The 545,203-nt window shown below is 45.5% G+C and overlaps 23 protein-coding genes, 1 long non-coding RNA gene and 1 other non-coding gene across 74 annotated transcripts; 13 read left to right on the top strand and 12 right to left on the bottom strand.

Moving 5' to 3' along the window:
- Positions 1-2,683: 2,683 nt before the first annotated feature.
- On the bottom strand, positions 2,684-11,345 carry LOC143356925 (uncharacterized). 3 transcript variants are annotated; one of them, XM_076793003.1, is made up of 9 exons: positions 10,908-11,344; positions 10,698-10,834; positions 8,509-10,171; positions 7,854-8,088; positions 7,633-7,742; positions 7,274-7,520; positions 6,990-7,194; positions 6,719-6,917; positions 2,684-6,596 (listed from the first exon to the last, which is right to left on the bottom strand). In XM_076793003.1, the coding sequence occupies exons 3-9, from the start codon at positions 10,102-10,104 to the stop codon at positions 4,443-4,445; spliced, it is 4,746 nt and encodes a 1,581-aa protein (XP_076649118.1). In that variant the 5' UTR covers positions 10,105-10,171; positions 10,698-10,834; positions 10,908-11,344; the 3' UTR covers positions 2,684-4,442. The 3 variants fall into 3 exon arrangements, with proteins under 3 accessions (XP_076649118.1, XP_076649111.1, XP_076649102.1); XM_076792996.1 differs by having other exon boundaries at positions 6,725-6,917; positions 10,698-11,345; XM_076792987.1 differs by having other exon boundaries at positions 10,698-11,344.
- A 3,401-nt stretch (positions 11,346-14,746) lies between these two features.
- On the top strand, positions 14,747-15,961 carry LOC143357197 (ATP synthase peripheral stalk subunit d, mitochondrial). The gene is made up of 3 exons (XM_076793504.1): positions 14,747-14,951; positions 15,264-15,432; positions 15,501-15,961. Exons 1-3 carry the CDS (start codon positions 14,836-14,838, stop codon positions 15,723-15,725), a joined length of 510 nt encoding a protein of 169 aa, XP_076649619.1. The 5' UTR covers positions 14,747-14,835; the 3' UTR covers positions 15,726-15,961.
- A 1,024-nt stretch (positions 15,962-16,985) lies between these two features.
- Nonc (serine/threonine-protein kinase Smg1) lies at positions 16,986-32,622 on the top strand. 5 transcript variants are annotated; one of them, XM_076792888.1, is made up of 16 exons: positions 16,986-17,042; positions 17,119-18,187; positions 18,263-18,486; positions 18,577-18,829; positions 18,932-19,061; positions 19,144-20,494; positions 20,599-20,755; positions 20,832-21,363; positions 21,429-21,616; positions 21,745-26,379; positions 26,460-26,733; positions 26,805-27,067; positions 27,147-27,423; positions 27,623-29,543; positions 29,646-30,692; positions 30,883-32,622. In XM_076792888.1, the coding sequence occupies exons 2-16, from the start codon at positions 17,910-17,912 to the stop codon at positions 31,065-31,067; spliced, it is 11,715 nt and encodes a 3,904-aa protein (XP_076649003.1). In that variant the 5' UTR covers positions 16,986-17,042; positions 17,119-17,909; the 3' UTR covers positions 31,068-32,622. The 5 variants fall into 5 exon arrangements, with proteins under 5 accessions (XP_076649003.1, XP_076649012.1, XP_076649034.1 ...); XM_076792897.1 differs by lacking the exon at positions 16,986-17,042 and having other exon boundaries at positions 17,056-17,379; positions 17,874-18,187; XM_076792919.1 differs by lacking the exon at positions 16,986-17,042 and having other exon boundaries at positions 17,056-17,271; positions 17,923-18,187.
- Positions 32,522-40,095, bottom strand: Tmf (TATA element modulatory factor). The gene is made up of 12 exons (XM_076793016.1): positions 39,926-40,095; positions 39,585-39,770; positions 37,316-39,486; positions 37,128-37,229; positions 36,634-36,912; positions 36,177-36,515; positions 35,827-36,039; positions 35,597-35,743; positions 34,379-34,771; positions 34,022-34,274; positions 33,808-33,934; positions 32,522-33,720 (listed from the first exon to the last, which is right to left on the bottom strand). The coding sequence occupies exons 3-12, from the start codon at positions 39,466-39,468 to the stop codon at positions 33,434-33,436; spliced, it is 4,293 nt and encodes a 1,430-aa protein (XP_076649131.1). The 5' UTR covers positions 39,469-39,486; positions 39,585-39,770; positions 39,926-40,095; the 3' UTR covers positions 32,522-33,433.
- An 871-nt stretch (positions 40,096-40,966) lies between these two features.
- Trnai-uau (transfer RNA isoleucine (anticodon UAU)) lies at positions 40,967-41,059 on the top strand. The gene is given in 2 exon segments: positions 40,967-41,004; positions 41,024-41,059. It is a non-coding gene; the product is annotated as a tRNA-Ile (tRNA).
- Positions 41,060-41,205: 146 nt separating this feature from the next.
- Positions 41,206-42,444, bottom strand: LOC143357156 (uncharacterized). 3 transcript variants are annotated; one of them, XM_076793445.1, is made up of 4 exons: positions 42,120-42,444; positions 41,825-41,974; positions 41,626-41,733; positions 41,206-41,527 (listed from the first exon to the last, which is right to left on the bottom strand). In XM_076793445.1, exons 1-4 carry the CDS (start codon positions 42,442-42,444, stop codon positions 41,295-41,297), a joined length of 816 nt encoding a protein of 271 aa, XP_076649560.1. In that variant the 3' UTR covers positions 41,206-41,294. The 3 variants fall into 3 exon arrangements, with proteins under 3 accessions (XP_076649560.1, XP_076649552.1, XP_076649568.1); XM_076793453.1 differs by having other exon boundaries at positions 41,378-41,527; positions 41,622-41,733; XM_076793437.1 differs by having other exon boundaries at positions 41,206-41,733; positions 41,825-42,444.
- Positions 42,445-42,469: 25 nt separating this feature from the next.
- On the top strand, positions 42,470-43,497 carry LOC143357209 (IQ domain-containing protein K). The gene is made up of 3 exons (XM_076793532.1): positions 42,470-43,023; positions 43,086-43,222; positions 43,341-43,497. Exons 1-3 carry the CDS (start codon positions 42,748-42,750, stop codon positions 43,495-43,497), a joined length of 570 nt encoding a protein of 189 aa, XP_076649647.1. The 5' UTR covers positions 42,470-42,747.
- Mrps34 (mitochondrial ribosomal protein S34) lies at positions 42,958-44,857 on the bottom strand. The gene is made up of 2 exons (XM_076793491.1): positions 44,488-44,857; positions 42,958-44,390 (listed from the first exon to the last, which is right to left on the bottom strand). The coding sequence occupies exons 1-2, from the start codon at positions 44,677-44,679 to the stop codon at positions 43,989-43,991; spliced, it is 594 nt and encodes a 197-aa protein (XP_076649606.1). The 5' UTR covers positions 44,680-44,857; the 3' UTR covers positions 42,958-43,988.
- Positions 44,858-45,245: 388 nt separating this feature from the next.
- Positions 45,246-46,460, top strand: Atg12 (Autophagy-related 12). 2 transcript variants are annotated; one of them, XM_076792600.1, is made up of 4 exons: positions 45,246-45,587; positions 45,758-45,965; positions 46,055-46,206; positions 46,278-46,460. In XM_076792600.1, exons 2-4 carry the CDS (start codon positions 45,794-45,796, stop codon positions 46,398-46,400), a joined length of 447 nt encoding a protein of 148 aa, XP_076648715.1. In that variant the 5' UTR covers positions 45,246-45,587; positions 45,758-45,793; the 3' UTR covers positions 46,401-46,460. The 2 variants fall into 2 exon arrangements, with proteins under 2 accessions (XP_076648715.1, XP_076648725.1); XM_076792610.1 differs by lacking the exon at positions 45,246-45,587 and having other exon boundaries at positions 45,594-45,965; positions 46,055-46,191.
- A 287-nt stretch (positions 46,461-46,747) lies between these two features.
- LOC143356658 (cilia- and flagella-associated protein 52) lies at positions 46,748-55,435 on the bottom strand. Of its 3 annotated transcripts, none has more exons than XM_076792556.1 (9): positions 55,301-55,435; positions 49,359-49,558; positions 48,753-49,180; positions 48,382-48,676; positions 48,112-48,284; positions 47,881-48,029; positions 47,640-47,785; positions 47,371-47,522; positions 46,748-47,263 (listed from the first exon to the last, which is right to left on the bottom strand). In XM_076792556.1, exons 2-9 carry the CDS (start codon positions 49,500-49,502, stop codon positions 46,750-46,752), a joined length of 2,001 nt encoding a protein of 666 aa, XP_076648671.1. In that variant the 5' UTR covers positions 49,503-49,558; positions 55,301-55,435; the 3' UTR covers positions 46,748-46,749. The 3 variants fall into 3 exon arrangements, with proteins under 3 accessions (XP_076648671.1, XP_076648661.1, XP_076648653.1); XM_076792546.1 differs by lacking the exon at positions 55,301-55,435 and adding an exon at positions 49,700-49,966; XM_076792538.1 differs by lacking the exon at positions 55,301-55,435 and having other exon boundaries at positions 49,359-49,966.
- On the top strand, positions 50,172-51,751 carry Det (baculoviral IAP repeat containing deterin). The gene is made up of 4 exons (XM_076792589.1): positions 50,172-50,458; positions 50,590-50,793; positions 50,879-50,999; positions 51,087-51,751. The coding sequence occupies exons 1-4, from the start codon at positions 50,445-50,447 to the stop codon at positions 51,198-51,200; spliced, it is 453 nt and encodes a 150-aa protein (XP_076648704.1). The 5' UTR covers positions 50,172-50,444; the 3' UTR covers positions 51,201-51,751.
- LOC143356677 (putative inorganic phosphate cotransporter) lies at positions 51,898-58,947 on the top strand. 2 transcript variants are annotated; one of them, XM_076792568.1, is made up of 5 exons: positions 51,898-53,002; positions 53,093-53,156; positions 55,539-55,771; positions 55,992-56,889; positions 57,041-58,947. In XM_076792568.1, the coding sequence occupies exons 2-5, from the start codon at positions 53,132-53,134 to the stop codon at positions 57,355-57,357; spliced, it is 1,473 nt and encodes a 490-aa protein (XP_076648683.1). In that variant the 5' UTR covers positions 51,898-53,002; positions 53,093-53,131; the 3' UTR covers positions 57,358-58,947. The 2 variants fall into 2 exon arrangements, with proteins under 2 accessions (XP_076648683.1, XP_076648692.1); XM_076792577.1 differs by lacking the exons at positions 51,898-53,002; positions 53,093-53,156 and adding an exon at positions 55,105-55,308.
- On the bottom strand, positions 57,909-65,145 carry Ire1 (serine/threonine-protein kinase/endoribonuclease Ire1). 3 transcript variants are annotated; one of them, XM_076792532.1, is made up of 14 exons: positions 64,915-65,145; positions 64,005-64,610; positions 63,793-63,910; positions 63,663-63,708; positions 63,217-63,596; positions 62,870-63,089; positions 62,465-62,712; positions 62,001-62,368; positions 61,682-61,848; positions 61,308-61,594; positions 60,068-60,364; positions 59,796-59,971; positions 59,477-59,668; positions 57,909-59,366 (listed from the first exon to the last, which is right to left on the bottom strand). In XM_076792532.1, the coding sequence occupies exons 2-14, from the start codon at positions 64,116-64,118 to the stop codon at positions 58,980-58,982; spliced, it is 3,000 nt and encodes a 999-aa protein (XP_076648647.1). In that variant the 5' UTR covers positions 64,119-64,610; positions 64,915-65,145; the 3' UTR covers positions 57,909-58,979. The 3 variants fall into 3 exon arrangements, with proteins under 3 accessions (XP_076648647.1, XP_076648630.1, XP_076648640.1); XM_076792515.1 differs by having other exon boundaries at positions 64,005-64,689; positions 64,734-65,145; XM_076792525.1 differs by lacking the exon at positions 64,915-65,145 and having other exon boundaries at positions 64,005-64,709.
- A 1,091-nt stretch (positions 65,146-66,236) lies between these two features.
- LOC143356708 (uncharacterized) lies at positions 66,237-71,310 on the top strand. Of its 3 annotated transcripts, none has more exons than XM_076792629.1 (5): positions 66,237-66,767; positions 66,897-67,381; positions 67,439-70,077; positions 70,161-70,236; positions 70,331-71,310. In XM_076792629.1, exons 1-5 carry the CDS (start codon positions 66,719-66,721, stop codon positions 70,661-70,663), a joined length of 3,582 nt encoding a protein of 1,193 aa, XP_076648744.1. In that variant the 5' UTR covers positions 66,237-66,718; the 3' UTR covers positions 70,664-71,310. The 3 variants fall into 3 exon arrangements, with proteins under 3 accessions (XP_076648744.1, XP_076648736.1, XP_076648751.1); XM_076792636.1 differs by having other exon boundaries at positions 66,239-66,767; positions 66,897-66,971; positions 67,040-70,077; XM_076792621.1 differs by having other exon boundaries at positions 66,238-66,767; positions 66,897-70,077.
- A 333-nt stretch (positions 71,311-71,643) lies between these two features.
- On the bottom strand, positions 71,644-75,166 carry Metrn (meteorin). 3 transcript variants are annotated; one of them, XM_076792666.1, is made up of 4 exons: positions 74,247-75,166; positions 73,870-74,016; positions 72,359-73,058; positions 71,644-72,253 (listed from the first exon to the last, which is right to left on the bottom strand). In XM_076792666.1, the coding sequence occupies exons 2-4, from the start codon at positions 73,986-73,988 to the stop codon at positions 72,038-72,040; spliced, it is 1,035 nt and encodes a 344-aa protein (XP_076648781.1). In that variant the 5' UTR covers positions 73,989-74,016; positions 74,247-75,166; the 3' UTR covers positions 71,644-72,037. The 3 variants fall into 3 exon arrangements, with proteins under 3 accessions (XP_076648781.1, XP_076648772.1, XP_076648762.1); XM_076792657.1 differs by having other exon boundaries at positions 73,870-74,510; positions 74,595-75,165; XM_076792647.1 differs by having other exon boundaries at positions 73,870-75,165.
- Positions 75,167-75,487: 321 nt separating this feature from the next.
- Positions 75,488-76,884, bottom strand: LOC143358759 (uncharacterized). The gene is made up of 3 exons (XM_076796216.1): positions 76,160-76,884; positions 75,910-76,074; positions 75,488-75,640 (listed from the first exon to the last, which is right to left on the bottom strand). Exons 1-3 carry the CDS (start codon positions 76,165-76,167, stop codon positions 75,586-75,588), a joined length of 228 nt encoding a protein of 75 aa, XP_076652331.1. The 5' UTR covers positions 76,168-76,884; the 3' UTR covers positions 75,488-75,585.
- A 49,824-nt stretch (positions 76,885-126,708) lies between these two features.
- Foxp (forkhead box transcription factor P) lies at positions 126,709-429,279 on the top strand. Of its 21 annotated transcripts, none has more exons than XM_076793308.1 (18): positions 126,709-127,917; positions 222,254-222,307; positions 272,950-273,057; positions 313,203-313,337; positions 401,741-402,325; positions 402,595-402,654; positions 403,999-404,245; positions 406,276-406,380; positions 406,532-406,706; positions 408,086-408,272; positions 410,204-410,516; positions 411,472-411,540; positions 413,684-413,760; positions 413,904-414,005; positions 419,666-419,841; positions 423,128-423,203; positions 423,491-423,603; positions 424,480-429,279. In XM_076793308.1, exons 4-18 carry the CDS (start codon positions 313,215-313,217, stop codon positions 424,709-424,711), a joined length of 2,640 nt encoding a protein of 879 aa, XP_076649423.1. In that variant the 5' UTR covers positions 126,709-127,917; positions 222,254-222,307; positions 272,950-273,057; positions 313,203-313,214; the 3' UTR covers positions 424,712-429,279. The 21 variants fall into 21 exon arrangements, with proteins under 21 accessions (XP_076649423.1, XP_076649335.1, XP_076649344.1 ...); XM_076793334.1 differs by lacking the exon at positions 126,709-127,917 and adding an exon at positions 157,349-157,422; XM_076793316.1 differs by lacking the exon at positions 126,709-127,917 and adding an exon at positions 168,786-168,997.
- LOC143357218 (uncharacterized) lies at positions 367,308-370,126 on the top strand. Its single transcript, XR_013082785.1, has 2 exons — positions 367,308-368,578; positions 369,945-370,126. It is a non-coding gene; the product is annotated as an uncharacterized LOC143357218 (long non-coding RNA).
- A 1,176-nt stretch (positions 429,280-430,455) lies between the features above and the next one.
- Positions 430,456-440,493, bottom strand: LOC143356743 (uncharacterized). 5 transcript variants are annotated; one of them, XR_013082726.1, is made up of 11 exons: positions 440,259-440,490; positions 439,841-440,059; positions 439,115-439,311; positions 437,986-438,108; positions 434,090-434,379; positions 432,530-432,740; positions 432,314-432,439; positions 432,009-432,232; positions 431,381-431,714; positions 430,699-430,976; positions 430,456-430,547 (listed from the first exon to the last, which is right to left on the bottom strand). XR_013082726.1 is itself a non-coding variant. In XM_076792696.1 (10 exons), the coding sequence occupies exons 2-10, from the start codon at positions 440,056-440,058 to the stop codon at positions 430,786-430,788; spliced, it is 1,872 nt and encodes a 623-aa protein (XP_076648811.1). In that variant the 5' UTR covers position 440,059; positions 440,259-440,493; the 3' UTR covers positions 430,456-430,785. The 5 variants fall into 5 exon arrangements, 3 of the variants coding, with proteins under 3 accessions (XP_076648811.1, XP_076648795.1, XP_076648819.1); XR_013082725.1 differs by having other exon boundaries at positions 430,636-430,976; XM_076792696.1 differs by having other exon boundaries at positions 430,456-430,976; positions 434,090-434,333; positions 439,111-439,311; positions 440,259-440,493.
- A 1,027-nt stretch (positions 440,494-441,520) lies between these two features.
- Positions 441,521-445,265, top strand: Scamp (secretory carrier membrane protein). Of its 2 annotated transcripts, XM_076793422.1 has the most exons (9): positions 441,521-441,894; positions 442,303-442,566; positions 442,650-442,713; positions 442,797-442,922; positions 443,004-443,160; positions 443,229-443,330; positions 443,409-443,535; positions 443,614-443,800; positions 444,850-445,265. In XM_076793422.1, exons 1-8 carry the CDS (start codon positions 441,838-441,840, stop codon positions 443,776-443,778), a joined length of 1,062 nt encoding a protein of 353 aa, XP_076649537.1. In that variant the 5' UTR covers positions 441,521-441,837; the 3' UTR covers positions 443,779-443,800; positions 444,850-445,265. The 2 variants fall into 2 exon arrangements, with proteins under 2 accessions (XP_076649537.1, XP_076649530.1); XM_076793415.1 differs by having other exon boundaries at positions 443,614-445,265.
- On the bottom strand, positions 445,087-449,090 carry LOC143357113 (DNA helicase MCM9). 4 transcript variants are annotated; one of them, XM_076793365.1, is made up of 11 exons: positions 448,741-449,090; positions 448,534-448,675; positions 448,007-448,168; positions 447,808-447,933; positions 447,630-447,736; positions 447,263-447,552; positions 447,029-447,186; positions 446,331-446,710; positions 445,788-445,997; positions 445,470-445,624; positions 445,087-445,377 (listed from the first exon to the last, which is right to left on the bottom strand). In XM_076793365.1, exons 1-11 carry the CDS (start codon positions 448,833-448,835, stop codon positions 445,325-445,327), a joined length of 1,878 nt encoding a protein of 625 aa, XP_076649480.1. In that variant the 5' UTR covers positions 448,836-449,090; the 3' UTR covers positions 445,087-445,324. The 4 variants fall into 4 exon arrangements, with proteins under 4 accessions (XP_076649480.1, XP_076649488.1, XP_076649473.1 ...); XM_076793373.1 differs by lacking the exon at positions 445,087-445,377 and having other exon boundaries at positions 445,384-445,624; positions 448,741-448,825; positions 448,893-449,090; XM_076793358.1 differs by lacking the exon at positions 445,087-445,377 and having other exon boundaries at positions 445,384-445,624.
- A 458-nt stretch (positions 449,091-449,548) lies between these two features.
- Positions 449,549-452,292, top strand: Zuc (Mitochondrial cardiolipin hydrolase zuc). The gene is made up of 5 exons (XM_076796327.1): positions 449,549-449,651; positions 450,488-450,741; positions 451,531-451,715; positions 451,805-452,051; positions 452,195-452,292. The coding sequence occupies exons 2-4, from the start codon at positions 450,503-450,505 to the stop codon at positions 452,038-452,040; spliced, it is 660 nt and encodes a 219-aa protein (XP_076652442.1). The 5' UTR covers positions 449,549-449,651; positions 450,488-450,502; the 3' UTR covers positions 452,041-452,051; positions 452,195-452,292.
- Positions 452,293-458,378: 6,086 nt separating this feature from the next.
- Meng (serine/threonine-protein kinase meng-po) lies at positions 458,379-465,973 on the bottom strand. Of its 2 annotated transcripts, none has more exons than XM_076793404.1 (2): positions 465,599-465,973; positions 458,379-462,611 (listed from the first exon to the last, which is right to left on the bottom strand). In XM_076793404.1, exon 2 carries the CDS (start codon positions 462,609-462,611, stop codon positions 461,448-461,450), a length of 1,164 nt encoding a protein of 387 aa, XP_076649519.1. In that variant the 5' UTR covers positions 465,599-465,973; the 3' UTR covers positions 458,379-461,447. The 2 variants fall into 2 exon arrangements, with proteins under 2 accessions (XP_076649519.1, XP_076649509.1); XM_076793394.1 differs by lacking the exon at positions 465,599-465,973 and adding an exon at positions 463,443-463,824.
- Positions 465,974-468,559: 2,586 nt separating this feature from the next.
- LOC143356765 (uncharacterized) lies at positions 468,560-473,674 on the bottom strand. Of its 3 annotated transcripts, none has more exons than XM_076792718.1 (5): positions 473,475-473,674; positions 471,787-471,985; positions 469,460-471,424; positions 469,225-469,380; positions 468,560-469,153 (listed from the first exon to the last, which is right to left on the bottom strand). In XM_076792718.1, exons 2-5 carry the CDS (start codon positions 471,977-471,979, stop codon positions 468,825-468,827), a joined length of 2,643 nt encoding a protein of 880 aa, XP_076648833.1. In that variant the 5' UTR covers positions 471,980-471,985; positions 473,475-473,674; the 3' UTR covers positions 468,560-468,824. The 3 variants fall into 3 exon arrangements, with proteins under 3 accessions (XP_076648833.1, XP_076648850.1, XP_076648843.1); XM_076792735.1 differs by lacking the exon at positions 473,475-473,674 and adding an exon at positions 471,638-471,721 and having other exon boundaries at positions 471,787-471,867; XM_076792728.1 differs by lacking the exons at positions 471,787-471,985; positions 473,475-473,674 and adding an exon at positions 471,638-471,775.
- Positions 473,675-475,555: 1,881 nt separating this feature from the next.
- LOC143355019 (uncharacterized) lies at positions 475,556-479,090 on the top strand. The gene is made up of 3 exons (XM_076789490.1): positions 475,556-475,619; positions 477,621-477,823; positions 478,600-479,090. Exons 1-3 carry the CDS (start codon positions 475,556-475,558, stop codon positions 478,921-478,923), a joined length of 591 nt encoding a protein of 196 aa, XP_076645605.1. The 3' UTR covers positions 478,924-479,090.
- Positions 479,091-545,203: the final 66,113 nt, after the last annotated feature.

Raw genomic sequence — 545,203 nt, forward strand, 5'->3', positions numbered from 1 at the left:
CGACCCACCTCTTCGACGTCGCTACAATCTAATGGTTGAAATGAAAACGCTATGCGTGTCGAGCCGCCTGCTATGATGAAAATGTTAACCTTTGAACGATCGTAAATGCTACTTCTGATCCGCGAGTCTGGGTTCGGACGAAACTAGACTCGAACCGTTCCGAAAATTACTATTTTAACCCTGTAATGGTACTTTGGTGTCGGTTAAGCTTTACCTCGGGAAACCAGAAATTTTTAACCATTTTTATGTAATCCTATAGATTTTTCAATCCTAGGAGATCACTAGTTCACAAGTTATTGAACTTTGCAAACCGAATTGTAAAACCAAAATTGTGAACGAAATAATACTATTATTTTTCCCTTTCATTTCATTTTCTGAAATTCTCTATTCATCCTAGTTATTCCCACGGCTAATTTTGTGACGAATGACCAGCTCATCAGTCACCTTTTAACACGTAGAATGCCACGGTAGTCATCGTTAACAGACTGTGCCAAATTGTTCAGAAACGATTACGTTGAAACGGATATCATCGAACATCCATTCTTCAGAAATGTAAGCAACTATTAGGTGCACAAACTAATTCGTTGCTTTTTCCTCATCAAATTCGTGTTTACAATTTAGATTTTGTTGTTTAATGATGTACAAAGAACTACAATGAAAACAATAAATTACCCTATTGCAGGAAGCCATCGTTTCCTTATATCGATCTTCGCCCTCAATTGTAGAGGCCCTCGATGTATCGATAAATACACACCACAACAGCATGCAGATATAGCGGCTATTATTAAAAAAAAAAACAGTAAATTAATTGTGACGGTTACGAATTAATTTTTACATTTAATAGATAATAATATAAAGTGAAAATTGCATTCAATAATAAATAATTGTTATTTATAACCAAACTGCCGATGTTTGTGCATTCGTTTTAATTATATCTGTAAAAAGAGAATAATGAAATATTGATAATGTACAATTACATTTAACATTGCTTTCGCTTCGATTTTCGATATTAATGTAATGAAACTATTAACAGGAGAAGCACATTTTCATTTAGCCTCAGGTTTATATCACTTGTATATTCCTAGTATGAATAAAACTTACACATTTTACATAAATATATTAATATCAAAGTATACAGGGCTATCAACATATTAGCGTTCCGTATTGTACATGAGTTTTCCATTTTGTTGCCTGAAGCAGAATCCCAATTGTGAAGCATCTGCCTGTCAATTCACCCTTACCCTCATTCTAATTAGTAAACTATCCTTCACTTAAAATATTTGTTTTGTGATCGAACCCAGAAATTTGGCCACGTCGTACAATGTATTGTATGTACATGACAGGATAGACGCAACCCTTCTCTTGGTAGAAAACGATTTATCGGAAAAGTAGACTCAAACGGGGTATTAGAAGGAAATTAGCTAGAAGAGTACTAATTTTTAACAACAATTTTTTGCATTTAAACTACTTAAGCCATTGTTGTAGAAGCTTCTATCGTGAAATTACACTAAGCACGAATAAAATATAGAGGTCGTACTGTATTTTAACGTTATTTTCTAATTGGTATCTATATAATATTAATCGCGCTATTTTATATGTTCGATACGCACGCATCTTCCAAAATAAACATTAATATCCCGCGTTTAACATACCTATTTGTCGATTGGGAAATATTTAGCAATTCTTGAAAAACACTCTGAAATCACTGATTGATAACATAATTTTTAATGTATAGTTCACTGTCCGAAATACTGCCATGAACGCTATCAGAGACCTCTTCTGACCTGTTCAACTACTAAACCCAGAGAGAAATCAGAGTGCTCACGCCCGGGGTTTCGGCGTTTCCGATATAGCGCTGCCCTCTGCGGTGGCCCGGTTCTGTTCCAGGAAAGACGGCCCGGTTCTGTGCCATGCTAAAAGACGGCCCGGTTCTGTACTATGCTAAAGCGGCGATGTCACGAAAGTGGGAACGCCGAAACCCCGGGCGTGAGCACTCTCCTATCCTCTCTATACGTATCTCATATATTTTCGTTATGCTATAAAAACATACATTATCTTGTAGATTTAAAACACAAAACACACGAAATTTGTATTAGTTTTCTATCATATTCTATTTATTTCGTTTATAATGCTAATGAAGTTGATACAAATATGTTCGTGCTATATTTGTACTCGTAAACATTGTAATGTGAAGTTTTTCTTCGTCATCGGAGTTGACGATGACATATATATACCTACGAATAAATGATAGTAAAAATTGGTTCACTGTTATGTAGTCGTTCCGACAATTTCTTTTCCACAATAAAAACAACGTAAAGACAGAGTTAAAAAATTAAAAACTCGTTGCATTACTATTATAAAAATCAAACGGCACATACACGCATATACCTCGCTTACTTACGAATACGTATCAACATATGTACATACATACATACATTCATACATACATGCATACATACATACATACATACATGCATACATACATACATACACACCTACATATATCCGTGTAACTATGTAATATCTACTACGTATCGTAAATGCTACGACATGTTTAAATAACCAAAAGTAATCGTCGAGTTTCATTAGTGCACGTACAATGTGCATTTATGGTACACTTAATGTCTGATCAATTTGGCACAAAAGTTCCACGATTCCGTAATCTTTGGTTTGAAAAAACTCGTAACAAGTAAGTAATACTCGACAATTCGGAAGCTACTCGTTCGCACGTCGCTACGAACATTGCAACTGAGATACAGTCTTATTTTATGTTTTAGCAATCCTGCTGCTGACTCGTAGAAAACTCAATGTACATACAATACAATTACATACGTCATACGTGTTCAATGTTCGCATCTACAGTTTAAACATGAAAAAGTATCATAAATCAATTTACTGTTTTGCACGTGGAGTACAAAACGCGTAGCTCATTTGCAATCTCCGTGATACAATTCACGTAACCATAGATAATAATATTGATCCTTATACAGATGCGTACTATGACTAGAATAAAAATGAACGCTTAAAATTTTTTGTCGCTATGTATAATAGACATACTTATAGCTATAATTAGGCAACTCGCTCAGATTATTCAGCGAATTCTAGACTGCCTCGATTGATTGTGTGTGTGAAACGACCACTTGCGATTTTCTCGGGAAATAAATGACACAACAGAAAATTCTTTCGAATCGAATCGAATCGATAGGTAGCATCGCATCGCATGGAGTCGAGTTGAAACAACGATATTATGTTGCACGACGGCGATATAATGAACGATAATCCTAAAACGGGCGGTAATAAACGAAAATATATGTACACATACTTATACATACATTTGTATATACGTATAACACAGCGATAAATTAAAATCGAACATGCGGCTAAGTAGGAAATGTGTAAACGTTCTCTGCGTAGTAAATGTTTCGCACTATCGTCTCGCAAATCTCGCATCGACCGCTGCGGAAGAACCTACTGCCCTTTAGAAAAATGTATAATCATCACGACGAATTTTGCACTGTTCAGGAAAAGTCTGTGTTAATACAAATATCCGATTTAAAGGCTAGATACTCGGAAATAGTACGTAATTTCTTTGATCCGTGAGTCGTACTTTTGCTTTTGGAACGAAGAACGTTCCTTCCCTACAATTTTGTTCTTAATTTATCACGTATCTTAAAAAAATAATGTCCATTTGAAAAATAATAAATACACGTGACATCTTGCTATATACTTTTATAACGATCGCGTTCTATCAGTCGACTACTTGATCGTACAAAATTTTTAAAACATCTCGTTAATTCGACGGCCCTACGAAACCGATGTTTTTTTACATATTTGTGCGCCTCTCTAATCCAAACTTGTACTTTCGTTCGAAAGGTAAGGAAACTTTGATCAATTTTCATCATTGACGCGTCTAATACGAATTTTTCGGTGTCTGAGATTCTAAATGTATCCAAGACTGAAAATCCAATCGAATCCCAATATTCCGTGATCTGTTGCTATCATCTTTGTCCTAACGCGTCCAACTAAAGCCTATTATCGATACATATACCATTATAGTAATAAAATGTTGACTTGTTGTTAGTGAGATGGACTACGCTAAGCTAAGCTAAGCTAAGCTAAGCTAAAGTAGACTAAAGTAAATTAAAGCAAAGTAAACTAAAGTAAAGTAAAGTAAACGTTCTATTCCGAATTCGGTAGAAAGTGTAAATAATCGGAAATGTAAATCACTGAGAACGATGTATATAGTATAACATTGCGAAACGACAGCATTTTGATTCCCATCTTATAATCGTATCGATTGTTCGGGCAGCAAACGTTCGTTCGGCAAGGTTCGAAAATATATGTCTACCTTTGATGAGAGAATACTGGAAAAACTATAATATAATAATATCAATCTAACCCAAGGTCTAACCTTGAGCGAACACGAAGCAATCGATTATCGATCAATAATAGCCAGAGTAATGATGGTACGCTGGCCTAGGTGGATGATACGGTGTTGGGCTCACAGGATAACCCGGATTATATCCCGATAAAGGTGACGGTGGTGGTGGGGAAGACAACATTCGACCATCCACTGGGTCAGTTAGAACATGCTGACTACCGGAGCCGGTCGATTGAGGACTCGTAATAACGCGAGCTCCGGATCCGTGCAGATGATGAGCTCTCGACAAGGCGAGATCGACGGTGTGCCTGCCGCCAGGAGTAAGATCTAAACTTACCACTCTCAATATATCGTTATGAGGATACGGCGGTGGTGGTGGCGGCGGCGGCTGATGCTGAGATTGAGGCTGAGACTGAGGCTGAGACAGAGGCGGCGGCGGTGGTGGTGGCGGTGACGGTGGAACTGGAGGCGAATGTGGTGCTGTGGAAACCGATACGGATGCCAAAGCTAACGATGAAGATGCCGATGTCGACGCCGATGATACCGATACCGATTCCGATATCGATACCGATACCGATACCGGTGTTAAAGAAGTCGGTGGCGGTGGTTGAGACGACAGTTCCGATTGCGACAGCGGCGGAGGAACCATGCCGGCCGAGGAACCGGAAGGTGAGGGAGGCGGTGGGCCGGCTACCGTTACAGACGCTGCGACGGCCGATTGAGAAGAGGAAGAGAGAGGCGGCGGTGAAATCGAATATGTTCCTGTTCTGCTGAGATCGACGGTTTGTCTTTCCGTAATTTCGTACAAATGATGATGATGATAACGTGCTGTGTTTTGTATCTGTACGCTAAAACCGTGATGAAACCCCCTCGAAGTCATGTCCAAACCTTGAAGTTCACCGCCATTCAGAACAAGAGGCTCGAAACTCGATCTTTCCCTAGGAAAGGTCTCGTCGATGGCATCGTATTTGTAGGATGTCGACAGATCCAGTTGCATCGTTTTCTCTTTGACGGGGAGGCTGAGGTTTTGCACCACAGAGTCACCCTCGTCGCTAGACAAATTGTCGGTGGATACTGGATGATGATGGTGGTGGTGGTGGTGATGATGATGATGATGGACATCTGGATATCGTGAATTCGGCGTTGCCGACGGTGATACTAAATTATCCTGCTGAATATGGATATAATTGTTCGGGGAAGAAACGCGCGGCATATCCTCGTGATGCAAGTACTGATCAATGTTGTGGGCTCTCGGTGTTCCAATGTAATCGATCGATCGATGGAGCTGATAGTCGACGTGCAAATGAGTAGGTGGGGTATTCCGACTGTCCGGTGTAGGTGCAGGAGATATCAGTTCCTCCTGTTGCTGAATATAAGAATCCAAATGACTCGGTGATCTTTGAGGTAAGGGAGACTGCAGCTGACTGGAGATCGAATAAAGATTGGTATCGCGATCGTTGTCTTCTAATATTGGACTAGATACGGCTCCTATATCCCTTTCAGCAGCGTCAAGGGCAGCTTCGACCAGCAAACTGGCATTCGCGCTTTCGGTTCTTCTATAAACGACGTTCAGCCCCAGCTTATTGTTCTCCATAACATTCTGGATTCTCCCACTTTTCTCGTCAATTTCCTTTCTGACATCCTCGAACTCGTAAGCGTTTCCGACAACGACGCCCGATGTCGAGAAACGCGGAATCGCCGTCGGGTTTATGTTCAACGTATTCGAAGGATTGAATTCGCCTAGCCACTTTTTACTGCCCTTGCTCTGTAGTCGCGAAACACCGTACACATCTGTACACTCTATACGAACATTTTCCATCGTCGATTCTAGGGCCGTTACCATTAATGGCGGTGGTAGTGATTGTGGCGGTGGTGCTTGGGGCGGTGGTGGTTGCGGCGGTGATAGTTGCGGCGGTGATAGTTGCGGCGGTGATAGTTGCGGCGGCGATGGTTGCGGTGGTGGTGGCGGTGGTGGCGGCGGCGGCGGCGGGGGCTGTGATTGCAGCTGCGACGCCAACGGTGACGGCGACGGTGACGACGACGACGGTGGCGATATTAAAACTCGCGAATTATGTTCCACTTTGTAGTTGCCTGCAAGATGATTCGTTCCAAACTCGATTATGTTCGAGTGCGTAGAATTACTTGATGTTTCAACCTTCAAATTGTCTTCGAACATTTCCTTCTCCAACGACATCAGACTATTGTTGTTGTCCTGCTGTAAACCGTTACAACGCCAATCAGTCGGTATAATCCGTGTATACATACATGCATACATATACATATGTAGTTAGTATTCATTTAATAAGCGTTACAGTCGATTTCGTGGTTCGAACAAACCTGGACTTTTCTGCTGGGTCGAGGAGTCTTGCCGCGGCCAACGTCTTCCACGAGCCCACCGCTGTACGCGTCGAAAGTATACGCGACGGATCGTTCGATCTTTGGCATCATCTCCTCTGTGAGACCGTGTACTTTCTTGTAATGAAATTGTAAGCACTGTTTCGTAGTAAAAGCGGCTTTGCAGCCGTTTTCTTTACACCTAAAACACAAACGCATTATTACGAACAGAGACGCGTACGCGAGCGTTCAAAGTGTTCACTACGAAACTTACTTGAATGGTTTTACGCCGCTGTGCGTTAACATGTGTATCTTCAAGTTACTCTTGTTTTGAAACATTTTCCCGCACCTATCGCAAGTCGCAGCACCAATCACGTCCTTGTGATGGACTTCTTTCATATGACGCTGAAGAGCGGCACGAGATCCCAAGAGTTTTAAACAAAGTTTACACTGAAACTCGCGGAGGACCTCGGACATGTCTAAACAAAAGTCAAAAACTTGATGAAACTGTCGATATCGGATCTCCCGACATGACCAACATAACATTTTTAAGCTTACCACTATGCATTCGCTTGATGTGTACTTTAAGCTTTTGCGGCTGACAAAATTTACGTCCACAAAAATCGCACAACGGCCTCGAACGTTGAGGATTTTGCGAGCATCCGTACGTTCGATGCATCTCAAGGTAATTCAAACGTAAGAAGAACTTTTTACAGTACTGACATTGATATGCTCCTCGACCCGCGTGCAGTTCTGCCGCGTGTTTCATGATGTTGTCTTTACCTAAAACAGCAGCTCCGCATACCTGGAGAAGCAAAACCGTAGATTTTGTTTAGAAAACTACGAATTCAATTACATGGATCGTTGTTAGCCTGCTGCTAGCCAGATGCCAATCAGATTCGTTCGTTCGCACCCACCTTGCAATGATATTTTCTTATCGTCAAACTGTAGTTTGTATCATGGAAGATACAACAATGCAAACGATAATATATCGGATGGGTGAAATTCAAGTTACAACCTCCGCAATCTAAACACAGGAGAAAGAATAAGCGTTTCATTTAATTCATACTCGAACGTTTGATTGTTTTCGTCGCAACATTCACCATCGATGCTGATATTGACAAAGATGATACCATACTCGTTTTGTCTACTTTATTTTTTCTTGTCCAAGCTGAAGATTGTGAATCCGCCCAATATGTTAGCTCCATTCCTGATACAATATTTTGGGTAGTAACCAGGTGCAATTCTCCTCGCTTTGTAATCACGGCCACGCTCCTTTCTTCCTTTGTTTCCGCTGGTCTAATGTAACGGATCCAATTACTTCGTAGTGGATTGGTAGTACTAATGTAGCAAGTTTTACCATTGTTATCTATCTAAAGAAAAACAAAAACGAAAAACAAGATCGTTTTATCGAAGAGGTATACATATACATATGTATTGTGGTGAGATAACAAGAAGATCCCTGGCAGGAATGCTGCAGGAATTCAGCTGTAAGCCGTCCGATTGGGTCATTCCATACACATTTTCGGTTCTAGCCGAACTATTGGATAAAGTGTGTGACGTCAAAGCCTTCGATGAGAGCGAGGACCCCTTTTGCTCCTGTGCCGTCCAGGGCTCATCTTGTCAACTCACCACGATATGTATATCCATTCCAACAGCGTGATTAAAAGTTACTTAGAACAGTGACCATTGGTAATGGATAATGACTATAGTGACAATGGTAACAATGGTAACAACGGTAATAACAGTAACGGTAACAATAACGACGACAACGAACATCGCATCGACTTTACCTCCCAGATATGCCGCATAGAAAAATCGTCGGGGATGTCCATTTCTCTGACTGGCCTTCCTACGAGGGGACCCAGTTTCACGTGCATTGGGACAGAACTTTTCGCATATATTCCGAGTCCGTGGTCCGAATTGGCAATCCTTAATTCAAAACAATCGGGCAACGAGTCTCTGGCATACAATGGTCGATCGTTGTCTACGATCAATCGTTTCTCCTCCTTCTGAGTTTTCACTTTTGTTTTACAATGATCTGTCGAGGATGAATCCTCGTCCGATTCGATATTATCATCCGCCGTTTGCCCATATCCATCGGACATAGGATCGTCACACTTCATAGCTTTCAATATTTCCGCGTTTTCTCTATGCTTGTTTAACCAATCGTCGAGCGATATTGAATCTGAAATCGTGTACTGCGGCGTTGTCAATGGACAAGCGTCTTGCAAGTGACGATTATTGCATTCCTGACAAAGTTTTATCTTGATAGCTAATCTCTGTGGCTCTGACATTAAATGATCCAAGTTTGCCTCGCTTTGCGGTTTCGACATTGCAATGACCGACGGTGCATCATCGTCCATGACCGGACGAGTGTCTTTGTTATCTTGCACGATTATTCCATCTTGCGGTGCTTTCCGAACATCGTGATATTTGCGATTCCGATGCTCGCTGGTATGTTTGTGCCTTTTCCGTTTGTGCTTCTGCACAGAGTCCTCTACAAAATCTTCCGATGAATCTCCCTTAGTATTTTCATCTTCTTCCTCGTAGGTATCGTATTTCAATCGCTTTCGTCTTTTTTTCAATTTGCGAATGTCTGTTTCGTCCGTCTCTGTAATATTTACATTTGACGCAACCATGTCAGCAGCCGCATTGCCCTGTATTTCATTCTCGCCATCACTTATGCAATCAAAAGTATTAATATCTGGAACATTTTTGTCTCTTTCTATCTTTTCAAGTGCTATATCGGAACTTGCATCCAACGTGTCTAGAACTCTGTCCACGAATGTTGCAGATTCAGTGAAATTACTTTTAACAGCAGGCAATATCGTTGAACTATTCGAATTTGATGTTTCATTTGTCTCATTAATAGAACCAATATTCTTCGCATCGACATCTCTGACATTGGAATAAAGTATATTTTTGTTCGTGCTAATGTTATCTATATATTCTATGCTACCTACATGTTCAGTCTTTGATACAACAGTTTCATCTCCCCTAGCGGAAATGCAAATACTATTTTCTGCGTTTGACATGTCTTTGTGTTTCTGTGGTAGTCTAGTATTATCTTCCTTTTCAGGAAGTTGTTCCTCGTCCCCTGATATAGTGTCCATTGGCAGGGGTTCTGCAGGCTCTACAGGTATAACAGTGTTAACTGTTTTCAAATGACGTTTCTTTTTACGTTTATCTTTACGATGTTTAACTTTATTCTTGCGGTGTTTGGATCTTGAACTACATCTAGCATGTAATTCCATCTCTTTGGATAATCTGGTTGGTTCCGCGACCACAGAAGTTTCATGTTCAGCAATGACAATGTTGCTTTGTTTTCTCAAGCTCCGTCGGACAAATTCTCCTGAATCTTCTATCGATAAATCAGTCGAGGCCATTTGCGTTTTGTTTTTCTTAATTGCATTAGTCTCTCTCTCTTCTTCTCCATTCCATTTGCTGCCGTGTCTACTGGTCATAGAAACAATAACTTTTATATGGTGGATGGCACAGAAGGGAAATAAATAAATAATAAAATTGAAATGATAAGCAAGCAACAAATCAAACGTTAAACTGATGTAAAAAGAAAATGTTTACTCAGATACATTCCAACATTATTTTGATTCTCTCTCGCAAAACGTGAGAAAAGGAAATCTGATCGAATTAACGATAGCTGTTATTAATTGCTGCATACACATATATGTAATTCGACAAGTAAAAAATTATCGATTGTTTTTATATCGAACGCAAAGTCCGCAAGATGGCGATTCAACTAAGGTGCTGATTGCCATAGAAGAGGGGAAGTCCCGTCAACGAATGACAAGAAACGTTCATGTATTAGTTGAAATAGTTTTTGTGACAAGAACCAAATCGAACGTCGTTCGATCACAAATATACGAGAAAAATAAATGACTGAATAAATAACTAATTAACCGATGAAAAATATAATAGATGGACATGTCAAAGTTAGAGAGGTAGTCTGTTCAACACCTACCTGGAGGTAGACTCTGCCAGATCGAGCAAATAAACAGCAACATCTTCATCTGTTGACAGACCCAGGCGTTTTTTAAGAGACAGCCAACGTTTGCCATTGGTAAGACCGATACGAACGCTGCGAAAATGTTTCGTTTCCTGTTCCGGCACGACGCCAGAATTATTGGTTCGATAATGAGAACTTCTCGTTAACCCCAACTCTCTTGCATACCTCGTATTTTTCTTCGGCATCACTACATTATAGATCTGCCGGTATTAAAGCGGCGAACTTGAAGGCACCACGGAGGTCGCACACCGGTATTATCCTATCCTCTTTATGCTCACCACCTAACCACCACCGCCCACTCCGCACCCGTTCCACCCACCCTTGGCACTTGCCACTCACCACCCCGTACCCGTATCCGTACCCGTACCCGTACCCGTAACCGTACCCGAACAACTTCGCAACCACTCCCACCCACTCGCAACCACGCACGTCATCTACTTCCCTTCTTTTACTTGTTCGTTTCTTTATTCTCCTTTCCTTTTCAATACCCCCACGCACCCCTTGGCCGCGATCATCCTCTTTTATCGATCCTGCTGTCTACGCTTCATCGCTAGGTATGTAAGTAAGTACATATCCACCTACATATCGTTTAATATGTATGTAGATATCCACATACATATGTATACATAGATGCGTACTTCTACTATATATACATACATACCGAGCAGTGGTGAGATATCGGCCAACTTTTCTCGCGCATGCGCGGCGATTTTAGCCTCAGTAAAGTAAAATTCTGGATAAAATAGGGTACCTTGATCACCCTGCAAAATTTTTAAAATATTGTTATGATTTGATTTTGAAAAAATAGCGAACTCCACGCCTCTTTGTAGCTCCTTCTCCAATATTAGCTGTCATTGTATAATAAAATATTAAGGCTGTACTTCCGAAAGGCACCGGTGGCCGATCGAGATGAAACTTGGTGGGTATGTAAAACTCAACATTCTGAACAACTTTTTCCTGTACATGTAACCGCCGCTCAGCCATAGTTTCGGAGATATTCACGAAAAACTGCAGCTACTACTACATTGAATTTTGCCTATACGTGCACGTCCACATCACTGTTTCTACAGATCATAGCCGACTCTACCTGTATACAGATATATGTATCACGACGATCGTCAAACGATCTATATACCGTGTGAACTTTTTACAAGATAATTATACAGGAAAGGGTACACCTCATCAATTTTGATGACCTTGAAATATGTTGTCAAGGTTGTCATTATTCCGAACAACTTTTTCCTGTATATGTTGCCGCCGCTCAGCTTTAGTTTCTGAGATATTCTCAAAAAACTGATGCTGCTACTAGAATGGATTCTGCATACACTTCCGCGTAATACAAAGTATGATTAACATATATAAGTTACTTTGTTAATAACGAACATGCAGAATCACATACAAGATCTCAAAGAGAAGGTGTAATTCAAGTTAGTTGGGATTAGGTCGGTGAGGGGGTGGAGAGCGACTACGCTGATAGTGTTTCACATTTTACATGGATTTTTGTATATAAAAATACTTAAGGAACTTTTAGCTATTCCAGACCGTATACTTCAGTATACTTAACAATGTAAGTGTAGTCGGTCAAACGGCCGGCCCTCTCCACCCCCTCACGAACCTAATCCCAACCACCTTGAATTATACTTGACAACATCAAGGTCATCAAAACTGATGAGGTGTACCCTTTTTTGTACAATTATCTTGTAAAAAGTTCACACGGTATATAGATCGTTTGACGATCGTCGTCATATATCCGTACTGATCTGTACACAGCTATAAAGAGTCGACTGTGATCTGTAGAAACAGTGGATGAGCGGTCGCACCATGCTGACACACGCACGCCTCGAACGTGTATGGACGTGCACGTATAGGCAAAATTTAATGTAGCAGTAGCTGCAGTTTTTCGCGAATATCTCCGAAACTATGGCTGAGCGGCAGTTATATGTATAGGAAAAAGTTGTTCAGAATGTTGAGTTTTACATACCCACCAAGTTTCATCTCGATCGGCCACCGGTGCCTTTCGGAATAATATCCAATATTAACAATAACTTATCATAAACTCGTAAGACACTCGTCTCGGTTCGGAAGAGATTATTCCGGTATTTTCCCGCCAATATCACTACCCCACTACCTTTTCCTCATAATATAGATACGTTACTGTTTTGGGCGCACATGCGCGAGAAAAGTTAGCCGATATCTCACCACTCGTACCGGGTTTGTCCGGAAAGTTCCCGCAATAATTTTTTTCTGGAAACACTGATCGAGCTTTTAAGTTGGTAACACGTAAAACAGCTACGTTCACATCTTAGTGGTTTACTATAATTATTTGTATGATAGCATCTTGTTTCATCTATATACACCTAATGTACGTGTTACTCAAAGCAAATGCTTAACCTCGTCACGTCACGACGGAGTCAAAGTGGTTCCTATTGCACGACAACGCACCAGCTTACACTTTGTGTGTATATAGTGAACCAACTTTTGCCCAAAAACAATTTCCTGTATACCTACTTATCTAGTATTTGTGTATCTATACATATAAGTATGTAAATACCTATGTAAGTATACAGTTCCTCATATTTCTGTATCATTACGTTTCCGTCACCAATGACTAACAGGCCCTAACAGCAGAAAAGGATCAACAACGAATCAATGATGAGGTGAGAAGATCTATTTTTGTTATCGGCCAAAGACACGGACCTAAGATACCTTAGGCAAAAGTCAAAGACTCGGGCTTCTCAATAACGTACCAGATTTGATTCGCGGATCTAAAAGCATATTGTTATGCACAGGGCACAGAGTCTTTTTCTCCTCAATTCGAGTTAATTCTAATACATAGAACGATGTTATTGGCGATACAAATCAACTATATAACTCGATTCAAATCGAGACTTCTCATTGGATATATGTAATCGATTGATGACAGATATAGCATCTCGATAGTAATCGAGGTGGTCAAGTCGACAACGATACCAGCGAAGCAACGTGAGAGCTTCGAAGCGTACTGTATACGTATTTATCTATACTTCGTGCCACGTAAGAAGGAACCTAGCGAAGGATGAATTTAAGACTTTACTGCGCATATGATACTAACAGGGCTCGTTTATTGGCTAATCTCCTACTCGCGCTCCTACGACCGCAAATTTCTCCTGCGTCGAAACGCTAGTTGTGATAATACCATGTGTTAGTAGCGTTGAGACAGATATGGTTTCAATGGTTAAGATGAGACATGAATGAGATATGAATATTCATGACGTAGTGGGTGATCGAGTGGGGGAGCTGAGACTTTACAACAAGGCTAACCCACAAAGCATGCGCGAAATAGGTTCCTTCTTACATGGCACCAAGTATACAGACGTAAGTACATGGACATGGACATGGACAGTTAATACTTATTACTTATTTATGTAAGTACCGTCCGCCCGCCAGATGATGGCTATGGCTACGTAAAGTGTTTACGTTTTCACTCGAACAAAAGATAATGCTTCGACCAATAGCAACAATAGTCAATAGCCGATAGAGGTCGCTATTGGTCGAAGTATTGTCTTTTGGTAGAGTGAAAACGTATATATATATATATATATATATATATATATATATATCCATCATCTGACGGGCGGACGATACATACAGTAAATACATGTAGTATAACTCGTTTTTCATAATAGCATTGGAGTCAAGGGTGGTCGAAACCAGCAAAAATCCCTTCTAGGATTACATGACGTCACGTTCCGAAGATCGTCCCACTGACGTACCAATAGTGGGGGTAACTAGCACGAATCGCGACGTCCAGGTCCCATCCCCACTACCCAAAACTTTCACCACACCACCCTCAAGAAACGCCTCGATCTGGAATCACAGACGAAGGAAATAAGTTCGAGTCTGGGATCTTTCTGGGATAGACTACCTACTACGCTATAAGCTTGTGACGTTACTGGATTCTGACTATAGCATTCCCCCCCCCCCACTGTTTTCCCCCTCGATCCTCACGGCGTAAGGCGTAAGCCGTAAGGTAATGCTAGTCAGTCCGCTAGTCGAGACGTCGAGACTGTTGTTGCATTAGTCGTGAGAACGATCATTGTCACGAAGACGAAAGATGTCACGAAGAGCGATCAAGGCGATAGACTGGGCAGCTATTACCACGCGAGTTGCGGAATCTCAAAGGAATGAGCTGACTGCATTTAAAGCTGCATCGGATCAAATCTTACGGCGGTCAGTCAAAATCGTTCGAACCAATTTGTTACATAATGTCTTTGAAATACTACACATAATAATTGTTTCAAGGCGCACGTATTTTGACTATTTTATATTGTCCCCTACATAGACCAAAGAAGCTTTCGTTCATTTTGGTTTAAATAATCATCTTGAAATTAAGTGGTTATTATTGAGATGACATAACCTTGTCGCACATGTTAGACATGTTACGTTATAACGTCTTGTATACATTGGATACATTCTTGGATACATTGTTAGAAAGTTTTTCAAATAATCATCGATCAAGAAAATACTTCGTATGTTTTACAGCATGACTGCTAATCCAGAATCACCGCCGAAACTCGATTGGGCTTACTATAGGAAAAATATTAAGACTCCAGGATTGGTAGATAAGTTTCAGAAAGAATTCGAAGCATTTAAAGTACCTTATCCAGTCGACAAGTATACAGCAGAGATCGAAGCACAAGAAAAGAAGGAGGTAAAACATATATATTTTCAATGTTAAAGTAACCCACGATTAATAATGTTGTACCTACAATGTTGCAGGAAGAAGCAATGGCAAAGTTTAGGTTAGAGGCAGATGAGATGATTAGAGAATTGACAAACCAGATCACTAAAATTCAAGGTTTATTACCATTTGAAGAGATGACAATGGAAGATTTAGCTATTATACATCCGGAATTGGCTATAAATGTTGATAATCCCACCCCGTGGCCCCATGATAAATCAATCTTGCAGGCCGAAGAGATGGAAGAGAAGGATGATCATTAATTACATTTAACACACCATAGTCCGAATGTAACATCTGTCGTTGATAATTTTCATTCTAATAGTCATTATTATCAATACCACTGTGGATAAATACTGAGGTTAGAACAATTTTCAAAGTGTCCGAATAAAAATGTACCATACTAAACATTTATTATGTTCTTTATTATGTTGTCTGCTTATTATTTTCATTGAGTTTATTTTATTCGTATAATTAAAATAAAATATAATGTACATTCTTCCAACCCTTTATTTAACTCGAGCCCTCGGAAATCGTTAAGTTTTTATGGGAAAGCATAGAAGAATTATTTTTAGTTCGAATCAACCGATCCACAATGATACTGCTACCGTTATTTAGTGGTAGATTGTAGAATTAATTGGTAACATGTTTAGAGATTTTGCCAGAAGTGGCGCCACTATTGCACATCTACGGCGCTTCTCTATCTATAACATTTACACTCGTACAACATAGAATTTCAAAGAGGCGATAATAATTATAACAATTGCTACAAGTACAAGTATTTATATCACTGTATTTGAAAATAATGGAAAACGTAAGTTAAACATTACAACCGTCTAAAATTATCGTCTAAAATAATCGTCTAAAATTAAAAGATAATTGATCAATTATTTTCGATTACTAATCGATTATCAAATCGCTCTACACTACTACTATATAAGTACCTATATCGGGAACTAACTAAACGGGATTAAAACATAAATGTATCTACACACATACTTGCACACAGAGAAGCGCTGTTTGAGCGATTACAACTCTGCGTGTGTGGTTATATGCCCGGTTTACACGCAAAATTCTTAATTTCTCTCTCTCTCTCATATATATGTATATATATATAGAGAGAAATTATATATTTATACTCTTGGCGGTATCACAAATGACGAACCATTCTAAATCCTACTCGATCCGGTCCAATCGGATTTCAGAATCGATCAGAATATTTTTCAAAGGATAGTTTTCATTGGTTCAAGAATTGTTGCTTTATCGTTTCGCGTTGCATACACTTGATTTTATTGGGATGCTTATAAGTTCAACGGGTATAATGTAATTACATATCACACTTGTAACGTAGCCACCTGTAGATAAAGTTCCTAGTTAGTTTGAGCAGGTACGAAATGATCGTATTTGTCGTAAAGACATAATTGTTTTTCTAAGTGCAAGTGTGTGTGTGTGTGTTGTGTGTGCGCGCGCGTGTATGCTGCGTGCGTGCGTTGTATACGAAAGAGGTAAATACCTATATACATAGTGTGGGTCGTCCTCGTTATACGTACGACGATTCGTTAATGCTTGGAAGGCATGTGGTGTGTCTATTAATTGATCTACTTTTCTTTTTTCCGTTTTTCTCTTTTTCTATCTGTTTTTTCTTTGATTGTACAGCTTTCAATGAATTTCAAAGAACGAATTTAAAAAGTGACAAGGTATAACGACGAGAGAGTTGCTCGCCGACGAAAAAATTACCGAGAGCACGTCAACGTATAGCTTGGAGGCTACCACTCGTAAACGATGTATGATCCGTTTCTTCTTCATGCGGTTGGTTCTTGTACATTTTGACCAGGAGTTTCACTTTTGAACGAGCGCGCATACAATTTTCGAGTACTTGTCGAGAATCGTTCTCGAACGAAGTCGTACGCGAATAAGGTTGTAGCGTATTTTGATATCCAGCGACTAGGAAATTTTCTAACGTAGATTCGTTTGCGTTGTCGATACGATTGTACTTTAGATTTTAAATACGGGCAGAATCACCAACGAGTTTGACGTTTTTCATTACCCTTTGAAAACTTTCTTCGAACGACAATGGAAAATATTTTCGAATTGAAATCGAAGAATGTTCCGCGCGTATCTGAAAATGTTGCTTGAGCGTAAGCAATCCTTTTGAAATTGAAAGTAGCAATTTCGAAAATTGCCCTTTCGTTTTTTCAACAAGTTCGTCGTGGTTTTGTATCTAATACCTACTATCTATTCTCTTCGTTTGCTTTCTGATCATTCGGTGCTTTTTTTTCGGTCCGTCGATACTGCGTTTGCGACGAACACGATCTTAGTCGCCGTCAAGATTCGTTTCAGCTTCCATACCAAGCACTGTCGCTTCGTATAACACGTATGCTTTTACTCTCTTTGTTGGCTCATTATTCTAGATAATGGTTATGATACATGTTTAGAACATTTTGTACATGCAAAGTGTAGGTTATGCAGATCGTCTGCACAGTAATGTAATGAATAGCTGTGGGAACTCTAATATTAGCACAAAGCTACGAGGATCCAAGTGTTTGGAGATACAGGAAGAATCTGTCGGTAATAATCGAGCTACGGAGTTAGATAAAGGAGACGTTAATGCGCTGAGTGGTTACAATACAAATGATTTTAATGCTCCGCGTGGACCACTGGTCATTTGTCAAAGGAATTCGAACCATTACTCGTCCGATCATAGCTTCTCCAGGTTCAAACCCAGGTGAAATATTTACTGTACCAGATCTGTAAGGGTTCTATGTTTTTCCTGTATAATCGGTTCATTGAATTATCGTAGAATCAGCGGTGTTCCACGCAATGAGTTTCGAATGGCTCGTGGTGGCAGTTCCGGAGACCGTGCCAGAGGCGCGTTACGGGGTAGAGCTTTCAAGAAGACGCCTGTTGAGAGAGACTCGAATTTGGAAACCAATTATTACTCTACATCTAGACCCAAATTTCAAGAATCGTTGAAGAATCAGGAAAATTCGCAGGGAAAGTATTATGATGACAAAAGAACAAACGGTTAGTACTAAAAAATTGTTCAGTGTCTACACTGAAACTAATGTTCGTGCATAGTTTCAACGTAATGCAGCTGTTTCGGTTCTGTTGCAGAAGACTCTAGAATTTCAAAACTCTTGAGGAGATTGTGCAGAGAAGAGGATTATGATCATTTTATCCTGCTGTGCAAGCAAGCACAGGAAGGTATAATAGCGGCTGAAAATCAAAGATACATACGTCGAAATTTGGAAGTGACCTGCGAAAGTCTATTGGATATGTTGCACACAGGGCCTGGACTCGAAGCGAAGCAGCAAATCGCAAAGTGTCTAGGTCGTGTTGGATATGCAGCCGAACAAGATTTCAAACGGTAAAGGAGTAGATTTAGAAGTAGAAATTTTGTCGATCGTTTCCATTAATCGGTATCGTTGTTTACAGATTATGATAATTTATATTCGTTTCGTATTTTTAGATATATGGATTGGGTCTTTAGCAAGTACTCGCTGGAGCGGAAGGAGGATATCAAATACCTCTTGATTAAATCATTCGTCGAAGTGTTCAAGATGGATGCAGAGGCACCGAGATTAAAGGAATTTTCAGTGGTATTGCCATTTGGTTTATATTGTCATTTCACGATTGACGCCATACAGATCTGTCTTGTTCTATCATGTTTATTGTTTTCAGCTGATGATGTCGCAGTTACAGTCAACATTGGAGAACGTCGATCGATCGGATTTGTTGGTGGCAACGGTAGACGCGATACTGTTGATCATGGAATCGTATCCTGAAACGTTCTCAAATCATTTTCGTGATACCGTCGACATACTGGTCGGTTGGCACATAGATTCGACTCAGCAGAAGGCGATTGCGAGTTACGCCAGCCGTAGCTTGCAGAGACTGCGAACTTTTTGGATAGCCGATTTGCAGTTCACCTTGACGTTGTTGGGACAATTTCTAGAGGATATGGAGAGTTACGACGAGGAGTTGACTTTACCAGAACCCGGCAGAAATTCACCCGGCGACGAAACATCCCCGACACCACGGGAATGCATCCTTCGTATCACGTCGTTGATCTCTGTGTTCAATACGGTTACAAAAAGCATATCCGAGCATTTGAATCCGAACTTGACACCGAATGTGCAATGGTCGTTTTTGACCGACTGTTTGTCGAAAATGCTAAAAACAGTAGTGAAAGCTATCGAACTGAACGACGACAGCGAAACCTCGGTCTCGAGTTGCACTCTGACGGTCGAGAACGCCGACGAGTTGATGAAACGCATGAAAGCCGTAGGCGTCACCGTTCCATCGCCGCCTCGTAGAAATTTCAATAAATCAGAGTCGGCCGAGGAGAACGTGCTCGAGATGCTGAGATCGTTGAAACTCGACAAGAATGAGATGAAAAACTTGAAGCTGAGCATCGAGAGAGAACCGTGGTCGAAAGAGAAGCAGGAGCCGCTGTTGAATTTTATACGGTGGTTGCAGTCGAGAGAAACAAAACGGAAGGACAGTCTGGATTTGACCGAGGAGAAGGAAGAGTTGATTGTAACTGCGAACGAGTGCGCTTTTCTGTTGTTGGGCCACCTTCAGAGTCGTACAACAAAAAACCACGAGTTGCTCTACAAGTTTATCGATCTTCAGCTAAAAAGAATCCACATGTTCTGGGACGACACGATAATATCGATGTTGAACACCGTTTCGAAAATAATCAAGGAAGTCTCTGCGAATTTACCATTGGAACTGGTGCACAAGTTGCTCGGAAAGGACTCGGCGTTACTCAAATTAAGATTCCGCGATTCTATTGCTATACAGAATGCTAGTCTCCGTGTTTACCATAGCTTGCTCAGTTTGAAAAATATTCCATTGCTGCAGGAATCGTATCGTTACATATTGTCCGACTTGGAGGTCGCATACAGGCTTGTGTTGACCGACATCGAAAATTTGGTGCCCGACAATCCGCTGCTCGACGGGATCAATTACAAGAAGAAAGACGCAGAGATTGTGATTACATTCTTATTACGGGCTTTATCCGATATAGGTAAAGCGATACGTGACTATAGCGATCGTCATACTGTCGGTTAGGCTAGGCTAGGCTAGGCTGACTTGGTCAAATGTAATCGTGCCATTTTCGGACTTTTTCAGCGAACGCGAGTAACTCCATTATCGGTATGTGGGCGTTGAAACCAAGCATTCTGGAGCTATTGGCTGTCAAGTTGAGACCTTACGACAGCAGCTTGTCGATTACCAGTCCGTTCTTGCAATACAGTATATTGTATTTGCTGTACGCTCACTGTTCCAGGTAAGACCACGGCATCGATCGTGTACGATCGTCGATGTCATTTTGACCGACACTCAATGGTATTCGTCTGTTCTAGATACAATCATTTTGTACCGAGTTCCAGTTTAATAACGGGAACAACCGCGTGTCGTCCGATAGACATGTTTCCAGGTGCATTGGATGTACCGACTACGTCTCCGACTAGCGGTCATCTGTCTATAATTTTACACTTGATTGCTAAAAGTTTCAATCAGCATACCCCGGAGCAAACGTTGCTGCTATTGTCGACATGGATGCAAGAAATTTGTTTGCAGTCGGAAAATTATATCGGTATATTAAGTAAAACGACCGAGTACGAACGCGTTTTGGAGAGCCTTATTGCTTGCGGAGCTAGTACCGATTCCGACATCTCCATTGCTGTTTGCGAACTCTTCGAAATGATGGTGAGCGCAAAGAAGAACGTAACATGGGGAGAGGACGTTTATTCGTCTATAGTGGACTTGGCTACGTTACACTTGGCATCGCGAGAGCAGATCCTACGAGACAAGTATGGTTCCTTGTTGACACGCGTGCCTCTAAATATAGTGGTACCGAAGCTGAACACAGAATGTTTACTATCGGAGACGAAGGTGAGTTAAGAATAAAAATAAGGATAAGGATAAGAGTAAGTAATACGCTATGCGTATGTTCGCAGAAGCATCAAGGGATTAAGGATTATTCGATGGAATCGTTGATTCTTGCAAAGAGATTGCATATGCGTGGAAATAGTAACGGAGAAATGCAAGCACAGCATTTTAAGACCTACATGGCTTTTTTATTGCAAGAACAATGCCTAGACACATCCGGGCTAACGGAATTATTCACCCTATGCTGGCCGATCATGTGAGTACGATATCGACACAATAAGTAATAGAGAACCGATGGTGGCAAGTATAATGTAGATGTAGAACTATCCTGTTCTCGGTGTTTTGAGTCGGTCGCGTGACGACTTACTTGTGTTTTTTTCTTAGATCCGAGAGTGAACCTACGAGGAAGATGTACCGGTTAGGGGTTGCGAATCGATCCTTTTTATATTTTTGGGCCGGTTTTGAAGCGGCTCAGCATTGCGTGAACAACAAGCTTCGCACTTCGCTGGGAAAACCGCAAGAAACGTTCACGTCGATCGAAAGCGCTTTGAAGACGCTGGCCCGCGAGATATCGTACAACGTCGAGACAACGAGAAAGGAAAAACGAAGTTTGGACGATTTACTCGGCGAACACAGTCGGGTCCGACTTTTGATCGAGTTTCTCGAGCACCTCGAGAGAGTGATTCATAACGCGGCAGAGGGATGCGCGATGGCGTTGCCACCACTCTCGAAACCAGTTCGAACATTTTTTCATACGAACAAATCGACTTGCAAAGAATGGTTGAATCGAATTCGTCTGGCACTGTGCGTAGTTTCGCTGCATTCCGGATTGGCTGGCAGCGCCCTGAGAAACAGTGGACGGTTGCTGGAGGATCTGAGCAACAGCGACAACACGCACGGTATCGAGTTCGAGAGGGCTACCCTGTGCACGGCACAAGCATTTGTCATGCTGGGCGAGGCGGAAGCGTTACAGGGACTTTACGTTTACACTAAGGAAAAAGAAAGAAAGTTTCCGTGGTTGAAAGCCGCGATGGAAGAGGCTGCGGGTCATTACGAATCTGCTGCCGAAGCATACAAATTGATTATCGAGGAGCAAATGGCTGCCAGGAGAAAGGATTCCGAACACAAGATGGAGCAAGAGTACAACGATGGTCGGGGAGGATACAACGGGCAGAGTCGCGAAGGCGACGGCGACAATATTGCCGATGGCGATGTCAATGACAATGACAATGGTAATCGCGATGGCGATGACGGCGACGATTGCGACGGCGATGATAATGGTAATGGCGATGCCGATATCGATGTCGATGTTGATGTCGATGTCGATATCGACGTCGACGTCGATAGCGATTGTGAAGGTGAAGGTGAAGTTGAAGGTGGAAATGAAGGTGAAGGTGAAGGTGAAGGTGAAGGTAAAGACGAAGATGAAGAAGAAGATGAAGATGAAGATGAAGATGGAGGCGGTGATGATGTTGAAGGTAAGGGCGACGTTGTCGGTGACGGTGACCTTGATGGCAATGGCGATGGCGAAGGAGAAGGAGAAAGAGAAGCTGACGGAGACGGCGACGGCATCGAGTGCTTTGGCGTTAGCGTGATTGGAAGCGCGAACGGAGGCGGAGGTGGAGGCATGATCGGCGGTGGAGGCGAAGAACTTGGCTCTACCGAGAAAGAAAAGAACGTGAAACCCGAGGGCGACAGTCAGCTACTGGGTTTCTGTATGCATCGATTATCCAAGTGTTACGAAGCGGTCAGCGACTGGTCTCGACTGGAAGCATGGAAGTTGCAAGAGGCTCGTCTACTCGCTCGAGAAAAAAGCAGTAACCTTGGAAAGCAACTGCAAGCGCAAGCAGAGAACAGCGATTGTAAACGAGCAAAGTGTTTGAAGATGTTCGAAGAAGGTGAAACGATAGCTCTCGATGATCTAACAAATTGGAACTTTTTGGAGAACGAAACGGAGAAACCGGGCAATTGGAGTTGCGCGAAAACATTAGTCGAATGTAACGACACGCTGACAAACATAGCACTCCGAATTCGCATAAACGACCATCACGATTGCTTCGAAGAGAAGGTGGAGCGGTGTCGAAGGGTGGCAGCCAAAACTATGGAGGAGGGTTTGCGGAACGTGCTGTCGGATTACTTGAACGAATCGATACTGATTCGGTATTCGGCGAACGCGTTGAAGGAATTGCTGCGATCCGGGCAAAGAGAAAACACGGCGGCGGCGTTTCAATTGTATAAAGCGGAGAAACTGGAACGCATGGACTCGCGTATTCTCACGCGGATTCTCTGGTGGTCGGAATACTTTGAGAAAATGGAAAATGATACAGGGAACGGGGATGGACGGCAAACCGCTCGTCGTAACAACGGTGAGAACGGTGTGCTGAGCGATGTGGCCGATCTGCGACTGCACATCGTTCGTACTGCCAGAAAGGAAGGAAACTTTGAATTGGCGAAACGGGAACTTGTGAATTACTTGCGTTCCGAACAAGAGGTTTACCGTATCGAGGGGAAAAAGAGAGGTTTCGAACGCGTGGATCTCGATTTTGATCGAGTGACCGCCGATGCTCTGAGAAACGTAATGCGCGTGAAATGGTCCAAGAACAACATGCGCGCGTTCCGCGAATACTCCAAGCTGCTCTACGACATGGAGTGCGTCGACAAAGCGTTGAAAGTTTGTAGCGCGACCGCACTCGGGATATCGCGAGCGATCGTCGACGGAGAACGGTCGGCCGATTTGAGGGAGAACGGGACCAGGCTTCTTCTCACTCTCGGCAAGTGGATTCAGCAGCAAGAAGCAGGGATCACCGAGAACATTCAGCTGGAGCAGCTGCTCGAATTCGAAGCTCTGCACAACGACGGCCTGATGACGAAACTGTTTGGCTCGACCACAGACTCGATACCAGTCTCGGACATGATAATCGGCAAGTTGATGCAACTCGGGGTGAACCAATGTCCGGATCTGCCGGTCGCGTGGTGCAGCTTCGCCAGTTGGTGTTACAAATGGGGCAGGAAGATTGTCGACAACTCGAACACGGCCCGACTGACCGATTCCGATAGATCGGCTATACGAGACATGCTCCCATTTGAGACCGGCGAGACCGATTTGATGGCCATCTTCTCGATATTGAGCCAGAGCAAAACTATTCCCGAGGACGAGGGCGACATAACGGACACGATCAACGACATCAATACCTCCGACATGATAGAGAACCAGCTACGGAACGTACCGATACTGAGACTAGCTAGCCCCGAACGTCTCGGAATGCTCGTCGACGTCTGGAAGCAAGCGCAGAAAAGAATCTACTCGTACTACGAGCTCTCCGCGAACGCTTATTTCAAGTATTTGCAGCTCGCCGCGAATAAGGAGACCAACGATTGCGACACGATCACGGCGACGCTTAGGTTGTTGCGACTGGTCGTGAAACACGCCCTCGAGTTGCAGAACGTGCTCGAGTCTGGGCTCTCGTCGACTCCCACGGCTCCGTGGAAGCAAATAATACCGCAGCTGTTTTCGAGGCTCAGTCACCCGGAGGCTTATGTGCGAACCCGAGTCTCGGAGCTGTTGTGCAGAGTCGCCGAAAATTCCCCGCATCTTATCACGTTTCCCGCGGTCGTAGGCGCGGTCTCTGGCCAGAGGAAGACTTGCGACAAAGTTCTCTACGCGAAAACGGAAAACAGTTCGACTCAGAACGATTTGAGCTTCATGGAGGAGGAAAGGGAGAGGTTGTTGGAGCATGAGGAGGACGAGGAGGGGGAGAGACGTTGCCGGTTGCCGGAACAAGACCGAGACCGAGAGAAGATCGAGAAGGAAGGGGGCGTCGTTCTGGAAGGGGACGAGTCTGTGGATGCCGACGGAGACGCGGACGGAGACGTCGATGCGGACGAAGACGGGGACGAGGTGGAGGAGGAGGAGGACGAACACGAAAAATTCATGGACTGCTGCTTTTCACAGTTGGTCGACTGCCTCTCGAATAGAATTCAAGATTCCGTCGGCCAGATCAAGATTTTGGTAAGAGAGTTGCGTCGAATCACGTTGCTATGGGATGAACTGTGGCTGGCGACTCTCTGCCAACATCACACCGAAATCTCGAAACGATTCGAGCAGTTGGAGATCGAGGTGCAAAAGGTGCAAGACAACGTCTGGTTGAGCACCGACGAGAAGGACCGGTTGATCGCTGAAAAGCACAGGATCATATTGAAGCCGGTTGTGTTCATCCTGGAAAATTTATTCGCCATGACCTCTGTCCCGGCCGAGACGCCGCACGAGAAAACCTTTCAGGAAAAGTTTGGTCCCTCGATCGAAGATGCGATCGGCAAACTGACCAATCCCAAGAATCCTGCGAAACCTCAGATCGCCAGCCTCTGTTTGAAGCAATTGGAAAGCAAGTTGGCGCAACGCGTTCATCGGCGCGCCGCCTACTCTCTCGCCATGAACGATATCAGTCCAGTGTTGGCCAATTTGAGAAACACGCGTATCGCTATGCCTGGCGTGGCTGCGAACGACAATAGAATCGTTACCATCCAATCGGTCGACAACAATGTACAGATATTGCCTACCAAAACCAAGCCGAAGAAGCTCATTTTCCATGGTTCCGACGGACATGTTTACACCTATCTGTTCAAGGGATTGGAAGATCTTCACTTGGACGAGAGAATCATGCAGTTTTTAAGCATATGCAACACAATGATGTCGAAGAAGGGCGATTCGAAGCAGGTGTACAGAGCTCGCCACTATTCGGTTATACCATTGGGTCCGCGATCCGGCCTGATACAATGGGTCGACGGCGTCACACCGCTGTTCGTTCTCTACAAGAAATGGCAACAAAGGGAAAACGCTATGACTAACAAGACTGGCAGTACCGCGATTTTACGACCGTCCGAACTCTTTTACAACAAGCTGACACCGTTGCTGAAAGAGCGGGGAATCGGCTTGGAAAATAGAAAGGAATGGCCAGCTCAAGTTCTGAAACAGGTGTTGGCCGAGTTAATGGCCGAGACGCCAAAGGATCTGTTGGCAAAGTTAGTGCATCTCTTCTTCTTCTTCTTTCTCTTTCTTTTTATTCGATTATTTCTGCTACCTGCTACCTTTACTCTTACAGAGAAATTTGGTGCAATAGCATCGATGCCGGAAACTGGTGGCAGGCAACCAAAAATTACTCGTACTCGGTCGCCGTGATGTCGATCATCGGTTACATCATTGGCCTGGGCGATCGGCACTTGGACAACGTGCTGGTAGACTTGAACACGGGCGAAGTAGTTCATATCGACTATAATGTATGCTTCGAAAAGGGCAAAACGTTACGAGTGCCCGAGAAGGTGCCTTTTAGAATGACTCCAAATATTAAAACGGCGCTAGGCGTTACCGGTGTCGAGGTACGACGCGATTGACGATATCGTTATTGACGAACTAGTAGCAACGCTATATATCTCTAATCATGTTTCAGGGTATATTTCGGCTCGCTTGCGAGCATACTCTTCGCGTGATGAGACGAGGACGCGAAACTCTGCTTACTTTGCTCGAGGCGTTCGTCTACGATCCATTGGTGGATTGGCGAGCCGGCGCCGACAATAGCATCGCGAGTTACGGAGCGTGTCAAGCCAGAGCGAGGTGCACCGGCATAGGAAGAAAGCAGCTGGAGCAGGAATTGACGCGAGCAATGTTTGCCGTACGGACGGCAGAGATGCGGACCGAATGGCTGGCAAACAGGTTCGCAGCTATTTTCGTACCATTTCTCGTAATTTTGTTTATCGGATCGGATCGGATCAATCAGCCCTTTCGTTTCCAGGGACGAATTGATCAAGGTGTTTCCATCTTTGTGTCACCGTTTGAATTGTTGGATGGACGCGAGCGAAATCACGCGTCAGTGTCGAGAATTGCTTCAGGACAGACACCAGCAGCTTGCATTGGTCAAGGAAGCCCAGGCCATGGGACGCAATCATCCGTTGTATTCGGTGATAAAACGTTACAACTCTTTCAAGAGAGCACGCGATGCCCACGAAAAGGCGAAAGCCGCGTTGAAAGAGAGAATAGAGGACTGCGAGAAACAGATCAACATGCACAATGTAAGTAGAAACAGGATTATGCGTTGTCGCTTCATTTTTTTGCGTGGCATGTAGATAGCCACCTCTAATTCGGAAAAATAGCAAGTAGTGTACGGTTGTTGGCTAGAGTTGGCCATGTGGATAGTATCGTAAGTAAGGAAGCAGGCAGGCAAACGGGCGAGTAGAGAAGTACATAAATAGGAAAAATTCGTTGTTTCAGCTGGCGCTTTCGGCGATAAGAGGCGTTCAATTGGGGCAATGGTTGTCGGAATTGGGAACGTCAACGAACTCCGAGGAGCACGTCGTGTTCGATTTGGTCAAGGAATTTCTACAGAACGCTGGCCAAAGCCAAATGATCGTTCAATGCGAACAATCGGAGAACGAGTTGACTCAATTGGCGACGCAACAGTCGATCTTAATAAGGAGCTGCCTGGATCTTTTGAGCCAGTACTCGGCAATTTGTAACTTGTACCCGCTGAGTATCATGTCGCAACACCGTACGGTACTGTATCACGGTTGGGCCAACAAATTGTTGAACTCAGGGAACGTGGACAGTTGCCTCGAAATAATGGCGCAGTTTGAAAGTACCTTCGACCCGCTAAAGAGCATAAACAACCAACACGTGCAACAGATACTAACCTTCTCTTATCAAATGCAAGGGATTCTGAACGAGGCGAATGAGAGATGGAAGAAAGCGTACGAGAGAATGGTTTCGGAAGGGTTGCCGGAATCGGTCGGCAGAATCGAGAAAGCGTACACGGAGTCGAGGGTGCAGATACAAGGATTCCTCAGGCGGGAAAAGGGAGCGGAACGGGCACTCGAATGCGTCAACATAACAGCTCTGTGCGCCCTGAACAAAAGGTACTTGATGATGGAGGTGGCCGCAAAGTGCGCCGGCGATTGTCTGGTCGATCTCACGTCCAGAGAAGGGGACTGGTTTTTGGACGAGATGCGGTTGATGTCGTCGTTGATCTCCGAATTGGTCACCTTGATACCTGAGTGTCACAAGGCTAACAACAACGATCCTAGAATATCGCTGGTGTTGAAGTGCTTGAGAGGATCCGATTACATCTATAAAGGGCTGCAGGAGCTCAATTACAATTTCCACACCATCATTCTTCCGGAAGCGATGAAAACGATCATCACCGAGGAACCGACCGTGATCCGGATGATCGGCGAGCTAACCGAGATCATCGTGTCGCCGGGGATACCGCTCGGCGAGATCCTCGGACAGCTCGAGATGCATCTGCGGTTCACCGTTATGGAGATGGACAGTCCTCACGCGATGATGCAGAGCGTTGTCAACAACATGCGGCTGCGATTCGAGGCGTTGTTGTCTCGAACGGCCGAAATCCAGGAACCGAATCAGGACGAGACCCTGACGCCCGGTCAGATGCTGCTGATGGGCTTCAACGGACTGTTCGAGAAACTCCAGATGGAGGGGAACGCGTTGATCGGTACCCTAAGCACGCTCGACATTCCCGCGGCTTGGAGGAAAATCGATCAGATACGGGAGGCGAAGGAAATGTCTGCGCCGATATTCAACAAGGCCGCGTGCCAGGTCCTCGAGGACATATTTCTGGTGAAGCGACTGCGCACTATTCAAGAGTTCTTCATGATGTGCCGGGACATCGCTACCGCGTTCAAAGGCGGTCTGGCGAACCTCTACGACGACGAACGGCTAAACAAACCGATTCGAATATTTACAGCGGACTACGTGTCCAGGCAATTGCTCGGCGTCACTTCTCAAACGTTGGCGATCGCGCTCTGCCTTCTGCTGCAAAGAATGGGACTGAGTGTCACCACCGAGATCGAGCAGCGTGATATCGGAGCCGAGAGCAAAGTATCCCTCGAAGAGCTCTGTAGAAAGGTTGTCGATCTCTGCCTGAAGAGGGGCTCGTTCTCGGGTTCCGTTCTCGCGCAAGCTAGCGCGCTCAGCAGCACCCTCGAGAGCGCTTGGCGCCGAAAACAGACCGCTCGGTTGACCCAGCAATGCGTTGAGGTGGCTAGAGCCAGTATGCAGCGGCTACAACTCCAGCTGACCGCTCACCATTGGCTGCATGAGGACAGCTTGCTCCTCCGACCGAATCTGAATATGAATATGAATCTGAATCTAAATCTAAATTTAATCAATCCTCTGAGTAAGTGTATCTGCTCGAATACTTTCGAGCTGTTTTGTTCGTCGTGTATCGTATAACTCGACGATAACCAACTCGATACCAACTAACTTTCTTTCTTTTCAGATCGTTCGGCGTTTATGCTCGAATTACGCAAGACCGCTGCCGGTCTCTCCAGCCTGCAGTCTCGAGTATGCGAAGCACGGGAGCAACAACAAAATCTCGTGTCGAGCGCGGTGCAACGTTTAAAATGGGCAGCCGGGGCGAATCCGGCTCTCGGCGAAGTGATGTCGGCGTTCGACAACGCTGTGCTCTCCTCGTGCGAGAAGCTCACCCGGCAACACAATCTCGCGACCAACGTCGTCAGCGCTTGCAACTCTATATTGCATTACGAGGCATTGAGAACCCGAACATCCGAGAGTGTTACGCACGACGCCAATTTCGTCAAGTTGGTCAAACACTGGGAGGAGAGTTGTGTCTTGACCATGAGTTTGACGATTACCGTTACCGCGATCGAAGAGAGTCTGGTCGAATTGCTACCGATGGAGAGCACCGTTGACATCAATTGGCTAAAACAGGCCGAGAGATTTATTTCCGAGGCGATTCTCGACGTTCAGAAAAAGTTACAAGAAAAAGAAGAGTGCTTGCACGCCGCCCAAGTACGGTTACGGGAACAGATTTCGAATCTGCAGAACGTGTTGACCGAACACCACAGGTTGATGTCCGATGTTCGGATACTATTGCGAACCATGGCCAAGCAAGAGAATATTGCCGGGCTTCAGGAGTTTCTCTGTTCGTACCGATCCTTTACCGAGAGCGTGTCGGCGATCGTGAAAGAACTCGAATCCGATTGTCTGGACGCGAACAGAGGCAGAACAATCAAACAACAGTTGGAAAGTATGGCGACCGTTGTGCCGAGTTTGTACAACGAATTGCTGGAATTTGCAAACGAGAAGAAAAAACTAAATGTCGGCAAACTGCTTGACAAGCCCAAGGACGACAGACCCGAGAAGGTGAATCTCGAGAAGGAGAGAGCTCGAGAGAGGGGGAAAAAGGGCAAAAGCTTGGTTGCGATCAGGGCAAACAAAAAGAAAAAGTTAATTAGACAGGAGGGGGTGTGCCACAGTCCGAAGAAAGGAACTCAGTTGACCAGAGATCCGACCACGGGGAAAGGTAAGTCTTTAATCGTTCGTTATCCGTCGTCCGTCTACAGTGTCTACACATTGTATAGCTGTACTGTTTGCTGTTGCTATTACTATTACTATTACTATTACTATTACAATTACAATTACTATTGCCCTGTTACGATTACTATTGCCCATGATCGTTCAAGTTTTCATAGATCTATTCGTTTTCCACGCAGCTGTCCAAGAACGGAACGCGTACGCGCTGAACGTTTGGCGTCGTATTCGAATGAAGCTGGAAGGCCGCGATCCACATCCGTCCCGCAAGTACACCACAGCCGAGCAAGTAGAGTATGTGATACGCGAAGCTCAGAGCACTGACAATTTAGCCCTTCTGTACGAGGGTTGGACACCGTGGGTTTGAACGAAAGGTGGTTGACGCGTTCGCGTCGATGGTTCAATGTTCGTTACACATGGTACCAGAGTTTGTACCGTTCTGCGCTCTACGCTCTACGCTCTACGCTCGATGGAGCTAGCTCTCTGTCCGATCAGGTGTGAAGTACCTTCATCGTCATCTGGAAGAGAAAGTTCACTACGCCCACAAGGGTGCTGTTCGAGAGCTCGGTAACGCGCGTCCATCTACAAAAGGAATATTCTGCGCGATGCACGATACACGTGATACGCGATCCATGATCCGCGATCCGCGATCCAACCGGTTTGATCTGGCACTGGTTCTATGATTGTCTCAAATTACTCAAACTATCGTCGGTACTGCGCCTGTCGTGTGCTCTATCAAAGTTTGTCTGTCTGCCTGTCTACTTTTTGATTTCTATCTAAACGCCTACCCGGTCTTCTCCCAATTATCTACCACCCATCCAACGACCCTCCCTATTATTTACCCTAGCTGCCATTTCGATCAGTTTCCGCGCAAAGACCGGACAGCCGCGCGATATCTCTCTGGTAGAAAGCTAGTGCAACGCAGTAAAAGTAAACAGTCGTTTACGGCTAGAAATTGTTGCATTGCAAACGAAAATTTCATTTACGTATCCATGCCGATATTAAATTTGGGAAAAGCATAGAATCAGTCGCTCAATTTTTGAAATAAAACGGGACAACGACTGCAAGTTTAGTCGACGATGCGGAGAAACTCGATGACGATTAACGCGTCGATGACGACGACGCTCGACACTTTGAAGAGAACATCTGTGACGTGTTGTCTACCACGAACGTGATTCGTTCGAAGAAACGACCCTTCTCTGAACTGAAATTTATTTCATTTTACAATTTATCCATGAAATCTCTTTCGTGTCGCCCGTTGACTAGTCGCTCATTCTCTTTTACAAAAGACGAATGTAGAAAGACAAACTGTTAACGCTTGATCAGCGATCATAGTTTGAAATCAACTTGCAAGTTTTCACCAAGATAATTACCGACACTGTCAAATAGTCTTGCTTCTTGAGAATGACTGAAACAACTTGAAAACATGAAAAAGAAGTCCGGTGGTATTCGTACAATTCGACGATATTCTCCGTTTGTTCGCGATAACAAACTATTTTTCCAAATATATAGGTATTAGAAACACCGTTCCCCGTTTGATAAGACGCGGCGCTTTGTTGTTATCGTCGTTATCGTCGTATGTTTTAGGAAAATTCAGAAAATTAGGAAACGATTTTATTTCTTGAGTAACTGTGGTTTACTTGATATTCTAGTCGGAACAAATGTATCGCATAACATTGGAACAGAACGATTCGGTACACGTAAATACATGCCAGCCTATAATATCAAATGTTATCGCGTCCAAACCAAATCTTTTTCTCCGATTGCAGTTATAGAGATAACATATAATACAAATTTCCAGTAACAAACAATACCTTCTTCTATCAGACATCTCGTTATCGATGTATTTGTTCCGCCGGAAAAATGTTCTATACCTACAATTTAGTAGTGCAGCGCCACTGCATCGTACAGCCGTACAGAAAGCAGTCAGAAAACAGTGAAGGAAACGATAATACCGTTGCAGACATTCGACCGAAATAATTCTGTTTTTTCTGTCACTAAAGATACACGATACCACCGAACAAAACTAACATTTTAGTCATTCATTTCGCGTTTCTCTCCCATTTTTGTTTCATTTATTCTTTTCGTTGCGAGGAACAGGAGCAGAGATAAGGTCGCACTTTGTAACCAATAAAGTTTACGATATATACGAAAAATAACGAGAAGTGTATATTTCCTTCAACAGAATTACAATTTCTGAAACCTTCTATATTTACCATTTTCTTTCCTCTTTCCATTTTTCCTCCCAACACGTGTAATACATCATAATGCCATGTCACGATTGTACCGAATCGAAAAGTTTCACTTTCTCGATTCTTTCTTTTCGTTACGATTGGCTATAAAAAAAAATCTACCTATCGATGAACGTACATTTTTTTTCTTTTTTAATAAATTACATTGTAATTCAACTGTATATTATTATACAATAATGTAAACTTTAATCGTTATATTACAACTTCGTATCACATTGTTACTTATTCAACCAGCACACAACTTGTATACGATGCAACGGGTTCCGAAAAAAATGTTGCATTGCGTCTTTTGCAATTACTCAGTTACATGCGACTACGGATTTCTGTTGCCAGGCAAATTTTGTTAAACTATAAATCTGATCTCTCGTATATCGAACGAAACCCAACGAGAAATAACGTCGTTGTAGCAACAGAATTATGAATTATCCGACTGATAAAATCTGTACACAACATTTATTCGATTCGATCGTTGCAAGTAACTTCAAGTATGTTCTTTCATAAGCTGATCGATCTGTGTTTTGTAGACGTCCTTGACATCTTGAAGGTCTAAACGCAACTCTTCGTTTTCCTCCATTTTTTCACCGCACATTTGCAACAACGCGTCGTATCTTGTTTGTATGTCTTGCAAGTTCTCATTCAAAACAGTAATATGTGAAACCTTGTTATTCAATTCTTCGATTTTTAAGGTCAACGTAGACAGTTCCGTATTGAGCGCGTCTCTCTCTACATTTCGACGCGACAATTCCCACTGAAGTTGTTGTATCTCACCTATGGGACCAAAGTCAAATATTACCGCACGACTTATTATAATAAGGATGGTAACGACATAGCTGCCATGAACGTTTAAAAACCTACCATCCTTTTGTTTCAATTGCGCTTGTAGGTTTTCAAATATAGACGTATTACTCGATCCAGCTCTGAGATAGTCGTACACCATCGCGCACCTTTCACTGTTCTCGTCGACAGCCTCGGAATCGCATAACTAAAAAATATCGGACAATTCAACGGAATGCAATTTTACAGTTGATAATGACAGTTTACAGTTTACAGTTTACAGTCTTTGTATTACCGGCCAAATAAGGTCCATCGCATTTGGAGAGGCTTGTAGATTTGCAGTTTCTATGGTAGGACTTTGAGGATTCTGGGATTCGTTACGGTCAATGTTCGGTTTTTGCTCCGAGATTGAGTTATTCTTCCTTTTTTCCGCATCCGTGGCTGCCTTTTCTACAGCCAACTTGTTTTCTAACGCCACTATCTCACTATTGAGTTCCATTATTTGCGAGGAGTGGGACTGCTCGAGCGTTTCTATCGTCCGTCGATATCTGAAAACATAAGACTGATTCAGAAGAAAAACAGCTATACCAGGAAATCCATCCTAATTGGTGTAATTCGGCAGAGAAGGAAGTTATCTTTAAAGTTTCTGTACCGGACCGATTCTTCCGATAGCCTCTCTTTCTCTATCGTTAATTCGTCGTACGATTCTTGCAATCGTGACAGTTCTATCTCCTTGGCAGAGAATTTTGATTCTAATTGGTATAATTTTGAATTTAAATTAACAGATTCTTCTTTCAAGTAGCGATTCGTCTCGATCAAATGTTCCACTTTTGTCTGCAGCTCGAGATTTTTTTCCGACAACGCTTTCTCCTGCTTCATGAAATTGTTGCATTTTTGCGATAGATTCGTGTGAAGTTGTTCCAACTGTCTGACCAAAGGTTTCGTAGCCGTAGATACCGATTCCGAAAGTTCTTCGCTTCTTGCTTCGGCTGCCTCTAAACGCTTCAATAGTTCGTTGTTTTCATGCTTGAAAAACTCTTCTTTTCTACACAAGGAACAATAAGAGGAGAATATATTATATACAATGTACAACCCAGTAAACAATTTGCTATGAATTTGGAACCAAAATTTTTCTACAAATTCCTATCCATCTGTTTCCGCATTAGGCTCGGTATTTGAGTGCAAAGTTTGCAGCCAAATTGAGGCCAAACCTTGGCTTCGAGGGCAGGTCGATCACACTAAGAGCGAACCTAATCTTTCTCTAAGAGCAAATATCAGGCAAAATCAGAGTAAACCTTTCTGTAGGAGGGAAAACGGAATTAAATTATTGAAAAAACATGAAACTTCAAATTATATAATTTAGAAGTTCAAGTAAAATTCCGTTTTTTCTCCCACAACAATGTTTACTCCGATTTTGCCCAATACACTCTTACTTAGAGCAATGTTCGGTCCGCGTTCCGCCTCCCCCGGGGCGGGCCGGGTATCCGTAACGAGATTACCTCCTCGGAAAAAAAGGTCCGCTCTTAGTGTGACCGACCTGCCCTCTATAACAAAGCCAAGGTTTGGCCCGAATTTGGCATGGAATTTTGCCTGTCAACTTTGCACTCAAATTCCGATCCATCTGTTTCCGCATTTGGCTAGGAATTTGTCGACAAGTTTTGGTGCCAAATTCATACAAAATAGGGATCAAATTCTGCTCCAAGCAGAGTTTGGTACCAAATGGACAAGCCTTTTGCTCGCAAAGTGTAATACAAACATTGCGCAAAATTTGCTCGAAACAGCATTTAGCTAACTGGGAATATTCATTTGCTGAATGTTTTCAATCTGAGATCGGTATCGCTTTTTACGTTTATTACGAGTAGATATTTACTTGGCGTGCATTTCCTTCGATTCCCGTAATCTTAATTTCAATTCTTCAACTTGCGCTAGTAGTTGACACGATTCTCCAGCGTTATTCGTAGCATCTTTCAGTTCTGCTTCCGTTGCCAACAACAGTTTCTTCGTTTCGATTAGATCTCTAGAATACAGTATGTAGCGATTAATCAAGTCGATATTCCAATACAAAGAATATCGAATGTACACGTATATTCTGACACTTACATTTTTGTCGCATCTAAACTCGTCTTGTAAGCGTCCATCTTGTGCAGAGCGGTATCCAATTTTTCTTGTAGAGCTAAGATTTCTTTTTCCTGTTTCTTTGTTTTCGCTGTCAACGTATGAACAGCCTCTATCTGAGTTCTTTCGACTTCCTCTTTCGCGTGCAACGATTTCTTCAACCGTTCCATCTCCAATGTTTGCTCTTCTATCAACTGCCTATGGATATTCAATGTCGAAATGTAAGTAATTACTATACACTTTTCCTTTCTCTCTCTCTCTCTCTCTCTCTCTCTCTCTCTCTCTCAAAGTACGCACGCACGCAACAAACACACACACTCTCTCTGGTTACATACTTTTGACTCTTTATCAAAGCGTCACTCTCCTTCTCCTTAATTCGCAATTTTTTAATAATGTTACTATGCTGAAGCTGCTGCTTGCTCAACTTGTCTCCTTCCTCCCTAAGCTCTTTAATGATTTCATCCTTCTCGGCACTCAACGTGTACATCTCTTGAGACGACAAACGCGTAGCTGCTTCCGTTCTCAGTTGCTCCAAATTTTTTCGCAACGAGTCTCGTTCTCGTATTGCTTGTTGAAACTTTCTTTCCAGCGCAGACAACCGTTGAGTGTATTCGTCGGCTATTTGATTCAAGTTCTGGCTTTGTTCCGCGTATTTCTCAAAGTTGTCTAGTTGTCTGTAAAATCGTGATCGATAAGTTCATCGGTAATCGAGAAACAAGTCCAAAGTCTACAAAAAAAAAGATTCAAAAGTACAATCAAAAGAAAAGTATAAAAACACTTGTAAAAATATACTTTTTTAAATTGCTGTTCTGTTCATGCAATTCCATATTCATCCTGCTAACGTCGATGAGTTTCGATTCTCTGGCTTCTAATATTTCGGTCATCTCTTGTATGCGTTTCAATAGCGTTTCTATCTCGAGATTCGTTTCGTCCGATCCCACGCTAATTTCGCTCAATTCTCTGGAATGTCCTCTAGATTTTAAGGTCTTGGTCAAAAGATCGCTGCCCTTCGCCGATTGCGATCTCGTCAAACTCTGACGCGACTGTGTCGAGCTCGAATCACCGTTTGGGCTTTTGAAACAAACAAATTTCTCTTCTTATCAAATTTGAAGACAGTAAACGTAACGATAGGTTGCTATTATTGCTACTATTGCTACTATTGCTACTATCGTCATTACTATTGCTGATACCTGGACATAGGACATTATGTAGATGCATAGGAATACGTATGCCTATGCCTATGCCTATGCATATGCTTATGCCTATGCCTATGCCTATATTTATACCTGGATATGATTTCAATATCGCTGGAAGTTGTGGTTTCCAATTCATCCCCGCTAGTGTGACCGCTGGTTTGATCCGAACCAATTTTAACCAAATCAGATCGACTGAAACAAACGACCTGTAATCAATCTTTCTCAAAACTTTTCTTTTCTTTCCTTTCTTCTGTTTACATTGATAACGCTCGAAATACCTTTCCGAGGAAATAGGCGAATTCTCCCGAGGCATATCCGAGCTTTGTCCTTCCATCTCCACGATTTCGCCGACTTTTTCAATCATCGCATCCGCTAACATTGTTTTTACATAAGAGCTAGCCGTTAGGGGTGGCTCTGTTATCTTCCCTTCCGTTTTATGAATCAGCGTCGCGTTATCCTCCGAATTGCTTTCAATCAAAGTTCCTTCACAACTCGAATCCGTTGACATTAAATGGTGGTCCACGATATCGATCGTGTCGGACTTCAACGGATACGGGTGTGCAACTTCTTCGCTGGTGGAATATCGTTCGGATTCTTCTTGGCCTGATGCCGATGCCGGTGCCGGTGCCGATACCAATGTCGGTGTTGGTGTCGGTTCGGATTTCAGTTCCGACTCCGGCTCCGGCTCAGTTTCCGGCTCTGGTTCTGGTTCTGCTGGCTCTATAGTCGTGTTTATCAGCAAATCGATACCTTTTCTATCCGTTTCTGGCTTCTTACTGGTCAAAACTCCATCGATGCTCGTATACGTTTGCTCCGTTGATTTACGGATAGGTTGGGTGGTGATCGCTTCGATTGGTAAATGTAGATTGGACTTCTCTTTAACAGTGTCTAGATTCGAACACGGATGCGTTTCCGTGCAAAGTTTCATCGAGACTTGTTTACCACCTAGAGGAATCTCTGGTTTCATTTTGCTTTGATCTGTCCTTTGTTGTTGTACCAGAGGTTCGAATATGGTTGCGACAGTGCTCTCCGAGGCAGATGTATAAGAATCCTCGGCTAAACTCGGTTCATCTGGTTCATCCGGATAACCGGTCACTTCTACGTTTTCCAGTGGATATGTTCTCAAGTTTTGTCCAATCAACGACGACAAAAGCTTTTCTCCGTGAGTATGTGTCCCCAGCTCTCCGTAGCTCTGCGCAGGATAGGCGCTGGTCGATGCAGACAGGGATGTCGATAGAGATGCCGGCAACGATGATGACAACGTATTCTCCATACTCGTGCACAAATCATTGTGGGGCGTCTTGGCTTCTTCCATTGGAGATTCGTACGGAGAAATGTCGGAAGATGACAGATACCTCTGACTCGCATCTTTGGTTAGAATCTGTTCAATGTTATCATCTTCCCAGCAAGGTGTCACCGAGTCATCTCTGTCTAGCGCAGAACACGTTTCGGAACGCAACGGGTCTACCGGCGACAGATACGGGCTACTATCGCTCTTCCAATCTCCTAAAATTTCTACAGAACTCGGAGACGTAACTAAGCTGTCTGGCAATATTTCCACAGATTCTGAATTTAGCTTAGTACTGTTAGCACCCACGCCAGAGGGACTCGCAGAATTACCAATGGAATTGCTATCCGATTCTGGAGTGGTAGTACAATCCGTATTCGATCGAGAGCCCAGAATTTCAACACTTTCTAGACTCTTTTTATCGTTTTCCGACGAAACTAACAACATATTGTCCGCCTCCTCATCTTGGCTCTTCGATATCTGTTGGCACACATTTTTCTGCTCGCATTCCATATAGGTGGTTCCGATGTTCGCAATACTATCTTCCTCTTTCGATAAACATCCTATAGAATCTGATTCCTCCATACTTGTTCCTACCCCCCGTTCCTCCGTTTCATCTTCAATGCTAGATATCGCGTCCTTCGCTTCATTCGTGTTTGACAATTCCGATACGTCGAACTCGGGACACGATGTATCTTTTTCCACTGCATTCTTGGGCCAATTTTTATTTTTACTAATACGATCCTCGGAAAAGGATAATGAGGATGTAAGTCTGGTGCTTTGTCTATTTCCAGTAAATGCGTTTTGCAAAGACTTGGATTGAACAATTCGTCCCTGATCACTTTCTCCTTCCCTATACTTTGGAGATTCAAAAAACGATCCGGTAAAACTACCCCATATGCTGTTGCTCGCTTCTTGCTTGGATTCTTTATTTTTTTCGCTTGGAACAACATCCTCGCTGCTCTTCAATCCCCACGACACAAAAAAGTCTGAACCATCTTCCACACGATGTTCCAAGACCAACTTTTGCTCCCCTTCCTCTTCTTCTTCCTTGATATCCAATGCTTTATCAATTGTTTTTTGAGCTTCTTTCAGAGCAGATTTGGCCAGATTGGCAAATCCTGTGGCATCAAACCAGCTCATTCTTTGTGGTATCTAAAACTAAATGGAAAATCTACTAGTGTAGCGAACGATTTAACCTAAGATTAATTCAATTACATAATGAAAAGTCGGACAATTTGTCTAAAGAAGTAACTTACATTGCATATTAATGATATATCACGTTTAATTAAAAATGTATTCATATAAGAACACAGTGTACACGACAGTTAAAGGTTAGAGTAACGACCCAACGATGTCGACTCTTGCTTTTCATAAAACTTTACATTGGTTTACACAATCTTCCAAGGATCATCGATCTCTTCAGAAAACTGTCTGCGAAAAAGCTGGAAAGAAAAGGTCAGACGAATAAAACAATGGAGATGACATTCGTTGCATTGGTGTATCGTAGATTAGGATTACAGCATGATAACTGAAAAACGCATCTCTTCGGAATGGATAATATGTTATACATATAAATTCTCGTATGTAACATACATACATGATTACTGTACTCCACTGTACTCGACGGTTAAAATAATCGTGTTTGCCGACGTTGAACCGAAATAACACCATTTTCATAGGTATACCGCATACGTATTCGGCTGACGAATACGATATCGGCATAAACGAGAAAAACATACACATACAGGTGTTGCGCACATACGGACTACATGTTGTAAGTGTATTTACTTACGTTGTACTACGTATTATGTATACTGTATTCGTATAGGTATACGTATGCGCGTATACAACCATTGAAAGACGCAATATCTATAATGTTTGTGATGTTCAATGCGTTAGTATTTTCTTTGCTCTTGAGTCGAAAATCTAGAAGATGATGACGCATGTATACAATGAAATAGACAAATATTATAGATTCGAAATCCTTCTCAATAATTCGTTCGTACACCCGTTCACATTAAAAAATTTCGAAGCCCCGATCAACTTGTCACAGACACACTACATGCAGCAACATACATTATATATTACGTAAACGTTGGCTTTGCGAAACGAATTACAAAAACGGTAATGTCATTATCGAATCAACGTAATCGACAAGCAGATAATAAATTGGTTGAAATTTGTGAAAGTAAGGGAGACCGCATGACTCGATTGACCGTTCCACGAAAATGTAGCACTATATACTATGTATGTAACACACGTTGCTTTATAATCTTTTCCGTGCTTGAAAAGTTTCCAACCTACCTAATATGTAGATTATTCGTACGGGAATTTTTTGCGTTTTCCATATTTTGTCGACAGATATCGCTCTAACAATTTCAGAAAACTTTGTAGTGTATACTACATATTTTGAAACATACATAGTATGCGTACTTATACACACGTATACGTACGTAGGCATATATATATGTGCATCGGACGGTATGCCGATATCACAGTAAACCTAAAATGTTTACTACATTATTGGAAAAAACGGATTCTTGTCAAACACATGCTCCATATTCGAGAAAATCGATGGGTTTTCTTAATTTGATGATCGAGCTGGATAAGAACATTATTAGCGGACTTGTTAGCAACAGCTCCAGTGGCGCAATTGGTTAGCGCACGGTACTTATAAGACAGTGACTAGTGAGCAATGCCGGGGTTGTGAGTTCGAGCCTCACCTGGAGCATTTTTTTTTCTTACAACTTTAATCTGTTATCTTGAAATTGCAGTTGATTTTATACTTGTCTGCTACAAATTCCATCGCGAATATTAATAAATAGCGACAATAACACCAAAGGAAAAAATGAGTATGTTGAGATATATACATATATAATATATATATTTTTTTCTTTATTTTATTCCACATTATATTTCTTTGATACCATACTTTCGTAATTTCCATTAGGCTATTTAATTCTGCTTTACGAGAGCCGAATCGGCAGATACCACGCATCAAATTCCGTGCAAAGTTTGAGACCAAACGTGAATAGTGCAACAGATGCTATTATGCTTCTAACGAACGAGTCTTCTTTCAGTGAACGGACGATACAAGAAAGCGAACAAGTGCAGACGTTGTCGAAGTAACGCGTACCCTTGTTCAACAAGTACGTATCAACGATCTTCTGTCTTTCCTCGAGCTTACGTATTCTGTTTTCTATAGGAATAGTATTCGATGATTGCGATTTGATCCGTGTTTTTATTTTATCTACTTTGTCGATCGATTTCGGGAGAAAATAAAGAAAAAGTACTTGCTTCGCGAGATACGCCGTGGGCAGGTTGATTCGCATTCGTCCTCGAAGCGAGTCGTATCGGATCGTTCCGTCAATCCGTCTTCTTTGGTAAGACCGTCGTCGTCGGTTCCTGTATCAAAGAGTGTCGTGGCAGTGGCCGTTTCCCTGTTGACCTAACAAAGACTATCGTACCGTAACACTAATTCTAACGTTAGGTTTACCTCGGTCTGAAAATTGACTCGCGGTGGACACCTCCTTCTCTTCCATGATCCGCGTCCCGGTTTCCATTTCCATTTCCGTTTCCGCGGTACGCACGGCCGGCCGGGACAAATACGGATCTACACCCCTTTCTTCGACAGATTGCGAAGACGCTGACGAATATGCGGAACCCGTTAAGTAGATCGATCGAAATTGGGAGAACAATATCGGCTATCGCGGATATGCTATGTATAGGTGCATCACGTTTCCACGGCACGTGGCACGCAATTCGAAATCTGATTTCGAAACCCTTCTTACCATCGTGCGGAGATTGCGTCGCCGATTCTGTTTTCTCTCTCGTTCCGTTGATGTCGGTGAGTTGTCGCGATGACTCTGGCTTCGTTCTTTCCGACTTCGAGTCTGATACCTGTCTAGCACCTTTACCCTTTTCTTCTTCTGCTTTGTATATCAACCGTTTTGCAAGCACGCGATCGGTGGCCGCTCTTTGTTCTTTTTGGTCATCGCGATCAAGATCCCAGTCCGCTGTTTCGTCGACTTCGACTCTCGATGCGAGTTGCTCGTTCCAGATCCACGGTGCTTGCGAGACTGAAATTATCTCGGAAAGTAACAGCCAAACAATCATCGAAAAGCCAACCGAGCGATTTTTCTTTCTCTGTTTTACAACGGATAACTCGTACCTACTTTCCTCAATTTAGCTCTTACTATCGGACATCGAGCATCGCATGCGGGCATTTAGGAAGAAACGAAACAAACATCTAACAAATTATACCCTCATCATTAAATCCACAAATTTGATCAAACCGTTAAGGCATCTTGTTGATCGTTCGATATCTCTCGTTGTCTCGGCGCCGATGCCGACGATTGACAAATGATTTTCAAGCGTTCAATTATCCTAGAAACGTAATTCCCCGTTTGAGCGTGAAACATGCAAGACCCGGCAACGTGTTTCGCACATTCACATAGGATATTACCCAAAGAAAACGATTGCGGTTGCGAGTGCAGGTACAAATGCGAATGCAAATTCAAATGCGAACGCCGCGTCGAAGAAACAGTCGGATATTCGACGTCGATCGTTCATCCGGCGCTGCAATTAGACTGTCGTCAGCCACCATCGATTTATATTGATCAACAAATATTTCGATTGTTATTACCCGCATTGGAGGAAACGCTTCTGGCGGCGGACAAGTGGAACGCGCTTCGGGTATAGTTGAATATTTTAACGAAATTACGATATGTAATGATTGAGTAAATGATCGCGTGCAGATACAAAAGTGTCGGTTCAACGGTATCGATCGTCTCGCGGAGATTTTGTGGAATCGGAATCCGCGCCGTTCCAAGACCATTTCCTCGTATGTGCACGCCTTCGACATCCCACTGTTTCAACGATGGCTGTCTCTACGGTGGGTAAACTAGCGCGAATCCTATGTATTTTTGTGGTATCGGTTATATATGTACATATGCTGGTTATATACTATATTTTCAACGAATGACAACTAATTTACAGGCTAACATTTACAGGCCACCTTATCCTAAATCGTGGCTGTGGACCAGAGACGAGGCTGCGCTGTGCTTGCAAAGATACGTTCGTGGCTGGCTTGTACGAAAACGCGTTGACGTTCAGGAATTGAGGCAATTCTGGAAGGTTAGCGAATGCATTTTCAACAACGGTAACTAGATATTTACATGTGTAGAGGAAGTGTATTGTGCTCCATGCGATTATTATGATCGTGTGATCATAACATACATATACGCGCTCGCGCACGCACACACACATTTCCATCACATTACATTGTCACTCTAAACTCTAAATGTTAGGACTTTGCCGAGAAAGATTTGTCCAACAAGGGAGTCGAGGATCGTATCGGCCAACAAGAAGTAACTTCTATCAAAGGTAGACGCAGTTCGATATTTCGTTAACGTATCGATTCGAAAACGTGGCAATCCAACGTTAAACGGGGTAATTACAGGTGGAACAACACAAGTCGCCGACGCAGGCGAATACGAGCCGAGTACGTACGATGTCGGTTTTCTTCGCTGCAAAGCATATCGTCGAGCGATCGCTATGAACAGAACAAACCATCTGAAACCGAAGGATAGCAACATCGCCTAAACCGCTTCGGAAAGTTTGGTTCGTGTATGTACATTTTAAAAGCTTTTTCTAATTTATTATTGCAAACGATTTTCGCGTTCGTTGCCGGTGTACAGTGTAGGTCGTTTTGTCGCTTCCACGTCGACCGTAGGCGTTTCCTCGTCCTTCGCGACAGAGTAATTCTTGACTCCAGTTAGGTTGTATCGAAGTCGTAGTTTTGGTTCTACCACAGGATTTTCTTGCCCTCCTCCCTTCATTGCTTCTCGAATCAAAATTTCCTTCAGCAGGGGAGGAAATTCCGCCTCGCTAGGCATAACTCTTGCAGCCGGTCGATTAGATACATTCGTATACTGTGATTCTTGATCCTTTGGTATCAACACGTAATCCGGCTTATAGGTTACCGTTTCTAGTTGCACGGGTTTTACCGTCGTTTCACCACGAAACGTCCTTTCAACCAGAGCGACCACTTTTCGGATATTCTGTAACACGCAACACGTGCGTTACAAGCGCAATTACTTACTGGAAACTAATGACTACGTATGGATGTATACATCGAATCGAAACATTCAAACTTACGTCTGGATTCGCCTCGCCGGTCATCGGTAACGCGGCTACTTTTAATATTCTCATGTAACATGGCTCAGGATATCTTTGATATTGGCTTCGTATAACTATTCTACCGACTCCGAAATTCTTCAAGTTTCCCAAAATTTCCCACAAGGGTTTCCCTTTAAAAGTAGTTGTTCGGCCAATGTATTTGATCGCCATATTTGATTTAACCTTTGATTTATATATATGTAGTGGTGGAGAACTATCGATGGTACTATCGATGGTTATCGATAGTTTTCATTATCGAAAACTATCGATGATTTACTTTTATTATCGATAGTTATCGATATCGGAATTTGGGGGTTGGTATTCGTACCAGAGAGGAAATGAGAGTGCTTACGCTCGGGGTTTTAGTGTCGCCACTTTTCTGCATCGCCTTTTTAGCCTGGAACAGAACCTGCATCATCTTTTTAGCCTGTATTAGAACCTGCATCATCTTTTAGGCTGGATCAGAGCCTACATAGAAGAGCCTCTTTTAACATAGAAGTAGCATCCACTCTGGCCTCATTAGGAATCCGCTGCTAATGATGCAGGTAAGATGATGCAGGTTCTGGTCTAGGCTAAAAAGATGATGCAGGTTCTGGTCCAGGCTAAAATCCCGGGCGTGAGCACTCTCATTTCCTCTCTGCTGATAATAAGTACGAAACGTTCAAGTACCGCAGCGTTGTCGTCAGATAGCGTCATCACGCACTTTATTCTTGGTGCCACGTAAGAAGGAACCTGGCGAAGGACGAATGTAAGACTTTACTGCCTACTCGAGTAGGAGATTAGCCAATGAACGAATTCCGTTGGTGTCATATGCGCAGTAAAGTCTTAAATTTGTCCGTCGCCAGGTTCCTTCTTACGTGGCAACAAGTATAGAATATAGGTCGTCCATTTCCTATTCATTGGAGTCCACATAATACCATAGAGTATAGAGTATATACTTTCTAGAGCAGACGCGAAACTCTTGTCAAAAGTCGAAACTGTTGATGTTTGTAACCGTGAATCTGGTAAATATGTGGAAGTGGTATCTGATATCTGTCGAGGGTGGTGATCAGTAAAACGAATCTGGACATCAATGAATGGTGCGCGATCATGTTCTGATTAATTTGCCAATTTGTTCCACGAACGATAGATTCGAAATGTTCGAACTCAGTTTGTCAATGTTTGGTTAGACAATGACGTTTAGCAATTAAATCGTTGAAACCGTGCTCTTGCAATTGTATATTATTTGCGTTATCAATATTTCTTTGAGATTTGAAATATTGCCTGCTAATTCGCATCGCTTGCCATGTCCGAGAAGACTGGAAACGAATGTATCACGCAGGAAACTTCGGGAAAATCCGAGGAAACCGGGGAAAGTATAACCAACGAAGAAGCATCAGCCAGTCTCGAAACAATTCCTTCCGAAGTTCTCATAGCGCGAAATGGGGTACACACGGTTTCCAAGGATAAAGCAAAAAGTAAAAGATTTCATAATATTATGGCTTACAAGCGATTCGAGATATCTCGTACGTGTAAGAGTTTGCTCACCACGTAATAAACTTTTCAGTCGATATATTATTGAAAGCAACCGGTAATGCTCCTATAATGAAACAAAAGAAATGGTCGGTCAGTCAGGATTTCTATATCGGCAGAATTTCAGATTTCGTTAGAAGGTATCTGAAATTAGAGCCTGACGAAAAACTGGTGAGTCTAAAGCGAGTACGTCTTCTCTTTAATACGAATCAATTACCATTCAATTGCATGTATGTGTATATATTTTTGTTTACTAGTTCCTGTACGTAAATCAGACGTTTGCACCAGCACCAGACCAAGTGCTAAAGAATTTGTACAACTGTTACGGCGCTGATGGGAAATTAATACTTCACTACTGTAAAAGTCAAGCCTGGGGATAAACTATGCGATACGCAACTACGAATTACGTATAATATATTCTACGCATATCGAAACGATAATTGCAGACAGTTTGGCAACTATGTACGATACACGATAGAATTTGTGTACCATTGAAGATACACTGTAAATACTATAGTCACCATTGTTGTGCCGGATCAGCTTTTTCTTTTCTGAAAGATGAAATTTTTATGGTATTTTAAAAGGGGGATGGTTGCTCTTGGCTTAACTCTTGAATTTCCATGGTTTCTACAAGTATGCAAATTCTGATATAGTAATTTGTTCGATTAGAGTTGATGGATATGTAGCAGGCTGATTATTCCACGAAATACATATAGAATTAAACTGGTTTTAGACATTTATAACGTTGGTGTCATTGGAAATGCTGTTGCTGTTGCTGTTGCTATTACAACATAGGCTTTTTGACGACATATGCTCGCGCATCGTATGCGATTGTTCCATCTGTTCCATGGTCTGCATTTCGCTCGGTTGCTTCCAGATCATTATAGCTCCGTCTGAGCTTACAGTAATCATGAATTCACCGTTCGGCGAAAAAGCGCAACCACTGACCGGAGCTGCATGAGCAAGGCCCAATCCGACGACGATCGCGGTACGATATTCCCAGAGCTTTACGATACAGTCGTCCGATCCTGTGAGAAAATATCGTCCATCGTGTCGGACTGCAATAGCGTTCAGCGTACCGATCGTAGAACCTTCCACTTCTCGGGCCAATGAACCATCCAAAGTCTCCCAGTAAGCGATTTTACGATCCGTGCCGCATGTTAAAACTTGGACACCGTCGGGTACGAAACACGCCGCCATGTACATAGTATTTGACTGCAATGCGAATCTTCGCGTGAAATTCCTATAAAAACAAAGACATCGTCCCGTAATTGCTACCGTACATCGCGGCACTAGGCTAGTCTAATCTGTCGTGTTGTGTCGATATGTTTGGTATTGCTATAGTATTACCTTGCATCCCACACGATGCATGTTCCGTCCGTACTCGAACTAATAAAATTCTCGTTGTTCGATGAAACACGCAGCGCGGTTATCGGGCCTCTGTGTTGCTTCAAAACGTGTAACAATTTCCATGTTTTGAACTTTGCGTTCCATATGCGCACCTACACCGGACCGGGATGTAATTGTAATTGTAATTGCACAGAACAGTTTTTTACCGAGCCTTCATGGCCAGTGAAGATAGAAATGGGAATGGGATTGAAACTGGAAAAGTTTCAGACCTGACCGTCGCAGCCGCCGCTAATTAGGTTGCAATCATCGTTCGTGATTGTGATCGCCGATACGGATTTTGTGTGTGCCCGATCAATTGCGAATGCGAGATTCCCGCCGTTTAATGTGAATCCTCGTATCACGCCATCCTCCCAAGCTTTGCAAAGCAAAATAATGCAGCATTTAAAGACAAGACAAGCATACACGAAACTACTGTAAAATTGGGAGAGAACTTGCGGGCAAGAGATCTACCGGATATTATGGTGGCGCTGTTCTTATCGAAGCACAAGCCGGAACAAAGGAAATTCGGTACAGTGATTCGCAACAATTCCTTCTGCGTTCTCAGTTTCCATATTCGAATATCATGTTTGCCAGTTGTTGCAAATATCTCCGAACGATCGCTGCGGGAAAGCATCAGTTTAATGATAGGTAAGGAAGGAATCTTTGTTACGATTCAGTCAACACGAAAAGAGACCGATTTACCGTGGGAAAGCAAGATCGTAGATCGGACTGGTATGACAAGTTACGAGCAAACGTGTATGAAAATTCGATACTTGGATCTCGTAAATCTCACATTGAGCCGTCCCTACCAATATCAAATCATTTTTGTAGCTGACCATGGACGTCACTGTGCCGCAAACGTACCCCGTTCGATGCTACGGCCACACAAAACGTGAAATGTATTCTACAATACATGTATAGCCACGTATTTACGTATAATATATAATAGTGTAACAAAATAGGACAGTTTACGGTTACAATACATGGCAGCACTTGGCAGAGAAGCTTCTCACGAATGGACCCATTCTTCAGGGATGTCGCGTTTTTTTTTGTTATTTCGATCAATTCGACCGTTCCATCTCCAGCGCCCACTATCATTTGCTCGTTTTGTAGGAACAATAAACTTTTTACACCCCCCGCGTATACCGTTCCCGTCACGCGCGTCTTATTTTTCGCTCCGGCCCGTGGTATCTTTGAATAGCATCCAATCATAACGGGATATACGATCGACGACGGTGCTTTTTCGTTCGTATCTGTTATGTTTAATCTGTAAGAAGCGTACGAAATCTATATTGCAGTTGTAGTCATTTGGGGTCCTTTCAAATTGAATAAGCTACGGCTACCTTGCTTTTACAATGTCACCGGACGTTGTTCCACAATAGATATATTTGTCTTTGTCGTCCACGGCGATGCAGTTGATGTCACGGCGAATCTTACCGATTTTAACATCGATTCCTTCAAGTTTTCTTTCTTTTGGATCCACGAGCCAAACCCTGAACGTCCCTTCTCCGGCTGTGACGAAACTAGTCCCGCAAACATTCATAGCTGCGATCGACAAAGTGTTTCCGGACGTTTCTTTGCTGGCCATAGTACCGCAAAGCGGAGTTCCATTTGAAACATCCCATACCACGATACCGCCGTCGTCCATGCCTCCAAGGCTGATCAGATATTGCTCGTTCCGCGTAAAACACACGTCCTCGACTCTTACTTTGTGCATCTCGTAACTAGCTTTCATCTCACGTTTCTCGTAATCCCATATTATGACCATTGCCTGTACAGGCGATACAAGGAAATTACTCGACTAATTTATATATGTATGTATATATGCGTACCGCTGAATGAACCCGAACAAACCCCACGGTCATCGCCACCACAAGCAACATCGCGTACGATTTCTAAGATTTATGCGCCAAGCTAATTGTAAGCGATCAAGCTATGTAAGTAATAACCTTGAAACCGTGGTGGGTCACTTGGCCGGAAGCTAGAAAATTTCCCCGAGGTGAGACACACAAAGCGGACACTATATTTTTATGTCCCGCGAGGAATGTTTGTTTCCCCGTTTTTAGATTTTTTATGGTGACTTTGTTGCCCATTGGATACACGAGATGTTCTCCATCCGGATGCAATCGCAAACCGTTTCTTATGGAACCTGCAAACAAAAAAAAGAAGAAAAAAGGAAAGAAAACAGACAAAGTGCAAATGATCATACAGTGTTATAAGGAAAGTTAAAAATCATTCCGGAATTTTCAAAGTATACGAACGATTCGGTTCGAGGCGACGAGATACTAACCGTCGAATGCTATCACTCCGAATAATTCGAGTTGTTTCATGTTTACAAAGTTGCAAGTGCCAGCACCTTGCACAGTTTAAACGATGCGAGTACTTGTGCTCGTTGTATCTATTCTGTTGTACCTTTCCCGAAAAACATGTATGTCGAAATTGTTTCGTTTCGTTTCGCGTGTACACCCAAATGGCATTCGGTGACCGAATGTTATCGTGTTGTCATGACATTCGTTCTGCGAATAAGAGCCTGTAGCGTGTATAATTTTTATATCGCGTGTATTATAAATACATATATTATGTATTGTACGATGTTATCTGCCTGCAGATGCAGATAATGTGGAAGCGTCGGCGATAAAACTTTTCGTAAACGAGTTTCTCTAAGCTTGGGAAGCAAATCGTTTCTGATTTCATTAGAACCGCCAAACGCCAAATTACACCGAGTCGATAAAGTAGGTAGCCGTATCGAGAGGATACGGTCGTTACCGTACCGATGTTTCGTTTCGACCACTTTCTACTTTCGGCGTGTCGTGTCGCGTCGTATCCAAATAGTTGGACAAGATTTCCGTCAGGTGGCTGGATACACTTGGCTTGGCGTTGCGAGCGTTTATTCGCGCTTCGAAGAGTTACAAAATTCTAACTGATTGAAGCGCGCGAAATACGGTGCCAATTCCGTTTGTGTACTGCCGGCTCGGTGTTACTTCGTTTTATGTATCTCTTTCGAAGGAATCAACCAGCGCTTTGTCGAAGACACCATGGACTTACTACCGTAAGTGATAATTTTTTCCGAATTGCAGCAATGCCGTATCGGGATTGGTAGGCGGCAAGCGGTAGACGGTTGGAAAGGCAACGTCCTCATAACCTCGTCTGTAACATAGCCATTACTCTGTTTTTCTTCAGAGGACATAATTCATCATTTTGGAAAGTTGGTAGACTGCAAACGTTCGAATGTTGGCCTTTTCAATCTTCTGATAATTCCTGTAATCCGGAACGAATGGCCTCCGCTGGATTTGTTGCTGTCGGCGGTAAAGAAGAACCAGATTTGGTCGAATGCTTCATCTGTTCGAAGCAACTCGACGGTTGGGATCCGGAGGATGACCCCTGGTACCTCGTCGGTTCATACCGTTACTTCATTTATCGATGCGTCGTTAAATTTTTCTTTATTTATCATCGTCAAAATTTGTTTCAGGGACGAGCATAACAAGCATCAACCTCAATGTCCATATATCAAATTAGGCAAACCCGACCAGGAATCGTGGACAGTACACGATTTGTTTGATTTGTTCAAAGCGTATACGGTGAAAGAATGTGTAAGTATTATACAGAAGTAAAAAGATTGATAAATCTGCTTGGGACTCCTTCGAGCTATTTCGTAATAAGATCTATGTACATTATAGATGCGCGAATTGGAGAAAGCTAAGATCAAATTTAAAGAAGAAAGTGCCCAAGCAGCGAAAGAAATACCTCAAATTTACAAAGGTTCAAGGAAAAGTTATCGACGTCCGAGTTAACGGTATCTTTCCAGCTCTGCCTGGAGAAGCTGTGGTAATTTTTTTGGAAAATATGGTTCTTTCTTCTTTTGTCTTTCCTTTTTTCTTTCTTTCTCTCGATTATCGTCATCGTCAAGGTTGAATGGAGATATTATGCGCATGGGAAAAAAAGTAATATCGTGTCAATCGTTCCGATAACGACGCGGGATTAACAGTTAGAAATCAATCTACATTGTAAAAGAGCGTGTATCGGCGATATCGCGTTTTACCAATTTGCGTTGTCCAGTCTTGTTAAACTTGTTTGATTTTATCATGGAACCACTTCATTCTCTCTTATTAGAGGTGACAGTGTTTCATTGTCTTTAATCTCGGACGATATTGATAACGATAATTAACGAATGGTACTATTTCTTCTCTAACTCTATAAGATTGCTATTTCACGTGGCTTCCATGCGAACATCATGTACCCGTGAAATCGTGTAAAATCGCGGATACAAGAAGGAAATAGTACACATTGATCCGCCTGTATTATGTATCGCGTTACCAATAAAAACTACATTTTTATGTGAAACAATTTGTGTCGCTTACGTAATCGTAGTAATCGATCGCAGACCGATTGCAGCATTATTAACGCTCCTCCTTATTATAGTAGTTCTATCTGGCGAGGATCGCAACTGACCCTGATTGAATTTTCCTCCTTGTACACAAAATTCATACGAAATGCCTTTTGTCGAATCGTTGCGATTCCTTGTTGTTCGAGCGACAGGCAAACATTTGTTATGCTTTCGATTCTTCGCAACGGAGAGTTGCGAAATTATCGAAGCCTTGTGTTGAAACTTGAGCAATCGGCATAATTCGTTGACGAGCTTCATTATCACTGCGGTAATATAGCTATAGGAAGCTTTTACACATTATGTTTGTTTTGTATTACTCGTGTTGCGTTTGTGTTTGCGTCGCTTAAGGGCTATACTCATTGTTTATCAGGTCGCTTTAAGCCAATAGCTTATTGGATTACTGATAGTTTTGTTGAATCCAGGCTTTCGGTCGATGTATTTCTGCTCGGCTGTCGCGATGAAGGTCTAGAGGTTCTCTGGCCGAGCGAAAAGATGAAACGGCAAATCCTATCAGCCGAGGACTGTCGTCATCTGTAAGACTGAAGACGGAATTCAAAGGGACACAGTGTGATCGGAGGTGGGAACAAAGATAGAAACGGCAAATCCTATCAGCCGAGGACTGCCGTCCTCTGTAAGACTGAAGACGGAATTCAAAGGGACATGGTGTGATCGGAGGTGGGAGATTTCGTAACGAAAGATCAGATTCTACAAAATACCTCGATGCATCTACATATCCGGTGCGAGTGGTTGAAATTCGTCAGTGTCCGCGTATATCGTTTTATGATACAATACGATAATCGTCGATTGTATTTGTCTGTTAGACTCGTTGATGGATGCCGATACCAAAGCCGATGTCTACGTCGATGGATATTCAACCATGCTGTATCGTACCGTATGAAAATATGAAAAACGAGTACATGTCCCACCGCGTTATCATTTCCCCTCCCGGCTTGGTTGTGCCTCCTCCGCGTCAACTTTTACCAGTACTACGCTGCTCGGCGTCTTATCCACGTTTCCTTTCCCTTTTTGCGTCCGACGAAGAGCACGTGTACAAGTATAAAACGAAATCGCGCGGAGAACGTCGATTCAGTTACTCGCAACATTTGATCGAGGTGTATGCACGCACGGATCAACAATATAGTATTATATTCAGTACATTATCGTTGGGCACCGTGAACCAAAAGGTTGTGATTGAAAAGAGTTGTCCGCGTACGTATTCCCTTCAAGTTAGGATATCGTTTAATCTGGATTGCCAATTTCATGCATGTATGTACAAACTATCTATTGCTTTATTTCAAGGTTTGCCAGTTTTACAACATTTTCGATACATTTCGCAAAATGCTATCTGCCTGGAAACTTTGTTGTAAGTATATAATATTATTATCGTTATGTGAATCTATTTGAATATATATAAAGCCAGCTGTGAGCGGTGCGGTACGGTACGGTGGGGTGCGATGTGATGCGACATCTTTTTGCGTTACCTTCGATTTTTCAAATTTTTATCAGCTCTACTATTATTCTTCGCGTGAATTACCAATAGATATTTAATGATTTCAAGCATGAACAATTGAATTGTGTAATCGTCGATTCTATTATGCTTATGGTTTTCCTTTGATTAGTTTCACGACTTATTCTCAGCGACGGAGCAGATGAAACAATTATGAAAATATCGAGATTCGTATAGATTCGTATAGATACCAATACGAACAAGAAACGAAGCCGCAGCTATGAGATTTTCTGGGAAATTAATATTCTTATTGCGTATAGATCGAGGCCGTCCCTCGGCGGCTGTTTGCATTGTAAATAATGACTGAACTTAAATCATGCAACGACACGTACCACTACACCGGTATCGTTCTCCAAGTTCACGGTTTCCATAGCTTCGAAAGATCGACAATGATATAATGCATTCAACGATAACAATCTTCGGCCGACATCGTTCAAACGAGACAAAAAGAAGAAGAAGGTTTATCGTTCTCAATATCCATCGATTTCATTATTTTAAAACTCGTCGAATTTCAAACGGTTTGCAAGCCTGCTATCGTTGTTCTTTGCGATCCTGTATATGCCTCTGAATATTTTCCGTGTTTCTGAAATAATTTCTCAACGATTCGAAAATAGGAAATCTTTGAATTTGCGTTGCCTTTGAAAAGAGTCGTTTACGAGGGAAAAATGAAAATTATTTTTATCACCGAAACGACGCGACGCAACGTGGCGAAACGAAAGTATGCATATGTGCCTGGGTAAATTACGAAGAACACAACAAGTAAGTATATTTTGTCGTTTCGCTTCTGATACAGAGAGATTAATTGTTTATTGAAACAGGGAGAAGCAACAGACTACCACGCGAACCGGTATTCTAAAAATTATCTTTTAATCCGGGATTAGCAATTTCCTCGATATCTCTGCAACGCATTAACGATCACCTGCCGATACGATCAGTTAACGAATCGAATTCAAGTATTTTCTCGAAGCAATTTTTGACTTGTCGCATTTGGGTTTCCCGTACATCGTCAATAGATAAGATAAAATCGCGGAGGCTGCATAATATACCGATGTGTGTTTCAGACCCCCCCCCATCCTTTCCCCTGCCAAAAAAAAAAACAAATTTACACGTGTATGCGTTTGTTAAGTCGTCGATGATGGTACACGTACAATGTACACGTATATCGAATAATCCTGGAAGAAACTGTTGTGCTTGTTTCACGATTCATTTTGTTTCTACGCATTGTCGATATATCGTCGATCATCCGAGAAACTATAGTTTTTCGGATAAACTCGATCTCTCGGGACATGCCGCGCTTGCCCCACGATCGATAAGAATATTGATATGTACTCGTTTTGTTTGAACGATACGTAACGTACCCATACCACGATTTCTTACAGGTGTTCGATTATATTATGCGATGAAACGACGAGCTAAAATGCGCGAGTATGTACTTACAACTACTTATTGTGTCGTATCGGGCCGCCGTACCGTACCGTATTTTTATGCCTGGAAATTGATAATAGAAATTCGCTAGCTCGTTTGCCGTTGGTGCTGGACAAGCGTTGTTTCCATCATCGAATCGCTTCCCGCGGATCTGAAGCCGTACTCGACGGCGACCTTTACGAAACGGTTTTTCGTTCGGCTCCTGTACCTATCGCCTATCAGCCTCTCGATACTTGTCTATTTACAGTCGCGTCACGAATTATCGTTTCGAGGTCTTATCCGATACGCGCCCGACCTTTTTTTTACTTCAAGGATCATCGCCGAAATTTTCTTTTCATTCTATACGTTGCGCGTGGTCTTGCAATCGAATGTGATCGGATCGGATCAGATCGGATCGGATCGGATCGGATCGGATCGGATCGGATCAGATCGCATCGAATCATAACGAATTGAATTGTCACAACGACCTGGACAAGCCGAGGGACACCGGTAGCTTTCGAGCGGACACGAGCCGAAATTGAAATCATGTTGCACCCAAGTCAGACTGATTTACGTGCAAGGAATCTGACCTTTACCTAGATAGGTTTGTACGGTTCGTTAGACAGCTGCCAATAGGGAAAGGCTCTGCTAATCGTCATTCCTTCCGCGCCGTTGACCTCGAGCTTTCTTCTTTGCGGACGCGGACGCGGACGCGAATACGCGAATACACGAATACGCGCGATTCGATGCGATGCGAGTCGCGTGTCGCGCAAGTCCTCCATTTATCGATACAATTAGCAATAAAACCAACGCGTACGTTTGCAATACACACAGGTGGGAAATTGCATCAACGATGGGTGTTTGCGATCATGGGATTTTTGGCATTGTTCAATGCTTACGCGATGAGAGTTTGCCTCTCGATCACGATTACCGAGATGGTGCAACAGGAAAATGCGACGCATGAAATCGATAAGGACAGTTGCCCGATCATGGAGGAAGATCAAGTGCATGCCAACCAAACGAGACCATCCGATGCGAAACTCTACAACTGGGACACAGTCACTCAGGTAAAGGAAAATTCCGAGCGTGTCGGCGACAACATTTCGATCGTAAAATATGTGTATGCGACAGCGATGGCGACGGCGATGGTGATGGCGATGGTGATGGTGATATGGTGATGGTAGTGGAAATGGAAATGGGAATCGTCGTGCGTCGACACATTCGCAGCACTGGTCGTCAAATTTAATAGAGCCTCATGTTCTTGTTTGTTGTTGCATCTGGCCACAGGGTGCTATACTGTCGTCGTTCTACTGGGGCTACATAGTGACGCATTTGCCAGGCGGATTGCTGTCCGAGAAATTTGGTGGAAAACATTCCCTTGGCCTGGGTATTCTGGCAACCGCCGTGTTCACGCTCGTGACACCGATTGTCGTAGAATACGGAGAAGCAACAGGTCTGATTATTCTTCGCGTGCTGATGGGCCTCTGCGAAGGGACAACCTTCCCGGCATTGAACGCGATGCTCGCGCAATGGACGCCGCCGGAAGAGAGATCCAAGATCGGTTCGTTGGTGTTCGCCGGTGCTCAGCTGGGTACGGTATTCGCGAACTCCGTGTCCGGCATCATTCTCCATTACTCGTCGATGGGCTGGCCAGCGGTGTTTTACGTTTTCGGAGGCGTCGGAGTGCTCTGGTTTTGCATCTGGCTGGTTACCTGCTACAACAATCCGGACGCGCATCCGTTCATCTCCGAGAAAGAGAAAACCTTTCTGAAAGAAAAATTGAGCGCTCATACGCACAAGAAGCCTCCGTCGGTGCCGTGGAGGCACATCCTTAGCTCGGTACCAGTTTGGGCACTGATAATGGCGCAGATCGGTCACGACTGGGGTTTCTTCACGTTGATCAACGATCTTCCGAAATACATGAGCAGCGTGCTCAAGTATTCGATCAAGAGCAACGGGTTGCTCTCCGCCCTGCCCTATCTGACAATGTGGATTTGCAGCATGGTCGCGTCTTGTCTGGCCGATTGGATGATCACAGCCGGCGTGATGTCGCGCACCAACGTGCGCAAATTGGGCACCACCATCGCCTCCCTCGGTCCCGGAATATTTATCATCGGCGCCTCTTACGCCGGCTGCGACAGAACGCTGGTCGTTGTAATGTTCACCATCGGCGCAACGCTGATGGGTACGTACGTTTTTCTATATTTCGACAACCTTTCCGAACCGAGGTTCTGCGCTCGTCAACTTCAACTTCAACGTGAATCGTTCGGTCGTGAGTTGATCTCGATCGATCGTTCGGTTGGTCACAACCTTTTTTCTCGACCACTCTTTTTCAGGTACCTTCTATCCGGGGATGAAAGTGAACGCGCTCGATCTCAGTCCAAATTATTCTGGCACTTTGATGGCAATTGTGAACGGCCTTGGCGCAGTCTCCGGTATCATTACCCCGTACATCGTCGGCATCTTGACTCCCCACGATGGTCTCTACGAGTGGAGACTCGTCTTTTGGATCGTTCTTGGCGTTTTTATTGTGACCAATTTGATTTTTGTGTTATTCGCGAGCGGCGAAGTTCAGTACTGGAACGATCCTGAATTCCTTCGAAAGGAAAAGGAAGAGAAACAAGGGAAGGTTCGATTGTACGTTATTCGATGAAAGTCCATATTATCTACATAGACCTCGTATCACGCACCGTTATCGTTGCGTTCAACAAGGATACGCTTCCGTGCGAACACGAACCTCAACCTTTGCGATCATCACCGTCCTCCTCGCATATCGCGTTATTGTCGCGTTACAAGCGAAACCAATCGTTGATCGAACCATCTTTTTTTCGCGCACGATCAACCGTTAACTATATAGATAGCATATTTTCGTGTACTGTTCGTACATGCGTATCGCCCGCCGCTACTTTTCCTCTTTTTCGTCTAGTCCGTACCTCTATTTCTATTTTATTTAGTCTCGGAACGTTGCAAACAATCATAAAGAGATACGCAACGGTCGCGAGTAAAAAGGAGTTTGACTGTTTTCAAAGAACGCGCAGATTCGACGGAAGCGTACATCGACGAGTTCTTGTGATCACCATCTCGCGTATTCATTGTACCTGAAAATATTTCCGCGCATCATTTCATTTCCATACGCGGACCACCGCAAAGTCATTTATAGCCCATTTATGGCCGGTAAATTGTCGTTACAAGAATTAAACAACGTTTCAATCTATTACTGCGCTTGTATATTTATAGTAAAATGCAATATTTAACAAGTATTCGTCATGATTGTACTGTATTATTTACAATTATCTTGATTTTTCCGCATTACGTTTAGTACTTTTTACAAACTGATTCGATAGTCGAAGAAAGAATGTGACTGAGCGAATGGGTGTGAGTCCGAGTGTACGCGTACACGTTTCATGTAAGTACGCGTCTGACGAACACTGGCTCACGAAAGTGTTCGAACGCCCTTTAAAACAGTATAACTTTTTTTATTTTGGACCAATCGACCTGATTTTTTTGAGCGATTAGAAGAGTTGGTTTACCGAATTACGTGCAAAAAAGATTATGAAAAAATTGCAATTGCTAGGAATTATAAGAGCAAATAGAAAAGGCACTTTCCAAAATGTTGTTATTTGAGCCTGTAATGACAATTTAAAATATGCGTTTTGTAGATCTATGTTAGTTATACACATACTGAAAATTTCATCGAAATCGGTTGACGCAGATAAAAACGGCACCCATCGAAAGACGTTAGAAACTGTGGATTTTAAGCAGAAAGTGACCAAAAGTCGTGAAAAACTACGATTTTCACCACTTTTAGTTATTTGTAGCTCGCGTGTGTATTAATCGATTTCGATGAAATGTTCAGCATGTGTACAACTAACATAGATCTACAAAACGCATATTTTAAATTTTCGTTACAGGCTCAAATAAACATGTTGTAAAAAGTGCTATTTTTATTTTCTCATGTAATTCTTACCAATTGCAATTTTTTCAAAATCTTTTTTGCACATCATTTGGAAAACCAATTCTTCTAATTGCTCAAAAAAGTCAGATCGTTTGATCCAATTTAAAAAAATTTATACCGTTTTAAACGGCGTTCGAATACTTTCGTGAGCCATATGCATATATATGCGGTATCCATAAGTAGGTACGCGTGCACGTACTTACACACGCACGTACGCTGCCTTATAGCTTGTGGCTGGTGGCCGCTGAGTCGTACCATTTCAAGCAAGAAGAAGAAATAGTCTTGCAATCTTGTCGAAGCGACAAAAGAAACTAGGCTTGTTAACTCGACGACGGTACGGTCCAAGCAAGCGGTACTTCGATTTTCTTTTTCTCCTGTTTTCTTCGGTGTCCACGATATCTAGTTCTGTTCGGACTCCAATCGATGTTATCGCCTCCGACTCTCCAGGAAGCGGTCGGTATCGCGTAATTGGCTGAATACGTATCCGTCGTGTCTCCCGCAGACTTCATACTGTAAACGTGATTCGCAAACTTGTAATCCATGTGGTAGTAGTCTCGGAAAGTTGGTTCATCGTGGAACGTTTGCATGGCGCACCACACATGCGACAACAAACAGGGGAACCTGGAAAGCCAGTAATCGATGAACTTGTCCGGAATATCCCCGAGGTTTTCTTGAGCGGCCGGACTCAGTTCCCTGTAATGATGTTTCTACAAAAAAAGAAAAAAAAACATACCGTGTCAATGGCAAAGTGTGCTGTAACTATATTTTACATTATCCTCGCGAGACGTCATCCGTCTCCTCTTTCCTGTCTCCCTACCTTGTTTCTCAACGCTCTCAAAAGATCTCGAACGCTCTCTCCGCGATAGCTTCTATATCTTCGAAGATCGGTTGCAACTTCCACGTCGATGAGTAATCTCCAGTCACCCTGCACAACTCGGTGATTGCCAGTTTCTAGCGCGATTAAAGCCGGACTGTCGGTCTGTTCCTTTTCCACTCGATCGCTCACATCCTAATGACACGGTTTTCGAGAAAGCGAACGTCGTACAGAGAAAACCATCGAGAATATTTATATTCCGTATTCGAATCTATCTAATCTACCTATCCGTTACTGTACGGTATGCAGAGAAAAAGTGTACCTGAAAGAACGCGAGTATTCGCGAGGGCTCCCAAAATATAGGATGCTCGTGGACAGTGATCACCGGTGGTCGTTCCGATGGGTCGTTTGCGATCATAGCCTTTATCAGCATGAATGCAAGTTCCCTGTCGCTTTCCGAAATATCCTCGCAAAGGGCCGTCAAGTCGCTCTCGCCGCCTACGACATGGTACATCAAATTGGAGAACAACCGAGAAACTAAAGCTGTTTTCCAGTTTGGTCCAGGGTACAGTCGAATCACTAGCAATATCTTACAAAGTATGTTGGCTTGTCGTCGCAGCGGATCTCCGAATGGATGTTTCCCGTCGGAGAGAACATAGTAGAAAACACAGCCAAGAGAGAAAATGTCCACAGCGCAGGTCGTCCTGTTTCCATTTAACATTTCCGGCGCTATCCAACCGTCTGTACCCGTTACGCCGGATCTACGCGAAAAAGATACGCGACCCAGCTGCAGTTTCTTGCACAATCCAAAGTCGGATATCATCGCTCGAACTTCTCCGCGTGGTCCCGGTGCAGATAACAATACATTGTGAGGTTTAATGTCCCGGTGCACTACAAACACGTCGTGAAACTTACATTCCTGATAACAACGATTCCTATATGTCGATTGTAATCTACCAATACCGTACGTACCGTATTATCGTACACTGGTATTCTATAAGCATGCAATAGGTAATACAAGTACAGTGAATTCCCGATATAAGTCACTGCAAGCCTCGCGTTTAGAGGTCACTGGAACTGCCCACACTACCGTGGGGTATACCCCGTGAGGATCTGAAGCTCGAGAGCCGCCGCCGACGAAGAGTGTAACATAACATGACCACTACTAATCCAATAACAAAACTTCCTTAATTTTTCATAATTTTTTTATGAGACTTTCACCAATATATTTGTGGCACTTTTCTGATTAGAATGATACCAAAGGCGATATAATTCGGATCATATTTACACTAATTTTCTGTTGATGTAATTGTAATGGAAAGTAACTTTCATCGTTCATTACACAAGTAAATACCATCGGAATCATATCATATTTGGTTTCATTTTAATCAGAAAAATTTCACAAATATTTTGGTGACAGTCTCATAAGAAAATAACGAAAAATAATGAAATTTTGTAATTGAATTAGTAGTGGTCTTCTGGTTTCACACCGATACATATACCCGACCGTGTTATGTTATACTGCTCGGCAGTGACGGCTCTCGAGCTTCGCTGTCCGTTTCTACGTGCAACAGAGAAAAACATTTTCTCAGCCTTCTTGTCACTATCCGTCTATATGTCACAGGTTTAGGACATATAGACGGATAATGACATTTACGTTTCCAGCGTACACTGTGTATTTCGAATGCAACGTTCGACGAGAATCACAGATTTCGTCTGAATATCCCTCGTCGGAACCGCGCAGGTGAGTTATGTCGGGAATTCACCGTATACGGTAGGATACGATACGATACGATAAAAATACATGTTGGTATTTGAAAAACGAAAACCTCACCGATATCGAGACAATGTAGATGAGCCAATCCAGACGCAGCCTGACGTAGAATGCTTTTCGCAGATATTTTTGATCTAGCATATTTTCCCGCAACGTAATCTTGCAACGTTGCCTCGGCTAACTCCAACGCGATATACCGAAACATTCGATCCTGCTCGGTACAAAAGTACCGTACAACGTTCGCGTGCGCGTCCGATTCTCTGAGCAGTGCTACTTCGCGATCCGCGAATGTAAAACAGTCCGGCAACAAACGTTTCACCGCTACGGAACGACCATCGAACTCGCCTCTGGAATCAAAAGACAGACGCGCCAATACAGAACGACTGTAGACTCCGGAATCGTGCAAAAGTGCGGATGGATCGCTATGATAGTACCTGTACACAAAAGTTCCTTCGCATCCTTTGCCCAACACTTGGCCGGTATCAAAAGTGATCTTACCAACTTTTACCACTCCTTCACCCATGTCTTCCGGTACTGCGAGCGCGTTCGATCGTACACCGTAATAGTAATCGTTACTCGTGCGACTACTTTCTCGCGAACCCTGTCGTTCAAAAATGATTTTTCAAAACCTTTTCTAACATAACATGACGCGATTACGAAATAAGTATCGAAAACATACATTATACATTGACGAAATATTCTATTTCATTCTATTCTATTCTATTCTATAATACAGTAGAGGAGACCGAGTACCTGCGATAGTTGTTGAAACTCTTTAAATTGTGCATTTAAATACCAAAACATGGCCAAAATGCATCCCACCAATGCGATCAATGCCAATTTCAGTCCTTTATTTTCTTGCTGATAATACCAGCTCCTGATGGCAATGTACACGTGCCGTATAATCTCATGCCAATCCATATTTCCCACACCGCTAGATCCGGCGGATTCGTCGTATTCACCGTTGTCGGTTCGCAAACTCAGCGACAACAGCGATTCTTTTGTTGAATTCGAGTATCGTAAGAAGGACGGTAAAGTTTCGATCACAGGATCGGATCGGCCGGTAATCTGGAGCGGTTGTTGATTCTGCAGTCTGTATTCCGCTGGTATCTCGTAATGTCCTGTTTCGAACGAATCGACCAAATTCATTTTCACCACCGAAGTCAATTTATCTTCTAACACAATAGGACATGCTATTCGGATACAACTGTGATTACCTAATGCGATCACCGTCCGATATCCTGTCTGAGGAACGCTCTCGGCGACATTATCGTCGACATATGCGTCAGCGTGACTACCACCAGATACAGGAACCGCATTATCATTTTTTCCCGACTGTGGAACCGACAACGGACCCTCTAACAGCAACTGTTCGATGTTACTCGATATCGTAGCCGTTGCAGAATCGACGAGAGATGGTAGAGCATATAGGCCGTGTCTATGTTGGCCGATGTACAGCGTTGGACTAGAACAGAAACGAAAACAAGAAAAGGACTGGGACAACGAAAATTGAAACACTAACTAACATCACGTCACGGTACGTCACGTGTATGCGAAATAACGTTACCGACAATTTTCAACAGTCTCGGACAAGATAAAACAAGATAAAGTTGTATCCTTACAACAACTTAATGTCGCTCGGTTTGCTCGCAAAACGTTCCAACAGATGGTCCATAGTTCCGTCGGCAACACTGGTAAAAGGAACCGCGAGCAACCCATCTTTCCTGACGGTATACACAGCTATTACCGGACTCTGTACATCCAAATCCCAAAGAACAATCCCTAGCCTTCTATCCACGGTAACGATGCGACCAGTCGAACTCGTCGTGAAGTGAACCAAATCTACAAGGCAAGAGAACGGTAACGGCAAATGACAATAGCCGTAGCAATAACAATAACAATAGCAGTTGCAACAGCAATAGCAACAGGGATAGCGATAGCGATAGTAACTCTAATGAACATAACTGACCATAATTCTCTATTCCCTCAGGTTCCATTTTAGCGGCAGAATAGTCATAGAACGTGACATTCCATTTTCTGTTTTTCTGTTTGACATCTACCATGATAATGTTATATTCTGTACGTCCCACGAAAACACCATCCTGCATCTCCACAGGACAAGTGTTTTTAACTTTGTCGAAACCCAACAACTGCTCCCTTTCTCCAGTTCGAGGATCCACACTGAACCATGTGTCTTCTTTTCTGCCCGTATATAATATTCCGTCGCTGCTACGACAAGGACTGTTTGCCACCAGCTGAGGAATAGTAAACGGTAATTTCTTTAAAGCTTCGGTTTCCGCGCCAAATATGTATAAGGAACCATCCTTTGGATCCGGCAAAAACATTGGTCTGTAAGATGGTTAAAGAAATTACACAAATTACTATGACCATTTCGATCGATAAGTATGTACGTACACTGTAGACGCTCGCGAGATATCGATAGGCATTTTGACGACTGGCTCTGTAACAAATTGAAAAGGTGAGGATTCCAGTAATACCAAAGAAATGAGAAATTTTTACCATTGCTTCAATTTATTGAAATTACCATTGCTCTGCTGCCAAAGTATATGCCCTGAGCGTTGTTCTACACCTATGAGAGAACCATCCAACGTGGAAAATATTAGAAGAGGTTCGTCTTGTTCTGGTACCAGCTCCGTGTTTTTCTATATTTGTATAGTGGGATCGCCATTGTTATATTTGTAGTTTTACAAAAGCAACTTTTTCTTTACCTAACACTAATATAATTCCATGTCGTACCTCTTGTTTAAAAGAATCCAAGCGACTAGACTCATCAGATTGCCCTGTCGAATCGGTAATAAAGAAGAACATACCGATAATGAAAAGAAACTGTGCAAAAGGTATCAGTTGCATTGTTCATAAAATAATTTGATGCTTGGTCCCACGCATCCGTTGAGCAAAGTCAAAATTCTATCTTTTTGCAAAATAAATTTCGTTTGTACGACAAAAAAGTTGCAAAATATATTTTGTGCGACATACGAGACTTTCAGTTCTCATTTTGTAGAGGCGGATGCCCGACGATGTAGAAGAATTTTCAATGGAACGCTTGAAGCATTAATTGCGTGCATGACATGATATGAAGTCGTTGAAAAATATCCGCTCCTTTACTTTTATTTTCTTTTTCATTTCCGTGAACTTCACAGAGACGGATATAACAAGCGGCATTAAATATTTATTTCAACAATATTTTTTCCATAAGTCGACACCAGCCATTCCTTATTTCACTGTCATTGTCATTTTAATCGTCGCAGTAGCGACAAGAGATAATAAACGTTGGAAACAATACGTCACATGGCACACATTTTTACAATAACAATGCACTTTTTTCACGTGCGCATCGTGTCCCTGAAAAATTCAAGATACTTTTCGACGTAATCGATCTACCTTATTGCGCATTCCGATTTTTATTGAAAATATGAGAATGCTTTTCAATTTATCGAAATATTCTCGGAATTTTCGTGTTCGAACAATATCGCGCATGCATTTAAAGGACAACGATAACGTCACGGACACGTGGCTCATGTATGTTCGCGCGCAACAGTACATCGTACATCACCACATATCCGTTTACAAAATACATTTTGGGAAACATCAAACATTCTAATAATAATAATAAATTGCAAAGATAATTAATTATTGTATCTCATACGTTGGTTAGTTAATTGTCATACTGTACTGCGTTTTTCCTTCCTTACGTTTCTTCGACTCACAGTGACTCACAGTACCAGCTCAACCAAAAATTGTTCGTTCTCGATTTTATGATAGATTAAATGTTTCAACTGTGGAGACATTATTGGAAAAACACGATACATAACCATACATTTCTAGTTTCTTCGGTTTTATAGGTAGGTTTCCGTAGTAGAGACGACATAAAACATAAGAACTTGACGTTGCCAAGCAATGACAGAAATGGAGAATACGATGGAGTATAATAAAATCATCATGCATAACCGCTAAAACAGAAAACTAATGTATACATTGTCGATAATGAAGTACAACTACTTTACCGTCCGCCTTCTAGAAGGATGTGTCGATGTCGTCGATCTAGAGTGATCTAGAGCAGGCATGGGATTTAACTGCCCCGACCGAGGCTTTTACGAAGGCTACGCCTCCTTGTCCCGGCCGCAATAGATTTCCACCCTTGAGGTATTATTGACAATGCATTTTTTTTTGTCAGTGGTATTCCCTGTAGGCATCGACGAGATATTTTCAAAGACTGCCAGCACAGACGAGGTATAGGAGTAGACCAATCACCATATGGGGTTTCGTGTCTCACATGTAAACAATTGGTTTTCTTACGCCCTCTACGCTGACGAATGATAAATGTTGGAACTAGATCCACAAAAATGATCAAATGATCAAACCAAATTATAATTGTTAGTCGTACCACGGACGAGTTATAAGGAATAGTACCTTATGGGTGCTCATAGGTGATGTGGAAATCTATTGATACGTGAGCCGCCCTAATGCCTAATGCTGTACCAGGCTGTACGAGCCTGAGGTGGCTCGTCAACTTCGACCGTCACGGCAAGCGAAACGCGCGGCCGGGACAAGGGGACGTAGCCTTTGAAAATGCCTCTGATCGGGCCATTTAAATCCCATGCCTGATGTAAATTGTATCTGATACATCTATTTAGAATTTAGATTAGAGACTATGTAGAGACCACCCCAAAACCCTTAAAACTAATAACTATACATATATATAATTATTAGTTATTTAAGAGACACATTATTTAAGAGACATTGAACAAGGAAGACAGAATATATGTATGTATGTATATATATATTCTCATATAGGATAATGAGAATAGAAATGCGACGCAGAAGAGGTCTTCAAATCGCGATTGCATAGAGTACCTGCAAAGTATAGAGTATTGAATATATATATACACATACACGCACACACACACACAAACATAGGCATGATGTGTATCCATATATGTATGTGTATGTCGGACGATTGTTTGGCTGACGTTGAATGAGATATATATATATACATGCATAGGTACGTGTAATAATAAGGAGAAAAAGCATTTGTACAGGTAAACGAATCAGCATTTTTCGGTATTCCTATTACATTGTGATTTTGACAATTAAATGTATATGTCTGAAGAAAATACATAATCATTGTTAGTATCGTTACGCGCAGAAGCAGAAGCATAACGTCATTTGCGAATGTGGTCTGTTTGTTGTCGCCGGCACAGTCGAATGTGCATGAAAAGACGACATGAAGATTAGACATGGTTCTTGGATAACGAACGGAAATGTTTGTCCGATCGTTGTCGGTCACAATCATGAATAACAAGTGAATCACAGATAACAGGTTTGAACAATTCGACGGGGATCAATGCGGAATTATGACGCGTGTGATTAAAAATATGTTGATGGAATATGAATTTCAATGCAAGAAAATTCGTATATCGATCGTTGGTTAAAATAAATATTTTCTGAACATGAATACCAAGCACAGCCCGAGAAAAGTGACATTGGCTATGCTAAAAGGTAAGGCGAGAGTAGAGAGGGTACAGGTGAGCTCGATAATGCGAAATACGTTTCGCGGCTATTTGAGTAATTTAATTAGAATTGTTGGTTCAGTGGATGATTTGTTAATGGCGTCTACTATTTTTACAGGTAAACCTATTACGACTTCAGTCCCTGTAATTCATTTCCATGCCAGCGACGACGAACTCGAAGAGATATATCCAAGTACAGATGAAGAGAAGAGAATACCCGAATGTGAAAGAATTTCATCTAAACTAACCTCTTCTCCACAGAGATGTACCGAAAAAAGGTCCACACAGGAATCAGATATTTCCGAGAGCAATTCAGAATGCCGATCAATGAGCGCGGAGAATATAAAACCGGAAGGCACGCCGCCGTCTTTAGTTCCATGGAAAATGTTGTCGGACATCAAAGGAAAACTCACAAAGACATTTGAAGAGAAGCTGTCGGAGATAAAAAGCGACAAGAAGAAATCTTGTCATTCTCGAGCAGAGAGTTCAAGCATTAGCGATTCGGAAGATCAGGGAAGCGTTACTCCCTGCGACGATAGAACAGGAAACGACAAGCAGACGAACGAACCGACTTCAACTATAGTTCATCGAAGAAGCAATCCGGTTAGATACGTAGGATTTTCTGGTATAAAGACAGGTCTAAAGGACAAAAGTTTGCAGGAGGAGTGCGTCGAAAGTGGCATAGAAGCATCAGAATTTCCTCCAGATACCGATAAAGATCCTGCTCCTAGCGCAAAAACCGATATATCGTTGAGAAAATCATTGAGCAGCGATAACCTTGGCAGCATTCAAAAACAAACTTCCTATGTTCGCTCAACTGTATTTTCAACGCAAACAAATTTCAAGGTGATTTTTTCACATTTGTTGAAACAACTGGCTTGTCAACTGACATACAGGTCGGTTGCTGCTCTGGTCGCAGTTTTTTGCATTTATTATGTTACTCCGTTACCAGAATATCTGATTGGACTTGTAACAGGTGTTGTTGCGACGATAATTTTTTACAATACAATGTCGAGGTTCAAAACGATTTTAACAAATTTACCGGATGAAACATTTCCTAGCAGACCAGTAGTGTCTGTTTTAGAAATTCCTGCGGTGGAGGAGCATGCTGCAATCGAGAGATTTCAAGGCTGGTTAAACGAACTACCATACCATTATGAACCCACTAATTATCACGTGGCTCGCACCAAATCCGTTTTTTTCAGGCTAGAAGGCAGTATATTACGTATAATGGAAACTAGAATGAAAGTACCAAAGAAGGCTGTTTGGAACGAGTCGCAACTGAAATTGAAATTCATTAAAAGGAGAGTTTATAATTTGTCCGGAGCAAAGGTAGAACTTGTTCCCTGTGGACTCGCCAGAAGGCGGAGATGGAGTAAGAAATATCCAATCTGTATTACTCTTAAGAAAAAAGAAGCACACGTTTGTAATGTAATTTTCAAGGGTGCGATGAACGACGAATGTTATTCACCGAACAACGGTCAAGGGGAAACGATACTCGAATCGAATGCGAAAGAAGGAGAATCTATGATAGAATGGGTCCGGGAACAGAAACAAGAAGACAGTGAGGAAGGAAAACACGTTGACGAAGCTGAACTGTTGTTAGAGGAGGATATAGAAGACACTGCCGAGTTGGATGACTACGACGACGATGTTGAAAATTTTCATTCTGATTTCGACAACGATGAATTTGACAACGAATACGTGGAATACAAGAGACAGGTGCTAGAAGATGGAACTGTGGAAGACATATGCAAAAGCAGCAAAAAGAAAAGTGGAAAGAACAGAATTAACAACAGAGGGGCAGGGGAGAAGGAAAACGATAGTACGACAAACGGGAATGCGAACAAGTGTCATAGTTGTGGATATAGTTATATCGAGAGGAGGAAAAAGAAACGTCGAATGATATTAAAGCAAGTCAAGTTTCGAAAGAGATTGAATTTGAGAGACACAGGTAGGTTGACGCAAGAAGAACTAGATCATTACCACAGAAACGCGAAGAAACGAGAAGAAGGTGACAGGAAAGAAGAGCTTTCTGACAACAACGACCAAGACGGTGACGACAATGACGACGACGATGACGATGACGACGATGACGACGACGACGACGACGACGATGAGGATGACGAGGACGACGATGACGACGATGACGATGATTATGATGACAACGATGACGATGAGGACGACGACGATAATAACGAGAGCGATGAGGTCGACGAGAACAACGACGAAATCAAAGGTGATGAGAATAAAATGTTAGAAGGTAAGAAAAAAACGCGAGAAATAAAAATTGAGTACGAAAGTTTGGAGGGAGGGGAGGAGAAAGAAGAAAAAAGAGAGAGAGCAAGAGAAAAGGAGAAGGAGGAGGACAAAGACGAGTGGGAAACGATAGACGGAGCAGGAGGAGGAGGAGGAGCGCCGCAGATTACGCGTTCGCAAAAGAATTCTCGGAAAAAGCGGCGGAATAGTCGCAGAATGCGAAACCGAATAAAAATATTTATTTTTGCTAGGGCTGATCGCGAGAAGGAAGATTGGTACAGGAGATTGGTCTCTGCATCTACGCGACGCTTGAAAAAGCAAGATGCGTCGTCGTGTTTTGCAACCGATGCATCATCGACGTTGAATACAACGTTATTGGCACAGCGAACCGTATCCACGGAATCAAAATTATCTGCTTCAACCAATAATTCCTTCGAAAATGTACCTGAACTCAACTATAACGCGTACATGGCAAAACATTTGGAAAACAACGGTTCGACTTTCGAAAACGAACATTCCCCGTATACCGACAATACACTTTGGATCAATTGTTTAGTAGCTCGTATATTGTACGATGTACACAAGTGTCCAGAAACTGTAACTCTGATACAGGATAAAATACAACGGAAATTATCTAGTATAAAACTACCATATTTTATGGAGTGCCTTTTAGTCTCGGAGGTAGCAGTAGGTCAAGGGTCTCCCATCATTCGCAACATTACGAAACCAATGACGAACGAGAGGGGTCTCTGGCTTGATCTCGACATAACGTACAAAGGATCTTTGACCATGACCGTCGAAACGAAATTGAATTTAATGAAATTAACGAGAACCGGAACGATCAGCGGTGGCAGTGGTAGTGTTATAGGAGGTGGTGGTGGTGACAATGGGGGCGGTGGTAATCTCGTGGATTGCTCGGAGAAAGATAAAACAGCGACCAAGTCGCCAATTTTTGATAGCGACATGGAAGACACGCCGGAAACGTCCACTGAAGATGACGATAGCTCGCAGTTGTGCAGTCCAGCAGCTAAGGAGACAACGTAAGTTGCTTTATCTGTACCATCTGTAACGTTCTACTTCGCAATCGTCGATTGATCGGACCTCCGCATTCTTTTTGTTACAGCCCATCCGCGCAATCATCTGGAAGAAAATTTCTCAATATAGTGGATAGAATAGCTGCGAATAAATATTTTCAGCATGTAAGTATACTCTTCATCGAAATCGTTCTTTTGATATTTGTTATTTCGGTCATGTTACACCAGAAAATCTTTTTTCCTTTTATGCAATAATTAGGCGACTGAACTATCGTATGTACGAAGGGCCATGGAGGGCTTCTCGAACACCGAAATTCGCTTAATGGTTACAGTGTCGAGTATAGAAGGTTGCCTTTCGTTGAACATTCCACCGCCGCCGTCCGATCGTTTGTGGTACGGTTTCAAACCAGTGCCGAAAGTAACTCTTACCGTACAACCTGCGGTCGGCGAGAGAGCGGTCAACATCGCTTATATCACCAAATGGATAGAGGATAAATTACTCAGGGAATTTGAAAAACTGGTAGTTTTGCCAAACATGGATGATCTCGTCTTGCCATTGTGTCCTAATTACCCTTACACGAGTACGCGATAATTGCGGTTGACGTGCGAGTAGCAGTGTCATGTTTGTATCGTACCGTATCGTATTGTATCGTATCGTAACGTACCGTATCGGACTGTATCATACCGTACCGTATCGTATCGTATCGTACCGTACTGTATCGTATCGTATTGTATCGCACCGTACTGTATCGTGTCGTGTCGTGTCGTGTCGTATCGTGTCTTGTCAATGTAACCTATGTCATTGCATTGTTGTTCGCATGGGCTCGCTTCTTTGCGCAAATGTGACCTGGTCGATTCGACTGCGATTGCTGAATAAGAAAAAGATAAATACTTACCATACTGTAAATTGGTCACGATGTTATTATTAAATTTACCGGGAGGCAAGTTCATTTCCGATACTCAAGTTACAATAGAATCTTTCGTTCGACGATCGACAACAAAACTAGTAGAACTCCGCGGATGAAATCGATTCAAAAAGAAGATCGTATAACCACCGAACGATTATAAACCTCTAAATATTCGAATGTCACCCAGTGAACGGCTTACATCTGATTGCGCAACTCGCGCCAAGCGACTGGATGCTGTTTTCATGCTGTATCGTCGCTTTACGAATGTTTACGAACAGAAGCTGATTGAACGTTCGATCGTGTAATACGAATAAAAACTAATGATAAATGTAACGTCCATTGAAATTCTTGTTTATGTGCGATTTGATGAATCTGATATAAAATAATTGTAAGTTGAACCTCATTCTCAACATTCTTTACCAACCAAGTGTTAAACAACTAGACACATTCGATTATTTCGTTTCGAACGAAATTTTTCATGGAACGGTACTATGTATCGCGCATGCGGACTCAAACTGTGTGAACAAAGTTCTAAAGCATATTAGACTATAGGAAATGAAATTATCCATTGCACGGTAACGAAGTAAGAAGCGAATGGAAAACGGAGAATGGTAGCGGATCATTCTTACGATAAAGTTGAGTATGCAGAATTGATATAGAATAATGCGGAGCAAATGTAACGAGTATATTCTGCACGAAACAATTTTTACAAAACAATATCACAGTTCGGAGATCGGCATTCGTGTAGTATAGAAAAGAATAATGTAGTCTAGTATAGTCTAATCTAATCTAGTGTAGTGTAGTGTAGTGTAGTGTAGTGTAGTGTACTGTAGTGTAGTGTAGTGTAGTTTAATATAATGTAATGTAGTTTAGACCAGACTAGACTAGACTAGTCTGGTGTGGTGCAGTGTGGTGTAGTCTGGTCTGGTTTGACTGGTAAAATCTAGTCTAGTCTAATCTAGTTGAGTCGTGTCGAATCGAGTCTAGTATAGCATGGTGTAATATAGTATTAAAAAAATACAATTTATTTACAGACACGTTCCATTTCATATTGAAAGCTAACTTCGAAGGACGCACGGAGCGTTTTCCAGTTCACGGACCGTTACCGCCCATGTCTCCAACCTTGGTGCACAAACCAGAATAAGGTCACCAAGTCTACGTTTAGCCATTATCACAAATTCGCCCTGCCCGTGTCGTGCGTCGCAGGCACTCGATACTCTGACGCGAACATTTCTTCGATCATGTGACTCAACGACATCCGCGTCGTTGCCTCCCTGTCGGAAAAAAAGAAGATATGGAACGCAAGAAATTGAATCAGTTTTGTTTGATTTATAGGTGAAATATTGGTGAGATGAGATGTTGCAAGGAAAAACCCGTACCTCGTTTTCTTCGACTCGACGCAAGGTCTTTGTTATAGCGACGACAAGTTCGGCAGCTTCCAAGTTTAGTCGATTTTCAACAGCACTGACTGTACCCCTGACAACAAAGTCGCTTTGACAGTAGGCCTTGGCCAGTTCCTCCACGGAGCACGGTCTACAATCCTCTTCCTCCTCTTCATTGTACAAGCTGTATCTACCTTCCGGATCGTTGCCTACTCGTCGCCGACGTCGCCGTCGTCGTATCTCCAAATCGTATTGTAATTTAACGTCGCGACGTTCACCGGTTATAGGTTGCTCTTCCGCTTCGATATAGAGCGCCGCGGGTTGTTTATTAGAAGCGGCGTAAAAGCATCTGTGGGATGCCTTATGCTTGCCGTCTCGCGGAGTGTATAACGATCGAAGTTTCCCACGAGTTTCCAAATACACTCTCACGGGACCGGAAACCTTGGTGCACGCTCGGAATCCAGATGGTCGAGAAACGTCGTCGAAGTTTCCGGTCAACGTACTCTGATTTGCGTAACCGTTTTTCCTCTGATCTCGTTCGCCCGATCCCACCGTTTCCGAGTCAACTTTTGGAATGGACTCGGTCAAAACAGGAGGCGAGAGAACTATTCGCAAAGCTCCGCGTGGATATCGCCAAACAACAGTCCCTCTCGAACATCGAAGGTACACGGGTCGCACACCTCGCCCTCCACCTCCGCTGTAACGCAACAATGACGATAAATCAAGAGAACTGTTTTCCTTCCTTTTTATCATCTTCTTTATCTTTGGTTTTTCTTTGGGTCACGCGTTAGTGAGATTTAACGAAATTTTGCAAACATTCACCAAAATCTAACCGACCCCGTCTTTGCTTTTACCCATATGCGTATGCGTTTGTCTACACGTACACGGCGGATGTATTAGGAACCGCTGCATGTACGGCGCGGGCTCGAATCGCTTTCTTTGGTCAAGAAAGAGATGATAAATCGAACGCTAGCCCGCGAGATCCTTTTCGAGTTCGCTCAGAGAACGTCGGAGAAAACCGGTTCTGGTCGTAAGTCGTGCGACTGGTTTCGCGTTCAATAAAAGTCGCCGAGTTTTCCTTGCCCGTTATCGGAGTCGGAACGTATTGTGTATGCGTAGACTACGAATCGTCACGGACCGCGTAGATCGATGCTGCATATGATTATACGTTGAATAAAATTCAGCTAATTATTTCTCAGACTTTGTACAGCATCGATGATACGAATTTACGAAATGGGGGAACGGAAGAAGGGATCGGTGATAACAACGATGGCAGTGACGAAGGAAAGAATTAGAGTGCGATAGGTAATGATACGGTTCGGCAGCGAAACGTAAATGACAGGGTACAAGAAAGAGAAAACTAGAAATCTAGAGGTGACCGTCCTTGCGTCTTCTGTGATTTGGAAGATGATAAGCGCGAATGCTGCGAGTACAATTGATAAGATCGTGAAAGTCACGTCGGGAAAAGGCATCGAATAAAATACACTAATAATATGATAAATACAAACCTTCCAATCCAGTCACATTGATCGGCAGCTTGCTCGTACGTAGAGGCCGATGACACGACGTAAACATATTGATGTAACAGTAGCGATATTAAACCGATGGCGAACGCAAGCGGTTTCATTTTTCGTTAATCCCGAATCGTCTCTAAACTAAATATTTTTAGGTGATTCAATTTGCATTTTTGCTTTAGAAAATGGTAATGTCCGAAATTGACATTTTCATGGATATTCGTCGCAGTGATCTACGCACGCTGTTATTCCCGCGTAATTTTCTACAAAAATGATAAAGAACTCGACCGAGGGTAGAACGAGGGTGAATGGGTGAATGGAGAGACACTGATGTAGTATACACCAAGACTGACTTTGATCGTGTTACGTACGTTTCCAAATTTTAGTATATCACGGAATACAGTCAATCGTTGGCACGTTCTCGTTCTCGATTTCGTTTTCGTTCTTGTTCTCGTTCTCGTTCTCGTCGTCGTCGTCGTCGTCGCCGCCGCCGTCGCCGTCGTCGCGTTACCGTATGCGAGACGCTCTATCCGATTTCCGAAGTTTGTCATCGTTATCGGCAGGTAGAAACGTCATAGTGTTAGTCGAGCACATCGGCTTGCGATCAAAGCGAACCAACCAAGGAGCTATATCGACTTATGGAAATTTCAGGCGTCAAAAATCGATCTTAAAATTATTCTCGCGCGTCTTTAGAAGTTTTCTTGCGGAAAACTACTCACTTTTCTTACTACACTTCGTGTTCGAGACGCGCGGTTGTACGATCGCGTAGATTCAACGAACGAATTCGACGATATCCCAAGGATCATGCTTGTCGTCGTTGAAACGTGAAAGGCTGGTTGCGCGCACAAGAACGATTTGAGCTAACACGCGAGTGGACATACTCGTCTACGGTCTCTACATAGGTATTTCCAGCGACCGTTTACAGAACTTGTACACGACGCACAACTATTTTCGGCTATGTCGTTCCCAGTTGATCGCCTTTCTCCCTACTCTCTATCCTCGAATACTCCTGTCTCTTTGATGGTATTTGTGCTACAAGCTACGGCTACAGGCTCGGCAAAGTCGTTTCTCGTTGCGTCGCCTCGCCTCACCTCACCTCGCCACGCCACACCTCACCTCGCTTCACCCCGTCGCGCCTCGCATCGCCTCGCTTCGTCCTTTGAGTCTCCCCGGCTACAGCTCTCTTTCTCTCCTTTATCCGTTCTCCCCTCGTTCCCCGACTTGCATTGTTCTGCTCTCTGTGTATGCATTTCTTTCTTTCTTCCTTTCCTACGTCTTACTTGCACTATCCGCGGTAACGTTGTCGTTTTTCTCGCTTCGTCTTCTTTCTCTTTTTTTCATTAACCACTACTACTATACATATAGTATCACTGTTGTTGCCGTTGTTACTACGACAATCGCTGTTATATTAATGTTGTTATTATTATAAGCTACTGTTGTTATGCATGTACTATCGTCGAATTTCACGACGAAAGCTCTACGTGTATATAACCTGACGGTGAACTCCATTACGCGATGTAACGTATATTTCAATTTTATATATCATACTACAGGTATGTATCCGACAGTTCCGTGGATTTGTAGGATATTCGTGTGACACGCGTATGCGAACCCCGATTGTTATCAAACAATTTTATCGCGCATCGTGTTTGTAACATGTTTTCTGATTTTCTTCTGTCGTGAAATTACGAGGGAAAGGGATGTACAGAATCAACAGGTAGTCTTGCCGGTGATAGATGCGAGTACGTATTCCAAGCTGTACATTCTGAAACGAGTCCAACGCTCCTTGTGAAAATCTTTTCGGCGCACATACGGGAATAACACATACGTAACATTATACGTATATGCATGTATATGAACATATACATTATTGTTGTATGCATACTTCTATTCGCACGTGCGATACGCGTTGTCGCGATGTCTCTTACGATACAAACTCGTATACAAAAATAACTAATAAAGTAGTAATTCTAATGCCGACGTAGAAAAATGTTCATCGCAGGTTTTCTTGTTTCAAAACAGAGGTATACTTACACTTCCGAGCAAAATGTTTGCCGATTCACATACCCTGGAATACACTCTGCAGGACACGGATTGTAAGAATGTAAATTTAACATTTTCATGACAAATCTGTACGAGTCTAAAGACACATATCCCAAGTTATGGATGTCGATGTTTCGAAAAATGCTATCCAGGTGCCTGCAATATCCAATAAGAGTGAGTGCGTTAGAGGGAGGGAGGGAGCGAGCGAGCGAGTGAGGGAGTGCGTTATATATATTCTTACCTTTCCATCCAAAGTAGTCGAGGTTGTTTCAATCCTGATCGAAATAGTATACAATCATCAAGCAATTGATATAAATATCGAATTGGGTCGATCGGTTGATAAACAATCAAATGTCCAATGAGAAAATGAAACGTGTCAAAAATCTGTTTCTTCGCCAAGTAATCTTGGCCCTTGAATCGTGTTTCAGCAATGTTGGTCTGAAACTAGCTATCCAATGAAAATTAATTGTAACATATTCATTGATCGTAATTTCGTAACACCGTCGCATTGTCACACCGGCGTTTACGCAACGATATCGATTTACCTCATTGGCCAATTTCTCCCGTGATTCTACATGAAAACTATTCCGAAAGTAATCAAAGTATTTATCCATTCTTCGATATGCTCGACTAGTAAGTACTACTTATTAGTTAAAAACGAAATTTTTTCAAGAATCTGTGCCTCCACGATGATCCCTCTTCTTTTCTCTGTTTTTCATAAGCAGTTTCAAGTATTATAAATTTGAATAACTGACGACATTCCGCAGCTATGTTTGCAGCATAGAGAAGTAAATTTTCGACGAGTCCCGAAAAAATATCGTGAAATTTTTTTGTATGACAGCAACAAAGTATCTATTCGGGAGGCATAGGTAAGAATGTTCAGGAAAATCTACCGAGCAGATTTTATTAAAAAAACTCCAACAAGAATCACGTGAAAAATTCTCCGTAAACACATACCAAAGAGGATAGGAGATTGCTCATGCCCGGGTTTTCGGCGTACCCGATATAGTGCTGACATCTGCTCAGCCTTAGCATGGTACAGAACCGACCAGCTTTTCCTGGAACTGAATCCAGCCACCGACGAGATATTTAGAAAGACTGCCAGCCTTACGGGAGAATGTGTCGCTCGAAAAATACGGTGTTTTCTACCGCCCTCTAGGATAGATTTTGGCTGGAGTAAGAACACAGACGAGGTACAAGAGTAGACCAATCACCATATAGGGTTTTGTATCTCACGATCTGAAATACCGACATCGTTAATTTTTTTTTATTTTTATTGCTATTAATATTAACAACAATAATACAAAGACTTGAGTCCACTCGGACCCATTAGCCGCAAATATATGCTTCTCTTATACCTATATACATAACGATTTGACTTACGTACTAAGTTGCACATTTTTTTTCCTATATATATATTTTAAGTTAACAACAACTAGATTTCTTACGCCCTCTACCACCGACGAGATATATATAAAGACTGCCAGCCCCCGTGTTAAACTGCGAGTCTCAAAGTGGGTGCCAGGTGGGTGCTGGGAGCGGTCGGTAACGGCCCCAATGTCGAGATACTCTCGTCGGTTGTGGAACTAAGAACGTGGAACTATCACTGATCTCAAATACCAATATCGCTACACATGCCGCGATCGCTACCTAAATAGAACATTTGATCGTGAACTACGGAAGAAACGTCTGTGACATAGGCAATAAATAAACGTAGTTTATTCGTCCTTGATATTAGTTTTACTTTCAATATATTAAATTTTAAAAAGCAACACTAAAAAAAAATATCTGTTTAATTCGAATATATTCGTCGGAGAATGTAACATTTGATAATCGATATGGTTACGTGATGATTCACCTTCTCAGTGACGAGAATTTCCTTAGTGGTCTTCTGCACCGACGAGATAGCGTCGTTGGCCTTCTGTTTCTTACTCCAGCCAAAATCTATCCTAGAGGGCGGTAGAAAACACCGTATTTTTCGAGCGACACATTCTCCCGTAAGGCTGGCAGTCTTTCTAAATAGCTCGTCGGTGGCCCGGTTCTGTGCCATGCTAAGGCTGAGCAGATGTCAGCACTATATAGGGAACGCTACTATTACTGAATCATTAGTGAATCTCTTAGTACCAAATAATAGCAAATAATTCAATGAATAACGCACAACATTGAAATTCACGGTGACCAGTTATTTAACTCTTTCTACAGACGACCTCCCGCTCAGCTCACTAGTCACCACTAAAAGTAGTTCTTCGTATGATCGTTGAGTGGCGCCACCATTCTTGTTTTAGATTCGAGTGGATTCTGATCTCTAGTACGTATTGTTAATTAATTATCCAAATTTAATATGTTTCGTATCGATTTTATCTATCAAACGTTCTCAATCGTTTTCAATATATACTCATAATTTCTCGTTATAGAAACTGCAGCATCTTGAAAATCTGATGTAAAGTGCAAAGAAGAGGTTGGTTAAGGTCTCCCAGGATATTTAAGGAATGGTATATCAGTTTTTGAACTATTTTATTACGTATATCAATTTTATTATGAACGATATATATGATATTACCTCGCACTAATAGGAATAAAGTTTCGGGAAAACTCGAGGGTTGGTTTGGTTATTACCCGCGGCTATTTTGAAGATGCTTCCACTTTAATTACAGCAACTTGCTTTCACGATATTAAGAGAGGGCTAAATCACCGGCATTTAGAGCAGTAAAGTTTCCAACCTAATTCAGAATATAAATAACAATGATACTGGTAAAATAAAATTTTATTTTTCAAGATGAAAGAAAATTACAGTAAGAAGGAAAATGATATTTATTTACGCACGATATCATTAGTACATAATAGACAACCTACTAAAGAAAATTTCTATGGTGCATCGCTTTCCTTGACGCCCTAAGGACAATTAGCATTCTTGTATTAATTATCGCTACAACCACAATAACATAGTACTTTCCAATTTACGATTCTTCAGATTGTCAAGGTGCATTCACGAAGTGCACTATGAATTCAGTAAATATATCTGTGGACATTATAATACCGAAAATCGCACAAATCCGAATAAGTATAATCTTGCCATTTTTATGATGCAATACAAAGTACTCAATTTTTGTGTCCCGTGGTTCTAGCGATAAGAATTAATTCAGTACTGCTGGCGCCTTACTTTTTGAATCCATAGATCAATGATCTCAGGCTATAGCGAGCTATATAAATAAACTTTCGTACAAAATAATGCGGTGCTCCGTTGACTACACCGCGATCGCTTTTTAATCCGAGGATTCCGCGGGTGTAATCAGCAATCAAATTTATTAGTTTCTATTGTCTCGGGGAGCGAAATTCTTTCCCGATTTTATGGCGTGGAAAGACGATATAATAAGGAGAGAGCCGCCTCGAGCGAGGCTGCGAGTAACGAGGGAATAAGAATGGCTAGGCAGTCGAGGGAGGTTCTCGTTCTGGGGGTGGTTCGGGGTGTAAGATTTACTGGACTCGCCAGTAGCCGCTAACTTTCCAGGGGGTGGCCCCGTCTCAAAAACATTAAAGCGATATAACGCGAACGTGAAAAATTTATTTCGTCCGAGACTCGCGCGGAGGCTGATTCTTTTCTTCCGAGAAGAGAAGGAAAGAGGAGGAGGCCTGGGTCGCGTCGGTGACTTTAATTTCGCGGCAAGATAAGCACGAATCGATCGGCCGCCACCACTTGCCGTTCTTACCATCGAAATTTTCTTCGACTTACGCACCCGGTTCGGCGTCCCCTGCTAAAATCGATTCGTACCTTCGAAAGAAAGGAGGAGAGACGACAGAGCGAGAGAGAGAGAGAGAGAGAGAGAGAGAGAGAGAGAGAGAGAGAGAGAAAAGAAAAAACTGTTGACTCAGGAGTATACGGATTGTAATAAAAATAAATATTCGGAGCGTATGTGTATGCTGGCTGGGATGGTGGTAAAGTATGAGCAAGGAGATAGAAAGTTGGTAGGTGGTGGTGGCTACGACGTCGTTCCCCACGCGTACGCTCCATAACGATATATAAAAGCCGACATATTTCGGGACAAATCGGTTTTTTTTTCTTTTCACCGATTTCGTGCATAGAACGACCGATAAACTTAATGTCGCTCGCTCCACGCTGAGAATACCGAGGTAAGCGAACGGTGCCTCGCCTTGGGCTCGTGAATTTTCCATATAAAAAGCATTTAATTGTTCCCTGGTTCGTTCCTCTATCTATACCGTTACGAACGCTGATCCCGAGGAAACGAAACACTCCGGGACAGGATACCCCTACGCAAAAGTGAAAACACAAATCTTGCCGCCGTTTCGGACAGTTGAATCCCGAGATCTGGGTGTAATGGATCCCCGGATGTACTCTCAGCGTGTTCGCTGAGTTCGAGATCGTCTTTATTCCCATCTCTCACGACACCGGCACATTTCTCTACTTTTCTTCAGGCCCGCGTTGACCCTGGCTTAGAACGTTTTAACTTTCGGTTCGACGGATTTGGCAAACATATTCCTAGCAAACTACTCTTCGGAGCAAACAAACACTCACCACTAGCATCCACAAGCGTCACCAATAATTCCCACCCCTAAATCAATAACAACACAATGAAAAAATACATTGCAGAAGGTACACAATCACTAAACAGCGGATTTAAGCGCATTTATGATAAAAATGGGCAGCTGTCATTTAAAACAGTGAAAACATTAGAAGTTTTAAAAAATACTGTTATATTACATTCAATCTGTTAAACGTATCAGGAAAGAAAATAAATTTCCATTTCTCTCCAGTTTGTTGCAATTCCGGTAGGAAATGTTTAATTTGCACAAAAATCCGCTAACAATCGCCTTCAGAGCTTCCAACACTCAGCTTCCACGTTCGCAAAACACCAAAACCGGTCGACAGAGGCAGTCGTCCCAGCCTTCGAAAAAAAGAGTAAATTGAAAGGAGAAGCCGATCTGTTTCGGTGGAGTAGATCGGAGGTCAGGAGTTTCACTATCGTATAATTAATTTCCCATGTCAGCGTGGTAGCTCCCCGCCTCCTGGTGTCTCCTCTAACCAACGCAAATCCCCCGGACCACGACGACAATATTGCTGGCCATTTCGTTCGACAGTGTCCGAGAGAAGCCTCAGCGTTTCTCCTCCTGTTCAACCCCTTTCTCTCGTCCCGGAGAAAGGGGGTGACTTTACGGACAAGCAACTGGGACCGATTCCCGAATCCGTCGTGCTCGTTCACCCCCGTTCATGGTTCCGAACCCTCCCGCATACCTAGCCGTCAATATCGGGGGCTGCGTAATTAAACATAACGGATCAACATTCGACATTACGTAACCGAGCCGCCTCTCGTCTTCCATGCGGACGCGCGTATCTATTATTGGTGTGCTCGTGCACCGAACCGTGTGCACGCTTACAGAAGGCTCTATATAGGTAGCCGAACGACCTCCTGACCCCCGGTTACTCGACTCGAATCGGTTAATTGGATAAATGTCCGATGAACGCCCGGGCCATCTCTCCCTCAAGTCCTCCTGCAACCATCGTCTCCTCCTTCCTTCCTTCCTTCTCTTACTCCTTCTCGGGGCTTTCCGTTTGGGGTTACTCCTCCTCCTCCTCCTCCTCCTCCTCCTCTTCACCCCCCATCGTTGGCTCTTGCCACCCTCTCTACCACCCCCGCTTCCCTTTTACTCATTTCCGTCTATGTCCTTATCGGACTCGTTCGGAAAACAATCGCTTGTTCCGCGGAGATGAATTTATCGAAGCATGCTGCATTTCCTACGGTGAATACAGACAGGGGTGGCGAGCTCGATCGACTGGATTAGCTTACCATTCCCCCCCCCCCGCTCCGAATCGTGGAATTATTAATTGCGAGTCAAACGACTGCTCGAGAGATGTTTATTGTCCCGCTTAAGCGGAGCTGGAAGAATTGCCGGGACCTTTTGTCGGCGGATGCTGGGAGAGTTTGTTCTGGTAATTTTGTTATTTCTTTTCGTCTTCTTTCCTTCCAGTCTCTGAAATTTATAATTGTGATTTGCTTGGAGTTGTACAGGTAATGTGTAGATGTAATCCTTTGGACAGAAGTAAATTTTGCGGACGTTGGACGAGGAATAGATTGCAGTTCATCAAGGAATGCGGCGACTATCCTTCACCGATGGCGACAAAGTTCGCGGATCGTCCGTGGAACTCCAGCCACGTATATCTATTTATTTTGCGACTCCCTACGGTGACGGTTTTCACGGAATATTGCATTTCCAGTTCCCCGCAAACCATCTCTCTTCATTTGTCTCCTTCCGACGTCGACTTCACCCTCGGATTCTATAATCCGCTTACAGCATAGTCTCATTACACAATTTACATTATTAATTCCGCGGGTAACACGCATACCAGCTTCGCCGTCTCGGGTTAGAGAATTTATCTCGTCTCCATCTTAAGGATTCTTTCCAAATTATGAGAAATGATCGACAAGCGTTTTATCACGGAAACGTTTCGATCCAGAGTCGTTCTCATATACGGTATTTATATTGTACATTTCCTCCCGACGATGTCGTATAACATCTGGCGTCCGTTCGAAATTAGGGTTTCGAAGCATAGATTACGATGCGTCGTGTTCACATGCCGGCGCCGCTTCTTAGTGGCAACGACGGCAAATAAGGCAGTCGGATTCTAATTGCCTGTCATAAATCAGGAACAGCACCTGCACAATTTCGAAATGTTTATGGAACGGTGACGTCTTCACCCTTCATTAGAATCTAGGTGAGATGACACGCTGATTCGAGTTTAATCGGTGCTACATTAGAAGACTGACAATTTTCCCTGGGCCTGTCGATCAGAATATTTTACTCTAAACCCCTTTATCCAACGCTAGATTAATGTCTAATTCGCATAACAATTTGTCATGTTTCTTAATGAAACATATAAGTGATTGGAAAATGGATCTGTACACAAAATAAAACTGCAATTATTTTGTATTCCTTCTTTCAATCATTTTAATAGGTCGAAAATAATACAACGATATTCTTACGTTTTTGTAATGTCTTCGCAATTTTCTATATCGCTCACTCTTTTTTTATGGTGCATGTATAAAACCCATAGTCTAACAATTATTCTTCAGATCAGTGTATCATTTAATTATACTCAATTTCTGTCAATTAAATCAAACGAATAACTATCAAAAATCACAGAAAGACTAATGTATCTTTGTACAAGAAGTGTCTGCGTTACGTGTCTGCGACGGTAGTATAAATTGCGCTTAATTCGGAAGCGCTGGAAAAGTAGTAAGCGCCCGCCATGGTCAGACAAGCCGAAAGGGGTTAATTTCCGAATCAGTTTTATCTTGTCCCGCTCGCGATCGTGTTTACGGGCAATTGAAAAAGCAACATTAAGTGGAATTAGATCCCCTCCTTATCTGTCTCCGCGAAGAAAAGGGATTGAGAGGGTGGATGTTGCAGTGTTACTAGCGCGATGAACAAGGCTCTCGGAGGGCCCGGACTATTTCATCGTCGTTTTCGAGCAGGGCGGCGAATTAGCGCGGAATTAGAGCGGGAGACACGGCGAGAGGCAGAGATTAGTGGATATGTAAATTAGACACCTCCTTCGCTGCGCTATTTGTCATTTTTGTCGAGCTAACACCGAAACTATCGTGCAATGTTCGGGCTGAGAGAATTTCGACTGTGCTGTGGACGACTCGATTTGTCAAGCAACAAATCTTCGATTCTCTCGTTGATATCTTCTTTTAAATTTTACAATCAAAGAATTTGACGGGTGCTTGATTTTTTACACTCAACATAAATTTCCTCAAGGATCAGGTTTACTTCTTCAAGGACGTCCGTGCATTGTACTTGACTGTAAAAATGTTTCAAAATTTACTACACGTGATCAGATTATTATTTCTGATAAACTTCCATCGGTTATTGCTCAGAATTTCTTGTATTTTGAAGAAGAATATACAGCACAGAAAGAATCCTAAAATCAGACGTTGACTGGCGAAAATTGGGACAGCTTTAAAGTATGAGGTTATACTGTTTCGCCAATTGTCCGTAGGTTTTTTGCGGAATTAATCTAGTAAATGAGCGGCTCAATTCAGTGTTCCGGAATGAAGGGAGTAGTCTGTTTGCATCGTTAGCAGTATCACGCGAAACGCAACGTTATCGAGCAAATGAAAGTACACCTCGGACCAAGGGTAAACTGGAAAAATGAAGCACGCCGGAAAACGGCGAGGAAGAGGGTAGGAAGAAGATAAAGTGCAACCCTCCCGCCAATAATATGCCGACAAGCTTTATTTTATTTAAGCAGCCCCAGTTTTTCATTACGTTCATTCTCAGGCCTCCCTCTTCATTCTCATAAGATACACCGTCGGCCGGGGTACAGGTGAAGAAAGACTGCCCCCATTACTCGAATATATTATTTACTATTCTTATTTTTCCCATTCCTGTGCTATCTCACCGAGCCTTCGCTGTTCCAGGTTAAACTTCATATCATCTCCTCGTTTATTGCTCACGGTATCATTATTAAACTGTGGATTTTGCATTCGGGACAGAATTAAGCAGTTGAAATTAAAAATAGTACAATTAATAGAATTTAGAAATAGCAATATATTATTCTTCAGGTTATTAAAATTATTACAGAAAGAAAGGAAGATATTTTTATATGGCTCAAGCAAACAATTTTCAGTAGCCTATTTAATAATATCCTAACGATTGTGTGATCGCAATATAAAAAAAAAAGAGTATTGTCAAAGTTTCACGACAAATGGGATATTTGGGACGAAGATACTTAAGCTTGTAGTTCGTTTTTGGTACCAGAATTTAATTTGTTTGTTTCTGAGATGTTTAGGCAATTTTCACGGCGAAATCCAAGTACACTCATTTTTCGCATACTCGATTTCATCCTGACGAACGAGCACCATTCCGGGATACGAGGCAGAAGGGGTAGGAGGTAAGAAAAAGAAAACTGGTTTGGGGTGTCGGAGATGCAAGATTACTGCCGACAAAAACTTTTGCTCCGGCTGGAAGGGATTTATTCCGGAATCCCTGTAACCTATCGAAGCAGGTCATTCCACGCAATGTCCATGGCCGGAAAACTTAGATGACCTTGGGAATCGCAATCGATCGGCGAAACCTTTGGGGCGGAACGCCTGGAACTCACCCCTCTGATACATACGCGATAGCGGATTCGGCAAAGCGAATGCTATCCTGCTGATTTTTACTGTCAAGCGGAGAAAGTTTCTTGAGAATACTTCTTTCTGTACGTACTTCAAAATTCTGGCCTTGAAATTTCGAGATAAATATTCTTTACCTTTTGATATATATTTTGTATCCAAACTTCAAGGGATGCATTCACAGCAATCTTGTCCTTCGGTCAGGTTCCCGTTAGTTTATCGTATCTGCCCAACCAAGAACTAACTTCTATCTAAACCTTGAATCCCAGTAAAGAATTACAATCACCACCCTACAAGATAGTCCCGCAGCCGCCTCTTCAATTGTTAGTATCAAGCAAAAATCGTAGAACGTCTCAAGTAGCTGGAATTTCGACAGATCTCGAAGGCCTCGGTTCAGTCCTCCGTCCGGCGAGGGTCTAATCGCCCGTGTCCCCAACTTTCGCTTCCATACAAACGTTTTCGCGTTTCCGTGCGATACGTAGGTCTGGGTCCAGGTCCTTCGTTCTTCAAGGGTACGTGACTGCACCCGGGAGCGGCATCCCTTCTCCCCTGAAGCGGGAACATCGAGCGCTAACGGGAACCCAGGCGAGCCCCCGCCTCTCTCTTAGCCATTGCATACTTTATTGTGCGCATTATTTAAATGAGCGCAACTTCGCCGTAATCTTGCCACCGAGCAAACCCCTCCGACTCCTCCGGGTTCGTTCTCTCCTGCCAGCCCTCCTCGAGCGGCCTCCCACAACCCCCTTTTCCCTCCTCTCACTCTCTCTTTCTCTCTCTCTCTTTCTCTGTACCAACTACCTAAGCAACCCTTAACGTGTGGCGGTAGCTAGCGCGGAAAGGAGCGAGAAAACGACCGAAGGAGCGAGTAAGGGAGAGGGAGAGAGAGAGAGAGAGGAGAGAGGAGAAACAGAGCAACTCTAGGCCGACGGGGGTGAGAGACAAGGGGGTTGGCCAGGGTTCGAGGTGTGGGTGGTCGGTGGAGCTTTCCCTGGGGTTGCCGGCGCTCTGCTGTGGGGCAGAGAAGAGGCTGGACGACCGTGTTTTTGCGAGCTGTTTCTGCTGACCAGTGCGGCTTTTCCTGTGCGGTCATCTCTCGTCGCCTCCCAAAGCTTGTAGAGTCGCTTATTGCCCCGAAGCTCCTGTTAACCGCCCTCTTTAGCTTCCTGTCCCGACAGTCCTACCAACGCGCTACATCTTCTACTTTACTTCGCCCTTACTACCCCTCCACGCTGTATCGGCGACCAGACCTACGATTTCTTACAGGAAATTCTTCTGCGGGAATTGATTAACTTCTTCGTGACGTCGGTGGTGGTCCCATCTTCTTTTTATCGCTGTCCCCCCAACGTCCTCGGTGACTATTGTTGCTTTAGCCCGGCCCGGAAATTGGAGATTCATGCAACTTCTTTTCCAATTTTATTCAGGACGCTTTGGGATTCCTATTCCGCTGGACTTGAAGAGTTCAGGGTTGTACCGGGGTATTTAACACTGAGTGCCGCGTCTATCGAAAGCTTCCACGTCTGTGGAAAGCTTCGCATTTCTTGTTTATAGCAAGATGGTTATAGGTAGTTTTAAGATTTGTAGTCTTTTGGGATTGAATTTTCTGACGTCGATCCGGTAGCGTGAATATCATTTTTCAATTTTGTTTGGTTGGAAAGTTCAGCTCCTGGATCGACGATACGGGAATACCTTTGGATCTCCAGGGCAGTACAATTAGGCGAATTACAGAAACGTAACAGCTGAACATTAACTCGTAATGCGACCCTTCATTTACTCGACCGTTAGCCACACCCTACTGACCTTCAAGGGGCAAGTGCCCATCATCCCTCTGTCCCTTCGATCTCCACCGCTAATCGAGGTTTAGATTTAGCCTAAACGACACTTGGATTCGTGCAAATATTCTTGTATAAAATATTCAACGGTGTTAAGAAGCTTCATAGATCGCGTGATCATAAGAACAGAACGTTGAACAAAGACATCAAAGGTAGCGTTTTATCAGGCTGGTCTCCCTTTGGTTCAAATTACTGCTGGGTTTCCCTTATCTTCCCCCTCAGGTAAGCCGCCGAAAGAATAACTACCGAAGATATCGAGTCTGCATATGTATCAGCGTGGCGGATGCTTCTTAGAGAGACCCTGGCTGATCGGAACCGAGTTACGCAGTCCTCACATTTTCATCATCAAATAGTCAATTTTACTGAGACTTACTTGGCTTATCAGTAGATTGCTGATTTTCGGCATTTATGATACAACTTACAGCGAAGTTGTGATCTAAGCCCAATCCTCGGGTCCGTGCTGTGACATAGATCGTGTAGAGCTACCATTTTCGGAGGCGTACTACATATCGTCAATTCAACCACTAAATACAGTTCAATTTATATCGTGTTTAGTGTCGTTTTAATCAGAAAAATGCCTCGAATAAGTTGGTGAAAGTCCCATAAAAGAATAATGAAAAATAAAGAAGTTTTGTCTCTTTTGTGTATACCCTCGCGGGGTATACCCCCAGTGGAGGGGACTATGATCGTGTAGTTCCGTTCGGCTTAGATCAAGACTTTACTGTACCAGCTGAAGCACCTAACTGTAGATATTAGAAGAATTCGAGAACATTATCATATTCTCTTCAATTCATTACTGTTGTTCTACTGTTTCCTAGCACTAGGTTTGCGGAGCACTAACAGTGACTATTTTACGTTAGTTTATAAAACTAGCGAGAATGTGTCTATACATATTTGTAGCCATTTTGTAAATACTATGTACCCAAAGAAATAAATGTGTACAATTACAATCTCAATAATCGTGATCGAAAAATATTAGAAATGTGAACTTGTGACGTAACAGTACAGTGAGCCGTAAATCTTTATTATTTATTGAGTACCCTATACCTTGATCTACAAGCACACATCCCTATTTACAAATGTGTACTTTAAAAGAATGTTTAAATTAATGCAACTTTTACAAGAATATTTTTTAAAGTCTCTCACAGAATTATTCTATCTTTCATTAATATAAAGAGACAATCGAGAAGCCTTCGAGAATCGGTGCCTTTTCCTATTTTCTTCTTGCACAGTGGGTAAATCAATTATTTTTCCGTAGAATCGGTCTTTTTCAACGTTTTGCGTAAATCTTTCTTCAGGCTCCGGTGAAAGAGGTTTTTGGCTTGCTGAAGCACAATGCAACAAAAATTGTGTCAAACCGAGAGGACAGAGAGGAGGAGAAACGTGTAGAGAAGAAGAAGAGTTGGGCCCTCGAGAGGCGTTGGAAACGACTGCGGCGTGAACCGGGTTCCTAGTCGCGAAATATTTGTAAATATTTTCCTTTGTGGGAGCCGCTGGCTGCTGGGTAGGGGTTGAAGAGGCTCCTCTAGGCGGAGCAGGATGAGCCGAGGGGTGGAAAGGATAAAAGCTTTCTCTGCTCTGTACGTTTGACGGTCAAACGGATCCTGTATTTGGCAAGGCCTACACTCGTCTAAAGCCCTTCAAAGAAATGCCACGCATAAGCTTCACCTACGATTAGCGGGCTCGGGCAACCCGTGGCTGTTTGCGTTGAAAATATTCTCCAACCTTCCGGCTGCTGCCGCGCCACGCGCCCGTGTGTAGCCTTCAACAATTTCCAAAATAGATTCGTTAGTGTTTACGGAGCGATCTCTCGAGATCGTACCGTATCAACCCCGTACATGTTTACTCTGCTTGTACGTACAAGGCGTCTCTGTTTTCGTCGATTTCGTGCCTCCAGTGTTTCGTTGTTCTTCGACTTAATTAAGTAGACTCGGCCTCCATTAGCTGGCTTCGCCGTTAATCCGACAAGTTTGCGCTTCTTTTCGCTACTTAGCTTTTATTTAGCCCGGGGATCTAAATTGACTTGTTTTCGCCTCGGTTGCTCGAGCAATTTAGCCTCTGTCTCTCGTTTGGATCGATTTGGCACATTTTGATTTACCTTCTTGAGAATGTACATGTCGCGTGCATTATTCTATTATTTGCTAATTATTTTAATCAGCAATTAAAGCTCAGTGGTCTTTCAAAAATCGAAGATTGATGGTTTCCGAGTTCATTCTTCTGCAGCGTTAGCAGTTTTATTACTAGAACGAGAAATTGTTTGCGGTAACTTAGTCTAGTCATTTCTGGAGGGGTTTAAACGTTTAACCCTCTGATAACTAACTAGTAAATTAACCCTCTGATCGGGGACTAAATCAGTTTATTCTTTACTTTGAAGACCTGAAAATATTAACATTTGATGAAAAATGGATAGAGCAAATTTAATGCCAATAATTGTTTCGCAATACCATGCGGTCTAAGAGTTACTTAAGCATTAGTGTCCAGCGAGACATTGTGATAAGACAGCATAGTAAAACCGCCGAAATATAAGTTGGCGAAGGAGCTTCAATCAGGAGAAGGCATTCCCGATCAGCAAACAGGCGAGGGTTGTTTGGGCAATGGTTAAACCGATGGCTACAGGACAGTGAGCGGTCAGGGGTATTTAGGAGGGTTGTTTACGGCTACTTTTCCTCTTCCGGTCAATAAGGTTTAACCACCCCATGAGACAGTTTCCTTAACAGCTGACGTTGCAGCCGACCATTCCTATCGTGCTTTCCCATCTTGTCTGCAGATACACATTTTTAGACATTTTCTTATCAACGACGCAACGTTAGGAATTAAAGCTTTCAGACGTACGGGGGTTAGCACACGGGAACCAGACGTGGGAACACCATCGAGGTAAAGCAATGGAATTGGCGGGAAATGGCAGGGTAGTAAGTTTAAGAGTGAGAGCATTTGCGTGTGCCGATCGGCAGCGCGGAAGGAACGTCCTTTTCATCGTCTTTTGCTTTTAAGCGTCCTGTTTTTCCCCTTTTCCTCGAACACCCCCAAAAACCCACACTCTCCGAACATCGCACGACGCATACCGGGTCTGTTCAGACCCACAAGGCGCCGCAATTTATACCGTTAAAATTCCATCTTTCGATGCACATTTCTACATTCTTCTATTTGTGGACTTTCTATCGTATTGTAATTATTTCTGGAAGACGAATGCATTGGAGAACACTGTAGACGTGTTTAGAGGATTAGTTTAGACGCATTACTAGACTGTGCATTTTATGCGTTTATAACAGAAATGGAATGAATACAAATATAAGGGTCTGTGTCGACCCAGCATTGATTGGACAAAGTTTCCCACCAATTTCTTCGAGGAAAATAAAGCAGGACACCTCTTGGCGCCAAATTGTTTATGTTTTCGGTCATCGGAAAGTAATCGAGGGGCGCAGATGCTTTACTTAAGGCGACTTAACGAATATGGATTAAAAGTTCTCCTCGGAGGCAACATCATGGGAAAGATGGGCAGAGAGGGGGGGGGGGGGAAAGAGAGAGAGAGAGAGAGAGAGAGAGAGAGAAAGAAAAGAAGAACGTTGAACCGAGTCTGCAGAAAACGGGTTGGTATTCGAGATTGGCGGCTGCAGGCGGAGTAGGCGGCTGTACGGGCCGATGGAATTGTGTTTGTATTTTAATGAGGGGGCTATGCTAATCCCTCTCGCGGCACGCAGCCCGCGCTCCTCTCCTCTCTCCGTGAGAGAAGGAAAACCCGTTTTTCCATTTCGCGGCTGCCGCAAACGGCTCACGGCGTTCAACCGAGTCTGAGCCGTGAAGAGGAGCGCCGAGCCGCGCGGTTACAGACCGTCGAATAAATTCGCACTTCACTCGTGTATTTGCAAATTTTAAAGGGAACCGGCGGGGGGCCCTACAACGCCCGATTGTTTTAATATCTTTTGCCTGCCGACTGCTCCCTGCTCCCTACACCCTGCCGAAGGGAGCTCGCGCTCGGAAATCGAAAGTACCAAAGGGTGGAGGGTTTTTCGCGTCAGAAACTGCAAGCCTACACAGGGGTTGCAAGCTGCCAGTTGCGTTGCCTCTTGTCAACCGAGTTGTTCAGACTTTATTTATATCGTTTAGCCCATCGGTTTCGTAATTTTTTAATAAGTTGTAATTGGTCATCTTGTTTTGCGGTGTCTTCTGTTTATTGTTAACTTGTGTTTTATGTTGCAGGGCGGTTTCGAAGATGACATCGAGCTAGTGTAAAATGCAAAAAATTGCAAAGTTGCTAGGGAATGATTTTGTTGGTACACAGGGGTGAAGAGAGAAATTACCAGTGGACAGAGATAAATATGCAGAATGAAGACAGAGAGGGTTGGAGACACTTTAACATGTAAATCTACTGTTTCATTCTGCTGTTTCTTAATGTATTTGCAGAATTTGTTACAGTATCCATTTAAGGATGATCTCGACTCTCCAGAATGGAAAAAGAATGACCGAGGTAATGACTAATAGCCGTAGAAAAACAGTAAGATAACGCTACATCAGAGATAAAATCAGAAGTGGTTGAAGATATCTAAAAGCATAATTCTATTATTTTCTTCCGACCTTTAACTAACTTACACACATAATCTGTTACACTTAAGGATTATCTATAAACTTTCAAGAACAAAAAGAAAAGTTCCCAATAGGCACACAGAAGGGGTGAAATGACAGTAAACGCATCTTTCGATCATTTCATAAAGATTGAAATATCGCGAACCTTGAAAAAGAAAATAATAGAAGGTTGGAGTTGCATTTCCTAGTTGTGTTTAAGGGTACGTGGACCAAGAAAATTTTGCGTCGAGGTCCCGGGAGCCTTAAAGAGGATCGTTTCATCCCTTTCGGAACAAATAGTCCACCCTATACTTTCCTGGCGGCGAGTATGCTCGATGATGCTGCTCGTTCTCCGCGCTCCCGGCGCCGTTTCACCCCTCTTTGACCCACTGCCATAATTTCATGGAATCGATAGCGTTCATACGCGTGCCTGCATACGTTCGTTTTCATCCCCCCGAGGGGGAGGGGGCGCGATCGTTTCCTCAGGAAGGTCGTTAATCTTTGAGGGATGATTGGCGCGGTTATCGATACCTCCGCGCTACATCATTCCGTCGGAGAAAAATCGGATGGAAACGCGCCGGACAACTCCCGAGCTCGCGGACAAAGAGCGAAATTAATATATTTCGATTTCTGGAGAGGGTGACACGCGGGAGAGTGGAGAACGCGAAATTCGTTTAGGGGCGCAGCAGCGCCAGGTTTTAGCGGCCGGCCATTATACCGAGGGCTTTTTTTTCCAAGAGAGCGAGTTTGGAAAAGTACGAAACTTCCTGGGTAGACGGGGAGTTAGGTTGATAGGGGCCAATCCAATCCGGCCGATGTATTTACAGATCACTAGCCCAGCCATAGGAACTTGTATCCCTATATCGAATTCAAATTGCGGGTCGCTGTTTTTCCTACACGAGACACGAACTCCGCCCCGCCCCCGACACTTTTTCCTGACGATCGTCACCGAACCAAAGTTTTACCTCTTCGATCACTGTTGTGAGTCTACCATTTTATTTCATACGATTCGTAGACGGTTCATTTTATTTCTGTCTAATTTTGCTCAACACAGCTCAACAACAGTACTACTCTCTAATCACTGTTACAAGTTTGTTACTTTATTTGTTATTATATTTTGGATATTTTATGCATTTATGACAAAAACGAGTAGGTGCAATTTACAGCACTGAAATATTAAACAAATTCAAGAATGTCTATATATTATTTCCAACATCTTATTTATGATGGAAATACATGGCTACTTAGCTCTAATGTCTTATGATTGATGCACGAGAAGTGTTATCTTGCGTGAAAATTCACAGTCCAGTAATAAATTCAGAAAATTCGCAGTCTACGAGTGTTCGCACCGGCACGGTAGACGTGGGAAAATACCTTTTGTAGCATTTATAAAACCTTACCGGCGTCAGGATCGTTCCGTACACTTTTCCCGATTTCTAATTTCGCGAGGAAGCGGGCAATTGCAACGTAAACACGTCTCGCCACGTTTCCGATCGTCCGCCGTAGCGAAAACGGTAGAATTAATTTCTGCGTAGTCCGGCGATAAGCCGGTGGGTGGGTGGGTCGCACGAATCCGCGAAGAAAGATTGAAAATTCCTTGAATAGACGGGGGGGACAATGTTTAATCAGATCCGGCTGACAGAGCGAGAGCGTGGGCCGTTTTGGTTGAACTTCGGCAAACATCGCAATATATATACATATATATATATATATATATATATATATATATATACAGCACACAGGCGCGCATGTACATACATCGCGGACGGTGTGTACAAGAGCGTGCAAGCCTGCTTGAAATTTTCACAATTCTCTTTCGCGTACAATCGCTCCACGTGGAAATCGGGGACGGTGCTAGGCGGCAGCGGCGGCCGGGCAGACGGTTTAAACAATCGCCGAAGGGAAAACGAGGTGGAAAGAAATAAAAAAAAATACACACACACACACACAGAAAAAGATAGAGAGAGAGAAAGAGAGAAGGAATACGAGGGGAAAGGCCACGGGTGTAATCCCGCTTCTCGTCTGCTTCGTGATACATCGAGATATCGCCGAGTCGGTTGTTGACCGAAGTTTCGATGATTCTCTGGTCGGAGAAAGATTTCAAACCCCCTCCCCCTCCCCTCTCCCGAGCTACCGACGATTATGTGCCGGGGGCTGGTTTTGCGCGGGGTTGGTTTCTATACACGCCACCGGGGACGGTATCGATGTATTTTCAATACCGAGACAAAGCGATATAATCCGCGTTTAATTGGAAAACTTCACGTCGTCCCTCCCCCTTTCGATACAAATCGAGACGAAACTCCGAATCGCCTCCTACGCCGATACCAACCCCCCTGTTTCGCGTTTACGTAGCCATCCCCTCGATCATCCACTCGTGCCACTTTCACGAAATTGGCACGCAGCTATCCGCGATTCCTTCGATCTTTCGTCAATCGTTAATTCGCGCGTTCGAAAACACCGCCCTTTTCACCGAATACTCGGATTTGCACTCTAAACCATAGGGACACTTCTTGGAGCACCGTATTAAAGATTATTCATCGTTATATCTATTATTGCCACGCTGCCGTTAAGAATTATTATTTATGGATGCGGATAAATTCTTTATAGATCCATTTTTAGTGCCAGACGTTCAAGAAAAATTAATTCTCTGTATCGGAAATTTAATCAAGCTTAAAATATAAGAATACAAGAGAAATTCATTTCTGCGGACGTGATCTAATGTTATAACATTATAAATTCATAAAATCCGACGTATATTCACTATTATTGTGCTACAATTAATTGCACAAATACTGTTGCGACGCGTAACGACCCCCCAATCGCTCAACGGATTTCGGACCGTCCTTGGGCTACCTGCGCCCTCACTTTCCTGAACAATGACCTAGGCGAGCTGTCTGTCCGCCACGTGCCTACCGAAAAAACGTTTTTAACGCCACTACCGAGACGGGTCCGTTTACAACCCTCGCAAATCTAAATAAATTACCGTTTATGACATAGCTACAATAAATCCTCGAAGCCATGGGACATAACTATTTAGCGTCCGATTTTTAACTACAGATTTCGTTCCCGGGCCATCTGTTTGCCAGCCCGCGCTATCCTATTCATCGCGTTTTTAACTTCAATATGTCTTGCCATGTCCGAAGCGCTTCCTTGGTTTATTGTCTGCTACGGTCATCCTTCGAATTCAATTCCGCCAATCACAGCCCTAGGCCACCTTGATAACTCCTCCCAAAAAATGACGCAGGGAGGGAATCGTAGCGGGAGTAGTTATAAGTATCGCCAAGCACTAACATAGATCAGATCAACAACAGAAATCGCAAACCCAACGTCGTAGCATTATCGTATCGTTAACATCGGCAGTCGCTGGAACGCTCGTAACATCGTTGTAACACCGTCTAAGTTGTGAAAACGTGAAGAATTGCATCGGCCGAGTTTAGTCGAGTGTCCTTACAGTAAAATAAATTTGTACAACCAACGACTCTTACATTCATCTCAACGAGTTCAGTTTTTCGTTAAATCGAAAACTAACACGAGCAACGCGAAACGAAAGTCGCGGCATCGCTCAACAAATACGTACCCTCCGAATTAATTCTCTCAATCAATTTCCTTTCCCAGGCGTGAAAGAACTATGTCCATCACATATTAAAAGTCCGATCGATCCGACAATAAATGTCTCCATTCACCCCTCTTGATATCATGCATGAATGCATACAATTGTCATCTTAATTATTCCATTCTACCGGAACAGGTATCCGAAATTCAGCTGCCAATATTTTGGAAATGTGTTCGCGCGGTCCGTTTAAAAGATGCAATCGCTTGAAAAATGTACGATCTTAAGGGGTACAATCCGTGGTTTCTTCGCGGTGAATTTTTGGGGGAGATCGTGCTAGGCTCGTCACCTCGTGTATACTGCATCTGAATTTTCTTTTTCTTCCCGAGACGTTTTCCCCGACGCGAGAAGAACTTCGTCGAGGATGGGGTTAAATTTAAAAAGTTTTTTAAGCGCGTTTTGTCGTTGCCCGGCACCGCGCTGTGCAGTTTCGAGGGAAACTCGCGGGCGGATCCTTCTCGTTCCTGTTTGCCCGTCAGTCATGTCGTTCCCGTAACTTTCGGGGATGATTAACCTGGTGCGACGGTGGAAAATAACATTGGCCGTCGTCTTGTTCACATTGCTGGAAGACGGTGTTTCCGTCTTTCCCCGCGGCAGCGACGTCGCCGCGCTTAAATCGCGTAATTTCGCCTGACTTCCGGTAAACTAGTTTCGCACGAAGGAGTTTCATCCCCCTGCCAGTCCCACCCTGAATATTTTAATCCCGTCGGATAATTGCGTTGTGTACGAGCATCGCGAAAAATCAAACGAGACGCCTGTACAGTTTACATCATTCATTGTCCTTCAAGTCGAATTCCAACGTCTTATTAATTTCTTTTCATAATGCGCTACAGAATGACAGAATGAAAAAAGAATGCAATCTGTCAGTGGCGATGTGATTGCAACAATTACTCAGCAATGTTTCACTAATGTTTCGTGTATCTATCTGCTTCTAAAGGGTAGGACCAACAATCGCACGTGGGTTAAGGGTTGAAACAAATGCAGGCACACGATAAACACGAACGCTCTTTTTCCTCCAGGAGATTATTAAGAATAAATGATTATTGCAACTATGAGAAAAATCATACTGCAAGGGGTTAACACGAAGAAGTTACACCGGGCGGTAAAATGTATGTTGTTAAAGAAGAACAGTAAATTCAGCTAGGAAAAGTTTCAAGTGCGGTATGAAAAGTATATCCGTCGTAAACTTAACTTTGCCTCGGGAAAAAGTACAACAACGGGTTCTTGTTACCAGTAGGTTAAATGTGATAGTTATCTGTAAACATTATTCTAGCCTCCTAGCTATTCCAACCTTCCAGCTTGTTAATATAAGTTAAGGGTTGCGAATTTTCAGTGTTGGGTAATTTATCGGCAGTAATGACTACTGTTTCGCGTGTTGTTTGATGTCACGTGTCACAGATTGGGTATTTGGCGTTCCTTGTCACGCAATCGTGTCTCTGTTAATTACAGCGCTGGGCCTTTAATTGTAAGGCAATGGCAATGAATTCTTTAGGGGATGACGCAGTTTTAAACGTGCGAATGTCGTTTGTGCCTTTTAATGTAAATTCGAAGAGCATATTATATACTTGTTCTGTACGCTCTGTTTATTCTTGTATAGAATTTGTTAAAAAATTAGTAGGTGAAACATAAAACAGTAAAACCATTAGAGGCATGTAAAGACATGAACATCTCAAATGGTTAATTATCAGAAGGAGAAAAATTCTACTCAATCTCTCTGTATTGTTGTTCTGCAAATGATGCATAAACATATTGTTTTGCATAAAGATCCCACTGCCTAATAATAATTTAATACAGTCTAATGACTGATAAACTGAACCTAGGGGTTGAAAAGAAAAAGAAATGGATGAAGAATTTGACGAAGAAATTGAATCAAAATTGAATAAATAAATTACGAATAGTGTGAACAAAATTGCGAGAATATCGTGCATCAAGGAGGGTTAAATTTGCACGGAGTGTCATATTTTTTCAGAGCACCCAGTATGCTCTCCAGGTCCCCTTGTTTTTGAGAGCGAGGAAGTTCTTCAGAAGAATCTTTCTCGCGGCTGAGGACGGTCGCGATAATTGTTATTACCGTAACGCCTGTTATAAATGATTCGGAAGATTCGTTCTTTGATTGTTATGCCCTGTACTTAATAATACCTCAGTGGAGGAGAGCGATCCGCAGTCAGACGGCAACGAAATCAGCCGTGAGAAGTCGCGCGGGACCACCCTTCCATCCGGTTAGCCGCGCTTTTAAATGTCTTTCAAGTTTTCAGCTGCGCGCAGCATTCCTGGCCCGACAATCGGAGGGTTACCCGCTGCCCTTTGTCCCGATAATTAAATCTAACGATTGTCATATTTTAATTGTTCTTCTTTACCAACGGACACGGCCGATACCGTAACGACGAGGAGAGAACTACGGGTCAGCGGAGGGTGGCCCGGAGCCGGGGAGGGCTGACTTTTGTTCCATTACGTATCTTTGTCGTTTCACCCAGTCGACTTATCGTTTTACAATCTTAATTGCTGCACCCTTCTACCCACCCCTTCACCCTTCTTGGTGTTCTAGAGGTTAGAACGTTAATCGACAAATTGTTTCGAATCGACTAAACAACCCTTCGCGACCATTTTTCTTGTCGACGGGGTCACTGGCAAAAAGTTAATGATTTCACGCGGGTGGTATTTTTGTGATTGTTGGCAGACCTTTGCTACAAGTGTGAAGCAGTTCATTTTTTGCATAGAAATGCTGCAAGGATGTTATTAACGCTAGAACTACCCACTAACAAATGTGACTGATGTATATTTCTTTGTAATCTTGACAGAAGTGGCTCTATTCAAAATGTACACAATATTTATTCTAATTTCTGCTTCGATAAAGAAGCTCATTTGAACATTTCTGATGAAAATATTTTTATAATTGTAATAATTCTGAATGAACCAATCAGGAAGAAGTCACGTTGACTCGTCTGATAGTTCTAGTGTTAATCCAGCGTTGCACAGTTCTAAAGTATACCTTTGGGAAACGAAAAATTTAATGGAATCGAGTACCGTTCTATGCTATTTTGAGTTACCTGGTGTGAGGATGATGAAAATAAAATTTTATATAGTTTTAGCCCCTTCGAATTTGCCTCTGGCGGTGCCATTTTTCTGTTATTCATTGTAGGAGTATCGAACTGACTGGACTTGATTTTATTATATAAATTACAAAAATGCACCCATCGAGAGTTCTATTCTCTGTTATTGTAAGGTACGCACACATCAATTAATGTATTGAACAAATTCCCACAGGAGCAGTTTTATGTCTTTAGCACACTGACAGCCGAATATGAATCCCAGAAATGTCCACAGAATCGAAATAATCGGATCGATAAAATAGAAGCTTGCAAGTTAAAACTTATCATAACGTATGAATCATTTGATGAGAATAAAAATTAGTTTCTACACCTGTTGAAAATACACGTTTGGTCGCTTGTACGTGACCAACGTGGCAGTGAACGTGTTGATAGTTGCAAAACGAAAGTAAACGACCGATAAATACACAGTATAAATTACCTTCGATTAAAATTAATGACAATAAAATAGCTCGAGCGTATGAAACATCCACGAAAGACAGGGCTGGGCAAGGAGGCTCCCATTGATTTTGCATAAACCTCCGTGATAGTCAGGAAGACGTCTCCAGCAGTCGATAGCTCGGAATCCGAAACTGCAGAGCCAATAGGGGGCCGTGGGGGGTGTAGCCCGCCGATAGAAAGCCCATTAGCTGGTCTTTTTTGCTCGTTGTATCACGGGACACGAGAACACCTAATTCCGTCTACGTGGTAACGTGGGCGAAGCTCGAATTATACGGGCGAAACGATGGATCCGCTCGGCCGGTATCTCAGTCAGATAATCGCAATGGGTTGGTGGCGCACGCTGAGATTCCCGCAATGCCGGAAAACATTCTCAATATTTGCAGATTGCAATGAGACATGCGAGCGTCGCTTCTCTCTTTTAGCCCTCTTTTTAGATCCGCTTTAGGCGGTTTCGAGACACACGCTCGCCCGTAATGGGCCTCCGCCAACCCCCTCTCACCCCTTTCTTTCTTCTTTCCTTTTCCACCTTCAACCTCCACAACCCCCTCCTCCCCCTCCCCGCTCCTCCTTTAGGTTCCTTTTTCTTCCTCCCTTCTGCTTACGAACCCTCGGCCAACCCCTCGAAGAAGGCCGCCTGGTACTCTTCTTCTCCAACCCCCGTTTTCTACCCCGTCCTACCCGTCGAGCCCTCAATTTACCTCAACGGCACTTCCTTCTCTTCTGTCGGATCGTAGGTGTCAATTTGGCCGTCGAGTACCTGCCGAAGTTTTCACGAGTCTTCCTCTTTGTCCTTTTTAATTTTTGCCATACCACTCGAACGTTTGTCTCCGCTGATTGGATTCTTTCCCGATGAAGGCACTCGGCCGCGCCACGGTCATGCACTCAGCCCCCTGAAATCATTTTCCGCGGGGAAATTGAATAATCTCGCTTCTCGGAAGGGCTCCGCGATTGTCCCCAGCGCCCGCAAACCATTGCGTGGACGGCGGATTTTTATGCAACATAAACATTCGCGAAGTCGATCGCAAGAGAAATCGAACACACTCTGTCCTCATTAATATACAGCAAATTACACCAGGTACGCTTAGGTCATTGTTTAAACCTCTATCGCACCGTGTAATTTCGGAATCGCACGCTTACTACTTGCAATTTCAATATAGGATTTTAAGCCCTATGCATTTTCTTGAATCCCTATTGTGTTATGTACAGGGCGTAGTCCCTTTCTCAGTATAGTGGTAATTACAAAGTGTACATTTACTTTTCTTGCTGTCAAATGCTCTGTCGCTGTGAGTGACAATTTCCTGCGAATGCACATTTTCCAGCGAATTTTTAATACGACGCGAGGGGCAGTAAGCAAATACACACCGCAATAATTATCCCATTAATAGTAAATCGAAGCATACTTGATTCGAGGGGTGACTACAGCGGTCCTCATGATCGAGAGGGTTGATGCAAATACCTCAAGGACATCGGGCAGAGTATTCAGGGCAATTTCCCAGTCGCATTGCAGGAATAGTATTCATAATTCATGAAAATATTTTTCGCAAGCGCACTTCTTCCCCGTTTTACTGTCTTTTCGCGGTAGCCCCTGCGATAAATACCAGCAATTATTTCCTGAAAGCGGATGGCGTTCGACACCGTAATTCTGCCGGCGTTCATTTTTTTTTTGTAAGCAATAATTAACAGCATAAAATGCAATGGAAGAAACTCCTCAGACAGCGGAGATAATGAAAGTTAGAAGGGCTTCGTGGCAATTGGGGCCGGTGGTAGCACGTATGGCCTGCAAAACCTTTGCCTACTCGAGCCCTTTGTGCATACGGAAATAGGGTTGGTCCGGCTCCGTTGCTGTTTCTGTCGTTCGCCTTCGTCTACGCTGCTCGCTCCCTTGAAAATTCGAATGGCAGTCTCTCTAACCCACTCTCTTCCTCCCTTTCTTTCCCTCTCTCCCCGATATCATTACAATTAGATTCACCGGATCGATACGATAGACGCTTTATAGATTCGAGCGCTATGGCATTCAATTTCATTCTTATAACGTCGAACAATTAAGTTTCTTCTATCGCGCGTCGTTAGCATCGATTTACCTTTGGAGCACGGCACGAGGAGGATAACTTTTAAAAAAGACTGCTTGATTAGATCCGCGGAGACGTATAATTAACTGGCTACGAATAAAGGTGGCCCCGTATAAATAAGTTACGCATTGTCTTGACTCTGCGACTCTTGTCTGCTTTTTGGACGTGTAGAATCTCCGTCTCCCTTTCTTCCAATAAATCAGACGAGCATTTGTAGAGCTAGAGAATTTTTATTTCTACCTTTTCGGGCGCAGAGGTTCTAGCCCTGTGCATATAAAATGCACGGTTACATCCAAACACAGGCAAATGCGTCTGGACATAGAATAAACACTGTATATTTAATCAATTTCAGCAAGTTGATCGTGTTTCCTTTCCAAATAAATCATCCTTTCCCTTGTACAATAATTTTTATTTTTCCATTCGAACGCGTTGGGATATATTTAATTTTGGGCATTCCACACGCGGCTAATAATTTATTTCTGGCGGGGCTACTTATTAGCATGAATTTAATTAGAGAGGCCCGGCGTCTCGACACATTGTATAAATACAATTATTGTTCATAAATATTCATCCACGTTTAATATCGGCCGCGCGGAAGTTTGCGAAGAAGGCGGCGACAGTCGAGTTCGGTTGAAGTTTTCAGAAAATCCCCGGCGCCCAGAGCGGCGTATAATAATCTGAAACTCCTCACCGGCATAATGAAGTACACGCGACAACTTAAACTTATGGAAACACAATAGCTGGCCCGCGGAAAATTGGCTCGATCATTTGGCGAGACCGTTTAATAAACGACCGGTTCGTCGTTCATATATAAGGAGGCCAGCACCGCACGGCTCCCTGTATTATTCATCTGTCTCGATCAAAATGATATCTATTGGAATCAATGTTACCGAACGGATCAATAAGTAATCCGCTTCTCTAAGATTAACTGTAACGATGAAAAGTTAAAGTTTGATGCATCTATTATTCCATTATACATATACGTGACTTCCTTCAAAAATGACTGGTCCGGCGAATTATTCACCGGGGAAGCGACATTGCTCTGATAATTATGCAAGTATTCCGAACGCTTTCTGACACATTAACAGGTTTAAATTTATCCTGAACGCGTTCCAGTTTGTACGTTTTTAATTATGAAAGCTGTACGTGAAGTTCGCATAGAAATACTGTCGCGAGGGGGAAAAGAAAAGAAAGAAGAAGAGGAAAGAAAAGAAAGAACAGAGAAAAATCATACTCAGACGGGCTCACATCCTTCGCATTACCGGCCGATGAAGAATCCCTCCGTTTTTAAACAAAGAAAGTAGCACTTCCTGCCCGTTCTTCTCCTTTCTTCTTCCGTCGCCTGGTCGGTTCTTTAACTCACCAGTTGAAATATTTGCCCAAGGTTACTCCCAATTATAATTAACTTTAACAATATTCATTCTCCATACTGAGACGAAGTTGTTCGTCTGGCCGGGAGTCGAGCCGGCAGATTATATTAATTAATCTATTAAGATGTACATTTTTAGCAGCGCTGCTCCCGCGGACTCCTTCCATTCCAATCCCCGTTTTTAGGCTTTCTTAAATCTGTTGTGAAATCCTTTTACCACTTTATTAGCAGCTGCAGAGACTGATACTGCCTTCCGCTGCCTTGTATTTTCAATATAAAATTTATCAATAATTTTACAAACTCCGTTAATACCTCCGGTGACAGTTCGGTAATTTTCAGAAAAATCATTCTTCTCATATGTGTGATGCAGAATAGGCGATGCGAGAACTACAATTTTAATACAACAGCCTTCCAGCAGAATTAAACACCACACAACGGAATGAAATACTGTAAAATCGTCTCTGCGGAATCAGAGAGAATTAGCCCGTCATTGTATCGTTTTAAGGCCATACCAACGGGACGAGAGCAGCAACAATTTTCCAATTAATTAACACCAGTATTTTCACGGGACTCCACGGATACAGGGGCGAGAAGGGACACACGAATTTCTTGTTTCATCGATAACAGTGTGAATAAAAAATGTCGCTGCGGCGATGCTGCGGCTCGTCTTCACCGAGGGCGCGGGAAATATTTAATTAAAGTAAAAATCGAAAGTTCCGCGGCCACATTTCCGAACATCGGACGCTCTCTTCACGTGACGCTCTCCTCTCTTCCTATCTCTCTCCCTCTCTCTATATCTCCTTTTTTTATTTCGCGGCAGCCCTTGTCACACGCCACCACGTTATTGGTAAACTCTTCGCCGGCTATTTAATTAACATGCCCTGCCCCCTCTGTGAAGCCAGTCTCCGAACGCTTCAAAAACGCGAGAAACTCGAAGCACGGGTCGATCGATCATTCTCTTCTTACTTATACATTCGGGTTTCCTGCCTCTCAATAATTCCGTCGTTTCCCGGTCAACTCTTTCCGATAAATAGGACAGTATTAGGCTGGTAATTATTGAAGATCGTCTTCCGCCGACTCCTCCTCGATCGATATGTCATAGAACTGCCTTGATCGATCTCGGCTGCGGATCCATAATTCATCGTGTTCTTCAAATTGCTACTCTGAGGATCTTCATGCAAATATATTCATAGGCTGTTTTACAAAAATCTTAATTTCAAACTGTATAGACATTTATTTCAGTACATTTAAATTCTTCAAATGATTTTACTGTTTTCTATTTTTTCTGACAGAAAATCTCTATTTTTTTTAGACGATTTTACAGTGACGATTTAAGTCCTTTTAATGCCGCCACGATTTTCGTAATCATCGATTTTCTCGGCTTTGAATTGGAACAAAGGGAAGCTACACCCTTGTATCAAGGTTTGATTATTTGTGGCTTTCTTCCCGCGGAACAGTTTCATTTTGGGATGTGGCAAGCAGAGTGTTTGGGTTTCACCGTGCGGCTCTCGTCGTAAGTTATGCGAAGTATTCGGAAAATGGAGAACGTTGTCGCGTGAAGAGCATGGGGTCCCATATCAGCGGGAAAAGTCTCGGTAATCCGACAATTTGTATTTATTTGCCAGTCGAGTCTTTTTCCATGGGAGTAACGATGAAAAACTCGTCTCGTTACCAGGCCTTCGTCGCCTCTCTCCTCGGGGAAAAAAATTCTGTAGCCTAAGTTCTGATGTACCGTATATACGAACATACATCAATATACTCGATCCGTAACACGTAGATCACTGCCATCAATTTTTTTTTCACATTTCATAACATTTATATCGTACAAAGCAAATCGGAAAAAAGACACCACGAGTTTTCCACTCAGAGCAATTTAATAATTTAAAAAACGTAAGCCTCCAAATATTCATCTACTAATGTTTGCACTATAGCGTAGAATCAGAAAAATATTCTCTGGACTAACAAAGTTTCAGCACACATTGTCACGCCCCAAAAGTTAAATTGATTCACAATGAATCATGAAGGTAGAATTTTACAATCAGTTTATTATTCGTTAGCGAACGCATACAAAATTCGGTAGATAAATTGAACGTAGATGCACAGGTATTGACATAAGAGTTAATATTCATACGCAACAGTCACCGAGGCGCATGGGATTTATGTTAGGTTGCAGAGAATAAATGCCCGAGTTCTACACGGTAGACAGCACGATATCGATTAGTCGAGCACTTATCGGGGCTACTTGGTAATACAGGATATATCGATGCAGATACGGTAGCAGCTCCGGTGAAGTGTCAATTAATAACGCGGCGAGTGTCCGATCGCTATAACGTAGCCATCTTATTACGAGGCTGCCGGTGTCTCATCAATTTATTCGTAACGTTCCTCAGCCACTTCACTGGTTTCACGTACAGGGTTGCTTAAAATACGACAGACCGTATTTTTCATTCCCTGTGCAATTTTTATAGTCACATTTACAATTTTAATCCGTTGACACTCCCACCAGCGATATTTCAATTACGCCCTGCTCTTAATTAAATAGGCTCCGTTTTTTAAAGCCATAATTCTGTATAACATCCACATATCAAATTAGGATAATAATTTTACACTTATTTATCGAATATGCAGTGTTTCACAATTACCTAAAAATATAACAATTTAACCCTTAGCATTCGAGTGGTGACTCTGAAGCACCACTAGAAATTGTTGTGACATTATTTCAAAGAAATTTCGAAAAATTTGTATTGAATAGATTACTAAACATTTAAACATTATATGTGGAAATCGGATCAGCTTCGTATGAATAAAATGAAAATATTCCAAGACCGAAAAAAAAATTTAGTTTTAGAATGAAAATAGCGTCGAGTGCAAAGGGTTAATATAATAAGTACCTAAAAATTGCTGTAGAAAATTGTGAATTTTCAAAAGATTCGTCTGCCGTTAACAATCGTTTTCAAAACGCTCAATCATTTTTGTTCGAAACGCAAGTAGTGCGCGTTAAAGAGGCGACTTCAAGCTATACTTTCAAGTAAGAATCGTGACCATCGCCGAAACTTTTCATGAAAACGCGATTGAAAATATGGTCGGGTGAGATTAGCAGTTCGAGGCGTGCGGTCCGACAAAGAAGTGAATTGCGTGTGTTAAATATTTTTCGCAGTCGTTGAACATCGCCTTGACTCGTCTCGGCAGCGTGCTCTCCGCCGAGACCGAGTTATTGTTGCCTTTCGACGTTGCCCGTTGTGTATTTTAGGTAATTGTATTTCGCCGCTTGTGACGGAGCCACGCTGTCGAGAGCCGGGTGACGGTGTGATCCTTCCAATCTACCCGGCGACATTGTTAATTGCTTCAACAAACAGACAAACAGACATGGTTTCATTTCGAAGGCGAACAGCCGCGGAAGACGATAATCTTATCTCGTTCCCCATCTCCTGCCGCGAACTTTTTCGTTCTCGTGAAAACCAGGCGGCTTTCGAGAATCGAATGTTTAGACGGAACAGGAGTACATCAACGGACGAGAACCACGACGAGCAGGGAGAGGTTGCTTTAATTTGTTAACGTTGAAAATAAACCAAAATCGTTATTAGAAGCGCCGGATGGATCAACAAGAAAATCCGGCGAACCCTCGAACGATAAACCGTTCCGTAAACAAACGCACCTCTTTTGTCTGTACAACAGCTTTATCGCCGCGCTTTCCCCTGTGCTCATTCTTACCATGTTAATGGAAGAATGTGGACCGCCTGTGTCCTTTCACAAACACATTCCCGTTTACTCTGCTCGCCGTTGTGTGCTTTACTGTCTCCGCCGACCTCCGGAGTCCGAAAAATATGTGAAAGAATTTATTAATTTATTCTTAAGCGTTTGCCCAAACGATTAAGGACGGACCTTACGTTTTGTGGACACCTTTGTACTCGACTTTTCTGGCCATTTTCTAGTACAATTTATTTTGTCATTGTACGTGTTACATACACTTTTAATTTTGTCACTCGTATCCGTGTTCCTCTTAACTAACCAATGAAATGACTTCAATGTTTGTACATTCTTTCATTTCCATAGAAAAATTTTAACACTCCAGCAGCTAAATAATGCTAACAATTAGAACCAAGGAATTTAATTATTCTTAATTGCTACATTAATTGCAACACGGAGGAGTTGATATTACTAATAATATCAACGAGTTGAAAGCAGTGCAAGAAGATTTTTAGTGACTTTAAACGTTTCCCCTGTAAAGTGTCCAATCCATTAACTTTTCTTACAAATTCCGAAATTTCGGTCTAGTTATGGTTATTTAAGGGTGCAAAGATGATCGTACCGATCTTTGTACTTGTTTACAGGTGAACGGTTAGCAGAATTTGGCGTGGCGTACGGTGAAATGTCTTTGTACAGCGATATCGTGTCGCGGCTAGCCTTCAGATTCGTATTTCTATCGCTGCCCCCATACTTGGTCTCTCGACCAAGTCCGTACCAACCACCCATCTTTTCCCTACATGCGGGCATCCTATTATGCAATTAGAGAACGGGCACCGGAGAATTCTAAGGGAGCCAGGGCCCAAGGTATATCGCTATCGAACATGACAGGACACGGTCGTCCGACACACCCTTTCTTCGTTCGAACTCGTACGGGTCTGAACTATCCCGATGTACCGGTTGCTTATCTCAAAAACACCCTCCGTGTTTGTTCGCTCCATATATTCTCCCGAAGGGAAAATATTGAACACGCTGGCGCCGTTCCGGCTTGCTGCATGTAATTGCTTCTGGCCGGTAATGGACTTTCATAATAGGAAAACAATAAAATATTTGCTAACCCGGAGAACTTCGAAACCATCTTTGTCACTTGAATTTTCCTCATCTGTTATTACCCAAGAAATTTCTGGCGGTCTTTATAATTGAAAATTGCGATCGTTAATAGGTAGCATTCCCAATGAGGGTATCTTGAACAAGCACCGATGGTTTAAGGCGTCTGACGCCGCGTGTGATTTTCACAACAACAAAACAATAAAATACAATTGCGAACCCAGCGAACTAGTTCGAAAGTAGCTTCTTCGCTCGAATTCTCTTTCTCGTATTTGCCAAGAAATTTCTAATGGTCTGCACAGTCGAAAATTGCATATCTCCATTGTTAATAGTTCTTGGTGGCATTCCCTGTCTATGGGGGCAGCCTGAATAACCACTGATGGTTTAATCAGTCGTTTGGCGTCTGACACCGCGTGTGCGGGTGTAGTCGGAGCCAAACTTCCGTCCTGATGTTTGTCGAGAACAAAGAACCTATTCTTATCTGCTCCATAGACCCTGTACGGCTTAAGGGTATTAAGCAAATGATCGAAATAGCATTCTTTGGCATGCGTAGCTTCCCCCGGAAAACGAAGAATCATGGAGACGGTGTATGAATCACTCGGGATTCTGAGAGGTTGAATCAGTTGACCTAGTATCCGTGGGAGGAGGTGGTTTCCACCCCTTTACCTTACGTTAATTTAATAGAAGGGACGCGTGCAGCCCTAAACCACCCCTTTCCTTACCCTTTCTCACTGGCTGATACGCTAACTTACAAGGGGCGGTTATCAGCCGTCCCTCGCCCCCTGCACCTCGCGACCCTTCAAGATTCCAAGTTATCTACCGTCCGAGAATCTATGCTAATATCGTCAGATTAGTCTGGGAAGTGCTCACAGATTGTAGCATTATTGAAATTTCAATATCGATTAATCCCTTGTCCGAAAACCTGCTTGCCGGCGCTGGAAAAATAAATATTGTGAAACAAAAATGAAACAACTGCACGGAAACAATAAAACGTCTTTAAACTTTCGTATTCTTCCAGCACTTCCCAGAAAAATGATTTTTCAATCTCGGACTCCACATCAACGTACAGCTGAATTTCTAGAAGCTGTTGTACTCCTCGGAAAATTTTAATTCACAGTACGTTTTCGTTTCATATATTTCCACCAAGTGTTTACGATCGATTCGTTCATTTTCAGAGGGTTCACACTTTCTGCTCGATTCACTAGGTGTCTAGTATAGTGTAAAACATTTTTCGGTGGAATGTAGGTTTTCCTAGTGAGCAGAATACCGCGGAGTGATCGTTGAGGTTCCTTCTCGATGCTCGTTCCGGCCGGTTCAACGCGGCTATTTCGTCATTGCGCATATAAGGAAGTTTTAAAAAGTATAGTTAATTTCTGACCGAGGAGTTTGGCGGAACGGCGCCTCGCCATCGTCCGCAAAAGGGTCCGCGAAGGGAAGTAAGGACAGCAGTAAACGTAATTTGAATTTCATGGCAGTTTAACGATCTTAATTAGAAAGCCCTTGCTCATTCCAGCTCGAGGCCGTCCAGACCTGAAACCTGGAACCTCGAATCTCGAACCTCCCTCTCGACTTAACCGGGCTTACTCAAGGAGAGACGCGTTAAGCCAAGAGGGATCTTACCTCGCTGTTTATTCTCGTATTAACACCGAGTCTAAACTAGCCGAAGACAAATCGTGTACACCGTGCAGGAAGAACACCATGCCCTGCGCTGGACTGGCGTAATCTCCTCGTCCATTCTACTTTCGATCATCCAAAAACATCTTCAGCCCTGCAACCCTGATAAAATCACAATACACGTTTATTCAACATTTATTAATTAGTTTCAAGTAGGGTTTTCTCTGTTTTACAATGAATGTACCTTTGGCGAAAGCAACTATAACTAATCGGTAGGAAATTATACTAAAATTTGACGATGGCTATCTAGGGGTGACAAACGCACAAGAAAACTAGGACTCCAATTTTTATGGTCACGAAAACAGAAAAATGAATAGCTAATTTAAACTAGACTTAGGTGATATTGAAACAATTTCCTGAGGTAGGTTACTAAAAAGCACTGTATGCGATAAATAATTAAAATTTCCTCTAGGTCTGGCCACCTCAGGATAAAACAGTGATTCACATTTTCGAACATTTGTAAGGCTAAAAAATAGGAAAATAAAACAGCGAGATTAAATTTGGTCCAAAGGATATGGAAACGATTCCAGAGGCAGTCTACTAAAAAATAATATACTCGACTCACCCCCGTCGCAGGTATTTCCAATTTTTTCGGTACGTCGACTATGAGGGACGCCTAGTCGGTTATGCAGAAAATAGCTTTGCTCCTTTACATCGCGTAGGGAACGCCCAATCATCTTCGCGACGGTATCGGGCACGATGACGCCTCGCATTTTTGTACTCCATCTTCCCGATGGATTTTATTTTTGAACGCTATTGAAAAGGAAAGCGTTCTGAATCATTATACAGACATTTTCCTTCGGGTCACGGACTCCACAGAAAATATTCCGATCTCATCTCAACATGAAAATAATGAGCTATGGATTTACTGAGAAGAAAAATGAGGGAGCAAAATCACATCGACACTGAACGCAAAAAGATGTAAAATTGATTTTGTAAAGCACATCGTTTAAGTCACAGAAAGAGTCTACAATCAACATCTTCACCGTACGGAAAGAAGTGATTTCACGTCATTAATTTGTCACCCTGCAGGTCTTTTTATGGAGGAATTAATTCGCGAAGGTTGCATTACGTGATCGCGCAGAAAGAAATATCCTTCTTGCATTGCGATAATGGCTCCCCTCGTATTTAATTTCCGACGGCCGGGTCGAAATATATCGTTTTAATATAGCGGCGGCGTTTGCATCGCGAGCAAATCCTTCGGAATATCCGAGCGTGGCCTTTCGGGTGACCGTATAGGGGGTGAGTTTCGCACGAGAAAGAGAGAGTGGACGGCCGCCACTTGGGGGGGTGTGGGGGTGGACGCCGGCCAAGCCAAGCCAAGGCAGAGAAACGGTCGCGGGGGGTGGTCCCTAAAAGAAACATAAATAAGACAAATAGGGGCGATCGACAATAGAAAATATCGAATGTACAGAATGCTCCATAAATCGGAGGGTGGTCGTGAACGGACTCAGGGGTGGCCGGAGGGGTGGTTACCGTTTTCGCTATAAGGCGAGCGATCTTTTTATGTTCCAACGCGCTCCCTTTTGCTCCCTCAGAAATATATCTATGGCCAATATCCGCAACCATTTCCCGAGCACGTTTCCACTGCGGATTCGATATACTCGCGATAGCAAGTGGAAACTACCCCTGCCACCGCCGGCGCGCTCGCTGAGTTTCCACCTTCCGTTTCGAAGGTGCGAAATCGCACTGTTCGCCCGTTCCTGAGATATTGTCCTGAAGAAAACAGTAGATCAACCTGTAAATCGCCAGGATTGAGGTCTACATTTCGGGATTGACTATCTGCATCCTCCTAAGAGATTCTTGACTATTTCTCGATTTATTTCCTTTCGAAAATTTGGGTCAGTAAGCCCAATACAGTGTTTACTCGATATATGTACAAACCACGGGTCTAGCCACGGACATATATCGGCCAGGAGATACTATTCTTTGATCCACGCTACCTTACACTCCTCGGCTACCGAGGTCTCTCGAGCTTCGCGGCCCCTCACCGGGTATACCCCGCGGAAGTGGGAATAATTCCGCGGCGTTTATCATCGAGGCCTTGGCGACATATATAGAGAAATCACTGTACTTCATTTATTGACGATCACTTGATAGTCTCTCTAAACTTCAAGCCAGGTTGTGCAATTTTATAATACATTAATTTAATCGAGATAGCAATACCAGTTGCAAACCATCAATTTACCTTCACTGAAATCTCTTAATTTTGGAATTTTTACTCGAGGGGAAACTTATGAAATCCCTTGCATTAAGAGCGTTGATAATAGTGGCAGACAAAATGTTTGCTGATTTGAAACAAAAATTCAAAGCTCTGTAGGAGATTAGTGTTAGATATCTCGTTCTTTTGTGGACACTAAATATCCAAGGTGGTGTCACAAGATGAGCAAATTCCAAGGTACGCGTACGATGCGTGGCAATGATCGTTTGCCCAAACAGTCTGGGGGATCGAAAATTCGCATGTTCGAAAAGTTATCGGGCCGGGGCAAAGTCTAGAGAAGCTTTACATCGTGCTCGTTATCCAAGGAGGGAGGTTGTAAGACGTAGATGGTACATACACTCCGGGGTTGTAGGAGAAAGCGTAGCGCGTGTTACGAACGACGAGAGGGTTTGCAAACATCGCCTAACGTTTGCGTATCAGTGTCGCGCGTACACGTACACGCGAGTGCTCGGCGAGAGCGTTAAGAACGACGGAAAAGGGTTCGAACGACAAACGAGAAAGAAAGACAGGCAGACAATGAGAGAGAGAGAGAGAGAGAGGGAGAGAGAGAGAGAGAGAGAGAGAGAGAGAGAATGGAGAATCATGGCGGGGATGAATTCCCAGGTTTACGTTTACAACCTTAACTACAAATTCGACAGAGTTACCGAGGCATAAGGGGGTAGGAGGGGGTGGATTGTATCTCGTGAGGGTGGTTCGAGCGCCCGTGTAAAAGCCACCCCCTCCTTCGCCATTCTCTTCCAGTTGTTAAGAAGTCCCCGCGGGCTAATTTCGACTCTATCTCCTCTGGATTCTGTCTTTTGCCGTGTCTCGATCGGCTGATTCCACTTATTGTTCTTTCTTGTCGCGCGAGGAGCGTTCGTCAAAGACGGCATGCGAAGGTATACGAGGAGAATGAATTCTCTACGTAAGGCAGTTTAATTAGGGGTGTTTTATGCGGCCTCTTTATTGTTCCCAACGCACACGCGCGGAGCGATGAAAAAATCATAATAAACCGAACGATAAAAATAGCCGGGCGAAATATAAATTGCGATGATTCATAAGGGCGACGGTTATTTATCGCGAGCGGCAAAGCGCACGCATTGTGCTTTGAGCCGCGCTTCCATGAATTACACGCGCGCTTGTACACGATTATTAGAATGGCTGTCGCTTTTTTTCTTTTGTTTCTTTTTCTCGCTCCGGCTCTCGGGGAGCTGTATAATTTTCAATAAACTGTAGCGCTGTCATAAATCCGCCGGGCGCCGCAACCGTGGACGGGATCAAACGATTTTTTAACCCTCGGGCGGCTGACCCTAGGTCAAATTTAATTTCTGCCCTGTACACTTTGTCAGCGGCGTCTTGCGTGTAAACAATATTACGTTTTTTCGAGGCATTTTTCTGTTATTAGCGATGCTATTAAATGGAATGTAGTCTCTGGTATTACTCCTGTGTGATATTTAATTTGCAGTTACGTAGAGGTTATGTCAAATACAGTGTCACTGGCTTTCCTTTGACTACACAACAAGCAAACTGAATGACATTTACTTATGCCATTTACGGGCAACCTTTGCTATCGAATAAAAACAGATTTATACTGTTTTTATTCGTTTCTAGCTCATGACAATACTAATTAACATGTCAATCTACACGATGTATTTTTTAAAATCCCGCCACAGGCTTCAGTATTTTCCTCGCGAGATCGACCAATTGCAATTTTTTTAAACAATGTTTTACACATCATCCTGCATACTAATCTTCGCACCTTTCGAAAAGCCTCAAGATAGGTCTACTATTAAAAAAGTTATTCCAACATTTAGGGTACTCGATCAATTGCATGTAGGGGTGGATTTCGGTCGACGAGCGCGTCGACGCAATAAATACATTATCGGGCCCCGTGTTAATTAATTAATCCGTTCTTAGCGCGATATCTTTCTTTCATAACCAGATAAAGGAATAAATGAGCGAGCCTCGAGAAACCCACCCCTCTTCTCGTCCTCGTTCGAGGCTCACCCTCTTTGGCGCGCGATTGCGCCGAAAAAAGCGAGTAAAACGAGACGACCACCCCCGCCCAGTTTTGCGGCACGCTCGTCGGCCGACGCAATACGACAAAGCATCGAAATTATTTATAACGGTCGTTCGTTAAAGGGAAAAACTCTGGAGACCCGCGTTTCTCTTCGTGTGCGCGAATGAAGTCTGGAATCGAGAGGGGTGGCCACGATTCGTTAAGAGCCCAGTGCTCTCCCGTTTGGCAGAGGTTCCTATCGGCTGCAATTGCATCGGTGCATCGGTGTTTCGGCCGGACCCACACAGAGGCGAAATATCACACTGTTATTTATAATCCTGGCTATTTACCAGCTGCCAGAACGCCACTATAAAACGAAGCATCCCTTCTCAGTGTATAATACTCTGTCGCGAAAGTTTTGCGAATCGCAATAAAACATGGCTCCAGCTTCCTGCTGGATGTGTAATTGTTCCAGGCCTTCAAACATTCATGCAATTATTTATCCGCAATTAAAAATCAATTTTTACGAGGATGTATTAAACGGAAGAACCGAATTATTCAATTTGTGTCTGATTAAAATTTTCTAGGGTAAAAGTCTGCTCTACTCCGATCTAGGATTTATAGCGCTGCGATATTGTCACTTGATCCTTGGTCCTTAATTTTTCTATTTAAAATAACTTTCTTTAGTAATCATGTTTAACACCAACGGTACGGAGTCCTGTCTGTCCAAAATTATGAACAAAATCGTATTGGAAGGGGTTGAATAATTGCAGTATTGCACGTGCTATGAACACAAATTTTCTTTTCTCTCGAACGAAATTCTACGTACAAGTTCTATACGAAAATAATTATGAAGATCAAGGGGTTGTGAATGATTGCAGCACCGAGCGAATGATGAAGCGGTTTCGTAGTGAAATGGGTCACGAGTGATTCCGCGGGCAATAAATAAAACTAGTTATTGTGCATTATAACTTGGAACTAGATTTTCGGCATCGTCGGATACGGTCGTGTAAAGTCGTGTGGAGGCGGCGTAAATTTCGCGGGCGTGTTATATTGGCCCGGTTCGTATCGTGTGCATGCATTTATTATCCCGGGGGCTCACACCTCCTCGGGAAAGTTTACTAGAAAATATGCCGCGGGGGTTGCTTTGTCCGCCTATATCCACCAGTCATTTGATTTATTCGAGATAACGAGAGCTCGGTATCGCGGGTGTTTATACCGCAACTACCCCTTTCCCCGATCCCATTCCTCTTTCGAAGAGGATCCTGGAAACGCGTGTGGAAAAAATATTAGGAGGGTTCATCGTGGGATTATCAATTCCCCGATACCGTGAAATAATTAAAACCTTTTTACATTCATACATGAGGCTGCGGCCTGTTTATTCCGCGGGGTGGTTTTCTCGTTAATGACGGGACGGTTTAGAGAATATTGAATGGGACCCATTCAGTCTACTTAACAAGTCCCTTTCAATTTTTTACAGCAGTTTAATTACAACTTTCTCCTCATTAAAACCAAATTCATTCACTTTGCATCTGCATTTAGCAGCTAGTTTAAATTGTTATCTATTTACATTGAATCCAACAAGAGGACTCGCGTTGATCTCGTAAAAATAGAAATAAAAAGATCTAAGAAAAATCTTCATGGATTTAGGTTGTTATTTGAAAATGAATCAGTGAAAAATCGGAATAGAAAATTGTACAGGATTTGGAAGAACACGGTAACGAAAATTATTTTATTGTCTATGCGCCCAGGGTTCTTCGGACGATTTTATAGCGTATTAATTAATGTTTGCGCCTTGTCCGATGGAGTATCCGCGTAAATAATTCGCGGAACTCCTCGACTTGGGAACAGAAGTTTGCACTTAAATTAACACTATCGGTTTGCCTCGGTGCCTTTTCGCCTCCTCCTCGCTTTGCTCTCGTCCGCCGTCTTAACGCTCTAATTATCGTTAGTGCCGAGCAGGACGGATGTCTCGTGATGTAGCCTGCCGCTCTTCCCTTCCCTTAAACCACTTCGTGACCCCCTTTGTAACCCATCCTTCTCGGAATCTCCTGGCTCGATAGTTCCCTCGGAGTTAGCTGGAGATATGGCTTTCTGGGCGCCGAATTAATGATTTCGCGTCTTCGTGTACACACACCTTCTCGGATGCATTGTTAACGCGATTGATGTATTCACTTTTGCGCACGGAACGGATCATTACTTCTTCGTTACTCGTACACTGGCAATTCTACAATTCCCATTACTTTGCTATTAATTTAACAGAAATTCGCTCTCAATTTTTAAAACATTATTAAATTGGCACAGTGTTTACTCGATATATGTTCAAAACACGGGTCTAGCCAAGGACATGTATCGGCCAGGAGATATTATTATTTGATTTATCGGCCATGCCTCGGCGATATACAGGATCGAGGATAGTATATAGAGGATTCACTGTATATAGTGTGATTTGTTGTTGTGTGATTTTTATTTTACAGTTATTGGAACAATTGTATAAAGGCCTTTGCACAGGAAACGGTTAAATAAATTAGATCATTCTATTCTTCAAGCACAAATTCAATCTTGTCATTTTTACAAAATTGTTATGAGTCGCTGTTGGTGCTCGATAGGTTTAGTGTTAAATGCGTGAAGCAATTCGGAAAACTCGATTCTTCAAGCCGTGCTGAGACTACATGGAAACGAGGGAAGAGAATTATGTAAAAGGATCGTAAAGAGGCGCTCAGGAAGCAGCTCAAGCAACCTAAAACGGTTTAGAATGCTCGTAACCGGCGTTTTCACGAACTTTCCGAAGTGTTTCGTTCTATCCAACAGGTTATCCGACTGCTAGCCTGGTTGTGTACGCGTGCCAGGATGCGCAATTACAAACCCTGTTGTTTACCTCAGCCATAACAACTCCAGCCCGTTACTTACTACAGCGATTAAGCTGTCTGTTCTCGAATGTCTGATCATGCGCTGTCCTTTTCTCCTTCCGCTCGAGGAACCTTCAAACTTCGTTGAAAGAGAAATTCTTTTTGCGTAGTAGACACATTTATTCTGTTTCGAGAACTAATATGATGGTCATGGAACAAGATGTAAGGATTTCTCGAGCAATGTTCATTGAAGTTAGGTGAATATATTGGCTGAAGGGAGGATGTAACATTTTTAGGAAATACTCCACCGACGATCAGAGTCAAGCAGTGGGGCTGGGAGCAAAAGCGACTTGTTTGGCTGCGAGGACGCTGCAGAGGGTTGAAGCCTCGGGGGTTGGGGGTCTCTAAGTAGATTTCAAGTGGAAGATTTATATAAGCGAGCGATACAGGTTCCACCACTGTAGCTTAAATCGGTCTTGTATCTGATATACAATTAATTGTGCCATTAGCGAATACTTCAACAATTTTCCGTTTCGCAAACGTTCTCTCAACAAAACAACACACATAGTCCTATAAATAAACTTTGAAACACTCAAAGAGTAGAACTAAGACTCAATAAAAATTATTTCTTTCGTCGAGAATCTTTAATCAATACTAATCCGAGACAGTCGTTCAATTCAATACAAATATTGAATTTTAGTGGTAATAATATGCATTGGGGTATAATTACACGATCCTTAAAGAGAGCCAAAAAATTTTTTGTTCCCTTATTCTACAAAATGGAGGAGCTACAGTCACATTCGCTCACAGGAGCTACAGTCCTTTTTACGAAATCCAGAAGAACTTGAACGAGCAGTGATCTGCATAACAATAAATTCTACGTCCTACATCCAGCTCGTAACTCACATTCCTACAAATTTCATAAATTCCACGCCACGCTGACTAATTAAAGCAGTAAAAAGAAATATATATTTATAATAAACCACGAGTTGAATTAACAATCCTCCAAAGAAAGGAACGATTTCCTAATCAGATAATATTTGGAAGCATGAATCAAACGAACCAGTTGATCAGTGGAAGCTATCCACACGTCCCTGTGACATCGCAAACCAAGCCGCATGATCGCTCGTAGTAGAACCAGTCGGTCTCGGCGAGTTACGAGTCGAGGCTTGGCGCGAAGTCGCTTGTAGAGAGTCGTCGGCGTGACGGTGGCGCCTGGGGACTAAGAGAAATATTAAACAGTCTTGTTTTCTCGTAAATCAGTTAGAAATTCCCCTCGGACGAGGGGACGCCGAGGGTAGAGACTTGGAGAGGTGGTCGCCGACCCCTCTGGATCTCTAATGACACCCCGGACCCGACTTTCCGTGGCCGCAATTCATTCTTGAGCTGATATTTACGCGCGGAAATTTTCGACTCCACGGTGTCCACGAAAGAACAACCGGCTCGCGCGAAACTACAATTTGCATGGGAATTACTTAACCATGCCGATACAACGACCGAGCACCGGTTGCAAATTACCGTTTCGCGATCGTTGAAAAATTGATCGGGCCACCGCGAACCGCCTCGAATCGTTAATAATCCATCTAGCCGTCTTGTCCTTCGAGCTGTCGACCAGTTCGTATCGAAATCCCTCCGGGAGTACGGGCTCTGATCGTGCCACGGAATCGTCGCTAATGCTCTCCGGCACGCAGATATACGAACCCCAACGTTGAGCTACATTTAAAGACGTGACTAATGTCTCGATACTTGGACCAGGTATTTACACCGCCCAGATTTTACTCGGTCTCGATACGTAAAGCAGGAGAAAAGCTCGAGGACGAGCGACGAGGCTACGATCAATCTCTTTCAAAAGCCTCGTCGAAGTTTTGTCGAGGATTAGGCTCACGCTCGAAGACAGATACTGCTGAAAACCGCGGGTTCGTTAATTTGTCATCGTGCGAAGCTCCGAGACGTTCTTGTTTCGATAACCCAAGGTTCCAGTAGACTACCGATGCCGGGAATAATTTTTTTCGAGGCGAACACGAATTTTTCTATTTCATATTTATTCCCCTCCGATGAGCTGGAATTTCTTAAATCAACGATAATCGGTTCATATTTCAGATTTGGATTGTGTTTCTTATCGGAGAGAATATGACTGAAGTGCTTCAATCGCATAGAGTCTTTGCTTTTATCGCATTCCTTATGATAGCAGAGGACAAATTAATTTAACAAGTTTTCTTGAATTAAGTTTTACCTTTGAATTGATTTACGATGCTATCAAGATGGTATGATCAGAGCAACGATTAATTCTGGTCACTCGCCTAAAAGTTCTGCCATTTCGACTTGCTTGCCCGATTCCAATAAGAAAATTGTTGAGTATTAATGTAGGTTTAATAAAATTAAGAGGATCGCGCGCGATTGAATTGATCTGACTGAACGAGATTTCCGAGGTTTCAGTATTAAGTGATGCATCGTCCAAGAATAAGTCGACAGTAGACGGTTATCAACATAATGTCTGAGTGAATACCCAACGGCCTGGTTTCTAGGAGAAGGCCAGACAGTAAGATTAATTTAAACGGTAGAATTATAGAACAACCGGAGCTAGTTTATAAAAGAGTTGTGCCCGGTTTCAGCGGGATTAGAGACGAAGTCCTGAAGACAGCGTGTAAAACTCTGTAACGGGAGCCCGTGTACTCATTGAAAACGAAGTATTATCTCGTTCTACAATCCTTGTTCTTATCAGCTCGCTGGACGAGCGAGCTCGAGCGCGAGGGGAACGTCCCGCGATCCGAGCATTTCAAATCTTTTATCCGGATGAAAGTTCTACCCGTCCGGTTCGTAAGTGGAGTAAGCGTAAAACGAGGCGGGCATGGATCGCTGGTAGAAAAGTGTATCATTTTTCAGAGTCTTGGGAAGTTATAACGCCGCTAATTAGAACCGATGTGTCTGATCGTTTCGGCTGGAAGTCCGTCTTATTACGCACTTCAAAAAAATCCAGGAAGAAAGAACCGGAACAGACGGCGACCGGTGGAAAGGGGGTGGGGGGAGGGAGAGGAATAAATAGAGAGACAGAGACAGAGAATCACGAGAGAGAATGATTCCCTTGGTGGTCGAGCAAAATGCCGAGACGGAACTGACATCCGGATGGCCGCCGGAAGAACAAACGTTGAAAAACGGAGCCCGGACAGATGCGAGTATTATTTACCCGCTCGTGCATGCGTTCGTCCCGATGTCAGCACTCGCGGCTCCCATTGTTCGAAGACTTTTATAATTGGAGAGAGACGGTCAGCCGCATTAATGCGTCCACGAAGGGCCGGTCCGACGAACTTTTCAATGGAATCATAATTACGTGCTCGCTAGATATTACATTTCTCTTCCTTTCACCCCGTCCAACCGACCCCAACCCCCTTCCCCCTCCCACTTTTGAGTTCCACTTCTGTCCGAGCTTTGCTACTGCTCATTTTTATAGTTGCTGTTTCGTCGTAATTGCCAGAAACTGAGTATATCTCCTAAATCAACCGAATATCGTAAAGTTCCCTCGCTTCGTTATTTCAAACACCGAATGTTTTTTTTATGCTCTGTCTGCTCGTTACTCGGCAGCGCTACTTAAAACAATTGTTGATAATATTAACACCAATGTGAGTATCTTATGTGGTGAAGTCCTGGGAATTCTAATAGAACATAGAAAATGTCTATGTGTTTCGAGTGGACACAGACACCAGTGGACAGACACATGAAACAGTTGTCGCACGGGGAATATCATTTACCATTTAGGGTAACTAATTTAGGAATTTAGGACAATTAATGTCTAGGTTTATTCGAGATCATTATACAGTACAGGATTTTGTAACGTCTTGAGTATTCCAAGTAGAAACTACCGGTGGTGCTCAGCCATGTCAACCAATTATTCTCCATGTACATGTGCACAAGATTTTTGGGCAGTCAATGTTTGAAAAAGTCTAGGATCAGTATCAGACAAATAAAATAATATCATTCTCACACAAGTAGAAACAGCCAGTTATCGTCAGACAAAGTAACTAGACGTTCTTTAACATACAATATTACTTTGTACGAGAATGTCTGGAAATTAATATTCAACGAATCCTAAGATGAATACAAAGTTGCGAATACTATGTCTCCAGTGTCATAAGTAGACACAGTCAACAGTGGCGAGACGCAGTAACCCGTCGCTCTACAAAATCATTTTGCACAAAAATGTTTGGCAATTAATATCGAAGAAATCATGAGATCAATGCACGACGAAGACGATTATAGCGTCATCAATATTGCAAGTAGAAATAGCCAACAGTGGTCGGACACTTTGACCAACGCCTGCCGCAATCGCGCAAATGACTTTCTCTATCGAATTTTCGCGGGTCCACGTGACGGTAGGAAAGTATCTTGCAATTTTTTCAATAATTTCACCGACAGAGATTTTACCTTTAGAAAACCCAGCCTCCGGATTCGAAAGCGCAATTTTACGACGTGGAATCGCGGCACTAATTCGCCCGTTAAGCTCGATTAACGTCATTATAATAATATTTTATTCGGTCCCGTATATCTGTCCGAGCCCCGGTATTATAAAACACCGCGCGGCAAATGGGAAAATTAAAGTTTTCCCGTGGAACGGTAACCGCGGCGTTCGACGGTGAACCGTATTTCCCAGCGATTCCCGCGGCCGCACGAATCGAAATGAATGTACGTCGTAACGAGTGGCCGGACGTTGAAATTCACTGTCCGAGAAAGTACGGGTCTTTTCCGTTACGGGTCCGAGCTGACATTAGCGGAAATAAACCATTATGAAAATGTTCCGTAAATAGAAGCATGACCAAACGCGCTGCGGTTTTCGGGGGTCTCCACCTTTTCCCGTAGCTCGGTTTCGACTTTCAAGAGGGTGGCGGCCTCTCGGCTGGGAGGGATTATAGAGCTTTGCCAGGATATCAATTATAACCAGAAACAGTTATTCTGTGCACTGAAACCCTTTTCCGCCCCCGATTTCCCTCCCGCATAACCCCCACCACCCCGTCGCCACCCTTGCTCCGGCACCGTTCCGACCATTCCTAATCCTCTGTAAATTATATTATTTTCACTGTTTGTTTACCGGTCTCCCTATTCTGTTCCCTTCCGCGTAGGATTTGCGGCGACTTTCCGGCTTTCGCCGCGTCTCACCCTCTCTTTACGGGGACTTCCTATTAAAATCATTACTCCGAACGCCGTTCACCATGGCCGCTTGCTCATCCATCCTTGGTTCCGATATCGGAGAATTATATGGGAATCTCTATTGCCGTGAATCTCCCGTTTTCTAACCCAATTGTAGCTCCATTTATAAAAAAAAACCTGCTTAAAATCCATAAAAGTTTTATGGCAGACGGAAGTGGAGGAAACGTTTAATTATCGCTGCATTAAATTTTCTGTCACAATAATTCCATTCATTCGACACCTCTATGTACAATTGAATAGCAACTAGCACAGACTATTTTACCTTTGGTCTTCTTTGTAATCCCGCCGCTACCTAGTTGCAAAAAATTTGCCTGTTCCACTTGGAGCGGCGTAATTAGCTGTAACGTATGCAATAGCATCGTTGTCACTGACGATTTCATTTTAGCAGAAAATAACCGGCGTTTCACCGGGTATTATTATGCGAATGGTCACGCTATGTACATGGAGTAAGCTCCCCGTTAACGACGTTGTTCGCCGGCACAGCGGCGGCGGCGGCTGCGGCGGCGGCGGCGGCGCGTCGAAATCTCCGCGCCGAAAAAAATCTTACGGGCACGTACAAATTTTTCCACGCTACACCCTTTAACACCCTTATTTCCCCGGGTGCCGTGTTCCCGGACACGAGTAACGGAGGCCCTATTATGCAAATGTACGAGGTGAAACGGCCTGGACCTGGCTATGATCGTTCAGAGACAGCCCACCCCAACGCTCCTGCGGGTGTAGTTTGTACCGTCGTCGTCGAGGGCTGGCTGGAAACGTGGAAGCCAGCCGACGCGAGACAGGATGCGTCTGGATACGCACGTGCATCGTTTCCAGATCCTCTTAGACGCACAGATTCCCCTAACCGATCTCCCGCGAACTCTTTCACCATTTTTATTCATGGCACATCATATTAAAATTCAAATAACTTCGATCGTTTCGACAGCGAATGTCTTCCGCGGAATTCCTCTTGTGTCACGATTGTTGAGACACCTTGTATACTGTACTTGTTATCCGCGAAGGTGTATTCATTTTCATATAATTTTTAAATTGGTTGTTTGTGTTATTACGAATTCTTCTTCTCTTTTCATGTTGCAGGGTCGACCCACCCCTAAGAGGCTTTGTTTAACCCTTTCAAGTTGGATTTTTTTAACGAAGGACAAGATGATTAATTCCAAAATGGGATGTACAGTCCTGTTAGTCCTTCACAATGGGATTACGCGTCTCAACAGGCCTCGGAGCTAACAGGAAATAAAAAAAAAATGATATTGAGAAGAACAGGCTCCGGATAAATAATTTCATTTGAGAGCTGGGATTTAAAAATAAATATTAATTATTCGTCTAGAATCTTTCAGTTCTTGGATTTAATTGGGTACCTAGGATGCCCAAAGTACCAGAAAGATATCAATCAAAAATTTAGATTAGAAGAAGGCCTCAAGAAAAACGCGAGTACCTTCTCGTTGAATGTTGGTAGAGAGGATCCAGTTTGAAATCCGCTCGATCAGCGATCATCGTCACGAGAGTCGCATTGTCCCAACACTGCGGCATCCCGGTGACGACAGAGGGATCGCAGGATCGTATCCTGTAAGCAGATCGCATGATCCAGGCAGGATGAAGCGCAGAGACTGTACATTTGCACGGTTGCAGGCGTGTGCACTTGGCATCACCGAATGTCTATGCGTTTCCGGAAGATCGTCCTGGACACTAAGAGAGATTGGAAGAGAGGGAGGGAAAGAGAGAGAGAGAGAGAGAGAGAGAGAGAGGGAGAGAGAGAGAGAGAGAGAGAGAAAGGAGAGTGTGTGGGTACTGATGCACGTGTGTGCGAGAGTGAGAATTCGCCGCTAACCAGTCGCTGGAGGAACGGTGGGAGTGTTGTTGGGGTGATAGCGGACGGGGGTGGGTGTTTACTTTTGGTGTTGGGCAAGTAGCGCCCGGCATGCATGGTTCCCTCTGATAGCAAACACTGAGTATCGATCAGTATGACTCTGGTAAACAACTATTGTAGAGTAGTATAGTATAGGACGGGTTTTGTCCCCTTCGACCCCCTCCACCCGGAGCTCCACGATGTCCCATTCCCTGGTACCACTGGACACCCCTCGTGCCCTCGCAACCCCTTCGTTCTGTGTGCCAACCCTGCGTCCACCCATTCCCATCCACAACAACTCCGTCGTGTACTCGCGATATGCCTGCTTACGTGGCCGGCAGGGCCGGCCTAATCGAAGAATCCTTCCAAGAAAAACCTCCCCTAACCCGCAACCCTTGTCGTCACCACCGGACGACGATTTTTATACGTTTGCTGGATTCGACCTCCAGTAAGTCTATCGTAAAATGTTTGTTGCGATTTTCATCTTCTTGGGAACATAACAGCACCCTTAATCGGGGTAACCATTTTTGTTTGTTTACAGTTTTTATTAATGGGCCCTCTGAAAAATCTGCAGTCTAGTGATCCCGACAAGTCGCACAAGTAGTTTCTGTGATATGAAATAGAAAAATTTCCCTTTCCCAAAAAATTTGATCAATTTATTTAGGGATTTTATCTGCTGGAACCTTGAAAATACACGTAGCAATTTTTGTTTGCCTCCACTATTTTTTAATATAAAAATTTAGATATTTCATTACCCCCTGTTCTTTTAGAACCACTGCATATTTCTTGCAAGTATTAAACAATTTCCAAATTGTAGGCTTGCCCAGGTATGCACGAAGGTGTTCAATACTTCCTAAACGAGGTTTTAATCCACTGAAACATTATTTTGAGTTGCACCGTTTATCTACGCTCGCGATAAGTAGATTCAGACGTCTGTGGTCAGACACTCCGGTCCGTAGCGAGACAGAAGTAGCTAAATGAAGAGAATAAACGGTACGGGGTAGTAAAAACGAGTTTGTCTGTATACAGGGTGTATATTTGCACATTTTTGTAACTGAGTTGAAGAATTAGTGGAACACTGGAAATAAGTACGTCCCTGGAGCGGATGCTAATCATATTGGCGAAGGGTGTCTGAAATTGTCGCCCCATCGCGCAATCCCCAGGCCCGACAACCCCAGCGACTCACCCTAACGGCTCGCTTAACCAAACAACCTTGATAAATTATGCAAAAATCAACAACACTACGAAATGCAGCTCCCACGCAACCATACTAGATTGAGGGGGGTTCAACAGAATGATCCTTCCATCGTGGTTGCTCGAAGCATTTCTTTTTTGTTTTGTTTCATTGAACAATTCGATCACAGATTATAATCTGCGCGAATCTGTTTAACGGTTCACCAACAATGTACGATAAAAAAGCATTTTTTAACTCGTTGATTTTTTAAAGAACAATTTAATTTTGGCAGTCGCGTGCGCGGCGTTTCAACGGCGCGGAATGATAAATGAATTTTTTACATTCCCACTCGATTGTGCATAACAATTAGTCCGGGTGGTAATTGGACGCGATTGATCGCGGTCGGTGTAATTTTATCAGAGATTTTCACCGGGGGTAGTTTTATTACTGCGCGAATGAACCGCATTAAGCGTTTATGTCGGCTGTGCATCGACGCGGACGACGTGTGACCCGTGAAATCCGCGAGCCAATAAATGAATATAACCCACGCGTGAGAATAAAATCCGTCGCTAAACTGTGCAACAGGTGTTAGAGGTTATTGACAATCTTTTCATCAGAATGACGGTGTTTGTGCGATATTTCGCCCGAATATCGGCGCTTTTCACCGATCGTCCTGTCACTTTCCCGGAACGTTTTATTATCCTCTTTAATGAGAGCCGATTAACGCACCCTTCTCTCATTAAAAATTCCCGAAACACGATTGTACACACTCGTAAAACCTGCTCGCACGATCACTACCCTCCACAGAAAACTCGAAATATTCAAAACCAGCTCCCCTCCTTTTATCAAAGACAAAAATGAATCCCTAAACTCATCCCTTAACTAATCACTTGTTATTTTTAAGAACGTGTTATTTGCAAATTTTGTTTTGAGTCTCCAACAAATTCTAAGAAATTTTGGGGAATACAGGTGTCGGTCAAAAATCAGATGACCGGATAAGGGATGAAAAATTTCTTACCAGATTTGGAAGAGAGTTGGGTTCAATTTTGATCGGTCGAAATAATGTTTCGTCTGGCCTGTATTTGTGTACGCCTGTTTCCTCTTCACGTGCTCACTTTATCTCCTCCCCTCGGCCCCCACTTTCTCCCTCGCCATTCAATGTTGTTATCAATACCGGAGCTATACTCCCGACATTGTGCGGGACGGTTCGGTTCCGTGTCGAGAAACAAGACGAACAACAACAACAACAAACAACAACAACAAACTAGCCGATGTGAAGTCTCTCCGGTCGCCCTCTCCGCTCTTCCTTTCCGCGACCCGTTTTCCCCACATTGTCCCCAGCCCCATCATTCGCTATCGCTCCGATTACAGCCGTGACAGTTCCAATCTTGTGTACCGCCCGCGCGCGCGCCTTTCTTGAATATGTGTCAGTCGCCCGCATAACTTTCCCGTAACCTCAAACAATATCACCGGGGCACTCTTTCGTCCACGTTTTCATCAGAAATTTCACTGTTCGAAATCCACCCCCGGATGCATCGAAACTGCATTCACTCGTCGGCACTGAGAAATTAACTCGTGCATCCTTACCATCCTTACCATCCTTACTCTTATTCCGACAAATATTCCCCGAAGTTTAGAAGGACGCACAGCTTTTTCTTAGACAGGAAAAAATATGTTTGACACGCTCAGCGCCTCTGGAAATTTCGTGCGTTCCAATAACCGCAGTTTCCATAGTATTTCAATTCGTTACATTATAAGAAAATTTCTATGTGATGGTTTAATACGTTTAAATAACTGCAATTTTCAATGAATTTATTAAAATGCAAAATAATTTTCATTTCATGTTGACTCATTTCATTGCATAGATTGTCTAGTGACCCTCAATGAAAAAGACTTACATGTTTCAGTGCACCGAAGAAAATCCAGCACGAAAATGTTTGTGTGCGCACGGATCTAGATACCACGAACGAAGGACATTGCGAATCAACGATTAGCTAGGAACTGGTGTGCATATAATGATGATGAATCACCTGCGACACGACGAGTGCATCAAAATAGGTCGTTGGCTTTAGTGTGCTCTTAGGACTAGGTTGAATCGATAACAATAACCTTGCCTCAATATCGTCGGGTGAATCATTGCTTCCTGACAATATACCTGATTAAATATTTAAAGGGTAGTGGGTGACCATTGATCAGACGGTGTGAACTGTCCTCAAGTTTACAAGACTTTCGTGAAAAACTCAGCAACTTCATCAATGCTTATTGAAGTAAAATTCTCGGAAGTGACTGATCCACCCACCCTCATCAGCCCACACACATCACCAATCGAAAGTCATCCTCATCTCTTTCCAACTCTCAGCAGGGCCCAACGCTAGCGACAGTTCACATTTGCATAAAAAAAAAAACGATTGCATAAGAAAAATCTCTTCTGCTCTTTCGCTCCATAGACACACCTCTAAGCAAACCTTCTCGTCTGTCCAGGTCTCAGCAGCGTCCTTGAAGGATGATTCTCACTAACCAGCCTGCGTTCAACCGTCCCTTCAAAATCCTCCAGCTCGTCGCATCTTATATCAAATTTACGAAGGAGTGTCTCCCAGCGCCGACTCCCAGGAAGACTTCTAGAACTCATGACGATGAGTTAGGTCTGGGACATGCACGCGTCGCAGAGAGGCAGGCTCGCAGCAAGACAGGGTCCGTCACTAGACAAACCTCTGTTTCGCTCTAGCGCAGGCTGGCAAACCGTCTCGCTCTCTCGCGAATGCAGAAGCGGTTGCACGCCGGTGCTCCGGTTGTCTCTGGTACGAAACGAGGCTAGAACGCGGGAGCGAGACGGCGTCGTTCTGCGAGCGGTATCTGGGTGCGAGGAGGAGGGAGGTCCTCGGGTGCTGGGAGGGATGGAGACAGAGGGAGGCCGAGTGAGTGCGCCGACTCAGTAGCCGCGTGTTCGGTGCGTCCGTAGGGTTTCGCGGCGAAGCGGTGCCGAGCGTCGCACAGTCGCGACGGCAGCCACCGGCGCGCGGTACCCCTTTTTCTTCAAAGCACAACTCTCTGAAACTCCGCACGGTTCAGCGCACGTTTTCTCCCTTGGCGTCCGTGTCGACGGGGCTTACGAGAAACACCAAGAGAAAGAGAGAGGGATCGAAAGAAAGAGAGAAACGAGGGAGAGAGAGAGAGAGAGAGAGAGGATAATCGCGGAACCAAAAAACCGTGGCCGATATATACGTACGCACATATACACGCGGTAGACGAAAACGCGCGACGCCGTTCTCTCCGCTTCGCTCGCAACAGGGGGCGCCTTACGCCGTTACCACCACCACCACCACCACCACCATCACGAAAACCAACCGCAACCACCACCACCGTCAGCCACCGCCGTCACTCTACATACCCTCCACCAACCCTCCCACCAAAAAAAAAAAAACAAAAACAAAAAGAACCGCACAAAACTAAATCAAAGGCAAACAAAAGACTCTCCTCCGTGTTCTCCAGCCTGCTACTACTTTCTTTGACAGCAACCACACCGGCTCTGATAGGCTCTGCGCAACACCAGGCCCCACAGAGGATCGAGGATCTGCGTCCGCGCGCGGGACGGTGAAGCCTGAATCGTGGATCAGGATCATCGTGTCTAGACGACTCACGTGGCGCGCACGTTGGAGGTGTCGTTTTCGTAAGCTCGAGATCGAGAGAGCGAGAGAGAGAAAGAGAAAGAGAAACATAGGGGGTAGAGTGAGAGAGAGAGAGAGAGAGAGAGAGTAAATAGATATTAGAACCGGATAGATAATAGATAGGAGGCAGGAGAGGCAGTAGGTAGGAGGAGAAAGGAACACACTGGAAGAAAGAGAAGAAGGGAGGAGGACTAGGGCGGAGGGGGGCGGTTCGGAAAGGTAGAGAGGTGGCAGAGGGACAGGGAGCGAGAGGGGGTGGGAGGGAGAGGAGGATAGACAGGGAGGAAACGCGCGGATCGCGAGGACGAACGCCGTGGAAGACAGAGGAGAGGCGAGAGAAGGATCGTCGTCGCCGTGTGTCGTCTCCTTCGTTTCGTTTCTTCCAACAACAATACGTTCACGGGGAGAAGGACGGAGGAACAAGCGACAGCCACGAACCAGACGTCGAGGAGGAAGCGGGACATGCTGGAGCCACGCTGGAGACCCGTCCAGGTAGAGACTGCACCTCTCACTACACCCCCGCAACACTTGTTCCATCTTCTCTGCACTCTGACACCCGATGCCTGATTGACCGCCTGCCTGACTTACCGCCTACCTGTCTGTCAATGCTCGAGCCCCGATCGTATCGGTTGCATCCGCGTCATGCACTGCCTCTCTCTCTCTCTCTCTCTCTCTCTCTCTCTCTCTTCTCTTCTCTCTTCTCTATGTCTCTGCCTCCCTGTCCGTTCTACTCTCTCTCAGTCACGCCGCATTCGAGTCTGTCTCTTTGTCTCGTCATTCTCCGCCGCTTGCTTCATTCACCGTTCTTTGCGTTCCTCTTACTCAATGATGATCGCCACGTGCCATCGGCGGGTCCCTTTTGCACGCTGCCAGCCCCACCTTCCCTTTCCCTCCGGCCCCAGCTTCTTTTTTTCCAATCATTCGCGTCCGCTTTTCGCCGACGTTCGCTTGCACCGCTACTCTTCTCTCTCTCTCTCGCTCTCTCGCGTTCACCAGTTCCTTCAATGAGGATTTCGCGGCCCTGTTGTCGCGAATGCCACGGGTTAGGGGTGACAAGGTCCTCGGGGCTGCCCCCGAATTGCGAATAGAGTCCCTTGATCAGCGCCGGAAATGCTTTCGTTGTTGCGTCTCGCACCGCGGGGAAATAGGCCAGCGTGGAAATAGTCGCGCGAGAATGGACGTTGATTTTCGAGAGTGAATCTTTCTAGAAAAGACTGTACGGTGTTCCCCTCTTTTGTTTCGGTATTGTTGTCGAAGCGGTGTCGTCTCTTTGGGTGTCGCGGACGCTTTGGATAAGCCGTGCATCGTTGCTTTCCGAGATCCCCTGATTGATCTTACGTTGAGCGGGCCCGAGTGATATTCGTGGAAATGACACTTTAACGATCCTGACAAGACAAATAGCCGCACCGGACAAGCGGAATGGTTGGTCAAATAAATCTCGCTACACGGTTCCAAGATTAACTACGTTCGAGTAACTAAATGCGTAACCTGCCTTAGTACAGAAATCTTTCCGGCAAAACGCATTTTTCCTAAAAATAATCTTGGCATCGGACCGGCCGCTGCTTTGACGCTGCCTGGAGTCCCGAATGATATAATACGGCGATATGAATCATTATGTTATTGGCCCGGCTATTTCAACAACTTGCCGGCGAATATCTCGTTCGTGTAAACAGTAATCTCTGCAATTTGTATCGTTCAGGCCTCATCATTAATAAATGCACGCCGGCGGGCTCTATTACGATCTAAAACCAGGAGACGTTGACGGCTAGCCTGTTCCTCGAGCAACGGCAAAGATGTACGATACAGTTTATGATATGCTAGCTTGAACAGCTGTAGCCACTGACCAGCACACCGTTTACAATCTAGAATCAGTTCCTACCAAAATTCTTGATCAATCTCAAGGAATTTTCGTCTTATTCGGAGTTTGATCAAACATTCGATAGCGTTACGAAATCATTCTTCGATCCCAGTTGATCTAAATCACCGAGTGAAAACTGGCGTACGTATAGAAATTCGATTCCATTTATTACAGGGAATTTAAACAATTTATTTGAATACGGAGCTGTTCGTTTTTAATACTTGTTTTGGGGATCGTATCATCGCTGACGTAAAAATGATTCTGCAGTACTAAAATGCTGTAGATCATTAATTCCAGTTGTTTTAAATCAGTATGCGTTAGTCGGTGTTCATTTAAAAGCTCGATACCTCTTATTGCAAAAAAGTCGAGCAATTAATTTTAACATGTACCTATTCGTTGTTAATGTTTGCTTGGCACACTGTATCTTCATTGACGTAAAAATGTTTCTTTGGTATTAAAATATTTGATATACGATGGAATTTATCATTTTTTGATAAGTAGATTTTAGAAGACAGCACGTTAACTCGTCTAAACAAATTAACCCTTTGCCTAAGAATACCGAGTCAGACGTGTGGTGATTTCGAACAGAATCTACTAAATATTTATATTATCTTATGTCTATTGTTTTCTTATCTATATACAGCTATTACAATGAACATAGGCATACAATAGACCAAAACAGTCTCAATCAGCATAGCTGGGAAATAAATCGCATAGCAAGTGATTCGAAACATCAACCTTTTCAATTTACAATGCACAAACTGCACGCTTGACAAGCTATTGAGAAAAATGCCTGCTTCAAATCTAAAATACAATATCATTTTCTATAAAATTGCTCGCATAATTATCATTTTATTTGCCACGAACGCCGGACAGATTTCAATTCTTTCTCGTCGATGTCATTCGATTGAACGTATATACACAATAAATACAGATCAGCTCTAAATTGAAAAGGGTCTAATGCGGTTCAAAACGGCGTCGCACTTAATCTACGAACAATTTTCCTAATTTGAAATGCTTCACCGTGTTCCGTAAAATCGGTGGTGTAATCGTCATTTCATTAGAACAGATTTCTATTTCTCCGTATCGATACATGAACATTGCATCGAACGTAGACGTACACTTCAATTTACGTATCAGAGTAAAGAATCACGAGGTCGACGAGGTTGTTGATAAAAATCGCAGCTTCCACTGCGAAGATGCTTCGTTCCCCATGGGAACGGTAGCATAATTATCGTTCTATTTGTCCGCGTAGCCGTACAAAAGAAGACAGCAGCCAGTGTACTCTTCGGGGTAATGGCAGCAGCGCATCAATCGAGAAGCGGCGCTTGCGTTACCTGGGAATAGAGGCGATTTTTCTCGGCAGGATATAGTCGATGGGTAGTGGAGGCGGCTATGGGGGGATGATGGTGTACGGGCGGCGTGGGTATGAGACTGCAGAAGTCCCGGGGTGTAGTAGGTGGAACAACGCAGAGACGGAGGCGGTCCTACCCTACTTGGGGGCGTTAAAGAAGTAGGTGGGGTTGGCCACCCCCGCGCGTCAACCCTTGCACCCCTTGCGTCTCCGAAAGCCCCCTGGCGGATCGCCCGGTTCCTTTCGATCCCATATTCGCCAATCAGCCGGTCCTGCTTCTTTCCGTCGATCTACCATCCTTGTTCACCATCGACGTTGCATCGCTAGAGCCATCTGCGTGTCCCTTGGTTGTGCTCGGTCGAAGTTAAAGATTTCGTGGAAAATTCGAGGTTCCGAGACAGCTGGGATCTCAGCTCGTGGTAGAAAACAGGTTGCCCGCGGAAGAGGACCTCGCGTGTTGTTGGGGCAGGCGGCAGGTCCGACTAAGAAAGTGCCTAAGTGCTCGATACTGTACGACACGTGTTCTACTGGCTTGTCTCGACCTGGTCGAATCGATTCCCGCGTTGTATCCGGTGGTGTCCAAGTGCGCGGCTACCGACGGGCCATCGTTGACTTCGGGGCATTACCTGGCAGCGGTTCTGAGCCGCTGTCACGCCTTCCTCGACCGTTCGCTAGCTCGCGATCAGGCCGAAGGGTGTTGCTTGTCAATCGCGCGGTGTACACTTCGCATGGTACCCGCCAGAACTCTCTCTCTCTCTCTCTCTCTCTCTCTCTCTCCCTCTCTCTCTCTCTGTCTTCCTTTCGAGACCATCTTCTCGCCTCTTCTTCTGCCACTTCAGACGCAGCCGATGCACATACACACACACGTACAGTATGCGCGCGCTTGTTTCATGGTCTTTGCATAGCGGGAGAGAGTTCTCTGTGTATGCAGCTCCGGCTAGGATGAAGATACATACGGTACAGTGTACCAACACAGTTCTGCCACTATAACCCCCGTTTTCGCGCTTGCTTGGCACGGCACAGCATCCCTCTTCGGCTACTTCCGGCCAGACCAGGCTCCGCCCACTTTTATATTAATCACGTCTTGGTTCGCTCCTGGCTTCTGTTCTCCATCTTTCTTCCCCAGTGAGCGATTTCCTACCGTGGACGCCTGGGAACCACACCTTTGCCCGTTGGCTTATTCATGCTCTCCAGGTTTGTGACGCGATACCTTCTTAGAATACGTGCACCGGTCACCGTCCATAAGTGTTTGGACGGTTACACCTCCGCCCATGAAATATGAAATCTATCGATGTCTCGTCCAGGCGATCACCATTGTTTATGCGCGCTGCTCGCCCCTGTACCATCACGGAAATAAAAAGTACGATCGTTTCATTTCGAGCAGGTGTCGAAGAATGTTCCGAGTGTCTCTACGCCTGACTTATGCAAAATTAAAATATTCTGCATCGATCGCGAGAAATAGGAACCAATTAAAAAGTTTCCCTTTCCTCGAATCATTTTAAGAAGTTGAAAACAATGCGTTGATGCCCTTAGATTCGCCTAACGTTTCTCCTGTTTTACATAGCACTCGTACCATTTTGTCGTTAATTTGTAAAATTCGCAATCTATTCTACACTCTGTAGATTCTTGACATCTCGGTTTTCCATTCTGAGTGACTGAATGTGTGAAACGCAAAAAAATGTCAAGCGACCAGTCTCAGCTTTTCCATTATACAATTATTTATTAAAATTCTTTATCCACGTGTTCAATAAAAATCGTCGTTTTTAAAAGGCAACACACTCCAGTCGATTTCAATGCTGGGAAAAATGTGATTCATTCTCGTCAACTTATGTTCTCTTGTTGAATCACACCTTGGCCGATACTACACTCATTGTCAGTTAACAGACACTCTGCATATTATATCCTCCTTTTACCTATCGTTGGAGGCCTATAAAGCATCCTTGGTGTAGCATCGCAGTGCGTGGGTGGTGTCCTAGGTCCGAAAGCATCAATACCAATGACGTCACATAGAAACTGGTCGATTCACCCTTGTGATCTAAATTGTGTACCTTATTTACTTCGCATTGTTTCTGTTCTGGTCGCGAAGGTTACTGATTTTTACGATGGATCGTCAGGGGTGGTTCGCTCGGTACGTGGTACTTTCACCCTTGTATTCTCAACTCTTCGGGAGCGACACTCAATTGTTGATTTTTTTCTGATCAACATTGGACGATGCTACAGATGTCATCATTAGCAGATTTTATGAATTTATAGTAAAAATGAGCAGGTTCGATTTGAAATTGTGGAAAGACGAATTTAAATTTAATATCGATGTACTATTCCGCGTTTATTGAAACAATTACGAAAAGGAAAATGTTTTGACGTAGTTCCTATCTTTTGCAATCGATGTAGATAATTTTGCACAAAAATCCGCAGTTTAGTGAACAGTAATGACATCGCCCGTGAAGGGTTAATTGTGTAGCTGATTTCCTCGCGTAATTTATCTGCGTTTTGTTCGCGAAGGTTACAGATTCTCGCGATGGATCTTGCGGGGGGTGCTTCGCACGGTGCACGGGGTAGTTTGCAACGCGTCGCGTTTGCATTTTTTCCTTTTACATACCAGCGTAGGAAGGGTGAGAATGAGCGGGCAGAGCGCGATATTTCACGAATCGTCGTGTCCTCGACGGCTCGAGAGGAGGCCGCGAAACAAAAAGATGAGAAAGGCGAGAGAGTGATTCGCGGCGATCCGTGTAGGTGACTGCGACATTCGTGCGTTCGTAACACGGCTGCGCCCGGGTAATGAATAATAACCAGTTATTATTGCCAGGTCGAGCAATAAACACGCAGCTCACAAACACACCAAACCACCCCCCACACACCTGCCCTCCCTCGTCGCCCCTCTCGGCCCCGCAATAAGGGTTGTCACGCATAGGCACGACATTTGTTTCCCCGGGCGCGTCGAGTGTGCACGTTACGAGCACCACCTTTTTACAGATATTGGCTCCATTGTTACACGTTGTGTATCGTGACTGCTCCTACGCCACTTTTGCGAACCACCGATCCCCGTGTGCCGTCTGTCATCCGTCACCAGCCACTTCAACGCCACTCCGCATTGTCGTCGACGATTCTTCAATTTCTCACGACCACTCGATTTTCGGTATCCTCCTTCGCACCAGAGCTTTTTCATCGAACGCTGCTCCAAACAGACCTTCGATTCGTTCGATCTATTGCTGATCAGTCTGTGCCTCGTTCCAAACCTGACATGACGGTTACCATTCATTCACCTGCTCGAGGCCTCAATCGACAAAATTTAACACGATCCTACAAAGTCCCGTGATAAAGAAATAGAAACCGTATTTCTAACCGCTGAATCTTTTCCTAAAGGTCTGTCCAAAGCACTAGCAGACATATAAGAGCCAAAAGATTTTAACCTCTCCATCTCAGATCCAAGTCAACTTTGTTGTCAGACCTGGATTCAATTTTAGAACCTAATCCAGCTCGAATCTGGCTCAGATTTAAATCAGACTTGACCCAGACCTAGGGCCTACTTGAATTTAGTAGGTGCTGGTTTGAATCTAACACAGACCTAGTTTGGTGCTAAGTCGGTCTTGATCGAACCTAACTCTGGCCTTCCTCGAACCTAAACTCTATCATGACAGGGGCTTCAACCCAGACCTACATCAAGCCTGACCATGACCTACCATCAATAATTTTCTTTCCAATAATCGTCTCAAAAGAAAAGGAAGTAGATGCACCGAGAACTGTTACACAACCGCGGGCTAATTAAATAGTAAACTTGAGTCGAGTTTAGTTCAGACATAACTTGATCGTCACCTGTGAAGATGGTCCACTGTAGACTGAGAACGTTTCTCGAAAAATTTCCTAATAAATAGACATTCGATTAGTTCATATTTTTTAACAGAAACGAACCACTATTTTACTGTGTTTTATATTTAATCTCCGGAGCATGTTTAATTTCCTTTTCCCTATTAGTGAATTACAAAATTAAACAAGTGGAATAGCACCTACAGCAAGAAGAAGCCCAAGTACAAAAAAAAAAGAATTTTCAAATCATTTGAACAAATAGGAAGTGTGTTAGTTACAAGTTTGATTATTTTTTCGGCCAGGTTAGACGTTAGAATAGGATACTAGTTTACTGTCTTCAATATTTAATCGTGAGAATAGACTAACCACTAACCAAGTACAAATAGAAAGAAGGACAATAGTGTAGCGAGAAGAAGCACAAGTAGGAATAGAGAAGGGACGGTGTAAAGAATTTTGAAATCAGTACAGCGATTTCTCTATATATGTCGCCAAGCCCTAGATGATAAATGTTATGGAATTATCCCCACTACCGCGGGGTATACCCCGTGAGGGGCCATGAAGCTCGAGAGGCCTCAGACGCCGAAGAGTGTAAACATAACACGACTCGGGTATGTCTTCTGTACGCTACCCAAACGTTGGCAAGACCCGTCTTGTTGACATATATCGAGAATTCGCTGTACATTCCTCGGAAGAATAGATTTTCTTAGAATTCTCGGAAGAAGAGTTAGACCGCATTTTGCTGTCTTTGATATTGAATCTTCATAGTACAATTCCTTTGCCTAGCAGCAAATTATAGAAGGAAACGAACAGAGAGAAGAAGCTAATGAGAGAAGGACAGAAGAGTTTTTAAATCAGCACACAGGTTGGAAGAGTGAGCGGATAACGTTCTGGTTACAGAGTTGATTGTTTCGATGACGATAGACGAGTGGCAGCTTATTGTTTGTGACACGGTCGGTCCGCGGCGTTGACAAGCGGCTCGAATTCCTAGAGGTTGGTTCATTTTGTCCGGATAATACGCATTCCATGTCATTCGGCTGGCCCGTGTACGGCAATGCATCATCGCCCCCGCGACGGGTATTTGTCAATAGAAACAGGCATCGACGCCGCAACTGCGGCAAGTATACGTCAATATACATAACGACCGCCTGTTGACTTGTTACGTTGTCGAGTACCGCCGATGATTCGATGATTTGCCGATCCATGACTGCTCCGTGTCAAATATGCCCCCACGGTTGTTCTCGTAGCCGCGTTAACACGGGAACGCCGGCGGCCGTTCATTTGCTATCGGCGCACTAACGCGCGTCGTTACATTAAATTATCATCCTGCGATTGTGATGTACCGACCGTTTGCACGGGGACTCGTTATAACAAGATCATGGCGTCGCCTCGACGACAATTTCCCAGATATCACCGCGTCATGAATTATTCCGCTGACCGTCAGCCTGTCAATTGAAAAGCGAATCGTTTCGACGCGGCCAGAATTTAGGTCGATTCCACCGCCATCACAGGAAAGAAATCACTTCGGCTTAGGCCTCTGCAACGCCCTTTTACTCTTCAGTTTAGGCCTCTGTTGGTCCACCAAAATTTTTCGACAGATATTATTCTGCTAGATAAAAATTCTGACCATGGCAGAACAAATAGGATACGGTTGAAACTCGAGGATACTTATTTCGAACTTTGGATCGGTAGGACTTATTTTCTGACTAGGCTGTATATTTGTCTGGACATTGCAATCTTTCAACACATTAAATTCATTGATTTAATTCCTAGTAAAATTGCGTTCAAAGATGATTAATAATTTTCGAAAAATAACGACAACCTTCATCCTGATCTACGTCTAATTTGCAAGCTAAATTGAACAACCCAATTTTCTAAGTAAATCCTAAATTAATCGAGACAGAGAATAAGTAAGGGGATAAGGCAAATGTAGTCAGACAAGGTCTAAAATTTATAAAATCAGTTTTAACCAAATTCGCACGGAGACCCGCATAAACACAATAATCTCTTCTCTAACCTCTCCAACCTTCTCTAACCTAAAATTTTGTTTCTATAAAATCAGTGTGAACAAAATTTCACATAGAAAACCACAGAAACACAGTAATTGTTTCCATGAATAATAAATAAACCGAAGCTAGTGGGTGCTCTGAAAAGGGTCTCCCATCGCAGAGGGTTGACACAAAGCATCGGTTTTCTCGCGGCAATCGCGTGCACCCTAATATTTATCGACACTGCCGTGCGAGCGCGGATTGCCACGGTTTCCGCTCGACGTATTGCGCAACAGTCCTACAACCGGATCGAGCGGAATATCACATAGTTTCTTTGGCCGTTGTAAAAAAAGAAAAGAGCGTACAGAGCTTTCTCATTGGCGGGGATCGTTCCTGCGGTGGTGGAGGGCGAAAGTCGCAGGATTGCAGCGCACAAAGGGCGTTTCGGGTTCCCTGTGGGACAAGCGTAGAAACAGGAACGATTCGCGGGGAACGAAGGGCTCGTGAAAAAAAGCCGATCATTATCCCACTCGTTTCGCATTGGTCGCGTTAGGCAGCGACGCAGCCTCGTTCGCAACTCTCGACTCTCGCTCCTCCGTTATAATAGAGATTCCGCGCGATGCATGCCGGACACCGGGAGCCGGTATTAAAACCGTTTCGTGTTTGAGCTCCGTGATCCCATCGCGTATCAATTATTACGCAGATTTGTACACAAAGGGGGACGACTAGTTGCAACGACCTCACATAAACCGCAATAATCGTCTGCATCTACTGTCTTGTAATTCGAATCGCCGCTCTCGACGCCGGGTCACGATCCCATTGGCGCAGCGATTGTTGGACAGCTGTTTTTTGTTGGGGACCGTAAAAAATTCAGCGTCAATTGACCTGGAGAATTTTCGAACGGCCGAACTTGGCGCTGGTTCGCCGACGCCGGCCGTCGGGACGGAGACCTGACAGTGGTCGTCGGTTTTGAAATATTTCGGGCGTGTTGCGTTGCAATTAGGGAACCAGCTCGGTGGCGTTTTACATGGAGAATCTTAGAAAATTCAAATCTAATAGCAGTTTCTATTATTCTGTTGCACGTCGTCTATCTTCGCCAATTATTTATTCTCTTTCGTCATTTCATTTGCCGCAGCATTTGCTTAGACATTTCTAGGCTGTACATTTAATTTTATGCAGACGTAACTGACAAAATACCTCATACAATACTTAAATATTTAGTAATACATAGACTGCGGATCTTTATGCAAGATAAAAAATATTTGCACTGATTACAAGACACTTAAGCTGAACTTAAGCTGATTAAGCTGAAACCAATACGCTGGTGCCCGTAAGTCTTTTTAGTACGTCTACTGCTTTAAATTGTGCTTACCCATTTTTCTCATAAATGCATAAAATCCGCAGTCCAGTAATACGATGAATACGACCAAATGTGACAATGTAAACAATACTATGAACAACAGTATAGCAATTTTTGGTGACGCCTTAGACGAAACGTACGTGTTGCGAGAGAAATTTTAGTAACAGCCAACTGGAAGAAACACGAAGTGGGGACGATTGTCATGAGTGCGCAGCGTGTTCGCGAGTCCTGTGAACAGGGTCCTAAACAGGAGCGTAGTCAGAGTTGTCGCATCAGTGAAAAGAGTCGATCATCGGCAGACCATGCCGCATTGGTTGCGATGTATCTCGTTGCGACGGCGGCGGCGTGACATAATAGAGCCGACGTCGCGATCCCGTAGTGAACTGCGAGCGACGGCGCATCAAAATGTAGATCGGTCTTGTTTGAATTCGCGGTTCTATCATGAATCAATTACCGGGCAGATTCGCGTACACGAATGCAGCCCTCGTGGATCGCGGCCGAAAGCCGAGCTCTGGAGCCTCGCTCTCTCGGAAACAACCGAGAGGGGTGGGGGGAGGGGACATAAAGTGGGATACGCAAACAGTCGGGACACCCTTGTTTCACCTGCGTGTGTTCTCGCTGAACGTACAGAGGGACCCTGTGGTTCTCGATGCTGTGGAAACGTCTCTTCATAACCACCCCCCCCCTCCCGCGATTGCTACCTTTTTTCCGCAGATATTTCCCCGCGATAATCGCGAGCCATCCAACTTCGGCCATTCGACGGAACGACGCAAGTTCCCGGGGCTTGTCTGCCGACGAACGGCCACTCCGTGTCGCTTAAATCACCTTTATTCACCGACCAGTTTTCAAAATGGTACCGCCGACCCTGCCACCGGCATCGAGCGGGCCGCGTTATTAAAAATTTACGAGGAGTTTCGAATTTTCGAAAATCCTGTCCCTCGACTCCCCCGCCGAGGAAACAGGATGGTAACGGCGTTCTGCGTTATTTGGCAGACGTGTCAGGGCCTGCGAGCCGATCCACTGTCTTCACCACTTTAGGTGTCCACTTGTTTGCGTCCTCCGATGAGTCTCTATCTTTCTAGAATAGAATAGAAATAGAAACCTATGGTACCTAGGTAGAAATATTTTTATTCGATATCACCCAGCGAATGAGACATTTCGGAGAGCGTTTCACGCTCAAGTGAATTTTTAATTAATAGAATCTGGAGTACAGTTCCGCCTTTCTAGCATGGGAGATTTTTATGCTCTCTGGAGAACGCGAGCAACTTTTTCACGAAGTTATTGCTTGAAAAAATTCTATACCAAAGTCTCCGAGACTTTCTCTACAACTTAGCTGTTCACAAGCCAAAGGGATTAACCACTCTTTGCACCCTTCAATATTGACAAGCACTTGATTGCAACTGAACTTGAATATAGTTAGCCCTAATACCAGCAAACAGCGAAATCATAAGATTAAAACAGAACGTGGATGAATTATGTCCACTATTCCTCTCCTGGAGATAATCAAATGCCGAGCGAACGGCTGAACCATGCTTGCTCCGTAGAAACCTCGTCTCCCAGAAGACCCTGCGCTAATTAACGTCTCTAGGAGCAATCTGAATGTGAGAACGACATGTCAGAATGTCGAAAACTGGCTGAAAATAAATTCCGATCTGTTGTTCAGTCACAATTCCGAGCCGGCGTCGTCCGATCGGTCTTCCCGGCGCGGCGTCCCGACGGTTTCTTCTCCATAAAAGTTTCCGAGATCTTGGTCCGCTGGATCCAGACACGGTGCTCGCTCATAATGTATAGATTGTCAAGACCGACTGGTTGCGTAACACGTCCAAGCGGAGTACCGAAATCTAATTTGACCGAGTCAAAGCTAACGAAGAGTTGTTTTCGCGGTGGAAGTGTATTTATAACGGCGTTGGCCGCTTCAGACTCGGTCGAGTTAACTCTTTCTTCGTTGAATCCTGGCCTCCCTTTGATGATCCCGGCGGACGTACCAGAATACGGTTTGCGAACCGTTCGGCTCAAGAGAATCAATTAATAGTTTCGCGGAATCGGTCGATGACGGACGACACGGCGTGAAAGCGTGTCGTATTTTCTTTTATTATTTTCTTCTTCTGGGTCTTCTCCTCTTCGTTTTGCCGAAGGCACGTGTGTTTGCGCCGCGTGCGACAATCGTGTCAGCGAACCAGACGGGCGACGATATCATCGCCGGCTCGGTTGGCTGATAAGGGCACATTCATCGCGGGAATAAATAACTACCGGCAGTCTGGAAAAATTGACTGCAACCTAAACTGTCTTATCTCCGCCGACTCTAATTGGACGCCGCGGATAACAATCAAAGCGTACCGTTGTTTACGACCCGTGTCGGGACAATTAAGAACTACTTCGATCCAGTTCTGGCCTGGTCGCCTTATCGATCTTCGGTGTTCGCCAGTCGACGTTCCGCGGATTTCGCGATCGCACCTCTCGTTAATCGTTTTTGCAAAAATTGTCTCGTTCGATCGGTTCGACGACGATCCGAAGTAGGATCGCGAGAGTTTACCCGCGCGCCACTCGTTGAGGCTGCGATGCCGCGTCGCAGCGTTCAATCGAAGAAACATAATTCCCATCGCGATACCCACGCAGTTCACTTTAAATTCCTCGCGGCGAGAGCCGGCTTATCAGTTTCACGACACCGTCTGTCTGTTGTTGGAAGAGCTTGAAGAAGCTCCGAGACCACGGTGGCCGTTCCCGTTCACGTTCCCGTTTCCGTCGATCGTCGACCGTCCTTGGATCGCCTACGCGATTTTTATCATCCCGTTCACGCGAGTGCGCGACCGACAATCCGAGCCGTTATTGGTTCCGAAACGCGGGCGCGTGTGTGAGAACCGTGTGACTATTTTTCCTCGCCCGATTTGAATAAGTTCCACGACCCCTGCAGAAGCACACCGCAAAACTGGATAAGCTTAGGCTGCTTATGACTTGCATCCTCGTGTTCGCGAGCTCGACCGTGCAGAAGCTACAAATGTGTTTCGTCATCGGCTGGCGCGAGGGCGGCATAAAAATTCCTAATTTGTGAACGCAAACAGCTGGCAAGGTTTGTATTTCGATCATTCCGAATCCGCGCGAGAAACGCAGAACGCCGTCGATGCTCTCCGGGCGACGGCTGCTTTTCTGCATCGTCTTCTTATCTTGTTTGCACGATGCTGTTTTACCGCAGATAACTGCACCATGCGCTCATTATACAACCCGCCGATTATTTACCTGCTTCGTTTCTCCGGATTTCACAACCGTCGCGAAACATTTAGCAACCGCGCGCACGCTCGCGCCGCGCCGCGCCGCGTTCCGATTCTTCGGAGCTGGTAGCGAAACTCTCCGCCGAGGATGCTTGAAATCCTGCCCGGTTTAGTTTATACCGTCTTTTCCATTAATACTTCGAGAACCATCTCCGCGATATTACTTCGCTTCCCGTAACATTATTTTATCCGTTCTACGCGGCTAAATGTTTAATTACGCTAAATTACGTTCGATCCAGATAAAGATATTAAGCGGCATCCCGAGTCGCGTATGCACGTGTCATGGTCAAATATAATTTTCGGTTCGTTTTGTATATGATCGGCTTACGAAGTTATGAAATAAATAAGCCTTTCTATAATTCAGCAAATTCCTTCGAGATTAGTGGGACGATTGTTGTACAAACAATATTATCTTCAGCTCCGATAGACCGAAGATAAAATCAGGAAACTCGTATATGATACGGTTAAAAATGTTCACACATCTAATTCTTCCAATCGTGACTTTTTAATTAGGCGAGGAACTTAATTAGATGTGTCCGTTGGTGATTAAACACTTCTACTTGTTGTCAACATTTTTATTCAGACAGGATGTTGTATTATTTCCACTAAATATCAATAGAACGTACAATTGTTTAGTTTGTTGGAATTCTTTAACCCTGCTGCACTTTTGAACTCTCTCATACATTTTTGATTCAATCATCCCGATTTATTCATTCGTGTTAAAGGTTTCAGTTGTATTTCGACATAATGTATGAAACAAGTAAGCGAAGTGCACTGATCTGCTTACGATTTATTAATATTTTGAACACAATTTACACACTATGAATACTATTAATTTGTTCGGTGGCGAAAATAAATACAGCGGATAAAAAATTTCTTTTTCTTTTCGAAAATGATCAACGATAAAGAATATCTCATCTTCATAAAAGAAATAATGCAACAGTATACACATTCGCATATCATTTCACGGTCATACAAATGTATGAAGTTCTGTGAATACAACAGAGGTCCGTCAACCCTGATTGTACGCATCAATGGAAAAAATAGATCGAAAAAAGTTCCAATAGCAAAAAGACTAAAAGAATTTTCTAACATGTTACCATCAACTTCCTGAAACTGCGAAAGAAAGAAATCAATTCCTATTTGGTTCGAGTGTGTTGCAATTGACGCAAACAATTTCTATTCTGCATAAAAAGTCTTCGCTATTGACGTGTCTGAACGACCAACTTATTAACCCGGTGACATGCTTCGTACGACGTGCATAAATAAACGAAAATTGAAACTAACAATAGTTCATGAATCTAGACCCGCTCCGTATATCGGAGGGAGAAAAATGAACGAAGAGAAAAATAATCCAAAAAGGAAGAAGGTAGATTTGAAAGAGAGGCTGGAAGGGCGCGAAAGGATGCACACCCCCGCGACGATGATTCGAAGGACAACAGTGTTCCGTGTGATCTCGCCCGGCCAGGCTCGTGTCAGGAGCTAGTGCGCGGTAGAAAGAGACTGTAGGAAGATGACATAATCCCACTCGCGCAATTTGCGAAACAGATTTACGCGTGGGACGGGCTCCAGCGCGCGGGCATTTATGATAATGTGTCGCGCGGTTTACTGGTCGCGACTCTCCCGACGTTTGCGCCGCGGAACACGGCGCGGTGTAACGTCGCATGTATACCACGCGCGTGCACGTATAAATTCGCGTGCGATCCTCTCTGTATTGGTTCCCCCTACCGATCACGCTCCGCGCAACACACTCGTCGGTGTCATAGAAACTCTGTGCTAGCGCGCCAACGCGCGCACGCACTCGCTAACTCGCGCGCACACACGAGAACGCAAACGTGAGAAAGATAGAGCGACGGAGAGCGACAGAGGGAGGCAGAGAGAGAGAGAGAGAGAGAGAGAGAGAGAGAGAGAGAGAGAGAGAGAGAGAGAGAGAGAAAGAGGTAGAAGGAGAGAAGAGATACGTGGCTGTCCGCTCGCGAATCCTATTTAACGCTGTCCCTGATGCCCGGGTCTGACGCACACGGGTCTATGCACACGCACGTGCACGCTGCACGCTGCACGATGCACGATGCACGCTGCCCCCCTACGAAATCGCGCGGCGGGGCAGGGAGGGCGACCGGGATAATCGTGCAAGACGATTGGTAGCTTCCTGTCGGTCACGTGACCGGCCTGCATCGCGGGACGACGGTGCATGGGGCTGCACCAGAGGATGACATTCGTTGCACTCACCCAGTGCCGTTAAGTAGCTGGATAGGATGCACCGCGCGCGGATTAATGGTTACGGATACATCTTGGGATCCGATGATTTGTTGGCTTTTATCGCGACGGATCGCCCAGAAAACCCGGTATCCCGTTCTCGAGCCCTCGAACGTGTCGCCAAAACAACCGTTCGAGGGGATTAATGATATCTGCTTCGGTGGGATGTACCGTGTTATTTATGCCATAAATTCGTCCGGGCTGCACTCGAACCCGCGTATTAAATTATTGGGGATACATTTTAAGAGAATAATTTAGAGGGACGATGTGTCCCCTTCCGTGCCAATTCTCGAGCTGGCTAGCTCGCTAACGTGCCGCCTGTACTTTCCTGGATTTATCGGTGTATTCACCGGCTACCGAACGCGCCAGACACACCAGCGATTTTTGCTAAACGCACGCCGACGACGTCCGTCGCAACACCACCAGGCTCTTAACTACACCCTGGACCCCCGCTGCTAGACTATAGATATCTTCGTAAATTCAATTGCAAAAGGGAGATCACTCGTGCATAAAATACCTCCTATCGTAGGCTTTAGGAGACTAATAAATTTCATTGAAGTTTTCAGCGTGTTAGAATTATCTTTAAATCGATTCCTTGATCGCTGTCGCCCATTTTATGCGAATGCTTTGCGCTTCTGTTGCTCGTTAAACAATACTCTCCTGTGGTAATTAATAGACTGCTTGTGCGTTTAAGACAGAAATGTGCTATTTAATACAGTAGATGAATAAGAAGAATTTGAGAAGATCAGCTTGTTAACCCTTAGCACTCGAATGGCGACTGTAAGGCGCCACTAAAAATTGCTGTATCATTACTCAAAATATTTTTTACATTATTAAATTTGTTTGTATCCAATAAATTACGAAAAACTTCAGTATTGTACGAGTAAATTGCACCATTTTCGTATGTATAACATGAAAAAAATCTGTAGAAGGGAAATATTCTAGGTCGAAAGGAATGTTTCGTTTTGGAGTTAAAATAGCTTCGTGTGCAAAGGGTTAACATTATGAAAAGGAGAAAGGAGCTTCTATTTGGCTTCTGGTATTTGTAATTGATGTAAATAATTTGTATTTTGTGTGAACATCCGCGGTCTAGCAATTAGTAATATGTCTATTTAAATCGATTATCGTGCAACGGTTTGTCGATGTTGGTGAAATGTCGAATTATTTAAATGATTCAACAAAAAAAAAAAAAAACAGTATCCATCAAGTAGCTTTTTAACTGTTTGCAAAGTGGATTGAGGAGAAATTACGGGCACCCGATCGGATAGAAAAATGTGGGGCAGGCAATTTATTGTGCCAGGCTATCTGTCCGATCGATTTTGTATTTTCTAATTTAATATCAATGTCCGCCCGGAGATAATTTATTAGTGCTGTTCGATAACGATCGGAAATCGGTTTGAGTGGCGTTCCCCTTTCACCTGGTCGAGTGTGTTTCGCGTAGCACATCAGGCGATATCGTAACGGTATCATCGGGCGAGGAGAGAAACGGAAAATAAAAAAGAAATAGGGAAAAAAGAGGCAGAGATTAGCCGTGGCCGGCGATGCCCCGCAATATCGCGCCGTCTATTTTGTAATAGAAACAACGGAAGAGCCTAATTCCGCGAGGCTGCGCTCTCGTCCTCCTCGCCATTAGATGCGCGGATACATGTCGGCGCGCATGATGCCATTCCTATCTACCTATACTTACTTACCTAGCTACCTACCTACCTAATTATACCGAGTGGTCCACTCGAAGCGATAAGCGATTTACATACCGAACGACGCGATGGATTTACAGCTCGGCCTGTGTACGACGTGGGTATACTTGACTCGCCACGACGCTGCCACCAACTTCGCTCCATTTTACTACTATTCCGGGAAGTCCGCGAAAGAATAACCAACCCACGAAACTGCTGTACAACCTCTTGCACAACTGCTCCGCTCGCGCGCTGCCAATTTTGCGAAATCGTTCCTTAAAAAACACGACAGCCGTCCCGAGAAATTATTTTTCGGCTCTCCGTGATTTAAAATCCGCATAGCATCTTCTAAAAACGGCGAAATCAAAGCAAGAGTGTCGGCTACGTAGAATTTTGATAAAAATTCCGGGACGCTAGAACAATTTATTTCACACAGCGAAAAGAGTTACGACGATTGCATTCTATACAAATTTTACTTTACATCTCGCTGGCAATATTAATTTTTAAGCGAGGACGCCAAAACATTCACTGCAAAATCAACCGTTTCATAATGGAGTTCGGTTACGACGATCAAAGTTGCGAACGAATCCAGGGAAAGCAGTGCCTCGTTTCGAAGCACCGAAGAACTCCACATCGCGTAAACTTATCGTTGCAGTATGAATAAACAGGAAATCATTGGCGCGCATCTGATCACATGAAAAATTACGGACTGCTTATGCAAATTGCTACCTTCGTTGACTACGCCAAGACCAAAGTCGAGGAAATAATTGACCCATCTTTTTAATTGTCCCATATTATTCATACGCATCTGCATTCCGGAGAATCAACTATGTCCGGTAAACACCTCTAATAATCGACTGAGGGATTGCGAAACTTGTGGAAAAAAGCGACTGTAATCAACATTGAACAATGCGTTTGAAATCACCGTGGTGCGCGGCCTAGTGCACCGGGGGAGACACCTTGAACGCATCAGTCCCCCCTCCCCCCCACCAGAAGCGCGTCACGCTAGTTACACAGGAAACGTCGGGCGACGAATTCGGTGGTGGGGGAAGGTCCCTGGAAACTAGCGTAAGCGGCATAGTATCGTTTCCAGGCTGGCGGTCAAGATGACGCGAATTAGCGACCCTCTAATTACGGCGGCTTGGCGGGGGGGGGGGGGGGGGGGAGGTTTCGCATTTCAGCTTACTCCTCCGAGGAAAATAATTTCAATAAAGCGTGTGGCGCAACCTTGAAACGTACGCGGTTCTACGAGATAAATACGGGGGCACACGGCCGTTATGAAACGGTACCGCGAAAATTATACAGGGACAATTTCTCGCCGGCATAAATCTCCGAACGGTACACGCCGGGCCACCGCTTAATAATTGATAAGTAAATAATTCATTCGAGGTGGTGAACGCGACCGTGCCAAACGATGAGACAGATTTACTGGTCGTCGCACTAGCAGACGCTGCCTCGCAGTTCGCTCCATTCCTGGCGACTTTGGTATATTTCGCACTCGCGGTCACGGAAGCTTCAAGTATAGTTAGCCAACCGTTACCAAGGATTGGTATGCAGCCGGCCTCTCATCGGTTCATTTATTTACGCGATCGGGCCCGGCGAACAGCGACTTGCGCGTCGCCGAATCGCAAAAAGCTGCACAAAATTCGCGCCCCTGTTAATTATACATGATTCATTACTACGCCGCGCGTTTTCCACGTTTCCGAGAAAAATCAGTGAAATAGATCGTGGCGGAAATGGCACCAATTTGCTAAAATTGCCAGAAGAAGGAACGGTCTCTTGCTATTCCTCCCAAGAATTTTGATACTGCATGCAAATCTGCAGACTATTAATAACATACGGTACAGTGTTAACGTTCTTAAGGACCAGGAATTCAATGTAAAGGGATCAGTGATTTTGGTGGTTGTAAAATTCAATTCTTGTGTTAGGTGTTTGATAGGATATGGAGATACCCTCAAAGGGGGAAGGCGTTTACCTTAAAAAATCGAAATTTTATGAGTCAATTTAAAGTATGATTTTAATATTGCAAGAACAGAAAAAGGCAAAAAATTTCATCTTTTGCCTGCACAAGAGCATCGAACAACTTCTTCATGTGATAGTATAACAGCGAATTCCGATTATTGTAGCATGGTAAAAATATGAAATTTTTCGACCAGAAACAGGTAAATACCTGTACCGTGAACATCCGTTGCTAGTTGGCCAAAAAGTATTCGCTCGCAACGCCCGAGACGCGAAGAAGACTGATTGATACAGTCTTTCGAAAGGCTATCCACTACTAACTGTCTATTTAACAAACGGGGTTAGGTGTAACGTCGTTAAGGTGCGTGTCCGGTTCAGTATATCTCAGTCGAGTGTGGTCCTACTACCAGAGAATTTTAGCTTGTCCGACGACACGAAAATTTCGAAATTAATTTCGTCTATTTTATGGAAGCGCGCGTCGTATTTTGCGGAGGCCCTAACGTAACGTAGGACGTTTTTGCCGGCGGAACATGTAAATTTTTCGTCGCCCCGGTCCGGAGTTTCCGGGAAATCGCATCGGATACGAAGGAAACGGATCGACGCTCGTTGAGAACGTCATCGGGGTTCTTTGAGGCAAGTGATCATCGAGGATCCTTGCTAGTCGGTGGCGTTTCTGGAGACTCGGCGATTTAATTCCGCGAGATTAGAATATCGGCTGCTCGGAACCAATGACAACAAGATTCTATTTCAAACGATGGCTATTCTTAGTATCGCGTAAATTTCGTTGCGACAGCGGTAGCGACGTACACCACCAAACGTGTATCGTGCTTGAAATATGACTTGGAAGTATAGTGCAACGGCAATTATTTAATTCGGTTAATTATTGCCTCGCCGAGCAAGACGTCGCCAAAGATATATCGCTGAAATATTGTTGTCTATAATTGCGCGAGCTCGTTCGCGGCCCCCGCTCTCTCTCTCCATCTCTCTGTCTCCCTTCTCTTTCTCTCGCTCCTCCGCGACCTTATCAAGAAAACATGAAATAATCTACCAAGAAATACCCGTGGAAGGAGCCAAGTTTTATCGTACTGGCGCATGGGTTTACGTTTCTCTCTTTCGGAGAGAGAAGAAAGAGAGGCCCCAACGGTGAAAAAAGATGCGAGAGCCCGGCTAAAGTTAATATTTTTCGAGGTATAATGAATTCAGTAACGCCCGACCGGGAGCACCGCACGTCCTAGCTTTAAATCTTTTCTGTAAATAGATTATGGCGGAAGATAATGAAAAATTTGCCAGCGGCGCGCGCCTAAGTTCAACGCTCCTTCCCTTCGAACTCTGTTTTTCGGCAACTCCTGTTACCCCTTTTGCCAACCTGTCCCTGCGAATTTATATTTCCCGCCGTTCCCCCACCGCCTGCGACGCTCGAAACCATTTCTGGGTTAAACAGACTCGAATAAACTCTGAATTCGATCACACGATTTTTAGAGAGTACAGATTCAAATCGAAAATTGCGGACGAGCACAATTGATTATTCAGAGATTTATCAGCTTGACGGTTTCGCGAATTTTCATCTGTGTTGCCAAGAAAAAGACCCAACCAAAGGATGGCGGATAAAGAAATTCGCGAATCTAGTCCTCCCTTGTAGGAAAATAATTTTTAAAAGAGTGCTATAAAAACGAGCTGTGTCTGTTGATTGGTTCTTTTTTCTCCCTAATTAACTCGGACACGGGTGATCCGGCGAGCATAATTTGCGAAGCATTCTCCTTCATGGTTCTCGTCGCGGCGGTTTGCGTAAATTGAAGATCCGTGAGCACGAAATGCAGCATTATCGTTTACGGGTATTGTGTACAGCTCGATAAGATAACGCTCGACCGCGGAGAATCACATGATTAGAGTAATCGAGGCGTGCTTGTCTTCAATCGGCGGTTAGTTAGCGAGGAGAAAATTGAAATATGAGTCATCGGGTACATAATCGTGCTCTAAATAACTCGGCCGCGTCTTAGCCGAGTATGCGAACGAAAGAAACAGCGTTAGGCTCGTTTCTTGTTCGACCCGTGCACACCGAAGTATTATATCTGCCGTGTTTCTCTTCCGGCCGGTATCCCCGTGTACGCGTAATTACGCGTTTCTTTTATTACGTCCACGCCCATGAGCCTCTGGTGCGCTTTTTACCGTTCTGCGTGAACGATTTAATCGCCCCGCAGTTTTAACTTCATTACCTATATAAACGCGAGAGCTAATTAGTTGCGATAAGATAGGCGGGATTACACGCGGGCTCGCTGTAAACGCTGGGGGGGACTCGGATCACCGTGACCATGTTGCATCGTGTTACTATTTTACTAGCTTCATTTTAGTTTACCGATGCTGCCAGTCGTTCCACCGTCTACTTAATTATCCCGCTTTCTGAGGCCTCTATTATCATCCCCGCGTAATTAGGTGCTTCCCGAATGACAAATCATTTGGATTTACTCGCTCTTTACTTACTGCCCTCTACTTCGGCGAAAGAACTCAGTTTAGGATTAGGCGTGAGCTGGTCTTTTGCTAGATCATTCAAATTCCTGGGTTGCCATTAATTGTCACGTTTGCTTTCAATTGTTCTTTTTTTCTCGAAACCCTCAGAATAATTCTGTAACAGTTTAATCGCATCAGTGTCTGCACACTTAGGTCTAGGTTGAAGTTTAGGACCAAGCCTACTCCTAGATTATCCAAATTCCTGAGTTGCTATTAATTGTCACGTTCATTATAATTCTGTAACACTCGTCTCTGTCTTACTGCTCAAGTCCATACTGCTTTCCGTATCGGGAACGAATCGTGCCGATACATTCGGTGAATCTCGAAACGATCTAGAACTCTGTCTAGAAGAAAAATTTGCGAATCAGGCGAACCGTTCGGTTCTCGAATTTTTGACGTGGATTACCCTCATCAGGAGGCCAGAGCTGGTGCACTAATCCGGGCCATGGTGCCTCGCATCTTGTCTGCACGCGCGGCACGAATATATTTAGTCGTGTACACAACACCGTCCCACGACGCGGCGCTGCGTGGCGGTTCGTTGATAAATTCATGTTTGCCCGTGTTTGAATGTACCATTGATGAGAGGTAGAAATGGCCAACGTTGGCCAAGAAGCCGGGTCCCCTGGCCCGAGTTCCCGCAGACATTAGTATTAATAGTTATGAATCTAGAATAGAACGCACCAGGCTGTTATGTAGATACGCGAACTACGGACTCGGTCATCCGCGCACGTTTTATGGCCGATAGATATGGACGCGTGTACCGCGTTAAGATCGAAACGCTACGGAGCAGAATCGTTCCGCTGCCACGAGAAAGGAGGATCGTCGATCGGATCGATAAGCAAAAGTTTCCTAGACGAACGTGTTCGGAACACCATTCCAATTAATGATCTTAGCCAGTCCCGAAAAATAGACAAACAGATTTATTGAGACTTTCCTTGTTCGGTTATCAGGCCGTGAAGATACGTGTCTTGGTAGGCTCAAGAGAGTCTTAGGCTAGTGTATATTGCTTCCAAGTCTTATCCTTTGAGCAAACTTTTTACTTTTGAACTGGTACAATCCGGGTCTCTTATGACCTCAAAAGAATACCTGTACACTAACTTTCGCTACTGTGCTGTACGATTCTTTCATTTCTTTGAAAATTTGAATTATTTAGCTTTAAATTCTATACTTGAAGTTATCCGAGGAAATTTGTACAGATTTTCAGAATTGTCCTATGCTACTTCGCAATCGGGTTAACAAATTCATCTAGGATGAGGGACCCAATTACTGTGGGGGTACCAATTATTGTGCCTATACTAATTATAGTTAAGCATAATGAATATTAAATGAGAGATACATAACATATATATTAACTGGTTTTAATGAAAAAAGTTCAATATCTATTTTTCCAATATTTATTATGCTTCAAAAATAAGTGTAATTAATATGGGCACAGTAATTGGGTCCCTTACCCTAGTTACTCTTAGATCAGTGAGAAAGTTGCTCGAGAGGTCTGTTCCTCTAATTGAACTGAAGTCCTGAATAATGAATATCCAAATATTTGTCTTCAAGTCCAAAACTATGAATGATTCAATTAAACAGGATTTTAGCCTAGGTGCTTCTAACTCGAAGGTGTTAATGGGGGATGTCTTTCCGAGGAACCCACCAAGGGTTGAATCTTGAACACTCCACATCCTGAACTCTAAAGCTATAATATGAGGTATGGATTTAGAGGGAAAATGAACCAGTGAAGAAAACAAGTGATCGTCAACGCCAGAAAACGTTCACTTGCCAGGTGTCAAAAACCGGATCCTTCACCACAATTCACTGTCAAATCCAACCACTCTCCGACTTCTATCTGAAAACGGAACAGAGAGACATCCTCCTGCTCGCCTGCGACGATCCGGACCTCTTCCAATCATGGTCCTCGGGGTGAACATTCCTTGGCCGATCATCCCGATGCCCGTTTTTTGGTGTTGGCCGTTCCGTCTGTGTTCCTCGGTCTATTTATAAATCAGCCTGCTTAGTGGCTCGGAGTTCGAGAGAACATTGGAACGTGATCTTCCTCGGAGCACCTTAAACCTTAGTTCTCGAACGGCTCTTCCAAACTCTGCGTCATCCACAAACCCACCACCACCGGTTGCCAATCGTCTAAGTACCGGGCACCTATCTCCCCACCGCCAGTACACCACCCGACGAGCCTAATCGCCCCTCCAGACGGTGTTTCACTCGATATCGAAGACCTCGACGATTTTTCCTCGCCTGTCGCCGCGCCACGAGACAATAGCGTCTGCTCGTCATTAATGTCGTCATTATACAGAAATCGAATTAGAGGAGGTCACATATACCGCAAGGCTCGAGTGATCGGAGCACGCGTTCGATTCTCGAACTCTACGTGGCTCGTAAAGGACCCCGCGTGTGCCGGTCGTTAGTATTGTTGTTCGCCGATCGCGTCGCTCGCAGACAGCTTTGACTTTTCGCGTCGTTATAGAAAAAAGAAAAGAGAAAAAAATGTAATAATAAAGAAGACAGAGGGCGAGGAGAGCAGAGCAGAGCACAAGCAAGTATAACGACCGCTAGGATTTTGTACAGGATCGTCGAACCGCGAATATGTGAAGTGGTCCCGGGACATGGGGATGTTCCTACGCTAGTCTGGGTGGAGTATGTGTGTGCACGGGGCTATGCATGAGCGTAGATATGTGTATGCACGCGACAGGGTAGGGAGAGACGTAGGGAATATTGGTGGAGTGTGAGCCAGCCGGCTCGGTCGCCTAGTAAGCGACCGATTGTAATTATTTTTCCCCGATGACTTTGCCCTCGATGATTGTGCCCGTGCCACGGTGAATTGACGCTGAGAGCCGAGTCACCTCTCTCTCTCTCTCTTCCCCCGATCCTCCCACGCACCCGGTACCCTCATCAGCCGGTTCCGCGGGTTAAAACGACCCGCGGCAAAGTTAAACGCTACCGGACCGTGTCGCGGGAAGAGCGTTTCTCGCCGGTGATTGGTCCCGGACCGACGGAATTATTGGCATCGGGTGCTAGCAGATATATCCATTCATTCGTGTCCCGGGAATTATTTTTTTCTTTCCCGAAGCCCCGGCAGAAATTAGGGGAGATGCGTGTTTTAGGCAGGACGGGTGTGAGAACACGCCACGTCGCTAGAGGACACTCGAGCACCACTGATTATTTTCTACTTCTTATGCGGAGAGATGACAGACAGCGCGTCGCTCGAGCCCGGTCGTTACGCTTGTTTCTTTTCAGATTTTTCTGTATGGAGGCCGCCAAGGCGAAAGATTATAACGACCTACTATTCGGGTTAATCTCGCCTTCCATTCCCGGCGCTGATTAAAAACAATTTCGACCCGCGACGACGACGACGACGACGACGACGCGGAGACAATTAGTTGAGAACCATCGGGACGATTAAACGATACTGTTTCTTTCCACTTGTCGACTTTTGCGGCTTTCTTCTCCTCTCTTTTGCCCTTCTGCTATTTTAATCTGCACGCCTATTGACGTATTTTCTTTTCTTGAACGCGATACAAGAATTCCTCGGGTGAAAATAATATTAAATGAAGTGAAGAGCGAATCGGCGCGCAATATCTTCAACGCAGCTTCTTGCCGGCTACAGAGCTTGATCTCCGACGTTCCGTTATTTACCTGATTAGCAATTAACGCTCGCGAGAAAGAGGGAGAGAAATCGAGGGAAATCGATGATCGACTCGGTTCCGTGCTCGACCGTGGAATTCTAGATGCAATTAGGATGTAGTATGGTCGATTGAGTCGCGGATAGAATGACTCGCGGACTATTTTATCGACGAGCACGCCTGGGATGCGTCAAGAACGGTCGGGGATCTCTCGAGTTCTTTGACCCGTTTCGATCTACGCCGGATTTCTCCGAGGCTTGTATTATCCCGGTGAAAGTCACATTGTTGCCCGGCATGGCATTAACACTGAATTTCCTCCTTTTATCAGTTAGAAAATACTTTAACCAACGAAAGCCGCAGTGAAAGTCTGAATTCTGATACCGGCGACCTACAGGTCTTTAAATAGGATCTGTAATTCTGCTCGGATCCTCGAAACCTTCTATCGATACTCGTAAACGAGAGATTTTATTCCTTTATTCATTCCATATTTTATTGAACGGTTAGGCGGTACGCGCACCTCCTATTAGCAATCGTGCGTATTTATTTAATCGGATGCTGGAGGCCTCTTTTAAACCATAGAGGCACTATGAAGAGCAAAGGTTTCTAGGCGTGTTGTCCTTTTTCTTTCAAATTTAAAAACCCAAACCTCAAATTTCTGGTATTTCTAATTTTACATTTCAAATTTTTTAAATTTTAAATACTTAAAATCTCGAATATTTCAATTTAAAATATTTCAAATTCGAAATGTCTCAAATTTGAAATTATTAAAATTTTCTTCGGTAACATAACACAAAAAAAATTTCTATCAATATCGTGTGTAAGTATGTTAGAAAGCACCACCAATAAAGTCAACGGCGTTTCACATTTATTTATTAAAGAGTTGTCGAACTAGTACGTTAAAAAAAAATTAGGAAAACGAAGGGATATTGTACGAACCTTTTTTTCTATCGACGACATCATCCTAGAGTTTTCTAGGACGGTCGCAAAAGAGCTTGCGTGATCTATGATTGTCTCGAGAGACACGGTTTACGTTTTCGCGGCTCAGTGGCTCATCAATCATGCTAATCAATGGTGTGTATCGGGCAGATCGATAAGGACCTTTTTCCACGCGGCTTTTCCTTTCTCCACCCTCGTCCTGAGATAAGAGCGCGACGCGGTAGAATGGACGGAAACTTTCTTATTAACACGATTAATCAAATCGCAACGAATTTCAAGCATTTTTTACGATTTTCCGGATTTCTGAACAGGTTGGAAATCCGCCATCGGATAAGTTTGGCCGATCGATGCGAGATTAAGAAGTGGCGCGGCCGCTTTTTTCGCCGGCTAATTACGAAAGTGCGATCACTCATTGGAAATAATCACCCGCGGCCGCGTAGAATTCGTTGTGTTCGAATGGGGACGAGCGAAGGAACGACGGTCTTAAAACCGGAAATCGAAACTCTTAGACTGTTATTAAATATTTTTATTTGGTTCGCTATTATGGAAGACTTCGGATTAAACATTCAGTAAATAAAACAGGAATAGACTTCTTTATTATCCGGGTTTTGCTCGGTGTAAATTAATTTGAATATATAAGGGACATTCGGAAGAGCGGCAGACATGAATTAAATACTATAACATTGAACACTTCCATTTCTATTTCTCCTGGTAACGGAAATACAATGTAAATCATTGAGGAAGCGAATATTTTCAAACCCTGATCAATGTGCAATGGGAGCAATACATTTATCTCGCTGGTAGCCTCGTCTTGGGGACACTTTATTTAGCTGATGGATCCTGTTGTATTTTCTATGGAATTCTTGATTTCTACAGGCTGTGAATTTTTAAACACGCTCTACATACGCGAGACAAATGGTAGGTGTAAAAATAATTTGAGTTGTCCCGGTTTTGTGATTTCTACACGCAGTGCAACTTGTGCATAATGACGTGACTATAAGGAAAAACATATTATTTGCCATTTAAAATAAATAAGAAAAACATGCAACATGAACTCCTTTAAAACTTCACTAGAAAATGATAGCAAAAACTATTTGAAGAAAACAGTGTATCCAACAAGACTACGATCACGTGTTACAAAATTAATCTGAACAATCAATGACGCATTCATAAAACTTCGAGACACCCTGTGCAAATTGTCGAAGCACTTTCTAAGCACCCAGAATAAAAATTGCGGTTAAAACGGGCCAATAACGTAACTCAGGCCACAAAGGGTTGAAGGGAGGAAATTGCCTGCGGATTTTTAATTGTTGCCAGGATCGTGGAACGGACCCGAAAGGGAAAGAAGTTCGGGACTCGTAAAAACTCCCACGGGAGCCGCTTATTGTCACTGTTTACCGTCGCTGCCCCCGCGACTCTTTTCCGAACGTCATAATTGCTTTCATTAGCTTGCGCGTTTTAATGGATCGAGTCGCCGGAGACGTTCAGCCCAGCGCGGTTTCGATACAACTCCGCCCGACTTTATCTTTTACGAGGGTTTCGGCGGGGAGGACGTAACGCCGTGAAAATTGGCCAATAAACTTAATTTAAGTATCCGAGCCGATGCCTCCGTCACGACATACTAATCATATTCCAACCCTCGAGCTCGGCTCGCTCTCCCGTTCTCGAACGACCGTGTAAAAAATATACTTTCCGAACCCCGTCGCGATCCCCGTGAAATTTTTACGTTCGTTATCGCAACATTCTCCCCCGCGATGACCGTTTCAAATTCTAGGTGAACGAAACTACAAAACAAAGTAGGATTTGTAAACGCACTAATTATCTTTGCTTAATTTTCCAAGATATACTGATAACTGACCTCTCTGTTTCCTTCTTAAACCGTAAATAGGGAGAGATAGAAATCATTTTGCGACCACCAGCTTGCGCAGCTATAAAATTAATCCTTCCGGAATGATCCCGAAGCGAAATAGATCGAGGATTAATAAGCTTCACGAGGCTGAAAGCGTTAATACCACGAGACGCTTCCGTTTCTACTGGTTCGCGACCTCTAACCCTGTAGCATTTACCTATATTTACTATAACACACAGTCTCACCAAATCTCCGGACCGTGTAACACACTATACTCGGCGAAAGAATTTACCTATGATCAAGCGCAAAGATCGATGCAATTATTTTTGCATCCTTGTGGATTCGTAGCTCACAGAAAACGTCTTTGTATTTTCGGGGAACTCGATTTGTTTCTTGGACTTTTCAAACAGTTTACATATTCACACTGAATCAACCCTTCGATCCTATTTGTATTTATATAATGTGTCGCAATTGAGTTAGGATCATTTGAAGCTTCATTTATTCAATTTATTAACATATATTTTTGCAGTTAGTTCTTGAACAGCCGAGTCTTTCTATCGTTTTCCATGTAATAGCTGTTAATGTAATTGAATAGCTAGAGATTGAGTGATCACACGATTCCCTAACTCTGGGTCAAAGGGAATAGTTGCGATAAATTAATAAGGGCCTGACGAACCGGTCAGGACACTTATCGAACGGTGATGTCACGACCACAGCGCTGAATAATTTATTTAATCCACCTGTTCGACGAACCAACCAGCGGGAGGATATAAAACTAAATCTGTGAATAAATTACCGGAATGTTTTATGCACGCACGGTGTATATACGCTGTTAATTCCTTCGATTAGCTTCTTGCTCGCTTGTGCCCCAATTGGAGGAGCCGCTAAATGTTTTACGGAAGGGAGTGATTCGCTCGTTTACACACAGGTTGCGTCTCGGGTTGTTCCGTCGCGTTCCGCCAGACAGACGGAGACTTCATTTAAATATCATAAACTAAATGAAACCGTGGCATTGTCTGGCACGATTTCTGAGACGCGTCTACTGTCTCCCCCCTTCGGATTAATATTTACCACCGAAGAAGCTCGCTGCTGTTCTTCGCTCGCTATTTTGTCATTGTATCGTCTTGGCGCGCGAGTTCTTAGGAATCGATGTCAGAAGTCGCAAATTGACGGTGATCAGATTTGTGATCGACGTTTCACGGGGAAACTTTCGAGGTCCCCTATTACAGATATTATTAACTAAAAACTCAACTGTCTGGATATGCAAGAACTGCAGTCAATATCCCGCAAGTAAAATCCCCAAAGGTAAAAATAAAATAAAAATTCACGTGTTAATCTCAATTCGATTGGAAATCACGTGATCGTTGAATTTTCTGTAGTAGCAAGACGCGCGTTGGAAAATTCTTATAATATTGATTGGAATTTCTGTTTTAATTAAAACCGCTACGCAACAGTTCGAAACAATTATTTTCAGAACGATTTCAACCGTGCTGCCAACGCCGGGTGCAGAAGCGCCGGAAATTGTGGCTAAATAATTGATCGAACAAGCAATTTGTGTTTTCGGTGAGTAAAAGAAGTCTCGGAAGTTTGCGGCGCCGTTTATTAATTATTGCCGCGATAAGTCGCCGATTTCCCCCTTTCGTCCCTTTCCTCCGAGGCTGAGGGGCAGGGAACGAGCCGATCTTAGCAGCGGGAGAGAGAACGGTTAGCTTGTTTCTCCGGATCCAGTTCTCTCGCGCGCGAAATCGCGTGGACAATAAGAATGGCCGATGCGATCTAACGACTCGAATCGTCTTAAAGTATCCGGCTCCTCGCGAGATGTCTGTATAATAGTTGCCCGTAATTGGCAGCGTTGATCTGCTCGGTAAATTACAGACAATGCGTACGGTACCTTGTAATGTTGCGCGCTCGCTGCCATTATCCCGATATTCCCTTCCGCCTCGTTCGTTTTCTCGTTTTCTGTTGCAGGCCGATCCCCCACACCCCCCTCCCCCGCGCTCATTGTCGGTTAATTTATTTCAATACGATCTGCGTTCGAAGCCGGGCCTTTATTCTTTGCTATATTATTTCGTTGTCCTCGACCGCTAAGAAGCCTTTATCATAGTAATAAGCGATCGATCAGCGTGCCGTGGAACGGAGCGATTCCTTTCTCTCGGAGACGCTGCCCGAGTAAAAGAAAGGACAATAAATCGATCATTGTGCGCACTTCGTGGCTGGGATTTTGTTGGGAACAAAGTATGAGGTAGCGCATGCAAAATTAGGGGAGGGGTGGGTTCGTGTCGTCACTTCGCTGGATTTGAAGTCGTTTGGAAAATACGGATTTCGGAACTCTGAAACTTTTACTAGTTCTTGAAAACGTGGTGGATTTCATTTATACCTTCTGATATTAATAAACTAATTGTTTGAGTAAGAAAATATTCTGACAGTTTCAGAGATAAGAATAATAAAAGAGATAAGAATCATAAACAAATTCGAAACCATCGAAATGATAACTTAAACCCCCCTAATTTTACACATAGTATCTATATCATAGTTGACTTTCGTATTTCTTCTTTGAGGTGCAGTCGCTTTAAACTGAACTTTAACCCCTTAACCCTCTAACCCCCTAAGGAGGCATCTAGTGAGTAATTAGAATTGCCCTTTCGAGAGGACATGAAAAATTATTGTTTCGTGAAATCTGTGCACAGCTATAATATTCCATGCCAAGTCTCACTTAAACGCACTAATTAATTCCTCCAATAATAAAGAAATAAATCTTGGCCGAGGTCTTTGACTGCAAACCTTTCATTCTTCTCTTGAAGATCTCAGGGTGAATCGAAGAGATTAACGAGCCTAAATAATTCCGGGAACAGTTCGCGAAAGGTTCAAGGTCGTTGATACTCGTTGGTTGATTTTCGAAGGGGTGGTTTCGAGCGACACTCGTCGCCGGACACCGGTTTCGAAGGAGCTGTATCGATTCGAGTCGACCGTTTCACTAAATCGTGCGCCTCGATCGCCTTCGGAATCGCCCGAAAATTTAGGGTTAGTTCAGGGGGGTTGGGCGGCGGGTGGCGGGCTGGTTTAAGGGTGGACCCTTTTACCGGGGGCAAACACAAAATGCATTATTTATTGCCAGCGGCAGCCGGCAATTCATCGAATCCCCGCTAAAAGTGAAAGAGTTGAGGTCGAGGGGTTGGCACACTCGTGCAACGCAAGGTGCGTTCTCTCGAAACTCCAGGGGAGGTGGGGGGCTTGGATGGGGTTGGAAAGTTAAGTGGCACCTTCACCCTCAACTTTTGCGTGTTTTCACACGCGTCTGAGCCGGCACGGAAACCACCCCTGATCAGTTTCCCACATTCGTAAGCGTTTCCTTCTCGGTACCGTTTTTCTATTTACTCGATTTTCTTTGGACGATCCTGCGATCGTTCATAATTAATTCGAAAATCTAAACAGGTGCACTGTTTGCCCACTACTTCCGGGGATTGGCACGAAGTTCGCTAAAAAAATCTTTATTAGTTTCCTTCGTTAGCTTCATTGTTTACAATTTTGCTGGAACACATACTCTTGATTTTAGTTTGCCGAAAACACTCCAATAAGCTCCTGGAGTACTAAATTCGTTTGTACATAATTGTTGTTTTCGTTCTTTATCCACTGTTGGTTTTGCTACGAAATTAATTAATTTGAACGACCTTCTCGTATGTAACCGATCTATTTAACCCTTAGGACTCGAGTGGCAAACCCGAGGTGCCACTAAAAATTACTATATCAAAATATCTTTTGCATCAGTTTCGTATGCATAAAATGAAGAAAAATTATCCAGGTAGGGGGAAATGTTCGGTTTTCCAGTGAAAATAGTTCTGAGTGCAAAGGGTGAAAACAGTTGAGGAGTTTTAAAATCATTCTTACACACCGCGTAAATGTAGCATTACTTATGAATTTAGTATAAATCATAGAAACGACTATTTATTGAGCCAAACGTTATTGTCCTACCGCGAATATTTTCTCTCAGGATTTAAATCGAGATGCTAAGTTGCCGCAGTTCTAAAATTTCATATTGACATCGCCGGTGACCCCAGACAAAAATACTTGAAATAATTGTGGAGAAAATCCGTTCTGCGTTTACAGAAGATCGTTAAACGGCACGAATTTTTACAGTTAATCCACGGGATACTGTCGACGGTCGAGCAGAGCGGCTCTCAGTATCGGCGAAGAATTCGCCACTCGAATCCCGACTTTCTCTTTGTAACGAGGAAACAAATGGTTCGTAAGTTTTCGAGGCACTAATTGCGGGAGGTAAGGAAGCAGGACGGGGCTCGATGGAGCTGTAAAGTGCGTCGTAAGGGAACGCTCTCGGGTAGGGAATCGAAATAAACATTCGATCCCGCGGTAGATCTTTCCCCGTGTCTCGCGCCCTCCAGCTCTTTCTCTCTCTCTCTTCCCCCTGTGATTTATGTTAATGTTTTTGTCTCGAACTCTAAATGCAAGGAAAGGCGATTCGATTCCTGCCGCGTCAAGTTCGCAGCCCCTTCCGTTTTCTTATGCTGATGCCGATTAACTTAACTGCTTTAAGACGGCAATAAAGGTCGTCGACGCGATTTAACCGGTTTCCTTTTACCATAGAATCGACGCCGTAACGCCCTCGAACGCGATACCAAAGCCTCGGCCTGCATATTGACGATAATGGGAAAAGTTGTCGGAGTCTTCTGGATATCTGACTACCGCCCCCGCCGTCGATCAATCCGTCAGAACGCGATCCAACAAGCAACCCTTCCGCCGTTCACTCCAAAAATCCTCCTCGTCAAAAATAACCTGCACATTCTTCCCTTGTCCCACTCACTGCTTCAATCTTCAGCCACATCGAACCCTTTACCCCATAATTTATTTCACTGTTGAAACGGTTAAAACTCCTTCACCGTTAATCATTTCCTAGACGAAGAAACAGGACTTCAACATTTATTGTATGTCTACATTTATTTCACTGCTCAAAGATTCATAACGACAGACCAGAATTCAAATAACAATCTAGGTATGTAAACTTTTTAGTCTGTTTCTTCAATTTGTAAAAGACTAATGTAACATCGTCGATATTGCAGTTGTTTAAGCACATTATAATCCGTATACAGTTATGCCGTTGTGTATGAGCGATTGAAGGAGACGATTTTTCAGCACGAACTTCAATATAAATTATACCATCGGCATTTTCGCGCTTTAAGCACCGATGGTTGTCAGACGGGTTTAAAAAACGCGAGTAAAAATTAGTAGAATATAAACAGCACCCTATTGCACCCCGTGGCAGTACCCTTAACGAGAGTGGTGAAGAATCGAAAAAATCGTAGGGGAGGAAAGTTCTTAATAAAGGGTGGACCGGCTTCTTGAAGCTTCAATACTTTCGACCATTTTCCCATTTCCGACCGAATCGAGGGGCAATCGATTCTCGCGTGGCACGGGCATTTATGATGCTCGATCGACCGTGCGATCCTTTAAGTTCCGCCAGCTCTGTTTATTGTTTTCCGCAATCTACTACCGCACCGCGCGGGGCGAGAGAGCCATTTCGTATTCGGCAAGTTTCGCATTAAACTGACCGAGACTTCTCCAGCCCTATTCTCCGCAGGTACACAGCTTCTGTGGCCGTCGGAGGCGGGGGTTGGTTTTCGGGAATCTGAGAGAGTTCCGAAGGCCCTGGGATTACCTTATCTACGGACTCTCACTCGCTCGCGCCAATTCCGAAACGAAATCCCGACGGTCCATATACCGGGGCGTTTACGCGACGATTTACCCCCTCGGACGAGTCCTTCGTTGCTTGTACCCCCGGGTCCAGGGGTTGTTACGCGATATTATACGGACTGACGCGTGTCTGCCACCCCCGCGCTCGCTTTTCATGATAATAAAATGACCGAGCCGTAATCCGACGTGTTTTACAAAATGCTGCCTCCTGTAGTCTGCAACCAGGTTTCTTTTCAAGTGGATAGTATCAATCCCAGGTAATTGTGCGGTTAAAACGCTCTGAATTAGTTGATCATTATGTAAAATATCATTTTTCTGCGAGTCGATTGTAAGGACATGGGAAAAAGGCTCTCTCTTCCTTTCATAATTTTAATACATTCAAAATAGCACAATGGTATTTTCTAATTCTTTGAATATTTCTGCTACTACCAGTTGCAAGCAATAGAAAATAAATAGGAGGCTCTTTCTGGCCTTAATAATTTTAACATGCGCTGAGAACGAAAGCTTCACTTTTAAATAAAAAATAAATACAAAAATGACGACCTCATTTTGTTATAAAAAATACTGATTAATTGAACATTTAAACGAAACACCTAAGGCTTTACAAGAGAGTTTGACAATGTTTAAAAACTGTTTGTCACTTGGTGCTCACATCTGAAGTTGTTGAAATAAAAATGATGTAACAGTATCTGCGCCGCTATGAAACATTTTTCAACATCCCCGTTCCTGTCTCGCGAACCTGAGCAGCGTTTCTTCAGCAACCGAGCATCGTAAAAACGTGTGCAGGTCGCCATCTTGCCAGTCCGAACGGTACAATCGAGAAACCGTTCAAAAAATGAACTCCGGCATGCATTCCGCTGGTTCACAGCTCTAATAGAACTTAGCCACATGTTAACCGCGCTGTATCTGTCACGGAGGCATTAAGATTTCCACGATCCAGAGATTTCTCAAGGCCTGGCTCGCGCAACAGTCTAGCCGACGATGGCAAAGAAATGGCCGGACCGAAGCGTGTGCAACATAGTGTACCTATGTTGTTTCTTGCCCGGTGCAATGGGTATTACGCAAGAGGTGCAATTCCCGCGACACCGATAAAAATAAAATGTGTTGGGATTGATAAGACGCAACCACTTCCCGGATAATAAACGCCCGTTTATATCCTGCCGTATCTCACACGAGGACCGTTTTCCCGCCCGAGCACGTGCTGCGTTCCGCGCGTGAATTACCGATTTATGATACATGAACGTAAGAAATATTATTCCCTCGGCTAAATACCGACGATTGATTTAGCGCGCGTAGTAAAATTCCCGACGCCTCACCTTCGGACAATTAAACCGGGGGAAATCGTTTTGTGTATCGTCGTTTCGACCAAGAATCCTCTCCTCTTTCTCTCCGTTTTTCCCCGAGGTTTTTTGCAATCTTTCTTTTGCACAGAGGAACACACACGGGTGTACATTTTCCCCGACGAAGAAAGAGAAAGAGAGTGCAAGGGAGTGACGGAAAAAGGGGATTCCCCTGCACCAGATGCAATTAACTCGCTATTAGCGGAGCAGACGTTGAACAGGCCAGTCGTTACGAAAGTATAGCTCGCTGTACGTGATTAAAACGGGAATTCGTTATGGGCACACCGGCCCACACCGTCGATGAGATTAATTGATAAATGGCTAAATCGATCGGCTTCGTTGTAGTTTCACTTGCTCAGGCTCGTCCGACGGGGGAAAAATAAATATCTGGCCGCGGCGCGGCGGCGCGGTAATGATAATCTTGTTAACTCGAGTACGCGTAACCCGGCGATCAGCCGAGAGAAATTACCATTACAACCGCGATATCCCTTACCGATTTTCTGTTTATACCCCTTCCCCCTTCTCTCTCTCTCTCTCTCTCTCTCTCTCACTCTCTCTCTCGAACTCGAAATATCATCGATTAAACAATTCATCGCGACTGGTGATTTCACAAGTGGTATAAAATACACTCTTCAAGTGCATTCCTGAAAAAAGCTGAATTTCAACATTCCTGCCTGATGCGTCTGTCAATTACTCACTGATTCTACTCGCGATTGACGTGCGCAGCGACGATGCTTTTATCTGTGATTCAGTGACCGCGTTATCTTTTGTCTATTACTAGGAATTTATTGTGTTTGACAATTCGCATCATCGTCAATATTTATCAGGTACGACGCGTTTCGCGGTGTTGAGGGAAGACTTGATATATTATTTTGCAGAAGATGCATTTCCTTGTAGAACAATACCGATGCGTTATTTTGCTTCGATATTTTTGTTCGCTAATTAATTTAATACATTCCACGATCTTCTTACTGAATGTAATGGATTCTATAATCTTCTTGCGTAATGTTTTTGTCGACGATAAACAGCAATTCTGCAGATTTATACTTTCCTGGATAATTGCACATTGATTTACATCTGACGTATAAAAACATACTCGTCGAAGACTGCAGTGTCATTAAAGGTTTTAGAAAATTGTGTGATAAGCAGACGAGAAGAATTTAAGAACATCGTGATCCAACTTCCAATTTACTAAAATCATTAAAATATATTGTTTTATCCTTGGTGCAGTGTGGACACGATCTTTGCGGTTCAGACACAAGGATTAGCCTATTACTTCTGTTTCCACACAATTGTGCAAAAATTAGTCTTGGAAAATATTTACAGTTTCACAGAAATGATCGAATAGCTCTGAACGAAAATTGTAGCGCCTTCATTGTAACGAACATTGTAGAAAATTGAGCTTGTCGAAAATTTCGGCTCCGGACAGAAGGATTAGGATCGAGTTTCGATCGCGCACCTACTTCTCGAGCGGACTGTATTATTCACAATGTAAAACCGTCCACTTCACGGTTCCCGCTGGTAATCTCGAAGATCGTACATAGCATTATCAATTCGTTGACCGAGTACGCCGGGGAATAAGAAAAAGACACGGTCCCGTAGATTTGAATCGCGGCTTGTCATCCTTTCTACGTCCTCGTCATCGTGCTCGATGGTTTTTAAACACGTGTCGCAATCGTTCCGCGAAGCAAAACATGCACCGACACGGGAATAAATAAATAAACTGGGCGGATAAGATCGTTGTGCAGTTTCTTGCTATGTATGATGCATACTGTTAATCGAACTGCAGAAAGAGAAAGAGAGCGAGCAGGAGAGAGAGAGAGAGAGAGAAAGAGAGAGAAATTGTGGGACTGGAGGGGGAGTACAACGCGAACAGCCCGAGTCTGCGTAGTCTCATCGTGGGCCACATGTTTGAATAGCCATATTGCTGAGGATGACGTTTCCACTCGGAGAATTACGCGTTGACCATTCACTCCACAAGAAATGACGTTTACTATTTTCCATGCATTAACCCATTTCCTTGCCCTAACGGCTCGGACGCTCGGGGATAGTTTCGAACCGTAAATATCAATTCGTTCCTCAAAGAATACATCACATCACTATTCTACCGCGAATATTTCGAGTCTACGCTGTCGTGGATATTTCTGAAAAACTATAATCATTCATTAGTACCCGCGGATTTATATGCATAACAAAAATTGTCTGCATTCGTTACGACATACAGGAGCTACATGCAAATTGTTTCCTTCTCTTGGTTATTAAGTCCGATATGATGAAACAGTATCTTTAGATTCTTGGAATATTTTCACTGTTTGAATTTCGACGTACTCATTTTTTCTCATAAACGCATAAAATCCGCAGTCTACTCATTAGGCTCTCTATAACTTACTGTCAACTGATTTGCAGATTTCTTTTCGCAGAAATCTAGTTAAAAATTACTTTCGACTGGTTATCGCGACAATAAAAATTTGGCACGCCTTTCTCGATCCTTCGAATGATATACGATTTCACTGCACAGTTTATCTTGACCAGTCAACACAAAGAACAACAGCGCGACTGGTCGATGGAACCGCAACTTCCTCCGAAAATCCGAGCGATAAACTTATTGTGCGTCCGCACGGAATTTTCATCGCGCAAGTAAAACGCGTCTAATAATTCCCGGCGCTGTAATTATATAACCGGCAATCCGTCATTTTGACAGGTTTTCTGATGAATATTCGAGCCTCTATCTAGTCCGACTCGTTTCTATTTGCTTCGCCTCGATAAAAACGCGATCGCAAGAAGCGGCAGCTTGCGCGCAGAAAATAATAGCCGTCTTATCGACTAACAAACACGTTCCGTTTCGTGTTCTCCGAAGCTCTGGAAACAGCGTCGTTTCGAGGAGCGCGTACGAACGGAATCCGAAAAATGGCGGAATGCGTTCGCGGAGGATAATCGAGCGTCGTTTCGGTCTTCCAGTTTCGCGGCGACGCGACGGACCGGCCAATTTCGTCGTCGGTGAGGTCCGATTTCGACGCTCGTGAATGCGCTCGAGGAATGAAATTGGGACAACACGATCAGTGTCGGCGTTTGTACGCGTAATAGCCGGGCGATAAGCGGAGTACGGCGAGCGCGTTATCGGCGATCGTAAAGTGCGAAGAAATCGACGCGGCTCGACGTGCGACGCGGAAAACTCGTCGATACTCATTGATGAGAATGAGATTGCAGTTGCAGTGGGGAGCTCCGGCAAGGAAAGAATAGAGAGAAGGTTGTTTGCGCCGCTGTCAGGCCCCGTAGAACGCGCGTCGTGTCAGCCCGCGAAGAACGGCAACGCGAGCAGACAGTGGGCGGCGGTTAAGGCTCCATTTCCAACGCGACCTTCGCCGCGATTCATTCAGAAATCGCGCGAAACTGTCGAATGTCCTGCGATCGCAACGCTAATTCTTCGATTCGATGACCAGCAGACAGTTCTTGGACACTTTCATTCTGTCAACGCGAGTCCGAAGATCGTTTTCTTCAAATTTGCAACTTCAGGCATTTTTTCTGCTTCAAACATAATCGCTGGAAAAATGATTATTACGTGGAACGATTCTGTACACTCCGACGAATTTGACCATATATTTTCTTAATGTTTAGCCATGTTTGAACAATGTTGAGAGACAGACGCCTGTAATGGTCCTTCAATTGATTTTGGAAATTAAAAGAAGACCCGAAGCAAAATCTAACGATGATACGGGGAAGCGTACAGTTTCTTCTGTGCGAGGAAAGAGTTGGAACGGGAGATTCGTTTTCGATTGAAAAAATGAAATGTTCGAAAATAGTATGAAGTTTGTCGAAGCTACTATTTGATCGATGGATCTTTTAACAGCGAGGAGGAGCGCGCCTGTTTGGTTCGGGGTTCTGTAAATTGGTCTATGAAAATCTATATTTGCATAAACACTCGCAGCAGCCCGGTCGTACCGTGTGTGATCGGAGTACAAATTTAATCAAGCCTCCGTTCGGGGACCGAATAAAAATTCCATACAGAAATTCTCCATTTTATGAGTAAAATATGAACAGTGCGATAGCCTGAGTCGGAGCCTGTAGTGTTCCTTTTTTGGAGGAAGAGAGAGAGAGAGATAGAGAGAGAGAGAGAGAGAGAGGGAGAGAGAGAGAGAGTCAACCGAATCGATAAAATAATTCGACAGTGTAAATTGAGCGTTTTTATGAATGTTTTAGTCGGAGCGTTTATAGTCTCGATGCGAGAGAGAGAGAGAGAGAGAGAGAGAGAGAGAGAGAGAGAGAGAGAGAGAAAGGGAGAGAGAGAGCGATTACGTTTTTAGGGAGTCCAAGAAAAGAATGTCAGCTGTACGAGGCTCCGTCTGGAGCGGAATATAAGAAGATCCAATTAAACCGCGGATCGCCGGATTAATTAGGTCGCGTCGCGTAATTTCAATTATCCAACGATATCCGTAAAAGTTCATCGCGGGGAACACTCCTCTCTTACATTCCCTGGGATCTATTAATACCTGCGCCTGGTATTATGTGTACCGACGATGAATAACGTATAGGCTCGCGTCATTAAATTGATAATGCTATACACCGTGTCTCTGACACTCGTCGCGACCTGCTCGACTTTTACGTTCGCAAAACTGTGCGCACGGTCGCACGCGACGATGCCATAACGGCGATCATTAGAGCACGGTGGAAGCCTTTCCTTACCGAAGAAAGACATCAGCCTTCGATGATGGATCGCACGCTCGGGAGTAATAGGAAAAGTTCGCGAGGCCCTGTTTCGTACGTCGATCTTCGACGTTCATCGAACACCGTTTACGATCGAGCGGTAATATCGAAAGATCCAGAGTTAATAAGCGGAATCGATAATCAGACGTCGACCCCTGCAATGGAATCAAGGTGGTCAGTTCGATCTAGCGATCAATTGGTATGGATTTATAACCTGGAAAATGGGGTCGTGGAAGTCACGATCTTGAGAAGAAAGCCATCTTCAGAGCGGATCTCACCTGGCTCCAGAGGATTCGCCGGATTCTACCGGGAAATAGAGCTCTAAAATATCGACGTTAGCCTAAGCTCTCTCGAGCTATCTGAGCCCTCGCAAATTCAAATCTTACTTCGCCTCTCAAATATGGGATATAAAATCATCTGAACAGACTCACATCGATCCTTCCACAGTCAAAACAAGATTCAGACTTTCCACAGATTCCATTTGTTTCCCAAACACTCAACAAATCGAATCAAACAGAAGAGAAGTCTACACGGAACGCAACAAACATTTAGTCTGGGACTTCCGCAGGCAGTAAACAGTTCCAAAATTGTCTCATGAGTCCCAAATAAAATTTCCCATACACTCGATCGAATCCAGCAATCACACAACCTAACGTCTACGTTCCCCAATCATCAAACTCAATTAATTACATCAGTACATCAAACTTAACAGAGGCGTAGGCAACGCCCTCTAGCAGCCAGAAAACAGTCCCAGATAAGGCTCAATCTCGCACACACTCAATCTTTCAAAAACACTCACCAAAAAAAAAAAAAAAAAAAAAAATCTAGGAAAGAACAAATACACTCAAAACGTAGTATCGGCAAACACGTCCGGTAACTAGAAAGCAGACCCAGATCAATCCGACTAGTCCCCAAATAAGTCCCAATCTAGCACAGACTTAATCTCAGAAAATCAGTTCTCAGTGAAAATCAAAAGGACGCAAATATAGAAGAATTCTAACAGCAACCCAAAGACGATCTCATCCGTCCCAAAACGCTCGGAGCAGTCCCAAATCGTACCCTTCCCATTCCCAGTACACTGAGACCTCAATCACCCCTACCACCGTCGAGGAGCCCGCTTCTCGGGAGTGCAGCGCTTCGGCCGTGACGCGATCAAAGTCGAATCGAAGCGGTGTCGCTGAGCGCTGCGCGCTCGGTCAAGCCGAGAGAGCAGCCGAGAGCCGGGAGCGTAGAACCGAGAGATCCGTGTAGCCGGTCAGTGTAAACGCGGCTTTATTCGGCCCGAGTCGAGTCGTGTCGTCAGCGAGTGTGTGAGTGAGCGAGCGAGCGAGCGAGCGTTCTCCTCGCCGAGCCTCTGGCCAAACAGTGGAAAAGGAGCGATCGGTTTGTAGAAGGTGCGCGGTCGAGCGGGGGTGTGACAGTGGCGGGAAGACGGCGTTGTCGGCGGGTGGTGGGTGGCGGATCGGAGGCGGCGTGGCTGTTGGGGGGCAGAGGGGGGCCGGAGGGGGACACGAATCGCGTAAACAGAGAGTCAACATGTAAACAGGCCACTCGCGAGACAAACAACGTGGGGGCCGCGGGCTGTTCACCGAATGAGGCAGCCAGGCTCTCTCGCCTGCTCGTTCGTTTGTTCGTTCGTTCGTACGTACGTACGTACGTTCTCCGGCTGGCATTCCGCGTGTGTTTCGTTTCCTGCGCTCGGGCGCAACGTTCCTCGGACCTGTCCTAAACTTCTTGCGAATCGTCGCTGCCGCCGTCGGACGTGTCTCGATCGATCTCTTCGACCGCTCCGATCGAAAGGATCCGATCGAAGGTCGTCGCTGTGACTCGAACCCGTGCGCGCACACGTGTGTGACTCGTTCGTTCGGCTATTCTCCCCTGGTAACCTGGGCCCCGAAACCCGGGGCCCCGACGAGAGACGTTCGCGGTTTGGGGGACCGGTGCCAAGTCAATGGGAGAGACCATGGTACATTATGGTCGCCGGCGAGTGCCAATAACCCGAACACCCAGTCGATGCACCGTGGAAGACCACCGCCAGTGTATATACCCGGTTTTCGTGCGGTCCCTCCTCAGTTAGCGTCGCGCGTTCGCGGAAAATGCGCGCGATCGGTGCCGCGATACAGTTTGTTTACTCGGGCCGCGTTCCCGTGTAATCGCGGCCGTTCAGTTCAGTGTGTGTGGATCAGTGTGTGTTGCCCGCCGACGTGTGTCCCGTCATAATCCCGCACGGTGTGTGTCCCAGCGAATTGTTCGACACCGGACAACGAGCCGACTGTTTTTTCGTCGAAACCCGCGCGGTTCCCGTAACGTGACCCGCTCTCGAACGGGATCGATCATATCAGCCGAGCGCGCGCGCCAGAGAGAGAGAGAGAGAGAGAGAGAGAGAGGAGAGAGGAACGCGCGTGAAAATCGACTAGAATCGGCCAGAACACATTCCATAACCGCGGTGTAATCGCGAACAGGTGTACACCTTAATGATACACCGACGGGACCGTTGGAAATCGTTGTTAACATCCGCGTACAGTGAAGAGGAGGTGCCTCGCCGCGGGTCCGCCGTGAATCATTAGTTTCTTGCTCGGAGAGCCCGGTACCACGTGAGTAAGCAATCGTTATCCTGCGTTTTATTGAGATTTATGCGTCGCGCACCCCTCCCCCGATCGCGCTGCGGATCACTCGAATTGTCGAGAGAGAGAGAGAGAGAGAGAGAGAGAGAGAGAGAGAGAGAGGGAGAGAGAGAGAGAGACAGTGAGAGAGTGGGAAGTTGCGCGAGCGATCGTTTCGCTAGGATAACAGTCTATGGTGTAAGGCCGAAGAAATGCCGCACACGGAAATTGCCTTTGGTAATGGTGTTTTAATGAGACCGACGATCGAGCACGGCCCGGCTAGATCCCGGCGTCTCTCGGCGATCTCGTCGATCCGACGTTATTCAACAACCGCAACGTTTCGTCGCGATAACTTACCGAAGTCGCCGGTGCACGTGGGACGCGTGCGCAACCACGTGCACACGCTCCACGGACATCGAACGACGATATCGATCGATCGCGCGCACCGACTCTCTCCTTCTCTCTCTCTGTCTCTCTCTCTATCTATCTATCTCTCTTTCTTTCTCTCTCTCTATCTCTCGCAACATTGACAGTCTAATTCGTGGTTGTTGACAGCGGCCCGGTCCGATCCCACGGCTCGAGCCCGACTCCTGTTTTCTAAAACCCACCCGCCGTTTCTTTGGTCAGAAGGCCAGCGAAAAATGTTCGAATAAATTTTGAACGAGATCGGTCTAATTGGTCACGGAGAGCTACGGGTACCGATTTAAATATCGATCCCGTCGCGCCAGTTTAATTTTGCTCGAGGACGTTCGATGGAAATACTTAATTGGTTCGGTCGCCGATTCAGCCTCGTTGATCGAATCCGAGCAATTTAGCGGCTCTGGCTCGTGCCAGGCGATTAATCGACGAAATTCGGACCGGAGTCGACGCTTGGATCGCGGGCCGATCGACCTTCTCGCGCGATCATCTCCTCCGAAGATGTCTTCGGACGGTCCTCCTGCTCAGAGATCCTTCGGACAACCTCTTTGCTCCTTTGAAATGAAATTTCACTTCGATACCATGATCGAGTTAGCCTTACTCGGCTTTCGTCGTTCGAAGCTGACCCATTTCCTGACAAAAGATCTACACACTGCAGCTTGTATAACTTAATGAGTCAAACGGTCTGCTTAATATCGAGTTACACGAGGCATGACGCCATTCGTACCAATACAAAGCGCATCCTTTGTCCTTTACGTTATTTTTCATATGTATTAATTAATTTATGCACAGAGACTGTGCTAGGGTTCAAGAGCGCTAAAGCGATTGAAAGTAGCAATGTTTAGCAGCTATTTGAATTTCAATGATGCTTTCATTTTTAAAAGAAGGAGCTTCCTGTGTCTCACGATTTCGCGTACCTCGACAACGAAATATACACATATATAAGTGCCTCTGTAATTGTTTCTCTTATAAGAAAGTATTCGGCTGATTTGGAACCAGTTCATTAAGTTTGCAACTCATATCAAATTAACACCACTATTGACACTGCGAATATTTCTCTCTTCTAAGATGCGCAGCCAATGTGCAAAAATTAGAGGAATTTTCCAGAGCAATTTCTCTTACAAACTTGTAACTATGACACTGTAGTTAGAGGCTCGCCGTATCCAACAGCGAGCGTTAATCATAAAAATTCTAAAACCTGCAGTCATCGCGCTAACAAGGAAAACAGGACCATTAGCAGTTGTTTGCAACATCGAGCACCGTCTGTAATCACGTGCACTAAACAGTCATTTTTCTCGACGAGAATGTTTCTCAAAGTTGCAAACAATCTCCTCGAACCGGAAGCTGAACGTTCCATTAATCCAGTAATCGTTTTGGAAGATAAGTTACTCGACACGTGAGCCGAGGAATAATGAAACCCAGGCTCCGCGGATACGGGATGACTAATCGCGCTGTTACTTATTCTCGTGCTTTCCACGAGTCGAAACAAGAGGATATTATATTCACGTCCAGTTCCTGGAAACTTTTTCCTCCCCCCTCTCTCTTTCTCTCTCTCTCTCTCTCTCTTTCTCTCTCTATCTCTCGTTTGGCGAACTTCTAACTGACGATGCATCCCGAAGCGCATTCGAGGCTGTAGATTTTCCTCTCGGTCGGTCGGTCGGCTCGAGTCTTCAGACCTTCGTGCGGAATAAGAAACATTAAAAAGTCTTTGAGGGCAGAAGCGAGTAAACAGTTGGTTATTTATAGTCGAGCTTCGCGCCGCCGTAAGGTGGAGCGAATAACGGGGAAAACCGCGAGGTTTCGTCGGATACGCGTGGTCATTATTCCTTCGCGCCGAGTGGGAACACGGCAAAAAAGCACGCCGTGAAAAACTATATTAGCATTTGCTTACGTGTGACCATTCAACTCGGTAATCTGCTGTTCCATACTTCGACGATTGACCTGCGCGCGATGGAACGAGTTCACTCGGCGGCCTCGCTCGGACGCTGCGGATCTTTATGCATGTACGGCTTCTGGAAATTCGGAACATCAATCATTTTTCAGTTGCGGCACGAGCAATCTCTCGAAGCAAATGCTTACACGTTCATTTGTAAAGGTAGAAAGTTGCACGAGGGTCCGGCTACCTTGTTCCACTTTGCCGTGATTCCGGCAGACATAACTTAACAAATTAAATGGTTAAGAATGTTTGTGAACAGCGAGAGAAATTTCGAGGTAAAATGGTTTTGTAGAGCGCGTTGTACCCGAGGAAATTGAACTTGAAGATTGTAGTAGGCACGCTTTGGTTTTGGGCTTGTCTGTGCATGGTCGTCCGTTTCTACTTAGTCGGAGGGTTCTTTCATTTTGTGCGAATCTCTACGCATTTATTAGAAAATTATAAATCCGCCAATGATGGTCTTCCTTAATCGGTTAGTCTACAAACTAAATTTATCTGTCCTCCGAATTTTTATAAATTATTCTATAAAAAGTACCACAGAGGATCGAATTTCTACTTATTTATTCGGTTCTTATTCCGGTGGATAGCAAATCTTGTGGAATTAATTAATTTTAGTCCTGACTGTGTTATTAAAAAAACGCCTAGTTGTTAAATTGAATTGTCAACAATTTTTCATTATAAAATGATAGAGTACATGATTCTTTTACGAAGAAAATAACTTTTAATGGACTCAGTTCCGGCCACGTCTGTGCACGGTCGTCCTTGTCCCCCCGCACCGAGCACAGGCCGAAGAACGCTATTAGGTGTTTACTATCGTCCTCCCAGCTTCTAACCATCAATTCACGGTAAATTACCGGGGCAAAACAAAAACCGCTAGATCTCAGTCTCTATTAATAATCATTAACGCGAAGAGGAATACCCGGAACGAACGCAGCCGTGCCAAATATACCAGCAAATTTCGACATTCTCGAAAACCGGGCTCTCTCCGCAAAGGAAGCGATTCTCTCGAACATCGAAATGATCTCTCTAGCCAGCTGTGCGATCGCATAAACGGGGCTCGCGCCGCTACTCAAATAAAATTGTTCCCGTTTCTGGAGCTCGGGTCGGTCTATGAAAAAGTCGTTTGTGTGCTCGATACATGTAGCACGCGTTTCGATGGTATTTGCGGTTTGCAACGTATAAATAGCATAGCTGGCCGAGAAAAGACGAGCAATTGTGTCTGAATATAGAGAGAGACAGAGAGAGGAAGAGAGAGAGAGAGAGAGAGAGAGAGAGAGAGGTCGTGTGCACGCGCGCACGCTGACGCGGCTGATTACTTTATAATAGCGAAACGCCCGGCGAAAAAAAAAGAACAATTTTCTAAGAAGAAAAACAGCCGTGGCGTTCGGTTAATGAGTTTACGTTCGGCGGACACGGTTCGACGGTGTGACTGGTGTGGCGCTTTTGTTCGCTGTTTACGAAACACAAACGTTCGCGAAACGACACAAGCCGCGCGCGCGGCTGTTATTTCCGTTCCGACGATTTCGGAGCAAGGTGTCGAGTCCCGTTCTGAAAGAACGAACGGAAAAAAGCGCGAAGGGGTGAACAGTGGAACGAGGGGAAACGGGGGGAAAGGAGCGGAAACACGCGCGGAACGCGCGAAAGCAATTGCGGAACGGTGACGGCGTAAACAGCGGCGAGCAAACAACTGATACAGGCGAAAATATGTGTGTATAAAGAGCCGCGTTCGCTCGTTTTAAAGATTTCATTGAACCGGCGAACGATAATGGGACACCGACCAGAGCCGACTCGGCAACGCCACCGTTCACGTGTTATCAAAAGAAACTATTGTCGGCTCCGTAGTTAACAATGCGTTGTTATTAAGCCGCGTGTGTTACCCCGGCGACAGCGACGACATTGTGCGACCGATACCGAGCCCCGACGATCCGAACGGAATCACAGAACCGACCGTTTGTTCCACGGTTTTTCGCACCTTGTTTCACCGATCCCCTAAACCTTGGACGGGGAACCTTCGCGACGATACGAACGGCCGAGTTTATTGTCCATTAAGTATACTAATTACGGTACTAATTCGTCCGGTCAGACTGCGCGGGAATTCGATCCCCGTGTACGGCGATTCGCGAAAATTGCGCGCCAATTTCCCGATGCAGTCTCTGTCCATTGCTGTGGATGTCCAGAGTGTAGTTAGTTTGGCATAGTCGGGTGTCACTGTTGCATTACCAGGAATATTTTGTAACTATTCTGAACGTTAATTGAAAGACCCGTTTAAAAAATTTACTAGCTTATGAACGAGTTCGATCGCAAGTGGCATTTTTATGAACATTCTGCTATTTTCCGGGATGGACTAAATTTTCGTTGACGCCGAATTTCTGCTGCTTGCAGATGAAAGATTCGACGGTGTTCAATTTTTATATTTTAATTTCACTATGAACGCGTCATTATTGGACTGTATTTTTGTATAAAATTATGTGTAATTGATTAAAATTAGAATTTGATTTGCCTCATTAAAATTTGAATACAGACAAGAATCCCGCATTAAAATTTCGAGAGATTCGAAATAAAGTGAGCACGTGGGCGGATGTCGGCACAATTATGCTAGTCGAAGAAGCGTGTCGGTGCGTGTGGCTCGCGATCGAATGAAAACGTCGAAAATTCATTTATTCTGCTTGCAAACGTTGGTATCGAGCGATAGCGTTTATTCCAAAGTGTCGGAGCGGCGCAGGAACGACCGATTAGTCTTCATTGAAAACAAAAGAGAAAGGAAACGGTCAAATGTGTGAGCGAAACTACACGCGGCCCGACGTCACAGGCCGTGATTGTGGTTATTTATATAACAGAACTCTGTAAATCGCGCGTTTTAAACGACTCCGCCTCGCGCGCTACCCGGCTTTATCGTGGTACGCGATTTTATTTATAGAAAAGCGATAATGACCATACGCGAGCGCCGCGATGTATCTTTTCGAAGTCATAGAACTGTTTACATTCCCGACGCCCCTCGCTTCACTTTGCCCAGTCTGGACGGTGTGAAGTAGCAAGAAACCGTGAACTGTGCCTTTTTCCGTCAATTCAATTGGCTACTAAAGTTTAACGAGTGCGACGATTAAGACGGATCAACCGGTTGCGACGGGAAAAGAAACAATGCGACGTCGAGTAGCACTATCTGATTTTTTTTTTCGCCGTTCAAAAACCCCGTCCTCTCGGGCCCGCTCTCTCGGCGCCCGGCACTGTTTTTAGTACTCGTGTTCTCGTACCGCGTTTCATTTTCTTTATTTTAGTACTCCGTTTATATCGTTGTAGCCACGTTTAATGTTTATACCGAGCCGGCGATAAAGTTGTTGCCTCGGGATAGGTTTATTGCGTTGATTTTACTTTGTATATTGCGTCGGGAAAGGTTATCAACGCTCGCGACAATATTATTCCCTATTTTTATAGAACTCCGACGCACTTAAAAGATCACTTCCTCATAAATCACATGTACGTCAGAGGTCCTTATAAAATTCGAACGGCTGACCGCTGTGATAATAATCCTTGATCGTACGTTAATCGTTACACCGATCTTTCTGCAGCTCTGTGACTGAGCGTGTCTGAACATTACAATTTCCGTACGGTAACGCACACAACGCCGTACACAGCGCCAGTCGTCGTTTCGAAAAGGATGAGCGAGAGATATCGTGAAAAAGGCCGGTACGCTTTGGGTAACTTGATCGAACCGACGATTCACGTGCAGTGACCTAATTCGCCGGGGGTGGGGGGAAGGGTAAAGGTGGAAAGATTAAGTCTAAAGGTCCGCATACCTCTGTGCGCGTTTGCGCGATTTTCTTTCGGTTACTGGAATTCCCGAGCGGTTCGAGGACACATTGTCCCCCAGCTGTTCGCCGGGACCGGCAATCGTTTACCCGAGATTTCCAGCGATCTTACGTGGCCGAGGAATGTACGAGCCGCGCGTACGCGAACGGTTCGCCCATTGCCGAGATTAGAGTAGCTGCGTTACTCATTCGCCGACCTAATTGCACGCGGCACGCCGGAGAAGAAAGTCTCAGGCGGTACAGTTCCAGCATTGTTTATTCCGGCTAAAACGAAACCTTTCGTATCGCCATCGTTTGCGTACCGGCTGACTCATAACCGGCGGTCGTAACCTCGAAAATAAATCTCGTTCCCGCTGGAACATGTCTCTTTTGCTCCACAACTATACTTGCGTTATGGCTCAATTCGGCCGGTCGTGCTTCTACGGATGAGCACAAGCAGAAAGTGTGGAATACAATTTGCGTACACGAGGCCTCCGTTTTCGAGAAAAATAAATTCCAAAAATCTGATCCACGCTCGATTTTCTTGGAAACAAACCATCGGGCCGAAAAGTGTTACTACGTGTCTTCGGCTTGTTTTCTTATTTATTTTTTTTTTTTACGTAGAATCACCTCCGCTCGGTTGATTGATGATCACTGACTCACATGATATACAGAGTTGGATTCAGTAGAGATTGTTATTTTTAGTAACGGAAGTCTTGTGTTTTCGTTTTGTTTTCTGCAGTCGTGAAAACTGACGGCGTGATAAAGAGGGAGTCGTATAACTTCAATGGGACTATAGTATGATACAGTCGACTGTGTTACAAGCGACCTAGATCACAGCAGAAAATAGAATTCATAGATTGCAATTACATTATCAATCCGAAGTCAGAAAGTATCGGAACCCGGTTTTCTAATCGGTCTGGTGCGAATAACTATTATGTGATACCGATTCGTTCAAAGTGAACGTGAAGTGTGGAATGCAATCTGCTGGATTGTCAGTCTTCGCTCCTCGAAAAAATTCGCTTCGAAAATTCGACGGATAGCGTGATTTTGTTCAGCGCTCGGTTGGCGTGTCTGTCTATTGCTTGCCGTTTCCACTTGCCAGTCAAAGTCGATTTTCTTGGAAACTGAAGCCGTTAGAAACAAACTTTAACCACACTGCCGGTTCGTCTTTTTTACAGGGAAGAACCTGGCGCTTGACATTTGTTGCAACTTTCGCGTAAACAATTGTCGATGTTAAAAATGTCGGCTCGTCGCTAGTTTGTACATTCTGGAAATTATAAGAGGTTCGTTTCGCGCAGTAGGACTCCAATGATTTCGATCAATGTAGAATGAAGAGGTCGAGATTTTTCGGGGTTGTTTAAATGTTGATCTTTTAACGATCCGGTGTTGTGAATCAGCCTGTACGCGTCCTGGCCGCGCGGAAAACTAGACCGCTCTGAATCGCGGAGAAAAACGGGCCGTGAATGCGGTGCCTTGGAGGTTTCGTTTACACCGGCTCGGCTCGGTTGAATATCAAAGCACAAAAGGGGGCTTTAAGCGGCGACGAGCGGCCCGCGTTGTTTAGAGCGACCATATCGCGGAATTAACCGCGAGAGCACGGGAATTCCTCCGCGTCCCTGCACCCGCGACAAAAAGAAAGCGAAAGTGACGCGAGACGATGCCGACATTGTAACTTGGAATTGTTCTTGTTTCGCGCTCGGGTAGGATGCTTCGGTACACTGCCGGCCAAAAGTATCGGTCCAACGATACCAGCTGAAAATGTTTTCCTCGTTACCACTGTTTCGATTCTAGGTATTTATCAATCGCTTTATAATATTCTCGCATTGTTCCGTGTACAATGGACGGTGCATTCTTAGCATGTTTACCGTCGGTTCGATGCAAGCGATGCATTCCAACGAGCGGGGTATCGATTCTTCTACCGTGCAGGATGTCAAGGAGTTTTCTAAAACGAATTGCAATATCGTTTATTTAACACTAAACCTACCACCGCCGGTCAAAGTGGCCGGTTCCAGACTTTTTATTTTAGAATTACTGAACTTAGAAACATGTTTTCGTGGGAAATCATTAAATAAATATATTTGCTACAGCATGTATTATACTACGAACCGCACAAAATCCAAGTAAATTCAATTTCGTCGTTCTTATGAGACAACATGTATCAGTTACTTTTAAGGCTCGGTAGGTTTATTGTTAGTGTCCTGAATTGAAGATCGACGGTCCAAATGCATAAAATTGTTTCACTTGTATCGAAACGACTGTGATTCGTCGTTCACAATTCCCTCCGGAGAGGAAGTGTGAATGAAATAAAATTTTATTTCGGTTTCGAGTTAATTAACGATATATGTTACAGTACAATAGGTTACTCGTAAAATCGATGCAACAGGCAATTTAATGTTTGCTCGTTCAAGTTTTGCGCGAACGTAAACTTGCGATTTATACTGCTCTATATTTAGAGATTTAGGATAAAAGAGACAATTCACGGACGCGGTGTCTCGATGATCTCTCGAACCGCCGCGCCGCGGAATCTTCCCTTTTCATTAATTACAGGAGCCAGGCCCCCACTTTTGGCCGGCGGTGTATTGTCGTGCATCTGTGTCGGTGCATTTAAATGCGGCTGGTTTCGCGGGACCACGCGACACGTACGATATGCTCGCGGCACACACGCACGCTGGATTTCATTCCCGCCATCCGGTTAAAGCGGAACGGAATAAAAGGTGAAACAAAGCGGGGAGTACGTTTTCCGAGGGAGTTTCATAATACCTTCTTGAATAGAGCCACCGGGATAGCCTTACACGCGCGTTTTATAATGTCGTTTGTGCGTGCGCGTACAAACAAAGAGTTTACCTTCGCCGCTCTGCGAAGAAAAACGCGGCGACACGTGGCCACGACGTTGTTCTCGAAAAATCGAACCTCACGCGCGCGCCGCTGGAAGTTAGTGTGATACGGTGTTTCCCCGACAGCGGAAACGTGTTCCTAGGTGACGGCGTCACAGCCCGGGGAAACACGATCGCTGACGTGAATGGATACAACGTTGATAAGAGGTGTCTAGACTTTCAATTAGATAAAAATGAACACTAACCTTCACTTATTAATTACATTAATCGCCGCTTTTAAATACTCCAGTTTCATATTTAATTAGCCTCGCTAAACGAGTGCAGTACACTTTTAAAATATCGTTTCATAATTGCGAGACCGCCGGACATTGCCCATTCACACGGTAGAATAATTAAAGAAGTATTACGAATTGTCTATCCCGATATATTTCCATGTATATCTGAATCGTATTTTAAGTTTGTGGAAACCTTTTGCCGTGGGGGTTTTTATTTAGCACCGGTTAGACGTCCGATCACAGGCACAATCTACTTAGAGACTGTTAAGCTCTTTAAATCCCGTGAATTGAAGGAGTCTTCATTTTTAAGTTTTGTTCTATTGTATGTCTGACCATAGGCACAACCTACTTAAAATAGTGTAACACTGAACTCGTTGTATTCCTGAACGGATAAGGATTTACGTAAGCAGTAGAATTTTAGTTGTAACGTCTGTCTGACCAAATGCTCAATCTACTTAAGACTGGGCAACACAGATGACTTTAACGAAGCTTCATTTTATTTTTCACTTATGAAGAACTTATTGCGACGTAATTGAACGAGCGCAAGGTACATGTTCCGACACAATTTTTCCGGTTCTTCGAGTCAGTACATTTAAACAAAAAATTCAACGAGGTTGTTAGGTTTTGCAATTTCCAAATATAATATCGTATGCATATAATTTATTGCGACGTAATTGAACCGTAGGAAGTTTTATGGTCCCAAATAATTTTGCAGTTTCTTTAGCAGCATTTTAAAAAATTTTCTGGAATATAGTTTGATTAAGTCGCTCCAGAAAAACAGTAGCAGTAAGGACAGACCGTAACAGAACACTGACAGTATTTATATTATTTCACGACCAGTGTGATTCACCTAATCGTCGCCGGTTTTTCTTCCGGTGGATCTCCGTTACATTTAATGATAATTAAATTAGCCGCTGGCTATCCTGCTTCACGCTACGTATAGATATACATATATATAGCCCAATTAGCATAAATTAAACATATTCTTGTCGCCGCGTTTAATCTGGTGAATAATTACGCGAGGAAACCGGAGATAATTATTTATATTATTTCTGTCCAAATGCTTCTCGGAACTTATCACGAAGTGTTCTGGAGTCATTCGTTATCGAGAAAATGTTTAAAACAACAGCCGCATGATTTCAAGGCGAGCTATTGTTGCAAGGATCGTAATATTTTTCTACATGTACTCAAGAATGATTTTATGCGTTTTTTTTTACTGCCCGGAATAGATTATAGTCTATTTTGTTTAGTCATCGCGTGTAAAATTTGAAGTTTTTACATTTTTTCCGCGCGAGTTAGAGAGAGAAAGAGAAAGACATATAGAACGCGGCGAACGAGAGCGAAGCGTTACAGAAATCGAGAGGCGCGTGTAACAAGGAATACAAATGATCTAATTTACAATGGATCCCGGGGGCATCGAAACTTTTTATTTCGCAATCCGCAACGTGAAAACTAATCTAGCCGATGTAATAGATCAACGCTCGGTATCTAAAGTATGATGACGCGGGCACCGTTGCCGGTTTATACCACTTGGGAATAACTGGTCAATCAATAAACCAAAAATAACGAGGTGATCGCGAGGTGGTCCGATTTTATCGCGCCACACCAAACTTTCTTTTCCACTGACTAATCATCGTCGCTTAAACACACTGTGTCATTTCCAATGATTTCCACCGCTGTTCCTTGCTTCGATAGTGCCGCATCATCGCAGGCTTTCTTTATAAACTTGTAAATGTCGACGATACCTTTATCTACGAAGCAAAACCAAGTACTCTCCCAGTCATAGTAACAGCAGATGAGAAATATTATCACGAAACTATCAGTTGGAGTTCCCGGTACCCATAAGAATAAATTAGTAATGCAATTATTTACCGTAATGCTTGTGCCTGTAGGCATTTACAATGCGCATAGATGAACGTCGCAATGCCGAGCGACACCAGTTCTTGAAATGCACGTGGATATCCAAGAAACGCGCGTTAATCAGCTGTACTATGGTTTCAGGAGATTCAGCCTTTGATCAGACGTGTGATCTGGAGTTAAAGTTCAACCCGCGATCTATCCATATGAATGAAAATTACAATTCATTAAATTCCAAAACGCTCGCCAATCAATATTACGTCTCTTGAAGGAGATTGTGCCTCTGATCAGACACAAGTAAATCTTGCCTTTGCTCACGATCTCATTACGAAGAAAATTAAGAACGCATAAATTCGAGAACTGCTCTGACTTAAGTAGATTGAGCCTTTGGTCGGAGGGACAGTACGACTAAATCTTCATTTGTCATCGATTTGCATGAATTAAACGTGGAGCGTGAAGTCATTAAATCCAGGAATGTACGAGGTTTAATGTTGCACTTGTTCAACAAATCACGTGTTTATAAATCTACGAAACTAGGGATTGTAGAAAATTTTTGTTCCAGTACGGAACTGTATAATACCTTAAAAAAATTTTTAAACCCCGTCGAATGCTTTTCTAAAAATTATATCGACCAGAAGAAGGTGAAAAATCGTCCCGGAAGTATAGAAAGATTAAATATTTACAAAATTCATTTATGGAAATTGCAACGGAAGATAAATTTGTTTACAGTACCCTAAAAAAGCTGAGAATCCCGTTGGCTATTCTGTTAAACGTGAAAAATGGTTCAGTAGAGTGACGCTCGCTCCGGTTTGATTATGATGTAATAAAAATGGTGGCAAGTGGGGTGTCCAGCGTACACATAACCGGGGGACAATTAAACGATCGTTTAGCGTAACGTAGAATCACCGGAAGAAACGCGATGAGTAATTGATGACCGTCGGTGTCCGAGCGGTCGGCACATTGTCAAGGCCGCGCGCTCGTTACAGGAAGTCGGTGCTCGGCTCTCTCGCGGGCAGACGCGTACGGGAAAGTCGGTTTTCGTGTATATCCGGCGGTAAGCGTGTAAGCGCGGTGCAAAATATTCACGGTGTCATTTGTATCCCGATTATTTGCGCGGCGAGCGTGTAATCGATTTGTCATAATGACGTGCACTTAAATTATCTACACGGATGGCGCGCGCGGTTGTATTTAAGTGTGAAGGGATTTATGGTTGTACAGCGTGTCGGTTACGATATACATGCGCGGGGCAACGTGCACACGGTCGTGCGCACGGGCTCGTAAATCAAAAAAGGCTAGAACTTTGTTACAGAGGGAAACGACCTTTTGACTAATGCGCGCGATTAATTCGCGCGTTTCGCAAGCGACGCGCGCGCAGTTCGAAGACAATGCGCGGACCGGTAGAGGGAGGATTATCTTATCGAGAGGAGAGAGCCTAATCGAGGACCGATGACGTAAACCTCCAGAAGAATTGGGGCAACCTCTCCGAAAAATCGCCGTCAACCGTGACTCTGTGCACGCGGGAGTGCAGCGTTTCAAGGTCGAGAGAGCCAAGCGTCTTAGAACAATACAGGATACAGTTTAATTCGGTTTTCTCGGCCTCGGAACCGGCTCGACGTGTTCTCCCCTGCGTAGTGGTGGTGGTGGTGGGGGGAGTAAGGGATCATTCATACTAAACGGACCGCGAACCTCACGAGCAAGTGTCCCTTTAACCGTACAATCTCTGACAATCGCTCAATGTCTGCCGCGAGTCAAACGATTTGATTCATTCGCAATTTTTCTTTTGTTCAAGAAGAATTTTGAATATTCGCAAATCTCGGTGTTTCAGCTTTTTTCAAATGCATATTCTGTCGGAACCTGCTCGCTTGCATAAGAATTCGCTTTGTCACGAGCACGCAGAGAGTAGAATAGTCCGGGGGGAGCTATGAATTTCTTTTGATGATTTGACCACGGAAAGAAATGTGGGCACAGTAGGGACGAAGTTTGCAAAACACGTCGGTGTAAATTTTTAGCAGTGAGAACACGTTTCCTTGAACCGGTCTGTACCTGTAAGTGGATCTTCAACTTCTTTCGATGTATCTTCGTCCTCTTTGTCTTCTCGTTGAAGGACACGGTTTACCGACACGAAGATTGTTGAGACCACGGGAAACACTCGCGAATGACACGCACGTGTGCGAAATCTCATCTTCGCTGTACTGCGAGGACGAGCGTGGAATTGCGACACGCGTGCCGAGACGGTAACGAGAAAACAGTTTTTCAGCTGATTCGGTGGTCATGGGGGTTTCGCTTGTCCCAGAGGTCAAGCAATCGATCAATGGAGGGATCAAGATGATCTAGACTCGAGGAAAAAATGTTTAGTCTCTGTAATCTTTGCTACTTGATCGTCTACTGTACTGTAATCATTTTATTTCACTTTATGAACGAGAGTAGAACCGTACAGTGAATGTATATATATATGCTGTCCTTGACCTTGAATGACCTTGGAATAATATAGTCACTGAATTCCTAATGAAAGGGACTATCATTGTAGGTGTTTAAAAAAGGGTGGTACCATATAAAAAAGTCAAGGTGACCTTGATATCTCTAAAAAAATGACATAAAAACAAAATTTTGTTATGGCATCGTGTCAGCCCCATTGTACCATTAAACTTTGTCCTTACCATATTTTACGTATCTTTAGAAACAACAAAGATATTTGAGGTGCAAACGTTAGGTGACTCACCCTGTATATATATCAATATAATGTATATATACAATGTTTAAGGTTATATTTTCTCTTTAAAAGGGGTTGACACAGTCAAATAAACGATACTGAGTTTCTGTAACAAAAGATTAATTTATCTTTCATCTACTTAAGGTTACATTAGTCTATAATTACATTAACTTATCCTACCTGTAACAAAAGAAACGACATTAAAGTTTATTCTCTCCTTGATATCAATTCCCTTGTATAAATTTCGTGAAACCGTTTTATTACTCTGAATTGCCGTACGCCGTAAGCCTTTTGTTTCTCACTACCAACGTTCGCAAATCTACGTGTATCGCGGCAAATTCAATTTAAAGGAATGTACTTAATTTCTTTACATATAGTATAGTGTATGAAATAGTAAAATGAATATACAGTATTTAAACATGGAATAACTATTGCGCGTGTGGAAAGGGACAACTGTGTTTGGAAAATGTTTACCAACGTTGTTAAAGAGATTTAGGTTCCTAATTCCGTTGGATCACTAATTGGTACAGAAATAAATGACAGTACAGTTAGATTAGCGGAACAGGGTCTACAGGATGCCTCAAAATTAGGTGAACAGGTTTAATCACCGCGTTATCTGATCTCAAGTAAGACAGCAACTGTGACGTCGGTTTTACATATCAGATGCAAATTGAAATTGCACACGTGGACTTTTTCAACGTGTTTTTTTTTCTGAACCGACAAGTCACATACTGAAAATGTTTTACCAACATTCGGACGCGCGTTTATTACCGCAGTATGTGTGTCACGTTACTTTTCGAGCATACGTATGTCAATACACGTGTACACACATTTCTCTGGAGTTGATTACTTGCCCATTCAAATTTATTCGTTCGCTCTATCGACGGCAGTAAACAAACTGTTAGGTCATATTACAGTAGAAAGAAAGTATAATTACATATTATAATAATTATTTCCGACGGTGATCGTGAACGGTGCACACGTGTCGATCTTTGAAATGGATAATTCCTATGCAGTTGACTATCAAGGACCGAAGAATAATTTCGTAGCAGTTCGTGGAACGTTTCGAAGAAAAATTTCAAGAGTTCTCTCGGATTTTTCTTGAAATATTTTTCACGCTTTGTTGCTCCATTAAACGCGGTTTCCACGGGAGCGAACGCTCCGTGACAGTGGAGGCTGTCTTCGCTATAATTGATTAATTGAACGGGCTTCAGTCGTTCGCAGATTTAACCGAGTCATGCAATTACCTGAAACGAGGATTTCCTGTTTAGACCACGGAATCAAGTGGGTGTTCGTAGATACGGCCTGTCCGCGTTCAAGCATTCCCCACGAATCATGCTCGCTTCGCTCATCATCACGATCGAGGACAGTCTTCGATAATTTCTTGATCCTTTTTTCTCTAGCGAGATATACTGTGTCCACGAATATTTCGCTGGAATCGCAACGATATTACGAGGGATTGAGGACGTGGGAATTATTCCAGACCTCATTTACGTACGAAATTCAAATAACTTAACTATCGATCGACTTTCTTCTCACGCAGCGTCAGCGCGAGCTTCGTTGCGCGCATTCTCTGCTAAAATTAATTTTCAACCGAACGATAATAATTCACCCGTCGTTACTCTTCCATTTAGATCGCGGCTTCTTGTCCGTAATTAATTTTTCATCTTTCGCGATCCCAGAAATCCGATTTCTTTCCGATTGCAGTCTGGGAAAATTGTACACAAATTTTTCGGAATTGAGACATTAAAAAATTCCGCTAGTTTCACAGGATGTTATAGATAAACTTTTGGTGGCAATATTGATGTCGCAGAATTATATTCAACTTCAAAGCCTCAAAGTTTTCGATGCCAAGGCTTTCTGAAACAGTCTGATGTATCTTAAGTCTCATGCATCGTTTTGTTTTCCATTGTAATTTTTATGTTGAAATATGCGATTAATTCAGTGCAAAAGTTCACACCTGATTTTCCTTGTTGTATTTTAATACGAAATCGGACTTCTGACCTAAGACAAAAGTTTGTAACCATTATACGTGAGAAAGGAACTCCAGTTTTCTCAGAAGCCTGATTTAATGAAATCTTTGAAACTGATTCTTCGAATAGTGTCATTTTTTGATTATACTTTAAGATGTGGAGCATTTCGCAGGATTTAGCAAATGAAAATGGGCAAATATTCGTTTCGTGGAACTTGTGAGGGTTAATGACACGCGATTACGATACAATCAGGAGTCACAAGATCCATTGAAAGGCGTTGTACGCTCGAACGGTGTTCCTCGGGATCGAGTAATATATAATACGTGGCCGATCTAACCCGGCACGCCGTATTGTAAGATTACGTAAATCACGTTAAGGAGCACCTTGCCTGGAAGGAATCCCATATATTATTCCACTTCTAATACGGCCGTACGTGCGTGCATCCCTGATGGTTCCCGTTCCTTCAGATGACACGATATCAACCCTACCTCTCGCTACCTTCCTCGGGACGTTTATTTCCGGTTTACGTCGCTCGTGCACAACTACTGTCCTGAGGGACTAAGCCTTCCGAATCCTCAATCACGCCTTGGGATACGCCAACTTTCATTGGACCTCGATATCCTCAAAAAAATATCAATCTAACACAATCTTTACAGTCGCACGGATTGGGACTGGTAGCGAGCTTATAGCGAGGGAGGCGTCTCAGTGACACAGTGTTCATTTGCTTTAGTGTCCCTGGATAATAATAGTTATTTTCCACAAAATTTTATTCCTTCTTTACTGTTCAATTTAATACATTTTTTGGACCTCCTCCAATTTCTGTGCACCCACAAAAATTAATCACGCACTACATTTTGGAGATTATAATTGTCTTCTGTGAAAGAAAACTTCTTTTTAAATAAACAGAAGTATACTTCCAGGATACAGTTTCTGTTTTTTTAATTGTGCTACGACTCTTCGGCTCCAATTATCTTTTTAAAAAATCCTGTACTACGAAGGTTAATTTTGATCCTGCAGAATATCCTGGTGAAATATTATTATTAATAAACGTTTCGGGTGAGGAAGAGCTGGTAGTCTCTTCCATGGGTGTTTGAGAACCTCTGAACAGGTCTTCCAAGCGTGAACCTCAAGGAAAGGGTTAAAGGAAGGGCGTGTAACTCTCCGTTATCTCGGCGTGCTTCCGTCGGGGGTTGAACGCGGTGGGGGTGGGTTTCTCAGGCAATGGCAAAGGGACTGGAGGGCCAGTGGCACGAAGTTAAAAGAGGTCCGCAACATTTTCATGATTTTCCCAGGCTAATTGTTATGCATGGCGCACATCCCGGCCGTTTAGCCTTTAAACTCCACGGTCCCCCCTCTTCACTGCTCTTGCACTCTCCTTTCTTCCAGCCTCTCTCGCGAGCATTTCCTTTCTCTCTTGTAAAGCGCCGTCGTGCAGCCCTCCCTTCTCTCCCTCTCTCTCTCTCTCTCTCTTTGCTACGCGTTGCCGAACATCACGTTCTTCTCGCGAGCCACACCGTTCGCGCGAGACTCTTCTTCTTCTTTCTTCCTTTCTTCCACGCTGCTCCTCCGCGTCTTCTTCTTCCTTTTTTTTCATTTCTCCTCGCAGCAACGTGATAAGGACGCGCACGTGCTTCCGCACCCTCGCTAGGGGTGAATTCTGGGAGGAACCGATACCGGCTGGGTCACGGGCCAACTGTCTGCAAGAGTTTCTGCGACCGAGATTCGCAAACCTCTGGCCTGATGCAAACACAATTTTGTTGAAATTTCCGCAACAATTATTATTCATGATTTCGTGACCATGTCTGGATCCTGGCGGAACGATCCGAATGACTATAAGGACGCTGCCAGCAGCTTGGAATATTCCTTTTAGAAATGCATGCCTGCGATCTGTATCCTCTAAATTTGAGAGGAAGCATCTTTGGAGCCCGATACACTTTCTTCGACGAGACTGAGCGCAAAACTGACGAGCTTGCCGACAATATTTTCAATAATAAATGCTTCATAATAAACGCGTAAATACTACATTTATCATTCGCTAACAATCAATTAAAGGAACAGCGACAAACATGCCAAGCCTTGTCCTGTTGAAAATATCATTCAGCATGAGACCCTTCCACGCTATATTCCTACACAGTTAGACAATAATTGAGGTCAGATTCAAAGTGACCAGACCTGAAAAATTATAATGCACGGTCAGAACAAGACACCAAGATGATAAATCTCTCTCGGCGAGGTAGGGGCTCGCGTGTAGATATCGAAGATAAATTACGCCATCGAATGCGGATCGGCGGTTAGGCCAAGACAGTCAGCATCATAGACCATTCCTTCGACGCTCGGCGTTCGTTGTTGCGTTGTTAGTTTACGAACATCATAGTGGTAGGCACGGCTGACGGGAGTGGTTGTTCGGCGATTGGACATTGGTCACGAGCGTTGTTTGCTTATGGCAGTACACGGTCCAACATCAGCGGTGCGCGACCGGCGCGTTATCGATGAGCTTGGCTGGCTGTTGCCCGCTCCTACGATCTTTTCTTCGGCGCGACTACGGTCGCACGAAGAAGTTCTACGGTCGACGGACGGACTTTGCGACAAACCGAAAAAAACAACAGTCTGCGTGATTATACTGGAGAAAAAAAAAAGGAATCAGAGAAACCCGAGATAGAGAGATCTGCATATCGGAGGTGATTCGCTTGAATATTTATAAAAATGATCGAACGATGTTGCGAGTGCAGCGCGACGACCAGAATAGAAAAGAAAATGCAGCAATTACTGCGTACCGGTGCGCGACGGTCAACACTATAGCTCCGCCGGTGATCGTTCCTGATTTATTATTTTTAGTACACACGTCAGCGTTATAGTTTCCCGGAGGGGGTGTATAAAACGCGGGCCGCGCGCGCAAACCGCTCGTTTCCTTTGTATGGACGTGCCCGATGGTCCGCCGTTGCTGCCGTGCCATGTCGGCGAATGCTAAGTTTAGCGTGTACCCGCTGGCTTGCCTTCAATAGTAAATGACACTCGGATGCGGTAGTTTACCGTGGTGTAACGATGACGATTTGTGACGTTGACGATACTTACGAGAACAATGAGCCCGTCGCACGATCCGTTATCTTTGGGAAGAAGTGCATTGCACTGCCGCGCGCCGTGCCATGCCCGCCGCGACAAGCGAACGGCGACAAGGTAGATAGAGCGCGGCCGGGGGCAACATAGTTGCTCTCTTACGCTACCGCGTCGCCAGATATCCACCATCGGCTCTGTTAATAATAAATGCCGCGCCAGTCGTTCCCCGACCGGAATGACGGAATAATTGCAATTATTCAGAAGGATCGAGAATGTATGGGGAATTAATGCTAATCGTGAATAGCTTCGAATAAGTTCGGAACAGACTGTCGATCCTATCGATCTGATAAATGGCAAAGAATGATTCATAATCGCCTGTGACGAATCAAGAAACGAGCCGGAGAGGTTTCCTCGGAGTCTGCAGAATTTGTAGCACCGTGCTCCGGAAACTGTAATGTTTATGTATGCACGTATAAATAGTTCGTGCAATTTTTCTTTATTTAAGAGATGTATTTACTCTTGCACGAGTCCTCGTTCAATTTACTACTACAGCTTTGTTTCATTGCAGCCCTGAAGACGTCTTTGATTTTGACTGATTTTATGATTTCTGTTTCGCGTGTCTTCCACTATGACGATTTCAATTCAATACGAATTTTACGTATCTCTCGTAGCGATTGTTAGACCGCGGATCTCTATGCAAAAATTGTCCAAGTCAATTCTGAGAAACAGAAGTTGAAATGTATTTTCTCTTTCAAGAATTTTAGGAAAATAACACTTCAATTTATCTACTGTCTTTACAATTTTATATTGGACTGTTATTATTATGTCAACAGTCTAGTGATTGTGAGTTATCATTGAAATTTAGAATTATCAAAAGTTAAATGTATTTTCTCTTTCAAGAATTTTAGGAAAATAACACTTCAATTTATCTACTGTCTTTACAATTTTATATTGGACTGTTATTATTATATCAACAGTCTAGTGATCGTGAGTTATCACTGAAATTTAGAATTATTAAAAGTTAAATGTATTTTCTCTTTCAAGAATTTTAGGAAAATAACAATTCAATTTATCTACAGTCTTTACAATTTTATATTGGACTGTTATTATTATATCAACAGTCTAGTGATCGTGAGTTATCATTGAAATTTAGAATTATTAAAAGTTAAATGTATTTTCCCTTTTAATAATTTTAGGAAAATAACAATTCAATTTATCTACTGTCTTTACAAATTTATATTGGACTGTTATTATTATATCAACAGTCTAGTGATCGTGACTTATCATTGAAATTTAGAATTATTAAAAGTTAAATGTATTTACCCTTTTAATAATTTTAGGAAAATAACAATTCAATTTATCTACTGTCTTTACAAATTTATATTGGACTGTTATTATTATATCAACAGTCTAGTGATCGTGAGTTATCATTGAAATTTGGGATTAAGAAAAATTCAATTCCCAACTGTAAAAATTTGTTAAAAAATTCATAAACGCATAAAGATCCAGCATCTGTTTAGGAAAGTTGAAACCCACGTGCCAGTAAACTGAACACCTCAACTAAAGTATTAATAACGACACGACTTTGCGTCACAGTCCGAAATGACACGAAGATTGCAATTCAACGAATCGAGCCGTCCATCTTCTAGCGCTCGTCCATCGTCAATGAAAGGATTAGGACATCCGTAATTGCGATGATTAGGGGTTGACACGAAGTGAAAGAAAAATGATACACCTCTCGGAGGCGCGACAGGACGTCGGAATGAGTCAGCCTGGATAAAATACCAGCGTGTCAGAGGAAGTATAACACGATGCACGATGCGAGACGACGAGCCGTGACGGAGGTGTGACAGTAAGGAGGGTGTCGTCGTACTGACGGGGTTGTCACGGTGTTGGAGCTAGCAAAGACCTTGTACCAAGGGGGAGAACAGCCCCGGGGAAGGGTTAAGCGTGTCCGGTCGGGAAATAACTTTCTTACCTACTTACGCCTTCATCTCCTGAGGGCAACTAACTGCGAAACGTCTCGAAACTCTTCGCTTCCTATCGCATTGTGATGTTCGAGGAGGAAGGCGATGTCTCCTTTGCTCGAGGTAGGGAGGGGGGGGGGGGACGTTGGGCTCTTGTTTCGTGTTCGACAGACCAGAGAAACCAACCCCCGGTAAACTTCGCCCGGCATCTCGACCTGGAAAATTTCCGCGTCAACCCCCACGAACCCTGTCGAGCAGATACCGTAAAATTTCAATATCGTTTCAATTTTTCTCACCCCAGCTGGTAGATTTCGCGGCCAGCCCCGTTTTTTCCCGGAAAAATCTCCTTTCGTTATCGCGCAATTAAAATTCAATTAACGGGCAATTACACCTTCGAAACGGCGAGAGGCAATCGCCGCGAGATAACCGATATTAATTCCCTCGGTGTGAACAAGGTGATTACCAATGTATCGCCGCGAGTCCGCGATAACCGGCGACCGGTTAAGGCATGCGCAAGATCGAACGCACGGCTATTTCTCTCGGTTAAGGCCGCGCGGTCGAACGAACGCTCTACCCTGCGGAACACTTAGGCCAGTTCGTAACGCAGGTCGTCTTTAAATTCATAAGTGGTTTTTACGAGCCTGCTCTAAGCTGCGATCTGGCTTCCAGACGACCCGATTGGACTGCGAGTGACGGTCGCGAGAATTTATAGTTCCGTGGGCGGATATGGGACGACTTTATCGTTCGGTCTTCCTGTTACAATAAATTAATAAATACGGCTTCATCTGCTATCAATCTGGGTGCTTGCTGATCGAATAAATGGGATTAGCGTTGATGCCTCGTTAAGGGGAAAATCTTTATTCCGATCACAGAATGCAGGGACACAGCTTCTCGTGCTTCTATGCTCTTCAAGGAAATTTAAAATTTAAAGCCGGGAATTTTGAGATTTCCCCTGGTTAGATGGATTCCAAGGAAAAGCTTGGCGTTACAAGGGGGGAATGATTGCATTAGGGTGGTCGGTATCGAGGCGGGATCGCTCGGAATCAAAAACCGAGGTGATCAGGGTCGGTCAGCGCGTCGGCGGACGTGTTAAAGCGTGGCCGGTCGCAAAGGGCGCGATTAATCATGTATCAACGCGTAATGACGGGACGCACGCGTCGAGTAAAGACCGCGCCGCGCCGCCGGTACGAATGAGTTTCGTTTAAACGGCGTTATCGGGCTGAACACTGGCCGGCCCGGCTACTTTTCCACCCCCGTTGCGGGCTGTGCGACGTGCGTGCCACCCGCCGTCAGATATTAGCCGCGCAACACGCTAGAAAATACGGCTCGCGTTACGCGAGCGTCCGTTTGCATTTCACGTAAGTGCGCATGCAAGTACGAATAAACAATGGCCAATACACGGGCAAGGATCGCGTGTCCCGCGAGGCCGTCGTTGCCGATGTGGGCTCGCCCTATCCGCATCCCCCAGCGACTACGGCAACCAAGAGAAAGAGAGAGTCGCAATGAGAATGAGAAAGGGAGGAGAGAACGCTGGTTATCGATGTAACGCGTGCGTCGCGGACTTTCACGCTCGGCCAGGGCTCGCGCGAATTCGCAGCTTGTCGTATTGGAGCGATCGAACCGGATTCTTAAGCTCTGACCACACCGCAGAAAACTCCGGTCCCCGAACTCTCTTAGCCTAAAATCCTCGGAGACATTGTTCACCTCTTTCTGTATTTCTCTACTCCTGCTGGAAAGCTTGTCCTTCACAGCAATTTTTATTTACACTACGTTCGGGACCCGTCAAACGACGAGTTCTATTATATTTAATTTACAATTACTTATAGGAAGTTGTGGGAATTATTCAACAAAATTGTTTCTTCGAGTGAATATTCTAATTATTTTTATAAGGCAATGTAAAATAGTCACATTTGATGCTCTGTAGACCTGTGGCAGTGGTGATGTTCTCTTTGATATGAAGCTTAATATGTTAAGTGTACAATTAATCAAGCAATCTTAACATCCAACATTTGTCCGTAACTACCCACAAAAAAAAAAAAATGCTCGACAACTTATTGGTTTCAGGTGAAATAAAATTAGAGTGTCTGCTTAACACTAGGTTTACGGGAACCGTCAAAATGACGGGTGCTAATATTTTTCATTTAAAATTATTAAGATTCTAAGGATTCTAAAGATTTGTTTTGGTATATATTACTTTAAAAATGTGGGTAGCACGTTCTTGTTATTTTTATAAAGTAATGCGAAATAGTCGGTTTTAGTGATCCGTAAATCTAGTGTTGATGAGTGGATGCAACTCTAAAGAAATGGAGAGATGCCTCTGGCTGGCTCTGTCCTCGAAACGTTGTCTCCCTCGCACGCCCATGCATGCACAATAAACCAGAACAGACTGTCGTTGAATTATTGACGCGTTAAATATTTCAAGCCGCATCGTCCCGATGTCGGTTGACGATTAACCAGCCGGCTTCATTCACTAATTTCGTCCAAATAAACTAATCGCGAGAGTGTTAACAAGCACAGGTTCTGGGTGGTGTGCTAGCCAGTGAGGTTTCAGATTGATCTGCGAGCTGTATAGTATTTCAGGCTTTTACGTATGTACATGTCCAGCAGCTAATTAGTCCGGCGAGAGCCCTATTGACAGCCCTACCAACCGAACAGTCACTTTCATTCATTGAGCATGCAAACGTGTGGGTTATAAATTATAAAGGATACTCTTTACTTGTGTTTACTTAAAAATCGACGCACTGATCCTGATATGTTCACAAACTCATGCAAACACAGGGTCTACCCGTTAAGTTTTGTCACCATTTTTGAATTCGTCTGAACGTCAGCGACAATTCTATGATGTCCAAGACATGTTGTGCCATTTAAAAAAGTCAAGGTGACCTTCGAAAGAATGCCTAAAAATGGTGACAAAACTTAACGGGTAGATCCTGCACGTCGCTGTCCAAGGATTGACCCTCCATTATCCGAATCCTTTGGAAGGTACTGCACTCCATTTCCGGTGCGCACATTTCCTCGCCGCTTCGATCGAAGTCCCTTCTTTCGCGGCTGGCAGCTCCTCTCGGTTTTATCCAGATTTCGCGGTAGCAATTTGCGGGCATCCTCGGCGCGGCCCGAGGTATAGCGACCGGCTCAGCCGGGCTCGGATGTACGAGCGTGTATCTGAGCCGTGCACACTATATTTCCTCGTAATCCGTGGCATTGCGTGTTTCGATAACGCCTTGCCGGCCCACGGGTATTTTATGCCCTCGCACCTTCCCTATAGCACCGAGGAGGGAGCCTCTTCCTTTCAGCGCCGGTATCTACGGGTTTTGCACTTAGGTGAAGGTGACCGCCCACGCGTCTGAGGAGACGCGTACCTCAGCATCGGCGATCGGTGACAAGATACACCCGTTTTACTGTTATTATGTGCGCTCGATTCCACGGCCGAGAACTCGCGCCGGCCGTATCCTCGCGACTTTACAGGCCAGATAAAATCTCCGTGCAATGACAAGTGGCGCAATTAGCCAGACAACTACCGTGCCGTCGCGAAAACTGAGAATATGCTCCGTGGATCGGTCCATTCGCAGTATTCTTAAGCGTTTATGGGCCGCGTAACGCGCCGGCCGATGCCCAGATCTCTGATAAAGGATCTGATCATCTTGTGAGAGGCGCCTCGGTGACGACGCGTTGCGCGCGAACTGCTCGGGAATCGAAGATTTGCTCCTTACAGATCCACAACACATCTGGCAGGCAGTACACGCCCAAAAGAAGCGAATTTAAGCGAATTCTTATCGTCCTTTCAATTTTGGGACCGTGGTTTGATCGTTACTTACCGACTTTACATTTTCTTACTCGTGTTATTCGTCGGGGCTTGACCCGTGTCTGGTCATTACATGTCGCTTCTACTGCAGAATCATTCCAGCTAAATACATAGGAACACTTTTTACAGAGTCACAGGCACAAAAATTTTATCTGAGCCCACAGGAGGTACGAAAAACAATATCCTTTCGTCCCGTATTCATTAAAATTCTCTCGAAGATCGTTCCTGAATCACAAAGTAAATAATCTCCTCATGCGAGCGTTTCACGCGCCGAATTTCCAGCGTCGATGTGTCCCCGAAATGAAGGTTCGTGCAAAAGGCTCGATAACAATGCGACGGTCGCGCGCGCGGTAAAGCACGAGTGACGTCGCGTGCACGTGGTCGTTTTAAGAACGCGGCAGGTGTACGCAGATCAAAGGAATCGCGTTCATTTTTAATGATGTAACGCGATCGTTGGCTAGGCATTCTTCCGAATGAATGAAAATAATATATCCGTCGCGGTCCACGGCCGCGTCCCGGTGTATTTAATCTGCGATACGGTATATTCGACATACCTGCGCGCCAATAACGATGAATTCCGTGCGTTGCTCGCGTCCGAGCGTGTGCCGGCCGACACGCGCGCAACGTCCGCACAGCATTAACCTTTGACGCGGCCGCGTTACAATCAATTAATTTGCGCCTTTTAAAATTTTGATTATCATCGATGATTCTGCAGCGCGCACCCGCCCCCCGCCCTGGGCCCCGTGAAATATTCATCTCGGCCGTATCAAAATTGCGTGAGAATTTATATCCGGCGATTCGTACCGTTGCGGTGCCCTACCCCCGTTCCGTGCCGCGTCCGCAACGGCAATTTTTGATAATTTACTGGCATTGCCGCGCTTTATATTACCGATCGCGGGCGTTAATAATCAAACAATTAAAATCGCCGGAATCGCTCCAGTAACAAATTCGCCCTACCCCCCAATGGCGCGTCGTTCCGCCAAAAAGGAACGAGATAAAATATCGGTCGATTCGTCCGGTTAGCAGCAAAGGTTCACATCCGCCGTCTAAACCATTCTAATTCCAGCGGTATGAACGGGTCGTCTATCGATCGCGAAACTCGACATGCCTGATATCGTAAACTCGTATCAACCGGCTCTCCGTTCGACTGTTGCTTTACACCGCATCTCGAGAAGGAATACAGGCCGACTTGTTTGTCACCGTTCCTCTGTCCACGACACTCCAATCGTTCCCGAAGGCCTCCGCCACTGGACGTGTTTGCTTTGCTCGTCTTGTTAGCGGCGCCTTTGTTATTCTTATTGCAGGAAAAATAGTGCTCGCTGCGCAATAGTAAATAATAAGTTCCAGCCTGTTGAATAAACATAGCTCTCGCCGGTTGCAGAAGACGTCTCTCAACGATTGTACACGGTGCTAAGTTTATCCATTAAATGCTGATGTAGGCTCTGACTCGAATGTTTTTCTTCGAGAAGTTTCAGCATTTTCTCAGGAACTTGGAAGCAAATTTACAAAGCCGACTAAAATGTTGCAACGATTAGCGCCGTTTGAATTAAACACACAAATATCTCCGTAAGGATTGACACGTTCCCTGTAACGTATTCGGTACACGCTGAGACTCACACCGATCAAAAAAAAAAAAAAAAAAAAAAATTAGTGGCACTGAATATCAATTTGTTCGTTCTGAATGTATACTGTAAGGTGCAACATACCAAGTAACCGATAAGAATAATTAACGGTCGTTTATAGGAATAAAATAGACCAGTGTCCGACGTGGCTAAGTGAGGGTTGAGAACTGTTGCATTTGAAAAACAATAACCAAGTTTTCATCGGTTTAAAAGATCTGTGCAGTCTCGTAGATCCTCCAGTTGAGTGTGAAAAAATTCCCGAAGCCCCCAGGAATGTCGAACACCGATTAAGAAATGTGTACAGATTAAAATTGCGCGCGAAAGCGAAGGTGCTGAAAGTGTGGAATAACATGACGAGGGTTTTTTTTTTTCTAGCGATTGAATTTCAAGTAAGTAATGAGTAGGGCTGTTTGACTTGGCAGTCCGCATCGATCGGGTCTGAGGATTAAGCGTCGTTTAGAGCACCGCTTCCGGATTCCCGATTCGTTCACTCTAATCGTAAACCGTGGCCATTCAGGTTCCCGCGAAACTTCGGTCTATTTATACCGGCGTAAAATTCGCGCACCAGCAAGGAAATATTCGTGGTTCCGGATCGAATCATCGATCCACTTTATCAGTCGCCTCCTAACCGCGATATTTCCCACGACCAATCATCTGGGAACTTTCGCTGCCGTCGAAACTCGTCTAGCTATCTGTTTCCCTCTCTCGCGAGCGTGTTTCCCTGACTCTTACTCTCTCTCTCTCACTCTCTCTTTCTCGTTCTCCCTGGCGCAACGTGCACACGTTTACAGGACACACGTACACACAGGGATACTGGTTCTTTTTTCCATTTTTATCCGCTCCCTATCTGGCGCCGTGACTCCACTCCAATTGGGAACACAAAACGCGGCCGATACGCGGGCGACCAGTATCGGAAAGCGACCGGCCACGGAGAACTAAATCGTGTACGAGTACACACATCGTGCAAATGCACACCCTTCCCAACCCCTAATGCCAATGACCTGCTCGCTTATAGGCACAAAGTCCTAGCTATATCTGACCGTCTGTATGTTACCTATTCTTAGCACGAGGAACTCTCCATATGCATAGTGCATGTGCATGTACGTACGGAGAGAGGGAGAGCGAGAGAGAGAGCGCGCGAGACGTGCACACGTACCCTTACATGCGCTGACTCGGTGCGGATCTTACATGAGACGCGTACACAGGGAACCAATAACCAACGTATTTCGTTCGACGAGTATCGCCGCCACAGACCAGGCTATTTATTTTCGCAGAGCAATTAGGGGGAACATCCAACAATAATTTAGAAGCAGCACCGCGATTGTTAGTCCACCGTTGGAAACGGTTCAAACGTTTTTCTTTTTTTTTTTTGAAACCTCCAACATGAAGTCGAAGAAATTCTGTGCTAATTGGCGGTGCAGGAAATGCTGCCACCCATCATCGTTCAGAAACTATCGATTCACACTATAACTATAGATGTAACAACCAGGCGGCAAAACTCCACGAATCAAAGTGATATGTTTAATGGAAGAAAAATTGAAAAGTTCGTTTGTAGTTCTTAACCAAGTTTTGTTCGCTGGATATGCTATCACGAAAATTCATTTCTGATTCTAGACGAACAAATAATTTCGTGTGTTTCTAGAAACTGAATTCTTAAATGAACACATTTGTTCTTGTTTGAATATGAGATTCATATCTTAAGGAACGTGTTTCTCCACACTGTAAGTAGCGCAGGAAGGATCCTTTATCCTTTTTGATCAAAGTGTCTTCACGCAAGGAAAAGACACCAAAATCAGCAATTGTAAGATACTGTTCAATCATTATACATTTTCTTAGACATCAATGGAAATATTTAGAAACGTCCCCACCTGTTTTATTCCCTTCAGCAACATTATTCACATTTAATTCTAAACCTGCCAAGCGTTAACAGTATTTGGTAAATATTCCTTTATAAAAATGGCAACCCTAGGTTTATTGAGATTGTCCGTAATTTTCAATATAATAAATTCTTAGACCAAGAAGTTTATTCTACCATTTTCCATAAATGAATTTTTATAGTTTCAATAATTTAAAAATAAAAGACCGGTCGTTTCGACCGCGGTGGGTTTAGTGTTAATAATTAACTGAAGACACAAGTGCTCTGACCGAGACATTTTTCACGCCATAAAAGTTTTTGCATTAAATTCAATTGTGAAATCATCTTAAGTGTGAATCAATACTTGCATAAAATTTCTGACCCCAATCCAAGCCTACAAATTAATTTCCTTCGATTTCACCCTCGATTGTGTCGATCCTGAATCTGGTCCAAACCGCTCCGAAACACCGGCGCTGACCGTTTATTTACACCGATCCCCAACGAATCTCCCTAATCTCCATCTCCACTCGCGAAGTCTCTAACTCCCCGCCTAAAGTCTCTAGTGAATCTACAACACGGCGAAATGGAACGTGAAATAATCAGCCGGCCGAGTCTGCCATTAGCCGTTGTTACGAGCCCGTTTCGCGGTTCATGAAAGACACCGGCGTGAGTTAAGGAAGCAGCAGGAAGAGGCCCGTCAGGGCCATTTGATAAGCAACCGTGTTCATTATTGCACATTAGCCCAGTTATCGTCACGCCTTCCCCAGCTTGGCTCACTCGGCTGCGTCCTCTCTGTCCGCGTTCCTCCATTATCGTCTCGCTGTATCAAGCTACGTACTCGCGTCTCTATCGGCAGAGCCTCCGTACTGAGATAGAAAACTCCAATTACAGTTTAAACTCCCGTATCTTCCATCCGGACACCTAATATAAATGTCCGACTTTTTCTTTCACTGCGAAGAGCCGAGAAAGCCAATTCTGAGATCCATACTGGTAGCAAAGCCAAGAATCGAAACCATACGTGATAATATCGAAATGTCTTGCAAGTTATGCGGGAGATACAATTTCCTAATGTACAGTGATTTCTCTATATACGTCGCCAAGGCTTCGATGATAAACGTCGCGGAAATATCCCCAATACCGCGGGGTATACCCCGTGAAGCTCTGGAGGTCTCGGACGCCGAGGAGTGTAAACATAACACGGCTCGGGGTATGTCTCCTGGACGATACCTGTCGCCGGTAAGACCCGTGTTGTTGACATATATCGAGAATTCACTGTGGAACAATTCTAAAAATCCTAATTTTCTAAGACGAATGATCTGGTGGGGAAATTATATAGAACGCGGCAGAAGCTATTTCGACTAACGTAAACTCATTTCGAGTAAAACTACCCCCTTTATTTTTCACGTGTCGAAACAGCAATTCAGAACGTTCCAATATTAAAAGCCGAGTGAAATCCAAATGAATTCGCTGTTCTCGTTTTCGCGAGTAACATCTAGTCGCTTTCAGCACTCTGGTCGCTGTTAATTTCGCCGAGGAGAAGATTCCAGCGCGGCGTCATAGCCCGTAACGCAAAAAATACGCGTTCGGGGATGATTACAGGGTCGTATGTACAGGAAGGAGCAGTGTTCCGACTCCTCAGACACCCAATGAGGTGCACACGTTGGGCGAAGGTGGTGGTGGAACGCGGGAACGGCCGGGTTTAATGAAAACAATCCTAGTTTATAATCTACAATAAGTCTCGCGACAGGAGAGAGGCTCCGGGGCGAATTCTCGCACCTCGATCTAGCCGGAGCAACCTCGTAGGAGCTTCAGGAGAAATTGGCGGCTGTGCCGAAGGGGTGTAGAGGGTGGAAGGGTGCGGAGGGTGGACTTCCTCGTGGTGGAAGGGTTGAGAAACGAGGGGCGCGAGAAAGAGAAGAAGTCGGCCCCGGATACGAGGAGAGGACGACTGTCACGCGAAATGAGGTGCACGCCGGCGAGACGCGGCCTGACTGAGGGTAGCAGAGACGACCCCCTTCTCGCCGGCTATTAGCAGTTTAGCTTCTACAAAAGCCTTCTAATTGTACACGAAATTTGCTCAGTCTACCGTTGACGCTGCTTCCACGATACTCTTCTCTCTCTCTCTCTCTCTCTCCTTCTCCTAGCGATGGGAGAAAGAGTGTACCTGTCTCCCTTCGCTCGCGCATGAGAAGGGGTGGAAGATGGCAATACCCGACGGAATGGAGTCGGTTCATTCCTCAGACGTACGTTAATTTGCCACGCGAACGCATTACGGGCCTCCTTCAGCTCGTGGGATGAGAAAAGTCCCAGTTGTTTCCGGCGACCTGCTATAAATACTTGTATTAGGTTTGCGCTGGGGAGACATTATGGTCCTTGTTAACAGGATGTTGAGGATGATGTCAGGTGCTTGGCTGATCAGGGAGTCCTTAGTCAAGGTATTGGATAATATTTAGAATTCATTGTTTGTGCAACGATTCCGTGGACTGGAAACATACAGGATGAACTAGTGGAGATAGGTACGGAAATGTCGCGATAGAGATAGTGTAAAAGCCCACAAAATTTGAAATCAATCGTTTGGTCAACGTTAGGTTCTCGCAGGACCTTATCCAGCTCCTGGACCTGGATTTCCAAGATTATTCGCAGACCATGGGATCTGATTATTTTATAAAAGCGCAGAACTAGATTTCACTCTGCTTCATTAAAATCGATATGATCTCCGAATGGAGTAGTTTCCTTGATATTATTAGAATCCACTTAATATCTCTTAGATTAAATTCTGTCAATATCTGTTTGACTAAGAAGCTCCGATCCTCTGCATCCTCAGAGTTTGATTCCTGGAACGTAGGAACCTGTATCGAGGGGATTCGATTAATTCGCACATGTTCGTCGTCTTTGTACTTTCGTCGAAATTGGACAGAGATTGGTCCAGGTTGATCGTTTCATGGAGCGGCGGCAGAAACGGTCGAGATTTAACAGTTTTTCGCGATCCCGCGGCGGTCATTACCATTAGCACCGGATCGAGAATCCGTGGAGAATAGTGGGTGAAAGAAAAGGCGGACTCCGGGATTCAGATTTTTCATTAAGGAGACGTCGACTCAGCTATCCGGTCGCCCTCACGGATATAGGGGGTGTCGGGCAGAGAGCAGGAAGGGGACGGAATGGCAGAGGACGGCTGCAGGCTCGCGGTATAATATGGTGGATTAATACGCGCAAAATCTGCCACCTAAAAGTTATTAATGACTGCCACGCCGGTAGCCCGTCGCGCGACGCGTCAAAGATTTTATAAAGGAGGGGTGTTTCACCCTCTTTTCTTCGTCGCCACCCACCACCGTGACGCGTCCATTCCTCAAGGGCGCTGAAAGAAAAGATCCCGGAAAGCCAAAGTTGTCAGCTAGTTTGCTATGCGGGGGCTTAAGACTCTTTTTTAACCGTTCTCCTCCTTTTTGTACCTTCCCGGCGGCCCGTGCAGCCTGTGCCCCGCAAAGTTCTGGCTGTACCGCCCCCCCCCCCAAATGAACAAAATTGGAAATAAAATAAAAAATTTCGATGCTCGGATCACTGTTTTAAAAAATTCGGATGTCTTTTGTAACCATTAATTTTGACACGGAGCGGTGTTTATAGATTAAAAGAGACATTACTAGTGAACAACCCCGTTTCCTGTTTACGTGATTAACAAAATTCAAAATAGGAGGTAGAATCGAGTGTGCTCAGATTGCTATTTTAAAAGATTCTGGTGTTTCTATTAATGTTATATCAATTTTATTTTCGTGCTATAGCAGCAAGCTTCGAGCAACGTTTCTTGGTTAAAAGGGAAATGTGACAATGAACATTACTATTTCCACAGTTCCCTGTTTCGTGTATGCGATTCGAATGTATGCGGTTAACACCGCACGGTTAACATACGGTTAATAATTAACCTTGCCCATAATACGGGAAACTTATTAGAAGCGGTTCTGATGTCGTGAATCTTTGACGAGGAAAGGTCACAGGCCTGCGCCTTGTCGTGTCCTTAATGCAGACTGTTCCCGAAATATTTAGCCCAATCGTATCAATTATACAAAACCCTGCAACAGTCTCAGCTTTGCGGATTTTTCCACTGTCTACTGGGTGGCACATTGTTTTCTACATAAATTTTACTTTTTACCTAAACGATGGACTCTACGGTTGAACGGGATCCTTTTAAAAACCAGAGATCCGTGTTCGCTTCGACTCCTGATTTATTGTTTTCGAATAATCACCTTACACTGGTGAAATTTTCAGCAAGAAATTTTGCAAAACGAAATCAAGAGATACCACTGTCAGATGATCCCTGTTCCCAGGATTCGCCTTTCTCCGCAAAATACAATTGTTTCCTTCTGCAGACTTTTTTGTACGTTCACGAACAATGAAGAAATTGCTGCTGGGTCAGAGTTCGCAATCTGCAGATTGCAAGAACGAATCGAGTGTGTCGCAAGACGATGGGACTGCGATCACGTGAAAAAAAAAGACCGGCTCGTAACAGAAACGAGCTGGACGACGAGGAGCCGTGGCGAAGTAGGATTTGCAAGGGGTTGCCAAAGGGGTCGAAACAGGGGGTGCAGATTTGAACAAGAGCTCGGTTGCTATGCAAATTGGAAAGATAATAATCGATTGTCGGAGGATGGTTGCGTTGATGGGCTCGCGGATGAGCACAGCACACCTCCCCACCTGGAAAACACGCTGATCTCCCTTCGGCCACCCATCCACCACCCCCGCCTCTAACCCCCTTCACGTTTTCGCTACCCCTTCCGAAACCCGGTATCGCCCATCCCGATCTCCCTCAAGGGAAATTATATAGTCTGCCCTCGACGTGCCCCCGGTACCATAGACCGTCAAATACCTTACCTGTCCCGTCTGCATTCATTCCGTTTCGTGTCTCACCCCCTACATATCGGCACTCGGAGAACCTGACCGGACGCCACGAATTTTTCGGACACCTTCACACACGCGCGCGCGCACATACCCGCGCCCATATGCAGTGTTCGCAACTTTCGAAACCCTCGGCGATTTTTCATCCGGATATCGGAAACATTAACGTCGAACGGTGAAACAGCTCTCGCAGACCCGGGGATGAGATCGGTGTTCTTAACACCGGCGAGGAAATTTATTCTCCGCCGGGAAAAGGAGCGGTGGTGACTAATGGTGTTTGTATATTTTTTAAATTCATCGCCGTAATGAATGCCCCCGTAATCGAATCGGAAGAATCGGGAGGAGAGAGCTCGCTAATTGAAGAGACCTCCCGAAACATCAATCATCGCGAGATATCGCGGACGGGGAAATAATGTTCCCTCTGCTTTAAGAATCTTTAGCAACGAGTAGCTTGCCTTTATCTTGCTGGTGGACCCTTGTCCTTTCACCTGTGAACCAGCTTCTTCAATTGAACAACCAGTTCTGAGAGTAGAAAATTTATTTCATTATTTTGTTATTCTGAACAAATCGATCCACATTAATCACCATCGATCTCGATTTCTCCCTTCTGACAGTAAAATGTTCCCAGCAATACAATCTGTGTTGCACGAGCAAATAAGTACAGTGGTAGGACAGAAAATTGCGTTAAAAGTGCAATTTAAGATATTCGATATGAAAAGTGTTAAAGTATGTTTGGACCCATAACGATTGAGTTTTCTTCATCGGTTCAGAAAATGTAACGAGTTCTCGGAGGGCCTAGCTGGCCAGTGTACAGCGTGCGCGCAGAAATATACTTCGCTTTTGATTGGATCCATCGCGAAGCAACTTTATTCGCGGTCACACGCGGCCTGTACTTTATAAATCCATTTGGATCGGGCGCGCGTAACGGGAGCAACACGGTCCCGCGTTAAGTAGTTAATTCTCGAGGTCCGGATAGGCCTGGAATCGTACAGAAAATTCTTAACGAAACATCTCGGGGCATAAATTAAGCCCGAGGGCCGGGAGGGCCGCGTTGGAGCGGGTAAGTGCGAATCGAAAGAGGGAAGAGGCGGAGGGAGGACGCTTGAAAAAGTGGACGCCAAACGAGCGACGAAGGTCAGGGAAAAGAGAACACGCGTTTCGCGGAACAAACGAAAGCGAAATGGGGGACACGCGAAAAAGAGGGACAAAGGGGAGACCTGGAAAGAGAGAGAGGGAGAGAGGGAGAGAGAGAAGTGGTGAGTGTTGGCGAAAAAGGGGGAGGGTGAGGAAGAATGAGAGTTTCGTGTTTGCGCATATTCCTCGCAATATTCTCTGTTTATCTCTATTGCCCCTTGTTTATCCAGTGTCCGTCCGTCCGTCCTTCTATTTTCGTTTTTCCTTTTTCCTCCGACCGGGTCTTTGCGTGGCCAGGCTGTCGCCGTTTCTCCTCGCTCTTTCCCCCTCTTTTCTCTCTTTCTCTCTCTCTCTCTCTCTCTCTCTCTTGCTCTCTGTCTTTCGCGGCCAGGTACGAGCGTCCACCTATCTGTCTGTCTCTTTCTTTCCTCCATTCGCGCCGCTACCTTCTATATATTCCGAGCGGTGTTTACGTTCGAGATAAAGCGGGGAACAAACAGCGGGCGTCGGGTCTCTCATGGTCACCGTACAGTCCGTCATGGCAGCGTCTAATGTGCCCCATGAATCGGAAAAACGACCGTGCAGGAATCGACTTGCTCCCATACTTTTATTTGTATCACCTTGTACATCCTCGGGCAACCGATCTTTGTTACCCTCTTCTGATCACGATGCAATGATTCGCAACCGAATTTCAGTACCTTTGTACTGTCCATTGTGCGTGCTACTTTGTCGTCTTCTTTCATTATTATTTTCTTCAACAATTATTGTACACCATTCTTTTTAAACCACTTGATACTAATCAAATTTTTATTATGCAGTGTTTACTCTATATATTCCTAGCCGATCATAGTCAGAACTATCCCCACTGCCGCGGGCTATACCCCGTGAGGGGACATGAACCGAGGCCTTTAGAATTTCGCTGTCCTTTTCTGCGTTCGGCGTGGATCAAAGAATAATATCTACTGGCCGATATATGCCCCTGGCTAGACTCGTGTTTTGGACATACATCGAGTAAACACTGTACTCCCCCTACTCTTTCAAATCAAACTCTTGATTGTGAATCGTGATCATCTGCTCCTTTTATGATTCGCTTCAACAACTATTATTATATACCACCCCCTTTCTCGACAAACCAGCCCTTAGAATTCACAAGCAGATTGTAAAAGATGATCTCGAATTTTCTGGCAATGAAAGAAAATATTCTGGTTCATTATAACCCGTTCCGAGATAGATCGCCCTCTTTTTCATTGTAATAAGTCTTCAACTACTCTTGGAAATTAACCCCTTGGTTATGGAATACGGTGTAAGATATTCTAGCAATCGAAGAAACATGAATTAATTCCAGCTCTGACCACGTGGTTTATATAACTAGAATGCCTCCTCTTTCTGGAAAACAGACCGTATTTGTTCTACAAATAAATTGATTTCGAATGTTCAAACAACGAAATCACTTGCATCTCCTGCAATTATTCATCCAAGATGCTATCAACCTTGTTCAGCGTAAGTAATTTCAACCCGTGGTAATTAACCTTTTATAATAATGACGGTCATGATATCTGAATCTGGTGATACTAGATCCTCAAATGTTTCAATGAACAAATTCGAAAAACCATATCTTCACACTGTCATTTTCACACACACACACACACACTCGACATACATATCTAGGATGAACAGAACGTTAAGAAACGGGATTAGCCATTACAAGCGACATTTCAGTATCAAGTGTAGCTAACCATTATAGCTGTGCATGTAACAAGGTATTATCGCCGCGAGCCTTCTTTGTACCGAACAGTGTCACCCACATACGAGCGTGCACTGCCGCCGACGCTTCGATCGGCAGAAATAATACAGCATCGGTGGATCGGAGACAAATAATTTCTCCATTATTCCGGGGCGCAGAAGGCAGCCTTCAATTACAGAAATATCGAGCGGTTTCTTCGGTCTACGGTGCCTGCCGAGTAAGGTGGAAGCCCCGGACATACAGCGAGCGTGTGTCCACAGCGTGCAGCTTTTACCCCTCCGCTTGTTCTAGATTCACCCCTTCGGCGACTTGGCCTCTCGCGGATCTCGTCGACGCAACGCGACGGGACGCGACGCGACGCGGCGTGTGTGTAACGGTTTGCAAAATGCGCGGAACGGCTTCGATCGATGCACGCGTCGTCGCCCGGCGCGGAGACCGCGCGAACCGTTAACGATCCTCCGGGCGTATTTTCGATTCGTTTCCGATGATTTACAGACGTTCCGACTCTCTCGCGGACCCCGCATTGCCTCGTGGGTGTAATGGAAAAACAGAAGAACCAGGTGTGGGGGTGCGGAGAGCAGTGTATACGATACTGGAACAAATATTTTGTACGTCGGAGCGACGGCGGCCCTGATCCCCGACGCATTTTCCACCTGGCCGTCACGTGATCCGCCTTGTTATTCTCTGTACGTTCTCCGGGATCCATCGACTGGGGGCGCAGAGAAAAAGACAAAGAGGAAGACAGAGAGGTCTTCGGCGAAAGAAAGAAGAGAAAGAGAGAGAAACGGAAAAGTGAAAAGAGGTAGAGAGAGCTGGCACACAACGGAGCACACGTTACAACGATTGTTTCGCTCCGCCCGCGGGGGAGAGACGGACCTGATACGGATCGAATCGATCCGCACGATCGGACTATCGATCTCGTAAACAACTAACGGTGTGCTCCTTCTCTCTCTATCGCAGCTCTAGTGCCCGCGAAGAAAAGCCGCCAATGAAGCCCCGCAGCATGTTGATCCAATGCATTTACAATAACGACGTTGTTTATCTGTCCAACGACAAACGACTGCTTGTTCTACAACCCACCCCCGGCTCTGGCTGCCTCGTTTCCTAACCCCTTCTCCAACCCCCTCGCGTCCCCATCGCCGCTTCCTCCTTCGCCGTATCAACGTCGACCTCCTCCACTTCACCCCATTCATCTCCGTCTCTATCGCCACTCTACGTCCGCTCTGTGTCTATGCGATTGTCCCTGTACCGGGTGCTCCAAAAACCATGGCATTCCGAGCTAAACATGGTGCTCTGTATAGAAAAATTAAAATTAAAACCGTGTGATCCGCAGCAATTTAGGGAAATGAGGTACAGGAGGATTTTAGGTGTCAAGGGTGGTTTTTCAGGTTTCACTGTGTGATCGATTCTGGAGTCACTATGTGATCAACACATTCTTCAATCTCTTCCAGGTTCATTTCTCATTGTTTCGAGCTATTCAGAATTCTTTTTATACTTCAATATTTTTTAAATCTTTGTTTATGCAGGGTGTTTCAGGACGGACGGTACAAGCATGATTCTATTGGCAAAAATAAGTAAAAAAGACGTATAACATTTTGGTCAATTATCGGTTCTTTTCTTAGAAAAAAAAAAAACGAATTAGGGCGTTAGGCTAGCTTCGCGTATCCTGTAGCGTTTACGAGAAGTAAAATTGTCATGATATCCCTCGCCAGCTGATTCCTGTTCAGCAGCACGCGCAAGCGCCGAATTTAAGGATTTAAATATGCAACCTTCCCAACAGAACTAGGCTACCAAGTCTTATTTCTTGGCAGTTTCGTGAGAAAGAAATGACACAGTTACTTCGATGCTTCATTGTTAATAGACTGCGGATTTTATGCATTTATGACAAAAATGGGTAGCTGTAATTTGAAAGAGCAAAAAGATTCGAAGGATTGAAGGGTATCATTATTTTCGAACTGCTCGAATTGTAAAACGAGGAAAAACATTTTAAGTGGTTCCTATTTCTTGCAACGGATGCAGACAATTTTTATTTTGCATAAAGATCCGCTGACTAATTATTGCTTACAAACGGGCAAAATTATACTTTGACCTGAAACGAAGTAACGACGTTCACATTTAGAAGAGTCTGTCCAAAGTCTTCACTCCTAGTCCGTCTCGTTAAGATAGCAGAGGGGACGAAGTACACGAGTTTCGACTTCGGCGAAGTCGGAGGATGCACCGGGGTGCATCGTGTCTCAGTGTCCGAGCCGAAAAGTGTACAACGAAGCATGACGTCCAGGAGGTGGGTCGTTCGGGAAAGTCTCGGCGGAAATGAGGGAAAGGCGGCTGCGTGTCGGTGGCTGGTCTGGCGCAATAGGGTCGCAGGGGATCAGGGCAATGCAGAAGGTTACTAAGAGCTAGGCAGAGGCAGGCAGGCAGGCAGGCAGGCAGGCAGGCGAACACATCCAAGTTTCAGCAAACACACACGGACAGCCGGGGTCCATAGACATTCCACACCGGCAGCCGGCTCTCTCATACTCTGGGGCAAGTATCGTCTGGCTAATGTAAAAAACATGGGTGCACACAACGTGTTGTGTGTTGCTTACATTGCGACTCTCCTTATTCCCGTAGGGTTAAAGCAACGGCGTGGGTGGACCGGGGGGGGGGAGGAGGGGAGGAGAAGGTGGGAGGAAGGTGGAACGGCTGGAGCAGGTAGGGAGGGGGTCTCGTAGGCTGAATGATGGCATGGGGTTAGCATTGTTTTGTGCGACGACCACTCAGACTCCTCGTCAAAAGGGCTGCTAATGTCGGTGCACGTCGGCTGACGTCAATAACGCATGAGGCCAAATTGAAAAATTATCACACCAAAGCGAGGACCGTTGAAAATCGTTGTTTAGAGAGAGGGTGGCGCGGTTCTGAGGATCCGAAAGGCGATGCACAAGCCGACAGACCTGGCAGACAGCCGAAACTCCCGCAAACCGTTCGAGTATTTTGAGCTCCACGGGATCGATCCCCGTTCGATTGCTGTATCCGATTGTACACGGGGGGGGGGGGGCATGGATGCAGAATGCAAGCGTTGCTCTATATTCATCTCAAATATCTTTAGACTCGGACGTTCGCCCCTGTCCCGTCGATATCTGTTTGTAAATTCACGTGTCTCAGCCGCCGCCGCCGCGCCGTGCGCTGCACTATGCTATTCGCACACGTCCCTGTGTATATGTGTGCATTGTATCGGTTAGTATTGTCCGCGTCGGAGCACCGGTATGTACCTTAATGCCTGCATTATTAATTCCCGGTGTCGCTCGCCTCATTCGAACTCCGTGTAATGCAACGGTGCAACGATTTCGCGTACCGGTTCCTCGCCACTTGTCTTCAATCTTTGTCCAACTTCGAACACTCGCCCGGGATCGATCGCCGGCAGCAGTCATTCTTCGTGCGAACGTTGCCGGATCCGGTTGAAACTTTTCTTCGACGTACTGGGTGCTCCATTATTTCCTTACTGCTCTAATCTGCGCCACGGGCCGTGCAATTTTATTAAATCCTTGTCGCGCGACGATCTAGTCTCGTGACCACCGTGATTTCTTCGAAGAGAAACAAGACTATTTTTCCGTCGACGAGATCTCGCGATGACAGTCACAGTTCTCCCATAGACCTCGGGATGCAGGAATCGATTTTTTAACATTGAAATGGTAAGGAGGAGATTTTCTCCCACGGTGTGAAAAAATGTACCAAGCAGGTTGAAATGTCCATCACTCAATTTCGTGAAGGAAAAATGCTTCCCCTGTAGAAATAAGTGTTCTATTTTTGTAGAAGATTCTAATAATTTTCAGCGGACCCAATTTTCTGAGGTGTGTAAAAATCATTCAGCTTCGCAGATTTGGAGCGTTGAGAATAAAAAAACAAAATAGGGAATTAGTAATCGTCCAAACAATAGGCGATCGTGTGCGAGTGCACGATGCGTCGAGAGGAAAGCTACTTTACGAGGGTGGCAGGCCTGATCGTCGGTTCTCCGGCGGGTTTCTTGCCGGCGAATAATTAGAGCCGATAAGTCACAGCGCAACACCCTGTACCTTTGGGGATGAGGCACGCCAGCGAGACGAGGGGGTTGGATTCGGGGGTGTGGGGCGGTTCCGAGCGAAGTTGAAAGTTAGAATCGCGACGGCGGGGTGCAGGGGTTAGAAAGGGGGTGAACGGGGGTTGTGGGGGTGGTCGGAGAAATCGCGTGCCGATGCCCCATTACACGGACAGACTTAGCTTCACCCATAGTCGCGGTTCGTACTTTCGACTTACCGGTTTCGCAAGGGTGAAAACCGGCCTGCACTCCTTTCCCCCTTGCCACCTTTTGCATCGCGCCATCCTTCGTTTCGTCCGATACGCTATTGCCACCAGCCGGGGCTGTTACTATTTAGGGTAATTTGCTTTTCCGATAACCGTTACGTAACTTCGGCTCCGACGGACCCGCCGATCGATCGACGCGCTTCGTTTGATAATCGTTTTGATAAGAGACTCGCTTTCGCACTCGGAGAAAGTCCTTGCCAACCCTTAGACTGTCTTCCTCGGACCGTGAAGACCACGATCGATTCGAAGACGATAGACTTCGAACCGAACCACTTGCTCTCTCGATTCTCTAAATATTATTTTAGTGTACCGCTGTGTTTGCTGGAGTTCCAGATATTTTACTGTAATTTTATAATTGGCCAAAGACAATAGGAACCCCCCTGGATAATTAACGTCTCTTGAAAAGGACGACTGGAACGTTCGAATCTTGAGATATCGGATACACCGTATGCATCTTGTTTATCCTGTTTGAAGAAATGACTTAAAAACAGTTCAACCATATTCCTATCATTAATTGATGACGTCATCCTCATACACGATAACTTCTCGTGAATTATCCATGCTTAACAAGGTGTCAAATGGTAATACCTTGTCCCACTTTTTACTCCCACTTTTTTGCATCGAGCAAGATAGTTTGCTCGATATTCAACATAGTGTCTTTTGTTAATAATTCATTGCAACATTTTAATCAAAACAAATCGCCGTGGAATTAAATAGGCAGTGGCGGGATGAATAATCGATACAGAACGTAATCTGGAGCAATTTCAATGTCAACATTGTATAATATCATGATAATTCCAAGGCACAAAAAAACCTGTTTTCGTGACATCACTAGTTGCAACTACGTAAACAGCGATATCAAAGACTGAATAAGGAGGCGATCAATTAATTAATACAACGGCCGATAGAATAATCACGGTCTGACAGGTATTATTGAATACCAGTAGCAAATTCCTGATCCGCAATAATATTGACCTGACCAGTTTCCGTCTAAATATAATCAACAGTAAATTTTATTTAAGGAAAAGAAACCTGTTGATCGCCTATTAGAATCGTTCCGTCCTGTCGATTGTTTCCGGAACTCTGCGCCGTCGAATTTCATTTCCAATGCTAATGCGGAAACATACCGGTTGCGTCCAGAATTAATCGATACATCGATACACTAAGCCACCGACTTCCGGAAAATGTTTTCAATTTATTCAAACGGTTCTTTTCATTATGACGGAACTAGACTGATCGGAATGAAAACTAGCTGCATCGTGAAACGACGCTCTCGGAGCTCTGCAATTAAATAATGTATTAATGCTACAGTTCCTGCATTTTTAGAATAAGATTATTGACGGAGAATTACATTTACACTCGTCTCTTTATAATTTACATTTGCGCCCTTAAATGTACAAGCAACCGTGTAACGATGATGAGACTTTTGGGGAAAGGGGTGAACATTTTAATGGCACGGGTTTTCTTGAGGGTGTCAAGAAACAGAAAAGATATTTTGTTAAGCGATCGTACTCTCGGTAGTTTAGAGTTTACCGGGATATCGAGCGTAAACTGCCCGTAGGGAGCTTGTTAGTTCAATTCGCCTGAACACCCTCTCCGCTGTGGGAGAAAACTGCCACCCCTGGCTGACCACCCCCGACACCGTTTATGTTGCTGTAAAAGGGACGTTTATGACAATATGCTTGCTACTGTGAATTGCCTCTGCTTAACTGCGCGAACCGATTCTTTCCCTGCTAATTTATTAGTAACCCTCCAACCACGGCCTATCATTTCCGCAATGTAACCCCCGCGTCTACTAATCCTACAATTAACAAACACGTGTGAACACTTCCCAGAAACTTTTGACTTTTACATACCACCTATAAAATTATCAATGCACGTCCCTCTGACAATTGATTCAACGTACAGTGAATTCTCGATGTATGTCAACAACACGGGTCTTGCCAGAGTCGATTATTGTCCAGTAGACATACCCGACCTGTTTATGCCCGTGTTATGTTTGTCCGAGTCCTCTCGAGTTTCGCGCCCCCTCACGGGGTGTATCCCGCGGTAGTAGGGATAATTCCGCGACGATTATCATACAGGCCTTGGCGACATATATAGAGAAATCACGGTAAATCATTCGGTCAAATAAAAATTGCCTTTAAAACATCCCCTTGCATTCCACGAACCCTAACCAAACGCGCTCTTAAATACTTGGTCCTCCGAAAATCGAGAATATTTTAAATCAAGGCAGAAATAGAGAAAACAAATAGATTGAAGTGTGATTAATAAAATATTTAAACAATTCTGAGACCGATTTTAAAAACCGGGTTACACAGCCAAGAGGTTAAATTAGTTAAATTTGCATCAAAGGTGGATTGAAGCGAGCAAAAGACCAAGCTGCAGATAAAAGAGAACAAATCAGTGTCCACGAACGGAGGGTGGAACGGTCAGAGTATTGTCAAGGTATTGTCCAGTCCGCTTCCAAAATAATCGTCAGGCGGAGCTAATGGTGTATGAAGCCCGATATCAAAATAACTCATCCGTGTCCGGCACGTAGTCACCGTGTCCAGCCTTTCTCTTCGCCAGTGACAGGAGGCCTCCGAAAAGTTAAAAAATAACGGCGTGAAAAAACTCCTTTCTCCCGTCTATTGTCCGGCCGGCTGCGATAGAGGCGGGGTTGGTGTGCGTTCGTAGAAAAATCTTGGACGTTGCCGATAATCCTGGCGGACGGTTCTTTGTCCAGAGCGAAAGCGATAAACGCGAAGGGGTGAAACGTTTCGAGCGAATCGCCGTGCTCTTGTAAAACGATCCACTTTTTGGCGACGCTTTCGTATCCTGTAAGTGTCCCATGAACGATCCAGCTTCAGAAACAATCTCGTACGTTCATTTAGGTGGCCTTGCTGCTGGAAAAAATTAATAGCGACTGACAGAAAAAGAAAAAGAAGAATGCGGTGTACAATTGAATCCACAGAACTACAACACTTGCATACACAGAAAGACAACGCTTTTTATTTCGAGATAAGAAAATTCCTATTCCCCCTTCTTCTTCTTCCGAAATACGACGAAAGCCATCGCCTTGTATCGAAAGAAAACTGTAGTGAAATATCGGCGTGGGGCAGAAATGAAGAAATTGTGAGATTTGTGGATTAAATGGGGTCATAATTAACAAAGCGTTGATATCGAATTCGTTGTAATTCGGTGCGTGTTCTGAGAAATGACGGCAATGAATCAGAAGGAGAACCGGTGATCGATGCGTAAGAAGGGACGTTTATGGGTAAGGAGGATCAGCGTAATCGAGGCTCGGCCGCGTTAAATTTACCATAACTATTAACAGTGGGGACGGGCAGCATAGGGTACCGTCGTCTGACCGGTACGCATTATTGGTGTGAGCGTTTTGGCAAGGGGCTCCGGAAGTACCTTGACTTTGATCAACTTGCCTCGGAGTCCTTCTCCCGGGTGCTCGACAGTTCTTACGTCGCTGGTTTAGGGTATTGTTTGCCCCGCGGAGAGAGCGCCGATGAGAAATGGAAGGCATAGATCCTTGCCCGCCGCATCTCAAGTAGGCACGTCTCATGCTACCGAGCAGTGACCATTTGTTAAAGTCCACTTCTCGCCGCCACCTGTCTCCCATCGGTTAGGAAAACAGCTCATAACAGCATCCACGGCTCCGTTGATCGCCTCTTGCTAGTTTCTTGCTCCCAACGGGGGCGCGGACACGGTCTTGCGGATAAAATGTCGATGTCGTTAGCACTCGTACTCTTCCACCCGTATACCGCTCGCTATATTTGAACCTCGACGACATACTGTCATGTTTAATACCCGTTTCCACGGCCCTCGGACCGGCAAATATTACTAACTGCGACAAGCTTGTAACAACGCGAAACGTTGCGCCGGAGATTCATCCCGCTTCTTATAAGTCAGACACGGAGGACATACGAACAGCAAATTTGAATTGTACATACACTACCGATCGCCGGTACCTACATTAATTGACGTGCTTAATTTCATCGTAAAGAAGACTACTTCCTCCTTACTGTGACTCATAGTCCTTGACTCTCATGTGTTCGATGTAGCTACACGTAACAGCTCAGGATATTACTTCAAGCACTAAATTGATAAACCTTGGTTTATCTGAACTGTTCCCAGGTCGAATCAATTAACCACCTTTCGAGTTCTTTGATAGTTTACTGCATTCACAAGCTCAACATTTTATATTTAGGATGAACTTCATTAAAAATTGAGTTAATAACACTGACCGATAAAAATTGAGGTTAATATTTGATATTATATTTATTTTCCGCAGTTAATCAAACATTTAACAGACAGGGAAACTTATGGTATCCTGAGATAGAAAATGGGCGAATTGTCTCCCTAACCTATAGGAGTTAATAAAAGGAGAAAAGTTATTGATAAAGAAATTAAGAATTTACTGTGGTTCTTTCACAGTATGAGCTCGTTCACTTTTGTGTGAAGGTTTAAGAAGCTCAGTGTACCATCAGCTTTTTGTCAGTTGATTTGTGTGGCTTTTTTGCGCGATATAGAATACAGACATGTAATTTGTTTGGTCGTCGAACACAGGAATGTTTCATCCGTCAACGATTCCGGGTGAAAATTAATACAACCACGAGGTACAGGCGTGTACGGTGCATACAAAAAAAAAAGCGGCAGATATTTAGCTGTGGCGATGTCGCTTGTTAATTTTCCCCCGCGAACAATTCGATTCCGTCCCCCAGCTCGCGAAAGTATCGCATGAAACGGTATCGGAATATCGTTTATGCGTCTCTCCAAAATCACGCACTTCGTATTGCGCTTGTTGAGCCTGGTTGCATTCCTATCGGGCCATGCAACGTAACACGAATTCAACCCGGCATTCACGATATAATCACAAATTAATTACTAGGGCTTTATTGAAGTTCGTGATGGTTTTCGAAAATTTTTGAAAATTACCAAAGATCGATGCGAAATTGGAATTGCGGGATCCCGGAAGCCGGGAGTGTGGGCGAACGGCCCCGCGGTCGAGGCCAAGCAACGCGATATGTATTTAATATACAGGCGGGAGAATTTATTACGAATCGTACAAACAATCGTCGTCGCGTTATTACCCCCGGCGAATTGAAATCGATATGATACTAACGTCCAAGATTAAAACTAGCCAGCGGAAGATTTACAAATATTTTTCGTATCGATCTGCATTATTACAGCTGACAAATTTTAATTAATTTTCTCGTGGTTTCATTCGTGTTCCTTCGCACTGCAACCCCTTGCGTTACAGTGATACGAATTTCTTCGACACCGCCAGTTTTCATTGAATCCTTCGCGTCATTTCCTGTGTGCCAATATTATCTTGCTCTAGATCCCTTGGGCCATGGTGTGATTCCATAGGAAAATGATTTTAGTGCGCAGAGTGGGCAAACGAGAAAAATAAATTTATAATTATATATAATTTATTAAATATATAATTATATTATAATTAGTAATTATAGAATCAATGTTAAGGGATGATACTTTGCTTCATTTTTCTAATCATGAAAGATTGATGTCCATCGAAATCCTTTTTCATATGTTGTCTGTACATCATCGTAAATAATCATCCCCTAATCGTACAAAGATCGTTCAATCAGGCCAAGCCTTACAGGTGACAATTTGTGATTAATTTTTAAGTGCTTCTCTCGTAGATTTTATTATGTTAATGGTAATAGGAATTGTTTAATCAGGTCGGGCATCGCCCGGACAGAACGTAACAGCGGCAACTGTCTTCGGTATATTGATATGCAGCATATATCTCGGGTTTATAGGGTTATTAAGGACTTCATCCGTGTCTCATGGCAGGATTACTACGTTATTATCCTTTGGTAAGTGGCAGGTTGGTCGGTCGGCTGGTTAGTTCGCCCCTTGTAAGGAAGACCAAACATCGCCTCCTCCTTTGCTCTGGTCCCTCGAGCCACCGACGAAACTAGTAAGACATTCAGCCACCGAACCCCCTAACCGGCGAATCGTCTCGTGGAATGGGACCCAGTTGCGAATTTGACCCTCGTAATTAATTTATAACCGGCGTTCTTGTTGCGAAAGCGGTCGGGTAAGCACAACGGCTGACCTCGTGCGGAACAATCCGACTCGAGTTTCGGCCAATTACTATCCCGCTCGAAAACAAACTTATTCGCGCCCGATATCTCTCTCCTCGTTCCTCCCACGCTGCTCGCCAAGTTGCTGCCTCGGATTCTGACGAAACTTAAACGCGACACAACTCAAAAATACATTCCGCCACGCATTTCTCACACTTTAAATATTCATCTCGTTAGCGGACGAGTATTATTTATAGCCTGCTGATCTGTACGCGACATTAAAATTCCAAGAAACTGGAATGAAATTGTTACTCATTCCAATAGACTTGAAAATGGCAATACAATGAATTCTCGATATATGTCAACAACACGGGACTTGCCAGCGTCCGAGGCCCCTCGAGCGTCGGGGTCACTCGCGGGGTATACCCCGCGGAAGTGGGGATAATTCCGCGACGTTTATCATCGAGTCCTTGGCGACATATATAGAGAAATTACTGTATTATGAAATTCTAATATTTTCGCTGCTATTCCTACTAAATTTGGCGCTAAAAAGAAAGAATAAAACGACGGTGTCTAATGATTTACATTAAGGGGGCGGTGGAAGATCCTCAAAATTACTATTTTCGAAGTAATTCTCATCCACAGAATGTGCTCACTGGCCAGCAGAATCACGTGTCCAATATTTCCCCTATTTCATCAGCGAGTTTCATAATAATTTGACGGGGTGCTCATTGGTTTGTTAAATTTTCTGCCGGGAGTGGTTCGAGGTCATCGGTCGAGGCAATTCCCCGTGCGATGACACGAGATTGCATCGTTCGAGTATCGCGCGGGATCTCGATACCGGCTAGCACGCAGAATAAGTGTAGTCGGGCCGATGCAGTTGCAGGTATTACGTGCACGAAAGTCTTTCGGTATCCGCGCACCGTCCGTTTCCGCGAGATTCCTCTAATGCCTCCGCGTTCCAGTGTCTGAGGGCTCGGTACACACGTACCAACCCCGAGCACTTATTACAGACCTAACACAAATTCGACATAGGCTAAAGGTAGAATGGCGGAAGAGGGGGAGGGGGCGGGAGAGTAGTTAGAAGCTGGTCGAAGGCAGAGGGAGGGCAAGGACGGAGGAATCCATAGATCGCGGGGCTAACAATCAGCCGTAAATTATGGTCTCAATATCCATTGTGTACCCTCCTTGCTCTCGAACGAGCCTAACCCCAGAGTCTAAGGCCAAGACTACTCACCCCCTTTCGCAAGGCACAACGCTGGGAGCACGGCGCGAGAGGAGGGTCGGTCCGCTCTCTCACGGCCCAACTGAACCAAGAGATATGTATATTAATGGGGCAATCTTACATAGTTTTGTTTACCTTGCCATTCTCTTAGTACGTATACAATTACTATCCCTAGCCCCCACGGTATGCTTAGCGCAAGGGCTGACTGCCTCGTGCTTGCTCTCTTCATCTCTCTCTCTCTCTCTCCCTCTCTCTCCCTCTCCGTGACTATACTTCCTTCCCCTTCAACTATCAACTACCTACGTCCTAATTAATCGGCGCCACCTAGTCGCTATCCCATATTTCATATCACCGTGCTATTGCGGAACTCCGGGAAAAAGTAAACGATCGGCCACAGCTTATTTGAACGCTATCGCCAGCAACTGGTCCTACGACTTCGACCAGCTCGAACCCATTAACCATGATCGACGCTGGACTCTCTGCCATTGTAGGACACGAGATCGAAACTGTCGGTTCCATTTGGAAATTATTATGTATTTTATTCGGTTCAGGAATTGTGGAAGATAGAGTGTCCATTAAAACAAGATCGCTCTATCGTGTCCATTCGGTAAGCGATTGTGCGAGGTAAAGGAGATATGTTGTAATAGGAATTGTAACCCTGAGGGGAACAATAAATGAATACTACTATCGTGTCCATTCCAATCCGAAGTGAGGAAATCACTGGACAAGTTTGTACTTAAAACAGACTTGCTGAAATTTAATTTGGAAGCTTGTATAAAGTACAGAAAAAGTTAAATAGCTTTTACATCGGTTTATTCCGAAGAAACCATGAATTGAACCTGTAATGGTATCCTGGGGTCTCCCACTAGTAAAATTTTCTGTGGACGAATTTTCATGTCAACCTTGTCGGATAGTTGTGAATATGGAATTTCTTTCTTGTAATCTGAAACTATGTGCCTAACTCTGTCTTAATAAATTTCACAAAAATCCTAGTGCAACGCTTCACAGTTTAAAGAAGAAACAGGCTGCCATTTAAGGGTTGCAGTGATTACTTTCTTTGCCCAATTGCTGTAGGAATTTATTTTCGCCTGAAACAAGCCCTTACGTTTTTACGATTGAAATAAAAATAGAAAAAAAATATGTTCGGGTGCTTAGCGGGGATTACATAAATTGTTTAAAGCAGTTTATCGTCCAGCTGATTATCGGGGAACGACGAAAGGCCGCTTGGAGAGGGCGGGCCGATGATTTGCCACAAAGGTGCGTGTAAAAACATGTACAGAGCAATATTGACGGAAGGAGGGTGGCTCCAGATAAAAGCGGGAAGCTCGGTTCTTGAAGGGTTTAAGCGCGCGGCTCGATGGAAATCCATTCTCCGGGCGCGGGCTTTCAGCAAAGAAAATATTGTCCGCGATGCGAGCGATAGCGGAACTTTTTCACCTTGCTGGTGCTGCTGCTACCTCTGTACGGTGGTGCCTATGGTGGTTCCTATGGTGGTGTTGCCTCGCCCTTCCCTTTAATTCCACGCGTGGCGACCGGCTTTGTAGCGGAATGTACATTTTCTCTCGTTGAACAACCTCATTTGTGTAATCCCCGAAGCTTCGACAACAAACTGTCTGCGCCGCTGAGAATTGCGTGTGGGGGTGCGTACGGGGAGGGGGGAGTGCGAGAGCGCGACATTAACGTACTTTGTAGTTGAACTCTCTTTCTCTGTGGCAGCTGGCAACGTGAATATCCCAGCCACCCCGGGTTCCTCGGATCTCTCCTCCAACCCTTTTCTGCTCTACTCACTTTTAACCCCGGCGCGCAGTCTCATCGTTCCGGATGAAATTGCGATTGTAATAGCAATTATCTTATTTCTACTATTGCTTCTTTGTACTTCGATTCGCGACACACGGCGGCGATGCGAATCGGTGAGGAACGAACAAGAGAACGAGGAGCAGAGCGCAATAGTCCAGCCAGGGAGAGAGGGAGTTGGAGAGGAGAGAGAGAGAGAGAGAGAGAGAGAGAGAGAGAGAGAGAGAGAGAGAGAGAGAGAGAGAGACGGGAGGGATCGCGAATGGAATTAAACGTTGGCGGGATGGCTCGGAAAGCCGTGACGCAATTTAAGTCGTGTGGCCGTTTACTCGAGCGGAATGACGAGTCTTTTAGCTGGATATTGCCGACGCGGGTTACAGCCGCCTCGGCATTGTTGCATTTTTCATTTGCCAATTATTAGCCGGGACTTTCAGCCCTGGATGACTTGGATGAAAATTGGCTGCGCGGAAAATGTACCGCCGCCGGTACCCGCAGAAACAATAAACTTTCGTCCAATTTGCCCGCAGAATTGAAGCGGGGCGTTAAGCACAAAGTAGACACAACGTCGTTTAAAATCGCGCGTGGCCGCGCTTGGCCCCATAGCGCGGCTTTTTACAAAACCAGAAACTCCGCGAATCACGTCGGATCGCCCTTGGTCCATGCAACGAACAAATTCTCTAGAACGTACCACGTTCCTCGATTGCAAGTTCGGAGTTTCTGCTGGAGACGTGACGATGCGTCGGACACCCTTCCGTGATCAAAGGGTCACTCGATTTTTAACTCCTCGTACATTAATTTTTACTTCAGATACTCTTGGTTTACAACCTGGGTACTGCTTTATCGTTTACAATAGAGGAGAGGTGAACGAAAATTTATATTAACTGTGTTCCTGTGTTCTCACCGAGACATACAATTTTACCTCGTGGAAATCGGCTAGGGGTAAACATTTTAGCAAAACTGTGTTAAACGACGCTATACCAAACCATACAATAACCCATTGGAGTCCACAGTAAATTCTCGTAAATTTACGTTATATTCGCTTTACGTTAAATTACGTTATATTTAGAATAAAATGTAATGTCTAGTCACACTGTACACTGGAGCTCGAAGGGTGAAAAATTCTTGAAGTAAAGTCACCTCGACCTTCCAAAAAGTTAAAGGGATGATATACCTTAAGTAAATGAAAAATCGCGTGAATTGAAATGGAACCAAATATGTGAATGCGTCTGAAAAATAGCAGAGATCGCAGCGTTTGCGTTGAAATCAGAACGGAGCGTTGGCAAACCACGAGAATGGGGCTTGCGTGGGAAGACGGGAAGAGTGTCGACGGAATCGAAGGAACGTCAGCGAGGCTCGCGTTTCAGACAGAAATTCGCCCGAAGTAATCAATATTATAGCCCGCGAAGATATATGCGGGAGGATGTGGGCAAACAGTGTACACACGTGCATTGTTACGCGGCAACAGGGGGTTGGAGAAGGTTCATGGTGTAAGAAGGGTGTAACACGGCGGGCGAAGGGGTAGGTGGTGTAGCGGATAGGAGGTTGAAGGGCCAGAGGGAGGAGGTGGATAGGGAATGAGGGGGGTGCCGAAGGATGGAGGTTTGAGGTAGAGGCACGGGGTTGAAGGGGGGCCGCGAGGTTCATACAGCGAGGGCTCCAGCCCGCGGGGGTGAACTGGGGGGAAGGAAAGGGGTGGACAGCCGGACAAACAAAACCCTTGCTGCTTCATTTCTGCCCGTCTGGCCAGACACCGACCCTTTATACGCGCGCGCTTCCGTCCTACGCCCGGCTCGTTCATTCCCTTTCCTCCTCGACCAGTCCCCGGAACCCCTCAATGCTCCGTCGAGTTGTACTTTCAGTACGTTACTTTTCGAGTTCGTTAATTAACGGCACCGTCGCCTCATTGGCGGGTTTCTATGTCCCTCTCGCTCGCCGACGTCCGAACACCAAGAGACGTTCGGTCGAAGGATACGTCCGAATGGCTTTCCACTGACCACCCCCGAAATATCGCGGACACATTGTCCCGCCGCGATTCAAGTTAGGCGGATTTAATTAAGAAAATGCGACGCAGAATATGCGAAACCATTTTTCCGAGCACACTCGATCGTCGCGAGTATCTGTCGAACCTGTGGACTCGCCACACTTGTTTCACACTGTGCATGATTTTGTAACAATTCTTATTTGCACGGGCTAGAACAATGCACCTTCTGCGTATCTGCTTCATACAGTAGTATGGAAAACCTCTTATCATACTTTTTTTTAAACTAGCTCCCCATTGAGATTTTGAAGTTTACGAATAGATCCCAGCTCTCTATAGTGATTTTGAAGATTCCAAATAGGTCCCAGCTCCCTATAGAGATTTTGAAGTTTCCAGGTAGCCCCTAGCTTCCTGTAGATATTTTGAAGTTTCTAAATAGGTCCCAGCTCCCTATAGAGATTTTGAAGTTTACAAATAGATCCCAGCTCGCTATAGTGATTTTGAAGATTCCAGATAGGTCCCAGCTCCCTATAGAGATTTTGAAGTTTACGAACAGATCCCAGCTCTCTATAGTGATTTTGAAGATTCCAAATAGGTCCCAGCTCCCTATAGAGATTTTGAAGTTTCCAGGTAGCCCCTAGCTTCCTGTAGAGATTTTGAAGTTTCCAAATAGATCCTAGCTCCCTATAAAGATTTTGAAGTTTCCAAATAGATCCTAGCTCCCTACAGAGGTTTTGATATTTCCAAATAGATCCTAGCTCCCCGTCGAAAGGTTTCCCATTCTGAAGTGTCCAACACATGAACTTATGAATTGATGACTTTTTTTTGTTACAGGTCAGTGGTGTATTCTTCCCAGGCTTCTGAGACAGGGTGACATGGCTCGTTAATGTGAGTTGAACGATATTTTTCGATCGCGACGCTTTCCTCTCTTTTTTCCTCTGTCTCTGTTTTTATTGTTCCGCGAGACACGGTTTTCCACGTACTTTTGGGCGATATCTTATATCGAGCTTAATCCGCGCGATATTATTTTTGGACGAGGTCCAAAACAAAGTACCCGAAGCCCGATCGGAACGGAGCGAGAGGGTTGAACGAACGCGCGGTGGGGTCGTGAGCGCGTTTTACTCCCCGTCGTTTTAGGGGATGAACGATGCGAGACATCGATAATCGCATTTGTTGTACGAGCGTCGATACGAAACTTTCGGAATTCCGTTCGGCCAAGAAGCTGAGCAAGTTTACGACTTACCAAGTATTATACAATATTATTCCAATGCCCGGCCGCCACCCCTCTATATATTTCGTTCTTCCACCCCCGTGGTTCCTAATGTCTACGTCTCTCATCAGCAGACGCTCTTAAATTGATGTCTCTGGCTGCCGAACTCGACGTGAAACTGCGAGCGTCGTACAAGAATTATCCAATACGTAATTGCTTCTTCAAAGTATTGTAGTTCTAAAAACACTAAGAAACTATAGCTCTGTCCTGTTGATCAGTTAATACTTTTTCGAGATTATTTTATTTTCTTACCACTTCATAGATGTCATTCTACTCTTACGGTTTGGTATAAAATTCAATTTTCTGTTTTATAGGGTGTGACAAATGAAACTTGACAAGCTGTTTTCTGGAAATATATTGAGGATATTTAGCTTCTTTTAAATTGAGTAGTGGGTAAAAATCAAGGCATAGGGGCTACATTTTTAATATGCTACATTTTTTGAGATAACTGCGATGAAAAAGGGAGTCCCAAATATTATTTAAATAGAAGGGCCGTTGGTTATGTATTATCATTACGGCTCTTATCTGACTTTATTAGTCCTGTCCATGGATATTCATTGTCAGAACATGAAAAACACTGTCATATATTTCGTGATTTCCTGAAGGATTTAACATAGAATTCAAGGGAACCTTGTTCTATGCTGAGAAACGATTGAAAGGCTACAATGAAGAGCATACACGTTGCATGGGATTTTCGTGGTCGCGCGTATCCGCGATCTGTCCACCGCGTCGCACAATATTCATAATAGTGGCGGGGCAAAAGTAATAGGAACAATCCCGGCGTGACGCAGTCTTTTTCCAGAACGGGCGTTTTCCTCTATTCAGTCCACAAGCCGAGCATGAAAAAGCACACATCGTCCGTTAGCCGGTGCACGGTGTAACGCTCCGACACCGTCGGCTCTTCCCACACCCCCGCAGAGAGAGAGAGAGAGAGAGAGAGAGAGAGAGAGAGAGAGAGAGAGAGAGAGCAGCCACGGCGTTTCGTCGTTCCCGTATCGCCGGCACACGCAGACCATTACAATTTCAGTTACATTTTAATTAGCAGAGAATACTAATGTTTCGCGAGCGGCGGTCGCCGGCAAGTAGCCAATGAGCGCCAAGTTGACTCGTGCAACCCGAGCCCGTTCCAGAACCCGACTCTCTCGGAGAGTCCGCGTGTGCTACACACCCCTTCGACCCTCTCTCCACCCACCCCCCTTTCAACCCCTTCTTCCACCCTCTCCCACACCCCCGGGCCGCCTATTACCGTCCCAGCAACCCCCGTGAAACCGACATGCATTTCACACCCCATATTCGCCACTTTATGCGCACGGCGGCGGCTGGGCCAGCGCGCGAAATAAAAAAAGGAGCGCAGACACACGCACAGCAAAGAGTGAGAGAGAGATAGAGAGAGAGAGGGAGAGAGAGGAAGCACATATACTGGGGGAAAAAGGAAAGCAACACGGCCCGCTTCCTCGTTTATGTTATTAGCTCCCACTTTGGCGCCGAGTGTTCTTTCCAGAAAAAGAGACGAAAAAACGCGTCGCGGGGGTGGAAATAAACCACGTCGTTACGCTCTCTCTGTTTTCTAGTTTCCCGCGCTTCCTGTTTCTCGCAATTAACGCGCCAACCCGCCCGGGGAGAGCACTGATTCCCGGAATCGTGCGAATCCCGTTTTCGGCGATAAACCGAACCGCTTTGTCGTTCCAGCGAGCTGCAGTGGACTGGACAAACTGCCCTCGTCAAATCTTTATTTCTGATGCTCCGTTTTGACTGGAACTGTACACCCGATCACTTTTTATTTGGTCTTTGGACTTATTTGACGACCCACTAGGGAATTTTTCTTTTCAGTTTGTATGTGATCTTCGTATAATCTTTATCTATTGCGAAACATTTCACAATTTTAAGAGCATTGACGCATTTATACCTTGTTACTCTGCAGTATTGAGTTGAATCGAGCTCTGATCTGAGAATTCGTCTGTGCAGAATGATTTCGAGCGATCATGTCTGTGGACTCTACTTTTTCATGCTGCGTTAAATTAATTCCAAACTTGCGAATTACTGCAGCCAGATCTCATGAAAACACCTACAGTAATTTTAACTAACGAAATCTCTCTTAAAGACTAATAGTATTTAAAGGGTCTCCAGAAATCATATTTACTAACCATGACCTTGAATCGCAGTACTCGCAAAACAGTAAGAATCTAACAGTGTCCAGAAACTACCCTTGCGGCTTCGAGATCTCGCAATTAATCGGTGAATATGTGAAGGGTAGAAAAGGGTAGAAAATCGCGAAAGGTTCCCGGAAAGGTTTCTCGTTGGCCCGTTTGAAATGCAGTGCCTTACAGCCCTTAAATCACATTACCCTCGGTACCCTTTTCACCTCTTCCCGGGTGTTATCTCCTCCCGGCTCGTCTTTCGTTCTTATTTTATTTGTTTCGCTTATCCGCACCGTTCTGGAAGCCCGCGCGCAGATTTCGCGGCAATTTACTTTATGCGCGTTACGTCGTTTTCCGGCGTCTCGCTTCCACCCACGCGTTCACGGGTTTCCCTTCACCTACCCCAGTTAGGTATCGTCTCATTCGGCCCGAAACCCACCCCCTTACGACGTTCTTATGGGTCTCGCGCCCGCGATAGTGTGTATACGTGTATGTACACGCGAACGCGAAAGCTGTGTGGTGGTGGTTCTATCGTTTTGGCCCACCCCCACACACCTGCCCCACCCCCCTTCCACCCCAAGGCTGTTGAAGCTCTTCTGCACTTATTTCGCGCTAATTCACCCCTCAAGACCGCTTACACGCCCCAGCCCCCGCTTCCATCCACCTTCCACCGAACCAGTTAGCTTTTTTTTCTCACGTGCCGTGAAGCAGTTCTCGTTAAGCGGTTAAGGGTGAACTCGGTAAAGAGGGGTTGTAAATTCATTGACTGACGAAAATACTCCCGCCGGAATTCCCGGAAGCATCTTCCCCGGGCTACTTTCGTTTTGTAGACGCCACTTGATATCGCTCGAAGCGAATGCTTCAACCCTTTCTGCACAAAGATCCTTTACACGATGACAATATTTTCCTCGGAGACATAAATCGTTGCGAAGGCTATCGAAACTTACACCTGTGTCTAGGGCCTGTATCTCTGAACCTAATTTACCGATAATGCTGCAAACATTTTTATTGTGCAAGGCCTACAGCATAGATCAGACTCAAAGCATTGCACAAATTTGCACAATTTGTATGATTAAGAGCTACCTGTGCCAGTAGTTCTGCCCGTCGGAGGTACCATCGTCTTGAGACAATCAAAATTCGAGCTAATGAATCAACGGGTTTCGGAAAGAACCGCCATTACCAGGCCATTTGCATGTAATACTTGACAAGGGGCGACAAAGGCCGGCACCGAATTTCCATAAATAAGCATTACGATATAATTTTCTGTCACAACAATGGCCGCTGGTGTTACAAAAGGTTTAGCCACGAGGCGAGCGTCGGCTACTAGCCGCGGACAATGAGAACGTCCGCGTTACGCCATAAATTGATTTGCGAAAGCGTTCCTGAAAAAGCTCTCTCTTTCTCCGCGACTGGAGGGAGAGTCGAGAGAGAGAGAGGGGGGGGGGGTAGAGATTGCGAGAAAGAGAGTGCCATGGCTCGGCTCGGCTCGCGTGGACGCGCGGGGTTGGGGCCCGGGCTTTTGAGCTTATACCGCAAAAATTACGTCGCGAGAGGGATTGTATTTATGTTACATAATTACGCCACGCGCGACCGTCGGATCGAGGGGGTGCGCGAGGGGTTGGCGAAGGGTGCGGGAGGCGGGCCACGAGGAGCCGTTGGCCCGCGGGGGTTGGAGGAAAGAGGAGGAAAAAACGCCTGGTCGAGGAAAAGTTTTTCGGCGGCTGGCTCGACCAACCGGCTAATGAATAGAAATAATTCTCCTGCAATTGTGCTTTTCGGTAGTTTTCAATTAACAGTAGCCCCCTTAACCCACCCCCGCGATCCTCGCCGCGGAGCTTTTCCGCCATTCTGCCCGCCACCGCGCCCTTTCCACGAACATCGCGAATGGACGGGCTTTAAGTTTTAAAATGAGTCGAACCCGCTGCGCAATTCCCTTTTTCATACTGGCCCCCCTAATAACTCGGACCTGGCCAAAGATGGAAGGCTCCTTATTCGCCGAAAACCACGTTTATTGTATCCCTTGTCGATTGCAGGGCATTTTTTGGCAATGCATAACGGTCAAGTCCGATACTTTTCTGTTCTATTCATTAGTTTGTCAAAAAATCGGAATGCAATTGTTTCCTTGTAATTTTGTATCACTTCGATGCACCCTTACGGAACAATCGAAGCGCAATCTAGAAGCCGACATCAACGGGAGGAAAAAAGGGAAATGTCTTTAAATTCGCGATAACTGCATTAATCTTAGATTTGACTTGGACCTATCTTGATCCAGAGTTCCAGCCCCGTAGATCAACTTCCTGTCCCTCCGTTTCTTTTATTATATAATAAATTAAACTTGTCGGCTACTTATATTGAAACTAACAGAAGAATGATCAAAAACGTACGAAAAATACGTTCACAGAAATTAACTAAAAGAATCCACAGGCAACTAACCACGGTGAACTCGACCCCCTACAAGTTGCCAAAAGAAAAATCGTGCGTTGTCCAACGAAAAGGAAAATATTTGTAAATGCACCCCTTTGCGATCTTCGCAAGACCCTCGGTTCCAATCTTATGCATCGGGATCCTGCGGAGCCGAATTTCCCAGAGTCGAAGGGGTATCAGGGTTGGCAGAGAGAGTGAGATCTAGGGGTGGCTATCGGACGTGTGGGTATCCAGGAGTGTCGTGGCAGCAGCAGTGCTGAATCCCGTGAAATAAATCGCGTCTCAGTGTCAGTGATCCCCGGTAATATTTGTCTTTTCGCCGGGCCATTTTACAAGATTCCCTATCTACTCGGCTTTATAAGCGAAGAAGACGAGGAATTGGCCGTGGCAAAGGGGGATGACTCGGACACACGGCGGCCGGCTCTGGCGAGAGGGTGCGGGGGTGTGATTTTCCCTGTACCGTTGAGAACGTCCGAGGCGGTTAGAGGGGCATGGTACACGGGGACACACAGGGTCCCGCGGGATAAAACGGGCTATCAGATGCGAAACCCGCTGCGTCGAAATGTAAAAGCTTCCTGACAAATCGGTTTCTATTACCGCGTCGTCGCGGGCGGGTCGCCTTTTTTATATTGATGGCATTATTTTCCACGGAGACGGGAGACCGTATTTTCTGGACACGTACGGTATCCGTAGAGAGGGAGAGAGAGAGAGAGGGAGAGAGAGAGAGGGGGGGAGAGATCTCCACCACCGCGATCAACCCCTCGCAACCCCTGAATCCCGGTTATTTGCCGGGAAATTAATGTGAGCTTACCTTCGCTGCGGCCGAGCCGGTATATCAAAGAAACGGACTGACGTTCAATAAAATTGGTTATTATTACCCTTCTTATTAAGTCCTCAAGGGGTTACGCACCCCCATTCGAGTGCAGGTGCTTCGTTCTACCCTCTTTTAATAACGTTCCCCATAGCGGTCGCTACTCGGCATTCTATCGGCAAAAAAGGAGTCTCCTCGAAATCGCTCGAAATGATGATCCTCTCTCCGATTAGGGGTGGTTCTAGCCTCTGTCGTAACGCAGGCGAAATTTTTCCATCGAAATAGTAACAATTACAGATTTTAGTGGTAGATCGAGAATTGGTAGTTAGCTAGGCTAGGAGCTTCTGCAGGTCCTTTCAAATCATGCACCAAGACCGGAACCTCGATTATCTTAACCTTCTAAATCCTTTCTGATTACTAGACTGCGTGTCTTTATGCAGAACGAAAATTGTCCAAGTCAGTTACAAGAAACAAAAGTGAAATGAAAGCGCGTTTGCCCTTTGAATAATTTTAATAAATCGAGCATAACATAACATCGTTCAATTCTTCCGATGTGTTTACGTTTTACCGTTTTCGTCGTAAACGCATAAAATCCGCGGTCTACTTGTCAACGAACGCTTTCCACAGGCAAACAAGCCTGTACGAAACGACACGTATGCGACAAATGTTGTACCGTGCAACTCAGTCAAAATTCCATCTAGCCCTACAACTATAACGGCTACCTATAGTCCGGAATTAGTTCAGAATACCGAAGTTGTACGGTATTCGCGCGTGCAGGGGTGGTTGACCGAGTACGGCGTTCTCTGTCCCGTGTCAGGAAGAATCTTTCCGTCGCACAAAGGCCTCGCCGATGTCCTGAGGATCCGCAGTCACGTGTCCCTGCGTGCAAAAAACTAAGAGAGCGAGCACGTACGTGGAAAGAGGTTTTCGGTGGTCGGGGGGTGGGGCGGGGGAGTTGGTCTGGGGGCTGGAGAAGGTGGTTAAAAACATCCGAAAAAGAGATCCCGGGTGGGCCCTGGGGGGTGCGAGAAGGTGCAGAAGCCAGACAGTCAGACAGAGGAGACAGACAGACAGACATGCGGGAAGGAATGAAAATAATAATAGCGGAGCGGTGGCCCAGGGCCATAGGTGTCAGTGCCGGCAGGAAGGAAGAAAGGACAGGAAGGAGCGCGTTGAATTTGTCATATGTAAGTTTCACCCTTCTACCCAGGTCCTCGCGCACGCAGAGCTGCAGCATCCCCTCCCCTTCCCCTCTTGCCACCCTCTTTCGCACACCGCCCCCACGTATCGTCCACGAGGATTATTTCAGAAAGGTGCCAGGAATCAGGGGTGGTCCACGTCGAGATTCGGGTCCTTTGCGATCCGGCTACCACCCTCCTCTGCGGATTTCTCGCCAGCGCGTTAGAATACCTCCCCCGGGGTATATTGAGATACTGTCACCGAATTTTCTCCCGCAACCCCTTGAGATCGCGCCTTGGCCCGTGGACACACGCGTTACTTTCATCCCCCTTTCTACCGTTTCAAGGTCGTTGAACCCCTCCAGACAAGATCTCCCGGATGCCGCACAGGTGGATCGTCGTTCCCATTGACAAGCGGACCCGTGGGAACTCATTCCTTTCCCTCAGAGAGAATCAGTTCTATCATGACGGCAAGTTGACGCATAGTTGTCGCTTTCAATCTTTCTAGCTTTATTTGCCTTCTTACCGAATTGATTAGGCATTGTTTGCCCTCTTCTTGCGGTGGTGGATGGGACTGCGATGAAAATCGGAATTAACGCGCCTGGCCCAGACCTGACCCCTGACTCTCTGACAGTTACAGTTCTAGCATAATCGCAAGCTGCCGCATAATCGCTTTCAATTGGTTCCCAGTTTTACGTTTCATTTGTTTTTTTTTTATAACACAGTGTTCACCCCTTTTCTGCAGGGTGGTTTTTTCATTCATCGCGTGGAGTACGAAATGGAATAGTGAATTTCATTGATAATATTTTCGACCGTATATGTTTCTTCGGGCAGTGAGAGAGCAGATCAATGCGCCCCGGGGTGGAGGAGGGGCGATGGTGGATCGGTAATCATTCTTCGCGATATGGTATTTACCATATCTGTATTATTAGCCGGACTCGGGGCTCCGATTTCAATTGCGGTCGCCTGTAAACAAGTGTTCCGTTTTATTATTTATTACCATTACCCGGGCCACTTAATCAAAAATACATTACCGGCTGGATGGCCCTCAACGTCTGACATTTTCGATACTCGAAATGTGCGAGCGCAAATGATTTCATCAGCGCGTTATTAAGTGGGCTTTGATTTTCGATCCTCATTTTGCAAACCGAGCTCTTTGTTGCGGGACCCCGTGCTCGCCTCCCTCTGTCCCTTCTGCCATGCCGGAGGGCGCGGCGCGGCGCTGCGCCGCGTCACAGATTACATACCTGTCAAATGAAAATATTCTATTTGCGATACCGTTACTCTAATCATAGTTATTGCATATTTGCTAATTGCCGCGTAACTCGAAGAGGCCAGCTGTGCTGGCATAACGCTGCGAAATATACGTTTCAAACGTTCTCGACGCTCCCGACCGCATGATCGCGCATGCATACGCGCATCCGGGAAAGAATCTATCGGATAGTCTGCGAGCGCCGTCGCGTCGCACGCCGCGTCGGTTGGCCAATTATTTGTCGCTTCTCCGACGAGAGTTGATGAATTACGCGAAACTATTTTTTTCACCGAGTCCTCGACCCTCTCGAGTTACAAAGCGCCCAGGCAAGAGCCGGCGCTGATAACGCTGATTAATTACGATCCGGCTCGATTATCAGCGAATCGTGGGCTTATTTATTAAACGAATATTTGCAGTCACGCTATTATTTATGGGCACGCCGCTCCATGCGAGCTTTAAGCGTGACCGGACGCGCGTCCAACAGTAGTTGCAGTTCCAATGTATGAAACACACGGACGTATGCGCGCACGCACGCTCGTGTCCGTGCTCGCGCGAGCGCGCCGACAACACTATTAATTAGGCCCTGTCTTTCATTTTTGTTTAATGATACCGCCGCGCGCCGGGCCGGGCCGGTCCGAGCCGTGCCGCGCAGCTTGCAACGCGGGAAATCCTTTGTGCTTTCGCCCCGTTGTTTGGCGGGGCAAAAACCTGAATAAAAAACAAAAAGCGAAAAAGCTCTGGCCGAGTGAGCGGATGCCTGTGTACGTTCCATTCAATGGGGTTAGCTACGCAAGTGCGCGCACGCACGCACGGGTGGACGGATACACGTGATAGGGTTGGACAAATGAAGTGGATATGACATAATGATTTCGAGAGGTCGCGTATATGCGAGCTTGTTGCCGCTGGGACCCGCCGATCGTCTGATTATCGGCGGAACTTTTCACTCTTGATAATCACGCCGGAATAATTCTGGATACCTTACGCTTTTCTTTATTCCCGTTCCCTGTATCGTGAACATTCGGTTCAATGATGTATTATAAATTGTATCCCGAAATTGTCTGGAATTCTTTCAAACAAAATATTTTCGATTTCAAAGCGTAGAATTATTTTAGAACATTTAATCGGATCCCTCCTAGTTAGGAATAATGTATCGATCACAGGTAAAGATTTGTAGAATTTTTTTACGGTAAATATTCATGGGTTTCGAGGAGCGTAGAATTATTTTGTCTAATTAAATTTCTGCTTAGCTGTGTTTGTTCTGAAACACAAACCTATTAAGATTTTTTAGAATTTGTGCAGAGAAATACTTGCGCATTTTATTGTGTTTAATTTGATTTAATTTTATTCTAGTTAAGATTATATAGAACATTTGAATTTTTAAGGAGCGTATAAATATTTTAAAATATCCAGCTCAGTCCCTATTAATTTTGTTCAAGAATAGTGTGCGGATCTTTCCAGAGGCATTGTAAAATTTTTCTTTTGCCTGGAAAGATTTGCAAGTTTGGTGAAATATAGAACGATTCTGAGGTGTGGAGACTGATCGCGTTAATTTGTTAGTATAATTGCCCTAGAAGGAAGGGATCTGGGTTTCAATTCCGACCCACTAGCTCGTTCCCCGTCGCAGATTAAATCACCCGTTGTTGACCCGAATACGTACGTGTGTACTGGAGCTACAGGAAAAACGTTCTGACTCCCCCACTTTTGCCGACCCTAAACACAATAATTACGCGACCTTGATCAATAAAACACGATCGTGTCTATAGAACGGGAGCAGTGTTAGCTGGAAGCGCGTTTCGCTCGGTGTTTATAACCAGAACTTTTCCTCGTAGCGTTGTCAACAGATTAGAAAAACATGAGGGACTTCTGTCGAGAGTATTACGTTCGCTCGCAAATAGCTTATACTGTGAACGATGAAACTTTTCCGCGGAACAATAAGTCCAACCCTCGACAAGGAGTCGTATAGTAGCTGTATATTTCTGTCGATACTGGAACTATCGAGCTCTCTGACAAATTCAAACAAGAAAAAAAAAAAGGAATTATAGATGGACATTATAGTTTCGAAACCGGAACAGACTTCGGATTAATGAATGCTTCATCGTATTTTTACCCAACAAATCGCCAAGCCGTGGCTGGTACTAAGCTCAGTACAAGTTATACCTACCTTAGGCTCTTTGCAGTTGATCTTATCATTTTCGTTGATCGTTTAGTGTTAATATCTGGGAAGTTGTGCATTCGTGAGTAACATATGTATGTGTGTAAGATTGTTTCTAGACGTCCTGCGATTTTCGATGAGCTATAACGAATCTTTCCTAAAAATAGCTTGGTAAGGTAGGAATAGGTGGAAGCAGGGGTGGTTTATTTGCGGACAGAGCCCGATACAGTAATGAGGGATGTTTCTACTTGGAGGAATAAGAACCCCCAGTGTTTCAGCGAGCAATTCACGGTGGCAGGAATGGTTTGTCGCAGCACGGAGACCTATTATAGCGCTATCGTCTTTGCTTGTTTTTTCCTACCTCCGCAACCCTCTGGCCCTTTCCACGGTAAACAACAGACACGTCCCTCAACCCCCTGGCACAGCCGACCCCCAGCCGTGCCTCCCACTCGCGAGGCACCACCCCTCATCAGTCGGTCTGTACAAATATACTATTGTATTGATCCTATACCTTTTCCACCTCCAACGTTCCTCCTTTTGTTCCCGGAGTATCTCCTCGTTTTACATTTTAGCCGCTTCCGCGAAACAACTAATGTGCGCCGAGTGTGTTGACAGTAACTGTCTCGCTATTGTTGCACCCTCTCGCTCTCGCCTCGCTTTACCTCGCCTCCCCGTTCATCCCCTCGAGAGGGTGGCGTTGGATCATCGCGGCCTGTGCACAGACCCCGCGGCGTTCTTCCGTTCGATTCTTCTCCCATTTCGCGATAAATCGGCCGACCCTTCGCTTCTACCCTCTCTCGCCAGCCTCTCTCAATCCTACGATCACTGTCTTTCGATCAACCGACCGGATAATCGATCCGCACTCAGACTGCACGGTTCTATTTACGTTCCAGCCGGATTCGCAACCCAAACTTTCCAAAAATGGGATCCCTTGCCATCTGTGCTTTAAAAACCACCCCCGCGTTGTTCCTCTCGTGGACATCGACTAGAAAATTGATTCGAGCTTTGTAGAATTTTTGTCTGGTACAATACGTCACTGAACCGGTACAAGAAGGACCCCTCACACTGACTCGCAATCTTATTCGTTTTTATAGTTATACCTTTTATAGATTGGCCTGAAATAGAACTCTGCTTCCCGCGATATTGATTCATCAACCCAAAAAGGAAGTGTCTCGAAATTTTCCTCAGGATTTATTTAGCTGTAACTGCATAAATACGTAATCGAGAAGTCTAAAAACTGAAGTATCAGTTTGTCTTTATTCAAATTCGCCTCGTTCTCGAGAGACGCGAGCTTGAAGACCCGTCGAGCTTGCGCGTCTCGGCACTTGCAGTAAGAAGATTCGGTCGACCATGCACGGACGCATCGCGCGTATCAACTGAATTTTCAATCTCGATTTTCTCGAAAACGGAGCGTCAAACAACAAAATGTTATTCCTCCTTCTCGACGTATTTCTGCGTGTAGAATCGTCACCTGGCCTCTTACACCATGATTTTGGAAGCAGCCTGCACGAAACAGGAATTAAACTGCCAAATAAAATGTAATAAAATGAACAGAACGCATTAGGAATGAAGTATTTCGAACCCCGTAAAAAGGGGGTTGATATCGCGATGAAAAAATAGTCTATCGTCGCGCAAAACAGGATCACCCCTATCCAAGAGGGTGGGAAACGGAACGCGAAAAAAAAGGAGGAAAAAAAGATTCGCAGCCCTCGCGTTCGTGTAACTCCTAATTTTAGAATCGCGAAAGAGGAGGGAAGGGGAGGGGGGGCTACGGCATTTTCGAGGCGTCGGTTGTAACCGTTCCATGAAATTAGTTTCGCGGGAACTCTATTTCGTTTCCATCGTATCACTCCGTACCGAACATTCCGGATTTTCGCGCGATCATAAACTCATGCATACGATGCATACCCAAATTGCCTGTGTGGTTCGATGCACATGGTACAGGGCAGTGCGAGCGACTGCATATTATTCGTTTAATAATCGATAGAATCACGTCATCGCGTGCTTACCTCACGATATACACTCTCTACCCGCCCCCGCAGCCCGCCCACCGAACCCCCTTTTCGCCAATCTTACTTCGCGGCTGCTCGTTCGCATTAATGCGCGTTACGTGCGCCCCGGTTGTTGCTGTTGTTCGCGGGAGAGACCGTAGCCCGCTGACAATAAAACCGATAACTCGGTGTTTACGAAATTACGACACTCGCGGGACCGTCTTCCCCACCTTACACTTTTGCAAATTACACCTCGCAGTGATCGCTGAACCGCGCACGAAACGCGTATTTCATCCTGTTCCTTTTGAGACCGTGTTTATGCTGCTTTTAATTCTACTGGAAATCGCTGGCACCCTGCCAACCACTCAGGGTGCTAAGGAAATTTCATTACGCTGGTCGATCGCAATTTTAAAACAATTACTCTCTCGTTTATATTTGCTGGAGCTAGGAAACTTTGAGGTCCACTATTCATCAAAATTTTTCCTCTCAACGCGACACCATCAGTCAATAGTAGAAACATATTGCGTCGCAGTCAGTTCAATTATACGTTCTTCAAAGTGTGAATCCTTTGTATCCCTTAAATTTTAACCCTTAGCACTCGAACGGCGACTGTAAGGCGCCACTAAAAATTGCTGTATCATTATTCAAAATATTTTTTACATTATTAAATTTGTTTGTATTTAATAAATTACTAAACACTTCAGTATTGTACGAGTGAACTGCACCATTTTCGTATGTACAATATGAAAAAAAATATATAGGAGGGAAATATTCTAGGTCGGAAGAACTGTTTCGTTTTGGAGTTAACATAGCTTCGAGTGCAAAGGGTTAACATTTCTCTTGTACTAACAATCGAGGGTAACTGGTCCCCTTGATGAAGTAACCATCAAAATCATCCCCCAACTGTCATGATGAATTCCGCGACCTACCGCAATATATTTTCCACAGCATATTCACAGTCTGGGCTCTGCTACCCCACGTTCAGCAATGTATAGACTACGAGATAACAGCGCAGAAAAATCCTTCACGAGCGTAACCTCTTGACAGCTCGACCTGTGTCCAGGTCGAAACAGGTATCGTAACGATCGTAACGCATCGAGGTCGAAGTAACCGGCAAGGTAACGAGCAAAAAGGATCGCGCTAACGAAGTGCCTGTCGGGTAACTTGCCCAAGCCCAGGGTCCGGGGCAATAATGTGTCCCCCGGTTGGTAAACTGGTGTTTGCACAACTCTTTGTCCCAGAAGTACACAGACGCGCGCGAGTGAGCGAACGAGCGAATGAGCGAGAATCAGCGAGCGAGCTAGCGAAGAGCCACGAGCACAAAGGAGAACGTGCACGCGTGTAGTAGGACAAACGTACGGACAAACGGGCAGAGAGCCGAAGCGGGCCAGCGTGAAGAGAACGACGTCACGGTCGAATGGTCCGGCGACTCCTGCCCTCCCGTCGCCTGCTCTCGGACCTAAGGTTTTTTTTCCAGTTGTTGTATGCATAATAGCATTAGGATTCATTAGCAATCAGAGATGGACCGTGTGGACGCCGTCTGGATTGTTTACCGGGGCTCAGTCGGTTCGCTCGCGACGGTTCTACTCTCTTCCACCGTTGCAACAAACCCCCCCCCCTCCCACAGCCAATGCGCGCACATTCCCGACTTTCTGCATCGTTGCCGGTCAAGCTAATTCCCTGGGTCAGACTCTGTTGGCCGAAGGACGCGTTTTGAATCTTCAATCCCCGCGACGGGGATTTTTTCAGCCAGGACTCCGGCCGCCCTTCCAGCTCGACGGTGCCATTTTCGATGGCCACGCGACGGAAACCAGATTTCTAATACACGAGAGTCATTTTGCTTACCGGAGTCCCTGCAACTTTTTACCCTAGAAACTTCTTGGCCTTCATCCTCGTCGGTGCCATTTTCAATGTCCACGCGATCGATACCAGAATTGTATCGTGGACAGGACTCTGTTCCCCAAAGACCAGTTTTTTTAGTTCATTAATTTACAAGTCATTTTCGATGCCCACGCGATCAGATCCCAGATAATTCACGGATTGTTTGACGATTTTCTGACGGACGGGATATTGTAAATTTTGAATAAAAGTCCTCCGCAATTTTTGAGCGTAGCTGTTGGTAGAGTTTCTTAGTTAGTTGTGCGACAGCGGGCACGCGGTGGCGCAGAGGGACAATGGTGTATGTATTTGTTGCAGCGGCGGGGTATTGCGGCGCGGGTAGACGCGCACGCTCGCTGACAATAAATTACTCGACGGTTGTTAGAGCCGACAATGCGCGAGCCTGTATCAATTTACCTCGAATCGAGCGACAGCGGTGAACTTTCGCGTAATTTCTATCTGCGAGGAGCGAGCAGCGTCCGGGCTCCCAGTTCTCGGCTTTCGCCGCGTGAAAAGGTAATAGAACACCCGACGCCGCCGTGTGTCCGTGTCCAGTCGTCTATTTATAATTTCGTCTCCCTTCCACCCCCCCCCCCTCCTCGCCGTTCTCCTTCCACCTCGTTCATTCGAAAAACAATCAAACTCACTGTGAAATCGCGAGAAGCTGGGGCGTCGATCGACGGTGTGTGGCGCGGGAGGAGGGATAAAACGACAATGAAAATACATTTGCGGGCAGAAGCGACAGGCCACCGAGATAGCTTATGCTTCCTGGAAACAGGCGAAGGTTGTCACTTTACCTCGCGCAACAGGACCCGGCACTTTGTATTCTGTTTAGTTTGCCGTTCAACTCCCAGCAAATATCATTCGTGTCGTTCGACGGTCGGCACGGAACAAATACTGCCTAAGTGTGCAAGCGGACCGACCGAATCGGTATAGAAAAACTTGCTTGCGCTACGTTCCCATTGTCTGTTCATTCGATACACACGATATATTCTGTCCACTGGTTGCTTATTTAAATATTATTATTGGTAATCGCAAGGTGGTATCAGATGGTACTCCTAATGTTTCAATCATTAACTTATGTACTTCGTGTACTCTGTTTTCGTGATAAGTTAAAATATTCCTGTTGTTAAATACAAAGAATTCAGATATACAGTGATTTCTCTACATATGTCGCGAAGGCCTGGATGATAAACGTCGCGGAATTATCCCCACTTCCGCGGAGTAAACCCGCGAGGGGTCACGAAGTAAACATAACACAGCTCGGGTTTGTCTCCTGGACGATACACGACGCTGGCAAGGCCCGTGTTGTTGACGTATATCTAGAATTCACTGTATCCGTTTTCTATTGGAATCGTCTTTTCGACGCATGCTTAATTATGTAAGTGTTGAATGTCTGTGCGGTTCGAGGCTTGCTCCCCACTATAGTTCCACTAACTTCCCCACCAGATTACTCTAGACAGTGACTAATCAACCTGGTGACTACGTGGGAATTGATCACTGTTTTGATGAACAAATGGACATTATCTAAAATTACGCAAGCACTAGAAGGAGATAAGAATAAGGGTAGATGATTTCGAAATAATTGAAAGTAATCAGAACTAAATTTCCATTGATTCCGTTTCTTGTAATCGGCGCATAAACATTTCATTTTGCATATCCTAGTGACGAGAGCGAGAGCGATCGATCGTCCCGCGATAATATAAAAAGAAATGATTGCTGGAAAGATTGCTCGTCACGGCTGTAGGGGATGGATAAAAGCGAGGGACCGTCACAAACGCGTTCCGTCGTAAATAGTTTTAATAAACTCTTTTACACAAATTATTTGTCGGACGTCAGAGCGGTCGGGCGGCGCAGTTGAATCGATAATAATCGAATCAGCCGATCAGTTGGACGGTTCAAACTACTTTTTGCCGGTTAAACTGCAAATCGAATGTTTCTCGTGCTCATTGAATAGTCAGAGGAAGATTGAATGGTCGGAGGGGTTGTTGCCAATCAGCGATCGCATTTCGCCCCCGCAACGTTTAGACATATCGTCGGATCGATCGGGATCGAGCCGAAAGTGTGAATTGCCGGGATGGTAGGGGGTGTGGGCAGGACAAGCGATTAGCAATCCGACAAAGGACAGAGGAACCCCCGGTTATAGGGATTGCATGCGACCGATGCCATTGTACCGGTAAACGGCGTTCATTATAAATAGGAGGACGACACAAAGCCAGAATAAATATCGTGATATCCCGTGTCCGCGGGACGAAGCCGCCGAGCCGGTGTTTATTTTATCATTTTTCCATGAGATTTCAGCGAAGTGTAAATACTGCGGAAAATGCAGGAACACAAGCGACTAAACATAACGATTATAAGCGCCCGGGGCATCGATGCGCTCGCTGCTGCGGCTTGTTTTCAATGCAGTTGCATTGAACCGCCTCTGCCGCATTCCGCGCGCGGCCTCATCCCCCCATCGTTACCGTCCAAACCGGGGTCTCTCTGCCTGGCGCCCTTTGTAAAATGTCGTATTGACCTAAAAAACGTAAAATGCAACAGTCGACTTGATGAAGTTCGTCGAGGTATCGTAATTGCATCGCCCCGAGTGCGCTTTGAGCCGAGAGCCCAACCCCCCCCCCCTCACCCCCAATCGCTCCCACCCCCGCAGCTAGGGTAAACCGGGCGCACATTGTTAGCCGCTTGTCAGAAATTATTAAAAATTAATTTCCCGCAACATGAAACTCTTTCGTCCCGGGATTTTGTAGTATTTAGTCGGGTGCTTTATCTTTTTGCTACCCCCGACTGTGTTCCCGATGCTGCAACGCTTTTTCACCCACTAACGTCGAGCATTATTTCTCTCCCTCTTTTTCCCTCTTTGCATGGTCGGAAGCGTTTTGTAGTCTCGAAGCATGAACGAATCATTTGTCAGCCGGTGCTTAACGCGGTTTACGACTCTTTCAGTTATTCTTTTGACTTTTCGATGGCTAACAGATGTTTCGCATTGCTCGCACCCGCCCGCGTCTCCTACATCGTGTAGAAGTTTCCCTTTAGTTTTATTAGCAAATTCGCCGTGTGCGGCGTGTTTCCAATTTTTATGGATGCCGTTCTCATCCGGGAGAGCGTGGACGCCCGTTCACGGGGAAACGATGTTTAACAAGAATAGTTTCGGCGGCAGGGATTAAAAGTTCGGGGCAACTTGTCGCGAAGATGTTTTCCCCCGAAAAAACGGAGGGTTGGAACGCTGTCTAGCTGAGATGAGAGGGAAGGAGAAACGGTAGCGGGACAGAGATAATTTTCAGACATTAAAAATGATATCGGAGGGGGCGAAGCGCCGCGGGACAAGGGTTGAAATGGCCCGTTGGTTGGGAAAGGGGACGAGCCAGGCGGGAGGGGGCGGCAGAAAAGTTGGTGTATAAACACAAGTTACGTAAGTACATTACAAAGTGTAATGGCGAATCGGAGGTTGCCGCTTGGTCCGCGCCGAGTAAAAGTGGCCGCTTTAACCCCCGACAAGCCAACCCTCGACATTTATTATGCTATATTGTTACAAGGAAATTGCGTTTTTATAAGCGGACCCGCCGAAAGTGAGCCACAAAGGCTCGCTCTTTATCCCAGTCGTTCTTCACGTCTCTAACGAATCGCTGTGTGTTTGGCCCTTCTGTCCTAACCGAAAACTGCTTCGAGTTTCGGCGTTCTACTCGTTTACACATTTTTGCACGTGGCGATTTAATTCCGCTTTATTCGAACCCTCGGGGACTCAATTTTCAATTCTGGTTTCATACCTTATCAACAGGCTCTCGTCGTCCCTTTGGAAAAATTATTTCGCTCGAGATAAATAATTTTTAAAACACATCGATTACCACACAATTGCGTGTTGTACGCGATGGCGTCGCAATCGGGATTTTCATAAAATAAGAACACGGAGATGAAACATACTAAATAGCACGATTAAATACGATCATATCTTTGCCAACAATATATGTTTCAGTTTGGTGTCGCATGTAATCGTTCTCCAATTACTTTGTTCAGAATTGTGTAGTTGCTCGTGTTTATCGCCAGAGAATGATCATCGACGAGCTGCTTGACGTTCAATTTGACAAATAGGAATTTCATTAGGGGGTTGAACTGTGTGTAGGAGTTTCGAGCAATTTTTCCAAAGCAGCGAGGTCAACAACAGAACGGTGAGAATTGTCTTCGGATCAAATTTGCAGGTAAATAAATAGGCGAGCTGTTTAAAAAAGCGAGAGTGAATGCACGATGGAAAGAGGGGCAGCGATATTGCGAGGCTATATAGCGAGTCCGTTCCATCCTGCACCTTCGTACAATCGATTTCGGCTAATTGCAAAGCGTCGGTATGCGGCGAAAGGAGGGAAAGAGACGAGCAGCGGTTGAAAAGGTGCCGGTAGGTCGGAGGGTTCGCCGAATGGTACGGGAAATATGCAAAGTGTTTACGATCGTGCAACATGCTGCCGGTCCGGTCCACCTTTTTCCCTCTTTTCCAGCCGTGTCGAGATGTGGGGCGGCTGGCGAACCTCGCAAGGAGGAACACGGGCTGGGTCGCCCACTCGTGATATTAATGTACAAAAGCTCGAATCCCAATTCACGCCCCACACGCTCGCGGAATGTTCGAGTCGGCCTTTCCTCTCTTCCTCTTTCGCCGTCTCGTTTTCTCCTTTCATTTTACAAAACCCCCTCTCTCTCTCTCTCTTTCTCCCTCTCCACCTCCGTCTCTCTGGCAGCAGTCTCTTTCTCTCGTTCCCTCGACGGCTCTCGACACCGGAGAAAGCTTCTCCGGGGATACTGAGAGCTTTTCGGATTAATAAAGCCAGCGAGGCTCGTCCGCCGAAGGCGTTGAAACATGAAAAAGCTCGTCCCGCGGGATGTTTCGATTTTTCCCACGGAAGAACGCGGCTGCGTTCCATGCAAGATGTTACGCGCCCTCCGAGCTTATTTTTTATCGAGCGGAGCCAAAGGGGTGGTCCGAAATTCGTCCTGGAAACACCAAAATCTGACCCGGTTGCGCTGCAGCGGGAAGTGCAAATTAGAACGAGAAGATAAATGTTGAAGCTCAACCGTTCGCACTCGAAGCTGTTTCGACGAATCCAGAGTTTTATCGATATCCGAGAAATCATTCGACTCGGAACGTTTTATGAACGAGACAAAACTTTGTTGACTGATGACAACACACCAAAGTTTTTTCGCAAGTTTAGTAAATAGAAACTGTTTCTAAAAATTATTTTGCCCTCAAAGTGGCCGTTCGAGTGCAAAGGGTTAGAAATTTTCTGTTCCAAGTTAGGTTACTTTTCCCTACGAAGTTGGAGGGTCCCTTTCGAAGAAGTCGTAAAGATTGACCGTACAAAATTTCGTTTAAATCGCCCGACAAATTTCAGGGAGAACGAACGGATGAAATTAGAGAGGAAGATTTTTTATCGATCAATAGAGGAATGAGAAAAGTACGGAACATACCTGAAATGGCAACAAATGCATACACCCACGCCCCTATCTGTTCCTCTAATTGTCACTGATCTGTTATACAATTTTCCTTCTGAACAGAAGTAATAAAGAGGATGACATCAGCGCTAATCCGAGGCAAAGCGACGCGCGAAAGCGAGTCTTCCGGTGTAGCATACGTATCTCAGAAAGGACTTGTTGTGCTCGAAAGCGAGACGGGAACGCACAGTAGCAATCGGGGATCGGTAATCGGCGTGGCGTGGAACGGATTTGCGGTAACCTAATCGGTCGGGGTGGGTAGGTAATCATGATTCCGCATCGAGAAACCGCCGAGACACGGGGGATTACTCGCTTACGCGTATTAAGCCTTCAACGAGGTGTGTACCGGTGTTGCTTGACTCTCCATTAAGCTAAGTAACACGCGCTCGCGAGGCCCCAGGCTGCTTCTCCATCCTCAGTCCTCGGCCCGAAATGCTACATTATGGTTTTTGCTCGTCCAGCGCACGTCCCACCATCGTCGTCGCCAACGTCGCCGTCGTCCTCGTCCTCGTCGTCGTCGTCGTCGTCGTAGTCGTCGGAGCGATAAGCGCGACAAATCAAGAATTTGCATTCCGACACCTACAAGTCTCGCGGGCTTATTTACATTTTAAGACACGTTGCCGCGGCCGGAATATTAATTTTCGCCGCGGAGTATAATACACGGTGCGTCATACGAAGATGGCATGCCTGATGAAGCTCGTGCATTAATCACTCGGATGTTGCTCTATTTTGCGTGTCGAGTGACCGCGTACTCGCGCACTCGACTCTGATTTCGTTGAGCTTAAGACCCTTTAACAGAAGCCTTCTCTAAAAAAAAAATCCTAGATTTCTCGAGAATAGTGCTACTCTAATTTTTAAGAGTCACAGTTCTTCTCCAAGTACAACATTTCAAATGTCAACTTTCTCCGTAACTCTGTGGGCCTCGGGGACATTAGTATGTTATTATAGCTTCGTGTAATTAAAGATATTCGAATGTTATAAGTCCTAATGTTGCACCGAGTTGGTGGCGTATGTACCCATAAACTATACCCAGTGTTAAAAATTAATATTGAATATGAACCTTCTCTGTAACTCGGCGGGCCTCGGGGAAATTAGTATGTTATTATAGCTTCGTGTAATTAAAGATATTCGAATGTTATAAGTCCTAATGTTGCACCGAGTTGGTGGCATATGTACCCATAAACTATACCCAGCGTTAAAAATTAATATTGAATATTAACCTTCTCTGTAACTCGGTGGGCCTCGGGGACATTAGGATATTATTATAGCTTTCTTGTAATTAAAGATATTTGAATGTTCCAAGTCCCAATATAGCACCAAGTTGGTGGTATATGTACACATAAATTGCACCGAGCGTTAAAAGTTAATATCGAAGAAGAAGTTGTATTACCAGCCTATCAAACGTAGAAGCAGCAATCTCTCCGCAATATTTCGTGTCTCTTTTTGCCATAATCGGTCAGGTAGTGCCGAGGCGATTATAACGAATGGAGGTCTCGATTCCCACATTCTTCATTGACTTTTTCGCGGGTCTTATCATTAATAAGACACCGTGATGGGAATAGTAGCTCAAAGAGGTCGAACACGGGGAAGATTGAGGGATAATAAATTAAGGTAGAGTGCTAGTGGAAAATTATGCACTGATTTCACCTGTCAGGCGGGCGAGCATCTTCTCTCTCTCGCCCGGTAGTCGCGGGGGCCTAGCCGTTGTACCGCAATGCATTAGCCGCATTGGAAATGCAATGAACGATGAGGCAACGATACGGCACGTTAGAAGACACAACAAAAACATGCACGAAGGCGTAGAGACGTGGGTGCGGCGTTTGCCGATGATTCACGTGGCTTGCACCGTTATTACATGCCGTTCCGAGCAACCGCAACCGTATCTCGTTCAAACGGAATCCGTCGAATCTTGGAAAAACTACTGAAACTCCGGGATGCACAGAATGCAATCTGACGGATCTCGCGAGGTGGGATAATTGCTTATTCACCGGTGTGGCCTACGCGAATCTCATTTCGTTGGTTTATGTTCCATTCTTCTTTTAAGCGGCCGCGGAAAAAGTCAATCTTGACGGTAAATCTTTGGACAGCGGGATGCGAGATCCACGGCATTCATAAATAATTCATGAAACAAAATATTCGCGCGTCCTATTGTTCGGAATCGCCGATTACCTCGTCGTAACAGCTGCCCGGTGTCGTCGGCCAGCTCTTTCTGCTTCGGAAACGTTGGGATACTTTGTTTCGAGATCTTGGGTGAAACGGCAGATCTTCAAGTACTATTTTATAGTCGAGAAATTGCTCTTGAATTGCTATTGAGTCAAACAGAAGTTCTGTAAAGAAATTTTATGGGACAATACAGTGATTTCTTTATATACGTCGCCAAGGCCTGGATGATAATCGTCGCGGAATTATCCCCACTAGGAGCACCGAAGCTCGAGAGGTTTCGGACTCCGAAGAGTGTAAACATAACACGGCTCGAGTATGTCTCCTGGACGATACGCGACGCTGGCAAGACCCGTGTTGTTGACATATATCGAGAATTCACTGTAGTAGACATTTCTGTAGTGAAATAGAAATTAATTTTCTTTCGTAATATCTTTAGTAGGTGGAAAATAATATAACAATATTTTGAATAAATTCCTCTAATTTTCTAACGGTTTTAAATGACTCAATATTTGTCGTAAATGTATAAAGTCCGTTCTATAGAAGTTTTAGTATGATTATAATCGTGTGACAGTGTCGAATTCAATCCTAAATTCTTCAATGACGATTTAAAATTTAAAACAATCAAGCTCTTCTTTTTCCAAGCGCAGCTGATGACGTATGCTAAAATCCAGTATGAACGGGCCGTATCGGCTCTCAGGCTGTGGGCCTGGCGCGTCAGTTTCTACGGAACAAAGGGGGACAAGACACGTAAAAGAGGATACAAATATCATTGAATCATTAATAGCGCCGCGCGTCTGCGGGGCCATTGTGCGTCTCGCGGCGTCCATTACGGAAAAATGTCCGGATTTATCCTCTAGCGGGCGCAGTCAATAATCTTCATCGCTTCGGTTGCGCGAGGAGCTTTGTTCCGTCAGAGAAAGCGGGAAGTAGCGGCGGCGCTTCACGCGTGCCACAAACATGTCAGGGTAGCACAATGGTAGTGCGGCCGGTGGGTATCAGAAATCTCGATTCGATTGCGCGGGCATATATTCCTGTACACACGCCGCGGCCGAGAATTATACCGGAAGCAAGATGCGCCCCGACTGCGGCAAAGCCTTCGAATTAGTTCCTCCGTCTCGAGTGGGCTGCGGCCCGGGGACGGGGAGGCGGGGGCGTAAGGGTGAGTTAGGGTAAGCGTAAGTGCAGAACCACCCCTTCGACGGTCTAGATCGCGGAAGGAGGCCTACCGTTGATGACAAAATAGCGTGATTACGGGCCATCAAATAAACACTAGACTTACCGTTATTCTGCGCCACTAGCTCCTTCGAGGCCCTCCCCGCTTTGCAACCTCCTCCACCTCGCCCCGCAACCTCCATCCCCTTTGAAACCTCCACCCCCGCACACGTTCGCCACGATGCCAACAACCCCACAGTCGGCCTATACACCGAGCAAATACTGACCTCCTCGCCAATAACCTCTCTCTTTCTCTCTCTCCCTCTCTCCCCGGACAGCTTTAAAAGTCTCGTCGGTTGATCTTGTCGGCCTCGGCCAGAAACTTACCCCGTTATTCGAACCGGTCTATTAGTGGATCGCTGTCAATAAAACGCGATCGACCGTCTTCCGCGGCAATTTCTTTTAAGTACGCCCGGCTGGCGAAAACGCTATGCTAATACCTCTTTGCGCCTCCTGTTTTCGTCGGCACGAGTTATTTATTGGACGGCTCGAAGCGAGCTGTAATGACGCTAGCTCATCCACCGTGGATACACGACGTCGACGATCCGTCCAGATCTAATCGGAGAGAGCCTGTTTTCCCGGGAGAGCTAATTTATGCTCGCCTAGAACACACTGTTTACGCCCGCGCGCCGCGCCGGTCAAGGAGACAATTTTTTGTGGAATGTTATCGAGTACTACTTGATGATGGATCGTTTATTTTGATGCAGAGAACATTCAAAACTGACTTTACCATTAGTTTTCAATTTGTCTGGTCTTTCTCAGAAGTATCTTCTTCGAAATCAACCACTCGATACAATTTAATTTTGCTTCGCTTTCTGTACACGTAAGGGTGGAATATAAAACATGTGGTTCATCTTGCTTCGGAATGAACGTATTTGGTTTGTGCAAAAATAATTTTGTCATCCCCTTGTGGGGTATATCATATTAACACTGTAGTGCTTAATCAAGCTGTCTAGAAAAATTATTTGTGAAGCATACAGTGAAAGAATTGTGACATTGCTACTTCACCAATCGACCATTGATGTAAACTGATTTTATGATTAGGTTGTTACAACGTATAGCACGGAAACGTCAAAGGACAAAGGGTTGACAAGTAACCGAAAGAGGTACGTGGCTGCCCTGTACGCACAGAGTGTACACCACAGATTAATCTTCTTGTAGGAATGGTATTAACTGTTACGCGGTGTTTCTTGCGATGAATCGAGACCCTCCGGCCGATTCCATTTTTTTTTCTCCTCCTTTAATTGGCTAATCACGAAATTATCAGCCCCATAAAGCTCGGAGAGGCGCCAACCCTTTGCGAGCGACCGTGCCGGAGGTCGGGTGGCTGGCATTCTTAATTGCAAATTGGTGAAATAATTGAAACAACTCTCGTAAAAATAGTTGAAAAGTCGTAATTCGGTCGTAAAAGCTGAAAACCGCAACGCGCCGCCATTACCCACCCCCTGCCGCCCCCTTTACACAGCCGGTTACTTGGTAGAAAAGGGGTTTGAAGGGTGGTGCGGCAGGGTTCGAGGGCGTCGGAAGAGTTTCGTCGGATTTTAAAGGGGTCGGGGTGCTCGATCTTCTCGCCGGATAAGCCTCCTGATGGTTCTCGAGGGATGAGACTGAGCCGAAAACTATTTTTCAATCTGTTCTACCGGAAACAATATTTACGAAAATCTCGAGAACGGTGGCGTGAAACGGAAGTATCGGGTGTCCGACAATTTTCGAGCGATTAAATCGTCAAGCGGCGAGAAAGAAGGAGAAAACTGTGCCAAATTGAGGTTACCGGGGGCCTCGTAAGCTGTCCATGCAAAATTTATCGCTTCATTTACATGTTACTGGCCGGCTTGTGCTACTAATACCTTTCACGATCGATGAATTATTCATCGAACACTGCCTCCATCCTCGCCCCTGTTTTGACTTATTGTTAGCCTTTTCGATATGTTGCAAACGATCTACCCCTCCCCCTCCCCCGCGTCTCTCCTGTCAATGGAACACTGACATCAGTCTACCGGACGTGGAACTAGCTACCCTGCGCCGAACTCTGGCTCCCGTCCAGACGCAACTTTCTACTGAGCGGCCGTTCAATGCAAAATTTTGATTTCGCGGCTTCCACGTGACGCATCAAGAAATACATATATCATGACTTTCGTTGTCCATACCGTTATCCAGGCAACCAACGTATCAATCTTCCCTGCTTTGCATGCCACCTCTCTATGACTCGCGATCGCTATTCTCTGCTACTACTCGTTACCAACATCCTGCTATTCTGGATTTTCGGAACGCTATTCATATTAAAAATTGGAGAAACCCCGCCGGCGTCAGCACGGTTAAAGTTGACTGGATTTTGAAGGGATTCTTCGGGGCAATTTTACATTCTGTTCCGGACGGAATTTTTCAACGTTCGAGGGCTCAAATTAACCCTTTGCACTCGAAGCTGTTTTAACTCCAAAACTAGTTAACTTCTTCTGACCTAGAATATTCTCCTTCTATATATATTTTTTCATGTCATACATACGAAAATGGTGCAACTTACTAGTATAACACCGAAATGTTTAGTAATTTATTAAATACAAACAAATTTAATAATGTAAACAATATTTTTAATAAAGATCAACAATTTTTAGTGGCGCCTTACAGTCGCCATTCGAGTGCTAATGGTTAAAGGTGGGGGTTGGCACTGGGTGATGGGGCCACATATATTCAAAAAGAATCACGAGATAATATTATAAAAACGAAGAAAACCCGACCGTCAGATTTGACCCTCTGCGGTAGCACTATCCGAGAGCGTAGGGCTTCTTTTCTGGCTCGAAAACCCAGAAATATTATTTTCGTGCATATATTTCGTGAAGTATAAATTTCTGTATTTTATAATGTGTCTGAGCACATCGTCTACTTCGACGGTGAAGGGTTAAAATTTCGCTATCGTCGTGTGACCAACTCTTCGTCTCCCCAATCATCTGCCAATGGAGAAACAGTGTCGACTTCTCCGAAAGAAAAACAGTCTTCCCCATCGGGGGACAAATGAACAATAAAGAGCGATTATTACAGGGACGCTGTATCAAAAAATCCTATTCTCGTGGAGGATCCATCGGCGGGCTTAATGGAATCAATTAGCCGCTGCACAGGAGCGCAGCGACGTCTCGCGCGATAACGAATATCAACGCTATCTGGAACACCCTCGTCTTTCCTTCAATCTCGAACTTCCGCCCCCGTTTTACCGTGGCAGAATCGCCCCCGTAGACCCCCTGCCAACCCTCCAACCCCTACCACGACGAGCAAGAGTTTCTCCACCTCCTTCGCCCCGCAAGGCAGAAAATCTGAGAGCGAGATAATTACGGTTGGAAGCGCGGATATTATTTAACCAACATTTCGCTGCACAGACCGGAGGGAGTGGATGAGCAGAGAGAGAGAGAGAGAGAGAGAGAGAAAGAATGAGAAGAAGAGAGTGAACCGTGGAGTAGAAGGGCTGCTGCGGGGGTGGAAAAGGGAGGGTTGCGCCGCGTAGGAGCTCCAGGGTGTTCTTACACGAGCAGCCCAATCAAATATAACGGGCGGGTCGGCGTAACGCGGGCTAATATCGCGGCCCCCCCAGAAATTCCTTCCATGTTTTTCCGAATCTTCTCGTTTTTTACGATAGAAAAACATCCACTCGCCGCGGCGCGGCCGCTCGCCTAGCAGATATAATATTTTACTTTCTGCGGTAGACGCAACCGCTCGAGAGTGAGAGAGGTTAATCCACCGGGGCTCTCGGTTATTTCAGCGGGTTCCTTTGGAAAAAGACGGACGGGGCGTACGCGTTAACGTAGCATAGCATAGCATAGCATATCGCTCGCGATAATGTTGCCCGACAGCGGCACCACCGCCCGGATCCACCGAGAAATTTTACGCTGCCCGCTGACTCGTGTTCTTGGAACTGGAATTATGCTGCGCTAACACGGTTTCGGGATTCTCTTTCTTGCCGAGAGTAACCCCTTTAACCGTACCAACGGCGAACATTTTTTCGACTTGGTTTAATTGCGTCTGCCCGTCTGCTGGATATTACGAACATCGTGTGCTCTGCCTTCGAGCGTGTGTTCAAAAGCTTCGATTTTATTCTTTGCTCCCTTCTTGCGGATTCGCTGCTCGTCTTTTTTATAATGGGATGGTTTCTCGAATTCACCGTGTCATTTATGGTGGATCCACTAGACCCGAGAACATTACCAACTGCAATTTATTTGTGGACTTTGATTCTATACAAAATAAAAGTTATCTGAATAAATTGCACACAACAGGAGCTACATCGAAATTTTATTCTATCTTTAATGATTTTAATCAGCTCAAAGTAACACATATTTTAGCAGTCTAGTTATTATGCACAAGTGTGCAAACTGTGTGACAGCGAGGATGTTCATGTAAATTATTCAAGTGATTACTTTATTAAATCAGAATCTTCCGGTCGACACGTGGTTGCCTTCTACAAATTTTGATAATAAATTTTACTCGTGCTAGAAAAAACCTACTACGGTGACTCTGTGAATGTAACAATAAGAATCGAGCAATTTCAGCGTGAATAAATCTGATATAAAATGACATCAGCAGGCTACCAGGCAGGTCCAGCCGGTTTACGAAGCAAGTTCCGCGGTGAATGGCCCACGTTTATTTGGCCCGGCGTATTCCGGTTTCTTTTTGTTCGGCGAACTCGCGAGACCAATTACAAATTTTCCTCGAATATAATAAGTGTGCCCGGGCCGAAAGCCCAGGGACTCTGTCCTCATTGTCTCGGACAATAAAAAGAGTAAACTGGTAATAATAATGCCATTGATTTCGGGAATCGAAAGTTTCAGACGTGGAAGGGGTTTGCGGGGGTGGGCCACTTCGGGATTGTGGCGAGAAACCGGCGCGCTCGGGAAAAAAGTGGAAGGCACCGGGCGAAGTTTAGACTCTGCCCCGGTTCATTAATGGAGAAAGGGTGGCTGCGTAAGAGTTGAAAGGAAGGAACGAGAGTGGCCGAAGGAACGAGAGAGGGTGGATCGCGATGCTGCCTTCCGAAATCCGGGGAGCCTTGTAATTGGACCGGGGATTGCAAAACGTCGAAACGCTGTCGAGACACGTCTGTCAGCTGACGCTCCTTTCATAAACCTGGAAGTATTTAGCAGCCCGAACATTTTTCCCCTGGAACATCACCTCGATCCTTCGACCTTCGAACTCGTTAGATTTCTTTCCACAGTGAACAGTCTATTTCAATTTAATTAGGATACAGGCTGCGAGACTGGGAACAGGTTGTACGTCTTTGGACAGGCTGTATGACTTAGGTTCTTATAGGCACCCGATGTTACAACATACTTGCAGACATGCTTCACAAAGGGTTTCGGTACCTCAGAAATTCAACCTTTAACACTTGGAGTGCCACGTTTTTCGCTAAATTTGCAAATCAATTTTCATCTCCGGTGATTTGTCCATATATGTCGCCAAGGCCTGGATGATAAACGTCGCGGAACTATCCCCACTACCGCGGGGTATACCCCATGAGGAGTCACGAAGAGGCCTTGAGTACAAACATAACATGGCTCGAGAATGCCTCCTGGACGATACATGGCATGATCCGTGTTGTTGACATAAGTAAACCAAGGTTTACTAGTCAGCACACTAGAAATGATCAAGCAACGCTGGAAGACCAGGGCAAAGGGATAACATGAAGCTATCCACTGGTGACCAGTGTCGAGTGCGAGAAACAAGAAGCAACAACCCTAAGTTCCCCTCTGAATCGGAAGGATTCAGCTGGAAGATTGCAGGGAGTATGACCGAGGCTAAAAAATCGGGCAGGGGCTCGTGTCAGATGATCGATTCGCGGGAATAAAAGCGCTCTAGCCACGTTCGATCTGACATCCGGCGGTGCACAGTGTCGGACAGACGTATCACGGTACACGTCTCGGTGAGCTGCACGCAAGTGCAGGCAAGTGCAACCTAACCCCGGACCAAGTAAGGAACGTCCGTGGGTGGTTGCGGTAGCCCATGGTTAGAACGCGGATCATAATAATTGGCGAAACTTGGCTCAAAGCGTTTCGGGGCATTCCCCTTATTTGCGAAGGGTTCTAGCCGTAGACTGACGCAGATGTTTCAAGGGCGGGGGTGGCTAGATCCAAGGCGAAAGAAGGGTAGAGGGAGATAGACTGAAGAGAGAAGATTGGCAAAAAGAAAAGAAGGAGGCGCGCGTCGTGCACGTCGTGTCAGGACGCGTTCTCGAAAACATTTTCGCTGCTTCTTCTTCGTGAGGAAACCCGTCCCCGCTCCGGGTTCGAGATTGCCAGCTCGCTGTGCACGTCGATTCCGTGGCGGTTGTTCGGCACGCCGCGCCTCGGAAAAGAGAGACGTTCCGCCTCGGCTCGGTAAACTTGCGGAGAACTTCGATGCCGGAACTCGTCCATAGAAGAGAACGGAGCCGTCGAGACGGAGCCTCTTTCCACCACGGCTCATGGTACACGTTGGTTGGCTGGCGTGGAGCTTAGCGCCGTCGGTTAGGTTGCTTGGTTGCTTGCTAGCTTGCCTTGCCTTGCTTTCGCTTGCCTTGGCTTGGCTTGCCGGCCGCTGATCCCTATCGCCTAAACGAGGTTTGGCAACGGCGCTTAGCCGAGGCCTGCCTCGAGAAAAGAGTTTCATTAAAAGCGGATAATGAGGCAGTCGGGAGCTGCCGTCTCGCTCTTGCTCGCGAGATCCACGTTACACGCCCTCGGCCCGGCTAGGGTAGGTAGAATGGCGGCCGCTATTATTTTGAGGAAGAGTTCGATTAGCGTGGACGACGACCCTTGGGGATGGGGCGGACGAGAGTGCGCCTCGATCCTAATTCCTTTCTTTTCACGGCGCCGCCAAGAAAATAGTTCTCGGCCGAGGAGCCTGCGATCCCCTTCGCGTGCTAACACACCCGGTGAGTTATCAAAGTGCTCTAAAGCGGCTCCCGGAAACTATCCAGATAGAAAAGAATCGGGTCAGGTTCGATCCCTGGCGAGTTAGAGCACCTATCTATGGAAGTAGTCGATCGTCAAGGTCGGCTCTCGTCGTGCACAAACTTCGAAACCGTCTTCAATAACTCATTCCCGTTTCTCAGCAGACCACGGAGTCACGGAGACAACTCTACCATGGCCCGGTGTGTCCACGCCGGGCCATGGGATCCCGCCGAATGGCGAAACCGCAGCAGCAACCGAACTACCAGGGGATGGGAAGGGTCGAGGAACTGCCGGGGGAACGGCCGGTAGCCGAGCAGTAACCAAAATTTATATACAAAGTATCTTTGCTGACCAGTTGCTGCTGGCGAATAAGTAAAACAGTACACCGAGACGCGAGAAGACCAGTCCCGAACTGTGCGGTGAAGTTGCGCCGGGGGCAGCGGTTGCGGTCTGCGCTCGTAAATTTGATCCTAGGAATGCGTGGCATTTTTCCGGACCGTCATCGCCTTCCCTGGGCTGGTTCGATGGTTTAAGCTGAGAAAGAATCCCCGTAACCTCGATTTTCAATCGTCTGGGCGGGACGATGCGATTGTAGCGAGGACTGGCCGCGATACGCTGGCTTACCATTGGCTGACAACTTTCTCCCACTCCATTGAGAACCGAGGTCATTTGAAGGTCATTGGGAAAGCCGAGTATCAGTCTACTCACTGTCACTCTTTTCAATAGTGTCTAGACTGGCCTGGGTGTTATGTTTCCGATAAATAGGATGTATTTATAATGAAAACGGCTAGATAAAATACAAGAGGGTTCGAAAATATCTTTACTTTCTGAATGTGAATTATTCTTAAGTGTATGTACGTGCGTAGATGGAAAAGATCGGTTTAAGTCGACTTTTCTCACATCTATCACTCCTGCTTGGTCAATTAAAACCGTGCTAGGTAGTTCTTTTTGATGGTGAGGTGTTTTGAGTAGTAGAGAGAATGGACAACTTGTTAATAACAATAACACGTAGTTTAATTATAACGACTGTACAAAGATGTGACTAGTTGAGAACTGATTGAATACAAACTAAAGACTGAAGACTCGCACGCAGAAATGGGTATTTAAGAGATGTGAAATTGGTGGTGGAGGTGGTAAATGGTAGAGGGAGAAAATTGGGGGTGAGTGGTTAGAAATTGTCCAGACGCTGTCTCACATGGTTATGTGCCGCAAAATTAGCGGAGAAAATGGGACGAGTCCCGTCGTTTGGGTCTCAAGAGTCTTCGACTCTTAGGTTAATTTATTGCCTCTAGCAAGGGTGATCGAAGTGGTTGGGACTCGGTGTCAGGTTCGAGAGACCCTTTCGTGGGTCCTGCATTGCGTTGCGTCTCACCATTAAGCGTCCGGAATAGAGAGGAAAATTATTTGCAGAAAAGTAGAATCGAACCACCAAAAAATGCTGTCTGCAGTCACCAATTGCAGACCGGTGCAAACAACTCGGGAAGTGCAAGGAGACTTGCATCGCGAAGCGATTTTAGCATCTGCTGTCCCGTTAAATAATATGATTGTACTCGGCCGAAGGATGCGATGAGCATCGTAGTTGCGTATCTTCCATTGAGCTCGTCGGCTACTATATCAGCGGACGAAGAAAGATCAGCCGCCTGGTAGGGCTCTAAGTTATCGGAGCAGGGAACGTAGGGTGCATAGTATGCAAATGACCATACGTTGTACGATACACACGGTGCGCCGATGTCCGTACCGTTTAGGCGAATTACACGGTAAATTTTGCACGATATCGAATGGCCGCGTTCCATCTTCTAGCAGGTATGTACACGTACGGCATCAACCACGGGGCGCAGAGCGTCGACTATAAACCATAACGTGGGGGTTGCATCGGGTCAGATTTAATACTAGAAATGGGAGGGTGTGGCGGACGAGCTCGAGGGCCGCGAGCGAGGCTCAAGCGTATCGTGTGCATAGTTATTTCAACTTGTACACTCTTTCGCAAAAGCCTGTCCCTTTGCTCGCCGAGGTTCTTCCTGATCCCTGCTTCTTTATTCAGCTGGATCTATAGCACTTACACTTTTCTTCCTCGGGTAACAATCATTCTTCCTGCTCTGTGAATCGTAAATATCAAACTACAGTGATTCCACTGCGAAATAAGTGATTGACTCTTCAGAGAATCCATGTTATCAACCCTCGTGCACCGTTTCGAGACAATTCAACCAACAATTGCATGTCAATTGAGATCTAAATTTCTTTAAGAAGTAATCTTCGATCAGTTTGATTCTCCAAATGCGAATGCTCGTAATTTTCTGAACAGTGTACAAGGGTTGAAAAGAAGCAAGGATTTTCTGCGGAAATTTTTGTGGCCGATTGTCTGAACGTCAAACGAACGTATGTATTAGCGAGAAGACCAGCAGCTAAGGGAATGAGAAATGAGATTCAAAGGCACAGGTTAGTTCGTTCCCGTGGAATAAATCTTTGTCACCGTTTTACGAGTTTTCTTTTCTAAACGAATTCAATGATTCCAGTCGCGTGACGGCTCGTACAGCCACAATACCCGCGGCCGATATTTTTGGAGGCATGTGTACGTACTTACGTATACCGCTCTAAGGCCTATCGGTATACGTAACCGCTTAGTATACCTCAGTTGCATGCGGACGGCCAATGCCATCCGTTAAATGCAATAAACACGGAATCTTGCAATTCACTGCTCGCCGCTAACGTGCTCGCAGCTCCTTCGTGAACACGCGGCAACAACCGTTTCTTGCTCCGTGGCGGGTGAACATCGCTGGGGAAATTAATTAACGCGCCTTCGGAAATCAACCGAGGCCCGCTGGTTTATTAGTCCATTGATTTAATTGGAGAACGGGGCGCAGTATGTAAATAGTTGGCCGGCTTCAAATGAAAATTCGTTTAGTGCCTCCGCGATCTAAATTCGCGGTGTAAAACCGCGGACAGAGATTCCAGATCGAGAATTATATCATTAGTATGCTTGTAATCCGAATATACAGTTAGAATGATCCGGTAACCGTGGGGTTAGGAAGAATACGCGGAAAAGTACGAGATTGGATGATTCGCCGGAATTTGCGCGAAGGGGATACGGTCAGCCATAGACAAACGATGGCTTTTCTAGGTACGTTTATTTTAATTTTTCGTAAACAATCAGTACTTTCATTCTCATGTGGCGACAGGGACGTACTGTAAGCGATCTATGTGGACTGTATTAATTTATAAAGAGTAGGTAAAAATAGTGGAGATTTAATTAATATTGATGTAATACATTCATTTAAAGTTGGACCGAACAAAGACGAGATTTCATCGTTCGAAGACCACATTGAAATAATCGTAAGAGTATCGCAACTCTCCCCACCCTGAACCTAAGTGATTCTAGGAGTGGTGGAAGTGTCCTTGATGACTCTGAATGGTCTCTATCCCACAGCTCCCTACCTAAAAATCACGTCTCCGACGGTCAAGACGCGAGAGCGATCGAAGGCTAATTAATAGACCGTGAATTTTATGCGTTTATACAAAAAATAAAAAAATAGGTAGAATATCGCTTCGTTGAAATTATTAAAGGGAGAAATCGTTTCAATTTAGCTCCTGTTCCTCGCAACTGGCTCGGACCAGTTTTGCCTCGCATAAAAATCCGCGGGCTAGCGATTATCCGCGAAGACGATATCCAATCGGTGGAGGTTGTTATGCTAGGGAGTACAATGCTCCGGGAAACGGCAGTAAAGTAGCAGCTCTTAATCCGGGGAGGGTACACGGCGCGACAGAAATCGAAAAGTAATTGGCTTGTCCATAAATGGTCTCGCGGACAAGTAACGAGGCTCGCAGCTCGTTTGTATCGCTTACGGGGTTAATGAATTCCGTGGCAGCGCGGCGCGAGTATATCTTCTGGGCATCGTGGCAGCTCGCCGCGCAGCAAAGTGCAGTAACGAGTAATCAACAGCTCGGGATGCACACATTCGTTTCGACGATCAGCGGAGGAGGATCGGAGGATCGTGGTGCACGCCGTTTGCCAGGCGAACGGTGTGTCCTGCGTAACGGTGGATGTGTGTCGTTAGTATTTAGTGTTTAGTTAACATCGGGGATGGAGAAGCCGCCAGTGTTTGTAATTGGTACAGTTTAGGAGCGACGAAAGCGATTGTGTACCTCACAGATTTTAGCCGGGGCCCCCCCGAAGACGCAGCCGGAGAGCTTTTGTCTGACGGTAGGCGGGTTCGGGAACGTTGTCGGCGAGACAGTTTCAAATCGGCGCGAGAAAACAGCATGCCAGATGGCGCGGGTACGTATCGCGGTCGTTACTACAATTAGATATTCGCCTCGGTCTGATCTCCAAATAATAACACGACCGGCGAGCCTCCGGCGAAGGACTTTCGCCTCCTTACCCGCTATTTACCTTGGCGAGACGCGCCCGAGCTTCTTGACAATTAATAATTCCGCGTTTGTTTAGGCGAGGGGGGTTGGAACGCGCGCAGGTGACGTGCTCGCGGGAGCACAGATAAATTTTTCGAACAAAATGTTCGTCGGATTAACCGGCGATTCAATTGAAATTTAAACGTAGATTTGTAACAATCGTGTAAAGCTGGCACTGAAATGTAAGAGAATGTTTTCCAAATAAAAAGATTGATTAGAGATCCTGAATTTCGTACGATTCAAACAGACAGGACAATTTTTATACAGAAAGCCTTGTACAACAATAATTATTTCAGAGTATTGATATGTTACCGTCAACTTATAAAAATTATTGAAAGAGCCAGTACCTTGTAATTGATGCGGAAATTTTTTTTTTTTTTTTTTTTGAGATCCTGAATTCGTGAAGAATCCTGAACCTGCGGTGGTTAACAGATCGAGAAATTAAAGAAGGACTGTCTACGATCGTCTTCATAGTGCCTGCAGCACAAAGTTGTTACGGAAGCATGAAAGTAAGGAAGAATTGCGGAGGTTTTAAAAATTCTGAATCATGCGGGCGGGTGTCGTGCCCGCGAGCGAGGAGATAAAGAGAGGATTGTTTTAAAATATTGTTGACGAGTTTCGCAGTGGTTTCAGAACGAGTTGCACAGCTTGGACGAGAGAAAGGGCTTTTTTCATCCGTGACTTAGTATTCCGGTACGCGTATAGCCACTTATTTGGAGATCAGGAGCCCCTCGAGCGAGACGACATTGGGCCGGGCGGTCTCTCGCCGACAACAGGCCGTATATTTCATTTTTAAACAACAAAAAAATGCTAATGCAACGTCGCGCCCGTTATCGACTCGGCCCTGTATATGAAATAATAAATAATCGCGTAAGCCCCGTCGCCATTATTTTTACGTCGACTTTGCTTCGGAGATACACAGTTTCCCCGGGTTATACCCTCCGCTTCGTTATATACGCAAGGAACGTGACTCTACGGCCATTTTCGCCCAGCCATTCCTTCGTTACACACTGTGCAATAACAACAATAATAAACTTTCTTACCTCTCTCACATATGAGAAATAATAGCGAAGAACATTTTTCTAAAAATACCGATAGTCAAAAGCGTTTCAAGTGACTCACCGTTTAATCTCACGATTTAGAATAATAATTTTCTAGCATATCCAAGGATTAAGCTTGAGCAAGAATCGCGCATACCGTAATTAGCTCTATCTTTAAGCTGATAAATCAGGATCGCCGTTGCTCGCGCGGAATTTAGTCCAATATTAATTCTCGAAATAATTCTCCGGTTTCAGAAAAATATTTGCCCGGCAGCGATCCGGGATTTTAATTAATGTCCGAACAACGATGCTTTCATTCCATCGGGCCCGTTACAATTTCGTTGTAAATTACCTCGTTACCGTTATAGTCCGCGATCCTGATATTTTTCTGTTCGATATATACCACAATTTATGATAAACACGCCCGGCATTCGAGGCCGCAGCTGGCGAATTTTTGCGGCGTGCCGCGCGGATAATCTTCCGCGCGCGATCTCCAGGATTCGCTGTTGCCACTTAAAAGTCCTGCGAGAGGTTGCGTCATCGCCTCGTAAAAGTGCAACCGAGTGCACGATGTTGCGTTTCACCTTCCAGCGCGCACACAGCTCTCAGAGAATCCATACTATACAGAGGGAACAAATTATCGTGCGCGCGATACGCGACGTTGATCGAAGACGCTCCGTGGGTCACGGGGGCCGAGCCGACGCGAATTTTTGCGGATGTTTGAAGAGGCACGATGACCGACGTGGAATATTATTCATGCGAGAAAAGGTCGCGGACGAATCAGCGGCAATCAGGCTGCGCCTCGACGCTCAGCTTGTAAACCAGACCGAAAATTCAATTGGATATCGTGGAATACTCCTTGAATATCAAGTCGCAGCTCCGTGGGGCGTCGCGGGAACCACCGAGAAGCTTGCTGACAAAAACCGTCTCTGATACCCTGACACCACGGTGTTGCAACAGTGAAATCTCCTTTCGAATTATTATAAAAACGCACAACTTACATTAAGAGCAAAATTCGAATTTTCCTGAAATCTCCTGTGCTAAAATGGGTCTTGTGTGTCGGAACTCTTTTCTATTCTCAAGATAACGAATTTCATATATGTACAAGCTGTATATTAAGTCTTTAATATACGATTTTTGTGAAAATAATAACATATTCCGAAATGGTGAATTTATGCGTCAAGAGGCAATAGCACAATGTAAAAAATTCCTATCTCCCTTCCTTTTATTCTTTTCCAAATAACTGCAGTACATTTTCAAGATCCACTTCCAGTTTTTCAACAAATAATTATTGTACGATTCCCACAAATTCAATCTTAGAGATTTAACAAATTAACCAAAGAAACTATGGAAATACAGGGTAGGAGGACCACCACTAGACAACTATTGAGGCAGCTCCGTGATTCAGAATTCAGACTTTCACTGCAACGTGTCCACAGAAGACTCTCACAGATTCAATCTTTGAGATTGAACAAATGAACCAATGAAACTATGGAAATACAGGGTAGGAGGACCACCGCTAGACAACTATTGAGGCAGCTCCGTGATTCAGAATTCAGACTTTCACTGCAAGGTGTCCACAGAAGACTCTCACAGATTCAATCTTTGAGATTTAACAAATGAACCAATGAAACTATGGGAATACAGGGTACGAGGACCACCACTAAACAACTATCGAGGCAGCTCCGTGATTCAGAATTCAGACTTTCACTGCAAGGTGTCCACAGGAGACTCCCACGGATTCAATCTTTGAGATTTAACAAATGAGCCAATGAAACGATTGATGTACAGGGTACGAGGACCACGACTAGACAACTATCGAGGCAACTCCGTGGTTCAGAATTGACTTTCGCTACAAGGTACCCCTATATCGAATCAAAGGAGATATTTGCAGGGTCTCCGTCCAGTTTTCCAAGTGAAATATTTCCCCGGCAGTGGATAAGTTAGTCGTCGGCAGGGTTAGCGCGAGATTGAGAAGCGGCCGTGCGAAAAAATCAGGCAAATCACGGGACCCTCGGCGAAGGGATGCTCGATCAAACAGAAATTCCTTCAAATGAGGGAGGTCGTTGGACTATAAACCTGTCGTTTGATCGATAGGGTTGTCCCCCGGTTCACTCTCGATTTTATCTAGAATTATCAAATTGAATAGAGACCCTAACCAAAAGGTCCGGCACCTAAAATGAACCGCCATGCGTCATGCGAAAGAAATATTCTTTTTCTTTAATGGTATTAACTGTCTACGAGTTGTATTTTGGGCCTGATTTAGCGGTATATAAATAAATATTTGCAGATCTGATGGTGCTGTTAATTGTCTATAATTTTGCCATTTAAATCTAACAGCCCTCCAGTTCAACTGTAAACAGTGTTACATCAGAAAATCATACACGTAATTGTAGACCTTTGATCGGAGTTTTTATTCGATTGTTTTCTTCTATATTCCAGGGGTAGTTTCGCGGTGATAAATTCATTATTATTCGAGAGGCTCGTGGCAACGTTTCGAGAGGCCACGACAGTACACGTGACGCCTCGGTAAAAACTCGGAAATAATAGGTTGCCCCCTACCACGGTGGTAGAAGGTGGCATCTAAGGACCAAGAGGGTGAACAGTCTCGGGAACGTCGGCTCGCGGGGGTGGCGAAACGCCGTCCGAATAAAAATGGGGTGTTTATAAGCGAGTATCCAATGTATCACGGTGTATTTACATATAGCCCGCGTTCACAGTCCCCGGTTGTATATCTGAGACGGCGGTCTCTCCAGCGTGTCCGCCATCTTTTTCCGTCTCGCCAAAGACAGAGGGCCGATGCACACACTCGATGTAATAAAAATTAAATACGACTCACCCCTGCCGAAATAAATAACCCGTGACTTCGCCGCACCCCTTTCGACTTTCCTCCAACTTTCTTCTCCTGAATCCTCGGTTTTCGCCTCACCATTCTAACGTCTTCGATGACACTCCATCGAGTATTGATTATTCTAAAGCCAAAGTACAAATTTTTTGACAATTCACTGCCCAAGCATTTGCCTGATATTTAGTCTTTACCGTGTTTAAAATAAATTTCCTTAATAATTAGACCTAACACAGGCTCAATGAGAAAGATTGAAGGAACTAACAACTGGATAGAAAGGTCAGTAAAAAATTATTCTGAGCTTTTGGAATGATTCGATTATTTTCCTGTATGATTTAAAAGCGTTCCCGGCGCCATTTTCCCTGGCTCGGGAATAATCCCGTGGGAAACGGAGCACAGTGATTTTCATATTTTTCACGGGACCGTTTTCGTCGAAAAAGGAGACACGTAATTCCGTAGCGGAACCACGTTAAATAGTGCTATTTAATTCTAGTCCTGGAACATTTAAGCGCTTGTGTCAAGGATTAAATCAAGATTAGCTGCGAGATTACCGGACTACCTACTGTACCGGTTATTCACTAAACTCTCCTCTGTCGGGGTCCCTCTCACGACCCAGCATTTAGGTCAACTTAAGTAACGTATCATCGTAATTATACGAATTTACATACTCCGCGAGACGTTCATGAAAAAAAAAAAAAATGGAGAAGCCCGTTAATTGCCGTACTATCGCGTGGCCGTTTTTCGTCGTTTCTCGCGTGTCCGGTCTCGTCGGAGAGAACGGTCCTCGTGTCATCGAGTTCGTTACGATGACAGTTCGCAGCTGGTGGCCTTGGGAGAAGCTGTTGCCCTCCGGAGAACTGGTCAGGTTCACAGTTTCCGAGAATCAGCTGACTGATGAGACCGCTGCACGTTCGTTGCTTTTCCATTCAGGAGTCGCACTCCGTGTCGTCCTCTCATTTTATTCAGAAACCAATTATTGCTCCATTAAAGAGCAGATTTCCAGTTTATAATATTGATTGGAAACGAAGCAGCAGGCTGTAACTGTCCCCGTGTCATACAGGAAGCTAATCGTTACGCAGGATAATTAAATCCTCCAAAGAATTTGCTTATCTCGTTCTCGTTCCGGTATTAAAATCGCATCAATTCACAGACGAACCGAGACTGCGCGAAAATGGCTCCACACCTGCTTCCTTTCGACCTAAAATTTTGTAGCATCATAAATACTGATTGACAATATATACTGCAATTTTAAGACAGGTAAAAAGAAACGAATTCCACTAGAAAACAGAAAACTTCGCAAAAGACTAATTAGATTGATTTCTAATTATTCTTATCAATATTGCTAATCAATATTTGCGTCTCGAAGATTGTCGCTATTTTCAGCGTGGATTCGAGAATCGGTTCTGGTTTGGAAGTTCGACGCCCGGTGTCGGCCACACGTGTTAATGTTGTTTACGCGATGATGTTATTTGTATGCGTCAGGCTGTGTTTGATCAAGTGTCTCGCGATGACGACAACGCGCGAGTCGAAATTGGGAAAAAGTGTTTGTCAGCAAACGAGCCGGCGAACGATCGCAAATAATTTTAGCCTGACTAAAGCTAAGAGCCGAGAGAGAGAGAGAGAGAGAACTCGCCTTTGTTTTCCTTTTGCTCCGCGAAACCAGGAATAAATAACGAAAGTTCGGAATATCGCGGTTCGAAGGTAGAACAAACACCGGCGAACATTAAATCCCAGAAATCTTTTTATTCGCCGCGCACTTGTTTTAATGCCGCGCACGATTCTAATTCGATGAGCTGTTGTTTGCACAGAGATAAGATAAATTGTTACAGTGGAATCTAACTTTAGACGAAACACCAACCTGCGTCGTCACTCATCCGTTCAACCTACAGAGTTTCTTCAAGAAAATTCGCAACGAGCTCTATGAAATAATTAGATCGTCTCGTCGTTCGTTGTTCAGTGGAGAACCTGTCTTTTCGAAAGTATGATCTAACATTTCCGTTTCTGCTTCCTGCTAGAGTCTGTTTCTATAAAAATTGTGTAGAAATGTTTCACGGTCAAAGTTAACCAGACATAGGACTTGTGGGACAACCTAATGGCAAACGTGTTGACGAAAATTCTCCGGGAAATACTCTCCTCGCATTTATAACCGATAAAAACCGAATAAAAGCTGCACGTTCGATCGTAGCAGCGTCATTAACATAAAAGCGTTTCCACATAATTCTTTCTCATAATAAAATACTCCGTTACAGACGTTTGTATTTAATAATTTACATTCCTCGGGCCCTCAACAATAATTACAGTTACGACAACGTAAACGAAGGATCCGGCGAACACACACTAGCACGCACACCGGAGGCGAGTCGAAAGTGGGCAAGTTTTAAAAATACCGTCGCTTTCATGCATTTTATCCATTCGCGGATTTTATAGAACCATAAAATCCGGCGACTACTTATAATAAAATCTTACAAAGGTTATCAACGATTACACGAAACGCCCCGAAGACTGGCCTGCAAGAGGAAGAGAGGGAGAGAAAGAGAGACGAAAAGGGTTGCGGGAAAGGGCGTGGGTGGCGAAAGGCGGAAACCGACCGTGGAAAAGTCGGGAACAACGGGTGCTCCTCTGGACGGGGCTAATTACAAAACACAATTAAAACGGTATCACGAGAACGCGCTAAGTAACGTCGTTTCAGGCCTGAGCCGCGTTTAACCGGACACCCGGTACAGATTCGCAGATTAATGCTCTTTAATAAACAGAGGCTGGCTGCGCCGGTGGTTGGCGGAACACGTCTCGTCGCTCTTCACTTCCCCCTTCCCCCCTCTCTCACTCTCTCTCTCTCTCTCTCTCTCTCTCTCTCTCGCTCTTTGTCTCTCCCTCGGCTTTTCTTTTTCTCGTTTCACCGGCCGGAACGGGACAAAAGAACGCGAGAACACCTTCGCTCTTACCTGCAGCACACGTGAGCCCTGTTTCGCCCGTGTATTACGCTTTCTCTCGCGCGTGTCGCTACAAAGCGAGCACCGCGACCATACGCGCGGCCTGCTCTCTTGCCTCCGGCTTATCCGAGCTCGCTACTTTGCGCACGATAATGTGGCTAAATATCGCGCCGAATATCTTCTCAAAGGCCCTGCCACGGCTATTTTGCGACCCGGATTTTGATAACGCTTCGCCGAGGCGTTCTCCGTCCAAAAGAATTTGTTTCGCTTTTAAGTAGAATGGTCCATCCCCGTACAATCTGGACTCCGCCGCAATTGCTTCTATAATTCCGTTTTCTTAATTGGACACGTGATATTTGTACAATCGAAGATCCCGCCTAGCTATTTTCCGATTCAGATTTCGATAAGGCTGTACCGAGGCGTTCACATCCACCGCGAAGAATTTGTTTCGCTTTTAAGTAGAATGGCCGATCCCGCACAAAAACCGGTATCCGACTCCACTGCAATTGCTTCTATAATTTCGTTTTATTAATTGGACGCGTGATGTCTTCTCTAGAATACGTCGCCGGCTCGAGAGACCTCTTACGAGCTCGTGTTTGATCTTATAAGGACATACGAAAAACGTCACATCGTTGAGTAAATGTATGCTAAGGAGTCATCCGAGTGAATTAACGCATATTTTTTTCCACGAGCAAATACTTGAGAGATAAGTATATTTGTGGGGATGATCACTCTGGTAAACGACCAGAGTCTGTAGAATGACCGTGGAGAATGATGGCTGACTGTAAATAAAAATTGTTTTATGCGATCGAGAATTAAAATACTAAAAATATTTTCCTCCGACTGTGTATCACGATTATGCGTCAAAAACCTTAAACAATGCGCTGATCCTTTGCTACGTGGTCGACCAAATTATATGTTTACAACTTCAGCATTAAATTTATAATCCCGATGATGTCAATATACGAACGCGAGTGCGTCCTCAAAGGATCAATTTCGCAAAGAGGCAACCTGATGATTTCATCCAGTAAAAGTCCTCCCGCTTTGTGTCGGCGATAACAATTTACTGCGAGATAAATAGCATTCGAATGTAAATGAATTGCTTATATAATTGATCAAAAGCACATGCGTCGCGAATGAACTTTAATATTATACACTATCTTGAATCGTCATCTTTCGTGTTCGCTCGCCTCCGCCGCTGCACTTTCATATCCTCGCTGGTAATGTAATTCATACAAAGTATAATATCTGTGGTTGTAAGGCGAAACAACACAAGTTACGTGTCACGGTTCAGACTTTGAAGTATCCATTTGTAAACCGTTCACCTTCGATGTTGCTGCATTTTTATTCGAAAACGAAACAGTCTCTGGCACTTTCCTTTTGCCGGGGCTGAACACGCGTCTCGTGAGTCTACCTTGTTATTTGTTCTTTGAAAAAGAAAATTATTTTAAGCGCGCCACATTGTTTTCCGGTCACTATGGATCTTTATGCTGTTGTAGTAGGTGCACATTTTTAAAGTACAAGAGTACGTGTGTAGTAATAAACATTAATGACATTTCCACTCTATGTTCAGCTTAGGGAATTTTCTGGTTGATAAATTGAGCTTGCTCTTCATCCTGATATTTATGCAATTTACAATTTGCATACAGATGATTACTGACTATTGGAACAAGAATTCATTCTTTGAAAAAATCTGCATAATTTTGTAGTTGCATCGTGGACATATTCAGCGATTTATACAACATATTCAGCATAATTTAATTACCTTTTTTGAGGTCGCCAAACGACTAGGATTGGCCTAGACAGTTCAGGATTTTGATAGGAATTTTGTCCAGAATTGACAATTTGTGCCTGAACGAGTGTACCGAATTTGTACCCGAATTTGTGCCTAAAAGAGAATTACGTGAAGGCTTCATTGGATTGCGTAGCATTTTTTGGGTAAAGTGGGCATTCTTGTTTTAATTGTTATTGGCGTGTTCGGGTCCCGGTACAGCCATTTTGTCCCGAACTTCCGGCAGCGGTTATTAGCGCTGGAATCTGCGTACAGCTGGAGGCATCTAGCAACACGAGGAGCAAAACATGCCGGAAAAAGCTCGGACAGAGAGGAGAGGCTGGTTGACTTCACGTGTACTCTCTTTCTTCCTTTTCGCTCTTTCTTGTCCCCCCCCTGTCTCTCCCTGTAAATCGTTTCTCTCGCTGCTCGCACAGCCCAGGCAAGGACAGGGACCCACACACACGCTCGCCTCGTCAACCAGCGCACACGTACAACGCACACGTCTCCGCGCCGGGCAAAACTTAACAAAACAATTTGCTCCAAAGCAAACAACGGCATCCGGTTTACTTGTGAATAAACAACATATTTATTTTTAGAGGCCCCACGGCCGTAACCCGTTTGCTCGACCCCGCGCTCCAGCCTCTCGCGTCTATTTGCCGCCGTTACACGACTTAACGGCCGAGGATAAAAATTGACGGGGCCACAAATACCGTCCTCTGTTTTAAAATTCCTTCACTCACTCTACATTCGTCTCTCTTTCAGCCATGCACCGTGTCACTCGGACCTTTCTGCCCTGATTTCCAGAGTATTTCAACCTCGGGAAAATCTGCGTGTGATTTCCAACGAGCCAGGACTGTTGCATTATTTGTTTCCACTCTAATATGGTTTCGCGTGTTATCTGCGAATCTTATTGCGGATCTTGGTAGCCTTATTAATCATCCATGCCCACCTCTCTTTCGTAACGGTCCACATAAGTTTCCCAAAAATCGTTGACCGGGAAAAATAAAATTTCAACCATACTAAAATTCAGGTCATCCGTCGCAAGCTTTGTAAAACCTTGAAACAACTGCTTAAAATTAAAATGACCGCACATGCATAATACATGAGCCTTGTATTTAAAATCTACGAGCACTTCGTTCACTCTCCCTTGAATCCCAACGGGATACAATTTCTTAAAGTTGCTATCGCGACGATTTACGTTTTTAAAAATCATCTGTAGATTTTAGAATATCGCAGTTTCGAACTTGTTCGATCGATTCAAGAGTGGTGAATTGACGCTTTCGTGTCTTTGTTACATCTTTACAGGCTATTTCCTAACGCCCAGCTGGCTGTTTGATGTTGCAATTGAAGTGAAAAGGGGAAACGTGGTCGCCCCGCGGGTGTTAAGTGGTTAAGCCACGCGTGAGTTGGAATTCTAACTCGATTGGTTTGGACAAACAATCGTTTTTGGGTGGACAGTTCTCTGGGTCCACTTCTACAAATATTGAACGGGAACCTGTTCAACGGTGTTTCCTTGAAGTCGATGCGTACAAGGAGAAACGAATAATTAGTTGTCCCGAGATCGGCGCAAGACAAAGGAACGGTTGTAATGGTGACTGATAGGTGAAGATAAATCGTAACGCTGTTTTACTGCGGACAGACCTACTTTCTAAAGTACGAAGTCAACAGTCATCGCGACTCTGACTGCATCACTCGAACGGACCGTTTGTGAGCACGAATCAGAGTAAATATTAACGGCTGCTTTGCCAAGGTCTAGTGGCTGCTGTGCGGAACACGTATTTCCAAAAAATGAAGCCTATTGTCTTCCCATTTGTAATGTGTGATATCGAAATACTTGAAGAAATATGATACTCGTGGCATAACAAAATATTTACGCTCGCAAAACTCCTATTTTCCCCATCATAAAATTTCTCCGTCGAATAATAAGATTCATACCTTTCAACCCTTTCAACGGGGATTAAATACTTTCGAACTTCCTGCTCCAATCAATTCTCTTCGGAGCTACTCCAACTTTTTCTTTCTGTCGCATGCCAAATTCCGTAAAATGTATCAGTAATTGGAAATTTGGGTGATTGCATTTTAGATAAAATTGAAGGGGTTAACACACCTACATTCCTCAGAAAAAAACTCATGCAATTCCCGTTTGTAAAATCCTTAATTCTATCCTGTTTGTGTCGTAAAATGCACGTCTGAGAATTTTGGAATTATCTCGAGGTTGCAGAAGGGTTGCAATATAAAACAAAAATGAGAAAAGATGACTAATTTCAGTGCTAATGATACTAAATAATATTAGTATTAATAATTCTTTAAACCAATAATGGAGAAGTACTCGCGCCTCTCTAACGCTACACAATTGTCCGAGAATGATTGCGGCATTGTCTCTCGATAACAAATTGAGACAGCAGCCGGGGAAAAAAAGGTTGTTAATCATTCGGTAGGGTTCGAGGGTTAGAATTAACACGGTGCACCTGGATTAAAGGAGTTCTAACCGCGACCTAATTCCAAGATAAGATAAGTCGTTAAGTGCATGGCGTGGCAGCCCCTCGCGATACTACCCGGTGTTTTATTGCTGCGGCCCACCCCCGCGCTGGCTCTCCTTCGGGGCTCGGCGAGATTTATTGTAAAATTCGATAGATATTGCCAATTACAACCCCCGCGGCGCTCCTCCGCCGCGTGCTCGTTCTATCGACAGGGACAGCAGCCACCTTTCCGGCTGCCTGGAGAATTTTAAATGCGTTTTATGTACAGAGACGACGCGGTACGTTGCATAAATCCGTCCGCCAGAAAAATATGATTACAATCGGTGTGTCTCGATGCTCCCCCCCCCCTCATGTTTCTCGCGTGCTTCATCCCCTGAAGACGACCTATAAAACGTTTCGCCTCGTCGCCAACTGTCTTACAACCAACTCGAATAATCTTCGCCGATCATCGAGGTTTTATTGCCGCCTTGTATACTAATTTTATACCCTTTTTATGCCTTCGACGACCGTGGCGCTCTTACTCACCCCCACAAACGATTCGAAGTTTGTCCAATGATCGCTTGAGGATCTCCTGAAATTGAGACACAGGGTACCTGGACTTTGCTGAAATTGGAACTGCATCACAAACCAACCAGTATAAAGATACTGATACAAATTTATCTTAATCGAATTTTATTAATAGATAGTAATAGAAATTTATTTTACGTATAAAAGTCCGAGCGATCGATCGAATGCCTCTGCAGTGAAATGTAAAAAAATCGAAAGATGCAGCGTCAGTGTTAAATAAACCAGAGAACCCTGACGACAAGATTTTAATCTAGAAAATTGTCTAACCCTTTTGAAACTACAATGAAGAGCACAACTGATTAGCAGCGTTGCAGCACGAGCTTTCACTTGACCAAAACAGGAACAATAAATTTAACTGAACGCCGTAGATTTGGTACTATCCAACAACCAGACGACAGGCGCGTTTACAGCCCGTGCGAGCGTGTAATATAAAATGGAAGGGCTCGGCCGCGAGTCAATAAAGATATGGTTGCATATTGAACAGAACTAGATGCGGCAAGAAGGTGAAACTCGATGCATCCCGCGGCTTCCCGCGGAGTTGACAAGTAGTAACAAATTCTTATCGCTCGGTGTTCGCGGGCAATTACTTTCGCGTGTATTGGAAACAGGTATATGGGACATCGAGCTTAACGACGACGACGACGACGAGGACGACGACGACGTTGACGACTGGCTACAGAGACATTTGTTTATTTCCAAGCTGGATGCATCGTGAACGATGCACCACGACATCGTTCGACTCTTCGTGCGATGTTACATGCGAGCATAAATGTGTTTGCGTTCGTGTGTGTCTGTGTGTGTGTGTGTGTGTGTCGTGGAACGACGACGCGGTCGGTGCGTTGCGTGTTTTGTTTGCGCGTTTCTTTTGTCGCGTGTATGTCCAGCTGCGCGTCGAGACCGTGGCTGGCTCATGCAAATGAACCGCACAATGTACCTCAATAGCATCCGCGTATTTATATATGCTATCCGGTTCATTATTTTCCACCGCCACTGTTTATTTCTGCCTTACGCCAGTCCGCGCGAACAGGGAACACTGTTTTTCGCGACAGGGGACAGCACGCTGAGACTGTCTCGCGTCGATCGTCCGCGGCAACGCGCTCTGTCATCGATATTTCCGTGAAATAATTATCCAATGAAATCACCGTGTTAACATTATATTATAACACGGCGATATTCTCTCCTCTGTTCGCTTTGTCGCGCTCCCCGCGAAACCGTTCTGTCAACCTCCTTTTAATCGCGCCGTCGCGTCGGAATATCGTAAAGCGTTCTCGCCCGGCAATCAACATAGAGAGGAGCAATAATTAACAAGTCCGAACAGGGCCAACGAGAGTCATTAACAGGCCAAGCAAAATTTATGCATTTACAACACATCGTCGGCGAGCCACGGCTAAAAATGTATTAAATGTTATCGCCTGTATAAACGTCGTTAGGAGCACGATAAAACGGTGCGCCGAAGAAAACACAATTCCGCCTAATTTTCGGATCTATAAATCACCGTCTATAATTGTTAAGTTGTATAAACGTCCGCAGCTGACTCATCGGCCAATGGCCAATGGCCGCGGGATCGCGTCCATTACTGTTTATAGTCGCTAAGACAGTACCGAACGGTCTATAACGTGAAAGTCTCTATAGGAGAATATTTGTACGCGGGGATCGAAGAATGTATATTCCCGGGGATTGTCGGAATTCGTAATGGATTCCGGTTTTTCAGTATTTGCGCCGAGAAGGCATCTGTATCTTCTTCGATCTCGTGGGAAAATAGCATGTTCGCCTCTTGTACGTGTAATAAGCGGCGCGCAAGCGGACAATTATGTCTGTCGACCCGACGACATTTTGCACGGATCTATGATTCATACTCTATTTGCTTCGATCTCGATCTATTCTTTCGTTCTAACGCGATTACAGACGGTCGAATTACTGCACCGACGATTAACGGATCGGCGTAATTCCGGCAGCGTTCGTCCCGGTCGCCTCTAATTATAACCCCGAATTTGGTCACGCTTCAAATCACCCTTTTCCCTTTCCTTGCCCTCGGACGGCCTACGAGTTTCACCCACGCAGAAACCCAGCAGAGTAGCTGGAGCAACTTCAGCGACGCGTCTTCGAGATGCTTTGCGCAATAGGTCGAGGATAGAGATTTCGGCTAATTATACACCGCGACCGAAGCGATTTGATTAAATCGGCACAGCTGCATTATTGGACGCGGCCAAATTCTGCCGGGTATATTCGACAGATCCATCTTGATACTCCTCCGGACATATTTTATGCAGTCGTTGCGTCACTTCGCAGAAAATTTAGCAGAAACAATTAACAATTCAGCGACCAACCTCGAGAACCTCTTGATAACGGTCCCGCAAAATTTTAGGGTTGAAGCTATTCACGACATTTCCCTTGCACTTGCAGATTCAATCCTAATTAAGGGGGGAACCTTGTGTAAATGGTCTGTTCTTCAAAAATTTTTTTTGAAAAATGTAATGCGTAAATTGATTTAAAATTTGAAGTATCATTTGTTAACATTACAATGTAAACAAAAATATTTTTCATAAATTTTAATCGTTAGTATCAATGGTGCAATGGCGACTTGAAAATGGCATCTTGGAAATGCGCCGTGAAGCGTACAGTGCACAAAAATGATCTGAAACAAAAAAATCAATATGGAATCGTTAGTTGATGCAAATACGCACAACATGACGTTCTTCTTTTATCAAAATTTGCGACATTCCAAAAATGGCGAAGTTATGAAAAAAAACGGATTTTCTGTTAATAACAATGTTTTAGATAAAAGCTTGAAAAATCGGAGCTCGTCATGTTGTGGCCAATTGTTTATACAATAGAATATGTACACTAAGTTTCATAAATATAGAGTAATCAGTTTTTGTGCTATTCAAGTGTTCTTGTAACTTATCTAGGGTTAATTATCAAATAAAGGCAATTTTTATAAATTGGGGTTGAAAGGGCAGACCAAAAATTGTCAATAAAATGCAACAAATTTTAATAGAAAATTTACTATGAATTTTAGCTGGCAGCTTTTAAAAGCAATCTTTCTAAGCTGATGGAAGAAAGGAAGGGCCATAGCAAACGTATATTTATTTTTATAGTAAACGGATAATCGCAGACGGCTACATTGAGAACATAGGAATTGGTTAATGGAGTGCAACAGACTTCGATAAAAAATTCCCCAAAAATTTTAACTAGTCTCGAAGAGTGTCTGGAAGCAATTTTTAAGATTGGGGGATGAGGGTGGGGAGGATCGAGGGTGGGTGGACCGAAAACGGGGTAAGACGGCGATGGTGTAGATCGAGTCAGGTGCCGTGCAAACGAATATTAATATAATCGCGGCAACCAGAAATCCATGGCGGAGGTAAAGAATGATATAATAGCCAAGCCCGTAAGGGATGCGTCTGCGACCGAGAGGGCGAGTCGCTCGAAGACGAAGTGTTCTCATTATACCGGGTGATTTATGCGCGTGCCACCTTGCCGTCGCGTCGCGTCGGGAGGTTCTAGGTTAGAAATAAAGTTAAAAGAAAAATAAGGCTTACCGGGGTGCAAAGTCGAGAAAGAAGAGCGGTCGCGGGGGGGGGGGGGGGGGGGTGAGCGCGGCTCGCTGAATATATTACAAAAATAAGCCCGTTGCCGCGCGAACGAACACCGAAAAAACTTTTAAACCACGGAGATCGATGACTGTTTTCTTCGGGGTGGACCCGTCCTCGGAAAAATAACGGAGGAACGGATATTTTCCTCCGTGGAAGCTCGCTCCTGGACCGTGTTAACGGGTCATTAGGCATATTACTCTTCAATTATAATCGTTCAATGTATTCGGGTCAGATAACGAATATTTTATGTGCTTGCTGAGCCCGAACCAACCCGTACCGACTCATAACGAAAAATTGGTTAACTTGTTTATACTGGGTTTATCGGTGAATTATAAACAAGAGTACGGGCATGTAATTAGCCACGAGTCAGGTAAAATAGACTATTTATTTTAACTCGCCGTCTGCAACCTTATTTTTACCGGGGTAGACTGTGCTCTGGGTCGACAGAGTTCATGCGGCTTTTCCTACAATTCACGTGTTTTGAGGGATTCCAAAATAATGTTGAATACTCTTCCTTTTCTGCAGAAAATTATCCAACCATTCTTGTTGCGGCATGCTGGACTAATTTTCTGTGGAAAAATTTAATTATTCTCATTGTAATAATTTAATGAGAATATTTCGTAGGGAGAAAACGTTTCAGCACTGTTTAGGTTTCTGAAATTTATATTTTGAACTGTTTATGGCTAAAACAATCTAGTACCATGCTCTAGTACTGTGCTAGCGTTAACATGTGACGTTGCTAGCATAAAGGGGCCGAAAGTCCCGCTTAAGAAAGACGACAGGTACTCGACAAAGGGAAATTGATTAGTAAATCTAAAGCAACGAGATCTCCGAAAGAATCTGTATTACAAATTTTATTACAGAGGGTTCGTACGAAAACGCAATGAGCCTCGCAAAGGCACTTGGTAGGCATGGTGTTGCTCGGTTTAAATGGGATTGTAATTTTTAAGGGATGTTAAAATCGGGGAGCACGCTTAGACGTTTCGGCAGCCCGTTAAAACTGTTCGCGTCGCATAACTGTCCCGCTGACGATGACTTATGGTTGCAGGGACACATCGGTGAGAACCCGTTCGACAACAGTCCCTGGGGAAAGGAGCAGTTCCAACCCTCCACGGTTCCTTGGCAGCTGAACCCGCGCGGCCACGCTCGTCCCAGTGTGAGTATATATACGTGCACACATATACCTACAGCTCCACATGGATGTACATATATATATATACAGTACGGTGTTCCGCGTTTAGTCCATTCTCTGTCCGAGCGTGCAAAAACTAAATGAGAAAAGAGAGAAAAGAAACTCGGAAGGGGTGGAAGCGGGATTGTAAAGGAACGCGCGCGCGAAGCAAAGCGAGGGAGCGAGGCGAGGCGAGGCGAGGCGAGGCGAGGCGTGGCGAGGCGAGCGCACACACACTTTGCTCTCTCGGAATCGTCCGGAGAAAGAGGGAATATAACGCGCAGTCAGAGTCCTGTCGGACACAAGGGCTCGGTGTCTGAAATTTGTAATTCCGGCTGGATAAGAATACTATCCCTCGGCTCGGAGGGTGAGTAACGACCGCGGAAAAAGAAATCCGGCCACTCATTGTGTCCGCAGGTAGCAAAAATGCTGGGGGCATCGCTTCCTCCGAGCATTTTCTCTCAGGAGTCGACACGGGCACCGGTGTCGTCCACCGCCAACCCCGGAGGAGAGAACCACCCTTCCTTCTTCTCGCTCGTCCCAGCTTCAAAACCAACCCCTCTTACTCTCGCTCCTCCACCCCCGCGAACGGGCCCGACTCGTCCTGTCACCCGGTATTTATAATACGCTTTGTTTTCCCTCGGCTATTTGTCTTGGGCTCTCGGTTCCTTCGCTAACGTTATTATCTCGCGTTTTATTTTTATTTAATTCCAGCCCGCTCCGTACTAACCCTCCTACTCTTTCTCCTTCTCCTACTCTCTATCTCTCTCTCTCTCTCTCTCTCTTTTTCCAGCGACCACTCTGCCGACGCCCGGCGCCGCCGTTACTTATCCGTCCGGACCCTTAACGAGCGAAACGTGTCCTCCGGTTTAAGGAAAACTTTGCGCTAGGGACAAGTTCTTTTTTCGATTCCCCTACCACCCCTTCTGGCGATTAATAAGGGCGAGAATTAGCCGTGACGCACGCTGCCCTGCCGATGCCGCTCCTAATTTGCTCATTCGACCGGGCTATATCCCCTGCTCCTGATTTTTGCACCTTATTTACTGTCTCTCTGTTTATCCCATTTATTTATTGTTCGTCCAAGTTGTATTTACAGTTATTCACTGTTAACTCCCGTTTAAGAGTGTCTCGAAAAACAGCCCAACCTGCAAAAACATCTAAATAGCAGTTCTTGCGTGCATTCGAAATTAAATGCAACAAGCCACCCTCCCAAGAATGCAATTGAAGCACAAGAGCTTGTCCGAAGCACACGCTAGCACCTGAAAAATTCAAACGCTTCTAAAACATCGGGAAACAATTTCCTCGAGAGATTACAAGGAACTTACAAAGGCAATATGTAACACGGCAGTTATTCCTCCAATCTCCTCGCGTGTCTCGAGAGTTTTGTGCCCGCGATGTCGTTCCGGGGGCACTCTGCGGCATTGAATTAAAAAATCCATGTCCGCGGCGGAAAAATTGATAGGACGATTTCGTTCGAGGAGGGACACAAAGGCTCCCGTTACAGGCGTAACCATCGGCGAGCGCTGCCGGTCGAATTTATGGGAGCAGCGTTCGACATCTCGCCGCGAGCATCTCACGTAACGTTTCCGAGCTGCTATTTATCAAAGGCTTCTCAAGGAACACGCGAGCCGCGCTATCGGTGTTTGCAAAGTTTACATAAAAGAACGCGATCGACGCGGTTGCATTCGAACGGCTTTATTTGTTCGCTGGGCTTACGCTCTCGCCGACCAATCAGATATACGTCTATACCGCATGTGTATATATATATATACACACACACACATACATATATCGTTCGCGAAAAGAATGCCGCGTGTGTTCCAGCGTGTGTATGCACCGGGACCCCGTGACGCAAACGTTGTATTGCGGCGCAAGTAATGCGCGTGCTGGTACGGTTAAATAAACGGGGAATGACGTGCAATCTAAATTACACGCGATAGGAAACAACGGGCGAGCGTTACACGCAATTTCCAAGACGTTTAACGTAACAACGTCGGCGTATTTTACCCGGGCGAGTTTACGCGACGATTCTCCCGCGCGCGCGAGAGGCCCGGGCAACATCCGCGTTCGCGAGAGAGAGAGAGAGAGAGAGAGAGAGAGAGGGCTCTAGCCTAAGCGCGAAGGAAATCGACGAGCGATTTCCTTCTTTTATCGTGGGCCGCCTTCGCCGTATCGTTCGCCGGCTTATTACGTTACAATGTCTTCATTCAACGTTTCACGGACGAGCGAACGCCAAGCGACAAGCGAAGAGGACGACGACGACGATGGGGGGAAGCGAAAAAAAAACAGAAAAATATAAATAACATTTTATCTCGGCTTTTACGTGCGATAGGGAAGCAAAGCCGATGCCGCCCACGCACGTACGGCCGAGCTCTAGGAAAAAAGCATTCGTGCCACTTCGCACGTATGTACGTGTGTATCAGGCCTGTTTATTGAAATCGTTTCGTCGCGGCGTGTCAGTGCGGCCGAGCAAGAAATACACGCGTGTCGTTGCACGCAACCTATGGAACTGCATCGCGAACTGCATCGCGCGGGCTCCTGCCCCCACCGACGCGATCGACGATACGCGGAAATTTATTCTGTATTCCGTTGCCCGGCCGTAACAGGATCTATTCCGCCTTGGATCTTCCGGGAATCGAACGACCGATTTAAATGACAATAAAATCGTACGAGGTTCGAAACGGAACAGGATCTGGAGCGAGGAACGGCGCGAAGAACAATGCTGTCGAAATTATACAAATGATAAAATGGCTATCGCAGTAAAATTTGTTTTCGAGCTCTACATTTCATTCTTAATGTTCCCTTTACCTGAAAAATGATAATAGAATCGAGCGAAAATGATTTAACAAAAAAAAAAACATGATCATGACCATCGATCGATGTGAAAGACAATGTGCTACTGTGACACAACGCGAAAAGTAAGTGAATCTGGATGTAAACATAATTTGTAAAACCTGGAACACCATTTCGTCGTGAAGGCTGACGCGTCTGATCATGACATACCGATTCTACTTCCTGTAAACAGTGCGCGAGAACCTGAGGAATTTTCTTCCACATTCTCGACTTATTTGTTCCTGTAGAATCATCCCCTTACCAGCAGATCTTAAACACTCTGTGCATTGCATGAAACTGAATTAGCTGAAAAATGTAATCGCTTTCTTAATTATACAGTTTGACACTAAACACTGCTCGAAATTAAGGTTCTCTCAGAAACCGCAATTTATTGAGAGCTATTTTGGGGATGCTATCTAGATTTGAAATGATTGTGCCAGCAACGGTGAAACGAGTCCTGGTCCTCGCGGGCCTCTTCGTTCGGGATTAAACGAAGGCAGGCCCGCTGCCGAGGAAAGCCGATAAGGCTTCGTGGCCTGTATCAAATCGCGTACTTAATGCACACTAAAAACGCAAGCGGCGAACATTCCTGACGATTTGTCGTCAAAGAGCGAAGGATACGGCTGTGCCCAGGAAATTATGCATGCCACGAGAAACGCCTATTCGCGGCTTTCTAAGAAGCTGACAAACGCGCACGTGTTGCATCGACCGATTCCACAATATGCAGGCTTACGTGCATTGGCACATACGAAAAAGGCGAGCGGACATAGGCGTGCTGCAACAAGGAGAGGCTCAAAGACCGAGAAAGAAAGAGAGATGAAACTATATGCACGCGTCTATGCAGTCGGTATGAGATCATCGAGCTCGCTCGGTGGAAACACTGACGTCAACAGTTTCGGCTAGTCTCGTTGCCTCGCGAATGATCCACGGCCGATACGATGATATCAGGAAGACTAATGCCGATCGTGCACGTGCAAATATTACTCGATCCTGTTTCATTAAACATCGCGGGCACAAGAAATAAACTAGTCTCGCGGCTCCACGCCTCGCGAAATAATTAAAGCCGCGCGGATTTATCGCGACGGATCAGTCGACGCGATTAGGTCCGGTAAATCTCGAGTCGATATGAAGTCGTCGGTGCGGTGGAGCTTTAGGCACAGGGTGTCTGGAAAGTACAGAACCAAGGGATCGCGCACCTTACAATCCTTTAGCATCGCTACATTATTTTTTTTTTGTTTCTGCATCGTCAGCGGAAGGAATTGTCATCAAAATCAAGCTTCCGTTGGCACAACCTGTTGCGAGTGTGTAGAACGGGGTAGCAGGGAGATTTTATCCATTGAAATTTACAAGTCACACATGACTTTGTTACAAGTTACAACTGGGGTCACGAGATGCATATTAACTGCAGGGGGTGAAAAAACTGCTGGCTGTTTCTTTCTAACCCTGGATAATTACCCTTTCATAAACATGAGGATCGGAATAAACCCACTGCTAAATACAAATATTTTAATCGATTTTTTTTTTTTAGAGATCGATGGATAAGCTTCACACCTACCATAAATTTGAAAGAGTTTTATTGCAACATCCCAGCGATCTGAAATTTGATGAACACTGTAATTTTCTATCGAACCAAATATTGATGAAAGAAATAATATTGTATGATGCTGCATTAACAGATTTCGCTCGAAATTGCCGAACAGAGTCGCGGCGGATAAATAGAAATAAATGCGCGGATTTTCGCAGCAGCGAGGGGTTCGGTGATTTTCGGGACACCCTGTGTTTCGGGGGCGTAGCAATATCGGTGAAATTTAAAAAGGGGCGAAACGGCACGATTCTCGTGCCGGTAATCCGAGACTCTTGCTCACTCCACACCAATATGAATCGCGGGAAAAATCAGAACTGGTTCGGGATGGGGTGGGACAGGGTGGCTCGCTGGGGGAGAGGGGGTGGCGGCTGGAAGCGGATCTTAGTCCCTCCAGCAACCCCAGGGTTTTAAGATATGCAGGGCACAACGCACGCTTTCCTAGCGAGACTATTTTAATACGAATGAGGGTGGGAGGATCAGGGCGGCGGCGATGGTACGGCCAGAGACTCGCTGAAGATCTACTTCTTGATTACAGAACTTTTTACCTAATTACATAACATTGTTACCATTTACAAAGTCGCGGCCGGGTGCACGGCGTCTGACTACTAATTAGAATTCCCGATTAGCGCGCCGGCGAGATCGCGTTCCGTTCCGATAAATTCTCGCGGCCGCTCCCTCTCTTCCTGCGACGCCGTATTCAAAGGAAAAATATTTCGTCTTGGCCCGGATTCAAATTCTTCCGAACTACCCCCGGGGAATTTCGTCCACCCTGTGCTGTTGTCGTTTTTCTTGAAAGTACTACCTACCTACCCTATTCGCCACTGCAATTTTTTAATATTTTTTATTCACTACATCGTACTGTTTCGCTTTACACTAATTGCGGACGACTCTTCGAGCAGCGGTAAAAGATGGTCCGAGTAGTGTAAAGGGCAATTTTTATTTAATTTATGCAAAGGAGAACGGGAGAGATAATTTTGCGCGGGTGCCTCCATGCATCAAGAACGTGATCCCCCTCTTCGGGATTCGTCGTCCAAAGTTCCCACGCGCGATGGAAACAAAATTGTGCGATCCTGTAAGGCAAGGAATCGCGCGAAAGTTCTATAGATAACCCGGCTGTCTTGTAATTAAGTTAAATCGGGAACAACAGGCGAAGCGCTCAAGTTTATCAGGAGCCACGGTCCTTATCGGAAAGATGTAAAATCGCGGGGATAGTCATGCGCAAGGGACGAGTTTCTCGACGATGCAGACATTAAGACGTCTGGTCCTCGACCTCCGGTTCTCCACCCCCGACCAATCCTCTCGCAAACCCTCTTTCTCTCCTGTTCCCAGTTAGGTGAACGCGGCTCCCGTAGACGACGGTGGTTTACCCCGTCTTCATTGTCCTCTAATTCTCATCTGATCCTCACATTACGTAATTTTCTCTTTATTATTTTATAATTCCTGGCTCCGGAGCCCGTAGTCTCTACACCCCCTCTCTCTCTCTCTCTCTTTCTCGCGTTCATCCGACTGGGTGGTCCGCACGAACTCACCCCACGCCACGCATACTAATGCATTCTCGCATTTATTAATTATTCCTCGCTAGTTACCGTGGCTTTTCGCCCCCGACGTTGCTCTTCTCCAGCTACGGCAATGATAGATTAAACCTTCTAGATTCGCCGACGGACAATGTAGCTCACGTACACGCTTATCTCGCGAATTTTTCATCTCCCTTGCTATTGTACCTTTTATTGTTCCGGCCACCCCGTCGCCTAGAAACGAACCCTTTCTTCAAGAAGTTACTAGGATCGGCATGTTCACAAAATATTATCCCGGAGGGCTTTATAGGCCGTCTAAGAAACATCCTTCTTCCTATTTTCAATCAATCAGCTGATCGATTATGTCTTGTCCGAGACAGGGCTTTAACAGTAAACCTGCCAAACACAAAACATATAAAAGGGAAAAGTGTTATAGAAGGGAGAAGATTGAATTTGTATAAACTTTGTACGATTTTTATTGCAATATGTGCTTAAATGAAGAAGTTAATTCAGTAATTTCGTATGAAGACGTTTTTATAATTTCAATAATTGTGAAATAGGAAACCGGTCATTTTGACCGTGGTGGGTTTAGTGTTAAAAGTACAGTAGGACCTCGATGATCTGTTCTAATCGGTGGAGCACGATTGTTCGAATAATACAATAATTATTGAGTTTCCCCGAAATTGGTTCCTGCATCCTCGGAACCCTGTCGAAGCCAGCTGCGACGAAAACGAGGCGAGCGAAGTGAAATTTTCCAACCCCCTGCGATCCCTCCAGATCGATTGCGCAGGTTGGGGGCAATTTTTGCAAAACTATTCAACGTATCGACTGTTCCTTTTTCTTGCCGTCACTCGATCGTCGGCTACCCGGATTTCTCGTGCTCCCCATTTCTTTTTCTTGCACGTCGAGGCCAATACCGTCGGGAATTTAATTCCGTTTTAACGTCCCGGCGATTCCTTTTCAGTCGCGAATGTTTAATTGGCTCGCCACCGAGGAAGCCGGGGGGCCAGCAGCGGCTACATTAATTGCGGCGGATTGTTGGGCGCGGCACGCGGGGGTTGTCGGCCCAGGTGGTTGTCTAACAGTGGCTCCAGGTGAGGGGCCGACGACCATGAGAGGCCCGGCTCCGTCGAAAAGACGGCTCGCATTGAATGCTAAACAAAAGCTAATTTATATCCGGAGGTCGGGACGTTGCCGGAGATCGGGAGATGAATGGCTATACCTCTTGCATACCAAGTGGGCTAACGCCACCTCCGCAGTTAAAGATCCTGGGGGATGCTCCCTTCGGGACTGCTCTCGTACCCGCAAATCTGTCGTTCACGGTGAAAGAGTGGACTACATTTCGGGGTACCGCCAAAAATTGCGTCGTCGTCACCTAATCCTGTCATACTTCCCTAAATGGCACGAACTCTTGGTCGTCCTGAGCAAATCGTCTCTATTTCACTATACAGTGATTTCTCTATACATGTCGCTAAGGCCTGGATAATAAACGTCGTGGAATTATCTCCCCTGCGGGGTATACCCCGTGAGAGGCCACGAATCACGAGGATGATACATGACACGGGCAAGACCCGTGTTGTTGACATATATCGAGAATTCACTGTATCTGTATAAACAACAAAGTTATCAGGGCTGGCGGAGTTAAACGACTTACTGATTCCAATAGAATTCACTATATTCGCGATTTACGCACCCCCTATAGAGAGCAATACTGAAGAGCATTCTGGAAAATAGAGAAAATATTATTCGTGTCCTTTTTATTTTAAAAATTGTTATAGAGGAAAATAGCCATGGATAGGTCTAGATAGGGTGTACATTAGATCTAATTTACAATTCATAGTGGATTAGTACTATTTACATGAAACTCTAACCATTATTTTTTCTCATGATATAATTTTTAATGAATTACTACCATTAACAACGCAATTTTTGTTTTTCAGGGTACATAGTTGAAACTAGCCACGGGTTCAAATTAGACTCCCCTACTATTATGTACTAATTTCGAATCCGTAATTATTTCTCTACTTGTGCCAAATTAAATATCAATCCCAATTCACCAAGTACAACCTAATTATAATTATACTGCAACTGATCGTATATTGGCTGAGATAATCGGCAAACTGGGTGAGAGAATGAGAGTTTAGGTTTCCGCAGGATGATCGAAACGATTATGGACTTCGATGACGACAAGTATAAAATTGCCACTGAAAAATCACCTCTTTTCGTCCGGCATGCTCGAACAGTGGCAAAACGATCGAGAGTTCGCTCGCCGCGGTGGAATTAAAAATTCGGAATGAACAGTTACAGCGGGAATATTCCCTTTAGGGTCGCCGCCCTTAAAATTCGACCGAGAACCGCCGCTCAATAATCATACATCCCCTTGAAGAACTCGGCGTCTCCTCGCGTTAGTTACCCTCTCGATAATGAACGAACTCGGGAAATCGGCGGGCACCGGGCGAAACGGGACGAAAGTTGAGCGCGTGCAACTCTGAAATTCCATTTCCGAACGAAAAAATTTCATTTTCTTCCTCTTTTATTTTTCCGTCGCGTCGTTCGGATGAGGAGGGCCGACAGAGAGAGAGAGAGAGAGAGAGAGAGAGAGAGAGAGAGAGAGAGAGAGAGCTTTGAGCACGCCGGTTGAAACGGGCGTTTCATTCGCTTCTTCTGCCCCAGAAACATCTTCGGGATCGACTGTTTCCGGAATCCTGCGGCGTAAAAAAATCCCGCGGTAAAAAAGTATTCGATCTCGTCCCGAAGCAGCGTCCCAAATGTAATCGAAGGAAAGTTGAACGACGACGTCGCGCGAGCACGGTAAATCCCGAAATGAGATTTGTTGGGGCCAGTTCCTTTTTCTATATTTTTTTTCCCCCGTTCCCGTAGATCTCGCACCGGGAATGGAAATTCTATTCCCATGGACTCTTCCCTCTCCAAGGTTGCCGCGTATCATGAAATTATAATCTTGTTGAAAAAAGTTTCGGCTCTTCGATCCCGGGGTAGGGACGCTGAGAGAGGAGAGAGAGAACGCCTGTTGATTCTGACTGGATCCCGTGGAAACATCGTCTAGCCGGCGTTGAGCTTTCTCGATACACAAGGCAACATAGCAACACAACACGGTAAAGCACAACAAGTGGGGGGGATGCTGGGGGTGGAAAGCTCGATAGATATACAGCCAGCCGGAGCGGAGAGGCGCGCGTCGCCAGCCACCACGTGCTTCTCACCCCTCCTTCATCGCCTCTCCTCCCTTTCATCGTCCGTCTTCCTCTCTTACTCTTTCGCTCGCTCTAAACAACCCCTCTACCCACTGATCGGCCGGCCGTGTACACCCCTGTCATCCCCCACGCGTGCGGAAACGCAGCCTCTCGCGCGAAACTCCACGTGGCTCCTGTCCCGGCCTCGTCCTGCCAATTATATCTCCCTGACCACCCTCAATTTCATCACCTGCGGACACCTATTTTTCCTCCATTCTTCTACTCATTCTTTCCACCCCTCATTCCTCCCTCTAATAGTTTCGAACTCTAACCCTCGTTCGCTGTTCTGATCAATTTTACCCAAAACCAAACCTTCGCTTTCAATCGTAAATTTTCTTTTGAAATATACATATAATTTAATTATACATTAATTTGACATACGCAATTTGTATGAATTACAAGCGAACTGAGAACTAGATTTTTCTCAGAATGTCAATTATGGCCCAATTTAATTCTCAAAGTACTAGATCGACTAGAAAGCATTTTCTCATATTTTAATGGCACATTATCCCGATAAACTGCGGGGTATGGGGTGATTCTATTTGCAAAGATAAATTTAAGAAATGATAGTTTTTCGGTTGACGCTTCGCTTCGTTTCCGAAAAAATCCTGCTTGAAAATTCTGCAGTTACGCGTGCCATTGTATGTACAGGAATCGTTTGACGCGTCCGATCATAGCAAAGAAATTCTACTTCTCGCGAAAGCTAGAACACACGTAGCCACCGAATTTTCAAAATCGCTTCTCTCGACAGCGAAGCGTCAACCGAGAAAATGTAATTTGTTAAAGGCAACTTTTGTTCCATGTTACGCCACCTCTCAGTGTATTTATTAGCCTAGAATATTTATTCTTATATTGAACATCATCGCCATACTAAAAGCAAAAGCGAGCAAATCTTTTGGACATTCCGACATAAATGTTTCAATATCCTGAACAGTGTACAAGGATAAACAGTTCGAGGATTCAGAAATTTATTAGGATTTTGATGAGGGGGCTGTTCATTTTAAATTATGAAATAATATAATAATTCACTCTGGATACATTAGTCACTACATTGGGAAATTTATTGGGGTACATTTTTCAGAGAGGGAGGTTTTAAAAAAGGAATTCTACTAGGCAATTATTCTACACTGTAAAATAATTTTGTAATTTATTTTACGTATATCAGTCACAGGTCTGCGGATCTTTATATAAATTTCCATTTTCATAAATCATTTTAGACCAGCCAGAACATGAGACAAATTTATTTCGCCAACTGAAGGTTTCCCAATGGTAAAAATTAAGTGAAAATGTAATTAACTTTAGTTAACACGAACGTTTTATCATGAACGTGAAATTGAACGTGTGGAGCACTAAATACGATAAGGGCTGCTTTCCAAAAAATCATTTTCCACTAGAAATTCTTCTACGTTATAACCAACATTTAGAAGTTAAAGGGGTAGTTTCTCCAAAGATCAGAGAATGATACAATTGAAGGGGTAAATTTTCCAAATAAACACAGAATCTCTTGGCTCGGTTCCTCGTAAAAATGAGCGATAATCTGAGAAAGCTAGTAGGAGCAGTTAGAGGCACCCCTAGCAAGAACAGATTTACATTCGGTGGATCCTAACGAGGAGCCTAACCGAAGGCAAGTCGAGTTAGATCCAACAATGGAGCCGGGGCTGGCAACCTTGTAAATAGATGTCTGGAGCGTGCCGGCGTTACTCGCATATCGCTATACGCTGCAAGAAATGGTACAACGTCGGAAGTTCCGGGGCGAGATAATAGTGCGGCGGCTGATTCTACGCCCTACATCGAGGCTCCTTACATGCTCACGTATGCACGGCCGGGTAATTAGTGTCTTAATGAAGCTCGGGCGTCGGCTCTAAGGGAGCTGGGACTCCGTAAATAATTGCCAACATGCGCGATCTCACGGTCGAGGAGCGAGCTCGCGATTTCGATCGCGAGAATGCCGCGGGTCGCGAACTTTTTCAGCACGCTCGGCTCGCGTGATCTACCCAGGCACAGGCATCGCGCATTATTAATTTAATAATCGGTCGGCGCTCTTTTAACTTCTCTCTCGAGCCGCCCGGAGCGTGAAGGAATCCAGTTTTCGCGAGCTAATTACCAGTCCCCGGCGATTAACTCGAACGATTTTCCTCCTTCGACCCCCCCCCCACCCACCCCCGGGTGGTGCTTCGAAATGTACCAGAGTTCGATCGATAGCCGTGCTTAAAATTAATTCGAGCTCCTCGAAAAATTTTCGCCACCAATGCGAACGGGCCACGGCGAACGGGTTTGCGATGAAATTTGCATCGCGCGTCTCTAGTCGCGGAGAAACCGCTCCACGAGACGTTCGCCGATCCACATCCCCTGGAAACCCGTCACTTTACGACCTGCATTATTCCGTGGAAGTTGTAAAAGAAACATAGTTTTGATTTTACGTCCTCCCGGCGATTTTTGCTCGACCGTACGCTCGTTACCGATGCCAGACTTCGGGATAAGGGACGTCCGACCGATCGTGTCACAGCCCGCAAACGTGACTTCGCCGACTTTCCACGGCCCACTCCCCTTTTCACCCTGTTCACCATTCTCCTTCGTATACATACATCGCTTCTTTAACGTCTCCGGAGAGCTTCGACCTGCCTTGTCCGCTCGTTAACCCCTACCCCGATTTAACGGGCCGTTCTTATTCTACTCGGGGGTAGATTGATATTTGAGGGACGTCTAAGTGCTGGTCGACGTTCTCAGAAGTCTTCCTTTCTTTCTTAATGATGTGGTCGTTCTGATCAAGTATTCCTTGCTCCGAGCGCGAGGCTATTTTGTGCGGCATTGAGCAGCAGTTAAGTGTCGGATATCAACCCCAAAAATTCCTATATACCATCAGAGTGATTTAATTAATGAAACTGGAACTAAACAGACACAATTGATCATAGTGGAATTTACTGTAATCCTGCAAACCCTAATAAACTTTGTATTCTACTCTAAATGAAAATGCTGGGTGCTGGACATGAACATTTATTAATTTACCTGGGAAATACCGATCGAGTGTTGAAAATTCTGTTAAAAGCTGAAACTTTACTCTTTCCAGTTCTAAAACCCTTTCTGCGATCGTGGTCAGAACAGCCCTCTTTATGTTTCATTCCAATCCAAACGATCCGAATGACAGATCAAACGTTTCGTTACGAGCACGAATTTTCGTCAGGCCGAGGTACAACGATTTTCCCACGCCAGAAACGTTGGGATGATTTCGAAATTATCCGAGGACTCGTAGGAAGCCGGAGATACATCGACGCGACGGGACAATCGAGTTCGCATCGGGTCTCCGAGCGCGGCGGGTCGCAGGAATCAAATGACCTAAAGTAATTCCGACTACATCTCCAGACATTACTCCCGCTGATCAATACGTACGTCCTCTTTCTCTCTCTCCTCTCCCTCTCTCCCTCTCTGTGGGCAGAGACGCGTACGCGGTAACATCCCGACAGTAGCTCGCATCTCAAGGAGAGGAGCGGCGAAAAAAAGGGTACCGGGAAGGAAGAAAGGGAAGGAAGAGGGAAAGGGATTCCGCGAGTCTGCGGTAATCGGTCTCGCTCTCGACCTGGCTCCTCTCTTTCTCTCTCTCTCGTCTCTCTTTCTCGTCCCCCACCCCCTAAAATTTTTTACTTTCCCCCCAAAAAGTGGAGGGGTTTCTGTTCTAGCGGGGGGTGGGGGGGGGTGGGGGTCACGTGGATCGCCGTGAATACCGAGTGGGCGGATGACACGGAAGGCTAGAAGAGGCGAGCATTGCGCGCGCACTTCGATGTGTGAACCGCGTTCTACGACTATCGTGACCGCACACAGGTAGCCACACATACACGCGCGCGCGCGCACACATTTTCGAGCATGCGTGTCTAAGCAGGCGAGGTAGGTGGGTGCCGCGTCGCCGGGCGTGCACGTGTGGGTGCACAGCCGCACACCGATGCAGTTGTGCATCTCCGGCGGAGGAACGATTTAAAGCCGGGATAGTGGAGGAGTAGTCGAAGAGGAGACGCTCGCCAGCGGATGGTGGTGGCTGGATGGGTGGCGGCGGTGGTGGAGGAGCTGGTTCTCTTCCCTGGCTAGGATGATAGCTGGTGGTGGAGCTCCAGGAACGGAGGAGAGAGGCGGTGTGGCGTGGTCGACTGGGTGGAGGGAGAGGCGGTGGAGAGAATAGAGATCCGCGAGATCTCCTCTTAGCCGACGATGCAGCTCGATGGTCTACCGGCACGGCGGAGAGAGAAAGAGAGAAGAGTGGAGAACGGATGCAGGACAGAGCCAGGATGAGCCACGATGAGAGAGAGATAGATAGAGAAAGAGAGAGGGAAGGAGGAAGAGAGGCGGAGGGATGACGGCACGCCGGACGGAGACGAAGAGGGAGAGAGTGAGAGGAACGGTCGTGTAGGCGGACCGGAGAGAGGAATTCCACGGAGGCGTGTCTTCCCCGGCGCACCAGGTGCAAAGGTGCGCGAACGCGACGTTGCCACGCCTTTTCTACGGGGCGACGCGCGACGTGGCCTACAACCGCTCCACGTCGACATCGACGGCCGCGACGCCAGCGACGACGACCACCACGACGACGACGGCGACGAGGTCGACGTAATAACCACCTCCTCCTCGTCTAACGACGGTGGACCAAGGGTACGACTGTCTTCCTCTGCGTCTAGCTGGGACACATCCCCCTTGCGCGTTGTCTTCTTCCTCTCTGCCTCTCTCCACCTTTCTCTCGGTGCTCCTCGAACGCTGCGCCACCCACCCCCTACCACCTTCAACAGTCAGGGGGGTACGATGTTAACGGACGGGTCGCGTCCAACCCAACCATCCAGAATCCAGCTTCTGGTGTCAACGTCCCGAACTTTCCACGGGCTTCTCTCCTGAATATGCACCTTCCCCGACAAGGGGAACGAGGGGTGGTACCAGAGAGGAATCAAGAGGGCACCCTCTCTCCCCTTTCCCACGGTTCTACGGGCGCAACCGAGGGGGCGGTTGGACAGCGGGCGGCGCAACCGGGTTCTTTCTGTCTTCCAGGATGCCTCGCGACCGGAATGCAGGATCACCGTATTCGGCATCACGTAACGCGTCCACCTTCCGATGCACGGTAAACAAAAATGGCGCGGATGCGAACGTGATCCTCCACACCATGCCCGGGGACCCTCGATATGGCTGCTCCCGCCGTCGCGGCGCAACCCCCTGGAATTTGTCTTCCGAGATGCGAATTTTCGGAGAGCTGTTTGCGGAGGATCGAAGCCATTTTTGTTTCCCACCGGGGAAAAAAGTTCTACGTTCTACCGGTTCGAGCTCCAAGGCGAATTTCGTACAGAAAACGCTTGCTGCGAAATTCGAGGATTTTTTCGATGGTGCTTGATCCGGGATTGGTCTTCCGTGCATTCTAGTTGGACGACGAACTGACAGTTTGAAAAATTCATCCAAATCGAAACGGTTTCTTTGAAAGATATTTAGACTCAGTGAGACGGCTAGACTGAGGATCTTTAGGCAAAATAAATGACTTTGCTGCATCTATTACAAGAAACAAGAGTCAAATCGAAGTATCTTTATTTATTAGTCTTAATAAGCTCAGGACATTATATATTTCTGTCATAAATACGTAAAATCAGCAGTCTAGAGTTTCCACCCCTTTATACCTTGTAGATTTTGGGAGAAATTGACACTCGAGGCAGAAATGATTTTCTAGATCTGAAACACAGGCAATACAATGAGTGATTTATTACCTACCTGAAACACTAACTGAGAAGATTTATATTTTACTGACTTCAACCCTGTTCCCTCTCGCAGAACAAAAATTTAGTCTTCCTCGAGTATCAGGTCAGCGATGTATTTTTAAGTGGGAGCAAGTTTGGAGTCGATACGTTAGGGTAGTACGTCAATTAGATTTATGCAACTGAGATCGTCAGGACGTAGGTGGATCGTGGAACGGCCCTAGACGCGTGTAACTCGACGTCTGGACGTCTGGGCGTAAAATAAATCGTTCCCCTGGAAACGTATCGCAGTTACGATCCGTTTGCATTAAGGGATGGAAACGTGGAATTCGAGCTCGATAAACGTATTTGAAGTACACGAAGTTCCCAAACAGAACCCCCGGCTGTAATACCCGCGCCGTTGTAATACTTATATCTCGTTACACACAGTGTCGCCCGGCTATTAATTATTCGCCTCCTGCCTCGCGGTACGATTCTCGTAAAACGCTTTAATTACGGTTTCCTATCCGCCGATGGAAGCGTTCTTTTGTATGACAATTGATTTAATACGTTCTGCTACGTACGGCGCCGACAAAAAATTTATAGAAGACAAATACCGCTCGAATTTATTCTTCCCGACCATGCGGCTGGTAAATCCACGATTCCCCGGTCGGATAGCGACGCTTCCTATACCCCTGAAAACCGTGTTAACGCTGATTTAATAAATCGCCTCTTCAGATCCGCTAATTTATCATTTTCTGCCGGACGTTTTTCCGTGTACCATGCGCTTCTGAATTATTAAAAAATATGTTCGATCCCTCTGTACACAGAACTCCTCTCTCTGTACCCAAATTTCTTCTGCACGGATTAAAATTTCTACATCGTCGTCGCTCCCATTCTCCCCAAGTTTTAGTTACTGATCATTTCTATTCACATCTTCCGGAACGCAAGATCGAGTAATAATCGTCTGAGGTTTCTTTCACGACTGCAGCAAACTCTGCTGTAAATCAACGCCTAATTTGACAGCTACCCCTCTCCACAATGTTCTGATTAATTTCTCCTTCTGTAACACTGACAGTCTTTCAAAAGGCTCGTTTAACACTTTGAGTGCCAACGTAGCAGCCCCGAAATAAAAATTGAAATGTTATAAATGAAAACTTGAAGTTATTTTCTACTGTCAATTATACTTTAAATATTCGTCTTGTTCAAGACAAAGGGCAGGATTCCGTCTAGCTTGCAATTAACAGTTAACTGACACAATTAGTAACCGGGCAGATATTTACTTTTCCCAAAGTACAATGCGATTAGATCTGAGAGCCGGTCGAAATTCTGCTCTTGCCCCCGTTACAGCTTCAAGACTATTTATGAATCGGCCGTTAGAGAATACGCTTCTCTTGGACCGGTCCTAAACTCGGAGAAGCAATATCGGCAGCGTCTGAAGCAGACGTCTCTCGGTAGATTCGATCCGGGTAGACACTACAATAAGCGCGATGCACCGGTCCGTATGCGACATTTCGCATCCCCGTAATCGTTCGTCCTCTCTGCCGCGGTTATTGCGTTCCCCTGCCGTTTGGCTCGAGATCTTCTGGTCGGTCCTTCTCCCTCCCGTTGTTTCCTGGGTCGTCTCACCGCGTTCTATCGCCGTCTCCACGTACCTTGCCCCCAACCTGGTCCTCTGCTGCCCCTCACCACCAGCACTTACACCCCTTCCACCTGTCCCCCTCTCTCTCTCTTCGTCTTTCTCTGTTCGAGGTCTCTCTGCTCCGCGATTCCATTCCTGCGTTGTTGAACTATAACTCTCTCTAGGAAGGCAGTGGCAGCTATTACGCCGGCTCCTAAGCTATTACGGCATCTGGGAAGCTCGTTGGCGCTGCCACGACCGTCGAGGAGGTAGGGAAGGGGGGGGGGTGCTGCCGAGGAAGTGGCACCGGGTAGGAGGAACACCGGGTACGGCCGAGGTAGAGAGAAGGAGTGGTGGGCGTCGGGTTAGGTGAGGTGATGTATTGAGATCCCATTGTATCCACGGAATCCCCTAAGATTGCCAAACGACGTCCTCTCCCGCTTCACTCTTCGCCTTCCATCTTCCGCCGCCCACGTTCACCCCAGACCACCCCCTGCACACCCCCTCTCGCGCATAATACGTCACCGGTGGAAAGGCGAGCGCCGCCGGTCTACCTTTCGTTGAGTCCCCGCTTCTCTCTGCGCCCGTATATTTCTCTTTTCCATTCTTTTTTGTCTCTCCGCTTCCTCCCCGTGCCTCTTCCAGCCCCCTCCATTTCCCACCCCCGCCACATCCGTGCACCCCCTTCTCGCCCTTTTCTCGAATCTCTACCTATGCAGATGCGCTGGAATATTCATGCCGACGACGGAAACGGAAAAAACAGCATCGGGATCGACGGGTTCCGATACTAACCTGCACCCTCTCGCTTTTTTCGCCGACCCGGCGGAGGTGCCTCACGGGGTCCCGACGATTTTCAACCCCCCTCGAAGCACACCCCCGCACGCCTTTAATAATACGACGCCGCGCGGCCGCAACCGCGTGCAGTATCGAGAGCCCGCATAATATCCGCGCCGCGATATTGGCGAGGGTTGCGCTCGCTCCTAGTCCAGGAAGAAAGGGAGGAGCACGGAAGGAGAAGGGCACAGGGTCGAGCGACAGATGCACAACGGGAGGAATTCAAATTTTTTAGCGAACGCCCGCCGGTTCAATAACAACCTTTATTATTTTAACGACCTACGCCTCCGACGCCACCTTTGTCGCAGACTTCGCCCCCGCGGAACACGACGGAGACTCCCAAACCGATGCTAATCAGCACACACACGCGTAATCGTTCACATTCTCGCGGTACGCTTGTCGCCGGACTCTTTCACGGTGCTCGAAATTGGTCATTGAAATTTATCAAAAAACTTTAGCGGAGCATATCGAAAGCATTTTCTCTCTGATGCTGTTAGCACCGAAGTAGATTTCGCGATTTTTTTTTATTTGTCCCTTTGGATGGATGTATCCAAGATGTCCATAATTTTTAGCCTTCATTTACCATCTTCCAACTAGTCTAGACTGCGGATTTTATGTATTTCTAACAAAAACGAGCGGAAATGAAAGAGTAGATCGATTAAAGGAATTTGAGACGATCAAGGTATTAGCTTATTTGTTTCATTAATGAAAAGAAGAATTTTCGACTTGATTCCTGTATCTTGCGAAGTAGAAAATTTTTATTTTGAATAAGGATCCGCAGTCTACTTAAAATCGGTCGGAATGGTGGTTAAGATAGATCGGGCAACATTTCTGATGGATTGTATTTGTGCCGTATACTACGGACTTCTTTTCAATGCGGGTTGCGAACGGTAAACAGCGAGGGAGATACGTTTATAACACGCGCAGATCAATAACACGTCACACAGAGCCACCGTGCAAAGACGGAAACTAACATTATCCGAAGGCAGCCTGCAATTTGGTTAAAAATAACTGTTTCTGCCTATTGTTTGCTGGCTTCAGTCAACACACGATTACCATTTTCCACTTGGCCGGTATTTTCTCTGAAAGAAAACTGATGAATATAAAATCGAGCCACCTCCTTCTGCCATTGTAGCACAAGTAGGATGAAAGTAAGCGAAGCCATTGTACCTCCGAGTACACAGCAGTCGCTCTTTAGATTTAGTTCGCGGCGCAATAATCCTGCAACCGCGAAACGTATTAAGTCATCTCTTTTACATTCTAACTTTAGATATTTTCTATTCAAAAGTAGTCTAAGAATGAATATTCGGATCAACCAGAAACATTCAGAAGCTCTAATTCAGACCGGCATTTTTAACCGAAAACTCAACTATTTTTTTAACTAAAAAAATTGACAAGAAGAATTAAAGACGAAGATCTTTACATAAGGAATTAAAACAATATTTCACACTTCCGGCTACCGGTAAAAAATCACACGACCCCGTAAAAAATCACTAGTCCGGCACCTGATAAATTCCAAAGCGCGTGCATACACGGGAAGTCACAGTCCCCGGTTAAGCGCACCGCGGCAACCCCATTTGCCCGCGCTAATCCGTCGTCGCCGAGTGATCGCCCGGTAGTGGGAACAGCGCGGATTTTAATTGGCGATCCGCCAATCTCCGCCTCGATACACAATCTAGTACAAATATCGGCGCGATGTCGAGGCAGTGGCAGTCAACGCAAATGCAATTTGCGCATTCTAGTCCCTTCTGCGTTTGTCGGGGTGGAGGAGGAGGTTCGGAAGATCGATATTTGGTAAATATTTGTGGCGAGTCGAAACAACAGAGATCGAAAGGACTCCCCTGCTATCTGCGCATGGAGCGCAGGATGTTTGTTTCGCGAGCGGAATTCCATTCGGGTCGGGACGGGCCGGGCCGGACCAGAAAATAGCGTGGGAGGGTTCGCGTCATCGGCAGCGTCATGCACGGACGCTCAGACTGCTGATGCCGGCGCGGCGCGGCGGCACGCGATGCATCGCGCCCCGTGCTAAAAACTGTACGTCATCGGTGCTATTTACGACCTCCCTTGGCTCGGGACTGGCCATCGATCGTGTTTCGCGAAGTCCGCAACCTTCGATCTGAATTATTCCGGTCGTACCCCTCGAGATCAATGGGGGTAGTCTATACCTTCCCTAACGGATCGCAACGGACATTATTCCGGAACGATATTTCTCGCTTCTAGAACCTGCACGTTGATGCAACGATTTAAGTGGGTGCGTAAAGAGGCGTTTAACCTGCACAAAGACACACCTTTTTGAAATTAAGTCACCCTTTGTCAAATGACTTTCCTTCGGTTAATTTCTTCGTCAGCCTCTCAGTTGATTTTTTCAATGTTCCAAGCTGTCTTTGAAATGTACAACGTTCGACGGTGTATATGACAAACAGTCTCAAACATAAAGCTCCGTTCTGGATATTGTACTCCGCAGCATCTGTACAGATTTTCTCCAGGAAAACACTTAAAACTAGAGGTGCTTATGGTTGATGGCCTATGACTTACCTACATACACGAAAATTATCAAGTCAAGCGGTGACATCAGGACTGACCATCTCAAACTACAGTGATTTCTCTATATATGTCGTCAACGCCTGAATGATAAACGTCGCGGGATTATCGGCACTACCGCGGAGTATACCCCGTGAAGGGCCACGAAGCTCGAGAAGCCTAGGACGCCGAGGAGTGTAAACATAACACGGCTCGGGTATGTCTCCTGGACGATACACGACGTTGACAAAATCCATCTTGTTGACATATATCGAGAATTCACTGCATCTAGGACACCACTTTCAGTACCATCGGGTTTCAAGCTCTGACCCGTAAACCCGGCATGGTGTCACGGTCCCGTCTGGTTTACTGGCCCTTTATAGCCCTTTACAGTTTGAAGTACGCAGGTTGCTCTTCACAGCGGAGGAATCGGAACGCAGTCACAAGTATCCTGAAAAAAGCGATCGCCCGGAGGCAATCGCAATCGCGCTGCCAAAGAAGTCAACGTCCCCGGCAGCCTGTGCCGATCGAGACAAATGAAAGAACCGCAGCCCGACGAGGCGAGAAGTAGACGTGGCAAACATTCGGATCGTCTCGTCAGGCGGACACGTCGTTTCTCCTGACGAGACTGAAAAGGGATGCAAGTAGACGTCCGCGGAATGATATTCAGAGGGATGTAGAGGACAGAAAGAGGACAGGGGTTGGATGGGGGATGAGAACCGAGGGGGAGGGAAAGTTCGCCGGATCGGTGTCCACGGTGGATAAAGTGAAAGATTCTCTCGGCTAAAGGACAGGGGGGATGTGGGAAGAGGAGTGGTCTCGTGTGACAGGGGTTGAAGAAGAACCACGCCAGTCGGATGGTCACCCTACGTGCCAAGAATTTCTCGACGCGAAGACGTGGACCTCAGAGCCGCACCAAAGTGTCTGTCTTTGGTGTTGCCGAGGTTTCCCGGTTGGGGGTGGTAGGGGGAGGGGGTGGAACGCGGAGGAAGCGACGGTAAGCGAGAGCAACAGTCGCTGAATAAACACAAAGTCCAGTTAAAGTCGTAATAAATGTCTCCTCCTTTCCGATGGGTTCTTCCTCCACCGGTTCGTCTCCCTACCGACACCAGCACGAGACCATCGCGCCCTTCTCTTTCGCTCTTTTCACGCCCGGCGTGCTTGCTTTCCTTTCTTTCGCGGAGACAAACGGTATTGAGGGTGAAAATTGACGGCTTTATCGTGCCGCTTCCGCGAGAACTTTCCGAGGATTTTCCTCTTCCTTCTTGACGGTTTCGTATTTTCCGGTAGACATTCCACCATTCTGCAGTCTCCACCTCCTCCTCCTCTTCCATCCTCCCTCCCCCCCCAGAAGACACCCCCGGGTCCAGCGATTGTCTCGAGGAAGTCTTTAAGAAAGACTGATTGGACGCAATCAGGTATTCCGTTCGTTTAATCGCGACGCCCGCTGCCAGCTGATCCTTTCGCCCTGCCTACAAATATTGTTTTCTTCAACCCCTGTTCACTCTCTCGCGAATACTTGGCCGGGGTTCGCGAAGATTGCAAAGTGAAATTCGCTCGTATGCGAATGGGAATCTCGAATAAGGGATTCTATGCTATTCGGTGGATCATTCGGTCAATCCCTATTCAGAAAAGCTAGAGACCACACTTATTAATTTTATTTTAACACTAGAACTACCGAACCAGTCAAACTGACTGGTTCCTAATTTTTTCCTTCACAATTACTGAAATTGTAAAAATGTTCCCATCAGAAATGTTTGAATCGACTTCTTTATTCAAACACGTATTCGAATAAAAATGATATGAGGTTCGAATAAATGTAGTGTTGTAATTATTACAATTGACTCGGTAGTTCTAGTGTTGCATTGATTGCATTGAAACCATTCAGGAGAACGAGAAACACAACTCCACCGAGATAAAATAATATTGTATATTTCAACTTAAATCTTAGTTTTTCGTACGTTCCAGGGTTCAGTGCACTAATTCAATTTTAATCTCCGTTATCATCTAGATAAATGGACTTTTTTTAAAAAATGGCTTATCGAGTGCGGTGTCCAGCAATATTTCTGCGGATTAAAAGTGAGAAAAGTGGAAGAGTATTTCTGTAAATTTGAAAATTAAATTGATGTTGTTTCCCTGTGTTTGAGAAAGTAGGGGTTCGCGTAGTATCGTTTGCTATCGCGGTGGCGGATCATTTCGATTAACGGGGTATCCCCCGGTTGCGATGAAACCGCGTGCAACCGCGGCTAAAAGTTCCAGCGACAACGATAAAGTTGCTATGTGTACTGCGATATCCGACAACACCGAATAAACACGCGGCCGATAGATATTTATTTTTCTGCTTCGTGGCGGCTTAAACCTGGACGAGATACGCGAATAAACAATCCCGACATATGTTTCTCTTCCACTTGTCCCGCGGCTCTTCTATGCCAGCGTGCTCTTCAATTACGTAACCTGTAATGGACAGGTATCCGACAACAGTAACCATGCCGCGGATGTATATCGAGAAGATGGGGATTTGTTTAACGATACGCGAAATAATTTGAAATATGGCACACCGATAGAACGGCAGAAGCCATCCGTTTCGATCGATTTTACATCGCTTGTGAACAAAATCTCTGAAATGACCACTGCTTCGAAATGAAACGAATTAACAGAGAAACAGGGGAGGGGACTTCTCTTAATTACAGAAGAACTATGCGCGCTTAATCGGGAAAAAATAGATCACCTAACGATATAATTCAGATACAATTGAAATTACCAAAATTGGCAATACAAATTTTTCTTAGATTCTCATTCTGCGGGTCGTTGCTTTCCAAATGAAATCTTCTCTGAGGGGTTGAAATAACTACCCCATTTACTTTTTCTGCAAATTAGAATTATTCCAAGGTGTGAATTGTACGTGAATTTGGATTAACTGTTCGTGGTAATATCGGAGGTAATTAAGTACTGGTTCTTCGAGAAATGAAAGCGTCAGACCAGAATTCAGAAGACAACGAATCCGCTGGTCAAAGATTCCGCGTACCGTCGAGCAAAAAGATGGCCGGTTTCGCCGCGTCGCGTCGCCGAGAAGAAATTACAAACGAGCCCGGTAACTCGAGGCAGCCGGTGTTGGATTGCACCTGCACGAATCGCATCAGTGGCAGCTGACTCGATAATCTTGTTGCGTGGCGTTCGACGAGGCAGCGGCTATGTGTACGAGTAATAAAACTCGCCTCGAACGGCTACCTCGAACGGATCAGCGAAATATCGATGGTACTCGATGGTAGGGAAAAACGATCCCGTCACGTCCATCGCGGCGTAAACATCCTGGAAAAAGCGTAGCGAACGGAAAAGAAACCACGGGGGAGGAGTGAAGGGGTAGGGGGAGGAGCCATCGGCCGCAGAAGAAGAAGCAAAGTAAAGACAATCGCGCGCAATTGGCACATGAAATTTAAAGAAGCGAGGCCGGTGCGGGGCGCGGGTGGAAGGGCCGGTCGCTTCACTCAATATACCCACGATGTTCGAGCCCTTATTCTTTTCTCTTCCTTCCAGCTCGCTGGAAATTTACATTTCCTCCCTTACTGCTCGAACTGTCTGTTTATCCCGCTTTCTTTTAAAGAGCCGCTGGTGGCTATGCCCTTCCCCTTTTTCACGAGCCCCTGAATTCTAACCCATCGCCCCCTCCCCCTGGAATTCGCTGCCCGCCTCCTCTTTCTCTTCTCTTGCTCTTCGACCGTTTCCGTCTCGTCTCCTCTCTCTCTCTCTCTCGACTTTTTTCTCTGCTTTCTCCTCTGCTAGACGTCGTTCTTCCACGAACCCGCAGCACCTCATCTTCCGCTACACAGAGACAATCCTCCATTTACGCCGAGATTACGCTTCGTTGGCCGATAATCGAAAATATGCCATCGAATAACGCCCCGGAATTATTTGTAGCCGAGCTGCCATCCCCCCGCGCCGATGATGAGAGACAATCGGCCAAGAAAGAGGGTTCAGGGATCCGAAGGTTCTCTGGATCACGGGAGGGTGCGTTCTGGTTGATATTTTGTTGTGGACCCGCAGCAATCGCGGGCTAAACATATATTTCTGTCAGTATCCCGGTTTTATCCCTGTTGGCCTCTTCAATTGTTATTCAAACCTTTTTGACGGCCATACGAACATATTCTGGTACATAAATTAAATACTTTTTGCGTCAGTCTCTAGATCTGACGTGTGATCGCTAGGATTCTATTGCAGAAGAGTAAACGCGAGGGGAGAATTTACAAATCGCTGCATTATTATCAACCTACTGAATCTATTAAGAAATAGAAATTAATTTTGCGGCTCTTGTCTCTCGCAATCTAGCGATAACTTTCGCAACCAGACGAAAAGAAGGAGTCTATTGATTTTGCATAACGAGCACCACGGAAGATAGACATTTCGAAAGAAGCGAGCACCCCCTCGCAGGATAAATACAGCCCCCGAATGTTTTCATTTTTTCTTCTTTAATTTATCGAAGGGTAGCTGATTCCTCTCGAAAGTTTTCCAGCAGACGCCGCGCCGCCCGCTGCGCCGGGGTTTATTAAAACATTCAATTTCGTATATTACGCATTCGTTACTCTTATCTCGAGGGTGCGCTCGGTTTCTGCGGGGGTGGCGGCGGGTCTCGTCGCGTTGCTCGGAATCGGGACGTGTCATTTCGGAAACGTCGCTCAATAAACGAAAGAGGGATCAGCATTCGCGGCGGGCCGTAATCCACGGATCAGATGCCGAAATCAGCGGGTAATTGACGCAATTTCTTCGTCCCCACCCCACAATGATGCCCCCCCGCCCCGCCCTACACCCTCTCCAGCCCGAAGGATTTCTCTTTCACTCTCGAGAGAGAGACCTTCGCGAAGCGCGAGGACCTCGGAGGAAATCGAGAAGGGGTGGAAAAAGAGAAACGAGGAAAGGACCGGGGAGCGAGAAGGATAGACCAGACCACAATCTCTTTTTCTCGGGTCCTCGGTTCCCGTGAGTCGGTTTTAGCGAGGGCCCTCAAAGCCCAGAGCCAAGTCTCCGGCTCGCGGAAGAAGCGAACCTTTAATAAAGAGCTTAAGCGAGCTAAATAGAAACATTTTTCCGTCGGCTTGACTCGGGCTTGCTTCCTCGAGTTCTTGGCTCCGTTGCAATGAAATGAGCCGCGGCTGCTCGTGCATAAGTAATCCGTAGATGAAGGTAGCCCGAGACCCTTGCACAGCCACCACCCCCCGCACAGCCGAGATACTGCCTCGACTTATATCGGTTGTCTCGATCTTTAAGAGCCGGCCGGGCTCATCCAGAACAGACTCGATCGAGGAGAAATAAAACTTGGAAGTCGGTAACGTCACTGCGTAAATCGGGGACACATATTTCTTAACACCCTGAAGTTCGCCGGATATTTTCCATATCTTCGTAACGTTGCATCTGTTCCACCAGTTTCAAGATTGAATTCTTCTTCGATTTTTTAGGATTTCGAATGGATTGTCCTTTTTAATTCTTGAGCGAATAAGTGCCTTACTGTCTTGCTTTTACCTTGTAAATGAATATGTTTTGCAAAGTTTAATTCACTAAGGCGTAGTTCATTTTTAATGTTTGAGGATTGTTTTGACAATTTTTGGCCAGATAAATATTCGAAACCGCTTGAGACTGTGTTTCATTAATGATCCAGGCGGATGATCCGAGGAGGATCTTTAATCATTCCCCGCGAGTTTTTCCCGGCGCATTACCTCCTGACGTTCCGTGGAACAGGATCCATGTGTCGTCGGCGCTTTAAAGGCACGAGTGTGGGGGTCGTTTATGGCGGAAGCCACTCGATGGGGGAAGGATTCGGTAATTATTCGCCATAGGCTTGAAAAATTGCCACCTAATCCCGAAATCGATAGTCCCGGCGGAGAACGCGCGAGTGTAAGGAACCCTCTCTCACCCTTCGTCTCGCGTACGTATCAGGTTCTTTTTTTCTCTCTCTCTTCTGCCAGCCACCCCCTGGCACGACGTAAAAATAAGGGGGTTGAAAGTCTGGTGGCTGGCCTCCTCTAGAACGACGCCACCCCACAACGTTGTCGCATTATGAAAATAATGTATCGATATCGTAATAAGGGAATGATTGGATACGTCCGCCCTGATATATTCATCGGCACCCCCTAAATTCACCCCTTCCCGCGAGGCGCTCACCTCGACTATTATTCATATAACGTATGGGGCTTTGCGAGGTGTCTGGGTTATATCTTTGGGACGGTAAAGCACCATTTTTTCGGTGAGACATTGCGGGCATAACGAAAGATGGAGAAGCAAGCCCGGAGTCCTCGTTGCTGGGAAACAAATCTCCCGGACACCCTCGGAGTTTTCTAAAATGCTATTCCTCTACGCAATTAAATCTACTGATATAAAACAGAATTTATTCGTCCGAAATTCTGCTGAGTTTGATAAATAAATTTAGCTCTCTTTGGAGACAGGTTACTGGAAAACATATCTCCTAGCCAGCCCCGAAATTTTCTAAAATGCTACCCCTTCGTACGATTAAATTTGATCGAACAGAGTTTATTCGTTCCATATTCTGCTGAGTTTGATAAATAAATTTAAACAACTATTAAATGCTATTCCTTTACACAATCAGTTATACTAAAACAGAATTTGTTCGTTCGCAATTCTGCTTTGTTTGATAAATTAATTTAGCTCTCTTTGGAGAGAGGTTACTGGAAAATATATCTCCTAGCCAGCCCCGAAATTTTCTAAAATGCTACCCCTTCGTACGATTAAATTTGATCGAACAGAGTTTATTCGTTCCATATTCTGCTGAGTTTGATAAATAAATTTAAACAACTATTAAATGCTATTCCTTTACACAATCAGTTATACTAAAACAGAATTTATTCGTTCGAAATTCTGCTTTGTTTGATAAATAAATGAATGTAGCTCTACAGAGGCTATGGTACGGAAAATCAACCACCTTTTCTACAGTACACGAAGGGTTCAGATAAACGTAGTTCTACCACAGTTCTTGCGACGAGCAGCTCACGAAAATGTTCTAACCGACGCATACATTTACATCGCCTTACACCGAGTGACTTCCTCGCGGCCGATACATTATGAACGACCTCGCCGAGGCAGCACCGGGCCGTCTAGAAACCTACAAATCAGAAATTCGCGTCAACGAAACTCGTCTGGCCTCCCTTCATTTCTCTCGCACTCCACCCTGACACCTGCACTCATACAAACGTTACCCGGGGGTCTTCCCGAAGTTCGCAACACCCTGCTGCACGTACGCGACGGCCGGATTAAACGGAGACGGAACGAGCCACCCTCTTGGTAATCGGCTCGTCTCGCGATCTCTCGACCGATGTATAATTTATAAAACGGCATTAAATTGTCTATGTCGCAGACCCGCTCTGTTTCTAACTGGAGACGCCGCGCCGTTTGCGGTGCACCTTCACCGTGGAGAGTTTGCGAGTAATCTTCCCTCCGGACTGAACAACTTGTTCTTCGTGCAGCGTTGGTACAGAATTTATTTTTTACTTCGTAGACCAATTTCTTTTTTTTTTTCATAATTGCTGCCGTTGAACGATTTAATGGACTTTTCTTTATCTTATTTCGAATAGTGTGGAATTTATTTTCTACTCAAACTAAGGAAGAGTAGAGCGTACAGATAACACAACATACGGATAATTAATTCTACCGGTACGTACCACCGGATTTTTCGTCTCCAAGATGTGCACCGTATAGTTGAACCAGGCCTACAGCATTATTCACAACTGATTAATATCATGCATAAGGCTGCAAACATTTTTCTTTTCCAACGTACATGATGAACGAAGCAGTTTATTGTGATTTGATCGAAAGAAGGCTAATAAATAAAATTCCTGACACCTCGAATAACGAGTATACTTGAGAATGAGCTCTGCGTTGGCGTGCATAACGCGTTTGATGGGCGAGAATAAAAAATTAAGATCCGGCGGCTTTAATATCGCGCAACAAGACCGAAAAGAAAAACCGAAGCACTCGAGGCTCCGCCGTCTTTTAGTCGTTCGCGGTTGGAGGGTGCTCAGCCGTGTAGTGTCAATGAATAAAAATTTGCGGCGAGGGTGGCCTCGCGTTTGACGCCGATTTTAAAGCTTACCCTCGAACCGCCCGGCCTCAGCCGTCGCCGCTCGGTCTCTTACCCTCTCGCGCCCCCTTGCACCCGCTGTCTTTCTCTCTTTCTCTCTATCTTTCTCTTTCTTCTGCGGAGACATTACTTTATACTGCGGTAGAGCATCGCGAGGAGTCACGGTTCGCAATCAGCGGTGGCTGAAACTCGCACTTATTTTCGCCCGAGTGCCCACGGCCCTCACGAAACCACCCCCGTCGAACCAACCCCCCCTACCGCCACCCCATTCGCTACACGAGCCAGCGATCCCGGAATAAGACGGTTTCGCCTCGGGATCATTATGCCACGCCTTAAGTCGAGCTAATATGTCCTTTCTCTGGCAAGACACTCCCGAGAAACCCTCCCCCCACCCCCACGCACGGAAAGTTTGCCTGCCGCCGGTTCGTGAAATACTTCTTTGGCTCCGCTGCATTTTACCCAAAATCTAGTCACCAGACTGCGCAACTTTATGCGAGAGAACAATTCTTTCCGTCAATCTCAAGACATAAAAGGAATTTTGTTTCTCTTATCAATGGTTTCATTAAGTCGTCAGAAATTTAATGATATACTTACATTCTTTCAAGTCTTCCACCATTCAACAATCTCTTCGTCAAGGTAACGATTGAACAAAATATGAGAGAAACGTAAAAGAATATTCGAATAAAAATCAGGCGAACATAGCACTCCCTTCTTTTAGATAAAAATCTTGATCTTCTGAGGCCTGCGACGCTTCTCTTGACAAACGCATTTGTCACTGTGACTTTTCATATTCCTTGTAATTTACAAGCGTCTGCAATCAATTCCGCAGTTGATTTTCTCTCAAAGCAACAATTTACGTAATACTCATTGCTTCAAGGTACGCTATGACAGACGGGACGAATGAATGAAGTCGAAATGAGAACGTAGAATTTTGTAAAGGGACGTAGCAAATCGATCAGCAATCCTTCAAAGATCCCGACGGAAGAAATTTCGGCAGACCTTCTCCCCAGCAAGAACCGCTGGACGCGCCCGCGTGAATAGCTGACAATTGTGCGGCCAGGGGATGAAGTTGCAAGTCGAAGGAAACTGGGAAACTTCATAAATCACCGTAGGGACGTACGGATCCCGAAAGTAGGCACGCCAGTAGGCTCGCAAATGTGCGAACGCGCGCGTGCTATCCTCGGCTGGGAACGCGGAGCAGTACACGGTGTGCGTGGGGCCCTTATTTGCTCTAAAAGGTAACGGGAAAAACCGAGGTCTGTCCGTCCATGCCTAGCCACTCTCGAAGCCTGACCGTTCTCACAGTAAATATATCGAAGTGAATTGCAACTCGGTCCCTAATCCAACCCGAAGACCCCGTGTGCCCGTGGCTTGATCCATGGCGCGGCACTAAATTTCTTAGGAATTTATAAGGTCCCTTCGTCTGCGGCCTGCGAGTCTGCTATTCGCGTAACCTTCAGATCCACGATCCACAAGAAATATCAATGCAACGCTCGGTCCTCCAGCACTCGTCCAGTGCTCCAAAACATAATACCGATTTCTTGTGTGTGTGTGGATTAGAAACATTAGCTGCTTTATTTTATTCGACGTTTTGTTAAAAATTAGAAGATAGAAATATGGATTTACAAAAGTGATGGTGACCCTCGCATCTCGATAAACAAGCAACAAAAAACAGATTTCAACACTGTTTGCCTCCGCCCCCCCCCCCCCGGAAAACCATGCAACATTTGTTTGGAAAATTTGTTTGTGCAACTTTATTACTCACAACAATTTTGAACGGTTTATTTTTACACTGTGAGCGTTCGAGGGTGAATCTTGAATGGAAATATCTTACAGGGCGATTTGCTCAGGGGAAACGTGTACGAGAAGGACGCGAGGCGTTCCCGGTGAATGCCGAGCCGAAAATCGAGATGGACCGGGGATGATGAAGCGATCGCCGATCGACGTCGGTACATTCATCATGCTCGCTGTTTTGAATAGGTCGGGAGCCTTGTGACAGCGTGTTTCCGTCGATGGAGATCGCCCAGGCTATGGAAATTCCGTCGAAACCCGGTCCGGCCCGGCCCGGGTTCACGGATATCTCTTTCGGTCGGCGGCTAACGACGATAACGAATGTATAATTAATCCTATTGCGTTAAAATGATAATGACACGGGCTTTATGCGTCCTAACACGGAAAAAGGAAACAATCGTAAAGTATCCGTATGCGCGGAGAGCCCAGTAAACCTCTTAAGCTTAACTGTAAAGCGTCCAAAGTTACCTTTTAGTGGGTGATTAGCAAAACCGAGCTCACCTTTTCAGCGGCCAATTACAGGAGATTCCGGAATAATCCTATTACCCACATTAGCTCATTATTGCATAACTGTACCTCAGCGTGCCGACCGCTTAGTCCTCGTTGGCCCCCGTCGTTCCTGCGAATGTCTATTTCGAATGCTTTTGTCGAACTCTGATACCATCCGTCTGATACAGCCTTGCTCTCTCCCTCGATCCCAGCTTTCGCCTGACGATCCGAGAACATTTCGGTACGAATCATCAGGTCGTTAACCGGAAAGGACGAGCTATCTCGTCCGTGCCGTCTAACCGTGTTCCCTGTATTATTTTTACTTTATTTTCTTTTATTTAAGTATGACGATTTCATGAAATTTTAACGTCCATTCCGGTGCTAAGTACAACGTCCTAACAGGCTATGGACACCCACGGGGTAAATTAAATCGTCATTGGTGTCTGGCAATATCCACCCAATTATTTTTAGTGCATCCCCTTTTGTTCGAGTGCTTTAGCACTTCGAAGAATTGCTAGAATATTCATTTTAGGGTACGGGACAATGTACTAAACGATTATTAGGGGTTGAATGTCTGCACTGGCGTGTTCAATATATTTTATTTTGTTTGGGCATTTCACTATTTCATCGAGCAGCCACTCCATTATAGGGTTGTATTTTAATGCCCTGATAACTTTCGACTTGTTCACTTTCATCTCCGATTTTTACAGCTATCCTAAGTCCCGATTTTCAGTTGTCCAGAGCCAATCTTTTCGAGAAGATGGACCGCCCAGCGGCGGCGCTTCGCTATTCTCTCTAAACTCGAAAATCTGTAGGACGCGTGCGAGCGCGTCCCAGGATCCCCGTTCGGTGGATTCGCTGCTCGAAGCAGCACCTTATCCGAGATTTTATTTAGATCCCGGGCCATAAATGCGAAACGTTCCGGCCGAGCGGCCGGCCAATCAAGCGTAGGGTCGAACGTGAGCGTTAAGGGTGTTAGGACCATCCGATGTCCACACCTCTGTTGTCAGCTAATGCCCCGGTCATTGTGAGGGGTCGCTGGGCGAGCGTAGCGAATCTCCTTTTGCGAAGGTGTCTAGAAGGGGGCTAGAATGTGCTGGCCGGGAAAGAAGAAGAACTCGAAGACGGAAGAAAAAGGGAGGGAAGATCAGGCGAAGTCAGTAACCGGCCGCGTATTAGTGGGAGAGTTTCACGGATTCCTGTGAGCTACCCCCGGCACACCCGTTGGTCCCTGCGCCCTTAGCGGCTATCGGGTGACGGCAATCCGGCTAAATCTCTTCCACCATAAACGGCTAAACAAAGAGGTCCATTCTTCAGGAGCGGCTCCCTGCTCGCTCGACGATCCGAGCGACCCGCGCTACCCTTATCGGCCTCTGTCCACCACTTACGATCATCCATCTGGATCTCCTCTTTTCCAAAGCACCGACCCACCGGATAGTTCCTCACCCATTCCCGACAATGTTCCCGAGGATTTTTTCGCGATACAGCGTTCGTTCCCGGAATCGAATCCATCTAACTCGGCCAAAGACGAAATCGATCGATCCATCTTGCTTGGAAGCCGAAGGTGGTGTAGCTGGAGGATGGGTTTCTTAATCAGGAGTGAGGAAGGAAGCTCTAATGGTCGACAATGTTCCAAGTGTGTTTTCAGTTTAAGTATTAAAGAAATAAGGGTGGATTCCCGGAGGCACCCGCGTTCTTATTTCGCGCGAGTATTCGCGTGGAGTAGAGAAACTCAGAGAGAGAGAGAGAGAGAGATGGTAGGTTAAGATCGTTCCTCTCGGCCCATAATAAAAGAAGGCAGATTAATGCCTTCGGTCTTGAATCCAATCAACATTATTCCGACAATAGTCCGCCAGCCAATACCCGTTCTACTCTGCCCGGGCTGATATTATCAACAGCCCACCCCCTTTCGCTCCCTCCGGCCTCTGTTCTATACGACAGTCACCCTTAACGTCTTTCTCTACCCTCGGTGTCGGTTCTTCGTACTTTCACACCCCTAGACACCTCTCGCTCTCGTTCTTAATTCGACGGCCGGATGATAAGTATGCTAACAAGAGGAACCATCGGTACGGATACAGGCGCGGGTGCGGAAGAACAGGCGACTGGTACCTTAAAGCCAAATTAACGCCACGCTCACATAAACGCCGCCGACTCCTCCGTCAATGTTAATGTCTACCAGAAGACCATTAGCCGATCGAACATCGTCGACGGCTCGGCATCGACGCTCGCTAAGGTCGAACGATCGCCTACAGACCGCCCCTTAATCGCCAACGCGATAAATCAGCCGCAGAAAAACGCGTTGCTGCTCCACGTGCCGATATTTCAGGGGGTGGCTTCTGCTTCGAAGAGATAAAATCTCGATCGGTCTGCGAAGAACGTGCGCTCTGAAAGAAACAAATTTAATTTTTTCTCTCACTCGAAAACAGACTCGAGAGTTTGTATAGAACGTGGATAGGGCAACATTATAGCACCCTTATTTCGTAACAAGTAGGCACAATCTCCTTTATTTTCAACCTTTTCTCCTTGATTTTTATCTTTTATATTATATAATGCATTGTGTACATATTTTTATTTCGAAGTATGTCTACACAATACTACCCCTCTTTAAGAAAAGGGTTTTCATATACTCCGACACACCTTGGATAATTATTTTTAGCATTTTTGAACGGCTGTAGAAGCAACGATTTAGAAATCTAAGATTGCTGATGGACAAGTTAACGAGGAGATTTATCCTGAAGGATCGTTGCACCCCCGACCAGCGCAAAGCAAGAAGAGGAAGGCGGCGGTTTCTCCGACGATCGCGGTCCTTTCGCGCGCAATTTGCGGCCCGCAGCCGAAATCCTTCGCAGATTGTACGTCATTCGGTTTTCGGCGGGGGGTGAGCATCCCCGCGGGACCGCAGCCGGCCGCTCCCCCAATTATCTGCGACACGCTGATGGCGAAACTCGCGCGTATCAGCGAGCGCATACGTGACAACGAGGCTGCGAAAACGGGAATCGGAACTATTCCACCCTTATTTCTTCGGGGGATAGGGACGCGGCGAGAGGTGGACCGTGGGGGATGGTCACCCTCCAGGAAACGGGAGCAGCCACGACCGCTTAGGTTTCCGCAGCGTCGACGCTTTTTGAATTAACCGCCTGGACATTAGAATACGAAATTGATATATTATGGCCGTGGTCCTTCCAGCACCCAGTGGCGGGGAGGGGGTGGGGTGTCTTCAATCCCTCCGTTAGAAAGCCCGCGAAAACCGCGGCCAGGGGGTCGGACCTAGAACCCTGAAAGAAACCCGGGCGGATGGTCCGGTTACACATACTCTTTAGGCATGACTGGACGTCGTTCGCATCTTTCATCGCATTATCTTCCCTCGTAAAACACGCCTTTATAGGTTCCCGAAACCCTCCCCCCTGGCACGATTTCCTAGCTACGTCTGTCCACCCTGTGTCGCGTCTTTCCTTGGCCAACCAAGGACTACGTCCCCGCAGAAGGGGACTATGGATATTAGATTTTGATGGGCGTATTTGTTAAAGAAAACCTCGGTTTACAACTTTCAAAAGTGTCTTCGCCGCGGAGCGGAGAACAGTCCGCGGGAATTCGGAATGAAGTGTTTCCTTCTTTGACAGTTTCGTTTTAAGGGAGGGTAGTTCCTGCAATCTTACCTCGCGGGTTAAGTATCCAGAAACACGTCTACGTCCAACAAAGTTTGTAGTCGGATGAAGTCACTTTCCCGAGGGTCGTTTAAAAATAGTGTGATCAAAATTGCGAATGGATTAGTTTCGACGAGAAGCACCGGATATACACTGATTTCTTCATATATGTCGTCGTGGCCTGGATGATAAACGTCGCGGAATTATCCCCACTAATGTGGTATACACCCCGTGAGGGGCTTCGAAGATCGAGAGGCCTCAGACGCCGAGGAGTGTAAAAATATCACGGCTCGGTTATGTCTCCTGGACGATATATGTCGCTGGCAAGGCCCGTGTTGTTGACATATATCGAGAATTCACTATATACCGCGGCAACAACAGCCGTAATTCGAGACTGTTTTTTTCTCGTTGCTCGTTGAATAAGTAAACCTTGCTGTTACACATTCGGCAATATTATGTATTTGTCGCAGGATTCACCGTTCCTCTCTTCGAAATTTCCTTTGCCTATACAGTGAATTCTTGACATATGTCAACAACACGGGTCATTCCAGCGACCTGTATCGTCCAGGACATTTGTAACTGAGCCGTGTACATATTCGAGCCTCGTGGCCCCTCACGGAATATACCCCGCGGTACTGCGAGTAATTCTGCGACGTTTATCATCCAGGTCATGGTGACACATACAGAGAAATCACTGTATATAAAAATGACAAAATTGAGATTATTTGAACTTTGTGCGGTCCGTGTTACCATATATGCTCAGCTGAATATATTAATTTAATCGTTGCATCATTATAATATCAATAATCGTGAAATAAAAAATCTGGAACCGGTCATTTTGACAAGTGGTGGTAAGTGTAGTGTCAAGGTGCAGTAGTGAACGTGTGCAGAATTCCACGCTGAGGTTATTGTAGTTGCTCTAAATCAAGGCGTAGCACCTCAGAAGAGGTTAATCAAGAGGGGAATTAATTTATCAAGCCATTAGGGTGTGTTTAGCGAGAAGAATCGAGTAGGTTGCGCGATACTTCCTAGAGGTTAGCACAATGCATCCGGATTCGTTCATCCCTGGGCCGAGGCCTAGACAAATGGTCATTCGGCTGTGATTATCCACGTTCGAAAAAAGCGATGAGTAATATGTAGTAAAATCCGGCGGCCGCGAGTCGAGTGACATAAACTGCGTGGTGGATGGCCGCTTTATAGTCTCGTAATTTCCATCGTAACCGCGGCGGAACGATGCCGCCGCGTTGTCTCTGCGATCCGGTGGCCGACAGACGGAGAAAGAGTGGTTCTGTCCGGCCAAGGGGGTCGTTCCTGTTCCCGCGGAGGGGGTTGCGGGGCGGAGAAAAAGGACAAGAGAGAGAGAGAGAGGAGAGTCCTTCGAGTGGCGCGAACTATTAAAAAGCCCGCGTCCGCTCAAATTCTCGCCGGTAGTAAATTACCCGAAAAAAGAAATAACCGTTGGATTCGACCACCCTACGCCATCGTCACCCGCTCGGTTTTCATCCCCCCCCCCCTCCCCACCACTGTTCTACGTTTCTCTGGCCCTCGAGCGAGAACCCTCCTACTACTCCCGTAGCTGTCCTCGCTCGAGAGGATCGTCGGTCTCTCTTTTCTAGGGTGAAAAACCCCTCGGCCACGAGGAGAGAGACCGGGCCCCGGTTCTCAGATAAAAAATTAGCCGGAGTTGCAAACGTTTCCACCTTAAATCATATATTTATCGCGACATTAATTCAACCCTTTTAGGTACCCTTTTTTCCCGGGGCCGGCACTCCGCACGGAGACCGAAACGCCTCCGCTCGCCTGCCGCAGCCCCATCCCGACCGGGCACCCTCTTTTTCTAGATCCTGTCCACCCCTCGTCTCTCCTCCTTCTTGTGCACCAGTGTCCTGGACCGAGACTCGACGACGTACAATCGCCGTTACACCCCGACTCCGACTCGGGCCACGGCTACGGGTCCTCTGCCCGCTAATTTCTCAGATTCGAGTATTTTTATGTACCGTCGCGCGAACCTGACGGGGGTAAATCCTCTCGTTTATTATTTAGAAGGGGAGACCAGTACGGTACCGCGCGATCATGCTCGCGTGTGCGTGGAGGGTGGCAGCACCCGGAGACCCCCACACACCCGAAGACAACCGTTTACCTTGTCCCTCTCTCCTTTTTGATGGGGATATACGATCTCGTTATCTCTTCTTACTTCGACTCCCGGCGATTATCCTTCTTTACGGTCGGTTTGCTCGATCGCACACACACACACACACACATACACGCGCGCGCGCGCGCACGTCCACTGTCATAGAAACACGCACCCGCCCACGTGAACCACCGTGACCGTTCTTAATCCGAGAGGGAGAGAGCTCGCGAATCGCTTTGGTTCTTTAATTTTAATCTTTTTAACCCTTTTCTCCGCGGATGGATTATCCTGTGGCCCGTTCAAAGGACGACTCTCGCCTAATTTTCAAAGTGCTCGATGACCCCTTTCCACGAATAACACCGGTGAAAACCCGTGGAGAGTTTGTACAGTCGATTTTCTTTTTAGTCCGCTCGTATCTATGGCTCCGTTACGGTGACGTAACCGTACACCACCGTACGATTCACGTGACCGAGAGACAAGCTCACAATGAAATAGGAAACGTGCCGCGTACCCTGGGACCCCTGTGCGCCACGGTTGTTTACTTAATAAATACATATTTAGTGTACGTCACACATACGGGAACGGCTGGGCCGGCTGCGTCTATTTTTACCCCTCCCCAGTTTTGTTGTCATAGGACCGACGACGGGACTGGGGCACCCCTCGACAGAACCACCATGGGCTATGGGATACACCTAGCCCGGCGACAATGGGAACGGCTCAGGACGAGGATTTGCCTCGAACTGTTCCGATACGACTGGCATCGCGCGACTAATAACGTTGTGAAATTTCCCTCCTCGTCCCCCTGCTGCCCCATGGAAAGGAGTATCAACGCGACGGGGGGATGGTGCGATAAAAAAAATGTTTCCTATGTGTTCTCTTTTGCAATTAGACTCTCTAACCCCTTGCACTGCGAGTTATTCGTCTGCACGTAAAATTCAATTTTTCGTAAATTTATACAGTAGTTTTGTTGCTCAAAGTGCAGCCTACAAAGAAATGTTGATGTCCACGCATAAAGTTGAATTTTTCTCAATTTTACGAAGCAGTGGCTAACATGGAAACAGTTACAGTTTTGTTGCACAAACAGTTCATAAATTCTCAACACTTCATGGGTATTAAGGCTTGCTATTGCGAATTTAGTATACCAGAATTCCTGACTACATCGTTGCACTCGTTACTTCAACAGAAGGGGTTCACATGTTGTGGGAAGATCCATGTTTTTAGAGGAATCGATGGAAGATTTTCGACAGAGTATTTCCGTGCGCTGCAGTTGTTGACTAGCTGGCGAGTGAAAGGAATATTTAAGGACAAGCCGTTTCGACGAATATTTCGTCCCCTATTTCCGGTTCGCCTATACAAACTTGAGCCGGTGGTTCAGGTTGCGTCAGACAACACGTGTACACACGTATTTACGGAGCCGGCCGTGTGTGCGGGGAAACCTCCGAGCGTTTGTGTACGCCCAGTCCACCGAGGGAAAGGAATATTCATAATTTACTGACAGTCGCGCTGATTGAACAGTCTCCGGCACCGGTTACCAGCGCCGAAAATCTTTGATATCCCGGCAAACACCGGATTTCCGTAAATATCCTTTGATCTCGTCCAATGCGGTTGCTTCAATGATCCAGAGCTGCATCAACGATCAATTTTCACCCTTCTAACACACTTATCCCCTGGAAAAAATTACTCCCTCCGTGCATGGCCTTTAAACAGACGAACTAAAATTTTCAGATACTTTTAAACATTTGACAAAATCGGTCCAACTGTTCCTAGATCCAAAATCCTATGATTTTTTGGACACTGATCAAAGACCTGTTAAACGCTTACTAAACTAAATCCAACTGCCCCATGCTCCACAATTTCAAAAATTTCACAGTTTCCAAAAATAATCTCATACGCTGGGTTGGTCGCTCAAGCATCTTCAAATAAGACCAGTATACAGCCCAAAAAAACTCGAGTTCCTCTCCTGAAAATCCTGTTAAACACTGAGCAACCTCGATCCAAACGCTCCGTGCGCCGTAATTAAAAGAGTCTCACAATCCCTACGATCCAATTAATCCTACACTCAATTTTCCAATTACTCAAGGATCTCGAAATCCCGGGGCAGCATCCCGTCCAAGAGCCTCCAGTTTTCCTCCGCTCCAGAATTTTCTAAGCGGACTGCGGATAGCCCTAAAATCCTGCGAACCCCGTAGTATGTTGAACACATGGTAAACTCGATCCAAATTCTCCACGCTCCGCAAGAAAAACCTTCTGAACGGTCCCTCTGAAAGAAATGAATCTCAGTTGACTTCGAACACTCACCAAAGAGTCACCAAATTCCTGAGCCCCGTGCAGTCGAGATGCCAACATCCACAGCCGAGAACAACGTCCTCAATGGTGTCAGTCCCTTGATCTTCATCCCTTGAGCAGGGTGGTCCCCGCAGAGTTAAAAAATCGTGTCGCTCTCGCATCGTGGCTGATCGGGTCGCAGCGGTTCGGCAAACAACGGTGCCTTGCGACGACGATGTGTAATGTTCGGTCTGAGACGAGCATATGGGAAGACAGAAGAGAAGGCGAGAGACGGGCGAAACGAGCGAGCGGGCGAGCGGACGAGCGAGCGAGCGAGCAAGCGAGCCAGCCAGTCAAGCCACGGTAGAAACGTGCCTCGTATATGATGTACTGGTTTGCCTGGCGGCGGTGGGGTCAGGGACGTGACGAAGGGTGGGTGTTACGGTGGAGCGAGAGGGGAAAAGAGTCTTCAGACACGGGGCCAGGGGCGGGAGGGGCAGGATAAGTGCGGAGAGGGGGGAGAGAGAGATGCCGACAGAGAGGAAGGTAGGGCGCACAAGAGCGCGGAAGACGTAGTTACGCGCTAGGGGAACTCGGGGAGAGGGGGGACTCTTCGAACAAGAAGGGGGAGACTGTCGGGGGGGAGAGAGGGGGAAGGCTGAAAGCAGGCCTGTTGGTTGGTTTCAACTATATTTGTTTATATTTACACAATAAGCAACAGCCTCGCCGGTTGGGCTGCTTGGTATGCCTGTGCCGCTTTTAGTGTTTAGTCCTCGCTACTCGGTCGCCGCGCGAGAACGTTGCTTTTCGTCTTCTTTACAGGCCGTCGCACCGTTCCCTCGGTTCCCCTACCCCTCTGCCCGAAAAACCGGCGGGTCCCTCTACGTACGTGTGCTACTCTTCTCATTTCTTTTCTTTTCTTTTTTTTCTTCTCCTTCTCTCGCCTCCTCATTTTCTTTTTCGACCGCGTTCCGCGTTTTGACGGCCTCCGACTCACCACGTGTGTACGTCGTGTCCGAAGTGTGCAGTTTCCTCTTTCTATGTGTGGCCCGGTGCCAGTGTGTACGTTCGCGAGAGTGTGTGCATCGCACCCCACGACGCGCCGCTGTGCGAACGACAGGTTCGCAGGTTGAACGAACCCCGCGGGACAAATTCGCGACGACCGCGGGGATTCAACGGCCGCTGGTACCCCCGAAGATCGCGGGCACTTCCGGTGCGATGGTGGACGTGCCGAGGAAAGCGAGCGTGCGCCCGCGTGGTGCGGCGACCTCGTGACTTCCAGTTTTAGGTTCGCTTCTCGCCGCCTTTAACCGGCTACTGTTTCCTATTTCACGCGGGGGGAAGGAAAGTGTTGTTCGTTCGCGAAACTGTTCATGGACGGCTCCGGAAATCGTTCGCCGCGCTCTTATGTGGGATTTCGCGCGCCTCCGACAGCTCGGCGCAGCCAGGTCCTCGATCCCCGCACCAGGACCAGGAGGTTCTCGCGAAGTAAGCATCCGTGAGATCGATCGATGGGAAAGCGGATTTTCACGAGTGCACAGAGTCGTGCGATTATTTTCGGGAGGGTAATGCGTATATTATTAGCATAGTGCTCGAGGTGCGCTCATTGTTGCGTCCCGCTCGAGTGCATGGAACCACATGCGCCAGACGAGGTCTAAAATTGCTCCTCCCGGTGATATCCGATAACAAAGCACGGCTTCGAAACCTTCGGAGAAATAGACTTTTAATAAATATAGATAGAATGGATTTCTAACGAATATCCCGTATTTATCGGGGCCAAGTAGTCGGAACTGAACGCCGCGGATTATGGTGTAGAAATGATTGTTCACGGTAAAGTTCGGTGCACTGGGGATGCAGCCCGGTTGATGTAACGATGATCCTGATTTCAGGACGATGGCATAATGGATCATGACACGGACGGAGACGGCGCGATCAACTTGTCGACGTCGCAGCGACCCTCCGCCGCTACCACCCCTAACGGTGACACCTCCGCGTACGGCCAGGATCAACAAGACAACGACCAGGTGAGGAATTAATCTCCAATCCCGATGAGGTTGCTCGATATGCCTCGGTCGTCGCTCACGATTAGGGCAACTGCTATGCGATTTTTCTAAAACTGTTCGTCGGTACAATTTTTTAGTCTTGCTGACGAACCTTATAATGGGGGTGTTGTAATTTAAATAATTGCTGGAACCCTCGTAACAATTGCTTCAGCATATTAGGATTTTAACATGTCCGATACGGTTAAGTCGTCGTTCATAAATATACTGCGGAGTTGATTAATTTATGACGAAAAATAGATCGGTCAAAAAAACTAAAACGACATCAAAAGAATTCGATGTTATTAATCACACTGGATCGCTTTCAGCGTACCACTGATGTACAGAAGTACCAAGTACAAGAATTGAATGAACTGCTGCGTTCAGTGAAAATTTGTATGACGCTTTTTGAGAATAATAATATTTATGGTAATAATTAATTTTTATCAAAAAAATTGATAGAGAACAATCTCTAGCACAACTAAACATATTCAAGGATAAACAGAATTTCTTCAGTTAAAATTTGTCGGCAAAACTGTAAATTTGAACTTCCGCAGTTCAATTATTAATAACCAGCGGCGCAGCAACGCCGCAAACACGCAGCCTTAATTTTCGAAGCAAACATCTGTTCGCGCTCGATAATGTTTAAAAGGGGAGGCGGCCGGTGAAACAGTGGAATCCTCGAGCGATAAGAAACACGTTCGGAAACGATCGACCGGATTGGGTCTGGCCGGTCGTAGTTGAAAATCGAAAACGGAATCGACGAGGGTGATAGTTTCGCGATACAAGCAAACCGATAGCGATCCTGTCTGAGCGTTTGAGGGGTCGCGGGACCTTAAAACCGGAAAGTTTTTCCCGCGGTAAGCCAGGGGCCGCGATACTTCCGAGGCGTTTGACACCCAGCCACCATAAAATCGAGCCCCCTGATTTCAAATTCAATTCAAAATCCCGCGTTCGCGGCTGAACGCAATATAACCGGGGTCCCGGATAGCGGCGAGCGCCGTCGAGGGAAACAAATGTTTTATGGCTCTTAAAGCGGCCTTTTCGACGGTTTCGTTTCGGTATAGGGGGAGCAAACGTTACGGTCGTCGCTGCCGCAGGTATAGAAGCCACCTTCCAGAATGCGTACATGCGTGACACACGCACACCAAGCACCCGAGCACCCGAAAACCGTACCCCCGTGCCCCCACGTTGCACGCGGCGCCCACAAACACATTCCTTCCTTCACACTGCGACAATTGTCTCTGGAAAAATGTTTTTTCCTGGCTTTTACGACGCCTCGCGCTATTTATAGAGCCTTTCACAGTTCCTTCACGCTCTGTCCAGATGCAGGGAACATTTGTTGGCCTCCAAGCACGAGGTTGTTGCATACGAAATGTCCGTTTTTTAAAAGTACCGTCGAACAGCCGCAACTTTTCTCTAATTTCTCTATTTTTCCACTCACGTAAAAAGAGTGCATCACATAATCGCATTGATTGAAAAAAAGTAAAATTCATTGAAATGTAAAATTATATATTTAAATTAAAGTTCAAGGTAGGATCCTAAGGATCAGCTCGCTACCCCTAAGGGATACACAATAAATCTGTAACAGTATTTCTCGATTAAAATGCATTATAACATTCGCATTCTAAAATCGGGCATTCCATATGCAACAGTATAATATATCCCTATGGGTGTCAGCTCCTCGGACAATGCGTTCTTGAAACGGAATAAGTGAATGCGCTTTTAGAACGTCCCCCAGATTTTATTCTCGTCGAGCATGCATGATGTACGTACGTTGTTTAATATCAAATGTGTACTGGATTTTCGTCCGTGGCATTCGAACTATTTCTTGATGCGACTGTGAATTAATAACACTTTTGGTATTTCTCAATATCTTGGACATTATAATTCGTGGCACTGGAATCATTCTTTAATGCGTCAAGCCCCTTGACGTATTAACACTTTGAACGCCCAACTAGAAACCCCAAAAATTCCATAAAATCAAAGTAAGTTATTGGATGAAATAAAAATTGCAAAAAATTAAATGTATGATACTGAGTGATCCCCCAACTTTCTTGCATGTTACAGATCCTAATCAAGTTCAGTACAATGAATATATCAACGTAAAAATTCATTTTAAAACCTGCACAAATAATTCCGTCACCAACATATGGGTGACGCGGTGACGAACGTGTTAAAGCGTATGCGATTTTGAAGATTTTTATGTGGAATTGCAGACCACAAATTTCCAAATGAAATACCGCGTGGATTAACGCTTTTACTGTCGTGTCGCCCGTTTTTAGGAGGTGTATAATTTCTTTGGACCGAGAAATCAACGGCGACTGGTAGAGCGCGTTTGCTTATGGTCTGTGAACTGTAAAAGTCTAGAGAAATTAATTAACACTGTAAATCTTAACTTTTCAGTTTCTGTTTGATCGAATAAATCCCTTCGATTTTACCGAATTTTTGTGGTCCCCGAGTTGGCAGCCGACGTGTTAATAAGCCTCCAGTCGTGGACAGTAATTTATCCGCAATATTTTTCGCCAAGCGGATTTCCGGCTCTGTCTCCGGTATTTTCGCGAGATGAGGCGTGTAGTCTCGCGTACACGGGGCCGTTTTTTCGCGAGACATGTTTGCTTAATTTCGTTAGCGGGGCTCTCGCGTGGTAGATTCCCCGATAATTCAGCGTCCGTCGATAACGCTCTCTCGCTCTCTCCCGGCTCGGGCTGGGGAATAAATTGTTTTAATAATCGGCCGCGCGCGAAGCATTAGGTCCGCCTCGCGCACCGGTGTATTTTTATTCGTGGCCCGTTCGTTGTGTTCGCACACCTTGTCTCACCTGTGTGTGTGTGTGTGCGTGCAGATAGTAACGGTGAATATCAAGTTCACGTGACGCACCGGGTAAATACGTGTGTACCAACACGTACCCGTGAATTACACGTGCGACACGTACATCTGCTCGCCTGTTGGTTACGTGTAAACAGAGATTCGCTTATCGTCCGCCTGACACGTATACATAAGTGTGCGACGAGCGAGACGGAGATATTTTTCGGATTATTTTAACGACACACTGGTCTAGTTTCGCCGGCCACACGGTTTCGCTCGAGTCGCGTACAAACTGAACACGCACGCGAAAAAATCCCGGGCAATTTCGCTGCGAACCGACTGAACAGTTTGGTAATTAGTCGCTTAATTAGCTTCGGATACCGACCGGTATAAATTTCTCAACTGGAGTGCTGGCCACTCGCTCGCAGCAATTGTAAAGCCGCTGATAATGGAGATGCAGCCAGAATTATTGGCGTCCGAGTTCTTCTAAATACAATATTACAGAATTTCCTTACACTGTGGAAACGTAACGAATAATTTCATTAGCAACAAAAATGTGTAGATGAAATTCAAAACAATAGAGATATTTAAAAAATTTATGAACACTGTCGGAGTATTTTCAGCTATGTTGAAATTATTAAAATATAAGCGTAGCTTCTTCACAATTTTTATGTCGCATAGAAATCAATAGAAATTTTTATATCGCATAGAAATCGCAGTTCAATCGTTACCAATTCGAAATTGATAAAAGCGAAAACGGGACACTGAACATTTTTCGGATTAGAGAGATGCGTAGATTAGGAAAATTAGCTGGAATCCAAGAAGTTTCCAGGTCCCGCAGAAGCGTGCGATTCGAGGCGGTTCCAAGATCGAGTTTTAAGAAACTATCAAGTTCTGCTGACCACTCGGCAGCGCGACCACGGCTTCCTGTCCTCCTCCATTGTGTCAGCGAGAGGTCTAGCCAGACTCTGTGACTTCAGAGGAGTGCTGATGTTCGAACTTGCCGGCCCGGCAGTCCGTTAACACCTTCAATTGTTTTCTCCTACCAATTATTTGCAATTACCGCGGGCGAATCCCATTCTTCTCTCGTTATCGCGTTCCCATTCAAACGGACGATTCATCGGCGCCTCGGTGTTCCTTCTATCAACCCCCTGCCGATTTGATTACTGTCGAACTTCTCAACCTGTTGACTGGGTAATTTTTCGCGAGCATTTCATCTCTGCCGTTCCCCATTGATTCATCAATTAAATTCAGTTATTTTCGATTCTTATATTTGATTCAAACTAATTACTCCACTGAACCCTCTCTCTCCCTCTCTCTCTCTCTGTCTGGACACTCTGCCGATATTAATTCATTTGACTATTAATTAAAACAAGTTTTATATCGCTATTTAAGAAATTGATAAAAATTCAAGTGTTATATAATAGTAGTGAATCTTATATGCATAAAAGAAAATAAATCGTGTACAATGAAACTATTTTAGGTCAGAAAAAATACAGTGAATTCTCAGTCTTGCCAGCGTCGTACATCGTCCATGAGACATACCCGAGCCGTGTTATGTTTACACTCCTCGGCGCCCGAGGCCTGTCGACCTTCGAGGCCCCTCACGGGGTATACCCGCTGTAGTGGGGATAATTCCACGACGTTTATCATCCAGGCCATGGCGACATATATAGAGAAATCACTGTAGTTTGATTTTGGTGTTAAAACAGTGTCCAGTGCAAAGGGTTAAATGTTTCGTAATTTTTGCAAAAGCTTAGTTCTCTGTTAGATCAGTTTAGCCCCCCAGAGGTTCAAACAAAATGCCTGTCCTGATATTTACAATTCTGACCGTAAGTTAGTAGAAAATAATTGACCGATGGAAAGTTGTTGGGAGTTCCATCCCAAGTCTGTGTGCCCGTAAGCGATTCCCGGCCCCCATTACCGTCATTGTGAAATTCATGTGGGGCGGTGTTACCCCACGAAGACGCGAAACTTGGAGACAAGACTGGCCACACAAGTTTCGATTCCACGCACTCCCCGTGAATTCTGTCACGGAGACTCGACCGGCTAAGTTTCTGCGGTTTCGAGTCGATCGAAGCCTCCCCGCAGGGTGCGCTGACATTGTTTATAATTTAGGAGGTTCTGCACGGAGTCGAGGGGTTGCTCGTGGCGGTTCGGCTGACGTCAATGGAAGGCGGAAGTCCTGGCAGGGTGTTTGACGAATCGAGGAATCTCATAAACAGATCGATAGGACCGTTTAATGAAACTCTAATGCGACTCCAAAATACTCGGCATGCACTGGCTAACCTTTTAGCCCAAAAATACGATTTGACTCTTCATTGAAGTTAATTAAATCTGCCCCGTCGGTTGATTTTAAAGGTTTTGTTTTTCGTTTCACGATTTAATTCGATAACTGATTACTCGAACATCCAAGTACCTATTCGGGTTTAAAAGCCACCGGTTGATTATTTAAATTACTGACACCCAAGGGTGTAATTATAACTCGTGGAATTGTGGATACGGATGGAGTGGCACAAAAAGTCATTTTTATACGATATTTGCTCTTCTTCTGTATTAATTTGTCTTGCATTAATCAGGTTCGTTAATCGTTCGAGTCACGGGCAGCGCAAAGTCATATTTGCCGAAAGATTTCACTGTTTAATCGCGTCAGTAACGCGCGGCGTTACTATAAATTACATCGGGATCTCTTTTATCGAGGTCGAATTTGCATCCGAGTCTGTTCGTTCGTTTTTGATTAAGCTCCGCGGTGGTTTATGACAGAGAGAGAGAGAGAGAGAGAGAGAGAGAAAAAGTCAATCGGGAGTCCCGTAGATTAAAAAAGAACATACGGCGATTGGGTGAACAATTTCGTGCACGATTCAAGGAAATAAGATCTTCGTGAATCATTGACCGATCAATTTATCCGGCCTGCGGGTGAACCGGAACGCGATTTTGGCCTGACCCGAGGAAAATAAAACGGCCCGACCTGTATCCGTTTTGATATAACGCGGCTAAACTCGGGAGGGCCAATACGACGAACGCGTTTTAATATTAGCTCGATAGTCGATACTTGAAATACGGCTTAACTCCTTGAACCCTTCGAAACGAGGGGACAGAAAATAGAATTCGCCGGACACGGGCGGCGTCGACGTTAGCCTTGTGTCGCGCTCAACCTTCGATTACGCGATTCAGAAGAGTCCTGCGACGCGATTCGTGTCCTGCATTATCCTTCCTACTGCAAAATTTAATCCCTGCAAAGTCTCTGTCCAACCCCCATTTCGCGAATTCGAATGGCTACGGGGTTGTTGCTCAATTTGGAAGGTACCCTTCTTTGTCGGATTAATTGATTGTCGTTAATATTTTTCGAATAGAATTTACTTAATATGTATCTGATTAATTCCATTGAAACCCAAAGTAAATTCTACTTTGTTGCTGTTGATATACAGGGTATCCCAGAAATGTTGTATTGTCCCCATGGAAGGGGTGATTCCTGACGCAATTTGAAGTAACTTTTTCCTTTGTGAAAATGTTCTCCACAGCTCTGTTAAGGAGTTATTAGCGAAAAACACGGACCAATCAGAGCGCGGATACAACAGGCGGATTCTGACTCGACCAATGCCAACGCCACGCTCAGCGGGAGCTGTCGCCGAGCTGGGATCCCCCTGGTATAGCCGCGCTCTGATTGGTTCGTGTTTTTCACTAATAACTTCTTAAGTAAGCCGCGGAGAACATTTTCGTACAGGAAAAAGTTGCTTCGAATGATCTCAGGAATTATCCCTTTCAAGGAAGTACGACATTTTCGGGATACCCTGTATAGTCATTGAACAATTACATAGGGATTCTTCTTCCTTTTTTTGAAGAAATTATAAACGTCAAAGAAATTGTAATCGTAGTTCGGGGGTTCTATCTTACTATCTCCCTCAATTTAGGGAGAGACGCACCACTAACGTATGTAAATGTACTAGGCAGTAGTTTTTATAAAAAATGGAGCACCTTTTTGTTAATTAATTAAAAAGCGATAAATTAAACCTGAGACTTGTTCTTTGCCACAATACTTGTCAACATCTAATACTTTAATTAATTAAAGGTTTAGACATTCATTTTTATTGTGACATATCCAGAGAAAACCGAATTTTATTAAGATCTTTAGAATTCAAAAGGGTTAAAACAGCATCCCCTATAATACATTCAAAACTTCTAGTTTCCCTTTTTTATTAATTAAATTACTTCGATTTTGTAAGAATCTCTGGGAATGATATTTGGCACTTAACGAGAAAGCAAAATGTGGTGCGTCTCTCCCGGAATTACCCTAGAAGAATTTTTGAAGCTATAGAAGTGCCTTGACCTTGGGAGTCCGAAGATTGATTAAAACCGAGAGAAGGTAGCAAGGTATAATTTCAGAGGAATCCGTCGAGCGACTCGAAACTTCTGGCCAGTGGCTGCCATTGCTTATTGATAAGACTTCGAGCAAAATCGGTTGACGGAACGCTTTTTAATGAAGGGGCGGAGAGGGTGCGAGTTCGATGCCGTACGGAAGGAGAGCATATTAAAACGTCGGCCCTCGGCGGGATCGTCAAGGAATTCGCTGGCGTCGAAACGGCTTGCCTCGACCGCGCATTCCCATGATTAAACAAACTTTCGGCTGTCGCGCAGTCGGTGTCAATATTTCATTAGTATCACGGGGGCCCGTTTATCCTCCGGTTAATATCCAAACGCCTCCGCGACGAGCAAGAATCCAAAGGAATCTCCGTCCGGAGATAAGACCGCGGGTATTGACGCGCGCGCGCGGGGGATGGTTTGGTCTCTTGAAATGCAAAAAGGGGTTGCGTATAAGCGAGGGGGTAGACGGAGGTGTGCTTAGCGGGGTAGGAGCGCCCGAGGAAAATAGAAAAAAGGGGAAGAGAGGGAAGGGGGGAGTGGAAGGAAGAAAGAGGAGAAAGGAAAAGGAAAGGAAAGTCCCGATGAAAGACAAGCGAATTCTCACCTCCTAGTCCCCCTCCCTCGGATCGCAAATTGCGGATAGGCTGTCCTTTCCAATCAAGCCTGCTCGGCATCCACCCCCCGCCTGCCCCCTTTGCTGCCCAATTCTTCTTCTCCATCCCTTCGCTCCGTTATACTTTTCCACCCTCTGCCTGTTTCCCAGCCTGCCCGCCCCCTTTTTCTGTTCGAGTGCCTATAACCAGGCTGCAGCCTGATCCGCGTCCTCTCTTTTTCTCTCACACTCTCTCTCTCTCTCTCTCTCTCTCTTGCTCTTTTCCAGCCGAATCCAGCCCGTAACTTTTACGTAACACGCTTCGCTATGAATATCGATGCCCCGGGAGTTAAGGAGAATTCGCTTTTCTGTAATTGAAAGAATTTTTGTCGTGCTGAGCCAGCTGGCCTGCGCATAAAAGCCTTCCTTTCTTCGTCCGCTTTCTCCCGTCTCTTTCTCTTTCTCTTTCCGCTTGCTTCTCTTTTCTCTTTCTTCGTTCCTTTTTTCTCTCTTTTTCTTTTTACTTTCATTCTGAAACGTCGGAGGCTTCCTGGTCGCGAGCGCCGACGACGTTCCGACGGATAACGACGGTGACGAGGATTTTAATAAATTACTGGAAACGTCCGCTGACTGGCGAGTTCCTTCGAGCGACACCCGCGATTCCGCGCGACGAAATACGCTTACCTCGTCTCGAACTCTCCTGAAAGAGCGTTAAGATCAGTCATAACTTATTACTCGATTCACCTCGTATTTTCATTTTCCGTTGAGATACTCTTGTCGAGTGACGTTCCGCGGAGCAGCATCGTCGAAAACAGGTTTATTTAAACGCCGACGACGAGGTTTGGTCCCCTTAGAAAACGAGGAAACATCAATTAGAAAGATTCTTGACGTCACGATTATTGATTACTTCTCGCTACTTATTCGACGCGTTGAACGCTGTGTCCTCGGGGACTATATCGAGTTTACAAAACAATGTATAATTCATGTTATATTAAAAAATGTTCGCACTGTGTAACAGATTTAATTGAAACAGTCTACACAAACCGAGTGAGCAAGTCTTTTTTTAGGCACAGTCGTATTTCCGTATTTAAACTCGAATAAGGAGTGAAATGGAAAGCGAGATATTGTATCCAACAAACGGATTTGCATAATTGGAGGATATCGTGATAAAATATTCACTAGCACGATTAAACATGATCTCACCCCTTATCAATAATGTTCACTCTGGTGATATCTACAAATATAATCCAACCGGTAACGCTATTAAGAATTGTCATCGTGTTGCTAATATCGTTCTTGTATTAATTATTAATGAATCCAACGTGTTATCCTACCAGCTCAACTTTCTCGTAAAACAAATTTTATTTTATCAGCTGAATAGTCGATTCTTTCGACCACCACTCTCCAAAGCGCATTAAGATTTCTCGCGCGCGCTCGCGCACAAAGGCGCAAACACCGCAGCTGAAAATTCGCGAACAATCGATCGTTTGTTGCGCCCGTGAATTGTTTATGACATAACGCGTTCGACGGTGGGAGGAGGTATTTATTTCGGGAACGGTGTTTCGCTGTCAAATTCTCGGATTAAATCAGCGCCGGTCGGGTGTGTAGCAATTCGAACGAAATTCGGCAAGATGGAAGTCAGAAGTTTGTCACAACACCGCGACGTTAGACCGTCTTCTCGCTCCGCCGTCGTGGTTGTTACCTACATTATTAACCGGTTGAAACCTCACGGCTGTGTACTTAAATCCAATCTAGAAATCCCACCCTTCTCAGTCTCCCACCTTCGCTACCCTCGAGGAGCGAAGGTCGACGGAGACTGGCAAGGGCGATTACCCTCCATTATTCACACGCTCGATTCGGGCACGCTGAGTGATACCTGAGGAAAAACCTTGTCGAACATCCTCCCGATATCGTTCTTGAATTTTTAGTCGAGCACTCGGAGACCCGGAGGTCAGCGGCGACGAGGTCGCGGGAAGATGTGTCCTGTTGTTTGCAGTGCTAACCTTTTTCGTCGAGGTTCTAAAAGATAAGCTGTCGATGTCATTGAAGCTCCGAATGCTTGACTAATGCTGTATTATCAGACTCGGAAAGTTGCGGTAGGTCATCAATAGCGGTATTTTAATCGTTGAATTTCATTATGATTGCAGCCTTCATAATTCACTGTTTTTCCAAATGGAAAGCGAAGGTTGAAAATTAATTTGTGCGCATGCGCGCAACATTGTACGGTTGACGGAAAAAACTATTTTGCAACCGCGATAAAGTGGGCAACAAAGTCACCTTGTAATTAATTATAAGAGATACAGAGTCCTTCGCTTGTCTACGGTAGATATTTGTATATCTCAATGTAGAACAAACACTATTTACGTTTTCTAAACTCGGCTTGAAATGCCACCTGGTCGGTGACGCTGCGTCTGTTATACCAAGGGGGTTAGTATCGCTAATAATAAAATGTCTCGATAAGCCGAGGCGAAGTTTATACTCTCTCCTCTAAATTGGTCCGAAAATTTCGCGAACCTCGCGCCTGAGAATATGAAATGAATGTTTGGTTATATTTAACGTTGGATTATGTCCATGATCGACGATACTGGCCGATGACTGGCGAGACGCGCCGCGGCGGTCAGGTTGGCCGTCGATAGAACCCGATTCCCGGAGTTTTTATGATCGACGACGGTCGGTTGACAAAACTATGCGGGGCTCGGCCGGCCACCTGAAACAACTGGCGAGAGAATCGCGGCCAAACATTTCGTGTCGCTCCGTGTAAACAGCATCGGATACCGCTAAATCCTGCCTCGCCTCTTTCGCCCCGAAATCTCAAACAGATTCGACGAGCGACTACACCTGAAACAACCGTTTCCTCGCGGCCGATCGTTAAACATCACGGTTGTCTGGCCTCCGCGATCTCTCTCTTTCTCGCCTGCGATCCGCCACAATGATTTTCATAAGAGAACCGTCCCGGATCGAGCGCCAGGAGAAATCGGGGAAACGTTTGCGGACAGATAAGAGCCAGCCTGCTAATAGCGGCGGTGTATATTTAAACGGCTGTTTCGATTGGAGGATAGGCGATCGAAATAAATACGTGTCTCTCGCCCGCGCGCGTACAACAGAATATTTTCACATCTGTTCGGTTTTTATCTTGACGACCGAGCGCACACCAGCGAACTCGGTTACCTTATCGGGCTTATCGCCGGTGCCTCGCCAGTGGCGTGGCAATAGCTAAGTCCCGTCGCTCTTTTCCCGACAATTTCGCGAACCGCCGGGGGTCAACGCAATCTTACCTTCCTCGTCCCTTGAACCGTGCAACATTGTCTGTATTTGCTCGGTGCAACATTCCACTGATAATGCCCGATTCAATTCCACGCGGATCTGCGATCCGTGTTGCGTGCAATATTACGTTTCTTGTGATTTTCCTAATGTACCTGGCACTGAAGTTACAGCGAATTTATCTACAAGTGTACCGATGAATAATGTATTGATGAATAAAGTTCGAAGGAATAACCTTCCCGACAATGTTTAAAAATTGAAATATGCTACATGTTAGTTTATTGTTATCTTGACGCTTTTGTTTTCGGAACATAACGATATATTATTGGGTACGTCTGATGGGATTGACGTCACGAAACTCCACGCGTTATGAAAAGGAGTGATACGCGTTTCCTTCTATCACGATTGACGCACACAAGCTTCGAGTGTTCGTTCTGGTTCTCGGATTTCCCGTGGTGAACGAAAGCAAGGATTCTCGTCTCGAAATCTTCCCTCGTCGCGGATCAGAAGAAAGGAGCCTCGGACAGAGTCGCGAGGTTTTCCGGGGACATCGGCGCGCCTCAGACAACCGAAACTTAATTAAAAGCACGCGCGCGATGATTATTTGCCGAGGCGGGCGTTCACCGTTTATTTTGGAAATTGCGTCGCTGCAAGCGATTCCTCGCGAGCCCCGGAATCCTCGCCGAGCCGGAGCCCGGGATTTGGGGAGATCCTGAAAGTCCTGGACACCGAACAACTTCGGGGAAGGCCAAATAACAATAACCAGGAGAAACACTTTCTTGCTCTGGAGGATGGGGGGACCCGGTGGCGGGTCCCATTTATCGCGGGGACAGAGAATAATGTCTGGGCTAGCTCCTTCGACAGCTTATTTATAGAAGTGTCCTAACACTTCAATTGTTTTATTAGCCAGACATGAATTACACAAAATTAGTCATTGTCCGTTGGAAAAAGATTTCAATTCGTTCGGTGTTGAGAGCACTCTCAAGAGCCTCTTGACGAAGACTTCAACCAGAATCCGCTAACTATGAATTCGTCATTTCTAAATTCAAGTAAAATTTTATTCGTCTGTCGTCAACGTGCAAACATCGACCTTTAGAGACCAGTATTTTTCCAATGAAAACTTGAATTTTCTTTATGAAAAATTTATGTACTACGTTACGCAAAATTCCCAAGTCTGTTCCTAACAATAGCCACCTCCTACAGATTAAGATAAATATGAATTTTATTTTTTCTACTAGGATATAGTTAAGAACAAAGCAGCTCCAGTCGCGACAGATGTAAAGAAACGGTTTCGTTTGTTGTGTTAATCGGCCGAAGGACGGTTCGATAGCCGAAGAATGGTGCTTGATTATCGAGGTTTCAGCCATTTTCAAAAACAGCGCACAGAGGCTTGTGTGAAAGATGCCCGTTGAAATGGAAGGGGGAAGAGAGAGTAATTGAATTAAAAATGGGAAACAATCGAAAGATAAGGAGCCGCTGGAGCCTCGCGATGGAGGTCGTGAAAGCGCGCAAAGTTTTCGTTTCAGGAGGCGCGGATAATGAGGCGAAATTCTATGTAAATGAAAGTGGCGTGGGGGGGGGGGCGATCGAGCGATAGACCAAACGTGGAACGTTCAGCAAGAAATTACAGGCAAAGGCCGATGGATCGGGGAAAAGGAGGGCCTGTTTAACGAATTAGAGAACCCGGGAGGGTCGGAAGCTGCCATAAAAAAATGTGCATACGATGGGAAGAGTTTGTGGATTGTCGAGGAATCCGGTTGAAGGGAAATGAGGGAAGAGGGATGAAGAAAGAATGCTCTCTCGCGCTCACTGGGGATAGAAATAATGTGAAAGGGAGGGAAGAAGAGAGAGAGAGAGAGAGAGAGAAAGAGAAAGAGAAAGAGAAAGAGAGTGAGACACGTCGCGGCAAGAGCGAAAGGCGAGGGGGGTGAAGCGTTGGCTAGAATAAACACATAGATGTTTTCTTTGTTCCTCTAAACTAAACAACCAACGAGGAATCTAAACAGAGGCCAGAACCCAAATTCAATTTAGTCGCCGCCTCCGTCTCTACCTTCAGCTGTTCTACGGGACGAAAGGTATCCTTCCTCATCCCTTGCCCTCTCCCTTTGCCCATCCTTCTGCGTTACACCCCCTACCCTTATTCTGCGCGGGCAGCCTCTCACCATTGTACACTTAACGCCGCCCAGGATGGTACCTAATATTTACCACGGTTCTCTTATACACAGTGACCGATCCCACACACGCGAGCCTTTAAACAATACGCTGCTCGCCGTTTAATACCTAAGTAAGCTCTCTCCCATCGAAGCTCGCTTCCCCTCGCCCCGCCAGAACCCGACAACCTTATTTTTCTGTGTGAATCGCGGGTGATGAAAGTCGGCGCTAATTAATCGAGGCAGCTTTAGTACTGATACGGCGCCCGTTTTATCGGCTCGGCCACTTATTAAAGATGCAAACCGCTCCAGAAGCAAGCGGCCTGGCTTCTGCGTTAGGTCCGGGGTGCCTTTCACTTATCTCAGAAATGAAAAAGGCACGTTCCGATAAAAAGGGTAGCCACCGCGTTTCTAATCACTTATTGCTCCTTACCAGCGTTTTAACCTTGGACTATTATAATACAAGCCATTTGTAAGTAACGGGTTACTAAGCTTACGTGTAAATGAGTTGAATTGACTCTCACCGAAATATTTTACTTTTTAAAGCAGGGCTACGTGAAATTAAGAAATCATACTCGTATTTAATGTAAATTTATTAGCACATCCACCATTTGCTTCGCTGAGTCTTATTCAATGCAACGTACCATCTTTATAAAATATCGAGACAATTTAGCAGAAGAAAGTCTCCTTAGCAGAATCAAATTAACCGAACTATTTTTAAGTAAATTGCAAAATTGTGGACGTCGCGTATAGGTATGCGACAGGTAGCGGACGTATCAATTAGAACATTTGGAACAGATGTAGTCCACGGCGTAAGTGGATCATCCGACAGAGGTATAAATTTTCCAATCGTTATTTTTTCGAAAGTTTAATCAAGCTTGAATACAGCAGAATAATTTGTAAGATGATGTACTCGCTTGAATCCCTAACGGGTTAGGTAAAGTTCAATCGATCTCCGGAAACGTGAATAAATTTTTCAATTTTTCGAGAAATTTCGATTTTTCCGATCACACTTCCGGTCAGAGATGTCGAAGTCGAAGAAGCTGATCCTGTTATTCGACGGATACCGTTCGACAGACGTGCTCGGAAAGGTACGCGGGTAAATACGAGCAGCACACGCGGCCGCTGCAAGAAAATATAACAACGAAGCGAAAGTCTATTAGGATTTTCATTTCCTGAATAAATAAAACTCGTCGAATCGTTTAATACGCCGGAGAGGAGTTCGCGCGTGCATACGATAATCCCGGCTTCTCGAGGCCGGAGGATACCGATCGCATATTTTTCGCGCGTGCACCCACACGCCACGTTATTATTGTGTCGGCGCTTGCGTACACGTTTCAAGGGAGAGAGAGAAAGAGAGAGAGAGAGAACGGTATACCGGCAGACGGGAAACGAGGAGAACGTCATTCGCGAATTTACCGGGACGGCCAATGTCCACCCGTGAACTCGACGTTAAAGCGACGGTTTGACGAAAAATGCCACGTGCGCTCGCGCGTTTCGCAAGCCCAACCCCTACCCTTGTGTACCGACCAAAGAAGCGTTCGTTCGATTGTCGGAATGAAACCCGCCGTTTGTTTGTCGAACACGCGTGCTTTTATGCGTCGTTCGTATGGAGATTTCTGTTTGCCCTCGCGATACTAAAATCGTTCGCTCACCTACGATTATACTTATACCCGCCACTTTCGAAAAATTCCCCCTCGCGCGTTTTTCATCGGGAGCCAACCCCTTTGTTCTACCCCCCGAAAAATAATTCTGTGGGCACGCTTGCAGCGGATATAATCCGGTCTTGAGCGAATTGATTCAGAGAAATTCGAAATACACACAAATTCTTTCCTCTTCCAACCCCTTCCAATCGAGCAAGTCTAGATCTTTTAGATCGAAATCAAATTTTGCTCTCCTGTTGTCAATATTTAAGCACTGAACTAAGTGGAGACAGGAAATGCCAAGCTATTATGTTAATGTTAGCTGTGGAAAGAAAATCATATGGCAAGGGGTTGAAGGAGCAATAAATAGAATTCAATTACTATGGGTTTAAGATTCTATACATTATTTCAGACTCTTGGTGTGATCAAGGAATTTTTCTTGAGAGAGTTTACACGATGAAAAATGTCCGAAATGGGCGAGAAGGCGTCCCTAGCAGAAGAGGGTGGTCCAATTTGGACCTGTGAGTAGATTAAACCGTGTACCTTGATGAAGAAAATTTCTCCGAGTGTTATTAATGGTATCAGTTGATTATCAGCTAAATACCTCCGAGAATAAAAATCTGTACATCAGGTATTAATCGACTACGAGTCGAGGAGGGATAACTTTTGGGATGAATCGCGTCCTGTGCCAACTCTCGAGCTCCCAGCGATAATTCGATCGATCTCATTAGCCGGATCGAAGGGAAAGATTTACAGAGTGCACAACACGGGGCGAAAGCCGGGCTGGGCTAGCCTCGGTCGAAGGTGGATCGCAGGGTTGAAGGACAGGTTGTGCGCTCGCGAGGGGCTATCGCGCAAGTCGAGAGAAACAAAAAGTGGAGGTAAAATTAAAAAGAATCTCTCAGCGATGCCGGCTGCAGAGTAACATGCAGGTCCTTCTCATCCCTTGGCCGGAATAAATGCGTACATCCCTCCATCCTCTCCCTTGTAATAATCCCTTCCGGTTAATCTGCTCGAATGTAGCCTGCAGCGGGCGAGTCGGTATCCGATGAACGGAGAGGCGGTGCACACGCTCCTCTATCAGGCTGCACGTCGACGAAAAGCGCTGGTTTCCTACGGTGTGCTCTCCGCCGGTACACACTTCATCGTTTCGGGGTGGGTTAGGTGCTGGCAGGAGGGCCGACAGACCCCCTTGTTCTTTCGCGAAAAACGAATAAATAAATAGATACGCCCGCGGACCCCTTCGGCGCAGGAGTTGGACAGGTGCATGGCCGAGAAAAACAGAGACGCGTAGCTCTCTTCCCCTCTCTATCTATCTGCGCTTCCAGCAGCACTGCGAGCACATAACTGGGGAAAACGTTGACGGGCTGCCCCGGTGCAGTAGCCTTCCTCGAAAAAGAACGACAAACCGGCACTTCATACACTCTCCTCCCGGTGCCCGAGCGTAGGCGATGCGTTATAAATTATAACTTAGCTTGCGTTACGCGCTCGAGCGGGCACGTGACGCCCCCGCTCGCACCCGATCGCGATGAAAAGTGAACAGATATTTTTCTTACGGATATATGGCGTGCAGAGATTAGTCGGCCGGCAACGGAGGCGGCAGAAGCCGTCCCTTCGCTGCATCTCGCAGACAAATATTGCAACAGCTCAACGTCCGACCTCGAGAATTTTTACGACGCTTGTCAAGATTGAGCCTTCGCTCTTCGCGACTCGGGGATGCTGTGAGAAACATTGGGAATACGCCGACAATTTATTTAAATCACGTTCGCTACCATCGTATTTTTCCTTTGCGAAGTATAGTGAGTGCAATGCAGTGAATTCTCTTCGTCCTGCCGGCGTCGTGTATCGTCCAGGAGACATGCCCGAACCGTGATATGTTTACATTCCTCAGCGTCCCGCGGTAGTATCCACGTCCGGGCGACATATATAGAGAAATCACTGTAATCCGTATACAATGACTGTTATTATATGCGACTGTCAATTGAACATCTCGGATTTAAGAAGTGGGTACTACCGAAAAATTAAGGGCTCCCTTTGAAGTCACAGAAGAAAGAACATACAAGTTTTAGGACAAAGAATTATTTTTGAGCATGGAAGCTTTTAAGAAAGAAAGAAAAAAACAGATCATGTTCCAAACAGATTTTACGAAACACGTTATAAATGTCTCTGGAATGACGCAAAGGAGTTCCAGCTACCGCAAGCAGCGTCGTAGACAGAAATCGCCACGGAGCGGGGCGTGACAGTATTTTCGGAGCGCGATGAAGCGTTGTCCCGCTAAAGACAGGTCCATAGCACTCGAGTTTCTATTGTACACGGGACATCCGGCTGAAAGCACTGAAACGGTCCTCCGTTTCCGGTGCAGCTCTCGGGGAGCCCTCGCCTCGCGGCGCGCCGCGAAGAACGTGCAAAATAAATCCCCGCGCTTGTACCCCGAAAAAAGAGTGATCCACTCTCTCGAAACCCAACGAGAGGGGGTGCGAAGGGGTGTGGGGGTGGGGGGTTGAAAACGCGGTAAAAGCGAAGGAGAAGCTAGTACATAGTAGTCGTCGTCGTCCCGCCTCTCTTGCCTTGGTCTATCCGAGGGCAAATACAGGCCCGTGCAAACGCTCACGCTCGAAATTATAACGGGTAGTGTGGAACACAGTTCGTTCTCTCGTTTTCCCAGCTGGTCCTCTGCGTCGTCTCCCTTTCGCGGTCCTCTTGCGCCGCCACCCCCCTCCCGAAAAAAGGGAAGAAACTCTGGGAAAAAAAAGAAACACAGAGGAACGCACTCTATATATCTATAAACAAACGGGCGGAAGAGAGCGGCCCGGCACCGCGCACTCGTTTTTCGAGGTAACACGATATCCGTTATCCCTCGGTCTGTCGGTCTCTCGGTCGGGGCCCTGGGCAAAGAATGTTAAGTAGTCCGCCCTCGGCTCTACCTACCACCTTCACCAACCCTCCTGGCCGCTCGCAGACCTTTGCCAATCCTTCGTTCCTGATATTTTCATCTATCCGTGTAAATGTACTTAGCGTGGGCGCCTCGCTCTCTCGCCGGGGCTTTATTACGTGAATTTGGAAGCGCTGTAAGCGACTGCAACCCGGCTGAAATAGGAGAAACCGGCCGCCGAGAGGGGGCGGTTTCCGCCAGCGGGGGAGAGGGGTGGGTGTGGATGGGTGGCAAAGGGGGATGAAGGCGGGGGACACGGAGAAGTAGATGTACGTTTCGCGAGAGGTACGGGTTTCGCACGGGGGGTTGGCGTTGGCCGAGGAAGGGAAAAGGGGTGGCCGGGTAGCCGCTGTACCATGCCAAGCTCTGAGAGGCCGCCTCTTCATCCCCTGGATATGCATTTTCCAACCCCCCGGACCACCCCACGCCGTTCCTCACGAGCTGCTGCTACCTACCCCGCGCTTCTATGATATCCTCTACCCCGGCTCCTCTTATTGCTCGCGCTCTTCCGCGCATACACGCGCGTACACCCACCATCACGCAATCCTTCTGCGACCGTGTACGTGTTGAATTTTCCAGGATCCTAGCCGCGTGCCCGAGAACACGTTCCCGGAGAGAGGTGCGAGAGAGCCAACTATACCTGTAGTCGCGCGGACGCACTGTTAATTCGGTTTACGAGCCACTATCAAGAACCTCCGAGACGAGCGCCTGTTCGACGCGCCCCTCCTCTAGCTTCCCCGGAGCCTTCGCTTATCCGGAAAACTGCTGTGTTTTGCTTCTCACTTTTTAGGATGAGTGTGTCTAGGATTTTAGAGAGGATGCCCCTTTTGCTGAAGGGCTCGTACGGTAGCTAACGAATTCATTGTTCAAGAATTTTTGTCGGTGGAATTTTGGTCCACGATTTTTCAATAGTTCCTTCATACAAACTTGAGCTAACAACTCACCCCCAGCAACTAAATAACGTCGTTTGGGATTATTGTAGAAAATATAGTGGTGACTAACGGCCTTGCGGTACGGTATAATTATTGAAGATCCTATTAAAATGGACCTCCGGCGGACAAAGTGTTGGAGACTAATATAATTTCTACCATCACTTAAGGTAAACGTGTACGTAGTTTCAGAGAGAAAAATACTTGCAGAGTTATTAACGTGTGATTCGTAAATTAGTTCTCATCTAGAGCTGGTCTAAATTCGGCTACCGTCTCCTAAATATGAATGAACAGTTGCAACAGTTTGGAAACAAACGAACTCCGATAATTCTTCTAATAAATCGAATATGAATTGCTTTGAATTTTCGATGCTTGTTCATTTATTTAGGGAATTCCAGACAAGACTTTAACCGAAGTTCAGTCGGGACTGGAGAACACGTTTCTTAACGTGATTAGTATCGAATTCCGCGACTGCCTGGTCCTCGGCGAATATAGTCGCTCTGATTTGGCTTAATTACGGTGGCAGATAAGGCGGACAATTCCTCGTAATTGGTAAACGCCGAAAGACCGTCATTTACGAGCGCTCGTAAACGGGGCAGCGCCGTTGCGGGTTTTAAACTTGACCTGGAAAAGAATGACCGATAGCCGGTGTTGGCGAATGCTAATGGCTCGAAATGCGAACCAATAAACGGATTTCATAAATTACGATAAAGTCTCGGCAACGTTTTCAGTACCACGACAACGTAACCGGGTCCGCGTACAGCTTTTGCGAAACACGATTAAGCAAACGACGGGCTTATCTGCCGTAATAAAGTGGCTACGATAATTTTTAGTTATCGCGACGCTGAAACGTGTGCTGGTTCACCGTGCGCCGAGATAGTCGTCGCCCTGCTAAATTGTTTAGCGTTTTTCCAGCGTTTTTCTCATTAGCACCGTTCAATTGTCGGCGACTGTTCTACCCGCACGGTAATAATCAGTCGGTACACAAATTGCGGAAATAATAAATTTCGCCCACGTCTCGATCTCGACATAGAAACAATCTTCTAATTAATCGCGGTCGTATCCAACGACTGACAAATCAGACAGGGTTGATCTATTTCCGGCTTGTGGTTACTTCGCTGGATATCGAAGATCGGTGTGCATTAGACTCGACAAATTAATTTTAATCTGACTAATGGCGCGAAAGGAGAACAAAAAAAAAGAAAAGTAAAATCGGAACGTGGAAGAACCTCGAAACGGTCGAAGAACGTTAGCTTAGTTTTCGGGATTACGAAAGAGGCGAGAGAACCGATTTTCTCGCGAGCTAGGCGTTGCGAAAGGAAAAAAACTCGGCGAACACGGCGGCCGTTTATACGCAGCGCCGCACTCTTTCTTCTCGTAACATGTTAACACGTGTTGTTTATCGTACGTCACGTATCGCCGAGGCCAGTGTACATAAAGCAACGTCGCTTCGCGGAGGCGTGGGCGGGGGAGAGGTGTTGTGTTTCACCGTGTGTTTTGCGTGTGTGCCGGCCTGTGTGCACGTCCAGGCGATTCTCGTAATGCGCCGAGCAGCCACTTGGCCGTTCGCGTCCACGTCGTAAATCAGCAACGTTGCTAGCCGCGCGATTTCAATTATTTTCGCTTCCGTCGCGCCATCGTGCCCGCTGGTTACATCATACTCGCTCCGCAATGCCCTCACTCGAGCTGCACGACCTCCAAAAATTCCCCCAAAAAACAAATACGCGGTATATCGCTCGATGCACTCCCGATCGAATGTCCGATCTTTACGCGAACTTTGTTCGTTGCAATTTCGTTCGCGCAAGGTGGGAAAGGCGGCTCGATGGAAATGGTAATTTCGTGGAGGTTGTTGCGAGTCGCTTCGCGATTCTTTCCTTACGTTGTTATATGTACACATCGATCGCGGCTCCGATTCAATAGTAGGGGGAGTCATAGATAGGAAATCATATGCGATCGATTCGACAGCTCGCAGAAACCTCGGATTCAGCCTGAAATTCTGGTCCCCTTTGCGAGCGACCTCGGACTTGGCAAAATCGGCTGTTTAACGCATTGACTGCGGGACATTTCGCGTGCGGCCTTGAGCCATGCGCGAGCGATATTTTAGCCGCCGCGTGAGAAATTAGACATTTGTAGAAATCGCTGTGGCTTTAAAACAACACTATAAATAACAAAAGTAGTATACGTCAATATAACAAGTATATGTATTGTGGAATTGTCGCAAAGACGATGGTAACATAATACGGGACCCGACTTCCACCAGCAGACAATGAAACACCGATTTATCCGTGTCCCGACAGCAATGTGTTAATTATTAGAAGGGTACTTGTCCTGGTATTACACATACCGTCGCGAAACATTGATCAGAAAATACAGTGTTTACTCTACATATATGTCCCGAATGCCTAGCCGATAAAAGTCCCAGAACTATTCCCACTGCCGCGGGGATACCCCGTGAGGGGCCAAGAAGCTCGAGAGACCTCGGTCGCCGAGAAATAGATCGTGTGGATCAAAAAATAGTATCTCCTAGTATGTCCGTGGCTACACCCGTGTTTTGGACACATATCCAGTAAACATTGTAAACATGATCGGTTCACGCGAGGATTTAGAAACCTTCTCGGAACTCTACGAGCTGCGGGCTTTCTAGAGAATCTAATCACGAGTTATACTTTGCGGTTGCGTATGCACAGTTGCCCATGCTCTATCATCGTAAATAATTGGCTTGGATATAGATATGTTTCGCGAGGAGAATCAGAAAATTTCTGCTGGTGGCTCGATAATTTTTGGGTTAATGCGATGGGCCGATGGCGAGTCATCCTAGCGTGTTTAACCACAGCGCCCGTAGCTCTCTGCAATTGGACCTTAAATTCGTTTTACTTCCGGCCGAACGACTCCGGTGAAAAGGTTTAAACGATTTATCATCCGTGAATCGTGCCGCGGTCAGACACTTCTTCCGCAGAGCAGCGAAACTTTCGCAGCCACGGCTCATCTTGTCTCGTTCCTTCTTCTCTCGCTCCTCTCGCCGCGGTCCCGCACTTCCGCCCTTAAACATCCAACATTTCATTTCATTCTTCGGAGCGGATCCTCGTCGCTCGGAATTCACGCTTGGAGGTCCGCGGATGCCACCTGTAAAGATTTACCGGGAGACCGTGGAAAGATGGCCGGAGAAAAAAAAAAGAAAAAAGGAAAGGGGGACCAGGGAGGAAGAGAGTGGATCCTTCGACTATTAAAGCCTAAGTATACAAGGCGCGGCGGAGGTTCTTGATCCTGATTCGAGGGATCTTGAAGCCGCGTTCTTCGAGCCGCGCCCGGCTGATTACCATCCGCTAGAAGGATTTTTAAATCTATCGGGTCCTTTCAAATCTTTCGGGTCTGCCGAAGATCTGCTTGAAATTCGGAGCAATCAGCAATTAGGCGGCTCAAAAATAGAGACCCTCGCTCCGGAGGGGCCATTCTCTGTAAATGGTGGCGATCAGGCTGCGAATTTTATGCATCTATTTTTATTCAATTCTTATCTTGCGCAAAGACCCACGGTCCGAATTCTCCGGAAACTTGGTAGTCTATAGAACCTATTAGTTTGCAATTAGAATTCTGATCAATCAAGGGACTTCGATTCATGTCTGACCCTCTAAAAAATGAGAGCTAGCTTCTACATAAAAATTGGGAAAAATACAGATCCTACCAAGAGCGGTCTACTTGAAATTGAGAGTAGTCGCACGGTGAATCTTTGCAAGAAGAAAGGGTAGATCTTAACCTAGACAATTACTAAGGCTGTATGTTTAGACAACCAAAGTGAACTCAGATGTAACTCCACAATTAGACAGGGTAAGGAGTGTTCTGAGATCGATGAGCCACCGGAAGAAAAGAAGCGGGATCGAGAGACTGTCTTGCGAGCGGGTCGAGGAGGATGGACCCGGTCACCTGCAGCTCTCCTTAATAACTCGAGCCATTCTAGACCCGTAGCCGGCGAAATTGACGAGGAGGTGACGATGCGACGAAAGAGGCACGAGCTAAGAGCCCGGAGAGTGAGCTGATACGAAAGGCCGGAGCGGGAACGAGAGAGGAAAGAGAGCGAAAGGGAGAGAAGGAGAGAGAGAGAGAGAGAGAGAGAGAGAGAGAGAGAGAGAGACGTAGCCCACTTCGTTTTGGAGACCAGACCAGACCAGGGGCACTTAACTGCCCGCGTCACAATGGAGTCTTTCGCATTATAGCGTTCAGTGTCTTGAGGCCTATTCAGAGCGACTCCGGCTCATTCTTTGCCATTGTCTGTCTCCGGCTGGTTATGGAAGCCTCCTCTAACCTCCGTAACCTTCGTTCTGCCCCTCGCCACCAGGCTGCTGCACGTTACACCCCACGAGGCGGTGCGCCGAACCACTTGGAAGAGGGCCCACCGAGGCTACGGATCTTTATGCCGCCATCTAATTAGTCCCGGCATTTAACGGCACATAAATAAGTTAAACACTATTGAATTGTTGATAACGATAGGCCGAGGCCGCGTCGTGGCGGGAGCTCGTCCACGTCCCAATCCACCCTTTCGCAACCCCCGTATCCATACCTCTCTCCCCTCGTACTCGTCCCTCTTCGCCACTATACCGCTCTCGTATCGAGTCGTGTCAACCCTTCTCGTTGAAGCCCTCCTCGTTTATCGAGGGATATCTTCGCAGCCTTTGCTTTCACGGACTTTGTCGTGCGCACCCCTCTTTGTGTAGGTGTGATAGCTCGGGAATCGCGATCGGCTCCGCCACCCTACGCGCGTCACACATTCCAGGTGTTTTATAAAGCCCTGTCGTTCGATCCTACCACCTATATCGGACCTCGGGGGTCGACACAGATGCAGCGTAAAATTTGTGGAAACTGGTTCTCTAATTATCCGTCCCTGAAAGCTGGAGACATTTCTTCGCTTGCGTCATTGGGCCCTTTCGCTGCAATTTATTTATCAAATTGAATTTTTCTCAGTTTCATAGAGTAGTGGTTAACGAGTAATTGTTAAAACGCTTCGGACGAGTTCGAATTGTAATTTCAGTGGAAGTGGTTGATGTTTGGGACGAATCGCAGAGTCTGCCAACTTTTGAGCTTCCAACGATAGCCCGCCACGATTCATGGCGACGGATGAGGAGGGACGTTAATTAGAAAGTTTGTATCGTAAACGTCTTGTGATTACAAGCTGCATCGATGAAACACCGGCCTGTACAAGCCGGAGTAATAAGTGAAGAGGGTGGCGAACGAGGTGAGGCCAGGGGGATGGAAACTCCTGGCAGCCGCGCCAGCTTCGTGATGGTCGGGAACAGATGGCCGATCAGATACCAAGGATTAAGCGAGAAGTAACACAACCCCCCGAGCACCCAGAGAAATGTGTATTAATTTTTCAAGTTTTTTAATTAGCGAATGTCTCCGCGTTCTCCGCCTTTCGGCCGGGGACATTTATATTAGAATGGTCCTCCGACACCCTGTTTTCGCTCCTCTCTCTCTCTCTCTCTCTCTCTCTCTCTCTCTCTCTCTCTCTCTCTCTTTCTTCTTCTCGGGCGACCGCCTTCCACTAAACTCTCGTCCTTCCTCTCTAACAGTCGGTTGCACTCCGGACTTTCTTCCAGGCTGATTCCCCGCCCCTCACTCCACCCCTTTCTCATTTTTCATCGCTAGAAACTTAATTCGTGATTTCGGATACGTTGGACTAATTTATTGAGAATTTCCTATATTTTTTTCATTAGCGCTCGGGAGCCGAGCAACGTGCCGCTACAGGCTGCCCCCAGAATGATTCCAAAGGGGCGAATGTACTTGGAAAAATTAGCGGGAAGTTTAACCATTCGCGGTCGAGAACTATTTCAACCATATTTCTCGCTGGATCGAATATATATTTTTTGTATAGAACGAGATTGCGTGAGAAGAAGTTAAGTAAAAATATTAAGTTAGAGATATTGTGTTCAACGAAATGATTTTATTGTTTTAAAGAATAATAATATGGTTTAGTTTCTGACACCGAATACTGCATGCAATTAATCTGAGTGGGGAAGCAGCGACAATATAACGGTTAATATAATTCGTGTTGCGTGCTGACTTGCAAATGTTTTTAAATTCCATGAACAATTGTACAGAAAATATATTTAATACCGACATACCTACATAACGAAAATATTTTCGCCGCCTTAGTGACGACATTCGACCTAATAAGCAAGAGTATAATGCCGCTTGTATGGCGGCATTCGACTGGGAAGGGTTAACACTAATTCTACCACGATTTTATCTATACCTATTTCGACTTATTGTTTCATACAGTACCACCCTGTGTACCGCCAGTTATGGATCATCCTATAAATTCAAAGAAATAGATTTCTCGAGTAATTACAGTCTCAATGAGTTTTTATTTCGCATTTTAAACGGTGCCCTTTGGCAATAAAATTTTCGTTATTTATTAATCATTACTGGACGCTTCAACTTAGTATAAGCAAAAATACCAGGTCAACACAAGACTGCTCTGAATGTTCATGTTTTGCTCACTATTACGTCGATTTATAGTTTTAAATTATTTCCACCTTTTGTCCACCACAAGGGTTAAGTTGTTGCGCCACCAGTTTGGGGGCAGCCTGTACAGAAGGAAGGCGCGAATAAATCGGCGTTGGCGTCTAAAGGGACGTTTATATCCGGGCAAGTGGCAAGCGAAAGGAAGATAGGCGGCGGATCCGGTGGCAAGAATGAATCCGGATGGTTAGCGAAGGGAAAGAAGAAGATCGCGTTTGAACTGAATGGAGATTCGCCGGGGTTACGCTCGATCCGGTGGCTGGGTGGGGGCTTGGATTGACTCGGTCGTATTTATTGCTCCGTACTTCTGATTTTCATTGGACCGATGCTGCTTCCTCTATCCCCCCCCCCTCCTGGCTGACTACTAGCTCTCCGGGTCTCGTGGCCTCTCTCACCCTCTCGAAGCCCGCCGTCATCTCGGCTGTTCGCCCCCGTATCGCGGAGGCGCACTCCCGACAAACAATGGCTCCCATATAATTGCTTTTATAGCTCAGTGAACGCTAAATATTCCATACTTTTCCTTCTGGTTCCACGGGCACGTCGCTCGTTCCCGATCATCGGGGAACCGATTGTGTAAATAGAGACGCGAGGTCGTTCCCAGGGCCGACTTTGTTTTAAGACGGGATCGGGGCCGGGCTTTGCCAGCCTTTCAAACAGCAACCGGGATTGATCTTCGAACTTTTCAATGGGAACACCGAACCCGGAAAATACCGGCGATTCCCGATACCTTCCACGCGCTTTCATTCCGCGGTGAAGATGGCCAATTATCGTCGCAAAGAACGAACGGACCAAAGGAAACACTCTCGCAATACAGATAGATGCATCGGTAAGTGGTACCGAAATTTTTTTTGTTGGGACAGCAGCAATTCCAAGAGAGACACTCTCAATCTTGAACACGCTGAGATGTATCGATATGTGGACCACAATTTTTCTTTCGGAAGAAACTGATCGCAGAGATAGATGTATCATTAAATGACCCGCAAAGTGTTCGAACAGCAGCATACTCTAAGCAAATATAAAATAATTGGCATCCAAATCATTGGATTTGATGGAAATGTGACACCTATTGGTGCATTTCAACTTTCTTATCTGCATATAGACGAGACATGGTCTGATATTAGAAATGTGACGTTTATGACAAAAATGAGTGGATCAAACGGAGAAAGTGGAAATATTTGTAGCGTTTAAAGATACTGTTGTATTATTTCATTACAATGTTTAAGGAAAAAAAAAATTAAATGGGACAATTTTTATTTTCTATAAAAATCCGCAATCCTGTCGCGCTTACTTGAATGTTAAGGTCGAACGCGTCGTAACGGTAGTATATTTATTAAAAGAGGGGTTCCAACGTACCACCTATTATAGGTTCCACCTATTTCGTTGAACTTCCCGAGAGCTGGAAACGTTGAATGGTATAATTTTTGGCAGGTGTTTGAGCTGCAGACGAAGACGAATCTCCCTCGAAGAGACAAGCAGGGTAGCAATTGCGACTTTTGTTGGATAGCAGGACTGCGCAGAGCATGCGGAAAGAAATTCGAGCGACCACGAAAAAGGAACAATCCGTCGCAGAGAGCAGAGCACAGAGTAGCGCAGGTTCGACGAGCTTAGTTCTGACGGCAAGAGGGACGAACGGAGATCCTCTTTCAGCTGGTGGCGCTATTTCAGCGGTGCCGTGCACCGGCGTACCCGTCGACAATTCCACACAGAGAGGAGAGAGGTCTTTTTGTCATTCGACCTCGTAGATCTCTCCTCTTCCCGTAGCCAGACCACCTCGGTGGCCACTCCAGTCGGTCGCTTCCTCCTGGCCGTTCCCCTTTTCGAGGTCCCCTTCCAGTCGACGCGACGTACCAACCTCACACCTATCCGTCGATACACGGCTTAAACGCGGCCACTTGCGCGTCACGAAACGCGTGTGGACGGATTGGCTACGGGAACCGTAATTTTCGCAACCCCGACGAAATCAGGGGCTGCTTCTTTCACGGCTCCCGGGGCTCGGGGAATCGAACTTTATTGCTAAATACCATCCGATCAGCAAAACCACTCCTCCCGCTCACTGTCTTTCTCTTTCTCTACCGGACCGTTCCTGTCTCCGGCTTCCCGTCGTGAGCTTCCTGACGGAACGGTGACCGGCGCGAGGGAAAACGCGCCGACGAACCGAGGGGGTAGTTAAGGGCTACTTGCGGGGAACGGTCTTTTCGTGTCCCGGGAAAATTGCTGCGCTTTCATGGTTCCTTGGTAAACGCGTCCCTTTCTCCCGGCAGGTTTGACTAATTTCCAGACCACCGTCGCTTTATTTTCCAATGGATTTCGCCCTGCAGCTTCGTTTTAATATAATTGCCGCCCGTGGCGTACTCGGGCCTCGGAAGTAGATTACAGGCGGGCTTCGATCCGTACAACGTTTACCACGTTCAGAAATAATTGTTTATACGCTCCGGAGAATTTTCTCAGATCGTCGGCGACACGGTTATCCTCGAAGTAGAGAGCATCGAATGAAATGGCGCGGCTCCGGAAATAATTACTCCGCTGGAATTTTAAATCAACCTGAAATCTCTCAAAGCTCCGCTTTAATGTAACGATGAAGAACGAGGTAAAAGAAAAAGAAAAACATGAAAATAGTGGTTTAAGTAGGTTAATTGCGTTGACAGGTATTTCGAGGAGAGGATCGTGGTTGGAAGAGCGAACGCGTTCCTTTTTTCTTTTTTTTTTTTCGTTTTTCTTTTCTTTTTTAGTCGGATTCTCTGTGAATCGGCCGGTACTGCAGGAAGTAGCAAGCTAGGCAGCAATTCATCTCTCTGTCCGTTCGAGGCTTGATCCATACGGAAACACATGCCCACCCTTTCCACTGTAAGAGGGCCCTACCCTTCCAGACAGTCTAGCTCGCGCAGCAAACCAGGGTAATGGTTTCTCGATTAAGCCATGCTCACAATGGGATTAAAAACGACCGGTAGACCGCTGCTGACCATGCCTTTCGTAGTTCGAACTATCCCTTCGTGCGAGAGCGACAAGCGTTTGTTTAATCTCTGTAGTACGACGACGTACACCGTATATTCGCTGATCACGTACACTCCCCTGATCGACCGCGAATTAAAATATTCCATATCGATCCGTCATTAAAAAAAAATTTAATTTACCCACATTCGGTTCTACGGGAAAAGGATCATATTTTTAACCACTTGCGTTTGCTCAAATCGCGTCCCGGTCACTTGGAATCATATAAAGTACAAATATTGAAACGCAAATAAAACGTAAGATGACATAACATTGGATGTGGTTGCTCTGTTTAAATACGATTCGATATTATTTATTGATCCATGTACATTACGTACATCGCATGGAACAAAAATTTTAGATCTTAAAAGTATCATAATTATACATAGCGTACTAATACAGTCTTATTAAAAGGGACAGTCGAATGCAATGGGCTAGTAAAATTATTATTGAGAGGGATACACTTGCTTATAATTATAGCTAATGTTCTCCAGAAGCTCGCAAAGTAAAGTTCTGTCCCTCTTCCGTGGCAGCCTAAAATGTCAGATTCCCCAAGATGTTTGTTTTCTCAAGAAGTAGTTGATGAGCGATTCAGTTGCATGCTTCGGTGCTTAATAAAATTGATAACGTTGCAAATAAAATTGCGAAGCATTCTGGACCACCGGGAAATTCCTGCGACGTTCGCGAGAAGCCCCAAAGGGCCAGCTCCTCGGATCTCAGACGGAGATGCGAGGGCCGATCGTGGTCCGGCTCGGAAATCAGAAATCTCGTCGCGCTTTTCTAATTAACGTCACCTTCTCGCCAGAAAGTGAAGAGGGTTCCGGCAAAGGCGGGACCCTCGGTCCTCGACACCCGGCTCCTCCGTCCACGGTTCTCTTTCACCGCCATCGTTCACCCCTTTTTTTCTGAAAAAGGAAAGGAGCGGGAGAGAGAGAGAGAGAGAGAGAGAGAGAGGGAGAGAGAGAGAGAGACAGAGAAGAAAAAAGAGAGAGAGAGAGAAAAAAAGGAAATTTCTTCGCCACCTCTCCATCCCTGCGGCTGCCAGCAGACGGCGTTCGCGGGGATGAAGATTAATTCGTTCCGTCTTAATCGTATCAAAGTTTGAGAGCCGAGTCAGGCTCGACCGGCTGAGCCCGGCTCAACCTAACGTCGTCCTCCCTCTCTGTCCCTCTCTTTTCAACCACCCCCTGCTACCCTTTCGCGAGCTGCATCCCCCGCAGCCGCCTCGAGAAGTAGTCGCATACCACCCCTCACCTTCTTAACTTTTTACTTTTAGCCGGCTGACCCCACCACGCCCACTTTTTCACTCACCCCTTTCATCCCCTATCGCCTCGTCTCCGCGTTCTGGCCACCCCCTGCTCGTTGTTCCTCTTTCTTAGCGTCTCACTTTTTCTCTCCTTCGCCGGATAATCGTATTTAATAATGTCTCCGGGTATTTTTGCCCCGCTGTCAAAGTTCCGGTCTCGCAAGGGGTGAGAAGTTGAACACGCCGAGCAGAGAGGAGCCGAGAACGAAGAGGCAGGAGGAGGACAAGTGACAACCCTTTTTATTTAGGGCGCAACTTTGAAGCTGTAGGCTTGAATAAATCCAATATTGCTCACGCGAGAGGGGGGGGGGGGAAGAGGATCGCGGAGCCGGAAAAATTCGCTCGAGTCAGGGGTGGTTCTCTCTCACTCTCTCCCTCTTTCTCTTCCGTGCAGTTCACCCCGGCGATCGAGATTTATAGTTAACCCGCGAAAATACCCTCGGAATCGGAGCCGGGATCCCGCGGCTTCATGAAAAGCCTGAAGAGGCCGGGTGTTATTCGAGAATTTGTTCGAAACAAACGTTCGGCAGTTTCTTTGATAAGATCCCGGGTTCGCGGCCACGGCCGGTAACATAATTTCATTTCAGCATCGGGAGCAAGTGTGCCTGAATCAGATTATATGAAACAGTTGGCTCCGGTGAGCATTCAATGGAATAGGAATTACAGAGAACCGAAAGAGAACAGTCTCCGCGGGGTGAAGTAGTCTCGCGAATTCTGTGGTCAGACACTTTTGTGGGCAACACACAGTGGCGTGCATTGACGGCAGAGATACTCGTGGAAAAACGTGCTCGTGTGTGCCGTGTGCGCATATATGCATATGTGTATATATATAGATATATATGCATATAATATAACAGGTTTCTTTTCTCGTTTTTTCTTCGAGCATAAACCGGAGGAGAGAGCACCCGTTCCTCGTTGTTACGCGCGAATTTATTTGGCGCACGAAATAAAAGGTAATCCTTTTTAAATAGCCTCTAAATTCGCGGCAAACTGTACATGCCGCCGTTAATTCCTTTTAAAGAGGATTCAAGGGTCGCGGATATCGCCGGGAATCCTCGGCGAGAATTCTCGCGTAGGCTTCTTACGCGAGTTGCCATCATTTTCATTCACTCTCCCGGACGCGGAAACAGAGGGGAAAAGAGAGAGGGAGAGAGAGAGAGAGCCACGCGCGCGAGAGCGCCTACCAATTTCGCGTGCGCGTATAATACACGACCGGAACAGATGCACGACCCTTTTTCGATTTCTTTTTTTTTCCACCCTGTGCACCCACTCACCCCCTCCACTCGCCGGCGGTCTCGCCTTTTTTCATTTCTATTTCGTTCCGCCGGGACCTCGGTCCGGTTCGCGTTCGCCGCGAATGAATATTCTCCGCCGAAAACGAATTAAATCCGACTCTTTGTGCGAGTTTTTTTGAAAAAATCCACGCCCCCGCGTGTAAATAATACCACGCCGCGGTCCATATTGTATTCAATATTTTCTCTTTCGGCGAACGTGAAACGCAACCGGGTACGAAGGAAGGTGAGACAGGCACAGAGGGAAAGATAGAGAGAGAGAGAGAGAGAGCCGAGTAATGTACAGGAAACACGTCGGTTCGCGGACGCATTATTATACGTTTTGTTAATGTAATGCAGACCGTGCGTATCAAATGAGGCAGAATTTTTCGCGTGCTTTCACCGGAAGGTACACACACGTTACACCGACAACGCATAATACCATCTGTAAAACGTCACAAAGACGAATACTTTTGTAACAATCCTAATTATTGAATTTGTGCGCCGTGCGCCGCGCCGCTCAGATCGTGGCGGGGTGCCTTTTGTTTCCCCCCTGCCTTGATTCTATCCTTTGATGCGAAAAAATGGCCGTTCCGCGAGCCGAGAAACAAAAATAATTTAATTGATTTATGCGCACATTGTTTCTGGAACGTCACAGAGACTCGGCTACTCTGAGGAAACAGAAATTCCTTTGCAGATGAGCGTTTGTTTTGCGAAGACGTATCGGCTTGCAACGAGGAAGAATATATCTCGAATCTCTTCCGAGTGCTAGCACGTGTCCATTATGCCACGTATATTGTAATGCTTAATGACAGTCTCGTGCAACAAGAATTTTTTTCCGTACAAAGAATTTTATTATAACTCATTTCATCGGATCATCGTACCGAGAAAATATTCCGTGCAACAACATATAGTGAATTCCAGGAGAAATACCGGAGCCGTGTTATGTTTACACTCCTCGGCGTCCGAGGCCTCTCGTGTTTCGTGGCCTTTCACGGGGTATACCCCGCGGTAGTGGGGATAATTCCGCGACGTTTATCATCCAGGCCTTGGCGACATATATAGAAAAATCACTGTAATATTATTGCGCGATCATACAATAGTTCACTACTTTGTTTATATGACGCATCCAGTGTTGGGGTGTAAGCGATCTCAAATGTGCTGAACAGGTGATGTGCTAATTTTTCGTGAAAATTGTAGAAATGCTTTTCTTCGCGGAAAGAAACGAAATATGATACCTCAAACATTCCTTCGCAAGACGAATTAGACGTGCGTCTTTTCGTAACGCACGTCGACAGAGTTTCGATTATTCTGGGATCGCGGATATCTTCGGTGCTGTTCCCTTCGCCCAGCGTTCCTGTGTAAGGTTTGCGAGAGGGGGTGCATGGGGGTGAACACCCCCGAGTGCCTAGGCGGTAAATATTAGGCGGCGGTCTCCATACAATGGGAGCGCGACGCAACAAAAGGAGCCCTGGTCGGGCCGGCCGGGTCTCCGTAGGGTTGCAGCCACACACAATTTTGAGGCGACCGGATGTATTTCGTGGCGCCGGTGAATTTTTAAGCGTTTCTAATTAAAAGGCTAGTTAAACAGGCGACGCGATTGCCCGCGGGGACCTCACGAACCCCCTCTACCTCATCGGGAGTTTACTTCGTGTCGTCGGGTAGACATACGATCCAAAGCATCCTTTGTTGAACACTGTTGCCAAAACCAGCATTGGAAAATAATATTAATTCATAACCGCACTTTGGATACGAGAATGGTATTATAACAATGAAGGAAAAAATATCGTAGAATTGCCAATACATCGATGATTAAGAATAATAATGATGCTGTCTAAAAACTAACAACCATTTCGCTAAAAAATATATAAAAGAAGGACATTACTTATATCGACATACAGTGTTTTCTCGATATATGTCAACAACACGAGCTTGCCAGCGTCGTGTATCGTCCAGGAGACATACTCGAACCGTGTCGAGCTTCGCAGTCCCACGGTAGTGGGGATAATGCCGCAACGTTTATCGTCCAGGCCTTGGCGACATATATAGAGAAATCACTGTAACACATAAGAACCAACTGTAACGTGATTTGATTCACAGCAGCATAACTAATCCAATGCTTCAAAGAACCTCCAGCACGTGAGGGGTTAATTTTTACAAATTCGTCGTAACTGCACGAAGATCTCTTTATTCAGCGATAAAGGAGACGAGAGGAAGATCCTCTGAGGATACGAAAAATCGAAAATATGAGATTGAAGGGAGAGAAGGGGTGAGAAGGATAGGGGAAGAAGGTGGACGGGCCAACCACCCCCTGGAGTGAGGGTAGCGAAAGCCAACGTTGGAAACAAACATCACGGAATTACGAGTGCGCGTTCGCGAGAGGCGGATGAACGCGGCCAGAAACTGAGCGAGGAGGAGCCGGAGGAGGGTAGAGGGCATGATCGCGCCGCTATTACACCGTGAAACGCGAGTGTAAATACGGCCGCTGATGTATTCCGTAAGGCGCGGATTTCTCGGCGCTTGTTGATCCTTGTTATAGCGGCCACTTACACGCCAGATGTATTAAACGGCCGCGCGGCAGGAAGCCGGGGGAAACGGAGAGCAGAGAATTGCTTCCTGTCGGCGGAGAAAGAGAGCAGAGAAAGAATCCTGCGGTGACACCAGCATCCTGCTTGCGATCGTTGCCAGGACACACCAGGATACGGGGAGTTTCGTTGTCCTTCCTAAAACAGTTCCGAGTGCAAAGGGTTAATTCTTTATGGATAAACGAAAAAGTATCATCTTTGCAAGCAGATTTTTATGAATCTTATGTGTGTTTTTTTTATCTGCAACCATCCACTTTGAAGGGGTGGAGACAGCCCTTAAAATTTGGGTGTAACAAAAATTGGCTATAACAGTACCCTTACACCGCCGCAGTGATTAGCACCGCGTCACGCTGCTACCTGCGCCACTTTCTTTAGCTACTACTAAAACAATAAACGACATATAACCCAGTGGTATTGATCAAAACACTATACTATACTAGAAGACTATACAAATGCTTATACTACTAGAAGACAAGCCAGAATTCCTTCCTCCGCACGCCAGGTGCAAGACTATCTTTCATTATGCATAATTATTGTTAAATGGCAAAAAATGGTAAAAAATAAATGGCAATAAATAAGGGAAACTAAAAAAGAATCAAAATTTTAATATATTGTTTATACAAAAAACTTTTGTTAAAATTTTCTTACATGTGACTACATTTCCCATTAGAAAGCATACAATTTAAAAGAAAAATTTAATTTTTTCGACCTCTGGTTTCCGAGATATTTCAAAAAATGTGACCCAACTTTGGAGGCTGTTTTCACCCCTTCAAAGATGGTTACCGATAAAAAAGAAAAACACGCGTGAAATATATTTCGAAGAACTATATCTTACATAAGTTTCATCAAAATCGGCTAGTATCAATTGAATATGTTCTCTTGTTAGCGGACACAGATCTTTTAACCCTTCTACCAAACTTAACATTGACTTTCGCACCTTACCTTTCGGTCCTTCCTCTAATTTACCTTGCATGCATCAATTGTACGACATGTAAGATATTGTTCCGAATTTGCAAGTAAGGCCAGCTATGGTCTGTAGCAAGCTGTGAAATAAAAGATAGGGATCGCAACAGGCCGCAAAGGGTTAAAGTATGAGTGGGAGGCTGGAAGGTGACCGACTGGGATGGCACGCGGGTCCCACCAAATGGGAATAATCGACGTCAAGGCAGCCACCTAAACGGAATTATAGTGATTCGTAGGAGGGGACGAAAGTGGCGTCGGTAGGTATCCCGGAACGAGTTTCGTCGAGGACACGAAACACCTTGAAACCGTTCCCGAGGGTTCCCCAAGCGAACGGGACCAATCTTGTACGGACGTCACGGCTGGCCAATAAACGCGAAAATCACTAAGCTAACTACTTCGGGCAAGCGGCTGACTTGTCCTGTCCCCCAACACACCCCTTTCGCCGCGTCGATGCTCCTTACATGGGGGAGGGGGCAGGGGGTAGGTAGGTTGGTTCGAGGATCTCTCCAGCCCGGCAACTCCGTTGGAAATCGTCCGTCGGGGCGGATACATCCTCCCGCCCGGTTTCGTGCGCATTTAATTAAGCTGAGAGCGTCGCCACGATCGCGCGACGACCTTACGATTTTCGAGGCGACCCGGTCCGAATGTCTCCGATTGGATTGCGACCAGCTTCCCCGTAATTTTCGGAGAGAAAGAACCGGTCTGTCTACGGCCGCCCTTCGACTATCGACCTTTGATACTGATTGGAATCGATACATGCCCATACCAACGATCCTGTTTCTTTTGGACCTGTCCCGTTGATGATGGATTAGCCGATGTCCCGTTTACAGGAAGATTCGATCAGCTGAAATCGAGAGGAATTAGCAACCTCGAGGTCAAAAGGTCGATCGATGAAAATAGAGATAAGACGGGAACCTGAGTCTGTAGGAGACAATTGCCTAAATTCCTAGCCGATAAAAGTCCCAGAACTCTATCCACACTCCCACGGGGTATACCTCGCGAGGGGCCAAGAAGCTCGAGAGTCCGAGTAGTGTAGAGCGCGTGGATCAAAGAATAGTGTTTTGGACATATATCGAGTAAACACTGTAATCGGCATTGTGGGGCGTTTTAGTTGACTGCAGTTTATTTGGAAGGGGTTCTGAATGCTTAAGCGTTAGGAGACGACATCGGTACACTATACCGACGAATATTTAAAAATTTTTTTACTTTGTAGAAGTTTTGCTTCGCTTACAAAAATCAAGGCATCGCCTACCAATAAAAATGATTGACATTACAGAAACATGAAAGAGTACCCAAGAATATTTCGAGTGTTGCGAGAAGCCCAGTGTGCGGAGAGTCAGTGAAAATGCGGCAACGAAGGGTTAATATTTTGAGAGTACCACCGGGTATCAGAGGCAAAGGGCGCGATTGACGAAAGACGTTCATTGTCGGAAGCCCGTGAAGTAAATATATAAGTTTGTAGCGTGGGGGTGGCATAATCCGGCGTAAGGAGGGCCCATCCGGTCCTCGGGGGTACCTTAAACGTCACGGCAGTGCAGTATGTTACGAAATGATCCAACCCGCAGCCATAATCCAGCCCCGAAGACTCTCTAAGCGTCTCGCGCGCGCACCTACACCTTCGCTGCCCGAAATTTCCCGTGCTACATCGCCGGGAATACGCAATTTAATACTCAACCAATTACATATACGAAATCTTGTTAGCCTCGGTTATATGGCCGGGGTTCGTGGATTCGTTGGGGGTTGGTAGGATGGGGATATTCTACGTGGAGAGCAGGAGGCGGTGTGTGACACCCGAGGCATTCTTCCGGGGATACCTCGAAGGAAGACGACGCCGTAGAAGCTGAAGAGAGGAAGAACCGGTGGATGGGGGGGGGGGGTGAGAGCCGGTGGTGTGGGCGGTCGTAGAAACAGGCAGGCATACAAACTTGTTCAATTATGATCCTCGATTACAACTATAAAATGCGATATTGTTCTAACCGCCACACCCTTCGCTTTCATTCGCCTCGGCGCGTCACCACCGGTCCCCCATAACCCACCCCTCCCCCCTCGCGACCCACCCCCGTTTTGCGCCACCCACGTCGTCGGAGAACAGTTATGCCCCGCGCCGTTTCGGCTTCTTCGCCAAGCCCGAATATTCACCCATTTTGAAATATACGCCTTCGCCGGGGTATTAAACGGCGAGCTTGATTGGCGCGTCACCGTTGCTCACGTATCGATTTATCGGGAGGGGTGGGGGAGGAATTTATATCCTTTCTCTGCGTCGCCTCAGGCGGATGTAATGGACGACGGAACGTAATTCACTGCAGCTGGATTTAATTTAATACAGCACGCGATCGTTGTTTTATTCCGGGCGAGAGGGGTGCAGGCCCGCGCCGCGAACAGAGCTCCCGCGCGTTACGATTTCACGTTGTTCGGGGATCGAGCCCACGGTCAACGAGATTTCAAAAGTTACCGAGGGCGTTTAAACAGACTACCGACTTCCGCGACGCCGGGGATGATGCCTCAACCCCCTTCGAGACGATCGGAGGAAACCGCCTTGCCTCTTGGATCCCGAGCTACTACTGAAATTGTCTTCGCCGTTGTTCCCGGATTTAATAATGTATCTCGAACAGGATCGTTCTCGTCCCGCTGTCTTGAACACCCTGTACATCGCTGAATCGTCTACTATCTGTCCTCATTAACTCTCGCGCTTCTCAAATACTTTTAAATGAATTACCGAGGAAGGGCACGTCGAGGGCCGCGTAAATTTGTCAAACTAATAACTTCGTGGTTGACTGATTTGCCATCCTCCTCCCGAAGCGAAGGAGCCTCGGGCTCTTCGGTGATCCTATTGTTTTATTTTTCCCAGAGGAAAAAGCGTTGCCATTCGTTTTGCCACAGTCCGGTTAAGTGTAGTTGACGCAGTCGATCGTCGCCAGGATCGGCAACTGTTTCCTCGATACCTGGCCCCCGGTATTCGAGCGTCGTCCACAACAGGGGACAAAGGGCCGGCGTTTAACGACGGAAACAATTCCCAGCCGTGGAAATACAGAATCGCCGATTAGCGGGTCCGAGTGTTTCGAGAATCGTGATTGATGGTCGGGTTCGAGGCGTTGATGGGTGTCCATTAATCGCGGCGGAACGAACGTCGACGCGGGCACAGGGAGATATGGGGAACGGCCGATCAATGGCGAAATCCTTATCTGACCGAATGGATTGATAGAGCCACTTATCGGCTACGGCCGCTTGTACTCTTGACCATCGGCGACACAAAAGTACCTGCCTCTCGATTCGATATCGACCAATACAACACCCTCTGCATTGTTTATCGCCCGACGCGGCGCACTATAGCGGGGCTGGATCGATTCCGTTAGTTCCGCTGTTTAGAACCTTCTTTAATTTTCTGCAACCTTTCACATTTTCGAGATTCTAAGTAGCTGGCAAGCGGTTTGCGAAGCCCTAATCAGCTCGTACGTTCTGCGGAAGAGTATTCTAGCTACATCGCAGCTCTGAATTTAGAAATGTCGCATGTTTAATATGTTTAAATTTTTCTTACACTTTTTGAGACATGTTTTCAAATATGGAATCCATTGAAGGACAATTCAACCTACATTCAGCTGTACCTTATTTGCGCCATTCACAGGCCCAATCGATTGATGCTCAACTTTCTCCATTTAAAATCAATTTAATAATTGGACCATTGATCAATTTTCTTTACCTCTTATTTTGCGGAGATACATCGGTTTGGTTATTTAACACTAAACCTACCACCGCCGGTCGAAATGACCGGCTCCAGATGTTTTATTTTACAATTACTGAAATTATAAAGATGCTTTCGCGGGAAATGATTAAACGAATATATTTAGTAGAGCATGCATTGTAATACGAACCGCACAAAATCCAAATAAATTCCATCTGGTCATTTTCATGAGGCAACATGTATCAGTTATTTTTAAGGCTCGGTAGGTTTGCTGTTAAGAATGAAACTGTCTGTTTCGCGGGAATTCTAATTTTAATCGATGGAATTTCTTTCGTCTGTTTCAGGTAAGACTCGAGAGAGGCGACTCCCATTTTCGTTTTTGCGGTCGGGCATCGAACCGTGAGTACATTTTCGTGGCAACACGGCAGTGCAATGGAGGTTGACTGAATTAAATTCGAAATTGACTGGAGAGTCTCGGTACACACCGGGTGGACAGGGAAATATTCGTCGCGTATACATTGTACACAATGAGCGACAAGTGGCGCGTCCCCGCGTCCCGGCTCGAGTATGATGCTAGACGAAAACCGAGAAATAATTAACGACGATCTCGAAAGGATAGTGGCGATCGCGTCGCCATCAAGGACTACGCGACGACCCTTTGCCAACCCCTAAGGGATTTTACGGAGTAATATCAAGCCCCCTCTCTCTCCCTTTCTCTCTCTCTCTCTCTGTCTCTCTCTCTGATAAACTGTCTGCGGGAGCATATTCAGTTTACATTTCGCGATGTACCTTGGCGGAGTGGTCTGTCCCGGCCTCTTATCCAATTAATCATGGATATTTTCTTCCATGATACTTGCTAATGCCTTCCTTGGATCAGGAACGACTGTGTTTAATAGTTGATACATGTTTTCATGCGTCTTCGTCCACTTATCCGGCTACGAAAATGAGATTCATTCTTCTCAATTGTCTAACCGCTCCAATTCCGTGCAATTTTCCTGACTCGTACGCACGAGATCGACGAATTAATTTGATAGTCGTCTTTCAAAAATATGATCATCCACTTGCTGCGAATCAGGAAACCGGAATCAGCTGCCGGTCCACAGCACTGGCCAACAATTTGTCGAACACTTGGCCCAAGAAAAATCCTTGTCATTTCTGCATGCAAAAGTAGAGTAATCTTCGTTCTCAATTTCTATAGGAGCATAAGATCTCGCGAGAGCAATCTCCATGCCCGAGTGGGAATTTTGAGGTGCCACTAAAAATTGCTATGTACGTCGTTATTCAAAATATTTCTTACATTTAATAAACTCCAAAACATTTGAGTATTGTACGTGTGCAGGGAGTTTAGAGTTGCTCTCAAGATTTGTATTCGGCGTCGATAACAATCCCTGCCCAACTCGATTGTTTTCTCGGGCCTGTACACTCCCGCTGTTCTCTGCTCATGTGGCGCCCTTTTTTCGGCAATGCTAGGTATGACAGTAGATTTTACAACGTAGGGTTTCCCCGCGGGCCCGCGAGGCGCATGCGGTGGCCAGCTGTGGGAAGTCGAACCACGGCCGGCGCGTCTCTTCGGGGTTTATGATACCAGCAATTGCTATTGAGGCCGGAAACGAAAAATTCTGAAGAATGAGACATGCTGTGTCTAAAACTGACTAATTGCAAGCGTTGAAAACGGCTTTCTCAAGAATAGATTTTCCGCCACAGATTAATCTCCAGTATCAATTTTTCCTACAGTCGCAAGAGCAATCTCCATAAACCTTAGCACTCGAGCGGGGACTTCGTGGTGTCACTAAAAATTGCTGAATAACTTTTACATTTTAAAAATGAGAAAAATATATAGAATGGAAATATTCTAGGTCGGAAGAAATGTTTCGAATACAAGTAGAAGGTTAATTTCTCTGTATAAAATCGGCCGTGTAGTCCGTTACGATTAGTCGCACGAGGCAAATTGCTTCGGATGACTTAACACAGTTGTCACCGGGTGATGCATCGATCGATTCCGCTATCCACACTGTCCACGGGGTCACCAACAAACGGTTAATTCCTCGACGATCGTTCGCCAGCGATTCCGTCGCGTCGAGACGAATTTCTGAGGACTCGAAGCAGAAGCTTCTCTTCTCGAAGCCCATCGATCGATCCCGTCGAGCGAGAGTGCACATATGGATGAGCGATGCGACTCGATCCGCGAATGGACAGTCCAGATGGATGGATGGTGGTCGCGACTGTGATCGCGAGCGTGTGCAAGGTCAATCCACCGAGCCCGTGGAAAAGTTTGCGGCTGGCGAACGTGTGCGGGGGCGTATCTCGGCGACCTGGTCCACGCAGCTTTATATACATTACATAATGATGTTTATCGTCGCGGCGACGCGACACGGGAACAATCGTCCCGAAAGTAAATATTTAACGTTATTTCGCGCAATGTTTCGCTTGCCGAAGAGTGCCGGTAACTTGGGGGTGGTTTCCGTCGACGAGCCTCTTTCGTGGATGGAAGGGAGAGAACGAGGGGGGAGGGGGGGAGAGAGACGAAGAAGTAGCAGTAGCTGAGAATTGGATCTGAAACCGAAACCGGCTGCGAACCGAGGGAGAAGGGGAGTCTCCCTCGGTGGGAAAGAAACAGAACAACCGGCTCCGGGGGAGGGAGGGGGGCGAAAACGATTTCCTCCCGCGAGCATTTTGTCTTGCGCTTTGAATGTTATTCGAGAAACTTGGAATATGTCTTTCTGCCCCGAGATCGCCGGATTCTCGGTTTGTACTGTCGTCGGGAGAAAGGGGATGGTATCATAACGAGTCTCGAAGCTCCCCAGAGCCGCGGAGGATCGATTCACCATGGATCGTTGGTAACGCGTCTAGATCTTCCACCGCCGTTCTCTATCCTCATTTTTTCTCTAAGCTCTCGGACCAAGCGAGATCGCGCGAATTTTAGCCAGAACTCTGTACCGAAGTTCACAGGGGTCGTGGAATCGTGATCGAGATTAGTCGGGGGATCGAAGAATCGCGGACGATTCATTCTGGCCTCCTAGCCGGACGGGAGGAAAACGGGTCGCACGGCTAGGAAGAATGGCAGACCAAGAAACGAAACGGGATCGATCGTGGCCTTTCAATGTCTCCGTTTTATCGCCGGTCATATATCATCGTGGCTCTATCGGCCTTCGAGGATCTCCGAAGCTCGCTGTGTTTCCTTTTTTCGTCGATACACACCGACACACAAACGCGCGCGTGCGTGCGTGCGGATCTTGACGGCGAGATCGAGAGCACGATCTTCGAACGATCGTCGGGATGAGACGCAATTTCCGGAACGGGAGCTGCCGGAGCTTTCGCGAAGCGGACGGGGAATCGCCCGATCGTTCTCTTCGGTCGATGGTCTCCATTGTTAAACAATATTTCAATTGCAGGCCGTAGCACAGAAACTGTTAGCTGTGGATCTATTCAATAATTGCAAAAATCAACCGCAAGTCCCTTCGTCGAATCCACAAGTTGGAATATTTTTAAAAATATTCCTCGTCCTCGAAAATTCGGGAAAAAATATTTGCTGTTTCGCAAGTTGAACTCAAGGGTGTACAGATGAGTGAGCGATTTTTTTTTTTTGAGTTTCCAGTGTGAGAAATTGATTTTGATTAATGATTGTGCAAAAATAGAAGTTTTACGGGGGTTAAACAAATTTTTTGGCGATCGTAGCCCCCGGCAGAGTTATTCTTTGCTAACAATGCAGAGAGGGCATCGCTACGAGGGGGGTAGGAGTCAGAATCTATGAGGGAGGAAAGGGGAAATAGGCGGCGGAGTACGAGAGAGAGAATCGAGACCGCTGACGTAGCACTGTCCAAGCCAAATGGCCAAAATGGTCAGCCACCGGCGGTAATGGCCCAATAGACGCTCCTTACATTGCCGCAAGATATTGTTTAGGCTCGCCGTTTCTGGCCCTTGCTCTTTTCTCCCCTGTCTCGCCGATCCCCTACCCGTCGCTGGCGATTTTCGATTCGAAGGCATCCCCTGCGGGCCGAACGCGACTTTCCAATGCTGCCTTCTCGCGTTACGTTATCGCCGGTGAATGTATCGGATTTGGGGGCGATAAGATTTCCAAAAATTATTCATACGTTCGTTTGTTTCCCTTTTTTCGCAGACGGTAGAATCTCTTTTGATAGTCTTATCCACTTATGTTCCTCTAATCGCTGATACCAAAGAGATATTTTATCGAACCTCTAAATGGGGCTCTTTATTTCTGTTCTTATGACATTCAAGAGATAGTATCCGGAGACTTTATCGCAGTGGAAGCATTCTTCCTATTTCTTCCAGGCATCCAAAAGGATTAAGAAAATTTTATTTGTTTTTGTCGGTTCTCTCATCTTCTCATCCGCTTGTGTTTCTCTAATCGTTGATACCGAATACAGTGAATTCTCCATATATGTCAACAAAACCAGGAGACATACCCAAGCTGTGTTATGTTTACACTCCTCGTCGTCTGAGGTCTCTAAAGCTTCGAGGTCCCTCGCGGGATATACCCCGCGGTAGTGGGGATAATTCCGCGACGTTTATCATCCAGGCCTTGGCGACATATACAGAGAAATCACTTCTCTCTGCCTATATCTCTGTTGTTAGAATTATCTAGAATTCGCGTCTTCTTACGGTCCAAAAGTATAAAGAATATTTCTATTTGTTCTTGAGTCAGTGAGAGCCAGCACCGCGAATTAATAGTAATCGTGCTGGGCCTCCCAGACGCGGCTCGATTAAGAAAATTTTATTTCCACGGCGATTTGTCCGCCCGGTCGAAAGGGCCGTGCTCCTCGAGCGCCTCCTTGTTGGCCATTATAACTTTCTGGAGTCAGCGAGTAATTAAGTCTGCAATAAGGACGAGTGGCCTGCCAGCCATTAAGACAACGATGGATCGACACTTTGTGCGGCGGGCGCGAAAAAAGGTCGCCCCGTCAAATGAACCGAAAAGAGATTCGATGAAAGAAATTGTCAAAGTGAGAAAGGGAACCTGGAAGAAGAGAACCGAAGAGAGGGTGAGACAGATAGCGCGGGAGTCGGGGGAAGTCGACGAGAGAGCACAGCGGGTGGGAGTAGATGGGAGGTGGAGGAGGTGGAGGAGGAGGAGGAGGAGGAGAAAATGAGAGATCTTCAGAGAGAGAATCATCCAGAGGGATTCGATATTTCGCCGCAGTAATTATCTGGCACAATTATTGGCTGTCATTCCGTGTTCCCCGGGCCAGGAAACGTTTAAACAAAAGTCCCGGGAAGTCGAAGACACCCACGGACGATCCCGGACCGTAGGTTCGACAACGACGCGTGGAGAGGGTTTTCGCGTGGCTGGCCGCCCGCTCGATTAAGAATGCAGAGTAGTTTTCCTTTCGGTCAGGTTCTAACACTGGCCCCGGCTTACCGATTCCGGTCTAGGAAAAGGTCGAGCACCGGTCCGAACTCGCGCGGAGAGGGTGCACTCCACCGGGTACGAGCATAGTTGAGACGAATATTTGCAGTTGCCATCCAATATTTAGCCAAAGTCAACAAACTCGACTGCTTGGCCCGGTATCGGCCTGAGCGGATCCTTTTCTCGGCGAGCTTCTCCAAGCGAACCTTCCGTGTGGGGTGTAGCTGTCTCTCTCGTACCATCCTACGCTCTTTTTCGTAGTTTTTTTTTTATCGTCGGATCGCTAATAGAATAATAAATAACAGACAGTACCGGGAGTACATTTTTTGCGGCTTGGTCCTTGCCAAGTCCGCGCAAGTATCCTGAACAAACCGTTACGGGATGGAAGAATCCCCACCCTGATGCTGTCCATCTATCCGATAACCCTTCCGAAATACCTGGGCAAGCACGGTCCACTGCCCAGGACAGACGTGAAGAACCTCAGGATTTTTCAGGAAGAAGTGATGGCTAAATTTTAATTACAGCTAGGGGTAGATTCGAAAACGAAATGTCCAGCATAAACCGAGACCCAGATTCGTCGTTCAGCCTTCGAGTCCTTATCTCGAGGAAGTTTGCAACACTGTTCAAAGAATGATCCCCTAAACGGTCGAAAATCTTGAGGACCTCCCCGACCCAGAGACCAGTCACCGAGGAAGTTTACGGTGTTCCCAGCTGACAGGGTCGCGGGATTCGCGGCGCGGAAGCAGCCAGCTGCGAGAATACTTTTGATACGGACGCAGATAGCCGGACGAAGTAACGAGCAAGAGCGGATACGTAGTTAGACACGGCCAGTGTCTCCGGGGTGCCATGGTATCCGGAATGGTGAACTTGCCAGGCGGATTCCCTGTGTGACCTGTCGTCGTACCTCTGCCTGTCCCACTCCCCGCCACCGGGAAAATCCTCTCCTCCCAGCATCCCCTCGCCACGGTACCGCGTTCTCCGGAAATTCCATGGAAGTCGAATCTCGCGCCACCCGTCCGCCCACATAATTCCACCAGGCGAGAGCTGTTCGGTTAATATCTCCCGCTTGCTGACACCGTCAAATAAAACATCCCCGGGGTTGCAGGGGGAGGGGGGTGAGAGAGCGAACGACGGCGCCGTGGAAGGTGTAACGCCGCTATGGATCCGAGACGGCGAGAAAATCTCGGTCTTCTGATACGCCCGCCTCTAGTGCGGAGATACGCACGCATCGGCGCTGATTCCGCAGTTTTCCGCGAAACCTTCGAACCAAGTGGCAGGGGGGCTATGGAGCGCGCGGTTAGGCTCATTTCGGAATTTTACCGACTCTATAGGAACGTCATATTCATGGACGAAGAATGGGTACATATTTATTTTTATCGGGTAGTTATACTCCACAGGAGAGAGGGACGTTTTTCATCCCCTTAAGGGCTCGGTCTTCGTAGATTCGCGATTAGGTAGAGTGACTGCACTACCGTCAAAAAATGGTTTTACGTGCCTCAAGTTTTCGTCCTTATATACGAATATTTTGTCGCTGGTAAAGGGCTCATTCGAAAGAGGAAGGTTCAGTCTAGTGCGCGCTGGTCAGGAGCTGCCGAGATTACGCAGATATTTGGTAATATAAGCGTTAGAAGTAGGCCAAAAATTGACGATGTGCATGCCGTGGAATCCAAGCATTTTTATGCCATTGGATGAGTTTTCTGGATGAAATCGAGAGCAGCGCGCACTAGAAAATATCTCCAGAAATAAAGCGAAAAACTTGAAGCACATTTCTGGCGTCAGAATTCATAATATCGATAATACAGAGCAAAAAATGTGACAAGTTTAGTCACAGACTTAAGACCCGTCGGATCAAGATCAAGACGGATCTTAAGTCTGTGTCTGAAGGCTGTGAATGGAAATTATTAATTAAAAAGTCACGTGACTATCCCGGGCCCTTAAGACTGTGTTCAAATGGAAGTACAGTGATTTCTGTGTATATGTCGCCAAGGCCTGAATGGTAATCGTCGCGGAATTATCCCCACTACCGCGGGAGATACCGCGTGAGTGGCCACGAAGTTGGAGAGAGGCTTTGGACGCCGAGGAGTGTAAACATAACACGGCTCGGGTATGTCTCCTGGACGATACACGACGCTGGCAAGACCCATGTTGTTGACATATATCGAGAATTCATTGTACTCTTTTAGTGGGCAGCAGTTGTACTCAAGTGGTGAAGACAGTCCTCAAAGTTAGGTTGTAAGCCATATTAGCAACCAGGTCTAGAGAAAAATTCCAAATGTGTGGTTCGCGTGGGGCCCTACCTTCGAATAGTGCTCTCTTTGAATAGCCCTATCTTCAAATAGCCCCGCCTTTGAATAGCCTCGTCTTCGAATAGTCCCATCATCGCAAGTCCCATCTCATCCCCTGAGTATGAATCTCAGGGAGTCGTTTCGCGGTAGCATCTCTTTTTCGCGTGACTCTGGCGCTTCCGTTGGAAGATATCGAGTTTGAAGAGAGACGAGTCGAACAGAGTTGGAGGTGGATTGCGATAGGGCACTGTCCACCGCAACAGGGGCGATGGCATAAGCTGCGCCACGGTGTGTTCACCGATCCGCCGTGAACCTCGTCCATCGGGGCGAGGAACGAAGAAAAAGTCGAGAGATGGAACAGAGAGGTGGAGGAATAGGTGGCGAGACCCGGCGTGGGTGGGAGCCAGAGGGTGGTTGGAAGCGGTAAGTGGGAGGGGTGGTAGATTCGCGCATATCCGATGGCAAGAGGAGGCAGCAGGGCGCGAGAGGAGGTAGGGAGATAAGGCTAACACAGCGAGAGAATGAGAATGAAGGGAGAGACGTTTCCACTATTGATCATCGAGGCTCAGAGTGTAATGCTAATCATGCCCCCTCGCTCTCGTACCCATCCCCTAACACCCGCAGCCGCACCTACCCCCTGCCACCGACGCAAAACCTACCCTCCACCGCGACGTCGATTCTCTTACCCCTCTCTCACCCTTCCACCCCCGCCCCCCGCCCCACGGCACACGGCGTTCCTACTGTGACACAGAGCCGGCAAGATATCGACTCTGACACCCTCGCGACCTATAAGCAACCGAAACTCTCCGCTGTCTCGATCACGAGTCCTTGAATGCCTGGACAAGGGTTCGCTCTCCGACCGTTTCGCGTGAAGTTCCTTCGACGTCCTGCGGTCTACACCTGATTCCTCAAATATGCACGCCTATACTACTCGATAGGAGACCTCACGTACTGTCGACCGCTGTCGTTGGTGATCTGGGTCGTTAGTGACCGGTAGGCTCTAGAAAATGTATGAGATGTTGCGCACTGTAGTCATTGGCGACGAATCGGAAAAATCAATGACGAGCATTCGAATACATTTAACAATACACTTAGTGCTTCAAATGAAAGTGACCAGTCGATGTCCCTCGCACTTGATGGACATACAGTAGCGGATCCTCGAAGAATTCATAGTCTTCGGAAATAGAATGTTCCTCGCACTCTTACTTATTCAAACTCGAGATGGACCTCTTGATAGAATGTCAGGGCCTTCTCGGATCTTCGTAATTCCATATCCGTTCAGGAATCGACATCAGCCGACGAAGGCACCGTCCAGAGGTGCAAAAATTTGTGTTGGGGCTGCATCGTAGGATCGGAATGGAGGCATTGTTGCGTACTGATTATAGGGGGTCAATTAAGGGGGATCGTGGCGAATGGTTATTCCGGCTTTCATCGCGGAAATTCCGGGCGGTCTGTAGGAAAGGCGGGCCGAAATCCGGGCAGCACGCGGCCGTAATATCTGCTGTAACGGGCAGCGTCAATATTTATCGATAGTCGAAGAGCTGCCGGGAACGGCGATGGCGATGACGATGGCGGTGGCGGTGGCGGTGGCGGGCCGCTTAATAATTTCCACGCGCATCGGCGGTGTGTCTCCAGCTACGTTGGCAGACCGGTATTTGCTCGGCCGGCAACATCCATTTTTTCCGCGTGCTCGCGTTTATTTTTTCACCAGGGCCGTATGCAGTGCTCTCTCGGCCCTCTCTCTGTGTCTCCTTCTTCCCACGCCCCCCTCTCTCTCTCCCTCTCACCTGTAATGGAATGCCGTCGAAACAATCTGAGCCGCGAAATGCGCGCGATATTCATCCTCTTACTCTCGTTCCTCGTTCCACACCGATCTGCGGCCGAACGTTCCGAAATCTGCGATGATGAATACGATCGCGAGAGAGGATCGTTGTGTTTGTGCGCGCGGCCCGAGCTGTGCGAGACCCATCGCAGACAGGGCTTCCGGCTAATGAACGACGCCAGCATTAATACAGCAAATAATAAGAAGCTGCGCCTACGATGGAGCCAATATAATAATTACATCAGCATATCGGCAAACAAGAATCAGCAACCCTCCTACGGGTACCCTCGCCCGGTCGTGATTGAATACATAGCAATTTACAAACAGTCTACGACGCTCGATCGAGGGATATCGACGCTTCTGCTCCGAACCGCGTTGCTGCGATATAACCAGTCTCAAAATTTACGTTCCTCCACGTTTTTAAACATTTTCGAATATCGTGACAAACCTTTGACGCAAATAAAAAGTATACTGCCCTGTGAGCGGCAGATCTTCACGGATCATTTGTCAATGTTTACAAAGTATACTCTGCAAGCACCGAATACACTGAATTCTCCATATATGTCAACAACACTGGTCTTGCCAGCGTCGTGTATCGTCTAGGAGACATACCCGAGCCGTGTTATGTTTACACTCCTCGACGTCCGCGATAGTGGGGATCGTTCCGCGACGTTTATCCTTCAGGCCTTGGCGACATATACAGAGAAATCGGTGTGATAATAATTTCTTTGCCGTAAAATTCCTTAGGAAACACAATAGGAAACGTCCCGAAAAAGTTAATTGTCAATTAATTGCTGCTGATCTCGATCACATCCACCATGTAAAATTCAAATTGAAATTCATATGCTCCACTTAGAAACATCGTATATTTTTACAAGCGGCGTGATTCTATAAATTATTGTGTGCGCTCGCGCGAGGCAACACTGATTAATGGATTATTGCTGTGGATATTATTGCCGCCCCGATTACGCAGATTCTATTGATTGCAGCGGGTCGCGTAGATGGGAATCGGATCCGGGTTACGTCTTCCATCGCGGGGCGGTTCGAATGACGCGTAAATAAATCCTGATTAATGATTCCTGTCGGCCAGAGGAGAGCGGTCAACAGGAGGACAGCCCTCTTTTCGAAAAAAAGCCTTCTGTATTGTTTCCTGACGGCCCCATTGTACCGTTCCCGTTATTTGTTCGGATCCTCCGGGATTTTTAAGCAACGATTCGCTGTCGAACGCGAAGCATCTCGGTGTGTACGGTGCGATCCGCGTGTTCATTACCGGGATACACACTGTCGAAGCAGTTACCGGGATGACAGGCACTCGTTACTGGAAAAACGGGAACGGTATGTAAGTGGGCCCCGCCGATGGGTAACGTTGCGGACTGATCGGTCTCGACAGATCCGTCTGAAATTTTGTTGAAAGCCCAGATATTCCCGGCGTTTCCGCTCCTCTGTTTCCGCGGTTTTCTTGCTGAAATGTTTCGGTTTAATTCTCTGCCCTACGCTGAAGCTTCGTTGTACCTGTCCGGATTTTAAGACAACGATAACCGTTCTGTCGTTCATGTAATTAACAGGACGCAAAAATGCCGCGAACGTCACTTATCCGAATGCATCAACCTTTCAATCATTCTGTCGATTAGTTCTTTCATTGCGAGATAAGACCTAGGTAAGTGGAGGTACCCTTGAGTCGGACCGAGAACATGACAATTGTCCAGATAGTTCGGTCAATTGTTCAGACAAACTTTCACACAATTCCTATTTTATTAAATAAATTGCTCGTCTCGCCTGGCAACCTAAATCTCCTATAAACGAAGTCTAAATCTTAGTAGATAGTTCGAAGTCGATCGGCGGACGAGGGGTGTCAGTGTGTACACCTAATCGAGTAGATCCGATCGTGCGAGCACCAAGTAATTGTCGCGGATGCGACTCATCTTTGCAGAGGGGGGAGGGGGACACGCGCATAAACTCTCCGCCGGTTTTACGATTCCGTCGAGGGACCGGGGGAGCAGTCGCACGCCACAATGGTGGAAAGGAGCAAAGTAAGCCCCTAATTTCTCGTGGGTAGGGTAAAAGTTGCCAGCCGTAAGCATCTCGGCCGGGGGAGTGTGTATAACCGAGCCGTATCAGGCCGAGTGGAAAAGCTCCTGTAGTCAATCGACAGGGCGAGAGCGAGAAAAGAGAGAGAGTTTATATTGGGAAAAAGGCGAGGCTCTCGCGCGCGCGGCAACCCGCGGCCCGCGCCGACGAGAATGAAACGTTTAAACTTTTTATGAGTTGCTGCGTCGTCGCTCGAGCGAAGAAATTTCAATTTTGCCGCCCCTTTTGCCTTTCCGCCGCGGCGCTCCTCGCGTTTCGTTCGCCTCTCTCCTCTCCCGCCGTTTTCTCTTTCTCCATCGAACAATTTTCTTATCGATCTCTCCTCGTGACTGGCTTCTCCGGGACACGGGACAATCTTAACTCTTCCAAGGATATTCTCAGAGTAATCTGACAAACCATAGACGGAATTATGTATGGATGTTTCTTCAATGATTGATGGACAATCACTCATGGCGCACCTAGGACCAAATTCTTCTGATATTCTGATATCTTTAAAGTAATTCGAATCGACCACTCTCGACTTCTCAATTTATAGACGTCGTGTTAACTTCGTTCCCGAGGACGCTCACATCTGATTACGCGGCCAAAATTATCCCGCTCGCCGTGAGTGCATTGCGAGTATTTATGTGCGAATTGATTCCCGTGTTCCCTAGAAATTATTATAGAAGTTATAATATTTTCGAGTCGAATGCAGATCTGCCAGCAAAATTTTTGACGTATTTGCAATAATCCTCGGATCCAGTACTCTTTAATTTAGCACAGTGTTGTCGAGTAATCGAAGCGGTTAGCTACGCGTGTAAAAGATGCTATTTTTCAAGCCGAGACCGTGAGAGATGCGGGCGTTCAGTCTCCGAACCCCCTAAAACAGGTGAAGGAGTATTTATCCTCGCGTTTCAACCCCCGAAATTTAAGCGGTCCACGGCGAGCTCCTCCCCGTTGTCGAGCTATAAAAGTCTTGACGAAGATGTCAATGAATATTTATCCTTTCGACCCCGCGCGGCTCCATTTTGCCCTAACTTGCGTTAGAGGGCGATGCTCCTTTCATTCCGAGGCGGAGACATTAAACGGGCTCGATCGACGAGCTTTAGTAGCGATCCCACCGGCGGCCACCGTCGGCCGGATTCCCTGTCTGACTCGGACGGTCTCATTCCACTGGAGATTATTATTTCGTCGGTTCGACGCGCGCACAAAATTTCGATTCGAGCGGAATCTATTATCAGCCGGTCGATGAATTTTTATTGGCCCCTAAAAGGACGCTGGAGGGCGATAAACACCCGATAAGAAGAACGAACTTGTTAATGTGTATCATTTAATATTCAGAAGATCTAGTCGACGATGCTGCGATTGTCGAACACGCAATTAGAAAAACTGCTCGTACAAGTGCTTTCTACAGTGTTTTCTCGATATATGTCCACAACACTATTATTCTTTCATCCACGTGAACGTCATACCCGACCCGTATTACGTTTACACTCCTCGGCGTCCGAAGCCTCTCGACCTTCGAGGCCCATCACGAGTTATACACCGCGGTAGTGGGGATAGTACTGAGACTTTTATCAGCTAAGTATTTACGACAGATATCCAGAAATGACTGTAGTCAAGAAAAGTGATTCGTAGACAGCAGACCATTATGCAAACTAAAAAGTGTCTGCCCCAAACTGCGAGACACAGCAGTGTCTGCCACAAACTTATTAAGTTGAAAATAATACATCGACTTCCTCAAATGCTTTTTACCGCTTTAAATAGCACCAACTCTTACTTCTTTCTATAGGATACCAAATGGTTGTTTCTATAAATGCATAAAATCCGCAATCTACTTATTAGTGATCACATATTACAGGGGGGCAGTTCCGTTATTTGACGGAATTCAAAGTGTTTATAAGAAATTTGGTCATTGGTTAACACGGTGGCAGAGAACGCCTCGGTAGGAGAGCGACGTAAACAGGGAGTTGCGCAGAGCAAGCCATGGGAGGTGCAGTTTGTATCCGAATTAACCGGTTGGGCGGTGCAAGGAGTGGAAGACGGCTGCGGAGAGGCGGAAATTCCGCAGCAGCCGCGCGCAAGGACAACACCTCTGCGAGCAACACAGCAGCATCGATACACAAGAAGAAGTAGAAGAAGACGAAGTGGAGGAGAAGGAGGGATAGCACAGGGACAGAGAAAGACCGTGGAAAGGCAAAGTCAGCATTGCGCAGCCCAGCCCTTTCCCCGGTTTTAATATGTTGACGCTCCGGGGAAAGGAGAGAAGAACGAGGGAAGAAATCGAGGGAGGAAGGAGGAGGAGGAAGAGGAGCAGAGCAGAGCAGAGCAGAGCAGAGCAGAGGAAAAAAGGGAAAAGAAAAAGAAAAATATGCCTCGAACGGAGTCGCCCAGAAGGGGTGGTGGCGGTGGCCGATGGTGGTGGCGGCGCACCAGGGAAGAACGAAAGGGAAAGAGAGAAAAGAGGCGCGACGAGAGAAAAAAAGGGGGGCGGGAGAGAGAGAGGGCGAGGAGACGTCGGCGGGTACGGGATCCGACGTCGGGCGGCGGGGTTGGGCATCCCGGGGACGGCACAAACAGAGGACCAGCGAAAAGAAAGTTTGCCGTATAACAACAAAAGACGTTTGTTATTGGCGCAGCATTTGAATTGTCTCTGTGTCGGCGGGCCTCCTTATTGGCCGAGCGTCGGCGACGCGACTCCTGCGCTGGTGGGGGGTTGAAATGGGTGGCCACCACCCCCCACGCCCCTTCTTCTACCCCTCCAGATCCCTCTCGCCGCCACCCGACCACCCCCTGCCGCCCTCCTCCTCCCCCCGAACCCTCCTCTCCGCCTTCCTCTCCATCCCGACGTTTTCTATCCTCCGGAGAGAACGGCTATACACGCGGCTAAGTGTACCGCTATCTGGACTTCGAAGCTACCTCCGACACCCTGCGCCCACCCCCGCGTTGCATCCACCGTTCGCTGGAGGCTGCTACTCCCCGGAATGACCCTTTTCGCCTGGCGTATCGGCGTAGCCGCTATCAACCAGCCACCCTCCTTCCACCCCGCTTTTTCCGTCCACCCGCTACACCCCCACACCACCTCCGCAACCTCCTCTCCCCCATCCCACCCTCTCAGCTAGCCGGAAAAAGGAATGCCTCGCCGGGAGAGACGCGAGACTCTCCTCTTCTACGTGGCTCTTATTTCATTCCGCGGTGGCGAAGAAGCGCGAGACTGATGCGGGACTTGCTCGAATTAGGGCTACCCCGAACTTACCCAGAACCCGGACCACCCACGGCTGAATGCAAATGCACCCTGTATCTCTTCTACGTATGCCTGCCAGGCTGCCGGTAGAATGCAAATAAGAGGCTATAGGGTCGGGACTCATCATAAATGGGAATGTAATTGCGGACTCTTCAAGGCTACAGACAGTGCAATCGAATGCTTCTCGTTCGGCTAGCTACCCCTTTAACCAGACACGCGGGATACTTGGCCTACCCCATCTGCGTTTCTTCCTTCGACCATGTAGCTCTATTTCAGTAATCTCAATTTTACTATGCTTCTCAGTGCTCGTTAAACTGCAACTGATCTTTAAGCAAAACAAAGATTGTCTGCTTCAATTGCAAGACACCGTAGTAATTTAGAAGCATTGTCATAAGTTCAAAATAGTATATCAGCATTCCTAAATTCTTCCTTCTATCGGTTTAAATTGCACCAACTCGTTTTTCTGATAAATGCATAAAATCCGCAGCCATCATTGGACTTTTTTTTATCTGATCTTAGCTCTTTAAAAATGCGATAACAACCGTTACGGTCTTCGATACCTCTTCTCGGTCCCCTGCAGGTCGTTCAGAGTTTTCCTAATTTTATTGGTAAATATCGAACCGTGGTTTCAAGGGAGTTACATTACCAGGTCGCAGTTATTTTAAGGAGGAATTTAAACATGCAAAATTCCACGGCCCGGGCGTAGTTAAATGTAGCGTTATAGAAATATTTGCGGCCGGTTTCGAAGTTCGCATCTGCGACGACCCAACCCGCCGCCGCCGCCGCCGCGCGACATAGTTTTATGCTCGCACTTAGCGCGGCGACCGCGAATATCAATGGATCGACTCCAGAATGTTCAAGCAGACGTCCTCTGATACCCGGCTGGTTTATTGTTACCGGCATCTGCTCTTGACGATTACTCTCGGAATTACACTCGAGGAATTTATGGCGCGAGTTCCGCCGCGATTTTACGAGACATTTTCGTGTGAAAAACTTCGATCAACGTACGAACTCCCTCCTCGGTGGCTCCGCGCGGTTATTAATTAGGGGACGAGACCCCCCCCCCCCCCCGCGACTGTCACGGTCGGGATCGAACGATCACATCGATGGTCTCCACTTCTCGGAGTTATGTTTGATTGTGTCTCGAAACTACTGCTACGACCTCTAGAAATTTACTCGGATATCTAATGCAATATTACTCGCAGTTAATGGTCGTAACTTAGTGATGCAGTGGATTCGGTGCACGCGATGCATCCGAGAGTCGCATCTGGTTAGAGCGGGTGGTGGACGGGTCGCAGGAGATGCGGTCGGTCTGTAGTCAGACGGGCGAGTGTAGCGCGTGCAGGAGCGGCGTTCCTCTCCTTTCGGAGGGCCGTTCGCCCACCTGCATCGTTCGGAGAATGCGTCTAGAGCCACCCCAGCCTCCGCTGCCCCACGTACACGCTTGAAAAGAGCCGTGCGCCGCCTCCAGTTCTCCCACCACCTGGCACCCGCCCCTGTATCCTCGACAAGCGGAATATCTATATATCCATACACAGGCGCACACGCCGCCGGATATACATATACACATTCCTCCCTCCCGTTTCGGTCTATCCGTCTCTCTCGAGCCGTCGCGTCGGACGCACGCACTCGCCGTTACTGGCGTCGTCGCATAAAAGCGGCGAGCGCAGGGTGCAGGGCGAGGATTCCCCTAAAAGCTTGCAGCACGCCGAAGAAAGAGACGCTCGCGGGGAAAAAGCAAGCAGCAAGCGGCGCCGTGGAGAGAGAAAAAAGCGAGAACTGGTGGGCTCGAGTGCGAGAGGGACACGGTTAGAGGCGGAGAGTAGGAGAACACAGATAAAGAGAGGGAGAGAGAGAGAGAGAGAGAGAAAGAGAAAAAGGGAGAGAGGGAAATACGAGGCAAGACAACTAACGGTGGCGCACGAGGCAGCCTCGATCGTCGAACAGAGGGAGACAGAGCCACGTAGGTCGCCTCGTTCCGCTGGGTAGAGGGGCGAAACGAAAACCCACATCCGCTCTCCCTACGCTCTCTTGCCCCTACCTTCCTTATCTCCCTACCGCGATGCTTTCTCGCCCCGATACCGCCACTGCCACCGTACCACGGTCCCCTTCTCTCTACCACGATCCCGGTTCTCTCTCGCTCTCTCTCCCTCTCTCTCTCTGTCTCTCCCTCGGCCGCCTCGTGTGTATGGTTAAATATTGCATTATTGTTTTAACGGCAGGGAGGAAAACAGCGTAGCCGAGCGTGCCCGCCCGCAGAGTTGCGCGCATCCGCGCCGCGTGTACACTCGTGCCGCGTCCTCTCCGGGCCGTATATCTCGTACACCGTGGCGTTCTATCGCGTCGTGTCTGAGTTCGTCGTGGCTCCTCCGCTTATCGTCTAGTCGATCGTCGATTATCGTACCGAGTCACCCCGATGCGATACATTTCGTGCCGATCGTCGCTATAAAAGACCATCAAGGTATCGTATCCGTTTTACCGGGCGGCTGCTCTAGCAAACCGCCTCTACCAAATCACGCGTGCCAATCCCCCACCGTCCGATTCTTATACCCAGCCCTCCGCTACGTTCCTCCTCAGCCCCAGCAACTGCGACCCAGTTGTGTTTCGCGTTCTGTTTAGCTAGACACCTAACCCAGGCCCGGCGCATAGCCTCTCTCGCGGCAACTCGCTGGCATCTCTTCCACCTCCACCGTAACCATCAGCCAGCCACCTCCGCCGCCTCCCAACGTCGTCGTAGTCGTCGACCCCCGCTCGCACCAACCCCCATCCCCCGTCGCGATCAACGCAATACCCTGGCCGGCTCCTCCGTCTCCTTTATTCCATCGGTAACCACCGCCTTAGCCCGCGCTTTCGCCTCCACCGAACAACCACCAGCCACGGGCTCGCCGCTGTAGCCGGCGCTGCTGCGCGCAAGGCCATTCCAAGGCTGGCCAACCCCCTCCTTGTCGCTCTAACCCCCGTACCACCCCTTCAACCCCGGTTCCCACCGCCTACGAACGTTCTCCGTCGGCGTCGTCGTCACCACCGCCGCCTCCTGCACCCCCTTAGCCACCCCCACGTACCCGGCATCTCAACAACAAATACTCGCTACCGGGTAGCATCCGACACAACACAGCAAGTCGCCCTACCACCTCTCGCACGTTTTCTACCTTTCTCTCTCTCTCTCTTCCTCTTCCTCTCTTCCTCGCTCTCCGGTTCTCTTTTGCTTTCTCTTTCTCTCTCTCTCTGTCTCTCTCTCGCTTTCTCGCCCTCGGCCTCTTTCATTCAACTCCCTCCCCTAGCCAAAGGTTGTTTCTTTTTCTCTGTCGTTGTCGCTCTCCCTGTGCCCGTGGCTCCGCAGGCCAGGCCTGCCTCGCGCGCCGAGGCAAACACGATATCGCCTACTAACCGTGCATATCCCGAGACAACCGGCCAACCTGCAACCTTGCGACACTGCGCTCTCCGGGTACGTGCTCTTTTCTTCTCCTCGCGTACACGCCGTGTGTCCTTCCCTCGCGCCACCCCTCCCCCTGTTTCATTCTACTATACTCTTCTCAGAGATCCTACGAGCATACGTTCCTTATGTACGTACATAGCCAATCGCTGCACATATGTACGAATCTCTGCCTCCTTCTCGCTCCCGATCGCTCCTACTACTCCCTCCACCGTCGACCGAGGTTATGTCAACCTCTGACCACCTCTCGCTCGCTCCTTTATCATGATTTTCATGCCTGACGTCCGAAAATCTTCGCCCCTTCCACCACCCCCTCTGCGCTTCTGCATCGCTCGGACGAGCCTTCGTTGGCGGGTGCGTTGCTATTTGTAATTTTTGTTTTCTCGGAACGAAGGTTGTGCGCGGAACCTGCTCGTCGCCGATCATCACGTGGACTGCGAATGGTGAACGTCAACGAGTGAACGTCCCCGTAGACTTCCCTTGTGTACCCTCGCGAACCGTTGTGAACTCTCCTTGTGAACCTGTAAGACAGTGTTGTTGTGCTTGGGACTGATGGGACTCGACTCGTGACAGTGGCGAACAAAGTGAATACCGCGAATGTAATGGAACACTGTTGCTGGCAGGGAGCAACTCCGGAACGAAAAGTGACCCGGGACGCCGGGTTCGCGGGAACTTGGCCGCCGACGATGCAAGAAATCGTGTAAGTAAGTGGAGCTTTCGTAGACCCGCGATCTATCCTGCGGAGAGGCCGTCGTTCGATCGACGACAAGCGCCGTTCCGAAACGGAGACGGCAATCCGATCCCGGGGGCCTTGGTTACGTCGACGCGTCGACAAAACGCAACGTGACTCGTCGCTCGTTCCGTTAACTCTTTGTCGGGCAAAACGGTACCGTAAATCGCGTAATTGCTGACGCGCCTGCCGCCGACTGTTTGGCTCTGTGGAATTTCGCGAGTATCGAGCACGTCTCCGCTTACAAGTGATAAAGACGCGTGCGATTTCGTAGGAGAGCCGAGGCTGCGAGGAGCAGGTGAAATTTTGGTTGACTCGGTACCGGTTTCAGTGAGAAATCGAATGATCTCGTTGTTGACTCGTAAGTGGGCCCGTCACAGTGGACGACATTCGATAGTGCGACGACGTAATTCGTAGACTCGGTGAATGGCCGATATAAGGTTGCCTTAGAGCTTTCGGTAATCAGATCGATGCAGGCTAAAGAAATGATGATTTCAAGTTGTGCAGGACCTTGGCAGTCCACATAAGAGTTAAAGTTTCCTGCAAGCTATGATCATATTTTTCAGTATGAACACATAGATATTGAACTTAGCGATTATTGAATTAGAAGGTTAAATATCATTGCATGTAAACATTAGGAATTCGTATACTTAAATTTTAAATTGTGACGTGAGCTTACCTGACATCAGAATGACAAGTGTGTAGAATATCGTTCCAAGTCGATTTTCCGTATTTCAATTTTTTTTTAATGAGTTCTAAGGTTTGCAATTCGAACTTTCCGAGAGAAAAATGTTCCGAAGGAGGCAGATTTCCTAGAGAGATCTTCGGAAAATGTTCTGGTCCGATCTCGTAAAAACCGGCGACTGTCCAGTCGATCGTTGTCATAAGCCGGGCTTTCTGGAAACTTTCTACGGTACACACATATCGTCGTGCAACGAGCACGCCGGTTAGATGCAATTGCAGGCGACGGCTTGCAAGATGACCTGATAACAATCGCGATCGATAAGGAAAACAGCTTGCCGGACGATAAAGCGTAAACACCGCGTTCCCTTGACAGGTTGGTAGCCGGTCGACGGCGGTCGTGCTATAAAACGAGATAAAACCGTGGCAATGCTTTCGTCGATGAACGAGAGCCTCGCACTTAGGGGAAATGAATTTCTTTTTTCTTTTCCTTTCGTCTACCCTCGCTTCTTCGGCCGTGTCGCTGTACCGGCCGATATAAAACGTTAATGAAACGCGTGCCGCACGCGTGTATCTCGTAATTGCGAAATTTCCTAGCGATCGCATGCACCGAAGGGGGGGAGACAGAACGAAACGAGAAAACGATACGGTGTTTTCGTGTGAGTTCTTGCAAATTTACTAACCGCGATAATGCCGAGGCTATGCATACGGAATGGGAAACAACACCGGGAACAACGTTGTACGCTTGACGCCCCGGAGAGCGTTACCTTTCGCCGACATCAATTTTCTTATTACGCGTCTTGCACTTTCCGGCTCCCCGAACAACGATAATTCCCCAGATGTCGTGGCCGGTCGTGTTTCGCGCTGTACATCGAGTGTTAATTTATGGTAAAATCCTGGGGCGGAAGCGCGAAATTACCGCACGCTTTCGGCGGATAGTTCAGGGGCGAGAAGGCAGATCGATATCTTCGGATCTGTATCCTTCGTCTCGCTTACATTGACATTTTACGTCGAAAAAAACGAGGCTCCTGGAAAGTCCACGAATCTGTCTCCCGTTGTCGCAGATTCTCTCCTAGTGTTATACGAAGTATTAATCTTGCATATCTAAATAGAGGGCCTGAGGTAAATTTTCTTAATATTCTGTTTGCAATAGAGGAAGACCAATCAAGATTTCTGCCATTCGTCTTGAATACTATTTTGCCTTGGAAACCTAATAGGGACACTGATACTACTTTCCAACCCTCAAGCAGCTTCAGCTGCTTCTCAACACAATTTCAATGAGCAAATAATTTTTCTCAAGACGCGCCTTATTTTCCAAGTGCAGAAATGTACCAGCTACGTGTGTAAGAAATATTTAAGAATTGTTAGGAGTCGTGAAATGATTTAATTTTTATTAGACGTGTGAGCTGGACACGTTTAGGGGAATATTTATTGAACAATGGGATGCAGGTGTCGTTGGTATGTGCGGTTCGAGACGTCGAACGTTTGGGAGCAGAGGCGGAAAGGTGCGTGCTATCATGTCGGACGCGTGGCACGCACTGAGATCGGTGAACTCATCGTTGTGTCGGGCGTATAGTGTATCGTCGGGCGCCGACGCTCGTCCTCCTTCCCTTCTGCCCGCCCTTTCCTCCTCCAAAGCTCGTCCTATCCCCCCCTCGAAACCGCGAAACCTCGAAGCTCCATGCTCGAAAAGCTGAAAGCTCTCCTACCTGCTCGACAGTCGCGTGGCTACCGCGCCACCGTGCGCACGAAACCGCTGCGAAACACGAAACACCGACCGCCCTTTCGCTCCGCCAAATTCGGAGTCCTACGACCTAAAAAAATGACTCCGTTCCAGGTCCAAGATTGGTCGTCCTGGGTCCCTTCGAGAACCCCTTTAACCCGCCACCCTCAAAATTGCGTCAAACATAGAACTTTCTTTGCAAACATAAAAATTCGTTTACGACTCTCTCCTACATCAGGGCACGGAACGCTGGAACAAGGGCAGTTTCGTAGAAGTGGAACCCTTGAAAAACAGTTGAGACGATTGTTAGTAAAAGTCTTAAGCTCGCGTTCGATTGCCCTGACTAGAAAGTTCGAAGTTCCAGTTCCAAATTTGTTCTGCTAATTATATAACAACGACGACTGTGGTCGGAATTCTTGTGTAAATTAAATAATTTAAGTCTGGTGGGTAGCAAGGGTAAAATAATACCCCAGACGTATAAGACGTTGATATACATTGTACGAGGAGGTACGGGAGGGGAAGGGGACCGTTGGACAGGAAAAGAAAATTCGAATTATGGATTCGATACGTTCGGAATAAGATTGGAGCGGGTCTATATTTTATAGAGCCACTTGTAGCAGTGACGTTAGATCGGGAACCGATAATATGGGTGGTTAATGCAAAATTCATCCGGCGAAGGTGCTCGCACGCTAAATGCAGATGAGACGCGAGAATTCCTGATTGATTTTTTAATCCCGGCTGACAATGCATATTATTATCCCGCGGCGGGTTTGATCGACAAGGAAATTGCAGTTTTTGAATAATGTATCGGGCAATTAAACCGCGATCTCGCGGCGCCGACTGCGAACTGTTTTGCCGTGTGAATATCGGTGATTGGGCGGGAGATGATGGCCCCCGAGACTCCGCTTGTTACGTCTGCATGCACACGGGCGCAATTAAGACGAGTATCAAATATAGAGCACCACGGCCGAGGCGAAAACCTCGGAGAGCACCAGCGGAGCGCACGAACTGTCTCTATTATGAATCTTATGAAATTATAATTCACCTGGAAAGTTTATTTTACACCGAGAACCAACCTACTCTCCGTCTCTCCCTCCCTCTCTCTCTCTCTCTCTCTCTCTCTCTCTCTCTCTCTCTCGCACTTTCTCTATCCTAGGACGACGTAAGGGACGGCACGGCGGCCGAGGCTTTTGATCTTGGGATCTATTAAAGGCTGGCCCTATCGCGAATTTGGCTAAACTATTATAAATTCCGGAAAAGTGTTATCTCCTCGGGCCACGGGAACACTCGGGGCCCCGGACCGAAATATCGCGGAGCAAGCGCGTAGAATTTACACAAGCAAATTACACTTCGGCTGTATGAGGAGAGCGGTAATTATAAATCGGCCAGCGGAAAGCGGGGAATTTATGGGAAAGGGTTACGATGGGCCAAGGGCCGAGGAAACGGCGAATAGTAAAAGCGCAGTGCCGCTACAAAGCGCTCCGGGAACGTACTAAATTAACAAGCCGCCGCGAACGCTGCGCTAAAAGGCCGAATAGAGAAGCTTCTAATTAAAAGCGCCGATCGATCCACGGTTACCGCCGTCTTTTCATCGAAAGAATCCCTACGACCGTTCGTTACGATCGAAGCGAACACATGTTTCTTAAAACCACTGTGCAAGCTAAAATATCGAGAGAATTCGAACGTCAGAATTTAATTTGCTGCAAATCGACTCGACGAGCACATTTTCCTGTTAATCGTGCACTTTCTATCAATCAATTTTCCATTAATTCGCGGCCCCAAGCTTTTCCCCAGGTCTTCGTTTGAGTCAGACGCATTTAAAAGCCATTGAAACAAATAAGGCAACTATCAGTGTAATATCGCACGTGATCGAAAGTCTCGTTTCACTCGAGAATTGACGAAATCAGTTGAATTCCTTTGAATGTCTCGATCGGTCACGCAGAGGAGGTACAAATGATTGTGAGCCTCTAAGGGTGCCTGCCAGCTCCGGATAAAAGGAAGGAAGAATTTCGAGGGTCGGCCAGCGTTAAGATACATCAATCGATGCGGCTTTTTTCATCGGGAGCGTCGGGAACGCGCTCGTCAGGAGCCGCGTAAGCCTCGTCGCGAGTAAATTTCGAGGGCACCGAGCGAATAATTCGTAGGATCCGCGATCGTCGAAACGAGACTAACGAAGAACACGGGCGGAGGGTGGGTGCGGGGTTCCAAGGGGTGAGGGAGCAACGGGTCAGGAATAATCCGCTCTCAGAACGTAGGAGGTGGGCGCGAAAGCTCGTAGGGGGTAGCGAGAAGAGGGAGAGGGAGCACAGAAGGGGAGCAAGTTACGCTAGATGATATCCAGAGGATTATTCTCTCCCGGTCGCATCACAAACTGCCGTGACAAATCGCCCTATACTTTATGAGACAAGTCTTTCTTCTGCGCACCGGGCCGCTCACTCCGCCGAGGCATATATCACCGGGGTGTCGATATATTATCGCCGCGACGCCTACCATCGCGCAGTGTCAATACACGTTGCGACGAAACAAATAGGCGACTCACGGCGACTCCGGTTCAGCTCCTGGGGTGGCTTCAGACGAAATCCGCGAAGGATTTCGAACAGGAAGGATATATTGGCGGGATCTTCCGTGCCATCGATCCTGCGCAACCGTGAAAAAAATTTGGAGCCGACTAATTTAGAGGCTGGGGAACGTCCTTTGATCTAAAGAGATGATACTCGGTTTTCTGCGTGGTGGGGTGGCACTTTAACATACGTGGCGTTGTTATACGTCGACGTTGAATAATGAACGCCAATTTATTCGCTCTTTGTTGAAAATACCTTTGTCTCTTGACCTTTCTTCTGCAGCACCTTTATTCTTATTCGTTATTTCTGACGGGCCAACGGAGATGCTGAATTGTTTTGTCGTTTGTAACAACATAATGTCAGGAATCAGGTTCCTGAATGAAAAACATAGCGCGTCAGTGGATTCAGTCGTCCATGGTCAGACACTGACGGTACAGTGAATTCTCGATATATGACGATATATACCCAATCCGTGTTATGTTTACACTCCCCGGCGTCCGAGGCCTCTCGAGCTTCGTGGCCCTTCACGAGGTATACCCCGCGGTAGTGGGGATGATTCCGCGACGTTTATCATCCAGGCCTTGGCGACAGATATAGAGAAATCACTGTATTTCTAAGCGCTTCAACCTGCAAAAAAGGATTATTTACTTATATATCTCTTTAATGTCCCTTGTGACCCTCTCTTCCTGCAATCACTTAAAACTTGAAACACTTCTGTTATGATTAACGCAGTAGGGTTTGTCTACAGATATTTAGAATAGACAGACTGATCTTTCTGCTTAAACAATATACTGAATAATTCGTTACTAGAAGTTTTCGAAGAGCTGAAAGTAATGGAACGCCAGTGGATCCCGCCATCCATAGTCAGACACTCGATGGCAGCAGTAGGAACCATTGTGCGTGGCCGCGCTCTGTTTAAAAAGATTTCAAGCGGCCAGCGAAGTTTCTATTATGGCGAACTATCGCACAATAGCATAAAATTCTATCTTTCCAAACCACTGGGGAACGCCCACGCGAAAATGTCCCCGATTCTTGGTGAATGGCAGCACGTGGCCGAGCGGTCACAATCGCGACGGACCCTCGACGCGGTCCAGTTCGGAAGAATGTCCAAAGCAGTTAAAAAGGTTCGGCTCCCGCGAACAGAGGCCCGAGACGGTGGCCGAATGTTGCGCTGTCTCCCTTCGTTGAACCCGTTGCTGCCTCGAACCTAAGCCCTGCACGGGCAGCGACGACGGGCGGGGACGGAGGTTAGAGTCGGGGACAGCAGGAAAAGTCTTTAAAAGGGCTGTAGGAGCGTAGGTAGGACTGACTGGGAGATAGGTGAATGAGTACGTGAGTACATATTTGTTTAGCTAGAAGCACTCGCTCGTTCTATCCTCGGCCCTGCGCCACCCTCCGTTTCGCCCTCTCCTTCTCTGTCTTCCCATTCCCTTCGGATTTCGTCTCTCTCTCACACACACACACACACACACACACACACACACAGTCTCTCTCTTTCCACAGGACACACCGCCCGTTTTCCATACCGTTCCACGAATTGGTTGAATGGATAAACGGACCGACGAATCGTACCAAGGCGCAAAACCGCTTCCACCCCCCCCCCCCCCCGGCCCACAGCCCCATTCTTTTTCGCCCTGTCCACGGCGACGGTCCAAATCCGGTTAATCCCGCACGCTAATGCGTTTAATGCGGCCAACTCGCGCCGCGTAACTGCATTTGCGTGTATCGCGCGAATGGATCGCGTCGCCTGACCCAGTAACTCATTGTCGTCGCGGAATAGACCGCGAAACGTGCGGAGCTCTGCGACGGACGTGTCCCGGGAAATGTATCTCCGAAGATTTCGGAAAGGAGCGTAGACGAAAAGATTTCCGAGGGTAGCCAGCCCCTCTCGAAATCAAGGATTCCTAGCTTCACCTAAATTCCGTCGGCTACCGAATCCAGTGGCCCTCCTCATCCTCCGGCTCCCTTCCAGACTCGGTAAAAGGTTCTGGCGCGATTTTACGCACGTGCACGCGCTCGATATAGGGAACGCTGGCTCGGAAAAGTGCCTTGCGATATTTTGTGGATACCTGATGGATTCGAGTGACCGGCGAATTTTCAAGCCGGACGTCACGCGGCGGATAGAGGGTGGCGCAGGCTGGAAGGAAGGTGTGGGAGGTGGAAACGACAAAACGGACCGTGCTGCCGGAGTCCTCGGTGTGGGTGTACGTGTGATCGGAGAGCGTGTGTGTCTCTTGGTCGTGGCGAAAGGGGGATCAGGAGACCGGAGAGATGGAGGAGGGTCCGTCGTATATCGATACTCGCACGGTCGAGTGTTTGCAGCGATATTTGGTCCATTTCCATTTGCCGCACGTGGCGCGTTTACGGTTCACACCTCTTACCGCCTCGCCCCATAGCCCCATGCCGCCACCCCCAAGCCCCGACGGTCCACTAACGTCGCCCCCGTTCACCCCACACCCCCGACCGCCCTCGCGTAATGGACACGCAAGGTGTTGTCGACTATGCAAACGAAGCCTCTCGACCTTTCTCGAGGCTCATACGCGGACTAAACTCGCTCGTCGATTTTTATTCGCCCCCTTTCGTCGCCGTAATTGCCCCTTTAAAATTGAGTTATCGGCCCCCGCGACGAAATATTAACTCGGCACGATACCACACTGCTGGAAACGCTTGCGAACACCTCGCATTAAAACCTCGTTGAATATACCCACCCCGATTCGTAAAGACCTTCGTCGTAAAACTGGAAGTATTTAACCGAGCTGGGAGAAATAATTGTTACACCGCTCGGAGTACACTGCGGATCTTTATGCAAAATAAAAACTTTGTGAGACGATTATAGGGAACGGAAGTTACGATACAGATTTGTTTTGATAATTTTAGCGAGCTGAAAACGCTGCAGTAGTTTCCTTAAATTCTGCTTATATTTTTACCGCTTTAGTATTTCACCCTCTCGTGTCCGATAACGACAATTCCATAGCAATTACAATGTTTTGCAGATCAAAGAATTCCACAGTGTCTTTAGCCGCTCATCATCCTCTATTCTGCTGTGAGTTTTATTGAAAAATTCTTTACGGACTTCTTCCGGCAAGCCTGCTCCGAGAAACAAGGTTTCATGTTTCGAAAATTGAAAATTTACAAATAGGATTCGCTTGGATATCCTTCCAAGCGTCCTCGAAGGACCAGTCGGTTTACTCGGTGGCCAGGGCCGTCCAAATCGATTCCTCCGGGTGTAGTGACCAGCCGGATGTTCGGCAATGGAAAAAAATTTAATATATCCAAATATATCACAGCAGCAGCAGCAGCAGGCGACGATCGGCCATTCAGAACTCCATAATTTGATATGCAGCGAAATCGGGCGAGAAAGCAGTGATGGGGTGGAAATGGTTTTTAGGGCGAGGAGCAAGGTGAAGCAAGGATCGAACGGGGCGGGGGGCGGGGGTAGCAGTTACTGATGGGACGTCCCGAACAGATGTGGACATTATTCATTACGACTGACCAGCGGCCTTTCTGAATACTCTCGTCTTTACCCCGAAAGAAGACGTCCACTTCTTTCGTATTTCCACGCTGCGGACGCTTCCCCGTGAATATATTGCGTGTTTTTCACGATCGCGCGTTCTTCCGTACACGTTTTTCTCCGACGAGACTTCTATAGGCTTCGACATTCGCAGGGGAAGGTTGTTAACCCTCGGAAAACTAATTTCCTCGGGAAAAAAATATCGTCGTCCGAGAAGCGACTGGATCCCGAGTCGTTCACGACTTCCGCCACCGAAATATATCACGCCCCCTCGCTTTCCACCCACGCACGTCGCTGTTTATCTCGCAATTTCTTCGACTGACCACCGATCCACCCTCTCGCGCGAACAGAAAGCGAACAGGGTACAAGCGTGAAATATCTCTCCCCTCCGCCCTACGATTCCTCTTCTTCTCGCTCTCCGTCGCACTGTGTCCTTTGAAGGGTGACCACCCCCTCCATTCTCGTCCCACCCACCCCCTCCCCCCGTCTCCACCTGGCTTTATGGCTTAAACAAAACTTTCCTATATTGCAAGTCCGTGAAATATGAATACGCTCTGGCGAAAGGGAAATCTAGCGAGGTACGGAGAGAGGGGTTGCCGGACGACCGTGAGGAAGGGGTGTCAAGGGGGTGGATCCGGTCACTTGCCTGCCATTACGGGTCCCGCGCGCTGCCGTTGGCAAACCCAATTTGTTATCGACTTATTGGCCAAATTACTTACTATTACCGCAGATTTATTTCGCGTATTAGTCCACGGCTACGCCCACTCGTTACGTCTCCATTAATTACCCCTCACCGGACGCGTCCTTACGCCGTTTAAGTATATTTCACGTCGCGAGTTTGCGACCGGACCGGCTCAAAACACCCTCATTTGTTCTCCGCGTTTCGCCCGATACGTCCAAAAACGTTCCTCGTCCGCGCAAGTCGCATTAGTTCTCAATTGTTTCACCCTCTGCGTTGCTAGTGACACTCTAAAAATGTACAGGGCGTACAAAAAGTCCCGAAGGGGTTGAAATATTTAATAGAACTTTTGTGCAATTCTATCCAGTTACCAAAGCAATTGAAAATATTTCAAATTTCACAATTTGTAAGGTCTTCTTTATATAATTAATTTGTAATTTCTAAGGCCTTCTTTACATAATTTGGTGACAAAAAAAAATAAGAAAAATATTATTGGAACTCTCAAACTCTTTGCAACGTTTCACGCAATTCTCCTTTTAGTTTCCCGGCGGAGTATTTTTCATCTGGTTAATTTTCTTGCTTTTCATTGCGGTTTCAATTTATCGTTCGCTATTTCTTCCCGTCGTTTGTTATCCGGCGGATGTGTTTCTCCGGAGTTGGTAGGAGGAACGGGTTGAAATGAAATGTTTGTAGCAGCACAATCTGTTGGTGCTGGATCGTGGGAGTTTGTTTCGAGGACGCTCGTGGAAGCATCATCTTCGGGGTACCCGTGGATTATGATTCCCACAGAACGAAAGTGGCTGCGACGGAGTCGATGTAGCATCCTGGAAATGCCAGCCGGGCCGCGGGCTCTTTACACACGAACACTCTCACGGGCTGAACATACAATCAACACGCGAGTTTACCTTGAGTATTTTTCAAAGGACGATACCGCCGGCTTCGAGTCTTTCAATATCGACAAACTCCGAACAACTCGGAGGGGAAACGAGCGGTTATACGGTAAACAATACACACGGCGACATTAACGGACCTCCAAACAAACATCCTGCTCTCCGCGTTCATCTTGTTTGAGCTCTTTCGCCAGCGAACAAACCTCTCGAGCGTACCGACGCCGATCTTCGGTACACCGGCGCGCGATAAATGAGAGGAAAAAATGCGTCGATTCGAGGAACGCTTATCGAATGCTTCGGCCGGCATTGTTTATCGAACGATCCCTCGAGATAGGCACCGTTGACATCATGACTATTCAGAGATTTACCGAAGATACACCTTTATCTCTGCGAACATCTTCGCCAGTTTCAAAGGCATAGCCTACAATCAATAATTTCCCAGCAGCAGAAATAATTTTAATATTCTGTAACTGGTGGGGAGAATGATGGTCGACGACCATCGTTCGTCTCGAGAATCTACAACAAGGTTAGACAGTTTTTTCGGGAATATTTTTTGTGTAGATTCGACGAAGCGAATGCTACGGAAAGGAGGTTATAAAAATTGAGGAACATCGATTTTAATATCGAGAGACGCTCGACGAAGCAGAGATTATCCGAGAATATTATTTTCTGACGTCCCCCGATACACAGGGCTCGGAAGGGACAGAGCCGGGGCCGGGCCAAAAAGGATTCGACCCTAGAAGGACGATAAAATGCGCCACGTGTTACCGGGCACTTGATATTCATGCACGTTCGTCCGTAGCACGTCGAACCTCAACTAACGGATACCCGGCAATCTAATAAAGATAAAAAATAACGTCGACTCCTACTCTCTTGGACGATTCGCGCGGCCCTTGCCGGCGGCGGCGCGAGTTATATTGAAAAATATATATCTCCCCGATGCTGACCCATCCGTAGCCTGCATATAAACTGCCCCCTTATGGAATCTGCGAGCAAGCGTCTACGAGGTATTAGAACGCTCCGAATGGTCGCGCCACTCTGTCACGGTCATTCGGGCTCGTACACTTCACCCTCGGGCTTCGATGTTCCTTGTGTCCGTCGATTCTCAATGCGAGAGGACGCCTTCGGACACCGGCGTTGATTAAATCTCCTTCGGCTCGTGCAAACTTTCCCAGAGTTGACGATAAATTCGCTAACAAATTCGACAAGCCGGCTCTACTTCTCCCAGAATGGGAACCGACTAGTTACAATTAGGGAAACAAGCACATCGTTCCTGAGATCTCGTCGATTCCGTAGTTGTCTCGGACAAGGGGACTGCACAGAGAGAATTAAAGGGGCCGGCAGGCATTTGGCCTTGACTGTCACGCTATGTTACGCTGTGCCTTTTTTTCTAGACATTTTACGTCTTAAATAAGTAAGTAATCAATTAAAAATGCGTACCACCGTGTTTGTACGTGTCTTTGCTACGTCTGTACAGAGCCTTTTTTCGATACGAACACTGAATCTCTCGAAATTAAGAGAATCTCTCAGCGGCAGCCATCTTGTGACGTCATACTTGCTTCAGAATTCGAATTTTCTGCCTAATATTACAAATTACTCCACGATGAGGATTCGCAATTTGGGCTCTATAAAGACGTAGATTGGACTTTTAGGAAACACAATTGACCACTTCTAAACTGCTCATTGCAATATTGAAGCGGCAGTTTGTCTAGATTTTCACCCTTGCATACGTATATGGATTTCAAACCATGCCGGCCCCCTTAAGGGATGGCATCATTCTTGAAATAAGTTCTTTACGCTTTATAGATTGTTTCTCTCCCACGTAGTGAGTATCTCGTTAACGTGGTACAGGTTGTATCAAAGAAAGGGCCGACAAACCACCCTAATTCAGCGAATCAGGGTGCCTAATTCATCTCCGAAATTACGTCCGGATGGCCAGAAGCGTACACCTGGGGCTCGGTGCAAGTATCATTCACTCGGTGTTTACTCCTCTCTAAATATTCCCGGATAGCTATTGTTATTTCGTAAGCTGCTTCTGCCGATCGAGATCGATCGCCGGGAAATGTGGATCGGTAGAGGGTCTAACCTCGGCCGGCTTCGAGTAGAATAAGAAAAGAAGGGAACGCCGGGAAAAGAGGATGGAAAAGAAGTACGTCGGGGCCGGGGACGAATGTTGACACATCTGCTCCCGGCGGGGGCGCTCTCCTTTCAACTTCATAAACCGCGGCCCCGGCTATTATTTATTTAATGCCTCTCGTTCTGCGTTACACAACTATTTACATAGAGTGGCTGGCCGTTCGAGGATGCCGGGATGGACGCGGCTCTCGCCGAACCGAGGAAGAAGAAAGATGGCCATATGCGAGTCTTCAACGCCCACGCCGTTTTCACGAGGCGCGCGCGCGCTCCACCGGCTCGACCGTCGGTGTACATAAGTGTGTACAAACGCAGAAACGCGGCCGGTTTGTACAAACAATTCGACCCACATTGCCGAACTTGTACGCAACGCGGAATTTTCGCTTGGTTCTCCGTATTAACAGTTTCTGCTTGTTTGCACGCTTCTGGTCTCCTCCCTTCGCTCCGCCACCCCCCCTCCCCCCGGCCATTGTTCCCGCGTCCCGATATCTATTTCGAATTCGTTCCGGCTTTACCTGCCTCGAAATTGCGTTGCGTTTTGCTAGTTTGATTGGCTGACGTTTCACAGGGACACCACGAGTTGTTCTGAAACTTCCATTCTCCCGCGACATTTCAACCCTTAAGTATGGTGCCGTTAGCTCTGACGTACCTTAGTTCGTTAGGTAAGAAAATTGAGACAGGAGTCGGAATAGATTTTTGCTTGTGCATAAGGAAGTTAATGAAGAAGAAGAAGAAGATGATACCGGTAATAAGACGGAAGGGACGGCAGCGCCGCAATAAATGCATCATCCTGGCGTTTAATATCCCATCGCAAGATCCCATTCGCTTGGTCGTCAATAGCGCGAACGTGACTGTTAATGGCACGGGAGAGACACCACAATTGCCCTCCGGTATCCGATCTTTCGTCACCTATATATCAGTATTCAATTACCTCGGTTGGAATCACCGAAAGACGCGTATTGTCAGCAAGCCTAAGGAGGATGGTTTATCGCCTCACGAGGGGAGAGAGTACTGGAATTTCCAAGATACGATCTCCGGGATTATTATTGCACGGCGATAAGTCAATTCCTGTATAATCGCCTAATATCAGACCTCGTGGAATTGGGAAACACCGATATGGAAATTTGTATAACGGTTGCTATCATACAGCAGGAAGAAGACAGGCTCCGTTCATCCCCTTTTCGGCGGAAATCTGAGAGGAGGCGGGAGCTGGCGACAATCGATTCTCACGAGCCGCCTCTAATCGCTCGGAAATATATATGCGGGATCCGCGTTGTTTATTACTCGCCCCGGAATACTCGAAAATCGTATTCGCGAAGGAGTCGAGCGCCTCGAGACGCCAGAAACGGCGGAGCCCGGGGCTGGTAGAAGGGGTTGCTACAAGCGGAATAATGTTTATAACGCGGCGGGTTCGCCGGAATTCGAAATTTGTTTCTTTATCGGCCATAATTTTCTCGAATCTACACACGAATAGGTCCCGCTCGCTGTACACGCGTGTGGTCGCGGGGTGGGTCGGTAGTTTCGGATACACCCCTCCCTCGTGTATTGAAAACCGCCGCGTCGTCTCCCCATCGAATCGACAGCTCTCGACGACTCTAAAATTTTATTTGAAAACGTTCCGTCGTGGTGCGAGCCTTCTTCCTCGGCGCCATTTCTTAGCGTTCTCTTCCTGGCTCGTCAACGCCACCGGCAAAAATTCCCATTGCAGAAAGTTTCGTGCGGACTGCGCTTTAAAAACGAGACCGAACGAATCAGAGAATAATCGCAGTGTTGGAAAATATTTGTTCGAGCGAGGGAAATGGGTTGCGAGAGTAAACTCGATGGAATAAATCTGATCAGAAGCCGCGAAACTGGGTCAAGAAGGTTTAGCCGCCGATAATTGTTTTCCTGATTGCTTATTCTAGTATCGAGGCCACGATTTCCAAATCGAGACCATCCAGGTTTCGGCTTTCTATTTCCTTTCACGGCTCGCTAGCGTATAAATATTTCACCGCGTCAACACTCGGAGCTTAATTCTCATGAATTTTAATTGAAACCGGCCATTGAACGCGTCGCGTGTGTTAGGTTTGTCGAATGTCTGATAATTAAAAAGGACATACATGAAATACCGATGAATTCTTTTTTTTCCCCCCTCCGTTGAACAGTTCGATCGGACTCTTATGAAATACAGAGTTGAGCCCGCGTTTACAGGGCGCGGCAGGTTTGAACAGCATAAAACGAAATAGCTGGAATATCTGGCATTGCGCAGGGGGTGTGTTCGTGATAATTTGTTCGGTTACGGCCGGGGTACATACATAGCTCACAATGCATGTTCTTTAATTGAGGTGTGTTTACACGCGACCGCCAATTTCGCCGTATCGCCGGTCTTATCGCATACGGGCGGAATTAACGCTGCCGGGAATAAAAATTGAAATTAATCCGTCGCCCGCTTCCCGAGCTGCGCAACAAATTACAGTGGCCTAATCGAGCCGCAGTAACAAACTTAATTGTACGCGGTATAATTAAAAAGCAACAATCAGTGACCTCCTCGGTAGCCAAAAAAATACTTTAACAATTAATACAGTTTGAGGTAGAATACAGGGTAGTTCCAACCCCCGTCAGGGTCCAAATTACGAAGAACAGGCGGCTCTTGTGAAACATTCACGACGTCCTTGGCTCCCATTTCTTGCCCCGGCAAGCAGATCCAAGGAAACCTCTAAAGACTTCCTCATCGCGGTGAATACCCGCCAGTCGAAGAATACACGATACCCCCGCAGCAGGAGACTGCAGGCGTATAAACTTTTCATCGTCTAGGTCGCGAGAGAGCTTTTGTGGGACAAGCAACGAATGATAAGACGTTAACGCGCCGCTCGCGGTAGCCACCCTCCGCGGTTCGATCTCTCGTTTGACAGGGGATGCGTACGAGCGAGGGGGGTGGGATGGCGTTGCGTGAAATAAGAGACATACACGGGGACGCATTATGTGAAAAATATGGTAATAATATTGCCCGGGGCCCAAGCAAAACAGCCCCCGTCCTATGAAATATGCGAGATCGGCCTCCCCCACCCCGCGAACCGGTTTCCTTTTGTTCCAAGAGACAGTGGCAGGCCGCGGTAGCACCTTTTCCACGGGTTTCCACCCTCGAGCCGTGCCGCGCCATCCGCGTTCACTCCTTTTCTCTTTTTAAAGCACCTCATCCGGCGCGATCTTAGAGCGCACCCCGGATTCCGTTGGCACCGTCGACTGAATACAAATGCGGCTTTCGTGTACTCTCGAGGAGAACGCCCGGTGCGTCTCTGGCTCCACCTCCTACCTTCTTTCGTTCTTTCTCTTGTCTTCCTGGCCAAGGAACCCACGGCAGGAGGCAAGTCTCCTCCTCTCGCGAGCAATTCCCGTCGAATTAGCGGGGAAAAACAGCCCGACCACCCTCCGCCACGTTTTTCGCCCGGCTTCCCGACGGAAGCGTGATTTACTTCGGAGCTCGCGTGTCTCGATGGAAATTCCCCTCCTTCTAGACAATTTTTCCTCTTTCGACGCCATTCTCTCCGGGCTGTGAAACCTTTCAGACTCTGACCCTGGGCCTTCTAACGGGGATAATTGGCGGTGGGACGCTCCACAGGGCTGAGAGGTGGGCGAGGGTCTCTATCAACTTTGCTCTGCTGTCTTCGGCAACGAATTCCGATGGTTTCCAGTCTCGGAATAGCCTGATGCCAGGGACAATCCCCGAAGGTTTGGCAGCTCTGAGAAAGCACAGCAGATCGTACAACGGACGTCTCGGAGCCGGACTACAGTTCAGCAAGTCTCGTTTGCGATACGATTGGAATTCGGATTCTTAGGGGTAGATAGCCAGAGGGGGGAATGGTCGCGGTGTATGGGAGCGTAGAAACTATCGATGCCCCTATGGGGGTTCGCGTTCGAAAAAAAAAAGAAAGTAGGAGATCGAGCCGTGGGACAGATAGGAAGGACGGAAGGCGGTGAATAATGGAAAGTAGCGAATTCCTTTTCTGGTAGTCGCGGCCAGACGAGCTCCATTAAAGGTCCCTAAATCCCCGACGTACTCCGCCCCCTCTTGCCGCGCGGCTCTCTCGTTCCCTCTCGCCTCTCACCCTCTCGGACCCCCGACCCAGTCCCCCCACCCCAACCCCCTTCGTACATGGACGGATCATGACCAAGCATACGGGCGTTCGCTTTTGCTCGTAGACGCATATTTATTCGCAGTCCATTTTGGTTTGTTTGCACAAACGAGAGAGAGTCCGTCAGGCCGACGTCGGACCTCTGTTCTCCGCCTCTGCCACGCTGCGGCCGCCCGTCGCCGTGCCTCCCCACCTTTCCTCTCTCTCTCTTTTCTCTCTTTTTTCCCAACCGCCGCCGTCACCCGCTTTTGCATTCCTACGCCTCTCTGCTCACTTCCGGTGGTCCACGAGCGGGTATCGCGAGGGTGATCGTCACCCTCGGCACGGGATATCTTGTTTCTTTGCCGTCTGTCCTCTTCCTCCTACGTCTCGCCCCCAAAGCCGTCTCGTGGATTGCGCTCACTACCACAGTCCGTTTGTGCATTCCGTCTATTTCAAGTTCCTGATTCGTCTTTTTCACCGTGGCCCCGGCATTATCTTTTTTACATTGAAACCACCCGCCGTTACCTCCCATCAAGTATAGAACCATGTGTGCTCGTCTGCTCTGGCCGTTCTACTCGTCGGAATAATTATGAGCCGTCTATCTTCTTATCGTTAAGCAGGCTGCGATTGGTCGCAAACGTTCAGGACACTTTTCGTGCATAGAATAATCGCCATCTTGCGTTTTCCTTATTGTCCACCGAGTGAGCGAGCGAACTCCTCGTGGCTCGGGTAAGGACTTCAACCCGTTGCCTTACAATATCGGGTCATACCCGTGATGAAGATTCCGAACAGAGTCTAATAAATATGTATGTTATTAATTTCTTTTAAACCGAAAGAAAATTCTATTTCGGCGTTCTTAATCTACAGCTATTGAAGAACATATAGGCATACAGTACAAAAAAAAGTTTTAATTACTGAAACCGTAAAATAAATCGTAGTGCAAGGGGTTAACTATTTTTCTATTGTCTCTATATCTATGAACTCTGAAGCTGTTAAACTGTGAACTAGCGAAGTCGCGGCACAGCCCGGAACAGGATATCGCGCTAAGTAGAAACGGCAAGCAGTGGTCAGACGCACCGACCCACTTCGGAATCATTCTACATTCCTGATTTATGTTTTCGCGGAGGTTCACACTTACAGGGAATTATAACAATTTCTGTGCCAGCGTCCCGTGACTCCGACACGAATGGGTAATGCAGGACGAGCCAAGAAAGTAGGTAAAACTTGTCAAACTAGTCTGCAGGAAGTTAACAGTTGGAATACATTTGTAATACGCATCTCTTCCCTGACAGGGCTGTAACGAACTATTCCCCAGTGATAAGAATGGAAATGGATCCTCTGTGACGCTATACATAGAATTATAATTCTCTTCAGCCGAATTCTTCAGGGATCCCTCGAGGAATGATCTCGCGATCGCCGCGGTTAAAAATTGCTCGGAAGACCCTCCTCGAATCCGTGGAGTGGCTGATGATACAATTAAGTCCTGCAACAGCAGATTTTCCGACTCGGGAAATTATCCGATATTTTTCATGGGCCGCAGCGAGGGTACGTCACAAGGGGGGGTCCGCGAAAAGGGTTGAGAAAAATGTCGGGTTGTTCGGAGCTCAGGAATTAGAAGCACGAAGGGGGATTTGCTGAGAAAAGTATAAGGCGACTTTAAACAGGCCGAAAGGGGGCGGTCGGTGTTCCGCTAATGAAAGGTTACGACGGAAACTGATGGATCCGGCCGTGTGATTTATTGCGAAAATAAAGCCCGCTGATTAAGCAGGGATTTCGGCTGCGAGAAAAATTCCCCGCCGTAAAAAACTGATAATGATCTGCGGAATCGAACCAGTCTAGATTCGAATGGACAATCAATCTGTATTAATTGCGGTCGAGGTGAGAGCACGACAAACATCCTCCCTCGGGATATAAAAATCGACTGAATATTTTTACATGTTAAGTATCTAGAAATTCAGTAGATTTTTCGAATGCAAAAGAATTGAAGCTGCATCCACCGTGACAAATTTTAACTTTCCACTTTTGGTATCGTTGATTCAATTACTTTGATTTTGTGGAGACTCGGGGTGGGGGGGGGGGGAGGGTTTCGATGGAGAATTCTGGATGCGTTAAGACGATTTTGCATTTTCCGCGATTCTTATTCGCAAGCCAAGTTTTTTCCCAAGTTTACATTCACCCCGTCGCGACTCTCTCGCGGCGTCTCGACTCCTTCGCCATTTAATATCGGCATTAATATTCAAGACGCCGAACGAAATGAATATTAAACGTAGTAATCGTTTTAACTCTAGCCGGGCGATAATGTCCTCTGACCTCACCTGCATGCTCCCCGCGGGCTAATTTATTCATTGAATTTATTTACACCGGCCGTTCGACCGTACACAAAAGCCTGCCACGATAGAAGACGTCGGGGAAAGCAGCGGCACGGGGTGGGGTGGGGGGAGATTGAACCGGGACAATTAATGAAACCCAGCGTCTCTCGCGGAACATTGCTCGCCTGGATTAATAAGACCGAATAAACAGAGGCTCGAGATTAAGCGCGCATTGCGAAACTTCAGGAGGATATCCCCTGTTTTTTTGCCGGCGCTCTCTTCCCCGGCACGGAAGCGACGCCGGGATCCAGCCGGCGGAAAGTCGAAAGGAACGAAGAAAGGCCGTTTCATAATTCAGCCGGCCCACTAATTGATACTGAATTATTAACCGGAACGAAAGTAAAACACGGCCTCGCTTAGCCGCCAACAGATTACCGGCCGATTGCCCAAGGATGAACGTCAGCTTCCGGCGCACGGGGGTGGGAATCGGGACATTAATTCCCTTCGATTGTCACTCCTCGTTCATTCTAAACGAGTCATCCTCAAGCATTCGCGTCGTCGCGAGTCTTGAAAAGTTGTACAGGACATTTTTCGGTTCTCGAACTTTCAGCTCCTCCTTTCCGCAGAGAAATTTTATTTGCCAGCTACCCTTCGGTAAACAGAGGTGGAATTTAGGGTCTCGCGATTCGAAATCGAGAGCCGCCGAAAACAGCAACCCTCGTAATTTTTTCCCCGGGACCGCGCGAGATGATTAATGGCGGGAAGACGAAGAAGAAGCGAAAGCCGCGAAGAAAGAATAGCGCGATTACCCGAGTACAAACCTTGCCGGGTCCGCGCTGATGCAGTGGAGAAAAGGAAAAGCTGACTAAGGCAAAACCATCCGCCGCCGCCGCCGCCCCCATCGTTCTCCACCCCCGTTGGTTCTCCTGTAAAGTCTCAAGGGTGGAAAAGAGTGGGACGGCCGGTTCGCCACCGAGTGGATGTAATTTTTCCGTTGTTTGATTTTCATTAACGACCGGTGGCTCACCAGCTTGCAACCACCGGCACGAAGATGGGGTCAAGAAACAGAGAAATTACCGGGCCCCGACAAACAGATACATCCTTTATTTCGTTCTCTTCGGAACAAAGTCGGAATACCCAACCCTCGGCCAGCGCTCCGCGGCAACGGGGCTGGGCGCTGAAACTTTGGGGACGAAGCAAAATATTTCGCGTTTTATCGACGCTTGTCATCAGCGGGATGAAGGGTCCGTGGGGCTCGAGAAACCAGGCCAGGGATAATGGAATCGCATCGATTGAGCATGAAATTGGACAGGCTCGAGTGCCGCGATTTATTTTGTTTCTTCCAGTCTTAAGTAGAGGGCTGCGACGTCCACTTGCTGCTGGCTTCTCGATTAACTCGCACTTCACCCTCCAAACTTCTTCCTTGCACCCTTGTGCTTCCATCTAGAGGACGGCTCTCCAGCTCGATCACATTAGATACCTCTCTGACATTTAGTAACATGATCATGCCTCTCGAGCTTCGTTATCCTCCAGGCCTTGGCGACATATATAGGGATATCAATGTACTTCTTAATAATGTGGGTGGGACATATCAATTCATTCAATTTTGTGTTTTTCAAGGACGACATACAAAGGGTACTCTGAAAGGGCATTGAAAGGGCCAGAGATAATGTTTGACAATTTCGGCAATATTCGCGCAACGATTCGGAGACTGATGTTGATAAGTCGATTATATGCATTTAGGGCAAAAGTAAGTAGGTGCAACTTGAAACAGTAGACAGGATAAAATGACATAAGAATTCCAATTTATTATTTTCAGCTTGCTAAGATTATTAAAGTAAGAATGTGCTCTTGCAATTGGCAATTTTGCGCGTAGCGATAAGTGAAGAGAAAAGAGAATTCCTAGGAAGAGCGACTGTTGTACAAAACACCGATCCTCCCTGCTCTAATCAGAGTGGTGGTTATAATTGCTCAGTGTCCGTGAATCGGGGAACAGTTCGATAGAGCGTGGCAAACGACGAGGAAACGAAAAAAATCTTGCCGCTTCCTGTATCGCGATGGGGGAGACAGCAGGTTCCACGTTCGCACACCGAAAATCGCTGAACCGGTGGATGTAAGCAAACCCGCAGAATACCGAAATTACTCTCTCCGATGCACCCTCTATTCCCGGGTTCCTCTGTTACCCGTTCCTCGTTCCCGGGGCCTCCCCAATTTTCCGTCCCTCTTCTTCACCCCTTTCTCCGGCTTTCTCCATCGCGGGTTCTGGCCACCCTGGACAACCTATCTACCACCCCCCTTCCCCGACCTTCTGTATCTCGGCTGGCCAGCTGCGACACTCCCACCTCTGTGCGTTAATTCTTGTACATACAGACAGCAGCGGATGCCCTACCGGGTGGCGGGGAGGGGAGGGAGGAAAGGGCCACACTTCCGGCAACGTTTACCTTGCATAATGCCGGGAATCTTTGTTTCCACTTTCGTTACCACCACCCCCGTCCGGTTTCCCGGGGCTTATTCTTTCCGCGGTTCGCGCGACGATGGATCCTTCGCGCAGGTGGTTTCAAACTCAATTAGACCTGCCACCACGCCCCGAAACGTTTCAGCAAGGTTCCCGACGGTGTTGAGCATTGTTTGCGCACACGCTAAAAATGTTTGGGGAAGCTGAACAAAAAAAGGGCTGCCGTCGACGGAATCAGCGACGGCTGTATCAGGCCTCTTGTTCCACGCTTTGTAAACGGAAACCGACGATCCTTTCTCGAAGAACCTAAATTTAGCACTTGCATCACTGGATACCGGAGGAAATAATTTTTCGAAGCTGGATCGACAGAATCGCTAGAAATCCCGTGTGGAAAGTATAAATACGAATAAATTTCGATCAGTAGTACGGTACAAAACGAAATTGTTGTTCTGGTTCTGGTTTTAAATTCGTCAAATATTTTCCCGTGCTATTTCGCATGCTCGAACGAGTCGGTAAAAAATCGTTTGCGATGTCAGAGTGCACCGGCGAGCAACGGAGACTACAAAATAAATCGCAGTGCAGAGAGCAAACGGGAATCGAAACAGATCGGTTCTTCCTATCGGTTAGGTTCTTCGCGACAGTTCCGATAAGAATCTTCAAATTATAACTACAATTCAATTTCGAAGCAGTTATTTTCGGAGCTGCTCGGAGTCCTAGACAAGTTTCGACGAATAGGGGACAATGGACTAATTCGATGTAGGAAATACTTCAGGGTCTACAGCTCACCCCATGAAGTGTGCACGGACCCCGGGAAAATTCGACAGTGGTATAATAGTCGAGTCTCCGTTTACACGATCGAGCGTTTCAATCGACACGCCTGGGATCCGGAACGACGCGAACGAGAGCCGAAGATCGTGCGGGCATCAGCAGCGAGAGCCCTACTAATTGATACCCATGAAAGGCCGCCTCTGTACATTGTCAATCGGCAGAGACAGAGGGAAAAGAGAGAGGGAGAGATAGACAGAGAGAGAGAGAGAGAGAGAGAGAGAGAGAGAGAGAGAGGGATCCGTCCAGGACGGGGATAGAGACCGGGGCTAGCTAAAATGAACCTGCGAAACGTGTACGAGCGAGCAGGTAACAACACCGGGCGAAAAGAGACGGACGATTAGGGGGATGGGAGTTTGAGTTTTTGAGAGGCTGACGAACCAATCACGGGACCATCTATAATGTACACAGGCCGTTAACGATGGAACCCAGAGACATTCCGTCCGCCTGGTTCTAGCCATTTTCCAAATATCCAGCTGGCCAGCGAGTCGTCCCAGGAAACCTAACCCTACCTCCCACACGACCCGTTCACCATCCTTTTCTCTTTTCTATGGTCCTCTTCCTAGCCGGTCCACCGGCTCGTCCTGCACAGTGCAGACGTTCCCGGAATCGTTAATTCCTCTCAATATTGCAGGATCCTTTTCGAACGTGAAGTCGCTCGGTGATTTGGGGTGACTGCCCCTCCCGAAATTTTATACTCCGACTATTAACTCTATTGGGGAACCTCCCGGCCACATGTCACGGGACATTACGTCCGGTCACATTGAAAATTTCCCGAGGCTGATATCTAAGATCGTTCTTCAAGAATATTCGTCCAGTTTTCCGAACTGCGTCGTTCTTCGTCGGGTCGACAGGTTTTGATAGTGATTGAGCTGGCTCTAGCAGAGACTTTTCGGTTGCTTCCTGTCGTTCGACGTCGGCGAGGTCTTCCGGAGCTATTCGCAACGATCTCTTCTGATATTCGCGCGCAAGGAGTTGAGCCACGTTTCGCGTAATAGTAATTCTCACGGAGAATTTCTTGAGGCGTCCTCTTCCAGTTTTCAAGAACTGCATCGATCTTTAACAGGTCTAAAGTTTTTGATAGAGATTGCAGTAGCCGTGCCTTCTGCGTGTTCCTGCCTGTTCGACGTCGGCGAGGTCTCGTAGACTATTAGCAAGGGTTTCTTCAGATATTCGCGCGCAAAGGGTTGATCCTCCCTGTCTTCTTAACTGAATATCAGACCGGGGGAAGTCGTCGAAATCTTCGGACGTGTCTGAACTGCCGAGCGCCGTTAACGACGTCTTAACAGTCGCCGATAGTGGACGAGCCGGGGAACTCCCGTCGCGTTTTCTTGGGCCGCTCATCAGCGTCCAAAGAGAGGTAGTTTCCCTAATTCCGAATTATTCCCGAATTCATAGCGTTGCCGCTTGGTCGACGAGTGCCTGAAAAGAGGGGTAGGGACTTTTCGGAGTAATTTGTATTCCACATTTCACGTGGAACGCCGAGGGGTGACGAGCAGTGTCGCGCGTCCTTCGGCCCCTCTCTCCGGGCTCTCTTTCGAGCGTGTGCTCGCACGCGTTGCTCTTCTCTCTTTCTCTCCCTCTCTCTCTCTCTCCCCTCTTTCTCTGGGAGAGAGACTTACCAGTCGTATGTATAAACGGTACGGCGACCAGGGAGCAACGTCTGATTATGCGAACGCATGGCTGCGCCCGTAACGCGATTTAATATTAAAATATTATGACAAACGTCAACAGGAGGCGAGGCGGGTGTAAAGAGACGCGTCTCTGATTGGCCCACGGCGTGAATACGAAACGAGACTCTGTGTGGCATAGCGAACCTGACAAACACCGGTGAAGGCTCGTGTTTTGCGGCTGCGACAGTGTTCCGTTTTCGCTTTCCGGCCGACCAATGACAAATCAGAGGACTCGTAAACCCGTCGACACGAGCCCGACGACACGCTGCTCGATTTTTCGCGGATGTCTCAACACCTCCGCCGCGACGCGACGCTTGCGAACCGACGGACGCATTGCGGCCGCTAGTTGCGAACGACATCCACTTTGACCGGATAAATTATTACCGATTTCGACGAGAGGAGAACATCTTGCGCGATTTTCAATAAATGTCTTCGCTCGTGTGAAGCCGTGTGTCTCTCTGGAAATGAAATAACAGCCATTAAGACATTATTTCTGGACGCTGAGGCGGAGAGACGAACGGAGATTTCACCTGGGTGAACGACTTTGAATTTCAGCCCTCTGCGCTCGATTGTCTTGTGTAATGCTCTTTTCGGGAAAACATGAAAATTGTGGCGCGCACAAGGTCAAATTCCAAACTAAACTCTACTTTCACGTTACATAAGAATATCAATTATTCTTACGGTAATTCCGGGAGAGACGCACCATAGGGTGAGATGCACCAGTTTTTATTGTGGCAATACTGGACGATTCTCAACTGTTTTTCTGTTATCATTAATAACATTTTAACATTTGTAAATAATCGTATAATCAAATAAATAATAATTTACGTATAACAGAAGTATAAGAACTCCTTAGTGCTCCAAACTTCTGATGAAATATTTTTGTAGGTAGTCAGTATACATGTTATTACCTTCTTATGGTATGGTTTTAACTATCAGTATCGACTTAAATAGTGACAATGGTTTCTCTTTTACGATTTGTTATCGTGTTTCGACAAAATTTTTTGTACTGGTTCTTGTTGTTGAATAGGTTCGTCTCTCCCTCAATTCAGGGAGAAACGCACCATTGACGTATGTAAATTTACTAGGCAGTCGTTTTTATAAAAGATGAAGCACCTTTTTTTTAGATTAATTAAAAAGCGATAAATCAAACCTGAGACTTGTTTTTTGCTACGCTATTTGTTAACATCTTACATTTTAATTGATTAAAATTAATTAATTTATATTTATTATTCTGTAATTAGATAATTGAAAAGGACATGTTTCATTTTTGAGAAAAATGACTGGCTAGTAGATTCTAATAATTATTGTATTGAATGTTTAGAAGATTATTATTCAACCACACCTAAAGTAGATTGGATTTCTTGTTTATAATGCCTCAAATGGCTCCATGAAACATGTACTATGTATTTTCCTTTGTGTAATATGTGGTAGAGAAAAAGAATACAAGTAGGGACAAGAAGGTATAAACGAAAAGATCGTAAACACAGTATAAACAGCACATTAATATATTAATATAAACGTTTGACTGATTTTACGTTATATTAAAGAGATTGAAATAAACAATTGTACTATGTCTGCCTATTTTTTCAATTATTTTCAGTAAAATTTTTATTAAGCAGAAAACAATATGTGTTGCGTCTCTCCCGGAATAACCCGGCATTCTTGCGAGCCTACTACCGTCAGATCATGGTTAATCCTCTCACAGAACAGCTGATAATTTAACAGCTAGGAAAGTAGAATGTAGGTGGAACTATTGTATTGGTCAACGTGGACCCTAGTCGACGGCTAAATTCAGTGAATATTCCAGAAAGTGATAAATAAATGCGTTCGAGTTGTCAGGTGCTTGACGAAGAGTTACACGCGATGAATCTAGACGGGTGTATTTGTTAGGGGACAGAGAAGGTAGGATTATAACAATTGAATGAAGGGAAAAATCGGTAACGTTTCCAGTTCCTTCCGCGGTCCATTCGCCAACGGTATTTCACCGGGGAAATGTCTCTGTCCCCTTCGTTTTTTTCATTTGACCGATTAATCGTGACACACAGTGGCCAGCGACGCTCGATCGTATATTACGACGTTAAAAATCAATCGAACATTCGGCTCACATCCACGCGCACAGAGAGACCGAGGGATTGCAGCGAGAATTTTAATCAATACACGCATAATAGAATATTTCCTGTATGCAGTATGTCGCGGCTATGAAAATATCACGGCTAACTGACCGGAAAGGAACGTTCAATATGGAACACCGGGAAAAGCTAGAAGGTAAATCCGATTCGGATTTGCGGAATAAACGGATCGACAGCGAACAAATCACCGAATTTTTTCCCCTGGCCGAACTTTTTTCACCTGGTCTTTCTGTCTCTATTTCTCTCTCTCTCTCTCTCTCCCTCTCTCTCTCTCTCTCTGTCTATCTCTCTATCTCTTTCGGTCTCTCTCTCTTTTTTTCGCCGTACCTCGCGCTGGTTCGTGACCAAGTGTCCGCGGTTGACGTGTCCATGGTTCTGTTGCATCGCGTTCGCGTATATAAAACGGCGCTAAATAAACATTCGGGGGACCGCGCGCGTAACCAGTTTAAAATTTAACGATATATACCCGCCGGTTTCGGCCGCGCGCCATAGCCTCCGAGCGGAACCGCCGGGGAATCGAATTCCCCGGTATCCCGGACCGGGAACTTTCCCGAGGATCAGTTTCTCCGCTCGGTCCCCGTCATCGAGCAAATTATTTCCCGCTCCTGCAGGCTATTCTCGACACTCCCGATTCGTCCTGCGGCCGATTAAAATAAACAACCGGGCCATCCGGAGCGCCGCGCGCATCCCCGAGCCCGATTAATGCCAACTTAATATTTATGCCTCTATTTATTATTAAACATTTCCTTGAAAAGCACCGAACCGAAAGGGAACTGCACCAATAGAAATACAAGAAATAGGGTCAAAGAATTGATTGTATGGTTCGCGTGTCCTGGTACTTGCAGGAAGTCGAAACGGTCGGCCATGAACGGACGCAGGAATCGAGTACAGTGGTTACTCTATATATGTCCCGAATTCCTAGCCGATAAGAGTCCCAGAAGAGTACACCGTGAGGGGCCATGCACCGATAGAGCTTCGCTGTCCTTCTCTAGGTTCGGCGTGGATCAAAGAACGTTCTCGTGGCCGATATATGTCCCTGGCTAGACCCGTGTTTTCGACGTGTAACGAGTAATCACTGTATTCCCTGAATTATCAAATTCAATTTTCTCGAAAACGGCGCGTCAAATAGGAACACATTATTCTTTCTTTTCGACTTGTTTCTGTATGTGATCTTCGTCCTATTTACACGTCGAATCGTGTGGTCGATGAATCAAGGTATCAGTCATTTTTCTAAGGAGGGACTGCCCGTTGCAGCTGGACCTGTTAACATTGCAGTTGTCAGAACAAGTTTCTCAATTAGTACCTAAATGATACAAACAAGAATTATAATTTCCGCGGTACTTGTAAGTTTATGAGGAAGATTGCCATTTCCTGGAAACGGAATCGACTTCTCAAAAGACGATGCACAACGTGCAAAGCAAGAAATTGCAAGAACGTAACGCAGGTAAAAATAGTACAAGAAATTATTCATTCCTGTGAAACAGTAGGAAGGATTGTCTTCTGGCAAAACAAAACGAATGGCCAATATTACCGATTAACGCTAAACCTACCACTGCCGGTCAAAATGACGGTTCCAGATTTTTTATTTTACAATCACTGAAATTGTAAAAATGCTTTCGTGGGAAGTGATTGAATAAATATATTTAGAAGAGCATATATTACAATACGAACCGCACAAAATTCAAATAAATTCAATCTCGTCGTTTTTATAAGACAACACACGTATTAGTTACTTTTAAGGCTCTTTTAAGGTTTAGTGTTAAGTGTCACCATTTCATGTATGAAACCTGTCGTCAAAGCTTACTATGCTTCTCAAGACAGCCACGTGTTCTCATTGCCAATGAATAGCAACCGGTTTGTCACTTTGCCGGTCAATCAAGCGAAATAGGGGGCGTGCGGAGGGGGTAAGACCGAAAATATAAAGACGAGACCGAGGAGAGAACTCATATACAGCCGGGAGGTAGTTTCGGGGTTCGTAGGTTTGCGAAGACAGGCTCGGTGATCGGCGGGGAGGGGGTGGGAGGGCGTTTGGAATAAATCCAAACAGTAAACAGAACGAGCGGAGGCACCGTGGCAAGCTGGTAGGCTAGAGAGGGGGGTTAGAGGGCGGGCTGGTTTGGTGAAAATTCTAATATATAAAAGATATGAAGGCTCGGTGGCGACGTGGAGGCACGGGGACGACGACGTAGACGACGACAGCCGGGGCTGAAAACTCGAAGGAGCCTTCGGGATTCAAATAAGTGGCGTTACGGGGTTCCGAAGGGGCGGGGAGGAAAGGGGTCGAAGGAATCTGAACAGCCAACAACAAGCGCGGCTCCCCAACCTTTATTTAACCTTTTCTTAAAAGAGTCTTAGGAGTCCCTCTTATCTGTAGTCGATGGCCCTTCACCGTCGGCTCTTATACTTTCATTCTTCCGTGGCCCTTATATTTTTTTCCTTTGGCCCCGGTCGTGTACACACGTCGAGGCTTCATTCGTCGTTCGCCGACCAGGGAACTGAACCCGCCCTCGAGGTTCCGCGATTTTCCACCCCTTTCGGGTGACACGGCCGGCTTTGGACGTTCAAGATTCTTCGTTTCTTCCGTCGTCGAAACGGAGGCAACGAGACACACGGAAGGGCGCACCCGGTGGGAGGACAAGAGAGAGAGAGAGAGAGAGAGAGAGAGAGAATTCACCGGAGACGGACTCTCGGTATTAATTAGCGAATTAAAGGATCGCGATCTAGCCGGGTGTGCCGGCTTGTCTGGCTAAAGTGGATTAAAACTCCTTGCCGATCGTTGCTTTCCATTAATTTCGCTGAGCAAACGGTCCCTTCGGAAACCCACCTTATTGTTTTTTTTTCCCCAAGGCGGACCGGGACCCTTGACGAACTCCTTCCCGAGCCGGAAGCTCTCGGTGCCGTTTCCGACGGCATCGGCGTCTTCAATTCTCCATACGTCGGCGGAATTAGCCGAAAATTATCACATTCTCGATTCACCTCTCAACACCCAAATCAGCTCTTCCCCCCAAGCCTACAAATCTACAATAGAGGCAACAGAAATGTGGAGTGTCGCAGGAAATAATTAACCAAGATTGAAAAACAATAGGAGAAGCTTCCGGAAACGTGTGGAGGACCGATCTCTCGAATGGCAAATATGAGCTTGATACAGGAGCTGGGCTTAAACAAAGTTGTTAGTTCAAGCGTGAAAATCCGATAAAGCGTAGAGGAAAGTACAGTGTATTCTCGATATATGTCAACAGCACGGGTCTTGCCAGTGTCGTGTATCGTCCAGGATACATACCCGAGCCGTGTTATGTATATAAGCCGTGTTGTGTATACCCCGCGGCAGTGGGAATAATTCCGCGACGTTTATCGTCCAGACCTTGGCGACATATATAGAGAAATCACTGTACCAAAAGTGTGGTCGCAGGAAATGGTCAGACAGGGTTGAGCCAGAGGCAAATCATTTTTCGGAGAAAGATGTGCGAACACTCGAACGGAGAACAAAAGGAACCGATACGTTTCCCGACGGGACCGTTCCAGCGAGTCGCGTTCTGTTTTTATACGGTGCGTTTTTCACTTCGGGCTTGGAACTCCCAAGACGAAACGCCACGCTCTCCTCCTGACTAAACACTGATAACGGCTCGACCGCGGGGACTTTCTTTGCATGTTATAAACATACGTAATCGTACACAAATAAGATTAGCATAAGGCTCGCGGCGCTCCGCTCGCCGAAAGAAGAGGAGACACACGCGGGGTTTTCACGCTCGGCAGAAACAATCGCTTTCGTTTCGGAGCGGGACGAGGGCGGGGACGCGGGTTTTAAATTTATCTCTGACGAGTGAGAGAGGGGGAGAGAGAGAGAGAGAGAGAGAGAGATTGTCTCTCGCGGTTCGACGAATCCGCGCGTGTGGTCCAGGACGTCGTTGTCGTCGGCGACCTTCCATCGCTCGCGACGCGGTTTTTGAAGATTCACCGCGCGTCCCGTACGCTTCGCTGGAAATTGTCGCCCTCCTCGACGCCTCGAAGAAGCGCCATCATGAAACGGGCATTCTAAGCAGCCTTCGACGACAGCACGTTTCGAAGAATCCGAAACTGGTCCCGGGCAGTTTACAAACAACGCCGTTTCTGCAAACACCGTCCCGACGGCTGAGACCTGGAATCGTTTCGACGACGCCAAGAGATTCTCCTTGCCTCTGTACAATAGCACTGTTCCGTCGGCGAATTTTTCTGACCGAGTAAATCGGACCTCGGTTACACCATGTTCCGTGGAAATCGTTCGAGACTTCACGCTTGCCAAGAGATAAAACGCGGTGCATCGTCTACATTATTTCTCTAAGAGAAACTCTCTCTGGTCACGGCATAAATTTATCACGATTTTTCTATTAATATTGGACAAGCAGAGAGAGCTGTGAAGACAGTAGACAGCCTTGTCTTAAAGTTATTTATTGTTTCGTCCGAGAATCCAGCTCTCGTTATAACTAGACTGCGGATCTTTATGCAAAATTAAGGAACCGAGTAAAAATTTGATTGTTCCTTTAATAATTCTAAGGAGAAAAATTCGTTTTTCTCTGTTGGGAGCAAGACAGAAACGTCGCGAATGTTCGCCAATTGAAACATTTCACATGCAAACGGTCTGAACGATTTCGCGAAGCTCCGGCATTGGAAACAACTGGATATTCTTTCGAGCGAAGGGACTGTTCCCATTAATAAGGACAAAGGATCAAAGCAGCGGCAGCAGCGCAAAGTAAACCGGAGGGCAAAAATCGAGAACGGTTTCAATAGTTTCCGAGTCGAGGGGAAACTTCTTCCGTCTCGAGGCGCTGAAAGACAGCGCGGAAGAGAGAACGGGTTACACGGTTCCGGCTTTGCGCTCAGCAATCTACTTGATGATAGAACTTAATAAAACAAATCCCGCTGCGTAAACAACAAAGGCGGAGACTCGAGCCGACGTCATTCAGACAACAGCGAAGAGAGTTCTCTCTCTCTCTCTCTCTCCTCTTTTCGTTCTCCTCCGGTTGGTGGAGCTAGTCCCAATGATGACGGAGGATAACGAGTCGTCTCGGGCTCGAATACCATTAGATAAGATCAATATTGCTCAAAATACGCTGGAAGTTTAACGCGAGCACATTACACGGCATTTATATCATGAATATTCCGCCGGAGGCCTCTTCTTCCCTCTTTTCGGTCTCTCGCCCGCCTTCTGCCCTCGTTCCCGCCCGTCGTGGTACTCGGTTTCGCGTCGGACCCCTTGTTATCTCGCGTTTTGACTTCGTACAAGCGGTGCCGCGGTCGCCAAAACAGAAACTCCTTTATCTCCTACTAAGTGGGGCCGGAGTTTCGGTTTTAATCGATTTTCGCACACCCCGTACAACCCCTTGCCTCCCCACGTTTTTTCCCGAACGAAGCGAGGCGCTCAAGGAGAAGATCCTCCTTTAAATTTTGTTACAAACTATCGAGGCAAGAGTTACGGCGTTCTGTTCGCGTTTGCTGTGCGCTTCAGTGTCGCAACCAACATGTAAATCAATGGAGGACTGTTCGCGATCGTAAATGCATCTTTGTTTTCCGAACACTTTCGAGTGACCACTAGGCGAAGGTGTTTAAATACACATCCGTTGACAAAAGGCCTAAGAGATCAACCTCCATGCACGCCGAAACCACACTCGAGCTCCACTCTGTTCACTAACCAAGCCGGCTCTCTTCTTTCAATTCTCGGGTTCATAGAGCTCCGCCGTTCCATTTAATATCCCCAATCACCTGAAACAGCTCGCAACCGACTTTGACCGAGCTCTCGATCTCCATTTTCGTATTGCAGGCAACTTCGCTGTTTGCAGCCTTGAAGCAGCAGCAACAACAACCTCGGGACAGTGTTCCCTCGTCGAGGGATCGCGAGAATCGGGAAAGGGACCGACTGTCGGTTCGTAGCCGTGAGAACGCGAGGCCGAACGAGATAGGTGGCAACTTGTCGGATCAACAGCAACAGCAGCAGCAGCAGCAGCAGCAACAAGAGCTCACGATCGAGTACCAAAGCAATGGGAAGCTCAGTCCCGCTGGGCACGCAGTGACAACAGCACCCATGACCCAGCAAAAGCAGCCTATCATCACGCAACAATCGCAACAGCCGAGTTCTGGGGCGCCTGGTCCCCAACCGAGTCCCCATCAGAGTCCGCAGGCCCCGCAGAGGGGTTCGCCACCGAATCCTTCGCAGGGTCCTCCACCTGGGGGACCGCCAGGGGCACCACCCTCTCAGAACCCCTCGCAGATGATGCTCAGCCCGGTGAGCGGCATCCATCAGATGCAGCAGCTCCTACAGCAACACATCCTCAGCCCCACCCAACTGCAGTCCTTCATGCAGCAGCACACGCTGTACCTGCAACAGCAGCAGCAACAACACCATCAGGTAACGTTTCTTTTTTGCTTGGCTTTAGAAATTTCATTCTTTGCACTTTCTCCTCGTGGAGGGACACCCGGAGAGAATAATCTTCTAGTGTGATCCAAATTAATTGGGAGACTCTCAGTATTTCTATTTTATTTCTATCTATTTTATTGTGTATGTTCAGCACTAAATGCTGGGACTTCAAATTTTCTGTTTGCCAGCGAGGTTGCACAAATGGAAAGTCTCGAAGGAGTTGTATATCGACTAACATCGAGTTTCTGCTATTGTTACAGGACTCGTCGGAGCACGCGTCGAACCAAGAGCGATTCGGCTACTACTCGTCCCTAAAAGACGTAAGTATTTCCATTCATCTGTCTCATTGTGAAAGCAACGACATCGGACGGAATCTCGGGTTTCTGGTTCCATCCTGCGACCGTATTGTACCCGGTTCTTCAAACTACATTAGCGAAGTTTGTCCTTTTTATCGAGCAAGCATTGCATCATTGCACAGTTAAACATCTCTCAAACACTTGCCCGTGTAAACAGCGTTCCATCGTCGTCCCTTGACCGTTGATAATTTTAATTATAAAAAGCGCCTGTTCGGCGGGCTACATTCTTCCCATCATGCGCCGGAAGAGGGCAAACACTGGAGCATCTTTTCCGAGAGACACTTTGGAAAACGTTTGCAACGCTCTCCTTCCGCTTTGCCAACAAGAATGTTAAGGAGTTCAAATATTTTTTAATTTTCTCGGTGTTTTACTAAAAAGGACCCACGAGTTTCTGTTCCGGTATCTGTTTACTGAACAAACAATTGGTTGGACATTCCTTTGTCAGGACCTCGAGATATTGTTGCTGTGCGTAGGCTTTCATGGTCGTTTGAAGATTATTTTCAAGCGTTCATCGCGGCAAGGAGAGGAATCTTTCCATTTGAACATCCGAGTCCCCTGCACGAATGTATTCTTACCAGGAATATGTTACCCGTAAACAGCACAAAGGACATCTTAACGCAAATACGCATCGTCGGTTCGCACACAGGCTCGATAGCATCGATAGGAGGCGTCAAATATTTATTTAGCGGCGTGGCCTGACCGGATCTCCTTTGCTCTGCAAATTGAAACAGTCCACTCGAGGAAATTATCGCCGGCTCGCGCGAAAGACGATCACAATTACCGAGAATCTAACGTTCTGTTATTTTTTTCTTCTTTTTTTTTTCTATTTACCAAGTATTGTTTTCCTGGAATTCCACGTCGCAACTTTGTTAACTTTTATAACTCCGGGCGACCCGACGGCGGCAACAATTTCTCATTAACGTCGCGGTTCCGCCTCATTAATCGCGGCAGTTCTTATTTATAGTGCAATATGATAAAAGGGGGAGAGGTTCTATCTCGGGGTTTGTTTTAAAATATCCTCGAGGCTCCGAGACGGGAAGAATTCATGGTGGGGTTGCACCGGGACGAAGTAAGCAATTAAGCATCGCCATCAGGCCGTTGTGTCTCGTTGTTTGTCTTCGGGGTACCCATCAACTGCCCTCTGTCTCATCCCCCCCCCCTTTCGGAATGATCTGTCTGCGTGATTTAACCGGCAAGATGCAACTTCATCCCTCTCTGTCTTTCTTCCCTTCGTTGTACGAATTTGACGCCGTTCGTCTTCAAACAATGCTTCCAAAAGTTTAGGCGGAAACGCGGTTGATTTTGCAGCATCAACACTTAGCGGAGCTGGGCAGGAAGAAACTGGAACAGACGATACAGCAACTACAGGAACAGTTGCAGCTGAATGTGATTCAGCAGACGCATCTTCTGCAAACCGCCGACAAGAAGAAGGCCTCCGCACCTCTCCAGCAACTGGCACTGCATCAGCAACGTCTGATACAGCAACTGCAGATCACGCAGAGCCAGTATCTCCTTCAACAGGGCCTGGGTCTGCAGGGACACAACCCTTCTTCAGGTATTCAATAATTAACGCCTGGCCACGCCTGGCTTCAACGTCGACGTACACTTTTACGGATCGATTAACAGAAATTGTTGGAATACAACAGCCAACTCTAGTCGATAAAAAGTCGCCCAATTATGAACATTTCGGGGACAAGGATTTTTTACAGCACACAAATTGTTTTCCTCAGAGAAACAGATTCTAGTACATGTAGATAATTAAATTATACATTCGTCTTCAGAGGGTTAAGGAGATTTATTTAAATGAAAGGGTTGAACTTGAGTCGAATGCTCCGACAGTAAATGGTTAACTGTTTTTGTAAAATAAATTTGTAGTTTATACGCAATGGTTCTCGAAGTGCTTAAAAACGAAGCGGGCTAAATTGAAGCGGTTTTAAGTAGTTTGCGGTAAAATAAACTGGCGTCGGCGTAGAGCCCTTGATCCGTGGCACGAGAGCCTCTGTCTAACGCGCCCATTTTCGTGGCACGAGTCTTCCCTTTCTTCCCCATCGCTCTCCACCCCCGCACTTTCTCATTTTCCACTTCACCCTGGGCGAAAGTTTCCACGTGGAAGTGTTTCGGTTTGCGTCGGATCTCGTCCCGGCGATGTTTTTCTTTCTGACGCGGCACGGCGGCACGCGGAAAGAGAGAAAGAGAGAGAGAGAGAGAGAGAGAGAGAGGGAAAGTGAGAGGAGAAAGGGTGGAATAATAGGGCAGAGGCTGGAGCAGCGACGGGGACTCACGCGCCTCGAGTACTTCGAATTCAAAAACTCACGCGTGAAACAAACTTGCCCATCGTTTCCCTGCTCCTCCACCCTTTAACGCGCTGGCCTCGCCTCTTGATTCCTCTTCTCGTTGCCTCGTTTACCTTTTTCGCCTGCGTCAACGTGCACTTCTCCCCGAGAAACAAAGTCCTGAATGCCGGGCGCAATTCTCTGTAAAGTGCCTGCCCTGCAACGAGAACCGTTAAACGTTCCCAGAGAGGCGCTTTTTTTTTGTAAAAACTGATATTTTTGTTTCCGTCGATTCTGAACCCCAGTCTGCTAGACTGTAGTATTTTTATCTATCTTGTCTATAGATTTTTAACCTTCCCAAATTTGTATTCTATTTTGTACCTCTTTGTGGTCCTACGTCCAATTTACTTGCAGGACGATTTTCTTTTAGTACGTTTATCAGGATGATAATTTTATTCTGGCAGAACGGCCAGAAAAATAGTGTTACTCTATAGCAGGTCTGATGATCATTCAGCCTGGAACAATAATCTTGCTGCAGTCAATGAAGCGATTACCAACGAGTCTTCCTTATCTGTAATGTGTCGTTCAACGCGTTATTGTGTTTGCGGTATGCCTCACTTCCGTGCTGGTACGAGCACGGGAATGTGGCAAAAGGGTTAATAGAAATGTTGTTCTCCAGTTTGATTTAAGAGCCAAGGGTAGTCACGTGACTTTTGCAGAGTCAGCAGGTCGGTAACTGCTGTATAATTTCCGTCCACAGCCTTCAGCTACTAATTTAAGATCCGTCTTGGTCTTAATCCGATGGATCTTAAGGCTGTGACAAAAACTTGTCACATTTTTTGCTCTGTATTATCGATATTATGAATTCTGACGCCAGAAACGTGCTTCAAGTTTTTGGGTTTATTTCGCAGAAAATCGAGACAAAATATAGCTCAATTTGTAGCTGGAGATATTTTCTAGCGCGCGCTACTCTCGATTTCATTTAGAAAACTCATCCAATGGCATAAAAATGCTTGGATTCCACGGCATGCACATCGTCAATTTTTGGCCTACTTCTAACTCTTATATTACCAAATATCTGCATAATCTCGTCAGCACATAGATTGAACCTCCCTCTTTCGAATGAGCACTTTCCCAGCGAAAAATATTCCCATACAAAGACGAAAAGTTGAGGCACGTAAAACCATTTTTCGCTTATTTTTGTCGGTATCGTGGTCACTCTACCTTATCGCGAATCCACGGAGTTTTGGCACTTAAGTATTTTTGCGAGGAACGCGCGTCAGTGACTGACTCTGCTGAAAATTCCAAACAGGTCTGCAAGCGGGCGAGGGTCTGCCGATATGGAAGACAGAACCACCGGAAGTCCCGGAATCCCACCAGAATTCCAACGTTTCGAAGCCCGGGAGCGGAATGAACGGTAAAGCCTAAAGATTTCTTCTTAGCCGTTCCGGCGCTAGAGTATTCGTTTCGCGTTGATTTCCGTTTCCTGTTTGTGCCGCGGCTCTTGTTTCTTCGTATCATTCGTTTCTTACCATGCGAATGCGTCGCACGTTTTCGGACTATCGCAGGATTTCTGAATTCGACAGTGTCGAGCCGCCGGTCGGAGATGAACGGCACCACACCGCTGGACGAGAAACCGTTGGACGTTTCCTCGAACGACAAGACTCACCCCCTCTACGGTCATGGGGTCTGCAAGTGGCCGGGCTGTGAAGTAATCTGTGAAGACTATCAAGCATTCCTTAAGTAAGCCTAATACTCCCGTAATTTTCACACGGAATGATCGCGGAGCTCGGCACGTGGGGCCGTCTCTATAAAGTAGTTGGAATTGATTAAAAAATGTTCGTGAAATTGGCTAAAACTAACGCGTAGAGTACTTCAGTACCAACTATTTGCTTGCGAAGATATGTCCATGAGTCTTCTTTAGTTTGAAACACTCCCATAATTGCGATTCTGGCGCGCTGCGCGTGGACAGCCAATCCGAAAACGAACTACAGTGAATTCTCGATATATGTCAACAACAAATATCATGCTAGCGTCATGTATGGTCCCGGAGACATAACCTAGCCGTGTTATGTTTACATTCCTCGACGTCCGAGGCCTCTCGAGCTTCGCGGCCTCTCACGGGGTATACCCCGCGGTAATGGGGATAATTCCGCGACGTTTATCATCCAGGCCTTGGCGACGTATATAGAGAAATCACTGTATGACAAAGACTAGCTTCTCGTCTACAGCCCCGCGAGAAATCCGTTCTCCGGAGACGGACTAGCGAAAATGTAGGTAAATCCGTCGCAGATGGATGGGGAATTCTTGGCGTCTGGGAACGAGGCGAAGCGGGAAATATAAAGTCGGCAATTTCGTTCGTTGGAATGAGTTAGAAGGCATCGCGGGTACGGTGGTTGGGGGGGAGGGGGCGGTTGGCGAAAGAGGTGTAGAAAAATCGCTGGAGTCAGCGTATCTCATTGACATCCGGCACCTTTTCCATCAGTTTCGAGCCAGCGGCTTGCCTCCACCCCCCACCCACCCCCCCTTCCTTGGGCCCCCTCGGCAATCCCTAGTAATCACGCAGCTTGCCGTCGCAAACTCCCTCAAACAAGCCGTTACTTAAAAAAGGAACGAGAGAAAAAAAGGAGAACGCTAATTACCTTTGTCTCATTAATATTCACGACATTCGACCGCATCGTTATGCCTCTCGGCCCTAATCCCCTTCCCCCAAGCCTCCGTCCCCGCTTTCCCTAGACGTTCCCGCATTCTTGGTCTTAACCAGCCTCCTCCACCCCCGCAGTCGCTTTCTTCACCCTCTCTTCCGTCCCCGGCGATACAGGGAACAGAGGTCCGTCCCGACGAAGAAGGATTACGGAAATTCTTAAATACCGAATCTTGTTGTCATCCCCAAACCCAATTCTTTTTTCGGTGTCCCCGAGCGAGGGTGAGATCCGCGGAGAGCTCCGACGTTAACGTCGTGCAGCTTTGATTCCACGATAAACGTCCGGGAAATGTTCGGGACATAATTTCATCAGAGGGAGGAAGGATTTCCTTGATACGGGGCTGCCGTGATTTCTTTTTTCTTTTTTTCTTTTTCGGGGACTCCTTTCGGTGGTAGAGTGACGTAAACGATCTTCCAGGCACTTGAACACCGAGCACACGCTGGACGACCGATCGACGGCGCAGGCCAGGGTTCAGATGCAAGTCGTCTCCCAGCTGGAGATACAGTTGCAGAAGGAACGGGACCGGCTCACCGCCATGATGCACCACCTGCACGTGGCGAAGCAAATGGCATCCCCGGAACCACCAAAGTCGTCCGAGTCGTCGGTGAGTCTCCATTATCCATTCGGAATCGAGTGAAGTAGTCGTTCGAGCCCTACAGTTTTAACATTTGTTAACCTCAATATAGTTTACATGGAACAGGAGGAAGGGAAATAACCTTGAATGATTAACAGGTCTTGGATGAATTGTAGAACGAGCCAATATTAAGCTGATTCTGGCTAAACACGATTCGGATAGTCGCTTTTTTTCAACGCCCTCAATTTTTTCTGGCAATTCTCAACACATCTTGCGCGGGAAGCGACTAAAGTCGTTTTTCACGGGTTATTGATGGATTATTGTTATCGATGGGTTTTTGAGACGTTTTTACAATAATTTTTGCGTTGCAAAAATACAAAACGTGCGTTGCAAGAATGAATGCAACACGGTAAGACTTTGGCGGCAAAGTGCCCGCGCAAGATGTGTTAAGATGAGGGCACGTTTTCAACTTGAAGCAAAACGATTGAATTATGTCAACCAGTCTAATCGTTCAAGCCTGTTGATGAACCGATCCTCTAATCTTTAGCGCTGCTCTCTACATCCAGTAAGAGTGGGGCAAGCAACCTTGAACGATTAACACTGCAAGTCCCATCGGTACAAGCCGACTGAGCAAAGAATGACGATGAAACAGCTCCCCCTGGTGGAAAGTTGCTCGACCGGAAGTTACTCGGTCCACCCAATATGTCAGGCGACTTATGGGAGTAATAATCGTACGGTGACAGCTCGCGGTAGTCGAATGGCCTCGCTCGGTACGACTTCCAGGATCCGGAAAAACGATCCTAACGATCCTGTCGCGGTGTAAACTCTTCTAGTGCGAGGAATGCGGTCGAGTCGTAAAGCCGGATTTCCACGGGCGCGACTCGGGGAAAATTTTACGAGTCTCCCCGCGGCTAACAACAACGCCAGTTTCAGTTTTAACGCGCCGCCGAGTCGCTCCGCTAATTTATACATAAAATTCGCATTAATAATTCATCGGGTCCTCGTTGATTTTATATCGCCTTAATTAAAACCTCTAACAAGTCCGGCAGTCGGAGAATACCAATATCGCATTAGCCCTCTGTGGTCGCTGTTCTATCTATCTCTATCTCGCTCTCTCTCTCTCTCTCTCTCTTTTACTCTCGCTTGGCTCTGCTCCCTTGGCCGACTTAATTATTTTAACGCGAAAGGGAGGAGCGCCGGCCGCGGAGGTCGGATCATCTCTGATATTGAGATCCGTCCGCTGAAATATTCGATGGTAACCGTATAAATATTTAAATGGTAACGTATTAGACTCATTAATGGAAGCGTAGCCGCGTTGTAGTCGCTTGTGAGCGGGATTCCCGATGAAAACCGCGAGACAATTGACGGGAGACTGCGAGCGAAACAATGGACACGGAATACACCCTAGTGCTTCTCGTACATTAATTTTAATCAACTCGAGAAGCTCTCCTTATTTTTCGTCGAATCACAAGCTGGAAATACTCGAGATCTCTTGGCTGAGACGAAACTCCATGCACATAAAGACCTTCAGCCACTAGAGTTAAGAACCTAACACAGAAATATTTTAGAAACGCGGCGACTAGACTGCAGAACCTGAGGCCGCCCCTCGATCAAATCCAACAAAATTTGTTCGAACCAAACGCGTCCTTTGCCGGGTAAAGACATGAATTGAGGCACCTTTCGTGTAATAATATCTAAAATTATATATCCAAATAAAAACTGCAGATAAGATCAACTTTGTGCCGTAAAATTGTATATAATAAACCTGTAGAAAACCTGTACACCTAGAAAACCTGTGTTTCTAGATCAAAAGGCTTCGTGACATTCTAAAATCGGACATTGCAAATGCAAGCCTGATGGCAGTTTTTATCGATCAGTCGTTAAAACCGCGAACTAGCATAAAGTTCCGCAGTATAGTCGTCAGGTTCGCGGGCGGTCCGAGTAAGATCTGTATTTTTCAGGCCGGCTCGAGTGTACCAAAGCTGAATCTGTCGACGGCGCTGATGAGCCAGCCGCCGCCGAACTTCAACGTCTCCCAAGTGTCCTCGGTGTCGATGTCAGCGTTGGTTTCGGCGGTGAGGTCGCCGGCAGGTGGGCAACTGCCACCACCTGCCGGCGCGCCGATGCCGCCCATTCCCAATATGTCGAACATGTCCGGAATGCCGCCGCTGCCGAACATGCCTGGTAGCATGCCCACGATGCCGACCCTGCCCAGCATTACGGGACCCATCAGGCGGCGAATCAGTGACAAATCCGCGGTCTCGATGGCAGGAGGTAAGACTCGACACTTGTCCTTTCGACTCGCTCTCCGACTCGTCTTTCCGGCTAGAGTCCTCCGGAGATCAGGATTATTCGGGATTCGCATACTTTGTCGATTAAACGATCTCTGCTCGTTGCGCGAAGGATCTTACGTTTTACCTGCGCTAGGGGAAATGGCTCCACCTTGCGACCAACGATCTACAATTGAGCAGAAGTTTGGGGGGCTATTTCCATACAGAGACGCCGATTCTAGACAATTTACGAGATCAAAAACGGTTAGGTTATTATTGGTCAAATGTTTCGCAGTTTTGTATACTTGTCTGGCTGTATTTCAGGAGAACACATTGTAATTTTCATTGTCTTCATTGTTACTCGAAATACTTATACCTACGATTTCAATAGCTTATCACTTTCGATGGCTGCCATGTTATGTTGATTCGATCAATCCTCTTCAAATTTTACATACATAGACGGTAGAAATCCCTTTATCTGGTGAACTAAAATTATGTCGATATCGGCGACTGTTTTTTTTTATGAAAAAGTTTTAGTCCTAGCGATTTTTCGCTGTACGCAGCTGTGATCATACAATTTAAATAATAAAGATAATTGCATGAAAAGTGTGTTACTCTGAAATATAGCCAAAGAAGTATATGAAATTTTGAGTCGCAGGTCAACCTGTAACAAACTAACCATTTCTGATCTCAGAAATTGTCTAAAATCGACAGCTCTGGATCGGAATATCCCCTTACAGTGATATTGTACGATTATAAGTTTACAGATCGAAATTTAAAGATCGTAGATTCGTACAATTTGATCGGACGGTTTTAGTTTTGTCGTACCACGCGACGCCATTTTCCCGCGTATCGAACGAAATTTGATTGGATTGCTCGAACGAAAAGAAAGGCTGGATTAACGTCGCCGCGAAGAAGGTGAAACGAAAGACAATTTAGAAATTGAATACTATTCGTAGGACTGTATGACGAGGGCACTGTAAGGCGCAGAGTAGCCGTCGATAGATCTGGAATAGATGTTAACGAAGGTAACGATTAAACCAAAAATTCTGTCGGGGAGATGCGCGATCCGTGAAATGCTTGGCGAAACCTCTGCGTTAACGGTAACACATAATTTCACTGATCACACAACAGGTGAATTTATGAGACATAGAACATTGCACTCGTATGGAAAGAAAGCATTTCCCGGCTCGCTCTGGCGAAACGCACCCCGACGAAAAGAAAATCCTGTAGCAAATGGCTCTTTACGGTCCTCTCTCTTGATCTCGTGCCTTTTCCTATCGTAAACTCTATCACACGCACAGATTTATTCACGATAACGATCTCACGTGTGTGCTATCTGTGTTCGACACCTTGTTGGCGACTCGTAGGGACGGTGATTAGGGTAGAGAGAGTAAAAGGTGCAAGAAAAGAAAAGAGAAACAGTTATACAGGCAACCGCGTGGAAGAAAAAAAATGAAAAGAAATGAAAACGATACGGAGACGAAAAGAAACTGTTCGATTCTATAACGTGTGACCGTCAGCTCGACCTCTTTCTTACCGATGCTTCTATTGTTTCCTTATTTCTTGTGCTGCCCGCCCTCCCCACCGTGTAGGGCTGCCCTACATGCTGGAGCGTGCTGGCCTTGACGTCCAACAAGGTACTGTCAACCTTCTTTCCACGCTCCTTTGGTGGCTTTAAGGATTTTCTTGAAGGGTGCACCCTTGCATGCTCGAGAACCCTTCTTCACCCTTCCCACTCGTAGATCTAACTCGCCTAAACACGGATACTTCTCGTCGACCGATCGGTCTAACGATGAACGAAGTATTCGCTTCCCATCCCCGGATACCGTCGATCGCTTTTCGCTTTCCCTTTGATCTAGTTTTAAGAATACAACCGTATTTATTTTTTGAGCATGCGAACAAAGACCGGTCCCTCCGACGACGACGACGACGACGACGACATGTTCACTTCTCTAGAACAGATACATATCTTCGTTGAATCGCCGAGTGCGAAAGGTTTGGTTCATTTTTGCAAGCGAGTCCCTCTAAAACGGAGAATTGGAGATGCATTAGATACAAATATTAGAACAAGAATATGTAAGAATGTGTAAAGATTTCTTAACGCATCATCTACCGGCGATTATTTCATAATTTTTGGTAGTCCACGATCCACGGCCGAGGACTTTTTAATACTAGGTTTACGGAACACTAAAAACGAGAATTTTACATTACTTTATAAAACTAAAAAGAATGTGTCCATCCAAGTTTTTAGCCATATTTTAAATAATATATACCTAACGAAATAAATTTGTTGAATAATTCCACGTAGATGGATCTTCGCAATCTCAATAATCGTAAATTAAAAATATTAGAACCCTTCATGTTGACGGGTCCCGTAAACCTAGTGGTATTAGAACCTTCAACGGTAATAACAACTTCAACGAACAAGTCACCACCGGTAGCGTAATCTAATCGTTTGGTATTATTATGTAAAAGATTTTTACGCCTCCTCTTGGCACCGCACGATTATTGAAAAGTCTACTGATAGGCTTCCGGGTAGATAGTGTTAAGAAATCTAAAGAACATACAGCGTGTCCCAAAAATGTTGTACTTCCTGGAAAGGGGATGTTCCTGGAGCCATTTGAAATAACTTTTTCCTTTGCGAAAATCTTCTCCGCGGCTTCGTTAAGGAGTTATTAACGAAAAACACGGACCAATCCCTCCGCTGTAACCGCGCTCTGATTGGTCCATGTTTTTCGTTAATAACTCCTACACAAAGCCTCGGAGACCATTTGCGCAAAGGAAAAAGTTACTTCAAACGACCACAGTAACCTCCCCCTTACAACAAGTACAACATCTTTGGGACACCCTGTATAGTACTTCGAGAAGATTGTCAATTGTTCCCGGGAAATAATCTCGATCCACCAAAGCTTTCGCGCTCGCTCAATGAAACCGCGTAGAAATTCATATAAAAATCGATTTGGTCCTTTCTCACTTTGAGTCGAGACCGTCCATCTCTTCGAATAAAATGTCATACTTGGTCCCGAGGTTGTGTGCTTGTTTGTCGTGAATCGACCGATCGGAACTCCCCCCGCGCGAAAGAGATGGCGGCGACGAACCCTTGACAAAGCAAGAGCACCGCGTCCCCGATTCCCGGAAAGGAATAAACGATGATCGTTGACGTTTCAGAGATTCAACGAAATAGGGAATTTTACAAGAACGCAGACATCAGACCGCCGTTCACGTATGCATCATTGATCCGGCAGGTGAGTGAACCCGCACAAAGTTCTCCTGATCGAGTAATTATGCCGCGGCATTTGAACGATTTAAAATCGCGGAACGATCCTCCGTTAAAGGATCGAACGAAGGGACTGAACGGTGCATCCTCGTTTCGTTTTCTGTTTCGCAGTCGATCATCGAGTCTCCGGAGAAGCAACTGACGCTGAACGAGATCTACAATTGGTTCCAGAACACGTTCTGTTACTTCCGGCGCAACGCGGCCACGTGGAAGGTATATCGCTTGCACTTCAGTTAACAATTAAGCGTTTACAGCGTCGCAGGCGAGAATCCTCTCGCAGGAAAAGGGGACACAGATGGACGACCGTTGACGTTCCCTTCGAATGCTACCGCGGCGGGATCGATGAAATTTTCAGTCGCTCGGTTTCTTTCGAAATTCGCGCGTGTCCGGAAACGTGCCGGGTCCAAGAATAATTTACGCGACGCCAGAATATTAATCGCGTGAACTCTCCTGGGTAAAATAGACCGTTGATTGATTCGCGATCACGGTCCCGAAAATATTGCAATACGGGCACCGTAAAAGAAACCATTTAGCGTGTCGCGATTGTCTAGGCGGTCTGGACGCGTATAAATTCATCCTCTAAATGGATGAACTCAGCGTGGCTCGAGTTATGCAACGTTTTTGATTGCGAGCCACAAAGACGAAACGACTGGTCGTGCAATTTGCATTTACGAGCAGATTAAGCTGAATGCGTTTAACTAGAAAGGATGAGCTTTCAAGAATCTCAGATAATCTTACGTATTAATTTGAATTAACAGGCTAAGTGACGCGCCGAGCAGACGAGCTGGTAACGATCATTGTGTTGCTTTCCCGGTTAAACGGGGGAGACTCGGTAACGTGTGGATTATTACGCCGCATTACGATTCGTTCGTGGACTGTCCGTATCGTGTCGGATTTGTACGTACCGCTCACGTGTTCGGCGGTAAATGTGTCGTGTCACGATACCTTGTTTCGTAGAGGAAGGTCACGATCCGGAGGACCGTCTGTTTTTTTTTTACTCATTTTTTGACAAAACGAAGCTTAAAATGGAACACGAGCTTGGCTGTCGGTTCCGCTAGAATCTGCTTTCAAGATTTGGTTCGCTTCGGTTCTATACTAGAGTCCGAGTAGTTACGGTCTGTAGACGCATAGAGCTGGAAGGAAATTAATTGGGCGCTCAAGGACGATTCTCCCACCACGTTTACGCTCAGAAGGCGGATGATTTTGATGATTTGTACAGATGGAAATCTTTGATTTCGTTCAGACAATTGTTCGTCAATTTGTTTAAACATATTTTTATTGGTATCTTATCTAGATCCTTCGGTCTTCTTATTGCACCCAATTGCACAACTTTCGATTGTCAAAACGGACCCGGGTGCCGTCGTCCAAGTGTTAAACGCCGAAGACAAATTTTGCATAAGGTGTTCATTGCCTTGAGGGACCAATTGACTTTGCATCGACTTACAGAATCGCCCCACAAGTCGGCTTCGTGAAAAATGTTAGTTTCATGAAGTAGTATTTCATTTTTGAGTGTACCTTTTATCGAACTGGCTGGTCACTAGCTGCGAACCTCCTAGAGTTTGCTTGAACTCTATGTTGATCCCGTGTGTGCATCCAAAAGAGCCTCGTTCGAGCGACTCTTTTCCTTATTTGCCGGCGTAGTCGCTGCTTGTTGCGGTTTATTGCGACGGGAATTGAGTTTCCCGCGATTACGTTGATCATCCCGCGACGATCCGCCACGATCGAGTCGTAATGCGATCCCACGGACCGTTTTGTTGGCAAGAATGGGTGCGCGCGTGTGTTCTGCGTGTGTGCGAGTGTGCGTGGAAGTAATCGACGTTTGCCATGACGCTTCGCCTCGCATGGTTATGTGTATCTGAACAATATTTTCGAAAGCAAAAGACAGGTTTCCGAGAGGACCCGCCGGCCAGGAAGGAGATTCCGGTGCCCCGACGTCGACGTCACCACTTCCGGTCCACGGGGCGGAAGACGCCATCGCCAACGATATATCTCATACAATTTCTCCTGATTTCTTTTTTGTCTACCTTTATTTTTATTTTTTTATTTTTTTTTTTCTTTATTTTTCGTTACTTCTCCTTCTTTTGGAATTTTGTACGGCCCTGCGGCATGTATGATTGTTGTCGTTGCCCCTAGACTTAGATGACTAGCTGTGCATTAACGATTAAGGAATGCCACATACCGTGTATCTTTCGATTAATCGTTTTGGTTCGTTATGTCCTCTTACGGCCTTGTCATTGCGCGACCAACGCCGGGTAATCCTTTGCTGCTCTCACACGACGTACTAATTCTTATTCTCCGTCAGTTGATCAGTTCTTTCAGCTTTCTTGCTCCTTTCGACCGACTCGTTCAGTTGCTCTTTCGAGACTGTTCACGGACTGTCACCTTGGGGCTCCTCTTTCACGCTACAACTCGGCTATATTTGATTACGCCGATGGAAACACAGTACTCTAACAATTCTTAATTCTAACGGTATCCAGGATTTCATTAAAAAAAAAAAAACTATCAGACATTCACCGAGAAAGTGATCAAATATTTCCTGAGCGATGGCGTACATCTGTTTCCGTTCCTCGACATCAAAGGGGCGAGAAGACGATTTCCCTATTTCCGTAGCATTCGCATGCAGGGTCCACGAAGGTGGCAGTCCGAGGCGGGACATATCCATCCACAAAACACACGAAACAGCTTGTCAGAAAAGAGAAGGGAAAGAAAAGAATAATCGGTCGAGTCGCACCCCCAAGGTGGACCATCTCACAACCCCCTGAATCTATCTATCCCCCCCCCCCCAATCCATCCCCCAAGAGGAACGGATCATCTCCAGCATACCCTCTCCAGCACCCCCGTCTTCTTTAGCGTTGTCGGTCGCATCATCATCATCTCATCACGATCTCGTCGTGTGTCCGATGTCGAGGATGATCACGCCGGCCACTGTGATAATGTACGCCGTCGAACCGCGGCCCGATCGACAGCCGGCCTCGCGATTGAGTTGGCTTCCGTTCGTTTTTTGCGTTGCTTATTTAGTCTGTGTATTATTTTGTATAGAACGCAGTGCGACACAACCTGTCTCTCCACAAATGTTTCACGCGAGTCGAAAACGTGAAAGGCGCCGTATGGACGGTGGACGAAGTGGAGTTTTACAAGAGACGTAATCAACGCGCTTGCAGCACGATCGGGTACGTTGCCCCCCGCCCCCGTCCCACCGACAAAGAAAAAATTAAGAAACAGATTTACAGCCGCGTTTTTTTGACTCTCTTTTATATCACTCCATCTTTTCTACATATATATATATATATATATTATATTATAGATATTTATGATATTATATATCTATTCTCTATCTCTATTCTCTATCTCTCTTTGATATCACGTAATATGTATATTCTCCTGGCCCTCTTTTGCCCTCATGAAAACCACCGGATATATACACCCTCACGAAATTTATCAGCTTCGGTCGCATCCTCCCTCCCACTCCAACACCCCTAAACGATCCACCGCCAACGAGATCCCCGTTTTTTAATATCTCTATATATTTCTTCTCTTTCTATCTATGTCTTTTTATATATATATATATTTATAGATATTTATATATATATGTGTATTTATACATACTTCACCTATTCGCTTTTACTCTCTTGTTACATTACTTGTACCGCTAACTACCTGTCTCCGTCGCAAATACATATAAATACTGACGGATTAGTATAATCTTTGTGTATTGTATATGTATCTCGACGTACTAGTCCTTTACATATTTTTACCACATTTTTTATATCTTCTGTGTGTGTATATATATATATATATATTGGTATTTATATATACATTTTTTCATGTATATAATAGTGTTTTAATATCTCTCTTTTTACATACTTTTTACATATATATATATCTAGCTTTTTCTATATTCACGTATTTGCTCATAGCTATATTGTCTCTACTGTACATGTCTCTCTATCCAGTAAGGTTTAAGCGTGTGTATGCGGCGCAATCGCGCGTGTGCAAGCCTCTCCCATGTATGTATACGCACATACACGCACGCTTTCTGCATTCTTTTTTATCTAGACGATATGCGCCCCTTCGATATAGTCCCCCGCCAATTCATCTTTATCTCTTGGTTTCTCGTTTTTAACCTGTATATGTACTGTGCGTGTCTCTAGAACCTTTCGTGCGTCTAATGCGTGTAGATTTCTCCGCGTGTGCGTGTACCGTTTCTTTTCTCACACCACGCATCTGTAACCTGTGCTCGTCGGCTTGCCTCTTTTGTCTGTAACCGGCTAACATCCTGCCTCCCGAGTCACAATTCACAAAAAATTACGCAGAAGCTTCTGCTTCTCTCCGACACGTTTCGCATTGTCCAATTTTCACTTAAAAAAATGTATGTTGGTTTAGCGGCGTCGGAGACGCGATCCCCGGTAAAGGACATTGTGAAAATATTGTTCGTTCCGAAACTTGGGCACAGCTATCTGGTCAAACAGTTCTCGGAGTTGAATTTCCAGAAAAACTTTGTAATCTTTCATTAGATACCCGGGGCATTGTTTGTCTATGCAATTCAAGCGCGTAGCTTTATCTTATCCAATTTTATTACGACATTATCTAATCCGTGGCTCGACGGGCAGCATGGTTCATCGGAAAATTGTGCTCGGGAGGCCCGCTTCAGATTCTATCTGGCCCCCCGTTGTGCGTGTGAACACCTCACTGGCCCTAGCCTCTCGTGTGCGATGGTAGCCGTGTCTGTGGTTGCGTGGCTGTTGCGTGTGTGTGTGGTGTCGATGATTATGATGTTCACGGGGAGAAGAGGATAAGGAGGAAGGTGTTGGAGGTGGAAAAGAAGGAGTAGGAGGCTGGAATGATTGCGAGATGGGAGCCCGGTTCTGCTCGTGTGGAAGGGAAAGAGACCGTAGTTGAAAAGTCGCGTGGTGTGTGTTTGCTTTTTAACAAGCATGTGGGCTTTGCAGCGACTAACCTGATCGAGAATATTTGGGCAGGGGCCGTTACTAAATGTCTCTGGCCCGAGTCTAGTCTCGAATAGCCCGGAAGCCGGATGCGGGATGCGCCAGTGCAGAGCGAGAACCGCAGAACAATGCACTTCGGTCAGGTAGTGAAAGGAAGCAGCCGCCTACGTACTTTTTTACTTTTACCGTACTGTTCTTTCATATTCTAGTATTCTGTTTTTATTTTCTCTCGTTTCGTCTTTAATTTTTCGATCACTCTCTCTCTCTCTCTCTTTCTCTCTCTCTCTCTTTATATATAAATATATATCTATATACGTACATATATATCCATATATACATATATATTTATCTGTCTCGCTATCTCTCTATTTACCCCTTCTTTATGCGAGTCTGTGCTGTTCTTTGTTACGATACTCTGGGGGAACGCCGGGATTCGACATCGACGAGGAATCGACGTCGAATTCCACCGGGTAGGAGAAGCCTCTACGGCTTCGACAAGAAAGGTCTAGGGGGGTCTTGTTGAAGAAAAGGGTTAGCTGAGAAGCATGTCTCGCGACGATTTCCGATGGCGAGCCACACATAGTTGGACTCCGTTTTTGCATGAGAGACACAGAGAGATATCTATCGGAGTCTGCTAACGGCGGTAGGGCTCTCTCCGAGAGATCAGGCACGCTGAGCTGTGTTGGGGAACGCTCGGAGAGCCCGGATCGTTCGAAAAGCGAGCGAAAGAAAGCGTGTGTCGCGAACGAGAATAGCGAGAAACGAAAAAGAACGAAAAACGAAACGTTCGACGACGTCGACGAGCGACAACTGCAACAACAACAACAACCGAACAAAAAAAAAACCAAAAAAAAAGCGCAGAAACAACCTTTTATCTTTTTTACTCTCTTTTTCTCTATTTCTTGGTGGTCTTGTCTGTGTATACAGAACGCGATCCGCACCAATCTATCATTGCACAAGTGTTTTGTGCGCTATGAGGACGACTTCGGGTCATTCTGGATGGTGGACGACGCCGAGTTCGTAAAGCGGCGGCATCTGTCCCGCGGCCGCCCCAGGAAATATGACCCAACCCCATCACCCACTCCACCCCACCTCTCCGCACAGTAAGCACTACCACTTTTTAGAATTCTGCTGGCTGGCTGGCGCGACGTTCTGACCTTACCGCGGGTATCTTTTAGAACGCGGCGACCGGGACGTTTTCGCTTGGTCGTTGCCCGACAACTAAAGAAAAAAAAAAGATTTCCAAAGAAAACGAACCACTAAACGCCCTCTCGTGCCTGCTGCCTTTGTCGTTCTACGCGGGTCCACTCTCTGTCTCTTTCACTATCTCTCTCTCACTCTCCCTCTCTCTCTCTCTCTTTCTCGAAACATCCTCCCTTTGTTTTGCAATTTTTGCTCTCTTTCTATCAGTTTGAGATCATCCGAAGTGTCTTTCTGAAACGTTAACGGAAACGGAAGCGCGCGTGCTCGGTCACCGGTGTTCACCGATTTCACTCTTGTCTGACTCGGGACCGCTGATTCTACTTGCTATCCGACGCTTGCGGAACGTGCGACCCGATAGAGACTTCAACGCGGGGAAAATGACTTCCAAGGCAGCAGGGAGCGGCTCTACGCAGTTTATCCAATCCCCAGGAAACGAATTCCGCATCATGCCTGCCTCGATCGCCTTTAGAACACCCGTCCCCTTCAGAACCGGACTAGTAGCACCATCCGATCCTCCTTTAATCGTCGACAGGGGTGCGCGGACTCGGCGAAATTCGCAAACGCTTTAACCCTCGCTCGGCCGTTCATGGGTCTTTTTAGACCCAAGAAAAATGATCAAAGATTCGCTAAATTTTTATCTGTTCATCCATCTCAAACTGTAACGATTACCGAACTCGAAAAATTATTCTCGAAAATATTTGTGGGTCTGAAAAGACCCACCCGCTCAAGTAAGTTCTCTGTCAACGGCCGAGCGAGCGTTAACCGCGTTCCTTCGTTTGCCAGCGAGAGAGACGTAAAAATTGGGGAACCGTGAAGCAAACGCAGACGTCGGAATTACAGGGCCTGTTAATTTCGAGACGGTTACGTCTCGCGCACCTCTGCTGGTGACGTCCAAAACAGCCCCCATAGTACATCCCCGTAAACGTCACTAGAAACCGTAGCCCGAGGCTCTAGCACACCCGAGAGAGCTTAAATCCCGACCGATCCTGCAGGAACCCAGCCACAGGACGATTGGTCCGAGCTGCAGGATCTCTGATGTGTTTAGTGGTTGCTCGCATGGATAATCAAAGGTTTCCGTAATATTATTACTCGTCCCCATAAAATGACAACAGCAAAAAAAAATATATATATACAATCTGAGAAAATTAATCAAAACAATATAATGAACTGAACCCGTAAGACTATCCTACCACTGAAAACACTGTGCTTCTAATTGTATGGTGCTTACGTAGTGGCGTTTGCAGTGTCTTGGGAGAATGTGGAAAGTGTTTGTGTGAACAAACGTTTCGTTGCATCTTGTTTTCGACAGGCGGGGTATTCGAACCCCCCTCTGTTCGACGAACGATTTTTTTCGCGTTTCTCTGCTTTTTTACTTTCCATTATGTTTTCCACAACGTTTGTCGGTGAACGAAGCGTTTGTCCAACGAGTTTCGCAGTTTTGTGTCCGTGTACCGTTTTCGTTTTTGGTTTCGCCGTTTTGAGCAACATGCTGTTTAGCGTAGCGAATAGAGACTGCCGATCGACGACAGCGTTCCCGAAGGGAAGGTGATGCTTTTGCGATTTTACTTTCGACGCCGACGGAAAACGTGAGCTCGCCCTTTTTCCGTTTCGCCTTGTTCTTCTCTTTATTATTTTGTCTATTTCTCGGTCTATCTGTCTGTCCGACTCTCTCTCTCTCTCTCTCTCTCGCTCTCTCTCTTTTTCTGTCTTTTCATTTTATTCTTTTGGTTACCATTTTTAGTATACGCTTTTTTCGACGTGAGAATGGTTTTCCGTGTGACTGGTAATCATGTGTGTCAGGGCTACTCGCGCATGTGTAAATTGTGTACATTAAGCGTCACAACCGCAATCTCGGATGATACGGAATTCTTCATTCATCGCCTCTACCAACCACCCTCTTCTAACTCAGGTACCTCACGGTTTACGTACTAACTTTGCAACCTCCGGTAAATTTTCTGTACTATTTTAACATCATCTTTTTATATATATATATAAACGTTTTTTAACATTTTTTCTATATATCTATCTACCTCTATTTTCTACCTCTCTGTCTCTCATCTCCATCTCTCGCTGTCTCTGTCTTTCTCTCTCTCTCTCTCTCTCTCTCTCTCTCTCTCTCTCTCTCTCTCTCTCTCTCTCTCTCTCTTTCTATCTCTCTCTCTCTCTTTCTCTGTCTTTTCTCTTTTTAATCTCTACTCGTAGCGCTCCAAGTCACTTGATAAACGGCTCCAGGCAGAATTTTTTCTCTACTTACATTTTTCACTTCGCATGCAAACAGTCTCTTGCGAACAATCACGCCCAGTGTTCGAACGATTCTATATTTACGCGACATTTTAGAGTCGATTGTTTGCAAGAGAACTGAAGGTACCCTTTTCAACGGAGTGTCGTCTCTTGAAAAGGGCACTGTCGCTCGGTCGGAGTTCGGTACCGAAATGTTCTGAACAATTTTGGGAAAAAGCGTACGGAGGTAAGCACAGGTAAGCCTCGGTGCCGTTTATAAGCCACGACGCCGTTTCCAAAGCGAGAAACGAAGAGCCAGAACAGGCTCCTCGATCTCGTTGTGTGACAATGATCCACGGAAATGGGAGCGCTAATTTTTTAACCATTTTTTCTATACACTTTTTTTCTTATCTAATCTCGCTCAATCTCAACCAAGAGCCGATCGTTGGACGAGTGAGTGATACTGGTAAACGGGTAAGAGTTTTCGAACTCTTTTTTTCCAATCTTTTTTATCTCTTTTGAATATTTATATATCATATTCGTGTATACATTTTTTCATATTATATTCCTCTAATCTATCTAATCTATCTTTCCATTTTCACTCTTTCTCTTTCTCTGTTTCTCTCTTTCTCTCTCTCTCTCTCTCTCTCTCTCTCTCTCTCTCTTTCTATCTTTATATACCTCTACATATTAAAACTCAGTCACACGTGCACACATTGTACACACAAAGCTCTGTCTTTACCCACCCTTTTCCTTGCCAACCCCTTTATACCCCGCCCCCGAGAAACCCCACCGAATATTACTCTCGAGAATTTATTCCACCCCCGCCCACCCCCGTATACATCGACACAGTACTAAAATAAAAATAAAGCTTATCTATATATACACTCGTTTCTACATTTCAGAATACAATTGACAGGCGAATTGCGACGATCACTAATCGAATTTTTTCTGTCGATCATGTAGGGGTGTCCCGTCGAAGAGTCCAACCCTAACGCACAGCCCGACCATGTACGGTGAAGCTTTGAACGCCAATCTCCAGGTAACTGTTTACAATTTACCGGTGTCTCGTCGATAGACTGCGAGCTTCTCTTTATTTATAAACTGTCACGAATCTCGTGTAAATTTTACATTATTCGGTGAACGAATATTCTCTAAAATAGTATAAAAATATTTCTGTCTGATTCCAGTCTCTCCGAAGTAACTCGCTCTCGCATATGTTTGTGTATCAACATACGCAGTCTATTCATTAATATTAACGTATCTTTCGTAGCCTCAATGATAGGTAATCGAACGACTGTACTGACTAACCACCTAATGCAATTTGAGTATTTCCAGGCGGCCCTCGGGGACTCTAACATGGGTTTTCTAAACAACTCGATGTGCACGTCGACGACAACGAGCCCCGACAAGGAGCACGTGTTAGCCCACAACGACTTAATGTGAGTGCGAAAATCTGCAACCCCTTTTCCTAAAGCATCATCTGCAGAAACTGTTACTCCCTCCGTTTATGCACGCTGCCTTTCTTAAACCCTGGGACGACTGCACTAAAAACTTTTACACGACAAGGACCCTTACTAAAACTCAATTTCCATCAGGCTCTTTAATTATCGGAAGCCTATTAGAAGGATTTTTTCAATATCTCAATCTCAAAAATTCTGGGCACTTTTCGATGCCATCAGCAACCCCAACTTTTGAAGCAACGATCTGGAGAACCTTCAATTTGACTTTCACAAAACGAGATTGGAAATGTTTGCGAATCTGTTCTTGTAAAACTGAGTTCTCTAGCTTCCCGAAAGATCTCGAGCCGTTTGTGCGAATTGTGGACAATGCATCGAGAAGGGTACAGCTCCTCGACCAAGTCCATGTAAATTAGAAAAAACTTATATCAAATTATTGCTCTGACTTATGAAATTGCGAAGACTGATTGAAAAATATATATTTTTAAAGAAAGTAACATTATTCTTAAGACTACTCGTCATCCTTGTGTATAGAAATATCGTCTCCAGTGAACGCACATTTGAGAACCTTACAAAAACGCTGTTTATTAGAATCTTTTAAACGAATATTACACATCGTAGCCAAAAGTCTGTCAAAAATGGTGCTGCAAATTGTAGGACATTCTTGCCGCAATGTTCTCATTTCTGCAATGTACTCGATCAATCGGGTGAGTCACTCGGTAGATTTTGCTTGAACTCTTCGTGACGGGTCTGTTAAAATTAGTATGGCTGGTAGAGGAGGTGCCAAATCCTTGTAGAATTAATTGAACGGTTTGAAGAGGTTCCAACGGACTAACCGGCGATTGTCGACACCTGTAGGTCACCGTTGGATGAACCAGCCGTGCACATAAAGCAAGAAGGCCAGAGCCCGGAGGGAATAAAACGGGAGCTGGTCGACGCGCCGATGGAGCCGGAAGGTGAGGACGACCAGGTAGACGAGAGGGAATACCCGGAAAGCCACGGGCACGACTCGGGCCAGGACGAAGACATGGCGGAGGACCTGTCGATGGCGCCCGATATCATGACTCCAGAGGATCAGATGGAAGCGTAGTATCGTTCCTCGAGCGTCGAATAGGTTCGAGCTGTCGCTGCTTCGAGGCCTGCGAGCGAGCGAAGAACGACGATGTTTCCTGTTGCTCGCGGACAACGAGCCGACGAATAGCCGGGGAAAAAAAGGGCGAGCAAGCATTGGACAAAGAGGAACACTAATCGAAGAAGACGATGAAGCCCCCATAGGACCATCCTCCACTCCTTCGTAAGAGACCCGCTACTCATCATATCCGAAGACGCCGTGACGCATTTTGAAACGGTGTCACACAGAAAAAAAAAGGTAAAAACGTGTAGAACAGACGACGACGACGACGAAGAAGAAGATGAAGAAGAAGAAGAAGAAGAACGAACGGAACACGGTGCGCAACGTAGACTGTGCGCGAGATCGGTCGCGACGAAACGTCGACGAGAGTCGACGGTGTTTCGCGATCCTTCGATCCATATCCTTACTCAAGCAATTGCGAACAACGATGTATTTTCTGTTCTCTCCTTCCGTTTCATTTCGGAACCGCGGTTATATCTATATACATATACATAAAAATATATACATATAAATATGTATCTCTCTCACACTCTCTCAGTCTCTCTCTTTCTCTATCTCTCTCTCTCTCTCTCTCTCTCTCTCTCTCTCTCCTTCTATCTCTCTTTCGTGTACATTGCATTAGCGAGTAAATGAAGAAGGGAAAAAACGAATTATATCCGCGATTTGAGCGAATCCTTGGCCAGACAAGGAGCAAAGAGAGAAGATCCCGTCGTCGTGCCTCGTTTCTTACTTCCGGTACATAGCGTGTGCGCGCGCGCGCACCGGCGCGTCTCTCTGCGAGGTTGTGCAATTAGCTTCAGGGTTCTTTGATTGCTCGTCGATCAGGTTCTGTTCCGATTTGTTCCGTTTGCGAGGCGTGTCGATTTTCTCTAGGCATTCGAACGGCGAAAGACACGCGATCGAGTCTCGAGCGAACGGTAGAGAGAGGCTGCTGGGTTTTAACTATTAAGGAAGTAAAATCGTGAGGCTGTGGCGGTGCCGGGCACTCGCGGGAACGACTGACACTTAGTCTTTAATAATGTATCGCGGTAAAATTTAAGGAATCGTGAGGATCAAAATCTCTCTCGTGTAAAATACGAGCCGAACTCCGCGTCGATCGGAGCCCTATATCAGACACGTAAACTTAAGGGCCCCGTCCGTAAGCTGCTCCGACGCCTAGCACTGTGTATAGTTTAGAGGAAAATTACTTCGTAAGTAGTTTCGTGTTTTTCCTGCACGAACAAGGGTAAAAGAGACGCGTGCGCGTGCGTGCAATTTTTTTTACCGTGGAACACGATTCGATATTCTCGATTAGAGACGAGAGAAGAAATTAGGCGAGGTTACCGAGTAAGAAACGAGACGACGCGAGAGGGAGCGAACGGAAAGCAGGCGAAGCGGATGGCACGAACACTTATAAATAAATTAAATTACTATGTATGCATACGCATAAAAACATATATTAATACGTATACGTATCGGAATTATAAGAAATTAGATGTTGATGGCCCCGTTCTCCCTCCGAAAAAAAAAACAAACCAACCCCCTCCCGCTCCCCTCACCAAAACCAGTCTGTCCCGCGTAATCAAGCTCGGTTCCGAATTTTCGAAATGGGACTGCGTCCGATTGGACAGAAGCATCGCGTCCAAGCTACGGGGGCCATAATCGTCGAACTTCGAGGCCCCTGGAAACACGAGTTCGGTCGAAAGCGAGCTCCGGTCGGTGCCCAAGAAATTTTTTCAAACGAAGTGGTGTATCCATCCGGTCGCCGATTTATTTAGCTCGACGTCGCGACGCGCGTCGCACGATTCTCATCGCGCCGCAACGATTGGAGGGCTCGCTCGAGTGTGTGATATATTCCGTTCGACTCGTAGCACAGGAGTGACACGTTTGTTTGTAATATTTTTGTAAATTAATTAGTTCTCGAGGACGGTAGCGCGTGTAGATAGTTCGCAGCTCCCCTATCGCGGGGGTATGTTAATCGTCGAGGCCTCCGTCGTTGCGGCGTGGTTCCCGTGTGCCTGTGATTAGCAAGGACCTCCTAACACTCGCAAATTTTAAGTTAGAAAACCCCCAATTCGGGGAACATCTTGTTACTCTTGGATTTTAAAGAAAGTTTTGCAAATCTATAGCAGTAGATTTTGAACGGTAAAACTCTAATTCTTCGGTGACTAGACTAATTTTGATATTTGTATTTTCTGACCCACGAAATTTGATTAAAGTCTAAGAGTAACGTTTGTGACTGTGTAATTGATATAACCCTCCCTCCTCCACCCCCCCCCCGGGCTTCGCGTTTCATTTACACGTCGTTCTTCGTGCCTATGTTAGTTATTCTGTCCATTCCGGTTGTATAATAGTTAGACGTTTAAGTTTCGCACAGAATTTCTATAGCATAGCTTTGTACCATCGTCGTCCATCATCCTCATCGTCCAGACTTGCTTTCCTCGATTAGTATTACGTTCCGGACGCAAAGTAACGTGCGCGAGTGCATCGGTCGCCGCGGTCGTCGAGATGGAGAAAGAAAAACAGATGATGTTAGCAGAAAGAAACGAATCGTATAAACTGATGCAGACTTGGGCTCGCTTTCGCGTAATGCTACCTATTACATAATCTAAGTCTATATGTATTGTGTATAATGGATTAAGGACTTGATATACCATAGAAGAAGACTCTCCTGTAAATAGTTGAAAACTCGTCGAGGCATTAGGGATTTGCGAACATTGCGTACATTTTCTGCGGATGAATGAGTTTATCGATAGTGTGGTATATAAAAGTCTATATATATACATACACGATCACACACGGACACATACACCACAGGAACACGAATGCGTTTCGCGTATCCCGGCTGCATTTAATTTTTACTTTTGAAAAGAAAAAAAAACAAAATCTCGAATTTCCCGAGGACGAAGGTCCGACGACCGTCGATTCTCACGAGCCGGCATCTCGAAAACAGAGCGAAGACACTTTCTCGTTTTTAGCAAAAACGACGAACGGGTCGTGTCGCGGACGATGATCGCGCGAACGAGACGAAAAACCGCGAATCGATCGATCCGCCGGTACGGGGGGATCGATCGATTCCATTTTGAGACGAAATACGAAGACAGAAAAATATGCGAAGGAAAAGATAGAAAAAAAGAAGAAAGAGGAAATAACACATAGCACGAGAGACAGTAAACGACGTTTTTTCGTTTTCACGAACTTTTGTATAGTAGGCCGCTGTTACCTTGCGAATATTCTATATTGTACATGTTTAAACGTTCCCTGTTATGTTTGTTGTATATTTCGGATAGGTCTGTAAAGAGATGTTTAAATTTTTCGTACGAGAGCGTAGAAAAAGTGAACGGGACTTATAGAGCGTACACACAACCACTCCGGTTTCATCGATTCAAGAGAATCCAACACGCGGTTTTCCCTTGGCCGGATAATACTTCGCGGTACAACTGTTTTTTTTTTCTTTTATTCATCCGCCAACTATCTCTCTTTCTCTCGAGTCGACGATCAATTAATTTCGTGGCAGAATTTTATTGGGGCGCGTGTAAACGAGGCAGACCGCCGGTCATATCAGATTATTCTAAGGGTATCGGACTGAAACGGCGAGCGCGCGCGCTTTTAGATGTTTAAACATTCGAATCGTTGATTTTTCTCGGGAACACAGCATGGAACTCCGCGTTGTACGCGCGCGTGACGAACAAAACTCTCTCGTCGTCTCGATTTACTGTCGATCGCGGGTCGTCGAGGCGCGCGAGGATCTATTTTTTCAGACAACGGCATACGGATCGGTGACGCGTTTTTCTCGGACTCGGTTTTTGGAATTGTTCTCGTTGCTTAGGTCGGATCACGAGCGTCTGATTCGCTGAACGAATCCTTCAGTATTATCCTGTGCCGTGCGAGACAGATGGGGGTGGGAGAAGGGGAATGACAAAATTGAGAGAAGAAAAGAAAAATTGAAACGAAAGAACGAACGATATGTAGCCGAACAGAAACGAGGAAGTTCTTGAATGCGATCCGAGCTCTTAGAATTAAATTCGACGAAAATTCCTAGAACCTTTATCGTCTGGATTTATTTTATTAAGTATTGTATGATAAGTTGCCTTGTAAAAATGTACCGATTTTACCAAGAAAAATTAAATGTGTTACTAAAAGAAAAACCAACCACTTTGAGCTGTTTCATCGAACCTTTTTTTCTCGCCGGCAGAAAAAAGGTGGCGGAGGATCTAGCGGTTTTCTTGTCGATTTAAGTAGTGTAATTGTAAGTGATCGAGAGCTATATAATTTTCACTGTACTTTCTTTGTATAAGACTGACATCGTTTTGTATATGCTTAAAGATGAAGAAAATACGATCCTGTTAGGTACGACAAGATTTATACACGTAAATCGATGTGTTTCACGATATAAATGTGTTTAGAATGACGGAAAGGACTTATATCATACTGTACATAGAGGACTTAAGGAATCGCATTTTCTAGTTCGAATTAAGCACTAGAAATAAGTCTTTATCTAATAGAATCGTCTTGAAAAGATAATAAAACAGCAATTCGTGAACATATTGAGGATCCAAAGCTGTCTAAACTGTTTGTTTCCGAATTCCTTGTTTGTCATATTTAATAAAAGAACTGCGAACAATTTCATTCTTTCCTTCAGATTTCCATATTCATCAGACAGTTCTTCCTAGCTATGACACTCGAATATTAATTGTTTCGATCACACGTCAGACTGTCAAGATAAAAATCATTCTATAGTATTCGTTACAAGAAATCTTAATGTGATCGATAAGCTACCGTGTGCAGTTGGAAGGTACCGACAGCTGACAAAGGTGAAATCGTTTTAGCTCTAATCGATAAAACACAACGTGATAAAGCATAGCTGATCGTGACATGGAAGAGACTCATTGTAGCAACTGGTGATATAGAGAATACATTCACAAGTGTGGTACAAGAATAGACTTGACATCTTGCGAATTTTCGCAGAAATTACAGACAAATAAGCGTCCTCTACATATGATAACACTAAATTGCAGGCGAAGAGAATGTTGGAGTGCAAATAATAATTAATTTTTATAATGTTTAGTTGAAAATTGCGATTTGAGACTTGCTATGCTTTCGCAAAACCGGTTGACTTTATCAAGAGCGTAGTACTGGGCTGCTTATAAATAGAGGAGCGCTACCAAAAATTGTTAGTCATTCTGGAGTTGCTGGGCTCCGGGTCCATTGATCCAGCAGCTTTAGTAGCATATTTTCAGGTTCCTGATGGACCCTACTGGACCTCGCCCTTCCTTCTCCCTGACCCTCTTCATCCTATCCTTTAGTCCTCTTCTTAATCCTATCCTTCCCTGGGCCCTTTCCTTCCTTGTACGCTCCCCTTCCTAGTTTCCTGTGCCCTCTTTAGTCTGCTCTCTCTCACTATCCCTTTCCAAACCTTCCTTTCCCTGGTACCTACCCCCTTCCTAGTTCCTTTCCCCCTCTGGTCGCCCTCCTGTACTCCTTTTAATTCCTTTTGCAATCCCTTCCCCACTTGTTCACCATACCTGAAGTCCTTCCCTCTATCTTGCTGTTCTTGTAATTGCTCAAGGCAATTACGGAAATAGAGATCGATCAATATTATCGCAGAAAAAAATCAATGATCAAGGAAACTGACATTCAGTAGGGGAGGAATTAATTAATATTAAATGATATTATCGCAAAGGACGTGGGTGTTAATGCCATAGAAAGTCGAGTCACGAAAATGCTTTGAATGATAGATCTATTTTTATATCTGATCGATGGTCCATTCATATCCCTTATCACCAGATCATACTATTACTCGTCACGCAGAGGCCTAAAAGAAAATTGCTACTAAAACATCGCACGCTCGTTACTACTAAAATACTGATTTATTCGATTATAGTATAGCTCAAAATATGCACCATTCGAACAAGAGAATTTTCGACCATTGTAAAAATAAAAACTTCAAATCGACTGCCGTTTACCATCGCACCGGAAACAAACGTAATTTCTACGACTGTCCTGAACGAAACGCTCAATAATCTCGTACAATTCGATTACTCCTGATCAACTCAAATTGGCTGTTCGTCTTTCTGTGGCGCGTCGATTTGGTGCAATTGATTGGACACCAATTCCCATTTCGACGTCCACGCGGATTTCTCCATTTCCTGCGTATTCACCTCCTCTATCAGATTCATCAGCCGGATGAAAAACTCGTTGAGCTTCGCCGCCGTTCCCCTGCGTAGCTTATGGAAATTTTTATCTGGAACCGAGAAGTATTTGTTTACTATCCGACTCGAGTATAAATAATTCAAAATGGTACAAGACACGAAACAGTCTCACGACGCCGAGACACGCCATATGCTGGCCACGATTGTCGATAATATTAATAGAACTACATAATGTGTCTCGTGAATCAATATTTCTGGCGATCGCCTGTATGTCATGCGCTGCCGAGGAACGTTGACGTATGACAGTTGTATACAAGATCCTAATCAAATATACATCAACTGGAAATAGATATTCATACAGTTCCGTGACAGTTCATAAGCATTTCATTACCTGCTTAGCCTCTACACTATGTTTCAACTGACATCTACGAGTGTAGTAGAAGCATGGAAATCTATTCAACAACCTACTACATCGAACAATAAACATCATATTTACTGAAAGGATAGAAGGAACTCTTGATCCAGATGCTCTGTTGCGTGAAGCTAGCCATGAACCGTTTCGTGATCAGGCTCTGACTCTCGGCGGTCATCGGTCTCAGCCGAGTGATGAATCGTAGAAGATACTCCAACAGGTATCTGTTGCAGGCAGACAACTTCTCGAGGCATCGCTGCGGCTTGGATCCCCAGACCACCACGTAACTTAGGCTATCTATGTCGAGTAGCGGCCGCTTCAAGGTCTCCAGCCATTCAAACAACAATCCTGACAGAACGTCCAAGTCGGTCTCCATCTGCAGCCTCTGCCAGGCTGTGGATCTATGATTCAGATCCGCCTGAAAAGAACATCTCTGACCTCCTAGATCCTTTTTAATTTCTAAGCATATATATGAGCTACATATACTAAGAGCTAAATCACTTCCCAGAATCCATAGAAAACTATACAGTGAATTCTCGATAATATGTCAACAACACCAGGAGACATATCCGAGCCGTGTTATGTTTACACTCCTCGGCGTCCGAGGTCTCTCGAGCTCCGTGGACCCTCACGGTAGTGGGGTAATTTCGCGACATGTATCATTCAGGCCTTGGCGACATATATAGAGAAATCACTGTAGCTAGTTTATCACCTGGTAGTCCTGCAAACGCTTCTTCGTCTTGTCAGGCAAGGTAGCATTGTCCCTAATCAAAGCTCTGATCGCCTCCTCGGTGCTCACACTTTCGAACGCTGCGTTCTGAGCCGCAGCCTTCAGATCCATGTGCGACTGAATCTCCTTGTAGCAATCGTTGTCTGTCAGATCCTGACAGTGGATCCCATCACCGAGGACGTCGTCCACGCAATTGTCATCGAGACCTTCAAGAAAGAACCTGTCAGTCTTTCATAGTAAAACAAACTTTCTCATTGATGCAAACATTCTTTCTCGGGTGAACTCACCTGGGTAAGTGGAATCGCAAGATGGAGTGTCCGGAGAGGTGCAAAACACGTCGCTCAAACGACCAATGTCGTCGGACGTGTCCCTAGAAGACGCTTGACTGCCACTTGCGCAGGCCTTTGCAGAACCTGAACAATTATCGCGAAAAATTCGCGATAAAAAAATAAATAATAAATTTGCTGGCCTGATAGAATAGATTCATTTATGGTGTATCTTACTCGAACAGTCGAGAGACGAATCAGCAAGGGACTCGGCCCACGAATACGAGTGTCTGATATTCCCCTTGCTGTCTCGCAATTTTTCCAGCATGTGAGAGATGAATTTGTGTGCGAAGGACGTGCTGGACACCTCAAACTTAATCTCGCAGGGCGAGTTGTCCTCCTGGCAGTCGCACAGCTGAAGGATTCTCTCGCAAATCACGAATATGATCTGCAGAGTCGTTCGGCAAGTCAATAAGACGAATAAGATAATCGAGATTATAGTAGATAGAGATTAGAAGAGATTAGATTATAATATAATAGATTATCATATAATCGTCGATAATAAGAAATTGAAGAGCTCAGGGCAACAAACGGTCAGCTCGATTTCGACGTGACTGCCCACTTACAATTAGATTTTCGAATCGTTCGGAGCAACAAACAGTCAGAGCGACTGTAAACATTCGGGGCAACAAACGGTCACGTATAAGGTGATCCTTGTGAATGAAACAACAATGTTTTAGTAAATTTACAAATGAAGAGGGACTGAAGATATTTAAAGATATGATTTTTATCATTTCTTTTCTATAATTACTATATTACATTTTGCAATAAAATGTATTCAATAGTATTACTACTGAATATTATACGGTGATTTATATGGGTACGTCGCCAAGGTCTGAATGATAAACGTCGCGAAATTATCCCCACTACCGCGGGATGTACCCTGTGAGGGGCTATGAAGCTCGAGAGGCCTCGGACGCGAGGAGTGTAAACATAACAGTCGCTGGCAAGACCCGTGTTGTTGACATATATCGAGCATTCATTATACATATCATCGGTACGTTAAGATTTGTGACGAACTCGGAATCGTGGCTGTGAAGATGATAGTAATAAATATAACTTCTTGTACGAAAAAATGTCTAGTTATAAAATTATGTTGAATAAAATATAAAATTCTGTTCAATAAAATATCGTTAATTGTTAATTGAAAATTTCAAATAGTTAACCGTTTGTTGCTCTGATCGTATCTATAGGAATATCGATTTTGGGAGAATTTCATCTCGTTCGAGGCAACAAACAGTCACACGAGCTGAAATCGAGCTGGCCGTTTGTTGCCCTGAGCTCTTCAGTTACAAGGATGTCCTTGGGAGAACAGCAAACGTCAATTTTATTTGCTAACACGGAACATCATCGAAATGCCAATCATCGATCTACATTTATAGCTAGACTGCGGATTTGCTACATTTATGGCAAAAATGTGTAAGTGAAATTTAAAACACTGAAAAGATTGAAAGAATTCAAGAATGTTAATATCATTAGAATTATTAATAAAAAAAATTAATTTGCACCTAGCTTCGGTAGCTTGCAATTGATGTTCAAAAATTTTATTTTGCATAAAGATCCACTGTCTATTTATAGGAGTAAATATTTTTGGCTAAATGTGCAAAATTTTATAAAAATCAGTGATCGAAATTTAGGTGATATTCCCTGCTAGAAAAATTTGTAATTTTTGACCATACAACAAGAATTGAACTTGAAAGTATTAATGTTGCTTCGTGAGACGAAAGTTACTGGGACCTTTGGAATGTGTTTGAAGGTGCGCTGCTCGTAGCCGTGAAGAACGTTGTGCTGTCTCTTCAGGTGTGACTGCAGGCTGCAGGGTTTGCGGTCCCCTATAGCGCTGCTCAAAGGGAACACTATCATCTGAGGAAGAACGAAATGCTCGAATTCCTGGATACAGAGTATCTGTCCCCGCGTCTGTATCGCGGACGGCCGTTTCATGCGAACAAACCTAATGGCGTCGTTCGCTCGCACACGAAGACTGTAAATAAGGTAGCACGCGATCAGAACGCCGGTTCTGCCTAGGCCTGAAAGAGTAATTTTTCTTTGTCAACCGAGGTCTCGTCGTTAATCAAACCATCAGGTGAAAGAAATCAAGGAAAGTGGAACTGCATCCCCTAATAGATCGCTCCTTGGGATCTTTATTCGCGTGCACCTGACTATTCGAACGAATAAGATCGGGCGAATGGAATTTTTATTCAACTCCTAACTACAGTGAATTCTCGATGTATGTGAACAACACGGGTCTTGCCAGCGTCATGTATCGTCCAGAAGACATGCCCGAGGCGTGTTATGCTTACACTCCTCGACGTTTATCATCCAAGCCTTGGCGACATATATAGAGAAATCACTGTACCTCGCGCATTTATTCTACTAAATCGAAGATGCATGCATTCGATTCTACTAGAAGAGGAAATTTCTTTCCACCCTTTAGCCTACAATTTGTTAGAGTGTAGTATTCTGCCTTCGTAATCACACGTTGTCGATTTCCTATAAGAATGCTGTCATGCCTACCCTACTCTAGCTAGCTCAGCTGACTCTATCCACGGTTTCCCGACGTGTACTGCAATTTAGAGTAGATTAACGACTATGGATTAATCCGAGGCATTCGTTATGATTACATAATGCACTCAGCAAATAAGCAAGCTTTTCTGATAACCAGTATCTGATCGATAGGAGTCGCAAAGTAGCGAAAAAATAGCAGAATCTGTGTTTCAGTGGTCTCTACAGTCGCGTTGCCGATCGCACGTGCTCGTGTTGCAGGCAAACCGTACTCGTTTCCATGTAATTTACGGGCATCGATCGGCCGCTAATTGTAGAAGCAAATTACGTGTCAGTGAATCGGAACCGGATGCGGTAATCGTTGCCGACGAAGTACCGGAATGAGTAAGAGTTATGGGGTATCCGGCGCATAATCACTCGATGACGTCGCGGTGTGTATTTCATTCGCGGACATTTGGCCCGGCTAATATGTGTCCATTTTGCCGTAACCTAATCGCGGAGAGGTACACGCGAGGTACGCGCGGAATTTCGGGAACGGAATTAAATTGTCGCTCGACAACGCTGCCCGGGAATTCGTTCCGTGAAGAATGTTAGATATCCGCGAAGCATTCCACACGATAAATGTCGCTGTTTCATGATCGGTCGACACAAACTATTCACGTATTTAATAAGACAGCACCGTAAAAAAAGAGAAACACGTAATTTTACGTTTATACCAGTTTGAAAAACGACTCATATTTTAATCATGTTACATTTAATTTATAATACTAGTTGTTTCAATATTGGCTCCATTTCGGATCTGTGAGCGCGGTCGAAGGTCGTTGCATGAAATATTAAATATATTTCCTTATCAGTATTTTAAACTGGTGGACAATCGAATATAACTAGCAAACTAAATGGAACAAAATTAAAATTGCCATTTATGCTCGAATAACCTTGAACTCGTATACTTTTGAGCTTTTTATGATCGTTTCTTAATAAACAAACTAATATCGATTTTGTAGAAAAATCTTGCTCCCCAATCGTTCCAGCCAGAGTTGTGCTAATTCAATTACATTATATAGTACATTTTACTTTTTAATTATATAGTAATTCAGCTACGTCGTAACTGAATTATATAATTCAAACCTTTCAGTTAATTCAATTACTAATTATTTTAATCAGATGTGTAATTGAAATACAATATAATTAAAATACAGCTCTCCAAATTATAGCCCAGAACTTTGAAGAAGTGCAATATATTTTTATGTGTTTCTTTCATATACTTGTTTGCTGTCTATGCGACGTATTTTCTATTCCCCGTCCTCGTTCGTAATACGTAACGCTATTTTATGTAAATTAATTACAAAATATTTTATAATAGTACTCCAATTGCAATTACGAATTACATTGTAACTTAATTGAATGAAGTACTGACTCATAAATTACAATATGACTGAATTACGATGTAATTCAATTGCTTTGTAACTATAATGCCTGGAGTAATTCAATTGTGATACTGTATAACTCTGGTTCCAGCTCGCTGCTGCTAAACAAAAGTTGTTTATTCCGCCCGGTATAAGTTCGCGTGGTTGATTCGCGAATGTTGTGGGATCGACTCTCGAATAAGCATGAGGAAACTGTAACTTTTATGAATGTTAAGTATGCACTGCTCGGGGACCTCTGTTCTCGGATAACCGATCGATCCATTAAATCGAGCCGAGCACTCGGGTTTCTGAACTTTTTATGTGCGTGCGCAGTATCGCCGGGATCTCTGCGGTTTTCTGAATCGCGGCTGTGTTTTTCAACAACTTCCTAGTTTCGACGTTCCCGCGGCGCAAAGTTGCCACTCGTAAATAGAACCGCAGTTACGCCCCAATTCCTTATCTAGCTTTATCTATTTTTCGTGCACATAGATTCTCTTAAAGGAATTGAACAGGCCATGATTATGGTTGCCGAACACGCTCTGTCGATAGGACTGCCCGCAACGAAAGTGGGTATTAAATCTCGATTAATAAATAAAATTATTTCACCCCGTTGTAATAACTGCAGCCTTAGGGGATGCGATGATGAATTGCAGTTTAACACTAAACCTACCGCGGCCGGTCAATTTGACCGCACGAGATAATACGGTATTTACTCTAATAAACCTAAACAATCAGTATAACAGAAAGGCTATTCTAAATGTGGCATGGTCAACTCAAAATAAATGAGACACTATCAAGTTACGCACGTGCCTGGATGACAATACTGTTTCATGGCAAATACATCCAAACCGCAACGGTGGACGACACAGTACAATTTTGTAAATCGACGAGAGAGCATCGCAGTATTTTTTATATAATTGAAATTATATAAAAATAAATTTGTATCGTCGTTTTATGGAAGTTGTTCATCTACTAATTCATTCAGCAACAAATTGACAATTATCTACGTTTAATTATATTAACAACAATTTTTTTTTAGGTACCGGTCATTTTGACCGCACACGGTAGGAATAGGCATACAAGAAGTGTCGGTAGGTTTAGTGTTAAAACGTTTGCATCATAGGGAACGATGCGCTGCGATAACGATTAGGCAAATTTTGTGTATATACACGTCGATGATGCAACTGGGTTAATTGAAAAAATATTGTAATTTCGTCAGGCCAAATAAGCCAGTCTTCGATGTAAACTTCTTTCTAAACTGCATCGCGAGCACCTCGATTTTTGCAACCGCGGTTCACTCGAAAGTTCAAGGGAATGTTATGCATAGCGAATGCAAAAATCCCGATGCACCTGGTTGACTCCGTGTCCTGCGGCACGCAATGCGCCAAAAGCGGTCTCGCGGCTTTAGAACGTGTGAAACCCTTAGATCGATACATTTAAAGGTTACAAATTGCTGATAGGGATGCACCGGGGTGCGAGCGCCAAACCTTTGATAATTTGCTCGAATTAAAAGGAACTCCGGGGGCGGTGATAAGGCGGCACCTGTGCACCCTCGCTTCGACTAGGCTAGCCCCTAACTTCTCTACAACAGTTCCACAGGGATCGGGTTCACGCGACCGTTTCAAAAGATAATCTAAAACGGCCTCCCGAAAATGGTGGCACGAATGTCTACCTATATCGGGTCGATGCATCTCTATTTAGTCGGTGAAAAAGAAATCGATTTACCAGCGTGACAGTGGATCGCTACTCTTCCTTCTTGCACCCCGAAGGCCACGACCTTGACCATATCCAGAAGCTTGCCCATGGTCGCGTCCCCGTAGTCCTTCAACGCGAAATTGTAATAGTAAACTGCAACAGATCCGTGAGAATGTGCTGTACAGAGACCTTGAACGAACTTTTCGAGCCCCCGAGGAGGAGACAAGCCCGCGGAACGGTTGCTAGTCTATGTACACCCCAGAAAACTTTTGTTTCCTCCGCATGGATACAGACGGTGCGATTTTGCTGCATTGCATGCAATCGTGCACTACGAAGAACCTCTTCGATCTTACTCGCGGAGAACCGAGCCGGTTCCCGACTGCGTTTCAAACGGCCCGCAAGGACAAACCACCCCCCTTAATCGACTCAATTCCATTCTTAAGTAGCCACTATCCCCGCCGATGTGAACCTTTCTATCATTTCCCATCGACATTCTATTTCCGACCCCGTCTAATATATTGTTCTTAATCCGCGAGCGGAGGAACAGCCAATGCCAACGAATGCGATGCTGTAAAAATAGGGGGATAAAAATACAACGGAAAAGGGTATCGCTGGTTTCGCCCAACGAGGAAAACACAAAATTGAACGGCTGCTTTATTTTAGCAGAATTAAGCCGTAATATCGGGGGACAAAGTGGGCGAGAAAGTTAATTGATAAAGTGTTCGACGCGGAAATTAGGGAATGCAGAGGCTGTTTTATTTTAGTAAAACTGTGTCCGTAATATCGAGGGATGAAGAGAGCGGAAAATTAATTGATAAAGTGTTCGACGTCGAAACTGTAAAATGTAGAGGCTGTTTTATTTTAGGAAAAATGGGTTGTAATATTAGGGGATGAGAAGGGTGAAAAGTTAATTGATGAAGTGCGCTTTTCAACATAAAAATCGTATAATGTAGAGGCTGTTTTATTTGAGTAAAGTCGTGTTAAAGAATATAGGGGATGAAGAGGGTGATCCGTTCACTGATTACCGAATTCGAAATTTCAGCAGTTGAATATCATTTTGTGTTGTTGTTTTATAGTCTTTGGTTCTTTTGTATCGGTGAGTTTTTGGGGATTCTTTATTGATAATATATAGGTGTTCGAAGGATGGTTTAATACCTACTGCCATTTTTCATGAAGACGTTGGGGTCGTAGGTGAAACCACTCGGCTCGAGTGGGCCACCGCAGCTCGCATGTTCTCCCGGCGTTTGCAGGTTTATTATAGTTTTTATGCTCCACCCTTGAAATTGCGCAATTATGTCTTTTTTTATTATCTGCCCGGTGTTCGGCCGTGCCATCGCAAGAACGTCGTCCGTCACCCTATGGAACGATCAACCTTGCAACCGTGTCCGAATCCGTTCTTCGCGATCGAAAAAGAAGAGGAAGAGGAAAAACGATTGGGACAAAGGTGGCCCTAAACGATGAATCACGTCATTGTATATTTAATAGCATTTTGGCGGAAAATCGATGCCAGGAACTGATCCCACGCCATTACATACATGTATTTAACAATGTTATATATTCTATCACGCGGCATTGAGTTTAATTTTATCTATTCGGGGGAGGGAAGTTAGTCGCCTCGTACTTATGATCGATTGAGTTTTGCCGAGCAATTAGGATCGAATCGAATGACTTGTGCATTTGTCAATTGCCACTGTATCATAGTGGTACTCACACTTTACGAGAAAGAAAAGTAGAATGGGGAATTTCAAGGGCATTGACCGAACGATTATAGATAATTAATTTAATAGTTTAAGAAACAGATAGCGAAATATTCAGTAGTACAGCTTTGTAAAGATTCGAAGTTAAGGGGTGGACGGGGATTAATGAATTTCTAGAGATGCCTTACCAATGCGAAAAGATGCTCTGTATTGCCATGTGCACGGGTGGCCATGCTCTCGGGTTTTCATATTTGCACCTGGATCCACCGCAGAAGATCGCGCACTGTATAGCCGGCGGCGTGAACTTTCGCAAGTTTTCGGAAAATTTATTGTAGCCGGCTTGGACCTCGAACAGATCCACTTGCCCCGCGAGAAGACCAGCCGGTACCAGCGAAGTTACGTCCATTCTGAAACCGTTCAATTTCATTTCAATGCGCCACCAACTAATAGCCCTTCTAAAATATTTATACATGAATTTAAACGAAAGTAAAACGTCCCCATGTCGCGTCAAGATACCTCGGTCAAACCCTTACATTATTCGTGAAATTTTGAAATACTTTCAAAAGTTTTCCCCGTCTATTTCGAATTCGTTTCGGCCGCACTTACATGTGTAAAAATGATCACGCGCTTCCCATCCATCTCATCGCCGTCTGAAATTTAAATCTTCCCCGAATCCCACCCTCGTCTCTCCCTATCGATCGCGTTCGATAATTCGAGCAGAACTTTCTTCCAACGATTTTCTTTGCTGAGGAATGCACGACAGATCGTAATGATCAATGCAAAAAAGCACTTTGCGTACTGGGGTAAGCGCATAGCGACTGGTACTCCCGATACCATTACACTACTTTATCTATTGTTCTATCACAGTGATTGCGCCTGCGTCAGGTTCACTGACTACGGGACCGCTTTCGTTTCATTCCACCCCTATCGTAACCCGTCAACCCCTGATGTTAACCAAAACCACCCCCGGCTAATTAAATTCTTAGAACAAGTTACAACAACGAAGCCTCCTCTACTATTAACAGACAAATATTAGCGCCGAGGGTTAGAGAAGATCATACCGGATTAACAAAGAAGTGATACTTCTTCTTAATTCCCTTTCTGTTGCCATAGATATCTAACAATGACACGCAAATCGCATATGCAAGAATAATTGCTCCGTAAAACGAACGATATTTATTTCCTTACTTTCCACGCTATGTAGAATTTCTTCTTTCTTGCAGAAATCGATACAATTTTGCAGCCTGAATACTAGAAAAATCGATACTAAATCATTATTGAAGCCAATTGTATTTATCGAATCTACTTTACAGTAAACTTAATGACTAAACTGCGGATTTCGTGCATTTATAATAAAAATTAGTAGGTGGAACATAAAATACGAGAAGGAGCAAAGGAATTTAAGAGTGTCAATACATATATTATCATCAACTTAACGAATTGAAGGAACGATTGAAGGAACAAAATTTTATTTCGTTCCAGTACCTTATAATTAATACAAAACATTTTTATTTTACGTCAAGATCCGCAGTCTAGCAATTACTCTAGACTGTAAGCTTAAAATTTGTCGCTCTTCATCCGCGTACAGCGTTACCTAGAAAATTGCAGCATGTAGCAGCTCAGCATGATAAAACCTTGAATAAGGCTCTTCAGAACATTTAACGTAGTAACAATACGCCCAGAATTTAACAATGGAGAGCCAAAAACGAGCAACAGCGTGGAAGAAAAATTTTACATCTAAAATTAGCCTGTGCTCGTGCCAACTATGGCAGAAAGGCGACACACACGCTCTGTAACTAAATAATCGTCATTCTGTTGCTGACGCCGCGGTATTCCGAGGTTAGGTTTCTTCGGTTAAGTCTCGGTTAGGTCGTCGGGTAGGGTCGTCGGAAAGAAAAACATTTTTTGAAAAATTGTGCACGTTCTTTTTTGCAGTCTTGGAGACGGTATTTAATGTAAAATTGTGTGCTGTGGAACGACCCTAACGTGACTAATGATGGACGTGGCAGCAGTTCCTTTTACGGCTGATAAGCTGTACGACTAGTGTGCCGGCGATACCGTATGAAACCGCAGCGCAATGGGTCATTAAGTATAGCCAGGTTTAGATAAGATTATTTTGAGTGTGTTAACGTCTTATTAATTTTCAACGGTACATTGGAGCGAAACTCCGCGTACGACGACGACAATGTCTGGCTTTGACGAGAATCCGTTCAAAGAACCGAGTATCAACGATCCGTTTGCGGTGAGTCCGATGCATTCGACATTACGTTCAATATTGCATGCAGAACTGTCAAATGGAAATTAAGTATGTGTAATTGAATTACGGATTTTTCTTAAGTTGACTCATCAGCATGCTTACCTTATCCCGCCACCTATCAATTAATTACAATTGATTATAAAGTTATTTTGCTCCAGGTATATACGTGTTTCTCTTATCTGTACCAGGAATAATTGATGGAAAATTTCCTGTAGTACAGTGTAGCTGTTTATGTATGCTATATTGTGCGATCTAAAAATTGTTAATTCACGTTTACCTATACTGAGAGCATTTTTTTAACTGACTTTTAATTCTACTATATATTTCTATTTTTTCCATGTAGCTGTGGTACCTTTAATTACCGAAAAGTAATTATTGTTTTTATCTTATTAGGATCCTTCAATTAGGAGAGCTGTCTCCTCTACACCAGTCAATAGAGGCTTAGAAGACTATAATCCCTTCGCGGATCAAGGCTCACAGGGAACTGCACAAGTCAGAGGTGCTTCGAATCCTCCCATTTATGGAGGACTTGGCTCGACACAACAGCCAGCCACACTTCCCACTTTGAACCAAGAAACCCCACCACCTGCTTATGCTCGCACTCCCCAGCAGAGTGTCAATAATCCTCTTGGGAGCACCATATCTCCTCCCATAGAAGTAAGTTTGCCTCGATTATATTCAGCAATATTTTATTACAAATTTTACTTCCAAATACCTGAAAAAATTGCTATGTTTTTTAGCAAAGGCCAGAGCAGGAATGGAAAGCGAGGACAGGAGAAGATATGAGAAATTCTGCCTACTATCGTGAGTCCAATTAATACAAACTGAACATTTAGTAAATCCTCTCATCACTGCTGTATATCAATCGAAAATCCCTATCATTTAAGCAAAGCGGAACTGGCCACCGTTACCTGAAAAGTGTTGCTTCCAACCATGCTTCTATCAAGACATCGAGGTGGAAATTGATTCAGACTTTCAGAATACAGTGAGGCAACTATACAGATTGTGGATGTGTAAGTTTGAAACAATCCTGACATGAGAATTCAGAATTCTCCTGGAAGAAAAATCGATGTATTTTTCATTTTGAATTGCAGTCCATGGCTGTGTTCTGATTCTGAATGTTATTGGTGGGTTCGTGCTGTTGTTAAGTAATGGGGAATTTACAACGTTTGGTCTCGGGATCTTATACCTCATACTATTTACACCATTCTCCTTTCTGTGCTGGTTCCGACCAGCCTATAAAGCCTTCAAGTAAGTATGTGATGACTCATTGATACTATCAAGTATTACATTCCATTAATCAAATCATTCACTTCCAGAAACGACAGTTCGTTCAACTTTATGGTATTCTTCTTCGTCTTCTTCTTTCAATTAATAGTAACAGCGATTCAGTCCATAGGCATTCCTGGCGCTGGAACTTGGTAATGCGTCGATCTTTTTAAAAATTCGGTCTAAAGATATTGAAATTTGTCATTTTAATCTTTAATTTTCAATTTCAGCGGTATAATAACAGCCATTAGGATGTTCGATAAGTCGCCCTCGGGGATCTTTGTCGGCATGTTGCTACTCTTCGTGGCCTTTTGTTTCGGCGCTGCCGCGGGCGGCGATCTTTTATTGTTGACTAAGGTACTGGCTGATCTTTGAGTGTTGACTAAAGACTGAGGTTTGCTCGAGCATCTACATACATAATCGTGTCTCCCATAGATCCATCGTATCTACCGTTCGTCGGACGCCAGCGTTTCGAAAGCACAACAGGAATTCACCACAACATTCTTTGGCAATGATCACGTGCAGAACGCGGCGAGCAACGTAGCCGCGAACGCAGTTCGCGCCCAAATGTCTAACGCTGCTACTCAACCCCGTTATTAAGCGATTGTGACACACTCTTCAGGTATCCTGAGATCTTTTGCCGTTCAGTAAACCGATAGAGAACCTAGTTCCGACGCCAGAGAGCCGTGCATTACCATGAAATTCTGAATGGTCCCGCGGGAATTCTATTCTTTCATCGAGAAGCTATATTAACCGGTCCAGGGAGCGGATCGCTTTTGTGTTTATAGAATTGTACCCGTGCATGCTTTTTACTCGTCGAGTCACGAACAAAACGGGAAAGAAAAGACAAAGAAATGAGAAATCAAGAGTTGCGCAATTAATCGAGAAATTTCAGAAAAGTGCGTCATCCGAACGATCGTTTGGAGCATTAACACCTGTACTCTCTTCCGTTTCGTAACAGTATTTAAAATCCGATTAATACGCAGCGTCCATGTGTGCGTTGTGGGTGAGTGGATAAGTGTGTTTGTGTGTGTGCGTGTGTCTAATCTAAACGACGCGTGCACAGTCTTTTTGTTTTTTAGTCGTTCGCGTTGACTCGAAACAGAGTCGCGGAACGATTCGATCATCTACCTAGGGAATGCGAGCTATTAATCACCATATCACTGATTCTTATATTATTGCTTCTTATATACGTACTATATAATTGCTAGCTTTTGTATTTTAGTGGCACCTGTTCACGATGCTACGACGATTGCGCGAGCGATTCTCGAACGGGAAACGCACCTTCGGTTCTTGCTGAAAATCAAAATAACTCGGAACAGCCGTGTCCGCGAACATAGAGTTTAATTGTTTCGATATTGTTGACCGATTGATCGTTAATTTAATGATAAATTATACTGAAATGTCGGTGTTCATTTTAATCTACACTTCCTTCGACGAACGTCCTGTGAAACACTCCTTGCAAATGTGTAATATATGGCCATTCTTTATCGAGAGACTAGTTATGTGGATCCTTTGGGGGAAACTGTTATATCACCTTGTAAAGTTTAAGGAGCGTATAAAGGACACTTTCTCGAGACAGAGAGAGAGAGTGTGTGTGTGTGTGTGTGTGTATGATCACCATCCGTCGCATGTTCAATTATTTATTAACAAATGATAAATTATTTATAGAACACCGGAAACATTGGGTTAGATCATTGCTGTTACTTTAACTGGGTGTATCTGATCGGATCTCTCAAATCGACTCGGCAGTATCGTGTACGAATTGTTTGGAGAACGGGAACGAAACGAGGAATCGTGGAAGGTTCAAGACCTTTTGTTGTTAGCCGAGACTCGAATCGAACTGACTCTGCCACCCTGAGATCTATTTTTGCACATATAAGACAATGGTTCAATTGATTCCAATGATTACCAAACAGCATATTTATTGCATAGCAGTGGAACCAAGTAAATTCCGTTTTTGTACTTGACACACAAACGCGAAGAGGTGGTTTAAATTTTATAAATACGCTGGTATATTTGTACTTATGTAAGCAGTAGAAAAAAAAGAGACGAAATGACTAATAAAAGATTTAGTTTACACACAACGCGACATTTCTTCTGTCACGATCGATCGAGTAACTCGTAGGAACTTAGCGCAAAACGATCACAATAAATTCTCTAATTGTTCCAGACCGATAGTTCTCAATATTATTTCACCTATAATCAGAAGAAACACAGTCGATCTTCCCTCTGACGCGATACAATACAATTACTTGCTAACAAACTCGCTAGAAATGAAAATAGTATACCTTCGGATCGATACGCTCCTATTGGATCATCCGGAAACGAACAGCCAGGATCGACCTCGCTGGAACTTCCGGTACCAATCAGCTTCAACGCGAATATAGCGTCCATCAGTTCAATTTTCTTCTTGTACATCAGCTTAGCGTGACCCTCGGCCAGTCTGAAGCACATTTACAATCACTTGAACCTGATAAACACTTCAACCTCGTAAATCATTCGAGCGCCATAATGTAGAGTACAAAGAACCAACTAACTGACCATCCCAATCAATGGATCAAAATGAATCATCTATTCTTAAATTCTTTATTCGACGAACACGCTACCTGATAAGGCTATCGAGTAATCGTACTGTCGTGCGTTCTTCCCTTCTTTCTGGCCTAGATCTATGATAAAGATAAGCGGCTCTGAGCACCGACTCTGCCTCCTTCGTCATTTCCGGTTGCAAACAATGAACGTGAGCCAAATATTCCCGCAAAGACTCTTCTTTCCACATGCCCTCTGACTTTAGCAACTCAATGTGATTGGTCGAGTCTCTGGTAGAACAAAATTTGATTACAACCAGCATTTAGGAAAGAATAAAATCACGTCTGGGAGCTTAGGAGCTGGCACAGTCGTGCTGCTTGTTTGAAACCTGGGTAGAAATGTAAAACATTAAAGGAATTTAAAACTGTTGTTATATTATTTTCAATCTATTAAGCCTATTAGGAAGGGAAAGCTTTTACACGAAGATCTGCAGTCTAGAAATAAGATATCTGTACTTTGAAGCACTAGACGAAGGACTAGATTTTAGAGTATGGGATTTCCTTGCATATTTTTTTGCCACCTCTGTGCCAACTCTCCAGTTCCCAATGATAGATCTTAATTACATTTGTCCTGAGCTCTCCCTGTTCTCATAAGCTGCTTTCAAAATGTGGTCAGACGTCAGTTTGTCCCACTCCTCGTTCCTATTGTCTTTCAATAACAATATCAAGTCAAATCTTGATAAAAGAGGATCACCCAAATTCGTTTCCCATTCCTGCTCATCGTCGAACTGACCGCCGCTCGGATTGATTGCTGCTATTACCGAACACCTAGAATTTAGCGTGCTGACTAACCCGGCTTTGGCAATGGATATCGTTTGCTGCTCCATCGCCTCGTGTACCGAGGTCCTGTCGTGGGAACTCATTGTCGTGAACTCGTCCACGCAACATATACCGCCATCGGCTAACACCAATGCTCCAGCTTCCAAATGCCAACCATCCGAGTCCTGTTTATAATTGTCTTAACCAGTGTTCTTGTTTTCATTTGTTCAACACGTTTGCTACCATCAGTAGTCTTACGAGTACAACATCATTTTCACTTGATATGATTGAGCATCTAAAAGAAGTATTTCTGTGCTGTACTTTTATTTAATGCCGAGGACAAGAGCATGGATGCACAGGTAAGCTGGCAGCAAACGTGTTAATCTTTGTTGTAAGTATTCATACATTATTTGCACATAGAGAGAGTCCAGAAAGACAGGAATTTTAAATGTCTATTCGTGTCTCAAATTAATAGGTAAACAATTTCATTGAAGACGACTAACTCTGACAGCAGTCGCCGTAAGTCCGGCAGCAGTTGATCCGATACCAGTTGTTAGAACAGATCGTACAGCCAAACGGGACGCCGCTCGCAGCAACTGGGACTTGCCGGTTCCAGGATCGCCGATTAAAAGAAGATGCGGCTCCCCTCGTACTCTTGTTCCTTATTTTTTACGAATATGTTTGTGTTTTTGTACTCGGAATGTAATAAAGAAGGAAAATACTGAACAGATAATCACCGCTTTCGTTACACTTTGGAACACCCCCAGCTAAGACAACTGCTAATGCTAGTTTGGCAATGTACATCCCATACAGTTGAGGACAAATTGAAGCCAAGATATTGTCTCTACCAAGCAGAGGATTGTCGCTATATTGTTCCCAGTAACTGATGAATACATCTTTGACCTCTTGACTGGAGATTGTCTCCGATACCTTGCGTCTCACAGAGACACAGTTTGCTAGCATTATGGTTGTTGCCTCTAAACGTTCACCAATTTCTAAAGGACTCCATACTCTTACTACTACACCACTGAAATTGTACAATACTTATTCAAGAGAGTCCACTTGTAACTGATAAAGTCTCATGTACAAGTGATAATTATTCACCTGATTTCAACATTATCTCCAGGTCTACATTTATCTACTAAGTCATCCACCAAGATAATTTGCAGCTCTTCAGCCAGAGATCTACTAGTGTCTATATTACATTTTTCCTAATCAAGTACTTGAAGTTAGTTAAGATGATAATGAATGCAATGAAGACTAAAGTGTGACTGTCACTAACTTGTACTCTTATTTCTTGACAATCAGAAGAGTCCTCTGGATCAAAGGCTGTTTGAGGTTTTATGTTTGGAGTATGACATGCTTCACATTCTGTGGTATCTGGGAATGCTTGTGTTTCCCACTCGTACTGAAATCCAACAGCATATAAATGACCAATTCGTGGAAGATTATATGCAACAGTTGTAGGGTACTTTACGAACTTTTAGAATGGTAGTGTGTTTACACTTCTTGCAGTTATATTTTTGAACAAGTCTTAGCACTGTTGGCTGCGATACTCTAACCGCTATACCACTTGTTGACACCAGTTGGCCAATTTGGCCCTGGTCAACTGTGAATGGCACAGCAGTAATCCTCATATGAATCTATTCAAAATAGGTAAAAAAAGAAGACTACATCAATTATCGGATGAACAAAAAAGTTTTGATTTTCTTAATAATAAACCAGTGAAGTCATGAGAAAATTGAAAAGTATTCGTATATTATTCACAATCTATTGAAACTACTCAGAGAAGAATCATTTTTTATTTAACTCGTGTTTTTTTCCATTCATGTAAAAAATTCGTAATTTACATAAAGATCGACAGTCTAGTGATAATATGGTCAATAAAATAAATTATTGTTAGTGAAATAGTACAATCCATTCGGTTGTAGAAAAGAACATCAAAACTTCTATATTCTTTTAATAATTAAATACTGTTGCTAAATATAAATATATGCAATGCTATTACTTTTCGTTTTACAATTTGTTCTGGTTTCGCTATTTCTTCTTGAACTTGTATCGCGCCATCGTCGCACAAAGGCAAATAATATCTAGGATACTGTAGAATTTTCTGTGCCACATTGGCATCAGCTTCGAATAATGATACAAAACTGAAAAACAATGAATTTCGAGCTTGAACAATTCTCGAACTTGAAATTACACAGCAAGTACTTACTTTATATGAATAGAATAGAACATATTAACATCGACATCGTCTAGGATCTGCTCCAACTCGTCTCGATGGTTTTTTAGCAAATACTCTTCAAGCATTTTGAAATTACATTTGTACACTGGTCTCTAGGTTATACGCTATATGTAAATAAGTACCTGTGTTATGAAACGTTCGAAAACATAATGCTTCCCGCCATATGCAGAATTATCGAAGTCACATCACGCAATAACATAATATTAAATTTGTTGCAGAATGTTAATAATTCCGATATTTGGCATAATCGTTAATTGAAAGACTATAATAGATAATTCGTATTACAAATTCCATTTGTTTATATCAGAGACACCGGCGAGGTACTGATGGCTCTAGAGCCATCTAGAGCCCCCTTACCATTTTTGTGTCACATCGTACCGTATCGGTCGGAACTAATATTGTGGAACTAATATCACAGACGAGGTATAGGAGTAGACCAATCACCATATGGGGTTTCGTGTCTCACGATCTGAAATACCGACATCGTTAACAACAACTAGATTTTTTACGTCCTCTACTCTGACGAACGATAAATGTTGCAACTAGATCCATGAGAAGCTTAGACCATATACCTATAATAAATGGAGGAACCTTCGACACCGACGAGAAACCCCGAGCGTGAGCACTCTCCTATCTTCTCTGTTTGATAATCGCGAGCTAATTTTTCTACGGTTGTTAAATCTTTCAACATAAAATATCCCTAGAAAGTGTTGCTAGTGTTTTTACGTTACTAGATTGGTAGCACTGGCAGTCAAACACATGGACCGCATGCTCAGAAGTAGCGTCTGGCGGTAAAGCAGTAAAGTTGCTAGTGGTGATAACAGTCCTTCATTATTTCTTCTCCAACGTGGGAAAGTTGAGGTATTTGGTCGTAATAACAGGTAAGCTAATAGATGTTGAACTTCGCTATTTATTTAACAATTAGTACAAGACATTCAACTTGTCAGGATATTGATCATAGGTGATATTTTCCCGGCACTTCGCATCCTGTTCAATGCATGTTGGACAAGATGGCAGCAGTGCTTCGAATGCCTGCAGATGCCGGTGTTTTATTGTTGTGTAGTGTTGTTTTATTTATTAACAATGTAGGTACGATTCAGTACAATTTACTGTCTACTGATTTTTTAATATTTGCTTGTCTACTATTCATTCTTGATAAAATTGATTGTTACTGTGAGTTAATGGCACAAGCGTCAAACAATTTTTTGAAAATGTACGTAAAGGTTAAGTAAAGTGTAGAGAAAAAATAAGCATTATAAACCAAGTGATGATCACTTTCAATTTACTATTCATTGTTCGCAAGTTTATTATTACTGTTTGTTACTGTCGCTGGGGTTGGACAATTGTTAAAACATTATTTCAGAGGAGTGCAACATTCAGAGAAAACTATTTAACGCATTATAATACATAAAGCACTGATGAAACGAACATTATATTTGATCGTCTGTTTAAAAATATGATCAAAAACGAGTTTTCTATTATTCTCTTTTAGTACATGTCTGCTTATGGCCTCAAAAAGTTAAAATCTATTGCTTAACTGCACATAGTTAATCTCGAAATGAAACACTCAACTTTAATATTGGAAAGAAAGCAATATCGCATACTTCAATACGCATTCCAGAATTTTTTGAAATGTTTGTTAAACCTTAGAACAATAAATAACATTTTTATTACCCGAGTTTATTTTCGAATTATTTATCCGTCCATTTCCTTCCAGGTTTCCATTTTAGAAATGAGAAAAATTTATTTATTCGGAGGGTTCGTAATTGCCACAGAGGTTGTTTGGCAGTTGTACAAAAAACTCCGAAACTTTCGAAAATGCAAAACCCACGCGAATTCGGAGAGGAATGTGACCGAACAGGGATCAAATTTTGCGGAGGTCATGTTCTTCTCTCAAGAGTCCGGTCAATGTATAGATCACATGGCTGAAGGCCCTTGCTGTGCCAAGGCATGTCCTGTTCGCTATTTACGGTAAATCCCCCATCACTTTCAGCGTCTAAGACGGCCCACACTAATGGGGATTCCCCCATGGTGTGCTCGGAATAAATCAGAACTAATCCTCTTTAGAATCGGGCGGAAAGTTCGTTCATTTTCGAATTAAATTGAAAGCTAAAGCTGGAACGAATCCACTTTAAATCAAAGCAAACAATATAAACATAATTACAATTATTTACGTTCGGAAATATAGAAAAATTAACCTTCCATTCGACCGTATAACATAATAGAGACTAATTTTTTCAATAAAGCATCTATTCAATTAATTTTTCCAATCGGATATTTCAAATTCATTCTAAATTCATTTCTAAATTCATTGCAATAAAATATCCATTCAATTAACATTCTATGATCTCTGGTCTGGTGGTTGTAAAAGTGTTCATACATCCTGTACAAACCCATTTTTCTGCACCATTCCGACCAATAGCGATTTAAAAAAAAAACTGTTCATACATTACCTAATAAACTAATCCTTGAGACACCTAGAAGAAGCTGAAACCGTTTGGTTCAATTTGAAGCAGGTAATTTTTAGAGGGTGTACTTTTTACATCCACTGCATCTGTGATCTTCAAAGAATCCCATCCAACAGATAAAATTAATTTATCCGTATGGGATATTGTGGGATTGAGGTTCGGTAACGAACAACGTTAATTAAGCATCGAGCATCGTATTCATAAATAGAATGGGGTAGTTCGTATCCACGGTTAAAAATAGTCGCATTTCCGCGAATACGATGAGCATTTACATCCGCGACCAACCTTTTAGCCAGTTGGAGAGTTACATAAACGGAGCCAAGAACAGTTTGGACGTGTGCATGTACCTGCTGACTAGCCAGACATTGACGAAGGCCTTCGTGAGATCGCGTAAACGCGGCGTGCACGTGCGGGTGATAATGGACCGGCACATGGCACGCTCCGAATCCGCTCAAATCTCTCGTTTCCACAACAATGGTACACATGATGCTTTTTTTATCACTTTGCGGGGGCGCGAGCGTACCGTTCGGGAACCTAGATCTTTCACGAGTCCGGAAGTGTTGCAGGTATCGAGGTCAGAATGCAACGGAACGATGTCCTGATGCACCACAAGTTCGTCATCGTGGACAAACAAATCCTGATCAATGGCAGCACCAACTGGACGATGTCTGCGTTCTTCGGCAACTTCGAAAACATCCTCGTGACCAATCACAGATCTCTGGTCGAACCTTTCGAAGAACAGTTTCAGAAGCTCTGGGCCACTTTCCAACCCCCTGCTGAGAAAGATTCGCCTGCACCGTAATCTGCGACTCGGTGAGAGCACTCTTCCTGTTAAACTTTGTTCCAGGAAAATATTTTTACCTTGGAGCGCACCGGAACCAAAACTCACGGAAGTATATTGATTTTTTGGTTAAAGTTCGGGCATCTTTACTTGATACCTTTCTTACCTTTTTCAGAATGCTGAAAATTTTTTAATAAACTTTTTGTATGGTGATTTAACTTTATTCTTGTATCGATGAGTCGTTGAATCACACAATAAATAATTTTAAGCGGCTTTTTGGTATAGTCTTTGATCATTTTATCAGTGGGTTTTCAGTGGGAAACATGTTGAGTCTAGCATGAGTAGTAACTGTCTGTGATTATGGCAACGTTTCTTCCTCCGATTGTACAGAATTTTTATCGGAGCACCTGCTGGAGTATACAATGTTTACCTTATATATGTCCGAAATGCTTAGCCGATAAAAGTCCCAAAACTATCCCCACTACCGCGGGGTATCGAGAGACCTCGGCCGCCGAGGAGTGTAAGGTCGCGTGGATCAAAGAATAGTATCTCCTGGCCGATATATGTCCGTGGCTAGACCCGTGTTTTGGACATATATCGAGTAAATACAGAGTATACTGGAGTATACTCGAGTATACTACTCTATTCCACAAAGATAGATCATCTTTAGGAATTTATTGCATGGAAATTAGACGAGTTAGGGCTATACATCTTTTTGAGCCTAATTCGGGCATGATCCAGGGTTACGGACAAATATTTTCTCCTCGGTTTAACATTTCGATGAAGTACAGTACCTGATTAGGTGAAAGATGAATGTCATCGTCATCTATGATCAATTCAGCACTCATTTTTTGAGATTAACTTCCTGATTCGATAGTAACGGTACAATAAAATTTCGGTGGGATGAGCGATAGGGGATTTTAGAATGAAATGTAAAACGTGGTAAACCCGATGGATTCGGATTCCTGTGGTATCGGAGGCAACTGTTAACGATATAATCGACGATCGGGTGGAAACGCTCGGCTCGAGCATTTGGGCGGGAGCATATTAAAATATCGCCGCGCCGATGCATCAGATGCAACGCAACGGTGCATGGTTAGTCGGTGTTCTCATCGGCCGATAGAAGTGGAACATTGTACGTGTATATAAATAGTCTAGCCCGTATGAAAATAGACGTCGGGCCGTTGGACCGAAGGATCGATGATGATCCCCTGCGACCAGTCGCTGGACATTCTTCCCTCTATTCCTCCCCTTCCGCGGAGAAATTCACGGTCTCCTTAACCCCTTTGTCTCGGAGCTCTGTTGCGATAGGCGGATCTTCCTTTTTATCTTCAAAGATCCTTTGCCGTCGGCCCGGTGTCTTGTCATTTGCCATGTTTGATCAAAGCTGCTCGGAGAACTCGGCGTGCATTAAAAATAGACGGGAAAAAATAGTAGAAATCTTTAAGCACGCGGTAATCTGCTCACAGTTGTTCCAAATAAAATTTCAATGATATTATTCGCTTCTTCGTATTTATTGCATTAGTTTGGGAGGTTTGTTTCAGGGAAAATTAGCAAAACGTTGCGAGAAGGAACGAGGAAAGTGTAATCTGGCCAAATTCGTTTTAAGGAATATTTTAATAATGTCATTTGTTCGTCTATGTTTATTGTATTTAAGTTGGACGCTTTTGTTTCTGTGAAAATTGACAAAATGTTGCGAGATAGAACGAGGAAAGTCTAGGCAAATTCGTTTAAAGGAAAGTGTCGGCGATATTGTTTAGTTCCGTGTATTTACAATGTTAACTGTTTTGTTTCTATGAAATTGCCAAACATTACGTCAGGGAATGAGGAACGTAGAAGCCGTTTAATAAGAAACAATTTATCAAAATACTTTTTGGCTCGTCATCAATGTATTATTCTCCCGGTGGACTGTAAGATTGTACTCCTGTAAAGATTATAAAAAGATGGTGACGATGTCAGAAAAACTCCCGACATCTGGAGACAATCGAACGGTTCCCCGAATCGATATCGGATTTTCTTATTTTATACGGTTCAGAGAAACGAACATAGTCATCTTTCTATTAATATTATGCTCCGACACACGTTACGGGCCGTTATCAGCTTGCCTTCGCCATTCACGAATTTTCTGCTTCTAATATAAGGAGAATTATTATTAGAACGGTGGTGGTAGCGTTTGCGAATTGATCGCGAGAGTTCGTATTTTCGTGGAGAAGTTGAAGGGACTGAAAATTGCAGGGGAATTGGATTTTCCCTCGGCAGTGGACTACACGCCCAGACGAAAAATAGAATGAGAACGTGTTGTGTGTCAGTGAACTTTATGGGGGATTTTTACGAGCTATAAACGCTGCAGAGAGTGCCAGTCTGATTATTATTATTAAAGGAATTTGATGCCAACTTAAATTTTTATACTATAATTTAAAGAACCAGAAGTCGGCCAGAATTTTATATTCTTCCTTATTGACGTCAGTGATGCGAAAATAAAGTAAGACCTAGATTCAATTAAAATTCGAGGTCTGCGGATCTTTCGAGATTTTCGGCGTCTGCGAACGCCTCAGGGATCCACAGAATAATTATTTATAACGGACTCACTTTCATCGACGCTGCTAAATTATTTTTGCAAGGCCACTTGTCCAAACTTAATCTTTTGTAATTGTATCATAAAATCTTTGTCAAAAAATAAATTCGTACGGGACGGTCACCTTTTGTAGCGACCGTAGAATTTCTTGTAGGGGTAGTTCTTCAAGAAAATTCATTTTCTCCTAAATCGCTGTCAATTCTGCCACAAAGGGTGGGTCGTTATCTGATCCGATTTTTAAAAACTTAGTTCCACAATCACAAAAATAGTTGGAATGAAACATTCACTTCCCCAATGAACTAAATAATTTTTTCTAGGGGTGGTTCATGAAGAAAATTCATTCTTCTTCAAGCGCTACTACTTCTGCCTCAAGAGGTTGATCATGCTCCGATTTCTAAAAAATTAGTTCCACAATCATGAGAAACGAATTCAAGCGAGATGCCCGCTTTCTGCATGGACCAAATCGTTTTTTCCCAGGGGTAGTTCTTCAAGAAAATTCATTTTCCTTCAAGTGCTACTAATTTTGCCTGCAGGGATTGATCTTCACGGGTTCTACCTTCCCGGGAACGGCTTCCACGACCATGGGGAAACAAATTGGAACGAAATGTCCACCTTTCGCAGCTGTAGCACCACTGGCTAACGGTTTCCGCGCAGCGTGGCGAAGCTTCGCTAAAAATAGCTGGACGCCGCGTGGAAATAGTACCGCGCAATCCCGAAATACGCATTGTATCCAGATACGATAAAAGCCGAGGCTGTTCGTTACAGTTGTTTGGCTCTCGTTGACTCGGTGCAAACCTATTCGTCGATGAGTAGCGTCGTCCGATCGGTATTTGCAAAGAGGATTCCCCGGTTTCGAACTGATTCCACGAACGATAAATTTTCACTCTGCGGAAAACTTCCTTTCGACCTGTTCGTTGAACACGAACGCGTCCGTTTCAGGGAAAGACGCTTTGCTTAACACGATTGATTGCCTCGTGGAACACGAGTGGATTAGCAGTAAATTAATTCTGTCGGCTTATATTCTCCGAGGGAGTCCACGCTTCTGTCGGGTGCCATACTTTCCGTCGACAGTCGGCTAGATACTTCGGGAATGGCTTGTTTTTGTTTACCGTGTTATTTTCTGCCTTCTAGCGAAGTGGTTGCCGAAATCATCTTACTCCGCGTCGAACCTGATTGTTTAGACGTTGGATCTTACATGTTGGTGTAGGTCTCAATTTTCCTTGGTTAACGCATCATCGACCGAAGATTATTCCTCAATTTTTGAAACTCTATGGATTGCTAAGGATTTTTTCAGCGATTTTTTTATCGTAAATCGACAAATTACCTCCTGTATCGTATTCTAATGATTTGGAATTGCATTTGCACAATCATTCAAGATCCTTATTAATAAGTTTCCGGTAGTTTACAGTTTCTCGATCTTTTTCGAAAAGAATTAGAGAGTTAAGATAACCGAGGATTCAGATTGATAGAAGAGCGTTCTGGGAGGGCAAAGCGATCGCGGAGTTGCAGTAGATAATTGCAATCGATCGGCGCATCTTGTGTGCCGAAGACAGAGGTCCACGCTTCCCTTGTTACTCCTATAGCCACAATTAAGTACCTTGTTTCCGCTTGTTCTCCCGTTCCTTCCGTTCTGGAGGCTTGGGAGCTAAAACCATTACACTCGACGCTAAATATAGCGTTTCGAGGGTGGCTCGCGACCCTAGACGTCAGTGCAGATCTCACCCCTGTTGGTTAAGGGCAAGGCCTAATCTTTTTTGAACTTATAGCGTCATCCTAACAGTTGCCTCATGCTCTTTGCATCATGCGGTAGAAAGTGTACTAAATGGCCGTATGAAAATTAATTGCGCAGAAACGTACCACGTGGAAACAGGTCCCCTGACGCATTAGGGTGTTACTTAGAACATGATCGTACTCTAGGGTATTACTCAGGTATGATTTAGACTTTCTGATATGTGTAACTATTCTCTATTCCAGGAAGTACATTGTAACCCTCCGACAGCGGTGTCCGGGTCTATTTTGACCCATATTACGAAAACCTTCACTTAACTAATCAATTTCTGACCATTAAATCGAACGAATAAAACATTACATTAGAAACAAACGCGAAGACAAATAGTAAGAAAAATCTTCAAAAGTATGTTTTAAAAAATTGATAAACGAAGCTGTGAATGATTTCAAGCGAACGTCAGTTTTATAGTTGTGAAAGAGGTCCGACTCTCCGAGGGAGAATCAACATGTCCTGTATGCTACAATTGTTAAAATGATAATAATGCTCCAATGAGAGACGATTGAATACATTTTTCTATTCAAACACTGTGATAAAAATTGTGAACAGACTTAACACGTTTAGTCTTGTTGAGTTTATAGAGCAAGACAGAGGAGGCGAGTGTTGGACACTTTTAGTGCTCCCGGTGGGTTCCTCGTGTGTGAATTTGGAGCATTTTTTTGTAGGTTTCGTGGAAATCGAAGGAAGCAGAATAACCCAAGAATTCAGATTGACGAAGAAGAGTTCCGGAGGAGGATCTCGACGATCGATCAGCTCGCGCGAGAGCACCGCGAAGGTCCGTGTTTCGATCCAATTGCGAGCAAGTGCCTTGTTTCCGCTTATTCTCTCGTGCTCCCTCTTCGGGGCGGCTCAACAGCTAAAACGATTTCGCCGTTCTCCAAATATAGCGTTTCGAGGGCGGCTCGCGAGCCTAGACGTCAGCGGGCGGCAGTTTCTCTCGTAGGTTAAGGGCAGGTCGGGCACGATCACGCTATCGAGCGTGGAAGAAGAAGGTCAGGGGTCGAGTGTCCGTTGACGAGTCGCTCGGTTGCGCTTTTCCACGTTTGCGATTCGCGGGTAAAACGGTGAAAAGAAACGGGAACGAACGTGGTGCCGCGTGTACTCCGTCGAACAGTTATATCGCTCGAGAATCGTTCGAAGTAGGTCGACGACGGACATTTTTCCAATCTTTCACCTCCGGTGATGCCCGGCAGCCTCGATACATCGATGCCTCTGTGGAGCAAAGATCGAGTCAGCGCAGAGCGAGCTGGAAACCTGATTTTCGTGGTCGAAATTACATTTTTTAAGTTTCATATTGCGAGAGAATTTTTGTACACATCGATCGATAACCCTTGAAGTCTTCGACGTCGAAAATATTAGCCGTTTTAGATAGTTATTCAAACTATAGTGTTTACTCGATATACGTCCAAAACACGGGTCTAGCCACGGACATATATCGGCCAGGAGATACTATTCTTTGATCCATGCGACCAAGGTCATACCATTCACGGGGTATACCCCGCGGTAGTCGGGATAATTCCGCGACATTTATCATCCAGGGCTCGGCGACATATATCGAGAATTCACTGTATTCGATCAGTTCAAAGTGAAACCAATTATTCTAAGAACTCGTTATAGAGCGTGCAATAACAAGCTTTGAATTAATATTTCATATATATGTAAATATATACAAACACCGCAATATTTACAGCAGTTGAAAATTTCAGAACGATTTTAAAGAAAATGTTCAGAAGCGACCGACTTGAGACTTGTTTCGTATGAAAGCTTAGAAGATTATGAAGAGCAACGCGTAAATTTTCAACTACCTGCAACTTTTAGTTGTACGAATGTTTAGGAAATATTACATTCTTTTTTTATAAAAATTAGAGGTGGCCTCGATTTTTGTATCTATTTCTGATTTCATAATATTCTAGCGGGTGTAGATACTCTTGAATCTTGAAATAACGCTAAAATAATTTTGGTCAGAATAAACGGTTTCCAGCGGGGATAGGGGGGATGGTAAGTTAACACGCGCAGGATGAAACTGGGGTCTGGATTAAAGCATTGCGATGTTCCATGTAGTAGCAACGTTTATTTCGATAATGTTTATATAGAAAACATTGCTTCGCGCGTTAAGGAGGCCCGACGAGTTACGTCGTCTTGGTTCACGCGTTTCTGTCCCTTTGGTCTCTTGATCGCTTTCGACGCGAACCTCGCACTGGTTTCGCTGTTAACCGGGTGACAGTAGGAAAAGTGCCTAGTTAACCTGTTAACCGAGTAATTGCAACGGTACAACAATGTTCTATTTCATAGTTTTGCTGACCTTTCCACTCGATCGCCTCGAAACACGCAGGAGATTTGATCTCGGTTGCATTTTTCGAGGAGGAAAAGAAATTAACTTTCGTCGTCCTGATATTGTAATTAAATGTAAATGTAGTTTATCTTTCTATTTCACTGCATTGACTTCGATTTATATCCATGTATGGATCTTGTAAAACACTCGTATGAACGCAAGTTGGATTTTATATACGTGTTTTTTGCGGAGGAAGTTGGATTAAATAATTTTTCACTACCATTTACGTTCACTAGTGAACGTAATAATTAAAGACGACGATACAGAATTTTTCTGTTTCTTGTTTGAACGATTTCTTTTATTCAATCTTCTGTAAACGCTCGTATAAGCACAGGTTCTCTCGCGTCTTCTGAAGAGACAAATGTACGAAACGATTCTTCATCATCTTAAAAATAAAAGTAACAATTAAACACGATATTACAGAATCCCAGTCAGTCGAGAACGAATCTAACGACTAATCGATGCCGCTTAGAAATGAAAATGAAGTTTAAATGCAGCTCAAAATGCATGGTACTTCATTTTCTTCGATCACTGGCTGCTTCTTTTTATTTTTCATTCGTCAATTCCAGAACATATTGTTCAGTTGAATTTTTCGGGCAGATTACATGCTTTTCTCGAGGATAAAAATGAACGATTTCGTACCGTCCGTTAACGAAGCTACGAGTATCGAGGTTCGAGCGATTGTCCGGTTAACAGGTTAAAGGTAAACGATAACGATCCGCTTTTGGTTTGTGTGCCATTCAACTAATACTGTTACAAACGGCGCGCGGTAATTGAGTTCGGGAGTCTTCAGGACGGTGAAGTAAGAAAAGAGGAAGAAAGAGACGAGGGAGAAGAAGATGAGCTCGCCTTTGCCCGGTTAACAGATAGCATTAAACTCGCCGAAGACAGATAGGAGGCATTCTAATGGCACGCGGACACGACGAAGAGCGCGCCGTTGTTTCGTAATAAATTAGCTCTACCGGTTTCGTCCTACTAATAAATCGCTAGAAGAATATATGCGCGCTATGCGTATGCGTACTCTATGATCGTTTAATAACGTTAAATAGTCGCTCGTTAATCTCTTCCGACGCGTTCGCTAAATTCGAATCGATGTACTCTCGATTCGTCCTCAACCCCCTGCACTACGATTCATTTTACGATAACGATCATCAGTCCTACCCCGTTCACAATTTTCTCGGAGAAAAAGGAAATTTTTATGCCTATTTCAATGGCTAACTATTGATAGCAAACGAAATCGAATTTTATCCCTTCAAAGGAAATTAACCCTTCAGTCGGAGAAAAAATTAGGAATCAGTGATTCTGACTGGTCCAGCTAATATTAAATAACATTAAATTAGTGTATAGAAATTTTGCAGGGGTCATGAGAGACCCCAGGATACCATTCAAGGATTAATAATTTATGACAAATCGAGTAGGTGAAATTGAGAACATTAGGCTCTTTTCTATTTCGTGCAATTGATGTAGAAAATATTTATTTCACATTAGTAAACATTCGACAGAGATTCAGTTCGCGAGTCAGACTCGCCGCTATAGTGCAAGGGGTTAGATCATGTCTGTGCCGTGATCGTGCTCGATCCACGATCCTCGATTCGCGCGCAAGGCCCCGGGCGAAGGTATGTAACCGTATGTACATACACAGTTAGCTATACAAATACAATCGCTCCATCTTTCTGTACTATATGTATAATACGATTAACCGTAAACGTAATAAATTACTAGGAAATCCGCAGTCATTATTGTCTCTATAGTTCGACACCGAAAAAAACACCGATTCGCAGTTTTACATTTTCGTGTTCGCCGCGCGCGCAGTCTTAACGATTACTTGTTAGTCCATAAATGTATTATTTTACTCGTATCACATTCGTTTCGTGGAAAGAAGAACTAAAGAATTATCGCTTAGAAAGTCGAAGGAAGCGTACGAAAATCGGTGGTGCGCGATCATCGATCATTGGTCCGCTCGTAGAGAGAGAGGGAGAGAGAAAGAAAGAAAGAAAGAGAGAGAGAGAGAGAGAGAGAGAGAGAGAAAATCAAAGATAATCTGGAGAAAGGAAGAGAGAGAAAGAAGAGAAATGGGATTTCGTGTTCGACCAAAGTGTTCTCTCGAATCCGAGCCGAATGCAAGTGTTCTTGGATTGCATTTTTGTCTTCAAACTGTATCGAGTCATGTCTCTTCCCCAGTCTCTTGTGTGAAACAGTCGGATTCGAGCTAACACTGAACCTAAATCAGTGGTGCTTTGATCTTCTGTGACCTTCGTAATACAGTAGAACTTCGTTTCTCCACACCTTGTTTCCAGGAACAAGATTTTGTTCATCTGAATTGTAAGAACGTTTCTCGAATTTCAACATGTGTACCATAACAAAACCGGTCCACTTGACTTTAGGTTCAGAAAATCGCATCTTCGCAGGAACAATGAACAGATCGTGAACAGGGTAACGGGTGTCAAGAAGAACGAATGTGGAAGGGTGGGGAATCATCGATCGTCCTCGAGGACGCCGTCGAATAGTTGAACGCGAGAACGCTTGGGTGAGAGTGACCCGAGAGCCACCCCACGGGGGAATGAATGGTCGATCATGGGGTCGTGTATGTTCGTTCACGTGGGCTCGTCGCCGGGAAGCAGGGAGGAGCTGGGCACGGCTTGATCATCAGCTGCGACGCTGAAGCCGTCCAGGCTGTACTTCCGTTCGCGCGATACGCTTCTGAGACAGGGTTCGCTGGCGGCTCTGGCCATCACTCACATGCCCTCGGAGCCGAGGCTACCGATCAGAGGTGGTTCGCCGACGTTCGAATCGCACTGCATCACCCACTCCCAGATCCTCTTGGTGACCACCTTCTGATCTATAGTGGTCTCGAGGCCGTAGCTGTTGAGCAGCTTCCTCAGTTTATTCTTATTCTGGTCGACGTTCTTCTGATCGTCAAGGATCGTGTCCAGGTAGAGCAAACTATCAGCCTTCCGGGCGATAGTCTCGCTGGCGTCGACCGACGTGGACGTAGCGCTATGACTGATCTTGTTCACGCACCACGAGTCCTTCAGGTACTTGTTGATCTCCGCGACGTGCGGCCTCTTCTCCGGCTTGTGCTCGAACGCTCTCCTGAAATACCTGAGCAGCCTGGGCGTGAACCGACGGAACGTGGGCGGGATCTTGGTTGTCCTCCTCTTCAGCCATCTTTGGAAAGCCGAGTACTCCGGATCTTGGATCAAATCCGCGCTCTGCCAGGGCGGGTTGCCGGTTAGACAGACGAACAGGACGATCCCGAACTGCCAACAGTCGGCGCTCCTCTTGCAGGCGTACCTCTCGTTCTTCACCATCTCGTAGATCTCCGGCGGCTGGAACGGCAGCCACGTACACCTGATCTTGTTCACCAGTGTACCCTCTCTTCTCGTGCACCCGAAGTCGCACAGTTTGATCTTGGACATGTCCGTTGCGAACACCAGAACGTTTTCCAACTTGATGTCCCGGTGGGCTAGCTGCTTCGAGTGGATGAATTCCAAGGCCGAGGCCAGTTGGCCTGCGATCCTCTTGCAAGCTTCCTCGCTGAGGCCACCTGCTCGCACGTTGCCTGCCAGGTCACCATGCGTCGCGTACTCCTGAGCAAACACGAAACACTTCTCGGCTTTGAACGCCACCGCGTAAGAGCACAGAATGTTCGGATGCGGGCTCAGGTGGTACGAATAGTGGAACTCGCGGAAGAAGTCCTTCTCCGTGGTGAGCTCCTGGTGGACGGCTTTCAGGACGATCCTCGTGCGAGTCGGACGGTGAGTAGCCAGTAATACTTTAGCGAAACTACCCTCGCCGAGTGTCTTCTCCACGTCGTACTCCTTCGACAGGTCCAGCTCCTCCAGGGGCACCTCCTGCACCCGGTGGATCGCCGACTCTTTCTTCTCGTGCAGTTTCATCTGTAATCAGAGAACAGAAAAGCCACTCGTTACATCTCCGTTTGCTTTTGCTCCAACGTTCGACGATGCTTCCCCCTCCCCCCGAAACCCCCTGACCATCTTTCGATCGGTCTTCGCGGAAACCGACGTCATCGCGACGCGGCTCGCCACCAGAGAATTACTCGATGTTTCTCGGTGATTCCCGGGATTCACCGTTTTAGATCACGATAGATTTCGACGTAGATCGCGCGAATTCGAGGCTTTGTTTCAACTATAAGCGCCGGGCGCTTTTCATTCGGTAGGAAGTACAAATCAATTCTATGCCATTTCTGATCTTGGTTCTTCGAGGTCGATGGCAACTCTTTTAGACGAGCTGATAGACAAAAGTCTGAACTGGGTGTGAAAGATTTATTTTTGAACTATTTTTGAACGTTCTTCGAAGTAAATCTGAATTATTTCAGTGGACTTGGTGACTACCATACCGACCATAAACTGGTTAAAAAATAGAATTTGGATGAGATATGTATAACTTTGAGGAGATCGAGGAATAATCTACTAGTTTTTAAATTCGTCGCAAGAATCGTCCTATCAGAAGTTGTAGGATAAATTGTTTTTTAAATTCACTACAACAGTTCGCATATGGTTTGTTGATCTACATCCCGTCGACAGAAATGTTCAAGATTGTTGGAGACTATTCTCGGTTCTATTTCTACCGAGGTTGATCAACTTCAGAGCAATTACCCGATTCCATGAAGCTTCAATTTAATTTCCCTGCTACCCCGTGGATGTTCAAGATTATTCTCCGTAGATAATATCACCGTCCCGCACTCGATCAATTTCCGAATCAATTACCTGTACTCGGTTCCACGAAGCTTTATTTAATCCGTGTGCTGGTCGTTGCAAGAACATTCGACATTGTTGATCGTCGCGTCGATAATTTTAGCTAGACTCGATCGATCGCAAAATTAATTATCCGGTATCCGTGAAAGTTCAATCTCCAAAAGTGTTCAACCAGTTAGATTGTTTCAAGATTTCTCGTTGTTATATTAATTGTAGCCCCGCGAATGTCCCTTGATCCTTCAGAGAGACCTCTGTTCTCCTTAATTTTATAAACTACTCTCATTACGTTCATTTCGGTCCTTTGATCCTTTAATGAGACAGAACATTTCTCTAGACGCACCTCGTTATACTCATTTCGGCTCCTAAATTGTTCTGGAAGCTTTCCCTGTTAATCTATTCTCTTCTTGTCGCAAGATTATTCTAAAAATCCCAGATTTCAGACTCATTACTTTGATTGTGGTCTCCGAGTGCCCTTTAATCCCCTACCGAGGCGATTAAAAAACGAGCTGGCGCAATGTAAAATAATCCAAAGAGAAGAGAACTTAAGATACCCTAACATATTATTTCCAACGTATTAACCCTTTGCACTCGGCGCTATTTTCATTCTAAAACTAAATTTTTCTTTCGTCTTAGAATATTTTCATTTTATTCATACGAAACTGATCCAATTTCCACATATAATATGTAAATGTTTAGTAATCTGTTAAATACAAATTTTGTAATGTAGCAAATACATTGTAATATTTTTTGTAATTTCTTTGAAATAATGCCACAACAATTTCTAGTGGTGCTTCAGAGTCACCACTCGAGTGCAAAGGGTTAAGATTACTCAAGACGAAGACCCGCGGTCAGCTACACAATTCCAGCCCCCGAATGTCCTTTGATCCTTTAGCGAAAACATCTAGTTAAAGCAGATGGTATACCGCTCTCTCATTAGCCCCTAAATCCTATAAATAAACAGAATAATTCGGGGTCGATACGACTCGGCGATGCAGTGGGGTTGTCGCGAGTATGCGAAGACACATATATGAGTCATGAATCAAAGGAAATTCGGTTGTCGGTCCGTGTACGCAAGGACAAGACAGGAGCATCCCTCTGGTGGGGGTGGAATGCCGGAGGTTGGCCGGGTGAACCCAGGACCTTTCGAGCTGGTTAGATCAATAGCAAGGATTTCGCTGCGGCACCGCGCTTAAATCCGTTTCGTTTCTATTTCGGGTCCTCCCAATTACCATAAACGCACACTAGAAATAACCAATCGATATGCTAACGCTTCACAATCACGCCGACTGACTCCCCGAACAAATCTGTACTAAATTGGGCTTGCTCAAAGGCTAATGAGCCTTGAGCTCCGAGACGCCAGACTCCTCGAGCCTTAAACTATTCGCGAGACAATTCTCAAAACCCATCATGAACCCGACGCTGACAAGTTTAAGCAGATCCTGCTTGCAAAGGAAGGATAATCAGCTTCCACACAGATGCGCGAGGGTCTGAAATTCGCGATTACGCGCGTGTTCGATCATTTTTGCGAGTCCCCGGACTCGCGTGGCCGACTCCTTGATTATTTTTTTCCTGTACGTCCCGCGACCAGTTCCTACCGGTTCGGTCTCGGACAAGTTTTGCACTCGGGTATATTTAGCGGTTCTGTTTACAGAGGTTATTTTCACACCCGCTAGAGATTAGCGAAGTAATATTTTCGCGCGTACGTCTTCGTGTTTAACGAGTTATTCCGAATGTCGGTCTGCGGGGGGGGGGGGGGGGTACGAGCGAAGCTTCGGGATAGATGGATAAATAGATACACTGGTAGATTGCGGACAGAGACAGCCTCGGTAGAGAGAAAGAATGATGGAGGGACAGAGAGAGGGAGAGAGAGAGAGAGAGAGAGAGAGAGACTAAGGTTCGATACTACCAGAGAGGGCCTGGCTTGTGTCTGGCGGCTAAGCCGCATCGAACCCGTTCGCTTTATCGTCTCACGTCATCGCGGATAATTTCATACCGCGTCACGTTGTCCTCCCAACAGCCCGACGTGAGTACCAATTAACGATCTCGTTGACAAATCAATAACTCCGACAACTATATACATTTGCTCCCCGTTGCATCCAGAGACTTCGAAACCCAACACCTTGCATGTACCATTATCTATCTTTTAAAGATATAGTTCCACAACTCACCACGTTAAATCCTGCAGACGATCAGACAGATCAACTAGAGCGGAGACAGACTATAACCGAATAGCGTGTATTATAGTCACGGTGCACTGTGTCGATTCGGTCGACGAAACTTTCAGCGTCGCGTCTGCGATCGATTGTTCGTCCCGATGCAGCGCGATGCAATTACATTTTCACCGGAGCACTGGCGACGCTCGCAGCGAAATCGGATGTCACAGTATCACGGTGAAAACAGAGTTTATATTTTTTAACGATTCGCGTCGGTGACCGGCGCGGCGTTCGCACGCACGATTCTCACGCGGATAAACCGAGTGTACGTCAGGCGTCGTCGATTACGAAGGAGCTCGCGGTCGACGATGTCACATTTTCAGCGGTACGCGTGTGTCGCGTCTGGAGGCGTCGCGACGCCCTGCGCCGCTTTTATAGACCGGGCTCGTCGCGCGCAGACGTACAACGGAAAGGGTGCCGTCGACGATCAAACACCCGCGTGATTCTCCTTCCACAGCTCCCCGTTTTCTCGGCATCCACCCCGTCGTCATCTTCTTCCCACCCCCTTTCTGCTCTGACAATAACACTGTTAGACACCCTTGCGATAGTGACCGATCCTACGCTTTGCGGTCCATTGGCGACTCTGAGCCGTATTGTAACTAAATTGACGCGTGTTCAATGAATTATTGAAGATTCTGACGCCCCCGCGATAGCCGGTGCACGATCCTCATACATTTTTCTACCCCTAACACGGGTTCGAAAGTTGTTTCATCTCACGTCTCAATTGTTGAGAAATTTCACCCTCTGCATTGGCGACTCCGAGCTTTCGTATTATACGAAATTTCCGTGTTTTTAAGGAATTATTGAATATTTTATTGTGCTTAATTTTCGTTGCACAGAAAATATTCGAAGTTGGAAGATGCGTCTAGGTTCTGGCATTTATACGGCTTCGAGTGCGACATTTTCAATTTTAACCATTTTTCCTGTCTCCACCATGAAAACTACATGAACGATTCTTACCTAGTTTCTTACAGAATCTCCCAAATTTATTAGAATATTTATTTGCACAAGCATTTAAACGTATTTAAACAATGTTCAAAGGAACGATTCTTACCTAGTTTCCATAGAATCTCCCAAATTTGTTAGAATATTTATTTGCACAAGCATTTAAACGTATGTAAATAATGTTCAAAGCAACGATTCTTACCTAGTTTCTATAGAATCCCCCAAATTTATTAGAATATTTATTTGCACAAGCATTTAAACGTATTTGAATAATGTTCAAAGGAAGCGAGTCACCCTTGTAACTATGCAATGCCACAATCCGTTCGGACGTTGTTTATTTAAAAAATTGAGGGTTTAATTTAAAGTTGTGTGTACCTCTAGGAGATGCGTAAAAATCGTTTTAGAACAATATTTAAACCGAGTAAAACAGATTTACGACTTCGTGGGTGTACCAATATTTTCAGACATTGTTCAATTTATTTAGAATATAAACGCAGAGAATAGACCATGATTCAAAGTCGTGCCCAGCACCAAGAAGAGCATAAGAATCACAGCCGTTTTCTTTACGAGGAAATCCGTGTCGGCGAGCGTAATTAGACGCGTCGCCGTGTCTGAGAAAACGAGGTTCAACGTACGACGATCGACAAGAGATTCGCGACAAACGCGAATCCGTGGAACCTAGCCACTAATAGGCTCGACGTATCGGGTACGGTCCCTCGCGATTCTTTGGTGTCGAGCCAACTAAATTGTTTTTCGTTCCGCGCGCGCGGATCTTCGAATCGCGCGACGCCGGATAAATTAATGATTTCCCACCGGGTGGTATTTCGAGCACGAAGTCGTTCTCGCCGTGTAATATAATCATTCAACGCCGAGATTTTCATTTCTTTTTCAAGCTTTCCAGTGTTTACCACTCTTTCTCGTACTCTTTTAGAAAATCGCGCCCGCGGTTCGCTTTTTAATAACGACGCTCGAGTTCTCTTGCACGCGACTCTTCGTCAATTCGTTTGTCTCGTTCCTTTATCGATTCGCTCCTATTCTGCATTCATGTTTGTTGCAGTTTACATGCAGTTTACCGCGCTCTTCGAACGCGCGGTGTGCCCTGACGCTTTCAGAACGAACTTGTGTTTGCAAATTTGATTTGATGGCTAAAAATTTGGATAGACACATTGCCGTTATTTTTATAAAGTAACGTAGAATGGTCACGTTTAGTGCTCCGTAAACCTAGTAAATGTGACAGCACAAGGATTAGATTTTCGGCGCAAGCCCTTGCCGTTGTCCGAGTTGCAACTTTTGCTGCACGATTATTCTATGGAAAGCAATCGGAATAGAATGCTGGTGGTATCGGATCGAATCGATGAGGGGCTACGCGTCACCACAATGGCCAAATGGAATTTAATTTGTACCGGAGAGTATTTTTAAAATGTGTGTCAAGTATACGACGTCCATAGGGATGCATCGTACATACCAGTGCAACGGCGGCCACATATCGACGGTATAAATAGAGAAAACGGGAGAGATCTGTAAAAACGATCCGCGTGTCCCGCTGCGATTTCCCCCAAATCGCGGACGCGATTGTCGTCAGAGGCGGTGCGCGTTTATCGGGCAACGTTTGTTCAAAGAAATGATCTGTTTCCCCGAGTTCTCGTCGCTTTCCTCGACACGGATTTTCGTCTTACCTCAGACGAAGCTACTTCGTGGAAACTGTGTATAAAAGAACACGGTCCGGCTCTCTCCGAAGCTTACGAACGATTCTACTGGAAAAAAAAAATAACTTGGAAATATGGGATTTCACGGGGGAAAAAAGGCGACGAGTCGGTGGCTAGACGCCCGACCATGGCTCACACCGTATCTACATTTTTAGACCGCGATCTCGGTGTCACATACATATAAAATCATTACAGTCTCGTAATTATAGCAATATCTGGGATTCGGTATTTATAAAGGGTAATCGTACTGATTTATTCATAATTTTTCCAGGTAATACATGCACACTTTTATCGAACGATAATATAAAAATAAGTGCGCAGCGCTGTTGATTCGCTTTGTTCGTCAGATAACTGATTGGTTAGCTGTCTACAACCGATGAGAGACGTTCTAAAGCGTCCTCCTATAAATAAATAAACAATGCTTGCAAAATATTACCTTACAACTAACTGGTCGACGAATAAAATTTCAAAGGAACTGTAAAAATAAAACATCGACTTCTAAAAATAAATAAATAAAATAGTATAAAAGATCAGTCAGTGCTCGAGGTGAATTCAGAACAGACGTCAGAGGTATCGGTGAAATCAATGCAGGAACATGGACTTGAATAACTACAGTCTGGGTCAGAGCAGACTTTGGAACAACCTGAGCAAGGTGAGAAATCTTCGCAGCAGCAGTAATCGCTGCTGCAACTGCAGGAGCACGAGGTTATGGAGGAACTGGTAGAACAGCAAGAGGTGAAAGAATCAGAAGAGGTCTCATCAGAATCGAATGAATCGGATGAATCGGATGAACCGGATGAATCCGAAGAATCGGAAGAATCGGAAGAATCGCTGCTGTTGCTCAATTCCAACTGGCTCTCTGAAAATAACGACGAATGAGAAACACGACCCTCGCGAAACGTATGCAACGAATATGCTCGACAACTCTACCTTCCAAATATCCCATTTTCTTCGCGACGCTCGTTACGCAATGGTTGAACTTCTCCATAGCGCGGTTTGCTTGTCTCTCGTGTTTGCGCATCCTCCTTTCCTCGCGTCTCTTCCTCTTCTCCAGCAACAGTCTCTCATATTTGCCAACTTTCTTGTCTGCAATGCAAGCCGAACGAGTAAAACGCAGATCGAGGATATAGCCACGGATCTAAAGAAAATAAACGATCGCCGTTACCTTTGATCGCCACAGATTTATCATCCCGCTTCTTCCTCGGCTTCTCCTCTTTTCTTTTCTTGTCTTTCTCCTTCTTCGCGAGACACTTCTCCCGTCTTGAACATTTCGAATCCGTCTCTGTTTTCTTTTTCACGTCAAAATCCTCGCGACCCTTTGGAACTTGTTTCTTTGCAGAGTCCTTTTCCTGTTCGGTACAATTCTCCTTCTTCTCTCCGTCAGGTTGCTTGTTCGGAATATGTTCCTTTGCGGTCATTTCAGCACTGTCTTTCGAAGATTTCGCGGCTTCTAAAGGCTTCCTCTTTGTTCTCGTTTGTACGCTACACTTCCCATCGTCCGAAATTTGTTTCGCCGCAAGATTCTCTTCCTCCAAACATGTTGATGTTCCCAAAGACTTGCTCGTTCTTTTCTTTCCTGCATCAGTTTCCTCGTGAATGGTCGTAATATTTTCCTCCACGATCTTTTCAGCACTGTCTTTCGAAGATTTCGAGGTTTCAAAAGACCTCCTCTTTGCTCTCGTTTGACCGCTACACTCTCCATCGTCCGAAATTTGTTTCCCCGTAGGATTCTCTTCGTCCAAACATGTTGATGTTCCCACAGACTTTCTCGCTCTTTCCTTTCCTGCATCAGTTTCCTCGTGACTGGTCGAAATATTTTTCTCCGCGATCTTTTTAACACTCTCTTTCCCTTTCGAAGATTTTGAGGCTTCCAAAGACCTCCTTTTTGCTTTCGTTTGTCCGCTACACTCCCCATCGTCCGAAATTGGTTTGTCCGCAGGATTCTGTTCCTCCAAACATTTCGGTCTTCTCAACGACTTTCTTCCTGTTTTTTTTTCTGCATCAATTTCCTCGTGACTGCTCGAAATATTTTTCTCCGCGATCTTTTCAGCATTCTCCTTCCCTTTCGAAGATTTTGAGGCTGCCAAAGATCTCCTTTTTGCTTTCGTTTGTCCGCTACACCCCTCATCGTCCGAAATTTGTTTCTCCGCAGGATTCTGTTCCTCCAAACATTTCGATCTTCTCAACGACTTCCTCCCTGTTTTCTTTTCTACATCAGTTTCCCCGTGACTGGTCGAAATATTTTTCTCCACGATCTTTTCAGGACCATCTTTCTCGTTTAAACATTTCGATCTTCGCAAAAATTTCTTCCCATCTCCCTTTCCTCCAGGAAGTTTTGAAATATTTTTCTCTGCAACACTCTTGTCTTGCAAACACCTCGATTTCCCTACAGTCTGTCTCCTTCTTCTCTTGCTCTCGTCAAACTCGTGATCCGGTGAAATTTCTTTTTCCGCGGTGTTTTCCTGAAGATGCCTCTCCCTGTCGGAACATTCGCTTCTCGATCTTCTCAGAGACCTCGTCTCTCTTCTCTGTTCCCCCCGGTCGCTTGTTATCGTTTCCGAACGAACTTGAGTCACGTTCAGGCAATCTGTGACCGTCACGGACTGATGTTCGTTCGATTTCGATTTTTCGGACGTTTCGATAAGATTCCTCGGCAACGTGACCTCGTCGATTCGCGAGGACTCTCCTCTAGGCACGGTGGTTTCGAACGAGAGACCGGCAACGTCCTGCCACGTCTCCATCTCGTGCGTTGCTTCCATCGTCTCCGCCATTTCCTCCACGATCGAAGTCCCGCGTCTCGCTTCGCAGTCCTCGGTCTTGTCGTTCGACATTGTCACGGTCGAGCTCGGATTCGCTCCAGGGTCATTCCCTTCAGTTTTCCGATCCTTGGCCGATTTCCCTACGTCTTTCTTGCTGCCGCGCGCCATCCCCTTTTTCTTCTCGATCTTCCCGGAATCTCCGTTGCTTTTCTCTTCGTTCTTCTTTTTCCTGATCGATGATTTCTCTATTTTATCCTTCAGTTTTTCACCGCCGGACGCTTTCGAGTTGCTCGCCCTATTTTCGTCGGAGGCCTCTTTCTTTTTCCGAGGAGTTCTCTTCGATTGAACCGTTCGTCGTTTTTTCGTCTGTTCTGTTGGGTGAAAATTCAAAATTCGATTAGCGAAAACAGTTGGCCGATGGTCAGACTGATAAAACTCGGTACTGAAAAATTATTATTATTAATTTCAGTTTATTTCCAAGAGCGTTAACAATGAAATTACCGATTATTATACTAGGTCGTACAATTTATACTGAACAATTAGTTAATCGCATATTATTTTTATAACTTATTTAATATACGTACATACATCCACACCGATGCATAGAAATTTTTTCAGAACGGTTTGAAAATATTTGTGTCTGTTTTCCATGGTCCGAAAGATTGAGGCTGCGTTTGATCGAAATTTCTTCGATAGATTGTCAAATAGGATAAAGATGTTTTGTTCGGACTACCTTGAGGTGCTCGTTCCGGGTCGAGTTTGATCTGCTCGTTAAACTCGTTCAGAATGTTTTGCAGGAAATTATGTTGCACGAAGTCGTCGATCTGGGTCCATGGTTCCGTGTTCAGGATCTGATCGATATCCAAAAGGCCGTCTTCCACTTCGCACGAAAGTGCGGACCTTCCGAGAGTTTTCTTGGCATTCATTTGATCCTGTCAACCCATCGATTTGCCATTTTAAATGACGGTGTGACCACAGTTCGTGCGATACAATTGTAAAACGCTATCACAACGTTCGATTTCTAGTGCAACTTTATTCTTTGGAGGAATTTTAAAATTTCTGTGTATACAAGTTATTTGATTTTCTTCACACTTTGTCTACCCACAATCTCGTATTAACTCAAAGGCAGTCTAATTAATTTTATTCACTTTAATGTTTACAGTCTTAGTACACAGTTCAGTAACTAGTTTCAATATTTTTTAAAGGAAGTGTATTATATTGCATAAAACATTTTAACAGTTCTTCGCAATTGTTTAAAAGTTTTAACTCTTAGTCATGTTCTTGAAACCCTTCTCAAAGTTTAAATTGTTAATAATACCTGTACGACTTATAAGAACTTTCACATGCATGGAAAATTTCATTCCACACATGTGTAGACATTCAGGAGCGGCGTAAATTTATATAAATGCTACATTGATGGTAGGCTAAATTAACGGTGATGGATTTTTAATAACCGTGCTGTACCGTAAAAGGGACCTTCAGCATCATTTTCGGTTTGCGATTCAAATTGCAAATTGCATCCCCATTGGAGGATACATCAAAAGACTCTTAGCCATGGACCAAAAACTTTCCAAAAACAATGAAATAATCGCCGGTAAATAGTATGTTAATTTTCGATCGAATTTCTCGACTAAAAAAGGTTACACCATCAAACCCGAAGATAAACATCTTTGTTCTCCGCGCGAGCTGTTTATGAGAACGTCAGACTCTCGAGGAGGCTCGCAAAATCTGCGAAACGAATATTTCCTTAAGGATCCCGGGCAATTTAATGTTGCTTTAGGCTGATTTATCACGTAAACGTTTACGCGGTTTCGTTTGCGCGATTCCTTCTCTGCCGACGCAGTTGTCGACGAGCAAAATAGTTTGCCGCGGGTATTGCCATAGGCCCGGTAAATAAACAGGAAGAACGTCGAGTTAATTGGTCTCCTTCAAAACTGGTTTATCTTGGATGACTTGGCATATCTTGGATCTTATTTTGATCCGAAACTTAAAACGGTCATACACGTTCCACATGATTAGAACCAATTATAAAATACATGTCAGAATATTTCAAGTACTGCAAAGTTCCCAACTACCTACTGCTAGATTACAGAGTAAAGTTAACAACCGAACAGGTTTCCCAACACTCAACATCAACAATTTCAAACGTCTCGTAATGTTCAGATATATCCTTAAAGATCAAAACGTATGCGGACGGGCCTTAGACCATCCCGTGATCATTGTTTTTCGATCAGCGAAATAGGATTGCGTAGGACCGCCCGTGGTCGTTTAGAGGAATATCAGTCCGACGCTGTTACACGCGCGTTTCCGAACCTCGAGAGGCGAGAAGGTGTTCGTTTGTTCGGGGGGTGGGCACGGAATCTCGCCGAGGGGCGCAAAAGAAACAACAAATGTGCGGGCGGGTCTTGCTTGCTTACTTACTTTGAAACTCCCGTTCTACGTCAAACCGTGTATTTTCGGGTTTCTCTGTTTCGAGAGATCGAACGCGAACGCATGCTTGCTCGCGCGGTCCGGGACACTGGTGTCGGAACACGCGAATCGCCGACGAACAACCACTAATTTAAGACCCCGAGGAAACACCGAGCACCGTTCGCTCGTTACTGACTTTCGAAATGATCGTTATCGACAACCACGGCGCCCAAAGGTTGTCGCGTCCGAAATTGTTTACCCGCGGCTAACGACCGTCAACCTCGACGAACGGCCGACGATCATTCGAATCGATCCGCTCGCAATTATAGAATAACGAGGCAAGGTCGATTTTGAACGAGAATCGCGGTCCTTGTTCCGTTTCCTCGCACGCGACTGCGGGCAGATTGTTGTACCGAGTGGAGATAAGATGGAGGTGAATCTATGGGGAAAATTGAATCGAAAATGTAGAGCGAAGATTTTCTGTAGGAGGTTTGGTTTCTGAGATAATCGATTTCAAAGGCAACGGTTAATGAGCGCAGCGAGGTCGATTTTGAACGAGAATCGCGGTCCTTGTTCCCTTTCCTCGCACGCGACCGCGTAGCAGGTTGTTGTAGCGAGTAGAGATAAAATGGAGGTTCATCTATGGGGAAAATTAAATCAAAAATGTAGAGCGAAGATTTTTTGTAGGAGGTTTGGTTGCTGAGATAATCGATTTCAAAGGCAACGGTTAATGAGCGCAGCGAGGTCGATTTTGAACGAGAATCGCGGTCCTTGTTCCGTTTCCTCGCACGCGATCACGTAGCAGGTTGTTATAGCGAGTGGAGATAAAATGGAGGTTCATCTATGGGGAAAATTGAATCGAAAATGTAGAGCGAAGATTTTTTAGAGGAGGTTTAGTTTCTGAGATAATCGATCTCGAAAGAAAAGTGTTCAGCACCGAATCTAAACTGTAGATTTTATGCATTCGCGACAAAGATGGATAAATGAAGTAATATTAAGATTCAGTTAAACGGAATACTAAATATTATTTTCCCCATTGCATGTATCTCGTTTCTGTATAAGCTAACATGTTCTCGTTGTATAGGAAGGGTTCCATTATGTTCGTGTTTTTATTTGGCGACGTCAATTCAAGCTATGACGCACGAAAGCTTAGTTATCTAGGGTTAGGAGGATGGTTGCGAAACAGGTTTCCGTTTATACGTTTTACATCACGTATGGAAATATTTTATAAGGCGAAAAGATCGTACGTTTTCTGTTGTTGCAATTTCTAATTTTATTATACTGGTAGATCCACTTACGTAGGTGCATACGTGTCTGAGCGTGGTTCTTCGTTTCTACTGTTTGCAAGAGTAATATCGGAATGGCATTTGAAGTTGATTATCTTGGGAAAGAAACATCGAATGATGTTTTTGATTTTGACGTAGTTTCTTGTGCAGAATCACTCTGCTTGTGTACGCGATCTTCCATTTTTTTAATAACAATCTCACCATCCGCTTTTCACGAAAAATAGTTGCACGGTTGCGTGTTTATTATTGGACCATTTTAAAGCCAGAATCAGTTTCTCGAGATTCGATTTTCACATATTTTTGTTATTTAAGTGCGCCAGCTTTTAAATAAAGATATCGGGTGTATACCAGTTTTGACCATGTTGATCATCGAGTACTTTCCCATAGGTTACAAGATGAACGCTGCTGCGAAACATTAGGTTTCATTGTTCCTTTCATGAATTAGTATCTTCTCCAACTCTGTGTTTCATTGAAAGTTTGCGACTTGTCAAAATAGAAAGAACTGATTCAACTAGTTCGACGCTAATGCAATTATTGGTGCAACAACTAGTCATTGTCAAATTTACAAATTCGAATGCAGTAGAACCGTATCAATGGCTGTATAACCTGGATATAAATCCTGTTAGGACTTGTATGCGTTCCAAAGTATATTTAAAAACTGATAGGTCGATAAAAACGTATAAGAAAGTTACAGAACGTCGTCCCAATTGATCTATATGCTTTCCAAGACCTTTCCACGTGTAGCTCAATCTAAAAATGTATACTGATTCAAACCAGATCAGTGTATCGAAGTGTCAGCAGTAGAAGATGACGGACTACAAATCGTGGAATCGAGGAACCAGTAATTCTCAGATAAACATGAGTCTCTCCGGTAAGAAAGAGATTGTACATCTGTTTAAAGTCGCTCAAGATTCGCACGTGGACCAAGCGAAAAGGCGACTCTGCGACGTTCGGTCCAGAGATGCGCTGATTCCATCAGGGATTCAACAAAATATTAAAATATCATAATAATGTAGCAAATGTCCGACGTCGAGTTGCACTTACAAGTGCAACATCACTCACTCGATCAGCTGGTGAATCAAAATTTTAAAGTTACTACAATTACAGCTCCAGGATCGTATGTAATCAAAAAGCTGACCGACGTCGAGCTGCCGATTTGCAAACAAGTGTGCAGAAATGTCGCAGTGTGCGACACAGTGGAATAGGCCTACAGGGGATATCAAATATTTTCCCATTTTGTTTATGTTTGTGTTGTTTGTGTTCTAGCCACGACTCATCTGAGCCACAGTCGGTGTACAAAATATTCGTACACTTCTTAAAAACAAATAACTTTTTCAGAATTGCTATTGGTCGTAATTGCGAAGAAAAAAGTAGAGGTCACGATTTTAAAGTTTCTTATCTGTGTCTGTAATGAAAATTTAAAAGGTCCCTTTTTAGATCTATATACGTAAGTTACATGCATGCGTTGAATACGCATACGCCGTTACTTCGACGTTCAATAAACTACAGATGACGAAACTATGGTGAAGATGTATTTCAGAAAAATAAGTACAAACAAAAGATAACTTTCGGTTATCTTTTATTTTGAAATTTTAGATAAAAAATTTCCCATCTCTGCGTTCGGTCACATTCCCGTGCGAAGTATAATTTCCCGTGCGGCGTAGTGGTTTAAGCGTCCGGAGTAAATGAATAAACGATTCCGGTACGGTGGAACGACGTCGATCGCATTTTCCACTCGGTCGGCATCCGGACAAAGGGTACACGACGGAGGAAAGCCGGCGTGTGACGAAAGAAAAGTCAAGGTGCATGGGCAGAGTGACGTCAGCGGGACGGTATAACCCGTCAGAGTTTACGACGATGGTGTCGCAGACCGTGGGACATACACACACACTCTCTCTCTATCTCTCTTGTTTATAATAGTCGGGTCATCGAGTGGAAGAGGGTTCAGTGACGTCACCTGTGTCCGATGACCGCACGCCCCGTCGATGTCATCGTGCGTTTTCGACGGATATAACCGACGACGCTCGTGCGGGTCGCTCTACCGTAAATGGCGAAAGCCGGTTCTCAAGCTGGAAATGATTCGCGTGGGCGGATCGTGGACACACGATAGTTTCGATACAGGTTTTGTACTCGAAATTAACCCTTGCACAGACCAAATTCACCTTTGTACCGATTAAATTCACACTTTCGCAAATCAAGTTCACCTTCGAGGTGACTCGAGAACGAATCAACTAGGCTACGGATTCTATGCATTTACGGAAGACATGAGTAGGTGAAATATAGAACAGTAGAGACGTTCCAGTACATTGTAATTGGTGCAGACATTTTTTTGGCATAAATACCCGAAGCCTAGAAATAGCACAATACCGTTTTGTCGTGATTTGATTTGAAGTAGTGCGAGTCCTAGTGACTAAACTATGCAAACAGTATTCTGTTAAATATTATTGCTACACGCAATAAAGCTTTGAACTTCAAAAGGACGAGCTTGATTTGGCACAGGATGAATTTGCTCTGTAAAAGGGTGAATTTGGTTTGCTATATTACGTGCAACATGGTGAATTTCGAGTGCAAAACCTGTATCTCGTCGTCGGATCGATTGCTTTTCCTTCGACGGATATTCCAGGAACGATCGAACCGCACTTGGATCTCAGATCTAGATAAATAGACCTTCGCCCGTGGGACGTTCGGAGCCTAGAACGTTCGTTTCCTATCTCTCCCTCTCTCTCTCTCTCTGCTTTTTCGTTCTCCTTCGTTAGGATAATATTTATGGTTCCGCGGATATTTGCATTTGTTCGCGATTCCGCATGAGATCGCCGCGGGGATCGTTCGATCCGATTTTGAGGATTGTTGTGGTCGAGGTGTCGTTACAAAGATTGGGGCTCCGTCACTCGTTGCGAGATTGAAAAAGGAGAACGTTGCCCCAGGTCGACGGATGCCTGTTCGCACCTGAGAGATGATGCAGGTGACTGTATCCGTCCCGTGATCCGCGGCACGGGTCGCGTGCGTATAAAAGCGTTGACGGTCTTCGAGGTTGGGAATCAGTCGATCGAGCCCGCCGGAGCGAACATGATCGAGGTAAGGGTACCTGCGACAAGGCAATCTTTAATGGGGAAGTTTTTAATGGGACTCCGAGAGAATACGGTCCCGAGGAATGCAGTTTGATGCAGTTTGTGTTGGGAGAAATATTTGGGGTGTTTGTTAACAGGTGGGAATTTAGAGAACGATTTTTCTCGGTAATTTGAGGCGAGCATTGAGAGTGAATACGATCGACTACAATGGTGGTTTGCAATTCTTAACCTTTTTACATTCTTGAATATAAGATTGACGAAGGTTTATCTGCATTTTATTTCTTGGTATTATAAAATATTTGATTTCTGTTCGTTTGTCCGATGTAATTTGTTGTGCTTCTAACGTGTTTTATATCATAACAGGGAATTATAACTGAAGCACAAATTATTGATTTCAAGTGCAAAGCTAAAATGATTGAAGTAGATTGAAGTGACTGAACTAGGATTTTTGAATAATTATTTTTACTAAGCACGAAAGGGTTCATTATGTGAAAACGAAATAAAAATCGCACTGTATACTCGTAGAATGGAAGTCGTAGCAAATTGTAGAACACAAAACTACAAGTAGAACATATAAAAATTGTTAAGGAAAGAAAAGAAATGAACACGTAAGGATCATGCGGTCATGAAAAATCTTTTTATGAAAAGGTTTAAACTTTATCACAAATTACATTGTTATAGCAATGTTATTTCCAAATATTTTGACAAGTACATACAAAATTAATTAAAGAATGGATCTGAATGGAACGGAATAGACACGAGGATTTTTTAAAACAATTGCAGATCACCGTGCTGCTGTTGGGGGTGTATGGGGTTCTGGCAGTTCCAGACACACCTCCCATAGATGGGAACCCCGTGAGATCGGCTTGCTCTCCGCTTCCAGGCACGGAGAATCTGGATGAGAAGGCACTTCCGCTCTCAAAATTGGTTCTCGACGATCAACCTTCTTCGCTCGGAGGCCCGGACACCATGAAACAGATTCGAGAGGCTTCGGAACTACCTGGAACGCAAAATCTCGCTGAAAAACGTATTCCCCTCCTGATTCTCGAAAAATTGTCGCGTCCCGCAGGGATCGAGGCTTGGAACTCGAGCGATTTGCGTGTATAATTCGCTGTGTAACGCGTGGGTGCGAGACGAACGTTGACGGAGCGAGTGTTGAGAGAGAAAATATACAGGCACGGATCGAACCACTATCTCTGAAGTTATTCGACAACCATCTTCAACCGTGATACCATTCCTGATCGCTTCCTTCTGCTCCGAATACACGGCGTTTTAGAGAAAAATGAAAATTCGATGGAGGAGAGAAAATAAGAGAAGTGTTGAGGTGTTGAGAGGTAGATTTTTATTTGAGTCGATTGCGTGGGAGGTTGTTATCTCGGTTGGATAGTACAGAGACCTGTGGTCTCCCTGAAATATCGACCTCTGTCAGAAACGAGCGCTGGCGAGCTCTGTCTGAACAGGACGGAAGAGACTACTTCATTTCTACTACAGGCGTTCAGTATCATCTAGAGGCAACACATTCGTACGGCGCGTATACTTAAAGGATAATTATATAATATTATCGCAGACAAGGTATGTTAACAGACCCAATGTAATTTTCCCATGTAATTGTCACACGTTCGTGGGGCTTTGGAACCCCCAATTTCGTCTTACGCTCGACGTTGCGCAGGTGCGCAGCGATGCGCAACTCTCCCCACCCCAAGTAATTTCGGTAGATCTCGATCGCCGCGATAGTAATTATTGATAAATTTGTTATTTCTGGCTGTTTAATATTTACAATAATTCCTTTTGCCGACAAGTACTCCCTTGCCCGTCTTACCACCTAATTGTTTAGCAAAAATGGTTAATAGTAATCGAGGTTCAAAGAAACTTTCAAAGCGTGTCTTGAGCTAAAGTGTATAAAAGTGTGTGCCTGAAGAGTTGATTGTCCCATTTGGATAGAGGGCGTAAGAAAACTATTGATTTTTAGCGATGTCGGTATTTCAGATCGTGCGACACGAAACCTCGTAAGGTGACTGGTTTATTCGTATACCTCGTCTAGTATGCTTCGAGCTATCGATCGCAAGAAACGACTGCAGCCGTTCACCGAGAGATGCCTCTACCATCCACAATCCTCTTTTCCCTAAAACGCCAACAGAACACAAAGGAACACACAATAATCCTCATACGTAAACTCACAACTGTCAAAGAACTTCCTTTCTTTCCTTCAAAGATCTATAAAACCACTGCATATCTTTACGAGTCCACTCTAAATAAAAAAAAAAATAAATAAAAAGAAATAGCCAAAGAAAACATAGAGTACCAACAACGCTTTTACAGTCCTGTTTGTCGTTTTTTTTTTTTTTGGGAAACTCGCAAAAGCAGAATCGGTACCGGGCAGAGTCGCCGCGGTAAATTTGATTGCGAGACACGGTCGATTTGAAGCGTAACTTCGAAATTCGAACGAATATATGGGGCGGTAGAGAGAGAGAGAGAGAGAGAGAGAGAGGGAGAGAGAGAGAGGGAGAGAGAGAGAGAGGTTCGACGATAGATTGGTTTGTTCGCGCGTCGTTACCGTGCGCACGATGAAACGAACCGATTGTACACGCGATCGATTATCAACGCTCGACGATGGCCGCTTTCCTAACAATCCACCGAATTATCCGACCATACGGGTAATCGCGTTACTTCATCAATTATCCGCCGACGCTGCTCGCAATTAAGGCCGCGAAATACCGACCCGATAATCTTTCGCATCGGCATACGTAATCGTCCGTCGCGTAACGACGGACTACCCTCCCGTCCCACCTCCCTCTTCATGGTGACCACCATCCGCGGGCAATGTTCGCTATTTTCCTCGGAAAACATGGGGACAGCAGGGGGGGGGGGACGACGACCGGCCGCTCGCGCTATTTTCGCCGCGGATATTCGACGCGTGTCCGTCGCGTTTGAATATATCAATTTCGAAGTGGCCGATAGTTTGCCGAATATGCAAATTCCTGTAACGATCAAAGGGGAAATATATGCATATACGCCGATTTATATACGTTCCCCCGTGCCTTTCGATTTTCGGCCGCGAGCAATTGTACGCCACGAAACTTTTTTCCACGCTGGTCGCCCCGCGAACAGCCGAAATGTTCAGCTAAACAATCGGTTCTGGGTCCGAGGGATCCTGATAAGTGTTTTGATACTGTTGCCGGACGGCTGGGTCTGGTTAGCATGCTTCGGAAACGTTTGCAGTCCTGGGATCACTGCGATCAGTAGACCGCGGATCTTTATCCGAAAGGACAATTTTCTCTAACAGTTGCATACTATTAAACCAAAGAAAAATAGATTTCTTCCTTTAATAATTTCAATAAGCTGATGATAATACACCGATACCTTGAAATTCTTTTGATCTTTGTACTGTTTTATATGTTACCCGTTCATTTTTGCCATAAATGCATAAAATAGTGAGGTAGGAAGATCAAAAGAATTTCAGATGATTTTTTTTTTAAGAGTGAAAGTCCTCATTGGCTTCCGTCTCTCGCAATTGGTACAGACAATTTTAATAACATTTTCCATGAATTTAATCTAGTCAACAACACGCGCGGGAGACATACCCGAGCCGTCTTATGTTTACAGTCCTTGGCGTCCGAGGCCTCTCGAGCTTCTTGGTCCCGCGAGGTTTTACATCCAGGACTTGCCGAAATATATAGAGAAATCATTGTACTTCTAAACTATATCGAAACAGTTCCTTTATTATGTTATTCTCGCATTTTCAGTAAAATGGAGAACGCAGTGGCCCCATGAACGAGCAAATAGATGTGGCGATCAATGGTCAGACAGGTGCCACTGCTCATCTACTGGTGCAAGTAAGTTACTAATGACTGTGGATTCTTTATGCAAAGTAAAAACTTTCCTAGTCAATTCTAGAGAACAGAAATTAACTGTATAAAAATGTATTTCTTCTATTGACAATTTGAATAGGTCGAAAATAATGCAATGACATTCTTAAATTCGTTCAATGTCTTCATTAAATCTACTTATGACACTATGTTTCCTTCGTGGAAAGCTTACTCAGGCCAAAATGTCAGAACGATTCACCGAGATATTTTTAATTCAGAATGTAGTTCGAATAGTCAGACAGCTAACGCGTGGGTTGTTTAACGACGAACCCAGCGAAAAAATGTGCACGCCTGTCGCAATAAACGGGACAAAAGCGTCTCTGTTGCGCTCGATTCGTGGGTAGTGGACCGTGAAAATCGGAGAGGAAATTTTTCGAGACTACTTGGAGGTATTCGCGACATTGACAATCCTTCTCCGATTCGATATAATATAAACACGGGGAGTAGGATTGTCGGCACGCATCACTGGCGACGCGAGAAAGAACGAGTACAAGTGGGGGGACGAAGAACAACCGAGGAGAAGAATATGCGAGCACGGGACAGGGTGGGACAAGTGGGCAGAAAAGCTCCGTACGGTGTTTGGAATCCGTGCCACGAGCGAAGAGAGGGAGCAGAGGTTGAACGACGCCGAGCCGAGCGGAGAAGAGGGGGGCAGAGCGGGGCGACTCGGAGGCGGACAGGAAATCACGCGGGTGGAAGGAAAAGTTTTCGATAAAACGGATGACTCGCTCGTTGGATCCGCCTTGAGGTCGCTACAGTTGGACAGGAGTTGCTCTCAAACCGCGGTGAACGTTAATTCGCTTAACGGGCTCGTTTCTCGTTTTACTCGCACCTGCTACCTCCAACCTGGCTTGCTCGCCTCTTTCCGGCCGTGTTCCCGCGTCCATCAAACCGTTCCCGAGCGATGCTCGAGCTCGTGCCACCTTGTTTTATCGGTCCAAGGAATGTTGGCTACAGCATAAACGGCAGACGTTCATGGCGACACGTACTTCGACGCCTTCGAAAAATATTGCGAGGAACGCGAATGGCCTGCGCGAGCTCTGGAAACCTGACGCAAGCCAATTCGACGGTAAACCTGACCCAATTCGCGAACAGTCAAACACAGGTCAGATTTAATCCAGCATTCAGAATACAAAGCTAGACCGATCTAGGTTCGAAGCGATTCGAGGTTAAATCATCCTCGATCCAGACGATTTGAAATTGAGACACTTCGAGCTTGAACTAGGTGGATTCAGATCGAACCTGGCGCAAAACTCAAGATATCTCAGCTTAAAACTCTTTTGGAACTTAAACCAGACTCGATTCAACAAAATTTAAATCTATTGCAAGTAATACGGGTCAATTTGAAGATAAGTCAAAACCGCTTCAAACTTAAACAAGACTTAATCCAGGCAAATTGAAAGTATGGCAGGCCTGACTCGGTATAAGATAGACCGAAAGCAACTCAATTTCAACTTGAACCAGTCGAAACCCGAGCTAATTCAAATTTAATCCAGGTTCAAGCCTGAGCCAATTCAAATGCGACCCAGGTTCAACCCAGACTTGGCCCAGATCTAACTCGGCGAAGTATTCATCAACTTTCGGACAATGGAAGTTTTCAGAACTTCGTAGGCGTGCCCAGGTTCGTTCAAACTTCTGCTCATCAATTTCTTCACGTACACTTCAAACTGCTTGTAAGGAACGCTTCGATCTTCTTTCGAGTCTATCACACCTTCGGCCGCTCACCGTCACTCGCAAATTTTAATCGTATCTCGAAAAACACCTTAGTACTCGATGCTGTCAGTATCGCGTAAAACCGTTTCGGAAACAAAAATGGAAAATAACGATCGTTCGTCGTCGTAACAAAAAATTTCGCAGGATCTTTCCTGGAGAATCCCGGGCCGGTATACGGCAGTTTCGAAACAATGTAGCAGTGTACGAAAGGATTCACGTTTGCCGGAATAGCGGCCAGTTTCTCATAAAATAGGCGATAAAATAGTTGTCACACGGCATCGAATCGAACCGTCTCGTTTTTCGCACACAGGCGATTTCGTATACCTTCTACGTACGTACACGTGCATGCATATACCTTCGTGCACTTTACAGCGGATGGTCGTTGAAATTCGTCGATTATTTGCCATCGTAACGAACGCCGGGACAGCTGTCGCGCTTCCCCTCCCTCCGCGCGTTTAGAACGCGTTCGTAAGAGGAACTCGATCGGAGTTGCATTTTACCGATCCGCAGCCTCGCTTTGCAATTCCGTGGACGGGCGATGGTCGCTCGGAAGCCCGTTAACGGGCGCTAATCGGGATTCCATGGGAGTACACCCGCCCCTCTGCCACCTGGCGAACGGTGTTCTCTTCCTCCTCTTCTTCCTCGGCGCGTCCGGCACCGGGCCGGCTTCGCTCTCGTTCCTCTTCCCCTTTCATGTTCAGATCAGGCTATGATACACAGGAATGTCCGGGATGCGGAGAGCGATGGCGTAGGGCTCTCTTGGTTGACTCGGCACGGCCATTATCGTGATTACATTAGGCGCTATTCCAGCGAGTAACGCGGGGCGCGCTGCTCCGAGGCTTTTGCTCTCGCTCTTGCTCACCCGGCTCCGGCGCTCTTGCTCTCGCTCCGGAGAACGGCCGAGCGGGCAAGCGAGTGACCACGAATCATCCGGTTTACCGAGCGTACAATTCGATGGGGCCGAGTCTAAGAGGGCCGACGGAGATGGCGGAACACGCTCCATGCTATCCGTCGACTTTCCACCCCCTTGCCTCACCCCGATTCGACAAACCACCCACCGCGCTTTCCACGCGCCTGTTCCGCGAAATGCGTTCTCGAAATTCGCGGATCGTCGGTAGTTCTACATACGGTTCCGCCATTGGTCCTAAATGCTGATCACTGTGCGTATCGTGGGTCCACCAACCCCTTGCACTTTTAACTGTACAGAGACCCTACTGTACAGTGTGTTCAAAATCATTGCAGGCGTTACCGGGAACCCCGGTAACGCAAGAAACAGCTCGACACAAACAGACCCGTCATAAAGTTTTTGCGCTAATCCGCAGGCGAGCGGCCTCGGTTCTCGGGCGACAATAGACAGCCGATCGAGCTCGGCGCCGAAACCGGGTCAACGCACGCAGACGTAAACTTTATGTTTACGTCTGACGGATTACTTGTCGCGTGGGCCATCGGTTCCCATACTCCAAAATATCAAATCCGTTACCCATCGTCCTTGTTTCCTGTGCAGCAGCGGCCGTTAGGGCATTGCCCTCGTACGCTAACTAACGCTCGACACTGCCAAATCCTTTGTCATTTTCAAAAACCCCACTCCTTATTCCTTCCGCTGTCGGTGGCCCCGCACAGTATAAACAACCCGCGACAACCCCAGCGCGGGTCCTTAGGCAACTACTCTGATCGACTGATCACGGTATTTTCACACGTCTTGTCATACGATCGACTGATCGCTGTATTATACAATTCTGTACTCGCGGGCTTCGCATATAGTACGTATTTTCGTGACGACGTCTCATCTCATTGTACGTGCCTTTGTATCCACCTATTGTTTTAATATATTTACTCTACCCGCATCTTTCCTACATCCATTCTCCAGTCACCTGCCTATATCAATTTCCTACCGATCCTGAGCCACTCCGTGCCTCAGTCTCCTGCCTATATTTTCAACACAATGCATTCGTAGCATTTCAATAATTGTGGCGGAGACATTATGAACCATATAGAAGTCATCAATGGTCCGAGGACCATTAGACTTGAACACTGACAATTGTAGGACTTATTCCCGTGGGAATTGTGGCATGTTCGAGAGCCTAAATTGAAGGTGAAAGACGACACTCTACGATAAGGGCACTGGGGTGTAAAAAGAAATACGAAGCATTTCTAAAAATCTTGCTGTGATATTTGATTATGCTTGATCAGGATCAAATTTCCAGGGCCGTCGTTGGTCACCTGGCCGGCCGGACGTTCGCGAGCAAGCGTAGACGGGGGTGCACGTTCGCTAAGAGTTTCCGCCGGTAATAGGTCCCGGTGTCGTTTATACTCCTCCTTTCGAGACTTTATTCCGGCTAGATACTCCCGCGGGATCGCGACACGGGACTAACGTTTTATAACTCGCCGGCGGGCCGTATAGTCGGGTTACTCGACCCGACGCGACCCGCCAGACGTCTCTGGCTTTTACGTTTTCTTCGCGCCACCACCCCCCTCTCGCCCCGCAATGCAGATGGTGATAGATTAGGGTTGCTTCGCTGCGTTGGCCGTTCCTGGACCGCACCACTGTAGTCATTTTTAATGTCACTTTTTCATACTGTCTTACGCGAGCTACCCCAACCCCGTGGTTCTTAATTAGAATAGCGAATTTTTATGCTTGAAGATAGTGGATGGCACGACAATTGATTATTCTGTGGTCTCGAGCATTCTGGCTCTTTTTCGAGATACAGTGTCTACCCGATATACAATGAATTCTCGATATATGTCAACAACACGGGTCTTGCCGGCGTCATATATCGTCCAGGAGTCCGAGGTCTCTCGGTGGTGGGGATTATTCCGAGACATTTTTTATCCAGATCTTGACGAAAATACGGGTCTGGCCAGGGACATATATCGGCTAGAAGATACTACTCTTTGATACACTGCCGAACGTAGAAAAGGACAGCGAAGCTCGAGTGGTGAAAGTCCCATAAAAAAATAATGGAAAATAAAGAAGTTTCGTTATTGGATTAGTATTGGTCTCACACCGGTATACGTGACCCGTATTATGTTCACACTCATCGGCGACCGAGGCCATTCGTGCTTTGGTGCCCGTCACTGGGTATACCCCGCAGTAGTGGGGATTGTTCTGGGACTTTTATCGGCTAGATATTTGGGATACATATCGAGTAAAGACTGTAGATGGAAAACTAGAGAGATGGATCTTCATGCAAAACTTTTTCAAGTCAGTTGCATGAAATAGACGCTGCACAAACATTTATTCCTTTTCATAGTAATCTTAATGAGTCACAGGCAATGACATCATATTCGCAAAATTGTTTGATGTTTTCGCTGTTTTATACATGCGTGTAACAAGCGAACTGCGGATTTTTATGCAAAATGAAAATTTGCCAGAAAGTTAAATGCAACTGTAGCCCTTCTCTTAGCAATTGCAACGTGTCGAAATTAGTACGAGAGCATTTTTAAAGTTATGTCAGGTTTTCATAGTTCCATATTTCTCCTATTCGTTTCTGCCATGAATGAAAAAATTCCGCAGTCTAGTAATAAGTTATATGTGTTTCATGGAACGTTTAAAAAAATTTCAGAGAGATAAAATGTTATAAGGAACGTGTAAAAGTTTGTACTATTCGTGTTACATGGTTTTAAGAGTTCTGCATGTACTATGTATGCATATGCGCAGTAAAATGCAGTCCGAATGACATCACAAATATGTATATATCTATCATTGAACCGTGCACATTTTTCGAAAAATAAAAATTTTCTACATCGTATGCAGGATACAGGTACCAAGTTGTATTCCTTAATAAATTGGAAATTATGTATTAATATTCGTGTGACTCGTTTGATGTAAAGAGATAAAGTAAACAAATTCGTTAAAAGAGCGATAAAACGTCATTCATTCCATTCATTATTCCATCCATTTCAGGATGAAGTATTTTTGACAAAAATGAGCGCGGGGATTTGAATGCTGGAGCTTTGCGCTTTGAAACGAGCCCTGCACGAAATGTTTTGGCAGTACTACGTCAAGTTCAATGGAAACAATTTCTCCCCCAAAATCGGGCAATAGTATCGCAATGCCAAAATTTAAGAAACGAGTAGATTCTCCGAGGCAAATCTAGAATAAAATAACTGAATGAAATTTGAAATTAGCCGAGGCCAAACTTGTAAAGTAAAGTAGAGAGTAGGGTGTAGTAACGTTAACGTTACGTTAGGGTTTGTAAAGTTACCGAAAGAAATTTAAAGCACAAAAAGACATCGATGGGGAAAAATTGAGGTTTAAAAATGGCCCGCGCAGAGTTGCAGTCGGGAATTTTTATTAAGAGTACTCTCGGAGTAGAGAAAAATCTTCTGGGGAGATAAAAGGGGTTACAGAGCTATGGATTAGGGTGTCGAGAAGCGGTATCCATCCTTATGCAGAGGAGATCTATATCCGCATATCCGGGAGGACTCGGGCTCGTCCTTTTTCGAGCGGTTTTTGCGCGGGCTGGCAAGTTGCTTCGCGTAGAAGTCGTCTCGCGTAATTTCATAAGACCGCAATCTACGCGACGAGGTGGAAGGAAAATGGCCGCAATGTTTTCCCTCGCACTCGACAATGGTACACGGTCTGAGCCTGGTATGGGAACAAGGACGGCGTCGTGCGGAAGTTCATTTCTTATCTTGCCCTTTTTTCTCTTCGTCCTCTTTTTCCACTCCTTCTCTCGGCACACTTCAAATTTTCAAATAACAAGAATCGTTCGATCGAGCGTGCAAATTAATAGGCAATTTGAGTGGCTACTTTTGGAAATTACAATCATCAAGACAGAGTACGGATGTCCATGGAAACGTGGGTTTTGATTAGGAGCATGTTTCATCAAGGGTCCTATCTTATTCATCAAGGGGCTCGAATGACACAGGAACCTCGTTAAAATTGATTAAACTGGTTATTGCACCGTAAATTACAATTAACCCATTTGCAACGAATGACGGCGTTGCTGTTGCCGTGGCTGCTGCCCTTTCGAAAACCACGTGCCGGCACCAGGCATGTATTTAGACTCGTTGCATTGTCTCGATGCAACCGGCGCGGCGGTCGGGCTGCACGCGATTATCGTATTCGAGGATGCACCGGGAGAGGAGGAACAGAGAAAGGAAACCGGATTGAACGAGCAATTTTTTCCCAGGTTCCACTTCGGCTACGGATTACGTTATTTTTATAAAAGCTAATGCATAAAATCGATAACCTTATTTCCAGACGGCTGATCTTTACCGCGAGTCCTCGTTTTCGTAGATTATTTCACGAAGATTAAAATAAGCGAGAAATCTGTTTCGAGATTCATTAAAGTAAAACTGAGGAATACTATTTCCTGCTAATACGTCCGGAATATTATTTCCTGTTTGCGTGCTCACCTGACGATCTTTATCAGAGTAGCACAAATGCACGAAAATTCGAATTTGTTTAGATTCCGTTTTACTTTGCTTAGCCGAATATTCTGATGTAATGTCACAAATGAATATATTCTGATGAAGAAAGCGAACATATTTGATATTTCCGTCCTTATTAGCATCTTTTAACCCTTTTTTCGTGGGAAAATGCTTTTCGCATGCCCCGGCTCCCGGGGGGAAGCCGGGGTTATGTGTGGCTATCTCTGGGGGGTATCCCCAGACACTAGCCACTAAAAACCCACGCCCACCTAAGCTAAAGGGAAGGTGCCTGGATCACGCAAGTACTCAACAGGACATCTCCCAGCTAACATAATGCCCGAGGGAGGGGGTTAGCCTCCCCCATTGCCTACGCTATAAGACCCCGGGCGGAGGGACCCGCACGGTGTCCCCATCCCTGGAGCCTTCGGATTGGGCTTCCCGAGCCCCAGCTCGGTCCACCCACAGCTCCCGGGGTCTTCGTGCCCCGCTCGGAGCCGGTGTGCAGAAGGAACCAGCCCCGGCCGGGCAAACAGACGCCGCCACCGGAAGGAAGGGTCGTCGGAGGCGGGACCCGGCACGCCCCTACCCTTCCTACCCAACCCCCCACGAATCCCCCTCCCCTAGGGGAGGGCCGGACCGACACCTTCCCCACATCGAGAATAATCCCGGGGGGTGTCGTCCCAACACGGGGGAAGCTAAGCTCCCCCCGGGGGGCGGGGTCAGTTCACACCCAGAGCCCCCCAATCCACCGCCTTCCCTGTTGGGGGCACATCAAAACGCGGGGAGTTCCCACCGCGCTAACCCCACTCCGACCCCCTCTCCTGGGGGCACCAATTGGCGCGGGGTGTACCCCGCTCCCTCCCACCCGTCGCCTCCCAGCTCGTGGGCGGCACACGCGGGCGCAGGGGGCGTCCCCGCGCCCACACCCTCCTCGCGAAGCCCGGGTCCCTTTCCCGGGCCCGCTCGGCGGCCTTCTTCTGCGTCATTACGACCTCGCAGAAGGAGGCCACCGCCATCCACGACCCCTCGCTGGCGACCATGTGGTCGACCACGGTCGGCAGCGAGAGGTCCCACCAGCCCACTGCGACTCTTAGGACACGGCGCGGTCGGCCCACGCCGGGCACTCCTCTAAGGCGTGCCGCGCCGTGTCTACATCTTCGTCGCAGTGGTGGCACTGCGTTGTCAGCTCCCGCCTCATCTTGTGCAGATACTCTCCGAAGCAACCGTGACCGGAAAGCACCTGCGTGAGGCGGAAGGTCAACCTTCCACGCCCCCTGCACTATGTATCAAATATGGGCAGATGGGGCATCTTTTAACCCTAGCGTAACTTTGCACGAATTTAACACATTTTTCTTGATTAAATTTATTCAGATTCTGTGGAGTTTTTATCATAATACATGCTCGAATAGAGGTTCAATAATTTCTCATTAACGCTGCTCTGGAATTTGCATAATTGTTAAACATGCCTGATTTAAAGCAATATTGGTTCGTTATTTAAAGGGTTTGCAGAATATGCCAATTTAAAAAATGTTTAATTATAACATATTCTCCGTGTTCTCATCACTGTCCACGTTGTATTCCGAATTAACTCTTTGCGCTCGAATGTCAACCACGAGAACTCCACTAAGTATAACAATAGCATAATTCGAAACAATTTGTACACTATTAAATTTATTTGTATTTAATGAACTTCTAAAAATCCAACCGCCCAGATAGCACGCGACGTCTCAAAGACGTCTTCCTTACGTCCATTCTACGTCTGAAAGTCTTACGTCTGAAAAAGACGTCTTAAAGATTCGTTTTCTCCAAATGGACTCTTCGTATCTGAACGACAGTAACAATCTTAATATCACCTCCACTCACTGAACTATTTACAGTGAATTCTCGATATATGTCAACAACACGGGTCTTGCCAGCGTCGTGTATCGTCCACGAGACGTATACCGCGTGGCAGCGGGGATAATTCCGCAACGTTTATCGTCCAGGCCTTAGCGACATATATAGAGAAATCACTGTACCTTCGCACCGCGCCGGTTCGTGACCTCCGCGGTAAAAGACAGACGCTTTCGAGTGTAGAGGGACGCAGCAAGTCTGAACGTTCCCCGAGATCTTTGGACGGGTAAATTCGTCCATTGAGCGATCCTAGAGGAGCGCGGCTATCCGTCGAAACTGGCTTCGTTTGCCCGTCGAATCGAGAGGCGAAATGAAAAAAAAAAAAACGGTCGGCGAAGGAGAAGTAGGAATGCTGGGTAGGATCTAGTAATTTGCGACGCTGCGGCGTTCGACGGCCAGAAACGATTTCGAGCTCTCGGCAACGGATTTAATATTTACACGCAGCGGAACTTCTTCGTAACGGGTCCGTTTACCGCGAGAGTCCTCTCCCTCTCTCCCTCTCTCCCTCTCTCTCTCTCTCTCTTCCATTTCGCTCTCGTACCCCCTTTGGGGCGCGCCCGTTCATCTCGGTTTCCCGTCGTTGCGTTTGCGGCAATTTTTTGCGTACGCAATTATTATTAACTTTGGTCCGACGAGCATGAAAAATGGCCGGAGAGCCGGAGCAAGCGAGCAGAAGCAGAGAGAAGGAGAGAAAGATAGGAGGGAGTGAGGGGAATAAAGGGAGAGAGGGAGAGAGGGGGATGGAGAACACGATGGGAAACTGGAGCGGTCGACGAGGGGGAGTTGCGGCCGCGGGTGAATGCGCGTTGTTGTATACATCCTCGCCGCGTTTCCGTGCTTCGCGTAATTACCGACGAACGAAAGCTTAATCATTGCCGACTCGCCGCGCGGGAAATTACCGACCGCCTCGCGAAAGGATCCGTGCGCGCGATAGCCTGCGAGCTGCGGCAATAACGAGAGAGCATCGAGAGAGTATCGAGAGAGAGCCGATCGGCTTCGCGTTTCGACCCGATCGCGCTCCTACATCTTCTCCTGCATCTTCGACACGGTAACCCTGCGAGTTTGTCAAGACAGTAGCTTTTGTTTCTTACGTTTGTCAAAACTGCTCGAACGCACCGCTGCTTCGAGTAACGTGCAGAAATCGGAAGTTTCCTACGAAATGTATTACTGTATTACTGTAGACAATTTAGATGCTGATACAAAGTGTATTGTTATAAACAATCTGGTAGATGAAGGTCCCCACAGGAGATTTGGTAGAGCTAGTTCCCTTGTCCCTATGATGTTCAGTTTGTCGATGCTCGGACAATACCGTATTTGCCAAAATCCAATTCGAAATTTGTGGGTCCCTGTGGAAAACAGGCATGTGCCATAGCTCTATGATTGATACCAGGAGGTTGTAGTGGAATTTACACTTACATTACAGGAACCACTTAACGGTACGGAAAATTAAAAATTTCCATTGAGCCTCTTAATTGCCACGCGGCGAGATCGTTCCGCGTCGAAAACTGTTAGAGCTCAGCGCCATGTAGCGTTACTCTAGTGTAGAGCACACATTTCAATCTAGTGACAGGGGCAAATGCTTTGTGATGCCTTGTCAGTTCGATTAGCTGAAACCTTCAGGCGTTTTTACGAGACTAGCTATCCCCGTATAATTAGTCGACTGGATTTTGCAAAACTGTAAAGGACAAGACTAAAGTTAGCAGAATTAAATGATGCTGGTATGTTATTTCCAACTTGTTAACACTGTACCAGTACCGGTGAAATGATGGGTTTCAGATTTTTTTTACAATTATTGAAATTATAAAGATGCATTCATACAAAATTGTACGAGCTCTGAATAAATAAAATCTTGTCATTCCCATGAGGCAATGCATGCTAGCCAAGTGTTAAAGTGATTAAAAGACGAAATGCGTTTTCACCGAAATTGTGTTCCTTAAAACTGACTTGGAGTTGATGTTGCATAAAAATCCACAGTTTAATAATTAGGACGCATGGGATCGGCAGGGAGATTGGAAGTTCGGCAGAGTCGAAAGAAAGCGCCTCGGCGGAAGAGACGAGCCAAGAGTTTGTAGTCAAAGAGACAGAGGGAAAATTGCGGAGTCGTGGGAGGAGAGGAAAGAAAAGAGGACCATAGGATAAGAGGGGGGAGGAGGAGAAAGAGGGAAAGAGAGAAGGAGGATTGGCGAGAGTCTTTGCCGGCGGCACACGGAGCTCGAAAGTTGCTGGTAGACACGCGAGGACGCGATCCCATCGATCGTGTGTGCGCGCACGTTGCCTCTATCGTCCCGCTCGCTCCGGGGCGGATGTAAATTACGACGTACGGTGCCCGACTCCGCTCGGCCCTGCTATACGCCATTAAGAAAGAAATCGTCTTGGTCTCGATCTCGATCCAACGGACCCTCGTCCGTCCCTCGTAGATCTCGCGTGCGGTTTCTCGCCTCCGATCGGATCCAAGCGTGAACGGCCCATCGGCGTGACTTTCGTGACGCTTTGGTAGCGTGGCGTGGCGTCGCGTCCACGTCCGCGTTCGCGTCGCGTCGCGTCGCGTCGCGAGATCGATCGATTTCCGTCCTTTCTCGCCCATGATGGATCGTCGCCTCTTCCGCCGCGGTAACAACCTTTCCCCCACGTGTCCCGTCATTCACCGGCAAAGTCCCTCTTCCTCGACCAGACCACTACCACCGCCGCACCGCAGTTTCACGTATCACGTTTTTACAACGGGCGCGCCGAAACCGAGTAACTGGAAAGAGAGGAAGAGAGAGAGAGAGAGAGAGAGAGAGAGAGAGAGAGAGAGAGAGAGAGAGAGTTCCATTTTGGCGCGTAGCGGCGATTTCTCGTCGTTTCGTCGAGCATCGTTTTCGAACCGCGCTCGCCCCGGCTAATCTAACTTTCGAATCCGCTTTGCCGCGCGGCAGAGAGAGGGGTATGTTGCGAGCGATCCGCTCTCGTTGCGACGGCACCGGAAATTCAAGCCGGGAGGCGGCTTATGGTAACGAGTGCGTATCGAGCCAGTTAAACCGTGCACCCGTGTATCGCCTGGGTTAGTCGCGCGCGGCGCCTCGAGAATCGATAAGACGCAACGAAAGCTCGAACTCGCGCGTAGCGCGCCCCTTAAACGCTCGACCTGTGCTCCTGCCGATCCTTCTACTCCCTCCACCTTTTCCTTCTCTTCCTCGTCTGCACCCTCCCTCTCCTCCCGGTATCAACCCTTCCGCAAAACCTGACTGTGCCACGCGAGACCGTATCGAGAGACCGTATGGAATAATCGAGGCCACGCGTGTCGCTCTGTAGCCTCGCGCGCCACCGCTCCAGCGAAATTGGAGGCTATTTTTTATCCATATTGGCCCCAGGCAGAATTTTAACGACGAACGGAGGCAGGTCGACCCGTGGAGCGCTTTTCTCGACCCTCGAAATCGGGAGCGAAGGTGTTCAATACGTTCGCAATGGAAACTTGCAAACTGGAGACCAATTTCGAACGCTCCGAAGAGTGCTTATTGATGATCAGAACGAGACGCGTGACCTACTGGAAAGAGGATCATCTAGACAGGAGCACAGATTGCCTCGGCGAGCACTTCTTGAGTTATTAGCACTCTAGTGGCGACTCTGAGGCGTCACTAACAATTTACTATATTATTGAAAACATTTTTTACGTGATTGTTTTAGATCACTTTTAAGTATTGTACGAGTATCAGTTTTGTAGGCTTCAAAAACTTCAAGGACACAGAAATGTTCGGTTGTCGAATTAAAAGCAACGAAGCCACGCCTGTGCGGAGCATTCTACATAAAAAGGAGCACCGAATAGAGTTAACGCGCAGCTCGTAGGGACATTGAGAGCGCTCTCTCGTTGCCCTCGGTGCTATAGTGATCCGGGCAAGTCGTTTAACCCGCGGCCTGGGCTTGCGAAATATCGTTGTCGACGGGATCGCGAGCACCTCGGTTTTCTTAAAAGCGTCGTCGCCGATCAGAAACCGGAAACTCGAGTAGTCCGAGCGTGTCGCGCGTCAATTGAATCGTTGGTCGAACGTGATCGGAAACTCGTAAAGTTCCTTGTCTTTTTTCAAGCGAGCCGCCCCTCGTCTAGCACACCCCCTTTTTGTCCTTGTACTTCTCGAACTCTGCTTTCCCGTCGATTCGGACTCGGATCGATGACACGCTTTGCCCTCGTTTCAAACCTTTGCGAAGGGCACGGGAATCGTCGAATCTACCTTTCGCGTGTACATATATCTTGAACAACGCGTACCTTGGGCATCTTCTTCGTGCTATAAAGAAATTGATAGCACAGGTTCCGCATCGTTTCGTTCCATCGAAGAAATAAGTTCTGTATTGTCGTTCTTTTTGCATACCTTCAGCAACGCAGCGTCTACTTGAACAAATTGCAAGTTCCGCATCGTTTCGTTCGATGGAGAAAGGAACAAAAGTTTTGAGTTATCGATGCGAATGAAACTGGATCCTAAAGCACCGCTCTGTTCTCGAGGAGAACTGTAACACGGAGAACGTAGCTCCTCGATGCAGGCGATGTTCCTTTTTAACGCTTAACGCTTCACCCGCCATGAATCAATTAACACGTTCTCACCCGATCAATTAGCACCGAGTCTGACGAAGACGCACGAATGCGTCGTCAGGACTCGAACGAACAATCTAAAGGACGCGTATCTGTGTCACCCGGATAACGATACGAAAGAATATATAAGAAAAGGAAAAGTTTATTTTTATAGAGTACATGCTCCAATCAATGGACGTGAAACATTTCTACTTTTACACGAAGATTCGCAGTCTAATGATTATTTGATTATGTTATTCTGGATGGCTCGATTCTAGATAGTTGCTTCAAGTTGCAGCATTGGTTAACATGTATCGATCAGAAGGTAGTAGCAACGCAGTCAAGTTTGAAAATGGCTCGTACGATTGCACAGAGAGATAGTTAAGCAGATGTAGGGCGGCTCGCGAGGGGAAAGGGGCGCTTGAGCCGAAAAGGTAGCTAAACTTGGGAACGCGACGAGTTAAAAGTGACGGTAAAGTTGAAGTTTGAAGACGGTCCAGGGGTCTGGTCGATTCGGTTCGTGGAAGTCGGTGTCGGGAATATCGCCGGTCGCGTTTCGAGGGGTGAGAGATTGACGAGGCGAGAATGGTTGCGGCTTGTCCGTGGGCTGTCGTCTCGCGGTGTGGCAGAGCGTCGGTGGTTCCCGTTGAATTGCCTCGGCACCGGAAACGAGAAGGCATCCGTATTCGCCAGTCGCGTCGCGATGTCGCGTGATTTAAACGAAACGGAGCAAAGCGAGGCGAAACCGAGGCAAAAGCGAACCGAGAGAGGGATGGGGAAAACGAAGCGAATGGAAAAGAAGCAAAACGAGAAAGTGAGAGATAGAGAAAGAGAGAGAGAGAGAGAGAGAGAGAGAGAGAGAGAGAAGCTGGCTTTCGCGATATCGGCTTAGCAGTTACGCGTGCCGCGAAGCCTTTTATTTTTCCGAGTAGTGAATCGAGGCGAGACAAGGCTCGAGAGCTCGACGGTTGCGCGTCCCAGGCGCCGACCGACCGACGACCAGTTATTACGCCGGCAACTTCTTTTCCTTTCCCTCTCGGGAAAGTTGCAATCCGGAAAAATGCTCGAAATTCGGCTCGTCGCGCCAGGCCGCGTCTCGTCGCGTCGTGTCGCGTCGCGTCGCGTCGCGTCGCGTCTCGTTTCGTTTCGTCGCCTACACTCTTTCAGCTTCCCATTCGCGAATGAAAAGGGACCACATAAAATATTCATCGTGTGAAGCGCGATCGTGATTTCGACGGACTCTGTCGACGCCGAGGCTGCTTTTTTTACTCGTCTCCGTTGTTTTGCGACGGTTCCCGCGATGGGAATCGCGAAACACGATTCTACCGGGGTTGTTAATCTCTGATACCAGTTAATGTCGTCGCCTCAATGCCCCTACCAACTACTTCCTGCGATAGAGGATGATTAAAATGCCGCGCTTCAAGCCTAATAACTTCCTTTTGAATACTCGAGTGTCGCTTTTATAGGATTCTGCACGGTCACCATAAATAATTGTCACCGCGATGTACCTTCTTGATATCGTACCAACGTACGTCCGAAATGTTCCTCTGTGTATTTAGCCCGTTGCTGTACAATTATCTTTACTGCTACAATGATTAGAATTTCTTTATTCCAAACAATTTCTTTCGCAAAAGAGAAAAGAAAATTAATATGTATTATCTGCCTGCATTTTTTTTTTTATTATAGAAAATCTCATGTGAGATTTATTTCAACATGATGAAGAATACGATACAAAGATTACAAATAAGAGAAAAATTTTTACGCAATAGAAAACTGAAGGTACATAAACATTATAATGAAGACGTGAATACTAGACACAGTAAAGACCAAACGCTTATACACTAAGGCCGTTTGCTTGCCATTTGATGCTTAAATATTGGTAACAAAGGGTTTTATTTCATATTCATGTTTTACTCATATTCAGTAGATTTTGTTTGAAATCTTTATCACAAGTTTGACTCGTCATGGCAACGCAAGGGGTTAATATGTAGGGAAAAAATTCTGAGGGAATAAAGTTCGGAAGTCGCGGAATGTTGTGCGGCGAATATTAATATTTTCATTATTACTTTAAATCAATATCCTTTAAGTAAATTTCGAGCTTTCGAATTGCGAGCTTATAATTTCTCTATATATGTCGCCAAGGCCTGGACGATAAACGTCGCGGAATTATCCCCACTACCGCGGGGTATACCCAGTGAGGGGCCAAAGCTCGAGAGGCCTCGGACGCCAAGGACTGTAAACATAACACGACCCTGGCGAGACCCGTGTTGTTGACATGTATCGAGAATTCCCTGTTACTGCGGAACACGAAACGGGGGAGTCGCCGATAGAAAAAGTGAGGATGTTCCGTGAACAGGGTTGTCACGATTTCGCGTCTCGCGCTCGCCTTCCGCGACTCGAAATTATCTAGTCGTCGAGCGATCCATCCCCGGAACACGGCCGAAGCGGCGTCGATCGCTAATCCGTGGATTTCGGTCGACCGGAGCCGTTAGTTACATAATCTTCCGTCGCGTCGTCGATTAAAATTCAAGTTTGCGAGGCGTGGGCTTGCGACCGAACGGAATCGATAAACCGTAGTAGGGGTGTCGTCCCCGGGATCTTCGCGGAACGAGATAGTCGGATAACGGGCGTGTACGGTCGAAATACGGTAAACAGTGACGTTGTTACGCGTCACTTCGGAGATACGGAGTATCCGCTTCGCCGAGCCACGGTAATGACGTCGAACGATGACAACGAGCAGTTCTCTCGGCTCGCAACACCCTTCTCTATCTTCCCTATATCCACGTTGCTTCTTCCTCTTCCTCCTTCTCGCCTTCTTCTTCATCTTCGTCTGGGTGCTCTCTCGATCTATCTATACGGTTCGGCCGCGTTTTATCTTTCGCCCCATCCCCGCAGCCTATGTCGTCAGAGCTCGTGTTCCGACTGTAGCCCCGTTTAGCCGAATCAACCGTTATTTCTGGATAAACGGACGGTCGTCTCGCTTCCACTCCGACGCGGCTTTGCATCATCGTCGATCCGTCCCGACGCCGACGTCAAACAAAGTACGTACTTGCGTGCTAACGTCGTTCCTATCCCCCTGCTTCTACCATCCGTATGCATATACAGCCGGTCTCATAATAGATGGCACGCATTTCCAATCGGAATAACCTTTCCCGAAATGGACCGAACGACTTCAGCTTTTTCCGCCAAGCCGGATAGATCAATTTACTGAAGAAGATAGATTCTATGCATCTGTGGCGAAAATGGGTGGGTGTAATGTCGAAAAAAACTATATCAATCCAAACGTATCGATACGTTCCTTACAACTTAATGAAACCACCAGAGAGAACAATAAATTCCTGTTCGTAATTAACGCGTACAATTTTTATTTTGTATGGAGATCCACAATCTAATGTGATGAAAATTTTTGAAAAATTTGGTTCAGTCTGAATTACGGAAGAAATAGTAAAAGTTGTTGTTCACCACTGTTTCATTTGGCCCTGTAACGAAAATTTGAAACGTGTGGTTCGTGGGTTTGATAAAAATTGTTTTACAAGTTATGAACGATTTAAAATGGTGAAAATCTGTCGTGAAAAAAGTCGTGGAAAACTGTAATTTTCACCATATTTAATCATTTATAACTGGTAAAGCAATTGACCAACTTCGGCGAAGTCGTTTGGCCCATTTCTGAGAAAGTTATTCTGATTTAAAATGTGCGCCATCAATTATGAGACTGGCTGTATTCTCTCTCTCTCTCTCTCTCTCTCTCTCTCTCTCTCTCTCTCTGTCTCTATCTCTGTCTCTATCTCTGTCTCGCTTTCTCCGGAGGGAGAGCCTCTTGACACTCGCGTGGAAGTTGTACCCGGGACGATCCGCTCGCTATTATTGCTATTTATTGCCTTATTGTGCGGTCGAAGTCATTAATGCTGAGTGCAGAACTGCCAGACTGCATGAATAAGGTGAATATCGTGTAAAGCGGATTTAACGAATCGCAGCCCAAAGAATGTTCCATCGACCGAAACGCTGCAACCCCGAAAGACCCCGTGTGAAGTATACTGCAGACGATGTTTGCGTTGTTGAGTGTACGATTCGGAACAAGCAAACAATGATAATGTATGAGGTACGTTAATATTGAAGCGGTGCAAAAGCGATGGCTATTGTTGGAATTTAGGCAAAGAAGAATGCATTTTTCGGATAATTATTTTTCGACGGGGTCGACTCCTTGTTAAGTATAGTATTGGCACTGCTATTACACTAACTTCTGATTATGTATGTACGGAATAAACCGATGCACAAAATATTAAATAAATTAATTCGAGAAGATTGTACTAGTCAATTTTGAGGGACACAATGAAAGCAGTGATAATATTTTCGTTTGTGATCATGAATTGTTATTAAATGGAAAACGATGAATAGACTACTAAAAATTAACACTAAACCTACCAAGCATTAACAGTATCTGGTAAATATTGCCTTATAAAAATGGCAATCCTAAATTTATTGAGATTGTCTGTAATTTCCACTATAATAAATGCTTGCACAAGGAAATTTATTTCACTATTTTCGAGGATCGTGCTACGAGGGTTAAATGGAAGTGCAATGTAAGTAGTGTAAGATTAACTATTACGAATATTGCAGCTGGAAGATGCGAGTAGTTGGACAGGTGCTGTTGTGTTCTATCGGTGCGAGTGAAAAGTTCGCGTTCTGAAATAATGGTCCGAGTTTTTAACAATTGTAATCAACCTAGTTTTATTAATATTTCGTCGGACCACCATCGTTCCGCAGTACGATGTAGGAGATAACTCGAATATAAATTCTTCCATTTCTTTCACTCGATAAAGACTAAATCTAGATAGTCAATTAAAAAATGTATGGTTCGTAATCATCAACTATTCTGGATGTTGAAAAGCTTCAATAAATTACTTCAATAATAAACCAACGAAGTTGCAGTAGCACATGGGATGAATAAAAAATGTTCGTTAAACGTCATCGAGTGTCTATTTTAGAACCGAAGAGGAAAACCAAAGGCACAGTTCATTATACAAAATCCTGTGACGGGTATAAGTTTAATAAAATATAGCCTTCACAGGATGCGATGTAAAAAATGTCTCGATATAAAATACCTTGATTGAATTATCCGTTTGTTTCCGAACTGGAGAAGCAGAAGGAAGCGACGGCTTGTTTAACAAAATTGAATAAGCGGAGACGGGTCACAGATGGGTTTCAGATTTAGTGAGAAATTGCTCTGAAAAAAGCAGGCACTAACCTGCAGATTTCGTGCGTTTTATATCCTCCTCGACTTATTAAAATGAATCCTTTGCGCTCTGAAACTTTTTCAGTTTACCCATTCAACCTCGTCCGCTACGCCAACTCGAACTCGTGTATTTACTCTTTACGGAAATAATTCAAATGGGAAGTGGTAAAAAGTTTCATTGACATAGATTTCTGAGAATTTCCGATCTTGCAATGACTAATAATCTTCTCACGTCCCTTCGAAAGGGACTAACGACTTGCTGGTTGTTAATGTGATGTAGCTGCTCAAGGATCGACAGGAAACGAAGAAATCGGACTCTATGCGACTCTATCTTCCTGCAACTGGTCCGGAAAACGCAAATACACCACGCCGATCCACAGTTCATCAATTACCAAGTCTCGGTCCAACGAAGAGCCAGCTTGAAGGAGTGAAATGCCAACAATAGTCGAAACGATTGTGTCGCGATCTGAGGAATATGATTCCGGCGGTTAGAAGTTCTCGGAGGGGTAACGTTGAGTGATAGAAATCGTCGGTGGGAACTTAACGATTTGCAGGGGCGTCGCGGAGGAACGAGGACCTCGGGGTTAAGTCGAACGCGTACGCGGGACGATTGCCTCTGGAAAGTTGTCGGGAGAGGTCGGACGCCGTGGATAAAACTCTGAAAGAGTAAACTTCGTCGAGAACGCTTCGCACGGATCGAAAGTTGGCTCTTCGAGCTCGGGCAAGAAGCGTTCGCCGAACCAGAATTCGCTCACACCCCGCCCCGCCCCGCCATCCCCCCTCCCGCCTCCACGGTTGCCTTATTCCGCGTGGCAAACGGAAAGCGCGAAAGGTGTTCGAGCATGACTGCTGCTCGAGAGTCGCTCGCGGCAGGTAAGTCCTGGTCCAGCATCGTTTCAAGGCTTCTGCCACGACCTCTCCTCTTGACTCCACGACATCAACAAGTGACTAAAAGAAGAGCGAAACGTGTTCTCTCGTTCGACGCCACGGACCGCGATAACGTTGCTACAGATAAAGAAACTTCTCGACCGTCGACTCTCGAAACGGTTCTCCGTGTCCAGGACCCTCGTCGATCCCTGGGACAAGAAGCGCTTTGCCAAAACTGGACGAAACTCGACGGAATTCGACGGGAAAGTGAGGCTCAAATATTCAAGCACCGGAAAATTTTTTACGAAACTGAGCGAGCTGTCGCACTTTTAACCTACTAACCGAGGGCTTTTTAAATCGAAACACAAAGATACAACCCAAGACAAACAATCGTACTGCGACTCCGTACCGATTACAAGTATCGCGAAGAAACAAAGCGTATTATCAGTCGAGTTTCGAAGAAAACGGAAAGTTCCCTCGGGCGACAACGAACGAGCGTCTTGATTCACGCTCCCCTAATTAACAGGTTAAAGTTCCCCGTGAAAGCCTTCTTACCGGTTGAATCTGCTTAAGCATGACATTGATTTTATTTCGATATCAAAGCAGTCCCCGGGACATTGACCTCCTTTTGGTATCAAAGCCCCGGGATATTGATCTTCTTTCGACAGTAAGAACTCTGTGGTACTAATTTTATTTCGCTACCGGGGGACGATATTGATTTCATCTTGATATTAAAAGTAGAATCGCGCAGATATTAATTTCGGCATCAAAGCGGCACACCGGCGTTATCAATTTTATTCGAATACCAACGCGACGCTTCTTTATTTTCCCCTGGCCGCCAATCAGGTTAACCTGAAAACCTGCAACTGGGTCAAAACGAGCCACTCGAATACTATTGCTTTACATTCTCTGAAGACGCTTCCGCCGGAATTGATTGAACGGGTCCCGTGATTGTTACCGCCGATTAAAAACGATTCACTCGAAAACCAAACACACTGGAGGGGGGGGGGGGGGGGGAGGATCATCGCTCGCGTGGTTTCCGGCGAATTCATTCGCAAAGAGGAGAACCCAGTAGCATGAAACGTACATTACGGTCGAACTTGTCCGGTAGTTGCTAGACAAATCTGCTCCCGCGATATACATTTTCTATATATATTTGCTCTGGCGGATTCATCCTCTGAACAAACAATGAAGATACATATCTTCGCCGCGGCGCGTCCGACTCGCGGAAAGAAACGACGACGGAGCAAACGCGCCGCGGATTCCGTGCGATCAGACGTTAAATTGGCTTATATTAACCCCTCTTACGGTGGCTGCGAAAAATATCAAACAGTCTGGATCTCGAACAAATTATTAGGTTGTTGGATATCGTCCGATTTTTAATCCTAAAATCAGACATTTCACGTACAACAACCTAACGGAAGTTGATGTGTCTCTAACATCGCACAATACTGATCGTTAGGCTGCGGATTTTATGCATTTACGACACAAATGTACAGGTGTAATTTAAAACAGCGAAAACATTACAAGACTTTAAAAATACTATTACATTCTTTTCGACCTGTTAAATATATTCAGAAAGAAAATCAATTTCTATTTCACTCCAGTTGGTTGCAATCGAAATAGAATATTTTTATTTTGCATAAAGATCCGCAGTCTACTGATCATATAAAAAGAAACCGGCAGTCGTACGTGGACCCTGAAGGGTTAACAAACGAACGAAACAGGTGTACCATTACAGCCGCTTCGCTGTAATTACACGAAAGAAAGACATTTCGGACGAAGCGGGCCATCAATTGGTCACCTAACAAACATTACTCTGCTCGCAGCTTCAATGGGAACGCTTCCGTTACGAAACAACAGCATCTATTTCCTCCGATCGTTTATTGCAACGAAAACGTGCGGCAGGTCAGAGCTATTAGTTGCAGTATTAAACAAAGGAGACACGAGCACGGCGAAAGACTTGGGAAAGAAACGGCGGGCGGCGCCGGAGATCGTCGGTGAAATCGGTTCGCATTAATCGTGGTCGGAATCGAGGCGGTCGGCTCGGTGCGGCGTGCGCGACCATAACGGAACTAACCATGGGCGGATAGATGGACGGCGGGATAAGGGAATGGGCGAAAGGGACGCGTTGAAGTTGTAGACGCGTTGGAACGCGAGAAGTCGTTGGGGGGTGGTTCGCGTTCTGGCACCCCGAGTAAGAGAAGCACGGGGGTGGTCCGAGTGGCTCGAGGCGAACCGAAACAACCGAAAGTTCGAAAGCATTCGGTTCTTCCGTGGCCGTGGAGTTTATCGCAGCGGTCGGTTGGTCGGTCGATCGGTTGGTCGGTTGGTCGGTCGGTTGGTCGGTTGGTCGGTCGGTCGGTGGGTCGTTTGGCGCGTGCGCCTGGCTGCCTCGGCTCGAGGCACGAGTTCTCTCCTTCCGGGAGGGGAGGGTGCAAGCAGAAACTCGCACGGCACCGTGGCCCAGCCTTCGGCAAATGCATGCCCTGTAAATTGCCTGGCATTTAATTACCATGAGTAGGCAGGCCGTGCACGCTAAAGCCAAGAGCCCTCTCTCGCTTTCCTCTCTCCTTTCCGACCCGCGCGCCACCCGCGCCTCTCTTTCTCCTCTCTTCGGCCTCTCCCTCCGTGTCTCTCTTTCGTTTTCGCCTCCTCCTTCTGTGTGCCCGCCGCACCGCTCCGCGTTCTCCTCCGCGTATCTCTACCTCGCCCCGACGTTCACCTTTTGCAAGCTGCTCTCTATCCTCCGCACAACCGGCCCACCGTCGTCATCGTCGTTGTCGTCGTCTACGTAGATACATACACACACACAATCACACTCTCTCTCTCTCTCTCTCTCTCTCTCTCTCTCTCTCTCTCTCTCTCTCGCGATCCACCCTCTTTCTCCGTCCGCCTTAAGCCTCGCAACGTACAACGCGTGTTACCAAGTACCGCTAAATTAAACACCTGCTTCAGTCAAACGGTACGAACCTCTACTCACCGCCACGACCTACAAACTACACGGCTCGAAGCTCGCCCTTCGCCACCCTCATTCCTTCCACTCTCTTCCTCCTCCTCCTCCCCCCCCCATGCTAGGAACACCCCCGGTTTTCTTCGCCCGGTTTCTAATTGGACGGCGACGGGACGCGTCGCACTTTTTTTGTGCACCTGCACTCGCGACGAGCATGATGACACGGACGAAAGGTGTCCGACGGACCGACTGTCTGACTTCTAGCCGGAACAAAATGGCTTCACACGAGGGACCAAGGAATTGTGAATACGCTTCACGGAGAGCTCCCGCACTACTGAACCCACCTGCAACTTCAAAACTGACCTAGGGGATCGTGGCAGAGATCCATTACAATTGAAACATTCAGCAGGGTAAATTTCTGCTCTGGATTTTTCATTCCAGAGCTATTCTAGGGCACTCGGCTACCTGTGCCTGCTTTGGTCGAATAGGCGTGAGTAATCAGCATCGAAACAATTTTTAGTATCCACGTTCGTGGATCGGTGGCGTTTACAGAGATTTGGAAGCTCTGCTTTCTGTTCTAATCCCACAGTGTTTCTAGGACACGTGGCGATTGTTACCCGTGTGTGGGCTAGTCTAATAGCAACGAGTAATCAGCCTTGGAACCAGTTTTAGTATCTACATTCCTAGATTGATAAGATTTTACGAGATTTGAGGCCTTCACCTTCCGCTGTAATTCCAGAGTGTTCCCAGGACACGCAACAATTGTTACCCGCGTGTGGACTAGTCTAATAGCAATCAGTAATCAGCCTTGAAACCATTTTTCATCTGGGTATCGTCTTATGAATTTTTCAATAGCAATTTCAATCTTTAACCGAGAAAACCGACGCGAGCGACAGTTTCAGTGTTCTTACACAACTTTCTGTTGAGATTATTATCCAAAGGAAAATGATTAAGCTCCTTCTTCATTGCCTATTAAAAGGCGGGCAGTAGACAAGGTATTAAATCGCAACACGCGCAGACAGAAGATGAACATTATACTCTATCTAGAAGCACAAGAGAGGCGAACAATGACAGGAGGAAGCGCGCAAGAGTCGAAAGCGTGTTCGCGTTCTTCAAGCAAACATTCGCTCACTCTTTGGATACAGCAAAATTTAAAATTAACATTTACAGTATTAACTATGTTTCTATGGAATCGTGTAGTAGTTCGAAGTATTCGTTCAGAATAGTTGATCGGAACAGAAGAAGCCTCATCTTTTTTTTTTTTTTAAGAAGCAGCCGCGGGTTAATTCTCGCGTGGGCGATGGTATAGCAGCGTCGAGCGAATAAATTCCGAAGACGGTGCGCATTAACACAGCTCGCATTAGTTATACACGGTCCGTGGACTAGTTCGGTGGTAGCAGTTCGAAATTCTTGGTAATCCCGGGTCGCTTCACCGACTCTGCGAGCAGCAAACGTGTACGCGCTCCCCGGCGCGGCGCGGTGAAAGTTCAGGAGGCACGAAAAAAGCGTTAGCGTGGCGCAAAGTTGAGGTTCAAGACGAGGTTCCCAAGATAGACCGAGAAGGATAACAACGTCACTGGAGCAAGAACGAGGGCGAGAAAGAAAGCTAGCTCGCCAGTCGATTTCCCTGTTCGCATTCTCATCGCGAAGGAATTTAAATCGCGAAAGGATACGGCGATGCGGCGGGAAACGCGACAAAATCGATGAAAATCCTGCTCGGAGGAGCCGTCGAGTGCCCTGGCAGATTGCCATTGTCGCCGGTACAATTCAATCGCAAAGTTAGCTAGCTCCCTGTAGAAATCACATAATGTGCGGTTACCCAACCACTCCTCCTCCCGGTTCGTCCCTCCGTTCCGTCGCACGCCCATGGTTTTCACCCTGCCCGCTCTTCTCTCTCTTTCTCTCTCTCTCTCTCTCTCTCTTGCTCGCTCGCTCGGCTCTCCTCCTGCATCGTCTCGCCTCGCCGTGTCTTATTCTCCCTCTGTCTCCTTCACCCTCGTCCACTTTGCCCTCTCCCCTGCCGCATCCCTTACCGGCGTTCTTCCACTCTCTCGTTCGCTCTCGCACACACGACATTCCCGTCGACTACTCACCCCCCCCCCCCCTCTGCGAGCTCGCACAACTCCCCGTGTGTCCCACGGCCCACGACATCATTCTGTTCGTTCCAGTAGCTCCGTCTTCAGCCCCCTCGTCCCTCCCATAGCAGCGCACCTTCTCTCGGCAGCCGTCCCGCGGGAGCCAACAAATCAAAAACACCCCCAAAGATCCACCCCGTTGGAACTCCTCGAGGCGAGCGCCCGACACCGACTCACCAGTCACCGTTCCGAGGCGAGGCAAGGCGAGGCGAGATGCTGCGCGGCAAACTCGAGAAACCGGCTAAATTAAAATGCATCGTGAGACGAGAGCGCCGGAGGAAATTACGTCAGTGTCTCTTGAAAACACCGCGAATCAAGGCCAACGGAGATGTCTCCGAAGGGGCCGCCGCAGCCCGCGGATTCCGACGGAATAAATTGAAACGACCGCCCCGAGAAGGCTGCTCTGCCCGCATAACGTTCTGCAGGTTCGATAACGCGCCGGTGCGCGGACCGATCAGGCTGCGGCAAGCCATCGTTCGTTGGAAAGAAATTGTTATTTTATAGTGAGAAGTCTCAGGACGATACAAATGGGCATAGGGCGATTCTATGTAGAGAAATAAGTGAGAAGGAAGAGATAACATTTTTTCGGTTGACGCTTCGTTTTCGAGAAAACTGAGGTTGAAGGATCGACGGATTAGCGAGAAGTATACAGTAGTATACGATTCCTATACAGTAGATTCCTTCTTAGTATGTGAGTATCGAGCCAATGTCCATAAAAGTAAACACGACTTATTTAATAATACCAGTACACTGAATTCTGGATATATGTCAACAACACGGTTCTTGTCAGCGTCGTGTATTGTCCAGGAGACATACCCGAGCCGTGTTATGTTTACACTCCTCGGCGTCCGAGTCCTCTCGACGTTCGGTGTATACCCGCGGTAGTGGGGATAATTCCGCGACGTTTATCATCCAGGTCTTGACGACATATGTATATGGAGAAATCACTGTATAGAAAAGGCAAAACTGATCAGAATAATGATAAGTTGATAAGAATAATTTTTGTAACATTCTCATACCATATAGATCTTGTAGAACTCTAGAATCACGCCTCATTTGGTCACTATGACAGGATGGTGAGGCAGGATTCGAACAGAATAATTTTCGCGCGCACTACATTCTCGGAAGCAGTGAAAACAAGTATCAAATTGGAAGAAAAGAACGAAGGTTGAAGTATAACCGCGAGAACAGGTGAAAAACCGTCCGAGCTTCTTTAACCGAGCAATTTCTGCCGATCGTACAAAGGTCAAAAAGTCGGATTAGCACAATTTTCCGCGTCTTATTCTCCGGAAATCGATCGTTTCTTTGTGCCAGCCGCTCAGGTAATTCAGCGTTTCGATTCCATGGTAGAGTTCCAGCATCCCATCCGCGGCTAAATCGATGTCGGTCCGTGAGGGGACGTTTCACCTTCGTTGCTTGGAATATTGGAGGACGGGAGACGACCTGATATATCCACGGGAACATCGCGTCGCGCGGATTCCGGACGATTCGATCGCTGCCGCCCACCGAATTTGCTTAGAACACTGGAGAGCGAGAAAAGAAAGAAAGAGAACGTTTCGCGGACCGTCTCGCCGATAAACGTACGGTCGGAAACAAGCCGTTCCGTGGAACGATGCACGGACCTTCGCTGGAAGGTTTGGTCCTCCGTCCACGGAGACCGATGGAATTGCGGGTGATTCTGCGGAGCTACGTGGAAAAGTTGCCTCGGTGTGTCCCGATCGTCGGTTGTTCGCAGTCTTCCCGACAGTTTATCCTTCTTCAACGACGTTACCTTTCTTTCTTGGCTCTCGCATCGTAGTCATCGCACTCGGCGCGCGCGAAAAATGAATACGTTCTTTAAAACGAGCGTCCTGCTTACGGTCGGTGGTCGATGGCGAGCGCAGTTTGCCGAGCCCTCGAGAAATACCGGCTCGCAATTTCGCGTAACGAAAAACAAATAGCAGCCATCCATCGAGCTCGCCGCCGCGCCGTTGGAAGACGCGTGGAACAAGAAAACCGGAGGTAAAAAGGCAAGACGAACGTACCGGACGTACGTGTGCGGACACTCTTTCTGTCTTACGTAGGCACGTTATGGGGAAACCCCGGCGCGGCGTGTGCAACGAGAATGAAAAGATAAGAGGGTATCGAATCGGTCGCGTCGCTCCGCGGTCGAGTATTTGGCATGGGTAACCGGGAAAAACTATTCTAGCGTTATTTATACGTTCAAGACCATAATAGGGGTAGCTCCGTTAGATCTGTCTTAACGTCAGCTATGATATCCTCAGATGAAAACTGAAGGTTAACGTTGAAAAAGTCAAACTGACTATCTTTTGTTGGGAAAAATCTTTTTTCGAAATTTTATACAGAGCTTCTTATATTAGGCTCCTGCCTCTTGCAGTTGACACAGAACATTTTTGTTTTATATATACATCCGGTTTAGTGAACGTGAAAAGATATTATACCATATTATGGTAAACTGTCGCGCGCCTTTATGATGTAAGCAACGTACACCACTGTTGGTCGTGTTGTCGCATTTTAGACGGATTTTTAATTGATAATAACTGAAAAATTGAAGCCGAAATCGCAATTTTTTTATTCTTCATTTTCATCTTATATTGTCTTAGAGAACCACCCCTTAAATTTTCTCCCACCTGTAGTCGAACACCCTGTATAATATAATATTTATTAATTTTTTTAAAAATTTCTTCCGTGCAAAGAAACTTCTGGGAATGTACGTTTCTCCGCGTGAAACGAAGACCGATCCCGCGAGTTCAAACGGAAAAAGATAGTTTTTTACGCGCACGTCTCGCGACGATCGTTTTCTTTCGGTGGAAAAAGTTCTACCGGGAGAGAAAGGGTGCTGTTCGAGTTTGGTTTGCCTTGGTTTGGTTTGGTTTACGGAGCGTTCACGGTAAATATTTCAAAGCGGCGTTTCTACGCGAGCCGGCCTGTGGTAGTTGGCTCACGCTCGTCCGGAAAACAATCGGTTTTCTCTCGAATTTTAAAATCGTAATGCCCTCGCACGCCTCTTTTCTCACTCTCTCTCTCTCTCTCTTCCCCTCTCTCCTCTCGCTGTGTCGGTGCGCGGCCGACCGACCCGGTGGATCCCTTTCAAATATTAACTGCTGGAACGGTTCGTATCCGCGTCGAATCCCGTCAAACTTTAAACCTAAACTTTTCTATATTCCGCTGATCCGGTCGAATGCCCTGACCGTGAGGATCGATGCGTTTCTTCTTCGAGAACTAAACGATCGTCCGCCGCCGCGCCGCGCCGCCTCGAGCCCGTTCGTCTTTTCCACGTTCCATAATCACCGTGGAATAATAGCATTATTTGCTTTGTTACTTCGGGGCTTGTTCTTACAGAGTTATGAATACATCATCGCTCTCCGTATGGCTTATTCAATAACTGAACTCCGAGTTGTTCGGTGCGAGCCGACATCCAATAGCCAAGAGAAATAATTTGGTTCTTAGCTGAACAAATAATTTTTGTTGGAACGTTTCTACCCCGGCGCATTGTCAGGATTTTTTATACGTACTGGTACTATTCGGGTTAATTAACTCGGAGGTGATGTATCACGTTTGTATTTTTTATTTAGAAGGTAGAACGGAGGATGAATAAATGAAACTGAATAGTGCTGTGTGCACGGTACAAAATTTAAGTACGCGCGGCGATCATTCCGTGGAGATTAGATGATTCTTCCAGATGAAACGGAGCTGTGATGCATCTACCTTGATAAATAGCGCACGAGAAGAGTGCAGATATGCATCGACGGGAATTAGAATAAAGCTTCAATTGAGGATTTCTAACACAGGTTTCCGTACCATGCAAACATGCATTGTTTTCTACGTAACGAATATTTATGTAACAAGCGTATCCGTCGAAAGGAAAATGAAACTGTACAAAAATGCAGTTGGTTAATTCCGTACAGATTACTGCATTTTTCCAGAACGGTTATCTGAAACATGCATCTACGTTGATTGACGTTACAACAGGAACAGGGGTCAAAGGTTATGATCAAAGTGAAACTTCGTTTGAAGACTTCTCGCTACAACTCTCCAACGTATTATTCCAACGTCCTCCCAGTTGACCGTCTCCAACTGGGATGACGAATTAAAATAAATAAATCATTCGTGTCGCTGTCGTCTCCCAGAAAATTTCTGTTTGCATTTCTTCGCATTGCACTTTTCATTTTCCTCTGAAAACTTTAACTTACCGGCAACTTTCTAATAGTATTTTTAAAACCAAACAGTGGAGAATTTGTCAATAAATTGTCTACAGGCGGCTACGGTATTAGAAATTCCAGCGTACAACAGCGTGAAATTGCCCGCAGAAAATTGAGTTCCCGGTTTCCTGAGAGATGCTAAATTTTCCCGTGCAATTGAAAAGGGGATTTGGGACCGTTCGGTGGCGGGGGTCGGTTAAAAGGTTATCAAACGAATAAATAAATCGTGGCACGGTGAACTCTGAGGGCAGAGGAGCAGCAGGCGTCTCCTCGATGGTATCTCGCCGTGTAAGAAATTCCCCGGCGAGCCGGCTCGTTTGCGAAATAGATGACAGACGGAAAGTCTCTCGATCCTTTTTGCGAGGCGTCCGCGTCTTGAGGGAACAACAGCGGCGGAAGTTCGATGAGTTGTCGCGCGAAGAAGCGACAGCCGGAGAAAAAGATTCGTGTCGCTCGTCGACAGTTGCCGCGTCGCTGTGCGAAGCGCGACGGGTCGCGGGACGAACTCGGACGGCAATAAGAGCTGCGAGACGACCCGCGCTACCCGTTACCCGCCCAGGAGGGTCGCGCGACCCGCCGAGACCCTCGACCTGCGAGAACCTTGCCTGACGGTTCCTCTCGTTGGACTCGCGTGCCAATGTATTCGCATGATCGCGGGAACGGGAAAAGGAAACTGAAGAGCACCGTTGCCGACTCTGATAACTAGCAGATCTTTATGCAAAATAAAAGTTGTCCGCATCGGTTGCAAGATACAGAAACTCCTTTCACACTATTACGAAGCACTAACCGTGGCTATTTTACTATATTATAATTACAAGGACGTACTTATTCAAATTTTCAACGATTTTTTATTAGAACATATGACTAAAGAAATAAGTTATTAGTAAGAATCACTTTCCTATGACGTTTTTTTGCAATCTGAATAATCGTACATTAAAAATTAGGTGGGAAGTCACAGAAATTCTTTTAATCTTTTTAACTGTTTCGAATTGCAGCCATCCATTTTCGCCGCAAATGCGTAAAATTCGCAGTCTTCTAATGCAATCGTATATTGTATATGTAATGGAACCATGTTCTTAAATTCCTCTGATCTTGTTCCTATTTTACTCGGTGTACGGATGAATTCTCGTATCCGTTTCTCCGTTGTTTCGGTTTTTTGATGGAAGTAGCAGCGGTTGGCAGTCTGTTGTACGCTCGTACGTGCATCGTGTATGCAACGATAAGAGCGTTAGACGCAACGACCGCCTCGTACATAACTGGCTCGTGTCCCCTTTAAACGACACCGGAGGTATCGCGACAGAAACACAAGCTTTTCAGAGGACCTTAAAATCTGCGACGTTCGACGTGCAACGTCACAACGCCGTTAATCTCTGCAGCGCGAAATAAAATCATTCGGGTGTGTGGGGATCGATCGCGTGCCCGTCGTATTTCACCATTATGGATCGTCACGCGTGACGCGCGGCCGCGAGAGCTTTGATTTATTTTAATAACAGAGCGAAATTCCGATAGAATTTGTACCGTGCGTCGGATGGGCTCGGCTGTTAACCGCGGGACACGCGAATCGATCGAAAATGAAAAATGAGTGTCCGCGTTTCTGCAACGCGTTGCTTTTCCGTTTGACCGGGGGCCAAAGACTGGATCGAATTTCGAAAATTCGTCGGAGCTGTGGGAAGAGGATGTAGAGCGGAGAGATAGATAGATAAATAGATAGAGACGGGGATAGAGCAGCACGAGCACCAGCAGCAGCAATAGTGATCGTTGCGGGCTGGAGGAATCGAAAGTTCCGCGGGTACCAAGTTAAACGGCGATTCCCGGGTGCGCGCGCGCTCCCTCTGTGCGCTCTGTGTGCGCTGTATCGTTGAGTAGCTTTCGCGCGTTAATGCCCTTTCTAGATAGAAGAGAAGTTTCGGCGTACACTTGGCACGTAGTCGGGCATCAGTAAATTTCCATAGTCGGCGAACTGCCGTCGGAGTGGGGGCACGGGATTGCGTTTTATTACCCTTGTGGTCTGGCACTAGATTATGGCCTCGAAATATAACTATTCGGACAAAACGGGCGCGCCACTCGCAAGCGAGCGAGCGAGGCGAACGGAGCAGAGCGGAGCGGATCCTGGCCCACACCGGTTTCCAGAATTCGGAGGAATAATCAGCGACCATGCTCGCAAACAGTCGGAAAATGTTTACCGATATGAAGCGAGTCAGAGCTTCGGCGAACCCCGGATCCAGCGCAATAGAGAAATCAAAGCGCGAAACGCTACTAATGGTAAATCGATTCTCATAATCCGGTCGGTCGACGCCACACGGCAGATTCGTTTAATCTCCAGCTTCACCGACGAAAACGACTGCTCTTTTCCGCCCGATGAGTAATTTATCTGTTTTCTGGGCAATGTCCTGCGACGGCCCGATCCTGCCAGAAATTCCTCTAGCATCGAACCGTCTTCTTTAAGGGCCCGGGATAGTCATGTGACTTTTTAATTAATATTTTCCATTCACAGCCTTCAACCACTGACTTAAGATCCGTCTTGGTCTTGATCCGACGGGTCTTAAGTCTGTGACTAAACTTGTCACATTTTTTGCTCTGTATTATCGATATTATGAATTCTGATGCCAGAAACGTGCTTCAAATTTTTCGCTTTATTTCGCAGAGAATCAAGAGAAAATATAGCTCAATTTGTAGATGGAGATATTTTCAAGCGTGCGCTACCAGAATTTCGATTTCATCCAGAAAACTCATCCAATGGCATAAAAATGCTTGGATTCCACGACATGAACATCGTCAATTTTTGGCCTACTTCTAACGCTTATATTACCAAATATCTGCATAATCTCGGCAGCTCTTGACCAGCGCGCACTAGATTGAACCTTCCTCTTTCGAATGAGCTCATTACCAGCGACAAAATACTCTTATGTAAGGACGAAAACTTGAGGCACGTAAAACCATTTCTCTATCTAACTCGAATCTACGAAGACCGGGCACTTAAACTATCCCTACAACCTAACACATTATTTTTCTTGACAATGTTATTGGATTGAAAACGATAGAACAGTTCGATCTACTCATTTTTGCCATAAAAGTATGAAATCCGCAGTCCAGTGATTAAGTAGGAGTCACTTATCGTAAACAATTTCCGCACAAGTATTCGTGGTGAGACAATATCATTTACCCAAAGACACTGTAAACATTCGTCTCCTCCAAGAAACGTAGCTAAAGCAGATTCTTTCAACACGAGTTTTCCTTCTTCAACATATTTTTCCAATGCCCTCAAGGGTTGCAGGAATTTATTTGCCGATTCACTGGTGTACCGTGGATTAAACTAACTTCGTTCAGTCAAGATTACTTTTCAAAAACTAAACTTGTATATTAAAATAAAACGTAAAAAGATAACTCCCAATTTTACTGCGCACTAAAAACAGTAACTCGCCAATATTCCGTTTTGCTAAACGTTTCCGTTGAAGGTATTCGTAATTGCCTCATCCGATAGTCAGAGGGGATCACGTATGAAGGAACGGGACGGATAGAGTTGCAATTCCGGATCGCATGCAATATAGATTCCCCGCATGTTCATCGCCCGGCGTCTTTCCAACGGACCACTTTGCCGCATGTTTCATTCGCGGATGGATGCAGTTTCCCGTTGCACCGTCGCGTCGCGTCGCCTCGCGTCGGTCCGGTACACCCGACGAATGGGTGTACCGATGACGGGTAGAAACCGGGTACGATGCCACCACACCACGCCACACCACACCGTACACCGTACACCGTGCAAGAAAAAGCTGCGAAACTTGCGGCAAAAGTTTCCGCCTTGTCCGCGACATTCGCTATGCGGAGAGCCCGGAGAAAAATATTTTTCCATGCGCCTCGTTGACACTTGCCGCGACGAACTAGCTCGGAGCGTGCAAAGAAGAAGAAAAACAAAGTGTCCCGACTTTTACCCACTCCCGTTGGAACTCCGCTGCGTTCCTACCTACGTACCCTAGCGAACCAACCAACCTACACCCACCCTTTCCTTCCTTCCTTCCTTCCTTCCTTCCTTCCTTCCTTCCTATCGCCATTCTTACAGCCTTTCCGCGATACGCGTTGCATTCGGGGTCGCGATCGTTGCATACAAAGTGCTATCGGCCAGGAATTTCCGCTTAAAAAGTCCGCGATAACTGCGACCGTTCTCATCTGCACCGCTCGTTCCCCTTGGGGCGATCGATTCCGCGTTTAGGGCGAATTCGCCTAACGCCGGACACCGTTTCGCCCACGAACATTTTGGTAGACATTCGTCCGGACAAAGCCCGGGGGAAAATGAATCCGAAGAATTTCTTAATTTTTCTCGGACATTCAGATGTTCTGCGTCGACTCGAACAAATTGGATGAGAAATAATTCGGACACGTTTCCTTCTTTACTTTTTTGACTCCTTCGAGTCGCTGTTCGAGTGCTAAGGGTGAAAATGTCGTCGAGATCGTGTCGCAAGTTGAGCTAATCCACAACGTCGTCGATGGTGTATTACAGAGGGAGGGAGGTGTCGACTGGGAAAAACGGTGGCAATGGAGAAGGGGGAAAGGGAGAAGAAGGGGGAAACGCGTGACCGCGGAATGGGAAAGCAAATGCGCGGCGGCGTGTCGCTGATGAAAATTTAAGACAGTCCCCTAGGCTGTCGTTTTTCCTGTGGCCCTCTGTCGAACGGATCGACGAATGCACGGGAATCTCGCGGAGGCCGGGTATCCGCGGCCGAACAGGCCAATGGGCAAACGAACGACGCTCTCTGTTCTCTCTTCATCGTGTCGGTGAACGTGGATGAACGCGAGTGAACGTGGGCGAACGCGCCCCCCGCCCGCGTGCGTATCGAGGGATTTTCAGTCGCGAAATTTATGGCGTCTAGCTACTCCGGAGGGTACGGGTCACAACGAGCAGAGCAGAGCAGAGCAGCCAGCTCGATGGCACGATGGCACGATGGCACACGATGGGGTGGAGGATATAGATTACGTACGGCTCAACTATGGAGCAGTATTTTCTCGTGGGTCGCTCGCGACCGAACGGACGCACGCTGCGACACAGAGGCCAGGTTGCTTCCTCGCTTGCCTGGCAAAGAAAGAAAAAAAGCCAAACAACAGACTTTGTATTCCCTGTTGCGACACTTATCTCCTTACGTACTCGCATTTTCCAGCTTTCCAGTTTTCCCTCGTCCTCGTCCTCGCCCTCGCCCTCCTTTACGTCCACCTCGCCACCCCTCACGGTCCACCGTCTCCATTCATCTTTTCCCCGCTCGTTTCACTTGGTCACGAACCCGAGAATAGCCACGCGAGCGTTATCGCTGCGACGTCTTATAACCGGCGATACGAATCTACGATCGACTATACTACCTGTGCTACCTGGCCTAGCCTCGTCTCATAGCCCTCCTGTTGCCCGAATGTACGTTTACTCGGAATCGGCGGTCCTTGTTTTGATGTATCCGCGTCGGGTCGCCGAGTATTTCGACCTAGATCGTGTGTCGTCACACTTGTACTGCACGGATCTGCACGGACCGGCACGGCCGATACTTTTGTTATTTATAGCGATATTTTAAAGTTATAGCGATTTCCAAAAATGTCCAACTTCTTACGCGACGACTAGAATATCGCCCGCGCCAGGCTCAAGGCCGCGCGCGAAATGTCCCGCAAACAATATGTTAACCCATTTGCATCATTAGCGGATATATATGCGCTCACTTTTCCTGGTCACTATCACCGGAGCCGTATGCATACGCTCTACATTGTTGGTCACTGTCATTATTCATAATAAAAAAATGTTTGGTGATAAAGGCCTTCTTTTCACATTTTCTTATGATGAAAATGGGTTAATATAGTACGTAAGTATAAAATATAAATTATAAAATGATATATTTAATAACAATTCTCGTTAAATTCATAATTAAAGCTTTCAAAAACAAATTTAATGTTATAACTTTTATATGTTTCGAATCAGGTCAACTCTGGTTATTAATTCGAATTCTGCACATCAAAATCTATAAAATCACATGTTTGTGTTAATTTCAACTAAAAAATGACCCACTGTGTGTCGGTGTCTCGATGGTAAATGTCGGTCGACTGTCGGTCAGCTGTCGGTGCCTCGACGGATAGTATTTATACTACTACATATCTGTGTCGGGACGGTGCCGTTACGGATACGTACCGCGTCTGTGACAGTAGTATAAATCCGCCTTTAATCGGCCTTAATGGGTACGTGTCTCAATTTCTAATCGAAAAGGACATGCTTCATTAGATCAGATTGAATATGGAAGAAGTATTCAGTTTTACTTGATTCACCATCCGAATATCATTTCTACTTTTTCGGATTCTAAAAATCTGGGCAGTAGGTCGTGCTCCCTTCCATTTCGCCCTAAGCGTATCTTCCATGAAAAAGGAGTACAAGGACTGTACAGTGCAACCACTATCCTGAGGGTAAATTGACTTTCCCAGGATTTCACAAACCTGCAAGGACGCTATAACGTGGAAGGTCCACTGTTCATGCCAGTGACATCCCACGTCCTTCCAAAGACTCCTATGATCTAAAACTGGGACCGATTCAAGCCATTCCGTTTAATCCACTTGTGGATTCAATATTGAGTACACCGGAACAAATTGTGAGCCTTTAAAAGCCTAGACCTAGAGAGCTTAAAAATAGCCTATTATTAAAGAATTTACATTTGTACGTCCGTTGCGATAAGTTGTTGTAATTATGCCAAAACGAAAGCAATATAAAATAGTTTCTACCACTTAACACGTTCGCCACCAATAATTTTTCGTTGCTCAGCTTCATTGCTAAAATATTTTAATAAATGTTCCTCCTTAATATAATATTGAAACAGTTTTCTAGAAGATAGTCATGAAATCCCTGAACACAGTGATTTCTCTATATATGTCGCCAAGGCCTGAATGATAAATGTCTCGGAATTATCCCCACTACCGCGGGGTATAGCCACGGACGCCGAGGAGTGTAAACATAACACGGCTCGGGTATGTCTCCTGGGCGATATACGACGCTGTCCAGACCCGTGTTGTTGACATGTATCGAGAATTCACTGTATTATGCTATGCACTATGACTTTCAACGCATAAGTAAAATAATAAAATATTAACTCGAAAGAAAAGCTTTAAGAACAATTGACTGATACAGTGAATGCTCCATATATGTCAACAACACGGGTCTTGCCAGCGTCATGTATCGTCCAGGAGACATACCCGAGCCGTGTTATGTTTGCACTCCTCGGCGTCCGTGGCCTCTCGAGCTTCGTCGCCCCTCACGGAGTATATCCCGCGGTAGTGGGGATAATTCCGTGACACTTATCATCCAGGTCTTGGCGACATATACAGGGTCATCCGTTTTTAAACGGCCAAACGTCAACCAGCTATAAAGGACCCCAAATGAAACAACTTTCACCCCTAACACTTTTTTTGATTCGGTCTTGATTTTTAGATAATTGCAAAAACCCGTCATTTTTTGCGTTCACTTAAGATTAAATATATTAGGACTGTAATTATGTATCTTGATGATTTTTCCTTTGTTTGGTTTAAAATAAATAGGGGCATCTTTTTTATTAAGTCAACTTTTTTGTATGACCCCTGGATCTTGGTTTTTTTTTTGACATGGGGCACGCCGTGGAGACTGAATGAAATAACTTCGAATCAAAAAAAGTGTTAGGGGTGAAAGTTGTTCCATTTGGGGTCCTCTATAGCTGGTTGACGTTTGGCCGTTTAAAAACGGATGACCCTGAATAGAGAAATCACTGTACATATCATTTGAGATCGAAGAGGAAGTAGAATTTTTCTAGTTCCAATTTTTCCTCGCAGCATCATCTCGCAGGTCATAGAAGTCTTTGGTAAATAATCAGTGATTGGTACAGAAGCGAATGCGGTAGAATTTGATCCCCGTTCGAATTAACGCGATTGGACCCAGCTGATCGACTTTACCCGTCCGAGATGCGATAGCGAAACGAGTTCTATCCGCCCCCGTCACCGAAGCGAGACCGCACTTCGCGTAATCGATCGGCCCCCGGGCCGGATCGCCGGCGTATTATTCTTTCGCCCCGAACCTAATTATCCGCGTCGGCTGTCCGGTGAAAAACCGGAGCGAAACACGAGCACCCTCGACTATCTCTCGCGATGACACGCGCCACCGACATCCGGCGCGGCGCGACGCGCGCGGTGGTATGCGACGCCGTTTCACTCCCGTGTGACCATGGAGAACACCACCGGTTTCGAGAGATCGATACCCAACGCCGACGAAACTTTCCGCTCGTTATTATCCGCCTCGCCAGTCGAGATTAACGCGTTATCCCCCGGCCCGATTCTATACCGGACCGTCCTGTGCTCGACCAGATTCCCCGAGACAAAGAATCGAACGCCAGGAATCATCGTTAGCCCCTCGATCCGGATAGATTTGCTCCGCGAACACGTTCGAGCGTTGTCTGGCTCTTTGTCGGCAGACAGATTTTCAATAAGAGTTACAGCAAGCTCTTTTTATTTATTTATTTTTTTTTTTTAAAGGAACGCAGACTATTGAACAAGTTTACATGCCTTGTGAACGATCAACCCCTCGGCTTATAATAGCGAGTTAGACTCGTGCCGAAGAATTAAAACGACTGCGTTACCTACAGTTAATCTACAGCGTTACCAGTGGTTTGCATTAAATAAATGCAGCACCTCGCCCCTTGTTATTCAGTAATTAACCTCTTCCACTTACACCAGTACTTCCGTATTAAATATGCTGCGAACAATGGATGAGGATGTTCTTCGTTAATGTAGCTATTGAATTACCGTCTACATACATTCGCAATACATACAATCACAATAGTTTTGTTAGTGAAATGAAAAGTCTGAAGCTTTTTAAATCAACTTCAAAGTACAGTTTTTTTCAGGAGCAATCGATATATCGAGATTCGAACGAGCGTCGTTCCAAACAAACGTTCTGCTCGAAAATTTATAAACCAGGAGCTGGACGTATCTGTGCATCGTTTTCTAAGAAAATCATCAGAATTCATTCATAATTCGAGGACGAAATGCACTTCACCAATTATATACAATGAATTCTCGATATATGTCAACACTCGAGTTTCATAGCCCCTCGCGTGGTATACCCCGCGGTAGTGGGGATAATTCCGTGACGTTTATCATCCGGGCCTTGACGACATATGTAGAGAAATCACTGTACTGTATACCAGACGTTTTCATAGAATAGGGAGACGTCGAGCGCCAGTGATTAAACATGTCAAATGACGTCGAGCCACGGAAATACTCAGGATAATAAAATCAGAATTCGGCAGCCTCAAGACCCCGGGCCAAGATCTCGTACCAATCTCGTCAAACTCGGAACCGCAATCTTCGGATCCCTAAAAATACACGTATCGGAGATATCAAGCGGAATTTGCGATCGCGGAAGACAATACAGCGGCGAGTATCGTACCGATTCGGATTCGGATCATCGAAAATTCATAGAACCACAGTGTGTGGGGAGGAGGTTTGGGAAGGGCGGAACACGGATAAACTGGCGCGGCAATCGAAACTGCGAATGAGATGTACACGTCGAATCGTGAAAACCGATGTTTCCGTCACGCGCTCGGTATCCTGTCCGACGACTCTTATCTGACTGCTGTTGTCGCCGATCGATTCCGCTCTTATATTATAGAAATCCGCGGGAGCCAGGCTTCGGCTGGGAAAATGGTGTAAAGGCAGAGGGACGAAGGGGACAGAAGAGAAAAACGCAACGAACCTACTGGAATCACGACCCAAAACATACGTGCATCATGCGGATAAACCTAATAGAACGTCGATCCGATTCCTTCCCACTTTAGACGATTTCAGGCATACAGTGATTTCTCTATATACATATGTCGCCAAGGCCTCGATGATAAACATCACGGAATTATCCCCACTACCGCGAGGTATACCCCGCGAGGGGTCGTGAAGCTCGAGTGGCCTCGGACGCCGAGGAGTGTAAACATAACACGGCTCGGGTATGTCTCCTGGACGATACACGATGCTGACAAGACCGGTATTGTTGACATATATCGATGATTCACTGTACCTACAAACTACCAAAGATCCAAACATTGTTTCTGATTCGTATGCCCGTTTCGTTTTTCACTGCCAGCGGGTAACAAGTTGCTTTGCAAACCAACGATTCTCGTTTTAGCAAGAAATCGCAAATTGAAATGCGGTCGAACAAAATTCTCCGTCAATTTCCGAACTCACAAATAATAACTGTGAATCGTTCCGAATTTGTTTAAATCGGTTTCGATCTACCGCACGCAATGTGCACATTGCAAACTGTTCTGCAAATTGTATCTTATCTTGCGCGCCATAAATGCGTGACATACATACTCACAGATAAACTGTACAATCGTAAAATCCGCATCTCACTCGGATAAATTATAAAATTCGCAGTCTGCTTAGAGAAATTACAAAATCCGCAGCCTACTCGGATAAATGATTAAATTCGCCGTCTACAGAAATAAATGATAAAATTCGCAATCTACTCGGAGAAATTCACAGCCGTCCAGCCGCTGCAGATAAGAAACCGGAACAGCGAGCGCAGCGTGTGCAACGGCTGCATTTTCTTACCGCGAACCGCACGGTGAAATCTTCATGAGCCAGCGATCCGGTGCTCGATACCCGCGATTACCGATTATTCGGATTACTATCGAAACATACGCGATATAGAGCGGGAGCCGGTGTTTAGTTCGCGGTCGACCGGCAAATTGTCGGTCGCGACCCCGGAATCGGACACACCCGCGGAATTATTATTATTGTTATTATATTCGTCTTTGTTACGCAGATGACTACAGCTATTACAATGGAACGATAATAGTAAACAATGGAAAGAGACCGGGCATAGATACAGAGCCCGGCGCTGCTCTGGTGTGGCGCGCGCGTTGTTTTTTAGTTGAGTTATATTCACGGTAATATTCGCCAGTGGGCTTTGAATCTTCGTTTACCCTTTTGCTAATAAAGATGAGTATAGTCATGTCGGACAATCGCTACGCACCGACGGTGTGATTATAATAGATCGTTTGTCGTTTTCAATGGAAGATCTAGAAAAAAAAACAGACACGTTCAACTTTCAACCCTACGTGACTAAACTATGTGGAAATAACCACGCCAATTAAAAATACGAATATAATTGAACGCTTTTTTTATTTGGCAACAATAATACTTTTCAATCCGAATAAAAGTCATATTCAGTACTGAATTTATTAGCTGATGCATTTACTGGACCAACTGATGTCACAAAATTTAAATGTTCTGATTGTTATTGTTACGACTGCTTAGTTATCTGTGGTTAAACAACCGTATCGACATTGTATAGGCTTTATTAGATCTTGTATGGAACCATCGAACTAATTAACAACCGCGATTGAGCTTACCGTTAACATTTGATTATTCTGTTCGTAATTCACCGTCTATTAGCTCTCGGATACATCAGGGGGAGAGGTGCAGCGGTCTGTAACAGTGAAATCGATAAAGAAAATTGTTATTGAACTAAATGAATTTAAATAAATTCTTTTTCATTTGTTGCCATTTTACGCAATGAAATAACAACAGCGATGCGACAAAAAGGACCCGTATTTATCAATAACAGTATACATTGTCGGAAACGCTCGATCCCACATTTGTATTTAATTAAAATGATTCCAAACAGCAGGAATTCTTTACGTCTGCTCACCGAAGGGTTAACTCCGAAATAACTCCGAAATAACTCCAATAAAAATCCAACAGTTTGCGTAACACAAAAAAGCACCGGTCTCAATTTACCAAAAACGATGCGGTGAAATGTTCGCACTTTTTACCTATTGACCCTCGTAGAAGTAATTATCTCTTTATAAATCGCTATTAAAAATAGTTGCGCGCAAGATCCTGGGATAACACTTAACCTACATTTGCTTTACACTATGGATCAACCAGTTGCGTTTCACTTATAATGCCGTAGTTTAAAGAAACATAATAATGGATATGTCTAATCAAAATGGTGAAATACAAGTAATCGATCGTTTTAAATTGGGATTTAAAAAAGGATAAAATCGGTGAACTATTATTCTAAAAAATGTATAATAAGGTTCAATTGGTAGAATGGCACTACTTTAGCCCAGACGAAATTTCTTGGCGCTAAAACAGCTTCGAGTGCGGAGGGTTGAAATTGAGAAATTTACCGAGACGAATTGCTAACGAAGGGTACCGCGGGCTTTAAAATGATCGAATAACCGCAGTTACGGTGTAAGCTCGCAGAGGGGTTAAATCCACGAGGGTGGAAAGGGGGGGGGGGTGAAACATTATCGCGGCGTTGTTTCGCGAGCAGCTGATTTCCCGAAGCTCTCCGGATCGAGGGTGGATCTGTAGGGCGGTGTGGTAACTCGAGGGAGTGGAATCGAGTGGTTCGGCAAGCCTAAGACGTTGTCGATCGTCGTGCTCGTGCCCGTTGGCGTGCAAACCCACTCGAATCGTAGTCGTTTCCATAACGGTCCGAGTATACACCGTGCTGCACCGGCTCGCGCGTAGATAGAGAGATATGGAGTTAGAGGGAGGGTGCACGCGGCCAAAGGGGTGCGAACGTTCGTGGTCTCCTCTCGTTCTTTCCGCGTGGAGTGAGAGAGAAATAGGGAGAGAAAGGCAGGGGGGAAAGCTAGAGAGGGAGGCTTTGCACAGAGGGAGAGAGAAACAACGAGAATTAGAAAGAGAGAGGGAGAGAGAGAGAAGGACGGACAGAGAAGGGGGGAGAACAACGAGAGGTGCACTCGCACAGGTGTCGAGGGAGCCGTGGCCAGGGTTATAGGTATGGCCAGGTCGAGCCGTTGGTCTTGCTTAATCTGATTACAAGCGGACCGGGTGGGGATCGATATTTTCGCGTGAGTTTTCCAGGCAATCGGCCGCGAGATAGCGCGGCCCGGCATATTTTATACGCGTTCAGGCCGGCCGACCCCATTTACCACCCTGTCCGTTCGTTCGTCCCTAGGTCCCTTCGTTCGTTCGTTGGGTTCACTGCCGGCGTTTTATCAACCGTCGAAACGACGAAACTTGCGGTTCTCGGGCTATGCCGGGACGCGACTGACCGTGTATTTTTATCCGCGCGAATCTCTCCCCAAGAACCGTTTGCAGGAGAGCGAGAGAGAGAGAGAGAGAGAGAGAGATTTTTTCGCTGGTTGTATGTATATCGAGTTGTGTTCAGCAAAACGGGGCCGGTCGGCTCCGTGCATCGGACAAGGATCGAGAGGATTTAAAACTATCGATCTCTTCACCGGGCCCCGAAGATATTTATGACGGATTAGGCGGGGGAGGGACGCATCGAGCGCGTGTCGATACACCCGACCATACCGTACCGTACCGTAGACTGCAACGATTTTACGCGCGCGGATTTAGCGTCGGTGACGCGAATATTTGTTCTCCGGATAATGCGTTTCCGAATTATTCGACGGGATTAAAGCGCGGGTAATTGGGGCTAACGGACGAGTCGAGGTATCGGGTGCAGCCGCCTCGTATTACCAGGATCCATCGTTTGCCGGACACGCCACGCCAAGCCGCGCCAAGCCGCGCCACGCTGAGCCACGCAGAGCCACGTCACGCGTTCCCGTTGTCGTTCAACACCCTATCTTCTCTCTCTCTCTCTTTCCTCTCCTGTAAACTGCGCCGGGTTGCAACGATCCGCGGTTTCTCGGGCTGTTTCAAACGCAGTCGAACCGTTACAAACAGATCGCCGCACTTTGTCACTCTTGCGATTTTAGCAGGGCGCATCGAACAATAAAAATGCTGGTTCAGACTTTTTCTGCCCGAATTCACTTTAAGGGGGCGAAGAAATAGTCCTCGTTAAGAAGCATAACTTTTGTCGGGAAACTTTTTTCCTGTCCCTTATACTTTGCGAGTTATACATTTAAAATATAAAATCCCGAATTAGCCGATTTCCAAGGGTCGATTCTCCCTTGAAAAGTAAATTTGAGAAGCAAAAAGGAATCGCGTAATTTCTTTTCTTTTCTGGGTTATGACCCAGAGTTTCACGATTTCTCGAATTTCCAGGTTCGGGATTCCTTGTTAGGAATTGCGAAAGGCAAACCGGAAACGTTCTCGAACAGACGGTCGGTTCCATAGCAATCGTGTCCAACAGCGTTGCCGCGGACCATAGTCGAACAATCCTTTCTTTGCCACGCTTCCTCGTGGTTCTTGCCACCGAAGGATTTCGAGGTCTCGGGACGAGACGTCCTTTTACCGTGCATCGCGCTAGACACAGCCAAGTGATGGATGCGTCGGCCGTTGGACGTCGACGTTACCGGAGTTTACGACGACGCGAAATATGTCTGCCATCTTGTACGTGATGCGACCGCCACTCTCCTCCCCACCCCACGCCCACATATTAAACTCTGTCTACTCTCTCTTCTCGCGAGAAGAAAACTTTCCTCCCCGTGTCTCGGCTGCTGTTGTTCATCTCCCGGAAATGAGTCGTTCCGTTTGTCCCATTTCCATGATCGGTCGACCAATCGGCCCGGGATCATCTCTACCTGTTGTTTCAAACAGGTCTTCCAACTGCGGGAAATGGGGAATACGGAATTGGGATGTAGCAAAAATTTATGACCCAAATTGTTAACGTGCCCGGTACCGTCGCGTCGGTCACCGGGTATGACGTCCAGGATCTCTTGTAACTTGCATGAAACTAGCCAAATTAATTTTATGCACGGCGTTATTTAAAATTGTAGAACATAGCACAATGTTCGGGGAGCCCATCGCTTTCCCTTGCCAAATTGTTGCAATATTTTACGAAGCAGGCACGTTGCATTTAATATAAAATTTGAACAGAGATGATGGATAGTACAATCGCTATACAATTCTCAACCAGAAAAATACCTACGGTACTACTACTGGTGCTAATTAACCATGATTTATAAATTAGATCCGACCTCGGACCTGGGCCAAATGCTCTCCCCTGTCCAGAAGAAATGATTTCAAAAGTACATTTGCAAAAATTGATGAACGTGGAAGTATTTAAGTGTCGCTAACAGCGCAGTAATGCGTCTCCTTTTCGATTGTGAAATTCGTTTCACGTTCCCGCCGGGTTTTCAAAATGACGACGAGTTCTTGGCCGAACGGTTTACTTATTTTCCCTGGAAAATTTCTATTATTCAGCGGAATGAGCTTTCTTTGAGCGAGACCATAAAGTTCGGGTAGAGCATTTAAAGCACGCAAAGTGTTCGCGGCCATATACGGGCGGTATGACCCGGGCTGCTGATTATAGAGGATTCACCGCGTCGACAATTATTGCTCTGCGAAAACTGTTCTGAAAAAAAAAACGTGTCCAGAACATATCCGAGAACGCGGTTCCCGGTGGCAAAACGAAAGACCCAGCAAATACGGGGTAAACTCCGTGGGGAGAACGGTCCTCGCGGCGAGTCCGAGTTAATCGAATACCGTCGAACAAGTCTGGCACACAACGGTGGCACAATAAATCGCGGAGTTAACGGAAATTAAGGGAGAGAGCGAGCTTCTCTCGAGGTTTGCGGCTCTCGCGTCGGCGGCGTCGCGACGCTCTCGAGCACCGGAAGGAACGCGCGTAAGAGAGAGAGAGAAAGAGAGTGAGAGAGAAGAGTGAAAAAAGAGCGCCTCGCGAGACGAGGAGGCGCGCGCGAATCTGGAATCGAGAATGTCGGTCGAAGAAAAAGGAAGAGACGACTAGTAAGAGTGCAAGGGGTAGGGAAAAATCGATGCGCTCGATCCGATTAACAGCAGGTTCCGTAGACATTCGTGCACGAAGGTGCGAAGCTTCGTGCTGCCCTGGCCGCACCCTCGCGCGTAAATAAAGACAATCGCGTTGCATCGTTCGGCGAGGGATCGGTGACCTATCCGTCGCGATTCATTTTCGCACCCCGAAGCCGACGAAAGTTTGGTTATGGCACAATAATTTAAGAATAGTCTCAACAATCGTCTCCTAGTTTATTAAATTATTAACAGTTAGATAGACTTAACCCAGACCTTCTTCTCTTAAATTCTGAAACGACCTACTCATCACGGAACTCTAAAACGAAAAATTGTCGCAATCATCTCAATATTAATCCTGGTTTAAATTAGGTTTCTTTTAAATTTTAAGAGCCTCTGTGCATAAGATGAAACATCCCCCAGGTGAAAGTACTTGAAGGTAGTGTCTTACTCTAGCAGAGCAGTAGTACCAGAATTAAATTTTACGAACTCTACGACTCTCTAATATTAGGGGTACCCGTAAGTAATAAATTATTTGCAAAGAATTTGTTTTGCCTTTAGTTCTGTACCGATCGTTTAAGAGGAAACACGTATTCTTTTACAGTTTTCGGTAAAGCAGCCAGTGTTCAAATATCAAAATCAACCCCTAAACCTAGCTTATTACTTAGAAAGATGTTATTGTGCATTTGGTGGGACTGTCGTGGCATAATCCACTTTGAGTTATTGAAACCTGGAGAAACAGTTACTGCTGAGTTATATTGTCGAAAGATGGCAAAATGTCCTTGATAATGATGGAGATTATATAATAAATTAAGAAATAAAAACTTGAATATACTACAAAGTTTGTTTTAGATTTAAAAATAATTGACTACTCATGGGTCCCCCTAATATTAGTGTAGGAATTAATAATGCGTGATCAAGAGAGATACGAAAATTGGTTCCACGTTCCCACGATTTCGAGCCATTGTAGTTCGACTTGAACGGGAAACTTGCTGTTAGGAATTTATTCATCCTTCACGGCCTGTGTCCGATCCCATACGAGTTCTCCCATGCCGGAACACTTCGAGGAGCAAGTCGGCCAGCACGCGTTGCGATGATTTACGAGATTACGTGGCTGAGCGTGCACCCCCTTCTTCGATAAACCATCGAGCAATGGGAAATAAGAGCACCCTGCCAAGGGGACTCTCATGACGAATAAATATCGAACGAGGTAACAGGCTTTGCTGAATTAATAGGCTGCGAATATTTGCCCACAAAGGTTTTACGATTGCTCTCCTGTACCTTTGACGCCGAATTTCCGTTGCCTGATTTCACATTTCTCAAATTTCCCGATTCTTTGATTTCCATATGTGCGCGCTCTCCGATTCTGCCATTTTGTAACGTTTCAATCTATGAGTTTTCAAGTGCTTGAATATTCAAACATTCAAATTCTCAAATTTTTAAATATTCAAATTTCTAAATTTTCGAATATTCAAATATTTAAAATTCCGAATTTTCAAATATTCAAACTCTTAAAATTTCAAATTTTCGAATACTCAATTGTTTGAATTTTCAAAATTGCAGACTTTTTAGTTTTCACTCACCGTGCACTCCGACCTTTGTGTTTAGGTATTTTTATGTCCGGTCGATCTCCGACTATTCTACTTATATTCATAATAATTTCACATCACCAGAAAATAGAAAGCACCCGAGCTTAATCCCATTAACACGTTGAAGGACTACTCATGATCATACATTTAATTTTCTTAAATTTTTATTTCATTAAATAACTTACTATGATTTTATGGAATTTCGAGGTTTTTAGTTTGGCATTAAAAGTGTTAAACGGCATAAAATCGATAAACTGATGTGAGAAGCAATAAGTATCTTCGTTTTCCATAATTCGATAATTCGTATATGAAGGGATTAAATTTTCCAATTGGTTTGGATTTCACTGCAGCTTCTATTAGCCATATTCAGAGGGCTTTTGGGAACAGTGATCCTGTAGGTTGCTATAATTTTGTGACTTGATCAGGTTCTCGCGCAGTAGCGTTTACAAGAAGTGGAATTGGTCGGTTATGATCAGACGCGCTGGTCTATCTTGTTTTGGTCGTACCACCAGATAGGAAACATCCTGTGTACAAAGCAAATTACGTGAATCACCATCCACCTCTTTCGTAACAATTTTCTAGGGGCATGAGGGTGTTGAAAAATAATGTTTATTTAATATCTAGATCAAACTGCCGAATGAAACTTAACAGTTTTTATTCTGAATTAAACTTGTTCAATGAAAAGTGTACAGCAATTGGAGGAAGTAACACTCAAGGACCTCTTCTGCATCAATTTTCAAGGACCATCCAAGGATTGAGAAATTCTAGAATTTAATTTTGACATGTTCAGATCCAAGACAAATTAGCAGTGAGCCAGAACTGAAGGAGAGGGTTTCGAGCTCGCGTTCTCTGCTGCATTCTCCTCGCATTCGTCGCGAATCGGCGTCAGAGCGAAGAAAATCATGCTGTATCCTTTGAAATTGGTTCTCGGTGGTCCCGCGGTTGAAAGCCTAGGGAATTTGGCTGTGTTGAGCTCCGTTTGCTGGCCTGCTAGCGTCTTTCCTCCGCGAATCGGTCTCCCCTTTGTTCGCCGGTATTCGGATCGTTCCTTTCTCGGTAGTTTTCGAGCATTTTTTTCGTCACGCTTTACGGCGCGCTACTTTCACGAGTACTCTCGAGACTTCGCCGTTAACTAAGTGTTCTCCGTCCACTTTTGTCTCCCCTTGTACCCGCACCGCCGTCATCCCTACCCGACCGCCGGTCCCTTTACCCGAGGCTTTGCTTCTCGGAAGTTCCGCGACGGTTTTCATTTATCTAACCCGGCCGAGTCTCGCAACAATTCTCTCTCTCTCTCTCTCTCTTTCTCTCCCTCTGTCTGTTGTTCTCTCTCTTTCTCTCTCTCGCTTGCTCGCATAACAGCCGCATGCAACGTTCGCGATCTCGCGGGAGAGATCTCCACCCCCCGCATCCAATTTACAAGCGGCACTCGAAAATTTCCCCTAATTTCGCGGAACGCGGAGTCCCTGCGATTCCGAAGGATCGGAATTCCGCGGGGTCGCAACTTCAGTGTCCTCCAACGCTCTCGTGGTGGTTTCCGGCCGTTGTCTCCGCCGCCGGGGCTATTCGTACCTCTGGAGGCTCGACTAATGCTCGACTAATTGCCAGAATGTAAATAAATATCCCCGGAACGGCCGTGTGATCCAGCTACCTCCGGGGAGTACGTCTATGAGAATATACTGCGTTTGGACATGCATCGCTGCTTCGATGCAACGGCCACCGGTGCGACCGAACTTCTGCCGCGAATATCCGAACCCTAGATTTTTAACCCCGTCTGCACGTATTTCTACAAATTCAAGAATCCGCTGCAATTTTTTTTCTGGATAATAATTGTTTCACATTTTCCGTGTCAGCCTAGCAGCTCCGAAAATTCCATAAAATCGAAGTAGGCAATTGTACGAAATCAAAATTGATTTTCACAAGGTATTGAACCGCGATATAAAATAATCGCCGGCAGATTCGAGCGGACTTTTCAAACTGAAAAAATCGGACGTTTCATTTGATTTCGAATTTGTTACGTACGATACATTTTTCATTATGCCCATATGAAATCGAGAGTATTTACTCATACCACGCTGAAACGTTCGGAAATTTATGAAATACAGAAATTATTTTGTAATATAATATCAAGATTTTCAGCGGCGCCTCGGAGGAGACACAGTCGAGTGTAACGAGTTAATATATTCTAGACCTATCGGGACAATTTTTCTTATTATCACGGCGAGCACGTTCTGCGCTTGCGCGTCTCGGAATCAATCTCGAGGCGCGCGATTCGCAAGCTGGGCTTGGAAAGTTTTGGGCAAGCTGGTCGAGCACGCTCGAAAACCGGGATTTCGAACGTTTCCGAGGTGGTACAACGATATCGACGAGCGCGGACCGTGACGAGTACTCGCGCGAGCGATCCTGCGAGCTGCGAACAAACGCTCGGCTGGATCCGGGAATTCCGATTATATAAACGTCCGTCCGCCCGTCGCGTCGTCCGTCCTGCTGATTTTCGAGTCCACGCGATGCTGACCGGTTAGTTTTCTCTCTCCCGTTCACTCTCTTCCTCTCTTTCTCTCTCTTTCCCCCTGTGTCGACTCTCTCGGAGGCTTCCGCGGATTACACGGAAAATTGCATTCGAATCCTGTTTTTAATACCCTCGTCCCCGTCGACGTTCCTGTCGATTACCTTCACCAGGATCGTCGATTGCTCTATAAATCGTCCACTATGGAAACCATCGAAGCGCGTCGAGCGAATCTCCTCTCGCTTTTCCAACGGATTTCGGCGCTATTCGGAGAATAGCACGGCGCGCAGTGCCCGCGACGCAACAATTCCCGTTCCGGACCCGCTTGGCGATCGCTCGCTAACCGCATTGTTCGATTCGCGCGCCGATATCGAGCACGGATTCGCCGGGAAGGAGTCGCGAATTGATCGCGTGCGTTTATCGGTGCGCAGCCTATCAGTACCTTAAATATTTTCTACCTCGCGGTCCAGTCAACGCACCGAACAATAATATTCTATTGTTAAGCAGACTCTATTCTGTTTAATAGAAATGCTCCTGCGCATCGGAAGTGCATGGGTTCACTTTAACAAAAAATTCTTTCAGCTGAAAGCCCCTTTTCGTTGGTGTGATTGGCCTGTCCAGGCTAGGACACTTGAAAAGAACTTGTAACTCCGTTCGGGAACTTCCTAACCCGTTTCAACACTTGCTACTGTGTTCTACGTGTACCATGGTAGTTCATTCTACAATGAACTTCATACCAGTGAACGTCTTCAGCCTGTAATGCAAATAGGAAATGGTGTTCTGGCTTGATCTTATTTTTCTGTCGTCACATTGTGCTTCTACTTTGAGAGAAAGCAATTCTTGTAACAATAGTTTACGTATATACGGAACGAGGGGGTGAGAACAACCCTATAAGTTGCGATGGTCGATTAACACTTCAGCTACCACACTCTGGCCATTAGCAGGCTTTTTGATGACTGTGCTATATCTGAAAGAGCTTCGGTAATCCATTCGCCGTAAAATCGTAATTGAAATCACGATTCGCTATTGAAAAATCTATTAAGAAGCCTTCACCCATTAACGATCGACCATTCAACTTTTCACAGTGAAAATATATGTGCTTGAACAACTTCTACGCGCTAGAAAATAATTAATTTCGTTGCGCGCGTCTACGTTCAACAAGGAAATGATAATTACAAGCAGCATAGAGCCGACAGGTGCACCGCGAAGCGTGTCAAATATGTACGCAAGAACCGCGGCACAAAACGAAATGTTACCTCTCCCTAAGCAAATCCGCGAGTTCTCTGTTTCTGGAAAATGATCCAGCTCATTATCTACTCTAGCGAGCAATGTTTAACATTTCCATCGTGCTTGGGGTCGACTCATTTGACTCCGGCGAAACGCGGGGCCGCCCACAAATTAGACCGGAAGAGCCGGTGGTCCTCGTCGACTGGTTCGACTTGGAAAAAGGATCGTGACTCCGCCAGCGAGAAAACGTTAACGCTGGCGCGAGCGGTTTTCGCCGGTCGGAAACAAAGCTCCGAAATAAAAAAAAAAAGAAGAAAGAAAAAACCACCCCGGCGGAGAGAAGTGAAAAGGTGGCGAAAGAGGAAAAGAGAGCGAAAGGGACGAGGGAACGGAAACGCTCGCCTCGTATTTCGCAGTTGGCGCGAGCTGCGCGCGACGAACGTGCCGAGAATTCCAGGCCCGCGAGAACTCGCGGTTACCCGCGTCCAACTTTTCCCCGACGTCTCTCCGTCGCCGTGACGACTTTGCTTTTTTCCACGGCGACCCGCCGACGACCCTCTCGATCGCGTTAATGAAATTTCGCCACGTTTGGACACCGCGTCCCATCCCGGGCTTTTTCCTCGATAACGATACGTGCCTGACGCCGATACACTAATCGACCATCTGGAAACGTTCCGGAAACAGTCACGGGAACGTTCGTTTTTTTTTTGGAAATTTTATTTATTAGTTTATTAGTTTTGGACTCGGTGTCCGTCAATCGAAGCTTCAAGAACGTTCTGGACGCTTTTGGATAGCGATCATCGAGCTGTGGTGAATTTTATTTATTTATTAGTTTTGGAACTGGGGATCCGACACTTTAATCGATGTTTCAAGAATATTTTAGAAGCGCTCGGGGAATGCTATTGATTTGATTTACTAGTTCTGAACTGGTGTCCGGAAATCGACGTTTTCGGAACGTTTTAAAAGCGTTTTGGGATCGTTTTTGTAGGGTTCGGGGTCACCGTGCTTCGGTAGATGGCATGCATTTATTTATTATTGTTTCTACGACCTGGACGGCCGCGTTTTCCTGGATATATTATGTAGTCGCAAACTTCCCGAGTTTGACTCTTTCAACTCTTGTAATGCGAACGCTTTTGATAGGTTTATAGCAATCATGGTTAGATCGCTTCAGATTCTCAATTAACAATATTCTATTATTTGCTTCTGGACCTAATTCTTTGAGATACATGTCGATCTTGTTATTGGTGATATGAATTCTGATCTATATGAATATGAAATTGATCTAACAGGCACAGCCAATGTGCCCGATCCTGTTCTTACTCATATTGCGCCTGACTGAGTGTTAATTTTTAATATATTGCAAAATAATAGCAAATGAAATTGCCCCAATCCTTAAAAATGGAATTTTTTAAATACTTGAATTTTCATATACAGAATGTTCGACTACAGGTGGGGGAAAATTTAAGGGGAGGATATCCAAGACAATGAGGATCTCCAAGAAAATAAAGAATAAAATACTTGCGACTTCGGCTTCATTTTTTAGTTATTATCAATTAAGAATCCGCCTAAAATGCGGCAACCCGACCAACAGAGATGTACGTTGCTCACGTCATAAAGGCGCGCGACAGTCACGCGTCAAAGTGGGTCCTCGTTCACACCCAATGGTTAGGCTTTGACGTCACACACTATAGCCAATAATTCGGTTAAAACCAAAAATGCGTGTGGAGTGACCTAATCGGATGGTTTACACGCCCGAATTCTTGCCACGTGAATTCTTGTCAGGCACGCGGAGTATGTGTCACTTGATAGGTCACTGTCGCGCGCCTCTATGGCGTACGGAACGTACATCTCTGATGGCCGGGTTGCCGCATTTTAGGCGGATTTTAGTTGTTAATAACTAAAAAATGAAGCCGAAATCACAATTTTTTACTCGTCATTTTCGTCTTATATTGTCATGGGGAATCGCCCCTTAAATTTTCTTCCACCTGTAGTCGAACAACCTGTATTACAACTGTGATTAAACTGCTACTGTGCTTATATTGCTACTGTTTCAGTGAATACCACATTTATGTTTAAGATTTAAATTCCCCCCCAATTCAATACTGCATAAAATATTTTCCAACGAGGAGACAAGAAGGAAAATATTTGGAAAATTCATATGAGAGTTCGAACCCCTAGCTTTAACCCTTGGGGGATGAATTTTTAAGAGAGCTCTCTTTGCAAACATGTAGGACTTACCTAGTAGCACCCTTGTAGCAATTCGACAGTTTGGATCGAGGTTTTCTATGATTCAAGAATTTCCGCAAGATCAAACCACGGTTAAAACATCATAAATGGTTCGATGCATTTTCGGGTATGTCATGATAGATGTTATCAAGAATCAATTAAAAACTTGCAGCAGTTTCTTTAAAAAGTCGTCGATTTCGCCACGAGTTTGATGGGAATTCCGCAGTAATTCGTGCGGCGATGAAAGTGCGAAGACGGCCATCCTATGGACAGAATGGCACAATGAAATGACGAGACATAGTCGATGAAGAATGTCTGAAAGGTGACAGCGAATTTCAACGAGGAATGAACTCGTCATCCCCAGTTCGAAGGTTAAGTGTTAACTTATCATCAGGGTCTTTGTCGACTTCGCCGCGAGTTCGACGGGATAAGTAAATTCTGCAGTAAATTCGCGTGCGAGGTGCGATGAAAGGGCGAAAAGGGCCATCCGTTTCCCCGGTTCGGAGGCGTCGCGCGATCTCGTAGATGCCGTAGATGGATCCCGTAAAGTTCGACGTCGTTTGCGGGCTCGCTGAGAAGGGCTACGCTCAGGCAGGCAGGCAGGTAGGCAGGCAGGCACGTGCTTTCATTCTCGATGCGACGTTAACGATATCTCGTTAAGCCTTGTACTCGATCGAACGATTTTCCCGCAACGGTAAGCATTTTCTTGTCGGGCCGAGTCGGGCCGGGCCGACCCGGCCACCGGGTCCACCTTTTCCACCTTTGAAAATACCTTTTCTGTTATTGCGTTTACCCTGGGCGCCGCGTCTCGAGCTCGAACTCACCTAACGATCCTCGACAGCCGTTCCCAGCCGTTTCGACGTCGTTTAAAAACCGTTTTGCCCGGCACGCTCTACTCGCCGGAGCTCATGGTAATAGCGGTTCGAAGAACGAGCCGGGCGTACGTAATCGAATATTCGATAGCTCGTTAATTGCTCACCCTCTCCGAGACCCGTGCTCCTGTACTCTCTCCGTGCCCTGTGCTCGTTGCCTCTACTCCGTCGCCTTTGTCGCCGGAGAAAACCCACTTTCCAGGATCCTCCTGGAGACACCAATGACCGACGCTGTCCGTCCCGCGTACCGGAAGTGCCCTACGGATCCGCCGAAAGTACCGGAATAGACTCCACCTGCCAACAACTCGAAGTAATTTGTCGATACTAATTTCCCTGCCGGATTGTTCTTCCCTCCCTAGTGTCGCGTCGCGTCGTCGACAAAGATTCTCAAACCTCTTCTCGAGCGAGTAATTCGGACGTCATCGATTTCCCGTCGCTGCTTCCGGTTAGCCGTCGCGTCGCGGCGCCGACGACGATATCGGACGAAGGAAAGAAGCGGATCCGGCGTCGAATCTGACTGACGGTTTTATTACTATTAATTGTTCCCTCGACGCGAATCCATTAGCACAGTACAACGCAAACACATTGACTTATGGAAAGGAATATTGTCTCTGTCCGGATTTTCAGGTCGAGTATAAAAGATGCACTCCATTTTCTAATCCTACGGAGGTGCATTGAAGAGCTCAGGTTAATAAACGGTCAGCTCGATTTAGACATGACTGCCCGCTAAGAGCTTTCAATTTTCGGGGCAACAAACTAGTCAACAAATTATTTTCTTCTTTTACAATCACGTCGAAATCGAGCTGACCGTTCGTTGCCCCGAGCTCTTCACTTGGTAGTCGTGTTTCACATAACATTGATCTCATCTTCTTTTTCTGCAGTGGTTGCATTTTGATCTTCATTTCTTACAGGGTTGTTTCATCTCAAATTGATCATCTTTTTCTTTTCATATGTGAAAGTAGCAGAAGGAGAATAAGAATGATTATAATGGGTTGCATACTTTTAGACTGGATCACCCTTGACCCATCATTCCTCAGGTTTCCCATACACGAACGTGAACGGTACCAATACACATATTTCTTTCAAGTAGTCTAAACTGTCTTATCTCAGACATTCCAAACTGACATCGAGGTTAATTTCGCCCGTGACATATGCAATTCTGAATCACGCCCGACCTGTTAACCTTTGATTTAACCATTTAATGAACATCCAGAGTGAACTGTAAAAGTGCAACAGCTAGTTTAATGCGTCTAATTTAATTCTCGTTGACGTAGAGAACGGAATCAATTTTTCTTGGCGCTGTTCAGAAATAGAAGTTTGCCCTAGATCTTTAAGCATGCATACAATTTCTCGAGGCTCTAATGATCTGCTAAACCTATACATGACACTGCGAGCGCATCTACAATCGACACGAGACACTTTTTCTTTATTTTGCTATCCATAAAATTCTATATGAAAATGATAATTTGCATAAATATCCACGATTTACTCACCGTTATACTATACACGAGCCGGTCAGCTGCGAAATCGATTAACTCTGCATACGAAAGAGTACAAACTGTATATGAGGTGTACAAATTAATTCGTAGCCCTCACGAATGGTTGTGACGAAAGTGGGTAGGTGTAATTTAAAACAGTAAGAACATTAGAAGAACTTAAAAGTACTGATACATTATTTTCAATGTGTTAAACCTATTAAGAAATAAAATAAATTTCCATTTCACTCCAGTTTGTTGCAATTCAGGTAGAAAACTGTTATTTTGCACAAAGATCTGCTATCTGTACATCGATTACCTGTAGCACGGTGTAAATGTATGTAAATGACCGAGATATTGATGAGGAAAGAATGATCACGAATTATTGTGCGCATCCAGTACACTCACCTTTAACCCTGGATCTATATTGACCCAGAATATCAAAATCGACATGTAATTGTTCAGTTTCTGGCGATTAAGTGAAATGGACAGCTGTTACATTAGAAGCCTCAAAAAATGTCGTTCCAAAAATTGCTAAGTAACATAGTGAATAGTTTTAAATATCATCAAGTATGTAAGAATGGTCCACTCTCCGAGGGTGAAATTGTAAATGGAATTTCTTTCAAGCGGAAAGAGTTAAACAAGACAGATGATTGCTTCGGGCCGAGCAAACGGCTCATAGTAGGACCAGAATGGATCAAGACTGAACAGTCCGGGATCAGAGTTATTTCGACAGCGTGAAGTATTAGCGATTTAAGGAATTTCTATAGACGGCGAGGGTAGTCCTCCGGATGTTCGAGTAAATTCGTTATTCAGCCTAAAGGTAAATGGGCGAGAGGGGTTGCGCGCTGCTTACACCGGTAACGACTCGTTTCGGCTGGAACCGATTAACTTGGTTCGAAGAAAACCTGTCGTAATTAAGGCTGTGCCGGTGGCTCTCTCGACGGCGGCACCGCTCTTTGAACTGGGTCATCGGATAATCGATATTTTCGGCCCGTCCCGCGAGGTCGACAATGTTCGACCTTTCCGTATTCGGAAAGGTAGGACGCGGACCTCGTGCCGGAACCGCTCCGTGATCCAAGGTGCTCAGGATTCACGGCGTCCGATTCCGACTAATTCTCGAGGTCGGTTTTTACGTCACTCTCGCAGTGGCGGTTCAAAGCTGGTGCGGAGCGATTTCGAAGCGGATCTCGTGTATGTATAATCGCGGGTCGCGTGCATGCCTGCGGCTGCAACGCGCACGAACTTTCCGATAACCTTTGACGCGCGAGGAATGCGACGAATCGATGCTCGATAAATGTTTTTGGTGGCCCGTGAAACCTGTCGCGGTCCCGTGAAACGTTAAACGCGTCCCGGCGCCGCCGCCACGCCGCTCGTCGGAACGACGGAGTCGATCAATACGTCGCCGTCGATCATCCAGACCGCGCGCGCGACCGATTGAAAAAAAAAACCCTCCCAGATTGCAACGGGGCAAACATCCTGAACTCTTCGCCACCCCGGATATTATTATTATTTATTTACGGAGATCCGCCCGATTTGTGTACTATGTATACATCCCTGGAAAATCTCCGACGAGAACTCGTTTATCCCACCGGCACGGTTATATTAGTTTATCTGCCTGGAAAACAAAACGATATCGTTCCCCATTCGGTTTCTCGGGGAAACGTTAAACGGAATTCGCAATATTTAATTAGTCAATATTTGGACGCGATCTTTCGCCTCTAGTGGAGTCCAAAGTGAACTTTGACAGAGATACCCGGATGGTGATGGTTGGTGATTCGTGGTGATGGTTGGATGCTGATTCGATCTTAATGCGTTCGAGACGCTGCGAGATGACAGAGGATTAACCCTAAATAACTAATCTTTCACGACAAGGAAGATATTTGAATCTTGTAATATTTTTCATTTGATGATTTTTTTATATTTTCCCTAGCTATTTCGAAATTCTAGCTGTGCTCTTCTATACTCAATTTTGAAATAGAATTTGTAGGATGTACCGATGTCCCCGAATCAGGTTCGCTCAATAATAAAAATAGAAGCTACGGATCTGAGCTAAACCAGCGAAAAATGAGTGTGATTGAAACTGAGCCAAAATGAGAATACATCTGGGAAGATTCGCGGAGATAGAAAGGGATACGTCCTTGGTGATCGCAGTGGGTCAGCAGTGTAATTTAATTCGAGGGTCCTAAGAAACGCTCAGGATCCCTGACGCGTGCGTGTCGGCTTTCAGCTCTTCGGATCCAAGGACCCGATAAATCCTGCGATTACTCGTCGCGCAGCGTCTCGAACGGTGGCGTCGCTCGTAAATTAGTCGCCAGGGTATCGAGGTTTGCTTCTATTCGGTCTCGAACCGTGCCGAGAGAGAAAGAGAGAGAGAGAGAGAGAGAGAGAGAGAGAGAGAGAGAGAGTGAGAGAGAGAGAGGGACGTGCTAGACAGGGTATCCAAGAAAGATGGTTGTGAATTCCACCCAAACACGGTTTACCAGGATATTTTACGGAAAGAGATTGGATGGGCGTTAAGAGGATCGACGCGATAGTTGTTGGACCGCAGGGACCCGTACCACCCGGCGCTCTTCTTTCTTCCTTCTTCCTTTCGTCCTTCTTTTCGGGAAGATCCCGAAGCTCAGGACCATCGTTCGACTTGCAACATCCGGTGTGGTCCACTCGCAGATCGATCCTTGGGATTCGACGGACTTACAGCTTAGGCTAATTTGAACCCGCGCGCGATCGACAGGGAATAAGGTGCTGTGGGAATTTAATGAAATCGAGCGCTAATCGCCGATCCCCTTGGCACTTTCTCCTCGGGCCGCAAATTAACCGGCTCTGGTACTCTCGTGGCCGTTTATGGGTCGTCGGGACCCTAAGCATGACGGTAATGTGTCGTACATGATGGAAGGTAACGGACACCGCAAGTCAAATAATCTGAAAGACTCTTCCGACACTTTGAGTGCCGCGTCTCTCAGAAATGGGGGACGGAATTATTTGTATAGATTTAGAAATTAATTGTCAATCTGTAGTAAATTTGGTTTGGATTTGCTAAATGCAAGAAGATTGGAAGAGCACTCTCAGCATCAGAAATTGCAATATTTCACTGGTTATTTCATTCAATACATTACTTTGATTCAATGGTACAGTGATTTCTCTGTATGTGTCGCCAAGATCTGGATGATAAACGTCGCGGAATTATCCCCACTACCGCGGGGTATAACCCGTGAGTGGCCACCAAGCTCGAGAGGCCTCGGACGCCCAGGAGTGTAAACATAACACGACTCGGGCATGTGTCCTGCACGATATACGACGCTGTCAAGACCCGTATTGTTGACATAATCGAAAATTCACTGTAATTTGAGGCTGCTGGATCGGCACTCAAAGTGTTAAAGTAGAATATTAATAACCCTTCAGAAGCAGCCAACGTGGATTTGGATGCAACGCAATTAAAGCAACTCATTTCTACTGACTTCTTATCGAATAATTTCCCACAAAAATGTCCACAATTGCAAACTCTGACCTTTATTGAAACCAAGCATCCGAGGGTTAAAATCTGAATTTTCAGCAAACAAAAATCACGAGACCGACCGAACGGATCTATTGCACAATTTCCCACAAGATGAGCCTCTACATTTACTATGAAATTGGAATATAAACCGGCGAACGGTCTTGAACATCGCTAATTATAAAATTATGAAAGGAGGGTTTTCTATCCAAGGATCAGCGATTAAAATCAGCAGCGTTGGCATCGTTCTAAAAACCTGCACAGCACTTTGATACATCCCAGACATCCAGTCAGCGAGCATAGTTAACATTTTATCCGCCTTATCTCGGTCCCAACTCTTCGTTGCAATCGTGGGAGTTCGAGCTCGCCCTTTCATCCCTCGGCGTCCTAGCCGGGGCGAAGTTGCGTTCCCATTCGCTGTTGGCGCTTTGTCGTGTCGCAATTCTGCGACGAGATCGTTCCCGGGATGACTTTCTGGAATCGGAGCTGGGTCTGCCTTTCCTTGGATCGTACTGCAAAGAGGAACGGAATCGTCGGAACCGATTTCGCGAAGACGATGGCGGGGTATCGGTAAATCGTACGGTTAGTCGTCGGCTAATTGCCGTCGTCCATCTTGTTCCTCTTTGGGAGAGGAAAGACGGCGATCGTGCATCTTCCGGTTCCGTCCGTTTCCCGGCGGAGTCGGATAAATAAATTTCCACGACGCGTCCTCGAAGGATCGCGTGAATTCCGCACGATGGAAGGACGACCGAGGGATCAAGAGAGGAATTGCGGGTGTTCGCGGAGGGAGGGAGGGGGGTTGTGGCGGAAAGAGAGGGTGGAAATAGAGGAGGAGAAGGCTCCTAGATCGATCGGGAGTCCGCGGTGCATCGAGATGGACCTTGATATTGCCGTTTATTTTATGCCAAGGCTACCGAGCAGCCCGCGCGCTCCTGCAGGGACATTGCGCGAAGTCACGAATGCCGTAATTGAAAATCAATATTTGCGCTCGCTTAGCCCCCGCGAGTTCGTTCGTTCGGCCACAGTGAATACGGACCGCGAGACCGCTCCTTTAGCCCGATCGAAATCTCTCGGGCCCGGCTGCTCTCGCGAAATATTTAGCCTCGACGAATCAACCGACGCCAAAGGGAGACAGGGGGATAGAGAGAGAGAGAGAGAGAGAGAGAGAGAGAGAGAGAAGAAGGGTTTCCGTGTTGGTCTGCTATCCGCACGGAAATTCCGTCTTGCCAGTCGCCTCTCGTCGCGTGAATATTTTCGTGTAAACGGACTGCGAATGAAAATTCAATGCCCAGATAGACGCTCGCTGTTGTCGGCCATGGTGGGCTGCTACTGCAATGCCTGGATGCTATGCTGTTGTATACCAACGTCATTTAGTGCCCGAGTTGGACAGTGGTACTCTGCCTCGTGCTCTCCGGCCATCTGCAACGTCTCGAAATCTTTCGCGAACCAATCGTTTTGCCATTAATTGTCCGCGAACTGTCGAAATCGTGTTTAAAAAACAAAATTCCAGAAGAAATGATTCAGGTAGATTTTGACGGCTCTTCGATCTTCCTATCTAAAATTGTCCTCATTCCGAGAAATTCTCATCTGCGGATCATAAACGTTCGAAATCTATAGAATAGCCACCGGAGAGCAATGTATTACGTAATAAAGGAGCTAGTGAGCGGACGACAGGAATGGTGTACGCCGTGGAAGAGAGGAATCGACGATTACTCGTTACAGGCGTCCGCTCGTGAAACTAGCCGCCCTCGCAACGCTCTGCAACGCTTCGCATCGCGCGTAATCTTTCCGGAGGCCCGTTCTATCCTCTCTTCGCCGCGAAATTGCGTCACCCATCTTCCTCGGTGTTTGCCTCGCGGATTTGTCGCGCTCGCGGCCCTGTTATCCCGCGGGAGCGCGCTACATAAATAGACGGTGTTAATATTGCATTTCGTTGCAACGGCACAAGTTGGCCCCGGTTTATTAATTCACTCCGCGATCGATGCCGGCATTAAAAGTTGCAAGAACGGCCATCCATTTTGTAGAACGAGTGCCGATGCTGTTGCAATGAGCGGATAATGCTGGCGGAGTTTGGTTTCGGAACACTTTTCTTTCGCTGATAATTAATTCGACCGCGATCTTCAACTGGCCCTTGCGAACGCAATTTTTGAAGATAGGGTACTGAATCAGAGCTCATTTTGTAGGTGAGAATTTTAAGAATAATATTGTATTTTTTCCTTAATTTTTGAGCCCCTCCTTACTTCTGCAGATCGTCGTTTCTGCAGTATCTTATTTGATCAGAGGTGCAGGGTGCGAATTTGTGTATAACTATAGATGTTATCAAATTGATTTTGGTACGATGAAAATTTTCTGTAACATAGGAAACCTTCTTGATTGATATAAAAAAAAAAGAATCAACTCGATCGGACCAGTAGTTTTCCATATAAAAATTCATATGTGCAAGTTTTGCATTTACGAAATGAAATCGTGTAAAAAATTTGTATACATTTGCAACGCTCTGTATTATTTAAACAAATTAAAAATGAACCAAGCGATGACTTAAACCCCCCCTAATTTCACCTGTACTGCACCATACTTAATTTTGGTTAGTCAGAATACTTTCATACCGCCTGTTCCATAAGAATCTCCGGAAAACCGAACCACAAAGAAGTACATCGGACGAGAATTGCAAAGAGAAGCCAGTATTTTCTAAACGAATGCGAAGCGATCAAAGTGATGACTTAAACCCCTCCTAAAATCGGCCGCACTACATCCTCCATCATTCCCAATAAAATCCCAGCACGGGTTCAGCGTGGAATCACCTGCGGAACATTTCTCGGAGAAAAATTCGGGCGGTCGGCGGTCGGGATCGCGGCGATCGAGTCGCGGTTGGTTTCGATCGATCGCGGGGCTGTCAGGTGTGCTCGGCCAGGCCGATAGAGAGAGGCTGCTTAACATTTTATAATTCCGGATGCGGCGAGAAACGGAAGAAATTACCGAGGGGGACGGTGAACGATCGTAGAAGCCCGGGCGCCCACGATCCGCGCGTATCTCGCGCTAGTGAAACTTTTAAGGGTATCGATGATTCTCGTCTACCTTGTTACTTCCCCCGAGAGAGATACGGAAGAGAAGCCCGAAAGTCTACGGAATCTCTCTCGGCTCTGGCGAAATAAATGGCCGCCGATCGGGCGACCAGAGCGCACGAAAAAAATTGTTCGAACGCGCGGGCACCGAACCGGTCTGCGAGACAGATAGATAGAGTAATGGAGATTTACGTTCACCGGAGACAGACGAACAGAGAGACGAGGAGCCCCCGGTAGCACGGGGAAGATAACGCGAAGACGAGGACCTATGGACAAAGGGAGACAAAGACGGGGAACATCTCTCTCCGTGGCCCCCTCTCCACCCCCCGGGGGAAGTTAATTAAAGGGGTGGCGACACGGCCCGCGACCGGAATATCGATCAACTCGAAATTCAATTTCAAATTTTCAATTCAATTTCGATCGAAACGGAGGATTTATTAGGTCGTCGCTTTCACGATCTCGGGCTACGCGATTATAATAATTTTAATAAAGCTGCCCTCCGTGGACCGGCGCGCGATGGCGGATGGTTGGTAAACGAGCCGGGAATGCCGAGATTCCGCGTCGCTCGGATATCTGCGGGACAATATTAGAGCGACAAGGACGACGTCGTATTTATTAGAAATTGACCGACGTCTGCCTCCTTATCTACGTCCTTTTAAGCGATTTTAACCCACCGAGCAGATAAATAACTTCTTACTCCATTTTTCAAAAAGTCCGTCGCGAAAGAATTTATTCGCGGCTGTATAATAGCGTCGGGAATTTTCTGGTCCGAGGACTCCGGCGCGCGGCTTCAATCTTTGAATTCTGTTAAAAAAATCAATAAACCTTATCCGAGTGGATAAACACTTTTGTGGGTCACTGTATAACAACGAACTAGTATTCATGATATGGGAATAAAAATGTATGAATAAAAATACTGACGATGCGGCATGCTAGAAAGGCGTCCAAAAGGATCCTCTACTATTTTTAGATTTGAATATATGTATGGTAGGGGGTTTCAAATTTAGCGTCGAATTAACAGGTTTATTTAAAAGGCGAGAGGGGAAAGGGCCGTCCTAACTCAGAAAGTAGCTTAAAAATCTTCTTTCGAATAATTCCGAAGGAAGGACCCGAGCGCCGGAACGGTGATTTATGGCTTCATGAATAAAATTGATACTGCTATTGAAAAATTCATTAAGAAATCTTTTCCTCGGATTTACTGGTTTTCGGAAATTCTATCTTGTAATTTCGAATAAGATTATGAAAAGACGCCTATACAACAAACGCACAAATTTACTGAATCTAACAAAAAAAGAAAACTGGTTAGATAGTATTGTTCGGGGTGATTTATTGATTCACGATTGAAGTTGCAATCGTTATTAAAAAATTTACCGAGAGACAAATCCTCGGGTATGAGTCCCGAATAAAATTAATATTGAAAAGCACTGAACAACCACCGGCAAAAAATAAAATGCGAGGCTTCCGTGCTGCCAGGTTGAAGATCGTCTGGGTCAAATAAAAAACGCCGTGTTTTAGCGTATCGCCAGACAAAATATGTCGAATTGTATGCATAATCCTCGACTCGCTCGTCGATGCCGGACGAGACATCGATCCCTAGGATGGCTCGCGACGATCCTGCTCAGCCGAACGGGGTAAAACTGGCGCCGATACATATTCAAAGGGTAGTTCGGGCCGACGCGGCGTGGCGCGGGCCGGGCCGGGCCGGTTCGGGACTGGTCTGGCACGCGGCATTAGCATCGATCGCCTTCCGGGACTGTGTCCGCGTCTGCCGACCGTTTATTCGGTCTAGAATTTCCCTCGTAACGAGGTAAGGGGTGCTCTCGTCGGACGAGCCTCGCCTCCTATTGTCCCGTGGCACGAACGACCGTTAATTAATTCTTTTCCGACCGCTGGAAGACGCGGTGAACCCGTAAACCGACGGAACAACCGACCCCCGGAATAGATCCTGCGGGAAAACGTCCGACGATCGATCTTCCCTGCTCATCTCTTTCGGCCTGCACGAATAAAATCGAGTCGATTCTTCTGCCTAGTAATTAGCAGACTGTGCGTTTCACACAAAAACGAGCAGCTGAACCACAGAACGCTAAAAGCGTCCACAAGAATGCTTAACCCTCACGTGTTCTGCTGAAATTGCTGCTTCGAAGATCCTGGTATTGTAGGGTAACTGTTTTTATTCTTCTCTTGAAATTGACTAAATGTGTTTCATTTGTCGTGCTACATTTTAAAGTGGGACATCTTTTAACCCTTTGCACTCAAAGTTATTTTAACTCCAAAACGAAACATTTCTTCCGACCTAAAATATTTTCCTTCTATATATTTTTTTTCATGTTGTACCTACGAAAATGGTGGAATTTACTCGTACAATACTGAAATTTTTAGTAATTTGATCAATTAAATAATGACTAATAATAAAATGATTAATAATAAATAATGATAAATAATATTGAACTCTTAAACTCTTAAAACTCTTAA

The sequence above is a fragment of the Halictus rubicundus genome, chromosome 1 (assembly GCF_050948215.1).
Source record: "Halictus rubicundus isolate RS-2024b chromosome 1, iyHalRubi1_principal, whole genome shotgun sequence".
Lineage (NCBI taxonomy): Eukaryota > Metazoa > Arthropoda > Insecta > Hymenoptera > Halictidae > Halictus > Halictus rubicundus.

Coding starts and splice junctions, on each gene's coding strand:
- Atg12 (XM_076792600.1), top strand. CDS start 45,794: ATGTCCGAGAAGACTGGAAACGAATGTATCACGCAGGAAACTTCGGGA. Junction 45,966..46,054: donor TTCCAAGGATAAAGCAAAAA/GTAAAAGATTTC, acceptor TAAACTTTTCAG/TCGATATATTATTGAAAGCA. Junction 46,207..46,277: donor AACTGGTGAGTCTAAAGCGA/GTACGTCTTCTC, acceptor TTTGTTTACTAG/TTCCTGTACGTAAATCAGAC.
- Tmf (XM_076793016.1), bottom strand. CDS start 39,468: ATGAGCTGGTTTGATGCCACAGGATTTGCCAATCTGGCCAAATCTGCT. Junction 36,040..36,176: donor GCTTTGATAAAGAGTCAAAA/GTATGTAACCAG, acceptor GAATATCCATAG/GCAGTTGATAGAAGAGCAAA. Junction 34,275..34,378: donor CTATCGGAAGAATCGGTCCG/GTACAGAAACTT, acceptor TTATGTTTTCAG/ATATCGACGGACGATAGAAA.
- LOC143356925 (XM_076792987.1), bottom strand. CDS start 10,927: ATGCCGAAGAAAAATACGAGGTATGCAAGAGAGTTGGGGTTAACGAGA. Junction 7,743..7,853: donor AAATAAAGTAGACAAAACGA/GTATGGTATCAT, acceptor TCCTGTGTTTAG/ATTGCGGAGGTTGTAACTTG. Junction 7,521..7,632: donor TAAGAAAATATCATTGCAAG/GTGGGTGCGAAC, acceptor TTGCTTCTCCAG/GTATGCGGAGCTGCTGTTTT.
- Mrps34 (XM_076793491.1), bottom strand. CDS start 44,679: ATGGCGATCAAATACATTGGCCGAACAACTACTTTTAAAGGGAAACCC. Junction 44,391..44,487: donor CCGGCGAGGCGAATCCAGAC/GTAAGTTTGAAT, acceptor TGCGTGTTACAG/AATATCCGAAAAGTGGTCGC.
- Nonc (XM_076792888.1), top strand. CDS start 17,910: ATGCAAAGTGTAGGTTATGCAGATCGTCTGCACAGTAATGTAATGAAT. Junction 18,830..18,931: donor GCCGAACAAGATTTCAAACG/GTAAAGGAGTAG, acceptor TCGTATTTTTAG/ATATATGGATTGGGTCTTTA. Junction 26,380..26,459: donor CCAAAGGATCTGTTGGCAAA/GTTAGTGCATCT, acceptor TTACTCTTACAG/AGAAATTTGGTGCAATAGCA.
- Meng (XM_076793394.1), bottom strand. CDS start 463,499: ATGTTCTTGCAACGACCAGCACACGGATTAAATAAAGCTTCGTGGAAC. Junction 462,612..463,442: donor CTTCGTGGAACCGAGTACAG/GTAATTGATTCG, acceptor CTCTGATTACAG/ATGAAACTGCACGAGAAGAA.
- Zuc (XM_076796327.1), top strand. CDS start 450,503: ATGAGAAAAATTTATTTATTCGGAGGGTTCGTAATTGCCACAGAGGTT. Junction 450,742..451,530: donor TGTCCTGTTCGCTATTTACG/GTAAATCCCCCA, acceptor CCAACCTTTTAG/CCAGTTGGAGAGTTACATAA. Junction 451,716..451,804: donor CTCTCGTTTCCACAACAATG/GTACACATGATG, acceptor GAAGTGTTGCAG/GTATCGAGGTCAGAATGCAA.
- LOC143356677 (XM_076792568.1), top strand. CDS start 53,132: ATGCTATCTGCCTGGAAACTTTGTT. Junction 55,772..55,991: donor ACTGGGACACAGTCACTCAG/GTAAAGGAAAAT, acceptor ATCTGGCCACAG/GGTGCTATACTGTCGTCGTT. Junction 56,890..57,040: donor CATCGGCGCAACGCTGATGG/GTACGTACGTTT, acceptor ACTCTTTTTCAG/GTACCTTCTATCCGGGGATG.
- LOC143356765 (XM_076792718.1), bottom strand. CDS start 471,979: ATGAATGCCAAGAAAACTCTCGGAAGGTCCGCACTTTCGTGCGAAGTG. Junction 471,425..471,786: donor CCCGGAACGAGCACCTCAAG/GTAGTCCGAACA, acceptor TTCACCCAACAG/AACAGACGAAAAAACGACGA. Junction 469,154..469,224: donor GAAAATGGGATATTTGGAAG/GTAGAGTTGTCG, acceptor CGTTATTTTCAG/AGAGCCAGTTGGAATTGAGC.
- LOC143356743 (XM_076792680.1), bottom strand. CDS start 440,058: ATGGACGTAACTTCGCTGGTACCGGCTGGTCTTCTCGCGGGGCAAGTG. Junction 438,109..439,114: donor CGTCTTCATGAAAAATGGCA/GTAGGTATTAAA, acceptor GATCTGTTGCAG/TTTACTATTACAATTTCGCG. Junction 432,440..432,529: donor TTCGTCTCTCGACTGTTCGA/GTAAGATACACC, acceptor ATAATTGTTCAG/GTTCTGCAAAGGCCTGCGCA.
- Foxp (XM_076793175.1), top strand. CDS start 127,888: ATGCTGGAGCCACGCTGGAGACCCGTCCAG. Junction 404,246..406,275: donor GGGACACAACCCTTCTTCAG/GTATTCAATAAT, acceptor AATTCCAAACAG/GTCTGCAAGCGGGCGAGGGT. Junction 413,761..413,903: donor ATGCATCATTGATCCGGCAG/GTGAGTGAACCC, acceptor TCTGTTTCGCAG/TCGATCATCGAGTCTCCGGA.
- LOC143355019 (XM_076789490.1), top strand. CDS start 475,556: ATGACGGACTACAAATCGTGGAATCGAGGAACCAGTAATTCTCAGATA. Junction 475,620..477,620: donor GATAAACATGAGTCTCTCCG/GTAAGAAAGAGA, acceptor GTCGTTACAAAG/ATTGGGGCTCCGTCACTCGT. Junction 477,824..478,599: donor CCGGAGCGAACATGATCGAG/GTAAGGGTACCT, acceptor AAACAATTGCAG/ATCACCGTGCTGCTGTTGGG.
- Scamp (XM_076793415.1), top strand. CDS start 441,838: ATGTCTGGCTTTGACGAGAATCCGTTCAAAGAACCGAGTATCAACGAT. Junction 442,923..443,003: donor ACTATACAGATTGTGGATGT/GTAAGTTTGAAA, acceptor TTTGAATTGCAG/TCCATGGCTGTGTTCTGATT. Junction 443,331..443,408: donor ATTCCTGGCGCTGGAACTTG/GTAATGCGTCGA, acceptor TTTCAATTTCAG/CGGTATAATAACAGCCATTA.
- Ire1 (XM_076792532.1), bottom strand. CDS start 64,118: ATGCAACTGATACCTTTTGCACAGTTTCTTTTCATTATCGGTATGTTC. Junction 63,597..63,662: donor ATCTCGCGAGCGTCTACAGT/GTACGTACATAC, acceptor ACCATCTTACAG/ACCAATGTTTTTGCCGGATC. Junction 59,669..59,795: donor GAATACTCGCGTTCTTTCAG/GTACACTTTTTC, acceptor CCGTGTCATTAG/GATGTGAGCGATCGAGTGGA.
- LOC143356658 (XM_076792538.1), bottom strand. CDS start 49,616: ATGATCATTTGCACTTTGTCTGTTTTCTTTCCTTTTTTCTTCTTTTTT. Junction 48,285..48,381: donor TGCTGCCATGTATTGTAACC/GTAAACTGTCCT, acceptor GTGTGGCCGTAG/CATCGAACGGGGTACGTTTG. Junction 47,523..47,639: donor GCGGCGGCTGCGACGGTCAG/GTCTGAAACTTT, acceptor GGTCCGGTGTAG/GTGCGCATATGGAACGCAAA.
- LOC143357113 (XM_076793358.1), bottom strand. CDS start 448,835: ATGCTTGAAGAGTATTTGCTAAAAAACCATCGAGACGAGTTGGAGCAG. Junction 448,169..448,533: donor AACAAATTGTAAAACGAAAA/GTAATAGCATTG, acceptor TATTTTGAATAG/ATTCATATGAGGATTACTGC. Junction 447,737..447,807: donor GTCAAGAAATAAGAGTACAA/GTTAGTGACAGT, acceptor GTACTTGATTAG/GAAAAATGTAATATAGACAC.
- LOC143357156 (XM_076793437.1), bottom strand. CDS start 42,444: ATGATTGTTTGGCTGTTACTTTCCGAGATAATTTCAGTCTCGCAAGCA. Junction 41,734..41,824: donor GAGTCAATTTTCAGACCGAG/GTAAACCTAACG, acceptor TCTTTGATACAG/GAACCGACGACGACGGTCTT.
- LOC143357197 (XM_076793504.1), top strand. CDS start 14,836: ATGTCACGAAGAGCGATCAAGGCGATAGACTGGGCAGCTATTACCACG. Junction 14,952..15,263: donor TCGGATCAAATCTTACGGCG/GTCAGTCAAAAT, acceptor TATGTTTTACAG/CATGACTGCTAATCCAGAAT. Junction 15,433..15,500: donor AAGCACAAGAAAAGAAGGAG/GTAAAACATATA, acceptor ACAATGTTGCAG/GAAGAAGCAATGGCAAAGTT.
- LOC143358759 (XM_076796216.1), bottom strand. Junction 75,641..75,909: donor CAAACATTTTGCTCGGAAGT/GTAAGTATACCT, acceptor GACTCGTTTCAG/AATGTACAGCTTGGAATACG.
- Det (XM_076792589.1), top strand. Junction 50,794..50,878: donor GATCCGGAGGATGACCCCTG/GTACCTCGTCGG, acceptor AATTTGTTTCAG/GGACGAGCATAACAAGCATC. Junction 51,000..51,086: donor CGTATACGGTGAAAGAATGT/GTAAGTATTATA, acceptor TGTACATTATAG/ATGCGCGAATTGGAGAAAGC.
- LOC143356708 (XM_076792621.1), top strand. CDS start 66,719: ATGAATACCAAGCACAGCCCGAGAAAAGTGACATTGGCTATGCTAAAA. Junction 66,768..66,896: donor GACATTGGCTATGCTAAAAG/GTAAGGCGAGAG, acceptor CTATTTTTACAG/GTAAACCTATTACGACTTCA. Junction 70,237..70,330: donor CGAATAAATATTTTCAGCAT/GTAAGTATACTC, acceptor TGCAATAATTAG/GCGACTGAACTATCGTATGT.
- LOC143357209 (XM_076793532.1), top strand. CDS start 42,748: ATGCAAGACCCGGCAACGTGTTTCGCACATTCACATAGGATATTACCC. Junction 43,024..43,085: donor ACAAGTGGAACGCGCTTCGG/GTATAGTTGAAT, acceptor GATCGCGTGCAG/ATACAAAAGTGTCGGTTCAA. Junction 43,223..43,340: donor CAACGATGGCTGTCTCTACG/GTGGGTAAACTA, acceptor TAACATTTACAG/GCCACCTTATCCTAAATCGT.
- Metrn (XM_076792666.1), bottom strand. CDS start 73,988: ATGAAACCGCTTGCGTTCGCCATCGGTTTAATATCGCTACTGTTACAT. Junction 73,059..73,869: donor CAATGTGACTGGATTGGAAG/GTTTGTATTTAT, acceptor GTTGCGTTACAG/CGGAGGTGGAGGGCGAGGTG. Junction 72,254..72,358: donor GTCGAGTCGAAGAAAACGAG/GTACGGGTTTTT, acceptor TTTTTCCGACAG/GGAGGCAACGACGCGGATGT.